Genomic DNA, 576,716 nt, shown 5'->3' on the forward strand with positions numbered 1-576,716 from the left:
ATTCCATGAGTTAATTCCCATATTTCAGTCAAATTTCTTTTAGCCCCTTTAAAAATCCATTTGTCCTTTATTTTGAAGACTATTTTGGAAAATGAACAAAAGTTTTTTATTTGCACTGGAGTTTGCCATGTTTTAACAGCAGCTTTTCCAGTTCTATCAGCAAATCTATTATTTTTAGAAATTTATCCTCTTGCCTTATGTGAGCTCTATGATGAATTACTGACATGTAAGCAGGCAGTTAGAAAATCTCTAACAAGTCCCCTATTAACCATGAGATTGTTTTTTCTTTTTATTTATCATTGAAATAAAATAAATTCTATATTTTAAGAATTTTCTCTTTTGCATAAGAGACAGCAAATATGTATTTATTATATAAATATATATGCACATGTATATATTTTTTCAAGTCCAGAACCAAGAATCACACCCCTAGTAACAGGTATGAACTCATTTGCTTGTGAAGCCTTAATTCCAGACATGACATATACTTCTGTAGTTTTATAAGTCACCACAGCATATAAAGCCACAATTTTCCAATGTATCCTAAATACATGTCCTATTACTATCAGTGGTTCAATATGGGCAAAAATATAAGATAAATCAGATAAAATTTTTTAAAATTTGGAATTCCCAAGGTCACAAAGAGACCATAACCACTTTTAGTTATTCAAGTGCCTCTTTAGATTCTAGAGACCAAACCAGAAGATCTACAGAATTTATTATGCAATTAATCCATCAGATGTCTATCTTGAAAAATCCTGAATTCACTGTCTAAAATGCTATCCTAGCACCCCAAATTGACAATTTTGTTTCTTTGTTTTTTTGTAGGTCCATTTTACCTGCAAAATGGACTGATTCCTAGATTGTAACCCTTTGTGGCCTTCAGCTGCCAACAGGTGCCCTAAATATTTTACCTCAGATTCCCTGTATTACAATTGTTCTAGTAAGGTCTTATGTCTGTCTTGTGAAGCAAAGAAATGTGACAAAGGCAAATTATAGATTTTTTATGGCTCTCTAGTTTCTGATGCTCCCAAATCATCTACATATTGAAAAATTATACATCAGTATAATTATTTTTTGTTTTGTTAGTTTTTCATAAATGCATGGGGAAAATGGCAGGAGATTGTAGAAACCCTTAAGGTATCTTTTGCCATAAATATTGAACTCTTTTTTTAAATAGCTTTTGGGATGCAAATAGTTTTTGATTACATAAATAAATTGAGCAGCTGTGAAGTCTGGGATTTTAGTGTACCCATCACCCAAGTAGTGTACATTGTACCCAATATGCGGATTTTTAAATTCCCTCATCTGTTGGCCCTACGGTCTTCTGAGTAACCAAAGTCTATTATACCACCGTGTATGTCTTTGTGCACCCATATTTTAGCTCTGACATACATAACTGAGAACATAAGATAATTCATTTTTCATGTTTGAATTATTTTACTTAGAATAATACCTTTAGCCCTCCATCCAAGTGGTGCACACACCACGTATATTTATACACGAATACACACACACACACGGCACATATATATCTGTGCCTGAGCAGTATTCCATGAGGTGTGCGTGCACACACACAAACACACACATAGTATATACATAGTGTATATATGTATTTGTATGTATGTATACAGTATGTATATATATGTATACACATTCATATGGAATAGTTATATATATATACACATTCATATAGAATAGTTTTATATATATATACATACATATATATATATGACATTTTATTTTTTCTCTTTTTTACTTTAACTTTAGTTTCAGGGGCACATGTGAAGGTTTGCTATATAGATAAATTACTGTTATTAGGGTTTGTGGTAAAGATTAGTTCATCACTCAGGTGTTAAGCATACTAGCCAATAGTTATTTTTTTCTGCACCTCTCCCTCCTTCCAACCTCTATTCTCAAGTAGACCCTAGTGTCTATTTTTTCCTTTTTTGTGTTCCTGAGTTCTCATTATTTAGCTCCCACTTATAAGTGAGAACATGTGTTATTCAGCTTTCTATTCCTGTATTAGTTAGCTAAGGATAATAGCCTCCAGTTCAGTCCATGTTCCCACAAAAGACATTATTTCACTATTTTTATGGCTGCATAGTATTCCATGGTGTATATGTATCACGTTTTCCTTATCCAATCTGTCACTAGTAGGTTTTTAGGTTGATTCCATGTCTTTGCTATTGTACATAGAGTTGCAATGAACACTTGTGTGCATGTGTCTTTATGGTGGAATGATTTATATTCCTCTGTGTATATACCCAGTAATGGGATTTCTAGGTTGAATGGTAATTCTGATTTTTGCTCTTTGAGGAATTGCCATACTACTTTTCACAATGGTTGAACAATTTACAAGCCAACCAACAGTGTATAAGCATTCCTTTTTCTCTGCAACCTTGTCAGCATCTGTTATTTTTTGACTTTTTAGTAATACCCATTCTGACTAGTGTGAGATAGTATCTCATTGTGGTTTTTACTTGCATTTCTCTAATAATCAGTAATACTGAGCTTTTAATCATTCTTGTTGGCCACATGTACACCTTCCTTAGAAAAGTATATGTTCATGCTATTTGCCTACTTTTTAATGAAGTTGTTTGATTTTTTTCTTGTGAATTTGCTTAATTTTCTTATAGATGCTAGATATTAGACCTTTCTCAGATGCATACTTTGCAAATGTTTTCTCCCATTCTGCAGCTTGTCTGTTTACTCTATTGATAGTTTCTTTTGCTGTATAGAAGCTATTAAGTTTAATTAAATTCCATTTGTCAATTTTTGCTTTTAATGATTTTGGTGTCTTTGCCATGAAATCTTTGTCCATTCCTATTTTCAGGATGACATTGCATAGGTTATCTTCCAGAGAGTTTATAGTTTTCAGTTTTGCATGTAAGTCTTTAATTCATCTTGAGTTGACTTTTGTATGTTATTTAAGGAAGGGGTCCAGCTTCTATCTTCTGCATATGACTAGCCAGTTATCCCAGCACCATTTATTGAATAGACAGTCTTTTTCCCCTTGCTTTTTTTCATCAGCTTTGTATAAGATCAGATGGTTTTTGTAAACTGGCAGTCTTATTTTTGGGCTCTTTATTCTGTTCTGTTGGTCTGTGTGCCTGTTTTTGTACCAGTGTCACACTGTTTTGATTACTACAGTCCTGCCATATAGTTTAAAGTTGGATAATGTGATGCCTTCAACTTTATCCTTTTGCTTAGGATTGCTTTGGATATTAGAGCTCTTTTCCATATGAATTTAACAATATTTTTTTTAGTTCTGTGAAGAATGTCATTGGTAGTTTGTTAGGAGTATCATTGAATCTGTACATTGCATTGGACAGTATGGCCATTTAAATTATACTAATTCTTCTTATCTATGAGCATGGAATATTTTTTTCATTTGTTTCTGCCTTCTCTGATTTTTCTTTTGGAACAGGGTTTTGTAATTCTCATTGGAGAGATCTTTTACTCCCTGTTTAGCTACAGTCATAGTTTTTTTGTGTGTGTATGCGCATGTGAAAATTTTGAATGGAATTGCCTTTCTGATTTGGCTCTTGGTTTAGATGTTGTTTGTGTATGGAAATGCTAGCTATTTTTGTACATTGATTTTGTATCTTGAACCTTTGCTGAAGTTGTCTGTCAGCTGAAAGAGCATTTGGGACAAGACTATGAGGTTTTCTAGATATAGAATCATGTTGTCTGCACACAGGAATAGTTTGAATTTTTCTCCTACTATTTGGATGCCCTTTATTTCTTTCTCTTGCCTGATTTCTCTGGCTACGACTTCCAATAGTATGTTGAATAGAAGCAGTGAGAGAAGGCATCCTTGTTTTGGGTCTATTTTCAAGGGGAATGCTTCCAGCTTTTGCCTATTCAGTATAAAGGTGGCTGTAGGTTCCTTCAAAACCTACTTTGTTGATTGATAGTTTTTAGCAAGAAAGAATGATAAATTTTATCAAATGCTTTTTCTACATCTATTGAGATTATCTTTTTTTATTTTTAGCTTTGTTTATCTGATGAGTCACATTCATTCGTTTGTGTGTGTTGAACCAAACTTGCATAATAGGAGGAAACCTACTTGATTGTAGTGGATTAGCTTGTTGATGTGCTCCTGGATTCAGTTTGCAAGTATTTTGTTGGATATTTTTGCATTGATGTTCGTTAGTAATATTGAACTGAAGTTGTTTTAAGGCGTTCTCTCTTTAGTTTCTTTTAGCTTTTGCTTGTTTGTTTTTAAGTCTCAAAAAACTTCTTGATTGCTGCCTCAATTTAATTATTTACCCAAAGTCATTCAGGAGCATGTTGTTTAATTTTTATTTAATTGCATAATTTTGAGTGATTTTTAAATTATGCTGTTTTTGGGTGGAGAATTCTGTAAGGTTCATCAGAGCCATTTGGCCCAATGTTGAGTTCCGGTCCTCAATATGTTTGATAACTTTCTGCCTCAATGATCTGTCTAATACTGTTAGTTTGTAGTATGCCCATGTTTTCTGTTATTCAGGCCATGTTTTCAGAGAGCAGCTGTGTTGTGCTGGAAATCTGCTCCAGCCCCCAGTTGCCTCAGACTCTCCAAAACCTGAGGTACAGAATTGTAAGGTCAATGAAATAGCAAAGATGATGGCTGCCCCTCCCTCTCTGAGCTCCATCCCAGGGAGGTTTGAAATCTGTCAACCAGGGAACACTGGTGAGAGTAGCTGGAGACCATGGCTGGGAGGCACTGTTCAGTGAGAAGGGACGGGATTGGGATCCAGCTTTAAAAAAACTGTCTGTCCATTTTCATAGAGCGTCTGTTCTGTTCTGGGGGTCTGCTTCAGCCCCCTTATGCTAACATGTCAGCATATCTAAAGCACTAAGGCTAAAACAACTTAGTTGGCCAAACAGAAAGACTGCAGCCTGCTCCACCCACTGAGGGCTCTGACTTGGGGAGGTGTAACCCTGCTACCGGTGGCTGACTGGAGTTCTAAGCCAGTGGGGTCTTATTCTGTAAGGTGCCAAGAAAGTGGAGCCTGCAGACTGCTGCTTCTCAGCCCCCCTGGATTCAGCCCCTTTCCTAGGGGTATGTATGGGGATCTAACCTTCAGCTTTGCTGGAGTTACAACTGCTTTTGCTGATAAGCCCAGGAAGCCTGGGTGTCTAAGGTTTTCTGGTCTCTTCATGTGCCTGAGTGACTGTTCTGCCATGACTCCATGTAGCTGTGTATGTCAGACTGAGGGTAGGTCCATGAGGGAATCTCTCGACCTGAGAAGTGCTAAGATCCATGGGAGAAGCATAGGTTCCCCGGGTTACACATTCACTCACTGCTTCCTGGGTCAGGGAAGAGAGGAGAGGATCCCCTGGCTAAGTGTTACTTCTGGGTGGGCCATCATCTATGTTGCTTTTCTCTGTTCCCCGTAAGTTGAATTGTTTCCTTGATTATTTCCAGTGTGTGTATCTGAATGTTTCTGTTGAAGGTGCTGTATTTACTTGCCTCTTCAGTTTCTCTCCCTGAGAGTGGCATACACTAGCTGCTTCTACTCTGCCATCTTGGCCACCCCTCTGGACTCTTTTATAATCCAAAGTAAACAAGAATGTAGGCTGATCTGTTAGAGAAACATAAAGAAAGAAATAAAATGCAGAAAATTGAACAATTACAAAGAAAACTTTGTAGACAACTGTGTCAAAATCAGAAGAATGTTGAAGTTAGGAATTATAGGGATTAATGGAAAAATTATTTATTTCTCTAAAATTTTGTATCAATCCATATAGTGGTTAATTATCTTTATCTAATAGGCTTTCCTTCTTTCCTGGAGGTATGGTAGAATCATTGGTTGAATACCCTTCTTAAAATTGTATCTTATTTTTCTAATTATTTTATAATTGATTTTATTTCTTTTAATTGAACTCCCAACAAATAATATTGTTTTACATATAACCATGGATTATCTTTGGTGAACTATGTATTGATTTTATATTTTAAATTTTGGGCCCTAAATTATACCTTAATCTATTTCAGTTTTCCAGCATGGTGTGCTATCTGTCTAACTCTTTTTCTTTTATCAGGTGCACAGTAATCAAATTAGGGGTCTTTTCTCCTCAGGAGCTCCATAGCCACTCCATCCAGAATATGGAATGTAGTAGCGTTAAAGTCTTACCACAGGTCTCTCTCCACTGGATTTAGAGTAGAATCAGAAGAAAGTAAGAATCGATAGTCATCAGTCAGAGGAGCTAACTTCATGGAATCCATGAGGAAAAAGAAATAGAAGAAGCCTGATCTGAAACCCCCCAAGCCTGTATTGACTTATCACCAAATGGAAAGTAAGAAATTATCAAGGAAATTATGGAAGAAGTAGCATCAGTATCATCAGTTTCCACGTCTAAAATTATCTAAAGTTATTCATTTTTAAGCCATTTACTAAGTATGTCTTAGCTGAGGGTTCTTTCCTGGGTTCCTCTAATTCTGTTGTCGCTGCAATTCCTCCATTATCCTCCAGAGTCTCTAATATATTTTTCCTGATGTTCTGGCATCTTGCAATAATAATCTACAGTTTGCTCCTCTTCCTTTGTCTCCTTCATAGGTTGTTTAGAGTTGGGATCATTTTCTTCAGTAAATGTTTCTAATTGAGTCACTAACAATGGTTTTTATTTTTGATTTTTAAAAATCTTCCTCTAGATTGCTTAAAAACTAAGTAACTACTGTCAAGATTAAAGTAATGGTCTATGTTTGTCATTCTTCCACTTTTTCCCTAATTTGAGTTTGGCAAGTCAGCAAGAGAAACAAACCATACATGACTAAGATCAGAGGGCAATTTTGATTTGCAGGTGGATCCATGTCAGTAAATTCTGAGGAAGTCTTAACAAACTGCTGAAGGAAATCAATCAATGGAAAATTCATTCATCTTTTGAGTATATAATTTCTCCCAACTCACCTTTACAGACAGACTTAACTACCATTGGCAAACCATCACTAATGTTTTTAAATCTTCTTTAAGGTCTCTGATGTGTCTAAATTTTCCATAGTTACCTATAGAATGGAGGATAGCTGACTTTTCTTGGCCTGAATCTCTCTTGATGTGCTGTTGATATTCCAGATCCCCAAATGCTTGGTCCATCAAATGAGCTATGTCTGCTGATTATAGAATTCCATGCAAGTGCAGTTTACAGAATTCACTGCAGTAACCAGTGCACATCCACATGTGTGGGGCTGTAAACAGGAAACATGCTGTGGAACACTTCTACAAACTTCTGGAGCACAGGGAAAAGAAGGTTTTACAAGGGTAAGATCATCTGGCAAAAAAAAAAAAAAAGCACGTGAATTACATGAAACTGCTGTGTAGCTATTCAACATGATCAGCTTTGCTGGCCATACACCTAAAAAAGGCTACTTTTCTTCTCAATGAGAAAACAAAAATGTAAATTATGTGGTGCTTTGGTCTTCTTTGTTATGTTGACATTCATCAACTTAGCACCTTATTTGCTTGCGTTTTGTTTTTGTTTTGTTTTTTTTTTTTCAGAAGAGTAGTACAGTTCTCCATTTCATTGCCTTCAAAAGGAGAGAGTTTCTTATCTCAGTTCTCAATGATTTCCTGGCCAGATCTTCTTACCTTGTCTGCTTTTCTAGATAATAATATGTGATGAGAAGGGACTCTTGAAGGTGGAATCCATAAAGTAAACTCAGGGCTATGCCACAAGGCCCCAAACCTGTGTCCGCAAACAAAGTTGTGTCCTCATCCTTCTTTGCAGAAAAATCCACAAATAGAGGAAGCCACTTATATAAATCATGATCACCTCCCCCTTCTGCAGAGTTGGTTTGTGGCATGGAGGAATAAAAAGCAATGCAGGGGAAGCACAGGGGTAGGGACAGCAGAGAAAGGAGGAGAAGGGTTCTATGAAAGAAAAAAACGCCTTTAATTATCACATTTTTTCTGACTCTCCAAATCATTTTAATTTATCCCTTAGAATGACATTTATCCTATTAAGTACAAGTAATTTATTTGTATAAGAACCCTAGCAAATATGTTACTTTATTCAAATCAAAACTGTCCTCAGGCTAAAACTGGATTTTCATATCCACGCTCCAAATGCAACAGAAAGATACTAGACCTTTAAAAGAAAGACCTGAAGACAACAACTTGCTTCCCATATGCTCCAACCACATGGTTGTCCTAATGAAATTTTAGAGCTCATATTATCCACGCTTAGCTTGAATTTGGAAATTCAAGCTAAGGGTGGATAATATGAGCTCTAAAATTACCAGCTGGATGGTCTGTCCAGCTAGTAATCAAAAACAGAACAAAACAAAATAAAACCCACAAAAAACACTGAGGACCAGAAGGGAAACTTTTTATTATTTAGGGTGTCTTACCTTACTGTGTGACTACAGAGCTTCAGTTGTCTGCTGATTCTGAAATTTCCAGATATCCCATTCTCATTGCCAGAAATGTTTGGGAAATATAATTTAAAATAAAATCTGCCATCCCAGAATATCTATTCACAAAGGAAAGAGAAAAAAAAGGGAGTTTTATTATTGAATTAGCATTAAATCAGAATGTGAGGCATATGACAGGCAATCCCCTAAGAGATTGCAAAAAAAGGAAGAAATCTTAATGCTTTTATATAACCAAGCAGACACAATTCATTATGAACATGTTCTCAAGATAACTATAACTAATCTTCAAGTGAGAGAACTTGACAGTACCATTTGTCACACAGTTTGTCCTATATCCACCTGGTAATTGGAGTGACCATCTGCGTTAGCTAATTGGCTTCAACCAAAAGTGAAACTAACATCTCATATCTTTAATATAAGAAGTAGTTTTGGAGCTAATATCTACTAAAGTAATAGATATATATGCATAGAAACATAGTAATATTTTCTACATTCTTCACATACCCCAAATAGGATGTGGGGAGGTAGGTAGGAGGGTCCATAATGGAATACAAACATTAAAAAATACACCTACTTACAATACCAAATAATCTAATAACAGTGAAGGGAATGGGGAAGCAAATGTAACTGATGTAATTTTGAAAACTGTACCCCTATTTTCTGCTGTTTTGCTTTCTGCAGTTTCAGCGACCCATGATCAGCTGCAGTTTGAAAACAAGTGAGTACAGAAAAATACGGTATTTTCAGAGAAAGAGAGAGGCCACATTCACATAACTTTTCTTGTAGTATATTGTTACATTTGTTTTATTTTATTATTAACTTGTTAACCTCTTACTGTGCCTAGCTTATAAATGAAAATTTATTACTGATATGTATTTTGGGGCTCATAAACTGATGCCCTAAAATATGACACTTGGACATGCAGGACTAAAGAACCAGACTCAAAGTCTCTGTGCTCTTCCTCCACTCACTCCTGCCTCTCAAACCTCTGTCTCTTCTGAAGTACAGGATGAACCTACTTTCTGAAGTTCCCTTATCTGCTAGAAGTCCAGAGCTACCAAAGAAGAAAACAATTACCTTTGGTTCTTCAACTGACTTTTCCTTAACTTTACTAACATTGCAGGAAGAAAGACTGAAGTCTTTCAACATACCTGGACATACTTTGGTCACAAACCATTGTCTGCTCTGTGGGCCCAACAGACCCTGTCCTAGGCCATTGTATGTTCTCCAAGTCCACTTATTTCCCCCTAATATTCATTCAGTGTCCTTCAAATTACCACATTTTTCCCATTTCCCTTTCTTCTATGAAGAAGGGTACATAAAAATCTGCATTCCATAGGGGTATTGGGTAATCATTCTCCTGTGTAATTCTGTACCATGAACATTAAAATAAAATATGTATATGTCTTTTTCCTATTACTCTGCATTTTGTCAGTTGATATTTAGCAAACCTTCAAAGGATCAAGGGGAAATTTACATGTGGCCCCTACAGTTTGTATAGTAAAAAATGTAGTTTTGGTATTATCTGTAGGTTTCAGCATACACTGGGGTCTTGGAATGTATCCCCCATGAATAAAGGAGAATTATTGTATCTTGCATGAATGTTGTGAGTCTAGAAACAAAATGAGCATGCAAGTACCGTAATTTTGTAAGGAAGTTTTCTCGCAGCAGTATAGAATCATTATTCTGAAATTATGTGTATACCAGAATTCAACAAATAAGTAAAGATAACATAGATAATGAGAGTTGGATTTCTCATTGTTAGAAAAAAATATAAATAGGAAAAGGAGAAGGCTAAAATGAAGTATGAAGAACTGCATTGGAATGATAGGCATCAGCATAAACTTTTAATTTTATATATATATTATACTATATGTGTATAATTATTTAATTTAATTTATTTATTTGAGACAGAGTCTTGCTGTGTTGCCCAGGCTGGAGTGCAATGGCATGATCTTGGCTCACTGCAACCTCTGTCTTCCAGATTCAAGTGATTCTCCAGCCTCAGCCTTCCTAGTAGCTGAGATTAAAGGTGTGTGCCACCACACCCAGCCAATTTTTATATTGTTAGCAGACACAGGATTTCACCATGTTGGCCAGGCTGGTGGCCTCAAACTTCTGACTTCAGGTGATCTGCCCATCTTGGCCTCCCAAAGTGCTGGGATTATATTTTACATATAATATAATCACAGTTAATATATGAAAAAGTTAGTAAACATGCGTATGTTCTCTAGCACTGGTAACTGAGAGGGCCTAACAGCAAGGACACTGCAATAGCACTGAACACACAGTTGAAAGTCTTGCTGATTCAGACTGGGCTTAGTTAGGTTAGATTAAAAACTTCAGACTGGTTACTGATTTGCTCTCAACATCTCTCATTTTTTCATTAGGACATCTTCTCATAATGAAAGCAAAAACACAAGAGAGAAAATATTCTTCATAAAGCCATTTGGAGCCCTGATTTGTATCACATCTGTTGGCATTACGTTGACCAAGGCAACTTGGGTCTCAATGTCAAGGGACGGAAAAATACACTCTGTCTTTTGTGGTAGGAGCTGTAACATCACATGGACAAGGGCTTGAACACAAAAAGGTTTTTAAACAATTGGGACAAATAATTTAACGTACTACAAAATCATTTCATGGGGAGTGTTTCTGGAATCCTTTGAGAGGAGTAATTCTAAACATCTGTAAATATATAGAATTCCTGTCCCAGAATATATCTACTTGTATAAATGTATAATCTGAGATTTTGAAAGTAGAATTACAGCCTTTGTGCTAAAGAAAATTACATCCTAACTTGAGGTTTATTTAAATACAAGATATCCAGGTTAAAAAAAAAAAAAAAAGAAGATTGTATTGCTTTATCTGGAGGTTGCCAACCATTCAAATATTTCCAAACAGTGTAACATGAGATAATAGAATCTATGAGAAGCTATTATTTGGTAACTCCCAAGGAGTGTAATGGTGGCACACCACTATTTGGTGCATATAAATTCCTAATTTATATACCATTAGTATTTTTTTCTCCTGCAGTCAAAAGAAAATGCTAATGGCTAAGACCATTAGATTCTAACATGACTCCAAACCACCATGAGAACTAGGATTGAGATAATATGTTGCACACCACGTAACAACCATTTTACTTTGAAGCAAATTACCTGGCAGAGGACAGCTCACGGAATTGTGTATGTTAAACAGAGAGATATGACTACTCCAACAGTATAAAGAATTCTGTGCCCTAGAGAAAGCAAATTATTTTAAAATTATAAATGCATCTATCTGTCACTAAAACTGAACTTCAAAATTATAACTGAGAAAGATGTTAGAAGTAAATATGTGCTTATATTAAATATTTAATCACGATCAAACATTAGTGAAATAAACTAATATTCAAATAGAGTTGAAGAAAGATAAATTTTCACTAAAAGTTATGACTGTATCCACAGAAATTCTATTTCTAAAATATAACAAATAGGAAAATGTGACAGGCTGAGCTCAGAGTGAAATCAGTCATTGATAACATTTGGCATCTTTTCCATTTCATCAATGTGCATTATTAACAGTTTTTTAAATTTTACTTCCCAGTAGGTAAAAAGACATGAAAAATGGTAAAACATTAATATGCTCATTTTTCCTGTCAAAATTGATACATATTTTAAATATTTTTAATTTTAGAATAAAACAACATTTTAAAGAAGTTGTAAAATGTAGTACAGAGAGTTCATATATACCCTTTTCCCCCCCAGGTATTAGCACCTCACAATAGTACAGTATATTTGTCACCATTAATGAACCAATATTACATTATTATTAGCTAAAGATCCGAATTTATTCTAATTTCTTTAATTTTGACCTAATTCCTTTTCTCTGTTTCATGATTCCAATAAAGATATTACATTTCAATTGGGGGTAGGGGAGGGATAGCAGAGGGTGGTGGATAAGAGAGGGATGGCATTAGGAGAAATACCTAACGTAGATGACGGAGTGATGGATGCAGCAAACCATTATGGCACCTGTATAACTATGTAACAAACCTGCACGTTCTGTGCATGGCCCCAGAACTTAGAGTGTACTAAAACTTTTGGCAAAAATATTGTAATTACATGCTCTTTTACCTTTAATATTCTATATCAATTTTGGCAAGAAAAGAACTCTGACATGTTTTGTCTCCTTTCCCTTCCTTCACTTATTTCATGACTCATATATTTTTTTTAATTTACCACATTTCCACTACTGTTTTTAAAAAATCATTTTATACAATTATATTGAATTTCAGAGGTTTACATGCAATAATTTATAGACAAATATGCATCTTACGCCTTTTTATGTGTTTCTTGTCATATTTTCTTATTTATATTTACTTTCCAAGAATATGCCCTGAAGTAATATTTATTCTGTTTTTTCTCCAATCATTTTTCTTCCCTTCCTTTTTTCTAACAATGTGTATATGAGCTTATCACCTCTGAATCTTTACATTTTCCTAATTTTGCTCTTTTGCTGGCATGATTGTCATGTTGGACATAGGTTTAAATCTTTTCTCTTAAAATTTAGTATAAATTATGCCATTATCCCCCAGAAGTTAAAATTAAGGTAAAAATTCTAATTATAGTCATTCCTATTCTTTGCAGATTGTATTTCTTCCCCATACTCATTCTTTTTCTTTCTCACTCTCTCTTTCTCTATCTTTCACACATGCTACATCTCTTTTTATCTTTACATTCTGGCTGATTTCCTATCCTTCATTCTCTATATTTTCAATTCAGTTTTTGGTTATGTCCATACAACTTTGCAGTACCACTACTAATGTATTTAACTTCCAGCAATGATGTTTGATTTCTGAGATTTCCTTGTTACTTTATTTTTAATGTAATCTTAATCTTGAACTTTTTGTTTTTTTAGTTGCTTGCATTTCATTCTTTCTCTTTCAATCCACAAGATGCCTCTTTCTCTCTTTTTAAAAATTTTTCTCAAATGACTAATGATGCTTTGCTGTCTGGGCATAATTACAAACTGTTGCTGATATAGAATCATCTGGCAATTTTAGAGAGTCTTTGTTCATGGAGTCTCATCCCTCGAATGGATAATTTTCTAGAGGTAATTGTGCAGGATGTTCAAACAGGCAAACTTCTCTTCAGAATGGGTTGGAAGAACATAGGCAAATTTATGGTTTCCTTGATAATAGAAAGAAAAAAGTCTTCTTGTTTTTTTTCCCTCACTCTGGGTGTACAATGGGAATTCAATAAATAATTCTGCTTGGATTCCCTCTGTGGTCCTGATATTATCATCAAATGTTTCCATTTCCAACACTTTCCAGGCTGGTGAATTTGAAACTTGACTGCAAATTGAAAACATCTGGGAGCTTTAACAATTATTGCTGCCTGTATCCCAACACAAAGGTGATTATTTATTTGTAGCTATGACTGAAAATCAATGTTTAGAGAAGATCACTCAGTTTTGTTTTTCAGTTATTTTATTCATTCTGCTTGCTCTTTTTCTATTAGGCAGACATTATTTGAGATTAGTGACCAGCCCAGCTGGCCCAAAGGTTTTTGATAATTCTGGCAATTTGGTAATTCTCGCAGCTTTCCTGTTACTCCTGAGATTCTCAATGGTCGCTGTATATTGAAATAACCCAAGGAGAGTTCAAGTCATATCTGCATTAGACCAATACAGTCACATCTTTAGGGATAAGGAAAAGTGATCAGCTGCTAAAAGTTCTCCACTGAGTTTATCATTAAGCAAAGAATAACAGTGTTTGTTACAGTGCCCTAGACAGAGTTTCTTAAACTTTCAGTGTGCCCACAAGAATCACCTGGAGATTATGTAAAAATGCATTCAGATTACTTAGGTGCACGGTGGGGCCTGACAGTTTCCATTTTAAAAATCTCTCTGGCTATGTCAATGCTGCTGGTCTGCTGACCACGATGAGAAGCAAGGCCTTAGGACTTAATTGAGGAGAAAAGGCTTTATGCCAGTAAGTTTTGTTGGATTGTCATTAATCTGAAGCCCAACTGCTTATACACTGTCGAAAACTCCCTAAACTTTTTGTGTCACTGATACAACATTTCCCCGATGTCTTTTAGTTCTATAGCCTTTTTATTTATTTTCACTAAAAAACTGAAACAAAAACTCTTCCGTCTTTTTAGTAGCATTTGGGAAGGGAAGAAGGCAAATGTCTGTGTTTGATTGGTCAACCATTTTGAAGTATAACAAAATTTTTAAAGATAAATATCCATTTTCCTTCCTAAATAATCTTTCAAAATGTATGTGTGTTACAGTAGGTAGTCAGTTAGACATAAGCAGGGCAGGAGAGGCCCCTACCCAGGATCCATTAGGTGTTGTTAAAACTGTATCTGTAAAATAATAATTGGTTGCAGCCAGTCCCAGGGAAAAACCGTCTCCCAGTACATAGAAGAAAACCTGAAACTGGTGATCAGCAGCTTCCTGATAAGATCTCAGGAGTTGTGTGGGTGGACTCAAGCATGCACACACACACTAGAAGGAAAAATGATGGCGCTGAACTGGTATATGACATTCTAGGAACATTTGAAGAGCAAGGGAAGAACACTTCAAGTGAGCATGCCTAAATTTCCTTAAACACCTGTGCATGCAACCCCTCCCAAGCACTGGCAGATCACTACACATGCTGACCACCCACGCCAAGGGAAGAATCAGGGAAGAAGACACAGACCCTGGAAGAATGCCAATGTGTAAAACCCCAAGTCAAAAGTCAAACTGTGCACTTGATCTCTCAAGTTGCTCGTTTGGTCCTTTTCCAAGCGTACTTCCTTTTCTTCCTTCTCTATACATTTTAATAGATCCAGTAACATTTAATAATATTTTCCTCTGTTTGGCAAGGCATTAGTTTTTCAGTTTAGAGAGCATGTTGTCAACTGTCATCAGAGTAAAATTGATGCAATACTCCATTATGGACTCAAACATATGATGAATCACAACTTCATGCATCATTATGACATTTGCAATGGAAGCCTGGATTTCTTGGCCCATATCACAGATGTTAGACTTCCTATCAAATGCATCTCTGTCCTGTGCAAAAGAAGAGGCACACATTGGATCTTCCTTAATCATTTTTTTCTTACCCTCTATTTGTCTAACCGTCCAATTAAAGACAGCATTCTGGTTCTGGTAATTGGATCTTCTGGCTGACCCTGCTTCTGTCTTCCAATTGCCTCATTTGACTTATAACTAATAAATATGCCAGGAACTATTCTTATTGATTGTATAATCTTAGACATGGAAGGGATCATAGCATGCATTAGCTTCATAATTTTCAACCTGGAATCTGAAAACCTCTGAAAGGTCCTCTCTGAGATAATTGGCCAGTGGGAAGGATGGCCAAGGAGGCAGTGCTCTGCATCCCATTCCTAATTCACCAGGCTGCTCAGCTCTTGGGATTCCATGGACCAATCTAGTTGAGCAAAGAATTTCATGCCTCATATTCTAGTTCATGTCCCTAATTTTACATAGAGACCAAGAAACTTAAAATATTATTTCCCATCTAGCTTCATTACTAAGTGACAGAAATAGAATTCGTATTTTAAGAGTCCAAGAATAGCTTTCTTTCGCCTGAACTGTTGCTTTCTACATTTAGTAGAAATGCCTATCTGACTCATCTGGGGAATCCATCAAAACTCAGATTTATGACTCTTACTTTAGATCTACTGAGTCAGGATTTTTTGGTGTCAGTCCTAAGAATTGGCACTTAAAAACATCTTTCTTGAAGATTCTGATTACTTGCAAGTTTGTAAATTCTAGCTAAAATCCTGTTTTCAGCCAGGCACGGTAGCTCATGCCTGTAATCTCAGCATTTGGAGGCTGAGGCAGGAGGAATGTTTGAGCTCAAGAGTTTGACATCAACCTAGGCAACACAGTGAGACCCTGTCTCTAAATAATAATAATAAATAAACTAAAATCCTGCTTGTTCTCACGTCCTCCTTTGCATATTCTCAGTGAGAGCTTGTTATGTTGCTCAGGTTGGCCTTGAACTCATAGACTTGCCTCCTCAAGTGCCAGGACAACTGGCCAGATCCACTGCAGCCCCCATATTCTCTATTATCTATATTGTCAATTTTGTTTCATCAAATAAACTTTCAATTTCTTTACAACCTTATTTCTCTATATTGATTGTTATAGTGTCTTATAAAGCCTAAAACATCTTAATTCAGCCAGATCATCTCTGTGTTAGATGTGACGTTTATACCCATTTTCAGGGACTCCTTGAATAAATAAATCTAAATCTACTTGTTTCCTTCTAGTCCTTACCATTTTCAATATGCTTACTTCCAAAAGGGTCTTTAGCTAATACCTCAACCATCCTTGAAATATGACCTGCAGGAGTCCCAACATCTTACTGATTCCTCTGTTTCCAGCTGAAATTGTCTCAGGAAACTTTACTTTGTAACCTCTCTTTTATTTTTGTGTGTCACTATAGTTATGTATCACATTTGGTAGTATGCCATGTTATCCAAGAAATGAAGTTCAGTGACCTGTGAAGTGAATGTAAGATGCGCAGCCTCTCTATTAAATGGGCTGAGAGTGACGTATGAGGCATTTTGAATCAAAAAGGCCTGTATTCAAGTCACTAGCTGTAGGCTACAAATCTCACTTCTTTCACTGATGAAATAAAGATAAATGATCTCCTAAATTATGTCAAAACAACAACAGTTCATTAACTTTTATCTAGCACTAGAGCAAATCAACCCTTTTCTTTCTATGCATGTTTTTCAACTTTTTTAAAATTTTTAGCAAAAGGATTTTTTTATTGGCACAGTTCTTTTCTACATATTTTCTATTCTAGTATATCAAATATCAAATGATAAAAAATTCTCAAGAGTTTTTGTGAGAAATCATTAAAAAGCAGTTGGCAGTGATTAAAATGTAGCCTTAAGTCAGTATTATGAAGAGATTCTTTATAAGTGCTATAAAGTGTACCATCAATAAAAATTAACACAAGAGCTTTCTTTTCACTATTCACCTTCTCCGTACACCCACATAAAAATGTATATTTTAGATAGATGTGGGCATGGCTCTCAAGCCTGGGTGATCACTTGCTTCTGTGGGAGAATTTTAAAGACATAACTTGTTGACTCCTGTATCCTAGAGATTCTGATTTGATGGAATTGGACTAGAACCTAGGAATATCAGTGCTTTTAAAACCCTCTATGTGATTCTGTAATTTAGCCAGGTGTTGTAATAGACGACAGTCATGACACGCAGGACATGAATACCTAGATTCTGAAAGTTGTTATTCTACTGCTGATACAATTTTTTATTGGGAGGATTATCTGGAAAAGAAAATGCTGTTATTGTTACATGATTATGACTATTATGACATTTTATTTTGTTATAGCAATCATATTTTACAATAAATTTCAAGGCTTATTGAATATAAAACACCAAATAATTGACTCACAGATTACTGTTGGTATCTATAACTCTCAGTAGTTTTTTAAAACATAAATCTTTTATTCTTTCCCAATGGAGATATAAATTGAAATATAAAATGTTGTTTGCTCACATTTAATAATTGAATCTGTGAGTAAAAGACTAAACACACATGAAAACAATATTTAAATATATTGAATAGGTCATCATAATTGAAATTATTTTCTTTTGTATTCATTGAATATAAAATGAACTGGCTCATTACAGAGAAAATCACTATACCATTATAAAATCCTTTACTATTTTAAAATGCAAAAGTAACACTATTTATTGAAAGGATGACAGAAACATACATGATTTGTAAGTTGATTAAATAAAGCATTGCAAATTAAACAGCATTTGTAACTTTTCACACTAACATAACAGTTAAATTTATCTGTATTAGTCTGTTCTCACATTGCTAATAAAGACATACCCAAGTCTGGAAAATTTATAAAGAAAAAGAGGCTTAAGGAACTCATAGTTTCACATGGGCAAGGAGGCCTCACAATTATGGCAGAAAGCCAAGGAGGAGTAAAGGCACATCACACATGGCAGCAGGCAAAGAGAAAATGAGAACCAAGCAAAAAGGGTTTCCTCTTACAAAACCATCAGTTCTCCTGATACTTATTCACTACCACAAGAACAATATGGGGGAAACCACCCCTATGATTCCATGATCTTTATATTCCTCAACTACTTTGGTTTTATTAAAATGTGTTTTTATTAATTCATTCTTCATTTAATATAGTTTTACCTTAGCTTTCCTTCTTTCATGTATTTCAAAGAGCATTTTTGTCTCAGTGGGTTTTACACCCTTAATAAACTTGTTCCCCATACATCAGCTAGACCACAGATACTCAATTCCAGAAATTGACCCTGGCTCAGTTTGTTTCCTGCTGTTTTGATCTCTCTTCATTGAAATCTATGTCATCTCAGATATACATTCTTGCCTCAGATTAGAATTCACTCTCTCTGCTTTACTCCTTCCATACCAAAGTCTCAATGATACTTTGTGCCTGACCATTTTGCCTTCGACTCTCTTTTAGTCTATCCAGTACAACTCTGATAATAGTTCAATTCCATCCATGTCCAGCTCAAGCACTGATGAGTTCAGTCTCAATTTAGGGTCTGAAATTCCCATTTGTTCAGAATGAGAAGTTAAATAGTGAATGTTTTGATAGTTCTCATGCCAGCAAGATGATAAATTGATTTCCAACTTCATGTTCTATTCATCGGTATCTGACATTTTAATTTTCCATTACTGTTATCTCAGTTCACTTAAAGTATGCATTACAGATTTTTTATAATATTAAAAGTTTGCCCTTAGTCTAATGTTTCTTGATATAACCACAAATATGCTGAAGTATTTATTTCAAGATTTTGAAAATCTAGTAGGACACATATTCTAGTGGTCCTTAATATATTAGGGCAACCAAATGTTTTCTGTCCTCAAGCTTAAAAAAACAAATTGTTCCGCATATTACATAGTTAGCCTGGTTCTACTTTTCAAACAAAGCATCTCACTTTAATGTTTATGCCACTAAAAGTGAGCAGGCAGATGGTGTTAACATTTAGTTATTTTGAAGAATGTGTGATAAATAGAAAAATAGAGCCAAAATCATTTAAAAAGTTATTAACATCTTAATTAGGCTGGTTTAACCTTGAAGTCTCAACAAACAAGCCAAGCTAGATCAAGTTAGTTTTTGTGTTTTCATCATGACTCTTGATAAAAATTCAAGTGCAAAATCTGAGATCCAAAATCTGGGACATATGATTTAGGTGAGCTTGAACTTCTGAATTATGAGCTTGAACTTCCTCATAATTAATGACATCATTAATTATGAGGAAGTTACATGAATAATATAGGGAAATTTGTTAACAGCTTTATGAAATGTATTTTGTATTGCTGCATAACAAATTATCAAGAACTTAGCAGCGTAAAACAACACATTTATTATCCATACTTTCAGTGGGTCACAAATGTGGTCATGGCACAGCTGAGTGCTCTGTTTAGGGTCTCCTAAGGCTGCAATTAAAATGTGAGCCAGAACTGGGTTCTCATCAGATGCTTGATTGGGAAAAGATCCACATTTATACTCTCTTGTCAGCAGCTTCCAGTTTCTTGTGGTTGTAGGATTCATGGAAGTATGCTTCTTTCACTTAATACAGTATTTTGAAGGCAGTCTATGTCGCAATATGTATCAGTATTTTATTTCTTTATATTGTAAGATAGTATTCAATTGTACAGATATACTACATCTTATTTAACAATTCACCTGGCATTTGGGTTTATTCCCTGCTTTTTGGCTATTGTAAACAGTACTTCTGTGACTATGTACTCACAAGTCTGTGTGGACATGTTTTCATTTCTCTTGTGCAGATATTTTCTGGAGAAATTTAACAGAGATTTGTTTGGACTTTTTTTTTTGGCTTAGTAGTTCTAACATTGCATGCTAGATAATCTGATGTAACCAAAAGTTAAACCCTTATTAGAGGTAACATTCACCATGGGACTATGCCGCTTTGCATTTAATTTCCATGGTTGATTTTCTCTGATTAAAAGTGAGTCATAAGTCAAATTTGAATGGAAATGGGATCCTGTAGTGAGGGAGTAATTTTCACATAAATGTGAAAACTTCTTTTCCTTGAAAGAAAGATACTGCTGTTCAGCAGCATTAGAAACATGCTGATTTTATGGCAAATTCCTCAAAGATACTAGAAATGTTAAGACATGCAAACTTAATCATATGATGTTAAGTGTTTCTGCATCCATAGTTGCAAAATAAATGAAAATCTATGTTAAGAAGAAATGTTAAAGTGCATTCTATTTGGAATTGTGTTAAAATGACACCATACTTACATAAAGCATTTCTTTAAGAATTGAGAAGTATATTACTGATAAGGAAACGTTCTCAATCTTTATGAATTAAGTAATAGAAATTAGAGTAAAAGCTAATTAATTCAGACTTCAATAATCAGAACTTATAATAATCTACATAAAGGTTAGAATGAGAATAATACTTGTAATACTTATAAATAAAAGTTTTAAAATACAAATACATTTTCTAATAATTATTAAACCACTGGTTATGGACTGAATGTCTGTATCCCCCAGAAACTTACATAAAATTTATACTCCTCAATACGATAGTATTTTCAGGTAGAGGTTTGGGAAATAGTTAGGTTTAGTTGAGATCTTGAAGGTGGGGTTCCCATAAAAGAATTAGTTGCTTTTTAATAAGCAGAAGAGAGATCAGAGCTCATTCTCTATCCACCATGTTAGGACATAGTGAGTAGGTAACCTTCTGCCATCCAAAGAGAGAGCCTTCACTGGATATGTACAATTCTGTCATTTTGATCTGTACTTCCCAGCCTCTGAAACTATGAGAAACAAATGTCTGTTTAAACCACAGAGTCTATGGTAATTTGCTACAGTAGCCTCAGAAGAATAAAGCACCACTTCAGGGGGAAAATACTTTAAATTATTCCCATGAGTTTCAGAAACTTACATTTAGTTAAAGGCAATCTCTTTGTTAATTACAGATTATTTTATTTATACATTGGAGAGAAACCTTAATATAGCACATAGGTTATAATCTTATCATTTTAGGGACCATTGGTAATATATTTTGATCAAGTGCATTTATGTTATCATATTCTATAATGTCAAATTTTCATAATACTAACTTGTCTTCCTCCAAATTCATCTGAACAACTGAGGTTTATTATAGTTGTTTCTTTAATTAAAGCAGAAGATGTTTTGTAGGAAAACAATTTTTTTCCTCTTATAGATGGGCTTAGCATATTTTTATATGCTCATGATAAGATATATTTTTTACAATCTTTCAGAATATCTTCTGATACAGTTTCCTTCCAAGTGTCTTTTGCAGTTATTTTATAAGCACTTCAGTGAGTGCAATTCTATATAAAACAACTATATACATTGTTTTTTAATACAATAATATACTATTATATTGATTCATAGTGACTTATCTTTCAATTTATTTAGTATAAACAAAAATTTAAACAAGATTATAAGAAGGAAAGTTGTATGGAATTGTGTTTATTTTATAAAAGGGCAAGGGGAAATCACTTTTCTAGATGTATTTTTATGGTCCCTTTTATCAGCAATTACATATCTTTACATCCTAGCATAATTCCACACATTAGTTCCATGAATACTGGGTTCCAGGTTTGAAGGCAAATAATATTGTAAGCAGTGCATTGGAAGAACTGAAATGTGTGTTTTGTTAATCTACATCCAAAATTCTCAACTTTGATACTATTAACATTTTGAACTAGATAATTGTATTAATTAGTTCCTTCTCACATTGCTATGAAGAATTACCTGAGGCTAAATAAATTATTTTAAAAAAACAGATTCAATTGATTCACCGTTCTGTATGCTGTACAGGCACATGGCTGGGGAAGCCTCAGGAAACTTACAATTATGGCAGAAGGCAGAGTGGAAGCAAGCACTGTCCTCATATGGCAGAGCAGGAGAGAGAGCCAAGGAGAAAGTGCTACACACTTTCAAACAATCAGATCTCATGAGATCACACTATCAGAAGAAAAGCAAGGGGGAAATCTTCCCCCATGTTCCAGTCACCTCCCATTAAGTCCCTCTCCCTACATTCAGGATTACAATTCAACATGATATTTGGGTGGGGACAGAGAGCCAAAACAGGTCAATAATTCTTTGTTCTGGGGAAGTTTTCTGTGGATTGGAGAAAGTTTAACAGTATCTTTGGCAACTATATATAGAGTAGATAACTATGACAACCTCCTGTGACAACCCAAAATAACTCTAGACATTGCCAAATGTCCCCTGGCGAGATGTAATTGAATAATATATCTTCAGTGTTTTTGTATATCTACCTTTACTATGGAGGAAGTATGTTTATAATTTACAATTTCCTAACTTTTATGAGACTCCATCTTCTTATTTGTAAAGCACTTGTACAGTAATAATTTGGATTATGTAAAATAGTGAGATTAAATATATAAATCAGCTAGAGTAATAATTTATACATGCTTGGAATTTTATGATTTTTATTCCTTCTTGCCTGCCTTTCATAAGACAAAAGTTGAAATTCAAGTGTTAGAGATAAGCTAGACTTTTCTTATTAGAGGAATTAAAAATCTCAACCACGTTTATAAAACACTGTATTTGTATTAAAAGAAAATCAAATCTTAAAAAGTGAAGAAACTAAACAGGTCAAAACAGATACCAGGAAGTGGGTAAACAGCAAGCACTACTAAAAGCTTTCAGACCCAAGCCCTGAAAGTAAGTCAGTGAAGACCCAAGTGCTAAATTGTGTTTGGTCCCTGTGAAGTGAACTGTTGTACTGATATTTTATACTTTTGACTTAGGGTCGTCAGCTCTGTAAACTGAAATGTTGCCTGGCTGACTCTTAGGGAAAATACTGACACCTGTACCTAGCAGAGGAAATTATTAAACAGTTGACAGGAATATAAAATAGGAAAAATCTATCTGATTAAGAATTAGCATATAGAAGAGTGGCTAGAAATCACTAAGTGTTAGAAATCAGGGTTAGAATGTTGGTGCTCTAAACTGCAGTCTTGATCCCATGACTTGCCATATAACTTTACAGCTAGCACTGGAAACTTTACCAGTGACATTTTGATTCCAATTTAAGAAATGTGAATAATATATCAGATAGATATTGGACTTCTCTAAATTCAAGCTACATTTGGTATGTGTTTCATAAATTCTGGTTATGTTGTTAGTGTAAGCACTCTCAGGGTTGCAAGTAAGTTGCATTTCAAATTCTTTTATTTTAGTTTAGGTGGACTGCTGCTCTCAAAATAATTGATTTTATAAAAAGGAACCTTGTGGAGAAATTCACTAGCTTAGAGGCGGTAGTCATTTAGCTGCTGGCTACCAACTCCAGAAATGACATTCAAATATGCTGGCCTTCTTTTTAAGATTGACAGTTTCCAGAGGCAGTCTTTGCACTGTGATGCCATGAAACTAAAAATAGAAGCAAATTTTTACCACTTGAAGGCATGATTTGCTTTATTCTCAAGTAGAGAATAATGTCTGTGGCTGTCTTACGTAAGAATCTAAGAGGAGAAGCATTACATACACGGTATTCAAAGTCAGTTTGCAAGCCAAGCCCATACATGGTAAATGAGCCTGCATATCATGAGTCTCCACATTAATCCTGCTGTAGCAGTTGGTACAGGAAGGATTTGCTTTTTCTCACCTAGCATTGAGTTCAGATATTAGACACAATTCTCTTTCTTCTATTTCTATAACGATGTGCAGCATCCTTTCCATAGGCAACATACTCAAGTTTATATTATGGTCTAGGGAATTTCATATAAAAGCATAGCTGTATATTGTCAGGTCATTTAAAAATATGACAATATTATTCTGGTAGACTTTAGGTTTTGATGATTTTAATATAGATAAAAATGCTAAATAAGAATGATGAGTTTAAATTTGAATACTCACTACAGCTTCATTAGTTTTCCATTTTTTCTTTAAAAAATAATTGAGGTATGTTTATATGAAATATCTTTATACTTTTTGCAAAATATTCTTTTTGGATGGGTTTGGATTGTATCATTGCTATAAAACCCAGTTTTCTTGTATTTTTAAAGTCTTACAACACAGAATTTATTTAACCAACTTGACTATTTGGCTTTTCCTGTATTCTTTTACTTTTAATTAGTAAAACATTACAAAACCAAAACCAAATTATCATTACAACTGATATAACTCTTTGTAAACTGTGTCTTGTTCATTTTCTCAGCAGCTGTTGATACAGCCCCTGCCCTGGCACAAGAAGACTAGGCCCAACCTAAAACATTTTACATTATCTCCCAGAAAACTGAGAATATTTTTCTTTTTAAATGTTGATACATGTCAAATATTCAGTATAACAGAGAGATGTGACTTGCCTTCAGATATTTAGATGTTCCAACTATACATTGCTGTGCATTAGCTTACTCCAACTTTGAGGACTAGAAAACACCTACCCTATTGTTATGTACTATCGCTTGTTGGGTCAAGAATTTGGCATTTGTTACACAATAATAGATAACTAATATATCACTTAAAGTAGTTCTTCAGTGAGCTATATAATATCTTCTGCAAGGGGTCTTGTCAATTAAGTTTCAATCTAAAATTCTGATCCTCAGTATAGTTAGAGAATAATTCTATTTCCTCAATATAGTTAGAGAATACTTCTAATATTTTTACTGTTTCAGATCTGTCTAGATTTCTGACATTATTAACACTAGTGATTAGAGCAGTGTATATGATTTCTGCAGAATGCCACAAATGTGAGAAGATAGCCAAAATATATGATTTGGAATAAATGATCCTTGAAAATAAATATATCGTCTCAAATCACTTAAAATTTATACAAATTGAATAAGTTTAAATATGCAAAATGTAAAATCATAAAAACATTGTGACAATGGAGTCACTCTTGAATAACGTGTTTGTATTATTTCTCAGAATTATTATAAACTAAATGTTAAATTTATATTATGACATATTTTACAAACTTGAAAGCATTATTATTCATATGGAAACCTTTTTATTTACCTGATGAATCCTAGAAAGCAAATAACAAAACATGACATCTTTACAAGGCATAGAGCTCTCACAGATTCATATTTGTAAAATTCATCTGTGAAATGCATTTTTAATATGTGATCTTGCATCTGGCTTCCTAAAGAAAAATTATAATGTTTCTACATAATTATTTTCAAATATATTAAACACACTAATGGCATCTTTCAGAAAGTTATTTTACATTATTTGAAGTAAGGACTTGGCTGAATACTGACCAGGTTTAACTAGAAAATTAAGGTGAAAAAAAACAGCTACATAAATTCCCTTCTACTATTTAAATGGAGTTAAAAAGATATATATCCAAATTTTAAATTTTGCCATAGAAGTGCCATAAAGGTTTAAACCATATAAGTGAGTGTCTAATTTATTCTGTCTCAGGAAGAGGTATATCTCAGTGTCATGGGGTATTCCTGAGGGGAGATAAAATTTAGTTGAGTTTTTAAGAATAAGTAGAACTGCTTTGACAGAAAAAAGGGCAGAGACTAGGATGTTGTAGGTAACCAGACATGTACATGATGGAAAATTCATAACTTGTTAGGGTATATGAAGGAGAACTGTTTGAAGTCAAGAATTGATGTAGGAAAATAGTAGAAGTTAGGGAGGGACAAGATGGAAGATAACTTTTTAGATAGTTCAGCTCAATTCTACAAAAATGTATTACATCTAAGTACGTCCCAGGTATTATACATCTGGCAAGAGAAGAGGTGTTACTGAAATCTATTAGGAAGATATTGAGGACCTGGATTGAGATGGTAGTTTCTCAATGTTCTCTATTTTTTATCTTAGTTTATTATCCCAGTATTTGTAATATATGGATTGTGAAAGGAATAAAAAGCTGAACAAACAAATGTTAATCTTCGGACTAACAAGTTGTTAGATAGGAATTTTGTCAAAATGGAAGCCAATAGCATCTGTTAATGACTAGATACAGGCAGAGATAATTGGGACATATTAGACTCCTATGTTTCTACTTTTGGCAAATGCAAAAATAATGAGATGAATTGGAAGAATGATGCATTTATGGAATCAGAAAAAGGAAGTGAAAAGTTTCAGGTGTAGAATAAATGATGAGATCAGTTTGAGATTTTTCTGAGTTCTAAGTAACAATAGACTACATTACTGGGTATATACAAATACATGGTTTTACCTTGATATTAAATCCAAACAAAGACCTCACAAGAAAAGAAAATTTTATGACAATGACCCTCAGAGATGCAACTGTCTTTCACAAATCCAGCATTGTATAAATATAATATACAACATAATTAAATGTAGTTTATCTCTGAAAACCAAGTGAGTTTAACATCTGAAAATCAATTAATCTAATCTATTAATAAAACATCAGGACAACAAACATGATTACCTGATCAGACTAGGCATTTGACAAAATTCAGTATCTTTCAAACAAACCTGGAATAGATAATAGTATGCACAATTTGTTAAAAAAAAATACCTATGGCGGGGCGTGGTGGCTCACACCTGTTATCCCAGCACTTTGGGAGGCTGAGGCAGGCGGATCACAAGGTCAGAGATCAAGACCATCCTGGCTAATATGGTGAAACCCTGTCTCTACAAAAAAAATACAAAAATTAGCTGGGTTTGGTGGTGCACACCTCTAGTTCCAACTACTCGAGAGGCTGAGGCAGGAGAATCCTTGAATCCATGATGTGAAGGTTGCAGTGAGCTGAGATTGTGCCACTTACTCCAGCCTTGGTGACAGAGGGAGACTCCATCTCAAAAAAAAAAAAAAAGACACCCACAAGAAACCTATGGCTAATGTCATTTTTAGTAATGAAAGGCTGAATGCTTGCATCAAGTAGTATCATAGTTTCTGGCTGCTGCACTGTTAGATTTTACCGACTGTTTGATCCTGAGATTGCAATTGTCTTCTACAATGCTCTGAACACGAGGATCAGCCTACTCTACTACAACCAAATCAGCTCTCTCTGGCTTCAGAATAGCTACTAATTGCAGCTGACCCTGTCAGGGAGAATTACCAAACCAGAGAAATGAATACACATAAAATTTCCAAAAGAGTAATGTGAACCTCAAGAATCAAAGGATTATGTGGTAGCCAGGAATTGAGCTTTGAGTTCTGGACAGAGTTTACTGAGAGTAAGTAGTATTTCTGCCAACTCTAGGGCCCCTGTCAGGGACTTTGCTTGCCTGAAGAAACTGCTAAGAGATATAACATCTTGCAATTTCAATCAAGAATGTGGTAACATAAAAATTGTCTATCATTTTTAAAGAAATTATCTAAAATTAACAAGAATAGCATGAAACAGGTAATCTGACTTTATAGAAACCAGAGTATCACTAAACCACGAAATTAACAAATAAGTATTATAATGGTCTCCTATTATAAAATGGGGAAAAGGCAAGGATGGCTTTGAGAGAAAGCTGAGAGTTACCATGGTAACTAATCTCAGAAAAAGACAAAGATATAAATTTCTCTGAGGTTATCAGCATGAGACGTGAAACCTAAATTCATGTTCACAAAAGTAAGAATGGTCTGCATGTGCCACAGGCAGGATGTATCTTAGGCCTTATTAATGTACGAGAAGCAGGAAAAAGAGAGTTTGGCTAGGTGGTATATGTGGTTTGATTTAACTCGCTTTACATGCAATTACATATTCACAAACTTTTTCCATGTCTTGGCTACTGATAATAATGCTACAATAGACATGAAAGTGTAGATATCTCTTCTGGCTACTGATTATATTTCCTTGAGACTATATACCTAATAGTGAGGTTACTAAATCAGGCAGTAGCTTTATTTTTAATGTTTTCAAGTACCTGCATACTCAGGACTCAGTTCCATGATGACTGTACCCATTTATAGGGTTTTCTTTCCTCCATATCTCACCAACACTTGTTATTTTTCATCTTTTGTATTATAGCCATGCTAACAGGCTGAGGTGATATATCACTGAGGTTTTAATTTACATTATCCTGATGATTAGTGATACTGATCACTTTTTATTATACCTATTGGCCATGTGTATGTCTTCTTTGGACAAATGTCTATTTGGATTGTTTACTAATTTTTTAATTGAAGTATTTTGTTTTTGTTTTGTTTGTTCATTTTTGCTACTGAGTTGAATATTCCTTATATATTTTAGATGGTTAACCCTTTATGAGATATATCGTTTTAAATGTTTTCTACCATTCTATAGATTATTTTTTCATTTTCTTTATTGTTTTGGTTTGCTGTACAGAAGCTTTTTAGTTTGATACAGCCCCACTTAATTATTTTTGCTGTTGTTATTTGTCCTCCTGATGCTATGTTCAAAAAATAAATTACTGTCAAGATCAAAGTCAAAGAGCATTTTCCCTATGTGTTCTTTTAGTTTTTTGAGATCAGATCTTACATTTAAGTGTTTACTCCATTTTGAGTTAACTTTTGTGAGTGGTATAAGTATCCAATATCTTTTTTTTTTTTGCATGTAGATATTAAGTTTTCCCAACACCATTTTTGTAGACTGTCCTTTCCCCATTGTTTATTCTTGACAATTTTATCAAAAATTGATGGGCAGTAAATATATAGATTTATTTCTGTGCTCTCTATTCTGGTGTGTTGATCTGTGTGTCTGTTTTTATATTAGTACCATGCTGTTTTAGTTACTATAGCTTGGTAGTATACTTTAAAGTAATGTGATATGATGCTTTCAGCTTTGTTCTTTATGTTCAAGATTGCTTTGGCTTTTTAGGGTCTTTTGTGATCCCATTGGAAATTTAAGAAATTTAGATTTTTTTCTATTTTAGTGAAAAAATGATAAGTATTTTGATAGAGGTTGCATCAATTCTGTAGATCACTTTGGGTAGCATGGACATCTTAACCAAATTATTCCTTCAAATCCATAAACACAATATTTATTTATTTATTTGTTTCTTTTTAAATTTTTCAAAAATGTCTCATGGCTTTCAGAATACAGACCTTTCCTTTTTTTTTTTTTTTTTTTTTTTTTTGACAGAGTCTTGCTCTATCACCCAGGCTGTAGTACAGCACTGCAATCATGGATATTGCAAACGCCTCATCTTGGATTTAAGCAATTCTCCTACCTCAGTCTCCTGAGTAGCTGGGACTAGAGGTGTGTGCCACCATGCCCAGCTAATAATTTTTGTAGAGACAGGCTTTCACCATGTGGGCCAGGCTGGTCTGGAACCCCAGGGCTCAAGTGATCCACCGAGTGAGTCATCCGACTCAGCCACTTCACACGGCCAGATCTTTCACTTTCTATAAACAATCTAAGTGTTCTTCAATGAAGACATTAAAAAATTAGAAACAAAGGGTAGAATGGTGGTCTCTAGGGTGCTATAAATGGAAAGTTGCTGGTCAAAGATTACAAACTTTCAGTTGTAAGATGAATATATTCTGGGGATTTAATACACAACATGGTGTCTATAGTTATTGTCTGTAACTATAAAATACTGTATTATATGCCTCCAATTTACTAAGAAAAAAAATGTTCTCACCACAAACCACACAAAAAATGACAACTAGGTTAGGTGAGAGATTTAATAAATAACTGTGGTATCCACTTCATAATGTATAATATACATCAAATCATCACATTCTAAGCCTTGAATGTATACAATTTTGTTAGTCAACTTTATTTAAGTAAATCTGGAAAACAAGGACAAAACAAACAGCCAAACTAAAAATGAAACAAGTCCAACTCCCCAAACACACTAAAATAACTTCTAAAGGATGCAAGAAGAAAAGTTAATTCAAGAAGAATATATTGGATGCAAGAAACATGGTGAATTTTTTAGTCTCTGAATCACATCTCAATACAGTTGCCATAATAAAAAATATAGGAGGTCAGCATGGAATTTCTGCCCTGCTCTTCACCTAAAAAAAAAATTATTACAAATAATTGTTCAAAACTAAAAATGAATTCTTTCAAAAATGAATAATCAACACAAACAAATATTATCTAAAGACAGAGAAGGGAAGGAAGGAAGCAAGAAAGGGAGGCAGGAGCAAGGAAGGAGTGGGGGGAAATTACAAGTGAAAAACATTACAGGAAAATGTGGTCGTGGAGAAGGAAAAATAATGTGAACAAAATATTTACTAAGAATTTAAGAAAAAAATCAATTTCATAAGAACAATTATATTTACTAAGCCATAAAATGAAGCAGAGCTACATGGAAAGAATATAGAATTCTTGAATACCTGAAAGACCGAATGTGCAAATAGGCAATGGTCACACCATATACAACAGAGCCCTGACACGCAGTGTCTCCAGCAACTGGCCTCAGAAACAAATCTCCAACCTATACAGCAGTTGACCCACAAGAGGCAAAACTTGGTCAGTAACTGACAGCTGCCCAAATTTTTGCTTTTACTTCCAACCCAGCAACTCAGCACCAATCAGAGAATGTCTGAAATCTGTAACATTGGATATCCTGCCTTTAGATAACCTACCTCCAACTTTCTGTGTCAACAAACTTCAAAGATAGTACAGCTCATGTTTTTTCTTTATTTCTATCAGGTTTTCCCACTTCTCTATCTGCCTTTGAGCCTCTGCCAAACTCAAATGATGGTAGCTGACCCTCTTGCTAAGACAATCTCTGAATAAATAGACTCTTTTTCTTCTTATTTGAATGGCCTTTGTTTTCAACTATGCAAGGAACATGACTCATAAAGCCAATCTTTCTCAAGATTTGTCACAATTTTAAAACTTGCAGACAAACTGCATAGCTTAGAAATAAAAAAAATAAAAGTTAGGTATGTCGTGAATGCATAAAATACTTGCAGATACTAGTCAATCTTATCATGTAATACCATAAAGAAAGCACAACTCTGTTAGAAAAAGTTCAAAGTTATGAAAACTTATGCACACTGCATGTGTGGTGCCGTTCACAGTTGAGAAAAATGTGGACTAATATAAAGATGCAGTCCTAAATTATAACTGCATAAAATACTACAGTATACAATGTACCACTGTAATTAATTCATAGCCACCTCCTACTGCTGTTGCGGTTCTCTCAAATGTTGCGAGTATCTGCTTAAAATGACATGTGATGCTAATCATCTCTTAGTGAACAATTTCTTTCTTCAGTAAACTTTGTATCATGGTAAAAAGTGGTATCTTGCATTTCTTGCATTTTGTCATCATTTTTAGTGCAATATTGTAAACCTTGAATAACACCATGGAATCTATATAAGGCATCAGAGGTAGTGCTGAATGTGTTCCCAAAAAGAAGGGAATAGTCATCATCATACAGAAAAATAATTAAATTACTTGTCTGGGCATTGTGAGTGCACATGCAGTCCCAACTACTTGGGAAGCTGAATTGGGAAGATCCCTTGAGCCATGGAGTTTGAGTCCAGACTGGGCAACCTAAGGTAGCAAAACCCTGTTTCTAATTTTTTATTTTTGGGTTGCATTGCATGAAATTTATTTTAAAGAAAATGAATGCAGTATAAGGACCATTGTACAAAAAAAGAAAAGGAAATTCATTAAGCCATTACTGCAGCTATGCCAGTAGGCATAAAAACCTTTTACATTTTGCAAAATACATTTTTATTTCCTTTAAATATGCAGGTTTCACCTAGGTGAAGAACTGCTATAAGAAAGGCATACCTGTAGACTTCAATATGATGCAAGAAACAGCATAGCCATTACATGACAACTTCCAGGCAAAGGAATGTGAAGGATCTAAAGCTATAGAATTTAGTGCCAGCAACAGACAGCTTGATAATTTTAGGAAGAGATCTGGCTTTTAAAAATGACAATGTAGTAGTAGAAGCAGCTTCTATGGAACAAGAGCCAGCAGAGGAGTTCTCAGGTGCCATTAAGAAAATCATTGAGGAGAAAGAATGTCTGCCTAAACGGGTTTTTAATGTGGACAAAAGTGCCCATACTGAAAAAACAAATACCAAAAAGTTCTTTTTTTACTAAGGAAGAGAAGCGATCACTAGGATTTAAGGCAGGAAGAGATGGGCTAACTCTACTGTTTTGTGCAAATGCAATCGGGTTTACAATCAGGTCTTCCCATACCTATAAAGCTGCTAACACCTGGGCCTTGATAGGAAAAGATAAACACCTGCTGCCAGTCTTTTTTGTTGTTAAAAAATAAAATAAAATAAGAGGACGAAGTCCAGATGAATGTCAACCCTTTTTCTGTAATAGTTTCATCAACACTTTGTCCCTGAAATCAGGAAGCACCTTGCCAGTAAGAGACTGGCTTTGAAAGTTCTTTCTTTTTTTTCTTTTCTTTTTTTTTTTTTTTTTGAGACGGAGTCTCGCTCTTGTTACCCAGGCTGGAGTGCAATGGTGCGATCTCGGCTCACCGCAACCTCCGCCTCCTGGGTTCAGGCAAGGCTCCTCCTCAGCCTCCTGAGTAGCTGGGATTACAGGCACGCACCACCATGCCCAGGTAATTTTTTGTATTTTTAGTAGAGACGGGGTTTCACCATGTTGACCAGGATGGTCTCGATCTCTTGACCTCGTGATCCACCCGCCTCGGCCTCCCACAGTGCTGGGATTACAGGCGTGAGCCACCGCGCCCGGCCGCTAAAGTTCTTTTGATATTGGGTCGGGCCCCTGACGACCAGAAAACCATGAGTTTAACACTAAAGGAATTGAAGTGGTCTGCTTGCCCCCAGACATAGTGTTTCTAACTCAACTTCTAGATAATGGTATCCTAAGGACCTTTAGGTTCATTACATCCATTACTATACAAAAAAGATTGTCAACACTATGAGACAGAGTCCTGATAAAATATGAAGCTCTGGAAAGACTACACCATTGAAAATGCCATTGTTGTTACAGAAAAAGCCATCAAGCCCCAAACAATAAATTCCTGCTGGAGAAAACTAGGTCCAGATATTGTGCATGACTCCCCAGGATTTATGACAGCTAATCAAGGAAACCTTAAAGGGATTGTGGATATGGTAAAGAAGGTGGTGGGTACAGTGAAGAGTTCAAAATACGGATCTTAAAGGAATTCGGGAGTAATGGACACCACAGCAGAAGAATTAACAGGAGATTACTTAATAGAGGTGAGTGCCTTTGAATCAATGCTGAATGATGAGCAACAAGAGGAGAATTGCCTGAACCCAGGAGGCGGAGGTTGTGGGGAGCCGAGATCGCGCCATTGCACTCCAGCCTGGGTAACGAGAGCGAAACTCTGTCTCAAAAAATGTATATATATATATATATATTACATTACAAAATATGTGTTAATCAACTATTCATGTTATCAGTAGGGCTTCCAGTCAACATTAGGCTATTGGTAGTTAAGTTTATGGGAGATCTAAAGTTATATGTGAAGTTTTGATTGCACAGTGGGTCAGCACCCCTAACCTCACAATTGTTCAAGAGTTTTATATATATATATATATATAAACACACACACATAAATATTTTTCTATATGTGTGCTATGAGTAACACAATTAAATGTGGTATGTTATTAATATACATTTATTTATAAGTCCACATATAAGTTTATAACATTTGTATGTGAAGTGAATGTAGAAAATATGAAACAAGGAATAACTGACAGTATTTAAAGTGTTATTCAGCCTCAGGTTTTAATTTATTTTCTGTATTTTATTTATATTTGACAGTTATGAGAAATTCATAAACCTCAAAAGTGAAAAGACATAAACGTTTAAAGTTTTATAGATGAAATAGAAGTAGCTGAAGTCTTGTTTGCACGTGGGTGTGCACATATTTGCATTTTTTTGATGTTCACAATTTTTATTTATCTTCTCTTCTTTTGCTGTCTGGATTTGCCAGGTAAGAGTAATGAACCAATTTCCCTGTTCCCAAATGAGACATTTTAAAAAGTCACAGACACTTCAATATATGTATCAATTATGTACTCCAAGTTTCAAAAAAGGCACTTTGCATAATAAATCCACTTATTATTTCACTTTGCATAATAAATCCACTTTCAGTTTATATATTTTGTTTTTAAGCAAGGTAGTACTGTGATTGAGTTTTGAAAACCAAATTTATTCAATGTATTGAAAACATCTGTAGCTTATTCTAGTTGTTGCAGCTATGATTAAGAGATATTTACCTATTGAAATTTTTAATAAAAAATAATTTATTTATTTTGAAAAACACCAGCACCCTGCCTCTACAAGTTTAGCCCCTTAAGTTTCTTTGAAAAAAATAAACTCTTGAATTCATTGCAAGCAAATAATAATTCTGAAATGTCTGCCAAAAAAAAAAAAAGCGTCCGTAAGCCTTACATAGCAATGAATGTATATAAAATAACATTCATTTGTCTTTAAAGATACTGCAATGTTTTAATCAATTTGTGTTTCTTCACATAACAATTATTTGGCCATAATTTAGCAAACTCTTCTATAATATTGAGTAATCCTGCAATTTTCCTCATCATTGTATTTTGACCATCACTAAAGAAATATCTACATTTTCCCCAAATTTTGTGCTAGTATGATAAAATTAATTTAAATTCTTCATATACTCTATTGGGTTCCCAGAATTTACTTGAAAAAAATATTTTTTTTCTTGTATTTTCATGATGAGATCTAAACTGTCCCTGCTTTTGCCCTATTTTTAAATATTTAATATAATTTTAGCTTTGAAATGCAAAAAATTTGTCAAATCTTCTTGAAAGATACATAACTTTACATATTAAATAATTTTATATAAATGATATATATCTTTATGAATAAAATAATAATTATTTTTTCGTGATCTTGTCCATATTTCATACTCATTCCTGTGTCTATAGTAAAAGATATATAACTTGTTTTCCTCCAATAACAAGTGCCTCCCTCAAGTTCATTATAGGTTTTTCTCTTAATATTACTTTAAACATATAACCTACATCAACAAATCAATCATAAGTAGGCATTTGTTTCCCCTAAAGCTTTTCTAGTTCCTTTCTTTTGCACATTCAATTAAGAAATGGGAATATTTGACTCTTAAATTTTTAGATCCAGTTACCTCCTCACATATAAACTCCAAACTCTTATGAACCTATCTATTTATGGACATCTTCACTTAAATGTCAAATGAACAATTCAACCTAATCTTTTCTGAATCACACCATTTCTCCCTCCCCATAACATCACTTTTTGTATTCATCTCAGTAAGTTTCACTTTCATTCACCAAGGTTGCTCAACCTCCAAACCAGAATGCCATCTTTGATTTTCTTTTCCCTATGATATGCCACATCAAAATCTCCAGCAAATACCTCCTATTTCAGTTTCCATAAAATCCCAGATATGAGCATGTCTTAAAACACCCACTGCTAATACCTTAGTCTCAGCTACCATTTTCTTCTTGCAATAACTACTCTCTGATCTCCTTCCTGCATCCCCACCTCCAATAGTATCTTATCCACAGAGCAGATATTCCTCAAACAAATTACATTGTTTCTCATGGCATTACAATGAAAGCCAATGCTTACTTACTGACTTTGGCAATCTACATGATCTGTTCCATTTAATTTTCTATCACTGTTATCACTCATTGAGCTCAAGCCATGTGACCCTTATCAAACATTTTGGGGATTTTTTGCATCAGACCCTACTGTATTAGCTATTATTCCCTGTTTCTGGAATATCATTCTCTGTGCTGCAGTCAGTGTTTTAGATGCCATACTCCCACATTACATTCAGATCTCAGCTTAAATGGTACCTCCCCAGAGAAGCCTTCCTGGAATGCTTTTTCTAAGGTACAAATGTTATTCTGTATTTCCTTGCCCTGCGTCTCCTTTCTTTATTTATACATAGATATATTTAACCGATATTTTATATAGGGTTGTTTCTTCATCATTTATTGTTCCTACACAGAAAGGCAGCCCAGAATAGCAGGATGTCTGTTTTGTTTCTTGATTTTCTGCAAATACCTAGAACAGTGCCTGGCATATAGGAAGTGCACCAAATAAATTTGTGGAATAGTGAATGTATGAGAGAGAGAAGTTGATTACTGAAACTCTTATTTTCCCCATAGCTGGACCAGTGTGCTTTCCTTGGTTGTGCATATTTCTTTTCTCAATTAGCCAACATTCTCTTAGACTTGTTTTCACTTTACTATGCATGCCTGAGAAGACAGTAACAACATTCATCATAAATCATTTATCATTTAGATTGTTTCACTAATTTGCCTGGGCATTGTTTACTGTATTGTCTGAAACCACTCTGGTTATAGATTTCTCCCTGTTTCTTTCCTTAAAATAAAATAAATGGTAAGCTGACATCCTGCAAAATAAAGTCTAGGGAAAAGGTGACCTTAAAATGTATTTTTATTGGATTCACAGCCAAATTCTACCAGGTGTAAAAAGAAGAGCTGGTAACAATCTTATGAAAACTATCCCAAACAATCAAGGAAGTGGGATTTCTGCCTAATTCCTTCTACCAAACTAGCAACATCTTGATATTAAAATCTGGTCAGTATATAAGAACACCAAAAAAGTACAGGACAATATCCCTAATGATATAGATGCAAAATCCTTGACAAAATTATAGCAAACCAAATCCAATGGCACGTCAGAAAGATAATTCTTGATGAGCAAGTGGGTTTTATTCAGGGATATAAGAATGGCTCAATATTTGCAAGTCAATAAATGTAATTAACCATATAGATGGAACTAAAACAAAAAACCATATGATCACAAGAAGAATTAATCAAAATCTAACATCCCTTCATGATAAAACCCCTCAACAAACTAGCCATCAAAGAACATACCTTAAAATAATAGAAGCCATGTATGACAAACCCACTGCCAATATTATGCTGAATGAAGAAGAGTTGAAAGCATTCCCCTGAGAACTGGAACATGACAAGGATGCCCAATCTCATCATTCTCATCCAACATAATACTGGAAGTCTTAGAGCAATTAGGTAAGAGGAAAAAAAAAGCCATCTAATTGGAAAAGAGAAAGTTAAACTATCTCTGTTCACTGATGCCATGATCTTATTCCTAGAAAATCCAACAGACTCTTCTTAAAGATTACACCTGGATTTGATAAATGACTTTAATAGTTTCAGGATACAAAATCAATGTACCAAAATCAGCAGCATTTCTACATAAAGTAACATTCAAGTTGAAAACCAAATCAACTACTCAATCCCATTTACAATAGCTGCAAACACAAACACACAAAAACTACAAATACATTTAACCAAGGAAGTGAAAGATCTCCACAAGGAGACCTACAAAACACAGGTGAAAAAAATCATAGATGACACAAGGAAATGGAAAACAAAAAAACCCATGCTCATGGATTAGAAGGATCAATGTCACTAAACTGACCATACTGCCCACAGCAATCTGTAGATTCAACTCAATTCTTATTAAACTACCAACATAATTTGTCACAGAATTAGCAAGAAATAATTCTAACATTCTTATGAAGAACCAAAAAAGAACCCAAATAGCCAAGGCAATGTTAAGAAAAAAGGCAATGCCAGAGACATCACATTATTGACTTCAAATTATACTTCAAGGCTATGGTAATTAAAACAGCATTTTACCAAAACAAAAATGACTCATAGATGAATGAAACCAAATAGATAACACAGAAATAAAGCCATACACCTACAATCAAATGATAATCAACAACATTTTTAAAATAGGAAAAGGATACCATATTTAATAAATGGTGGTGAGAAAATTGCCTAGTCACAAGCAGAAAAAAAAACTGGAACCCTATCTCTCATCATATACAATATTTTAGATTATTTTCTTTTTTTTGAGACAGAGCCTCACTTTGTCACCCAGGCTGGAGTGAAGTGGTACAATCTCAGCTCACTGCAACATCTGCCTTCTGGACTCAAGCAATTCCTATGCCTCTGCTTCCCAAGTAGCTAGAATTACAGGCATGGGCCACCACGTATGGCTAAATTTTTGGATTTTATTGGGAGACACAGGGTTTCATTATGTTACCCAGGCTTGTCTCAAACTCCTGGCCTCAAGGGATCCTCTGGTCTTATAATCCCAAAGTGCTGGGATTACTGACATGAGTCACCATGTCTGGTCTATTTTTTTTTGTTTTGAACCAGCGTCTTGCTGTGTAACCCAGTCTGCAGTGCAATGGTGTGAACATGGCTCACTACAGCCTTGACCTATTGGGCTCAAAGGATTCTCCTGCCTGAGCCTTCTGTGTAACTGGGATTACAGGTGCACACCACCATGCCAAGCTAATTTTTTAAATTTTTGTAGAGACTGGTTCTCACTTTGTTGCCTAAGCTGGTCTGAAACTCCTGGACTCGAGCAATCCTCCCACCTTGGTCTTCCAAAGAGCTGGGACTATAGGCATGAGCTACCACACCTGACCTCTTAGACAAAAACTAATTCAAGATGAATTAAAGCCATAAATATAAGACGTGAAACTATAAAAGTCCTAGGAAAAAAACTAGGAAAACCACTTCTGGGCACTGGCCTAGTAAAAGAATTTATGGCTTAGACCCCTAAAACAACCAAAAGAAAGTATACAAATTGGACTTAAACTAAAAAGCTTCTGCACAGCAAAAAATTATTAACAGAGTAAACAGACAACTTAAAGAATGGGAGAAAACATATGCAAAGTATGCCTCCAACAGAGGACTAATATCCAGAATCTACAAGGAATTGAAAGAACCCAACAAGAAAAAAAAAATTAAACCTAAAGTAGGCAAAGGACATAGACAAATATTTCTCAAAAGATGACATACAAGCAGCCTAAAACTACATGAAAAAATCCTCAACATTGCTAATCATCAGAGAAATGCAGACTGAAACCACAATGAGATATAATCTTATACCAATAAGAATGGCAATTATTAAAAAGTCAAAAAATAATAGATGTTGGCATGGATGTGGAGAAAAGGGTACACTTATACATTGTTGGGAATATAAATTAGTGTAACCATTATGGAAAACAGTATGAAGATTTCTCAAATAAGTAAAAATAGAACTACCGTTTTACCCAATAATCCCACTACTGAATACCCAAGGGAAAAGGAATAATTATATAAAGAAGACATCTGCATTCATATGTTAATTACAGCACTATTCACAATAGCAAAGTCATGGCATCAACCTAAGTGTCCATCAACAGTAGACAGGATAAAGAAAATGTGGTATGTGTACACTGGGGAATATTATGCAGCCACAAAAACCAGCAAAATCATGTCCCTTGTAGCAACATGGATAAGCTGGAGGCCATTATCCTGAGTAAACTAACTCAAACAAAAAATCAAATGCCACATGCCCTTAATGTATAAGTGGGGGCTAAACAGTGGGTTTACATGGACATAAAGATGGAAACAATAGATATGGGGACTCTAAAAGGGGGGAAAGTTAGGAGGGTGGTGAGGGCTTTAAAATCCTGTTGAGTACAGTGGTCACTGTTTGGGTGATAGATATACTAGAAACCCAAACCCCACCATTATGAAACATACTCATAAAACAAACCTGCACATGTATTTCCTGAATCTGAAATTTTGACTTTTTACAAAAGGTTTAAAACTATATAATTTTAAAAAGTATATTTTTATTTTTGTGGTTAACTATCCCATTATAAAATAATAGAAATTATTTATGCACAAAAATAATTAGATTATTGGATTCTAATACTGTAAAATACAAATAATAAAATAAAAGAACATTTTATTTAAATGTGAGGCACTAAAATAAAGTAATGTATTTGGTCCACATGAGTACTTTACGAAATGTGGTAAATATTAGTTAGAAAGTGAGCTCTCTGAAATCAAGCCTCATTTTCATTATATTCCCAGCATAATATGGCACTTGGCACCTAAGAACAAACTCAGAAAATTGAAGAATATTGAAATTATACAAGATGATCTACTTATAATTTTTAAATAATAGTAATAATTTTCACAAATTTAATGCTGGGTGGTATTGTCTTTATCCAACTATTCTGTAAAGTCTTTCTGAAAGACTATGCTTTGTTTTTTTTTTTCTGTTTTTTGTTTGTTTGTTTGTTTTCTATATAGGTCTGCCTAATTTCTGATTTCCGAACATTTGGAATCAAATTAAAAACTACTAGGCAGAAAAATAATGTGTAAATGTAGAAGTATAGAATCCCCAAATGTCAAATATATTAGTTTCTTCCCTTTTTGTGCCACCTACCAATGGCATTTTTAGTCTTTATAATACACTTTCAATTCTGTTATGACACCCACAATGCTCAGGGCTGGCATTTCAACTAGTGTTGTAGGAAAGCTTCACCCAGTAAATTACTTAACAGGGGGCCACAGGGCTCTAGTTACATCAAAATGTCTCACCCATCAACCTGTTAAGAACTAGGTTTTTCTGTTCATTAAAAACTAATTTATTTGATTTTATTATATTTTCTTTTAACCATATCACAAATGCCACTCATTTCTTCTCAAATGGCACCCTAGCTAATGTGTTTAATACAAAGAAATATCCAGGAAAATGTATGTATTCTTGAAATATTATGTATGGAGTTATGCATGATAAGTTAATTCACAGAAATTGCATTGTGCCATTGACCGTGCTGTATAATGATGGTTACACAGAATTTGCTCAAATTATATTTAAAATATTCTCTTCTGTGTATATTTGTTATTTGTCATTTTATATACTATTTTTATCAAAGTTATGCTGGCCATATTATCTTAGATGGGCAGACATTCCTCGCTCTTTTTCTTAATTATTCTTTTTTTTTCCTTTATAAAAACTTATGTAAGAAGGATTTGACTTGACTAATAACAGAATCTCAGGACATATTCAGATTAACATTTAAATTATTTTAATATTTATTTTTTTCTCACTTCATTCACGTGCCAGTTCTGATATTCTTTCTCTTTTTTTTAATTAGCTCTTCTGTGTGTTTATACAGTTGTTGCTATTTTAATTTAATTCATTAATTGTTTGCTTCTATTTTTCACGTTTTCATTTTTTATACTGTTCATTTGTATTGTCTCTTTTTTTTCTCATTGCAAGTCTTACCAGAGGTTTGTTGACCTTTTGTTTTCTTTAGTGACTCTGTTCTTAATTTTAACTTGCATTCTGCCTTTAACTGTATTGTTTTGTTCATTATTTCTTGTGTTTTTCTTTGTTGCTTCTCAATTGCCATTGCTTTCTATGCCTTTGCTGTTTTATATTTCTTATTTCTGGGGGGCATTAAATGATGTTGCAAAATATACTCATGATTAAATCTTTAGGGCTTTTCAGAATTTTTTCAACTCTAGGCTAAAAAATATCTTTTGAAAGTATCAGTTTTATATTAGATAATACTTTTAGCCTGCAGTTAGCCTAGTCTTTAAAACTGAAAGATAACTGGTTTCTCATAATGGGCTAAATTTGTGTTATTCAATATTAGACAATGGAAACATTAACCCAGTTCTTTTAGGACTTAGAGCGTAGTGTTAATCTACAGATCCTGATGAGTTAGCATATTTTTTTTATGGCAGGTATTCCTTAAGAGTATTTAAACTAATACCACATTCTATTCTATCGGTTTGTTTCAATGTATAAGTTTGAGAATTTTTTTATCATGAAATTCAATGTCTAAATGGAAAATTATTAAATTATTACTATAAACTGAATAATTTTATGAGTATAAATATGTACACTAAGAACATAAAGACCATAGATGACAACAGAATTTGGCAGTAGCCAGCCCAGGAAGCCAAACTAAAATCTCTGCAGCAATTGGCCCAGAACAATTGGAACATGGCCAATAACTACAGGGTTCCTCCCCTGCTTCATCCTCTCCTCCTCCTTCTTCTCCTCTTCCATCTCCTTCTCCTCTTCCTCCTTCTTCTTTCATTTTCTTTTTCTTCTTATTATTGCTACTATTAATCATCATCATTATTATTAACCTTGCTTCTAACTCAGGACCAAAGAAAGTAAAATATCCCCCTTAAACCAATAATATAATATGCTCTACGTTTAGTTAACCCACTTGCAGCTTCCCTATGCTTAAACCTCCTATCAAAGAATACCTGAAACTTTCCTATTTTTCATTTTCTATTATCAAGCTTTTTCACTCCTCTGCCTGTCTTTAAGACTGTTAAATGCAAATTATGGTGGTGAATTGTCTTGATATAGCAAGTTCTGAATAAATAGCCTCTGTTCTCATTTAATAGTCTGTGTTCATTTTCACATTTGCATGCGTCACTTCAAGTTAAAAGAATGCATTTCATTTAATTAATTTTTGTATGTTTATAAAATGATTTCAGATCATTTGTTCTGCAGGTCTCACATCCATGTAATTGATTAGAGAGTAGTTTTACTAGCAGAAATTGTAACATGATAGTTTCCCAATGAATTGATGAGTTATTCATGAAATTCATATTCAAAGTAAGAGAGATGCTGACTAAAAATGACTTATAACCTTTACTTCCTTGAAAAATATGGGTTCCCAAGTGTTCCATTGCCAGCAACCACTGTTTCTTTGAATATCAGGCTGGCACATGTGCTGAGACATGACAATTGTGTGAGATAAACACAGAGTTCTACCTCCTGAAAACACATAGTAGATGAACAGAAGATCGAATTCTTGCCTCTGGGCATGTTCATACGGGTCTTTTAAATAGCCAAAAATCAATACTAATCTGATAGAAGAAAAGAAGATTCTTTTTCCTTTAGAGCTGAATATACTTGAAAAAAATATCCAGGCTCTTTTGTCAGAGAGTCAGATAGCGGAACACAGATTAGTGAATTCCCTTTCTCTAGTAGAGAAAGTATCATAATGAATTTTTGGGTGGCTCTTTATATTCTGCTGCAGGGAACTGCCACAAAAATCTATTCATAAAAAGATATTTGAGAAAGACAGAATATCGCTTTCAATAAAGAGAAAAAATTCAGTAACTTGTGAAAATGTTGAATTTTACCTGAGCCCTGGGATCTGGAAAAACAGGGAAGGACAGTGATTAAGAAACCCACCCACTCTTTTTTGTTTCAAGAAAAGGCTTATAGCAAAGAAGCAGCCTTCCCCACATGATTAGATAAGATTCCTGGATAATCATCTGGTTTATCTATGGCAAATCCAGACACAAATACAGATCCTCCAAATTCCTACGCTATTCCTCATAAATAATTAGCTGAACCATTTCTATCCACTAACCAAATACCTCTGTTAAAAGAAAAACCTTAGGCAAATTAAATTAAATAGAGTTTAACTGTGCAAAGACTGATTGGCAAATCAGGCAGCCCCCAAACCAGAATAGGCTCATAGAGGCTCTAGCACTAATGCCTAGTCAAAGAAGATTTATGGACAGAAAAAGGAAGGTGACATACAGAACATGGAAATGAGGTACAGAAACAGCTGGGTTGGTTACAGCTGGGAGCTTGCCTTATTTGAACAGGGTTTAAATGGTTGGCCACCTTTGATTCGCTGAAACTCAGTGATTGACACAAGACTAGGTTAAAATCTGTTTACATAACCAGCTAGGAAATATAGTTCACTACATAAACAGAACTAAAGACAAAAATCATCTCAATAAATACAGAAAGGCTTCTGATAAAATTCAACATCCCTCCATGTTAAAAACTCTCAATAAACTAAGTATTGAAGGAATATAACTCAAAATAATAAGAGCCATCTATGACAAACTCGAGGCCAAAATCAAACTGAATGGGAAAAAGCTGGAAACATTACCCTTGAAAACCCACACAAGACAAGAATACTCTCTCTCACTATTCAACGTACTATTGGAAGTTCAGCCAAGAGAAAGAAATAAAGGGCCCAAATGGGAAGAGAGGGAGTCAAACTATCCCTGTTGTAGATGACATGATTCTACATATAGAACTCTATAGTGTCATCTCAAAACTCCTTCAGCTAATAACTTCTGCAGAGTTTCAGAATACAAAATAAGCATACAAAAATCACTAGCATTCCTATACACCAATAGCAGCCAAGCCAAGAACCAAATCAGGAAGGCAATTCCATTCATAATTGCCACACAAAAAAAGAATGAAATACCTAGGAATATTCAATACACCTAGGAATACAGCATACCAGAGAGGTGAAAGATCTCTACAATGAGGATTACTAAACACTGCTCAAAGAAATCATATGACACAAACAAATGGGAGAATCAATATCATTAAAATGACTATACTGCCCAAAGCAATTTACAGATTAATTAATATTCTATCAAATCACCAGTGGCAGTTCACAGAACTGGAAAAAATAAACTTTTTAAATTCATATGGAACCAAAAATGAGCCCAAATGGCCAAGGCAATTCTAACCAAAAAGAACATCACTTTACCCAACTTCAAATTATACTACAGAGCTATAGTAGCCAAAACAGCATAATACTAGTACAAAAACAGTCATATAGACTAATGGAACAAAATAGAGAGCCCAGAAATAAGGCCACATGCCTGTGACCATCTGATCTTCAACAAAACTGTAAGAAAAAGCAACAGTGAAAGGCAAATTTTATTCAGTAAAGTGCTGAGATAACAGAATAACCATATGCAGATTGAAACTGGTCCCCTTCCTTACACCATATATAAAAATCAGCTCAAGATGGATGAAAGATGGTTTTAAATGTAAAACCCAGAGCTATAAAAAGCCTGGAAGATAACCTATGCACTAATGTTCTGGTAATAAAAACTGGTAAAGATTTTATGACAATAATGCCAAAAGCAATCACACCAAAGTCAAATTTTAAATAAGCTTCTCTTCTCCCAGGCCCCTGAGCTTTGGCCTCTGCTCACCGTAAGCTAGAACACAGCCCCTCCTCATCTCCTTCTGAGAATAGGCTGACCTCAGGGCAAATAATTAAATGATCAAGTGTTTAATCACACCACCCACTCTACACTTATTTTTTCCTAGACTTGTTTATTCCATAAAAGTTCTTTCCTGCCTGACTTTTGATATACTTGCAGTTCTTATGAGTAAAGATTTCTTCCTATTACAATACTCTACCTTCAGCTATTGCAAATGGTTCCTTCCCTGTGCTGTAATAACGCTTTTGAATGAAGTCTTTTATTAGCTAAGTCCAGATGTAATTTTATTTGATAGTTTAATTGAATTATTTCTCTAACCTGAACCAGCACAGTATAATTTATTTGCTCAATAATACAGCATTAATTTTCTAGAATTGTTTCTGTTTTTTACAAGAGAAATACCATAATGTTGTATGGTAAGTGGAGCAGAGTAGCTTACTTAATCTTTGTTCAGTATGTGAGGGTACCCCTACGTGGGGTTGTTGCATCAGACTTTACTTGATTTGTAGCCATGACAATTTTTAAAAATTAGCTTATTTCTAACAGTTCAACTCAAAAATGATTCACATATGCTTAAAGGATATTTTTCTTAAACAGAACACATTTATAATTGGTTCTAATTAGAAATTTTCAATATGTTCCAAATAATTGTATTCATTCTCCTTGTGAGTGACACATCCTTCCATGTTCAAATTATTATTTTTTTCACAATTAAGCCTAATGGATGATTTGGGGCTTGAGGTAAATCACCAGTAAGTATCAGTTGCAGCAGGCTTGAACTCAGAAATAGAAGGGCCAGGAGGTATATGACCACATTTTTTGACATCCACAAATAATATCCATGGGCTGGGATTCAACTGGAAGCACCCTACAGCATGCTCCAGTGGAAGGAATTTGACACTTGAGTATCTCTCTTTCTATATATTAAAATATTATTATTGTGACTACAAGAATTATTCTATTTATTTTTAAAACTCCACAATATTTTAACAGAATAAAGCGCATGTATGCAAAATAGGTAATTGATTTCCAAGAAAGACATTCTATTTCCATATTTCTTTAGTAAGACTCAGATATTGTTTTATATAGTAAGTATAATGGTGAAATTAACATTTGTTGTGAGGTCCCAATTAGTTTCAAATTTGGTGCAAGGTGTTTCAGAGTGCTGAAAGATAAAACTGCCCAAAACTTTGAGCCCTAGCTCCATGGGGGAAAAAAATGACATTGGATGCAGCTCCCTTTGCTATAGGGAGGATAAAGCACTGGCCTAGGTCAACTTCCAGGAGAACTGTAAGCCTTCAAAACTCTTTATCCATGTTCCTTCTTGTTCATGACCTTAGTTCTGAACTCTTCTGCCTCATCACTCTTAATAAATCTCAATTTCCCTACCAATAACTGCCAAATCACACAAAAATTCTTATCATTCCAAGAAGTATTTTTGGTGAAATAGTTTTAAAACTATGAGACCTTGGGCTGATTCCTGTTAAAGTTCTATGAAATTTCTCCCCTTTTTTCCCAAGAAATTACTGAGGTCTTTTGAATAAAGGCTTATGCTTAAGGGTACTTTGCTTTATTTTCTTTTTCTTTTTTTTATTGTATTTTAGGTTTTGGGGTACATGTGCAGAACATGCAAGATAGATGCATAGGCACACACATGGCAGTGTGTTTTGCTGCCTTCCTCTCCTTCACCCACATTTGGCATTTCTCCCCAGGCTATCCCTCCCCAGCTCCCCACCCCGCTGTCCCTCCCCTATTCCCCTCAATAGACCCCAGTGTGTAGTACTCCCTTCCCTGTGTCCATGTGTTCTCATTTTTCCTCACCTGCCTGAGTGAGAATATGCGGTATTTCATTTTCTGTTCTTGTGTCAGTTTGCTGAGAATGATGTTCTCCAGGTTCATCCATGTCCCTACAAAAGACACGAACTCATCATTTTTTATTGCTGCATAATATTCCATGGTGTATATGTGCCACATTTTTCCAGTCCAGTCTATCATCGATGGGCATTTGGGTTGGTTCCAGGTCTTTGCCATTGTAAACAGTGCTGCAATGAACATTAATGTGCATGTGTCCTTATAGTAGAACGATTTATAGTCCTTTGGATATATACCCAGTAATGGGATTGCTGGGTCAAATGGAATTTCTATTTCTAAGGCCTTGAGGAATCACCACATTGTCTTCCACAATGGTTGAACTAATTTACACTCCCAACAGCAGTGTAAAAGTGTTCCTATTTCTCCACATCCTCTCCATCATCTGTTGTCTCCAGATTTTTTAATGATCACCATTCTAACTGGTGTGAGATGGTATCTCAATGTGGTTTTGATTTGCATCTTTCTAATGACCAGTGATGATGAGCATTTTTTCATATGATTGTTGGCCTCATGTATGTCTTCTTTTGTAAAGTGTCTGTTCATATCCTTTGCCCATTTTTGAATGGGCTTGTTTGTTTTTTTCCTGGAAATCTGTTTGAGTTCTTTGTAAATTCTCGATATAAGCCCTTTTTCAGATGGGTAAACTGCAAAAATTTTTTCCCATTCTGTTGGTTGCCAATTCACTCTAGCAACTGTTTCTTTAGCCGTGCAGAAGCTGTGGAGTTTGATTAGGTCCCATTTGTCTATTTTGGTTTTTGTTGCCAATGCTTTTGGTGTTTTGTTCATGAAGTCCTTGCCTACTCCTATGTCCTGAATGGTTTTGCCTACATTTTCTTCTAGGGTTTTTATGGTGCTAGGTCTTATATTTAAGTCTTTAATCCATCTGGAGTTAATTTTAGTGTAATGTGTCAGGAAGGGATATTTTCTTTCTCCTGTACACCCAAATAATGGAATACCATTGCCTTTGTTTATAATTCCAGACCCTGGTAAAAGTGAGTGATATGGTTTGCATCTCTGCCCCTGACCAAATCTCATGTCCAATGTTGGAGGTGGGGTCTGATAGAAGGTTGTGTGATTATGGGGGTAGATCCTTCATAAATGGTTTAGCACTATTCTTGTAGTACTGTTGTCATGATAGAGTTCTCATGAGATCTGTTTATTTAAAAGTGTGTGACACAATCCCCTTCCTCCTGCTCTAGCCATGTAAGATGCCTGCTCCCCCTTTGCCTTCTGACATAATTGTAAGTTCCTGAGGACACCTCAGAAGCTGTTATCACCATGAGACCTATTTCCTTTGTAAATTACCCAGTTTCTGGTATTTCTTTATAGCAGTGCGAGAGTGAACTAATACAGAAAACTGGAACCAATGAGTGAGGCATTGCTGTAAAAACACCTGAAAATTAGGAAGTGACTTTGGTACTGGGTCATAGGCAGATATTGAAATATTCTGGAAGGCTCAGAAGAGGACAGGAAGATGAAAAAAGTTTGGAACTTCCTAAACCCCTGTTAAATGGTTATGCCCCAAATGATGATAGAAAAACAGACAATCAAGTCCAGGCTGATGAGGTCACAGATAAAAATTAGGAACTTCTTGGGAACTGGAGTAAAGGTCACTTTTATTATGTGTTAACAGTGAAGTTGGCTACATTTTTCCCCTGCCATAGAAATCTATGGAACTTTGAACTTTGAACTAGAGAATAATGATTTAAGGTGTCTGGCAGAAGAAATTTCTAAGCGGCAAAGCATTCAAGATGGGATCTGACTCCTTCTAACAAGCTATGCTATAAAAGTGAGCAAACAAATAATTTAAACTGGAATTTGTATTAAAAAAGGAAACAGCATAAAAGTTTGGGAAATTTGAAGCCTGACCATATGGTAGGAAAGAAAAGCCCATTTTCTGGGGAGGAATCCAACCAGGCTGCATATGTTGAATAACTAAAAGGAAGATAAATGCTAATTTCCAAGACAATAGGGAGAAAGCCTTAAAGACATTTTAAAGACCTTCCTGCTACCCCTCCAGTCAGAGGTCCAGAGGTCTAGGAAGATTATATGGTTTCCTGGGCCATGCCCAGAGCCCAGCTGCCATGCACAGCCTTGGGACACTGCTCACCACATCCCAGTCATTCCAGCTACATCTGTGGCTCAAAGGAGCCCAAGTACAGCTCAGGCTGCTGTTTCAGAGGGTGTAAACCATAAGCCTTGGTGGCTTTCATGTGATGTTATTCCTGCTGGTGCACAGAATGAAAGAGTTTAGGCTTGGGAGCCTCCTCCTAGGTTTTGGAGAATGCATGGAATAGCCAGGATGCCCAGGCAAAAGCCTGCTGCTGTTGTGGAGCCCTCATGGAGATCCTTCACTACAGCAGTACAGAGGGAAGATGTGGGGTTAGGGGCTCCACACAGAGTCTCCACTGGAGCACTACCTAGTGGAGCTTGAGAAGAGGACCATTATCCTCCAAATCCCAGAATGATAGATCCACCAATAACTTGCACCCTCAGCCTAGAAGAGCCACAGGCATACAACACCAGCCCTTGAGAGCAACTGTGGGGCCTGAACCCTGCAAAGCTACAGGGGTGAAGCTGCCCAAGGCCTTGGGAGCCTACCTCTTAAATCAGTATGCCCTGGATGTAAGACATAGAGTAAAAGGAGATAATTCTTTGGAGCTTTAAAATTTAATGACTGCACTGCTGGGTTTTGGACTTGCATGGGACCTGTAGCCCCTATTTTTGGTCAATTTCTCCCTTTTGGAATGGGAATATTTACCTAATGCCTGTAGTCGCATTGTATCTTAGAAGTAAACAGATCATTTTTGATTTTGCAGACTCATAGGCAGAAGGGACTACTAGTCTTGTCTCAAATGAAACTTTTGACTTTGGACTTTTGAGTGAATGCTAAAATAAGTTAAGAATTTGGGGAACTTGGATCGATCCAAGATGGCCGACCACTAACAGCTCAGGATTGTAGCTCCCAGTGAAAGCCCAGAGAACGAGACGACGCCACACTTTTAGACGAATTTTCGTCACTCACCGATCAGCCGATTCCCAGTGGAGGAGCCCCACGGGTCGCCAGCGTGACTCTTGTGGCCGCCGCAGCGGTTTTGCCGGCGTCTCGGCGCAGGAGCTCTTCATGCAGAGCCAACGGGACTGCTTCCCCTACTGACCGGAGTTTGGAGCTCCGGGAAGTCAGAGCCGCTTGTTGCGGACTCAAGAGGGAAGCCAGACCAGAGATTCCCGGGCAGAAGAGCACCATCAGTCTTACCGCTGCTATTTGGGCTGCCACAGTGGGTTGCTCAGATCCCAGCACTGGGAATCAATAAGTCGGACGTCGACTCAGAAAACTAATTAGAAAGGCGGTTCATCTACAATGAAGGGAAAAAAACAGCCTAAGAAGGCCGAGTATACTCAAAATCAGAACCCATCAGCAACGGAACAAGCCCTGATGGAAAAGGACTCATCAGCAACCGAACAAGCCCTGATGGAAAAGGACTCATCAGTAACGGAACAAGCCCTGATGGAAAAGGACTGTGTTCCATTATCTGAAGTAGGCTTTAAAAGGTGAATGATAAGAAACTTCTGGGAGTTAAAGGAACTTGTTCTAACCCAATGTAAAGAAACTAAGAACTTGGAAAAAAGGTTAGATGAAATGTTGAAAAGAATAGACAATATAGAGAGGAATACAAATGAACTTATGGAGTTGAAAAATACAACACGAGAACTTAGTGAAATATGTACAAGCTTAAACAGCCGAATGGATCAAGCAGAAGAAAGGGTATCAGAGGTCGAAGATCAACTTAATGAAACAAGACAAGAATAGAGAAAAAAGGATAAAAAGGAATGAGCAAAGTCTCCAAGCAATATGGGACTATGTGAAAAGACCTAATATACGCTTGATTGGTGTACCTGAATGTGACAGAGAGAATGAATTCAAGCTGGAGAATACTCTCCAGGACATTATCCAGGAAAATTTTCCTAATTTAGCAAAGCAGGACACTATTCAACCCCAGGCAATACAGAGAACACCATAAAGATATTCCTCAAGAAGACCAACCCCAAGGCACATAATCGTTAGATTCACCAAGATCGAAATGAAGGAGAAAATATTAAGGGCAGCCAGAGAGAAAGATCAAGTTACCCATAAAGGTAAGCCTATTAGGCTTACAGCAGATCTCTCAACGGAAACCCTACAAGCTAGAAGAGAGTGGGGGCCAATATTAAATATACTTAATCAACAGAACTTTCAGCCCAGAATTTCATATCCTGCCAATTTAAGCTTTACATTTGAAGGAAAAATAAAATTTTTTAGGAACAAGCAAGTACTCAGAGATTTTATTACCACCAGGCCTGCTTTACAAGAACTTCTAAAAGAAGCATTATACACAGAAAGGAACAACCAGTATGACCCTTTCTAAAAATACACCAAAAAGTAAAGAGCATTAACATAAAGAAGAATTTTTATCAACGAAAGGACAAAATAGCCAGTTAATATCAAACGGCAGCAACCCTAAATTTAAATCGACCAAATCTCCCAGTCAAAAGATACAGACAAAATCTAACGGTATATCCAAAGATATACATAGACTCAAAATAAAGGGTTGGAAAAAAAAAAACGTACCAACCAAATGGAGAGCAAAAATAAATAAATAAGCAGGAATTGCAATTTTCACATTTGACAAAATAGATTTCAAAGCTACAAGAATACAAGGATAAAAGGATTAATGTAATAATAAGAGATCTTAACACCCAGATACATAAGACCCATAATGAGATTTAGATTCAACGAGACAGAAAATTGATAACGATATCCGGGACTGGAACTAAGATCCAGAACAAATAAACTCAATAGGGCTCTCCATTTTAAACACACAAAATATACATTATCCACAAAATCTAACGATATATCTAAAGATATACAAAGACTCAAAACAAGGGGATGGAAAAAAGCTCACCAACCAAATGGAGAGCAAAAATAAATAAATAAAAAGCAGGAGTTGCAATTCTCACACTTAATAAAATAGATTTCAAAGCTACAAGGATGCAAGGGTAAAAGGATTAATACAACAATAAGAGATCTTAACACCCAGATACATAAGACACATAATGAGATTTAGATTCAACGAGACAACAAATTGATAAGATATCCAGGACTTGAACTCAGAGCCAGAACAAATAAACACAATAGAGGTCTCCATTTTAAACACATAAAATATGCATTAACCACTTTAAACACTCAAAATATTGATCGGCCATTATTGAAACCCATTTTAGGAATGAAGTAATATTCCTTTTTCCCTCTTTTTCTTTTTTTCCCCTTCTTTTTCTCTTTTTCCCTCAAAAAAAAAAAAAAAAAAAAGGGACCAAGGTCAGGTAGTTCAGGCAGTGTACAAATACACACACACACACACAAAAAAAAAAAAAAAAAAAGAATTTGGGAAACTCTTGAGAAGGCATTATTTAATTTTTAAGTATGATAGGCACATGAGATTTTGGAGTGGGCAGAGAAGGAATAATATGGTTTGAATTTGTCTCCCCAACCTAATCTTATGTTGGAATGTCATCCCTAATGTTGGAAGTGGGGCCATTTGGGAGTTGACTGGATTATGGGGTAGATCCTTTACAAATAGTTTAGCACCATCACCTTGGTGCCATTCTTATGAAAGAGTGCTCGGGAGACCTGGTTGTTAAAAAGTATGTGGCACCTCTCCTCTCTCCCTTCCTCCTACTCTGGCCATATAAGATATGTCTGCTCTTGTTTTGCCTTCCAGATGATTGTAAGTTCCCTGAGGCTTCCCCGTAAACTGATGCAACCATGCTTCCTGTGTATCCTGTAGAACTGTGAGCCAATAAAACCTCTATTTTTTAAAATAAATTACCCAGTCTCAGGTATTTATTTATAGCAGTGCAAGAATGGACTAATACAATGGGTAAAATTAAAATCAAACAGTAGAGAACGATCCAAGATGGCCGATCGCTAACATCCCGGGATTGCAGCTCTCAGGGAAGGCGCGGAGAACTAGAGGACGCCACACTTTCAGACAAAGTCTGGTCGCTCACGGAGCAGAAGATCCCACAGTGGTGGAAACACACGGGTCGCCAGCGCGACTCTCGTGGTCGGTGCAGCGGTTCCGCCGGCACCTCGGCGCGGCAGCTCTCGGAGCAGAGTAAACGGGACCGCTTCCCCTTCTGACCGAGGTTTGGAGCCCCGGGAAGGCAGAGTCGCCTACTACGGAAACAAGAAGGAAGCCAGACAGGAGAATCCTGGGCAGAAAAGCACCATCAGTTTTAACGCCGCTGCTCTGGCCCTGGGAACTAACAACCTGGACTTCCACTCAAGAGACCTAATCTGAAAGTTGGTAATTTCAAAGACAACAGGAGGATAAATTTACAATGACGGGAAGAAACCAGTGTAAAAAAGCTGAGAATACTCAAAGTCAGAAAGCCTCTCCCTCTAAAAATGATCACAGTTCCACATCAACAATGGAACAAGGCTTGATGGAGAACGGGCGCCTCCTGATGACAGAATCACTCTTCAAGGAATGGATAATAACAAACTTCGGTGAGTTAAAAGAACATGTTGTAGCCCAACGTAAAGAAACTAGGAACTTTGACAAAAGGCTTGATGAAATCCTATTGAGAATAGACAACTTAGAGAGGAGTATGAGTGAATTAATGGAACTGAAGAATACAATACAGGAACTCCGAGAAGTATGCACAGGTTTAAACACTCGAATTGTTCAAGCAGAAGAAGGGATATCAGAGGTCAAAGTCCAACTTAATGAAATAAAACGTGAAGAAAAGATTAGAGAAAAAAGGATAAAAAGGAATGAGCAAAGTCTCCAAGAAATGTGGGACTATGTGAAAAGACCAAATTTACGTTTGATAGGTGTACCTGAATGCGACGGAGAGAATGAATCCAAGCTGGAAAATACCCTTCAGGATATTATTCAGCAAAATTTTCCTGAACTAGCAAAGCAGGTCAACATTCAACCCCAGGTAATACAGAGAACACCACAAAGATATTCCTCAAGAAGAGCAACCCCAAGGCACATAATCGTTAGATTCACCAGGGTTGAAACGAAGGAGAGGATACTAAGGGCAGCCAGAGAGAAAGGTCAGATAACCCACAAAGGCAAGCCTATCAGACTTACAGCAGATCTCTCGGCAGAAACTCTACAGGCCAGAAGAGAGTGGGGGCCAATATTCAACATCCTCAAAGAACAGAACCTTCAGCCCAGAATTTCTTATCCAGCCAAACTAAGCTTCACAACTGAAGGAAAAATAAAATCTTTTATGAACAAGCAAGAACTCAGAGATTTTATTACCACCAGGCCTGCTTTACAAGAGCTTCTGAAAGAAGCATTACACACAGAAAGAAACAACCAGTATTAGCCTTTCTAAAAATACACCAAAAAGTAAAGAGCACCAACATAAAGAAGAATTTACACCAACACATGGATAAAACAGCCAGTCAACATCAAATGGCAGTAACCCTAAATTTAAATTGACTAAATTCCCAATCAAAAGACACAGCCAAAACCCAACGGCATGTTACATCCAGACCTGTTTCACATGCAAGGATACACAAAGACTCAAAACAAAGGGATGGAGAAAGATTTACCAACCAAATGGAGAGCAAAAATAAATAATAAATAAATAAAAAGCAGGAGTTGCAATTCTTGTATCAGATAAAATAGATTTTAAAGCAACAAAGATATAGTGGTAAAAGGATCAATGCAACAACAAGAGCTAACGATCCTAACACCCAGATAGGAGACTTAGATTCAATGAGACAGAAAATTAATAAGGATATCAAGGACTCGAACTCAGATCCAGAACAAGTAAACTTAATAAATATTTATAGAGCTCTCCACTTCAAATACACAAAATATACATTCTTGTCAATACCACATCACACCTACCCATTAGTTTAAATGAAACATTGATTGGCCATTATTAATACCCAATTTTTTTCAAAATAAAGCAATATTTCCATTTACTCTCCCTCTTTCTCTTCCTCTTTCTTCCTCTCCTTTACTTATTTTTTTTTTTTTCTTTCCTTCTCTCAAAAAAAAAGAAATCAACTTGTAAACCTCTAGATCCAGGTCGGCAATGTCTCTTTCATTGCTTGATTTCCTTTCTTCCCTTCCCTCCCTCTCTCCCTCCCTCCCTCCCGCTTCCTCCCTTCCTTTCTTCCTTCATCCCTTCCTTCCTCCCTACCGTCCTTCTTCCCTTCCTTCCTGCCTTCCTCCCCCCCCAAAAAAAAAAAAAATAATAAAAAAAAAATAAAATCAAACAGTAGATTCACTTATTTTTACTATAAAAACCAAATAGTAATGCATGTTCTATCAATTGCTTTGGGTCAGAGAGTAGACTCTGTATGGTGCTGATAAACCATGCAGTTAATATAATTACTCTTACAATTTTATCCAGTTTGTTACATGCTGTTAGTAATCATTTTAAATAATTGTTAAGTGAACCCAATGTCCATCTACATGGACTTAATAATTATATTTTCTAAGAGTTTTTTTGACTTACACTCTCCCTATTTTATCCTGTGGAAATATTTATTGACACTATATTGTTTAGTTGATTCTGTCTTTCTCTTTCAGAATGTGATCATTTTAAAGGAAGAGATGTGTTTTATTTACCTTTGTAAACCAGCACCTAACTCAGCAGCAACACAGATAAATGATTTAACTAATGAACAAATGAATGAAGCTAGATAAACCAAACACAAGTGGAAGGTAAGAAATTCAATAAAAGTGGACATAAGGGCTGGGTGCGGTGGCTCAAGCCTATAATCCCAGCACTTTGGGAGGCCGAGGCAGGTGGATCATGAGGTCAAGAGATCGAGACCATCCTGGTCAACATGGTGAAACCCCGTCTCTACTAAGTATACAAAAAATTAGCTGGGCATGGTGACACGTGCCTGTAATCCCAGCTACTCAGGAGGCTGAGACAGGAGAATTGCCTCAACCCAGGAGGAGGAGGTTGCGGTGAGCTGAGATCGCGCCATTGCACTCCAGCCTGGGTAACAAGAGCGAAACTCCGTCTCAAAAAAAAAAAAAGTGGACATAAAAGTAATAGGACTTCATGAAGCCTCCTGTAGGGATAATGGTAATGAATGATTTAGCATAGAGTGATAACAAAGTAAACAATAAATGTTAGAGATTATTTTTCTACATTGAACTCTTGTACAAAGCATGTGATTTTTCTTTTTGCCCTATTCTATTCTGAAGATTTTTTAAAAAATCATTTAACAGCAGCCTACTGATTGCTCATTAACATATCTGGTTTCTAAATGTGTAATTCTCCAAGCAATGATAAAGCAAAGCTGTTTCAGTGTTGGGAAGTAATGGCTAAAAGTGCCATTTTCTACCTTCAACTGCATCATTAACTCACCTTGTGAGTTGCACACAATATTTAATTCTCTTGCCTCAGTCAGCTCAGGTGTAAAACTGGGTGAAAATCTATCACTGCTGGTCCACATGAGTGGTTTGATTAAAGATGTCCAAGAAAATTAAGTGAGATTAAATTAAAGTGCCTCTGAGACTGAAATGAACTCAGACTAAACACTTTATAAAGTTGTTGCAGACTATCTATAGTTATCAGAAAATTACTCTATTTCTTTTTAAAGTTCCAGGATACTTTAATAGGATAAAATAAATTTATAATAGGTAATTTGTTTCCAAGAAATATGCTCTGTCTCAATTTTTCTCTAGAAAGATTTAGATTCTATGGACTTAAATACCATTGCAAATCTACTAAGACATACAAGCCCTTATTGGGTTCCCTTGTGATTAGAGTTTCTTCCTCTCTTCCTCCTCCTTCTCTTCTCCTAACCGTCCTCCACCTCCTTTTCCTCTCTCTCCTCCACCTCTTTCTTCTTCTTTTCTTTATCCTCTTATCCTTCTCTTTCCTCTCCTTCTTCTCCTCCTTCACCTCTTTCTTCTCCTCACCTTTCTCCTCCATTTGCTACTATTGTATTTTTAACAAAAATGTTTCAATAGATACTGGTTGCCCATAAAAAGTTTCATTTGAATACTCTTATTTTACTGATGTGGATATTGAGGCACAATGTGAATGAAAATTATAAGAATATTATAATTAGTAGGTAGAAGAGAGAACAAATTAAACAGCATAAGTTTTGTATTACTTCTAAAATCTTAAAAATAATATGGTAGTCTAGATTTCTGAAAAGGAAGAATTATAAAACTTGAATTTTTGTATGAAGCATATTGTCTCCAATATAACTGACGTTAAAGGCAAAACATGAATACAAATTCTGGATATCCCAGTAATGTAAAAGCACAAAATAACATACAATGAGATATATGACCCAGAAGACAGATAAAAAAGGTCATTTCATAAGTTTAAAAAGCAGAGACTAATTTAATGCCACATATATCTATGTTATTGAAAAACTAAGAATGGGTTTAACTTCAGCAAGTATGTGTTTGAATAAACTTTCATACTTAGACATACCTTTTAAGGTGGAAATGTGAATCTATTTCCATTTCATCCATTAATAGAAGCAAATACCACTAGAGAATTGTAGTTATAAACAACCTTCCTATATCGACTAAAGTGAATTCAAAAAATGATTGTATGTTTAGATTTAACTTTCGACATCTAAGTCTTTGAAGAGCCTGTTTGAATTTTAGAACATCTTTCTGCGGATCACATCGAGACACACAAAGATATTAAAATGACAATTTTAAATGAGATATTTTAATTGGCATTTTTTATCATGCCAGCTACTTTTTGTTGTTGTTGTTATATTTCTAAGCTTTATACATCATTGTGTTTCCTGACACTGATTGATAGTCAACTTTGCAAATTTAATCTCACATACAAGTTTCAATGATGTTTCATGCCTGGACTGATATAAACGAGTGAAACTACAACACATGTTATGGACCCAGGCCCAAGAGATGCATTATGTAAGTCTTTTGTCTTTTAAAAATACTCAAAAAAAGTGTAATTTAGGAAATATCAATCAGGTCTGTGATGGCTTCAGGAATGACTGACATACCAGAAGTATGACTCTAGGCTCTACTCTCAGACTTGGAACAAATAGAGTCAAAATTAATAATAAGATATGAAGGAAAAGGTCACCTTTGGGGAAATGTTTGGTTAAGCTTATAACTTTCCACTTGACTGACATAGATATTTTACGTATTATGTGGGGTTAAAAAAAACTTGTTTATTTTTACTGGAAGATATTTTAGAAATTTAAATTTTTCTAACTTCTAAGTGAATATTAGTAGACCACTTAGTAACTACTTATCAGCAGCTGTGTGCAGATTCTGCGTGTGTCTTATAAACGCTAATAGCAGTCTACACAGCTGAGCACACCTTCCATTTTGAAGCTCTCCCTACCTGACTGACAACAGCTTTTAGCTTAAGGTGAAAACAAACTGAGAGGTTTTTGGTTGTTTTTTTTTTTTCCTGTTTCTTTAGTAAATTATTCTTATTCTCCTTTTTCAGATATTCATCTTCTAATCTCACTTAAATTACTGGTATTTTGTAAAGTCTTTTGTCCTCTCCCATCTCCCTGTTTGTGAATATCAATACTATGGTTTTTATATTCACTATATATCCAAATGTATATTTTAAATCCAGCTGTTCCCTAACCATTTTAAATTTCCTGCTTGCTTTTCACTGTTGCATAGCCTATGAACATTCCAATTTTTTGATTTTTCTCTCTTCCTGAGCAGCCAAATTCAGAGAGCTCTGGAGACTTGTTTTCTCTCCTGTTTTGGGAGCTTAGCAAGTTTGGTTCAGCATATCTGAGCTATCACAAAGGAAGTCCAGACAACTGAGCTCCATAGGTACCCATTATGCAGCCTTTTTCTTTATCAGCAAACTTACATTATTCAGTGGTCAAGAAAATGTTCCTTGAACCTCAATTACCTATGAATATGTAGAACAACGGGAAAGAACGCCCCTATGTTGGAGAATGCTGTTAATGAAGCAAGCTATAGCTGACCCACGCATACAACTTAGATAGGGACCCATGCAGTGCGTTACTACTCTACTAGTAAATTTCTCCAGCAAAACTTACCTAACCCTTATATTATGTGCCCCCTTCACATGTAATCCTTCTGAAATACATTTACTTCCTAGTAAATGGCACCCATTAAGCCATGAATAAGGAGTCCCTCTTTATTTCTTCCTCTCTTTCACTTCATCTTCTATCAATTATCTTGTTCAATTAGCCTCCAAAATATATTTTAAATATGTCCCCATATCTCCATCTCCAATGACCTTCCTCTAGCCACAGTCAGTATCATCTCTACTTTTAACTGGGTGCAACAGTTTCCTAAGTGGTTGCTTGGCCTCTGCACTTGCTCACGCCAATCTATTCCCTCCATGCAGCAAGCAGCAAAAGTGATCAGTCCAAACACAAACTGGATCATTTCACTTCTCAGCTTAAAACCAGTGGTTTCCAGTGCACTTCAGCTAGGATTCAGATTTCTTACCAAGGCATGTTAGACTTCAGTACAGATCCTATATTTCTCTTTAACCTCATTTCACACCCTTCCAGCTCCTGCTGAGCCTCAGTAACTTCAGATTTCATTCTTTCCTTAGATCAGGTTATAGTTGTTTCTGCCCCAGTACCTACATGCTTGCCATCTCCAGTAATGAAGACAACTTGCAAAAAGCACCTGCTCTTGGCCATCTCCCTGCCACTTACCTACTTCACATGCAAAATTATTTTTAATACTGCAGGTTTTAGAATAAATATTTCTTTCTCCAAAAAGCTATGCTAAATAATCCTATGTAAATTAGCACCCCTACTACTTTATTTCAGCACTTTTATTGTTTAATTATTTTTGTCATATTGGTACTTTTAATTTTTAAATTATCCTTAAAGACATTTACAGAACTCTCCACCCCAAATCTACAGAATATACATTCTTCTCAGCACCACATCACACCTACTCTAAAATTGACCACATAATTGGAAGTAAATCACTCCTCAGCAAATGCAAAACAACTGAAATCATAATAAACAGTCTTTCAGACCATCACGCAATCAAGTTAGAACTCAGAATTCAGAAATGAACTCAGAACCGCACAGCTTCATGGAAACTGAACAACTGGCTCTTGAATGTTGACTGGATAAACAATGAAATGAAGTAGAAAAAAAGAAGTTCTTTGAAACCAACAAGAACGAAGATACAACATACCAGAATCTCTGGGACACATTTAAAGCAGTCTCTAGAGGAAAATGTACAGTTATAAGTGCCCACATGAGAAGAGTGGAGAGATCCAAAATTGACACCCTAATGTCAAAATTGAAAGAGCTGAGGGAGGAAGATCAAAAAAAAACAAAAACCCAGCAGAAGACAAGAAATAACTAAGATCAGAGCAGAACTAAAGGAGATAGAGACACGAAAAACCCTTCAAAAAATCAATAAATCCAAGAGCTGGTTTTCTGAAAAGATCAACAAAATAGACAGACCACTAGCAAGATTAATAAAAAAGAAAAGAGAGAACAACCAAATAGATGCAATAAAAAAAATGATAAAGGGGAAATCACCACAGATTCCACAGAAATTCAAACCATCATCAGAGAATATTACAAACAACTCTATGCACATAAACTAGTAAACCTGGAAGAAATGGATGAATTCCTGGACACTTGTGCCCTCCCAAGCCTAAACCAGGAGGAAGCCGAAACTATGAATAGACCAATAACAAGGTCTGAAGATGCGGCAGCAATTAAGAGCCTACCACACAAAAAAAGCCCAGGTCCAGATGGGTTCACAGCCAAATTCTACCAGACACACAAAGAGAAACTGTTACCATTCCTTCTGAAACTATTCCAAATAATCCAAAAAGAGGAAATCCTTCCCAAATCATTTTATGAGACCAACATCATTCTGATACCAAAACCTGACAGAGACTCAACAAGAAAAGAAAACATTAGGCCAATATCCATGATAAACATAGATGCAAAAATCTTCAATAAAATATTGGCAAGCCAATTGCAACAGCACATCAAAAAGCTTATCCACCATGATCAAGTAGGATTCATTCCGGGGATACAAGGCTGGTTCAACATATGCAAGTCTATAAATGTGATTCACCACATAAACAGAACCAAAAACAAAAACCACATGATTATCTGAATTGATGCAGAGAATGCATTTGACAAAATTCAACAGCACTTTATGCTCAAAACCCTCAATAAACTCGGTATTGATGGAACGTATCTCAAAATAATAAAAGCTATTTATGACAAACCAACAGCCAATATCATACTGAATGGGCAAAAACTGGAAGCATTCCCTTTGAAATCTGGCACTAGACAAGGATGCCCTCTCTCACCACTTCTATTCAATATAGTACTGGAAGTTCTAGCCAGAGCAATCAGGCAAGAAAAAGAAATAAAGGGTATTCAAATAGGAAAGGAGGAAGCCAAATTGTCTCTATTTGCAGATGACATGATAGTATATCTACAAGACCCCATCGTTTCAGCCCAAAACTCCTGAAACTGATAAGCAACTTCAGCAAAGTCTCAGGATATAAAATCAATGTGCAAAAATCACAAGCATTCCTAGACACCAATAACAGGCTTAAAGAAAGCCAAATCAAGAGCGAACTGCCATTCGCAATTGCTACAAAGAGAATAAAATACCTAGGAATACAACTAACAAGGAACGTGAGGGACCTCTTCAAGGAGAACTACAAATCACTGCTCAACAAAATAAGAGAGGACACAAACAGATGGAGAAACATTCCATGTTCATGGTTAGGAAGAATCAATATCACAAAAATGGCCATACTGCCCAAAGTAATTTACAGACTCAATGCTATCCCCATCAAGCTACCATTGACTTTCTTCACAAAACTGGAAATAACCACCTTGAACTTCATATAAAACCAAAAGAGAGCCCGCATAGCCAAGTCAAATCTAAGCAAAAAGAACACAGCAAAAGGCATCACACTACCAGACTTCAAACTATACTACAAGGCTACAGTAATCAAAACAGCATGGTACTGGTACCAAAACAGAGATATAGACCAATGGAACAGAACAGAGGCATCAGAGGCAACACAACATATCTACAACCATACAATCTTTGATAACCTGACAAAAACAAGCAATGGGGAAAGGATTCCCTGTTTAATAAATGATGTTGGGAAAACTGGCTAGCCACATGCAGAAAGCAGAAACTGGACCCCTTCCTGACTCCTTACACTAAAATTAACTCCAGATGGATTAAAGACTTAAACATAAGACCTGGCACCATAAAAACCCTAGAAGAAAATCTAGGCAAAACTATCCAGGACATAGGAGTAAGCAAGGACTTCATGACCAAAACACCAAAAGCATTGGCAACAAAAGCCAAAATAGACAAATGGGACCTAATGAAACTCCACAGCTTCTGCATGGCAAAAGAAACAGTCACTACAGTGAATCGGCAACCAACAGAATGGGAAAAAATTTGTGCAGTTTGCCCATCTGACAAAGGGCTGATATCCAGAATTTACAAAGAACTCAAACAGATTTCCAGGAAAAAAACAAACAAGCCCATTCAAAAATGGGCAAAGGATATGAACAGACACTTTACAAAAGAAGACATATATGAGGCCAACAAACATATGAAAAAATGCTCAGCATCACTGGTCATCAGAGAAATGCAAATCAAAACTACATTGAGATACCATCTCACGCCACTTAGAATGGTGATCATTAAAAAATCTGGAGACAACAAATGCTGGAGAGATGTGGAGAAAAAGGAACACTTTTACACTGTTGGTGGGAGTGTAAATTAGTTCAACCATTGTGGAAGACAGTGTGGCGATTCCTCAAGGCCTTAGAAATAGAAATTCCATTTGACCCAGCAATCCCATTACTGGGAATATATCCAAAGGACTATAAATCATTCTACTATAAGGACACATGCACATTAATGTTCATTGCAGCACTGTTTACAATAGCAAAGACCTGGAACCAACCCAAATGCCCATCAATGATAGACTGGACTAGAAAAATGTGGCACATATACACCATGGAATATTATGCAGCCACCAAAAACGATGAGTTCCTGTCCTTTGTAGAGACATGGATGAATCTGGAGAACATCATTCTCAGCAAACTGACACAAGAACAGAAAAAGAAGTACCACATATTCTCACTCATAGGCAGGTGATGAACAATGAAAACACATGGACACAGGGAGGGGAGCACTACACACTGGGGTCTATTGTGGGGAATAGGGGAGGTACAGCAGGGCGGGGATCTGGGGAGGGATAGCCTGGGGAGAAATGCCAGATGTGGGTGAAGGGCAGGAAGACAGCAAATTACACTGCCACTTGCGTACCTATGCATCTATCTTGCATGTTCTGCACATGTACCCCAGAACCTAAAATGCAATAAAAATTAATAAATAAATAATCCTTAAATATATCTTTGCAATTATTATTTAAAAATTCTTTTTTTTTTTTTTTTTTGCCTACTCCTTCACTGGAATGTAGGTTCCATATTTTTTGTTGCCTTGCCCAGTGGTGACAATTTTTAGACATCCGATAAATGTTTGCTGAATGACTGAAAGGCTGGTTTATTATAATTTACAAGGTACCATGAATTGTACAAATTTGAGCTAAGATTTAAGTTATAAAAGTAATTTCTGATATTAAATATTTTGTTAGTGCAATTACAGAAAATACTATTCAAGCTTTAAAGAGATAATTTTAAAATTTAACATCCATTACCTCTATTAAAAATAAAAACATTATCAATAGAGTAGTAGGTCTTCAAACACTGAAATTTTAAATTTCTCTGTTATAGATTGAAGAAATCTGGTTTGAATAGGCTCTAGTTGGGGCGAAAAGTAGTTTTTATGTCAACCTCTTTACCACACTATCATTTTTCCCCATTGCTCTCAACACTTACAATTCTAACTTTATAAGCGTTGATTCAAATAGGTGTTTTTTTTTCTTTTCAGAATAATAATGTTTCTTTTTTTCCCTTTTGTTTCACCAAGAACTAGTTACTGTCTCTTTGTTGTGTGTTTTTAATAAGCATTCATCTTGTTACAGGTGTGGTCTTCTGGAACAACTTGCAAATATTTCTTGGCCAACTTCATGGTTACAGAAATAGAGAATAAAATTAGAGGTTAAAATTAGACTTTTTTGTTTTACTATTTTCTCTTTTCTACTTTCCCAAATTTCCTTTTATCTCAGAACTTAAAGCACTCTAGAGGTTTCCTGATGTAGAGACTGAATTTTCATGCAAATGGTACTATAGTCTCTGAAACAATAGAGCAACACAAGAAGGGAGAAACTTGATATACTTGGGATAAGATCAGTAAGACAAGTCAGGAATGAGAATAACTATACGCTTCAGGAGAATTTATTGCTCTATGCTTAGTGCCTAGTACTGTGCTTGGTTCAAAGGAAATGTACAATCACTATTTGCTAGGTAGAAGAATTAGTCTAGAAGACACCTCATAAGTCATTTTAATAAAAAATAAACATTAATTTATATTCATGTTTAATACTTCTTTATGGGAGTAATATGGTTATATAATCTCGATAGTATAGTATACTTTATATTTATTGTATAGAGACAGTTCAACAATTCTCAACTTAACCTATCATTTCTTTATTTAAAGAAGAATCCAGACATACTTGTCTGTAGATAGCGGGGAGTTGTGGATTGTTGTCAAGATTTTGGTGGCCAGAATTAATAAACATAAATCTATCTTCTACTAAGTGTTACCTTATGCAAGCTGATTTCATCCAAACATGGTGTATCTTACATGAAGCCGTGTACAAGGGGATGGTCATCTTAATCACCTTTAGGAGAAAATATATCTTGTCATAGTATGTTTCAATATAAAATAAAATTTAAAACTTAATAGTAAAATGAGAGGTTTGAATAAAAGTTTCTTTCAAGCTATACTTAAGTTCTCCTGGACTTCATTATATTAGTCTTTATGTTTCCTCCAAAAACTTTTTTTGAATCAGATATGCTGGAATATTAGGGTTTGTTTTGCTTTAAGAAAATTTCATGGCTTCTTTCATTATTTTTGCTGAAGTAGACATCAGAAGATCTTAGAGTATTAATTTTTAAAGCCATCTTTGGCTTTTTGAGATTTCTTAGTAAAAAATAGCTTATTTTACGCTGTAAAAATGGGCAGAGAAGTGTTCTCATCTCTATTAAAAGTGTTCCTTTTGGAGAATGCCTCAGGAGAGATTCTAATGTTAATTCTGTACCCATCATCTCTCCACACAGGCTGCAGCTTCTGTAAGGGGAGGTATATAGGTTTAAACCCGAGATAACACTGAAGTCAGGGAACCTGCAGGGAGTGTGTCTTGGATGCTTTGGAGAACAGTGTGAGCAGAGACAAAAATGAGCATGGTAGCTGCAGTCTAAAAACTAAGGGAAGGGAGATAAAGGAGGGAAGGTGCTCATCGGAGCAATCTAATAAATCGGACTAGTTATTGACTTTGACTGGTTTCATTTTAAAAGGGCTTTTTGTGATATTTGCTTTACAGTGTTTTTAAGACACTTACTATTCTTGTTTCCTGTAGAATAGCATCATATCTAGTACAACTACCACATCTGGATGATTTCAGAATAAATTCTGAGGACTCATATTCATAAAGAATATAGATGGAAATATATTTCATAAGAATAAAAGTTGCTTATTAATGTGCATCTGTTGTGTGGGTAAGTGTACATACAAACACACAGAGTGAATAAAAGCACATGTAGAATATATTTTAATATCAATGACAGAGATAACAAATGAACATCAACTACCATTACTGTTCACATAGAATATATACATATATGAGATATACAGACATATATTTATGCATGTATATGTATCTATATACACATATATGAGAGATGCATACACATACGTGCATATACATGTGTATATACGTACATATATGTATATGTATCTCAATGTGTATTTATATACATGTATGCATATATGTAATATATATGTACATATCTGATATACATGTGTATGTATATAAGCTTAACCTGAGAGAAGCTACTTGAAGGAAGAAGTGAATTACCTTTGTATGCCAAAAACCTGAATATCTATTTTATGATAAAAAATCAAACAACTCTTCACTTTAGCTATATTTAAATATTCTCTTACACTGAAGATGTCTCCAGTGACTAAGGGATGCATAACACCTCCTTCATGTGGACTTAAGTTCTAAAGTTTAATTCATTTTGAGATGTCTACATTTCTACAGAAAACTTATGTTTTTCATTTGAAGTTCATATTGTCAGTATGCTATATTCTTTAGTACTGATTATAGGGCCTTTTAATGTTCTTTTTATTTTTTCTTACTCTCTGCCTCCAAAAAATGGCTTTTGCTGTTTTTGTTTTTTTGCCATCTCATTTTTCCTTAACCAGATTATTTCAACTAGCCTGTTCTAAAAAGGCTTATTAATAAAAGAAATTTTAAAAAAACAAATTATTAAACAAAACTACAAGGAGAAAACACCTCACACTGGTTAGAATGGCTAGTATATCAAAACAAAAGAAAATGAAAAACTAGTGCTGGAAAGTTTGCGGAGAAATTGAAAACTTTATGCAATGTTGATGGGAACGTAAACTAATACAGGTGCTTCAGAGAACAGTATGGCAATCCTCAAAAAATTAAAAATGTAACTACTATATAAGTAGAAATTTCACTTCTGAGTATATACCCAAATTAACTACAAGTTTCAAGGAGATATTGTAGACCTATTATTCATGTTATTATTCTTGTACAGCAGCATTATTTACAATGGCCAAATAGTGGGAGAAGCTCAAGTTTCCATGAGCAGAGACACAAATGACCATGGTTACAGATGAATGAACAAAGAAAATGTGTTGTATGCATAAAATGAAATATTATTTATGCTTAAAAAGAAAGAAAATTCTGACCTACTACAACATGGATGAACTTGCCGAACATGAAGCTAATAGAAGTAAGTCAACCACAAAGGAATTCCATTTCTGTATGGTATTTAGAGTAATCAAATTAATGGAGATAGAAAATAGAATGATGGTTACCAGGAGCTAAAGGTAGAATGAGTAGGGTATTTTTTTTTTTAATGGAGTTTCACCCTTTTTGCCCAGGCTAGAATGCAATGGTGCAATCTCCACTCACTGCAATGTTTGCCTCCCAGGTTCAAGTGATTCTCCTGCCTCAGATTCCTGAGTAGCTGGGATTACAGGTGTGCGCCACCACACTGGGCTATTTTTTTATATTTTTAGTAGAGACAGGGGGGTTCACCATGTTGGACAGGTTGGTCTCAAACTCCTGACCTCAGGTAATCCACCCACCTTGGCCTCCCAAAGTGCTGGGATTACAGGCATGAGCCACCTCGCCTGACCAGGAGTTGTTTTTTAGTGGATGCAGAGTTTTAGTTTCGCAAGATGCAAAGAGTTCAGGATATTGTTGTAAGGATACAACAATGTGAGTATCCTTCGCATTACTGCACTATACTAGGGCTATCTATATTACACTGCAGTGTGGTATCTACGAGGAGCATGCATGATGTTCTTGTTATGAGTTAAGAATGGTTAAAATGGAAGTTTTGTGCTTTGTGTATTTCACCACAATTGAAAATTTGAAAAAGAAATAAACATTAGTGAAATCAAGCAATGGACTTAATTCAGCAGCTCTTGTATACATTCTATCAATATGCTAAATTGCATAAGCTTTTTCTCATGTAGCTGTTTTCACTGTGACTAACACTATGCTTTTATATTAATATTTGGTGACTAATTGCTAATAAACTAAGTTAAAGATTTCATTAAAAATGTTTTTCATATCTTAGTATTATAATTATTTATTCCATGTAGAGAATGAACATTTCATGAATTTCTTTTGTCATTTATGTCCAAACAAAATACATATAAATGCAGATTATTTGTATTTAGTAGAATATAACATGGTGGTTGCAACTAGTCTTTAAAGACTGGTAACAAGAAATACATGGATAAACATGTATATATAGTTTATCATCAGAATATTTTCAGAAAGACACAGATTTACCAATGCAAATTTACTTGCTAATTTTGATTTTACAAATAGGGGCTTTGAATGGTCTTTTTCAATCATAGCCTTTGTGTAACGTCTATATTACACTGCAGTGTAGGGTCTATAAGGAGCATGCATGATGTTCTCTTTATGAGATTCTCAAGAATTGGGAGTAGAAAGCAGAATCCCAAATTCTGAAATAAATTATTTAAACCTCAAAGGAAATTATACTGACCAAGTATATAGCCATTGAGAGGCACTAAGAAGGGTTGAGTTCTCTAAAAATTGAGCATTATTACTGAATAAAGCTTATTGAAACAGAGAAATCATTTTAGATAGTACAATTGCCAGCGGTACTTTGAAGAAAATGACTTTGTAATCATATGAAGCAATGCTTTTCAGGGTCATTTGATAAATGCTATTCTCAACTTTTTTCTTCTCTGCATTTTTCTGAACCACATTGTTCTTCAGAGAGATATATGTGTCTACTAACACAATACAGCATATTACAAAGGAAGAAGAAAAGATTTATCCTTTAAAATGTATAAATTTTTCTGTAAACATTAGCATTTAATTAATAATAAATATGTTGCCACACTGGGTTACAATATTATTTACAAAGAAAGGCCTCATTCTATAACAATTCTTTCAAAATGCTTAAACAGAATAAGTTGAATACATTATATCTTACCCCCATTGTAAAAAGGACTTCGCTTTTGTTATTTAAAACCTCAGCAATCAAAACAGCTGTAATTTTAAAGCGAACTGTGAAAAATGTGTGTGGTCATTGGAACTTGATTGTGGAAAAGAAAAATTTTAGCTAAAGAATTACATGGCCTACATTAGCTGTATTTCTGACTAATGTCTGTAGAGTCAGAGTTGCTCTCTATGAAGAAGTGAACAAAATGCTAACTTTTTTTTCTGGAAAAGGATCTCATTGACATAGGTGTCAATAATTAATCTGGTAGTTTTGTTATGTTACTGAAAAAAAACTCCCAACGATCAAATGTTGATAAGACTATGGAGGCTTTACTCCCTACTTCCTAACTTCCTAACTTGGATTCTTCTTTTAGCAAATGCTTATTGAATATTCCTGGTGTGTTTGGCACTGCTTTAAGTTCTGGGAATATGAACAAGGGTAAGAAAAACATAGACTGAATGCAGTGAGAAGAACCATGTGCCAAGTGACTAGAGGTAAGATGTGGGGCTACTTGAACAGACTTATGTGAAGTAAGTGAGGTTAGTGAGCCATTTGGACACTTTGTAGGAGGTGTTCCAGGCAGAAAGAATAACCTATGTAAAAACCCTGAGTGAACCTGTGTGTGTCATGTTTGAGAAATAGCAATGGGACTGGTAGGACTGGAGCAGGATGAACAATTATTGGATTACACATATGGCCTTGTAAACCAGGGAAAGGTCTTTGGAATTTACCCTGAGGGAGGAAATCTGGAATGGTTTGAGAAGAGAAATGAAACAGTCATCTTAATGACATTTTAATAAGGTTATTCTGGTTTGCATCTTAATAGCAGACTGCTAAGGGTAGAATAAGAGAAACAAGGTAAGAGATTATTGTAATCGTTTCCTGTCATAGTAATTTAGATCAGTGTGTTCCCAGTAAAGGGACTGAGAAGGATTGAGTTAAAGAGTTTATGCACGATAAAATTAGCAGGGTTTACAGATAGATTAGTATGAGAATAAGAGAAGAGGCCTGCAAAATTTTGGCCTGAGCAAGTGGAAATCTTGAGTTCTCAATTATTAAGAAGAGTAAGATGAGAGAGAAGCAGATTGGAGGAGGTAACCCAGGAAATAGAGTTTTGGCATAATGTATTTGTGATACAGTGTTAGATCTACTAATCAAGATGTCAAGTAAGCAGTGGCTGATACAATTCTAGATTTCAGGGAAAATAGTGGTCCAATGGGGAGATACGCAGGGTGTAGCTATCAATATACACACGGTATTTAAGTTAGGAGACTGGATGAGAACATCTTACTACATCTGCCTGAGGGAAATGAATCTTTTACTAATTTCACCATAGTTGTTTTATAAGCCTGCTGCCACTAAAGCTAAGTGAAGAGAGTATTTCAAGACAGATTCAGCATGATTACCATCAGATATTGTATGTTGTCAACAAGGTAATATTTATCAACTGACCATTATGCCAGTGCTCCTCAACTTACTATGGGGTTACATCCCAATAAAGCCATTATATGACAACACAGCAGATCGACCCAAGTTATGATTGTCTGACTTAGGATTTATTGACTTGTACTTGGATACATGTAGGCCAATTGTGGCAGCCTGATTTGGTAAGAACAAAAGAAAAATTGCTTTTTATTTTAAAAAGGAGATATTGGAAAAGACGAATACATGAAAATATTTGGGGAAATTTTGCTTTAAAAGGACACAAAGAAAATGATGGAATGCCTGGAAGCAGATATAGGGGTTAATGAAGAACAGAAATAATTATGTTTATCAACAGACACGAAAAATATGATGTAAAGTATAGGAAAATTACTATCCATCACTGCTCAACAGGTGATGGGTATTGTACAATATTTGAGCAGTTGACTTCAGAAACAAAAATGAACATATGATCAAGAATAACATGAGGAAGATGAAAGTATGGCTGCACCTTCAACAGGATAATGAATGCAGTTTGGGGAGCCTATGGAACTTATCTTTTGAACAATGTTATTTCTCAGAGAACTAGAAACCTAAAGTTTCTATATTACCATCAGATATTGTATGTTGTCAACAAGGTAATATTTATCAACTGACCATTATGCCAGTGCTCCTCAACTTATTATGGGGTTACATCCCAATAAAGCCATTATATGACAACACAGCAGATCGACCCAGATATAGGGGTTAATGAAGAACAGAAATAATTATGCTTATCAACAGACACGAAAAATATGATGTAAAGTATAGGAAAATTACTATCCATACCTATAAATACCGAATTTATATTTATAGAGGTATTTATTTATAAGGTATTTATAGAGGTTTTCTTAGAGAAAAAATGTAAAAATATTTTCCTAGGAAAGTAGAAAGTGAATACAGTAGTTATATTTATGGGAATGCAAGAAATTACTGGCTGTAGATGTCGAACAATACCCCTATTGGCTTTTGGTTCAGACAAAGAGTAGGTAGATCAGATTTAGCCAAGGAATTATACATAACAAAGGATGTTTGTAATGGAATGAGCGTAAGAATGGACTGCTGAATCTAAACAGCTGTGTGAAAGGAGAAGTGGATATGCAATGAAGGAGGCACAATGAAAGGATCCAAAGTCTCCATGGGGTCAAAGACTTTCGGGAGTTAAAAATTAGAATGACTGATTAGAATGAATTTGAATTAAACTTAAAATTTAGCAGGTAAGGGACAGAGACCAGGATGCTGGAAACTGAGATTACCTTTGGAGTGAATTTCTTGGTAGTTTTAGTTCTGGGCTCATTCGATTTACAGTTGTCGTGGAATGCACATGTGGAGACAGAAAAGCAATCTGAAAAAGATAGGAACTTACGAGTCATCAGTGTTTAAATGGGCAATGGAGTTATGGGAGTAAAAGAGATCAAGATTGCATTAGGAACACAACTCCAAGGAACATTCTTATTTTGAGATTGCCTTTGGAGGAGAAGAGTACTGATCAGACACAGAAGGTATATTTGCAATTTAAGAAGAAAGCAGTACAAAGTTTAGAAAGCAAATTTTGTCAAATGCTTTTAGATGAAAAATCAGGGCACACAGTTGTCTATTAGATTAAGCTACGAGGAGGATTTGAAGAAACAGTGAAGTGGTTGGAACAAAATTAGTTTTTTAGCAGTTGGTGAGCGGAAGAGGAGTAGGGAAGAAGAGGCATTGAATGCAACGACTGACTGCAAAGCACTCAAAAAGTTTGGCTGTGAAAGGATGAAGACATATAGCAAGGGAGTTGGCATGAATTGTGGCTGAGAGAAGGATTTCTTTACAGATGAATAATCTTGAACAGTAAATAAAATAACGTAACTACCAACAGAAGATTATTTTAAAAAGAATGAAACTAAAAGAGAAAAGTCCCAAGAAAAATAAGAGTCGCACAGATATCACAGTGGTTGACTTGGAATTTGTGTGCTCTCGAGTTTAGCTCCTGAGTCTGTGTCTCAACTACACACCATACAATCTAAACTGGAAACACCATTAAAGCATTTGAATGCAAAGAAGTCATGTTACTTTAAAAATACTCATTAAGTAGATATGAGTTCAGAACCAAGTTCTCTGATACAGAAAACCAAATGAAAACAACAACAAAACACACACAATTTGTTTTGTGGTTGTTATATTAATTTACAAAATGCATACCAACAAATATTAATAGACATTGCTCAAGGCAATACACTTGTGTCTTATATCTTCACTAGCAATAATTTATATTACTTCATGAAGGGAAAAATCATAAATCATATATGCTGGAGCTTTTGTTAGAATGATATATGCATTATCCCTGTCTTCCTAAATCTTACACAAGTCTTATTCTACCATGCACAGCTGCTAAATCATTATTCTCTGCATAAGTAATTGTTGCAGATGTTCATAGTGATTAATAGGGAACAGCTATATTTGTGGTGATTTCAGCATGGTGACTACACACTTAATGATTGCTCTTAGCACAAAGTGCACCAGATTGCAATGTTGACTCCATCGTTCACTACTTTAGGCCTGCAGAGTTTTCTCCAATCCTTATGTCTCCCAACCACTGACATGATCTTCCCCTCTCTATATATGTTAAGATACATTTTATAGGAGATATATTTTCAAATTGCCTTTAAGCATACAAATGTCACAGATAAATTTTACTCCTTCTTATCTTGAATGCAAATAACACACCCAAAAAAAGATCACCAAATGATTGATTCTTTGGGCATCTATTTCTTGATGTTGTCATTTGACAACTTTCATGTTTAGTTGTTACATTTATGTTATTTATTTTAAGTGACTGACTAGAAAATAAACCTTTAGTAAAAGATTGACCAAGCAAATAAACTAAGTCAAAGAGGCAGCATAAAATGCTCAACAAAGCAGACGGGTTTGTTTGTTTTTTCTCTGTAAATTTTTTTTAATTTGAATCCCATTCTGACTCTTAGCAGTTACAAGTTAACCAACCTCCCAGTTTACCTGGAATAAAAGACTTTCAGATATAACACTGGGACTTTCCTGGGCAAGCAAAGACAAGATGATCACTCCACAGCTGGGAGAATTTGCCTTGTTCCTTAATCTTTTATGCTTCATACACCTTCTCATGTGAAAAATGAATTAAATTGGTAATGTGATATAGCTGGCCTAGAATTAGAACCAGTACAATGCCATTTTAAAATGGAAAAACCGTTTCCATTCTCCTCACAATGACTGCTAGCCATGGCTTCTGTAAACTACTAAGATGACCTTGCAAAATGTAAAGAGAGGACAAGCTGCGTACTTTCTCTTATCTGTAACTGCCAGAATTGCTGGCCTTTGTTTACCAAAGTAAGCACCCCCAGATAATTCCATCCTGGCGCCAAGTAACCTAAAATTATGTGGACCCCACACCTGTCCAAATAATGTATAAACTAATGTTTACCTTGACCTCTGTAAACCACTTAGGTGGCAATCGGAATGACAAAAGTCCCCTGGCCCTTGGAATATCTGGCGCCCCCTCACCCTCCTCTCAGCCTAGGAGGTGATTGACAGCTTTCATTCCCATCTCCGTTCCTCACCCCCACTCCCAAGGTGGTTTTGTGGGTATAAAAAGGTCTTGTCACTCTTCTTTCTCTGCCACGGGTTGGAGAGACATGAGTCCTCCGTGGTCGCCGGCAATAAACCCTGTAATTTGGCATTCTTTTGTTCTGGTGTTGACTTTCTGTGCTAAGTTCAATGCAACAGTAAAGCACTCATTACAATAATGGTCAAATGGCACATGCATATGCGATAGTTCCTTCTTTATTCCTCTTGCCAATTTCAAACTACCTTTATCAATAAAGAGTGGAGAGCAGGCATTTTTCATTTTTGAATCATTCTTCACGTACACAGTATGCTGACACATAGGCCAGAATAATACTTGGCACCCAGATACTTAGTGGGTGCTCGACAAACATCTGCTCAATGAATGAAATCCTATGATTGATTCTGAGATATCTAACAATCAAAGCAGTTATATTATTATTAGGAAAGGAAGAATTATTTTCCTAATTGTTTATTTTTTTGCCAATGTTTAGCTTCCTCTAAGTTCAGGTTCAATATTTTCGTTGTCACACATTAAAGTGGAAAAATTAAATTAAATTAAATGCTCCCTAATAAGAAAAATTAAATACTAAGAAATACAATTTTAACAGATAGTCAACATTAGTCAACAGATAGTCAACAGATAGCCATAAATCATTGTAATATATAAAATTTATTGTCTCCTTCCCCAGGAACTAATTTTGCCTCGCTGGAGACAATATGGCTCCTGTGGAAAAAAGTCACATTGGCCATTTTAACTAAATTTTATGTTTTAATTAAAACATAAAATAAGAAGGGATTACTTCAACTATATAATAGTATTTTAAGAATGGTAATTCAGATACTCTGCTGAGGATTATTGATCACATGCTATCTATATCCTGCTCAATTAAGTACCAGAGTGAGATAGAGAGGGCTGTAACATATTCTAGAGACACTATGACTGCATGAAGCAATCAGGGTCAAAAGGAAGCAGAAACTATTCCTTGGTGCAAACTCCAGCCTTAGGGACCACAAATGGCTCTTTTATTATTAACCGTGTGTCCATGTCAAGTCAATTAACCTTTTGAGCCTCCTTTCTTCATCTGTAGAGTGAGAATAACAAGTAATTTATAGCATATTTAAACTAAAAGCAGACTTTAAAGCATAACTAAAACAAAAAGGTGGTATCACCTTGAAAACTTTCAAGTACTGTAGAGGTTTGTGCTATGTACAGACCAGGCATACAGTCCTGTTTTAGAGCACTATGGATGATCAGAGCAGTGGGACTTGGAGAAGAAAAGCAGGGTGTAGGCTGCAATGCCCCTGTTCTTCCAGAAGGTCTCCCTGGAGAGCTGGAGGCAAAAGGACACGTGACAGGGATCTGGAGAACAGCCTAGGTAACTGCCTGAAATACTTTGGGAATAAGGTAGCCTGGAGGGAAGTGAATTCATTTCTACCACATATGGTAGAGAGATGGAGGCTAGTGAGAGCATCATATTGAGAAAATGTTGAGAATATTTAGGATGGCATTTATAAACAAAGAAGAAATAATTAGGTTCAACTGTAAAGCATAATGTGTTTCATAGCATTAAATAGGAAGCTCAGGAAATAGAGTGAATTCAGCCTGTGTGTTGTTGACAAGGTTTATAGCAGAAGTAGCAGCTGCTTCAGTCTGTGGGGATTCCTTTAAGGCACAGGAGTTTAGCTCGAATCCCAGTGAGTGCTTCCAACCCAGCAGTTTAATCATTTAATCCAAACCTGGTCCTGAGAGCCTGGCCCATTGCCTTTGACCAAGCAACTATTGCTTGGCAGCTATCACTTGACTTTGGTGCCTGTTGGGCACCATCCCATGTGTTATTTACTCTCTGTGTTGCAGGCTTGGTTTGCTGACATATTCACTGCTAAACATAATCTCTGGATTTGGTGTCCTTTTTTCAAATAAGGACATCTATAAAATTGGCTGACAATACTTTCCATTTGGAGACTAAGAACCTGAAAAAGGAGGAGACAGGTCATTATCATCACTGGGTAGTAAATTATCACATTTTGGCAAAGCTAACAGTTCCTTCCGTGTTATATAAAAGTTCCAGAAAAGCTGGCCAGGTAATAATGCAAGGCACTGCACCTGAGTAATTAAAATTTTGATGTCTTGTGAAATGGCTTATATTTCAATTTTTCCCAAAAATATGAGTTTGTGGTTATAGTACTTGCTTTAAATTTTATTTTACTTTATTTTTTGTAAAGTTAAAAAAAAGAATTAGAAAGACAGTGTTTATTGGTGGATGCAGCAACTCACTTAAGTCTCATAAAACCAAGGTTAAAAGCAGAAGAACTGAAAAGAAGAAAACTCTGTGAGTACAACAAGCATGAGCCCTTCCTAAAAGTGGAGAAATGCCAAACAGTGTAGTGAACAGAAACTTGAATCCGAAGATAGTTTCCTTAGGTTTGATCCCCAGCTGGAAACTTAATAGCTCTTTGAGCTTGCCCAGTTACTCGACCTCTGTAGACTTTCTTTTCTTTATCCATAAAATGGTGATAATGTTGCTACCTACAGAATCATCATAGGGCTGCTGCATTATATTAATTTAATAAGGTTGTTATGAGGATGAAATTGGCTCATCTACATGATGCTCTCATAAGAGTGCCTGGTACAGAATATTAGATTTATTATTCCTAATACTAACAAATCACCTATAATGTTAGGGTGGATGCATTTTCTGATATTCTTACTACACCAAATACAGTCAAGAAATGTTATTTTAAAGATAAGCAAAAATATTTCTCTAACAAAATCCTGGGAATATTTTAATATCTGTTGTGTTTTACTATTTTATGGCATAGTATTATATTTTTGTTGAGGTATAAAGACTTCCCTCTTATTTGCATCAACATATTTTTGTGAAAGACTGACTTGTTACCATAATATCAGTACAGATTTTGGGGTAAGTTTAATTTTTAAAATACACCAGCACCTGTTCTGATTGGCAGTTAAACAATTCACCTCAGTTGTTAAACAGTTTAAATATCACCCTGCATTAGGGTTCTCCAGGTCTGAATTTTAATCATTCAAATAGAATATTAAAAATTTTTACTTTTCAAATTGATATAGAATGAATTCTTCAAAGATTAGCTCCCAGCACAAACTATCCCAGCTATCTAAAGACACATTCAATTTAGGGAAGAACTACCAAAGCAATTAACATCTAAAGGAGTCAAATGATTCTCCCTTTTCTTCTCAACTTGTCAGCAATATCGGTCCACATCAGTCATTACTGGTTAATGTAATCTGTGCCTGAGAATGAGAAATATTTGAAGTGTAAAGGAAATAACTTCGACCATATAGAAAAAGTGCTGTGCAAAATCATTATTTTACCAGTATGAAACCCATTCTGGGAAAAACAGTATACTTCACAAATTTTGCTAAAGCTTTCAAACTTTAAATTGAGTTTGTAATTGTAAAATAAATCATTTAACACCTTCTACTGATGGGGCTTGTTTCAACTCTTTAAGACTCCTTTTTAAGATCTGATGAATAATCTCAAACAAAAACACTTGGATACAGTGCACCTACTCTATTACAACTATGCTTATCTGTTATTTCATCCAGAAAGTTTTACAAATGGGCACAATTATACTGTCTCACTAACTGTGCTGATTCTGTACTTGGACCATTTATCTTCTTCTATTTATTTATTTATTTTTACTTAAAAAAATTTGTCTGCAAGGACTGATAAACAGTTAGGTTTTCTAAGATTATTCTCACATATTCTTACTTATACTATGATTTATTTTCTCTGGTAGCTATGTGCTTAATGTTTAAGAGGTACATCAGCAATATTTGGTTAGTATGAAAAGTTCTTATTTTGAGCAGAAATAACAGTCCTCTTATTACATGAATGTACCAGTGGCTGAACAATACTGTTTGGAGAAACTGTGGTTCCACCTAGGCAATCTGCATCTAAGCAGACACCTGAAAATCCAGTTTATCTGCAGGCATGTGAACTTCTAGCATAGTCTGTGGTACTTAATACATATATAGCAAACACATATGCTTGAAAAACAAATGAAGCTTTCAACTCCCAAATTAGCATTTAGAAGCAATGTTTTCTTTGAATTGTACATGTCTTTGATGTGTTAGAGAAGGATATAAGAGCATAAGTTTGGGTAAAGATGAATGGCATTGGAATTTGACCTTATTTTGCAATAGTCAAAATACAGAAATTGTTCAGCATGAGAAAAATTAGAAAGATGTGTAGTAAAAAAATTAACTTGAGGTAAAAAGAGCTCTGGTCTTCACCCTTGGCTCCTAGGAGGTGATCTATAAGCCCTTGGAATGTCATGCCTGATAAAACCAATTTTGTTTACCTGAGGCCGTTGGGCCACATTAGATAGTTTAACAGTGTGATTCAGAGTGGGGTGTGGGAACTGTGGTTAACCTTATGAGTGACCAACCAGGCTCGGAAGACCAACACCCAATAAAACTCTAAACCCCAAGGCTGTGGTGCGCTTCCTTGGATGGCAACATTCCACATGCATTGCCATACCACATGGTCAGGAAGTCAGCACTATTCATGACCCACTGGGACAGAGCAACTGGAAATTCATGTGGAAATTTTCTGGGCTCTGTCCCATCCATCTTTTCCATTGGTTTATTTTAATGTATATCTTTTCACTGTAATAAACTGTAACCAAGAGTATAATCACTTTCCATGATCTTTTTGAGTCCTTCTAGCAAATTATTAGACATGAGCATGAGGTTAAGGAACCCCTTGACTTGCAGTTAGTGTCAAAATTGAGGATGGTTTGGGGGACTGTTCTTTAGTTTTACAGATTTTTACAATCAATGGTTGACAGCCTTTATTTACTAAAATCTTCAAAATAGCACTGAAGTTCAAAATACTGTTTTCTTTTCTATTTTCTACTACTATGCCCATTGTAAATACTGATATAAATTAATGGACTATGTCATAGTAAGTTTCATTTTGTGTCCCTTAATATACAATCAAATGTAATAAATATTGAGAGTTTTTTTTGTCTTATAGAGGAAAATTTTCTCTTATAAAGAAAATTTAAAAGTGAAGTTTTGCTTTGAATTAACAGAATTGGATTTATTAAATTTCAATAGTAAATAAGAATTAAAAGCCCTCTTCCTAATAAAATATTTTTTCTTGATGATTACTAATTTATCAAAATATCATTTTCTATGTGTTTAAGAAAATTTTATTTAGTCTTCTGTATTGACTATTTTTATTATATGCAAGTACTTAGAAAGAAAATACCATTGTTTTGTTTCTATAATCCAAATTTTCCTTTCATAGGCACATAACATGGCTTAAAAATAAAAGCTATTTGTTGTAAAAAGGACCAACTTCATGCTAAGTAGATTTTATTTCTTCACATTAGGCTTTTGGCAACAAAAACAAACACTTCATTGATTTTATATCACCATCTCCCAGATAAGAAAACAATGAGCAAATAACAATGCAAGTAGCCTTAAAAGTTAGTTTTCCAAACAAGAAAGATTAGTAATAAAACAAGGGGATTTATTTCCTCTGAAGTAATCTATTTATTTCAAGGCTTTTATAGTTTTCTTTAATAATTAAAAAATTGATCATTCAAAGATGACTTGTGCATAAAAATTATAGTTTTTGATATTATGTTTCTCTGAATCTAGTATCTTAAATATAGCAGTGATTTACACCTCAATTGTGTATGTATGTGTGTGTATTCATTTCCTTTGGCTGCTGTAACAAATTACCACAAATTTTATGGCTTAAAAACACAGAAATTTATTATCCCACAGTTCAGGATGCCAGCAGTCTGAAGTCATTCTTATTTTACTAACAGTTGTTGTCAGGACTGCATTCCCTCTGGAGGTTCTAGGGTCGAATCTATTCCTTGCCTCTTCTAATTTCCAGTGCCTCTGGTACTCCAAACCTTGCTTCTTTGAGTGTACTACCATATTTGCTTTGTTTATGTAAAATCCCCTTCTGCCTCCCTATTACAAGAACACATATGATTGCATTTAGAGATAACCCATATACTATAGGACAATTTACACATCTCAAGATTCTTACCGTAATCACATCTGTAAAGATTCCTTTTAACCATAGAAGGTAACATTTACAGGTTGCCAGGATTAGGACATGATATATTTTAGAAAGCCATTTTTCAGTCTACCACAGTATATATCCTTATAATTCTGTATGCTGTTTGGAATCCCAAATCTAGGTTAAAATGACAGTATTAGTTATTAACTTTTGTCTTTGTTTCTTAAAATCATAGCTCATGATTGTGCATAGGGCGTCAGGAAGGGTTCTATATATCTGAAATATTTCAAATATGCAAAGTTAATAAAATACAAATACCAAGAATTTTAGATCTGAGTTCCCTGAATAATTCTTAATGAAAGTTATGTTTTACTTACTTTATCTAAAGATAGATGTTAGATAGATAAATGAATAGATAAATTGATCGATCAATAGATCTCCATTAATTCAAAAGGGAAAGAAATGGAAAACAAAAACCTTTCTAACATTTCTCTAAGGGTGTTTGTTGGGAAAAGCAGCAAAGGAGAAATGACTTACAGATGCCTACATAAATTGGTTATGAGTAACATATATACAAGGAACAACAAACTGTGGAGGGCTGCAGGAGGCCTCTGAGGAGGAAGGCCTCTCCATGCTTCATGTTTTTGTGCAGGGTGACCTAGCCTCTGTTACCATAAACATTGTGCTTAAGGATGTAAAACTTCTTTGTAGCACTATGATGTAGCCAGATTTGTAGGCTCCTTATAAGGCCCATGTTCTACCAGCTGCACATAGATAACAAACTAAAGATAACCACGTTCTTGTTTTGTGAAACTCCCAAACCACCACTGTTATCTATCCTTAGGATGACACACCAGTTTCAGCTCACTGATTCACTCCACCATCATGTCACCCTCTGCCCACCATCACTCCACCCCTACCCTAGGATCAAAGTGATTGTAACCAATAAATAGAGTGGATGATCAGAGCTCAGGACCGTCACTGTCTACTCCAAACTAATGAATGATGGCCCCTGGTCCCACTGTCTTCTTTTAATCTGTCTTTTACTCATTCCTTTGTCATCACCAAACATGGGGTACCTATGGGTGATGTAGGGCTGGTTCCCTACAGGTGTTTAGTTAAGTTTTGAAAGCATAATAGCTTTTCATCATAAGAAATGATATGAAAATTTACCACTTTTTTTCTCATTAGGCTTCAGGAACTTGGAGATGGAACCACAGAGACAGGAAGCCAAAGCATCAGGGAACTTTCCCAAACTAGCCAGCAGCTGGAGGATGGGGGTTGTCCTTAGGTTGGATTTCTCCTAGGGAGTCTAAACTTTGAATGAAAATACATGTGGGGAAGCTAAGTGTTTTCTGTATTCCCTCAACCCAAATTCCCAAGGGTACTGAAATGGTCTTGGGTTGGGGTACCCTTGAGCTACTAACAGAATTTTTTTTAAAGTTCTTATTCTAAATATTCCTGCAAGACTCCTTGGTAATATAACTGAGCAATAAACTCATCAACACAGATTACCAAATATACAATAAAGTATAGTACAATGATAAGAGTTAATTAAATTCCAAAGGAACAAGTTTAGCTTCCAGAAACTACAGAAGTTTCAATAATCAGATAAAAAATAGGGTATCTACATATGCAATTAAAAAAATACATCCTCATTAAAACATATACACATATCAAGAAACTATCAAAATAAACAGGAAAATTATTTACTTCCTGAAATACAAAGTATAATTGTGAAATAAGAAATTCACTAGACACACTAATCCCCAACTTAAACATGGTTAAAGGAGAATTAGAGAACAGAGAGGTGTATGAAAGAGAATATTATGTGATGGGGAGGTAGATTGAGACTTTCTAAATGCATTTCAACAGAGTAGAAGGAAAATAAAATAGAGCTAATGGCTGATAATGTAACTGGGGGAGCATCAACGTTCCCAGCTCCCAGTTCCAAAGAGGTTCTTGGCCTCTCTTACCCTGAAGCATGGGGAAAGGGGCCCCCGAGGGGCAGTGAGCTTACCATTCAAATAAATATCATGGACCCAAAGAGCTTTGCAGAGAGCGATTTAGTAGACAAAGAGGGAGAGAAAGACAGCTCCCGCCCTGTTGTGGGAGGGGACCCAGAGAAGGAATCCCTACAGCTAAGACCAGCTGGAGTTTTAACCCTTGAGTTATTCATGTTCTTGTCTAATGAGAGGAGTTCTTTCAAACTTCCTCTGGAGTGATTGACCTTGGACTCTCATACCAGATTGGCTGCTTGGTCCACAACTCTAAGTTGCAGAGTCCCCTCCTTCCAGAGCTTTCGGTGTTTTTTTGGGGACAAAGAAGCTTCACCTGGCTTTCTCTACCTAGCCTGTGCATGGGAAACCCAAAGAACTTTACATTTGAAACTCCTCTGGTTCCAGGACAGAGGCATGGAGGGAAACTCTTGTCTTTGAAACCATGCCCCTCAAGGACCAGGAAGAGAAGTCCCTCAATAACTTTTTAGAAATGATGACAGGAATGAGCCTATAACCATTAGAAGCACACTTATCAGTCAGATAAATACGATAAATACACACCATAGTGATACTTCAGAACTGTGAAGACAAAGCAAATATCTTGTAAGCAACTAGAGAGAAAAATCCATTCAAACTATAATGGTCATTAGACAAATAGCAGAATAACATAGTCCAAACTAACCATCTTACTACTTGATATTTAATTATTTTGATTATAATTACAGTATTTGCTATGGGCATACATGAAACTTTTAAGTTTATCTCACCCATTAAAGCAATTTTAAGATTTTTAAATAACACATTCTTCACAGGTAATGACATTGTTTTAAAGAGTTAGACTTATATTGAAAAATGTAGATGAATAGCCTATAAGAATAAAACAGCCATTATCTTAGACTTAACTCAAATTTTGTTGAGTTGCTTTATAAATTGATTAATTTATACATTCAAAAAAATGTTGATTGAGCAATTATTTTGTGCCAGGATTATGCTATGCATTGAAAATAGCTGCAGTTGTTGCCCTTAATAATAATATAAAAATGAGTGTATCAGTTATCACAGATTAAAATATAGTAAATCTAAATATAAATTTTATATTTCTACACATTATGGTTTATACATATCATATTCTTTAGATGACTTTTACATCTTATACTTTTTGAATATGTACATGAAAAATTAATGCATTTTGTATGTTTTAAAGTGCTATTAAGTACATATTGGAATTTCAAACGATATTTTAGTGTATTAATCATTTTTAAAAGAAATAATCTTATTCTGGGAAATATTTTTTTCTCTAACATGACTTCAGTTGGTAGAAACTGAGTTCAAATCAGAATGTTCTGCTTGATTCTTACACTCAAAATGTAGATACATTTAAAATATTTGACATAGAGAAATTTGTTTTAAATTAATTCACCCTTTTATTTTTAAAAAATACGGTCAATTTTTCTTCTTAGATGAACTAAATCTAGCAAAATGAGATAGATCAATATATCCCAAAGTTAAAATAACATCAAGGTAATCTTTATAGGTGTTTATAATTTGAAATACCTACTAACCATCATATAAATATTTACTGAGCACCTAATATGCAAAAGGATGTAAAGTGTATCAACTGCATTACATGCATTATCTCAAGCAATGTTCATAACAATCCTCTGAGACAAGTATTATCAAAGAGCGTTGTTTCACATTTGAGGGAACTGAAGTTTAGGGAGGTTGGGTAACTTGCTTTGGGTCACACATTTGCTGAGGTTTTGATTCAAAGTGAGGATGTGAATTTCACTTTCTCTGACAACAGCTAATTCTTTTAAGAGTTATAATATGATATTTCCACTTTATAGTTATACTGTGGTATTATATTACAGTTACAATGTGGTATTTTCTAAAATATATTTATCTTTATTTGTTAAGTAAGTCTTTAAAGGTGGTAAAGCCACCACATGCAACAACCAGAATTTTACAGAATGTTTCCAAACATTATATAACAAAGCATTACCATTAGTTCTTTTCTATTTATTTCAACATCACAAACTATAAAATTAATATATGTCTGTGCTGAATTTTATTTTAGGTGGAACAATTTTACTTTAAATACCTTGAAGCCAGAAACTGTGTTTATATTCATGCATTTGCCTTAGTAGCTTTCACATTCTGTAATACAATAGATGTTCAGTAACTCTATTCTTAAATATCTTCAGTATATGATAGCTACTGATTCCACGTTTGCTGTGTACAAGGCTAAAGGCGGGAGATAGCTCTAAGGTATACACACAAATGTCCATTTAAAACTGGTTCTGTTATAAGACAAGTTCCATTCAATGGTGCTGCTTTTAAGTAGCTCACTGCAATTTCCAATTGCAATTGTGAACAGAAAAAGCATGCCTGCAAAATGAATTTGTGTCTTTTCTTATAAGCATCAGAAGAATTTAAAGCAGTATTCTATGGTTGTTTATTGACAATACTTTCCACTGGCAATACTCTATATTTTTCTGGGCAAAGGATCAGAAAATCAAACATTCTAACTAAAAAATAGCTTGAAGTGAGAGAAGCAAAGGAACCTAAAGCACCTTGCCTATCTCGCTCAAATTTGAATAACTCGAACATCTGTTGAAACTATGAGATGCCTATTTTGATTTTGCTTTGAATTTGAAGTACAGGTTTTCTCATTTGCCATTTAAATTGCAAGCTTAGATTTTGCAAAGTTTTCAAAATTCAGAACTGCAGAAGGCGCCCCCCCACAACATAAAGAATATTTTCTGTCTTTCAAACTACTAGAGAGAGAAAAGTCATGCCTGGCTTTGTCTGTCCTTATTTTGTGTTGTTCTTTGTATTCTTTTCCATATTTCCAATTTTCCATTTATTTGTTTATTATGACTTCCTTTCTATAATCACATTATAGCTTCTTGCCAAGTGTGCACACATGCAAGTTCCCTGTGCTCATCTAGTCTTTGTGTTACTCTTTTTATTTGTTCTTTTCTCCTTTTTATATTCTCTTGATGTGTCAGTTTCTTATTGTTGATGTAACAAATTACCAGGAACTGTGTTCTTAAAACAACACAAATTTATTATCTTAAGGCCCTGGAGGTCAGAAGTCCAAAATCTGTCTCACTGAGCAAAAATAGAATTGATGACAAGGCTGCTTTCCTTTCTGCGATACTAGGAGATAATCCATTTACTTGCCTTTTCCAGCTGCTAGAGGTCACTCACATTTCTTGTCTGTTGGACCTCTCATGTCTTCAAAGACAGCAATGGCCAGTTAAGTCTTTCTCATTATGCCATCTCATTGGTTCTGGCAATTCTGCTTCCCTCTTCCTCATTTAAGGGCCCTTGCAATTACACTGGACCCACAGGTAAATCAGGCATGATATTCTTACGTTAAAGTCAGTTGATTAGGAATCTTAATTACATATGCAACCTTCCTTCCATTAGCTGTGTAATATAACATATTTACAAGTCCAGGAGTTAAAATGTGAATTTCGGGGACCATTGTTCTGCCTACCAACACTTGGCTATCAGAATTGCTTATTGTAAGTCCAAGATATTGTCTTTCCTTTATCTCAAAGAGGCTGCAATCTAAAACTGTTGGTCCTCAGCTGCCTAATAGCAGAATCTTCACAGAACAAAAGGTTACCTTTGACTTCTGTATGGTTAAACCTTTAAGCACCTGACAGATTCAGTTACAGTCAGAGTTTTGCAAATAAGGCTCTTCTTCCACTTACTTATGAAATGCAAGTGTAGGGTACTTTCTGAGAAGGGCTTGGGAATAAATGAGAAAAATAATAAATTACAATTAAAAGAGAAAAAGATAACAGCCCACATTTGTCTTTAAAGTTATAGCTTGTGGGGCAGAAATAGCTGGAATCCCAGGAAAAGTTGTATTGAATATATTAGGTTTCTGTTCTGAGAATAGTGTGCTTTTAAGTTAATTTTCATCAGAAATTAGTGCCTATTGCAGAATATCTTCCATTTCAGTATTTCTGTTTTATTTATGATAATTTTCTTCTCTATTTTCGTCTGTCTTTCCTCTTTTCTTTTTTCCCTTTTTCTTCCACACTGACATTGTTTGTCTGTGTCCCCACCCAAATCTCACCTTGATGTGTCAAGGGTGGAATCAGGTGGAGATAACTGAATTATGAGGGCAGTTTCCCCAGTGCTCTTCTCATGCTAGTGAGTGAAGTCTCATGAGACCTGACAGTCTAATAAGGCACTTCTCCCTTCACTGAACTTCTCTCACTTGTTGCCACGAAGAGATGCCTGTTTCATCTTCCGCTATGATTGTAAGTTTCTGGAGGCTTCCCAGCCATGCAGAACTATGAATCAAACCTCTTTTCTTTATAAATTACCCAGTCTCAGGTATGTCTTCACAGTAGCATGAAATGGACTAATACACACACTATCCCACTATTACATTATTTGGGCAAGGCAATAAACTCTCTTCTAAGAAAGGTGAAATCACCTAATATACTGGAGTAAATGTGGTTATGGGAATAAGAATGTTGATGTTTTCAGTTACTGGTTAGAAATAGCCCTCCCGAGAAGGTCTCCTTTCTCTAGGGACTTAGATACACAAGTGGAACATGTAATTAGGAATGTCTTTTTTAAAAAGCTATAATGAGAATAGACTTTTGTGAAACACTTCAGTTTTCATACTGAGCGCAGTGCTTAGAAATTTTTAGAATGATCACAAATGTTTGGTAAGCACATGTTTAATGTTGTTCAACAAAAGAATACTGTACTAGATAAGTCCAAGATTAATTTCTGAGATGAAGATACCTCTTATATATCCAAAGTACATTAGAAAAAGCAATTCTATTCATTGTTTTATGTTGTGTCTTTGTTATTCTTATCTCTTTGCTCTTTCTTCTTTCTCCATTTGTTTGTTTCTTGATTATATGCATTGTCTGTTCTTCCCTATTTGTAAAATCCATGCTCAGTGAAAAAGTGTGACAAGTATTTTGCAAATTTCACAACAGAGAGATGACCAGCTCTCTGTCTTCATATTTTGCATGGTATAAATTCAGCACATAAATCTAGTATTAGTTATATGACTAAGAAACAGTGATAAATTACTAGTCCCATAGCTTAATTAGACATTACACAAGACTATCATTATCTATATATGTAGAGTGACTTCTATATGTTAGACACAGTACGATAAATTCTTTGTTTTTTTCTTTAGTGAACTAATCTCATTTATTTAAGAATAAGAACTTTCTGTAGTATGATATTTGATAATTATAAAAAATTAAATCAATATAGTGAAGTAAGAAAAAAAAGTAAAAGTCATTCAGAATGCAACAACTCAGAATAACTCTTATTAACACCAGCGGAATATTATTTGAGATGTATATTAATATAATATGTAGATATGATAGAAATAATTGAATAGAATATTAAACATAGTACTCTTTAATATTTTTAAATAATAAATTTATGTTAATAGAATTAAATAGGATCAAATTAAAGAGAAGGAATGCTGAATATCAGAGAAATATTTATTCATTTCAAAAGATATTATTTCCTAATACATTCCTTTAATGTAATGAAAAACTTTATGGGGTTAAATTAGTAACATTTTAACTGTGTATTTCACATTTCATACAATGAAAAGGTTCAGCCTTCTGTGTAGCTGGGACCATAAGTACATGCAACCATGCTTGGCTAAATTTTTGTAGAGATGGAGTCTCACTTTGTTGCCCAGACTGCTCTTGAACTTCTGGGCTTCAATGATCCTCCCACATCAGCCTCCCAAAGTGCTGAGATTACAGGCCACTGAGGCTGGCCAATTGCTTCTTTTATTATATTATAATATGGCACACGTAAGTTTTCAATAAACATATAGTATTAGTAGATTTTACAATAAAGCAGGACTCAGGTTAATATAGTCCAACATTTCTTATCTCAAATGCAAAAATCCAACATACTGTGAATACTTTTTTATCAAATTATTTGGTGAAACAATAGGAATTAACCTGAGCTGATTTATGGTCTTTATCCCTCTTCATGTGAATATTTAGATGTTTCACTATAACAATTATGGTCAAAATTGTCTTATCTACTTATGTGTTTACCTCATATATTTGCACTTGTATTTATCTTTCTACCATTTTATCTCTATTTGAGCTCCACATAGATTATCTTCTCTCTGACTCTTTAGTTTGCTGTGGGATTTTTTGCATTCATTTAATTATTTCAAGTTTTTCTTTTTAAAGAAAAACTGTGTATATTACAAAGACCCAGCTTGAAATTGAATTGCCAGTTTATATATATATGTGTATATATATATATATACACATATATATATACATATTTTTCTTGTATTTTCTTGTATCAATTTTAATATTAATTTAATATTTAATTAATTAATTTAAAAAATTAATTTTATGTATATATGTGTGTGTATATATATAGCATACATACTTTTTTCTTGTATTAATTTTATTCTATATATTCTAACTTATTCCATTTTCAAAAGTTGTAGATGTTACATATTTTATAGCAGTGGAAATAGGCACTAGGTAATAAACTCCCTAAGACCACAATAATATTAGTAAAAGAAATGGGATTCAGTCTCCGATTTTCCTAATAAGAGCCTTCCTTCTCTACTCTTTGACAACCTACATCTAGCAACTTGAATTGTAAACATTTAGATTATGTAAATGTATTTACAGCTTTGAATTCATGACAATATAAAGTTTTAGTTTAGTTCATCTACTAGTTGTAAAATGTGATCTCAGCTATGTTTATAGAAAATAATTCACTTAAATATTAACATGTAAGAAGAAAAAACATTCATTCACTCTCATATTGTGATCTGTGGCTTGAAATATTAAAGCAAAAATTTACCAAGAGACAATATTTTATGAATTGTTTTCTATCATTTTTCTCATTTCAAATCAGTTAAAGTCTCAAGAATTGAAGGTTCCGTATTGCAAAGATCAGTGAGGAGACGCTCAGACATGGTTAAGAATCACTTTGCAAACCACTGTCTAAAATTGGTAAACTCTACCAAATGACTTTTTCAACTTCTTTTAGAATTAATAAGCAGAACTTTTTTGCTCTTCTGTAAAGAACAATTTCACAAAGAGGAACATGTTCTGTTTAAATGCTGATACATGTTTGTGTGTTTTCAAACAATGAAAGGAATTAAAGCAAAGTAAAAATATTTCTAAGTACATCAGTGTTGCTAGCAGAAATGGGAAGAGGTACAAAATTGTAGGGGAAGATCTGGAGCATCCATTCAAAAATCACCAGTTCTGATAAGGATACTAAGGGAGAAGTCAGAAAATGAGGGACTTGAGCAGAAGTTAGTATGATGTCCCAAATTTCAAACTCTATATTTGAGGTTACTAAAACCACTAGGAGGAGCCCAAGAGGCTCTCAAGTCCATGGCACCCAGCGCTGAGTGAGGTACAGGCAGCCAAACCAAGAGATTCTTGGGTTGCAGCCTGGGAGCAAGATGGTGTTCTCTTGGTCCTCAGGCTCTCCCCACTGCTCAGCCTCTATCCCCTCCCCAGTGTTTGTGCCTCCTAGAATCCTGCCCTAGCAGCTCCCTGTGGGTATACTCTCATCAGGAACTTGAAATATCATGCTGTTTCACAGGATTTTTTTTTTTTATTTCAGAGATCTTTGAAAGCCATTTTCACTTGGTTCAAAATATAATCTCACCATCATCAATTATATAACAATTCATCATCTATTTGCACCAAAATTCACAGTGTATTTTCTCATTCATTACAGTTTCTCCTGAGACATATTTCTTATATTCCAGAAGACAGAAGTTCACAGCTTCTATGAATGTGGAAGTGAGTCTTTAACAGACACTATATCTGCTGGCACCTTCATCTTGGACTTCCTAGCCTGCATAATGACTTGTTCAGTCTGTTAGGAATTGACTATGTAATATGTGAAAAACAGCTTGCAGAAACACTGGATTCACAGACTGAGGAGAAATGCCAACTCTCTGACAAGCTTAGTGTTGCCAAAAAGGAGTTAGATGCTTACAAAAAGGTGAAGAGCCCAAGGCAATGCTGATGGAGGCATTCAGCATTCCCTGTTTCAAGAATTGAAAGAAGAGAGATCCAGACTCTCCGAACAAGAGAGGTAGATGTGCTAACAATGCTGGAGTTCTTAGAAGAGGCCATGAGAGTCACCCCTGCACAAGGAGCTTTTCCAAACCTGCCAGGAAGACAAGAGCCAAGCCCTCTGCTCCCTACCCTGGGAGTGGGCCTGGGTCTTAAAGCCAGACTGTTCCCTCCACTCCATTCAAGCCACCCAAACTGCCTAGCTGCATTCTACCACCTCCACTCCATCAGAGGGTCATTGAGGCAAGTGGATCCAGAGAGCCTCTCTCTGAGCTGGAGTTCCTCTACCTTCACATGGTGAGAACACAACCAACTCCTTCATGGTTGATTCCTCTAAATATAAAGAATATAGGAGATCCCGGACACACCAAGAAATGTGAGACTTGCTCTTCATCAAAAGATTAGATTCTCTCTCATCATTAGGGAAAGAAATACTATACTTGAGAGCTTCATCTTTTACTCAAATTGAAATATCATCACACCACATTTCTTAAGACAATGGTCTATATTTTTATGTATTAAGTGGACAATTTATCCTTTACTTTATAAAATTATTGTATTATACTTTGAAAATACATGCATTTTCTCAGTAACTTTGAGTACTCAATAGCAATGTTGTTTCTAGACTTATATTCCCAACAACTATAAGTTAAAGCATCATGATTTCACTTCAGTATATAGTAATTGAACATCATTTTGTTAAAAAGATTAGGCTGGGCACAGTGGCTCATGTGTGTAATCCTAGCACTTTGGGAGGCCAAGGTGGGTGGATCACGAGGTCAGGAGTTCAAGATGAGCCTGTTCAAGATGGTGAAACCTCATCCCTACTAAAAATACAAAAAAAAAATTAGCCAGGTGTGGTGGCAGGCACCTGTAATCCCATCTACTCAGAAGGCTAAGGCAGAGAATTGCTTGAACCCAGGGGGTGGAGGTTGCAGCGAGCCGAGGTCATGCCACTGCACTCCAGCCTGGGTGACAGAGTGAGATTCTGTTTCAAAAAAAAAATTATTAATAGCTTTATTGGAGGATAAAGTGGAAGGTATGCTTAGAAAAAAAAGTTTTATTGTTGATTATTTACATTCTTTTATTACAATAGATATTTTTAATAAATAATTTTGATAAGTTCAAAATAAAAAATAAATGCCATAGACAACGTCATAGAAATCAGTGAAACAGTTTGAGTGCCCAACTTCTTTCTCTAAATATTGGAATGTCAGTAGCTAGAAAATATGTTTTTAATCAGATTTAACAGTATAAATAATTTAATTCTGGGATTAAGAATGGAACATTGTATCTGGTTTTTCCTGAACACTATCTCTTGCACATTTAAGAATTCAATAAAATTTGCTGAAGGAATGAAAGAACAGTATTCTTAAGAGCAAGCTTGGGCCTATATGCAAATGATACCTGGGATACCATGTATGGGTGCAATGCATACATGTGTATGTTTAAACAAGGAGAATAAAAATTATCTGAGCCCCCACAGGTGAGCTCCATCATCTCTGGGTACCCTGTGTACCTTTTCAGGTTTTTAATTAGCCCAGCCACACAAACAGGCAGACCTTCAATTTCCTTCTCTCACTCTACCAAATCTATTTTACTCAAAAGTACAAAGTAAAAATGCTAAAGTATCAACACTTTGTCTTTAAAGAAAATGCAAAACTGTATTCTTTCTAAGTGCTATTTCCTTCATGTTGTAATGCAATCATGCAATATTACAGAACTGATCATTTGGCTTGCTTAGAGTTTAAAATAATATTTGAAACTAGTATTTCATTGGACCATATGTTCTCTTGATTTAAGCCTTCTGTCTCCATGGTCAGATGTCTTCCTTCTCTTCGCATAACTGTGTCTTACACTCCAGTAGCTCCTGTGGAATATTTACTACCTGTTAATTATATTTTAGCTCATTTATACGGAGCTCAGAAACAGGCCCGATTTGGGCTATGACCAGTAAGTGCCTTGTTTCTTTGTCTCCGGTTTGGCAAATAAATATTTAAGACTTCATATTCTTCTCAGCTATTTGCGGAGAACTACAACTGGTTTAATAAGCAGTTTTCAGTTTTTCGTTATGTTAAATAGGATTGTCAAGCCTTTGAGCACAATTCATTTTGTCTAAAGAACCAGTTTTATTTTGCAGTAATGAATGGATGCAATATCCCCAAACAAGAATAAAAGCTCTTTGTCTATGCCAAATTGAGGATCAGGAAATTTTTCTTTGGTTCGTATCTTTTTTCTATATCTCTTTGTCTTTTTATTTTATCCCCTTAGTAAATGTGGCAATTTTTAAATGTAGAAATGCCAGTGTGTCTTGAATATGTGTATTATATTGCTTTCATTTTTTAGAGCAAAATAAACATGTTTTTGATAGAATTGATTCATCTAGAGCTTTGCGTAAACTTCGATAAACATGAACGGCCTGATGCATTCTGAAAGGGGACTAGTACCTTAATATTTTGATTTAGGTATTTCCATTGAAGTTCTATAATTCTCTTTTACATCATTTTTATATTAAACATTTATCATGTAAAATAGAGAAGGATGTACCAAAATTAAGTTTAATGTTTTCAAAATGTGTAGCAATTAATAAAAAAATAGTATTATTTAATGGAGAAAAAAATCAGGGAAAATATTCTCTCTCAATAATTCCCAAAACTTTTAAGTTCTGAAGCTCTCGTACTCCTCCAGAAGCAAAATCACTTTCATCACCCTGACCTTTATAGAAAATGGTCAAATTGTCAGATGCTGTCTGAATTAACTTAGAAAAGCTGTGTCCTTTGATAATTCCTGAGTTGCACAAACAAAAGCTTGAGAGCAAGATACGATTGTGTCAGCCCGATCACATGATGTGGATTTGAGAATGTCCCATGTGCTAATTTGCAATAGTTAGTTCTGAAAATGTTTCAGTGTATCCTTGGCTATCAAATGACTTTTTGATATTTCACAGTGTTTGGAAAAGATTCTGAACTTTCAAGCCAGATACATTTAAAATCTATTTCAAACTTTGCCACTTAGTCACTGTGTAAAAGCCAAGGGTCTTTAATATTAGTTTCTCAGTTAATAAAATGTTGATAATTCATAGTGCTAAATACCGGCAACTCAACCTCTGGTAAGATATCTGTAAAGAGGATGGCTACACTTCAGTCAAGTGTAGGCCAAGGTACACATCTGGCACAGCATGGCACAGCAGGATTGGAACACAGGCGCACAATCCCATGCAGTATATAATCACAGCTATAGTAGCCATAACATGGGAGGGCTCATCACCTGGCTCTTGGCCACTAGTGTTTGTAAGGTGCATCAGTGATGCACCAACAATGTGAGTGAGCTGCTGCTAAATAAAGCCATGTCCCATTTACCTGTGGTCTCTTAAGTGTTCTTTCAGCTGCCTGCAACTCACCCACCTGCTCTCCTGGAACATAACAATACTGTATAGCAATTCTCTTCTCAGCGGTTCTTAAAAGGGAGTGGGGAAAGAATTGGCAAGATAAACAAATTCTATGAGTATTAGAAATGCTTCATTTTCTGTTGGTGATTTATTTGTATTTGTTTCTGATTTCACCACTGAAAGCATCATGGGTTTACACTGGAACCCCACAATATACTAAGTTAGGCTTATTACAAAGTACTTGGAAAAAAGATTTTCTAGATCATTGGTAACATTTCTTTTCCACCTTTTAATTATAGCTTGATTATTATGAAAATCATTAGGAGTTATTTGTGCAATCCACTGGGCAGACTTCCATATAGTTTAAATGGTTTTATATAGACATTTGATTTGCCGAAACATTTTCTAATACCTCAGTTACTTATATATTTCTTAAAGTGACTAAAACAGGTGGATATATTTTAAGTATACATTTTTCAGGCATTTAAAAAATCTGAAAAGACATCCTAAAGCTCTTGTTAAAAAAAAAAACATGTATTTTATTCACAATAAAATAAAAAGTATTATATTCCCCAAAAACAAAAATTGGAACATCCCTGGAGTGAGTTAATTTTCTCCCCAACAAACGGCACTGAATTGGAGTTAGACATTATACTTTAGGCCAAAGGAGACAGTGGAAAAAATGCAGGCATTTTGTTTGTTTGTTTTAGAATGATAGCATGCTGGCTTAGTCTAGCACACTGAAGAAGAGTTTCATTTACTAGAGTCGTTTCTAAAGACAACATCATTTTATTTCCCAGTAAAATATCTGCACACATTTTCTACCAAGTTACTATGTAAAATATTTTTAAAGAATTTCTGTCAGTAGTTTTAAAAACTGTGTGCAGGCTTATTTTGCTTGTTTTGCCATAAAAATGTAAGTTTGGGAATTTTAAGCAACTCTGCCAAAAATGGATTTTCAACTTGAGCATTATGTATAGACTGAGAATAATGCAAAAGAAACGAAAACTGCCTGAAAAGTAAAATTTTCCTTCATGGAAAATGAAAATTACTTTTGAATTACTTTTAAAAGATACTTTTGAAATATAAATGACAGTTCAATGTTTTTATTTCTTTTGCTTTATATGTCTCAAATTTGTAACAGCTCTTTTAGTGTCTTAAGATACAAAACAAATAAAAATATTAATATGTGTAATCAAGTATTAGAAAGTCTCATGTATGCTCTTAAAATAATTGTTAATCAAACTTTTTTACTGGTTTCACTTTTTAAATGCATATTTTCCAAAATACAAATCACAAACTCAAAAATTGACTTGAATTGGCATTTTTTAAAAAAAAATCGAAAAGCAATTTTTTATAGTTAATTTAAAAATGTTAACATCTCATTTTTTTAACACTATAGATATTAACACAAGATTTTAAAAATTTTGGTTGGCAGATGTTTGTAATTATTTTGAGCAATTGACACATAGCAACTTCTCCAGTTCACAATAAAAGTACTTTACACATCAATAATGGTTTCATTGGTGAGTTTTCTGGTTATGTGCTGTGCAATTCCAAATTTGTTATCTGGTAACAATAATGGAAACTAGCTATTAAACCACAAATCACTAAAAGCATTGGAGTAGGTTTAAATATTGAGACTCAGTTTATGTTTATATGATATAGTCCTGTACCTGACTGAGTGATTTTTAATGTGAATCAATCTCATTTTCAATTTCTTTATGAATTCTTTATACATAGGCATTGTGTTGTTAGTTCCAGAGATGTTTTGAGAGTATGGTCTTTAGCCTTTTAGAGTTCTTATTATACCTAAAATGACTTTTAAATGCTTTCTCTCCCATTAATTATTATGCCTCTACAATAGCCACCTGTTCTTCTTCAGCTTAATTTCTATCTTGCCAGTAACTATGCCCCCGTTAAATGGCTTGTAATCTTCCTCTGCTTACTCACTTCCCCAAATGAAAGTTTCTCAACATCTGGCAGTTCAGGTTATTCAGGATTTATCTGGTAGTGGCAGCTCAACAATCATTGGAAGGAGAGAAATTCAGAAATGTTCATTCAGGTTGTTCAGATTTCCCTTTCTTCAGGATCTGGCTTCACCTGTTTTCTCACAACATGCTAATTTTCTTTAATATCTCTTTCGTTCCAGAGTGTTGGTTTTCACCTGAGGGCAAGTTTGCCCCTCAGGAGACATCTGGCAAGTATGAAGAGTTTCTGCTTGTCACATCTGGGGGGACACTTCTATAATCTAGTGGGTGGAGAATAAGTATGCTGCTAAACTTCCTACAATGTACATAACAGCTTCCCATAACAGAGTTATTCATTTCATGATATCTGCAACGCTGAGAAATCCTGCACTAGAGCTGAGATTGGAAAACTATGGCTGTGGGCCAAATCCAGCCTCATGAATATTTTTTTAAGTAAACATTTATTGGAACACAGCCATGATCATTTTTCTACATATTGTCTATGTCTGCTTTTGAGCTACAATGGCAGAGTTGAGAAAGTTGTGACAAAGACCTCCTATGGGTCACAACCCTAAAGTGTTTGATATCTTCTCCTCTGGACAAAGTTTGTAGGCTATAGTGTGGTTCCTAAACTGATAGCATTATTATGACCACTTGTGAACATGTTAGAAATGCAAATTCTGGAGACCCACGCCAGAGCTACTGACTTGGAAATTTTGGGGGTGGACCCAGCAATCTGTATATAGATAAGATCTCCACGTAAGTCTGATTTAAGTTTGAGAATACTGCTGTAGAGTATTGTATTCTTATCACAGAGACTAGTGTATAAACTAGAATAGAGTTCATCATATGATCATTGCTCCTTTTGTTTTCTTTTCTTTTGAGACAGGGTCTCACTCCATCACCCAGACTGGACTGCAGTAATGTGAACATGCCTCACTGCAGCTTCAAGCCCCCCAGGCTCAAGCAATCCTCCTTCCTCAGCCATCAGCTGGGACCCATCTATGCAGCTGGGACCACAAGCACATGCCATCATGCTTGGCTAATTCTTTTGTAGAGATGGAGTCTCACTTTGTTGCCCAGACTGCTCTTGAACTTCTGGGCTCCAGTGATCCTCCCACATCAGCCTCCCAAAGTGCTGAGATTACAGGCCACTGTGCCTGGCCAATTGCTTCTTTTATTATATCATAATATGGCACATTTAAGTTTTCAATAAACATATAGTATTAGTAGATTTTACAATAAAGCAGGACTCAGGTTAATATAGTCCACCATTTCTTATCTCAAATGCAAAAATCCAACGTACTGTGAATACTCTTTTGTAAAATTATTTGGTGGAAAAATAGGAATTAACATGAGCTGATTTACGGTCTTCATCCCCGTTCATGTGAATATTTAGATGTTTCACTACAACAATAATACTGTGTTTCCTATGCCCCACTCTTACAGATACCACCTGGATCTGAGGTCCTGCCACAAATGTGGCATTGTTTTATAATAGGCTGAAGTCACCAACCAACTGTAGAATTTATAACTATTTTTCTTCCCAATCTTAACAGAATGCAGATTTCTGATTCCCACCTTGAACATAATGAATGAAAATCTCTATTTATATGATCTAGGCTGCTATACTAAGTAGCACTTCACATGATTTGACACAAGCAAGGTCCAGAAAGAAAATAATTTCTAGTGTCAAAAGAAGAGAAGTGAAAATTAATTTTTTTTGTTTTTTTTGGCTTTTTAATGTAGGAATCTGAAGTAATCATACATTCTAGTCAATTATCTTAGTAAATGGAAAATTCTGAGTTTTTTAAGGATTCCACAAAGTATGATATCACTTAAGATGAAAATTCACTAATTTTGATGTAAACCAATGGGACCATTCATGCTGTGCTTTAAGTCACAGTTTAGAGGCAGATTACTCTGCATTGGTTATCAGTAATATCAAGGCCCGAGGCTCGCTCAATCCTTCTCATTGGCTATCCCCAGCATGAAAGCTGACTCTCCACCTCCATCTGACCTTAATATGCCTTCAGAGGCTTTAAGAGTCATGATTTCCTCACATGACAGCAATATCCAAAGTAAGGAGCAAAGGTTGCTATGAAAAGATTGTGTGTGTGTGTGTGTGTGTGTGTGTGTGTGTGTGTGTGTGTGTGTTTTCCTAGGCCTCTTTGTCATGGAGGAAAATTACTCTCTAGAGGTTCTCAGCAGATGACTCATCATGTCTTGTTGGCTGAAACGAACACCTATGCCAATTTTTTGAGTAGTTAAGAAGGTCATAATTGGTCTATTAAGTAGTTCTTACAATGCTATAGATAAATAAAGGAGACTGGGTAATTTCTTTTTAAAAAGATATTGAACTGGCTCACAGTTCTGCAGGCTCTACAGGAAGCATGACATTAACATCTGCTTGGCTTTTGGAGAGACCTCAGGGAGATTTTACTCATGATGGAAGATGAAGTAGGAGTAGGTACATTATATGGAAAGAGTGGAAGAAAAAGAATGTGTGTGTGGGTGGTGGGGCAAACAGAGGTGCCACACTCTTTTAAACAACAAGGTATCAAGAACTCACTATCATAAGGGCAGCACCAAGCCATGGAGGATCTGCCTTCATGACCCAAACACCTCCTACCTTGCCCCATCACCAGTATTCAGGATTGCCTTTCAACATTAGATTTAGATGGGATAACATCTAAACTCTATAAACTGGTTTAAGTTATGATTAGTTTATTTGGACTGGACACATTATTGTCTAAATTGAATCAGAGAAGGGCCACTGGGCAGGTAAGTCATCAGTAGTGTCTGATATAACCATTAGTACTAATAAATAATTAAAAGTAATTTATCTAATGATTATGAATGTGCATTAGGATGCTGTAGTTCAGCAGGTAACCCACATGAAAACATTTTCCTTAGGTTTTGTTTGGAGATACTAATTAAATGATGAGGCTGGGATATTTTACAGATGTAAAATACTTCCTTACTTCCTTTGACTCAGCATGTTTGCCTTTTACTCTGTTCATTTGCTTTCAAACTTGTAAATCTTCTCATTGCTCAGTTCAGAAAACTGTGTTCAGATATTTAACTTATAGAAAAACCAGGTTAAGAAAGAATATTCTGTGTATATTTTCTAACATGCACATTTCAGAAGTTGCTTTACTATCTCAAAGATTCATGATATTGTTTTAAGGCACCATTTATTCAAGAATATAAAATGTAGAACTAAAAGGAGGCCCCATATAAGCAAAGGAAAACTAAGCAAAATGAACAAATCTGGAGGTATCACATTACCTGACTTCAAACTATACTACAAGGCTACAGTTACCAAAACAGCATGGTAGTGGCATAAAAAAGGGCACATAGACCAATGGAACAGAATAGAGGACCCAGAAATAAATCAATACTTACAGCCAACTGTTCTTCAACAAAACAAACAAAAACATAAAGTGTGGAGAGGACACCCTATTCAAGGAAAGGTGCTAGGATAATTGGCAATCCACATGTAAGAGAATAGAACTGGACCCTCATCTCTATCATACAAAAATCAGCTCAAGATGGATCAAAAACTTAAATCTAAGACCTGAAACCATAACAACTGTAGAACATAACATCAGTAGAACTCCTCTAGACACTGGCTTAGGCAAAGACTTCAGGACCAAGAACTCAAAAGCAAATGCAACAAAAATAAAAATAAATAGATGGTACCTAATGAAACTAAAAAGCTTCTGTACAGCAAAAGAAAAATCAGCAGAATAAACTGATAACCCACAGAATGAGAGAAAATATTCACAAAATATGCATCTGACAATGAACTAACATCCAGGATCTACAAGGAACTCAAATCAGCAAGAAAGAAACAAATAAACTCATCAGAAAGTGTGCAAAGAACAGGAATAAACAATGCCCAAAAGAAGATACACAAATGGCCAACAAACACACGAAAAAAAATGCTCAACATCACTAATTATCAGGGAAATGCAAATTAAAACCACAACGAGATACCACCTTATGCCTGCACAAATGGCCATACTTAAAAAAATCAAAAAAATAATAGATGCTGACATGGATGTCGTGAAAAAGGAATACTTTTACACTGCTAGTGGGAAGGTAAACTAGTACAACCACTATAAAAAACCATATGGAGATTTCTTCAATAACTAAAAGAATTATCATTTGATCTAACCATCCCACTACTGGGTATCAACCCAGAGGAAAGGAAGTCATTATATGAAAAACACACTTGCACACACATGTTCATAGCAGCATTATTCACAATTGCAAAAATATGGGACAAGCCTAAATGCCCATCAACCAACAAGTGGGTATACAGATAGATAGATAGATAGATAGATAGATAGATAGATAGATAGACCGACTGACCATGGAATACTACTCAACTATAGAAAGGAATGAAATAATGGCATCTGCAGCTACCTGGATGGAGTTGGAGACCATTATTCTAAGTGAAGTAACACAGGAGTGGAAAACCAAATATTGTATGCTCTCATTTTTAAATTGGAGCTAAGCGGTGAGGACACAAAGGCATAAAAGCAATATAACAGACTTCAGCAATATAACAGTGGGGGCAGGAGGGAAATAGGGAGAAGGATGAGGGATAAAAGACTACACATTGGGTACAGAGTACACAGCTCTGGTGATGGGTACTCAAAAATCTCAGAAATTACCACTAAAGAACTTATCCATATAACAAAAAAACCACCTGTTCCCCAAAAACTATTGAAATTTTTTTTTTAGTATTAAATAGTTTAATTCTTGAAGACAAGTGGTTCTTGATATTGGATTCTTTAAACTCTTTAATAATAATATCTTAGCCTTCTAATAAATAAATTGAATAAGTGATATGGGCAAATAACCCGCACTGAAATTTTAAAATTATGTCAAATAATTTAACTTCATATTGAAGCTTATTTGTCTTGAAATTATACTTATAAGCAACTGCTAAAAACTCAAGTCTTAATTTTTTTTTCCAAACATGAGGATGAGTTATAATAAATGGCCCAGGCTTTGTTCTTTTATGACCAGTGTGACATATTCGTGACACAGATGACCTTCAATAATGATGCAATAAAGATGATCTGCAATGAACTAGAAAATGGCTTTTCCTCTCCACAAGAGCTGCTTAGACACATTTCTGATTTCAATCAAATACAATGTTTTAAATTTATTAAAATATAAAATGTTGGTGATAGTTACATTTAAGAAAAGCATTTTTAAACCATTTCTCTTTTAAAAAGCAATTATTGTAACCAAGAAACAATTTTCTCTTTCTTCTTTGCAGGGCCAAATTCATAATTTAATTACCTAAGGGACTCATTTACAGGTTAAAAGAGATTTTTATAGGTTATAAGTTATTTCACACTGTGCCTTAACTATGTTATCGTCAATTCTAGGTCATATTTGTGTGTGTTCCTACCCTATAAACTGATAAGCATCAGAATACTGTGTACAGTTTTACAGAAGTTGATAACCATCCTTATCTCTTCAACTTGTTTTAATTTTTTTCTAGTTTTATAAGCTTAAAAAAACGGTAAAGTGCTAACATGCTAATTGCTAATTATGAACTGGTAGGAATCTTTAAATTACTATTTTAATACTTTATTTATAGGATTTCCCATTCCCTTGTTCCCTAACAACAAGAATTAATGAGGATGAACAAGTAATCAAACATTATCTGTGTTAAAGTGTGAAGTGAAACATAGTTTCTCCTGCCATAAATCTTCCTGTCCATATGGTAAAGGTATAATATTGGCAATGAAGCTTGCAAGTCCATCTGGACAGATCCTAATTTTCTGAATAAGGCAAGGCTTTCTAAATCAAGCCATCTGTTTGTATGCCTTAAAAGAATCTGTAAATAAAATAATGCAATATGTACATGTGAAAAGACAGATCAATTAGCTTGACATTGAATAGCACAGGATAGAGCAATGATGAACACATATTGATAACAGTCAAATGCCCTATTTTTGCTGCCTTGGACCAGTAAACATTACAACATTACCTATGCCTATAAAAAAATAACTAATGTATGTGTTAATCATCAAGATCCACAGTTCATAAAACTAGAAAGGACCCCCAAGTTTTAGAAATTACTCCAGTTATTGTTTCCTGTTGCCCATTGGAAAACCTCCACTTGTTGCTCTTATCACTGCATTTCGTAGAAATCTTTAAGAAAAATTTAACTGGCTATACCTTAATCAAGAAAATATAGGGAATGGGTTAAAATGGATCACCCTGGGAAAAGAGGTGAAGATGTATTTTTAAAAGTATTAACAAATACTTGCCTATTACAAAGCAGCTTTAATATATTGTTGTGGTAAGCAGAATTCTAAAACACCTTCCAAGGCTAGATTTGCTTCTGAGCATTAATCTTATAATTAGATGACTTTACAGGATAAAAGTGCTTTTGCCTGTATAATTCAGGTTACTAAGCAGTTGCCTTTAAAACAAGGCTATAATCTGGATGGGCCCAATTTAATCTCACAAACTTCTTAAAAGCAGAGAGTTTCCTGCAGCTAGTAGCAGAATAGGAAACCAGAGAGATATACTCAGGTAGGCCTGAAACGAAGTAAATATGCAGATTTGGAGCTGCAATAGGTGCCACATGGCAAGAAAGTGTGGGAAGAATCCAGGAGAAAAGAGAAGTACCTGCTCAAGAACTAGCATGAAAACGTGGGCCTCTATCATCTAATTGCATTATTTAAAGTTTGTCACAACCAGTGAATTAGGAAAAGAACCTCAGAAATCTCATTAAAACTTTAGACCTGGCCAGCACCTTGATTTCACCTGGTGAAACTTGAGGAAACATGCCAAGCATAAATTTCTAATCTACACAAATTATAAGATAATATATTTGTATTATTTCAAATTGATAAGTTTTTGGTATTGTGTTATATATCAACAGAGAACTAATATAATTGTTTGTATGGTAGTTTCCCACATTTTATCCTTGAACTTGTCTGGCAAGTTAAGAGTGGGATGATGTGGGCCATAAGGGAACTATTAGCCCTTCAAGATTTAGTACAAAGACAACTTTTGCTTGTGCTGGCATATTACATGTTGCTTAATATTTGAAAAATCGACAAAGATGAGAGATTCTCCAATGACAGTGTCACAGAGACAATGAGGGCTCACTGCCCGATGTACTAGAAGCCAATATTATGACACCAGTTTTAAAAAAAAAGAAGAAGAAGAAGAAAGCTTTATACTGCAAGGTGCCTCACAAGGAGGCAGGACTGTCAAGGTCAAACCTGACTTCCTGCACTGTCTTTAAGGCAGTATTTTTATTAGAAAAGGTTTAGCAGGTGAATACTGGGATTAGCAGGTGATTAGTGGAAGGTTGGAAGTCCTTGGAGCATGCACAGTTATCTCTTTGTGCAAACTCATGGGTCACATGTGCAATTTTTCAAGGGGAGTTAATATGAAACATGCAGTTGAATTCAGGCTGTGACATCAGCAAATTTGTTTTGCAGAAACTCCAGTGGACCATCTTGGTTTCAACTGATGTCAGCCCTTTTTTCTTGATGTTATAAGGGCAGGGAGTTTCATCTCAGCAAGTTTTTTTTTCCTTGTTTGTCATTTTGCAAACTGAAGACTTTTTGTCAGTTATTGGTTTCTTATTATTTGGTGTACAGTTTGAGATTCAGCTTTTCAGTGAATTATTTTTTAAAATTTACTATCCTGTAGGCCTAAGAATTTAGTAGTTGGTTTTCTTAACTCTTTCAGGCCATGATTTCAATAGCTTGGCTTTACTTTATTTTTCTGATTGAGGCAGATAAACATATTGAGTAGATAAAGTTTTTCTATGTGACATGATTTATATGACATCTTGAAAAATGCCTTAAGTTTAAATTATTAGAATCCAAGGGATTCTATAGAATCAGATGGCACCTGTAGGATCAGATGGCACATTTTAGTATATTATTTCCTGCTAGAAACAATTCTCCTATATAATTGCCACAAAAAAACCTTTCTTATTCTCCTTTTAGTACTAATATAGTTAGTATTGGAGCATATGAATGCTAAATCCTCTGAAAGTGGCTTGACTTTATTCAGACTACATTTTCTCTGTTGTTTAGAAATTGGAAGCAGGTACCTATCTTTAGAAACAACTAATTGTTCTAGAATGACAACTGTGATGTCAGCAGACATATTTCCATATATAATATACTGTCGCACTGCTGTAAGTTAAATTATCTGTATTCAGTTATTTGCATAACCATTGTACAACATGGTAATTTAGCATAAATAGTATTTTACATTCTTAAAGCTCTAAACAAATGTGATTTTTTCTTAATTTTTAAGTTTTCTAATATGTGTATATAAAATCAATTGATGTGATAAATTTCTGCAAACTATAAGCATGTAATCATAATAATTATTCTAATCCAAATACGAACTTTCAAAGACACTTGGACACTTACAGTTGCTCTAGATTGGATTCCTTAATACATAAGGTTCTCGCAAATCCAAACTTTCTTGTCTCCTTCCTGGTTAAGTTAACTTTTTCCAGTTTCATATTTTCCCACAGGCCTCTCCAATTATTTTTGCAATCTGTGGAAATGTTTCATTTTCAGGATTAGGATTTAAAGTGGGATTTTGGTGTCTTTAAGAACTAGAAACTATAAGAGATAATATTGCTGAAGTACAACCTGATTTTTGTGGGGAAATGTGAAAGGCAGAGGAAGAGACCCAGGAGGGGTCTTTGCTAAGATAAAGGGATTGGGAAGACAGTTTTGTTTGCTTGTTTGTTTTCTAAAAGAGAGGAAGGAACCGGTTTTTTCTTATCATCCTTCCAAAGTGAATATGAGAGCAGGGAATGAGGACAAACAGGCATATTTAAAAGGTCCCTCTACCCAAGTAAACTAGAACTACCTGTTACTATTACCTAAGCTTTATAAAACCAGAAAACCTTGAACATGATAGTTAAGAGAAGTCTCTAAAAAGGTGAACATATGGGAGAATTTAAATATCTAAACAAATATATAACATTAAAATATTTAATATCCTACCAGATCTGTTGTCCTTTTGATAAAAGGCCTGAAAACCACCAGAGTATTGAATTGGAGAAAGTGAATTTGATTAAAGTTGAAAAGAGAGCAAAATAGGAATGTCAGTGACTCAAAACAAATTTTCTCACCTTGAGCAATTTGGCTAATTGCTGTAGTATTTATCTTAATTGTGTGAAAAGGAAGGTTGAGTATCGAGGGTGAATAAAAGTCATATATTTGTAGACCTGTCCACCTGTGCAGATTAGAGGAGGCTACAGTTTACAACCAATCTAGCTTTCACTGAAACCATACCTTTAAACCCAGTTGATATAGTAGGACACAGATAGTCAACTTCTACTCCCTATAGTCTTTGCAGATGTCCTCTGAAATGTGTAAGGCCTACATTTTGTAGGAAAAAAAAACATTTTGATTCAAGGAGATTCCCTATTGAAGATTGGGAATATAACTGTTGGACATCTTCTTTGGCCATGAGCCTGCTTATTAGGTCATGTGCCAAGTTGTATAAGAGAAAGACACTAGAGAGCCAGGGTACGGTATAGATGGGGGAACAAAACAGAATAGTTACTATATCAAGGACGTTTTATCTCTTTCGAAAAAAATTTGACTCTTGGAAAAGTTGGCTGGGTTAGTGCTGCTTTGTAGGTAGAAAACCTCAATATCAACATGTTTTGGGTTACACTCTATTTGGTAGAGCTGAAAAAAAAGTGAAAATATTGACGTAGCTAGAACACCCTCATGATAATCTGTAAATGGAAGTACTCGTAGAACACTTCAAAGTATTCAAACAAGAAGCACAGAAGAGAACAAGCTCACAGAGAAGGCACCAAGGGTCAGTGGGGTTAGCCACAGAGGCAGAAACAACTGAGAAAGAGATTTAAAAACCAGTTAAGTATAGAGCCCCAAATCCCTTTCCTACCACACTTCCTCCTATTTCTTTTTCACTCTAACACAGAAAGGGAAGTAGAATTTCAAAAGAGTAAAGCAGGTATCTGAGAACCAGAATCATTTCCCACTCCTGTCTCCAAACAGTCAGCATATCAACTTAAGACTTCTAGAAGGGTTGAAAGCAGATGGAATTTAATGAGGTTGAGCTTGCAATATCAACTAAACGGATCAAAGAATGGTGAAAAATTGAGTTTTCTAACTATTAAATACTGCATAATTTCAGGTAATGGGAGAAGCTTAATTTGTGTTTATTCCACTAATTCATGTACATACCCTATGCCCTCAACTAAGCAGAAAATTTAATTTCATAGATTTTCCTTTTTTCTAGAATTATTTTTATTTGATGTTTGAGGAAACTGGATAAATATAGAAAAAAAATATTTATTCCAAAGATTCATATATAATAAAGTTAAAGCTATTTGATTATACTGCTTAGTTTTCATAACATCTATTTTTAAAATATTTTAAAATTATTAAGGTAACTTTAGTACCTAGACCAATTGCTTTATTTATTTAAAAGGAGTATTTTGGAGGTAAGTCTAACAATTGCATTAAAACAAAAGTGCATATTAAGAATCATCAATGTGCAATTATTAATTCAATAATTATATTATCTCTAAGAATTTGATCTGTATTCTCTTACTATATGTTTATTTTTACATCTTAGTTATTTTTGCACTTTAATTCAGAAGCTCCACTTTGGTGCAAAATGCTGTAATCATAAATTGTAAATCTTGATATGGAGCCTTGGAGCAGCTGATTCCAAATTTTCCTCATGTAGTTTTAGTACATTGCTAATTCCAACAATAGGTGAAGACTTGAATGACTGTTGAGTATTTGCAGAGTGTGGGAGAACCAACACAACTATGTTTTAGTGATTTAGATTTTATTTGTAATTGACAAATTTGGGACAATAGGCTCTATAAAAATAATGTACTTGGTTTTATTCTTATTTATTTATATTTTTGAAACAAGGTTTTGCTCTGTTGCCCAGGTTGGTGTGTAGTGGCACAGTCATAGCCCATTGTAACCTCTAGCTCCTGGGCTTAATTGATCTTCTGACTCAGCCTTCCTCCAGAGTAGCTAGGACTACATGCACACACCAGTACCCTTAGCTTATTCTTTTATTTATTGATTGATTTTTGGAGAGATGGAGTCTCACTTTGTTGCCCAGTTGCTCTTAAACTCCTGAGTTCAAAAGATCCTCCTGCCTAGGGCTCTCAAAATTCTGGGATAATAGGTATGAGCCACGTTACCCAGCTTTACTTAATTTTAAAATCCAATGGTTTTCAAGTAAAAAAAAAAAGATAATAGAACATTCTTCACAGGAAAGTGAGATTTCATGTTCTTGTTGAAACAAATCATATGTATCCTCCTATTTAGTCACTGAGTTTTTCAATTTATGAAGTGAAAAAAGCTATTAATATTTCATAATCAGTTAAGGCAAATGTCAAAATATTTAAAAAGTGCTTCAAATACTTTGGTGGACACATTTCTGCTATTTTCAGAATATGCAGTGATGAGATAAAGAGATACTCATCATAGCATTGACATCATAAAAGAAACAATGCCTGACAACAAATATCTTTTTGGGAAAAGTGGTGAAGTGTTTGTGTGTGAACAGTACATTTTTGAACAAGATTAAAATGAAAACTAACAATGACATTTTATAGGAAACACCTCCTGACATAGGTGAGTTTTAATAACTGTACCATGGATTCCAAAAGTTTCAAAAATATGTAAACATTTTAGATGATGTGCTTAAACACAATGTCAATATACTATCAATTTATTATAGCTATATAAACTAATATTACTTTAATGAAAACTGATTGTGTTTGTACATATGTGTTGTGACTGTGGTATAGTGAGAAGGATGGACAGATGATCAATGTTTAAAGCTGACTACATAAAATTATAAATATGAACTAGTCACAGATCTAATCTGTGTAACTGGTTCTTAATCTGCAAAGTAGAAGGAATAATGACAACCTTCCAGGTTTGTTGGGAGGATTAAATTAAATGGCATAATAGATATAATAAAATTTAACAGTTTGAAATATAGAAAGATACCAATAAACTTATTTATATCAGAATCCTATTATATGCTCATTGTAAACACTCTTAGTTTTATTAGACTCCAATTTAATTAAAGTTTAATAATTGTTAATATATGCAGTATTTTCTAAAATATACATACACCTAAACTATTCGTTGTAATGCCAGAATACAAGTTTTTATACAGGTGAGTTTGGGGTTTAAGATTGAATACCTAAATCAGACAACACCACCAACAAAATCCTGCTATCATATGCTGTGGTGGAAAAGAGCTTAAGTTAGGGGAATTTATGCAAACATCAGTTTATGTCTTTCACAATCAGTCCTGCAGCATACTTCTGAGCTGCACAAAATGATAACTTTTTCTTCTTCCACTCATGTGACCTGAAAGGGCATAGCATGAGGCAATCTTCCCACCTCAAGGATGCTTGAATTCACACTAAGAAATAAGATTATACGGGAACACCAACACACACACACACACACACACATCAAATAATGAAGAGCATAATCTTGTTTGTCTGCCAGTTATTTACCATTGTGCCTATAGCCTATAAAAATTGTATGACTTGTTCCAAAGTGAAGGTCATTATACCGAATCTCCTAAATTATTATGACACAAAATAATTTTTCTAAACGTACTTCTCTGAATAGGTTTGGATCTTTTATGGAGTCAGCACTTCTGATGACAGATGATTCATATGAAGTATATGACAAGACCCCTGCACTCAAGGGAAACAGCACAAAATACCCAACTAGAAATTGATGTGTGAATTAATTTAATCAAGTTGATTAGGTAATCAAGGTTCTAGGCCATCAGAAAAAAAATATATTAGTGTTGATTCCAATAGCCTCAGAAGCCCTCCTGGAAGAAGGTTGATTAAAGTTGGATCTTGAAGAATGGATATGATTTCTATTGGTGAAGGGGACTAAGAGGGTCATTTGAAGAAGAAAGTATAAGTACAGTAAGAGACCACTACTTTGAAAGTGAGTTTTGGGGTTTGCAATGGAAAGATGCAGAAAGCAATTTTGGGAAAACCCAGCTTACATCATGGTGGTGCGTGTTCTAGTAAGAGTATCACGATCTTAGTAAAACAGCTGATAGAGTAGAAAGAAACGGGTCAGGAGAACAGGATTCTGATTTTCATGGAACAGTTGGAGGATGAGGCTAAACTCTTCACTTCTCAGATTCAGCTTTCTCTTCTGCAATACACTGAACCTGGGCTAAATGCTTTGACATTTGTCCTCAAATATCTGATCAGAGAACAGCTTCATCAAAATCACTTGCAAAACTGGGCTTCCTGGTGTCTGTTCTAAGATCCTGATTCTTACAGATTTCAAGATATTTATTTTTACCCATCTTTTCAGGAGATTATGATAAGAATCCCAGATTTGGATGCACTGGTGCTGGTGGCACAAGCAATCCTAGGTTGCCTGACCCTTGTCCTGGCTCATTTCAGAAAAAATAAGGAACATTTCTTCTTCCTTTGCTGAATTATGCAGCATAAGTTATGGTGGTTATGTGGTGCGTTGAACTTCTCTGAAATCAGTAAAGTTTCATTCTCCGTTGCTCCTGCTAATTATGGTTCTTGGTTTAATCACTGGAGATAGCATATGTTGGTAGAGTGACTCAGTAAAAAGATCCCTTACTTGATGAAATTTCTGCATAGCTATCTCTGTGTGGAAAAATGATGGATATCAGCCCCAACAAAATCTGTGAAAATTTCCTCATCAAGCATCCCAATTTCTGCTTGCATCCTCTACGAATGCAGGTTTTTTCTTTGGTCTACCACTGAATTCTTTTTCAAATTGTGTGCCTTGAAAGAAAAATGAAGAAATATAACAGAATATTTCTGGGGATATACCAGTGTGCAATGCATCAGGGGTGCCAGTAAAAGAAACACTTGTTGGAATTCTCAGGATGGAAATAACATTGAGTCTGAAAAATAAGCAGCTGCTTATAAATCAGAGGGTAGAAAACTATGACCAGTGAGCCAAACCTGGCCCACTGCTTGTTATTCTAAATACACTTTTTCTGAAACATAGACACACCAATTTGCTTACATAGTGTCTATGAATGCTTTTCCATTACAACAGCACAGTTCAGTTGTTGCAGTAGACTATGCGGTCCACAAGGCCTCAAATATTTACTATTTGTCCCTTTTTAGAAAATGTTTGCCAGCCTTTGCTATAAACATTCTTCTGTCCCTGACATATTTTCATTTCACAGGAAGTCTGTGGATAACACATGTCTGTAGTTGCTATCAAAACTCTTTATCTTCTCTTATTGTGGTAGCAAATAAAATAAGACAAAAGTGAAGAGGAGAAAGAATATCATTGGTAAAAATTACAAATTATAATCACTAACTAAATGAAATTTTTGATGAGCAAAGTTACAAGAAAAGAAATAGATGAGCCACAGTGAAAATTCAGTATTCTTAGAAACTTGTAAGAAACTATATAAATATACATTATAAAAAAAGAAGCAACTAATTATAACTTCTTTACGAGTAGCAGAAGCCTTGAAATATCTCTTAGGCCATGGTCTCAAAAACTAAACAAAGATGTAAACATCCCTGGACTCTAGTTTATAACAAAATGCTAAACAATATGGAAGGCTGCATGGTATCCTAAATCAATACCAATGTGTGTTTTCTTTTTGTTTGTTCCTTTTTTTTTAATCACCCAATAGAATAGAGATGATGATTTATTTGGTAAAGCCAACATCATCCTGCACATTTTCTGGTGAGCTTTGCTGCTGGTTTTGTGAGAGTTGTTTTGAGAGAAAGCCTTGTCAACATTTTGTCAAATATTTTTATTAATCTGCACATTTCAGAATTTATTTGTGCAACTCCTGGAAATGCTGAGTTTCACTGTTCCTCAGTTTCAGTAAAATATAAAGTACCTCTTCCTGATGTAGGTTCCTAAAAATCCCTAGACATACTTAGCCTTCAAAATCAATCCCACTTCATTCATTTTTCATCATATCACAGCAAAAAAAAAAAAAAAAAAAAAAAAAACCCATAGTGTCCCACCTGCTTTGAATTGCAGGTTATGAAGTAAAATGTGCTGCTACAATCAAACCACAAAGTTTAAACTAACCACGAGGTGAGAGAGCAATTCCCCGACATGCAGTGTAGTTCAACTTGATGGTGCTGGTTTTACACAGGGTGAGGTCACGATTCTGCTCAGGCAAATGAAAACTACTGGGTAAATGGATACCACAAGAAATAGAATTGACTGTGCCAAACAGTAGGCAAATTAGAACATTTAAATAAAGAAATTAATGGAAACAAATATAAAAATTTTTTTCCTTAAACATTGTATAATTTTGGTTGATCTCAATAAAGACCCCAACTTACCCTTCTTACAGAGCCTGTAGGAGTTCAAATCTGCTTAGGCTTACAGCTGTTTACCCCAGACTACATGCCTTGCTCCCAGGCAGCTGCTACCAATTAGAAGCTTCAGCCTGCAGCAAGACCCAGGCAAGGTGAATAGGGATTGACTTCCCCTTCATCAGAAATTATTGAAAAGTTTTACATGAGCAAAAGCACTGCTTCTGTTTCTTAATACGCTTGTATATGAGAATTTTGTTACTGGCTTCTGACGACACTTTTCACCAGTGTGATACCTCCCCACTTTGAGTCAGCACTGTGTGCCTTGCTCTCTACTCTAGTGATTGGACCTTTGGTAATGCTATTTGTCACCTAATCTATGACCTAATCACTGTCCAATTTGTCCTGTCAGTGGATGCCTTGTAGAAAAATAAATGAGCTCCAAATTGCTTAGTACCTGAGGATTGGGAAGAAAGAGTTAAAGCAGCTGGCCTGTAATCCATTAGCTTCTTGGTGAAGGAGAGAAGCATATGGGAAGCAAAAAAGGTGACCTGAAGTACTCTCCTAGTCAATTGAATTCCCAAGCTAATAAACAAAGGAGATTTTTTCAGAAAAAAGAGATCATATCTCTGAAATGCCCTCACCAAGATGTCCCTAGTTCAACATTAACTAGATTCAACAGAATCCAAAATCTGTGAGATGGCTTCCTAGAAAATGTCATGTAGAAACACTACTCTCCAAAGATATAAAACGGAGCTTTTTTTCATAATTTAAATGTTCCCCACAGCATGAGGTGCTCTTGGAAATCTCTCCTAGAGACACTTTCCTGGAGAAAATGGAGGATCTTGGGAGAGGCCTTTGACATCCCTTTAATTTACCTGAGCCTTTGTTTGCCTTAGCCTTGATATTTATTTAGTAATGTTTGCTACTGATATGATCTTTGATTTGTTGGATTTGACAGTTCAATACTATGCACTAGCACATGATTCTGGCCCTTCCGTGAGACTACCTGGATTTGCCAGAAGAGTCCTTGTCTTTCCACTTACTACCTGTGGGAGTTTGAGCATATTACCTAATCCTAATCTTTCAGTCATGTAATTTCCCTATGCTTAAAATAGTGATGATAAATAGTTTCCATTTTGAATTAATTGATGTAAACTTAAAACAATGATTGAGTCAAAGTATTATCATTAGTATTCAATTCAAGATGTTCTGCCTAGTACCATTTAATGTACATTATATGCCGGCTATGTGCCAGACTCTGTGCCAGACTCTGTTTTAAGCACTTTCTAAGAATTATTCCTCCTCTAATAACCCTGTGAAGTAAAGAGCAGTAGTTATACAAATATGGAAAAAGAGGCAGATACTGGAGTTTTCCCTATGTACTCTGAAGCCATATATTTCATCTGATATAAAATATAATTACATACAATTTCTTTCATCCAAAATAAAGTAATTTCTAGTGTCTTGCTACTCTAAATATGGTCTACAACATCTGTTTCTCCTGAGCCCCAGAAGAGACCTTCTATATCCAAATATGCATGTTTAATGAGATCCCTGTACAATATTCATGCACATTAAAGTTTGAAAAGCGTTTCCGGGGCACAATCTCTGTCTCCCACTGTGAAGTGTAGCGGGCCCTGCATCTCTTTCCCTAAGCTTCTGTACTCCATACCAGGCTTGCACAAAGAGGAGGTAATATGACTAAAGATTGGAGTCTTTATGTGTGTTAAATAGTTTGCTGTGAATGTAGATGTTTATTTCCCATATCATTAAAAAAAACTAGCCAGGCCCAGTGGCAGGTGACTATAGTTCCAGTTACTTGGGAGGCTGAGGCAGGAAGACCACGAGTCCAGGAGTTCAAGTTTAGCCTGAACATCATACTGAGAACCTGTCTCAATAAAAGAAAAACAAAACTCCTGTACTTATTATGTACCATAATTTATAATTAAATAGAAGTTTTTATTGACTCTAAATTTGTATTAGGCTATAAGGTTTAATCTTCACCTACATATCTGACAGTTATTTCACTGATGATTAGTGGCAATACTAATAATGGCAGAATGTGAAAGAGAAAATAAGGGAGTCACTTTAGCAAAAAAAAGTTTCCTAACTGAGCTATTTTATAAATTAATTACACAAATTTTACTCAAAATCAAATAAATGAGACTCTTGTCTTCCATCTTTATTATATAAAGGGAAAATACAATAACTCCAAAGGAGAAAACATTATATTCACAAAATCCATAAAATTTTCTAGCATAACAGAGATCTGAGGATTCCAGATAATGAATTACCTGAAGCTCAAGGAAAAACAAGTGGAATCAAAGATACAGGAATGTAAGCATGGACCTACCCCTGGTAGAGAATAGATTAAAATGGAGTCTTAACAGAAATAGACAGCAAGAATTTTGCTCGTATTTTAAATAAATTACAAAAGGCTAAATGTAGTCCTAGTTGCTAGCTGCAGATAGAAAAGGAATAAGGAGTTTGTGCCCACTCATAAGGTCATTTTCACAGATTACCACCAGATGTTCATGAGAAAGACTGTGAGCAGGGCAAGAGAATGCTAAACTTGGTGCTATACAATCACAAGAGAGGAACAACTACTGTTGTAAGAAATACATGAAGCCCAACCAAGTCTCTCCCACTCCAAGAAACAAAAATTTTAACTTGCTGCAGGAAGTATAGTAAAATCTGCCAACCCCTGGTTAGAGATGAAGACCCAATGTGACCAGAAAAAATAAAAGGAATAAAACCCCCTGTTTTATATAACTATATGTGTGTGTGTGTGTGTGTGTGTGTGTGTATAACTTTTAAAAAATCTATTAACATTAACTGTAGTAAAAACAAAACCAAATAAATAACCCCCCAAACTCAACTTAAGTGCTAAGTAAATTGACACAACTGCCTACACTGATATGCTAGTAGAAGTGTTTCTATTTCCAAGCATAAAAAAATTTGCCTCAGTTTTTACTATTCAACATATTCTATATATATATCAATCAATTAAAAAGCTATCACATGCCAAAAAAGCGTATCATAGTTTGTACTGTCAAGGGACAATCAAATTCACACCTCTAGACTCGGAGATGACCCAGATGTTGAAGTTATCAAATAGGAAGTTGAATGTAACTGTGATTAATATGTTAAAGTTTCTAGAGATAAAGGTAGACACCATGATATGGTTCTCCTCTGTATCCTCACCCAAATCCTATCTCCAATTGTAATCCTCATGTGTCAAGGGAGAGACCTGGTGGGAGGTGACTGGATCATGGGGACAGTCTCCTCGATTCAGATCTCATGATAGTGAGTGAGTTCTCATGAGATATGATGGTTTAAAAAGTATCACTTCCAGCTCACTCTCTCTTCCTTTCCTGCAGCCCTATGAATCTCCTTCCATCATGATTGTAAGTTTCCTGAGACCTCCCAAGTTATGTAGAACTGAGTCAATTAAATCTCTTTTCTTTATAAATTACCCAGTCTCAGGCAGTATCTTTACAGCAGTGTGAAAACACACTTATACAGAAAATTCGTACTGGCAAAGTGGGACACTACCATAAAGATAACCTGAAAATGTGGAAGCGACTTTGGAACTGGGTAACAGGCAGAGGTTGGAACAGATTGGAGGGCTCAGAAGAAGACAGAAAGATGTGGAAAAGTTTGGAACTTGAATAGTTTTGACCAAAATGCTGACTAAAACACACCATGCACAAAATAAACAGGAAAATTTAGACAAAGGGGATGGAAATTGTAAGAAAGAGGAAAGGGTAAGAAATTTTAAGCAGCATGACAGACATAAAGAATATCTTCAGCAGGCTAAACTTGAATATGAATCAATAGAAATTACCTAATAGGAGCATAAAATAAACAATAAAATAAAGGAGAGTAAAAGGCAAAATGAGCAAGCCATACAAGAGCTGTGGAATAGTATCAAATGGTTTATCATATGTACAATTGTAATCTTAGAAAAATAAGAGATAAATAATAAAGCAGAAGAAATACTTGGAAAGATATCAAGCATTTTTAAATGTAAGACATTAAATTAGAGATCCAAAAATCTCAGAGAATACAAACAGTGTAAGTACTAAAATGCCCACACATGCATATTCACACACACACATGCTTTCCAAAATGTAACAAAACCATAGTCTAATTAGTGAAAACTAATGTTAAATTTTAAAAGAAAGAAAATATTGAAAGTTGTTAGAAAAAAAGGACACAATACATACAAAGAAACACAGATAAAAACTACAGCAGACACCTTGAAAGAATCTGTAAGGCAGAAGACATTGAAGTGATGTCTTTGAAGTACTTAATGAAAAAACAAATCAACCTAGATAATCTACTCCATGAAATATCTTTCAAACGTGGGAGCCAAAGAAAGACTGTTTCTTCCCCCAGGAACACAAACTTGTGTGAAGTTATTACCAATTCAGTACAGATCTATCCTATATAAGAAATGTTAAAGAAAGTTCTCCATGTAGAAGAGATATAATATCAGGCAAAAAAAAAAAGTTGGCTATGCTAAAAAAAATTTCCAGAAATGGCCAAAATTTAAAAAAACACAGAAGACATTTTTTTCATTTTAAACCACTTACATAGTAATTGACTGACTACAGCAAAAGAGTAGCAAAGTATTCGGAGATCATAAAATAAGTCAAAGTAAAATACATGACAATAGCACAAAAACTGGGAAGGTGAAATTCTTGGTATACTGTAGTAAGATCTTTATACTACAACTGACTGTGTGTACAATTATTTGAAGGTTGTGTACATTTTAAATGCTACAGAAATCATTAAACTGGATTTTAAAAGAGAAATAAATAATAATTCCATTCTTGAAAATAATAAGGTATCATTAAACTATGCAGTTAAATAATAAACCAGACAGAAAAAGAATGCAAATAAAAAATACATGCAGTACATAGAACTATGACTATCAAGCATATCAAAAATTTATCCTTTATCATTGAAATGGTTCTCCAATCTCTTTAATATACTTAATTTCAAATTCCTATATATTAAACCCTAGAAATTTTGCTGTATTTGTAGTAAATAGCCAATGAAGACATTATACTTCAAATTGAATAAAAGTAGGTTTTCTCACATAATTATTATTGTTATCAGTAATAAGACTATGATTTATATAAAATGTTAGTTGCTCATGAAGTTCAGTAAAGGACATTAACATTTCTTATTTTTTGAAAACTACCCCATTGATCTGCGAATTTTGCCTCATTTCCCTTTTTGGAATTAAAATGGCATTTCTCAACTTCTTCTTTGGCACAATAACATATAGGACAATGTGTACTCATGTTGATAGCTGAAAACAGCAAAGATAAGCAACGTTGTTTACAAAATGAGCAATATTATAAATAGACTACAATAATAATTTTGCTTACTTTATACATACACTTTAATTAGCATAAACATACTTGTCCAAGATGTTACATCTTTTTAAAAATTCTTGTAACAACTGTGCTCACAATTACTTATGGACTGACCTAATATTAACATCTTGGTATGCCACCTAGAGAAAAAAAAATTAAATATACTTTTATAATGGCAATATCCTTAATGCGACATTATTGATGTTGCCTTATTGGCATTAAAGTAATGGCAAGACTGCAATTACTTTTGTACAGACCTAATAAAACCCCTTAATTTACAAAAATTATACTTAACTTGTATGTCTCCAGGGTTATAAAATCCTAGTTATCTAATTTTTCATTTAATGAATCAAGTTAATAGAGGTTCTCAAGCAGGCATGTTAAAATATATGAGTGAAATGAGAGGCAAAGAGGCCACATGAAAAAGTCTGGGTTTTGGTGCCACAGGAATACACCTTCCAGCTTAGTCACTGACACATGTTATAATGCTGAACAAGTCACTTGAAACTTAGTGCCTCTGTTTTCTCACAGCAATTTTTAGTTTGTTGATTAGGGAAGAAAATTAGTATCAAAGGACTTCAGCATTGGATGAACTCAGTTATTTGAAATAATGAAGAGAGAGAGAAGATATGTCTTGTAAGTCTTCAATGTATGATGAATCAAGTCAGGTGATTTTTAGGACAATTAAAAACATGGTATTTATCTTTCTGTGCATGGTGCCTGACTTACTTAACTTAATGTCCTCCAGGCTTATCCAGGTTGCTGCAGAATGACAGGATGACAGGTTTTCATTCTTTTTATGGTTGAATAGCATCACATTGTGTAGATATATATATATATACACACATATATAAATATATGAAAAACACACACACACACACACATATATATACACGTATACATACATACTACATTTTCCTTATCTATTCATTTGTTTAAGGACAATTAGGTTGATTCCATATCTTGGCTTTTGTGAACAGTACTGCAGTAAACACAGAAGTGCAGATATCTCTTCACCATACTGATTTCCATTTCTTTGAAAGAAAAATACACACACACACACTTACACACACACACATACACACATACATATATACATATATATACATATGTAAATGTATATATTCAAAGAAAAAATATATATATTTAAAGAAAAAAAGAATTATCCTATATATCATTATATATATAAATACACACATATATACGGTATACATATACATACACACACAGAATAGAAAGATTTCTGAATCATATACTAGGTCTATTTTTAGCTCTACAAGAAATGTCCAACTGTTTTTCATAGTTGTCTTAATTTATATTTCCAAAATGGTGTTTGAGTTCCTTTTTCTTCCCATCCTCATGAGCATTTGTTATTTTTTTTTGTCTTTTTGATAATAGCCATGTTAACTGAGGTGAGATGATATTTCATTGCGGTTTTGATTTGAATTTTCCTGATGCTTAGTGATGTTAAGCATTTTATCATGTATTTGTCGGCCATCTGTATGTCTTCTTTTGAAAAATGTCTTTCAGGTCCTTGATACATTTCTAATCTGATTTATGTTTATTTTTATTTTTGCTGTTGTTTGAGTTTCTCAAATAAGAATAATAATCTGTTATAGAATGAATATAAAAAATTTCTCCCATTCTTAAAGTTGTCTCTATTCCTCTGTTGATTGTTTCCTTTGTTGTACAGAATCTTTCTAGTCTGATGTGATCTGACTTGTCCATTTTTACTTTAGCTGCCTCTGCTTTTGAAATCTTACTCAATAAATCTTTGTCCAGACCAATGTGCTGGAGTGATTCCTCAAGTTTTCATCTAGTAGTTTCTTACTTTTAGGTCTTACATTTAAATCTTTCATTCACTTTGATTTGATTTTTGTGTAGTTGCAAATAGGAGTTGAGTTTCATTCTTTTGCATATGGATACCCAGTCTCTCCAGCACCATTTATTGAAAAAGGTGTGCTTTCTCCAAAGTATAATTTTGGTGCCTTTGTCAAAAATCAGTTGGTTTTAAACCTATGAATTTATTTCTGGGTATTTTTATTTTGCTCAATTGGTCTATTTGTCTGTTTTTATGCTATTACCTTATGTTTAGATTACTATAGCTTTAGCATATATTTTGAAGACAGGTAATGTGATGCCTTAGTTTTGTTTTATGCTCAGTATTACTTTGGCTATTTAGGGTCTTTTGTAATAAGATACACATTTTAGAATTCTTTTTTGTCTGTGTCTGTGAAGATTGTCATTGGCATTTTGATAGGTTTTGTATTAAATCTGTAGATCACTTCAGTTGTATGGTCATTTTAACAATGTTTATTATTCCAATCAATAAATATGGGATGCCTTTCCATGTTTGGGCATCCTCTTTGATTTCTTTTATCAGTGTTTACAAGTTTTATTGTAGAGATTTTTCACCTTCTTGATTTATTTATGGGTCTTTTATTTAAAATTATTTGTAGCCAATATAAATGAAATGGCTTTCTTGATTTTTCAGCTTTTTTGATTTTGCTGTATGGAAATGCTACTGCTTTTTTTATGTGGATTTTGTATCCTAGACTTGGTTGTTTCTGTTTTATTTTTAAGCAATTTAAATATGCAACTTTTGAACTTTTTTTTGGAAGAAGTATTTACCATTTTCAAAATTGTAAATGTTCATATACAGCCAGTGTGACATCTAGTCAGCACTCTAGAAACTTTTATTTCTGAGAGTTGGAACTGATCTGAAGATTAATTTATTTAGCTTTTCTTACTTTTCTTTAATAACCAATATTTGCTGAAGAGAAAAATCACTTACATGACTATCTCACTTCTTAGCATGCACTGTAAATAATGAGCTTTAACATTAATATGCTAACCATATATTTGGACATTCTGTTTATTTTAGGTGGGTAAAATGCACATTTAAAAAATCTACAAATTTTTTGTTCATTTCATTTTGCTTGAAAAAATACCACTTTGTATAGCACATTTTGTGAATTCTTCAACTAATTGAAGTTACTTACTCTTGTCTGAAAGAAGGGAATGAAAGTAAAAGAGCTAACAAGTAAGTAATTTATCTATCATAAAAATTATCAGCATTTAATACAGATAAATAGTGTGTATTTAAAATAAAAAATCTTGTATATATTTAATATAAAAATCCGTTGTTCCAACTCATGGCAAAAAGGCATGTGCATTCTCAGCTCCACGGCAAACCAGTAAATGTTGAATGTGATGTTACTAATATCCACAATCTTGCTCTTAGTTTCTAAATTTTCTAGGTATCCCATATTTCAAATTCTACAGTAAATCAAATAACTAGAAATTTGGGGAGTTAAACTCCACTTATATATAGTAGATAGGCTACTAGGTAGGCCACTAAATAGGCTCTTTGTGGCATATAGGGAAAAAAAAGCTTTCTTTTTCTTAAAAACCTTATGTTTTCAGAAAATAAGTTTGATAAAATATTTATACAGTTTAAAACTTCAGTAGGCATACCTTGCTTCTGTTTTCAAATTATATTTGTTCATTTAATGCTATTTATTCTTATTTATTTTATTTTATTTCTGTGAGCCATGGTCTCAACTCTGTCACTCATGCTGGAGTGCAATGGTGCTACCATGGCTCCCTGAAGCCTTGAACTTCTAGGCACAAACAATCCTCTCACCTAAGCCTCTCAAGCAGCTGGAACTAAGGGTGCATGCCATCATGCCTGACTAACTTTAAAAAAAATTTTTTGTGGGCTGTGGTCCCACTGTATTTCCCAGAATGGTCTCAAATTTCTAACTTCAAGTGATCCTTATGCCTCAGCCTCCCAGAATGCTGAGATTACAGTTGTGAGCCATCACACCAAGCCTGTTTGAGGCTATTTCGATGCTTCATTAAGATGCTAATTTATATATTTCTAAGTTGATAATTTGATTATTTCAAGTGTTCCTGAAATGCAATGATTTTTAGACTGTCCAATATAAAAGTAATTATCACCCTTAAAACAGATTTCATATCCATCCACGATTAAAAGAGGCTGATAGTGTAGAAAATTATAAAATACAGATTTATTCTAGTTAGACTATCCTTTTACTTACAAAGATTTAATCCTTTCAAAAATAATCAGTAAAAATGGAGTGAAGGAATTACCAGATATTTATGTATAACTATAAATGTGTGTAGTGGAGATATTTAGTTAATTAATTTCTCCTTATCCATTCAGGTTATGTTGAGAAACTTACTGACTTCCAGCAAACTGCAGGGTATGTGATAACTTATTTTAATTAATTAATTAACATCCTAAATATGTAGGTTAGATATTAGATAAATTGAATTGCTTAGTTCAAGTCCCCACTATTGATGGATACCTGCAAATTAGTAATGCAAATCTAAGGGTGCTTTAATCATCAGAAATCTCTGAATAATGTAGCATAACTCTTGTTTCCAAGCATGTTGTTTCTAAAAGGAACAATACAAAAAGGAATATCCATCGAAATTTACAAAATTAAAAACTACAACACCCTAACACTCTGCAGATGAACATTTTTATCATTTTGAAGGCGACTGAGACTTTCCAACCCAAACTAGAATATTGGAGAAATTCTTTCAAGAATGATGTGACTTGCCTCCTTCAAAGTTGATTATCTAGGCCTTTTCTTGGTCACACAAACTAAACTCTCATTTTTTCCCATGCAATTTAATTTTGTTCATTTATTTTTTTTTCAACTTTTTCTTAAAGCATCATTGAATCTAATGAAAGAGACTAGTACACTTATATACATATTTAGATATAAGATACGATTTGAATGCTCTAGGGCTATGCTTGAAAGATGTTTTTTTTCCCCAAAAACTTCTCTGCTACATTATATAATTTTTTTCGGGAGTACGCTATAGATTTTCAATTATTTCTAAAACTTCATACTTAAATGCACCTGTTATTAATTACTGTCTACTCTTCTCTCTCCTGTTTTGACATTTCATTCCTTCAATAGCAATAAATTGGTTGTCGCTCCTTTACCTATTTGCTATTTCTTCTCTCTGTGACTTCGCAAGTGGCCATGAGTGGCTTTACCCTTCTTTTCATCTGACTGACTTGTAGTCAGCCAAGTCAGACTAAGCTCAGGTTTCACCACAGCAAGGAGCCTACCCTGATCTAGACTTGTGTTAGACACCTCCCTCCCTGCTATTATAATGTGCTCTCTCATATTTTCCAGGGTAAAAACACTTAGTAGCATGAATATTCTCATGTTTTCCACCAGATAGTGGATCTCCTTGAAGATAAGGTCATGGATTAACTATACATGTAGCACCAGTGTTTCGATCACATTACACTCAGTAACACTATGTGGAAGAGAAATCAATTAATAGATGAGTAACTGTATGTCTAGATGAATTAATAAATAAATGCAGAACGGCCATGGGTTGATTGTCTATACTTCAACCCATTCTCTTAGTAAGTGGTGCTAAGAGCCATATTTTAAGGTAGTTTTTTTTGTCATTTTCTGAAACACTCCACTATATAATTTAAAATAACACTTTTCATTTGGTTTGCATGTTTTTGCAAAAAGACACTATAATTCATTCATATAAAAATCATCAGTTTTTCTGATGTTCCACATCACTTGGATAAACCTGAGCTAATTTCCAGCTGCCAGATGTATTATACTAACAGATATTTATATGTACTGTCATGGATCATAATTGTTTCAGAGAAAGACCTACAATTTTGATTAATGTCATCTATTGATTGGAGACATGTGCTCAATGTAAATATGTGTCTGTTCATACCCAAATGGTAGGCAGACAAGTTACCTTTGTCCTAAAATCATTGCAATGAGTGATTTTCAGAACTCTGTATTTGTTTGAAAATAACTGATGATTTTGAAACTTTCCGGACATTGTATATATTTAGAATGCCAACTTTTTTTCTTTTTAGTAAAGCAATGTGAACACACGCCACCCTTCTTTCTGAAACAAAAGAAAGTACAGTTTTAATTCACCTTGTTCATGGACTTAAAACAGCTTACTGCAAAAAAAAAAAAAAATGTTGATTATTGCTTTGCACCATTGTAGCCTTATTTGTTTTATTACACAGCTTGAGATGGTTTCACACCAAATTAAAAATGTAGGTTATTCAAAGGATTAAGGTTGCTAGTTCAGCCTGAAGAATGATTTAACTGTAAACAATTTTTCATAAGGGTGATAATTATATATACTATCCTTTCAAAAGAATTTTTAATTAAAATGTTAAAAATAAACCTAGAATGTCAATGGAACTTTTGACTACACAATGGAACTTTTAAGACAGTAACTGTTAGTGACTTACAAAGTACTTAAAGATTTCAATGTCATAGAGCTTCCCAAAATGCATGCTACAGATTACCACTAATTTACTCGGATATTAATGTGCAATATTTAAATAGTCATTCAAAAATCAAATAAATTTTGAAACATTTAAACTATTATATGAGTTTCATTAATGCAAAAGTTCTCAAAGTCGTTATATGCAATATAAAATTGAAAACAGCTGTCATTAAGGGTATCAATGAGAATAAAAATATTTGACACTATTCAATCATCAATTTACTTTACTCTTTTGCTCTACTTAACATTGGAATTAGTCTCTTTTATTTTCCAGATTCAAGTTATTTATTTAATTACTGAAGAGACAGTACATTCACAAACATCAAATAAAAACGTACAATCAAGTATAAAGTAAAAAGCTTCCTTCAAACAACTTCCTACTTTTATCAACTCTTCCCAAATAGATATTCAATGTCAGTAGTATCCAGTTTAACCTTCCACTTTCTTTATGCATAGACTAGTATATATATATATGTTTTATACCAAGATTAGCAGATAAATACATAGATTAGAATACTCAAACACACCTTGTCCTTTTATTTTGAATGCATAAATTTTCTTTATGTGTTGTCACTTTATTTATGCATGTATGCACAGTGTGTGTGTGTGTGTGTGTGTGTATGTATGTATATATTGCCTGTTTTTCACCAAGATTAGCACACAAGTATATAGATTAGAACATTCAAACACACCTGTCCTTTTACTTAATGGAACAATCTAGAAATATTTCCAAATTAGTACATAGATAGCATTCTTGTTCTTTTTCTTTTTTAGCAGCTGTATAGAATTCAGTTCTGTAGATGTAATATTTTCATCTAGAGTTGAATATTAAATTGTTTATAAAATATTTATACCACAGACAATATAAATATTTGTATTTATAATGACTTTGAGAACTTCTGCATTAGTGAAATGCATATAAATACTTTGCAACCATGCTGGTATACTTGAGTGATGACTTTACCAATGTAAAATTTCCAAGCAAGAAAGTATTATATTAAGATTTTGATAGATTTTATTAAATTGTCACTCATAGACATTACACCAAAAATGCCATATTAGAAGCATGGCCAATAGAAGATGATGCCACTTTTTTTTTTCAATTAATAGCTGAGAAATACTTTCTTGGTGTTATTTTAATATGTATTTAACTTAATCTGAGCATAGTTGAATATATTTCCATAGGTTAAAGAGTCATTTGTATTTCTTGTTCTGTATTTTTCATGTTTTGTCCATTTCTCTATTAGATTTATTTTCATGTTTTATTAAACTTTGGTGGACTTTTTTATATATTACAGAAATATATATATAGAAAGAATTGTCTTTCTCATTAAACCTATTCTGTTATTTAATTATTTTAGTTTACTATAGATAAAAAGTGGAGCTTTTCCTTCATATTTACTTTTCAATTTTCTTAAGTTTCTTATGATTTATGGTAGATTTTTATAGAAATTCTCTTATATAGTTATATTAACATAACAAATGATCATAGTTATGATTGTGTTATAATTATTTTACATCACTTAAGCTAATATTATGGCATATTAATAAAGATGCTATATTTATGGCTATAATATATCACATTATTTTAGTTATATAACATCCATTAATTATATCTTTAATAAAATAATTTTACTCCTTCACATTTTTTTGACTTAAGACCCAGAAACAATGTTAAATAATAGTTTTGAAAGTTGGAAGATGGATCTTATACTTTTCCATGCCTTAGAAATGACCACATAATTTCCCACTTAGATATATAGTAATATGGAGAGCTATATTAATAGATTCCGAGAATTCAAACATTTTGTGGCTCCTTGTATAGATTTTAATTAGTCATGGCACATTATATTTAAGGTATTATTATAAATAATAGTTGTTATTAATTTATAACTTTTGCCTGACAATTCTCTAACTTCTTTTATAATTGTACTCTTCCAGAGCTTTTTCTGATGCTTCTGATTTTTATTCATCCATATGACCTCAGGTTAATTGTAGATGTTTTCTCAGCTCTAATTTGCATTTTCTGTAACCTGCCAGCTATAGTATCCTGCTTGTTTTGATATGTTCTGTTTTTAAGTTTGATGTTAGTTTTTAAATTCTTCATTTTTATTTTTGGTTACATTTAAGAAGTGAAGAAAATGTATTTCTTACTTTAAGTTCTCTTTCAAGTGGATTCTAAACCACAGTTTCCCTTCTTTCTTGTGGCTGGCTCTCCAACTTGCTTGTCGAATTACCTTTCCTTATCTAGCCAGTAACTGTGAGAGTTCCGCTAGCTTTGTTTATCAGCCTCCTCCTCTCTTTATTATGTATTCTCTTCCTAGGCATTAACATGCTTTGGGGGGAGTACTCACAAATTTGTAACTCCAAGTCTACATTCTCCTAAACTTTTCAGACATATATAGGAATTTTTTGATATAACCAAAACTGATCTCATCATCTTATTCCCCTACATCAAGTGTAGAGGAGAGACTTTCGGTTGATCCTCTGATTCCTGTTTCCTAATGTTCATGCCCTTCTGTGTTTTTTCCAAGTTGAATATGGGTGAAGCTTGCTTCTAATCAATAGAACACAACACAAGTAACATAATGTACATGATCTTGTGTGAAAGTTTATGTCAGGTTAGATGTAGTACCCATCTTGTTAGCAAACTATCTTTCCCTTGCTGGTTTTTGGAAGTAAGCAGCCATTCTGGGAAGGAACTGAGCGTGACCTCTAGCTGATAGCTGATAGGAAACTGAGGCCCTCAATAGATAGCCATAGAGAAATTTAAAACTAACAGCCACTGAGCAAAAATGTTAATTATTTTGTAGCCAAAGCTTGGATGATACCAAAGCCCCCACCAACACTTACTGGAGCTTTGTGAGCTTCTAAAGCAGAGGACCCAGCTATATCATGACCAGATTATTAACACAAAAACTGAAATAATATGTGTCTTTTTTTTAGCCACTAAGTCTGTGTAATAGATAAAGTTATGTAATCAGCACAGTAGATAACTCAAGTGCCAGGGATTTTTCCAGATCTCCTATTTCAGTGAGCTTACTCTTCCTCAGTCAGTTATGCAAGCCAGTGACCTAAGATGCTTCCTCATTATTCTCTACATGCTTTGCTCTGCATTTATTCTATCACCTAAGTGTGCAATAAGTCTATTTAATCTCCATCACTAAAAGCACAGGCCAACCTCAGAACATTTGTGACCTTGTTCTCTTTAGACTAGTTTATTCAGGGTATCTCTAGTTTAGCTCCAACCTTTTTTCTGCACCCAGGATGTTAGTAACACGAGAATAGAATCACTTCATTGCCTCCTCTAAACATTTCATGAATGGCTTTCCTTCTTCAACAACAGCTCAATCTTTAATTGACTCATAGGCTTTGAAAGCCTGGTTCTTCATCACTCCTATTGTCTAAAATACTTTCTTTGCCTTTGATGTATAGGTCTGCTTTCTGTCACTAGCCGCTGCTTATGTTTTTGTTCACTAGAAACATCTTTGTTCCTGCTTTTGCTAGTTAAATATTGTACATCCATTTAATCTTTCAATTTTCACTTCCTTTGTTGGCTTCACAGGCTAATAAGAACCTCATAATATGAAGTACCTTTTGTCGATATGATATTTTACAACTGCTGTTTTAAACACTTATCTTCGTAATTGCTTTATGAATTCCCTTGATGAGACATATCAATTGACTCTCCAAGGCAGTCTTAGGTCACACAATAGAGTGTTATGTAAATGTACATTAAATGACTGAAGCCTGGTGATTTCCAAATGCATTTAATTTGGAAACCCTCACTTTGAGGTCAAACAGCTTACAGGACTACATTTCTGACAAGTAAGCTTTGGGAATTATTGACTAGAAGAGCAAAACTAAAAAGGAAACTTTAAGGTTGAGTTGAATTCCTTCACTGGGCAGATGACAGAACTGGTGCCAGGAAAAGTTAAGGGCTTGGACAAACCCTCAAAACAAGGACTTGACAGAGCTGAAAGTAGAATAGGAATGTCTTTACTAGTCTTAGTTTTATATTTATGTTGCTATGGAATAAAAAGTTAAACTTCTATACTTTTTTTAAATGTTAGAATTTTCACACAATGAAACTGTGTTATGAATTAGAAGAAAATAGGCAAAGCTCTGTGATCATAGTTTAAAAAAACTTTTAAAAAGACAGTTGAGGAGATAGATGCATTATGAAAAAAATCCATTACATAAAAAAGACTTCATTTAAATGCATTTCCAGAACAAAATGCAAATTATCTTTGTAGGAATAAAAATAACTTTTTCCCCCCATCTGATGCCTACCATTCTATCTTAATCATCACTACTGTTTCCTACTAAGAGTGGGAAATCAATTCATTTTTCCCGTTTATTTTTACCTTTCACTGTGATGGGTCAGTGGGGCCTTCCACGTGGTCTTCAGAATCACACTTAGAAAACATTCTTGAAACAAATCCTATGTGGCTCAGGATATATTTTGTAGCATGTAACGACAATCAAGTTAGAAGAAATTTCAGCTTTCTAAATTATTTACAGTATTAATTTTAGTGTTCTGAAGCCAAATTTGTTTACATAAAAATGGAGACTATTTTTAATTGCCTGAAAAATTGGTTAGTGTTTATGTGAAAAATAATTGGCCCTAACAATAATTCAAGATCATTAGATAACTGTGCCATCCATTGATTTCATTTGGCTATGCTGACCTATTTTGAGCTCTGGAAGCAAACTGGGCATGTTTTCATCAACCCCACTTGACTTGTGCAAAGTTCATTATGGATTTAGAAACAGATGGGCTGCTTATAACATCCAAAAATATCTGATGTTCTGGTTATATCTACTTTCATAATGTGAAATTTTTTAAGTTGAGAGGAGGAAAAATAATCCTTAAAATGAGGTTTTCTAATCTATACAAACACCCAAGTACACAAAGGTAGACGTGTTATACACATAAACATTTGATATAAATATATTTATATACAACACATAAATGACAATATTAGGTGACAGACAGTACATTCTTCTAGATTTTTGCTAAAATATTCTTAATGTGAAGATTGCAATTTCCTCAGGTTTACATATTTTTAGTAAAATACCTGCGAGACTTTCATTGCTCTCTCCCAGGAAGTATAAATGGCAGATACAGGCTATAGGCCGGTGGAGGATATAAGGTCAATAGTCACTGAGAGTTTTAGAATTATAATTGTTACCTTGGAGATGAGACTTGAAAGTGAGTTTTGTATAATAAAACAACCTAATGGCATTACTACTGGTGCTAAGTAACAGAGTATTTTTTGTAATTATGAAATTGATAATAATATAGATTGATTACTTTTTAAAGTCAGATAATATGCTGCATTACTAAAACTCTTTTGATAGGATGCAAGAATTATCCAAAGGAAGTAGAGAGCTTTGTGTTTACTGTTCTTTCGGCCAGTAGAGTTTCCCACAGAAATGTATAAAATAACTTCTCATGCAATACTTGCCTTCTGTCAGGGAATCTTAATGTTTTTCACAATTAGTAAAGATGGTACTTACACATTTTCTAAATTTTTTAGGACTTGGAGTAGTAATTTACATTAAAATAGCTTAATAGTGAACTCTTTAAAGCAGTGCTACTTACTTGTTAATTGAAATAGGATTTCATCCAATGGCAAAAAGGAGCTACTCGAATATGGAAGAGAAAGCACTTTGTTTGGCCCAGAGGGATTCATTGGTAAATTCCACCAAACATTTAAGGAAAACACACCAATTTTTACAATCTTTTGCAGAAGATAGGAGCAGTGGTAATATTCCCTAATTCATTATAAGAGATGAACATTATCCTAATTTTCTCCCTTTCTTTGTAGTTGACTCACCATCTCCCCTGTGTTACCTTCCCTTATCTAGCTAGTAAATGTTGGAGTTCCTTTAGGTTTATTTCTGAACCTTCCTCTCTCTTTGTCATATATTCTCTTCCTGGATATTAACATGCTTTGAAGGGTGTAATCACAAATTATAGCTCTAAAGCAATATCTCCCTGGATTTTTCAGACATATATTGGATACAAGACAAAGACATTTTAAGTAAAAGAATAAAACTACAGACCAATATATCTCATAAATATATAAGCAAAAACCCTCAAAAAATTAGCAAATCAAATCCAACAATATCCAAACATTATTAATTATGATCAAATAGGATTTATTCCTGGTATGCACGGTTAGTCTGTCATCTGAAAGTTAATTAATGTAATAAGCACATCAATAGGTTAAGGAAAAAAAATCATAAGATTAAATCAATAAATGCAAAAAGAATTTGAAAAAATTAAACAACTTTTTATGATAAAACCTTTGAATAAACCATGAATAAAAGAGAACTTCTTCAATTTCTTAAAGAATAGCTATGAGAAACCTAAAGCCAATATGCTCAAAAATAAGAAACTAGATGGCTTCCTACTAAGATCAGAAAAAAATCAGGAATGTCCCCTTTACCATTCATTTTCAAAATCTTACTGGAAATCCTAGCTAACACAAGAAAATAAGAAAAGAAAGAAAGAAATACAAATTGGGAAAGAAGCAATCAATCTATTCTTATTTCCGAGGAAATAATTCTTTACATAGAAAATTCCAAAGAATAGACAAAAAAAAAAATCCTGCAACTAATAAGCAATTATGGCAAGGTTGCTATAAAAAATTTCTTTAATATATTAGCAATAAACAATTGAAATTTGAAAATAAAAAAATACTATATTAGCAACATAAAAGGAAATATCTAGGTATAAATCTAACAAAATACATATAAAATTTATATAAAGAAAGGTACAAATACTGATAAAAGAAATCAAATAACTAAATATATGCAGAGATGTTTCATATTCATAGATAAGAAAACTCAATATTGTCATGATGGAAGTTTTTCCCAATGTAATCTGTGGATACAATAAAATCTCAATCAATATCCTAGCAAGCTATTCTGCAGATATTTAAAAAAAATGATTCTAAAGTTTATATGGAGATGCAAAACAACCAGAAGAAACAACACAATATTGAAGGAGAAGAACAACAATGGAAGAGTGATGCTAACCAACTTCAAGTCTTAAAATAAAACTAAAGTAATAAAAGCAATGTGGCATTGGTGCAAAACTAGACAAATAACTCAATGGAATTAGTCAAGATATAGGGACACACAAATCCAGTCAACTGATCTTTGACAAAAGAGCAAAGGCAATACAATGGAGAAAAGATAGAAAGGTAGTCAATAATTGGTGTTGGGACAACTGGGCATAACATAGTAAAAAATCCAGATGCCTTTGAGTTTGGCAATGTATTTTTAGATACACACTGAGGGCATAATCTATGAAACAAAGAATTGATGAATTGGATTTCAGTAAAATTAAAAATCCTGCCCTGGGAAAACACTGTCAAGAAAATGAGTAGACAATTCACAGATTATGAAAAAATATTTTCTTTTCTGTTTTTTCTTTTGTTATTAAGGAGCAGAGAATTTAATAGGCATGAAAGAAGACAGAAGAAAGAAGGAAGAAGCTCCCCTGTACAGAGACAGAGGGAGGGGGGCTCCAAAGCCAAGAGAGAAGACTCCACAGAAAATATTTTTAAGGATATATCTAATAAATGACAATTATCCAAGATACATTAATACAAATACCAAAACTCAACAATGAGAAAAATCCCAATTTATAAATGGACAAAAGATATAAACAGACATCTTGCCAAAGAATATACACAGATGGCAATTAAGTATGTGAAATAATGATCAACAACATATTGTGGTATATACTGAATGTATGTGTCCCAATATGTCCTATTTTGAAAAACCTAACCCCCAATGCATGGTATTAGGAGGTGGCATTTGGAAAATTATTAGGTCACTAGTGTGGAGTCCTCCCTCAATCATGGGATTAGTGCCCTAATAAAAAAGATGCAAGGGCTTTTTGTTCCTTCTAGTATGTAAGGACACAGAGATAAGACAGCCACCTATAAACAAAGAAATGGGTTCCCATGAGACAGCAGATCTTTAGGAGCCTTGATCTCAGACTTCCCAACCTTCAAAACTGAGAACTAAATGCTTATTGTTTAAACCACCTACTCTATGGTATTGTTGTTTTTGTTACAGCAACCCAAATAACTAAGAAATACTTTATTAAGGAAATCCAAATTAAAATAATAAGATACCAATATTACCTATTGGAATGACTAAAATCTAAAACACTGACCTTACCAAATACTAACAAGGATGTGGAGCAACACGAGCTCTCATTCTTTGCTAGGCAGATGCAAAGTGATACAGCCACTTTGTTAAACAGTTTGGAAGTTTTTTACAAAACTAAACATAGTCTTACCATAGGATCCAACAATTGCACCCCTTGATATTTAATTAAATGAGTTGAAAATGTCTGTCCATGCAATATCCTTCACATAGATGTTTACAGTGGGTTTATTCAGAATTGGAAAAACTTGGAAGCAACAAAAATGTCCTTCAACAGAGGAATGGATAAGTAAACTGTGATACATCTATACAATGAAATATCATTCAGTTCTAAAAAGAAATGAGATAGGAAGCCACAAAATGGTGAGGAATAACCTTAAATGCATATCATTAAGTGAAAGAAAGATATCTTAGAAGGTAGCATACTGTGTGATTCCAAATATTTGACATTCTGGAAAGGACAAAATCATGGAGACAGTTAAAAAAGAATCAATGCTTGCAAAGAGTTTAGGGGGACAGTGGGATGAATAGGTGGAGCACAAGGAAATTTTAGGGCAGCTAAACTATTTTGTATGATACTATAATGGTAGATACATAAATTACACATTTGTCAAAATTCCTAGAATGTAAAACATACAGAGTGAACCCCACTTTTTAACTATGGACTTTGGTTGATAATCAGGTGTTACTTTTGTTTCAGCAGTCATAATCAATGTACCATGAAGGTATGGGGTGTTGACGGCTTGGCAGGTTGAGTACGGTTGGGTAGAGTGTACATGGGGACTGCCTGCACTTTCTGTCCAATTTTGCTGTGAACCTGTAACTGCTTAAAATACAGAGTCTATTAATTTTTTTAAAAAGCAATTAATGTGTTGTTCCTCTACAGAGGTAGATAGAATGAAACATTTTGAGATTCACAACTTAACATGAATCATACGTTTTTTACAATTCTTTTTTTGGTAATCTTGCCACAACTTGTTGGTGTTTTCTTTTGGATGAACTGGATCTGCCTGTTGATCCATGCTCATGAACAGTCCTTTCCTGCTATCCATCCCTTTTCTTCTACTGTATCCAATATATCTCTAAAAATATAATTTGTTTTTTGGGAACATAAAATTGCTTAGAATACTAAAGTAGAAACATGTATAATTATTGATATTGTACTGTATCTTTTCTGCTCTATAATAATTTTTAACCCTACTCCAATACCTAAAACTTTTAGAGATGGATATAACATACCTTTTATATAACATAGTCTCTTTGCTGACTGATATTCAACACCTATAACTTCTCAGTTTCCAAAAGTGGAAAACTGAATGCTTAATAATTTATATTTTTATTAAAACATTTAAATTATTTTTGTCATGAAAAAATTTTGAGCTCTTTGTTCTTTATATAAAATAGCAATGATTTTAAAGCTTATGGCCTTCATTTTAAACATCTGCACAGTTGAATGTATCTAATATACAATCTTTGTTAAGTTGGGAATTATGAAGTGGGCCCGATTGGAGAAGACAACCTTTCCATTTTAAATTTTTGTATAAATCACCACTTTTTTGCAACAGCTGAGCTTGCAGAACAAAAATGAGTCAGTCAGATGTTTATTTCATGGAACATGATTATAGAAATTGCACCTGCCATGCCATAGGGATGACTTTTAAAGGCAATTGGCTAATTTTCATATCTAATAGAAATTATACAAGGCATTATTGGAACATGATTTTGGTATAGTAGCCGGTTTTCACTTCCGCATTTCTTGGCCATCTAAAGTTGAATATTCAACATAGAGATGATTACTCTTTTAATAGATAATACAAATATAAGAGATGTAATAAATAAATTATATTTTTTTCCAAGTAAAAATACAGTTCACAGAAAATGAGAGTATTTGAAAACCTATAGTCTTGTGGAGAGACAATAGCCAACAGAGATTATGAGCATAGAGTCTAGAGCCAAACTACTTGAAGTGAGATAAGATGTCATTTACTAGCTTTGTGGTCTGAGGAAGTCATTTAAATTCTCTGTGCCTCAATTTCTTTTTTGTAAAAGAAGGAAAATTATGCCATCTATTTTAAAACTTAATTATAGGATTAAATAGACTATAATTTGCCTAACATATTGCAAGTAGTCCTGATGATATCAATGATGATGATAAAGAAAAAGATTATAATTATATATGTCAATTTATTAATGTATAAGGTACTTGTTTATTACTTAGAGGTAGGTATGGAGCAGCCACTTTCAGAGACATAACTTATGTGCTTATAAATAGAGTAAAATATGATCAATTGGACAAGGGGGAAAAGTCTAAGTTAATTTTTCTGAGAAAATTATGTCATTTCTTTTAATTACCTATTTTTCTATGCATGCACTTCAATTCACAAAAACACACAAAAAATCATTCATTACTTCTTTCATTCAAATCTACTCGAAGGAAATAATGATGTAGAGCAACCAATAATCAGAGATATTTGGTGTATTATTTCAATTCTCAGTTTCTATTTTTTATTTCCTATTTTTCTCAATTTTATTTTTACTTTGAGGCTTATAAGTTCTTATAGGAAATAAATAAGATGACCTGTGTATAACACTTAACCTTGTTTTGGTTCTTTTGGAAGACATTGTGAGGGCATGACTTGTAGTAAAAATTAAAAAAAAAATTATTTAAGTTACCATGAGGATTTTGGAGAGGTTGAAAATTTTTTTCTTTAAGATATTAAACATAGAATTACAACTGTCTCTGGCACATAGTGATAAGATTTTAGTACCTTTATTTACTTATTTTATCTTGACAGCAATCACAAGGTTTCTAAATTAGTGGCAAACTAAATATTTACTCACAAAAATGTTTTGGCACTGGTTTCCCATGTTCCATTTCTCCAGCAAGTGACATATTAGGGCAGATGTCAACCTCCATGTACTACAGGATAGGAGCCCTGAATTATGAACTTCAGCACTTTCATAGGGATGGTTTATAATGTTCCTCTTCTTGTGAGAGAGGCAGAGAATTTTTTTCTCTGTAACATAATCATATTACTTCTGGAAAGAGAGAAGGAAGTTCTTTAGGCTGTTACAGCACTTTGTATTGCAAGGAAATGAAACTGAGATGGTGATGATTAGTACTAGTAGTAGTATCATCCCTTGAAATGTGAACAAATGGCTCCAGGGAAGAATTATCTTTAAATCTGCTTGGAATATTTCAGTCTTTCACTTCCAAGGCTTGCTTATTATTCATTTATCCTTTAACTCAGGTTCCCAATAATTTTTGCTCAGAAAGCTTTGACCATGGAGAAACATAAAAATAGTTACATTGTTTCCTGATTCATAGAGGTACTCAGTAATGGCTGAATGATTAGAGAACTGAAGGCTGGGACAAACACCTGTGCTACTGCAGAATAAATGAAGAACATAATGTATCTATACATGGATGAGGCTTTCCTCAGTCTGGTCCGGACCTGTTACATTAATGGCATTTTCTACTAACGTTCCACCTCTTCCATGTGCCAGCTTGCCAATAGTTCGTGGCTCAATACGTTACAGCTAATAGTTCCTTGGTTTTCTCATTTTTTCCCAGGCAATGCTATATATTTCAATCCCATTCAAAGTTTACCTCCTCTGTGAATTCCTTCCAGATTTTTCCAAGGTAAAAGTGTTGGCCCTTCCTTTGCTTTCCTACAGTACTCTGGTTAAATAGTAGTGAATCTTTTTTTTTTTTTTTTTTTTTTTGAGATGGAGTTTCGCTCTTGTTACCCAGGCTGGAGTGCAGTGGTGTGATCTAGGCTCACTGCAACCTCCGCATCCTGGGTTCAGGCACTTCTCCTGCCTCAGCCTCCTGAGTAGCTGGGATTACAGGCACGCACCACCATGCCCAGCTAATTTTTTGTATTTTTAGAAGAGATGGGGTTTCACCATGTTGACCAGAATGGTCTTGATCTCTTGACCTCGTGATCCACCCGCATTGGCCTCCCAAAGTGCTGGGATTACAGGCGTGAGCCACCGCGCCAGACCCTAGTGAATCTTTTAGACAAGAGATTGTGAGATTACTTATTACTTATTACTGTTACTACTTTATGGGTTTAAATTTAAATTTTACTCATAAAATGGTCCTGATATGTAAAATTAATGGTATTTTCTAAAAATGTGCAATAAAAAGCACCACAAACACAAGAGCATACCTTCTCCCACACAATGTATGTTAATTTCTAAACATGTTTACAACTCAAATATTATCAATGTGGCTGTAACTTCTTTGGTACTGCTAAGCAAGTTCCAAACCATCCTTAGAAAATCTCATGGAGAGTATAAAAGCCAGATCAGTGATTCACAACCGGTATGTACACTGCCCTCTGTAGTCATTCATTCGTGTTAAAATGGTATAAAATATTAAAAGGCATAATCACAAAACTTCAAACAATTGTTTTTGTATCTTCTTGGTATTTAGTTTTACCTGATGAACAACATTTTGTTGTGTGTGTTGGAAAACTCATTCTATTGTATTTTAAGCATCTGATTACTTGTCTGACTCAACTCCACGGGTATTTTTTTGTTTGTTTGCTGTACTTTGTTTTTTTATTGTAAAATGTAAAATATAGAAGAGTGCATGAAATATAAATGTGACTTTAAAAAAATAAAATTATCAACCATGTCACCAAATGTAAAAAACAAAACATACCACATATCAGTTTGCTCTCAATTTCTGTAGCGTTAATACATGTTTATCTTATTAGTTTATCTCATCTTCTAAAGAGCCTAGCAGTGTATTATTATAAAAATAGATAAACAAACCAATAAAACAGTAAAGAGTGTCAAGAAATAGACCAATACATGTAAAGTCACATACATGATTTATGTTGACAGCATCAGTACAATTTAGTGATTAATATGATGGCTTAAATTTAAAAGTCTGGGGCCAACTATATAGTCATAAGGAAAAAATGTAATTTTAACAGTTTTCTCACATCAAACTCAAATAACTTCAAACAGATAAATAAGACCTGGCATGGTGGCTCTTGCCTGAAATCCCAGCATTTTGGGCTGCTGAGGCTGGTGGATCATGAGGCCAGGAGACGAAGAGCAGCCTAGCCAAAAGCGTGACACCACATCTCTACTAAAAATCAAAATTAAAAAAAAATAGCTGAGCATGCATGTACCTGTAATTCCAGCTACTTGGGAGGCTGAGGCACATGAATTGCCTGAACCCAGGAGGCGGAGGTTGCAGTGAACTGAGACTGTACCACTGCACTCCAGCCTGGGTGACGGAGTGATACTCTTTATCAACAACAACAACAAAGGATTATGAGCATAAAGGTGATTTCTTTAAAAATATAGATAAAAACATAAGAAACCTGTTTATGATCTTAGAATAGGCATGTCAAAGAGAATTCATATAGTAATAACTTTTAAAAAGTATTTAGAAATTAAACATGAAAAGTTGAACAGGTACCTCACAAATACACCAAAAAAAAAAAAAAACCCAAGATCATTAGTCGTGACAGGAGTGCAGGCCAAATCCACACACATGCAAAAATACTACCATGCATCTACCAAAAGAGTTAAAATAAAGAAACAAACCACATCAAGTATCAACCAAAAATATATAGACCAAATGAAACATATACATTGCTCGTACCACTGTAAATTGAAACAACTACTTGGGAAAACTTTGTCAATAATACTAGGTCAACTTTAGTATACATTAACAAAAAGTTTTCCCAATTAGTTGTTTACATTTACAGTGGTACCAGCAATATATGTGTTTGAGTTGGTCTACATCCTTGCTGGAAACTCAGTGTGGTTTTTCATGCAGCCCATTATCCCAAACTTCCATTCTTCATGTATATTCAATGAAAATTACTGTTTATAATCAAGAAGAAGAACATAAGACAATGTGTGTAAGAGGACTATTTAAAACAAACAAACAAAAAAACCCTAAAATCAATCCAGATGTCAAGCAAGAGTAGTGTGTATAATACATAATGGTAAATGAAAAGGAATGTAATGAACAATGCAAAAGACCAAGTCTCTTCTACAAAACCCAGCATGGATGATTCTTACAGGCATAATTTTGACTAAAAACAAGATGAGGCAAAAAGATTATATGGCATAATGTCATTTAAATAAAACTCTCTGTAGTGATAGTGATCATGTTTGTGAGGAGAGTTGATTAGGAAGGGCTATCTTACCAGTAATGTATGAGAGGGAACATTTGGGACTGGAAATAATATAAATGTTGATATGAGAGATAATTGCATGTACTTATAAAAATGAAAAAAATTAGCTAAATTCTTATTAAAATTGACCTATAACCCTAAAATGTGTGCATTTTAATATGGCTAAGTCTTACCTTAAAAAAAGAAAAAACATTTTCTTATCGGTGTTTGACTTTTTACTATCTAAATTAAGAATCACATTATCACATGATATTCATTACAGAAATGTTCTGGGAGTGCATTGGCTTTATAGATCAATTTAGAAGGAATTGACATCTGTACAATATTAAGTCTCCTAATCCCAGAATAAGGTATATATTTTCTTTTGATAAAGTCTTGTCATTTCTCTCAAAAGTATCATATTTATATATAGAGAGTTTTCAAATATTATCTTAGATTTATGTTTTATAATTGTTCTTTTTGATATTATTACAAAAAGCATCTTCTGTTTGCAGCTGAAAATTTTTATTGCTCTGTATTGGACCTTGTAATAAATAATAAAATTTTCAATTCATGTTTATACAATTGGAAGAAAAGGTAATGTAAAAGTCAGTTCCTACCTCTAAAGTTTCACTAACTCTAAATTGGTTCATTAACCTCTAATATATAAATATAAATACATTTTCATAAAATTTGTAACTCAAATATTTTAATTTTCCTAAAAATATAGCAACCATTTATAACCATAGCAAACATTTATTGTTTAATTGCCATATGCTAAGTGCTGTGCCAAACATTTAACACATGTAATCATAATTAACCTTACCACAAACCTATAATTTAAAATCCATAATTATGTACATTTCATAGGTGAGGAAACTAAGACATAGACTATTAATATCTGTGATACCATATCAAGTTAGAGTCAGAGCTGGATGAATGATCCAAGCCTTTCTGACTATAACAAAGAATTTAAATATGATTTAATTTTTTCTAATTAATTGTAGGATCCAGCATGATTATTGATTAAAACAGACCCATCTTCACTATCATCAGCATTAATTTAACAAAGACTATTTACAACTCATCTTGTATGTGGGATTTAATTATTTTAATCAATTGTTGATGAAGCTCAAATATAGATTAAAAACATTTCATTACATTGAAAAATCAACTTAACATCATTATAAATGAGCTAACCATGGATTGCTGAATATTACAAACTATTATCAGTTTAGTGTGGATACAAACATATTACTTCAAATGTGCTTTATGGGTATATTCTTTAGTGCAAAACAGTGCCATTTCAATGAGACAAAAAGTATCATATGTAATTCTTAAAAACTAAAAAAAATTTTTGCTATATTTAAAATTAACATTAAGGGTTATAAGTATAAAATGGCCAACAAAAGTATCATGAAATATATGTGTAATGGAAGAGTAATAGAGTAGATGCCTGTTCAGGAATGTCAAACATTTGACATTCTTGAAGGCATTTGCAAATACATTGCTTACTCTAATGGAAATTTTAATATAAATTAACACAATTATTTTTAGTTAAATGCAGTTCATAGAAGAGAACCATGTTTTTCACAGAAGGAAAGAACTGGTGCATACATTATTTTAAGAATATCAATAAACCAGCTGATTTTTACTAAAATACAAAGTCATATAACCAAACTAGAGTTTATAATTCTGCACAGGGTGGAAAAGGGAATTATTTAAATAAGAATGTGTGAGGAATAGTGGTATGTAGTTCAGTTTGGAGTGAAATATTTTATGGTAAGAAAAAATCTTCATGGTTTAATTCACTTTTCATCAATAATACAGTGAAAGTTTGCTATTAAAATATTCTAGGAAGTCACCACTAATTCAGTTTATTTGAAGCCTCTGTCCTGTGTAACAGGAGGAATTTTTTCTCAGAAAGATGAAATTGCAGCAGCACAATAAATCTGAAAACAACAAATGCATTGCACTTCCTTTGAAAAATGGGAAAACACACACACAAACACCCACACACAAACACGACACAGATAACACAAACTGACAGGCTTTGAGCTTTGTTTGATGTGGAACTTTTCACCACAATTAACATATTTCAAACAGGTTAAAGACAGAGTATTTTGCGTTTTTTTAACCTACCCAAAGTGTCCTGAACTTAAATAGTAATGACGTGTAAGAAAGTATCTTATTAATATCATAAAAATATATCTATACCATCTAATTTAATGAAATTCATCTATATATAAATATTACATAAAATGATTAAATTCTTATTTTTTCCTGTGGAATCATTGGTCTCCTTTGTCTAATAGAAATTTTATTAATGCTTTTAAACTTTAAAAAGTCTTTTCTTTCACCTAAAATATTTGAAAAGAATAACTGACTGTTATTGACATGCCTCTTAATAAATTTAGAACTTCTCGTTAATTGCAGCACATGGATTTATTCCTATTCTGTTTCTCCCTCTTTGGGGCCATTTCTTTTTTCTTTTTCCTTCCTTGTGAATTCTTTGACTCTCATTAAGAACAGCTCCTTACTAAACCTACAGTTGTTATTGATTTTACTAAAGATTTTTACAGGTGAGTAAAGTGAGTTCTGACCCAATGAAATAGATAAGTGAACTTGTTTAAAGCAAAAGGAAAGAAAGTACTGTGAATGAAGATAACATATTTTTGCTTTAACTATTTGCAAACTTAAAATTAATGTGATATTCATGTTACTATAGTTTTGTTGTTTTATTGCAAAGGATATTCAGAGGTTTCTTAGAGATGTCATGGCAAACATAGCTATAAGTTGAGAGAGTTTATGTAATATCGTAGTAATTCTTTCAGGAGAAAAATGCCATTGTGCCTTGCACTATAATTCCACACAACAGTAGGATTACTAAAGCTGTTGTTCTTTATTTTTTTCCTTGTGTGTGGCTATATACATCAGGGACCTAGGGAAACACTCAAGACACTAGGATGGAATACAAGAAAACAGAATTCTAACATGGTTTTGCTACTGATTGTATAAAAAAGAGAAATGTAGTAGACTTCATTGTGTCTTTTAATGGTAGTAGTAGACTATTAGAAGAAACTAAAAAGATATGAAAGGCATGTACCAGACTGCTTTACAGGTGAGTTCTGTCAACTACAAAAAGGAAAGTTCACTCCAATCCTGTGTGATGTATCCAGAAAATAGTAGTTCCAGAAAATAGAGAAAGAGCTGTCAGGTATATTTTATGAGGCTATTTTTGTCGTAATGTTTAAAAACCAAACTGTAGCTAACATAAATCATAAAACAAATGTATACCCCAGTAAATTTTCACAAAGTGAATACCTCTCTGTAACTATCATATAGTTAGATAAGAAATTCCAAATTTATAAACTAGAAGAAATTCTAAATTTATTGAATAATGGAATATGACCACACCCAGAAGACTCATGCTGCCTCCTAAACTTTATGTTGCTCAAAGGCAACCACCGCCCTGCCTTCTAAAACTAATCTATGTTTTGCCTTGTTATGAACTTTAGGTAAATCAAATTATATAGAAATTACTATGTCTGGGTTCTTTCATTCTATGTTTTAACATGACATTCATTCACAAAGGTGTGTAGATTTATATTTAGGTGAAGTTCATTAAATTCGATGGTATAGGTATATTTTTATGACATTAATAAGAAACCTATACATCATCACTATTTAAGTTCAGTATATTTTGGGTAGGTTAAATAAGTACAAAATACTCTCTGTCTTTAATCTTTTTGACATATGTTATTTTTGGTGGAAAGTTCCACATCAAACAAAGCTCAAAATCTATGAGTTTGTGTTGTGTGTGAATTTGTGTGTGTGTGTGTTATTCATTTTTCGAAAGAAGTGCAATTGTTGTTGTTTTTTTTTTTTTTTTTTTGGTTTTCAGATTCACTATGCTATTGCAATTACAACTTTCTGAGAAAAAAAAAATTCTCCTGATATGCAGGACAGAGGCTTCAAATAAACAGAGTTAATGGTAATTTCCTGGAATATTTTAATAGCAAACTTTTAGAGTATTATTGATGAAAAGTGAGTTAAACCATTAAGGTTTTTCTTACTATAAAATATTTCACTCCAAACTGAAGTAGTTATCACTATTCCCCACACAGGGATATAGTCTTATCTAACTAATTCTCTTTTCCTGACTGCAGAATTATGAACTCCATTTTAGTTATGTGGCCTTGTATTTTAGTAAAAATCATCTGGCAATTGAGACTCTTAAAATAATGCACAAGCCAATTCTTTACCTGCTGTGAAAAACATGATTCTCTTCTATGAACTGTATTTAACTATTAATAATTGTATTAATTTATATTAAAATTTCCACTCAAGTAAGCAATGTATTCACAAATGCTTTCAAGGAGGTCAAATGTTTAATATGCCTCCACAGGCATCTATTTTGTTATTTTCCATTATATGTATATTCAATAACACTTTTGATGGCCATCTTATACTTAAAACGCTTAATGTTATTTTTAACTTAAATATAGCAATACATTTTTTTTACTTTTAAAAAATACTCCTGAGGCCTCTGTTATGTTCCATTTGTCTAATCTCTGTTTTGGTACTAGTACCATGCTGTTTTGATTACTGTAACTTTGTAGTATAGTTTGAAGTCAGGTATCATTATGCCTCCAGCTTTGTTCATTTTGCTTAAGATTGTCTTGGCCATGCAGGCCCTCTTTTGGTTCCATATGAAGCATAAGGTGGTTTTTTCCATTTTTGTGAAGAAAGTCAATGGTAGCTTGATGGAGATAGCATTGAATCTATAAATTACTTTGGGCAGTATGGCCATTTTCACAATATTGATTCTTCCTAACCAGGAGCATGGAATGTTTTTCCAACTGTTTGTGTCCTCTCTTATTTCCTTGAGCAGTGGTTTGTAGTTCTCCTTGAAGAGGTCATTCACACCCCCTGTTAGTTGTATTCTTAGGTATTTTATTCTCTTTGTAGTAATTGTGAATGTGAGTTCACTCATGATTTGGCTCTATCTGTTATTGGTGACAGAGGACTCAGAAGTAATGCCACACATCTACAACCATTTGATCTTTGACAAACCTGACAAAAACAAGTAATGGGGAAAGGATTTCCTGTTTAATAAATGGTGTTAGGAAAACTGGATAGCCATATGCAGAAAACTGAAACTGAATTCCTTCCTCACACCTTATATAAAAATTAACTCCAGATGGATTAAAAATGTAAACATAAGAACTAACATCATAAAAAAACCTAGAAGAAAACCTAGGCAATACCATTAAGGACATAGGCAGAGGCAAGGACTTCATGACTAAAACACCAAAAGCCAAAACAGACAAATTAAACTTAAGAGCTTCTGCACAGAAAAAGAAACTATCAAGTGAACTGGCAACCAATAAAATGGGAAAAATGTTTGCAATCTACCCATCTGACAAAGGGCCAATAACCAGAATCTACAAAGAACTTAAACAAATTTACAATTAAAAAACAAACAACCCCATCAATAAGTAGGCAAAGGATATGAACACACCCTTCTCCAAAGAAGACATTTATGCAGCCAACAAACATATGGAAAAAGCTCATCACCACTGGTCATTAGAGAAATGCAAATCAAAACCACATTGAGATATCATCTCACACCAGTTAGAATGATAATCATTAAAAAATCAGAAGAAAACAGATGCTGGAGACGATGTGGAGAAATTGAAACACTTTTACACTGTTGGTGGGAGTTTAAATTAGTTCATCCATTGTGGGTGGAAGACAGTGTGGCGATCCCTCAAGGATCTAGAAATAGAAATGCCATTTGACCCAGCAATCCCATTACTGGGTATATACCCAAAGTATTATAAAACATTCAATTATAAAAATGCATGTACACATATTTATTGCTGCACTGTTTATAATAGTAAAGACTTGTAACCAACCCAAATGCCCATCATTGATAGACTGGATAAATAAAATGTGGCACATATACACCATGGAATACTATGCAGCTATAAAAAAGGATGAGTTAATGTTCTTTGCAGGGACATGGATGAACCTGGAAACCATCATTCTCAGCAAACTGACACAAGAACAGAAAACCAAACACTACATATTCTCACTCATATGTGGGTGTTGAACAATGAGAGCACATGGATACAGGGAGGGGAACATCACACATCAGGGCCTGTCTGGGTGTGGGGGGGCGACTAGGGGATTGATAGCAGGGGGTGGGGGGATTGGAGAGGGCTAACATTAGGAGAGATACCTAATGTAGATGACGGGGGAATGGATGTAGCAAACCACCATGGCACGTGCATACCTATGTAACAAACCTGCATGTTCTGCACATGTACCCCAGAACTTAAAATATAAGAAAAATAAAAGAATGTAAGCACACAAAATGTTTAGGACAAAAATGTTAGATAAATAAAAGCATATTCATTTGATAAACTATTATTAAAATGACATTTAAATGCTTAGGAAACTGTTTGCCAATAGTAAATGAAAAATAATAAGCAATATTATGTACAGAACAACCACTATGTAAAAGTCTATGAATATTTGTGTCACAAGAGAAAATACTGAAAATATTCTTTGGAATTTTATAAATTAACAAGAAGGAATGAACCACCAGATCTTCAGGGTTCAGGCAGCAGAAATATACCTTTAAGTAACCTGGTGGTGACCCATTGCCCTACATCTGCCACCTCCCTTTAACCGTAAACTTGGGTGGACAACGCAGCTCTGGCTTTTGGATTCAAAGGAGTTTTACCAATATTGTCCAGGCCTTAGATAAACCTACCCAGGTTTTCTCATTTATGAACTGAACAGGACATTCTCTATTTAATTGCGCTTGAATTTTTGTCATAAAGCTACCAAATATAGGTGTGTGTCCTTCTGGATGTTTGTTCTGTTCCATTGATCTATTTCTCCTTCCTTATGCCAACATCATAGTATCTCAACTACTGTATCTTGAAGTCTAGAAATCTTGTAAAATAAATCTTTCAAAGTTTTTTTTTTCAATTTCTTTGCATTTCCATGCAGATTTTAAATTAGCTTATTTATTTCTATAGAAATATACTGGGATTATAGTTTGAATTGAATTGAAAATATATATCAATTTGAGTGAGGATAATTTTTTTTCAGCACTTCAGGTTATTTTAATTTTTTTTGTCTTTTATCTTGTATTATAAGAAACTTTTCAAATGTTAAATATTAATTATGATGTATTATTTTTTATTATCCTTTTCAATATTGCTTCCTCATTTCCTTTTGGGATTCCAATTACACACATTAGACGTTTTCACTATACCTATCATGGTTTTCAGTGTTTAAATTTGGATGTTTTATAACTGATTTGAGTTTCTATTGATCTACTATCAAATGTTCTATTGTTAAAGTTATTTATTTCATTCTTAGCATTAATTTTTGTTATAAAAATCACCATTTGACTTTTATAAATATATTTTTATTTTATTGTAAAGTTATCTCTTATTTTTTTTCTTTTTTCTTCTCTATTTTATTAAACATGGAAATCATAGTGGTTATAAGGTGACTTTTCCTGTTGTAGGTTTTCTCGTTTGTGTTTTGGTCCCATAGTACTAAGAATGCCTATTTTTACTTGAATACATTTTATATTTATGATTTTAACCCTCCTCATTTGAAAGTTTACCATTTTTTTAATTAACAGGTACATTAGGGACTAATCGGGGACTTTGGTTAGCCAGAACAGCACTTTTGTTCAAGTTCTGTGAAGCCTTTTTTGTCCCAGTTAAAAGGGTATAATGGTAGTTTTCACAAAGCTCCTGAAACTACTGTGTTCTGACTTATAACCTTTGTTTTTCTTAGTGCAAAGGGCCTTCCCAAGGTCTGATCTTGCTGGAGAGCATTTGCAGAGTTTAGTTTTCATTTTCTCCCTGTGCCATATAACTTCAAAAGTTGGAAAATACCTTGAGGGAAAATCTGGCAGCATGTCAGGCCCAGTTCCCTTGTCCTACGAAATTATCTAAAGCTCTACTTTTTTCTCTATTTCACAGTAGCAGTTTCTTTGCCCAGAAAAATTCTGAATTCAAAGACAACTTGTTCTGTGAATTTACAAATGTCTTTAGGGAAAAAGTGACTGTGAACCACCAGCTAACATCTCTGATGTTCCTTCCTCACTGGAATCTTGGCTCCCTTAGTTCTGTTGCTTCAATAGTGCTCAAATGTATTTAAGCAGATTATTTTCAGAGTGCTCTGCAATGTTGAGAAGGTACAATGACATCAATGTATAATATTTTAAATTAATTATATTCAAAGTGTTGAAATGTTGCTTTTCCATATATTCTGACACTTTCTACAAGCATCACTTCATGTGTAAAAATTCATTAGAAGTGTTTGAGAAACAAGAAAATTACAAGATATTTAAAAATTAAAATAGCCACTCATAACATCACTAAAATAGTAATAGAATGAAAGGTGGAGTAAATGTACCACTTGACATTCAGACTATACTCATTTCTTTTCTTTGATTACATTCATTTCACTTTGCTTATGTATTTCTTGGCAACTTTAGGTAATATAATTTATTAATTTATATGTAGTGCTTCCGAATAGTGATTCTGGGCTATTTCTTTATAAAAGGGTTACATAACTCAAAATTTTAGGAATCATGCACAGTATAGTCTACTCCTAAAGATTAATTAATGTTTAATTTTAAAATACTTTTTTTATGTCTTTCACTGAGGAACCCTGCTTAACTCTGTTTAACTGTTTTCCAGACTTATTTCAAAACTGCATGATTTCTTTTGCTTTATTCTTTCACACTTTGACTTCATATTGAACCAAAAAAAGGCTTTCACTTTTATCTTTCTCATAGCACTTCAAAATATTGTCTAACAATGGTTTCCCTTTGGAAAACACTACTTTGTTATATTTAATAAAACAAATTTATGGATAATAAATATAAACATTTCTCCTGTTTCTTGTTTTTCCCAGTATCTTTCCAGAAAAATCTATTAATCCCATAAAAATACAAAATTATACTTCTCTTCCCATAAAATGTCTAAACATCTAAATATAATATTCATGTATGGTACAGTCTAGATTACATACATTTTACACCCAGTCATACTGAACTGCTCCTAAAAGTAGTTTTCCAACAGGCTTTCTCTTAACATTCCATGTTATTTTTATAGTTGCTGTACTGTTTCTGCAGAAGACAATTTCCTCTCCTTTGTTTTTCATGTGTAAGGAAATAATATTCAACTTTCAAATTTGCATGACATGAATATTATATTACTAACATTATATTTACACATAATTTAACCTCATCTATGAAGGTTCTTTAAGACTTGAATTGCATACTTATTTTCCATCTATGATCCTAGACCTGACATCTTGATTATAGTACATATTTAATCCAGGTATATTATGTTTTTAACATTAATTTTTGTCACTTTTTAAATTTTGCTTATAGTATATGTGAAATGTTTTAGAGAAAAAGTCTCATCTGTTCTCTGTAGTTCTCTCAATTAAGCTGATATTTCTCTTCTGATATTTCCAGTATTTATTATGACTTTTTAAAATAAGTCTTTGAAGGTAAGGATTAAGTTATAAACTTCTTAACTAGTATAAATTGCCTAGAATAGGACTCAATAAATAACAGGTCATAAATATTTGTTATGTTGAAGGAATTTAAGGAGGTATTCTTCCCAGGTTTGTGGATAGTTTGTTCAACAATCAGATAACCACTTTATATAAATCATTTTATATATGTATATATACATATATATATATACATATATATGTAGTTTTGGCTGAGCTGAAATTATATATATCATAATATATAATTTATATATTATATAATACTTATAATATATATTTATTATATAATACATATTATATATATATAATATTAATAATATTAACCAACTAAGGTGGACATTCCACCTTACCCAGGCAATGTGTAAACTAATGCTTATCTTGACTTAGTCACTTATTAAACGTCGCAGGGGCCAAGATGGCATGGGTTTGGACTGCTTGCCTGTCACATCAGGGTTACAGAGAGCGGTTTCAACAGAAAGCCGAGGTATGGTTGAGGTATGCAGTTTTATGGGGCTTTTCCCATGTCACAGTGACCATCTGCCTCCACCTTTAATATTTATACATAATTCTTACATTTTTTAAGAGTTTTAGGTGTATCCTCAATTTCATATTCAGTTAACTAGAATTGGTTCATTTTCTCAATTTCACTAGAAGACTTATTATCTGATTTCTTTATTATATGGCATAATGATAAGCTTTATTCATGGTGATAAGAATCACTTTATGCACAATTACTGAAAATAAAACATACTCATGAAATACAAGAGTATTATTGCTATAAACTATAGCTCATTTTTCAGTCATATTGATAGCATTTTAAATACCTGAGAATTAGGGTGAAATAAAATCAATATGTGGAAAGACCTATAGTGCCTTTTTAATTTTTAAGTCGTTAATATTCATTTTTATGTTATGGAGTGGTAGTTGGAGTATGTGAGAAAAGAGAAACTTTGTCTCTTAAAAACTCAGGAGCATTAAACTTCTATACCTACTCAGTTATCATGGCACGTGTTATTCATTTTCCAGGTAGACCACTGATATCCAGTAAACTCATATTTGTAGTGTACATAACAAATGAACAAATTTGCACATATTCTTTATCTGAAAGCTCTTTAAGAAAATACACACGCATACTTTATAAAGAATGGCCAAAAGCACTTATGACTTACGTAGAGAGGTACCTTTGAAAAACATATTTATGTATTTATAATTTCTAATTAAGAGACAGGAAATCTATATAGAGATTTGTATTCAGCTGGTTGGATTCAATTATATTCCATTAGGTATAACTCCCAATTATTTTTCTTTCTCTTTTATTTATGACTTATCCTCTCATTTGAAGATCTGCATTCTTTATTTTTAGAGTCTTGTTGCCAGTTAAAATCTGTATCAGTCAGGGTTTAGTTATGAAACAGAAACATCAGTAAACTGAATGGGAAAAATTTAATATAAAGAATTTTTAGCTATGCAATAGTTGCTTAACTACTAAAATGGAAAATAAATCATTCTACTATACAGCAGGTAGAACAACTTTGGAATGTAGTTTCTGTACCTCAGGCTAAAGAATAAGTAAATGAGAAAGAAATACAAAGAAGCTTCTGAAAGGTTGAGATTCAAGCCACTTATGAAAGGGTAGGATTCCCATGAGAATACAATGCCTAACCCTACAGTGAAGACAAACTTTGTCAGAGTGTGCCCCTGCTGAACAAAGGCCCACTTCCACTGTAATTGTAAAGAAATTATCTGGAGGACATTGATATCAGAATCACAGTGATTCTCATCATTGTGGTCAATGTTTCCAGATCCAGTGGAGACAAATGACCTCACTATTAGATTACAACAAATGAAAACTTGGAAAAAAGTTCCTTAATCTTCCTTGACATATGCAGTGTCCCATGGTAGCCTTAATTGGCAGACCATAACATCAAGCTAACAGAACCGAAATGTAGTTTGCAGAGTCTCAGTTCCATAATCACAAAAATAAGACAAAGCAACATGGCATAGAATTCAAAGGCAATAAATAATTACTGGAACAGCCTATCTTTTTTCACTATTCAGCATTTAGTCACATTGTTCTATATACCTTTAAACTTTTATGCAATCACACAAGTCTGCGTTTCCACCTAAAATTATAGCTATCTTTTGTAAAAGTGAAGTTCTCACCCTGTCCCCAAGATAAAGACATATGTTCTCTAGAGTTCTTGTATCCAACAGCGGCTATATTAATTACACCTCAACCATACCATTGAATATTTTGATACTAAATACTAAATTATACTTAGTGGTAAATACTAAATATTAAATTTCAATATACTTGTATAAAATGAGAGTAAAAGATAAAAAACAATTTTATATATTCATATAAGCTATAACTCTTCATATTATATGCATATAATAATCCATAAGTCTTCAGAAAAGTAGTTGAAAAGAACCACATTTCAATTTGACCAGATGCTTCTGGATAGTGGAATATATGGTAAGACTAAATAATTCCAGGGGCATAAGCCTATTACTGATCTCCTTTTGTTATAAAAGGAGTCCCTTGATTAGAAGCCATTCAGAGTGGAACACCATAAGATTGTGGATAAGGCATTCTGTGAGTGTATAGATCTGGATTTTGAAAGAATTGTGTGCAAGGAAAGCAAATATACCCCCAGAACAGTTGTCTATCCTAAAGGGAATGAACCTTTGCCTGCTGTATAATTGAAAGCATTCAATGAAATGAATCTATCATTAAATATTTGTTGGTTCCACCAGAATAGTGCCATATTGAAAGGGCAGTCTTGTATGCTGCCATTATTAAATTAAGCACTGAGCTTTTGCAGTAGCCAAATGAGATTGGGTAAGGGAAAGCCACTCAGTTGAGTCTACATGTAACCAGTTTTTCTGCCAAAATGGCCACTTTGTTCATGGGGTTCTTGAGTACATACAACATAAACCAGTGGCTCTGGAGAAAGAGCCTGGCTGACATTCATAAGCTATGTCATTTTGTCCACCTGATTCCCCAACCAATCCATTAGAAACTACTCATAAATCAAAGTATATCCATCCTTCTGATCATCTCGCTTTCCAAAGTATCACGCGAGGTTGTTTCCAATGAGCAGAACTGGTTTTACTACAATAATTTAATGCCAGTCTATGAGGTACAGCCTCTGTAAATAAGAACTTATTTTCCTAATCAGCAATTTGTTATAAATTCTCCATGAGACCTTAGGTACTGAGTAAGCAATAAAGAAATGGTCAATCTCAAAGGAGTCTAAACTGCTTCTATACCTACATGATCCCACTCCAGTCTCTAATATACAATTTTTATTTGATGATAATTCATTGCTGTGCCTTTTCAAAGATTTACTGAACAGTTAAAGGCATCTAAGGTTGTTTGATCACCAATGTTTCATGATTAACCAAAAATTCTTTACCTAAACCCAGTAGCAAGACAGAAGCTATTCTACAAAAGAATAGTTATTTGCATAAGAGGACAAGGAATTGCTATAAAATCCTAGAGGTCTAACATTATTTTCATGTATACTTGAAAGTGGATACATACAAAATTCCATTGGTCACAGACACTTTATTAGATTTCCTAAATCATAAGTTCCAAAAAGAAATAAGTTTTGTACTATACTCTAGATTTGTTGTTTTTCCTGTGGTACTTCTCAGTAGTTGAGGCTTTCTGAATGAGTCAGTAGACAGAGAGAAGTAGCACAATGAACTGTTTTAATGCTGCCAAATAAATAAAAATAAAAATAAATTAAATTTATTATTTTAAATAAATTAAAAATAATAAACTGCCAAAATAAATAAAAATAATAACATACAACAAAATAATATATAATGAACATTTTAAGAATTCCATCAGTGTTGCCCCTAATTTTCTGTTGTAGAGGTGTGAAGTACACTAAGTTTTACTTTACTGTGCAAAGGTTATCCTTGACATGCTACAAACCATTTGGCCCTTAGATACTTCCCTGTGACGGTGGGCCCTGACTTTGTTGCTGCATCAAGAAATCTCTTATTCACATGCTTTAGTACATTACTTACTACTTTTTGGTCATCACAACCACTTAGCATTATGTCATCCATGCAGTGGACTGATTTGATAATATGTAAAATGCCAAGCTGTGAAAGTGTATTACTGGATTTATTAAACAACAAAAAGAAATTCTTTTCATGGCCTTTAAAATTACCATTAAGAAAACATGAGATTCACATCCATAGTGGTATACCAGGTGCCATGGTGCATGTTGGTTTCTTTCTACAAAAATATTACAGTAAAACCAGAAGCTGCATTCAAAGTTACCATTTGATGAAACTTACAAAAATCCACTGTCCTATTCAACAATTCTCCCAATTTCTGCACAGACACACAGGCAAGCTAAATGCGGATGAGGTAAGTGTCAATATCTATGCCAGTTTTTAAGTCCTGGATGTGGGGAATCACTATCTAGAATGCCCTCCATGTTGGGTTATTGCTGTGGTTTACTATCCTGGAATGGAGTGGGAGTTCTGTGTGATTCCAAAGATCTCTTTCTACAGTGACTTGAGCTAGCTCCCAGAGGAGCTAGGGATCCATGTAGAAATTTTGCCATTTGCCAAGAATATCTATTGAATTATATATTTAAGAACCTTGGAAATAACCATTACATTAAGTGGGTGGAACGACCGTGTCCATTGAGTAGAGATTAGGCTACATATCCCCTCACACAAAAGCCTCCCACTTTAATTGTGAACTGGGATAGCATTTTTCATTCCTCAGAAATTAACATCAACTCAGAATCAGTAATCCCTGAATAGTCAGGCTACTTCATTTCACATGTTAAGTCTGGCTTAACATTTCACACTTATTCTAGTATATGACTGCATATTTCTTTAAAAAACATTGTAAGAAGATTTAGTTAATTAACTTGCAGCAGTAATACAGAGTCATTACTCAAGGAACCCAGGTTTGCTTTAATAAAAGAACCATAGTACACATAGGTACACACTGCAGGAAGCTCTGCTGCAGAAACTCATCGGATTTTTGACCAACTGATCTTTAAGATTTCTTTTATTGATCAAACAATATTGTTGTAGGCTATGAATCTATTTAATTTCTGCAAAAAGTATGACCAAATAGCCACAGACAAAAATCCCTGTGGATACAACATGATTATTGATGTGCTCCTGCTTCCACTTATGATAAAGTCCCATTTTGCCTTTGCCAGTAAAGTGATGCCATGACACTACACCGTAGTCCTCATCTTCATTCTAATCAGGGAGCTTACTCATGATGATAATTTCCATAATCGTATCTAGCCTACACAGGAGATCAAGAAGAGTATTTTAAGAATGAAGGTGCTAGTTTCTGTTTCTGGACAAGGTGACAAGCAGGGATACAATCTATCCTCTCAATTTTTTTTTAATGGCAAAGTATAGAAAACCATAATTTTTATACATTAAACATCAGGAAGGACTGTTATCCCTGAGAGAGGAAAAACAGATAGCATGCCTGAAAAGAGGCTCCAGAATGTGGCAAAAGCCTGGAAAATGCAGCTGGAGTCTGGGAGTCACTCTAAACTGAGGAGACAGAGCAGGAAGACAAGGGAGGCCAAGATGGCAAATGTTCACAGGGCATAGAAGCAGAGGAGAGAGATGCCGAATGAGGAAGAAAGCTCCATAAATAATCTACAATGGTTCCCTCCCCTACCTTTAGCTGAAAAATGATCAGCATATCCCACATGTGTGAGGAAACTTCCAGCGGTATTGAATCAACCAAAAGAAAATGAGCGAACAAGTCCCAAGATTTACACAGGGATGGAAATAGTCTGGGCTGAAAATACTTCACGCTCCTCTGAGTCAGCAAGATCTTGTAACTCCCAGGATGATGGTGGCTTATTCAGCAGAACATTGTCTCAGTAAAGGGGCAAAATTGTCTCTACATTAAAGTCTGTGCTCATCCTGCATAATGAAAGCTTACAAGCGCATCTTAAACTTAAGCTTAAAAGCACATTTTTAAGTAACTCAATTGTATCCTTGTAATGACACATTTTTAAGTAACTCAATTGTATCCTTGGAGTGATGTTACAGACTTTGCTTTCCTGAAGGCAATAGGAATAATGGGACCGAAAATACGACAGAGGCCAGATGGGGGTCTCTTAATTATTAGAGATTAAGGAGAAGGTTGCATTATTGCAATAACTGGTGATTTTATAACAACCAGCAGGGTGAGTGGCAGCCAAAATTTGTATAGCCTTTTCCCATTCCCAAATTCTAAAATCATTTCCCCATTTTTAGGCATTTGTTATATCAGTACCCCATTTCCAGGTCCCTAAATCTAGTATTACTTCTCAATTACTTCTGTAACAACCTACCACAAACCTAGTGACTTAAAAACAAGCAAATGTATTATCTTAAAGTTTTAGAGTTAGGCATATGAAATAGTACTCACTAAGCTAAAATTAGCGCCAGCAGGGCTGCATTCCTTCTGAAGGCTCTCAGGGTACAGCCATTTTCTTTTTTTTCTTTTTCTTTTTCTTTGTTTTCCAGCTCCTAGAGACCTCCCACACTGCTTGGTTCATGGCCCAATTTCTTCATATTTAAACTCAGCAACATAAACCCAAGTTCTTCTTACACTGCTATCTCCCTGGTTCTCTTTCTTCTCCTTCTTTCCCTCATTTCTAAGGACCCTTAGTATTACATTGGGCCCCTCCATATATAATTCTGTATAACATTCCTATGTGAGGATCAGCTAATTGGTATTATTAATTCCATCTGCAATCTTAATTTTCTTTTGTAATGTAATTTAATCTGTTCACAGGTTGGGGTAATTAGGACATCAAAATTGCTGAGAGTCTGTTTTTCTGCCTATGGCATGTGGTAAGATCATAGTAGAGAAAGCCAGATGTTTCAGATCCAGAACACAGAAAGAGCAGTAATTTCCTTTTCTTCTGACATTTTATTCTACAGGGATCATAGCTGATTGAACGGTGTCCACCCATTGAGGGCAGATCTTTCCAACTCAATCTACTGACTCACAAGACAACTTCCTCTAGAGACACTTTCACAGACACACCAAGGGAAGCCCAATCATTCTGATCAAAAGCAAAACACGTGGGTTTCCCTTTTGGCAGAAGAGGGATGGGACTCAGTGGCACTGAAGCACTGATGATAATGCAATGATTTAGAATAAATAATGATTTACTAGCTATCTGAAAATTCCTAAATTCACTCACACTGACACATGAAATCAACCATCACACACAGTTTTCTTTTTTTTTTTTTTTTTTTTTTTTTTTTGAGATGGAGTTTCGCTCTTGTTACCCAGGCTGGAGTGCAATGGCGCGATCTCGGCTCACCGCAACCTCCGCCTCCTGGGTTCAGGCAATTCTCCTGCCTCAGCCTCCTGAGTAGCTGGGATTACAGGCAGGCGCCACCATGCCCAGCTAATTTTTTGTAATTTTTAGTAGAGACGGGGTTTCACCATGTTGACCAGGACAGTCTCGATCTGTCGACCTCGTGATCCACCCGCCTCAGCATCCCAAAGTGCTGGGATTGCAGGGTTGAGCCACTGCGCCCGACCCACACACAGTTTTCACCATAAGAAAACAGGGCTATAACCATATTATTTAAAATGTCTAAAGAACCTATAATATTACATTTGAATATGACATATTGGCATGATCTCATGCTATGGTATAGAGTTATAAATACAGATTTTTATCTCTGTCTACTGGTAGCACTTGTATGCAATGTAATCTAGTACTATCTGGTACGTATGTCTTTCTGCTCAAAAGACTTGTTGCTCCTTTGAGAAATGTTTGATTCTATGTCTGAAGCAGGGAAAGATAAAAAAGGTAAGCTTAAGACATCTTTCGCTGTAAAGTAAGAAAGTGCCCAAATAAAAATGAGATCACATCAAAGGGACATGGGCAAGTTTGAGTAGTTAGTCTCCCACTGGTCAAACTACAGAATCTTTTCTACAGAATGCTCCTGTAAGAATATCCCTGTAGGGCTACTGATGGCAAGCAAAATTAGAATCTATTGGAATCATGAAGTATGACTCCCAGGAAAATGTCATTTAATCTCAGTAACCATCTGAATTTAATAAAATTAAGATTTTTAAAATCTAAACACTCCCAACAGGTGAGATAACTAATCTCTAATCCATCTCTACTCCTGAGCTAAAAGTAGGTCCATTATGAGAAAGGCTTGCTTGGGGACATTACTAACCCTCTTTCTGCTTTAGCTGTAGCTTTTAAATGTTTATATCCTTGAATTTATTAGCTAAGCTTGAGATTGGTTAACAGCTCAGGTTTATGCAGGTATATGATCCTTTATGTTCTCATAAATGATTCTGGCCTTCATAAATGATAATCAAAATTATTAAATAAAAAGTTTCTTGGGAACAGGAAAATCACAGAGATTCAAAGTATCCCTTGCATATTTCTTAGTACTTACAATACCATGACATTCTACAAGAAGATTGATGTAGATTTTTGAGGATAGTTAATGTCATAAATATTTTTTTAATTTAAAAGAACTAACAGTGATGGGGTGTATAAATACATTACAAAATAACCTCTTAAAACATAAGGAATACATGTAATCACTTTATTTATATTTATTTACTCCAAAACCTTTTCATAGACACAGCAAGAATTCAATATATATTTGCTAAATTTCTCTATAAGTAAGGTGGTATCTTACTTATAAGACACAGACAATGATTAGTATTTGGACTTTGTTACAAATCACATCAGAACTGTAATTCATTCTTAATAGGAAACTCAACTATAGTTAGCTAAAAATACCTGCTGTTTAGGAACTAGTAAAGGGCATTGGTTTAGTTCTACTAATGTAAAAAGGCTAATATTACATTGTTAAAATGACTGAATTAATTTGGTACATCATATATAACCTCTTTTTCTTATGACAACACCTTGATATAGAAAGTCATTAATGTTGATAGTCTATCATAGTACATCAAATATATTACAAATGTATCTGGTTAATCCCTTACCAAACTTGTCCATTATAGTAGTAAATAGCAAAAAGAGAATGCAAAGTAAATTTGTTTGATTTAATGCTTTCTCGGATTTTCTGTTTGTGACTTGAGTTTGTCAGAGCATCAGCTGACTGTCACTGCAGACTTTTGCTACCTCTTCATTTTCTGTGAGAACATGTAGCTAGCTCTTAACATCTGAAAAGATTCAACAGGGCCACTATTCCTCTACTCTGAATTCTTCCTGCTCAAAGCACATAAAATTCTAAGTGTCTAGTAACTTGCAAACAGATAATCTTCCACTCAGAATTAATTCTAATTGTCTCCTGACATTTGGCACCTGTCCTTAATACAGTCAACTGTGTGCACCTCCCTAAAAGCCAAATAATCCCAGGAAACTAAATATTAATCACAATCCTCTGCTTCATATTTCTCCAAATAGTACTTAATCTGTCCCTTAACTAGTAATTGTGAAACACTTAACCTTGAAGGAACAAGGTTCATAGCAAAGACTTTACTAGATCCAGGCAATTACTAACATATGATCTTAATATTTGACCATTTACAGTGAAGATCTACAATGCTTGTTTAAAAAAAAATCAAGAAGTTACTACCACTTCAGATACCTTTTTAGTAATCTTTGATTTAAAAATATACCTATCCTATGACTCAAAAATTTACTCTAAAAAAGATACTCAAAACAGTTAAATATAACCAACTACTGAAAGACAAATACAATAATATTTGTAATAACTTCATTCCTACTTGTCTGAATAGAAAATAACCCAGTTGCCTTCAACAGTAGAATGGTTGTATAAACTGTGGTACATTCACATAATTGAACATTATGCATCAACAAAAAAGAGTAATTACTGCTAAATGCAAATAGTGCATAAAAGTCAGTCATACTGATGGTGAAAAAAGCCAACACAAGGATTCATCTGTGTGATTCTATTTTTAAGGAATAATAGAAATAGACAAAACTGAGCTATAGTACTAGAAATCGGAAATAGTTGCTCTGGGGCCTATGACTGGAAAGGGACACAATGAAGCCTTTTAAAATGTTGGGAATGTTCTAGAAAGTGATGACATATCACATTGAGTTATATACTTTCTGCCCTTCAGATTTTGTAAACCTTGTACCTCTGTTTAAAAAAAAAAAAAAGAAATAGCAGAAAGGACTAGTATGTCAGACTGAGAATTCTTTGTTAACCAAGAAGCACTTAAAATACTTTTTGCATTAAAGTTTTAGTACATGTTTAGTGATTTTAGTAAAAGGCCATATAAATGTCAATATTGATTCTTTGTGTCTGTTATGGCTTTGCAGATATGTGCACCTGTAGAAGTTCACTTTAATTTTTGGGTACTATATAAGAAAATATGCAGAGAAAGAATGAGGAAGGAAGGAAGGAAGGAAGGAAGGAAGGAAGGAAGGAAGGAAGGAAGGAAGGGAGGGAGGGAGGGAGGGAGGGAGGGAGGGAGGGAGGGAGGAAGGTACAAAGGAAGGAAAGAAGGGAGGAAGGGAGGGAGAGAGAGAGAATGAGGGAGGAAATGGAGGGAGGGAAGGAAGGAGTGAAAACTGGTAAGTCATTATTATATGACAATTCATTATGTGAAACTATACAAATATTATAACAATGAGAATAGACTATAAACTCAAAGATATATTTAGGATGTTGCTTGAGCATACAACAAAAAGTGTTTAATTATTAACTCATTAAGTGATGTTTGCTTCAATGTAGTGGCATCCTTAGCCTCAGTTGAAACTCCTATCTGTTGGTAAATACTCCCTGACCTGGAGACTCTAAGGAAAGGCAAAACCACACATGTCTAGAAAAATTACATTCTATAGCAAAATTTTCTGAGTCCAAGTGCTGTTCTTCTGTCTTAAGTTATCTTTGGTGCAAAAAAATTCTTATGTATAATGAATTCTAGACACTTTCTTGAAGAGTGCTATAGGAGACTTTGATCTATGTTCCTTTCATGGGAGATGGGAGAAGCCCACCTCTGCTTAGCTTTCTGAAACTTCTTTAAACTTTGATCTGCATTAATAAAATGAGCTCCTTCAGTGCTTATGTTGCACCGATTTTAAAAGCATGCAATAAAAATCTACTATCTAGGCTTTATGTCAGTTATTTTATTTTAAAGGCAAAGAGATTGACTCAATTACAGTCTTGTTACTGAGATCTGCAACATAAACTCTAAGAAACCTGCACATCATCACTTCTGAGCTACCCCATGAATTTATGAATTAAGAATAAAATGATTAGGCTCCTGGTTCTGTACCAGCAACCCTGGTTTGTTTTGCATATATAATCTACTCAAAAGGCAAGAGTAGGTTTTCTTGTCAAGCAAATACTTTGCATAAAATAATATTAAGAATCTAATAAGATATGATTGTATTCAGACTGTATTTATCTAAACTTATTTTTATAAAGGAAATTGATCCTTTTCCTAGGAGTTCACACAGCTGTAGAATTTTCTTTCCTCTTTTCTTTCTTCTTCTTCTTTTTTTTTTTTTGTATTTAGTTTTCTTGCTAAAAGCAGAGATGTTTCTGGAAGAAGGCACTAAATCAAGCTGTTAGCTCTGCCCCATTATTTTATACACTTCAGGTTGCAACTGGAAATACCTATATAGAAATTTATATGGTTGCATTAAATAACTTCAAGCTCAATGTGTTTCTTCAAGGATGAACTAAATGTTCGTATGCAGCTTGTACTTAATAGTCAAGCAGAAGCACACTGAAGCTTCTTAAAGGGTGAGAAAGGGCTGAGATCTATAGTTTTCAGTGCTTGAACTGAAAGTTTTAGTGATGACAAAAAAATGTCCTCTTAAACACATTGCTTTTTATGGCCTAATTTTTCTGGGAGCTGTATTGATCAAAAGTATTTTGGCAGTTGAAACTGGACGACAGAATAACGTCCAAGTTCTTACATGCAGCCGAATAATAGCCTGATGTAGTAAATGAAAAACAAGACAAAGAACCCCTAGGAGAGCACATGAAATATAGTATTATAGAATATTAAATCTACTATAGATAGCCAGTAGCATGTAAGCAATATTAAAAAAAATTTAAAGCTAAAAACTGGGAAACATTAATTTATTTCTTACTAATCCTTTCCTAAGGGACAGCTCCAAGACACAATGGGGATTTATTTTTAAATAGTATTACTTTTCCACTAAGTGACTTTGCTTCATCCAAATTATATAAGAAAGAATACTTGAAAAAAAGGTATTTTTGCAGAAATGGAAATCTTCACAAAGTCTTTCTGAAAATGTTCTAAACTGATACCATGATTTCAAAATGGTCTATGTATTAAAGCAATTTTAAGATATGATGTGAAGGCAAACACTTCATGTACATTTTCTGAAATGGATGACAGAAAATTTCTGAGCTCATGCTGGCACTTCATTAATTCTGGAAATCCATCGTAATTGCAGAAGCCAAAAGTACAAGTGAAATCTCTGTAAAGTCAATATAAATAAAAGTACATCTCCTACAGTGTACAAGAGCAATTTACATCACCCAAATACTTTAAAAACATCATGGCTTACTGAATTTATGAAGTCAATGCATTTATTTTGATAGGAGAGAATATCCTCATAGGGAGCCTAGAGAGAATTATTTTATCATTCCATGTCAACATAAATGTAGGTGCTCTCTAAGATTATTTGTCATATAAGCTTTTTCACATATTTGAAGCTTTAACTCAAATCCCAACCCTATTTCCAAATACAGTCTTCTTTGTTGTTGCAATAATATTAAGCTCTCTGAAAATATCATGAAATGTGTTGATATTTATCTAAATTTCCATAGCATCTATGCTTCAACTTCTACCCACAGAACTTACTTTCTATATAGGCTTTGCAAGATCAAGCCTAAATTTACCATGATAAATTATTATTTTAAAAATCATCCTGATTATTAACATTTGCAAATCTCTAGTTAAGGTTACTAACTCATTAGTGACAATATAAGTTAAACATATAGAGGGTTAAAGTGACATGCTTAATATTGTTATTTGCATTGTATATATACATTTATAAACTAACATATATAGTAGAAGAAATGATAGTTTCACTTTGCATTTCCATATTAATGGAATCTTTCAAATAAAACTTGCAGCACTTTTGTACTGTTAAATCTCCAATATTCATAATTTATAATAATTTGATTCAGACTGCAAAAGTTCTATTTTATGTTATTCATGTTATGAATTCTGAGAAAACAAAACATAAAAAAAAATTGCATGACTGTTTAGCGCATGAGACAGAATACATTATTGTGAGGATTTAGTTTGGTTTGTTCACGAACAGTACTTATTATAAGTGGTTGTTTTCTATTTGCTACATCAGAAGCAAATGAATTTTAAATGTGTAACATTTAGCATTTAGAATACTGCTTCCTATATGCTACATGTTCTTAAACAAAATTACCTTTCATCTACATCTTACAGATCACCTTTCAAAGTACCTTAATTTGCATTATTTGTATAATTGGTAAAATTTTGTTGCATATACATTTCAGTGACTCCTTTTCCTAGTTCCCTGGTAGAACTGGCAAGGAAATTTATGAATGTATCAGTGTCTGGTCACCAAAGATCCTAACTAAATCGGTATAAATCTTGAGACAGCATGGCTACTTTAAAAATAACTTCTAAGGTGATGCTAGTATACATACAAGATTGAAAACTCTTGGGAACTGCAATAAATTGAATGTACCCATACTCCACATAAACATTATTCATTTCTCAAAATTCTCACCATTAAACACAAATACAAAAACGAAGATAAAATTTTATTAGGAGCTTCATGCTTTAATTATTCACTTTAAACAAGCTATCTGTTATCAACTGGTTTTTTTTTTTTTTCCATTGTTTCTGCCACTTTTCTGGAATTTTGTCAGTTGCTGGTCCTGTTTCATGACTACCATTGACATCAAATGTAATATATCCAGGTAAAAATTAAGATTTTTTTTGGATGTACGAGATGCAACTTACTAATTTTGTCCATTGGTTACCAGACTCTTGATTTTTGTAATCAGCATGAGGTCTACCTGTTGACTTTCCTTTTAACTTAGCCTTAAAAATTAAAACAAAGGAGTTTTTAAGCTACAAAACTCAGAAATTACTATATTTGGTGTAGTATATTACAAATTGATCTCTTGACCTCGTGATCCACCCGCCTTGGCCTCCCAAAGTGCTGGGATTACAGGCTTGAGCCACCGCGCATGGCCACAAATTGAGACAAATATACATACAGAAACACTGACTTCTATATCATGGATTTCAATTTTTTGATACTATTAAATGAATGAATATTGCTTCTTAATTATGACACCTCATAATTATTACCACTATTATAAAAATACAAATACATATATTCAGTGCCCTTTGTATAGCATGACTTGTTTTTATATGTAAAATATGAATTATTTAATTTATACAATAATCTAAACAACTGTATACAAATTTATAATTATAAATAATTCAATATAAATTAGATACTATTATCCTGATTTCTCAAAGATGAAGATTACATACAAAGAAGTCATAATTTGCCTAGGTCCAATCAGCTCATAAGAGACAGGACTGGAAATTGAAGCCCAGCAACTGGATTCAAGTCTGAAACCTTTAGCCTGCAGACTGTTGTACTTCGTGCTTAATCTTTGTTAGCTATATGTTAGCTAACAACAACTATATGTTGTGTTTCGAATAAAACTATAATATAAACAAGGAAACTGAGAATTAAAGAACTTAAGAAACTTTCCAAGGTAAAACAGCTAATAGACAAAGCCTAGATTTCTGCCAACATATGAAAGACTCTAAATTCCATTGCACTTTCTACCTACAATGTGTACATTAGGTGATAAATACTCATTAAAATTGATTAAATATACTTTCTAACTTACAACTTTCTGAAAATAAAATCATTTTTAAAATGATTTGTTGCCTAAGATTTGCATATTTGTCTATTCTTTGATGTAACATGATTATGGATATGTCTTGACAAAGAGTCTTGCAAGTTTAAAAATTAAGACAAAATTTGATGTAAAATATAAAGATATTAATTCACTCACTTTAAATCACAACATCCAGAAGTCAAGTGTTTCTGATTAAAAGTAATGGTAAAAACTCCAATTACTTTTGCAACAATTTAATAAATTTCTTTCCTGAAACAAAAATGAAATGCTTAGCCTGGCATTGTGGCATATAGTCCCAACTATTTAGGAGGCTGAAGGATTGCTTGAACCTGGGAGGCAGAGGTTGCAGTGAGCCAAGATCATGCCACTGTACTCCAGCCTGAGTGACAGAGCAAGACCTTGTCTCAAAAATATAAGAGAATGCAAGCTTATCTGAATTTCATACTACTGCTAAGATGTTGTTTTGTAGACTTTGACATAAAACCATTTACAGTGGAAATAATTCTCTATTGTCTAGCATACCTACATACAAAAAGTTAAACTGTAGTGTGTATGTGTGCATATGTGAAACTAAGTATATTAAGGTAATGATTACACTCCAATTTTCTTTCGAAATAAAACATTATCAACTCTTAAATTGCATAACCTATTGTTACGGCATATTGAGTTCACATTATTATAGAAGAAGAATTCAACAAAACATAATGGGAATAGCATTTGGAAAAATGGTGCTACTTCCAATAAAAACACGTCACATCAACCCAGAACAAATTCTGATCACACAGTTAAAATAATTGTTACAACATGTAACATTCTCATTTCCAATATAGAACAATGCTGCTTTTGCTATTAAGTTTACCTCCTACTCTGCGGGGATCTGCCCTAACTCAAATCTGTCTAATTAGCAAATGGCCCTTCCTTCCACCTAGTTGCTCAAGTCAGAAACCTAGGGTCATCCTTAACTCTCATGTCTTTCAGCTCACATCACATCAATCACCAAATTTTGTTGACTTTATCTCCTTTACACTTTAAATCTTTCCCCTTCTGCCATTTCAATGTTATTATCCTGGTATAGGCTACCATCTTCCTTTACCTGAATTAATGGGCAGTCTCTTAAAGAGTATGTCTGCCTCAAAAAGCACTCTGTTATCATTTCTTTATTATGTAGCCAGAGTGAGCTGTCCTCAATCATTTTTATGTCTCCCCTCAATTAGAGCCATTGATTTCTCACCATTGTCAAGATAATATTAACAACATTAGCATAGCAGTGCTTTTCACATCTGTAGGTCTCAACTGTCATAGTGCCACTTCCCTAGACTAGATCTAGAAAAGTATAGGAGTATTTTTGCATGTCACAATGTCTAGTAGCAAAAGTGGCATCTACTTTGTAGAAGTCAAGGATTTTAATGATTCTGTTATGCATAGAACAATACTGTAAAATGAGGAATTATGAACTTGAAAAGCCAATAGTGCTACCATCGAGAAATATCAAGGTTTTGATCATGATCACCTTCTCACTTCAGCTTTATTTCTTGGCATTTGCCCTAAATAATCCTAATACACACACACACACACACACACACACGCCAATCATACTACACACAATCATACACATAGTGATCCAGCTTTTTCAGACTGTGTTAGTTCTCTAAATATACCACAAGTATAGGTTTTCAATAACGTCATGTTTTCAGGACTACTGTATCATTTATTATCAGGACCATCTTCTTGACTATATCAGAATTAGAAAACTCCTCACCACTAATGGAGTCGCAGTACTCAACGTATTACTCTTCACTGAGAGCACTTAATAAATGTTTGTAAGTTGAAGAAATGAATTTATCCCTTCATTTTGTGGGTCAGTTTTACCTTCTATTACTTACCAAATTATAGGAAATATCTTCCTAATTTTGGAAGTTATAAAAGTACCAATTATAGCCTCAATGGGTGTTTGACCAGGGCAAATCCATGAACATTAATGAACATTATTGGTTTATGTAGTTTTGATGTCTTCTTTGTAAATATAATCAGTTTTAGTTCAACAGGTTAGGTAACTGGTAATTTAATTTTATATTTTTTCAAAAATAAGTTAACAAATAAAAATTGAATATATTTGTCATATACATGATGTTTTAAAATATGTGTACATTACAGTGGAATGGCTAAATCAAAATAATTGATATATTCATTACCTCACATACTTATCATTTTTTATGGAGGGATCACTTAAAATCTGCCATTTTAGTCATTTTAACAAATTTAATTTCATACCTATGGCATTGTGATGAAACAGAAAATTGAGAAAATAAGCACATTGTTAATGAACAAATCCCTTGTGTATTCCTTTTCAAAGCACTGAGGTCTGAGTCGACAAGAAACAGAGGGAAAACATATTGCCCTTGGCCCCACTGAGCTTAGATTAAACTGAGATTGTAAATATGTAGAATATTATAATTAAAGCCATAGTTTACATTAGGGTTTGCTCTTTGTATCATATCAATCTGTAGATTTTGACAAATAATGTCATGTATGCACCATGGCCTACACAGTATACTCAGTATCATAGAGTGTAATTTCACCACCTTTACTTGTCCCTGGGCTCTACCTATTCATCCCTTCCTCCATGCCCCTTAACCCTGGAAAACCACTAATCTTTTTACTGCCTCTGTAGTTTTCCAATTCAAGAATGTCATGTAATTGGAGTCAGACAATTAGACTGGTTTATTTTATAATATGTGCTTAAGGATCCACTATGTCTTTTTGTGGCACAATAGCTTATTTCTTTATATTGTTGAATAATATTCCATTGTATAGATGTAATAATTTATCCATTCACCTATGGAAGGATATCTTGAATGTTTCCAAAATTGAACAATTATGAATAAATCTGACTCTCCTGTGTAAAATAATTCCAAGTAGTTTTTGTAGCAAATCTTCCCTCAAGTAAGCTGAGCCTAACTCCTCACTTCTTCAGAGAAGACTATGCATAGTGACTTCCTTTTTTAATGGTATAGTGTGGAAAAGGGAAATAAAAAGGAGTACAAATATAAAATATGACATACCTTTATGATTTTCCATTTTTCATTACAGTTGTCCAAAGCCTTTCTATTCAGTATCCATGGCATTCCTTGGTGGTAGTTTCTGAGGTGAGGGGGGAATGAAGAATTTGGTTATGATATATAAGTTAAATGTGCTGCTGACGTCACTTCACAGATATTTAAATTTGTAACTTTTATATGTTTATACATTTATATGAGAGTAAATAAGCCACTTAGCTTTTCATTTGATTCCTAGCTATGAGATTTACTGACTTTCTATTGTCCTACTCATGAGTCTCTAATTCATTTGTATCATTTTCTTCAGCCTTTGTTTTAGTTTGTTGTGCTTTTTATAATGCCATACCACATACTTAATTCATTAATTTTTGTATCCCTTTTTTAAGATATTATCTTGTTCCTTTTAGGTCAATTTTTGTCATATATTCTTCTATTTTTATATCCTCTATTCCAAAATAGTTTATGAAATAATACTGATTATGTGGAGGTGTGAGCTTTTCATTTTCTATTTTGTTGTTTCTTTTTAATTAATCATAAAATGTACTTTAAGAATTGAGCTTGTCTTTTTTCAATGTACATGTAGAAAGTAGGTACACTGATTTGGTTTGGCTGTGTCCCCACCTAAAAATCATCTTTAGTTGTAGTTCCCATAATCCACACAACTTGTGAGAGGGACGTAGTAGGAGGTAATTCAATCATTAGGGCAATTATTCCCACGATATTGCTTTCATGATAGTGAGTTCTTGTGAGTTCTCATTAGATCTGATGGTTTTGTAAATGGCTTTTCACCCTTTTGCTTGACACTTCTCCTTGTTGCAGCCATGTGAAGAAGGACATATTTGCTTCCCCTTCTGCCATAACTGTAAGTTTCCTGAGGCCTCCTAAGTCATGCTGAACTGTGAGTCAATTAAACCTCTCTCCTTCATAACTACCCAGTCTCAAGTATGTCTTTATTACCAGCATGAGAACACACTGCTACATACATTCTCTATACTCAGGGTAGAGACTCAGTGTATACAAATAGTTCTACCACTTTAATTATTTTATTAAGTCTTTTCGTCCCCAAATCTTCTTGTTCTTGATCTTTGCATGATTCCCTTTCCAGAAGAATAGCAAAGTGGCTATCAGTACCTGGAATTGATGGAGCAATCAACCATGGGACAATAAATGCCCACGGAGCTAGAATAGCTCATCTTGGCTGTGACAAAAACAGCTCAACATAGGCTGTGTTTTAACAGAAACACCAAGTCATATGTTCAAGTGAGAACAACAGAAATCCATTTATCCTAAGATTAACATGATATATCTGAAATAAAACACTAGAAGGACAAAAGATCACAAAAATACAAAATAATCAGGTAGCCCTCCCCCACAACCCATCATTTACTGTCACTGTACTCTACTTCAGTTCACAGGTATGCTCAAATGGTGGGTCTCTTTCTTTCTGTGAAACGGGGGGAAAAGGCTTCAAGTTGTTTCATGAATGGGTCATCTCACCATGATGGTGCAAGCTGGAAACAGATGATAACTTCACATCTGCCCCATTCAGAGTTTCCCTAGAAGTGTTGAAGCCAAATCCTCCCAAAGCAGTGCAGCTGTTAAAATTCTCATGGGAGGGATTAAGCTCCAATTCCTGGAGAAAGGACGATTCAATTATGTATGGATATATTTTTAAACCACTACCATAAATAATCACTGTTTGGGAAAGATATTTTGAGGCTATGCATATATCCTGTTTCTCTTTAAGGAATCTACTACTAATTCTAGCATTCATCAGTGAATATTGCCTGCAATAAATATTACTGCAATATTATAATGGTGATTTTCTATATTCCTTATTCCTTCTATACTTAATTGGAATTATTTTGTAATGTACAATGTTCCCTTCTCCCATGTATTTATTCATTCAATTATTTATATCTCTATATATTAAGTATTCATTTTATTTGGGGCTTTTCAATCAATAGTCTCAGTTTTTATATTATTGCTCAAATTTGTCTGACTTTGATGATTGAAGCTGTTTATGGTTCACTCCTGAGTTCATTTCATAGGCTTTCTAGGTTTTATTGTTTTGTTTTGGATTGTTTATTGGCCCTGTTTCTTTCTGGCAACACAAAATGCTCTAAGACTCATTTTACTTTTTGGGGGCACCAAGTCTAGATGCAGATATTTCTTCAAAAAGCCCTAGCTTCTTTGATTGGAGAAACATATTTTGAATTTAAGATTTAGTTGCCAGGTGCAACCCTAGCTATCAAGGTGTCAGTTTTGAGGTCCTCTTAGCTGAGAATTAGGGCATATATACAAGCATACTAATCCATTTAAAAGCACTTATTTATACTTGTTACTTAGCTCTCTATCTGGAATATATTAACAGAAATATGAGTTCACACTATTTCTGACTCCATTCCAGCAACACAAAGTTCACTGTACCATTCACCTCTCTATATTTCTCAGACACCTGGCTCTCATTATTTATGATACATTTATGTTTATTACCAAAGAAGAATACAGGTAAAGCAGTTGCAGAATTGCAAATCAATACCCTTGTGAGACATAAATTTACCAAAGTACAGTGCTTTTTTTACAGTTATTTTTAATTTTAGTCTTAGATTATTCAGTCAAAACACACTTTGACAAAGTTTTTTAGTGCCTTCCTTATCAGATCCCTCACTTTTTTTATAATTAATTTTTTAATAAGCAAATTTCTCCTATTTAAGATATAGAACACAATGTTAAGAACCTTATAAGAGAAACATCTTAAATAACAGGATTAAAATACAAAAATAAAATCATAGAACAAACTCATAAACTGTGACCAAAAGAACACTGTTTCTATCCCAATATCAGAGAAAACTAGACTTCAACACAGCACATTGTGCCAGAAATAAATTTTTGTTATGGCAAAGATTAGTAACATGAAGATAAAATTATGTATTGCTATGTACCTAAAAGGACAATTTTATAAGTTATTTTTATTTTTTTAAATATTTTCTTTTTTTATTATTATAATTTTAGTTCTGGGGTACATGTGCAGAACATGCAGGTTTTTTACATAGGTATACACGTGTCATGGTGGTTTGCTGCATCCATCCCCCCATCATCTACATTAGGTATTTCTCCTAATGGTAGCCCTCCCCAATCCCCCCACCCACTGCTATCCCTCCATTAGGCCCCCTAGCCCCCAACAGGCCTTGGTGTGTGATGTTGCCATCCCTGTGTCCATGTGTTGTCAGTGTTCAACACCCACTTATGAGTGAGAGCATGTGGAGTTTGGTTTTCTGTTCTTGTGTCAGTTTACTGAGGATTATGGTTTTCAGATTCATCCATGTCCATGCAAAGTACATAATCTCAACCTTTTTTTATGGCTGCATAGTATTTCATGGTGTGTATGTGCCACATTTTCTTTATCCAGTTTTTCATTGATGGGCATTAGGGTTGTGCCACAATAAACATATGCGTACATGTGTCTTTATAATTGAATGTTTTATAATACTTTGGGTATATACCCAGCAATGGGATTTCTGGATCAAATGGTATTTCTGGTTCTAGATCCTTGAGGAATTGCCACACTGTCTTCCATAATGGTTGAACTAATTTACACTACCACCAACAATGTAAAAGCATTCCTATTTCTCCATATCCTCTCCAGCATCTGTTGTATCCTAATTTTTTGATGATTGCCATTCTAACTGACATGAGATGGAATCTCAATGTGGTTTTGATTTGCATTTCTCTAATGACCAGTGATGATGAGCTTTTTTTCATGTTTCTTGGCTGCATGAATGTCTTCTTTTGAGAAGTGTCTGTTTATATCCTTTGCACACTTTTTGATGTTTTTTTTATTCTAAATTTGTTTAAGTTCTTTGTAGATTCCAGTTATTAGCCATTTGTCAGATTGGTAGATTACAAAAATTTTTCACATTCTATTGGTTACTGGTTGACTATAATGATAGTTTCTTTTGCTGTGCAGAAGCTCTTAAGTTTAATTAGATCCCATTTGTCTACTTTGGCTTTTGTTGCCATTGCATTTGGTGTTTTAGTCATGAAGTCCTTGCCTATGCCTATGTCCTGAATGGTATTGACTAGGTTTTCTTTTAGGTTTTTGTGGTGTTAGGTATTATGTTTAAATCTTTTTTAAATTTTTTTTAATTTTACTTTAGGTTCTGTGGTACATGTGCAGATCATGCAGGATTGTTGCATAGGTACATACATGGCAATGTGGTTTGGTGCATCCATCCCCCATCAGCTATATCTGGCGTTTCTCCCCATAATTTCACTCCACAACCTCCCTAGCCCTCAATGCCCCTCCTCTTGTCCCCCCCAACAGACCCCAGCGTGTGATGCTCCCCTCCCTGTGTCCATGTATTCTCATTGTTCAACACCCGCCTATGAGTGAGTACATGCGGCGTTTGTTTTTCTGTTCTTGTGTCAGTTTGCTGAGAAAGATGGTTTCCAGATTCATCTATGTCCCTACAAAGGACTCAAACTCATCGCTTTTTATGACTGCATAGTATATGGTATATATGTGCCACATTTTCCTTGTCCAGTCTATCATTGATGGGAATTTGGGTTGGTTCCAAGTATTTGCTATTGTAAACAGTGCCACAATGAACATACATGTGCATGTGTCTTTATAATAGAACGATTTATAATCCTTTGGATATAAACCCAGTAATGGGATTGCTGGGTCAAATGGAATTTCTATTTCTAGGTCCTTGAGGAATCGCCACACTGTCTTCCACAATGGTTGAACTAATTTACACCCCCACCAACAGTGTAAATGTAATCCTATTTCTCCACATCCTCTCCAGTATCTGTTGTCTCCAGATTTTTTAATGAATTCTAACTGTCATGAGATGGTATCTCTGTGTGGTTTTGATTTGCATTTCTCTAATGCCCAGTGATGATAAGCATTTTTCATATGTTCGTTGGCCTCATATACGTTTTCTTTTGAAAAGGGTCTGCTCATGTTCTTCACTCACTTTTGAATGGGTTTGTTTGTTTTTTTTTCCTGTAAATCTGTTTAAGTTCTTTGAAAATTCTGATATTAGCCCTTTGTTAGATGGGTAGATTGCAAAAATTTTTCCCCATTCTGTTGGTTGCCAGTTCACTCTAATGATTATTTCTTTTGCTGTGCAGCAGCTCTGGAGTTTAATTAGATCCCATTTGTCTATTTTGGCTTTCATTACCAATGCTTTTGGTGTTTTAGTCATGAAGCCCTTGCCTAGGCCTATGTCCTTAGTGGTTTTGCCTAGGTTTTCCCCTAGGGTTTTAATGGTGTTAGGTCTTATGTTTAAGTCTTTAATCCATCTGTACTGTAGACTTGTAGTATAGTTTGAAGTCAGGTAATGTTATGCCTCCAGCTTGGTTCTTTTAGCTTAGGATTGTCTTGGCTATGCAGGCTGTCTTTTGGTTCCATAAGAAGTTTAAGGTGTTCTTTTCCAGTTCTGTGAAGAGGGTTATAGGTAGCGTGATGGGGATAGCATTGAATTTATAAATTACTTTGGGCAGTATGGCCATTTTCACAATATTAATTCTCCCTCACCATGGCATGGAATGTTTTTCCATCTATTTGTGTCCTCTCTTACTTCCTTGAGCAGGGGTTTGTACCTCTCCTTTAAGAGGTCATTCTCATCCTTTGTTAGTTGTATTTCTAGGTATTTCATTCTCTTTGTAGCAATTGTGAATGGGAGTTCACTCATGATTTGGCTCTATGGTTGTCTGTTATTGGCGTATAGGAATGCTTGTGATTCTTGCACATTGATTTTGTATCCTGAGACTTTGCTGAGGTTGCTTATCAGCTTAAGGAGATTTTGGGCTGAGATGATGGGGTCTTCTAAATAGACAATCATGCCATCTGCAAATAGACACAATTTTACTTCCTCTTTTACTCACTGAATACCCTTTATTTCTTTTTCTTGCCTCATTGTGCTGGCCAGAACTTCCAATACTATGTTGAATAGGAGTGGTAAGACAGGGCCTCCTTGTCCTTTGCTGGTTTTCAAAGGGAATGCTTCTAGGTTTTGTCCATTCAATATGATATTGGCTGTGAATCTGTTGTAAATAGATTTTATTTTTTTGAGATACATTCCATCAATACCTAGTTTAGAGTTTTTACGATAAAGGGCTGCTGAATTTTGTCGAAGACCTTTTCTGCATCTATTGAGACAATCGTGTTTTTTGTCTTTGGTTCTGTTTATGTGGTGAATTGCATTTATAGATTTGCATATATTGAACCAGCCTTGCATCCCACGGTTGAAGCCAAATTGATCAGCATGGATAAGCTTTTTTGATGTGCTGTTGGATTTGGTTTGTCAGTATTTTATTGAAGATTTTCACATCAATGTTCATCATGTGAAACATGTTCATCAAATTTCATATTGGCCTGAAATTTTCGTTTTTAGTTGTGTCTCTGCCAGGTTTTGGTATCAGGATGATGTTGGTCTCATAAAATGAGTTAGGGAGGATTCCCTCTTTTTGTATTGTTTGGAATAGTTTCAGAAGGAATGGTACCTGCTCCTCTTTGTACCTCTGGTAGAATTCGGCTACGAACCCATCTGGACCTGGACTTTTTTTGGTTGATAGGCTTGTAACTGCTTCCTTAACTTCAGACCTTGTTATTGGTCTATTCAGAGATTCAACTTCTTCCTGGTTTAGTCTTGAGAGGATGTAAGTGTCCAGGAATTTATCCATTTCTTCCAGATTTACTGGTTTATTTGCACAGAGGTGTTTATAGTAATCTCTGATGGTAGTTTGTCTTTCTATGGAATCAGTGATGATATCCCCTTTATGATTTTTATTACATTTATTCAATTCTTCTCTCTCTTCATTTTTATTTGTCTGGCTAGCAGTCAATCTATTTTGTTGATCTTTTCAAAAAAAACTGCTCCTGGATTCATTGGTTTTTTTCAAAAAAATTTTTGTGTCTCTATCTCCTTTAGTTCTGCTCTGATATTCATTATTTCTTGTCTTTTGCTAGCTTTTGAGTTTGTTTGATCTTGTTCCTCTAGTTATTTTAATCATGACATTAGGGTGTCAATTTTAGATCTTTCCTCATTTCTCATGTGGGCATTTAGTGCTATAAGTTTCCCTCTACGCACTGATTTAAATGTGTCCCAGAGATTCTGGTATATTGTGTCTTTGTTCTCATTGGTTTTGAAGAACAACTTTATTTCCGCCTTCATTTCATTATTTATCCAGTAATCATTCAGGAGCAGATTGTTCAGTTTCTAATTGCTGAGATATTTCATCACTACTAGGTTTGCCTTATAAGAGCTCTTGAAGGAAGCACTAAACATGGAAAGTAACAACCAGTACCAGCCACTGCAAAAGCATACCAAATTGTAAAGGTCACTGACACCGTGAAGAAGCTGCATCAACTAATGGGCAAAACAACCAACTAGCATCAAAATGGCAGGATGAAATTCACATGTAACAATATTAACCTTAAATGTAAATGGGCTAAATGCCCCAATTAAAAGACACACATTGGCAAATTGTATAAAGAGTCAAGACTCATTGGTGTGCTGTATTCAGGAGACCCATCTCATGTTCAAAGACACACATAGGCAGGAAGTAAAGGGATGGAGGAATATTTACCATCAAATAGAGAGAAAAAAAAGAAAGAAAGAAAAAGCAGGGATTGCAATCCTAGTATTTGATCAAACATACTTTAAACCAACAAAGATCAAAAGAGACAAAGAAAAGCATTACATACTGGTAATGGAATCAATGCAACAAGAAGAGCTAACTATCCTAAATACATATGCACCCAGGACTGGAGCACCCAGATACATAAAGTAAGTTCTTAATGACCTACAAAGAGGCTTTGACTCCCACACAATAATAATAGGAGACTTTTACACTCCATTGTCAATATTAGACAGATCAACAAGACAGAAAACTAACAAGGAAATCCAAGAGTTGAACACAGATCTGGACCAAGCGGACTTAATAGACATCTACAGAACTCTCCACCCCAAATTCACAGAATATACGTTCTTCTCAGCACTGCATGTACTCTAAAATTGACCATGTAATTGGAAGTAAATCATTCTTCAGCAAATGCAGAATAATGGAAATCATAACAATCTCTCAGACCACAGTGCAATCAAATTAGAACTCAGGATTAAGAAACTCACTCAAAAGTTCACCTTTAATATTCAGATACAGTCATTACTGTCTACATTTCATCTTGGATTTCCTTAACATTCTGGTTGATTTTTTAAAACAGTTGATAGTAAAATTTACTTTTGCAGTTTATATTATTGTTTTGACAAATGCATAGAACTGTGCATCCACTACCATAGTACCATATACAGCAGTTCCATCACACCAAAAAGCTTCCTGTTTTGGTCCTTTTTTCTTCTGGTTTTGAAAGCTCTGTTTCTGATTCATTGTACTTACTATTTTTATTTAACATACTATATATTACTTTGCCATGGATTCCCTTGGGCTGTTTTCAGTTTTTTATTTATTTCTGTAATTTGGCAGGAGTAGGGGGTGCAGGAGGATACAATTTTCCTGAATTATGCCATCTCTTATTTTCACCCTTCTTGCTGTCTTCCAACCACTCATCTGAATTTCTGCATATAAATTTCTTTACCCACTTCCAGAGAGATGATTGTTTCACTAACTAGTTTTTAATTAATAGGGGAAGCTTTCTTTTACTTCCTACCTGCAAAAAGGCAATATGTTCCTTGTTATTTTCTTTTACTAGTAAAAATGTTTTTATTTTTTATCTTCTTTTCTTTTACTATCTTTATAGAAATGCTGTTAGTTCTTTTAAATTATTCATTATTGAAAGAATTTGGTTTATCTGTTCAACTTCCCTACATAATATTTCTCTGTGCTACTGATGGTCCAGTACAGCTTGATGTTAGGGACTCAAAGAACCTCCTTTTTGTCAGAGGCCACAAAAGCAAATTGCTTCTTGCAAATACTATATGTGCAATGTTTAGTGAAATCTTATTGTCACTGGTCCTATGAAATAAACAAATAAAAACTGAGTTGATAAGTATCTGGGTTATTTCACTATTTGACTAGTATAAATAATAATGTCAATATGGGTTGCAGTGGCTTCTGCTACTTCACTCCATTGCTGAAGTCTTTCAGTCTATGCTCCTTCCCTTCAAAAAGTGCATTTCTGTTTTATTTGATATCTATTTTCATATCATTTTCTTATTGGCATAGGGTCATTAATTAATGATTTGATGTCTTCATATATATATATATGAAGTTCTGGGATACATGTGAAGAACATGCAGGTTTGTTATATAGGTATATTCATAACATGGTGGTTTGCTGCACCCATCAACCAGTCATGTACATTAGGGATTTCTCCTGATGCTATCCCTCCCGCACCCCTCCACCCCACAACAGGTCCCAGTTTGTGATATTCCCTCCCTGTGTCCATGTGTTCTCATTGTTCAACTCCCACTAATGAATGGGAAAGTGCAGTGCTAGATTTTCTGTTCCTGTGTTAGTGTGCTGAGAATGATGCTTTCCAGCTTCATCCATGTCCCTGAAAAGGATATGAACTCATCTTTTTTTATGGCTACGTATTATTCCATGGTGTGTATGTTCCACATCTCCTTTATCTACTCTACCACTGATAGCAAAGACTTGGGTTGGTTCCAAGATTTTGCTATTGTGAATAATGCTGCAATAAACATATGTGTGCATGTGTCTATCAGCACTTTGTGAGCCCCACTCTCGCTGATTCAACATCTGAAATATTTTCTATTTTCCAAGTTTCCCGCACACAACTCCTCAGTAAACTTGGCAGACCATAATTTTACAAAAATAAAGCTTGAATCCTACTTTCTTTTTTTCATATTACTGCTGAGTAACATCAACAAATAAAAACTGAGTTGATAAGTATCTGGGTTATTTCACTATTTGACTAGTATAAATAATGTCAATATGAATATTCATACAATTTTTTGTGAATGTTTTTAGTTCTCTAAGGCATACAATCTAGGTGGGAAATTTTAAGGTTATATGTCAATTCTGTGTTTGGTTTTTTAGAGGAAGTACTAAACTGTTTTCTAAGGTGGCCACATCATTTTACATTCCTACCAGCTATGTATGATGGTGTTAATTTCTACACAACCTCTAAAATATTTACTATAGTCCCAGCTATTGGGAGGCTGAGGCAGAAGAATCGCTTGAACCCAGGAGGTGAGGTTGCAGTGAGAGGAGATCATGCCACTGCACTCCAGCCTGGGTGATGGAGTGAAACTCAGTCTCAATAAATAAAAAAGTGTTTACTACAGTCTCATGTTTATCTTAGCCATTCTACAGGGTGCAAAATTATAATTTATTGTCTTTTAAATTTACATTTTCTAAATAAATGATGTCAGTCATCTTTCCATATTCTTTTTATCCACTTGAATATCTGTTGTAGAGACATGGCTTTTCAAATTCCTTACCCATTTTTAATTAAGCAACTTTTTTAAAAATTGGTGAATAGTAAGATTCATTACTTATTTTGGGTACTTGTTAGTTATTGGATGTATAATTCACCAATACTTTATAAAGTTCTTTGTGTGTTTTGGGTTGTGCTTTTGATGATGTCCATAGAAGCATAAATACTTTTAATTTTGATTTAATTCAATTTATCTATTTTTTAAATTTTATTTCTTGTGATTTTGGTATCACACTTAAGAAACCATTGCAAATCCAATTTACACTTTTATGTTTTCTTCTAAAATTTTTAGTTTTATGTCTTAAATATAGGCCTTTGAAACATTTTCATTTAATTTTGTGTATTGTAGTGAGACGGAGGTCAAGCTTCTTTTTTTTCATTTGTATATTTAGTTATCCTAGTAGCATTTGTTGAAAAGGCTATTCTGTCATTCACAAATTATTTTTACACTCTTGACAAAAAATAAATGACAAAATAATGATGATTTGTTTTTGGAGTATAAATTCTTTTCCTTAATCGATATGTATATCCCTATTGCAGTAACACACCGCCTTGATTACTGTACCTTTGTAGTAAGTTTTAAAATCAGGAAGTGTGAATGCTCTAGATGTGTTCCTCCTTTGCAAGTTTGTTTTGGATATTCTGGATCACTTACTTTCTATATGAATTTGGAAATAACTTGTCAATTTCGACACAGAAACAAGTTGGCATTTTGATAAACATCATACTTTATATAGAGATCAATTTTGGCAGTATTATTAGAGTAACAATATTGTCATCTGATCTATAAAACTGTAATATATTTCCATTTACTTAGGTCTTCAATGTATTTATTTTCTTTTTAAGTATTATATTCTTTTAGGTAGCATTATAAATAAATTTTTTCCCTTATTTTTGTTTTTTGATTGTTTATTGCTAGTACATAGAAGTACAATTGACTTTTTTATATAGATCTTGTATTATATAATTTTGCTGAACTTCTATACTGGTTCTAATAGCTTATATTTTTATGGATTTCATAGGATCTTACATTATGTATAAGACATGTTTTCTGTGAATAAGGATGTTTTTATTCCTTCCTTTTTTAATCTAGATTTTTCTTTTTTCCTGCATGCTTGGCCTGGCTAGAACCTGCATTATGTTATTGAATGGAAGTGATATAATTGGATATCTGTCTTGTTCCTGATATTAAGTAGGACCTTTTTAGCCTTTCACTATTAATTATAATGTTAACCTTGAGCTTTTTTATAGATTACTTTAATCATGTTGAGGAATTTATCATGTCCTCACAGATTGCTCAGTATTTTTTAAATAAAAGTGTATTGAATTTTTTCAAGTGCTTTTTCTCTATGTATTGATACAATCATGTGGTTTTGTTTTATACTTTATAAATACAATATGGTACATTAATTAATTTTCTTTTATTTAATCAACTTTTCATTCCTAGAATAATCCATTTGGTTGTGCTATATAATCCTCTTCATATATTGCTGGATTTTATTTGTTGGTTCACTTAAACTTTGAACAAAGTAGAGATAAGGGTTGCTGACACCTGTGCAGTCGAAAATCCATGTGTAACTTTTGACTCCATAAACTCTAACTACTAATAGCCTTCTGTTAACCAGAAGCCTCACCAATAACATAGTTGATTAACACATATTTTATGTTATATATGGTATTCTTAAAATAAACAATAGAGAAAACAAAGTGTTGTTATGAAAATCATAATGAGGAGAAAATATATTTACTATTCATTAAGTGGAAGTAGATTATTATAAAGGTCTTTGTCCCTGTTTCTTCCAGTTGCATTAACGGAGGAGGAGGAAGGTTTGGTCTTGCTGTGTCAAGGGCGCTGAAGCCTGAAGAAAATCTGTTTACAAATGGACCTATCTAATTCAAACTCATGTTGTTCAAGTATCAACTGTATTTTGTTAAGAATTTTGCATCTTTGAAATTGTATGTTACTCTGTAGATTTCTTGTGATGTCTTTGTCTGATTTGGATATTGGAGTAATACTGGCCTCATGAGTTTGGAGTGTTCCTTTTCTAATTGTTGGAATATTTTCTGAAGGATATTAATATATTTTTACACATTTGGTAGCATTCACCAGTAAAGTCATCTGAACTTGAACTTTTCTTTGTAAGAAATTACTAATATAATCCCTTTACTTGTTATCAGATTCTTCGGACTTTCTATTTTTTCATTGGTTTAGGTAGTTTGTGTCTTTCTAGAAGTGTTTCCATTTAAGTAGATTTTCTCTTTTGTAGAATTGCAATACACATAGTATTACTTTATAATCTGTCCCATTTCAATAAAGTCAGCAGTAATATATTAGCTTCCATTCCTGATTTTAGTAATTTGAGGTCTCTTTTTTGTCAGTTTTGCTAAAATGTTGGCAATTTTTGATCTTTTCAAAGAAATACTTTAACATAATTGATTTCATTGTCTTTCTAGCATCTTTTTCATTTATCTCTACTCTAATATTTATAGTTTTCTTACTTTTCCTATGCTTTAGATTTAGTTTTCTCTTCTAGTTTCTTAAGGTGAATGTTTATATCTGGTTAAAATTTTTAAAAGTCCTGGGAGTGGGTATTTTTAGAGAACTTCCAGATGAATCGGATAATTTCAGTTTTCTGGGAGTAGTGTTTTTGGTAAGCCCCAAATCCTTTTGTTACCTGCAGTGCCTGCTCATTTATTTTGAAATTGCAGAGGTATTGGGTTTAGGCATATTGAGGAGCTGGAAGAGGAAGGTGGGAATAGAGGAAGATGAGAATACAAAGCTTACTGTTCTCATGGAAATTTAGTTACTTTTATTGAATAAATGCTCTTTGTATTGTGACAAAACTTTGTATTATGAAAAAAAAGTTGATTTTGACAATTTTTAGGAGTATTCTCATGGCCTTAATTGAGTACTGAATATTAAGAAGCCCTTAATTCTGCCTTGATGTAACTTTTATCTAGACTAACCAAGCAAAAAAAATAGAGAAGACTTAAATAAATAAAATTATAAATTAAAGGGAGACATTAAAACTGATACCACAGAGAGCCGGGCGCAGTGGCTCAAGCCTGTAATCCCAGCACTTTGGGAGGCCGAGGTGGGTGGATCACGACGTCAAGAGATCGAGACCATCCTGGTCAACATGGTGAAACCCCATCCCTACTAAAGATACAAAAAATTAGCTGGGCATGGTGGCGCGTGCCTGTAATCCCAGCTACTCAGGAGGCTGAGGCAGGAGAATTGCCTGAACTCAGGAGGCGGAGGTTGCGGTGAGCCGAGATCGCGCCATTGTACTCCAGCCTGGGTAACAAGGGCGAAACTCCATCTCAAAAAATAAAAAAAAAAAACTGATACCACAGAAATATAAGAGATCAGGAGAGTATGACGAACAATTATTCACCAAAACATTGAGTAAATTAAAAGAAATGAACAAATTCCTAAAAACATTGATGGAATAAATTCACAAAATCAAGAATATGAATATAAACATAAATACAGTATTTATATTCCTATCATCTTACTCATCTTAAAATGGCAACTACCATTCTCTGGTTGCTCAAGCCATATGCCTTGATGCCATTACTGACTCCTCTTTTTCTCACATGCCATGTAAAATCCAGCCGGTATTAAGTCTAGCTTCAAAATATGTTGAGACTATCATCAGTTCTCATCACTGCTATCACTCTGATCTGAACTACCACCATCTAACACTGTTTTACTGTACCTAGGTTTCACTGTTTCTGCTCTTCTCTTTCTATTAGCATTGTTTGAAACGGCATCTAAAAGGTTATCATTGACTGAAGTTTCAGCCAAATAAATTCATTATTCAAAACTATTCATGTCTCCTTATTTCTCTTTTTCTAATTCGATATGATCTGTCTCCCCATCCATTAATCTACTTTAGCTGCACTAGCTATGAAGTTCCTGGTATAAAACACAGTAACCCCACTTTAGGGGCTTTATCAGTTCCTTCTACCCAGAGTGCTCTTTCTTGAGATATCTGCATTGATAATTCATATATTTTTTGAGTCTTTGCTCAAATCTCACCACCTCAGTGAGAAAAATGGTGACTATTCTATTTAATATAGCATACTACCACTACTTCATTTTTTTCCTCAACTTTGACAATCCCAATTTTTCTTTCTGCTTTAGGCATTTTTCTCTTTGCATAACTCTTACCATCTTCCTAAACAATATATAATGTAATTATATATGATGTTCACTCTCATAGCATATCTCCTTTCAGCTAGAACATAAAGTACATAAGAAAAGAAATCTTTATGTCTTTTGTCCATTGATGTATGCCATTTGGCATAATGGTGGATATATACTAATAATGAAAATGAACTTATGATGACCAAATGCAAACCTCTCAATTTTATCATTCAAAGCCCACAATATTTGCCCCATTATATTTATGAGAGAAGAAAATGTGGGGTATGGGATAATATCCTGTGGTTCAAAAGGGTGATGTCTCTGTCCAACCAGGGAAGCTCTGAATGTTCACTCCAAAGTGACTTCAATCCTTCTTGATCATATTTCAAGGACTTCTTTCTATCTCAAGGACTTCTTTCACTGAAATCCATACATTCTAAGACAGAGCATCTCAAATTGCCTACCTAGTCATATTAGTCAAAATTAAGTAAAATCTCTTCTACAAAATCATTATACATTTTTAAATTACGCTACAGTGATTTCACCAGTCTTTAAACTTTTAGAACAATTAATTTCATAAATGAGTCATTTACCATTCTTTGAAAATATGTAATTCCAATTACTGGAAATTACTTTTAATAATAGAGATTACTACTAATTTTTAATTTATATTTTAACTACATTTAGCATACAGATTAAACAAAAGGAAAATTCTTTTTTATGTTATCATCCTAATGAATGTGAAGTTTTGAGTTATATTGAAAACGTTTTGAAGAGAACTTATTTATCAAATATATGAGTATTCATTAAATTTAATTTTGCAACTTTAGCTTTCTAGGTAATTATCAGTCATTTATATTTACTCATGACTTGGGAAATATTAATAATGTTCCATAACATTTCACTACCAATGACATGAATTTTGTAGTAGCCATCAAAACAAATTAAATAAGAGTTAAATATTATGTTCATGCCAAAATGTAAACAGATTAAAGATAATATTGTGCTGAATAAAATATATGATTATAACAAAAGATTTGTATTTCACAAACAAGTAAATAAAATTCTCCTGTAATTTGTCCACGCAAACTTGCCCATTCTTACCATTTTATTATCTATGCATCTGGATTTGATTTATATGAAACCATGCTTAACACACTGCTTTACATTTTCACTTTTTTAACATTAAAATTGTATCACTTTTTCAGCCTTTACATTTTGAGCATCTTTATATTTCATTAGCAATTTTCCAGAGAGTTGCATTAAACACCTTAAGTAGCATTACATACCTTTTTATACTTGCATTTTGTCAACTACCATATCTGTAAAATTCAAATAGCTGGAGATGTAGATAATCATTTTTTTAAAATTTTTATTGCATTTTAGGTTTTGGGGTACATGTGCAGAACATGCAAGAAAGTTGCATAGGTACACACATGGCAGTGTGTTTTGCTTCCTTTCTCCCCTTCACCCACATTTGGCATTTCTCCCCAGGCTATCCTTCCCCAGCTCCCCCTCCCACTGGTCCTTCCTTTCTCCCCCAATAGTCCCCAGTGTTTAGTACTCCCCTCCCTGTGGCCATCTGTTCTCATTTTTCATCACCCGCCTATGAGTGAGAATATGCGGTATATCATTTTCTGTTCTTGTGTCAGTTTGCTGAGAATGATGTTCTCCAGATTCATCCATGTCCCTAAAAATGACACAAACTCATCATTTCTGATTGCTGCATAATATTCCATGGTGTATATGTGCCACATTTTCCCAATCCAATCTATCATCAGTGGGCATTTGGGTTGGTTCCAGGTCTTTGCTATTGTAAACAGTGCTGCAATGAACATTCGTGTGCATGTGTCCTTATAGTAGAACAATTTATAGTACTTTGGATATATACCCAGTAATGGGATTGCTGGGTCAAATGGAATTTCTATTTCTAAGGCCTTGAGGAATCGCCACACTGTCTTCCACAATGGTTGAAATAATTTACACTGCCACCAACAGTGTAAAAGTGTTCCTTTTTCTCCACATCCTCTCCAGCATCTGTTGTCTCCAGATTTTTTAATGATAGCCATTCTAACTGGCATGAGATGTTATCTCAATGTGGTTTTGATTTGCATCTGTCTGATGACCAGTGATGATGGGCATTTTTTCATATGATTGCTGGCCTCATATATGTCTTCTTTTGTAAAGTGTCTGTTCATATCCTTTGCCCAATTTTGAATGGGCTTGTTTGTTTTTTCCTGGAAATTTGTTTGAGTTCTTTGTAAATTCTGGATATCAGCCCTTTGTCAGATGGATAAACTGCAAAAATTTTTTCCCATTCTTTGGTTGCTGATTCACTCTAGTGACTGTTTCTTTTGCCGTGCAGAAGCTGTGGAGTTTCATTAGGTCCCATTTGTCTATTTTGGCTTTTGTTGCCAATGCTTTTGGTGTTTTGTTCATGAAGTCCTTGCCTACTCCTATGTCCTGGATGGTTTTGCCTAGATTTCCTTATGTTTAAGTCTTTAATCCATCTGGAGTTAATTTTAGTGTAAGGTGTCAGGAAGGGGTCCAGTTTCTGCTTTCTGCACGTGGCTAGTCAGTTTACCCAACAGCATTTATTAAACAGAGAATCGTTTCTTCATTTTTTGTTTTTGTCAGGTTTGTCAAAGAACGGATGGTTGTAGATATGTTGTGTTGCCTCCGAAGGCTCTGTTCTGTTCCAATGGTCTATATCTCTGTTTTGGTACCAGTACCATGCTGTTTTGATTACTGTAGCTTTGTAGTTTGAAATCCGGTAGTGTGATGCCCCCCACTGTGTTCTTTTTGCTTGGAATCGACTTGGCTATGCGGGTTCTTTTCTGGTTCCATTTAAAGTTCATGGTGGTTTTTTCCAGTTCTGTGAAGAAAGTCAATGGTAACTTGATGGGGATAGCGTTGATTCTGTAAATTACTTTGGGCAGTATAGCCATTTTCACGATATTAATTCTTCCTAACCATGAACATGGAATGTTTCTCCATCTGTTGTGTCCTCTCTTATTTTGTTGAGCAATGGTTTTTAGTTTTCCTTGAAGAGGTCCCTTACATTCCTTGTGAGTTGTATTCTAGGTATTTTATTCCTTTTTTTTTTTTGAGACAGAGTTTCGCTCTTCTTACCCGGGCTGGAGTGCAATGGCGCGATCTCGGCTCACTGCAACCTCCGCCTCCTGGGTTCAGGCAATTCTCCTGCCTCAGCCTCCTGAGTAGCTGGGATTACAGGCACGCGCCACCGTGCCCAGCTAATTTTTTGTATCTTTAGTAGAGACGGGGTTTCACCATGTTGACCAGGATGGTCTCGATATCTTGACCTCATGATCCACCCGCCTCGGCCTCCCAAAGTGCTGGGATTACAGGCTTGAGCCACCATGCCCAGCTGGTATTTTATTCTTTTTGTAGCAGTTGTGAATGGCAGTTCGTTCTTGATTTGGCTTTCTTTAAGTCTGTTATTGGTGTAGAGAAATGCTTGTGATTTTTGCACATTGATTTTATATCCTGAGACTTTGCTGAAGTTGTTTATCAGTTTCAGGAGTTTTTGGGCTGAGGCAATGGGGTCTTCTAGGTATACTATCATGTCGTCTGCAAATAGAAACAATTTGGCTTCCACCTTTCCTATTTGAATACCCTTTATTTCTTTTTCTTGCCTGATTGCTCTGACTAGAACTTCCAGTACTATATTGAATAGGAGTGGTGAGAGAGCACATCCTTGTCTAGTGCCAGATTTCAAAGGGAATGCTTCCAGTTTTTGCCCATTCAGTATAATATTGGCTGTTGGTTTTTTGTAAATAGCTTTTATTACTTTGAGATACGTTCCATCAATACTGAGTTTATTGAGGGTTTTTAGCATAAAGGGCTGTTGAATTTTGTCGAATGCCTTCTCTGCGTCAATTGAGATAATCATGTGGTTTTTGTTTTTGGTTCTGTTTATGTGGTGAATTACGTTGATAGACTTGCATATGTTGAAACAGCCTTGCACCCCCGGGATGAATCCTACTTGATCATGACGGATAAGTTTTTTGATTTGCTGTTGCAATCGGCTTGCCAATATTTTATTGAAGATTTTTGCATCTATGTTTATAATGGATATTGGCCTGAAGTTTTCTTTTCTTTTTGAGTCTCTGCCGGGTTTTGGTATCAGGATGATATTGGTCTCATAAAATGATTTGGGAAGGATTCCCTCTTTTTGGATTATTTGGAATAGTTTCAGAAGGAATGGTACCAGCTCCTCTTTGTGTGTCTGGTAGAATTCGGCTGTGAACCCATCTGGACCTGGGCTTTTTTTGTGTGGTAGGCTCTTAATTGCTGCCTCGACTTCTGACCTTGTTATTGGTCTATTCCTAGTTTCAGCTTCCTCCTGGTTTAGGCTTGGGAGGACACAGGAGTCCAGGAATTTATCCATTTCTTCCAGGTTTACTAGTTTATGTGCATAGAGTTGTTTGTAATATTCTCTGATGATGGTTTGAATTTCTGTGGAATCTCTGGTGATTTACCCTTTATCATTTTTTATTGTATCTATTTGGTTGTTCTCTCTTTTCTTTTTAATCAATCTGGCTAGTGGTCTGTCTATTTTGTTGATCTTTTCAAAAAACCAGCCCTTGGATTTATTGATTTTTTGAAGGGTTTTTCGTGTCTCTCTCTCCTTCAGTTCTGCTCTGATCTTAGTTATTTCTTGTCTTTTTCTGGGTTTTGGTTTTTATTTATCTTGCTCCTCTAGCTCCTTCAATTTTAACGATAGGGTGTCAATTTTGGATCTCTCCATTCTCCTCATATGGGCACTTATTGCTGTATATTTTCCTCTAGAGACTGCTTTAAATGTGTCCCAGAGATTCTGGCATGTTGTGTCTTCGTTCTCATTGGTTTCAAAGAACTTCTTTATTTCTGCCTTCATTTCATTGTTAATCCAGTCAACATTCAAGAGCCAGTTGTTCAGTTTCCATGAAGCTTTGCAGTTCTGGGTTGGCTTCTGAATTCTGAGTTCTAACTTGATTGCACTATGGTCTGAGAGACTGTTTGTTATGATTTCAGTTGTTTTGCATTTGCTGAGGAGTGCTTTAATTCCAATTACATGGTCAATTTTAGAGTAGGTGTGATGTGGTGCTGAGAAGAATGTGTATTCTGTGGATTTGGGGTGGAGAGTTCTGTAAATGTCTATCAGGTTTGCTTGCTCCAGGTCTGAGTTCAAGCCCTGGATATCCTTGTTGATTTTCTGTCTGGTTGATCTGTCTAATATTGACAGTGGAGTGTTAAAGTCTCCCACTATTATTTTGTGGGAGTCTAAGTCCCTTTGTAAGTCATTAAGAACTTGCCTTATGTATCTGCGTGCTCCTGTATTGCGTCCATATATGTTTAGGATCATTAGCTCTTCTTGTTGTATCGATCCTTTTACCATTATGTAATGGCCTTCTTTGTCTCTTTTGATCTTTGTTGCTTTAAAGTCTATTTTATCAGAGATGAGAATTTCAACTCCTGCTTTTTTTTGCTCTCCATTTGCTTGGTAAATCTTCCTCTATCCCTTTATTTTGAGCCTTTGTGTATCCTTGCATGTGAGATGGGTTTCCTGGATACAGCACACTGATGGGTTTTGGATTTTTATCCAATTTGCCAGTCTGTGTCTTTTGATTGGTGCATTTAGTCCATTTACATTTAGGGTTAATATTGTTATGTGTGAATTCGGTACTGCCATTTTGATGCCAGCTGGCTGTTCTGCCTGTTAGTTGTTGTAGATTCTTCATTATGTTGATGCTCTTTAGCATTTAGTGTGATTTTGGAATGGCTGGTACTGGTTGTTCCTTTCTATGTGTAGTGCCTCTTTTAGGAGCTCTTGTAAAGCAGGCCTGGTGGTGACAAAATCTCTGAGTACTTGCTTGTTTGGAAAGGATTTTATTTTTCCTTCACTTATGAAGCTCAGTTTGGCTGGATATGAAATTCTGGGTTGAAAGTTCTTTTCTTTAAGAATGTTGAATATTGGCCCCCACTCTCTTCTGGCTTGTAGTGTTTCTGCTGAGAGATCTGCTGTGAGTCTGATGGGCTTCACTTTGTGGGTGACCTGACCTTTCTCTCTGGCTGCCCTTAGTATTTTCTCCTTTATTTCAACCTTGTTGAATCTGACAATTATGTGCCTTGGGTTTGCTTTTCTTGTGGAATATCTTTGTGGTGTTCTCTGTATTTCCTGCATTTGAGTGTTGGCCTGTCTTGCTAGGTGGGGGAAATTTTCCAGGATAATATCCTGAAGAGTATTTTCCAGCTTGGATTCATTCTCTTCGTCCCCTTCTGGTACACCTATCAAACGTAGGTTAGGTCTCTTCACATAGTCCCACATTTCTTGGAGACTTTGTTCATTCCTTTTTGCACTTTTTCTCTGATCTTGGTTTCTCGTTTTATTTCATTGAGTTGATATTCGACTTCTGATATGCTTTCTTCTGCTTGGTCAATTCGGTTGTTGTAACTTGTGCATGCTTCACGAAGTTCTCGTATTGTGTTTTTCAGCTCCTTTAATTCATTCATATTCCTCTCTAAGGTATCCCATTCTTGTTATCATTTCCTCGAATGTTTTTTCAAGTTTCTTAGTTTCTTCGCATTGATTTAAAACATGTTCTTTTAGCTCACAAAAGTTTCTCATTATCCACCTTCTGAAGTCTAATTCTGTCATTTTGTCTCAGTCACACTCCGTCCAGCTTTGTTCCTGTGCTGGTGAGTTTTGGTCCTTTCTAGGAGGCGGGGTATTCTGGTTTCGCGTGTTTTCCTCCTTTTTGTGCTGGTTTCTTCCCATCTTTGTGGATTTATCCACCTGTCGTCTGTGTAGTTGCTGACTTTTTGATTGGGTCTCTGAGTGGACGCCCAGGTTGTTGATGATGAAGTATTTCTGTTACTTGGTTTTCCTTCTATTAGTCTAGCCCCTCCCTGTATGACTGCTGAGGTCCACTCCAGGCCCTGCTTGTCTGGGGTGCACCTATAGCAGCAGTGGAACAGTGAGGGATGCTACCAGTTTCTTTTTCTGCTATCTTTGTCCCAGAATGATGCCTGCCAAATGTCAGTCTTTTGGATATAGAGGGGTGAGGGAGCTACTTGAGGAGACAGTCTGTACTTTATAGCAGCTCAAGTGCTAAGCTGTGAGCTCTGTTGTTCATTCAGGGCTGTTAGTCTGCTACGTTTAATTCTGCTGCAGCAGAACTCATCAAAAAAAAACCGTTTTTTTCTCAGATGCTCTGTCCCGTGGGGGTTGGGGTTTTCTTTGTGAGTGTCCATTGTGGTATCCTGCCCAGCTAGGAGGCAGCCTAGTCACTATTTGCCTGCCGAGGCTCGGCCCTGCTGGTTTGAGGTTTGCCCTGTTTCTGCAGGCTCTGCACTGCTGCTGCGGTCTCCGCCCTTCTGCCATGGGCTACGCCCTGTGGCAGAGTCTCTCTGTTGCAGTGGGTTGCCTCGGCAATGGCAGGCTGCGTCAGCAATGGGCCTGTACCTCAATAGGGGTGGATTGCCTCAGTAATGACGGATGCCCCTTCCCCACAGAGCTCCACTGTCCTGGGTTCAGCTATGCCCTCAGGGAACCTCTCCACCCAGAGCGTTTGGAATCGCCATTTTATTTGTCCCACTGCGCTACGCCAAACGCTGTATCCCTGAAATTTCCTGGCCTGGCTCATTGTCCAAGTCCTGTTCAGTCTCAAGTTCAGCCCTCTCAAGTCACAGATTGACGGTTCAACAGGACACCCGGACCAGTGTGCTTTGTGCGGAGCGCTGTGTAGCGCCGCTGTGCTACAGCGCCGGCCACCGGCTGCACCGGCTGCTGGCTGCACCAGCCAAAGCCTCTGCCTGGCGTCCCGCGTCTCTTTGATACCTGGGATTTTCCCCATTCTGTGGGCAACAAAGATCCGTCTGGAAATGCGGCCCTGACTTACCCTCGCCGCACAGTCACTGAGAGCTTCAATCCTGGGTTGTTCTCACCACGCCATCTTGAGTCCCCTCCTGTTGATAATCATTTTTAATTATTTTTTTTAAAGTATAAACAGGATCGACATAAAATATTTGCAAATCAATTGTTTTTATAGCTTTACCAAAAAATAAAAAAAATGAGGGGGAGATAAAATGGTTCAAAAACACCTAAGGTTTTAAATCTATTGCTAAATTGTTGTTCAAAAATATCTAATCAACTTAACTTCTTATAAACGTTGTGTAGAAATATCTCATTATAATCTTTAATCAGTGGTAATCAGCGTTACTTTAATTTTACTCTTTATTAAGATGAATAATTAAGAACACTACATATTGACCTAAATTCTGTCTTCCGTGTATTCAGGCTACCTTTACAAAAACATAAGTTTGGGCCCTATTTTCCTTTTGGCTACTTTACGATTGTGTTTATTTTCACTCTTGCTAGAAGTCAGGACTTAAGAAATGTATAAGCCATAAAATTATTTTTTCAAAATTACAATCAGATTTAGGATTTATAATGTATTTCCTATGCATTCTCGAGCAAAGACAATGCTACCCTAGAATTTCATATTTGACAGGTCATTTAGTCTTTGGTTCTTTTATATTTGTTGCATGGTTTTTAAATAGAATTTGTCCATTCATTCAACAAAAGAAGCTTTCTTTGAGCTTGATATCATGGTGGTGATGGGGTGGGGACATAAATAAGTAAATAAAAATACAGACCCTGGTCTCAAAGTATTTGAAAACTTTGGGGAGCTTAGCATAAAGAATCTTAATACAAGATGAAGTGCTCAGTGTTCCCAGAATGATGTGAAGGCAAAGACCAGGAGAATGCTGACAGATACAACTACTATTGTCTCAGTGAGCAGATAAATGGGTGTTTTGTAAGACTTTAAATGTTGAATGGGATTACACTTATATTTTCCAAGAAAATAAATGTTTGTAAATGTTTAAAATAATAGAAAGAAAAATAAATTTCTATAGACAAGTAACACTGCCTTACATTTACATAGATAGTTAAAACTTCAGAGCTGCAGGAATGACAAGAAGTATATAATCTTTTACCATCTCAAGAAGTAAAGGGAATATGTGGGAAGATGTGGCAAGCTTTACAAAACAAAGCCCAGTTAAGCGTAGCCATATACAATTCTACAAGTGTCAACAGATTTGTCCTGAGCTGCTATTTAAGGCTTGAAGAGCTTGATACTGAGCAAAAGTATTTAGACTTACTCATTTGTGTCAAATTAATGAAATTTTTGACTGAATTACAGAAACAACCTCATTAGATGATTCTGCCAGAGAAAATTTTGCTTTAAGTACACCTGCATTTTCTATTTATGTTTGGCATTTAAATTGTAATATATTTTTCAGCAATACTTGTTTGTTAAACAGCACTTTATACTGAAAGTAGAGAGCTTGGGGTTTAGCTCTTATTTTGATAATAATTAATTGTATAAACTTAGGAAACTCCTTTGACCCTTCTGGACATTGACTTTTCTGACTGGTTAAAAGAGGAGATTCCATCCAGTGATCTCCAATTCCCTTCCAACTTGTCTTACATTAACATTTTTCCTTTTGGCAAAAGTTAGTTGTATTATAAATCTTAAAATTGGATTTTACTTGACAGAGAGTCTATGAAATAGGCTGTTGGAAGCACAAGTGCCCAGTTGTATTGTAAATAATTAGTTGCTTCACTGAAAATGCATTACTTTTTATAAAACCGTATCCTCTTCCTTCAGAGATGACTACATTTCTCAGGGTAGCTGCCTTTTCTATTTAATGCATTGTTAAAACTCAAGCAAGTATAAAGGGCTTTTTTATTGTAAAAAATACTTTATTTGGCTTTAGAACACAGCTACAGAACATAGTACAGACTTATTCTATGTTGAATACACGTGGGCTGCAAGATGAAACATACTTTACAAATAAAGAAAGCTGCAACAGGTATGGCTATAATTACAAGATAAATTGAATCTCTAGTCATTGAATCCATTCATCTCATTTTGAGTGGGAAATAACAGTTTTCCTGGAGATGTTACTTTAGCTAAGCAAGAGATTGGTTGTATAATAACACACACTTGTTATTTTGTGTGACTAGGCCTATTTTCACATTACTTTTCAAAAATGCTGATTTTTTTCTTCATTCATGGGATATTGTTCTTTTTGAACTTTCAGCTTAAGACTAAAATCTTGTCTGGAGCATGAGAAATAGGTGACTCTTTCTGCAGATCTTATGCTTGCCTCAGCAGCTTTTCCAAGAACCCAGTGGCAGAATCAAATTATCAGAGGTCACAAAGAGGCTGCTTTTGGCAGTTTGCATCAAACTGGAGGCCCATCACCAAGGCAGTCATAATTTTTACCAACGTTACATATACAGCCAGTGGTGCCAAGAGGGTTCAAGATTGACTGGCCCACCCATATCCAACCTGTAGATACCTGCCAGTTCACAAACTTTGAGGTCTCACTACGCACTAGCCCGTAAAAAACAGTCAATTCCAGCAATTTATTCAACTTTGAAATCATTGGCAGAAGTTCTCCATTTTATTTCAAGTAGTTTCTGATTTTAAGTTCATTTTCTTCTGATGAAATACACATATACACACATTTTCTATTGAGTCATCTTTATTGCATTTAAAAAGGTATGTTTCTTGAACAACATGAGTGTTTGCATTGTAATTTTATTAAATGGTTCATCGATATTTTATGACAACTAGATTTTTACTTGAAATATCCAAGTGAGTTTGAAATATTGTCTCACTCACTGCCCTTTGAAAGCTCATCCCTGAACATCTTTGTATATATTCAGTATGATTGTTTTTGCTTTAAAAAAACAAATACAGCCAGACTTAGATTGACCTATATATCTAAATTCTAAGTATAAAAATGTAATATAATATGTGCACTTAAAATTACATTTGAACATTTTTCTTATCATTTAATGCTGCACAGCAATAAAAATGATTTTAAAAGTAAATAATTTTATGTTTTTTAACAACAAAATAGTTATTTGTTTTTATGACATAACTCAACAAAACCAGTATATTTTGGAATTCACTGAAAAAGAGGGTAAAGAGGAATAAAATAAAAATATATTTCTGGTATGGTTAACTAAGGACATATAGAAAATTTTGAGCCCAGAGATATTTCCATTTTAATTAGATATTATTTAAGTAGTTGACTCATTTTATATGCTTTCTATTTTTTGTGTAACTACTCTAGAACACCTTAGACCAGTGCATTTTGCAAGGCATTGTCATTTGTTTAAACAGACTTTGTCAATTCCGTTTGTACAAAATGTCAATATACTTTAAGCGTGTCTCTTGTATAGGGCTAGTTTTTGTTCAAGATTAATACCAGCAATTACTATGTTTGAATTCTATGGAACTTAGACCTAAGTAGGAAGACTGGGACTAATAAAATTCAGAGTTGCTGGCAGCTTATAACACTGTCTGGAGTGTCTACAAAATATGCTTATGTAGGAAGACATCAGAGGGAGAAAGCATAAATATTAATGTAAAACACTAAATGTAGAACAAATAAAAGGAAGCAGACAGTTCTGAGTGTGCTAGTGGTGTCTCTTTTTAACAATATAATTAATAATTGCCCCCTAATCTAATGTTTAGTTTTATTGTCACAAAACCAAACAAGAGTCTTAGATAAAAATAAAATGCCCCTATTAGCAGAATTGATTCAGTAATAATCACTAATTATCTATAATAAGACTCTGTGATCTTACTTTATATTCAGAAATAGATGTACAAATACTCAAATTATGCAAATTAGCCCTCATATTGTTTGTAACCTCTTGTTAACTCATAGATTTGAAAGATATGTAATAAAGACCTTAGTGGGCTTCTTAGAATATAACTAACACTAATATTTAGTGGTTAGATAGGTTAAAGGTTCAAATGCCTTGTAATAAGATTAATTTGGCATAATTATTGCAGAGATTGTTGTTTAATTGAGATACAGAATTTTAAAAAGAGTTGTCTAATTATACCAGTCTCAATTTGAAAAATGAGTATATTTATTTGTTGAAAGCATGGTCCTCCTATAATAAAATACTAAATATTTGGTCATTCTAATCTAGATTTAATTTGAAACCTTTTTCAGCAACTGTAATTATCCATGCTATCAATTATTCATAAAATTAGCAATGCTTTCTTTTCATGTAAAATTATTAATGACAAGGAGTATTGACATTCATCATATTTTATAGAGTCATCAGTATCAGTATATCTCGTTGTGCTGAACCCATCTAACATCTTATCTCAATTTCTGATTCATACAGTTATTCTGATTCTTCACAAACACAATCAAGACATAGTTTTTAGAAGAGCCAGCAGTGACAAAGCTAAAGAGCAATTATGTATGTTTCACTGAAAATAATTTCTTGGTTACATTGGGAAAAGAAATGATCTATTCACAGAATTCCCACTGTAATTAAATAAAAATTATTAAAATTACCCATATATTTGCATTATTTTTCAATGTTCTTTGATGTTAATCCTACAGTGTTACAGGTCTCATTAAAAATTTGACTTCACTTTTATTGACAGGCTGTCTAGAAAGTAGAAATGCGATAACTAAACGTACAGCTTTTCAATAACATGAATGCAATTAATTGAACTGTAATAACGCATATACTTGTGTACATGTGTGTATAAGCTTTGTTCTTCAAGAATCTTTTCATTTTCTTTACATATTTTAGACTCAGATTGTCAGTTTCTGCTAAAATATCTGCTTGGTTTTCTAAAAAAATTTCATTGTCACTTGTATTACTCAGGGTTCTCTAGAGAAACACAAATAACATGCAGATATATGAGAGAATATTTATCAGGGGAATGGGCTCACATAAATATGAAAACTGAGGGTTCCACAGTAAGGCACCTGAAACCTGGAGAAACAGAGAAGCCAGTAGCTTGGCCCAATCTGAGTCCAAAGTCCTCAGAATCAGGGAAGTTGATGGTGTAACCCTCAGTCAGTGTCCAACAGCCTGAGAAGTGGAGTTGGTGGGTATTGATGGTACAAGTACTAAAGTACCAAGGCCTGAAAACCTGGAAGTCTAATATCTGAGGGCAGGAGAAGAACAATGTTTCAGCTCCAGAAGTAAGAATTTGTCTTTCCTCTGCCCTTTAGATCTATTCAGGCCCTCACTCAACTGGATAGTGCCCACTCATACTGGGGAGGAGCTGATCTTCCCAACTCAGTTCATCAATTCAAGTGTTAATCCATTCAGAAAACATCAATAGATATACCCAGAAATAATGCTTTACCAGCTCTCTGGGTATCCCTTAATCTAGTCAACTGAGGTCTAAAATTAACCATTATAACACAATAGATCAATCTGGGGATAATTACTGTCATAATAATATTGAGTCTTCAGTTCCAGGTACTTCATATTCTTATGAAGGGGAACTCAAATCCCCTTATTTATATTTTTAATTTGCTTAGCAATGTCTGGTATTTTTAATTGTAAAATGCTTCAATTTCTTGGGTTAAAAGTTATTTTTAAGGCTATCGTTAATGGAATTGATTACTTCTTTTTATTTTCAGCTTATCCACTACTAGTGTGGTAAAATACAATTAAGTTTTATGAATTGTAGTCTGTGACCTTGTTAAACTCTAGTTATAGTGTGTGTGTGTGTGTGTGTGTGTGTGTGTGCATGTGTGTGTGTGTGTATTTCTTGGAATTTTCTATAAAAAGTGTCAGGTAATCTGGAATAAAGGCACTTTTACTTTCTACTTTCCAATCCAAATTCCTACTATTTCTGTTTCTTGACATTACTGGTTACAACCTGCAATACAGTGTTAAAGTGATGAGAATGTACATTCTTGCGTTGTTACCAATGATAAGGGAAAAAGACTTCCATTTTTCTGGAATAAGGATGATATTATCTGTATGTTTTTCCTACTTAACTTTTGTCAGTTTGAAGATTTTTCTGTTTTACTTTTTTAAGAGTTAAAAAATTATCACAAGCAAGATTTAATTATTTTCAACTATTCTGCATCTATAAGACAATCATGTGACTTCTGTCTTATACTTTGTAAATGTTGTTGCATTAATTGATTTTAGAATTTTTGCAAATATTGCATTTCTAGTATAAATTTCACATGATTGTGGAATTTAAAAAATGCCGATGGATTCAACTATATTGAGGATTTTCGCATCAATGTGAGAACTATTGGTCTGTAATTTTTGTTTATTTCCCTCATGATGTCTTTGTCTGGCTTTGCGATCAGAGTAACCCTGGCCTTGTAAAATGAACTTAGAAGTATGTTCTCTCTTCCTCTATTTTCTGAAAGAGTTTATGAATAATTAGTATTATTTGGTGTTTATATATTTGGCTGGACTGAACTTCCTTGTGAAATTAATTTTAATTATAATTTGATGAATTGACTTATAGATTCACTCAAATTTTATATTTCTTCTTGAATCAGTTTCAGTAATTTGAGTCTTTCTGGAAATTAGTCAAATAAATCTCAGTTGTCTATTTTGTTGGCACAAAGCTCCTAACAAAGGAACTTGATTTCCCCATATAGACTTCTCTCCCCAACCATCTCTTCCCTCTCCCTTTCTCTCTCTCCCTCTCCCCCTCCTTCCTTCCCTCCCTCCCTCTCTCTCCCTCTCTGTCTCTCCCCTTCTCTTTCTCTCTCTTTTCCTCTCTGTCTCTCCCCTTCTCTTCTCTCCCTGTCTCTCTCCCACTCTCTCGTCTTCTCTCCCTCTCTGTCCCTCTCTCTCCCTCTCCCCACCCTCTCTCTCCCTTCCTTTCTCTCTCTCCCTGTCCCTCTAAAAAAAAATTAAGAAAAAAGAAAAAGATTTCCCCATATAAACCCTTTGAATTTCTGTAAGCTGTGCTGTGGTGAATCTTCTTTTTTTCTTGATTTTATTAATGTGTGTGTCTTCTTTCTGTCAATCTATCTCTCCTTTTTCTCATTAGTTTTTTTCTATCAATTTAGACTACCAATTTTGTTAATCTTTTCAAAGAATCATATTTTAGTTTCATGTATCGTCTCTATTTTTCTGTTTTACATTCCGTTAATTTCTACTAAATCATCCATTGTTATTTTTCTATCAATTTAGACTACCAATTTTGTTAATCTTTTCAAAGAATCATATTTTAGTTTCATGTATCGTCTCTATTTTTCTGTTTTACATTCCGTTAATTTCTACTAAATCATCCATTGTTATTTTTCTATCAATTTAGACTACCAATTTTGTTAATCTTTTCAAAGAATCATATTTTAGTTTCATGTATCGTCTCTATTTTTCTGTTTTACATTCCGTTAATTTCTACTAAATCATCCATTGTTATTTTTCTATCAATTTAGACTACCAATTTTGTTAATCTTTTCACAGAATCATATTTTAGTTTCATGTATCGTCTCTATTTTTCTGTTTTACATTCCGTTAATTTCTACTAAATCATCCATTGTTATTTTTCTATCAATTTAGACTACCAATTTTGTTAATCTTTTCACAGAATCATATTTTAGTTTCATGTATCGTCTCTATTTTTCTGTTTTACATTCCGTTAATTTCTACTAAATCATCCATTGTTATTTTTCTATCAATTTAGACTACCAATTTTGTTAATCTTTTCACAGAATCATATTTTAGTTTCATGTATCGTCTCTATTTTTCTGTTTTACATTCCGTTAATTTCTACTAAATCATCCATTGTTATTTTTCTATCAATTTAGACTACCAATTTTGTTAATCTTTTCACAGAATCATATTTTAGTTTCATGTATCGTCTCTATTTTTCTGTTTTACATTCCGTTAATTTCTACTAAATCATCCATTGTTATTTTTCTATCAATTTAGACTACCAATTTTGTTAATCTTTTCACAGAATCATATTTTAGTTTCATGTATCGTCTCTATTTTTCTGTTTTACATTCCGTTAATTTCTACTAAATCATCCATTGTTATTTTTCTATCAATTTAGACTACCAATTTTGTTAATCTTTTCACAGAATCATATTTTAGTTTCATGTATCGTCTCTATTTTTCTGTTTTACATTCCGTTAATTTCTACTAAATCATCCATTGTTATTTTTCTATCAATTTAGACTACCAATTTTGTTAATCTTTTCACAGAATCATATTTTAGTTTCATGTATTGTCTCTATTTTTCTGTTTTACATTCCGTTAATTTCTACTAAATCATCCATTGTTATTTTTCTATCAATTTAGACTACCAATTTTGTTAATCTTTTCACAGAATCATATTTTAGTTTCATGTATCGTCTCTATTTTTCTGTTTTACATTCCGTTAATTTCTACTAAATCATCCATTGTTATTTTTCTATCAATTTAGACTACCAATTTTGTTAATCTTTTCACAGAATCATATTTTAGTTTCATGTATCGTCTCTATTTTTCTGTTTTACATTCCGTTAATTTCTACTAAATCATCCATTGTTATTTTTCTATCAATTTAGACTACCAATTTTGTTAATCTTTTCACAGAATCATATTTTAGTTTCATGTATCGTCTCTATTTTTCTGTTTTACATTCCGTTAATTTCTACTAAATCATCCATTGTTATTTTTCTATCAATTTAGACTACCAATTTTGTTAATCTTTTCACAGAATCATATTTTAGTTTCATGTATCGTCTCTATTTTTCTGTTTTACATTCCGTTAATTTCTACTAAATCATCCATTGTTATTTTTCTTCCATTTCCTTCGACTTAGCATTCTCTACTTTCCCTAATGTCTTGAGGTTATGCTGAGACATCAATTTGAGACATTTTGGTTCTTATAGTTGTTACAGCCATAAATGGTTCTTCTGCTACTGCTATAACAGCAACCCATAAATCTTAATATGTTGTGTTTTCATACTCATATCAAAATATTTCTAATTTTCAGGGTATTTTGTTCTTAAACCCAGGGGATTTTTATAAGTCTCCTGTTTAATTTTCAAATACTTACATTTCCTTAATTTTCTTGTTTCTATTTTTAATTTAATCCCATTATACTCGGAAAACTTATTTTGTAAGATTCAAACACTTAAATTTATTAAGTCTCATTTTTTGTCTTAGTATATAGTCTATTCTGGAAAATGTGTTCTATGTGCAATTAAAGAGAATGCTCATGCTGACTTTGCATGGAGTTATAGAGACATCAGTCAAATAAAACTGGTTGAGAGCATTATTCAAGTCTTCTGCACGTCCTGAATTTTTGGCCTTGTTTTTCTATTTATTATTATGATCATGATAATGAAATTTCCAACCACTGTTTTGAATTGTCTATTTCTCCCTTCATTTCAAATGCCCTTAAATTGGTGTATGTATAAATAAGCTTTGGTACAACTGTACAGTACAATATTACTCAGAAATAATACAAAGTGATACAGACACTCTGAAAATTATTTTGGTAGTTTCCAGTTTTCTCATATAAACATAACTCATATCTGATGCAATATGCTGCAACTACCTCATTCTTATAATTTTTAATAATAAAAACATTCCCAGACAAGAAAGAAAACCAAAAATATGTCCATACAAAAACTTTTGTGCAAATATCTATAATTGCTTTATTGATAAGTGCCAAGAACTGACATCAATCCAAATTTCCCTAAACTGGTAAATGCATAATCAATCTGCAACACATTGATGTTATGGAATATACTCAATAATAAATAAGATCACACTAATGGTACACATAACAAAATTATAATTCTCAAATTTATTATGCTAGGTTATAAAACGATACACACTGTATTATCCATTTGACCCTCTGGAAAGTCAACTCTACAGGGGCAAAACTAAAATCATCAGTTAGGGAAATGGCTATGGAGGACATTTCTGATGAACTGCCAAAAGGCATGACGTGATTTTTGATGTGATAGAATTCAGCTGTCCTGTCCTTGACCATGGTCATTGTTACATGATCAAACTACCTGCATTAGTACACACAAACTGCACTAGTACATACAAAGTTCATTTATCAAAGAACATGAAATGTTACACCTAAAAATATTAATTTTACTGTATGTAAATTATGCTTTGATAACCCTGACTTCAGAAAAATAAAGCTGGAGACAGCCTCAGTTTCAGATGTAGTATAAATGTGACACATCAGAAAATTATCGTCTACAGATAATTGTACATAAATTCTCTTTCCAATGTTCTTTCAATAAATAGAAACATCTATATAAAATGTCTGTTTTAGAGAAGACAATTTAATAAATAAAAATTGGACTAATAAATAGAAGTGAGCTCATGGAATATATGTTGAGGAAATAATTTTTCACCTTTCTATAATTAAAATGGTCTAATGAGAATTATATCTATTACATGAGGTTACCCTCAAGACCCAAAAGCTATCATTTTCCTTTTTCATTGTGCATACACACACTACTTTTTATTGTGTTCAAACTGAAAACATTTTTTCTCATGAATTCTTTACAGTAGAGTTCTTGTATACTGACTAGTCAATAAAAATTTTTTTAATGGTAGTGATTAAAACTTTTCTCACATCTCAGGTCACTCAAATATAAGCTCTATTTTAATGTATACTAATTGTAGTATATTCATGTTTTTCATATTAGGCTAACTGTGTAACTGTTTCAAAATATTACTTACAGATACAGGGTTCAAGGTTATAATATTTAGATGTAAGGTGGTGGAGAATTATATTGATTGCCTATATGGATCCAAGCAGCTTGTAAGTTATTGCCTTGTCAATAGTATACATTTATAATCTAATAACCTTAACTCAATAATTTATTTCTGTTGCTGTTCTCATGGTAAGTATCTATTGCCGAGAAACTTCTACTGATAAGTTTCCAGATTTATTCCACATAAACCCAGAGTCAAGTAATTGAAATCATAGGACACAGACAAGCAAGTCGTTCTATTAAAAGAGCTGTTCCACAGAGTTTTACTGTAGTAGGTCTATTGTTCTCTGGTAATTGTGTTTTTATGACTTTCTATAAAATTTTATTTCTGGTCTATATACTTTTGCCTTAATTATTTTCTACCCTGGTTTAGGCAGTCTTCATCTTTTGCTACCTTGTATTTCATAGTAGAACATATTACTCAATTCTCTTTCTTATTTCTATGATCTTTAGTCTTATTATTTTGAGCAATAGTAAAATAATATTAGACTAGCTCTTCTCTTTAGAGAAAAACAATAAAGTAGTAAGTTGATAAGTAGATTTTTGTGAATTTTCCAAACTTGTGAAGTTGTATCAACACTAATTTAACAGTATTTAGAGATTCACTTTTTCTATCTTTCCAAAGCACTCAACTCAGTATTCATAGAAATGATTCTATTTCAAATTCAGAATTAACTGCTTTGTAATATTTAATTAAATTACACACTTACAGCAAGAGGTACAACGAGGAAAATGGATTTTGGTGATAAGTACAAATTAATTTTAGAGACTTACTGATGGGAATATATGGATAAGATTATCCAGAAGTTATTTGCATCTGTAACTACTATGGAATGAGGATCTGGATTTAATCTAGTTAGGCATTTAAGCAGTGACTATTTAAAGGTGTTCTAGTATGTTATTTAATAGACCCCAAAATATTCTTTTAAAAACTGAAATGAATTCAATTTCCCCAATTATGCCAGCAATTATTTATATCACATGGCAGCACTGGCTTCTCTATTAATAGCATGTAAAAAAATTCGTATATACTTTATAATTTCTATTTAACACTTAGTCATTTGTTATAAGAATGGCAAGAAAATATCAGTGAAATGGTCATTGCAAATCACTTAAATAATGTTATATGTAAAAATACGCATTACTACATACATACATTTATAAACCATCTTGTATGCATTTTATACAACATAGTGAAAACACCCATACAAATAAATTATTCAGTGGCTATGCACAGGGACTACTTAATCTCTTCACAGCAGGGAATGTCTGCTTTATACTTCTAAGAATGACAAGATATAGTGCTGTTAAAAGGAGCCTGATAGAAATTTCAATTACTATAAGACAGACTGTGATCTTTTCCTCCACATAAAGCATAACCAAGCAACTACCCCTCAATTATCTAGAGTTGTTCTGTTGACAATATATGTGTTTCAACACATCATGCAGGGCTCTCCTTTAAGGGTCTTTAAACTCCATAATAATTGAAAGAAACACTTAATAAGTTTTATGGATTGAATTGCATTTCTAAAAATTCCTATGTTGAAGTCCTAACCCCCAAGGTGACTATATTTGAGATAGGACCTTTAAACAAGTAATTAAGGTTAAATTAGGTCATAAGGGTAGGTCCCTAATCTAATATGATAGGTATCCTTATAAGAAGAGGAAGACAGATCAGGCATGGTGGCTCACACCTGCACTTTGGGAGGCCGAGGCTGGTGGATTACCCGAGCTCAGGAGTTCGAGACTAGCCTGGTCAACACGGTGAAACCCCGTCTCTACTAAAAGAAATACAAAAATTAGCTGGGCATGGTAGCAGGCACCTGTAATCCCAGATATTTGGTAAGCTGAGGCAGGAGAATCACTTGAACCTGGGAGGCAGAGGTTGCAGTGAGCTGAGATTGTGCTATTGCACTCCAGCCTGGGAGACAGAGCAAGACTCCATCTCAAAAAAAAAAAAAAAAGGAAGAGAAAGAGATAACCAGGATGCACAGGCAAATGGAGAAAAATGCCAAGTGAGCATGCTGTAAGAAGGCAGCCTGCAAGCCAGGGACAGAGAGGTCTCAGAGGAAGCCAATTCTGATGTCACTTGGATCTAGTTTCCGAACTATGATAAAATTAATTTTGTGTTTTTAAGCCACCCAATCTGTGGTATTTGTTATGGCAGATCTAGTAAACGAACACAACAGGCTTTGGTGAAAAGAGCGCAACAGATTCAAATTTAGTAATAAAAGTTTGGTGAAGTATGTCTGTGTTAAGTTCACTTTTCTATTGTTTTTTACGAAGGGCTGTAGCGAAATATAATTAACCACTAAGATTTTTGCACCTTAATGTTCATCAAACCTTTGAGTTGAACTTACTTTTGTAGCACTAATTTATGTGATTTCCTTAATTAATTGTATTCTATTTTATATAGATTTCTACAAAACAAACCTCTCAACTATCCTTTTGATTTATATTGAGGTGAGAATATTCTTTTTAAGCAAATAATTAAATTTAATACAAATAAATCCTTCACTATATGGCTAGATAATAATCCTTGTTGTCACAGTTTCTTTGCTGAGAAACTGACTAGAGAAGATTTGTGGTTGACCGTGTAGTAGTGTACTATTGCTTGGTCCTATTATAAAGACCTCAAAGTAATCTCTTACAAATCAACATGTTCTCTGTGTGACATTATATTTTTTTCTATTTGAAAAATATGTTTATACTGAAGAATTCTTATAAATATGATGAAAATGTAAAATAAATTAAAGCATAAGAAAAAAGTTATTGGAAATTAATAATTTCAATTTTACTTAAGCATGAATTTCTATTAAGAAATGTAGTTTTGTTTAGAACAATAGTCTGTCATTTAATTCTGTGATAGTCTTCACTTGTTGACACTAATGTACATAATATCTAGGGACTTGTATGCACACCAAGGGCAAAGACTGACTATACAAGCAATTTTACAGAGTAATTTATAAAATGTGTTATGCAGTTATAAAATAAGTAAGGAGTCATAAGATCTCCTGCTAGTTTGAGAGAATAAAAAATAAAGGAAAAAAAAGTAAAGAAATGTGAAATTAGATTTATGTGGCATGCTTTTAAAATCATCAGTTTTATGATATCCTGCTGGTATGGGAAAAATTACATTAGACTCAAATATAAGGGTGACATATTTTGGAATATAAAAACTGTCACTCTGCTGGCTAGGCAGGCTTATATTACTTTTTTTTTAATGTAATATTGATCTATCAAAAGTATTTTTATTCCTATTACCAATACTGAGGTGTTCAACACTCTGGCAAGAAAATTTAAATCTATAGAAAGGTGTTACATTTCATGGCTTGGAAATTTTTCCTTCAATAAAGGAGCACATTGATTGGTTTTGTTCCTACCTGTAGGGAATCCTTAGTGTAAAATGTTTTTTCTTTGTTTCAGGTTTGTTCACTACCTAAGAAAAAAAATAAGAAATACAACTTAGATACATGGTCTGTGCAATAACAAAGCAGTCCATGGAAGACTGAAATATTATTAATAAATATCTGCAGTATCTCCTATATTCATTTGAAAAGTGAAGGATGAGGCAAATTAGATTATTTGAAATCATGCAGAGAAAATCAAGTTTATCTAAGTAAACTGTCTTTAATTGGTTCACTAACAACTAAATGAAGGAATCTTTTGACTCAAGTATTGACTCCCTAAAGAATCTTAAAGGCATGTAGCCTAACCCATCCACTTTGCAGGTCGGGAACACATGTGAAAGTGTTAAGTGACTTTTCTAGTTCACGTAAGTATTACATAATAGCTAATTGAGAATATAAAGTGAACCATATATATAATACATTTAGAAAAAAAGAAGTAGATGTGCAGATACAGGTATGAAATTTATAGAATTAGTACCTTAGACATGTAATGTGAAACCATTAATTATTTGAGAAAACCATTGCAGTATTTTACATAGTTAAAATTCACTTTGAACCAGTAGATATGGGTATATTTTCAATACTTCAGAAAATAATTTTACTGTCTTGACATGTTACAATTGTTTACAATCCATAAAACACACACATAATATTATAGGAGTTCAATACTGAGTTAATGTGAAACAATTAATATAATTATGGATAAATGAAATCATATTATTGCAAGAGCAGCTTCAAAACCAGACTGTTGGATGGTTTCCTTCCTTTTAAACTCAAATGTATTTGCAAAATTGTAGGACAAATAACCATAACAGGGCAGGGATATTCAATAAAATTGTAACAGAACAATTAATTATAACAAAAGAATTTAAATGTAAGTGTTCAGAGTGAACCTACCCATGCTGTTGGCATTGCTTCTGCACCCTAACACTAACACCAACTCTGTCACTTGCCATTTGACTATCGAGTTTCCTACAGGAGCAATGCAGCTGAGTATTGTTTGTCATATATTTTGCATTTCTAATTTTGTACTGTATTTTTTTCTTCTCTATAATTCACTTAATAAAAATTTTAAAACTCTGTTTTAAATTTTAACAAAACAATGGTGAAATTTTCCAAGTAACCTTGAAATACTGTATGAACTGGATGAAGTCACCCATCACTGAAGTGGAAACTGTAGTTACCATTCCGTAGAATTACATGGCATATTAGCTTTAATTTTTCAAAAGGCGAAGTAACTGCATTATTGGAAAACTATGTGATAATGGGTTATAAAATTTTTTAAACCTATAAAGCTTACTATTTATGAAGATAAAAAAACTTTAATTTTGTTAAAAATTGATAAGAGTCAGTGAGACTTTTTTGCTTTTCATTTCCTTCTTTGACATTGTGGAGCATATGGATTGTTTTTAATAAATGTTAATAATGAAAATAATAAAAACATTTTAATAAATGTTATTAATAAAAATTATATTACCATTTCTTAAGCATGTTTTCCATTGTCTATCTTTTTAAAATCTTTATTTAATGTTTTGAATTGTCTCATCATTGTTGTATACATTTATGTGGTACAATGTGATGTTTCAATGGATGTATACAATGTGAAATACTTAAATGAAGCTACTTAACATTTCCACCACCTCGCTTCATTTTTTTGTGGTGAGACATTTAAAATTTATTTAGTTATTCTGAATTATAACATACAATATTATTGACTACAATCACTCTGCTATGTTGTCCATCACTGAAAACTTTGAAAGCATATATTCTTAGATACACAGACACAGGGAGTATTGTACACTTGATATAATATCAACAACTAAGATAATAACTTGGCAAATAAATTTATCCATAAACAAATTTTACTCATAATTATTGCAGTGCTAAACTAAATAAGATGGACTTGGTCTTGAGCATTAAATGTCAAGAAATTAAATCTTCATAGTCCTGGTGAGGCAATGTGGAGTCCATTGAGGATTCTTCAGAGGAAACATTTTACCTTTATTGACCTCCTCCTCTTCCTTCAGTGAAGGTCTAGGGATTGAATGGAAGCTTTTCAACTAAACTCATTTATAACATACGCAGAAGAAGGGAGCCAAATTGTGAATCACAAAGAGGATTGTGCTTCTGATTCAACACCTGTAGCATTTATCTTCTTTTAACTTTTCAGTCTCATTTTTCAAAGATAAAATAATGGATTAAAATAGAAGTATGCATAGGAGATAGCTCATTCTTTTATTTAGATCTATTTGTTCTCTTTTGGAATCGAGGACAGAATGCAGTGGTTAACAAAATCAGCAAGTTGTCCATTTAGGTTGACTTTTCTTCCAGGATTTCAGGTTCTCAAAACAGAAGTTAATGAACAAGGGAAATGGTTGCAAGAAAATAATAATACGTCAAGCTTATTTCTCTGTCTGCTTTGATCTAAATTTCATATGTTGTTCTTGTTCTTTTAACTTTTTCTCATATACCATTTAGTAACACTGAAGTTGATGGGAAGAAAAACAGAATTTTCTTTCTTTGAAAATAAAAACTTTTTTTATTTTGGCAAAAAGAACATGGAAAGTGTCAGTGATTGAAATAATTTTCAAGCATTTGTTTTAAAATATTGTATTATTAAATCTTCTATTTTTTTATTTAGGTGCGTGAATAAGGTTTACATTAACACAGATAATAGCTGTTCTTTTCCAGACTGCTGTGTCCATAGGAAGTAACTGCCATTTTAGCACAGGCAGGAAAGGGGATGCAATTTGTGAAATGAGAAAAAAATATTTCAGAGCCTCAAATTTTGGTATAGAGAAGCCTTACTGTGGTTCATTTTCTCTGAATTGGTCATTGGTACTTGACTCTAGTATTGCTAACTCCAAAAGTAATTGCTAACCGAAAAGTACATCAGTTTGTGTATGAGAAAGTCATACAGTGTTCTAGAAATATTAGCCACTAATTATAATTTCACCTGTCTTTCTGACCTATAATTTAAGAATCAGAAGTGTGAAGCTACAGCAGGTTCCCACCATCTTGCTCTGCAGATTCCTCAGAAACCTGTACTTCTGAGGTGCTTAACAGCAGCACTTTAGCAGTGCCTTGCCTTGTGTGTTCTCAATGAATATTTTATACATTTTCTGTGGGACTTGAAAATAAGCCAAGCAAAGTAGTGATTCTGTTACTGTTCTCCAAACTTGAACAGTATAACATTATATAAAAGAAATGAGCAGCTTTCTGGAAAGAATTTTCACAGTAGAAGTCACTAACATCAGTGAGCTGGCTTTATTTTTGGCAGCAATGCCTTTGAACACCTGTTCCTTGTTCCACAGTTTGATTTAAAATTCATTTTTATAATTTTCCAATGTATCAATCTATCTACAAAAATGTCAGGTTTTCTTGCATTGGTCAAGAACTTTGAAAAAGATCAGGAAAAAGTAAAGTACACACGAATCAATGACTTAGGAAGGAGTCTAAAATCAGGTGCACAGGCTCTATTATTTACTTGGTTTGGGCTATTTTTAGTGCAGCGTTACTACATGAAAGAAGCTGGGTACTGGTGAAGAACAAAAACAGAGTCCTCATTTCTCTTGCTCAGAGAATCTTTCCTGCCCCTGGTATGAACATTAAGGCAGAATACTTGGCTTGTGTGGTCATTCTTAGATACTGAAAAGTCTTCTGCTCAGTTTGTTCACTAACTAGTATCAGTTTAGCAATTCATATATTCGTTACAGTTTCAACATTCCAATAATTTAAGTATATTTAAAGTTAAAATTTCTCCCTCTCCCAATTCTGTTCTGCTTTAGACTGATTGTATATGGAGGAAAATAAGAGAATTAATAGTTAAATTTTTTCTTTTTTTCCATTTGGATCATTAACTCCCCAGTTTGCTAATTCTAGATTCATAAAAGTGGAATATGGATGGGGTGAATGAAAAGCAGCTGTTGGAACTCTCTGGGCTTGGTTCATGTTTAAAGCTGACACACTCTCACAGTGGATGGTGCTCGGGTGGTGCGTAGGTAAGATCACCAGGTGAAAGGCTCCGAGACAGAAATTTGCATGTAGGAAATGTATTGCAGAACACTCCAGAAACACTTTCAATGAAGTAAAGGGTGCAGGATTAGGTAGATGGAGAGGCTGAGTTGTGATGCAGTGGCAACAGAGGCCTCAGTTGATCTCACAGGAAGCCCTGAAACTGAGATAGCCTTTTAGAGTTGACCAAACTTGAATAAAGGAGGCTAGATGTTTGCATCTCCACATTCTTCAGAAGGATCAGCTATTCCACATGATCTGTCCTTGCAGGTCCTTCAACACAGAGCAAATTTTGTAGGGAAACTCAGCTATGAGCCATATTGATACTTTGGGTCCCTTTCTATCCATTTAAACTTTGACCCTCTGCCCATCAGGGCAAAAAATAAAAATAAAATAAATTTTTAAAAATGGCTTGATTTTCCATTTCCCTAGTATACAGTTACCTGAACAAATAGTCATAGATATCCTTGGGGTAATCATTACTTCAGACAATTTCCACAGTTACAGTGCCCTTTTTTCTTGGAATCTGGCCTCTCCTTTAGTCAATGAGTTTCAAGTATGATAACTGCTTTGAGGCTGGAAACTGATAAGAGATTGTTACTTTTTATTGAAGCATTGTCTTCCATTTTCTGATCATTCATTCTTAATTTCATTTGTTCATATAAACAAAACAGTATCTTTATTGCCTGTGCATCCATATTGTGCTTTGAAACACTGTGGTTTTTTATTTATTTTATATATATATAATATATAGAAATAATATATATATAATATATATAAAGGAATATATATATAATATATAAAAAAGGAATATATATATATATTCCTTCTTTTTTGCACTTTAGGTTCTGGGGTACATGTGCAAAACATGCAGGATTGTTGCATAGGTACATATATGGCAATGTGGTTTGCTGCATCTATTCCCCCATCAACTATATCTGGAATTTCTCCCCATATTATCTCTCCCCAACTTCCCACCCACCGCTGTCCCTCCCCTATTCCTCCCCAACAGACCCCAGTGTGTGATGCTCCTCTCCTTGCATCCATGTGGACTCATTGTTCAACACCCACCTATGAGTGAGAACATGTGGTGTTTGTTTTTCTATTCTTGTGTCAGCCTGCTGAGAATGACGGTTTCCAGATTCGTCATGTGCCTACAAAGGACACAAACTAATCATTTTATTTGGCTGCATAGTATTCCATGGTGTATATGTGCTACATTTTCCTTGTCCAGTTTATCATCTGTGGGCATTGGGGTTGGTTCCAGGTCTTTGCTATTGTAAACAGTGCCGCAATGAACATATGTGTGTCTCTTAGCAGAACAGGCAACCCTGGCTGTCATTTCAAAAACTTGTCACCTATTGTGTAATTGCATCCACCTTTCCTGTGGCTATGGAATACTGTCATTTGTCCTATATTATATTAGTATTTCTTTATTCTCATTGCTATTGGGGAGTCCATTTCTAAAACTGAATCACTTACTACCAAGACTAACACTCCCATCTCTAACTCTCTTAACATTGGTAAATTCACCTCCTCTGGCAGGTTGCTTAGGATCCTCTACCCCTTTTCAGTTTAAGCCTTATTAAGAAGGACTCTAACATCTGATCTATAAGAAACATATTCTTTGGGCAACTTTCATTTATTGAATCAGCCTTTCCTTCAGCTGATTAAGACTTTCTCAGATAGATATTTATGCTTTTTATGCTTTTAAATTTGTCAGTTGAGTGTTGAATACTCATCTTGCACTGTTTATATTCCAAAAGAAATATGAATCCCCTTTCACTGAGGTGAATAGGAGGTACCACCACCTCTCCCCACTATGGTGAGGGAACTCTAGACATACTACCAATGCTCTTTATGAAGGTCTCTTGAATATCCAGAGCCATCTTGGCCACTCCTGGATGGTTTAGTGGAATTCAGGTGGTCAGCTAAGAATTAAATTGGTCTTGGCAACTTCCTTAACAAGTTTTCCTTTGGTTGTCTAATACATTTTTGTTGAATAATAAAGTACTATTTGGAGCCTCAGATATGCCGAGAAAAGGAGAGCCAGGGAGAGAGAGAGAGAGATTTTAAAAATCACGTTACATGTCTAATGAGAATCTTGAGTAATTAAAGTTTATAATCAATAACATTTTATTTGGTATAAGCATGAAATCTGTGGTATGTTTGAACAACATATTAATGACAGTTTCAAGCACTTATTTGTATGGTGTAATATTATAAGTCCTGTAAACATTACAATGAGTAACCTTGCATCCTTAACTTCCTCTTAATGCTTTACCAGGGAAAACTGTAGGCTTTGTAGGACCTAAAACTTATATAATTTAGGGCTCTTTTAAAGGAAAATAATACAAAATTACAAAAGGAAAATTAATTCAAAAAGTGAATATATATTTAGAATGAGAAAAGTAAATACTAATAAGATTTTTTAAAGCTAATCAAGATCACACAATCTGGATAACAAGATAATTTCATTAATTGCTTTTCTAACATGGTTTATAATTTATATTTTTACACTTTAGCTGTATAGTCTTTGATAGTCCCTTCATACCATAATTTTAATACTAATTTCTTTAGCGAGAAAAGAAAGATGATTCAGTGTTTCCTAAGCAAAAAAACTTAAACATTTTTTGATATTATTCATCAATTTAAAATTATTCCCTTTAAGCCTCTCAACCCATTATTAGTAACGTACTATACATTTTTATGATTGTTCTCAAATTTGTAACAAGCTTTATCGACATTTTTTCACTTATAAGCTGCATGAGCACAGCTTTCAAATAACCTTGTGTACTCATTAACTAGTGTATAAGCAATGTCATGGCTTTAGTGGCATATTAATTACTTTCATGTTATCTTGTTGTCTTAGTTCATGCTGGGCTGCTATAACAAAATGTCACAGGCTGGGTAATTTATAAACAATAGAGATTTATTTTGGCTCATGGTTCTGGAGGCCAAGAAGTACAAGATTGTGGGGCTGAATCTGTTAAAGGCTTTCTTGCTACATTATAAGATGACAGAAGGCATCACATGGTGAGAGAGGTGAGAGAAAAAGAGAGAGGGAATGGGTTGAACTCATTCTTTTTTTTTTTTAGACGGAGTTTCGCTCTTGTTACCCAGGCTGGAGTGCAATGGCACGATCTCGGCTCACCGCAACCTCTGCCTCCTGGGTTCAGGCAATTATCCTGCCTCAGCCTCCTGAGTAGCTGGGATTACAGGCACACGCCACCATGCCCAGCTAATTTTTTGTATTTTTAGTAGAGACGGGGCTTCACCATGTTGACCAGGATGGTCTTGACCTCTTGACCTCGTGATCCACCCACTTCAGCCTCCCAAAGTGCTGGGATTACAGGTTTGAGCCGCCGCACCCGGCCCGAACTCATCCTTTTAAGAGGAAGCTACTCAGTCCATTCATGAGAGCAGAGCCCTCATGACATAATCATCCCTTAAAGGTCCCACTTCTCAACACTGTCACACTGTGGATTAAGTTTTCAATTCATAAACTATGAGGGACACATGTAAACCATAGCATATGTCAATGTAGTATTTAATAAATATTTAATCCAATATTTTAATTATTTTTGGCAGTGGACTCTCATCTATCCAAATACTTACATAGCTCTATCATTGGGAAAAAAAATAACAGAATTAGAAAGATGTCTGCTTTCTGTAATGTATGCTCATCAGAAAATTTTCTGATCTGTAATATGGTGTCTGAGTAGATTTAGTCATGAAAATTGAAGTCCCAGTATAAATGACATATACCCATTCTCTTACCAGTCCCAGTTTCATAATAAATGTGTAAAGATACATTGTAGTACAAGGATCTGTCCATTTCTCAAGAACAAAATACTTTGAAGTGGAAGAGGAAAAACATTGATAAAATTAAGGAGTTAAAAACTGGAACTTAGATATACATAGCAGTGTGTTGATATGCAAATGTCATGAACGTTTTGAACAACATAGACAAACAGCCTCTCTCTTACACTCGATACACTTGAATTATGAAGAATAGCATTTTAAATGTACTTAGAAGAATAAAGTAGGCTATATTTGCTATATTTATCATAATGTTAATTAATAGAAAAAATATGATTTGCCAACTCATATGGATGTTATTTATATACAAATCTTGATGAAAATAAGAAAATTAAGGAAGAAAAAGACAAGTTTGAGGCATCGTCAGGAGGGTTGTTCAGAACACAACACAGGTCTGAAAGGCTTCTGCCCTACTGGGACTGTGTGTTGAGTGAGAGGAAACAGGGTCTATTGAACCCATCAGCAGTGTGGAAGATGAATAGGGAGAGTGCCAAAAGAAATTTCATTGCTGGAAAACACCATCTGCTGCAGCCTACTCACTAATTGCTAGTATGTCTTTAGCCTTTTGTTAGTAATGACTTCCAAGATTACTAAATGGCAAATGCATAGGGGTGTGTGTGTGTGTGTGTGTGTGTGTGTTAACCATTACAAGTCCTTTAACATCTTTTGGTTTCAAAAACAAACATAAAACTTTTATATAAATATGCACTTCACTTTATAATTAAGGTCCCTAGAGATAGCTAGTAGGAGCCACAGGGTAGGTGTTTATCAAGTGCCTAATGTGTCCTACTCAGTGTTATATACTCAGGTACAGGGATTTTAACCCAAGTGCTGTGTATTTTCCAACAGCAAAATTTCAAGCAAATTAAAAAAGGTTTCTCTTTAGTCCAACTGAGTGTAAATATGAGACTCAATTGTCACTGATACAGCTTCCGTATCTTCTCCTAAATATAAGAGAATCGCTCTGAATGCCTTTTCAGGACTTGTGCTGCTTTCTCTGAGGACCAAGCAGCTGTAATTTCTCAGAAATAGACCCTTCTTATTGTCCTGCTTCTGCTTTCACTTTCAATGAAAAAAAACTAAAAAGAGGTTGTCATGATTTACTCTTCTTTTCACTTCTTGCTTTAAAAGCGGTTGTCATAAATGAGGATTTAGTTCTCCAAATATTTGATTTAGAAACCTCAAATTTTAGATTCTCATCATTGTGTTGACTCAGAGGACTCAAAGAATTTTTAGAAAAAGGAGTCATTTTATTTCTTTTATGTCCTTCATATTTGTGGTTAGCTCTTCTTCCTCTTTCTTCATGACATTTTTTCCCTCCAAGATATATTGCATTTTTCCTTCAGGATATATTGCAATAGTTTTTGAAATTACTCATTGCTGCTTTCCAATTATTCATTTTACTTTTGATCTCTGCATGTTTCTGATGTTTGTGTATCTTCTTTTGTGAATTTATTGAGCTATATTTTAAATATAATGAAACAAAATTCTTAATTGTTAAATAAGTTTTAGCTATTGCATTTAAAAAAAATTCGAGCTCTATGTGACTATTCTAGATTATTTGCATTTTCATAAAAATTTCAACATCAGCTTATCTTTTTTTAAAAAAAGACTTTGGCTTTTTAAAAAAATTAAAACAACATATCAGCATGATGAGAATAGACATGATAAAAATTGAGTCTCCTAACTTATGTATATGGTATAGTTCTGTGTTAATTTACAACAATTTTTATGTAATTTGTAATTTTTTACTCTGCAATAATTTTAGAAAGTTGCAAAATAATAAAAAAAATTCTGCTATACCTTTCAACCAGATTCCCATAATACTATCATCTTACATATTTATAGTACAATTATTACAAGTAAGACACTAACATTGATAAAATATTGTTAAAGAACTTACCGATGGTATTTGATCTTCATCATTTTCCTATACATATCCTATTTCTTTTCCATGATCCAATACAGGGTTCCACATTGCATTTAGTCATCATGCCTAATTAATTTCCTCACACATGTGGCTTTTTCTTTCATGACCTTGACACTTCCAAAAGGTATACTCCAGTTATTTTTTAGAATGGCCCTGAATTTGGATTTTTGATGTTTTCTCATATTTAAACTGTAGCTATTCATTTTGGCAAGTATAAAACAGAAGTGATACTTTAACATTCTCAGTTCATCTTATCAATAGATATATGTTGTCAATTTATCTTATTACTAGTGGTATTACCTTTGATCACTTGGTTAAAGCAATACCAGTTAAATTGTTTTCCAATACATAGTTATTTTACTCTTTGTAGTCATCTCTTGGGATGATTCCTTCTGACTGTGTAAATATCTTATTTCTCATTGTATTTTTATCCACCAATTTTAGCTTTCATTACTGATTAGCATCCACAACAGTTGTTAGCAACATGTTTTTGATTTCCATTATTTACTCTTCATTTTAAAATTGAAATTCTATCTAGAAGAAGAGATGTTTCTTCTTTCCATTTTGTATCTGTCTGTCTGCATTTATTTGCATCAAAATATATTCATAAATACTTATTTTATTGTAAGAGATATATGACCTTTCTATCATTACTGAATTTGTTGCTCAAATTTTGAAGCTTGGCCATTGGTAACTCCTTTATAATTAATTCTTGTGTCCTTCTGACATGTTCACATTAATTATATTTTTTAATACTTCACACTATCTGGATAAGATTCATATGTTTTCACTATGCCAAACCTGATAAAGTCTCTCTCCAAAGAGCCATGATTCTTCTTATCAGAGAATGACATTTACAAGCCAAGATCTGAGCAGTTAGTATGCTCGTTGTACTGGATTGTCTTTGCTTCTAAGACCCTTGGACAGAGCTAAGAAATATATCTATATATTCTCAAATACATACATGTACACAAAAATTACTATTTCTATAGCTATTTGATAGCTATTTTTCTCTTTTCTTATATACTTTTAATTTAATTTCACTATGATTAAAGAGCACAATTTGTGTCCTTTGAGTTGTTGTTTTTAGAATTGCTGTATGGTCCAGAATATGGCTTCTGAAATATGTCTATTCTGGAATAGATATTCAAAAAAGAATTCATCTGTTAAGTAAATTATTTCTATTTTCCATACTTTATTTTCTTCATTCATAGAGAGCCACTACTTCATTTCTGGCTCTGCCATTTAATAACTGTGAATCTAGATATTTTACATAATTTCTCATGAAGTTTCTGCCTCTTGAAATGATGATTATAATAATAAACATATTTCAGAATTGTGATGGCAAGATATATGAAGGCTATTTACATTTGGTGTCAACCTCAGGTTAAGAAAACAGACTATAAACTGAAGAAGCAAATATGATATAAAGAGATGATATTTGAAATGAGAGTTGCTTATGTAAATAATGTGGTTAGAAAGTTGAATAAAGACTAAAAAAATAGAAGTATCATCTAAAATTGTATTGTGACCAGTGCTACTAAAAGGGAAATATCTCTGTTCAAATGGTATCAAAATATATTAAGGACAATTGAATAATTTAAAACCAATATCTGCCAAAGAAAAAAAGGCATACAAGGAAAGAAAAAAGAATAAGAGTTTGTGTGTGTGTGTGTGTGTGTGTGTGTGTGTGTGTAGTGGGATTTCGGAGGAGTAGGGACAAAGAAAATAAGAATCAGCCACCTTTGAGTAAATATTACAGCATTCTGGAGCTACTAAAGAAAGGGCCCCTGCAACTATTCACCTGCTGATGTGCTCTTTATAATGAATAATTTGTCACATTTTAAAGGAGTACATTGGGTTCCTGAAGACACTCATAGTATTAAGCACTGAATAAAAGAGAATTTGCAGATACAGTTATAAAAATGGGAAAAGTAGCAAATATCATTTTGTGAAGCTATATCTGTGTGTCACGAGAGAACAAAATAGATAGGTAAATAGAAGGAAATTATATTCTGCCATAGTCAGGAAAAAGGAAAGATACTTGATATAATTTGATCAAAACCATTAGATACAATTAGATATCAGAGATATGCCATGCCATTACTCAATTTGTTGCTCAAACACTGAAAGCGTGGCCATTGGTAACTCCTTTATAATTAATTCTTGTGTCCTTCTGACATGTTCACATTAATTATATTTTTTAATACTTCACACTATCTGGATAAGATTCTTATGTTTTCACTATGCCAAACCTGATAAAGTCCTCTCCAAAGAGCCATGATTCTTCTTATCAGAGAACGACATTTAAAAGCCATTGAATTTGTATGGAGATGTGTTATGGACAGAATGTTTGTGTCTTGCCCACAAAATCCCTCTACAGGAACTGCAACCCAGTATGTCTGTAATTGGAGAAACGGCCGATAAGGAGTTAATCAGGGTTAAACAAGGTCATAAGGTTAAGGCCTTAATCTGGTAGAATTGGGGGCTTGTAACAAGAGGAAGATATCTGGTAGAATTGGGGGCTTATAATAAGAGGAAGATATTTCTCTCTCTCTCTCTCTCTCTCTCTCTCTCTCTCTCTCTCTCTCTCTCCTCTCTCTCTCTCTCTCTCTCTCTCTCTCTCCTCTCTCTCTCTCCACACACGCGATGAAAAGGTCATGTGAGCACACAGCAAGCTGGCAGTTGACTCTAAACCAAGAAAAAAAGGCCTCAGATGAAACACCCTGATCTTGGACTTCTCAGCCTCTAAAGCTATGAGAAAATGAATTTCTATTGTTTAAGCCACCCAGTCTATGGTATTTTATTATGGCAGTCTAAGGAGACTAATACGGAATATAATGATTAATTCTCCCACACAGGATTAAGGAAGCCCAGAATGGCAAAAGAGCATGGCACAGATGCTGTGCTGATTTGAACCACCCTAATATAGTCATACAATAAGCACTACAGTGGAAATGGTAGAAGGACTACAGGGACAGGCATTTTAAATATGCTAATACATAATTAATTTTGGAGAAAATTTTAATAAAATACATTTTAACACTGGTCAGAGGATCAAATAAATAATTGCTGATTAAGCATGAGACATTCACTTTACAAGACAAACACATGCAAAGAGGTAATGGAATCCAAAGAAAGTTTTTAGAGTAAAACAATAACAATAGTATTGAGGTTATTTGAGTTATACAAATTTTATTTTGTCAACTTGAAAATGGAGATGATATGATTCTTCCTACTTACTTGAAAAAGGTATTGTGTATTTTCAGTAAGTTTTTGAAATTTTATTATAAAATATTGAGGATCATAAAAATTCCAGTCATTATTTTATATAAAGGATGTGAGCAGAAAATGCATAAAGTTATGAAGAGGCTAAATTTAGTAAATGATAGTTATGAATATTTTCCAATAACAGAATGTATAATCCTATTATTGTAGCTCTTGTCAGTAACCCTAGAAAATTATGGGATGTATTTAGTAAGAAAGAAATATACATACTATGGAAAACTCAAGGCACACTAATTTAAGTGAAATTGTTTTAAATTTGGAATTTCTACATTTAGAAGGTGAATGCTGAGTTGAAATACTCATAATATTATTACGCTGAAGAGAAATAACTTTTAGATATGGAGAATATGGAGAACATAACAGTAGTTTGATCATCAAACCCAAGAATTAATAGGATAAATAAAAAAGAAAAGAGAAATATGATTAAATGTCTAAAATGATAAAATAGGACACACAGAACATGGGGATGAGGACATTAAAACTTGTCTATGAGAACTTGCAGAACATTACCACGAGGGGTATAACAAAGATAGTACTTCAGGTGTTTAATTTAAATTTCTGATAAGTTCAAAATTGTCACCACAGACAATTAAGAGCAATAAAAATAACAGATTATGGGGTAGAGGAAAAAGAGCTGCATTCAGTCTTTGAGTTTGCCATGGTAACAAAATGTTGAGAGATTTACAGTTGAATAGATCTGGTAAGTGCCTGGACAAGCCCTTGTGCTATGGGACAGTTATCCCTCACAATGGTAAGGTTGAGTGCAATGTCTGTAAGAGCACAGAAGAGAAATATGTTTGCTGAAAGTACTGAAATTCATGGTACAGGAGGTGACTCACAGTGAATCTTTGAGTGTATTAACTAGACAAGGGGAAAATAATTATGGGGTAAAGGAAGAGTGCAACAAAGCAAGGAGGCAGAGAAATGAATGGCTTGCTTGGAAAATGGCAAGCAGTTTATCCTAGATATATCAGACAGTTCTCATTATGTCCAACAAAAACAAAGGTATAAAAATACATTATAAATTAGTTCTCAGGAATGCATGAAAAGAAAAATTATAAAACAAGATCAGGGAATTTTAGGACTACATATGAAGCCATTTTGGTGTATTAAAAATGTGAATTATTTCTAAGTGTGAAGATCACAAGGAGAATAACACAGATAATATATTATGAAATGCAGAATGAAGTAGGAATGTCAAGGACTAAAAATCCAAGGTGAGTGAGCTTATAAGTAAGTGACAGGCAGTATTAAAGTTTACTTTGGTGTTGGCAATGCATATAAATGATGAGACGTTAGAAATTCTGTAAATTGATTAGTGCACTGGGACTGTATCTTGAACCCAAATGGTCAAAGGAAACCTGCATACAAAGAACAGAAAAACACAGCTTCCCATGTTTACTTTTATAGGGTGAATGTGGAGACCAGATGCTTTCTGTCAAGGCCTGTTCTGTGCCTCCACTTCCTTTCCATCACAGGAGGCAGCTCTGTTGAGTTCAGCAAGAAAATTACTGATTATACTATAAAATTAGATGTTGAACTATTGTCCTCCTTCTAGTTCTAATTAACACTTACATGATTTAATACACTTCTAACCATAGCATTCCGAATTCTTTACAACAATGTTTCATATACTTTTAATTAAAAGAGATGAAAAATGGAGAATAGATCACAATGAAAATAGTTTAAAATTTGGCTGAAGATGTTATCAACATTTGTTATTTTATATTTCTATTTCCTGATATATAAAATAGATAGATTTGACAAAATGATGTATATAGCTCCTCCAGCTTTAAACTTCTTTTAATATATGGATTTGGAAATTTTAAAAGCTGGCAGAGCTTTAAAAATATCAAAGTGATTTCTGAATGCCAAAATTAAATTACACATTCATTTCAAAAATTTTAATTTAACTTTTTCATTATTAAGTGAACTAAGTATTACATTATTGTAATGCATTAAGAGGTGGGGCAATGCAACAATGAAATGAGCTACACTATATATTCAGATGTGTATCATTAATGCTTTAATATTCACACATACACTTTCTAGAGTCAAAAAATAGAGAAAAATTATTGGATATTTTTGTTTCAAGCGTCTACAGAACCATCTCTGGCACCTGAGTTTATGCCTGTTTCAGCCCTGAAGCCAGAGAGATTCTGTATTATAAAGACAGGATGGTCATGACTATATAAAGAGTTACCCAGAATGGTCAAAAAAAGATCTGGTTAATCAAATATTCAGAGTAACAGAGGCTAAGATATATCTGCCAAGTAAATCCCTATCCCATCTACCAGCCTTTCCTATGCACACACAGTTGGATGAGTTAATATTCTCTCTTCCAGAATAAATGTGGAAATTAGATCTATTTTCAACCATCCCTGGAGGATCTGCTCAGAGGTGCAACTTGTCTGTGCTCCTCTTTTTTTGATTGTGCTCTGCAGAAACTTAAGCCATACTGGCTACTGGCCATCACCTGGACATGAGCATTTCCCTTTCCACAGAGGCCAAAGGGAAACTTACTATCCAATAGCCCACCTCACTCTCCTCTTACCTCTCTTTATTTTCTGCAACATTACATCAGAAGGTTGTGTGCGAGAGGTTAGACAGAATCTTGTGCAATAAATATACCAGGGTGCAAAATAATAAATACCACATTCCTTTTTAATTTTCTGATCCATGCTAACTCTGTTCCATGTAACCACTTTCTGTATAAAGAGATGAGATAATTTTTTTTCAGTCATGTACTTTGGGATAAGGTAAGAGAAATTATTTGCTCTCTAAAATCCATCTAATACTGCAGTACAAAGACTTATTTCTCTCTCATACAACCTCCTGTAGGTATGCTCACTGATCTATGGGCCCTTGAAGATGGCTACTCTGTTGCCTTTGTGCCTGACTTAGATTCAATTATTGGCTCAGGAATAAGACTGAAGCACCTAAGTACAGCTAACAAGAGGGCAGCACCTCATAGTCACCCCCTTCAAGCACCTGTCCCCTACCTTACAAAAGTTATTGGGAAGCATGATTTCCCAATAGAATGAAAGTCCTTCAAAATCTCAATCCCTTCCCAGTCACTGTGGGAAGCTCTCAAAACACTTCTACTCCTGCATTCACACCTCCAGCCTAGGTGTTTTGTTTTGTTTTGTTGTTTTAATTAAAGCAATAAAAGACCGGACTAAGAATTTTCTTTTCGAAGGTCCTGGACACTACTGTTCTTTACCAAAGCCCAGAGGAAATGCAAAGGTTTAATTGCCTTTTTAAAAATGAGATTGAAGAATACCTGTTTCTTGCAGACACACAGAATAATAGGAATAAATCATAAATTTTCAGTAATTATCGTGCCACATATAACTCTGTCTTATGTTTCTGGAATGAGGGATGTGGAGAAGATAGAAATGAGAAGACACATCTAACAAACTACGTAGTTTACATTCATCAAAACATCATATAAATAAAAGCAAAATTTTAGCTGTGGAAACTACTTTGAAGAAGAGATGAAGACAAGCAGTATCTAATAATAAGTAAATATAGCCTCTTAAATCTCTGGGATGCAGATTAAAATTCCTATTTAGATGTTATCTTTACATGGGCCCTTAAGCCATGTTCTTATTCTTTTTTTCCTGTGTTATAAAGCAGATATAATGATATTTACATTGCTGTTATGAGGATCAGATATAATCAGTATAAAGATGTCACATAACCTGACACTTAATATGTGCTTAATAAATGGTATGCTTATTGTGGTTATTATCTTTGTGATAAGTGTTAAAGATAAAATTTTAAAAATAGTGGAATGTAACTCCCCCACACATTGCTCCAGATCATTTTTGCTTCACCTAACCTGGCAGTTAAATAGAAAATAATCCATTAATGACTGTACCTATCATTGAAGGCAAATAACCAGACATGTATTAGTAAATTTAGAATAACAGCTTCCTATCTGAGGCCATAAAGATACCAATAAATTTAACAATCTGACTCACCCACCTTTGCCTCTTGCTCTGAAATATAAATACACCTCACTGATTGGAGAATATTAAGAAGCAATGCACCTATTTCTATGCATCTCTTTTCATTCTGAAGACATTAAAGTCACTTAATCAAAATCTAGAAGTAATTCCCAAATTACTAGATTATATAAAGTTTATTCAGAAATTCAAGACATTAAGTTTCCCATTAAGTATAGAAATTGGAGATGCATGATGTAAATTAACTTTATACTCCTGAATTTTATGTACTATTAAAATGAAAACCACCGTAACTGCCACATATATAACCAGATATTAAAATCAACTAGAAAATATGCTGTGATAAGGCAAGTGAGAGTAAAAAGAAACTTTTATTGCCTTGGGAGAAAAGAATCTTTAGAAGGGCAGATGTAGAAACTTTTAGGACTGTTCATGAAAAATGTCTGAAAAGAATAAAAAGGAAATTTTTCACATCCAACTTCAAAACACCTTGTAGACTTTGGAAACTTAGACAATGACAGGACCTAAGAGTTCTAGAACATTTTTGAGAGAAAGTGCAGAATATTCCAGCATTGGGGTTTCACATCCAAATTCAAAACACCTTGTAGACTTTGGAAACATAGACAATGACAGGACCTAAGAGTTCTAGAACATTTTTGAGAGAAAGTGCAGAATATTCCAGCATTGGGGTTTCACATCCAAATTCAAAACACCTTGTAGACTTTGGAAACTTAAACAATGACAGGACCTAAGAGTTCTAGAACATTTTTGAGAGAAAGTGCAGAATATTCCAGCATTGGGGATTTGGGTGGTTTTGGTGGTGATCCTAGTGTTGGTGTTGGTTGATAATGTAAAATCTTAGACAGCGTATTTGATAAATAGTTTCAAAAACAGATTCTACAGGGGCTGATAGTTTTACTTGACTGTAAGACTGGGAAAGTGGTTCTCTAAGAAGTCAACTAAAATTGACCTTGAGCTATTAAAGTTAATTACAACGTAAGTCTAATATCTAGTTCAGTCTTGCTATGCCCATTAGGGCTTAGTTGGTTGAGTTTATAGAGTTTCTTTCTCAAAGCAAAGGCTGCATCTCTCCCGAAGGCTTTGGAAACACTTTCTTAATACATTTGTGTGCTGACTGTTAATTCCAGTAGGCTTGGAAGTGGCCTAAATTGGTTTTCTAAAGTGGCTACAGAGAACTGGCCCTAGTTAAACATAAAATATGCATAATATCACATTAATAGTGCTGCTTTGTAACCATGGATCTGAGCAATTTCAGGTCATTTTGCCCCACCTCATCATTCTTCCTTATTGGTAACAACTGGTAACAGTGAGACTGATGATTTGCTCCTGGTCTCAGTGAGACCCCTGGAGGACACTACACTGAAGATCCTGACAAGGCATGAATATATTTACATGACCAGCAGGGTATTAAAAACCCTGTTCAATATTTCATCTTGGGTTCCTTGAGTTTAGGGTTCCTCACATACCTTGAAAGAATGAGATAGATAGATAAATACAGAAAGAAGGAGGGAGAGAGAGAGAGAGAGAGAGAGAGAGAGAGCACATACATCCAATATATCCATGTAGAGAGAGGACATTTTGAGTTGGCACCGGCCTCTCAGAATCCTTGCTGTGAGGCAGCCGAGCTCTGATACATATGCTTACTTTTATGCTTTTGCTATATTTTATTTTATTTTTCTTCAATGAATTTGTCAGCATGGCTTTGGATTTCTGTGAGTAGTCTCCTTTAGCAATGGAACCCTGGTGAATTGTTACAGTTAATGCAGGTTCTTGAAAGTATGCTGTGATACAACATAGAAAATACATTATATCACAAATAATGTTGTCTATTACAAGAATATAATCTGAATTTTTGAGGAAAAACGAATATGTTTTATTATTTTGATCATTATTTACTGTAATGTCAGGAATGCAATTCTTGGAATATGTATGATGTTGGCAGGTTAAAAAATGCTACATTTTAAAATTTTCTTAGCCAGGTGTGGTGACTCATGCCTATAATCCCAGCACTTTGGGAGGCTGAAGCAGATGGATCACTTGAGGTCAAGAATTTGAGACAAGCCTAGCCATCATGGCAAAACTCCATCTCTACTAAAACTACAAAACTTAGCTGGGTGTGGTAGTGCACATCTCTAACCCTAGCTGCTCAGGAGGCTGAGGCAGGACAACGTGGGAGGCAGAGGTTGTAGTGAGCCAAGATCATGCCACTGCACTCCAGCCTGGGCAACAAGTGAGACTCTGTCTCAATATATATATATGTAATGATATTTAAGCCAAACTAACCTTATTTTGAGCTCTTATGCTAGAGGATTTCCAGGATATGTGCTTCAAATCTTGCTGGAACTCCCTCTTCACCTATTGCCAATGTTGCTGATATTAACTAAGTGTTAACTAAATATTTGCAAAACAAAACACGCTAGAAATGGAAGCATTTAACATTGGCCTACGTTGATTACCACTGAGGTCCTGAAGTTCTGACACACATGATTCTTTTAAGTGTTGATTCTTCCAGGCTCTGCTTGGGAAATGAGACCAAGAATTATGGTGCTTAAAGTACAGCCTTCCTAGCATTACCATAAATCCAGTCATCCTCCTTGCCAAGTCACCTATTCAGGATACCAAAAGACAGGATCATGTGATCCCAATACCTGAATTATCCATAGACTGGTTTCTCCTTACCAGTGAGGAGATATAGTTCTTTTCTTCCATGTTGCTGCCTCTTCCCTTCACTGCTTCTACTTAATAACCCACTCTAGGACCTCAGGATTAAGAAGAAGAAACTTGGAGGGATATTATCATGCTACTTTCTGCTGGGCCAGTAAATTCCCTTTAGATGAGAGGGGACAAAGTCTGGCTACCTTCTGAAAATGGAGTGGAAGTATGGAAGAGGAATATATATGGAAACACAAATAACTGATAGCATCTAAATAAGTAATTATCAACATGTATTTGTACATACTGGATCAATGCCTGTGGAATTACCAAGAAATAAATTAGGCTAAGATAGAAAGAAATTACAACTCCATTTTAATACCTTTTTTGAAATATAGTTCACATACCATATAATTCACTCAAAGTGTACAACTTAATGGTTTTTAGTACATTCATGATTTAAAGCAAACTAAATATGGCCTGAGAAGGACTCCATTCTTCTGTATTTGAGTCCTTGTGGACAAACTATAACCTAACATAATAGGTAGACAAGACTGAATACCTACCTTAGGAGTATGCACCTGTAACAATAGATCAATCTTGGCCAATTCCAGCAGCCATACATCAATCACTTATACACTGCTGTGTGTTCAAACTGTGTTCAAATAAGGCAAATACTGAGCTGTAACCAATCCAGCTGTTTCTGGACCTCCCTTCTGATTTCTATATATCACTTTTCTTTTTTTTCTATAAATTTATTCTGACTGCAAGGCATCCCTGAAGTCTCTGAATCTGCTGTGATCCTGGATGCTTCCAAATTCACAAATCTTTTCTTTTTTTTCTTACTCAATTAAACTTGGTTTAATTTAATTTGTCTAAAGTTTTATTTTAACAGTAGATATATGCAAACATCTTTATGGTCAATTTTAGAACATTTTAATCACTTTCCAAGAAACCTCATACCATTTAATGATCACCCCCTATTCCGGAACTGCCTCCATCCCTATGCAAACACTAATCTACTTTTTATCTTTACAGACTTCCCTGCTTTATTTATTTACCTAAATGTTTTCAAGGGTCATCCATGTTGTGGCATGTATTAGTATTTTGTTCCTTCTTAAGATTGAATAATATTTTTCCATATAGACATATCACTTTTTAGAATTTATTCATTGCTTTATGGGCATTTGAGTTATTTCTATCTTTTAACTGTAATGAATAGTGCTGCTATAAACATTTGGGTGTATGTTTTGCTGTGAACATGTGTTTGTCTCCTTTGGGTGTAAACCTAAGAGTAGAATTGTTGGGTCATGTGGTAACTCCATGTTTAATCATTTGATGCCAGTTTTCTAAAACAGCTGTGCCATTTTACATTCTCATCATCAGGATGTGAGAGTTTTGGTTTTGGACCATCTTCATAAACATTGTTTTGTTATATAAATTTTTGAATCTAGCCAGCCTAGTAGGTGTGAAGCATTATCTCACTGTGGTTTTGATTTGGATTTCCCTCATGACTGAAGATGTACATGCAGCGTCATTTCTGGGCTTATTGGCCACTTGTGTATTTTCCTTGAATAAATAATTATTCAAATACTTTTCACATTTTTAAATTGGGTTATTTGTAGTTTTATTATTGAATTGTAAGGTTTCGTTATTTAGAAATCATATATCTTATACAAGGCTTATCTCTTAATTCCATTTTTATTTTGGTTTTATTTAAGGAGACCAATTTTCTAAATTTCCAGTCATTTGCCATTTTTGTTGGAATTTGGTAGGCCACTGTACAGTTACCAGTGCTCAAAATTCAGAGACTCTGAGTTTGTTGAGATTAAGCAGAGCAGGACGGCCTTAAGAGTCCAGTGAATCTTGTCACAGCAAGCTATGGGGCTGAAGTTAGGATTCCAGCAGGGAAACCAACAGAAATAAAGTGGTAGGGAGTCCACTACCTGGGGCTGGTGCAATAAAATAAAATATTCAGAGGCCTAATCTGGATTGATAGACTCTGAGATATTGATTGAATATCTGTGCTTCCCTCCTGGCGTTCTTGCTCCTCCTGCCTCAATACAGCTCATCATTTGTATTTACTAATCAAAACCCCATATGATCTACTATTTAATGGATATTATCAGTTTATTACAGTAGGTTTTTCAGCAGATCACAATTCCTTTAGCTATTATTTTATTCCTGTTGAAAAAGAACATCTTGTCACTTCAGCTTGTTTGAAGGAAATACCACAGGTTTTCCTATTAGTGCTGCTCCGTTTTCTCCTGATAGTGTCCAAAATAAATTAAATCTATGTGCTCATCTGCAGCTCACATCAAACTCCTTACTTTGCAGGATTTAAATAACTTCAAATAAGTCCCTAGGGTTATCCCCAATTGAATTAATAGCTGGATTCCTAACACATAATCTTTTGAAAGGCAGCACAATCTTCCCTTGTTAAATGGTTCCTCTGACACTTTTTACTTAAAGGACTATTTCCTAAATGTAGTGTCTGTAAAAAAAAAAACCAAAAAACAAAAACAAAAACAAAAAACAAAACACCAAAGTATCTTGCTAAATGCAGGTTCTTAGGCAAGAATCTCAATGCTTCTAAATCAATAGGCCTTAGGCAGGACCTGTCATTCTGAACTTTTAATAAGCCTTTAAGGTGATTCTGAGATAAGAGGTCCACAGGCCCTATTGTGAGATGAGAAACCCATCTTAGGTGATTGTTTCTCTTCTTAGAGTAAGAAAAAATTTTTTTTTTGCTTGTTATTTCCATCAACTCTCCTGGCCACATCATGGACAAACCCAAGAACCTGCATTGTTTTCTTTTAATCTTTTCATATTATTCTTCCCCTATCAACTTCATTTTCCCTACCCATGATATTGAATTTTTCATTTTTTGTTTGATATCACATCATATTTGATCATTTTTATATTATTAATCATTTTATTTGGAAATGTACCTATTTTCTATCTTCTAGTTTTCTTGTAGCATTGTGCACAGTGTTTATTCTTTCTTGTGACCTAACCACTTATCCCTTGCATTCAGTTAGTAACAGAGCTTGTGAGGTGTACCCCCATCCACGTTTCAGTGGCTTTGTAAAACTTGTCTGCAGAACTTTCTAGGAAATATTGTCTTGTCAGTTTTTAGTATTCTCTGGTTTTCAATGACGTAATAATTTCTTTTGTCTTTCATAAGCTCCTTCCTGTATAGTTACAGATGTGGCTTTCATGGCTGCTTGTGGTTTATCTCCACTTACATATCAGGCTTCATGGAAATGTCACTTAATTTTTGGCTTTTTACCATTTATCACTATTCACTTTATCCTGGCTACACACAAGAAGTATTCTGCATCAGAAGTAATTTCTTAATTACTTTACAGAAAATAATTAATATGTTGACCCCCCTCCCACCTTGTCCCAGATCTTACCTTTGAAGGGGCAGATAAGAGCTAAAGGAATTTTTTCTGTGAAAATGGCTGGGCCTTCCATGGTCATGAGACAAGGAAAAATTATTTTTCTCTGCTTACAAATGGGAGACCTCTGCCTCCCTCTCATCCTTAAAGAATCTCCTTCCTCCTTTATTATGTATAAAAAAGATATCTGAAATCTAGATGGCCATGTGTCTTAGCTTTTATGATCTAGAGATATCTCCAAATTCTAGAGCTTCATCTCTTTTGAAACACAAATATCTAGATAAATAGCCTCATAGTCTTCCTGGCACCTAGAGACCCAGTTCAGTAATCATTGGGCACTTTAGGATCAGAGCAATTAACCAAACAAATGTCTGCAAATCGAATTCTCAAGTCACATGGAGAATAAAGTGCTCCCAGGAGAAGTAAAAATATTGTTTATTTTTATATTTTATACATCCCTCTGTCTTAGAAGGATAGGGCTTTTGACAGCAGCATGGAGAAATCCAGGGAAATTTATTTTCCTACACTAACAGTACATTCAAAAATTCTTAGTAAAAGAATAAGAAAAGTTTATTATGCTGGAAGTTAAATCAGCAACTCTGGGTTGCTTATACCAAAAACAAAAAAGAGAAAAAGCATGTCTCCTTTGGTGGTTTTTGGAAGATGAGCTATGAGCCATTGGAATATTCTGGCTAAATGTATGTTTGTATACCTTGAAGCTTTGGACCACATAGTAATAGTTTGAGCACATAGTTTATGGTAACAGTATAATTTATGGTGCATACCTGTGTTTGCTCTGGCTCTGGTGGGTGGAATCTATTAGCTGAGGGCAGTCAGGTAGGGGTTGCATGCCTGTGTTACTGACTTACAATAAAAACCCCATACACCAAGGCTTAGCTGAGTTTCCCTAGTTGAAAACACTTTACATATGTTGTCACATGTTGTTGCTGCGAGAATTAAGCACTTCCATGTAACTTCACTGAGAGAGGACATCTAAAGCTTATGCCTGGCTTCTCCTAGACTTTGCTCACTGCACATTTTCTTTGCCAACTTTGATGTTTCCTTTTAGTGTAATAAACTGTAACCATGAGTGTCATAGCTTTTCTGAGTCCTGTGAGTCTTTCTAGTGAATTTTCAAGCCTGAGGGTAATCTTTGGAATCTGTAACACAACTGTACAGGATTAAAAAATAAAAATAAATTTTATATGATCACTTTTAGTCATTTTTGTAAAATGTTTAGTTATATATTAAAATGGGAGTTTAATCTGCAGCTCCTTCCAAAGTGAAGTGCTGAATTAATATGCAATTTTCTTCAGTGTTCTAAGAACCAATTGGATGACTTCCAAAACTCTCAACCATTTTGAAGGCATGAGAAGGCAAGTGGTGGAGATAAGGAGAATGAGTAGAATTTCTTTGGAGTGAGTTATTCTGCTTTTCTTCTTGTCCCTTCTTTATTTGAGATCCAGATTATGCTATAAGGAGACTTCCAGAAATCTCTGGGTACATGGTGAACTGATTTCTAATTCACGATAGACAACTTGCAGAGCCAGGCTAAAGTGGTCTAAGATAATAAAGGTATCTTTTGCATTCTATTTTGCTGAAGTAAAAAACACAAGATATTTTTCATTGTATCTGATATAGGCCATACTTTCAAAAAGTCTCCATAGAGTTTTTTAAAATTCCACATATGATAGACATCCGGAAGAATTAGGGAACTTTAGTAGTAGAATACTGATTGCCTAGGAATATGGGAGAAATCACAAGCAATCACTTAGAATGAGGAAGTATATGCTCTTGTCAAGGGAACTAAGAGACATTGGCAGAGATGGAGAATTTTCTTAATAACCCATCAAGATGCTGACAGAGTAAACTTACAGAACATAATAAATCATACATCATCGTGATGGTTGTAGTCAAGTGAGAACTCTCCTAGGACAGTTGTCACTCCCTCCTCCCCACAACTCTAAACACTGAAAGGTGTGGAGGCTCCAAAACTGCAGTTATGGAGGGGAAGAAGAAGTTGAGAAAAAGACCTCTATGAAAGGACAAAGAAAGGGAATCAGCCATAGACATTCCAATCTCTGAATTCAGGTTTTGCAACCTGTGCTTCTGGACTTAAATGCTTATTGTCTTGTATTGATCCAGCTTCCTCACCTTACTTTTACTTAATTTTTACATCCTATATCTTCTTCCATTTCCTTAAAACTATTTGTTTTCTCATAATTCATGTTCGTTTCAAGCAAGAATCATATTTTGGTTTTTTTTTTTTCCACTGGAATCCAATGACATTAGCATTGAAAGCAATTATACATGTTAACCCAAAATATCTGAGACAGGTCTCAGTGAATTCAGAAAGTTTATTTTGCCAAGGTGAAAAATGCACCAGTGACATAGCCTGAGGAAGTCCTGATAACATGTGTCCAAGGTGGTCAGGCGTAAAGCTAGCTTTTATGCATTTTAGAGAGAAATGAAACATCAATCAATATATGGAAGATATGCATTGGTTCGGTCTGGTAATGCAGGAGAACTTGAAGAGGGGCACTTCCAGGTTAGAAGTAGGTAAGAGACAAAAGGTTGCATTCTTTTGAGTCCTTGATCAGCCTTCCACTTATACAAAATTTATTCTGGCACAGTGAATCTGCAGTTTTACATAAACAACAGCGCAGAGGAAGCAATCAGGGATGCATTTGTCTCAGGTGAGCCTCAGATGATGACTTTGAGTTCTGTCTGTCCTCTGTCCACAAGGAATTTCCTGTGGGTATATTGAGAGGAAAGTGTGTAGCTTCTTATCTTTGTAGCTAAAATGGGAGGAAGGTTTGGCTGACATGGTTCCCAGCTTGACTGTTTCCCTGGGTTAGTGATTTTGGGGACTGGGGATCTATTTTCCTTTCACATACATAATGCCATTACTGAGACACTGATTTATGTTTTCTGTCATATTGATTATGTTCTCCTTACCACTTCTCTTATGTTTCCCTTTCATTCATTTCTTTGCATCTTTTGCGTTAATTCAATATTTTTTGTGTGTTTTCCCTTCAATTAACTTTCTACACATATATTTACTTACAATGATTTAGTGGTTGCCCCTGACTTGTCATAGAGATATGCAAATGTCCTTGGTCCTGTAGAATTCATGAACCTTTTCACTTAGCTTATCCTGGTACGTATTTTATACATCATTGCTTTGCATTTTAGTTTTACATATATTTTGAGTTGCACGAAACATTGTTATTTTTTGCAACCAACATTGTTTATTATATACTTAACGTATTTACCCTTCCTAGTGTATTTTATTTCTTTCTTAGTGTCACTTTTTAATCTAGAATTGTTTTCCTTCATTCTGAAGATAAAGTATTTCTTGCAGTAAAACCAACTGGCGGGAAAAAAAAAAATCTCTGCTGGTTTAGAATTCTAAATTGGCAGGGTTTTGTTTTCTTTTGTTTCTTTCAACACTTAAAATATTGTTTTAATTGGTGTCTAGCATCTTAGTCTATTCAGGTTATCATAACAAAATAGTACACTTTGGGTGGCTTAAACAACAAAAATGTATTTCCCAATTTGCTAAATGTTCCATCCTACAGAACAGTAACATTATGGATATATATTTTTTTTAAGCTGCTAAATTTGTGGTAATTTGTTACTTAGCAATAGAAAAATAAATACTGCCCTTTTGTTCTCTGGAAGGTACTTGTACATTAAGCCTAAAACCTGAAGGAGATGTGTTTTGATCTTCACATTTTCTCAGCCTAGGACCAGTCTCTGGACCACATGGCTTCAGATTGTGACACCTGTTTTGAAGGGGATACTGACAGTGAGTATAAAGCACTTCTCCTGCTGGTTTTGTCTTTCTAGCAAGGTGTCTTTCGTGGAAATTTTGAATACCTTGTCTTTATTGCTTCTACAGTTCTCTGATGCATTCAATTATATGTTTTAGTAATTTGTCTGATTTTATGCTTTTATCTAATTAATGCCTATGGGAATGTTAACTTTCACACATCTCATTCTGCCCTGAACTAGATAATTTAATTACTAATTACTAATTTTACACTTGGTGACTTCAAGTTACTTCATTTTTTTGAGACAGATTCTTATTTTGTCATCCAGGCTGGAGCGTAGTAGTGCAATCTCAGTTCACTGCAACCTCCACTTCCTGGGTTCAAACAATTCTGATGCTTTGGCCTCCAGAGTAGCTGGGATTACAGAAGCACACCACCACACCAGGCTAATTTTTGTATTCTTAGTAGAGGCAGGGTTTCTTCATGTTGGCCAAGGCTAGTCTTGATTCTTGACCTCAAGTGATCTGCCCACCCTGGCTTCCCAAAACATTACATTTACTATTGAGAAATTTACATTTCTGGCCAAGAATCTGATCCTGGAAAACAAAGACTAACTTCTATGGGATAAACTTAAAACACAATTGGGAGAGAAAATAATGTTGCTTCATGATATTTTGTCCTTATGTGATGCTTATTTAGTGGAAATCTGTGTGTAAACATATCTGTGTGTTTGCATGTTTTTATTGATGTAGATAGACATTTTAAAACAGAAAAAAATTATTTCATGGACACATACAAAAAAAGTTTAGATTACTGTACTTTTGAGTCCTGGGTACTGAGTCTTTTCACATTATTTTTTTGTGTTCTCTAAATGTCTGTAAAGACATCACCCTGGTTTTACACTTTTGTATTATGAAAGATTCAACATAAGAATCAATAAAAGCGCCTTAAAGAGTTAGACTTCATATGCTAACATCTGTGGTGCTCTCTGACAGGGCTACAAACAAGCCCATATCTCCACTCTGAATCAACATTGTTGGTATTTACTCAAGTTTGTGGTAATTCATCAGCAATAAAAAATTAATATACTCTGGTATATTCAGAGGCTGTGGTCAGGGTACCCTTTAGAATGACGTAAAAAGTCTACTCTTTTCAGTCTGAATTCTGCAACGAACCCTTACTTCTGCCTTTCCCTTATCCTCAGTTCATTCCTTTACCTAACACTAACAGAAAACAGTTCTCTAATCCTTTAACAAGAAGTTGTGAGGTGAAATTTTTATAACATGTTTACTCTGTGGTGTTTTTTATTCAAATTGCATTTATGAATTATATTTTGGAAAACTGAGATTTAAGCTTATAGGCAGATCAACTTGCTGCCAGAATGGTGGACAAGATAACATTAACTATCATGAAATCAGGCTAACTTGGGGCAACAGGCATTGTAACCAGACGTGCCTTCCATGCAGGAAAGTCACCAAGACACAGAATGACTGTCAAGTGCCTGACATGTGTATCTTGTTCTGAAAGTAGAGCAATAACGGCATCTTAAGCAAACAATTATTTTTGTGGAGAAGGAAAGCAGTTAACAAGGCCTCTTGACATTTCATAATCTTAGTGAATTGATTTGATTATATTTGATGGCACTAATCATATTAAGAAATCCAAGCAGACAAGTAGGTGATGTGAAAGATATTTGTCAATTTACAGCAGGGTCCCAGTGTGTAATTTAGAGACAATATAGACAGCCAGGACAGCTTTCGATTTTAGTATTTGGAAAAAGTAAGAAAGGTCCCGCTTTCTTAGACAAGGGTGAGGGGATAAGGCAGTTTATAATGTAGATACTGGAACACAGGGAACTCAATGACAAAAACACACAAAAAAGCAAAGACTCAGTGACCAAAGCTGAATGTCTTTTTGGGAATAAGTTTGAGAACAAGCTAGAAGGGAGATTACTAGAGCTGACACTCATAAAATCACAATTCAGAGAAACACTAATGGTAAAAATCCTGAATCTCAAGATGAGGGATTGCTGTTCACATTACTCTTGAATGAGGTCAAGACTGGTCCTAGAATTCTGGTGAGAATAAACTTTCAAGTTGGCCAGATGTTTCTCCAACAGACAGGAGAAATGGAATACAGACAGGAGAAATGGAATACAGACAGGAGAAATGGAAAAGTAGTAAATTAATCTCTTAAAAAGATTTTTCCACAAAACTCTCTTGAAAGATTTAATTTTATCAATTAAAATTATCAAAAATTATTTTATTTATTTAAATTATTATTATTTTTTCCTTATTTTTTATTGCATTTTAGGTTTTAGGGTACATGTGCAGAGCATGCAATACAGTTGCATAGGTACACACATGGCAGTGTGTTCTGTTTGCTTTCACCCCTTCACCCACATTTGGCATTTCTCCCCAGGCTATCCCTCCCCACCTCCCCCTCCCACTGGGCCTCCCCTTTTCCCCCCAATAGACCCCAGTGTTTAGTACTTTCCTCCCTGTGTCCATGTGTTCTCATTTTTCATCACCCGCCTATGAGTGAGAATATGCGGTGTTTCATTTTCTGTTCTTTTGTCAGTTTGCTGAGAATGATGTTCTCCAGATTCATCCATGTCCCTACTAACGACACGAACTCATCATTTCTGATTGCTGCATAATATTCCATGGTGTATATGTGCCACATTTTCCCAATCCAGTCTATCATCAATGGGCATTTGGGTTGATTCCAGGTCTTTGCTATTGTAAACAGTGCTGCAATGAACATTCGTGTGCATGTGTCCTTATAGTAGAATGATTTATAGTCCTTTGGGTATATACCCAGTAATGGGATTGCTGGGTCAAATGGAATTTCTATTTCTAAGGCCTTGAAGAATCGCCACACTGTCTTTTACAGTGGTTGGACTAATTTACACTCCCACCAACAGTGTAAAAGTGTTCCTTTTTCTCCACATCCTCTCCAGCATCTGTTGTCTCCAGATTTTTTAATGATTGCCATTCTAACTGGCGTGAGATGGTATCTCAATGTGGTTTTGATTTGCATCTCTCTGATGACCAGTGACGATGAGCATTTTTTCATATGATTGTTGGCCTCATATATGTCTTCTTTCGTAAAGCTACCATTGACTTTCTTTACAGAACTGGAAAAAACCACCATGAACTTCATATGGAACCAAAAGAGAGCCCGCATAGCCAAATCAATTCTAAGCAAAAAGAACACAGCAGGGGGCATCACACTACCGGATTTCAAACTATACTACAAGGCTACAGTAATCAAAACAGCATGGTACTGGTACCAAAACAGAGATATAGACCAATGGAACAAAACAGAGGCACTGGAGGCAACACAACATATCTACAACTATACAATCTTAGATAAACCTGACAAAAACAAGCAATGGGGAAAGGATTCCCTATTTAACAAATGGTGTTGGGAAAACTGGCTAGCCATGTGCAGAAAGCAGAAACTGGACCCCTTCCTGACACCTTACACTAAAATTAACTCCAGATGGATTAAAGACTTAAACATAAGACCTGGCACGATAAAAACCCTAGAAGGAAATCTAGGCAAAACTATCCAGGACATAGGAGTAGGCAAGGACTTTATGAACAAAACACCAAAAGCATTGGCAACAAAAGCCAATATAGACAAATGGGACCTAATGAAACTCCACAGCTTCTGCACGGCAAAAGAAACAGTCACTAGAGAGAATCAGCAACCAACAGAATGGGAAAAAATTTTTGCAGTCTACCCATCTGACAAAGGGCTGATATCCAGAATTTACAAATAACTCAAACAGATTTACAAGAAAAAAACAAACAAGCCCATTCAAAAGTGGGCAAAGGATATGAACCGACACTTTACAAAAGAAGACATATATGAGGCCAACAATCATATTTAAATTATTTTTAAAGTAGATAGGAATCAAAATAGTAGCATTAAGTATAAAAGGTATAAATACTTAAAATTTGTTCCATGTCCTCAAATTAACTAAGTTTAAATATAATCTTAAATATTCAGAAACTTAAAATACAGTCATATTCTAAATTTGTCATAAAGTGGTTCATTTTGTTAAGCAAAGCTTATATTTGAAAGAGCCATAAGAACACCTGGATTAAATTATGTTATTACCTCACAGTGAAAATTGAGAATGCAACAAAATATATCTCAGTTATATTGGAACAAGGTGTAGATACTGAACAAATCTGTTAATAGGGTAATTGCAGGCATATAAAAGTGATTCAATAATAATACAAAATCTTAATGCTAATATATAGTCCTCTATTTTAAATACTTCACAATGATCAAGTCCATTGATTTATATAACGCTGGTTTTTTATGGTTTCCACTATTTAAACATAGCTAAGTGCCAATCTTGCTATGGTATTCTACTATTGAACATATAAAGTAAAAAATCAATGTGAAAATAACACATACAGAATTTCAAATAAAATGCTGTTTCAGATAAGAATGATGACAATTATATTAGTTTATAACTTAAACATCCAAATTTTACTTTAAATATATTAACTATAGAGTTAGAATTAATTTATAAAATACAGACTATTCTTAAAGAAAAGGTATATTTTCAGTAATTTTAACGTATGCTTTTTTGCAGCAGTAATTTACACTACAAAGGACAATATATGAAGGGAAAGAGAGTAAAGGGAAAATAGTCAAGTGGATTTAGACTGCACTACACTGAATTATGTGTTGTAAAACTCCAGGATCCTTCTTAAAATTTAGCTTATGTTCAGAAAGAAATCTAATTATCAGGCTGCTAACAGACCTCAGCTCAGGTTCTAAACCAAGATAACTGAAGCATCCTCACAGTTTTGTCACTAATTGGTCGTTTAGAGCCCAGGGAATTTTTAGGACTGACACCAAGTAAATGAAAGCCTTTTGCTTAGTCACTGATGTTTAAGTGACAAAAGGCAACAGCAAAGTCAATCTTTTCTCCTAGGGAAGATTTCAGAAGTTCTGCAAAAACTGCTAAACTAATGTATCTCTAAATATCTGTGCAGTTTTATTTGCTGCCTTTTCTTTATTGCATATATATAAGGCTCCCAGCAATTTTTTTGGCATACATATGCAGAGTGAAATGATTACTACAGTCAAACAAATGAACATATCTATCATCTCACACCTTTGATTTTTATGCATATATGTAAGTGTGAGTGTGGTAAGAGCACCTAAAGTCTACTCTTTTAATAAATTTCCAGTATAATACACAATTATTTACTATAGTCCTCATGCTGTTAGATATTAGATCTCTAGCTTATTCATTCTAACCCACATGTCCCCATGTGCTCCCCAATACACTGCCCCCAGTAATCACCATTGTACTCTTTATTTTTATATATGCAACTTTTAAATGTTATTTATTTTATTATTTTTTAATTAATGTTTAAAATAGGCTCTGGGGGTACATGTGCAGATCATGCAGGATTGTTGCATAGGTACATATATGGTAGGGTGGTTTACTGCCTTCCTCCTCCCATTATCTATATCTGGTATTTCTCCCCAGATTATCCCTCCCCACCCTCCCCACACCTCGCTGTCTTTCCCCTAGTCCCCCCAGCTGACTGCAGTGTGTGATGCTCCCCTCCCTGTGTCCAGGTGTTCTAATCCCTGTGTCCAGGTGTTCACCACCTGCCTATGAGTGATAGCATGCAGTGTTTGATTTTCTGTTCTCATGTCAGTTTGCTGAGAATGATGGTTTCCAGATTCATCCATGTCCCTATGAAGGATACGAACTCATTGTTTTTTATGGCTGCGTAGTATTCTATGGTGTATATGTGCCACCATTTCTTTATCTAGTCCATTGTTGATGGACATTTGGGTTGATTCCAGGTCTTTGCTATTGTAAACAGTGCCACAATGAACATAGAATGAACTGGCAACCAACACAATGGGAAAAATTTTTGCAGTCTATCCATCTGACAAAGGGCTAATATCCAGAATCTACAAAGAACTAAGACAGATTTACAAGAAAAAAAAAACAAACAAGCCCATTCAAAAGTGGGCGAAGGATATGAACAGACACTTTACAAAAGAATACATCTATGAGGCCAACAAACATATAAAAAATTCTCATCATCACTGGTCATTAGAGAAAGGCAAATCAAAACCACATTGAGAGGCCATCTCACACCAGCTGAGTAGTGATCATTTAAAAATCTGGAGACAACAGATGCTGTAGAGGATGTGGAGAAATAGGAACAGTTTTACACTGTTGGTGGGAGTGTAAATTAGTTCAACCATTGTGGAAGACAGTGTGGCGATTCCTCAAGGACCTAAAAGTAGAAATACCATTTGACCCAGCAATCCCATTACTGGGCATATGCCCAAAGAATTATAAATGGTTCTATTATAAAGACACATGCACACGTATGTTCATTGCAACTTTTTAATTTTTAAAAATCCACATATAACTGAGATCATACAGTATTTTTCTTTTTGTGTCTGGCTTATTTCACTTAGCCTAACATCTTTCCAACTCATTCATGTTAATGCAAATGACAGGATCTCTCCTCTAGGCTGAATAATGTTCCAGTGTTCAGATATGTGTGTGTGTGTATATATATATTTACAATGTATACATACACAAACACACACACACACAATGGATATGTTCACCATTGGTCTGTGACATTTTGGTTTTTTAATATCTTGGCTAACACTTGTTAGGATGGCTGTTATCAAGAAAAGAAGCAATAATGAGTGTTGGTGAAGGTGTGAAGAAAAGGAAACCCTTGTGCATTGTTGGTGGGAATGTAAAGTAGTACAATCATTATGGAAAACAGTATGGAGGTTATTTAAAAAATTAAAATAGGATGGGATAAGATTACAGCAAATTATTCCATTTTATCACATATCATCAAAGTAGAACAAACTGCTACATGTTCTAGCAATCCCAATTTTGAGTGTACAGCCGGGGAAATGAAATCAGCACCTTGCAGAGATGTCTGTATGCCCAGGTTTATTGCAGCATTATTTGCTGTTTCTTAAGCTAAAGCAAATGATAGTTGGTTATAGATTTAAGAATAGGAGTATTAATGATTCCTATATATAAATTCAATAGCAATAATATTTTATTTCCTGGAATATTTATCTTAAACTCAAAAAAAATAAAAAATACAAAGCCTCACAACATGTGACATTTTAGAATTATATCAATTTGACTAGTCTTAAAATTTCACATGTCAAAATGTTGAACATGTGCTACAGATGCTTAGCTATGGCTCATCAATTACCTCTCAATCTTTAAATGTATAGTACAAATGTGGGTGAATTCATTGAAAACTGGATTTTTCTTAAATGGAAGTTAAGTTAGCCTTATTAAGCAACATTCCTTTCCATGAGCTATTTCTGAAAACTATTAGATATGAAAAGTATTAAAACTTTATAGTTTTCTGAGACATTACTCACACTGAGAACTTTTGCCTGGCATTCTGAAAATAATAGGATGGCATGACAGCAAATTATGCTGCCTTTCAATGTATTACCAAAGTGGATCAGATATTCACACACCAGATATATTATTCATAAAATGTCACATTACTTTCTGTTGTATTATTTTAAGGTTACTAAAAAGGAAGACAAATGATTGCTTAAGTAATTTCCTTCATTTAAAGGAAACTATTCTTATAAGTATATGTAGGTAATATTTGAGTAGCTATTGTAGTAGAGATTCAAAATATATAAGAACAGAAGAAAATATATTTTGGTCATCCAAGAATTCAGAATATTTAGGAACCAGGATGTTCCTTTTTCCCTTAGATGTTGGGATGTCTTTCTTGGTCCTGTACTATTCCTACCTGTCTACAATTTTTAGTTAGTAGTACCCATGGTTTTCTCTTCATGACTTCTGTTTTAAGGAATTCTGTGCTAGCTTCCTATCTTTCCGCACATCACCCTATCTATTGTCTCAGCAATCATTAGCTAGGTAGTTAGATAAAATGATAGATTCCAAGTTTATATATCAAAGACAGACATTTCTAGGAGGCAGTTATCTCCGCATATGTACAACTACCTTTTAGAACAACTCTGAAAGTTATTCAAGATCAACATATTCCTAACTAAACACATTAGTCTTCTCCTTTTTCTATATTTCTTACATCTATGAATGACACTATTATATAACCGCTTACATATTTAAAATAAACTGGGCTTGGCACAGTAGCTCACACCTGTAATCCCAGCATTTTGAGAGGCTGAGGAGGATGGATCACTAGAGATCAGGAGTTTGAGACCAGCCTGGCCAAGATGGTGAAACCCCATCTCTTCCAAAAATGTAAAAATTAGTCAGATGTGCTGGCAGGCACATGTAATTCCAGCTTCTCGGGAAACTGAGACAAGAGAATGGCTTGAACCTGGGAGGTGGAGGTTAAAGTGAGCCGAGATAGTGCCACTGTTCTGCAGCCTGGGTGACAGTGTGAGACTCCGTCTCCAAACAAAACAAACAACGGCAATAACAAAAACTGGACATTAATATAAATTCATGATATTTTTAAGCAAGAGTATAATCCTCAATTCTTTGATGGATTTCAATTAGAAAGTAGCTTTTATTATCCATTAATCAATAACATTATGAAAACAACTGTGAATTCTGTAATGTTTAAAAATGATTTTCAGTTTATCACTAAACAAACACTAAAAAATTAAAAACTCGTGTGTGTGTGTGTGTGTGTGTGTCTGTGTGTGTGTGTATGCAGGATGTCTTATTTATTCAGTTTTCATATGCTTAATTCATATATTGCTCCATAAAATCCCCAAAAGCTGATGGTAAACAGGTTGAAAAATGGAAACCTCTCTGTTTGAAATTTAAATCCTCCTGATATTGATCTATTTTTAGACCTTCATTATATCTTGCCAGAATTATTAAAATAACCTGCTAAAGGTTCTTTCTCTCCCATGCTGTGACTGATTCTAATATACTTTAATCTTAGAACTGTTAATAAAATGCAAATATTTATTTGAAAGCTCTCTTCAATTCCAACAAAGAAGTGCCATCAAGTATCTTAGAAAAGTATACAAAGTGATTTCTATTCTGGTGCTGTTTTACCCTTCTCTTCCCATATGAATGCTATACCGTACTCTTATCAAAATACTTGTAATTTGACAGTTTTTCTATGTTTTTACTGCTTCCCTTGGAAATGTTCCCATGTTTCACCCTCTATACACCACGGACACATCACCATCTGTCAAATTTTCCCTGACTTTCCTAAGGAGATAACAGATCCTTCCTTGATAGCACCTTGCTAATATCTTGCTGTGACATTCTATTCTGTGAAAATTGTTTGATTATATAACTTCCAACTAGTGTTTGAACTCCCTGAAAACTGATTCTGCATTATTTACCTTTGCATCCCTACTAGCTAGCAATGCTAGAAATACAGGGAAGGGTAGAGGAGAGAGAGAGCGAGAGAGAGGGAGGAAGAGGAACAGAAGGGGGGAGAGAGAGAGAGAGAGAAAGAGAGAGAAAGAGTTGGGAAGAGAGATGCTTCCAAACCAGAACTTCTATTTTATGAGTCTTCTATCAAACTCATAGGACCATCTGTTCACTGATCTTTTTTACCTAGATATCTGGCAGATTTCTGACACTCAAAATTAAACTTGAAGTTTCTGTTTATTTGCTTTCCCTCCTTTTTTTTTTTTGATTTTATGTTTTTATGTTATGTTATTTTGACCTAGAATGCCCCACACTAACATTTCTGCTTTTCTCAAAAATCTTTCTATCTCCAATTCCTCTGGCCCACCTTTTGTCAGAGACATTCCCTGAATCCTCTATGTAGATGAGTTCTGTATTTCTTCAGAACTTTTAAATCACTTTTTTTATTTTTTCACTTTTGCTTCTTAGCATTTTTCTTCATGACAGAAGAACTTGTTAAATTCACCCTCTCTTTTTACTGGGTTCTAAATATCTATAGGACGAGTCCTAATAGTTTTCCATTTCTACAGTTTCTAACAGCATTCCATACACAAAGTAGGTCACTAAAAATGCTTTTAAAGTAATATTTCCTGCTGTACATAAAGCTATAAAGACATCATCCTATTATTTTTTTAATCTGTATATTGACTTAACTTATACCTTTGCTCAAGAACTTTACTAAACTAAAAAGATTGAGTGCTAAATATGATATGAAACAGTGAGATTAATATTTTTCAAATTCAAATAACTCATGCTGGGCATGACTTGAATTATTAGGGAAAATTTTAAGAAAACCAAAGCAATAATAATAGTTTTCTCTTTGAAATACAGACTACTAGTTCAAAACAGCATATCGAACATAACGAAGAGTTAGGAAAGGCAAAAAACCTCTTGTTTCTAAACTCATTTTTAGGGGGTTTATTACTGCTTGGCTAAACAAAATTGTCTTTTCATTGAAGGAACAGTTTGAAAAGTAGATTAAATTAGGCTATTATAGAAACAGGGAGGGGACCTAAAGGCTTCTCTTTCAGCAAGAAAAAAGCATAATTTCAAAGAACAAATTATACATTCTAAACACACTACATAAAGATACATGGCAAGAATTTGTACACTGTCTGAAATTGTCCATCAGAATTCCACATGTATTCCAGATAAAAATATTCTTTTCTTTTCTTTTCTTTCTTTTTTTTTGAGACGGAGTTTCACTCTTGTTACCCAGGCTGGAGTGCAATGGCGTGATCTCGGCTCACCGCAACCCCTGCCTCCTGGGTTCAGGCAATTCTCCCGCCTCAGCCTCCTGAGTAGCTGGGATTACAGGCACGTGCCACCATGCCCAGCTAATTTTTTGTACTTTTAGTAGAGACGGGGTTTCACCATGTTGACCGGGATGGTCTCCATCTCTTGACGTCGTGATCCACCTGCCTCAGCCTCCCAAAGTGCTGGGATTACAGGCTTGAGCCACCGCGCCCGGCCAAAAATATTCTTTAATAAAATTGAAAAAATGGCCACTCTGGTTTCCTGTGGCTAAGTCTGTAAAGTATTACTTACCCAGTAAGTAATACACATGTATTACTTAATACACGTGTATATATTTATTCAACTGATACTTTAGTTTAACTAATTAGAATCCACAAATATTTTAATTCTAAATAAGGTACAAATTCATGTATAGAAAAGTTTTTGCATAAACTCTGAATTTGTGGATCTGCCTTAAATTATTCAAAAAAATGTAATGAAAGCATCATTAAGGAGTATTTTGCTCTTTCTCTCTTAAATACAGATTATTTATTCAACATATCTAAAATAAAGGAAAGTTAAAAAAAAACAAAGTCTAAAGTAAGTTTGATCCTGTGCTTATTTTTAGAGTTTATTGTATCCAAGGGAAATAAAAACAGCTTCTTATTTAAATAACTCAATAAAAGAGTAGATTAAGTAAGTCAGACTATTATGGAAATAGAGATGAGGCCCAGAGGCTTCTTCACTTTCAGTTAAATGCTTAATTTCAGGGAAACATTCTAGGGTCTAATCACAATACATAAAAGGACTCACAAGAATGCTTCTTTTCTTAAGCTCTTTCATAATGCCTTTGCACAGATTTGCCTTTCAACAGAGGTTGCAATGTCAATGACAGTCCATTTGAGCTTAATCTCTGACTGATATGTCAGGCTGATGTGACAAATAGCACAAAAAACAGAACTATCTTGGAGATATTTGACTGAGAGCTTTCTTCTGGAAGAGATTTTGGGGAAGTGATTCAGGGCCATGGAGAGCTGGAGAAGTATGTGAGGGTTTGTCCCAAGCTATTGCTTGACTCTATGACCTCCTATCCTCAGGAGAGAACCTATGGACACAGGCTCCTATTGGGGGTTGGGGGGCTAAGGGGAGGGATAGCAGGAGGTGGGGGGATTGGGAAGGGATAACATTAGGAGAAATACGTAATGTAGATGACAGAGGGATGGATGCAGCAACCCACCACGGCATATGTATACCTACGTAATAATCCTGCACATGTACCCCAGAACTTAAATATTTTTGAAAAAGAAAAGAAAACAAAAGAAACTGCAAACAGAATATACGACAGCAGTTTTCTTTAAGGATCTTATAAAATGCAAGCACTGCTTTTTTGGGCCAATGTTACAAGGTATAAGAGGAATAGAAGAAAACAGAGTATTCCCATCACTTGGAGCACAGTACTGCTTTGAGATTGAGACTCTCAGGGACTACATGTCCTATTTTAATAGGAACATTGGGTATAAGGTGCAGGCAGTGGTCACAGGCAGTGGATATGACTATGACAATGCACCACCAAAAGTAGCTTCTTAGGTCAGGGAGGTCCATAATGAAACTTGAGCCAAATAACACAGGAAATTTAGGTGTGCAGCACACCAAGAAACATTTAGGAGTACTTGACAATGTTTCAAGATTCTGATGCTTTTCAGTCATAGGCTGATAGAAGATCTAATGAATTTGTCAAGATTCTGATGTTCTTCAATCTTAGGCTGATAGGGAGAAGATCTAGTGACATTTGATTTGTTTATCTTTTTGCTTCTCTTTTGAGACAGTGTCTTGCTCTACCACCTAGACAATGTTATCTACACTGCTAATAAAAGTAGTCAACATTTTTTGAAGCAATTGCAGTTAGATTCCACAAAGTTTATGAAGGGACTCTATAATATGGTTTGTTTTTAAATTTTTTCTATTGATCAATTATAATTTTTAAATGACATAAAAGAAATCATAGATCACTGCAGCCTCAACTTCCTGGGCTCAAAAGATCTTCACACCTCAATCTCTTGAGTAGATGGGACTATACCACTACACCTAGTTAACTTTTTAAATTTTGGAGATACAGAACCTCACTGTGTTGCCCAGGCTGGTCTGGAACTACTGGGCTCAAATAATCCTCCTACCTCAGCCTCCCAAAGTACTGGGTTTACAAGTGTGAGCCACCATGCCCAGCTGATTTGATTCTCTAGATACAATTTAATTATACTTATGCATATGACCCACAGGTCACATCTACAATATGAACTAATTTTCATTAGAAAAGATTTCACTAAAGTATCTTCACAAATTGAATGTGATTTGTCTAAAAGATCATAAGTAAACATATCCAATGGGAAACAGTGTCACACACCACAGGTTTTTATCCACCCATCATCTCGAGAATGAGTTACCCATTGTGTCTCTGCCTTCTTTTCATGTCTATAAAATAAATAAAATATTGACCTCAATTTATTTCATGTACATAACCAGTAAAGAATATATAAGAATCTAACGGTGCAAGAATTTCCTTGGCTGTTGGTACCTTGCTCAGCTTCGAGCTCATTGATAGGCTTGTTCCACCCATTCTCCCCAGCTGGCTGAACTCAGCTTGCACTATCAGCCTGGATTCCATGCCCACTGTGGGTCTCCACTCAGCCTGCAGCTGGTCTGGGCCTGCTGTGACCATCTTCTGCCTTAGGCATCAACATCGGGATAAGGGGGATGTGGTGGTGCCCAAAAACTCAGAGATGCCAGCTACCATGGAGCCCCAAGGGGTGTTATGGCTCTATCCCAGGGAATCCCGGGGTCTGAGAGTCCAGGACTGTTATAGCTCTCTCTCCTTCTTGCTGCCTGCAGCACAGAAAATGGGGGTTATGTTTCAGTTTCTTCATGTTACAGCTCATTTGGCTCTGCTGCTCAGCTCCGGGGCTTGCTTGGCCCCACTGCTGCCACTTCCCATTACGTAGGGCAGCTGCCTGGCACCAGGAAATGGCAGGAGGGTTACAATGTTACAGTTCTTGTTCAGGCAATCTCAAGGTCTGGGCCCCTAGAAGGGTCACTGCTCTTCACTCCCATAGTCCAGTGAATCAGAAAGTGTCACCACTTGCAGCCTGATGAGCCAACCAGGAACATACTATAGACCTTTTCACTCCCACGATTCACTGGGCTCCAGGTTCTTGTTCCACAGCCAAGAAGAATGAGGTTAAGCAGACACTAGAGAGTGAGAGGAATGTGTGCTGGTCATGAGTGGGCCTGAATAAAGCATCATTTGATTTCCTCAGCAGCATAGAGGAACTTCTCACTCTGGTCATGGACTTTACCTGAAACTGGCAGCCTGGTTCTCAGGCCTCAGGCTTTCCTTGGCTTGAAGGACCCACCCCTGTCTGCCTTAGGAATTTGTCTGTCTCCTGGAGATATCAATACTATAATTTTATGCTACTTTATAAAAGTTGTTTCATGAATCTGGTAATTAAATTTAGTTATATATTGTTATAATATTTAATTCACAACAGTGCAAATATTCAGAATTTTCTCTCCCTCATTCATTCACCCATTTATTTGTAATTTTGGCTGCTTAAATGTTAAGCACTGTACTTAATCAAAATCAGATTTTTTGAACACTAATGATCTCATTTTATGTTGTCTTTTTAGAAGGAAATAAAAAGTAAGTTATTTCCTACTAAATAAACTTACTTTTTATTTCCTACTAATTAAAAAGTCTCCTTACAATATCTTCTTTGAAAACATGAAAATCCTCTCAGATTAATACAAGCTATTTACTAATATCTGTTTAGTAACATGATCCAGGTCCTTAAAATGTGCTTTTATTTTTCTTTTGTTAAATATCTAATGTGGTAGAATCCAAAATAAGCTACCAAAAGCTACCAAGTTAATTTTATATAAACTTTAATACTGTTTTCAAATTGATGTTACTTGACATTTTTATGATGAATAATACATTAAACATATATCTTTAAAATTAACACTTAATTAAAAATTGATTTTATGTATGATTTCCAAGTGAGATTTAAAATAATTTACATATTTACTTACATAGGTAGTAACAAATTCAAAGTAGTGACAATTAGCAGCTATTAAATATTCAATATCTTTTGATTTGTTAAATGCATTGAATATATTAGTGTGGATCAAAAAAATCTGAAGTAAAGGTAAAATTAAATTAAAGGATAAATATAAGTACAAAAAGAAAATTAATAAGTAGAAAATGCATATTGTACTGTATTATTTGATGTGAATAAAATATTTGAATCAAAACTAAAATTAGTTTAATTCCTGATAGAACAGTAAACTAACACATGCTGCCCATTTTATTGACTCTAGAAATTATAAAAAAGTGATAGTAACCTGTGGAGCCATTACTGAAATAAAAAATATCTTAATATGTAATGAAGGTAGTAGCAGCATCTCCGTTAAAGAGGTGTTTAATTGGAAAGTAAATATCGCTGAAACAACCTTTCAGCTATTCTATTCATTTACAAAGATTTTCAATGATATAAACATTCTGTTCTAGACTTTGTCTTTTATTAAATAGTACTTTTCTCTGACTTCTTATTTATGCAGTTTTTCAGTATTCTGTAGTTTTTTTAGTACTTGTGGGAAGTCGTACATAGTGTGCAGCTAAATAAATATGCATAAAGTGAACATGTTTATGTAAACAACACTCTGATCAAAATATACGTGATGCGAATGTATAAAGAATGCTTGTAAATGAATAAGAAAACATGGTGATTAGGTAGTGTGTATGTGTAGTTATTGTATTTTTGTGCATGGGATGGTAGAGCTTCTCAAATCTTAGCATTAATATCTATCATCTATTTGGATAATTCTGGGCTATTGTCTATATAAACTTTTTTTTTTACATTATCTTTCTTTTTTTAAAATTTTACTTCAGGTTCTGGGGTACATGTGCAGATCTTGCAGGATTGTTACATAGGTATACACATGCCATAATGTATTGCTGCCTCCATCCCCCCATTACCTACATTAGATATTTCTCCTAATGGTATCCCTCCCCAATCTCCCCACCCCCTGCTGTACCTCCCCTGCCCCCCACCACCCAGCAGACCCCAGTGTGTGATGCTCCCCTCCCTGTGCCCATGTGTTCTCATTGTTCAATACACACTTATGCGTTAGAATATGTGGTGTTTGGTTTTCTGTTCTGGTCAGTTTGCTGAGAATGATGGTTTCCAGCTTCATCCATGTCCCTGCATAGGACATTAACTCATCATTTTTTATGGTTTCATAGTATTCCATGGTGTATATGTGCCACATTTTCTTTATCCAGTCTATCATTGATGGGCATTTGGGTTGGTTCCAAGTCTTTGCTATTATAGTCAGTGCCACAATGAACATATTTGCGCATGTGTCTTTAAATAGAATAATTTATAATCCTTTGGGTATGTACCCATTAATGGGATTGCTGGGTCAAATGGTATTTCTAGTTCTAGATCCTTGAGGAACCACTGCACTGTCTTTAACAAAGGTTCAACTAATTTACACACCCACCAACAGTGTAAAACTATTCATATTTCTCCATATCCTCTCCAGCATCCATTGTCTCTGGGTTTTTTAATGATGTCTATTCTAACTGGCATGAGATGGTACCTCAATGTGATTTTCATTTGCATTTCTCTGATGACCAGTGATAATGAGAATTTTTTCATATATTTGTTGGCCACATAAATGTTCTCTTTTGAAAAGTGTCTGTTCATATCTTTCACCCACTTTTTAATGGGGTTGTTTTTTTTTTTCTTGTCAATTTGTTTTAGTTCTTTGTAGATTCTGGATATTAGCACTTTGTCAGATGAGAAGTTTGCAAATTTTTTTTCCCATTCTGTTGGTTGCTGGTTCACTCTAATGATTGTTTCTTTTGCTGTGCAGAAGCTCTTAAATTTACTTAGATCCCATTTGTCTATTTTGCCTTTCGTTACCAATGCTTCTGGTGTTTTAGTCATGAAGTCCTTGCCTATGCCTATGTCCTGAATGGTATTGCCTAGGTTTTCTTCTAGGTTTTTTTATGGTATTAGGTCTTATTTTTAAATCTTTAATATATCTGGAGTTAATTTTTTATAAAGTGTAAGGAAGGGGTCCAGTTTCAGCTTTCTGCAGATGGTAGCCAGTTTCCCCAACACCATTTATTAAACAGGGAATCCTTTCCCCATTGCTTGTTTTTCTCAGGTTTGTGAAAGGTCACATGGTTGTAGATGTGTGGCCTCTACTCTGTTCCATTGGTCTATATCTCTGTTTTGGTACTGGTATCAAGCTGTTTTGATTACTGTAGCTTTGTAGTATAGTTTGAAGTCAGGTAGTGTGATGCTTCCATCTTCGTTCTTTTTGCCTAAAAATCGTCTTGGCTATGCAGGCTCTTTATTGGTTCCATATGAAGTTTAAGGTGGTTTTTTCCACTTCTGTGAAGAAAGTCAATGGTAGTTTGATAGGGATAGCACTGAATCTATAAATTACTTTTGGCAGTATGGCCATTTTAATCATATTGATTCTTCCTAACTATGAGCAGGGAATGTTTTTCCATCTATTTTTGTCCTCTCTTACTTCCTTGAGCAGTGGTTTGTAGTTCTCCTTGAGGAGGTCCTTCACATCCTTTGTTAGTTGTATTCCTAGGTATTTTATTCTCTTTGCAGCAATTGTGAATAAGAGTTCACTCATGATTTGGCTCTTTGTCTGTTATTGGTGTATAGGAATGCTTGAGATTTTTGCACATTGATTTTGTATCCTGAAACTTTGCTGAAGTTGCTTATCATCATAAGGAGATTTTGGGCTGAGATGATGGGGTCTTCCAAATATACAATCATGTCATCTGCAAATAGAGACAATTTGACTTCTTCTTTACCTAATTGAATACCTTTATTTCTTTTTCTTGCCTGATTGGCTAGAACTTACAATACTATATTGAATAGGAATGGTCAGAGAGGGCACCCTTGTCAAGTGCCAGTTTTCAAAGAAAATGCTTCCAGTTTTTGCCCAGTCAGTATGATATCTCTGCGGGTTTGTCATAAATAGCTTTTATTATTTTGAGAGATGTTCCATTAATATCTAGTTTATTAAGAGTTTTTAGGATAAAGGACTACTGAATTTTGTCAAAGGCCTTCTCTGCATCTATTTAGATAATCATGTAGTCTTTGTCTTTGGTTTTGTTTAGGTGATGGATTATGTTTACAGATTTGCATATGTTGAACCATCCTTGTATCCCTGGGATGAAGCCTACTTGATCATGATAGATAAGCTTTTTGATGCTCTGTTGCATTCAGTTTGCTAGTATTTTATTGAAGAATTTTACATCAATGTTCATTATGGATATTGGCCTGAAATTTTCTTTTTTAGTTGCATGTCTCCCAGGTTTTGGTATCAGGATGATGTTGGCCTCATAAAATGAATTAAGGAGGATTCCCTCTTTGTATTGTTTGGAATAATTTCAGAAGGAGTGGTACCAGTTTCTCTTTGTATGTCTGGTAGAATTTGGCTGTGAACCCGTCTGGACCTGGACTTTTTTTGGTTGGTAGTCTATTAGTTGTTGCCTCTACTTCAGACTTTGTTATTGGTCTATTCAGGGATTATGTTTCAATTCTTTTTCTCTTTCTTACCCCATTTTATCTCTGTGTGTGCGTCTCTCTCCTTTTCTCTGTCTCTCTCTTTCTCTTACACACACAGACACACATGCACACACACACAAACACACACACATTTTCTTAATTGTACTTTTTCTTTTAACTTATCTTCCAGTTAATTTACTGTTTCTTGCTGAAGATGAATAGCTATAAAATTCATGTAATAATTTGAGTATTTTCATTACTGTGTCATATGTAGAATTTACATTTAGTTTACTGCTTTACAGGAGTTTGCTATACTTTATCTTTGAAAACCCATTCCTCATTTTTTGAGTTATTATGAAATAGTCAAGGAGGGAAAAACTATAATAAATGCTTTGCTGTAGCATCGTTAAAGGAACTACAAAGAATTCTGACAGCCATCAGACACCTAAAATAAACCAACTTTATGGAGGCAGTAGCACCAATTTTAAAGAGGAAAATTGTCAGTAAAGGCCTATTTTGAACAAATTTTATTGTTTAAACAGCTGGCTCTGAAGTAACTCTGATAGAGCAATATTAGTCTTCTAGTAAAGCTGTAAAACTGAAAAGCAATTACACCCCAGCCATAATGCCAAATAGTCCTATTAGTGGTTCTATCCAGCCTCTAAGGACCCTGTGTTTGCCTATGTCAGGCACAGTTCAGAGAGTTGAGAACATAAAAGAAGAAAATGTTCTCTTTACTTCTTCACAAATAAACTCACAGAAGCAGAGAACATGGAATTTAATCAGGCCAACTTGGCTAGTGAGCCTTTCAGAAAGATGACCTAAAATATATCAATCTCCATTAACTGAGAGAGAACTGGAGCTTGCCCTAACAAAGAATTTTTAAAAATATTTTTTAAACACTAGTTTTTAAGTAACTCCACTATGAACTGAATTGTATGCCCTCACACCCCAATTCATGTTGAAGCTCTAACTCTTAATTTGACTGTATACGGAGAGAGGGCTTTCAGGAGGTAATTAAATGAGGTCATAAGTTAGGTCCTAATCCAATTGGATTGATAGAAGAGGAAGACAAAGAGATTTCTCTTTCTCTCTCTACCACAAGAGAACATAGCAAGAAGGCATCCAGGAACGGAATCAGCTAATAACTTGATCTCAGACTTTTCAGCATCCAGAACTGAGAGAATAAAAATTTCTCTTGGTCATGCCACCCAATCTGTGCTATTATGTTATAGCAGCTGGGGCTCACTAATTCTATTTAATAAATTAAAATTCTAAACTATTTATTGAGTTTTTGGCATTTCTCTAGGTACATTATGGCCATTATCTCACTTTACTCCACACTAATGGTAAAAAGTAAGTGTTTTTCCTCCATTGATAACAATAAATAAATTTATGGCCTGAAAAATAACGTGTCTTGAAATACTGACATGTTTCTTTGGCTCCAGTGATCCTTCAAAATCACATGAACAATCCCCTATCAAATGAAAGGCATTGAGGATATATGGCTCCCTGACTGGGAGACTTGAGGGCTTAGAGTGGGCTCCATATTCAAATAAGAATTTTTCTTTCTTGTTTTGAAGCTTTTCATGACATGATGTTCATTCCTAACAAATAGCTATTGTAATACAAATATAAAAGCCAATATGGGCCAGCCATGGTGGCTCACACTTGTATTCCCAGCACTTTGGGGGGCCGAGTGGGTGGATCACTTGAGTCCAAGAGTTGGAGACCAGCCTTGGCAACATGGTGAAACCTCATCTCTACCAAAAATATGAAAATTAGCCAGGTCTCATAACCCAGTCTCAAAATAAATGAAAAATAATAAGTAGATTAAAACTTTAAAATTTAAAAATAAAATTTAAAAAATGTTAAAGCCTATATTGAATATAGCAATTCAATAATCAAGATACAAAAGTTAATCTGAATACTCCAAATTGTGGTATTTTTCAATGAACTTGTAAACTTAAGTGCAGACCAAGATAGCATTTCATTTTTATTTGTAGAATCTGTAATCTCCATTCTAGTGTTTTGACTTGTCTTTTTCTAGTGTTTTCAGGCTAATAAAGAAACGAATTGAGTTTATTTTTGCTGACTGCCTCTGGAAGACATCAAAATAGATAATGGACACCTTACCTGGTGTTTACTATTACTACTTGAAGGATGTCCTGCCTGCCTCTAAAAATCTGTTATTTATTTATGAATTAAATAAAGTTGACATGCATACTGTCCTGAAACCTTAACTCTAGACTTACTATGTAGATCTGAGCTGATATACTTATAAAGAATAGTATAATTTTTAAATTGCATATAAAAATAATAGCTTACTATTGTGTTTAGTTTGTAACTATGTCTTAGACTTTCTGAAATTACAATGCCTGTACTGGGTTAGAAGAATATATTGGGCTTAATTCTTTCAAGAGACTCAGTATAGTAAGCCTATACCTTATGCAATTACACATTCTATAATCATCTCATCAAACTTACCAGTACACCTATTTTTGGTATATTTTAAAGAGCCACCAGGTCTGTTTATCCAACTTAGATTTTAAAAGATCTAGATTTTGCAAAATACACAGTTAACAGATACAGGTATAACTGATCTGTTATTGAGCAGTTAGAGGACTTCATTTAAATGAAAAAAATATTGACTTAGTTTTTCTATGTAACTATTGAACAAGATCCATGACAGTGAACATGTTCCTGATCTATTTTACTCCTTTTGCTCAAGATGCTCAGTTGAGGACACTCACAGAGAGTAACTCTTTGCTCTTTCCTTCATGAGGTTATGGACACAAATGAACATGCATGGCCAATACTGCTTCTTTCTATAACAATATATATGAAAATAGAATATTAGTGCTAGTGCAGGATACTTGAATAAAATGAAAACACTCCATAGGAAAAATAAACCATTTTGTAAGTTTAAAATTTGTAGTTTTGTAAAAGCAACAAAATTCCTGAAAGTAAGGAGAGTTTATTAATCACAGAAACATAAACTCTTAATGAAATCTCATTGATTTAATTTAATTGTTCCTGTATCCAGAGGATGTCTCTGTGAGTATGCCTCCATTATTCAACAGAAAAAAGTGCTTTGTGAATGCTATCAAAATCAATTACAGTTTGTCCACTTTGGGGGGCCAATGAGGCAGAGAATTAACCTCCAACTAATTTCCAAAGTCATTTACCAGCTGATGGCTTAGTACATTTACTGCCACAGGCACCAGGCACTTTGGAACATTTGCAAAATGCATGCTATAGGTTGCAGGAAATGTATCCTCTGGGTCATGACAAACTCATGAGCCACAAATATTTATTCTAGATTCATAAAATCCTCTGGAGTTCTGGACAATGCACCTTTAATGTTGTTTATATTTAATACAAATTTAATATTATTATTAAATGCTTAACAAAACAAGAAGTCCTGTGCTCTCTAATGCAAAATAATAATCTTCCAGTCACTTAGTTAAATTATTTTAAAGGACACAAAATTAGAGGATTAATATGCATTCATATGAATGTTATGTTTAATTCCTTTTATAATAAGCAGGAACTACCTCCAGGCATTATGGCATTTACAGATGATGAAATCTATTAATGTAATCTATTTCTTCAGGCAAAAAATAAAAGTCACAATGACTTAATAGATTCTGTTGTCTAATTATCTCCTAGGTTTTAAGTTATTGAAATAGATAATATAAATATATTAACTCCCAGGGGCACACTTTTTAATTGTTTAAAAGATTTAGTCACAATTTAATCATTTATATTTTTACAGTGATAAATGTTTATATCATTTCAGAGTCTAATTTGAACGTTACTCTAAAATTTGGAAAATCTTTTATCTTCTCTTTAAGTGTATAAATGTATTACTGATAATGGGTAATAAATATTGCTTTATGTAAAAGCATTAACAATATGAAAGAGGCCAGGAAGAAAATTTCTCCAAAGATGTCAGGATTACAGGATGAGAAAATGTAACAGTGTGCTCGTTGCCAACATGTCTAAAAAAAATCCTCCTTCTTCCAGATAGGTAAATTGATCTAAATCAGCCTCTGAAAAAGACAACCTAGAAAAGATGCAGTGTGAAAGAAAATTGATATTGGGTTAGGGGAAAAAGAACAAACAAAGCATTTTGGGGGCTTTATTCAGACTACCATTTCCAATAAAGAGTAATCAAATGAAATTTTAAATATCTGAATTTTCAGAACAATGAAGCTAATAATGTTTTGTTTTTCTGCTATAGAGCTTAACCAGGTTCAGTATTTCCTAATTCAAACTTGATAACTTTTATCTCATTAATACAAAGGTCTTAGGCTGATAATTATCATGTTTTATAAATATTTATATTATATTTACATATATTCTATATATGTGTATATATATAAAGAGCTCTTAGAACAGTCACAACATCAGATTAATATATTCAGAGGCCTGGTTAATCAAATTGACAATACCCATACAACAACAAAAAAGGTCAAATCTACAAATCTCCAAATATGTTCTATTCTAAAGCATGAAATGCTCACTATTAAGAGGTTAGTTAATAACATTGTGGACCTAACTCTGGGCAGCAGTCCTTGAGATACCTAAAACTGATTTTCAATCTATGAGCTCTGGTCCATGGAGCTGGTGCTGTCCTGGGCTGGGACACAGAAGGTAGAGGTTGGAATGAGGAGATGCAGAAGAGGCTGGGCTCTTCTAAGATGGGAAGAAGGGCCAAAAAGATACATATTTTCCTCATCTGTCTTTTTATAGTGCTTTTTGATTTATTTTGGCTTCTTTTGAACCTACAGATAATTTTAATAATGTACTATTTATTACCACAAAAATAATACTGTGTTATCTGCCAAGAAAAATTTATTATATTCCAGACATTGTGCTAAGCATTAGGCTTAGGGTGTCTTTAATAAACAAATACTTTTGATACAGTGGTCCCCTCAAACCTGGGTACCTAGTAGCTTCCCAGAAGAATCTACCTATAAACTAGAATACAAAATTTCCATATTTTGTCATATAAAAGGAGATATCAAAAGAAACTGTAGCTTTTAATGGGCTTCTTTGGACCGCGCTGCTGCGTGATATCACATCAATACAGGCACTTAGCCTCCAGCTAGTTGGTGACTTTATAAAATAGTTGAGAATAATTGTCAAGGGAATCAAAACTACAAAAAGATTTATTTAGCAGATTTTAAGAGGAAGTTGCCCATGCAGTATTTCAATTGTGTTATCTCCTCATACATGGAACTTGTGCCCTCATACAATGATTGCACCTTATAAATTATATACATATACAGCCACACACATAATCACTTAATGGTTATAGATTTCTAAATACATCAAACTTTTCTTAGCTTATTCAAATCTCTTCTATTTGACAGTAGTATCATAAGCAACTTAAATCCTGCAAGTGAAGCAGATGGCAGAAATGAACTGCTTGTACCAACATACAGCAAGTGCTAAAGGTTAATTGAACTGCCTCATCATGAATTATATATATTTTTCCTCAGTTTAGCAACATTTAGAAGAAAATGATTTTTTTCCCATAGCATAGTGTGATAACATTAATTATAATCACAACAATCCTAGCACTTCTAAAGATAAACTATGAGACTATTGATACATAAAAAGTCAAATGTTAGGACCCCTTAAAGGAATGTGTTATGTTCATGGTATTGCAAATGGTTTTCAAATATGCTTTAAAAATTGAAGGGTCACCTAGCATAGAGATGATGGTCTTCCAAGGTCTGTGTCCTCTGCAAAAGCCAGAGAAGACTGCAGACCCCAGATGCTTTCTCAAACATACTTTCCCAGAATAGTGCAATTTCAAAATGGCACTAATGAACTAGCAATATTGTTGGCTGACTCTGGTTCCCAAACAAATGAAAATAATTTTGGGGGTCAACACAGGGTTATAGATTTCAACTCTACAATCTTAGATATCTCAACTGCCACATTTTTTTTCTATTTTAAAGTTGTTTCTCCAAGGGAACAGAATATAAAATAAAGTTTTTCTCTTATTTTTCCTTTTATATGTCATTTTTCCAAGTTATTTCAGATTTTTAAAATAGCTAACTGTAAAACTCTTATATTTGGGGATAAGATTTGAAGGGTGTACAATATTTGGGGTTTCTGTGTGTGTAAGTGGATGCACACTCTTGCACCTGTCATTCTTAGGCTCATTATGAGCAGGGTCCTTGCCTTAAATACATTTATATCTCCACCATCTAGTATAAGTGCCAGAATATAGCAGGTGTCTCAAATATTTTTAAAGAAATAAATTAAGACTTTAAATTATTAAAACGTAAGGTCAACAGAAATAGTTTGTATTTATGTAATCATCCCTAGCTAGGTCACATGTGGAAGCTTCCTCTTTGTGTTTATATCAACTCACCAGTTGTCCATCTTTAATACTATTGACAACACTATATGGCTGGTCATTTTTTTTTTCCTAATCCATGTTGTAAAACAGCACCGCTAACAACACGCAGAAGTGTCAGGCACATGATCCACATTGTATTTCCCATTGCTGAAGTTTTATTCACAGACACATCATTGGTCCCGATTATCTATGATGCCAATGTCAAAGTACAAAGAAGAAATCTAAAATAAGAGCTTCTCATGGGAAAATATTCTCTTGATATAGCATTTATAGATTTTTTAAACTGCCTTTGAACATAATTTTAGGTATTAGCTCTACTCATTTAACCCTTCATTATATAAAATAAATCTAAAATTAATTTTATTAAAACACCAGTCATGTTTCATAAGCTATTTTCTAGCTTAATTTGGGGGTATATGTAAAATCTATGTTCTAACTTAAATTAGAAAAAGGACTAATGATATGTTCTTAGTAATGAATAACATGTTTTCTTAATGATTTCAGTGTTTTTTTTTATCCTTAATTTCATGTAGGATATTAATGATGAACTCTCAGCACCACTGAATGAAAGTCTACCTCCAGGACCTCAAATAATAAAATTTCTGTTTCTGATTCCAATTTCTTATTCTTATGGGCTTTGGACATAAGGCAGATGAGGGTTAAAATCCTAACTATCATGTACAACATAAATTTGGACAAGTTACTGAATTTCTCTGAGACTCTATTATGACAAGGATAATTTATTTATATTTTTTGTAAAATTTAGAAAAGTGCATGTAGAAAACCGCCCTCCAACAAAAGCCAAAATAGACAAATGGGACCTAATGAAACTCCACAGCTTCTGCACGGCAAAAGAAACAGTCACTAGAGTGGATCGGCAACCAACAGAATGGGAAAAAATTTTCGCAGTCTACCCATCTGACAAAGGGCTGATATCCAGAATTTACAAAGAACTCAAACAGATTTACAGGAAGAAAACAAACAAGCCCATTCAAAAGTGGGCAAAGGACATGAACAGATACTTTACGAAAGAAGACATATATGAGGCCAACAATCATATGAAAAAATGCTCATCGTCACTGGTCATCAGAGAGATGCAAATCAAAACCACATTGAGATACCATCTCACGCCAGTTAGAATGGCGATCATTAAAAAATCTGGAGACAACAGATGCTGGAGAGGATGTGGAGAAAAAGGAACACTTTTACACTGTTGGTGGGAGTGTAAATTAGTTCAACCATTGTGGAAGACAGTGTGGCGATTCCTCAAGGCCTTAGAAATAGAAATTCCATTTGACCCAGCAATCCCATTACTGGGTATATATTCAAAAGTCTGTAAATCGTTCTACTATAAGGACACATGTACACAAATGTTCATTGCAGCACTGTTTACAATAGCAAAGACCTGGAATCAACCCAAATGCCCATTGATAATAGACTGGATTGGAAAAATGTGGCACATATACACCATGGAATATTATGCAGCAATCAGAAATGATGAGTTCGTGTCGTTTGTAGGGACATGGATGAATCTGGAGAACATCATCCTCAGCAAACTGACACAAGAACAGAAAATGAAACACCGCATATTCTCACTCATAGGTGGGTGATGAAAAATGAGAACACATGGACATAGAAAGGGGAGTACTAAACACTGGGGTCTATTGGGGGGAAAAGGGGAGGGCCAGTGGGAGGGGGAGGTGGGGAGGGATAGCCTGGGGAGAAATGCCAAATGTGGGTGAAGGGGAGAAGAAAAGCAAAGCACACTGCCATGTGTGTACCTACGCAACTGTCTTGCATGCTCTGCTCATATACCCCAAAACCTATAATCCAATAAAAAATTAAAAAAAAAAAAAGAAAACTGCCCTCAAATAGACAACACTCAACAAGCGCTTTTGTGCATCTTTCAGAGCTAAGTTCCCTCACCTTCATTATTACAATTAATCCTTTCTTATTGTCCTTCTCTCCCTGATCACCTTACTATGTCTGTATCCAATAGATGAGCATTTCAACTTTGTTCTCATTTTAGATTTAATTTTTAAAAAATACTCCTTTTGGTACCATCCGTTGTCAACTTATATTATTTCAGCCATTTTTTTAGTTTTTGAACTGTACCTATTTGGGGAACACTCAGCACAGCCAGAGGAATTCACATATAAGCATGTTAATCAAATTTGCTATTCACAACTTTTCCAAAACCAAGGTTCATATTTCAGAATTGCTGATACATATTGCATTAATGCTTTGGATAAACTTCACACTTAAACAGTGTCTTAATCAAATCTCATTATTTTCTTTTTCAAATTTGCTGTCTGTCATTCTTTTAGTGTTCAAGCTTAAATAACTGAACTCACTTTTGACTGCTCTCATGGATGGTCTTGAGCAGTTCAACTACTGTTGAAGTTATTATTCTAAAACATAAATCTTTTTAAATTTATTATAGGGCTTACAGATTTTGATGGCACACTTATGATTGCAGAACAGGGCTTAAATCCCTATTCAATTTGGCTTCTAAAGTTTTTCCCAGGTTTTCTTGGACCACACTTTGCTTCTCCCACATACTTTTTGGTCCAGCCACCACCCTTTTGCTTAACATGCCATGTGACTTTTCTTTAAGCTATTTCCTCCAAGCATAATTCTCTTCTGCTCATTTTCTTCATTCCCTTGTGTTTTTCTCCTAGTAATCCTTCAATTCTCACTCAGTATATCACCTCTCCCCATTCATACTTTCTTTCATCCACCAAATATCTATCTGTTTATTAAGAGCCATATGGAACTTGAGCATTCAAGTTGAACAAATTATGCCCTGATCTCCAAAACTTTATATTCTACTTAGAAAATATGCATGCAAATAATCAACGGAGACAGAATAGTTAATATTATATTACATAATATGATTGCTTTAATTGAATGTAAAAAGTAAGTTCAGGAGGGCTACCAAATTAGTACTCAGAATTTTTAATTTTAGGAATCCCATGACTTTTGTATTGATGCTTTCCTGAAATAAAAAGCATCTTAATGAAGAATTTTTTTTTTCTGGTCTTCAATCAAACCCAGACCTGTTACAAGTAATATATTTGGCAAGTTCATTGGTGTGGACAAGATAATATAGACCATACCTGAAGAATCTGCAATTGAAAGAGTTTCTTTTAAATCATTTTGTTATTTCAGATATATATCTTATATATCCCACAGGAAAGAATATTTGTTGCAACCTAAAGATATACTCTTCTAAAAGAATCCTACACTGATAGTTGAAGTTAGAATAAATGTCTCTTTCCTTCATATCACAGTAATTTACTATGTTGTAACAATTACTCTTTTTTTCCCTCTCTCAACTGTAAACTCTTAATGGAATGGCTCTGCTGTCATCATGCCATTGCAACAGCTTTCTTCAAGGTTGCCAGTAACATATCTCTGTCTCCATCTCATTTCATCCCTCAAAAGCCATCATACTGTGGACTCCGTCCTGCTCCCTGAAGTACTGTTATTTCTTGCATTTCATGGCATGCTCTTTTCAGGTTTTCCTTTTTCCTCACTAATTTATCACTGCCCCCTTAGCGGGTTTCTTATTTTCTGCCAAAGCTTTTAATGTTTTCAACTCTTTTGTGCTCTCCAATGTGACCTTTCTTTTCTTCTCTCCAATCATTTTCTACCTAGATTATTTAATGAGTGTCCATAGGTTTAGATACTACCTTTTGTCTACTCACAATTATCTCTTGCTAATATCCATATTCACATATGCAATTGTCCTTTGATTCTCCACTAAAATATGCGGAAGAATGGAAAAAAACCCTCAGAATTTTCTGATGAAAATAAGCCTCCTCTCTTTCCCTCACAAGACATCTGAGTCCATCCACAAAGATTTTATGCCAGATAATTAAAAAACTCCCTTGATTCCTTCAATTTCCCTTTTCCTTCAGCCACTCCTTGATACTACCCTCTTCTCTTTATTTCCACTCCCATCATTTTAATTCTGTCTTTATTATTTTTGGCTTCAATTATTATAAGTGACTCTTAACTGTTATTCCATTCTTGCCTAAGTTCAATCAACCTCTGTTTTTCCATTCTTGCCTAAGTTCAATCAATTCTTCACATAATAGAAAAAAAACTTTATCTTAACATAAAATAGATCACATCTCTACTTATCAGAGACCCTTTAATGCCTTCTAAAAGCACCCAGAAGAAAAAAAAAACAAAACTTGATTTCCATTGGCCTCTAAGGCCCTGAAAAATGGGTCCCCTTTCTAGCATTCTGATTATATTCTGTGTTTTCTCATTACATTCTCATCACATTGTGGTTCTTTCAATTAATTAAAAAGCTATGTTCTTTCCCATTTTGAGCTGTCTGTATATGCTACTCCTTCAACTTGAAGGCTACTGCCCTCTCTATGACAAAGGCTTAATTCCTCTTCATTAAGATCTCAGTCACTCTTTGCCTGATTGTTCTACTAATGTTAGCTCATTTTCTTCTTCTACTTCAGCTTCCTCTTTCCTTAGAAACAACAATTTTAATTTATGAGTATTTCACCTGATTTATTCCTATGGCCACGATTAGCACAAAACCAAATAAGAGCAGGACAGGTTACTTCCCTGCCCTTTTCATCATGTTCCTTAATACAGTTCTTTGGAACTCAGCGGTAATCTAACCTTGTGATTGAAGAAATAAATAAATACCAGGTACTCAATAAATATTTGTAAATTGTGTGTGAGTCCTAATTACATTCCAAGAATGTGGTAGCCATCAAGAGAATAAAAAATATATTTTGAATGAGGAAAAAATAGAAAGTAGAAAATTAATATCTTTTATTGTACAATAATCAATATATTTCCAAAATGTCACTGATGTTTATTTACTAGAAAGTATATTGAGTGCTTCACTTTCATGTATCACAGCTTTACTATAAGGGTAGGTTTATAACATCAGATGTCAAAAAGTATTTTGTGCCATCAGAATTTCACATTATTTTCAATATTTTTCTCAAGTCTTCTTTCTAATTAAATGAAGATAATATGGAATGTCTTAGTAAACAGGAATTTCTATGATTCTGCAATTATTTAAGCAAGTATCAATATTATGCTTACATAGCATAAGTGTGTTAAAATGTATATACATACATATAAATACACACATGCAAATATATACATATATATTTGCTGTTCCTTCATCTTTTGCCATGATTGTGAAGCTGCCCCAGCCATGTAGAACTGTGAGTCAATTAAATCTGTTCTTTTATAAACTACCCAGCCTCAGGTATGTCTTTATTAGTAGCATGAGAACAGACTAATACAATTAGCCACCAGCAGAGTTAAACAAATCACAAAAGTCAAAGTTGAAAAAAATATTATATGAAAACTCAGAATAGATTGAAGAGCTTTAGAAGTTTTATTTATTTTTTAGTTTTAAAAAAATTCTGAAATAAAGCAAATGACTATTTAAAGGAAATAATATATTGTCTCACATATATGTATAAGTTAAATATCCAATAAATTAACAACAGATAATAATTGATGCTTAATGAAATTTTAGTTTTGTGAAGTTCTTACATAGTCCATGAAGTGGTATGAGGTGATTATAATGCTGGGATAGGAGGATAGTTTGAGCCCAGGTGTTTGACACCAGCCTAGCAACATAGTGAGACCTTATTCTACAAACTAATAACAATAAAAAATTAGCTGGGCTTGGTGCCACACACCTGTGGTCTCAGCTACTAACGAGACTGAGGTGGGAGGATGACTTGAGACTGGGAGGTTGAGGCTGCAGTGAGCACCACTGAGCTCCAGCCTAGATGACAGAGTGAAACCCTGTCTCAAAACAAAAGAAAACAAAACAAGGTGACTATAAATGTCATAAGTTATGGATGCATCTATAATTCCTAGAGCAACTACTAAATAGTACAAAGAATACAGCTCAGATGTAAATAGAAGAAAGCTAATGAATTATTTAAAATATTTGAAAAATGAAACAAAAGCAGCAAACAAGAAAGAGATACAAAGAAACAAATTAATTTTTTTTTTAAAAAATAAGGTGATAGTTAAATCCAACAAAACCTATAATTTCATTAAATGTTAGAAGAAAAAAGTATTAAACTTGAAAGTCAGATTTTCAGATTAGATTCAAAAAGCAAGATTGGGAACAAAAGTAATTTTCTTTACAAGATTAAATTTGAATATAAAGATGTAAATAGGTTTAATTGGAAAGACTGAAAAAGATCTGACATGCAAACACTTAAGGAAAGCTGGTTTGTTTGTACAAATAGACAAAGTAGAATTCTAGAAAAGGGATATGAATAGATGAAGATAAAGATAAAAGTGTTAATTCTTCAAATGTACCAGTCTTAATGTGAATATACCTAATAATAGATTTTCAAGTTACACGAAGAGAAAAATAAAAGAGTAAAGGAAAGATATGCAAAATTGCAATCACAGTTGGAAATTTCATTATTCTTCATTAATTGCTAAAACATGTAGTTAGAAAACATTAAGAATATTGAGGACCTAAACAACACTGTCAACCAACTTGACCTAATAAGCATCTTAGAAAACAACTATCTTTCCTACAATGTATTGTATGTTTACCCACAAAGTTCTCTACCCTACTGATAAAAGTAGTAAAACATCTTTTGAAGCTAATGCAGTTAGATTCTACAAAGCTCATGAAGGGACTCTATAATATAGTTTGTTTTTAAAAGATTTCTATTGATCAAATTTTGGCTTTACCAGAAGAATAAAATTTTAGTAACAACGTTCTCCAGGCTGTGCACCTCCTTCAAAGACTGGAAATTCGTTTTCAAATTATTGATTCCAAGAATGTGTTTTCCAGTTCATTTGAAAGAGATTCAGTATTGAAATCAATTATTATTAATTTTATTTGCACCATGTCAGGTTTAAACACAGGAAAAGTAAAATTTCTATTTTCAAAAGGAAATCTTAAAACATCTTATGAATAATTTGAAAGACACTTCTGTTGGCTATTTGATCAAATTATCTAATTACTGTAGGCAATAAGATTAGAACCAATAAGGGAGTTGTAGTCATTAAACTTGATGGTTTTTATTCAAGTGCCCCTTCCCACAAAGTGCTCAAATTCCATTGGTGAACAGTATGATGATCATGACAATACTGACTATGTAACATATAAAGAATATCTTTGCACACACAAAAATTACCATGTTTTTCATGCCAAGCTCAGTACATCTGATTTTTCCTGATCACCAAGAGTGACAATGTGAAGCATCCAAATTTTGTTATATTTTTTCTTCCTCATAGGCATCTTCGTACAGACTACCAAAACTGAATTATGCATACATACTACATATTATTCAAGAGTATGAGAATTGCATCTAAGGTTCACTTTATAAAAGTAAAGTTCCCTAGGCATTATTCTGAGCATTGGAAAGGCAGAAAACTATTTCAGACAGAGTATTCTCATGACAATTCTACAGCCTGAGAATACATTGCTTCCTAGCAATACTATATCTCATTATCCAGAATTATTTAGAAGAGCAAGAGATAAGATATTTGGGAAGTCAGAAGCTATGGCTACTTACTGTAAATATGAAGGAAAAATGCAGATGATAGCAAAGAACGATTTTCAGAACAATAGTAAAAACACCTAGCTAGAAACAGAGCTGAAACATTTCCAAAATTTACTATTATATATAATCTTAACTTTCTACAAAGTAAAAAATATATATATTTATTTATTTAAGCAAAAATACACAAACATTAGTAACCATAAAGCTTATTCTAGAGTCATGTACAAAGAGGAAAATGCATGTTTTCTTGAATATGTGTTATACTATGTTTCCAAAGTAGCTTTTTGAAACTAATTTTATTTAAATATATATTTTTAAATTTGTGTGCTTTCTTTTTGGAAAGGATGCTACCATTACGGTTAAAAATTATTTTTAACAGCTTTATTGGGATATAACTTAATATTATATCTCAAAAAACTGTAAATGTTTAATGTATCTAATTTGATGAGTTTCGATACATAGCATACAGTCATGATACTATCACCAAAATCAAACTAATAAACATATACATCACCTCCAAAACTCTCCTTGTGTCATGTGTGTATGTGTATATCTGTGTGCATGTGTGTGTGGTGAGAATGTTTAACATGAGATCTACTCTTTTAATAAATTTTCAAGTAAACAATAAGTAATGATGTTAACTATAGGTAACATATTGTAGTGTAGAACTCTAGAACTTGTCTTGCTTAACTGAAACGTTATGCCTATGAAACAATACCCCATTTTCCTTCCCCTCAGCCCCTGGCAACTACCATTCTAATCTCTGCTTCTAAGCATTAGAGTATTTTAGATAACTTATATAAGTAGAATCATACAATACTTTTCTTTCTGAGACTGGCATATTTCACTTTAAATAATGTCTTCTAGGTTCACCCATGTTATTACAAATGATAAAATTTCCTTCCTTTATAAGACTGAATAAAATTTCACTGTATGTATATATTACATTTTATTTATCAATTCATCTGTTGTTGAACATTTGGGTTGTTTTAGTATATATTTGGCTATTGTAAATAGCATTTCAAGGAACATAGGAGAGCAGATATTTCTTCATATACCTTATTTCATTTCCTTTGGATATGTATCCGCTAGTCAGATTGCTACATCATATGGCACTTCTATTTTTTACTTTTTGTGAAACCTTCATACTGGTTCCAGACTATTTTATATTCCTACAAATGGTGTACAATTGTTCCAATTTCTCCACATTCTTGCCAACATTTGTTATCTTTTTTCAGTAATAGCCATATTAACAAGTATGAGGTAGTATCTCATTGTAGTTGTAAGTTACATTTGATGATGATCAATGATGCTGAACACCCTTTCACATACACAATGGCACAAAATAAAATTGGACCTCTATCTTATCCTGTACATAAAAATTAACCCAAACTTAATTAAAGGTTTGACTGTAAGACCTGAAATAATAAAACTTTAAGAAGAAAAGTTTCATAATATTGGTCTTGGCAATGATTTCTTGGATATGACATCAAAAGCACAGGCAGCAAAAGCAAAAATAGGCAAGGCATATTAGATAAAGTAAAAGCTCTACACAGCAATAGAAACAATCAAATGAGTGAAAAGGCAACCTGGAGGAGGGGGAAATGTTTGCAAACCATTTTTCTGATAGTTGGTATCAAAAATATATAACAAACCAATATAACTCAATAGCTTAAAAACAAATAACCAAATTTTAAAATGGACAAAATGCTTGGCTACACATTTTCTCTAAAAATAATTTTAACACAAATAATATAAACAGAAATAAAAATGTCAGATGAGATCTAAATATGGGCAAATTACCAATGACATTTTAATATTACCACAAGACTTTAGAAAACTTGTTCTTATGATACATATAAAGTGGTTATTTGTGTGTGTTTCATCCAGTGTGCCCTATCCAAGAATATGTAAAAGGTTTTTATGGTTCATGTGGATGTTTTAAGTCCCCAGTGGAATTTCTGAGCTTTTAATTGCACTGATATTTATACCACACTGTTCTAAATTCCTCTTTTCATTGAGATATATAATTAACTAAATCCCCAGACTCTCTTCATTCTACATCTATGCTTGATCAAGCATTTAGACATGTTTTCTCCAACACGATGACAGGCCCTGGACAGACTAAGGAGGAAATGAGGCCCATCTTCACATCCCAAACAGGGCTCCCACTACCACCTCCAGCAACAGTGGCTCCTGTGAAGTGCTTTGGCAGCAACATAAGTGACTCTTTGTTTCTCCACCCCTGAAGGCCATTGGTGCCGAAGATAGCTTGAATCTGCTCTTCATGCTGACAATGGTTTCTCTTGGAAGACTTGTTCACAGAATTATAAACTTCTAGAACTAAACATAAAGATTCATATTCCTTCTAGAAAATCCCAGATTCTTCACATCTAGAAGGTCCAGGGCAACATTCTTAACTTTTCAGTGCTGAACGAACACTTTCTTATGAAGCTCTAGTTCAACAGCAGCTCTTTAAAGAAAATATTTTTAATGAATTTAGAAGAAATGCTCAGGTTTGCACTAGCAAAGTGAAGATTTGTAATGTGAAAAGACACATATTCTTAAGATAACACTTTATCCCTCTTCTTCTCTACTCTTGGAATGAAGAGTCTGAGCAGATTCTCCATAGTTTAAGGTTAAAATAGCCTCTCATTCCTCATGCTAGTTTAGATTGCCTCTCAAAACATGCCAGAAGAGTAGCTGTCTTTTTATATCAAATATGTGCAGTTTGTATTACTACTAAAATGTTTTAAAAGTAGTTGATATTTTTTGTAAATAAAGAATGCTAGGCAGGCACAGCTATTTACCTACACAACAACCATTGCTTTCTTATATTTTAACAGATTGTTAGATTTTATCATATGGGGCAGCAGTATACCTGAAAGATGATGGCTCCCCACTGCAATGAAATGGATTATATTATTTGCAGACAATAAGAGAATTCCAATTCCTCTTTGCCACCGAGTGATTTAGGAGTAAGAACTTTCTCGGGAGGTAGAGGGAGAAAAACTTAAGAGCAAGTTTTCTCTGAGGGTTTTTGGAAATTGTTTGCCTCCCCCAGTTAGAAAGAAGTAGAAGGAGAAATTCTCCTTTTCCTTTGCCATTAGATGCATTTTTATGGGAACATAATATCAAGAGCTGCAGTAACTATCTTTCTACAAGGAAGGTCAAGCCTGGAGTTGAAAGTCACCATATCAATAATGTCACAAAACTGGAAAGGACCTGGACCCTTGATGACAACACTGGATTTCTGCAATAACCTGTCTTGCAATAGCCAGCTTCCAGCATGATCCGAAAATAACCCATAAACAGCATGATCTGAAAATAACCCATAAAAAAGAACAATGTCCAGATACGTACCACTACATAGATGAACCTCAAAAACATTTAAGTTAGGTGAAAAAAGCCAGACACAGAAAAAAAATATTATGTAATTCCTTTTATATGAAATATTCAGAATAAGAAAATTCATAAACAGAAAACAAATTAATGATTTCCAGGGGATGGGGATGGGGAAATGGAAAGTGATTACTTAATGGATGCAGGTTGCTTTTCTGAGGTATTGAAATAATTTTGAGACTAGAGAGAGGTGGTGTTCACAACATTGTGAATGCACTAAATGCCACCGAATTGTATACCTTAAAATAGTTGATTTTATATTAAGTAAATTTCATCTCAAAATAAAAAAAGCTTTTAATCAAAAAAAAAGCTCTTTCTTTAAAGCCTTTTTAAATACTTATATTTTTCCTTGCAATTAGAGGCATCCTAATGGAAACTGGAGATGATGGTGAAGAGACTGTGAATACCAAAGCAAAATACCCACAGCAGGTAGAATTCGAAGGTGGCCCAACATTTCTTTCTCTAGTGCTCATGCCTTTGTGGAATCTCCTGACCTTGAGTGTAGAGAAGCCTGACTTGCTTCTAGATAATGATGTAATATGGGGAAGGTGATGGGATGGTTACTCCTTTGAGTTTATTATTGAAAGAGAAAGATTTCCTGTTGGCCTTGAAGAAGCAAACCACCATGTCAGGGAGAGGGCCATGTGATGTGAAATTGTTGAGAGCCTCTAGAAGCTCAGTCACTCAATCTACAATCATAAGGAAATGAATGCTGTGGCCAAGTAAGCTTGGAAAAGGATGTCAAACTGTGGATGAGATCACATTAGCAGACATTTGGTTTCAACCTAGTGACATCCTGAGCAGAAGACACAGTTTACTCATACTTGGACTTTCAACCAAGAGAAACTACAATCATAAATTGGTGTTGTTTTCAGCCTCTAAATTTGTAATAATTTATTATGTAGCAGTAAAAACAAAAACAACCCCTCAAAGGAAACCTCTCTGGATAAATTGGTAATCTATTTTCTAGTAAATGTCCTTGGAGATCATTAGTCACTTTCTCACTGGGTTCTTAATTTTTCCATTAAGTATTTAGCATATTCTTAAAAATAGCTAACTCTAAAATTTAGTCATAGCTTTAATACTGTAATAACTACTTGACTATTTCTTAAACCATATCTTGGGCATAAAAATGTTCTAGACCACAGACTTCCTAAAAGTATGTATTTTATATCAATTTTTCCATTAACATATTATTAATATGCATAATTTTAAACTTGCATTTGCTACTTTCAAATATTAGTTTAATGTCTGTCTATGAATTCAAGCTGTTATTACAAAGTACTATAGAATGGATTGCTTACAATAAAACAGAAATTCATTTCTCACAGTTTGGGAGGTTGGAAGTCTAAGAACTGGGTGCCAGGATAGGGGTGGAGGGTAGTACAGGAGGGATACAGATTGCTGACTTATTGTATTCTCTCATGTTGTGAAAGAACAAGAAAGTTCTCTTTCCTTATAAGAGCTCTAATCCCATTCATGGAAGTTCCACCCTCATGGCCTAATCACCTCCCAAAGGCCTCATCTCCAGTTATCATTATATTGGGGTGTGGGTTTCAATATAAAATTTGGAAGGGCGGGCACAAACATGCATCCCACAACAATGGCCAACCTCAAATTATTAGTCTAAGATGAATTAAATTGTCAAATCAACTGTGAATACCTAGCTAAACATAATGGTATCTTTAAAAATAATCTTGGAGAAAAAGATCTCCCCATAGATTATATTATTACATACTTATAAAAGTGAGGAAAGCAAAACAGAAAAAAAGAGAAGTAGGAAGAAATGGAAAAAAAGGGCAAGACAGGAAAGAGAACAGAGATGGTAGTGCGTATTTTATATAGTCCCTACAGAGCAGAGCATAGGGATAGGTACAGGATAGCTTATTAATACATGTGACATAATCTTTAAAAATCAACAATATTTAATTAATGCTTAGATGAGAAAAATCTACCAAAGGTTTGTGGTCTTAAATTTAATACAATAATATGGCTGGAGATGAAAATTTTACAAACAAACGTAAATGTGTGTGTGTGTGTGTGTGTGTGTGAGTGTGAGTATACATGCATGTGAGTGCAGCTCCATAGGAACAGTCTTTGGGGAAATGTCACCAGAATCTGTGAGTATTATTCCTGGACAAATACTGTTACGATAGAAATTTTTATTTAATTTGTACTTCTTACATTTTTTAAAAGACACGCGATTCTTTTGTTTATTGATTTTTCATAAATCGAGTCATGTTAACGTGTTACGTGTCAGCTTATTTTTCTCAGTGATTGTATTCTTTTTACTTATATCATCTCTGAAGCTTAGTTCTCACCATAATGCTAAATGCAATTTCCATTTGAGATCTAAATATGTCAGCCTCCCTGATTTGATCTTTATTGTATCATTAATAACTTTGTGATTTTCCTGAAACATGTCATCTTCTGAGTTATATACTTCCTTGGCATCTAAAATGTGTAATAACTTTGGAAGACAAAATAGATACAGTTTAAAAATGTTTTAAATGATCTCTTTTAACACTTGAAATTAAATATTTTCATCACAATTGGAAACCAGTGACCCATACTAAATTTAAAGTTTCCCTCTTTAGAAAGTATTTCTGCTAATGCCAGCTCCTCTCAAAAACATCACTGAAAGTATAACGAACACGTTGCCTGTGATTTGGCATCGCCTAGAAAAATTCATTTTCTTGTTTCAATTGGCCTATAGAAAAATCTCTAAAGGTGATAGATTGTGTGATCTCTTGTAACCGTTTGCCCCAACCTCAAGTAGAAATGTCCATTTGTGCACTTTATCACACAGTATGAATTGAACATTTTTTACTAAAAATCCATTTACCCTATATTTGCAAATATATGTATACATGTTACCTCTATTTGTCTGTGAAGTTTATGAAGTTTAATAACATTCCTTTTTCTTATTCCTTTGGGACGATCTAGCACCTTTACAATGCCTGGCATAAAGTAAGCTCTAATACAAAAATATTGAATAAATATTAACCACTTTCAGGACTAAACCTAGCATGATGTCATGATCTTGTCCCATCTTTGAATGTATCCTATCTTTAAAACCTAGATCAGCACAAATTATATAAAAAGATAAATTCTTCTTAGGTTTTCTTGTTATTGCCAAAGTTTCACACACTATTTCCCTTCTGTAATTGTTCTTTTTACTGTACTAGTCTGTTTTCACACTGCTAAAAGATACTACCCAAGAATGAGTAATTATAAAGAAAAGAGGTTTAATTGATTCACAGTTTTGCATTGCTGGGGAGGCCTCAGGAAACTTATAATCATGGCAGAGGTGAAAGGGAAGCAGGTACCTCTTCACAAAATGGTCAGAGAAAGAGGCAAGTGCAGGGGAAAGTTCCACTTACACACTTGTGAGAACGCATTCACTATCACGAAGACAGCATGGGGAAAACTGCCCCCATGATGTGGGGATTCCAGATGAGATTTGTGTGGGGACAAATGGCTAAAACATATCACTTACTATTCCACTAAAAGAGCCAATAATAACTTGAACCACAGTAGAGACTTAAAGAACTAAAAATATAATTTGCTTTAACCATAATCAAGAGTGTTTAATGATACAAGTTTTATAGGCTGCCATCAAAAGTCATACCCAGGTTAAGTAAGTTTTATGCTGCTAGCATTCCTATTGACAAAGTCAAGATAGCACTACCTAGAACTGCCCCATTCAATAGAAATATAATGGGGGTCATATATACAATACTACTCAACCTTAAAAAAGAAATAAATTATGTTACTTGTGACAAATGAGCCAACTATATGCTGTTTATAAGAAATTCACTTCAAAGTCAATGACATGAGCATATTAAAAGTAAAAGCAATCAAAAAAGATATATATGCAAACATTAATAAAAATTAATAAAATATACATGCAATCAACAAAGATATACATGCAAACAAAAATAGAGTTCAGAGAAAAGAAAATTGCCAGAGACCTAGAGGAATATCACACAGCATAATATGATCAGTCCACGAGGAAGACATAATGTATCTAATTAAATATGCACACATCAATCACCTCTTTCTAATGATTGTTAATCCTCTCCTGACATATGTTTTATTCAACACATATTGGCAGTAACAGATGAAACGTGAACTGAATATTGTTGGTCATTCTGTTCCTATTAATTGAAAATTCAAGTTATAATTTTAAAATGTATGTTCATATTTTATCTTTATTTAAATCTTTGAGATGTAAATACATATAAAATATACTTTATTTTCTATATATATCATAGTTATATTTCCAATATGTTTTCTATGTAAATACAATATACGTATTAAGTGTAATACACATGTTATTTATACAGACGGAGAGAGACTGAATGAGAGAGGGAGAAAGAGGGTACCCGAGAATGCTAAAAGTGAACAACTTAGATATATCATATAAGGTTTATATAAATATTTGTCATGTTCACTAATAATACCTTACTTCGAGGTTATCTGTAACACTCAGGAGTTGATATTGGGGTATATATGCTTCCTAATATTTATGTTCCAGATGGATAGGTCATCAAATGACTTTACAAACTCAGAAGTATATTATTAATTATGGCATCTAAGATATTTTACTGTTTTAGATTGAATTTAAGTGAAAGACAGTAAGGAAGGATAATTATTGACATATTTTATTTAAAAATGGAATTACTTGTAATTATGCAGCAATTAGCTCTCAAATGTATGTGCCATAATTAAAACCTGAGTATGTTTTGTGTATATTAACAGGGATTAAAATGTAGATTATAACTAGGTGGATAATTCTATTTAAATTTTTTATTTAATTTTAATTTTTATTTAACTGATAAAGTCTATCCTCTTTAAAGCAAAAAGGCTGAAAGAAATACTATCATTTTTACTATATGTAGGAATAAAAACAGATTCATTTAATAGTTTTAACATATGTGTATTATTCTATACTCTATGACTATAGATCTTTGTTCCATTTGCAGATATCCCTTGTATATTAAAGCACAATTCTCTCCTTCAATGTATATTAATTTTTAGATATTTGTGAATAACATACAATCAGTTTCAAAGCAAAGGTTCACTCTATGGAAATGTTTATATTTTATTAGAGATTGTGAATATGTTGTCATTATAACTTTTACTACTTTGTTTTCCATCTTTTATTTTTTAGTAGTACAGGACTCCATTTAATATTTTAGTGAAGAAGTTCAAGGTTGAATATATTTATTATCTTACCCATCTATATCCAAATTCTCCAGCTTAATTCCATCTTTCATCTAACTTGTAAAGTTTCCATTAACTTTATACATATAATTCCAAAAAATGAACTTAGGAGAAAAATGATAATGTCATGGATGCTATTCTATTAATAATAAACTAGCTTATACTAACATAAAATTTCATTTGCATTTCTTTTATTTGGTGATCACAATTTTGTGAGAATCAAATCAGAAAACTGAGCTTTGAAGAAGAATGATATAATTTTTCTGTTTCTAAATCTATAGAGGTGGAAGTTGTGACTGAGATTTCCTGGTTCTAACTCTAGTGCCTTCAATCTATCTCTCATTTGACTTTAACATGCAGACACGTCCAGTGGTAGGATCAGAGGGTGAGGCAGACACATCTAATGGTTTTACAGTCTCATTCACAATCATGTCAAAAGTTTTGAATAATTTAGGGTCTCTATAAATCAGAACTCACTACTATTCTCAGGGGATACTACAATATGAATACAAATCAAAGTTCATCCAAGGAAAAGGCAGCACAACAAACCAATATAATCCAGATAAGGTTGTTGTGGGCAATGTTAGCTCCCAAAAGGATGAACCTGAAAGTAATACAATTATTATACACTTGGATAACAGTATAACACTAAATAGAAACACAGTGATGTTTCTAACTAGCAGGTCTGTTTGCTCAGATACTAACACCTGGTCATGAGGAATATTTGAGATTTCAATTCTGGAGCTTTTCCTCTTAATTGAAGCCTTTACTAACTTCTCCAGGAATATCACTTTAACCCTGCATTCCCAATCAAACCATCAGAGCATTTTGTATATTTCTCTATTATAACTTGTTAGCCCATAGGGAAGTACACAGTTCTCCCTTTTTCTAAGTCTGTGTTGTTCCACCCACCAAATAGCAGTGCTTCTCCAAATTATTTAAGTACTATGCTCTTCTTTTCATATGGATTTGGTCTCTTAGGAGACTTGCAATTTTCCTAGAAGGCCTGGGAAGATGCAGCATTATTATCGTCTGCCTACTGAGACCCTGCTTTCCGTGCTAATATGTAAGCAAACTGATATTGATCCTATTTCCTCAGAGTGCTTGTATCTAGGGCAAAAGCCAAAGACCAGCTCTTTGCAGGCATGGGGCAAAACACTTCCTCATCACTCTATTCTTCCATTTGCATTTTCTTTATGGATTGCAGGCTCTTTTCGGACAGATCTTTTATTCACCAGCATGGAGGGCTATAAAAGACTAAAGTCCAGATGTACATTTTAAAACAAATAGGCAAAAGAAAACATCTTGTCCACTTTGATTCTCAGCCTTAAGTTGGCCACTATCCTCAGAAAGAGAAGTTGCTGTGTGGGCCAAAGTCTAAAAAGGCATTTTATATCAAAGCCTCAGGTGGAAGCAGTTTGGTTTTTTACTTGTTTGTTGACCATATCTTTTGTCCATATATTTTCTTTGAGATATTAGATAAGTGGTAAGTTATCTAAGATCCTATTAAGGATAACATTCAATGGCTCAGAAATCTGGATCTTATTTTTTTGATATCTTTCTATTTCCAGGCTCCCATGCATTTGTCATCATGATCATTGGTTCATATTTTTGTCCTCTGTCAAACTACACTCCGTGAAGTCATCTACCACTTGTTATTCACATTCTCTTTTCAAATTACCTCATAGCCAAGCAGGTACTTGATGCTTTTGAATAAAAGATCAAGAAACCTTGACAGGACACTCAAACAACCTAGTAAGCATTTGGCAGATGGAATTTTAAAACTGCCACTTGAAATTTCAACTCACAAAGAAATAAAATTTAAATAAAATGCTTGGCAATTAATTGTTGAAGTCATTTTGGTAAAGTATGACACAACAGGATTAATATCAGTTTCTTACAACTCATACTTACATGCTTCAGAAAAACACTTCACGTAAGCTAATTGACTGAAGATTGTATGTAAATGCATAAAAATTAAGCAAATTCCTCTAGTAGTCCCTGAAAATCTCCTATCCAGCTACATTTCTTAATTACAAGTTATGGACACAATTTATGGGTTAGTTTTTCAAAAAACACTAAACAAAGAGAACTAACTTATACCTAATATTTATTTTTAGATGTAAGTTACAGGGGTCCCACGAACTGATGCTTCTTTTGTCATTCTTTAATACAATATTTTAAGATATATTCAAGCTTTGTTCTAGGCAAAATGCAAGTTAGGAGGTAAAGTGAATATTAGGAAGAATAATTCTAATTTATCATGGCTTTATCTAGCAGCTTGAAAAAAGGAATTCTGAAGAGCTTTGTAAAAGTAAAAAATTGAATGATTTCTCTGCTTGTTTACGTCACTGTTTTTATTTTGGTAATATTAATTGTTTTGTACGATTGTGCTTTGCAGTTTTAATTCCCTTAGTAAAAATAATATTTATCTCTGTTAAGGAATCATCTCCTGTTTAGTTTCATGACGTGAATGAAGAATATGAGCTTAGCATAAATAGAAGTAAGGACTGCAGTTTAGCCAGAAACAAAGAAAATACTTTGCCAGCCTTAAATGTAAAGCAGGAATTGTGAGCTGCAGGGGGAAAGAAGCTTTAACTGTCATAGTGTATACCTAATTTATATTCAATACAAGAGGTTTTTTTTTGATATTTAGTTCAAGAAAGTGGCTACATTAATCTTTTAAAACATAGTCTCTGATTTTCCTATCATTTGGTTTGGCTCTTCAGCTGCAAGTAAAGCAATGAACAATAGATCGTATTTAAAATGATTACGCAGTTGAATAATCTGTGGTGATGTTTCCCACCTGATATGTTGTTCTCCCTTTGTCTAATTCAGTTAATAAATGTTATTTCATGATTGACTGTTTTGGCCTGGAAGTTGTTGAGTTGGCTCACGTTACTAAACTCTGTTTCACTTAAACATTGCTAGGTTGTATTGGTTCTAAAATGACTTGTCCCAGTTTGTAACATGAAATGAGGTTGTGAGTTTAGTGCCATATTAATTTGATCTTACTACATCCTGACAATTAGCCCCAGATAGTAATCTTAATCTTATCTCAAAACAGCAATAGTAGTTTAAGTATTTCAGTGTAAGGTACTTTAGGGCAAAGGGAATCTCACAGCTAAGCTATAAAGTCTACTTTGTACTCTTATGTAAAGACCCAACTTCTATATGAGCATTTGTGAAATATTTTCTCCGATTTCTTGCCTGGAATCAAAATTTCTAATCTATTAGTGGAAGCTGCCTTGTTAGTAACTGCCATTTAAAACCAATGTATAAAGTTTGAAATTATTTATGATATTCTTTAAGACTTGGTCTTCATAAAATATATAGTAGCTAAATTCTATTTTGCTTGTAATAACTACTATGACATTTCATAAGGATAAATTGGGTAAAAAAATAAACTTGTCCTTATGTAGAACAAAAGACACTTTATCAAACATGGACTCTTATTGTCTTTTGTTCTAAAAACCTTTAATCCTTACTTACTCCAAAACACCTTTTAAAGAAAAAATAGATGAAGCAATATCAAGCATAAAAAAATTTTTTTAGCCAAAGAAGTTCATCCTTCAATTCTTCAATATGTACCTTTCAACATAAGCATGATAGAACTGTGTCCTGAACACACCTTTATTGTTTCCTTTTAGTTTTAGTGTCATAAAATGAAGGAGGTAGAAAAGGAGGAGGACACAGGACACACTTAGAGGTCAGATGACCACAATGATACAAAATCTAACCATTCATCAGTTATACAGAGTGTGTATGTTTGTGTGTGTGTGTGTGCACACGCACGTGTATGCATGTTGGGTATACACACATGCCCATCTGTAAGTTTGTGTGTACAAGGTTTGAAGTAGAGGATAGCATAGGGTTTAAAGGATGGAAAAATACCCTAGCATTGGTATCAGGTACCACACTTGTCAGCATACTATTTCTCTCTGAATTAAGTGCATGATTCCTACAAACACTGGAAAACACAACTGCAGGACTGTCGGCTATAGTTGGAAAGGGGGAGCATATTTGGAACTTAAGATCTTTTCAGGCAGAATAAAAAGGAATATCCTGTGACCAGTTACCCACTTTATTTCTAATCAAATATATTTGATACAACAATGTATATAATATTTAACTGCATCTAAATAAGTTTTATGGGGTCTAAACACTGAGACTCTAATTTATTATTGTGTTCAGTGCTTTGCTACCTTGAATTCAATCCAGAACTGTTGAATATTTGTAATTAAATATTTTCCAGGCTATAAATATAGAATATCTTGAGAATATACATATATGTTTTGATATATTTTTCTAATGTAAAAATTCTACTACTACTATTAAAATGAAAATTCCCTTAGAAAAATAATTTACAATTAAAAATTTAAAACTTATCATAAGATAATTTATATTGGTCTCCTCTGTGCTCATTTATTATCCTTAACAGGATTTAGAGTGCTCCAAATAAATTCAAATATTATTTGTTTTCACAGCCACTTTTACTTTTTTTAATTTATAAATTAAACATGGTTTCCGTACAGAAAATGAACTGCTAACCTGGAAGCCTTTTAAAATTATTCTTCATCATAGGAAATTTAATTTTAATAATTTCAATCCTGTTTTTAAAAGTTTATTTCAAGTGTTCTATTATTTATAAAATGTTCATTAGTCTTATGTTTTAAAAGTTATATATATATATCATACAGACTACTGTATTGACAATTGATATGTCCATCAAAAAAATAATGTTTATAATGCACTTATATATGATTTTAAAATCCCATACATCTTGCTTACGCTACCAAAAAAACTAAAAGTTGGGAAGAAAGTTGACTCAGAAACATTAATGAGACACAATAATGAAATATATAGTCAAAATTTCTAGAGGATAGTGAAACAATATCTGAAAATGGAGATGAATCCAATTCAAATGTTGGGGAGGACAGTTCTTTTATTAGTCTGTTCTCACACTGCTAATAAAGATATACTCAAGACTAGGTAATTTATAAAGGAAAGAGGTTTAAGTGACTCACAGTTCTGCAGGGCTGGGGAAGCCTCAGGAAACTTACAATCAAGATGGAAGGGGAAGCAAATGTGTCCTTCACAAGGCAGCAGGAGAGAGAAAAAAATGAGAGAGAGTGAAGAAGGAAGCCCCTTATAAAACCATCAGATCTAATGAGAAGTTACTATCATGAGAATAGCATGGGGGGACTGACCCTATCATTTAATTACCTACCATGAGGTCCCTCCTCCAACACATGTGGTTTACAATGCAAGATGAGACATGGGAGGGGCCACACAGCCAGACCATATCATTCTGCCCATGGCCCCTCCCAAATCTCATCTTTCTCACATTTCAAAACACAATTATGCCTTCTCAATATTTCCCCAAAGTCTTTACTCATTTCCCAAAAGTCATAACCCAAATGTCAAAGTCCATAGTCTCATCTGAGATAAGGCAAGTCCTAGTCACCTATGAGCCTGTAAAATAAAAAACTAGTTAGTTATATCCAAGATACAACGGAGGTATAGGAATTGGGTAAATACACCAATTTCAAAATGGAGAAATAGGCCAAAACAAAGGGGCTACAGACCCCATCCAATTCTGAAATCTACGACAGCAGTTATTAACCTTAAAGTTCTAAAATGATCTCCTTTGACTCCATGTCTCACATCCAGGTCACAGTGATGCAAGAGTTGGGCTCCCATACCCTTGGGTTGTTCCACCACTGTGGTTTTGCAGAATAAGCCCTCCACAAATGTGAAATGGCTGCCTTCACAGTTGGCATTGTCTGCGGCTTTTCCAGGCTTACTGTGCAACCTGTCAGTGGATCTAACATTCTGGGAACTGGAGGATGATGGACAGTTGCAGGACACTGTGTGGAAGCTCCAAATTTACATTTCCCTCTTGCACTGCTCTAGCAAAGATTCTCCATGAGGACTCCACCCTTGCAAACTTCTGCCTAGATATTATTTCCATACATCCTCTGAAATCTAGGCAAAAGTTCCCAAACATCCATTTTTGACTTTTGTTCACCCATAGGATCAACACGACTTGTAAGCTGCTAAGGTTTGGGGCTTGCACCCTCTGAAGCAATGGGCTGAGCTGTACATTGGCTGCTTTTAGTTATGGCTGAAGCTGAAGCAGCTGGGTCACAAGGCACCATGTCCCAAGACTGTATAGAGCTTAGGGGCCCAGGGACCAGCCCAGGAAACCACTTTCCCTTTTATGCCTCCGGGCCTGTGATAGGAGGGGCTGGTGTGAAGCTCTCTGACATGCTCTGGACACATTTCCCCATCGTCTTGGTGATTAACATTTGGATACTCGTTATTGGTGCAAATTTCTGCAGCTAGCTTAAATTTCTTTCCAGAAAATGTTTTTTTTTTTAATTGTACTGTTTTTAAATTGCACTTTTCTGGGCTACATGTGCTGATCATGCAGGATTATTGTATAGGTACATACTTGGCAAGGTGGTATGCTTCTTCCATCCCCCCCAACACCTGTAACTGGCATTTCTCCCCATGTTACCTCTCCTAGCCTTCCCAACCCCTGCTGCTGTCCCTCCCTTAGCCCCCCACCACTGTCCCCAGTATGTGCTGCTCCTCTCCCTGAGTCCACGTGTTCTCATTGTTCAACACCTGCCAATGCGGTGTTTGGTTTTCTGTTCTTGTATCAGTTTGCAGAGAATGATTGTTTCCAGATTCATCCAAGTCCCTACAGAGGACACGAACTCATCGTTTTTGATGGCTGCATAGTATTCCATGGTGTATATGTGCCACATTTTCTTTGTCCAGTCTATCATCAATGGACATTTGGGTTGGTTCCAGGTCTTTGCTATTGTACTCAGTGCCACAGTGAACATACATGTGCATGTGTCTTTATAATAGAACAATTTATAGTCCTTTGGGTATATACCCAGTAATGGGATTGCTGGGTCAAATGGAATTTCTATTTCTAGATCATTGAGGAATCACCACACTGTCTTCCACAATGGCTGAACTAATTTACACTCCCACCAAGAGATATAAATGTTCCTATTTCTCCACATCCTCTCCAGCATCTGTTGTCTCCAGATTTCTTAATGATTGCCATTCTAACTGGTGTGAGATGGTATCTCAATGTGGTTTTAATTTGCAATTCTCTGATGACCAGTGATGATGAATTTTTTCATACGTTTGTTTCATATGTTCATTTTTCATATGTTTGTTGGCCTCGTAAATGTCTCCTTTTGAAAAGTATCTGTTCATATCCTTCACCCATTTTTGAATGGGTTTGTTTTTTTCTTGTAAATCTGCTTTAGTTATTTGTAGATTCTGGATATTAGATCTTTGTGAGATGGGTAGATTGCAAAGATTTTTTCCCATTCAGTTGGATGCTGGTTCACTCTAATGATTGTTCCTTTTGCTTTGCAGAAACTCTTAATTATATCCCATTTGTCTATTTTGGCTTTTGGTGCCATTGCTTTTGGTGTTTTAGTCATGAAGTCCTTGCCTATGCCTATGTCCTGAATGGTTTTGCCTAGGCTTTCTTCTAGGATTTCTATGGTATTAGGTTTTATGTTTAAATCTTTAATCCAGCTGGAGTTAATTTTAGTATAAGTTGTAAGGAAGGGTTCCAGTTTCAGCTTTCTGCAGATGGCTGGCCAGTTTTCCCAATGGGTTTTTTTTCTATCACATCATCAGGCTGCAAATTTTCCAAACTTTCATGCTCTGCTTCTTGAATGCTTTGCTGCTTAGAAATTTCTTCCACCAGATACCCTAAATCATAGTTCCACATAGCTCTAGGGCAGGGGCAAAATGCCACCAGTCTGTTTGCATAACAAGAGTGACCTTTACTCCAGTTCACAAAAAGTTCCTCATCTCCATCTGAGACCACCTCAGCCAGGACTTCATTGTCCATATCACTCAGCATTTTGGTCAGTCATTTGACAAGTCTCTATGAAGTTCCAAACTTTCCCACATCTTTCTGTCTTCTGAATCCTCCAAGTCTCTATGAATTCCAAAGTTTTCTACATTTTCCTGTCTTCTTCTGAGCCCTCCAAATGTTTCCAACCTCTTCCTGTTACCCAGTTCCAAAGTCACTTTCACATTTTGGGGTATCTTCACAGAAGCACCTAACTTCTAGTATCAATTTACTATATTAGTCTGTTCTCATGCTGTTAATAAAGACATACCTGAAATTAGGTAATTTATAATTAAAAGAGGTTTAAATGACTCACCCCAGGGCTGTGGAAGCCTCAGAAAATTACAATCATGGTGGAAGGGGAAGCAATCATGTCCTTATCCACAAGATGTCAGGAGAAAGAAGAATGAGAGAGAAGGAAGGGGAAAGCCCCTTATAAAACCATCAGATCTCATGAAAACTTACTTACTATCAGGAAAATAGCATGGGGGGATGGCCTTCATGCTCTCATCACCTCCCACAAAGTTCCCCCAATATTTGGGGATTACAATTCAAGAATGAGATTTAGTTGGGGACACACAGACAGACCATATGTGTTCTGCCAACCTAAAAATGTTACACTAAGCCTAAGCTATTCTCTGTCATCACATTTCTCTTCATTCTCCTCAGCCAGGCTTCATGTTGATCTTCCTCTCCATTCAGTTGTCTATGATTATGTTCAGTAACATTCATCTTTTTTTAACATTCTCCACTGTAAGAATCATAATAAAAAAGTAATGTCTATCCCTGGTTGTAATACATTTCTAAATCTATAATCAGATTTAATATATCCTGGAAATCAAACCACAATAGAGAAAAAATAAAATGTCTTTGTATTTTATCTGCTTGTCATGAGTCTGATTTCATTTCTTGCTTAGTTACTGTGCTTGCTATAAGAGAGAAAGCTTGAAGTTTTAGCCAGAGAGGTAAGCTCTAATTCTACATTTTAAAGATACTCTTTTGATGGGTGATATATTTTGGATGTGTGTCCCCTATCTTATGTTGACATATAATCCCTAATGTTGGAGGCAAGGCCTGGAAGAGGTGTTTCAATTATGGAGTGGATCTTTCATGAGTGGCTTGGTGCCCTACTCCTGGTAATGAGTTCACACAAGATCTGGTTGTTTAAAAACATGTGACACTCCCCGCCACCTTTGCTCCCACTTTCACCATATGGTGAACCCACTTCCCCTTCACCTTCTGCCATGATTGTAAGTTTCCTGAGGTCCTCACTAGGAGCACATGCTGGCACCATGTTCTCTGTACAGCCGGCATAATCATGAGTCAAAACAAACTTCTTTTCTTTATAAATTATTCCATCACAGGTATTCTTTTATAGCAGTGCAAATGGACTAACACAGAAAATTGGTACCCAGGAGAGAAGTTTTGCTATAAAGATACCTAAAAATGTGGAGGCAGCTTTAGAAATGGGTAATAGGCAGAGATTGAAAGTGGTTGAAGGGCTCAAAAGAAAACAGAAAAAAGTTTGGAAGTTTTTTGAAAGTTATTAATTGGTTGTGACTAAAATACTGATAGAAATATAGACAGTGAAGGTCAGGCTGATGATATCTCAATTGGACGAAAGGATTTTATTTGGAATTGGAGCAAAGGTCATCCATGTTACACCTTAGCAAAGCGTTTGGCTGTATTGTGTCCACATCTTAAGTATCTGTGGAACTCCGAACTTAAGAGTAACGAGTCGGTATCTGGCAAAAGAAGTTTCTAAAGAGCAAAGCATTCAAGGTATGGCCTTCCTGTTTCTAATATCCTAAACCAAATCTGGGACAAATAAAAGGCCTGAAGCTGAAACTTATATTTAAAATGAAGGCAGAGTGAAAAAAATGGAAAACTCACAGTCCGGTGATGTGATAGAGAAAAAAGATCATTTTCAAGAAAGACATTCAAAAGGACTTGTGGAGCAACCACTTGCTAGAGATTAGCATGACTAAAAGGGAGCCAAGTTCTACCAAAGACAATGGGACAAAGACTTCAGGGTATCTCAGAGATCTTGGAGACAGGTCCTGTCATTATAAACCTCCTTCCCAACCAAGGCCTAGGAGAAAAGAAAAGTTTCATGGGCCGTACCAAGGGCTCCATTGCCCTGCTTATCCTTAATACACTACTCCAGCTTCAGCTGTAGCTCAAAGGATTTCAGGTAAAGCTTGGTTTGCCACTCCAGAGAGCACAAGCCATAGGCCTTGGTGATTCCTTATGATGTTAAGCCTGCTGTCATGCAGAATGCAAGACTGAGGAGGTTTGGCGCTTCCACCTAGATTTCAGAGGTTGTATCCAAAAGCTTGTTGTCCAGGCAGAAGCATGCTGCAGGGCAGAGCTTTCACAGAGAGTCTCTGCTAGGGCAGTGCTGAGGGGAAATGTGGAGGTGGAGCCCCACACAGAGTTTCCAGTATGGCACTACATGGAGGAGCTGTCTGAATGGGTCTGCCACCCTTCAGACTCCATGGTAAAGCCAAAGGAGCTTGCAACCTCAGCCTACAAAATCTGCAAGCATTCAACTCCAAATCATAAAAACAGCCACAGGGGTTGCACCTGGCAAAGACACAGGACAGAGCTGCCCAAGGCCTCAGGAGCTCACCCCTTATCTCAGTGTGCTCTGGATGCAGGACATAGAGGCAAGGATTATTTTGGTGCTTTCTTGAAAATTTAATGCCTGCCCTTCAGGGTTTCAGAGATTTGCATGTGGCCTGATGTCCCTTTCCTTTGGCCAATTTCTCCTTTTGAAATGAGAACATGTATTAGTCTGTTTTCATGCAGCTGATAAAGACATACATGAGACTAAGCAATTTACAAAAGAAAGAGGTTTTTACAGTTCTATGTGGCAAGGAAGCCCTCAATCATGGAAGAAGGTGAAAGTAACTTCTTACATGGTGGCAAAAGAGAATAAGAACCAAGCGAAAGGAGTTTCCCCTTACCAAACCAAGAGATCTTGTGAGACTATCACAAAAAATGTATGGGGGAACCTCTCCCATGATTCAATTATCTCTACCATGTCCCTCCCATAACGTGGAAATTATGAGAGCTACATGTATGATGAGCTTTGGGTAAAGAAACAGCCAAACCATATCATTCCTCCCTGGTTCCTCCCAAATCTCATGTCCTCACATTTCAAAACCAATCATGCCTTCCCAGCTGTCCCTCAAAGTCGTAACACATTTCAGCATTAACTCAAAAGTCTACAGTCCAATATCTCATCTGACATAAGCCAAGTCCTTTCTGCCTATGAGCCTGTAAAATCAAAAGCAAGTTAGCTACTTCCTAGATACAATGAGAATACAGGCATTGGGCAAATATATCCTTTCCCAATGGGAGAAATTGGTCAAAACAAAGGGGCTACAGATACCATCCAAGTCTAGAATCCAGCAGGGCAGTCAAATCTTAAAACTCCAAAATGATCTCCTTTGACTCTATGTCTCACATTCAGGGCACACTGATGCAAGAGGCGAGTTCCCATAGTCTTGAGCATTTCTGCCTCTATGGTTTTGCAAAGTACAGCATCCCTCCTGGCTGCTTTCACAGGCTGATGTTGTGACTGCAGCTTTTCCAAGCACACTGTGCAAGCTGTCAGTGGATCTACCACTCTGGGGTCTCGATGATGGTGGCCCTCTTCTCACAGCTCCTCTCAGCAGTGCTCCTGTGGGGACTCTGGGGGGGCTTCAACCCTACATTTCCATTTCTCACTATCCTAGCAGAGGTTATCCATGAGAACCCCATCCCTGCAACACACTTACTTCTACCTGGACTTCCAGGTGTTTCTATACATCCTCTGAAATCTAGGCAGAGGTTCTCAAACCCCAATTCTTGACTTCTGGGCACTTGCAGGCTCAACATCACATGGAAACTGCCAAGGCTTGGGCCTTGCACCCTCTGAAACCATGACCAGAGCTGTGCCTTGGCCCCATTTAGCTGTGGCTAGAGCATCTGGGACACAGGGTACCAAGTCCTTAGGCTGCATACAGCAGGAGGCTCCCTGGGCCTGGCACATAGATCATTTTTTCCTCATAGGTCTCTAGACTTGTGATGGGAGGGGCTGCCACAAAGTTCTCTGACATACCCTGAAGACATTTGCCCCACTCTTGGCAAGTAACATTTAGTTTCCCATTACTTATGCAAATTTCTGAAGCCAGATTGAATTTCTCCTCAGAAAATGGGTTTTTCTTTTCTATTGCATCATCAGGCTGCAAATTTTCCAAATTTTATCCTCTGCTTCCCGTTTAAAACTGAATGCTTTTGACAGCACGGAAGTCACCTCTTGAATGCTTTGCTGCTTAGACGTTTCTTCTGCCAGATACTCTAAATCATCTCCCTCAAGTGCAAAATTCCACTAACCTCTAGGGTAGGGACAAATTCCACCAGTCTCTTTGCTAAAATAGAACAAGAGTCACCTTTTCTCCAGTTCCCAACAAGTTCCTCATCTCTATCTGAGATCACCTCAGCCTGAATTTCATTGTCCATATTATTATCAGCATTTTGTCAAAGCTATTCAACAAGTATCAAGGGTGTTGCAAACTTTCGCTCATTTTCCTGTCTTCTTATAAGCCCTCCAAACTGTTCCAACCTCTGCCTGTTACTCACTTCCAAAGTTGCTTCCACATTTTGGGTATCTTTTCTGCAGTGTCCACTCTATTGGTACCAATTTACTGTATTAGTCTGTTTTCCTGCTGCTAAAGACAGATGAGAGACTGGGCAATTTACAAAAGAAAGAGGTTTAATGCACTTACAGTTCCATGTGACTAGAGAGGCCTCACAATCATGGCAGAAGGCAAAAGGCACTTCTTACACAGCAGTGGCAAGTGAGAGAATGAGAATCAAATGAAATTGATTTCTCCTTATAAAACCATCATATCTCATGAGATAAATTCACCACCATAAGAACAGTATGGGGAAAAAATTCCCCCATAATTCAGTCATCTCCCACCAGGTCCCTCCTATACCATAGGGGAATGATGGGAGCTACAATTTAAGATGAGATGTGGGTGAAGAAGCAGCCAGACTCTATCAAAATGCTTACTCAATTCTTATACCATTATTTATTTTGGAAGTAAATAACTAATTTTTTTATTTTACAGGCTCATAAATAGAAGGAACTCACCTTGCCTTTCAAATAAGGCTTTGGACTTTAAGTTAATGCTGAAACAATTTAAGACATTTGGAAACTATTGGGAAGGCATGATTGTATTTGGCTTTGTAAGAAGGATGTAAGATTTGGAGGGCCGAGGATGGAATGATGTAGTTTGGATGTTTGTCCCCTCTAAATCTCATGTTGAAATGTAATCTCCAATGTTGGCTGTTGGGCCTGGCAGGAGGTGTTTGGGCCATGGGGTAGATCCTTCATAAATGGCTTGGTGCCCTCCTTGTTATAATGAGTATATTCTTGCACTGAATTAACATGCGATCGGGTTATCTAAAACAGTGTTGTACCTCCTCTCCCCCTTCTCTTTCTCCTGCTCTCACCATGTGATGTGCCTGCTCCACTTCATATTCTGCTGTAATTATTAGCTCCCTGTGACTCTCACAAGGAACAGATGCTGGTGCCATACTTCCTATGCAGCCTGTAGAACTGTCAGTCAAAATAAATCATCTCTCTTGAGATTTAATATAATGGGCACTGAATTTCTTTAAGCTTAAGTGTTCTCATATGAAAAGCAAAGTGAACAATGTTTGACTTATTACATAAAATTGAGATTTAAGATGTGTCTGTATATAAAACACCCAGGATGTATGTTCTTTATAGTGGGTTGAATTGTGCCTCACAAAATAAAATATCCAAGTTCTAAACTCCAGTATCCATGAATGTGATCTCATTTTAAATTAGAGAGTTTACAGATGTAATTAAGAATCTCAATTTGAGATTATCTTCAATTTAGGGTTGGCTTTTACTGGTGTCAAGAAAAAGAAACAAGAGGGAAGTTGGACATGCACAGAGACCTCTATGTAAAGTTTATGGCTGACATTGAAACAATGAATCCCTTAACCAAGGATCATCAAGAGTCGGGGAAAGAAGTTAAATAAAAGCATGGAAGAGATTCTCCTTTAGAGTCTCCAGATAGAATTAATCCCTGCCAACACCTTGATTAAAGACTTCTGGCCTCTAGAACTGGAGAGATATATTTCTGTTTGTTTTTGCTGTCAAGTTTGGGACAATTTGTTACAGAAACTCTAGGAAACAAATACAGTCTTCAGAATTGATTCTCTTTAATTCTTACGTTTTCTATGCGATTGTATATTTTTAAGGCTGATACTTAGTTGGTGTGCACCAATATGGCCATAGAGTTAAATGCAGAGGGCATTGATTTATTTATTGCTCACACTCTAGCAATAAGATTGGGCCTGTGCCATAATTCTTAATAGATATTTTAAGTGATATCCCTCTATATTTATTTTATTGATTCATCCTGAGCACCAAGAAAATGCTCATAAATGGTGTATATCTTGAGAACATAAGTAAATTTAGAAGAGAAGTTTGTGAGAGAGGGAATGCAACAAAGTATGGAAAGCAGAGGATAGGGTCTACCCAGGGTTATATTGCCCGGTAACACAGGAAATATTGAGTCTTTGGTGGAAACAGGGGATATTCATTTTTGCTCTTTAGAGTAGAAATACATGTAAGCCCAGATGCCATCTGCCTGAAAACAAAGAGTATTCAGTGTGCCAAAGTCAGGCACATGAACAGGAGTGTCTCTCAAGGTCTTTTCCAAGACTAAAAATCTGTGACCTTTTGGCTAGATTTCAACTACTTTAGGGCAGCTTCAGACTACAGGAATAATTAAGTTGGCAGACTCAGACAGTGCTCTAGGTATTTATGGAAAGTGAAAAGTGAACAACATTTCATGTTCTTAAGGATTGCAAAGTCTAATTAGAAAACTGAGATGTAATGTAACAACAAGCAGTAGAAAATTATAAATGTCATCCAAGAGGCAGTGGCAGAAATCAATTCCTGATTTCATTGCTCATTATGGATCTAGACAAGAGCTTGCTGTAGGCTGTAGACATTAAAATGTACCCATGTAATGCATATGGCTTCTCTTTTGCAAGGAAGTATATTACTTAATGTATTCCCCATATAAATATATATGTGTGTGTGCATACACACACACACACACACACACACACACATATCCCTGAAAATTGGGCTAGAGCTGTTCATAGTGATTTCTTGTCTCTACCTAGGTAGTATCATGTAACAAATAATAATAATAAATTAAATTAAATAATATTTTCTATTCTTGAAAAGTATATTTTTCTCCTAATGAAACCTATTTGTTTATCAACAGTTGCTTCCTTAGAAATCAAAGATAAAATTTTATATTTAAAACAATTTTTGGCTTTGATTTCTTACTTGATTAATATATAAGATTTTAAGGTAAAAATAAAGTCTAGAAGAAATAGACATGATTTCCTGTACAGTTTCATTGTCTTTATTTCTCTCTAAAGACTACTTTTTCTAAAACGACTTTTAAATAAACTGGGCTTATTTAAATATATCCTGGTTTTATAGAGTAAAGGGAGACAAAAGCAATGGCTTTAATATAAAAGAACGTAGCTCTTACCCACCCTGAAAAAAAAAGTGAGGCACCAAAGGGAAAAATAACAATGCTCTGTGAAACAAATTTTTAAAGAAATATTTAAGTGGAAATTTCTCTGAATATAAAAAAGATAAAACTATTTTTGAGTATTTTTAATGACACAAAAAATAATTGGAAACAGTTATGTTTGCAGTTAGTTAATTTTAAGAACTAGCAAATATGTTTCAAACAATTTGTGGTCTAAATATCTATACAACCGATAAAAATTAGAAATGTATCATGATCTAATTGCACATTTATATTTTAAATTTATGTGAAAAAGAAAAAAAAAACTTCAGAGTAGAAATAAAAAGAAATACACCTATAGAGTTCTGTACTCTTACTTAGGACTGAGTCTAATTTTCAGTTCCTTCCATCACCTTGTGAAACCAATCTAATTCGGCAAAATTGATTTCTCAGCTTGTTAAGCAAGAACTCCTTTATTGGGGGTATTGATTAGAATGAGAAAATGGTATAAGCCATCTCTTTAATAACATCCACTTCAACAGTCCTAAGATGCTGTGTACTTCACTGATGAAGCTTCCCAGAGTGTGGATTCTCTCTTCTATATAAAACAATACCGTTCATGATCAACAACTCTGACACAAATTCTAGGTATACAATTTTCTACAGCACTGACAGTTTTTCATCAACTGGTAATATCCAAGAGCCAGATTTGTCTCAGATGGTGTATTTTGTAAAAATCACATAAAACAAACAAAAGAAAATACAGCTTAGAAATGTCCCCTGACCTAACCCAGAAGCTCAGGGTTTTCTACTTTTCAAAGAGGCTGGAATAGGGAAGAGTCTGATGTCTCATCTGTACCAAATGCCATGCTTTACTAATTACCCAAAGATTCTTCTGTGGACATGCCTAATCTCTGTTCAGATCAGTGGTTTTCAACTCTAAGCACCATATTAGAATTACCTCTGAAGCTTCTAAACCTCTCACAATCCAGGCCACACCCCAAAACAATTAAATCAAAATCTTGGTTGTAATATCCAGCATGAGTTAAATTCTAAATTTCCCACTTCTTCCAGTATGCAGCTAGATTGTTTTCCTTACTTCAGATATTTGAAAGTGCTCACTGGACTTACAGGGTACACTCACATAAGGCGTTTATTTAAAGATAAAGAATGATGCAAGAAAATGACTAACAGTGCAGGCAGGCATTAAAGGTCAGAGAGACATTCCAGAATTTGACCTATCCTGAAAAATTTATTTCTTCACAGGACCATGCTGCATACCAGTTTATTTACATTTATAACTTTAATTATATTTATTGAAAATCATGACTACTAAACATCATAAGTTTGTTTTCTATATTAGTCAGTTGATTTCAAAGTATAACATTCAGTACACAAACAAGGTATGGCATATCTGATTTAACTGGAAATAAAATCTGTAGACTTTGTGATACAGATCTCATGTTTGACTTATCTAATTGTGTTTAAGTTTAGTTTGTATAATTGTCTTCCTCAGAAATGCCTTTATTACTAGTTGAAAGTTTTAAATACAATCTAATTAATTTATTGCTTTTTAGCTTCATTTTCAAGAGATTGAGCAGAGTTTCTTGATAGTAATTACCCTTAACATCAACAATTTGATAAGTACAAAAAGAACTTCAAGTCCATTTTTTTTCTTTTGTCATCATTGAATGTAATGTCATTGTAATTAGAGAGAACAGTAATCTATTAGCTATAATATCTGCCCTCTTGGGAATCCTAGGTATTATTTCATATTATACATTTTCTCCTTTTAATCACAATATCCTATCATCTTGTGGATCAAATCCTATTATCTCTGAACCAAATGTCTCCTTGTTACATTTTAAAACATTTTCCCAATGTGATTGTCTTCTCAAAAAGCCACTTTATTGAAGTTCTTAAACATATCATCCTATTATCACTGAGTTTATTTTCTTGTCATTATCTTTATATGGTAAACTTATATCAACTACATTATTATAAAGTTTTCATTAAATTAGTTTGCCAGTAGGTTGTTTAATGTATTTTTACATTATGAATGACACTTCAAAAAATCATGATATTAGAGAAAAAGTACCAGCTACTAATATTTTGTAATCAGCCCAGAATGTAATAATAACCTGGTCATCTTCCATACATATTATAATATCTAATAGCAAAAAAGCTTCCAAGTATTTCTTACAGAGAAAGTATGCCTTCTATGAATCAATTTTATAAAGATTTTTAAGAGGTAATAATCCAAAATTTTAACAATTTTAGCAGCTTTGTTTTGGTGCCAATTTGAGTTGAAATGGCAAAAACCATTTTCCACCTATGAATCATCCTTTATACTACTGGCTTTAAAATTCAAATATAAAACAACTCATTACCCTGATAACAAAGTTTTTAAATGTTAATTTTTCTTAACTGATTTCTCTACATATTTTTCATTGAGAAAGAAATCAAATTATTTTACTGTTTTGGTAGTTCAATTTCAGTCATCATTACTAAGATTAGTAATTTTATGTTTATCTCTCAAACCTTGAGAAATAACAACAGTTAGTGTAATTTATGAATGCAAATTGTGATTAGTTAAAAATCTCATCAATGAATAAGGCATAGATCAGATTTTTCAATAATGGAATGATAAGCTCAGAAAATATATAAAACTTAAAGAATACTTTGTCAAAGGTGTTATGGAAAAGCCTAAATCCTAATAATGAGGTTAGGATTGAGAGATTTCCTATTAAGAGATTAAGTAGGCCTGCTGTTGACTTTGTCTCACCTGGCTCTATCAATATTCCACTTGGATTGCTTAACTGGTGTATTACAGTGCTATAGAAAAATATCATAAAATAATAACCTTCAGTTTTCCCTGGAGTATACTGACCTTTTCCTTAGGATTTAAGCTCATTCAATACTTGTTAATGTTTAATTCATAGAGCAAATGAATGAACAGGTAAAGTTTTCAGTTTTGTAAAACATCACTGTGCACTACAAAATGAGAGGGAAACACGACTTGCTTATTGTACCTGATTTTAGTATTAAGCTTAGTTAATTTAAGAGCAGCAACCATGGCTTTTTCCATTTGTGAAGAAGTAAGGGAAATCTCTTGCCAATTATATTAGTCATGACTTTTAATTCCCAGTTCGTAAGTATCTGTGACCATAATCTCAAATTATTTTCTTTTCATAACAAGGTAAAAGACTGAGATATATTTGAGTGTTAACATGTTAGAAAAATATTTTAAATAATGGCAATAGCAGGAAGTATATAATTAACGGGTTGAATTGTGCTCACCAAAAAAGAATTGCTCAGTTTCAGAATATTTTACGAAGACTAGATATAACAGCATGTTCCTGCTATTATGTTCATGAGAAAGAATGATTAGTGAATTTTGGGAAGCAATTTTGACTGTGATAAAAAATAATTATTTTTTCATATTATTATCTGTCAAACATAATAAATACAGAGAATTTAAATAAATAGGTCTTTAAGAACCTGTCATTTCCAAAATTAATTGGCCACAGTTAAGTAGTGTGAGCATAGCAACAGTCAGCCCTACCCATGATGAGGTAGCTACGTGGTGCCCATGGCCACTGGCTACTCTTTAAGAAATGAGGACAGGAACCAAGTAAAATTTAATCAAAGGTTATTCTGGGATGATTTTTTTGTGAGGTATATTATATGTACTGAATAATTAACTGCAGGAAAAAAATCTGTGAAATAGAAAATGACCTTCTTTAACAAATGAGGACATTGAACTTGTCTATGGCTCCTGTAATTTACCATAGCCTAGGAAGCAGAGTTCAAAGTTAAACTAAGTGCTCTTTGTTCCAAAACCACATTGTCCAAAACTTTACCTTAAATTAAAATGTTGAATAATTAATTAAATGCTAAATTGATTGCCCTACTAGTGTAATTACTGAGGATGATTTAGAAGGCAAACTTAATTTACACAAAGACTATTTCGTTTCTCCTTTGTTCATTCTCATGGTTCATCCTAATATTTAATATTAAGCTCTAAAATTGAAAAGAAATATTTTATTCCTTATAGTAAATTTACTAAGACAAGCAATGTTACCAGTTGCAGTTTCTTCTACCTTCTACCTGTTTATAGGTGAAAGATTTTCAGAATGTGGATTAAATAGAGCTCTGCTCATTTTTAGGCATTTAGTTTGACTTCCTATTAAAATCCTTAGAGAAAAGTCACAGACATTACAGGAAAGCAACTCATTCCCAGAGCTAAGCCCTTCCATCCTTTGAAACCAGGACAAATATTCACTGGACCCTGCATTCAAGACTAGTTTCTTCAGAAATTAGAAAGCAAGTGCAAATGAGGCTGAAAGGCCGGTCTTTTTTTAGACAATCAAAGGAAACAAGTTTTGACAATACTATTATTATTTGTTATGATTTAATTTTTTTATTGTACTTTAGATTCTGGGGTACATGTGCAGATCATGTAAGATTGTTGCATAGGTACATTCATGGCAAAGTGGTTTGTTGCCACCATCCCCCCATCACCTATACCTGACATTTCGCCCCACATTATCTCTCCCCCACCCTCCCTCCCACTATTCCTTTCATAGCCCCCACAATGGACCCCAGTGTGTAATGCTCCCCTCTTTGTGTCCAAGTGTTCTCATTGTTCAACAATGAGAACATGCAGTGTTTGATTTTCTGTTCTCGTGTCAGTTTGCTGAGAATGATGGTTTCCAGGTTCATCTGTGTCCCTAAAAAGAACACAAACTCATCGTTTTTTATGGCTGCATAGTATTCCATGACGTATATGTGCCACATTTTCTTTCTCCAGTCTATCATTGATGGGCATTTGAGTTGGTTCCATGTCTTTGCTATGGTAAGCAGTGCCACAATGAATGTACATGTGCATGTGTCATTATAATAGAATGATTTGTAATCCTTTGGATATATACCCAGTAATGGGATTGCTGGGTCAAATGGAATTTCTATTTCTAGATCCTTGAGAAATTGCCACACTGTCTTCCACAATGGTTGATCTAATTTACACTACCATCAACAGTGTAAGTGTTTCTATTTCTCCACATCCTCTCCAGCATCTGTTGTCTCCAGATTTTTTAATGCTCGCCATTCTAACTGGCATCAGATGGTATCTCGATGTGGTTTTGATTTGCATTTCTCTAATGACCAATGAAAATGAGCATTTTTTCATATGTTTTTTGGCTTCATATATGTCTTCTTTTGAAAAGTGTCTGTTTGTATCCTTCTCCCACTTTTGGATGGATTGTTTGTTTGTTTCTTGTAAATCTGTTCCAGTTCTTTGTAGAATCTGGAATATTAGCCCTTTGTCAGATGGGTAGACTGCAAAAATTTTTTCCCATTCTCTTGGTTGCTGGTTTGCGCTAATGATTGTTTATTTTGCTGTGCAGAAGCTCTGAAGGCAATATTATACATCATAACAATTCTTGTCAGATTCTTAGAGTGGTACAAAATTATCACAGTTCCACTCTACAGTTAACTCCATGCCCATCTAGTCTTATCATCATTCACTTCCCAAAATGCCAATCTGTGTTCCCTCTATCTAATCCAGCAACTGACTCCAATCCTACTCTGCACTACTATCCCTCTCTGATTAATCTCTGTCAGCTATTTCTTGACTATCCTTAATGTGCTCTCTGGAAACCCTTTATGTTCTCAACTTCTTGACTGAAAGTTCTTTTCTAAACTTCAGCTTAATTGAAACTTGACTTCCTATCTACACACCCCATAACATCTCCCATGCCAATGTTATTGTACAGCGTCCCTCTACATAAGCATGTTGACCCATTAGCTCTGGTATTCTTCTCTCTTCTTAGTTCCATGAGGATGTGGAACACTAGGTCAAGATTGAGAAATGTGCTTAAGTATGCTAATGAGCAGTCACTGGAATCTTAGTGTTCTGTACATCTTTTATCTTTGCCTTTCTAAATAGTCCTGTACTATTTCATGTTTTGGGCAGGGGGCACAATTTCTTTTTTTGCCAGTCCAGTAAATATAAGACATAGCTATTTCATGTTTTCTATCATTTAAGAAATCAGTCAATACTGGAATTGGTGTAATTTTCTAATTCTCAAGGAAGTAACATTAATTCAACTTGGGTGAATGTTCTCTTATGATCTAATCACTATGACTAGGGTGAGGTAGGCTCTCATTTTGCACATCTAATTTTCCAGAACTATATGAACATATAGAGAGTGAGAAGGCAATCTCCATATGGTGGAGTTAGGCTGACATCTTTATACCATCTCAGTACTTAGAGAACATAGTAGTTATTTAGATTTGGATCTCAAGTTTTCACATGGTCTCACTATTTCTCAGGGGATAATTCTACTTTACTGATAAATAAAGCTGTCTTCTCTTCCACATAGAATCTATTTTTCAACTGTCGCCATGATATGGAAACAACTCTGCAACAAGCAAAAAATTTGGATAGGTTGTAAATTGAGCTTATGAATTGAGCATTGTGCTGATATAAAACCTGATGAAATCTGCACTAAATTAAAGGAAATGCAGTAAAATGCCTCTAATGACTAAAAAAAACCAAGCTGCAAAATAAAATCCTAGTCTATTTAAGATACTGAAACTTCTTCTTTCCCTTTTCAGGGCTTAAATATATATGGGCCTATAATTCCTATTGTTTACTAAATTCTACTTTGGCACTAGATTTGATCTCTTCTAGTCTATATAGGACTCAGGCAATTCCCCTCCACCCTACTCTGCACATCTTCTACTTTTTCTTCTACATGGGACCATCTGATCAGCATAAAATTTCTCCTACCTTAAAAAGCAAGCAAAAAAGAACAAGCCATAAATCTCTTTTTAGCTCCACTTTCCTCTCCAGGTACTGGCCCATAGCAAAAACCTTTTCAAACAGTTGTATATAACAATTATTTTCAATGTTCTCCTCCCATTATCTTCTGATATCCACCATGCTACTAACAATAATCTCAGCCAGGGTGTTGGTGCTCTACATGTTGCTACGACTGATGCAAACTCTTAGCCTTCATCTCACTGGCCTATGAGCACCACTTGGTACGGGCTATCAATTCTGATCCTTCAATTAGCTTCCTTGATCTTTATCCTCACTCTGTAGGTCTTTATCCTAAGCAAATGAAGCTCCTCCTCAGTTTCTTCTGCAGATTCTACTTCATCCTCGAAGCTCATATTGTATTATTACTGGCTCATTTGTCAGCCCTCCCCTGTATCTACAGTCACTGCCTTAGTAATTTCATCCCATTTTATGGCTTTAAATACTTTCTACATAATATATGATATTATTATATAGTATTATTAATACTTCATATATTACATATAATATCTAGTAATTGATATACATATCAAATATATTAATATATAATAAATATAATATATTAATTAATAATATAAAGTATTATTATATATAAAACTCCCAGATTTACATTTCTGTCCAGGTTCTCTCCCTCCTACTAAATCTAATTCAGATATCCAAACTATCTGCACAAAGTTTCCACTTAAATATCTAATGGGCAGCTCAACTATAATTTGTCCAAATCTAATCTCCTAAATTCTACTATGTCCAAACAAATCTGTTGCCTTTTATGTTTTTGCCACTCAGTTAATTCCAATTCTATTGCTATAGAACAACAGCTTCATATATACACCTCATATGTCATATTTAACTAAATCCCGTCTGTTCTGCTTTTGAAATATTCAAATTCTGAAATTGTTCACCATTTCCACTGCTTACTGCCTAATCTGACATCCTCAATATGTGTGTGTATGTGTGTGTGTGTGTGTGTGTGTGTGTGTGTGTGTGTACAGTAGAGAGTACTGTATGTATATATAGAGAGAGACAGAGTCTTGCTCTGTCATCCAGGCTGGAGTGCAGTGGCACAGTCTTGGCTCACTACAACTTCCATCTCCCAGGTTGAAGCAATTCTCCTGCCTCAGCGTCCTGAGTAGCTGAGATTACAGGCACGTACTACCACGCCCAGCTAATGTTTGTATTATTAGTAGAGACAGGGTTTCACCATGTTGGTCAGGCTGGTCTCGAAGTCCTGACCTTGTGATCTGCCCACTTTGGCCTCTCAAAGTGTTGATATTACAGGCATGAGCAACCGAGTCCAGTCTCTACTGTATAACCAAGCAGTCAGAGAGACATTTTAGAAACAAAATTCAGATCATGACACTTTCCTGCCGGAAACTTTCCCATGAGTTTACAGCTCACTCAGAATAAAAGCCATAGTTACTTGCTAAGTGATCTGACAGCCTGTTGCCTCTCTGGCCTCATTTTCTCTTACTTTCTCAGCACGTCTTATTCCTTGCTGCCGTTTTACTTCTTCCCATATCAATTTTTAAGTGATGCATTATATATTTTTCTCTTAATTTTGATTGTTTGTAGTTGTTGCTCATCTAATATATTAATTCCATGAGGTCACCTACTGTTGTAAATTTTCCTTTTGGCTGTATCCCTAGCACTCAGAGTACTTGGCACATATCAAGTCTAAAAGTATATGTTGTGTGATAAAAAATAAACCATAAAATATCTCTCTCTATGAAAAGCCTGAGAACTCTGCTAGTCTCCTTCCCTACATTTAGTCACTACCTGAAACTTCAAGCAAAACTCTATTAGCCTGAAAGTAATGAGTAAGATGAGACCATTGTCCCTTCATCTCACTATGCTATTCCTTCACTCTTTCCATGGCTACCACCATGGAAAGTCTAGGTGAAGAGGATCTGCAGTAATTTTAGAAAGAAATTGGAGGGCAAGTAAAAGTAATTAATTAATTTATTAATTTGTGCAAAAACTATTTATTATATTGAAATACCTTTTGAGTCTCAAAGGAATTGCTTCTAGGCATTTAGACCCTTTACCAAGAAACAGTACCCTTTGAGATCAACATGTAACCCATCTCCCTGGTCCTCAGGTGTTCACTCCCTCCAAAAACCTTTTTATTAAGCAGCCCTCCAAATCATCACAGCTCCCCAAACAATTTATTTCTCAGTGATTCCAATGCTCTGTCACCACTAGCTTCTGAAATTCCTTAAATAAAATGTGAAAATATCTTTAAGTCTGAAGTAGCATTCTCTCAAGGACTCAGTCAGCTATTCTGTAAAGTCATTGTAGTCCTCATCTTACAGTATGTGTGTTTTTACTATAAAAGGAAGATTGGTAGTAGCATGGAGTAGGTGAACTTCTCTTGGTTAGATTTCCTTTACAATATTTTTGCTAGAGTAATTGTTAGGCAACAGGCATGTTCTACTGTTGTACTTATTAAATTAAACATACTTACATCTTAAAAAGAGAAAGAGTTTTTAGAAAGGCTGCAATCCAAATTGTGAAATAATTATTTATTTAATGAAAAGTTTCTTTGTTTTCTTTAGCTATCACAAAATCAGCATGCACATGTGTTGTAATGTCTACCACTATTCTAACAGGATATGTTCTTAAAGAACTAGACAAAATAATGCAAAACTATATTTGGAGGAATTCATATGTAGATAAAGCTAAAATTATTATGATAAAAAAGAAAGAATTGGTTTTACTACCTAATTTAAAATGTATTTCAATAAAATAAGAATCAAAAGAGTGTGGCACTAGTATGAAAAATAACATACTCTGACTTACAATTAATATCCCAAAAAGGAAACTCTCATATATCAGACAATTTAGTGTAATCAATATGGAATTTCAAAAACATGAGAATTAGATATACAATAAATGGTCCTGAAATAATTAATTGCATACTAATATAAAAATAGCTTACAAATTCATGTCTGAGACAATTTTCAGATATGAGAAAATAGAAAAATTATTTTGAAAAATTATCAGAAATGTTGGTTGAAGGATCTGCTAAACATGCTGCAAAACACATGAAAAAAATCACCATTTTATAATGAGCAATATATTTAGAAAACTAAGCAATGTTGTATATGATATAGGATTAACAGAAAATATCCATTTCTAAACATGAAGACTGATTTCTCTTTATATTTAAACAAAAAAGGCTAGAAGGCCTAAGGCTAGAAAGCTACTGCTAGGAATTTTACTCTTAGAAGTTTTTTGTTTTATTTTATTTTTTCACCAGCTCTAAGTTAAAAGGGCAAAGAACGAAACTTGGCAGCTTCAAATGCTCTGTCTCATGTTCCTGAGGTGCCATCTGGCACAGGACTCGACTGCAGACAGCACTTAATGACCATCCTGGCTGACAGCTATTACGGATGCATCACTGCTACTGTTGCACGATCTGTAAGCAATTCTAACTAGAAGGATGACAGTCACAAATCTCAACAGAGTGTTAGGTTGTTTTCAGTTCCAAAAGCCTTTTAAGAATGTGATATTTAGCAAGAGTAAGCAGACTGGTTAACAAAGGTGGAACATGTCCTCATACAAAATGAAATAGTCAATAAAAAGAAAAGCCACAATGCAGACAACAGAGTTTTGTTCTGAGCAGCCCTGCTTCAGGACATCATTGTTGGAAGCTAAGAACAATTCATTTGCTCATAATCCAAATTCAGAAGCCAGCATCACTTTGAACTTCAAACAAAATGAAGACATATGTCATCTCAGACAAGAACATGTCTAATACATATTTCTTATACAAACTAAGACTTAAATATGGGGAAAAATAGAAAATAAACCAAAAGAAAGCTGAAATGAGAATGGGAAATTTATAGCACATATGAGATGTGGGAAACATATAAAGTATGCTTCGTTGTTAATTATTCCTAAAATAACTACTCATAACATTACACTGACAGTTCGGGTGTGTAAGAAGATTTATTGATGACCTGTTTCACCATAAACTCAGAAATCTCATTTGAAGGAAATCATTAAAGTCTCACCACATCAAAAGGAATATTTTATGTTTTGTTGCACTTCACTTCTAGAAAAAAAAAAACTACTTTGTTTCTGGTTTTAAGAAACTAACTGACCTATATATATTAATCAATTTTACTTGTAGAACTTTGTCTTCGGCTAAAAAATTGGCAGGTAACAAAAGGAAATGATGATTGTTAGTTCCTATTTTCTATCTATATATTGTACTACAAAGCTACATTTAAACATTTGTGAGGAGAGCATCAAAATAATACATTGCAATTGTGTATAAAGAACTTATTTAATTTGCATAAAATAAATGACATGCTTTTATATATAAATGATATGATGGATCACCATATATTCTTTCAGGGAGGGTTTTCTATATGCCATGCATGTGCTAGCCAGGCCTGCTAGATTGGGAAACAACATCCTCTCTTGCCTCAAGGAACATGTTGTCAGGAGATATATACTCTAAATATTTTTCAATATCATGGACTAGATAAATTTATTCAAACACCAATCTTCTCTGGTCCTTTTACCAGTGTTGTGACTTTGTTAGAGAGCTGGCTGAGAAAGATACAGCTATGGTTAAAAGATGGGATAAGACAAGAAGAGTTGAATATTCTGTGATCAATAGAAGAAATTATATTTAGGCACATATGATATCCCTACACTCATCTTCAACCATATTAGTGTTGTGGTACTTCCTAAATAGAGTCACATAAAAAGAAGAAAAGACCTTACAGATAGAGGTCTAAAGTTAACTCATCTTGCATGAAGCTGTAGTCCAAATCATCGTGTAATTCAGAAGCAGTGTCAGATGCTAAAAATTCACATGTAGGAAACAGTCTTTGGCCACCTTAGAAAATTACTTTTATTTTCCAGCTTTACTGAGGAATAATTGACAAATTAAAATTGTATGTATGTAAGGTGTACAACATGGTGATTTCATATATACATTGTGAAATAATTACCACAATGAAGCTAACTAACATATCCATCACCTCATATAGTTCACTTTTGTGTATGTGTGTAGTAAGAATGCTCAAGATTTACTCTTAGCAAATTTCAAGTATACAATCCAACATTATTAGCCAAAGTCATAATGCTGTACATAGATGCACAGAATGTGTTCATTTTATAACTGACATGAACAGTGTGGCGATTCCTCAAGGCCTTAGAAATAGAAATTCCATTTGACCCAGCAATCCCATTACTGGGTATATATCCAAAAGACTATAAATCGGTCTACTATAAGGACACATGTACACAAATGTTCATTGCAGCACTGTTTACAATAGCAAAGACCTGGAATCAACCCAAATGCCCATTGATGATAGACTGGATTGGGAAAATGTGGCACATATACACCATGGAATATTATGCAGCAATCAAAAAGGATGAGTTCGTGTCGTTTGTAGGGACATGGATGAATCTGGAGAACATCATCCTCAGCAAACTGACACAAGAACAGAAAATGAAACACCGCATATTCTCACTCATAGGTGGGTGATGAAAAATGAGAACACATGGACACAGAGAGGGGAGTACTAAACACTGGGGTCTATTGGGGGGAAAAGGGGAGGGCCAGTGGGAGGGGGAGGTGGGGAGGAATAGACTGGGGAGAAACGCCAAATGTGGGTGAAGGGGTGAAAGGAAGCAAAGCACACTGCCATGTGTGTACCTACGCAACTGTCTTGCATGCTCTGCTCATGTACCCCAAAACCTATAATCCAATAAAAAATTAAAAAAAAAAAAAAAAAAGAAATGTGTTTTTAGGCAACTACATAATGGTGAAAATATCGTGGAGTTGTACTTAAACCAATCTACATGATATAGCCTACTACATAACTAGGCTATGTGTTATAGCATATTGCTCCTAGGCTACAAACCTGTACGGCGTGTCATTGTGCTGAATGCTGTCGAAAATTGTAATACAATAGTATTTATGTATCTTATATTTATAAATACTTACAAATACTTGCTATTTATGCCTTCTTCAGGAATACTTCCTGAAGGATCTGCCTGAGGCTGTTTCACAGTTAATTTTCTTTCAATATTATGTATGTTAGCCCATTTTCATGCCACTGATAACACATACCAAAGACTGGGCAATTTACAAAAGAAAGAGATTTAATACATTTACAGTTGCACATGGCTGGGGAGGCCTCATAATCATGGTGGAGGAGTAAGTCACATCTTACGTGGATGGCAGCAGGCAGAAAGAGACAGAGAGAGAGAGAGAGAGAGAGAGAGAGAGAGAGAGAGAGAGAGAGAGAGAGCGAGCGCACTGGTGCAGGGAAATTCCCATTATTAAAGCCATCAGATCTCATGAAACTTATTCACTATCATGAGAATAGCATGGGAAAGACCCACCTGCATGATTCAATTTTCTCCCCCAGGACCCTCCTTCCCATCATACATGGGAATTATGGGAACTACAATATGAGATTTGGGTGGGGACATAAAGCAAACCATATCACTATGTGGTAGGAAATTTCAGCTCCATAATCTTGTGGGATCACCATCATATATGTGATCTGTCTGACCAAAACATCATTATGTGGTGCATGATTTTACATATAACTTTTGCATATTAATCTTGCATTTTGAAAATTTGTTGAACATATTTATTAGACCCAGTAGTATTTTTCTGTATTTCTTAGGACTTCCTACATACAATATCATGTTGACTGTAAATTAAGACAATTTTACTTTCTTTTCAAACTGGACACCTTTTTCTTTCTAAGTCATTGTATTTTTTTGAGTGTAAAAGTTTTATTGAAATATAACTAATATACCATCACATGCATCCTATTAAAGCATGAATTTCAGTGCTTTTTTGTATATTCACAGAGCTGTGCCACCACCTCCACTATCAAATTCCAGAACAGTTTTGTCATCCCAAGAAGAAACCCCATGCCTATTAACAGTCACTCCTCACTTTCTCTCCCCTCACCCACTGGAAACCACTAATCTTATTCCCTGTCTTTATTCATTTGCCTCTTCTGGTATTTCATATAAATTTAATCACATAATATGTGTCCATTTCTGTCTGGCTTCTTTCTCTTTCAGTTAGCAAAATATTTTCAAGGTTTTTTCATGCTGTAACATATATCAGAAAACCAATGGCTAAAGAACATTACATATATCTATTTATTCATTTATTAGTTAGTGAGCATTTGAGTTACTTATTGTAAGTAATACTACTATGTATATTTGTGTACACATTTTTGTGTGGACATATATTTTCCATTTTCTTGAGTATTTACCTAGGAGTAGAATTGCTACATTACATGGTAATTTTGTATTTAAATTTTTAAGAAACTGGCAAACTGTTTTAAAAAGCGGCTGCACCATTTTGTATTCTTACTATCAATGTATTAGTATTCCAGCTTCTCCACATTCTTGTTGACACTTGTTAGTGTCCATGTTGTTTTTATTATGGCCAAAATTGTATATGTGAGGTGACATCTCACTCTGGTTCTGATTTGCATTTTTATAGTGACTTATGATATTTAATGTCTTTTCCTGCCCTTACTAGTCATTTCTATAATTTATTTGTATAAATGTCATTTAAATCCTTTTCCCATTAAAAAAATTTGGTTATTGTCTTTTTTATTACTGAAGCATGTCTTAGTTCAGTCTGCCACAACAAAATAGCAAAAACAAGGTGGCTTAAACAACAGAAATTCACTTTTCATAGTTCTAAAGATTGAAAAGCCCAATATCCATGTCCTAGTATGGCCAGGTTTTGGCACATGCTCTCTTCATGGCTTGCAGATAATCACCTTCTTTTTGTGTCCTTACATGCTAAGAAAACTAGCAAGCTCCCTGGCATCTTTTCTTATATGTGATCTAATAACATAATGATAGTCTCACTCTTATGGTCAAAGGCAATGCTCATTAATTCTATATAGGCTTTATCTGCAAATATATTCACATTGCATGTTAAGGCATAAAAATATGAATTTTGGGGGGATGAAAACTGTTCATTGCTAATGAGATATGCGTTCTTAGCACATTCTGAATACAAGTCACATATCAAATATATGGTTTGTAAATATTTTCTCCCATTCTGCATATGGCCATTAGTCTAATGGAATTTACTGAAGCACAAAGGATTTAATTGTCATTAAGTGCAATTCAACTTTTATTGTACCTTATGCTTTTGCCATTATAAAGAAAATAGTGCCCAATTACCAAAATTCAGGAATATTTACTCCTATGTTTTCTTCTAAGAGTTTTATATTTTTTGCTTATATGTATATGTATGATTGAATTTTATATAATATGAGTTACTTTTTGAGTTTACTTTTATATATGACGTGAGATGAGAGTACAATCTTACTTTTTTGCAGGTAGATAACCAATTGTTACAACTCCATTTGTTGAAATGATTATTCTTTCCCATTTGATGAATCTTGACACTCTTGCCAAAAAATGGTTGACAATCAAGGCAAAGCAAAGGTTGATTCCTGGACTCTGAACTCTATTCCATTATATGTATATTCCAATGCCAATAATGTGTGATCTTGTCTATTGTGGATTTGTAGTAACTTTAGAAATATAAATTATAAACCCTTCAAATTTGTTATTCTTTTTCAAGATACTCTGACTATTCTGGATCATGGCATATTCATATGAATTTTAATATCAGTATGTTTATTTCTGTATCAAAGCCAAATGGTATTTTGATAGGAATTGCATTGAATATGTAGATCAAGTTGATAAACATTGCCATCCTGACATTATTAAGTCTTCTGATGTATGAACATGAGATGTCTTTCTATTAATTCAGAAATTCATTAATTTCTTAAAGATGTTTTGCAGTCCATAGTTGAAAGTCTTGCTCTTCTGTTAAATTAATTACTATTTCATTTTTGGTGCTACTGTAAATGAAATTATATTCTTAATTTACTCTCAAATTGTTTCTTGCCAGTATATAGAAATAAAATTAATTTTTGTATATTGATCCTATATCCTGTAACCTGATAAACTCATTTATTACTTCTGATAGGTTTTACAGTAAATTTTAAAAGTAAATTTTCTATATGAAGGATCATGTCTCTATAAATAGAGATTGTTTTGTTTCTTAAAATCCGGATGCTTTTTGTTGATTGTTCTTGCACAACTGTTCTAGCTAGAACCTCCAATACAATGTTGAATAGAATTGGCAAGAAGAGATATCCTTGTCTTTTTTTTTATCTGAAGCAAAAAATTTTAAGTGTCTTACTATTCATTATGGTGGTAGCTACATGCTTTTTATAAATTTCTCATCAATTTAGAGAATTTGCCTTCTCAGTTTATTGAATGTTATTGCGAAAAATACTGAATTTTGTCAAATCCTTTATCCACCTCACTTGAGATTATCATATGAAGTTTCTGTAAAGCTGAAAATATCTTAATTTCTCCTTTTATAAAACATAGTTATGTGTGTGTGTATATATGTATATACATATACATACATAGTTATGTGTATGTATACATATATACACACACACATAAAATTATATATCTATAATTTTTTTAGCAATAGTTTGGTTTTAACATTTTTAGAATGTCATTCCAATGACATCCCGTTTCCATAACTTCTGATCAGAAGTTAATGTTCATCTTATTGAGGACTTTTGTCTCTTATGACTTGTTTCTCTCTTGCTGCTTTCAAGATCTTTTGTTTTTGAATATCATAGTTTGAGTATATGTTTAAATTTGGATTTGCTTAAATTCATAATACTTTTATTTTGTAGATATATTTTAAATGTAGGTTAATAGTTTTCTTCCGTTAGGAAGCTATTGGTCATTGTTTATTCAAATATTATTTCTATAATTTTATTTTTCTACTCTCCTTCTGAGAGTCGTGTTATATATAAGAAAACACACTGATGATGTCCTTGCAGCTCTCTGAGGTTCTCCAGTTTTCTTCATTCATTTTTTTTTCTTTCTCATACTGGATAATTTTGATTAGCCTATACTTAAAGTCACAATTTTTTTTCTGAGATGGAGTTTTGCTCCTGTTACCCAGGCTGGAGTGCAATGGCGTGATCTCGGCTCACCGCAACCACTGCCTCCTGGGTTCAGGCAATTCTCCTGCTTCAGCCTCCCGAGTAGCTGGGATTACTGGTGTGCGCAACCATGCTCAGCTAATTTTTTGTATTTTTAGTAGAGACAGGGTTTCACCATGTTGACCAGGATGGTCTTGATCTCTTGACCTCATGATCCACCCGCCTCGGCCTCCCAAAGTGCTGGGATTACAGGCTTGGGCCACCACGTCCAGCCTCAAGTAAAATTTTTAATTTCAATTATTTAACATTTTTACTTCAAATTTTCAATGTAGTTCTTTGCTTAAAATGATATTTACCCTTTTGTTTATGTAATAAGACACCATTCTCATACAATCCTTTATTTATTATTTATTTTATTTAAGACAGGGTCTTGCTGTGTCACCCAGGTTAGAATGCAGGTTGTGATCACAGTTCACTGAAGCCTCAACTTCCCCAGGCTCAGGCAATCCTCTCACCACAGCCTTCCAAGTAGCTGTAACTACAGGGATGTGCCACTATGCCCAGTTAAATTTTGTGTTTTTTTGTAAAGATGGAGTGTTGCCATGATTTCCCATTCTGGTCTCAAACTCCTAGGCTCAAGTGATCTATCTGTCTCAGCCTCCCAAAATGCTAAGATTACAGATATGAGTCATCATGCCCAGCCAATTTTTTAATTCTTTATACATGTTTTTCTTTAGCTCTTTCAACATATTTACTGTAAAGTTTTTATATGGTAAATCTAATGTCTATACTTCCTCTGATACAGCTTCTGTTAATCTTCTCCCCACCATGCACTACATGGGCATACATTCTGGTTTCTTTGCATGTCTCAAAAATCTTTGAAATTGAACACTTTCTATAACTTAATCTCACAACTCAGTATTAGACCACCCAGCCAGGGTTTGCCATTGTTGCTCTTTGTTGTTGCTTAATTGTTAATAAACATCAAAATATATGAAGTTTGTTTAATTGTTTGATTACACTTCTGGACCAATTCTGTAAAATTTGTCTCTTTTTAACTTTTTAAACATTTTTAATTGTTATGTATATGTAATTTTTGTACTTATTTATGGAGTATATGTGATATTTTGATACAATCATACAATGTGTAATGATTGAATCAGGGTAATTGAGGTATCCATCACCTCAAGAATTGATTATTTCTTTGTGATAGAAACATTGCAATTCCATTCCTACGGTTATTTTGAAACATACCCCAAGTTATTGTTAACTATATATTTTGTGCATGGCTTCTGACATCTCTGCTTGGTTTGCCTGATGGTCATTTAATAATTGAACAGAGTTTTCATACACACCTTGAACAAGTAAGTCTATGAAATCTTTGCTAAGTGGCACTATGTTAATGTTGAGACACACCTCCAGTGCTTACTTAGGCAGTTTAAACTTTACCTTTCCTTCACTTCCTGTTTTCATGGTTCTTGTGATTGCCAAACTGTTGGATTTAGAGGCTATCATGGAGTAGAGAAGAGAAGGTGGGAATGTGTCAAATTAAACCACCACAAAATACACTCTTCTAACCTAGATTCAGCGTTTTTATCACAAATACTATTCAAATTGTTGCAAGACTTTAATTTCCAGAGTTCTAAAAAACACTGACTTTGTTTGTTTTTTTTTTTTTTTTGGACAACATTTTGTTGCTTTTATGGAGGAGTGGATTTTCAGAGATTCTTCCTTCACCCTTCAAGAAGTGGCTCCTTCCCTTATTTCTTAAGGTAATTTAATTACTTATTTAATATCTTTATTTTTTCTATAATAGATGCTTATAGCTATAAAGTTCGTTTTATAGCAGTTATAATGGTTTCCTATAAATTGAGATATGCTGTGATTTTTATTTCAATTACTTCAAAATATTTTACACCTTCTCTTTTTATTTATTCTTTTATCCATATGCTATTAACAAATATATTGCTTAACTTTCAAATATTTGTGGCTTTCCCAGATGTCCTTTTATGTTGTTTCTAATTCTGATATAATCAGAGAACATAGTTTACATAATCTCAAATTTTTAAGCATATTTAGACCTGCTTCATGGTCTAGTGTATGCTCTAAATATGCTTTAAAATTGAGAAATGTTCCGCATGCACTTGACATAAATATGTATGATGATTTTTTAGGTGTAGAGTTCTAGAAATATCAGTCATATCAATTTGTTTGGCACTATTTTTCAAGTATCTTGTATACTTGCTAAATTTGTCTTGTTTTTCTATTAATTATTAAAAATAGGTTATTGAAATCTACAACTATTATAGTTGAATTCTCTATTCTCCCTTTAATTAAGTCAGTTTTTGTTTTATGTATTTTGACCCTCTGTTGCTGAGTATGTTTTTTAAAAATATGCATATTCCCAATTAACTGACCTTTCTATCAGTATAAAATGTTTTTCTCTTTCTCTAGTAATAGCTTTTACTTAATGTCTGTATTTTATTATATTTGCATGTACCCTCAGATCACTTATGTTTACTGTTTGCATAGTATATATGTTTGTCCATCTTTTTGATACGGTTTGAATGTTTATCTCTTTCAAATTTCATGTTAGAATGTGATTCCCAATGTTGGAGGTGGGGCCAGGTGGGAGATGTTTGGATTATGGGGGTGACTTTTTCACAAATAGTTTTCCACGATTAGTGATAAGTGAATTTCCTCTCAGTTACTTGACACAAGGTCTGGCTATTTAGAAGAGTCTGGGGTCTCCCCATGCTCTCTCTCTTTCTCCCACTCTCATCATGTAACATGGTGGCTCCTTTTTGCCTTCCACCATGTTTATAAGGTCTCTGAGGTCTCACCAGAAGCAGATGCCAGACCATGTTTTCTTTAAAGCCTGCAGAGCCATGAGCCAAATCAAACATTTCTTTATAAATTACCCAGTCAGGCATTTATGGCAATACAAGAATGGACTTTTACTTTAAACCTGTTTGTGTCTTTCAACCTGAAATGTGTCTCTTGAGTATGGTAAGAACGTGGATCTCATTTTGGCTTAAGTCCAGCCTCACACTCTCCACCTTTTAATTCATTATATTCGATGTAATTTTTGATATGATTGGTTCTACATTTTCAAAAGTACTATTTGTCTTCAGTATATCTCATATGTATTTGTTCCTCTTTTCCTTCTTTACTACTGTAATTTGTATTAAATAGATATCTTCTAGTGTACCATTTCAATTTTCTTGTGGTTTCTGTATGTGTGCAGATAGAAAACTATATATACATCAATATATTGATATGCAAATATGATATTGACCATATTGATATGCATATACTTATATCAAACCACATTTAAAAAAGGCTACTGGTAAAGGTAATCACATAGGTAAATATAAATGACAGTATAAATATATCTCTTTTCTTAAGTGATTTAAAATAAAATTGCATAAAATGATATTTTTAAACCTGCTTTAAGTCTATATCATAGGTATAAAACTAGAGCAATAGGAGCTATTTTAGATTTTTGTTATTGCTCTTGTTTGTTTTGATATCCCAATTTCTATTTTTTAACAAGGATGCTGGGCATGAGGTTTTTCAAGTCTTCTCTAAATCAACTCAGTGCCCTGTAACATTGACGTACTTGATTTTCATGGCCTGCCTTTTCCTGGTATAACTACTGCTCTGAAGGAGAAATAGTGGGCTAAATCACAGTGGATTAACTCTGTTTTACCTGACATTCATTATCTTTTAAAAATAAATGATTATTTGTATACCTGTGATGAATTTCAAGGATTCTATCATGGTCATTTTTAACAATTTTATTTAGTTTTATCATTTTTGGTGGGAGGAAGATGATTTACTGAGCCCTGCTCCACCAAACTAGAAGTTCTTCCTTAGGAATATGTGATGGATATTAGAATAGGATATTAGATTTATGATATTGAAATAAATATTAGTGTGTAAGTCATCATGTTTACTTCTAAGTAATTTTCCATTCATATTTAGAAAGGATTTTGTAATACCTCAATTTTGCCTCAACTATAATGAGGAACCAAGTGAGGGGCTTTTTGTACATACTTAATTAAAAGCTGCATTCTGGAAATATTTTGTGAGAGTCTTAAGTTAGTATTAGTAGTAATAGAACTATAAGAAACACAGAGAGAAATAACATCTAAGAGATGGAATTGGAGTCACTGACTTGGAGGCTTTTCCTACCCCGAAATTCTACTTTTATGTTTGTTTGCTGTTTGTTTGCTTGCTTGCTTGTTTAACTCCCTACTAATCAACACCGATTGAGAAGTTTTCTAAATTTCTAAGCCACCAATTGAGAAGTTTCAGCTTCATTTTCCTAAGGTAGTAGAAATCCCATTGCCATTCTTCCTCAACTATTGGTATCTCTAGAATACGTATTAGGTCTACTGAGGTTTAATCACTATATTCTTCTCACCCTTTTCACATTGCCTGGCACATAGTGGCCTCTCAAGAAAAGATTGTTAAATCCATAAGTGAGCACATCAGTAATCAATCTTCAACATGAACATGTAATATACTCTTCATTACATAAACATACTTTGAAAGGCTAATGAGGTAGGTACCAGAACAATGATGTACCACAGACAACTATTTTTTTAATTAGTTAATTTGGTTACAGCTTTGACTTTCTTTGTCTCTTTTCTTATATGTTAGAGTGTAACTTATCTTTTTTTTTTTAAAAGTCAATATTAGGAAAGGTTCTCTAATTTACATGACTTTGGAAATGCTGTTGTCAAACTTCTATGAGGAGTTAAAATGTTCTACATGAAGCAAACTTAAAGTGGCAGTTTGACTATTTAGAAATTCTTCCTTAATCTTATATTTTAGTCTGAATATTTGAGATTGCCAAATTAATGCTATTTTATTTCATGATATTTGATGAAGCATTCGTGGTTGCAGGTAAATATGTAATATATCCTTCATTAAATTATTGTTTAAAAAGGCCAAATATTAGTAGTGATAGTTGGAGTCATCTTGTTTCTCCATTCCTCCTGCACCATTTCATTAGTAGATAAGGCTATTTTGTGTTCTCAATATAGTAAAATTACTCTTTCCAAATGTCAGAGATAGGGATTTAAAAATAATTAACATGAAAAACTCAAAATAATAAATCTTTGTTCTGATTCAACTACAAAGATAATTATTTAATAGTTTACATGTAGATTTGTTTACTTTTTGTAAGTAATGGTTGATCCCTACACACATCAGCTCACCAGATAGGCTAGGTTTGCTGAATTCATGTGTCATTGCTGATCCATCTGAAATACAAGCCACCATGTAAGCTTACTTATTGATGATGGAAAAGAATCATATACAGGAAAGAATTTTAGAGCATTACATGAGTAGTCTTTGTCTCTCTTCAAAAAAACACAATTCTGTTTCTTTTTTCTCTTGCTTTTGTACGTTTACAATGCTGATGACATTTTAGCTGATTCAGTGAAGTAGTAGCCCCATTGCTACCATCTGACATTTTTCAATGTCTGTGACATAAAATCTGGACACTAAAATCTTAACTGGTGTTACCTTAAAGGGCCAGATTCTTTCACTTACACGCTTATGGCACTGTGGATGCTCACTTTATGGTAAATCCTGCCTGTCCGTTTATGTACAGTTCATTTTATTTTCTTGCGGAGAAGTCTAACTGGAATAGTTTGGCCCAGTTATATTCCAGAAATGAACATAAGCTGCTGTTCCATCTATATGTGCCTCTCCAATGTGGAGAGAGCCATTTGAATTTGGAATGACTTATTTTGCCAGGTTCAATTAAGTGTCAGCATATTAGCGAGAGAGCCCAAATAGATTAAGGTGACCAGCTTTTTACTGCAACGTTCAAGTATAGAACACATTCAACACTATCAATGCCAGCAGACGGATATACATTTCTGCTTTAATTTTTCAGCATCTTTACTACTGAAATGTCTTGGGTAAATGTTTCACGTTTCACACAATGGCTCATTTTCACACCTTCAGCAAACAGAAAAGTATATTTGAAATAATGTAATCAATCTAGGATAATTTCTTGGTGGGAATCTCTTGTCTTTGCCCCAGTCATTTGTTTTCACACAAAATTAAAGTTTCATCATTTCATAATACTAGCATCAATAAGTGTTAATAGACTTTGACTTGTTCTGGTAACGTAGCATCTGACAAATGCTTTTCTGAAGACAATAAAAAAGTGTTTATTCAAGCAGATAATATATATGGCATTTCTTAAACTTGTGCTCGTCTAGAACAGTGTTTCTGAAGCACATTGGTTTGCAGATGTTCATTATAGCATTTAAGAGATTGCTAATGAAAGTTTTGATAGATCAATCTCATTTCAAGTTTTCTAGATCTAGCAACAGACCCTTATTCTTTCTCCTTTCATCTCATTTTTGTGGTTATTTATTTTTCTTGCACCTAGAAAAATAAATAAACCTACTTTATGTCTTAGTAGAAGTATCACACCAATGAAACAATAATTTTGTTAATGATTTATAAACATACACCAAAATAAATCTTTGTAGTTATCATCAAAATGTTCTATTCTAATGGGAATATAAGAGAGAGATAAAAATACTATAAAATCCATGCCCAATAATGTCATGCCCTGATGAAAATACATTCAGAATAGTAAAATAATGGCAATGTGCTTTCTGGAATTGAATTTGTCTTTAATGATGCAGGCTACACGGATTCTTGGCTGTCTAATTTGTAATGCTAAGCCATGAGTGGTGTTGACATTAAAATGTGAAATAGCTCCGTTATCAATGACAACTTACAGCAGCATCAATGATATGTATTTTCAGTTGATTATTAAAATATTTATTTTGCCAGAGGGTAGGATTTTCATTCCTGATGTTTGATATTAGTAATAGCAGTAATCTTACAGTTCTCCCTTTGGGTATAGTAAAATTCTTCCAAGTGAAAGAGAATCAATCATAGATTTCACGTAAACTGGGAACATTTTAACCACTATGGAGAGAAGCACTACTTGACACTGAAATTTCTTATCTCTGTTCCCTATTTCAGCTGACTTGTGTTCGTTTGTTTTCTTTTTACTTTTTTAATCACGTTCATATTAGTATACATTATGGTTATTTTCTTGTTTTAGGAGCAGCTCTTATCCTAGCATCCTAGACAGTGGTTAATTTATTCTCTGAATGCTAAAGAAAAGAATGATGCCCATATTCATTTCCTTTAAAGCGCAATTACTATTTCTACATTGCAGAAGGGGTGATAAACAAGTTGACCACTTACTGTAATTGTTGAACTATCAAAACTCACACAGAGTCTCATAATGCATGTACTAGCTTTGTTAACTGATTCTTCCAGAGCATAGAGCATTCCACTCATCCATTCATTCATGCACTCATCTCTTCAAAATTCATTATACACTTCTAGTGCATGCAATGGTATTTGGATACTTAACGGAGTTGAATAATGATCTTCTAATATATGAGGTTTCCACTTTTTGGTTCATGACAGGAGATCATATAGCAATAAATATCATATATGTACCATGTATAGATGAATACCACTTTTTATTTAACCAAATAGTACAGGTTCTATGGAACAATATTGTAAATAAATAGTCTCTCACAAACAGTCTATAAAATTCTTGCAAATATAATTCCACAATAAGCAACAATGGTATGCAAATTAATGTACAGGATACATATGTCCAATTTAAATTAGACAAAAATTCCAGTTTGAATGGGGGTGTCTGTGCTATAGCTAAAAATAAGAGGTAGAAAAAATTTTAGTGGTTAAGAACATGGTACTGGAACTTCTCTTGCCTGGAATGAAGCTAAGGTCTCTGTTTATTGGCAGTGACCTTGGAAATGACAATACTTCTGGGCTTCCATTTGTTAATATGTATAATGGAGATTATTATAACTAGCTCCCTAGCTTTATGTAAAAATTTGGGAGATCATGCATGTAAATCCCTTAGTATCCTGCCTGGCCTAAAAAGTAAATCCTCAATAATGTTAGCTATTGTTTTTATTACAGGTTCACACATGAGAAAATTTATTGGCTTGGAAACCTCAAAACATTTTTTTAGTTTAATTAATTATTAATACACAAATATAAAACTATAGCATATTAAAAGAATCAGAAACTATAACAATCATGAAAGCAATGACAAATAGATATGTGTCACAAATGGCAAGTAGCCAGTTAAATTAGACCTAAAAAAAATTTTTTTAAAGACATAATGTTGTAGTTACTGATTTCAACACAAGTAACTAACAATGAGGATTTATTTCTTTGCTTTCCATGTATGATAATTATAACTCCATTATAAAATATTCTAAGTAGAATGGTTCAAGATAAATAATTTCAGGAGATATTCTATCTTGAAATGGCAGTTTAATTAAATTTGTTTAGACTTATTAGGAGGTATTACAGTATTTAGGCTCCATGAAAAATTGTGTGATTGAACAGTAGGAAGTGAGAATGTGTTTCCAACAATTGGAAGATGAGCTATATCAATGAAATTACATACATCCTTTAAGTTTCAATTCAAATATTATCCTCTTCCTGATGTTTCCTCTTTTTAACTTCTCTTAAAAATTTTCTGTTCCTTCATCTCCACTATCTTTATTGTACATTCTCCCTTCTTTTTTTAATACATATAGCTTTTTACTATATATCTCTTGCTGGCCTCAAGAGCAGACATCAGTCAAGTCTTATTGGGCTTGTAGCTCCAGTTTTTGATTCTTTGTTTGTATTTTAAATATGAAGTTTGCAATTTTTATTTTTATTTTCTTTTTTATTGGTATGTAATAGTTATGCACATTGGCTATATGTGATATTTTGATACATGCATAAAATGTGTAATGATCAAATCAGGGTAATTGGGATCTACATCACCTGAAATACTTATTATTTCTTATTCTATTATTTCAAGGCCACAATAACCAAAACAGCAATGTACTGGTACAAAATAGACACATTGAACAAGAGAAGAGAATAGAGAACTCAGAAATCAAGCCACACACCTACAACCATCTGATCCTTGACTAAGTTGACAAAAATAAGCAATGGGGGGAGGACACTCTATTCATTAACGGACTTTGAGATAACTGGCTATCTATATGCAGAAGAATGAAACTGAACCCCTACTGATTACCATAAACAGTAATTAACACAAGATGGACTAAAGACTTAAATGTAAGACCTCAAACTATAAAAATCCTTGAAGAAAACTTAGTAAATACCCTTCCAGACACTGACTGGCTTTGGAAAGCAATTTTTGACTAAGACCTCAAAAGCAATTGCAACAAAAACAAAAATTAACAAGTGGGATCTAATAAAACTAAAGAGGTTCTGTATAGCAAACAAAACTATCAATACAGTAAGCAACATCCTACAGAATGGGAGAAAATATTTCCAAATCATTTGAGAAAGGCATAATATCCACCATCTCTGATGAGATTAAACTATTCAACAAGAAAAAAACAAAAACCCCTTAAAAATTGGGCAAAGGACATGAACAGGGATTTCTCAAAAGACAGAGGAGTGACAAACAAACATAAAAATGTTATAAATTTTGAATACAGTGTAGAATTATTAAGTTAAGCTAATTAACATAACCATCATCTCAAATATTTAACATTTTTGTGATGAGAACATTAGAAATATACTTTCTTTGTGATATTGAAATGTAGGGTATTAAATATTAGCTATATTCAGCATGCTGTACAATTTATCTTCAAAAAAAATTATACTTATTTCTTCTGAGACATTGTAGTCTTTGACTATGATAATGGATATTTTTTAATTGAAGATTTGAGGAGAAATTGAGAGGTACTTATATAGCTATAATGATGCTAAAATACAGCTTAGTTTCTTCTTTGTTAAAACATAATTTGAAATCTTAAGAAATTTAAAAGTTTCACAATTAAAAAGAATTCTGAAATATTAACAAATTTTATAAGCTGGGCAAGTTACTATATTCACGGGATTTATTTATACAGTATTACAACATGAAGCTAAATGGTTGTAAATGTGCTATATGAATGTCTATTCAGATGTGGTTATTCTTATAACAGATAAATATGTTTTTGCTACTTGATAGGACAATGGTAAATGTATAAGAAATACGCACATTCAGATTTCTAAAGATATATTTTGTTCACAGCAGATTTAGTAGGCATGCAAATAAAGTTTTAACAGTGCTTCATGGAAAGTTAAAATTAATGCAGAGTACCTGCTCTTACTACTAATATAAGCCAGAAACGTAATCATATACCAAGCCATTGGTAGTTCCCAAACTTGAGTGCCATTAGCTGGAATGCTTCAATAAAAATAAATGTCAAAAATATGAATGTCTCTGTCTTATCCTCAGAGATTATATAACTTAATTGACTTGAGGTGGATATTATTATTTCATTGCTCTATGGGTGTAGGGAGTGGAGCTGAGTTTTGAAATTTTTTAAATTCCCCAAGTGATGTTAATGTGCAAAATAGTTTGGGAACTTCCGCACTAAGCAATTATTCTTGTTTTAAAATGTTTGCCCTCATGTTTAGCAACAACAATTTCCCAGTCATTAACAAACTGCTAATTCTGTAATGAAACAAAACCAAACCTCCATTCCTTTCTGTAAATAGAAATACCAGGCCAATTCCATAAAGCCTTACAGTTAAAGTTAATGTTGCGTAAATGTGCTGAATTAAAGATTCCTAAAAGGGAACTTTAAGGAATTTTTTTGTGATCATATAAATATTTATTTATTATTATGTCCAATTTTTAAATTTTAGCAAATTTCATAGAAAATGAAATCGTATCCAAATTCTATAGAACTGTTTTGATCTGGTAAAGAATGAAAAACTATATAGAGCAGTGTCTTAAGAAAGGCAATCTTTAATTGCACACATATTTACTTTATTTATTCAGTCATTCACCCATCCATTTATTCATGTATTAGTTTGCTTTTTTACTGTAGAATTTTTTTCTTTTTAATTCTTATGGGCACACAGTGGGTATACATAATTATGGAGAACATGAAATATTTTATATAGGCATACAATGTGTAATAATCACCTGAGGGAAACTGGGGATTCATCACCTCAAGCATTCATGATTTCTTTGTGTTGTGAATGTTCTACTTGTACTCCCTGAGTAATTCTAAAATGTAGCAAAATTATTGTTGTAATCACACTGTTGTGCCATCAAATAGTAAATCTTATTCATTGTGTATAAGTGTATTTCTGTACCCATTAACCATCTCTAGTCCCCCTACCTCACTACTCTTCCCAGCCTCTGATAACCACCATTCTACTCTCTGTCTCCATGAGTCTTCATGAGGTCAATTGTTTTAATTTTTATCTCCCACAAATGAGTGAGAACATGCAAAGTTTATCTTTCTGTGCCTGGCTTATTTCGCTTATCATAATCTCCTCCAGTTATATTTGTGTTGTTGCATATGACAGGGACTAATTCATTCTTTATTGCTGAAAAGTATATCATTGTGTGTGTGTGTGTGTGTTTTTTTTTTAGACAGAGTTTCACTCTTTTTTTTTATTTACTTGCTTTTTATTTTATTTATTTATTTTTACCATTTTCAATGCACTTCATTCCTTTCTATAGGTTGGAATATCTATTTAGTATCATTTTCTTCCAACTTGAAAACGTTTCTTTAGCATTTCTTTTTTTTTTTTATTGGATTTTAGGTTTTGGGGTACATGAGCAGAGCATGCAAGACAGTGCGTAGGTACACACATGGCAGTGTGCTTTGCTTTCCTTCTCCCGTTCACCCACATTTGGCATTTCTCCCCAGGCTATCCCTCCCCACCTCTCCCTCCCACTAGCCCTCCCCTTTTCCCCCCATAGACCCCAGTGTTTAGTACTCCCCTTTCTGTGTCCATGTGTTCTCATTTTTCATCACCCGCCTATGAGTAAGAGTATGCAGTGTTTCATTTTCTGTTCTTGTGTCAGTTTGCTGAGGATGACGTTCTCGAGATTCATCCACGTCCCTACAAACGACACAAACTCATCATTTCTGATTGCTGCATAATATTCCATGGTGTATATGTGCCACATTTTTCCAATCCAGTCTATTATCAATGGGCATTTGGGTTGATTCCAGGTCTTTGCTATTGTAAACAGTGCTGCAATGAACATTCGTGTACATGTGTCCTTACAGTAGAACGATTTATAGTCTTTTGGATATATACCCAATGGGATTGCTGGGTCAAATGGAATTTCTATTTCTAAGGCCTTGAGGAATCGCCACACTGTCTTCCACAATGGTTGAACTAATTTACACTCCCACCAACAGTGTAAAAGTGTTCCTTTTTCTCCACATCCTCTCCAGCATCTGTTGTCTCCAGATTTTTTAATGATCGCCATTCTAACTGGTGTGAGATGGTATCTCAGTGTGGTTTTGATTTGCATCTTTCTGATAACCAGTGATGATGAGCATTTTTTCATATGATTGTTGGCCTCATATATGTCTTCTTTTGTAAACTGTCTGTTCATATCCTTTGCCCACTTTTGAATGTGCTCATTTGTTTTTTTCCTGTAAATCTGTTTGAGTTCTTTGTAAATTCTGGATATCAGCCCTTTGTCAGATGGGTAAACTGCAAACATTTTTTCCCATTCTGTTGGTTGCCCATTCACTCTAGTGACTGTTTCTTTTGCCGTGCAGAAGCTGTGGAGTTTCATTAGGTCCCATTTGTCTATTTTGGCTTTTGTTGCCAATGCTTTTGGTGTTTTGTTCATGAAGTCCTTGCCTACTCCTATGTCCTGGATAGTTCTGCCTAGATTTCCTTCTAGGGCTTTTATCGTGCCAGGTCTTATGTTTAAGTCTTTAATCCATCGGGAGTTAATTTTAGTGTAAGGTGTCAGGAAGGGGTCCAGTTTCTGCTTTCTGCACATGGCTAGCCAGTTTTCCCAACACCATTTGTTAAAAATGGAATCCTTTCCCCATTGCTTGTTTTTGTCAGGTTTATCAAAGATTGTATAGTTATAGATACGTTGTGTTGCCTCCGGTGCCTCTGTTTTGTTCCATTGGTCTATATCTCTGTTTTGGTACCAATACCATGCTGTTTTGATTACTGTAGCCTTGTAGTATAGTTTGAAATCTGGTGTGATGCCCCCCGCTGTGTTCTTTTTGCTTAGAATTGACTTGGCTATGCGGGCTCTCTTTTGGTTCCATATGAAGTTCATGGTGGTTTTTTTCCAGTTCTGTGAAGAAGGTCAATGGTAGCTTGATGGGGATAGCGTTGATTCTGTAAATTACTTTGGGCAGTATAGACATTTTCACGATATTAATTCTTCCTAACCATGAACATGGAATGTTTCTCCATCTGTTTGTGTCCTCTCTGATTTCATTGAGCAGTGGTTTGTAGTTCTCCTTGAAGAGGTCCCTTACGTTCCTTGTGAGTTGTATTCCAAGGTATTTTATTCTTTTTGTAGCAATTGTGAATGGCAGTTTGTTCTTGATTTGGCTTTCTTTAAGTCTGTTATTGGTGTAGACGAATGCTTGCGATTTTTGCACATTGATTTTATATCCTGAGACTTTGCTGAAGTTGCTTATCAGTTTCAGGAATTTTTTTTACTGAGCCTGGAACAGACTGGATTGCAGTGGCACAATCTTGACACTGCAAACTACACCTCTAGGTTCAAGAGATTCGTCTGCCTCAGCCTCCTGAGTAGCTGGGCTTACAGATGTGCACCACCAAACCCAGCTATTTTGTGTAATTTTAGTAGAGACAGGGTTTCGCCATGTTGGCCAGGCTGGTCTCAAACACCTGTCTTCAAATGATCTGACCAACCTGGCCTTTCAAAGTGCTGGAATTACAGAGATGAGCCACCGCCACTGCCCCACATATTCTTTATTCTTTTTTTTTTGCTGACGGACACTTAGGTTGCCCTCAAATCTTGGCTATTGTGAATAGTGCTGTGTAGACATGAGAGGGCAGATATCTCTTCAATATAGGCTTTTTTTTTGTGGGGGAGGGTATATACCTAGCAGTAGAATTGCCATATCATGTGGCAGTTAGAGTTTTCATTCTTTTAGGAATCTCTGTACTTTTCTCTAATTTATGTTCCCAACAAAAGAGTAGGAGAGTTCCCTTTTTTTCACATCCTTGTCAGTATTCATTATTATCTGTCTTTTGGATAAAAGCCATGTTAATTGGGGTGAGATGATATCTCATTATGGCTTTGATTTGCATTTATCTGATGATCAATAATGTAGAGCACCTTTTCATATCTCTGTTTGCCATTTGTATGTCTTCTTTTGAGAGGTGTCTATTCAGATCTTTTGCCCAATTTTTAATTGGATTATTCAATGTATTTAATTTATTTCCTATAGAGTTGAATGAGCTCCTAGAGTTGTAGGAGCTCCTTATATATCCTGGTTATTAATTTCTTCTCAAATGGGTAGTTTGCAAATATTTTCTACCACTCTATGAGTTGCCTCTTCATTTGGTAAATTGTTTCCTTTGCTGTGCAGAAGCTTTTTAACTTGATGTGATCTCATTTGTTCATTTTTGCTTTGGTTGTCTCTGCTGCTGGGATATTGCCCAAGAAATTTTTACCCAGACTAATGTCCTAGAGAGTTTCCCCTACATCTTTTCTTAGTGGTTTCATATTTTTCTGTCTCAGATTTAAGTCTTTAATCTCTTTTGATTTGATTTTTGAATATGATGAGAGACAAGAATTTAGTTTCCTTCTTCTGCAGATGGATATTCAGGTTTTCCAGCACCATTAATTGAGAGATTGTCTTTCTCCAAAGTGTGTTCTTGGCACCTTTGTCAAATATGAGTTCATTGTAGATATGTGTATTTATTTATGGGTTTTCTATTCTTTTAAACTGGTCTATGTGTCTGTTTCTATACTGGTATCATGTTGTTTTGGTTACTATAACTCTGTAGTATAATTTGAAGTCAGGTAATGTGATCCCTCTTGTTTTGTTATTTTTGCTCAGAATGGCTTTGGTTCTTTGGGGTCTTTTGTGGTTCCATATAAATTATAGGAATGTTTTTTCTATTTCTGTGAAGAATGTCATTGGTATTTTGGTAGGAATTGCATTGAGTCTATAGATTGCTTTGTGTCATATGAACATTTCAATATTAATTCTTACAATCCATGAACAAAAAAATATGTCTTCATTTTTTGTTTCTTTATTTTCTTGCATCAGTGTGTTATAGTTTTCATTGTAGAGATCTTTCACTTATTTAGTTATGTTTATTTACAGGTGCTGTATTTTACTCATACCTACTGTAAATGGGATTACTTTCTTCATTTCTTTTTTAGATTGTTTGATATTGGTATATAAAAATGCTACTAATTTTTGAAGGTTGATCTTGCAATTGTATTGTATTTGTTTATCAGTTCTTATAGCTTTCTTGGTTGAGTCTTTAGATTTTTCCAACTATAAGATTGTATCATCTGCCAACAAGGATAATTTGACTTTTTCCTTTACAATTAGAATGCAGTTTATTTTCTTTCTCTTGTTTAATTGCTGTAGTTAGAATTTCCAGTACTGTGTTGAATAAAAGTGGTAAAAGTGGGAATCCTCATCTTTTCCTGATCTTAGAGTTTTTCCCCATTCAGTATCATACTGGCTGTGGGTATGTCACATATGACTCGGAACTGCGGTAATGTACAGTTTCTTTGATAACCAACCCCACATGGATTTCTCTCTCTCAGACACATCTGGTCAACAGGATATATTCACCCATTCTTTGTCCTGGTAGACTTTAGGCAAGTAGGATCATTTGAGTGGTAAGGAGAAGTTATAAATTAAGAATAAAAAATAATAACTTCTCCTCAATGTAGAAAGACATACCCCTCTGTGGGGATTGCTCCTGCGAAGGGCCCTTAACAGGACCCTCGCCATCTTGAGTTTGAGCCCATACACGTTTCTCCTTTCCTGGAGGCTGTTGAGCTAAGGGAAAAGAGGAAGTCTGGTTGCACTGATTTTATAAACATCTATCTTTGCCTCTGACATTTGCAACAGAATGGCTGAGCTCAGACCTTGTGGTCTAACAAGACATTGTGTGGTTAGACATTGTGTGCCTCCTAGTTCCTTCTCTGCACAATAACTGTATGACTTTGTTTACCTTTGCTAACTCAGTCATATTGTTTGCATATGATTCTATATGAACAGGCAAGGTTAGAATGACATTTGGAAAGGTCCAACTGTACCTTGTTAACAATCTTACTTGCTTGACTGATTTTAGATAAACATATGTTTAGATTTATGACCCCCTTTTGCAAACTTTATTGTCCCTTTGCTGTACACCCTATGATTAAGAGTCATACTTTCTATACCCCTTTTCTTGTGATTTATGTTCTTGATTTTATTTCAAGATACAATGGAATGTACGTCACTCCTCAAGCACTGAAAGGTATATAACCTGTGGTGTGCACAAATAAACTTGCTGTTTTGGCACTTGCTGCTCCAGCATTGCCTGGCAGTCCTCCAAACCCCACTTTCTATCTATGTTTTCTTCCACGCACACCCTCTTCCAAATTGAGAACATTTAGGTGGGGCTGGGGCTCTCCGCTGGCTGGAGGCCTCTCGGCAGACGTACCGGACCCCCACATCCCCTCCACTATTTTTTAATTTCAGAGCACTTTCTGTTAAAAATATGGTACTTGCATATTCTTTCTCTGTCCCTTTGAGATATATATAGATATAGACATAGATATAGATATAGATATAGATATAGATATAGATATAGATATGATATCTATATCTAAATCTTTTTAAAAGTTAAATAAACCTAATGCCAGCTTTAAAACCCAAGAATATCTTTCTTTAGGACCTGGAAGGTATCCATTTAAAAAAGGAAGATAGAGTCCTATCTCCCGGTAATGGGATAAGAGCCTAGTAACTTGACAGGTCACATAGCACAACATTGCAAAACTGTCTTCTGTCACACATATGAGAAATTTATCTTTTTTAATAAAGCCTATTCGCTTTCACAGATCGTCAGTCTGATTACCAAGTGAGTTTGCGATGCTGTCAAGTCTTTACTTGAAGATTAGTTACTTTCTATCAAATACATATGTAATGAATTCTTTCTACTTGTCTATATAAAAAGGTAAGATTTCTTTCTGTCTTTGCAATCTCTTTTGAGATTTACTATTTTTAGTGGATTGCCTTTGATATGCTTTGTATTCTGGTTTAATGGATATTTTACAATAAAACTATTTCATTTCTCTTTTATCATTTTAGAGAGCTCTTCTGGGTTGAGATTTATTTATTTATTTTGATGTGGAGTCTCTCTCTGTGGCCCAGGCTGGAGTGCAGTGGCGAGATCTTGGCTTACTGCAACCTCCCACTCCTGGGTTTGAGCAATTCTTCTGCCTCAGCCTCCCAAGTAGTTGGGATTACAGGTGCCTGCCATCACGCCCAGCTAATTTTTGTATTTTTGGTAGAGACAAGGTTTTACCATTTTGGCCAGGCTGGTCTTGAACTACTGACCTCTAATGATCCTGCTGCCTCAGCCTCTCAAGGTGTCAGGATTACAGGCATGAGCCACTGCACCTGGCTGATATTTTGTTTGTAACCACCCTTCCTCAACACAACACAGCTGCCTTCACTCTCTGGCTCTATCACCAAAACAACTCACTTTTCCTTTGCCTCTAGAAATATTCAGTAGTCCACCGTCCATTGACCTCAGTTATAAGTTAGGCACCTAAACTTAGAATTTTCTGTGGATTACTACCTCCTTCCCTTCCCCAAAAGTAGGGGTTAGAACTTTGTTTAGGGTAACAAGTTTCTCTAAAGAAATTTATTCATCAGTCACTTTGTTTTACTGTCTCTGATCTCTTTTTACAACTGTCACTTGACTTATGGATCTACCAAGAAATAGGGATGAATTTATTGGAAATGTTCTAATTCTTCACACGAAAGTGAGAAGTTCATAGTCGCTTTGGTGTTCTGAAATGTCTACTGTGGAAAATTTATTCCAAAGTGGAGAAAGAAGCATTCTATTTAAACATTCTGCTCCAATTACAATAAGTGAAATAGTAAAATATATATTATGCTTTGGAAATTAAGGAGAAATTATTTTTTTCTGTGTAACTTTTAAGCCATGTTCTTTTCACGCATAACCATATTCTCATTAACACATTTCCCCCTGAATATACAAAAATGTTGGATTGTCGATTTTTCATACTTATCTGTGTACCTGTGAAGTAAATTAATTATAAAAACATACTCAATTTTACTTCCAACAGCCAAGATGTGTTAATTATAATTTTTTTTTTTTTGAGACGGAGTTTCGCTCTTGTTACCCAGGCTGGAGTGCAATGGTGCAATCTCGGCTCACAGCAACCTCCCCTCCTGGGTTCAGGCAATTCTCCTGCCTCAGCCTCCCAAGTAGCTGGGATTACAGGCGCGCGCCACAACGCCCAGCTAATTTTTTGTATTTTTAGTAGAGACGGGGTTTCACCATTTGACCAGGATGGTCTCGATCTGTTGACCTCGTGATCCACCCGCCTCGGCCTCCCAAAGTGCTGGGATTACAAGCTTGAGCCACCGCGCCCGGCTGTGAATTATAATTTTTAATGTAACAAAAATTTTACCTCAAAATTAATCAGCTATTGACAGTGTTATATCAGATAAAAATTGTTTAAATTACCATTTAAGGAATTGTCCTAATCCAGAATTCATAGTCCAGGGTAGGCAAGTACAGTTTCATCTGAAATACAAACCTCAACTACCCTTAACGTGATTAACAAAAGAAGCTTTGCTATTTTGCATGATTACAATTGGTTTTCATTTGCAAATTAATGGCTTATTAATGAAGGATTGTTAGCAAGGGGTGCTCACTACTGCCATTAATAATACTACAACTATATTGTCTGGAAAAAAAGATTTGTAGAGACACCATTATAACATGCATTAATAGACATAAGACTCTAGCCAGTCTAGTACATGTTCTATACACTGAGGCATTGGTCTCCAGGCTTGATTCCAAACAAACCAGTTCAGAGGAGTCCTGATGCTCCATATATGCAACATGAATACTGCCCTATTTATTTTAGGCAACCTTTAAAAATTTTTTTTCAGAGTACCCCCCCCAAAAAAAAAAAAAAAACAGAAAGTGAGAATTTTTGGAGAGATTGATATAGTCTAACTAGTTTCAGGTTATTAAAAAACATCTTATACTATTAGAGATTAAATAAAAAGAATCTAATATTTTTGCATCACCAAACTCTTAATATTTTAGACCAGTTCAAAACAGCCAGCTGGAGATGGGGCACTAGGGACCATGAGGAGGAGAGTGCCTGAAAAGGTTCACAAAGCAGATGATATTTGAGTTGCATATTGAAAAGTGAGTAGGCATTTCTCAAGAAATGACAGGGAGGTGAAAGGGGAAACATTTCAGCCGGGGACAATTATATAGATTGTCCCAAGATGTGAAAGAGTATGGATCATTTATTCAACTAAAGAATGGCTGAAAGTTTGAGGTGTTAGGCTATAGATACAGGCAAAACAAGATTATGAGGGGATCTATATAATCTAAAGAAGTGTTCTTGAAACTTTTTTTAAACACAAGTCATAGTAAAATGCATTATATTACTCAAGCACATAAAAATTAAAATGTCACAAATATATTACATCTTACTGGGAAATGTGTATCCAGGTCTTTTGTATTCTATTCCTTTTGGTCTATTCCATTTTCTTTCATTTCATAAAACATGTAGTTTTTGAATAAGTAAGTTGATTTTTTAACACATCAATCAGTTACTCCTACAGTTTACAAATTTTTCTCTGGAGACAACCCGGTACAAAGTTGAGAGCTACTGAAAGGTTTTAAGCAACTGTTTGTGATATTTGAAAATATCATTGTACTGGTAATACAGAAAATGGATTAGAGACATAGAATTTAGGTGGAGGAAAAACGGAGGGAATTACTACACTAGTCCAGACAAGAAATTGTAAGTGAATAATCTAGACATTAGCTTTGTGTATTGGGACAGGGAAAATTTGAGAGATAAATCGGTAAAATTAGGAGAAGTTTCCCACTGAATCTAGGTTGTGATTTGGTGGTAAGGAAGGTGGGATGACAGGAAAGATTTGAGACTATGTTACAGACTAATGAATTAAATAACAAGTATGTGTGTGGTCAGGGAGTAGTCCATAAAATACAGAATATAGAGAATTTCAATTCAGTTTTCTTTATTTTTTATTATATTAGAGAAGTTTGCCATATTCTGTTGTTCTCAGTGTGGTCTGGGATTTTCCATGATTCTATAATTTTCTCATGGAGGCTATCTTAGGAACCTTAGCAGTTGCTTGGTTTAATGGATGCCAAATCTGATATTGCCTAGGACAGAATCCCTTTATGAGAAGAATTCAAAGCCATGTTTCACAAACTCCCCAGCAAGTTATTGCAGCAATCCTGTGACTGGAATATTTTCTATCACTGCTCTTTTACACATATAAAAACTGAGTGTCTGGGATTTAGTGATTTCTGAAATTCACTCTATTTGGAGACTTAGCTGGAACTAAAATCTATCATTTATCACTTTCCCCCACTTAGGTGTTTTTCTTAAAAGCTATATGCATTATTATTCACTAATGACCCTGACTTATACTTTTAAATTAATATGATCTGTCTGTTTCCCCTTAAAATCTTCCTGTGCCTTCACGTTTTCAGTTTTCCTTCAAGCCTGTCAGTAAGGTATGTTCTTCTTTATTGCTAATACTCCTCTCCGAGTGTTCTCATGGTTCTCGCCACCTCTTTTTTCTTCTAAGATCAATGTGCTGTTTCATTTGCTTTCTAGGATCAATATTTTTCAGATGCTCCATAGGCCCTTTAAGGATACTTTCCTTGGATTGTTATATTACCCCCATTTCTTTTTTGCTTAGAAACCACTTTTCTACTTTTAGTTGGTGAGGGTGGAAAACAAAATAATCTTTAGCTTTGGATAAAATACATATAAAACTAATCTGACCAGTCTAATTTATGTATTTTAAAAGCTCATTCTTCCCAGGAAATTAAACAGCAATAAAGATACAATTAACAACAATCTAAAATACTAAGGGGAAATACACTAAATACTTAAACAGCAATAAAGATACAATTAACAATCTAAAATATTAAATGCAATCTAAATACTAAAACTGGCTCTGTTGAGGACTACCAAATTTATTTACCAAAGCTTATGTTTGTTAGAAATCCAGGCTGTGTGTGTGAGAGGAAGAAGGAAAAAAGGAGACAAGTGTTACTTCACTCTATTTGCAATTTCTATTTATTAAAATGGTAGACTAAACAAATATTAAATAGAGTAAAGGCATAAGTTGTGAATATTTTTGTGGTGTCAATATAATTCACTGTGGTATCTAGTAAGTTTAATTTATGAACAAAAATAATAAAACATTCTGTCCTGTCAATCTTAATTTTGGAATAATTAGAGGGTAGTGATGATAATCTGGAAGAGAATGGTAAAGTATGAGAAATGAAAGCATGAGAAAAGAAGAGGCTGAGTGCAGTGCCTCGCACCTGTAATCCAAGCACTTTGTGAGGCAGAGGCAAGAGGATTACTTGAGGTCAGAAGTTTGAGACCAGCCCAGCCAACATGGTGAAACATCTTCTCTACTAAAAATACAATTTAGCCAACCCTCGTGGCAAGCCCCTGTAATCCCAGCTACTTCAGAGGCTGAGGAAAGAGAACCTCTTGAACCCCAGAGGCAGAGATTGCAGTGAGTGAGATAACACCATTGCACTCCAGCCTGGGTGAAGGAGTGAGACTCTGTCTCAAAAAAAAAAAAAAAAAAAAAAAGAAAGAGAGAGAATTGAGGAAAAAAAAAAGTGGAACACGTTCAGTTTTGATATTCTAATTTGGGGAAATTAACTGTGCTGAAGACCATTTATAAAACTACTTGAACCTCTCATACAAATATTTATGTCATGATTTTAATTTTTATTTATTTTTAATTATACTTTGGGCTCTGGGGTACATGTGCATATCCTGCATCCTGCAGGATTGTTGCATAGGTACATACATGCCATGGTGGCTTGCTGTCTCCATCTCCCCCATTGCCTACATCAGGTATTTTCCTGGTGTTATCCCTCCCCAACTTCCCTGCCCCACACTGTCCCTTCCCTTCTCTCCCCTCTACCCCTCCACCTGCCCCAATGAGTGTTGTTCCCTTTCCTGTGCCCAAATGTTCTCATTGTTCATCACCCGCCTATGGTGAAAACATGCGGTGTTTGGTTTTCTGTTCTTGTATCAGTTTGCTGACAATGATGGTTTCCAGATTCATTCATGTCTCTGCAAAGGACACTAACTCATTGTTTTTTATAGCTGTGGAGTAGTTCATGGTGTGTATGTGCCACATTTTCTTTGTCCAGTCTATTCACTGATGGGCATTTGAGTTGGTTCCAGGTCTTTGCTATCGTAAACAGTGCTGCAATGAGCAGACGTGTGCATGTGTCTTAGTAATATAATGATTTATAATCCTTTGGGTATATACCTAGTAATGGGATTGCTGGGTCAAATGGAATTTCCATTTCTAGATCCTTGAGGAATCGCCACATTGTATTCCACAATTAGAACTTATTTACACTCCCACCAACAGTGTAAAAGTGTTCCTATTTCTCCACAACCTCTCCAGCATCTGCTGTCTCCAAATTTTTTAATGTTTGCCATTCTGACTGGTGTGAGATGGTATCTCAATGGGTTTTGATTGGCATTTCTCTAATGACCAATGATGATGAGCATTTTTTCATGTTTGTTGGCCACATAAATGTCTTCTTTTGAAAAGTGTCTGTTCATATCCTTCACCCACTTTTGAATGGGTTTGTTTTTTTTCTTGTAAATCTTCTTTAGTTCTTTGTATATTCTGGATATTAGCCCCTTGTCAGATGGGTAGATTGCGAAATGTTTTTCCCATTCTGTTGGTTGCCAGTTCCCTCTAATGATTGTTTCTTTTGATGTGAAGAAGTTCTTAAGTTTAATTAGATCCCATTTGTCTATTTTGGCTTTTGTTGCCACTGCTTTTGGTGTTTTAGTCATGAAGTCCTTGCCTATGCCTATGCTCTGGATGGTTTTGCCTAGGTTTCTCCTAGGGTTTTTATGGTGTTCATTCTTATATTTATATCTTTAATCCATCTGAAGTTAATTTTTCTATAAGGTGTAAGGAAGGGGTTCAGTTTCAGCTTCCTGCATATGGCTAGTCAGTTTTCCCAGAACCATTTGTTAAACAGGGAATCCTTTCCCCATTGCTTGTTTTTAGTGGGTTTGTCAAAGATCAAATGGTTGTAGATGTGTGGCATTGCTTCCAAGGCCTCTGCTCTGTTCCATTGGTCTATATCTCTGTTTTGGTACCAGTATTGTGCCATTTTGATTACTGTAGCCTTGTAGTATAAAGTCAGGTAACATGATGCCTCCAGCTTTGTTCTTTTTGCTTAGGATTGTCTTAACCAAAGACAAAAACCTCATGATTATCTCAATAGATGCAGAGAAGGTCTTTGACAAACTTCAACAGTGCTTTATGCTAAAAACCCTCAATCAACTATGTATGGATGGAACATATCTCAAAGTAATAAAAGCTATTTATGACAAACCCACAGGCAATATCATACTGAATGGGCAAAAACTAGAAGCATTCCCTTTAAAAACTGGCACTAGACAAGTGTGCCCTCTCTCACCACACCTATTCAATATAGCATTGCAAGTCCTAGCCAGAGCAATTAGACAAGGAAAAGAAATAAAGGGCATTGTCCTAATTAGGAAAAGGAGTCAAATTGTCCCTATTTGCAAATGACATGATTGTATATTTAGAAGACCCCATTGTCTCAGCCTGAAACCTCCTTAAGCTGATAAGGAACTTCAGTAAAGTCTCTGGATACAAAATCAATATGCAGAAATCACACACATTTCTATACACCAACAAGAAACAGAGAGCCAAATCATGAGTGAACTCCCATTCACAATTGCTACAAGGAGAATAAAATTCCTAGGAATACAACGAACAAAGTATGTAAAAGACCTCTTCAAGGAGAACTACAAACCACTGATCAAGGAAATAACAGAGGACACAAACAGATGAAAAAACATTCCATGCTCATGGTTAGGAAGAATCAATATTGTGAAAACGGCCATACTCCCCAAAGTAATTTATAAATTCTGTCATGATTTTTTTACCTATAGGCATAACCTCAGAAGACAGGTTCTTTCCTAAGGAATATTAAATTTGTTAGACAGAGTGGAAATAAGCTAACTTAATTCTATCTCCTATTAGTATAGTATATTTGTTAAATTATAAGTTATATTCTATAACCCTACATCCTGATATGTTGCAAAATTTCAAATTTCTTCATATGTGTGCATTGATAAGAACAAAGATTTTGAAAGAAACAGACACTGGTTGAATCTTGGCTCTATTATTTACTGCCAAATTTATTTTAAAATTCGATTAAAATTTATAGAGTTATTGTTGGATTTATGGGCTATTAATGCAAAATAATGAGGATGACACTAGTCATATATTAGATGCCAACAAATGGTGGTATTTATAAGTGAATATTTTCCCAAACTTGTAGTAACTTTCTTTAAGTGTCAATTATGTTAACACTTTAAAAACATTTTGTAGAGAATATATCTATAAAGACCTCATGTTTCACTACCATATTTAACTGTGTAACAGAATAGAAATGTTATTTTTAAGTAGTGCCCAAAGATGTAGCATTTCTTAGAGCTGTCTTAGTGACTGTGAGTTAAGAAACAGATCAGCGTTTGCATGAGTAGACATGCTTCAACCCAGAAAACTTATTATGGCTGTTTATATGTCAGAGTTCCCTCTAAAATTTTCTTAGAATACTGACTTCTACTGCTTTAAAATGTACAAAGCCAAGTGTAGTGGTGCATACCTGTAGTCCCAGCTTACTCAGGTTGATGAGGCAGGAGAATCAATTGAGCCCAGGAGGTCGAGACTAGCCTACAAAACATAGAGAGATCCCATCTCAAAGACAAATGCACAAAAACTCAAATAAATATTAATATATCAATTTCCTAAGACTCTTTTTTGCAAACATGTAACACATACAGAAAAACTTATAGTACAATTAATACCCATATATCCTCACCTAGGTCAATCAATGATTGATAGAGAGAGAGATCTTTTCTTTTTCTGGATCATTACAACTTATTCCTAAATATTTCAGTGTATACTCCTTAGAAAAATGCTATTCTTCTACATAAGCCTGAGCCCAACATAATTATCACACCCAAAAAACATAATATTGATAGAAAATTATAACTTACTATAAAGGCCTTATTGAAAGTTTTTCCAATTGTTCAATTACAAGCATTGAAGTTTTATTGAAAACTTCAGTATCCTATATTGTTATTTAGTTGCCATGTCTCTTTATTATAAACTGAAACCATTTTCTAATCTTTTTTGGCTGTCTTTCATTGCATTTTTAATATCTTTCATTGTATATTTTTAAGATTCTAAGTAGCTTGTTTTATAGAATGAGCCACAGATCTGTCTAATTGCTTCTTTTGATTACATTGGTTTGTTTTCAATGTTGGCAAAAAATGTTGCATGATGTCAATTTCATCTCACTATTGGTTATATTTAATTCAATCACTTCATTAAGGTGATATTCACAACATTTCTACCCTATAAAGACACCTGCCCATTATAATTAACATGTAATTTATGGGAAGGTATTCTGAAACTCTTTGAATATCCTCCCCAAGTATGCTTTAGCCAGTGCTTTTAGTAGTTATCTTAATCCATTTCTTCTATATTTATTAGTTACCTTTTGTAATGCTTTCTTCTTGTACTATGGTTTAATTTACTTTTAAAAATTATTCATGTAGATTAACATATTAATTTTAATTCATTATTATAACTCTGTATCATCATTTATTCATGTCCATGCTAAAATTGTCCCACATTGAGCCAATGAAAAGTTCTTCAACATTCTACCTCTGTTTTTAAATCATGTCCTTACTTTTTCGCATAAGTTGCATAGGAAACTGAAGACATAAAAGTAGAATAATGGCTTACTTTTTATCTTTCTGCTTCCACCTTGGAATACATCACTTGTCCAAGGAGTGGTTTATTTTATCTTAGGATGGATTTTAGAAACTAAAATCTGAACACTGGGTTTCTTTATTGACATTCTGATGTCATGCATGTAGGCCATATCAGCAAATATTACCTAACATATGTAAATATGTACCTATTACCATTTTTAATCTAGCCTTTAGGCTAAATATGAGTCTATACTGATTCTCTAAGTCTAATTCAGTACTACCAGTTTTATTCTGATGTTCGTTCTTGTTTAACTAACTTCCATCTAAGACAGTAAAAAACTAACTCCAACTATGCACCGTTCATTTACATCTTTGTTATCACCAGTACACTTGCATGAGTTCAGAATTGTTAACCCACAGCACAGTGAGAAAAAAATTTGCCAGCTTTGGTAGAATCTATGTATATAGTTTCTTTAGTCTTCAGGGTTACAGTTTCCAATCAAGATATCACTTTACAAAGCTTATTAAGTCAGTTCCCTTTTGATCCCAACCACTTCGGTGTGACTGTAACATACATTTGTAATACAGTTAGATCCATTGTTGAAAGTCTGCATTCCATCAAAGGATCCCTTAACATCCAGGTCACCCTGTTGCAGTTGTTTTTAGTTTGCATTCATCAAAGCTCACTCTTCTGTAATATACAGCTCAATATGGGTTGACAAATGATTAGAGTTCACTACTTCAGTACCATATAAACAAGTTTCTTCAAACTAAAATCTCCCTTTTCTGACAGTCATCGTACTCCTCCAGTTCTTGGCAGCTACCAATCTGTTTTCTATCTCCAAGGTTATGCTTATTCTAGAACATTATGTGAATGGAATCAAATAATATGTATAGCCTTAGGCCTAGCTTTTTTCTCTTAGTAAAATATCCATGTTTCTTTACAAATCAATTCCTCATTCCTTTTCTTTCTTTTTTTTTGGATCATTCAATAGTATTCCATTGTATGAATATATGACAGTTTACCCATTGTCCATCCTGTTGAAGGATGTCTTGCTTCCATTACTTTTTCTGTCTTTTGTTCTGAGACAGAGTTTGACTCTTATTGCCCAGTCTGGAGTGCAATGCCACAATCTTGGCTTACTACAACCTCGGCCTCCTGGGTTCAAGTGATTCTTCTGCCTCAGCCTCCCAGGTAGCTGGGATTACAGGCATGTGCCACCACACCTGGCTAAGTTTGTACTTTTAGTAGAGATGGGGTTTCTCCATATTGATCAGGCTGGTCTGCAACTCCCAACCTCAGGTGATCCACCCACCTTGGCCTCCCAAAGTGCTGGAGTTATAGGCATGAGCCACTGCAACCAGCTTGTTGCTTCCATTTCTTTCTGAAACTGCGAAAGTATTTGCATACACACATTTGTGTGAACATAAGTTTGCAATTCACTTTGATAACTAAGAGTGGGATTCCAGTGTCTTCCAGAGAGGCTTTACTATTTTATATTGTTATCAGCATTGAATGAGAAAGTACCTGTTGTTCCCCTATCAATTTCTATAGATTTATTTTATATCATGGCATATTGCTAATTTTTTTTGTTTGTGTATATGAGTTTATCATGGGGATTTTATGCATATTAACTTATAAACTGCTAATATAGCTCATTTTATTCCTTTTCCAATTATTATGCCTTTTACTGATTTTTCTTTAATTATAGCAGTTAGTATCACACACAAAAAAGAAATCTCAACAGCACTGTCAGTATGTTATCCATTTACTTGACCTTAGTGGGAAAATGGGAATGTCTCTGGTATTTCCACATTAAATAATTATATATATGTATATGTGCATATGAAACTATCCAATAACTCCTATTTCAGCAATCATTGTTATGAAAATTTGGCATTGGATTTTGTTGACATTCCTTTCCATTTAAGCAAGACACATTGCTTCCTTAATGTGGATATGTTTGCTGTTATTTAGTTTAGAAGTTTTCTGAATTAAAAAAAATATTTACAGTCAGAATAGTCTATGAGTTAGGTAGATTTGTTTGGTGTCTTCCTTATCTGATTTAATGATCAACTTTATACTGTTTTCATAGAATCTACTTAAAACTTTTACTTCATTTTCTGTGATTTAGAATGTAACATTGGATCTACTTAGTCTTCGAAGCTTTGGTAGGATTTTCCTGTGAAACAATTTGGGTGAGCTGAGGTTTTATTACTACTGTTATTTCTTGTTTTCTCATTTGTTTGTGTGAGATAATTTTTTGATAGCTCTTCTGTTTTCCTAAGTTATACTTCCCATGTCCTTCTAAGAAACTGTTGCAAGCTTTAATCAACTACCATCAATCAAAGGTCTTTATTCTAACACCACTTGGATTTCAGATTTGCTGATCTCTTTTGGGAGGTCCCAAAGGGCTCATTCGCCATCTCTGATTACCATGGACTGTGTGGCCTTTATTTTCAGTCTTTTATTATTTATTCCTTATTCTTTGTGTGGATGTTTGTTTTAACCAATTTAAAGCTCTCCTTCATTTAAGTACTCATCATTGCTATTACTAGAGAGAGTAGCTTCCTTCCGTAAGTGAAAAAAATGTTTATTAGAGAAAATGGCTGCATAATTCCACAATTCTTGATCTCTCTATAATAACGAACTTTCTTTTCCTGGCCATGCTATCTGTGATTGCATTCTCTACTGGATGCCATAAATCAAGGACTGTTTTAAATTCTTGCTAATGGAAAAGTTACTTTTTGGTCAGGGTCTCAGCTGAAAATTCTTTAGATACATTTCATAGCAGCATGACATTCCCTATGTCCTTTAGAGCTATTAAAAATCAAAACAGAGACTTATTCAATTCTACTAAGCCTATTTTAAAGTATTTGACAAATTTATTAAAAACTATCATGTTTTTTCTTTCAGAGGCTTCCCCATACTTACTTCAAATAAATCTTGTTACTAACTGTGTCTATGCTGTTACATTCACTGAAGTCTTCAACTCAATTCACAGTTTATATTTGTGTGGCCAAGACTCACACTCAATATTCACAACTATCCTATATACGTAGAAAACTAAGCCTAGGCACGTTAGCTCATGCCTGTAATTCCAGCAGTTTGGGAGGCCAAGGCACGCAGATCACAAGGTCAAGAGATGGAGACCATCCTGGCCATCATGGTGAAACCCCGTTTCTACTAAAAAATACAAAAAACTAGCTGGGCATGGTGGCATGCACCTGTAGCCCCAGCTACTTGGGAGACTGAGGCAGGAGAATCCCTTGAACCTGGGAGGCAGAGGTTGGTGAGCCAAGATCCTGCCCCTGCACTCCAGCCTGGCAACAGAGTGAGACTCTGTCTCACAAAAACAAACAAACAAGAACAAAAAAAACAGCATAGTGAACCTCAAAATATAACAAATAAGACTGGTTAATGGATCATTTTGAGAAATAATTTATGTTTATCAACAATTAATTTCATCAATTACATAATTGTGTGATTTTGGAGGGCTTTGTACCGGTTGTTCCTTTCTAGGTTTAGTGCTTCTTTCAGGAGCTCTTGTAAGGCAAGCCTGGTGGTGATGAAATCTCCTAGCAATTGCTTATTTGTAAAGGATTTTATTTCTCCTTCACTTATGAAGCTTAATTTGACTGGATATGAAATTCTAGGTTGAAAATTCTTTTCCTTAAGGATATTGAATGTTGGCCCCCACTGTCTTCTGGCTTGTAGGGTTTCTGCCTAGAGATCTGCTGTGAGACTGATGTACTTCCCTTTGTGGGTAACTGGACTTTTCTCTCTGGCTGTCCTTAGTATTTTTTCCTTCATTTCAACCCTGGTGAATCCGACAATTGTGTGCCATGGGGTTGCTCTTCTTGAGGAATATCTTTGCAGTGTTCTCTGTATTTCCTGGACTTAAATGTTGGCCTGCCTTGCTAGGTTGAGGAAGTTCTCCTGGATAATATCCTGAACAGTGTTTTCCAGCTTGGATTCATTCTCTTCATCACATTCAGGTACACCTATCAAAAGTAGATCAGGTCTTTTCACATAATCCCATATTTCCTCGAGGCTTTATTCATTTCTCTTCACTTTTTTTTTTCTAATCTTGACTTCTCATTTTACTTCATTGAGTTCATGTTCAATCTCTGATATCCTTTCTTCTGCTTGGCCGATTTAGCTATTAAAACTTGTGTATGCTTCACAAAGTTCTCATGCTGTGTTTTTCAGCTCCATCAAGTCATTTGTATTCTTCTCTAAGCTGTTTATTCTCAATGGCATTTCATCTAATCTTTTTTCATAGTTCTTAGTTTCTTTGCATTGGGTTAGAACATGTTCTTTTAGCTCAGAGAAGTTTGTTATTACCCACCTTCTGAAGCCTGCTTCTGTCAATTCATCAGACTCATTCTCCATCTAGTTTTGTTCCCTTGCTGGTGAGGAATTGTGATCCCTTGGAGGAGGAGAGACATTCTGGTTTTTGGTGTTTTCTTCCTTTTTTCACTGGTTTCTTCCCATCTTCATGGATTTATCTACCTGTGGTCTTTGTAGTTGGTGACTTTCAGATGGGGTCTCTGAGTGGACGTCCTTTTTGTTGATGTTGAAGTTATTTCTTTCTGTTTTTTAGTTTTCCTTCTAACAGTCATGCCCCTCTGCTTTAGGACTGCTGAAGGTCCACTCCAGGCCCTGCTTGCCTGGGAATCACCTAAGGTGGCTGCAGAAGAGCAAGGGTTGCTGCCAGTTTCTTCTTTTATCTTCATCCCAGAAGGGTACCTGCAAGATGTAAGCCTTATCTCTCCTTTATGAGGTGTCTCTTTGGATACTGGGTGTTGGGGAGCTGCTTGAGGAGACAGTCTGTCCCTTACATAGGTCAAGTGCTGAGCTGGGAGCTCCATTGTTCCATTCAGAGCTACTGGGCAGATACATTTAAGTCTGCTGCAGCAGAACTCATAACTGCCTTTTCTCCCAGGTTCTCTGTCCTGGGAAGCTGGGGCTTTATTTATAAGTTCCTGACTGCTGCTGACTTTTTTCAGAGATGCCTTGCCCAGCAAGGAGGTAGTCTAGTCACAGTCTGCCAGCAGAGGTGTTGCTAAGCAGAGCCCACGGTAGCTCTGCTCATGGTAGCAGAGGTGTTGCTGAGCTACCATGGGCTCTGCTCAGCTGCTGTGTGAACTTCCTTGAGGTTTTGTTTACAGAGGTACAGTTAGAACTGCCTCAGTAATGGTGGACTGTCTCAGTAAAGGCAGATTGCTTCAGTAATGACAGACTGCCTTGGTAATGGGGGACTGCCTTAGTAATGGTGGACTGTCTTAGAAACGGCAGACTACCTTGGTGCCTCGGTAGTGGTAGACTGCCTCGGTAGTGGTAGACTGCCTCGGTAGTAATGGGTGACACCCTTCCCCCCACTGAGCTGGACTGTCCTAGGTCCAGCTGCACTTGCTGGGAAACTCAGTCCAGAGTGTTTCAGATTGCTGGTCTTTGTGGGGGTGGGACCCACTGGTCCAGATCACCTGGCTCCCTGTTTCAGCCACCTTTTTTTCAATTGAAAGGGTAGCTCTGTCTCCCAGGTGTTCCTGGCACCAGTTGAAATGGCTGCCCAGATTTGTGTGAGTTTTTGTGTGAAGACCTGTGGCACCAGCTGAAACAGCCATAATGGAAACTTGTGGTGCTTTTCAGCTCAGGAATCTCCTGGTCTGTGGGCAGGAAAAACTGGTTGTTAAAAGTGGTGATCACAGGGGGGACGGATCCAAGATGGCCGATCGCTAACATCCCGGGATTGCAGCTCTCAGGGAAGGCGCGGAGAACTAGAGGACGCCACACTTTCAGACAAATTCTGGTCGCTCACGGAGCAGGAGATCCCCCAGTGGAGGAAACACACAGGTGGCCAGTGCGACTCTCGTGGCCGGTGCAGCGGTTCCGCCGGCACCTTGGCGCGGAAGCTCTCGGAGCAAAGGAAACAGGTTCGGAGGACCAGCCCGGGTCCCCAGCAGGACACCAGAGCCAGGCAGCGGCTGAGATGGCACCTCGGCGCGGGAGCGCTCGGCGCAGAGTAAACGGGACCGGTTTCCCTTCTGACCGAGATTTGGAGCCCCGGGAAGGCACAGTCGCCTACTACGGACACAAGAAGGAAGCCCGACAGGAGAATCCTGGGCAGAAAAGCACCGACGCCGCTGCTCTGGCCCTGGGAACTAACAACCTGGACGCCCACTCAAGAGACCTAATCTGAAAGTTGGTAAATTCAAAGAAGACAGGAGGATAAATTTACAATGACGGGAAGAAACCAGCGTAAAAAAGCTGAGAATACTCAAAGTCAGAACGCCTCTCCCTCTAAAGATGATCACAGTTCCACATCAACAATGGAACAAGGCTTGATGGAGAACGAGCGCATCCCAATGACAGAATCACTCTTCAAGGAATGGATAATAAGAAACTTCGGTGAGTTAAAAGACCATGTTGTAGCCCAACGTAAAGAAACTAGGAACTTTGAAAAAAGGTTTGATGAAATCCTATTGAGAATAGACAACTTAGAGCGGAGTATGAGTGAATTAATGGAACTAAAGAATACAATACAGGAACTCTGAGAAGTATGCACAGGTTGAAACACTCGAATTGTTCAAGCAGAAGAAGGGATATCAGAGGTCAAAGTCCAACTTAATGAAATAAAACGTGAAGAAAAGATTAGAGAAAAAAGGATAAAAAGGAATGAGCAAAGTCTCCAAGAAATGTGGGACTATGTGAAAAGACCAAATTTACGTTTGATAGGTGTACCTGAATGCGACGGAGAGAATGAATCCAAGCTGGAAAATACCCTTCAGGATATTATTCAGGAAAATTTTCCTAAACTAGCAAAGCAGGTCAAAATTCAACCCCAGGAAATACAGAGAACACCACAAAGATATTCCTCAAGAAGAGCAACCCCAAGGCACATAATCGTTAGATTCACCAGGGTTGAAACGAAGGAGAAAATACTAAGGGCAGCCAGAGAGAGAGGTCATGTTACCCACAAAGGCAAGCCTATCAGACTTACAGCAGATCTCTCAGCAGAAACTCTACAAGCCAGAAGAGAGTGGGGGCCAATATTCAACATCCTCAAAGAACAGAACCTTCAGCCCAGAATTTCATATCCAGCCAAACTAAGCTTCACAACTGAAGGAAAAATAAAATCTTTTATGAACAAGCAAGAACTCAGAGATTTTATTACCACTAGGCCTGCTTTACAAGAGCTTCTGAAAGAAGCATTACACACAGAAAGAAACAACCAGTATTAGCCTTTCTAAAAATACACCAAAAAGTAAAGAGCACCAACATAAAGAAGAATTTACACCAACGAATGCATAAAACAGCCAGTCAACATCAAATGGCAGCAACCCTAAATTTAAATTGACTAAATCCCCCAATCAAAAGACACAGCCAAAACCCAATGGCATGTTACATCCAGACCTGTTTCACATGCAAGGATACACAAAGACTCAAAACGAAGGGATGGAGAAAGATTTACCAACCAAATGGAGAGCAAAAATAAATAATAAATAAATAAAAAGCAGGAGTTGCAATTCTCGTATCGGAGAAAATAGATTTTAAAGCAACAAAGATATAGTGGTAAAAGGATCAATGCAACAACAAGAGCTAACGATCCTAACACCCAGATACGAGACTTAGATTCAATGAGACAGAAAATTAATAAGGATATCAAGGACTCAAACTCAGATCCGGAACAAGTAAACTTAATAAATATTCATAGAGCTTTCCACTTCAAATACACAAAATATACATTCTTGTCAATACCACATCACACATACCCATAAGTTTAAATGAAACATTGATTGGCCATTATTAATACTCAATCTTTTTCAAAATAAAGCAATATTTCCATTTACTCTCCCTCTTTCTCATCCTCTTTCTTCCTCTCCTTTACTTATTATTTTTTTTTCTTTCCTTCTCTCAAAAAAAAAAAAATAAATCAACTTGTAAACCTCTAGATCCTGGTCGGCAATGTCTCTCTCATTGCTTGATTTCCTTCCTTCCCTTCCCTCACTCCCTCCCTCCCTCCCCTCACTCCCTCCCTCCCTCCCTGCTTCCTCCCTTCTTTCCTTCCTTCCTTCATCCCTTCCTTCCTCCCTACTGTCCTTCTTCCCTCCCTCCCCGCTTCCTCCCTTCCTTCCTTTCTTCCTTCATCCCTTCCTTCCTCCCTACCGTCCTTCTTCCCTCCCTTCCTGCCTTTCTCCCCCCCCCGCAAAAAAAAAAAAAAAAGTGGTGATCACTCATTTTTAGTTATCTATATAAGATAAAGACTTGATATTAGAAGAAATGTCAGAGAAGTGTTTAGAAATGGTTTATACTTAAACAATTGAAGAATTTCCCCTAAAGGTAGTGCTAGTTCACTCACTTCTTTCATGATATGTATTGCGTTTAAAGCATCTATAAGAGATTCTCCTTCCCTGTCTCAAATCTCATACACAAATCAGAGTGCTCTAGCATCACCACCTACCACTTACTATAGTTACCATCTTAGTAGTGAATAGTGGTGACAGACAAAAAGCTCCTTCCAGGCCGTTTCTTTTTTCTTCTCTCTCTCTCCCTGTCTCTCGTTACTGCTCAATAGAGAATTTCATGGTGATGTTCTGTTTGCTGGAGGTGTTAAGGAGCAATGTGCAAACAATGTATATAAGAGAAAATGTTTCACCATGTTGACCAGGATGGTCTCGATCTCTTGACCTCGTGATCCACCCACCTCGGCCTCCCAAAGTGCTGGGATTACAGGCTCCCTGTCTCTACTAAAAATACAAAAAATTAGCTGGGCATGGTGGCGCACGCCTGAAATCCCAGCTACTTGGGAGGCTGAGGCAGGAGAATTGCCTGAATCCAGGAGGCAGAGGTTGCGGTGAGCCAAGATCTCGCTATTGCACTCCAGCCTGGGTAACAAGAGCGAAACTCCGTCTCAAAAAAAAAAAAAGAGAGAGAAAATGTTGTCTCTCTTTGGTCCTTTCTTCCCAGTAAAGTGCTAGATAACAAATAGAAATGATAAAAAAATCGGGACACATTTTAGTCATTTTTATATTCTCATTGAGGAATGGACAAGATGAAGACATTCCTTGAAAGAGTAAGATCATTATATCAAATATGCTCCTTATAGCTTTTAAGGTCCCTCAGCATCAGTTAAATTATTGCTGGAAGTCTGTGGCTTGTTGATAACTGGTTTGTTTTTATTTCTATGAGAAAGTATGGCAAATAGTGAATTCAGACAGAGCGCTTGGACTTTAAGTGCTTCTAGCATCCAGCCTGTTGTCCTGAAATTTTTGTGCACTTTGGAAATGATTTCCTCTTATATATAATCTGTTCTTTCTAAATTAAGAGTCAGAAAACTGCCAACCTTGAGCCAAATCTAGCCTTCTGCCTGCTGTTATAAATAAAGTTTTATTGGAACACAGTAATGACGATCTGTTTAGGTACTTCTGGCTGCTTTCCTGCTACAATGGCAAGGCTGAAAAATTGCAACAGATAACACACATAGCCTGCAAAGCCCAAAATATTTATTTCCTATGCTTCTATAGAAAAAGTTTGCCAACCCTTGCACTAAATAGTTGTACTTTGGTTCACTTGTAAAGTAGCTTCTCTTACTCTGTTTATATTCTCTGTTCTTTTATGATTTAAATACTGCTTATAGAAAAATCATTACCAAATAAGAGACAGAATCAGAAAGGCTTTCTATATTGCTACTCACTGTTACATATGAAAATGAATAACAGATTCAGTTATCTTCCTCTATGACCTCAACTTCAAGAAGTCATTAGGAACAGATTGATGATAGATAGTTAGATATAAATGTGAGCTATATATTTAGATGATTTATCCATATGGATTCCCAATGTGACTTACAGAATTTTTTCAATTAACTTTACAAACAACATCTCATTTCCTAGGTCCAGTCAGATTCTCCTTTAGTAACTCACTCAAGTGCAGCATGTTAGCTCTTATCCCTTTTTATTTGTTTTATCACCAAACCAGCCTCATATTTATTCTATACTATCTTACATAATTTGGCCATTAGCTGCCCATGGTAGATTGATCACATGTGGCAATTTATCCCCCACCAAGGAACCTAAATTAGATATTTTACAGAAATACAATTGTGTAAATCAGGAAAGAAACACAGAACAGGAAAAGAGTGACAGTGAAGGGAAAATATAAAAGTATATTTGAAAGACTGAATGTCAGTGTGTCACTTAGCAGCCAGAAAAAGCTACAATCTGCTAAGTAAATAAAAGGCTAATTTGCCATTAAGAGATCCAAAGTGGAAAACCATTAGGGAAACAACTGGGGAATTCTTAATAAAATCTTTCGTTTATTTGTTTTGATAAATACATTATGTTATGAAACAGATTAACATGAAGAGAAAAGTTGGGTAAACTATTTTTCTAATTCTTTTATAAGCCTAAAATTATTTCAAGGTAAGTTGTTTTAAAGTGACACTTTTATGTCATTAAATAGTTCAGCATCTAGTAGGGAAACTCATGGATAGAAATGTGAACAAAAAAATCAATAGAAATGAATTTTATGCCAAGAAAGCTCTGATGATGGTTCCCCCACGTACCGTGGTAACCCAGGGTAATTACTGATAACCCAACAACACTATGGGAAATAGAAGAACCTAGATATCAGGCAAACCTTCTTGGAAAAGGTCTTTCCACACTTTGTTGCAAAAAATGAGTAAGAGTAATCAAGGGTCTATAGTCTGAATATGTTCCCTAATAATCCGAATGCAACAGTATTGGGAAATGGGGCCTTTGAAGAAGTGTTTAGATTATCGGGGCTTTGACCTCAAGAATGGGTTAATGCTATAGGGTATTAGACAAGTGATTAAGAGAGGAAAGTTTTAAATACTGTTAATTGAGTAAAACTTGAGTAAAATATAATTTAGTATCATTTGGATTTGGGGCTGTTGAAAAAGGAAAATCCAGAATGAACCTGGGTGATTGCTTAGAAAACTAGTTGTCAAAATGTACCAGTGGCCAAGATTTAGAAAAAAGGAGCAAGCAGGTTTGGCTGCAGGGAAAGACTGTAGGGTATCAATTCCATTTTTACCTGTGACTTTCAGCTGGACACAAAATTATTTTAAGAGACTGTTAAAATTCAGCAGAGTCACTCCGCATTAGCTATAAATTTAGAAATCATTTTCTACTTGATACTATGGAATTAAATATATTTGCATAGGAAAAGTTTAAAGTGAAAAGAACAAAAAAATAAAATAAAACTAGGAAAACCAACATTTGAGTAAAGTGAAGGAAGATAACCCTGCAAAGGAAATTAAAACAATCTAACATAGAAAAACAGGAGAAACAAAGAAAAAGTTAGTGGTTTTTCAGGAGGTAAAAGAAAAAGAGTTTCAAGAAAAAAGGAGAACCCAAAACTCCCAAATGTTTTGGGTATCAAATTATAAAACAACTAAACATATTTAGGGTTTGTAACTAGCAACTCAATGATAAACGTAAGAAAGCTATTTTAGAAGTCAGAATAAGGTATATTGAATTGGTTAAAGAAATACAGAAGAGATGACCCTTTTGACTTTTATATGCAAATGATAAAAATATCATTAAAGGGTTCTTTATGATGATATAAATTGCAATCACATGTATATAATGAATACAAAGTCCAAGTAGAAAGGCTGGGGAAAGGAGAAAAAGAGAGAATTCATGGTAGAAAAATCCCCTGAGGATCTTAAATGAAATTGAGTCCTCCAGCCAAGTGCAAATTTTACTGTTGATCAGGAGACAAGACTTCTTTAAAATACAAAAGCCAATAGTGAAGGGATAATCAAATAAATTATAGAACACCTCCCTGAGCTAAAGAAATACTTCAAACAAAAATGACTTAGCTTGTTGGGCACCTTTAATACTAGATATAAATATCTATCCAAAACAGCTTCAGCAATGCGTTTAAATTGAAAAATAAAAACAATTTTAGGCCTTGAAAAAGATCAAAGAGGTAAACTATTTGCTTCTACTATCTGCAATACAGGAAAAGAGAAAGGCTAAAAAACATGTACAGTTGATGAGACAAAACTAACTGTGATCTCATTAATGATTTGGCTCTCTGCTTGTCTATTGTTGGTGTACAGAAATGCTTGTGATTTTTGTATATTGATTTTTATCCTGAGACTCTGTTGCAGACGCTTAGTTTAAGGAGGTTTTGGGCTCAGAAGATGGGGTTTTCTAGATACACAATCATGCCATCTGCAAAGAGAGACACTTTGACTTCCTCTTTTCCTATTTGAATATTCTTTATTTCTTTCTCTTTCCTTAATGCACTGGCCAGAACTTCCAATACTATCTTGAACAGGAACAGTGAGAGAGGGCATCCCTGCTGGTTTTCAAAGGGAACACTTCTAGCTTTTGCTCATTCAGTATGATATTGGCTGTGGGTTTGTCATAAATGGCTCTTATTATTTTGAGATATATTTCATCAACACTTAGTTTACCAAGAGTTTTTAACATGAAGGGATGCTGAATTTTATTAAAGGCCTTCTCTGTGTTCTATATGGCTTTTGTCATTATTTCTGTTTATGTGATAAATTACATTTAATGATATATGTATGTTGAACCAGGCTTATATTCCAGGGATGAAGCCAACTTGATTGTGATGAATATGCTTTTTGATGTGCCACTGGATTTGGTTTGCCAGTATTTTATTCAGGATTTTTGCATAGATATTCATCAGGGATATTGTCATGAAGTTTTCTTTCCTTTCTTTTTTTCTTTAATTCTTCTTTAAAAAAATGGGATAGGTGTGCAGAATGTACAAATTTGTTACATAGGTATACATGTGCCATGTGGTTTGATGGACCTACTGACCCGTAAATTTTCTTATTTTGTTGTATTTCTGCTAGGTTTTAGTATCAGGATGATGTTGACCTCATAAAATGAGCTACGAAAAAGTCCCTCCTTTCAATTGTTTGGAATAGTTTCAGAAGAAATTGTACTAGCTCCTCTTTGTTCCTCTGGGAGACTTCGGCTGTAAATCCATCTGGTCCTGAGCTTTTTTTGGTTGGTAGGCTATTTACTACTGCCTCAATTTCAGAACGTGTTATTGATCTATTCAGGGATTCTACTTCTTACTGGTTTAGTCTAGGGAGGGTGTATATGTCCAGGAATTTATCTATTTCTTCTAGATTTTCTAGTTTATTTACATAGAGATATTTATCACATTCTCTGATGGTTGTTTGTATCTGTGGTCTTGGTGGTGATATCCCCTTTATCATTTTTCATTGTGTCTATTTGATTCTTTTCTTTTCTTCTTTATTAGTCTAGCTAGTGATCTATCAATTTTATTAATTTTTTGGAAAAAAGGATCCTGGATTCATTGATTTTTTTGAAGGATTTTTGGTGTTTCTATCTTCTTCAGTTTCATCTGATCTTGGTTATTTCAGTTTTCTGATAGCCTTGGATTTGTTGGTTCTTGCTTCTCTAGTTCTTTTAGTTGTGATGTTAGAGTGCCAATTTGAGCTCTTTCCAGCTTTCTGATGTGGGCAGTTAGTGCTATAAATTTCCCTCTTAATATTGCTTAAGCTGTGTCCCAGAGATTCTAGTACATTGTATCTTGGTTCTCATTGGTTTCAAATAACTTCTTGATTTCTGCCTTAATTTCATTACTGACCCAGGAGTCATTCACGTTCAGGTTGTTCAATTTCCATGTAGTTGTGTGGTTTTGAGTGAGTTTCTTAATCTTGAGTTCTAATTTGATTGCACTGTGTTCTGAGAGACTGTTTGTTATTATTTCAATTATTTTGAATTTGCTGAGGAGTGTTTTACTTCCAATTATGTGATCAGTTTTAGAATAGTTGTCATGTGGCATTGTAAAGACTATATATTGTGTTGTTTGGGGCTGAAGAATTCTGCAGATAGATATCAGGTCCACCTGATTAAGAGCTACATTCAAGTCCTGAATATCTTTGTTAATTTTCTGTCTTGATAATCTGTCTAATATCTACAATTGGGTTTAAATTCTATCATTATTATTGTATGGGAATCTAAGTCACCCTGTAGCTCTCTAAGAACTCCCATTCACAATTGCTACAAAGAGAATAAAATGCCTAGGAATACAGCTAACAAGGAATGTGAAGAACCTCTTAACAAAGAACTACAAACAACTGCTCAAGATAATAAAAGAGGATACAAACAAATGGAAAATCATTCCATGCTCAGGGATAGGAAGAATCAGTATTGTGAAAATGGCCATACTGCCAAAAGTAATTTATACATTCAATGCTATTCCCATCAAACCAGTGACTCTCTTCACAGAATTAGGAAAAACTATTTTAAATTTTACATGAACCAAAAAAGAGTGCAGATAGCCAAGACAATCCTAAGTAAAAAGAACAAAGTTTGAGGCATCATTCTACCCAACTTCAATCCACACTACAAGCCTACAGTAACCAAAACAGCATGGTACTGGTACTAAAGCAGACACATAGACAAATAAGACAGAAAAGAGATCTCAGAAGTAACAACATACATCTACAACCATCTGATCTTTGACAAACCTGGCAAATACAAGCAATGGGGAAAGGATTCTATTAAATACATTGCACTGGGAAAACTGGTTAGCTGTATGCAGAAAATTGAAACTGGGCCCCTTCCTTACATGTTATACAAAAAAAAAAAAACTCAAGATGGATTAAAGATTTAAATGTAAAGCCCAAAACTATAAACATTCTAGAAGAAAACCTAGGTAATACCATTTATAACATAGGCACAGGAAAAGATTTCATGACCAAAACATCAAAAACAACTGCAACAAAAGCAAAAATTGACAAATGGAACCTAATTAAACTAAGGAGCTTCTGCACAGCAAAAGAAATTATCATCAGAGTAAACAGGCAGCAAATGGAATTGGAGGAAACTTTTGCAATCTATCCATCTGACAAACATCTAATATCCAGAATCTATAGGAAATGTAAACAAATTTACAAGAAAGAAAACAAATAACCCAATCAAAAGTGGGCAAAGGACATGAACAGACACTTCTCAAAAGAACACATTTATGAGGCCAACAAACATACGAAAAAAAGCTCAATATTGCTGATTGTTAGAGAAATGCAAATTAAAACCACAGTGAAATACCATCTCATGCCAGTCTGAATGGCAATTATTAAAAAGTCAAGAAACAACAGATACTGGTGAGGCAGCAGAGAAATAGGAACACTTTTACACTGTTGGTAGGAATTCAAATTAGTTCAATCATTGTGGAAGACAGTGTGGCAATTCCTCAATGACCTAGAACCAGAAATACCATTTGACCCAGAAATCCCATTACTGGGTATATACTTGAAGGAATATAAATCATTCTATTATAAAGATAACCTGCATGCGTGTTTTTTTTTAATTGCTGCACTATTCACACTAGCGATGACAGGGAATCAACCCAAACGCCCATCGATGATAGAATGGATAAAGAAAATGTGGTACATATACACCATTGAATACTATGCAGTCATAAAAAGGAATGAGATTATGTCTTTTGCAGGGACATAGATGAAGTTGGAGGTAATTATCCTCAGCAAAGTAACACAGGAAAAGAAAACTGAACACTACATGTTCACACTCATAAGTGGGAGCTGAACAATGAGAGCACATGGACACAGGGAGGGTAACAATACTCACTGGGGGATGTTGGGGGAGGGGAAGGTGAGAAGAACATTAGGGAAAAGAGCATGCTGGGCTTAATACCTAGGTGACAGGCTGATAGGTGCAACAAACCACCCCATGGCACATGTTTACATATAAAACAAACTTGCATGTCCTGCACAGGTACCACAGATCTTAAATTAAATTAAATTTAATTAAAAAAACCCCTGAGATCTAATAACCCTATTCTTTCATAGACATTTGAAGACTGAAATGGACTTGCATGCTTTTTAGAAAAAGTTGCCTATGTTTTCCAGAAAAACGGCATGCCTTCTGTCATTTCATTCAAGATTGTTCAAATGTCACCTTTTATAGAGTGTTTTCTTAAACATTTTTAATAATGTTTCATTATGTCCTATCTCTTAACCTTGTGTGATTTTCTTGATATCACTTTTCATCACCAAATAATACAGTGTATAGCTTTTCGTCTGCATTTCTTACTGCTGTTTCTACACTGCCTAGAACAGCATCTGGAATCTGAGTGCTTAATAAAATATATACACCAATGGCAGGTAAATTTTATGGTCTTTATTATCTTTTACAATTAGAAGGGGATATTCTCTGCTTTTAAAAAAGAGAGAGAATGTGAGGAACTTATAAACATGAGGAAATGATCCAAGTTTATAATTGTTTTGGAGAGTTGAAAAGGTAATTAAATACAAGAAGCCAAAGAAATGCTGGAGGTCATTTCTTGGTTCATTTACTCATTCGTTCAGCTACATTTACTGAGTTCTTACTATATTAACATCACCTTTTTCCTGTTGCCCTCCCAAGGACTTTGCTCTTTGAGTTCTTTAAGATTTGTGTCATATCTTTCTGTCTTTCTCAGTCATTACTCTTTTTATTGAGTGTTTCCATAGTCATGTAAACATTCACTAGGAAATAGTATTCTATAAAGCGTTTTTCCTCTAACTCCACATCCCATTTCAATCTTTACTTATTTTTTTCTGCTGCCCATAACAACCAAGTATCTTCAGTTACATTATTACATCATCTACTAGTTTTTAAATGTGGTAGAAGTTTTAAACTTTAAAGAGTATAGTAACTCATGTACTATGAACATGTGCAATACCATAGTTATAATTAACAAATATTAATATTTTGTCATATTGCTTGTGATTTTTGTCTATCAGTGGATGAATGAATAAAGAAAATATGGTATATATACATAAAAAGGATACTACTGAGCCTTAAGAAGGAAGGAAATCCTGTCATTTGTGACAACATGGATTAACCTGGAGGATATTATGTTAAGTAAAATAAGCCTGTCATACAAAAATAGATATACAGACCAAAGGAACAAAATAGAGACCCCCAGAAGTAAAACCACACATCTGCCACCAACAGATCTTCAACAATGTTGAAAACAAACAAGGGGAAAGAATACCCTGTTCAATAAGTGGTGCTGGGAAAACTGGCTAGCCATATATTAAAGAATGAAACTGAGCCCTTACTTCTCACCATATATAAAAATTAGCTCAAGATAGATGAAAGACTTTTAAATGTAAAATATCAAACTATAAAACTCCTGGAGGAAAACCTAGGAAATACTCTTTAGGACATCAACCTTGGCAAAGAATTTATGTAAGTCCTTAAAAGCAAATGGAACAAAAACAAAAATTGACATTTGAGACCTAATTAAACTAAAAAGTTTCGGCACAGCAAAAGAAACCAATAACAGCATAAACAGGGAACCTACAGAATGGGAGAAAATACTTGCAAACTATGCATGTGACAAATGACTAATATCCAGAATATATAATGAACTTAAAAAAATCAAATAAAAAAGTTAAAAGTAGGCAAAGAACATGAACAGAGACCACTCAAAAGAAAACATACAAGCAGTGACCAAACATATATGAAAAATGCTCAACATCACTAATAATCAGAAGAATGCAGATCAGAACCATAAGGAGATATCATCTCACACCATTCAAAATGGCTATTACTAATAAGTTTAGAAAATAACAGATATTGGGGAAGTTGCAGAGAAAAGGCAATGCTTTTCTGTGGGAAGCAGTTTGGAGGTTTCTCAAATAACTAAAAATAGAATTACAATTTGACCCAGCAATTCTATGACTGGCTATATACCCAAAGGAAAATAAATGATTCTACTAGAAGACACCTGCACCGATATGTTCACCACAACACTATTCACAGCGGCAAATACATGGAATCAACTTTGGTGCCCATCAACAGTGCATTTGGATTCAAAAAAATTGGTACATTTACACAATGGAATACTATGCAGCCATAAAGAAGTGTGAATTCATGTCCTTTGTAGCAACATGAATTCAGCTAGAGGCCATTATCCTAAAATAAAAACAGTAAACACTGGGAATTCTGAATGGGAAGAAGGGAGAGGGCGAGGGTTGAAAAACTATCTATAGCATTCTATGTTCACTACTTGTTTAATGGGATTATTAGAAGCCTACACCTCTTATCAGTCAATATACCCATAGAACAAGCTGCATGTGTACCTCCTGAATCTAAAATATGAAATAAGAAGGAAAAATAAATAAAACACACCAGTCACTGAAAGATAAATACTGTATGATCTCACTTATATATGGAATCTAAAAAAGTGAAATTCACAGAAGCAGAATTTAAAATGATAACTCTATTAGAGGTTGGAGTGGTGGGGAGGAAGGGTGGGACTAGAAAATGTTGGTCAAAGGACACAAAATTTCAGGAATAAGTTCCAAAGATCTATCATACAACATTGTGACTATGGTTATATAACAATATATTTTATCCTCAAAAGTTCACAAGATAATAGATATTAAGTGTTATCACCACAAAAATGATAACTATAGGAAGTAATTCATATGTTGATTAGCTAAATTTAGCCATTTCACAATGTGTAAATATAAATGTGTGTGTTTTTGTTTTTCAATATATTGTGTTGTATATAAGTATATAAAATTTGATTTGCCAACTTAAAAAAAATGAAATTTTTACATTCCTATACACCAATAATAGACAGAGAGCCCAATCATGAGTGAATGCCCATTCATAATTGCTACAAAGAAAATAAAAACAAGGGATGTGAAGGGCCTCTTCAAGGAGAACTACAAACAACTGCTCAAGGAAATAAGAGGACACAAATAGATGGAAAAACATTCCATGCTCATGGTTAGGAACAATCAATATCATGGAAATGACCACACTGTCCAAAGTAATTTATAGATTAAATGGTATCTCCATCAATCTACTAATGACTTTCTTCACAGAATTGGAAATAACCACCTTAAATGGCATATGAACCAAAAAAGATCATGAATGGCCAAGACAATCCTAAGCAAAAAACAAGCAAACAAACAAACAAAAAACAAAGCTGAAGGCATCAGGCTACCTGACTTCTTCAAACCATGTTACAAGGCTTATGTAATGAAAACAGCATGGTACTGGTATCAAAACAGAGATATAGACCAATGGAACAGAACAGAGGCCTCAGAAAAAATGCCACACAACTACAACCATCTGATCTTTGACAAACTTGACAAAAACAAGCAATGGGAAAAGGATTCCCTATTTAATAAATGATGTTGGGAAAACTGGCTAGCCATATGCAGGAAGCTTAAACTGGACCCCTTCCTTACACCTTACACAAAAATTAAATCTAGATGGATTAAAGATTTAAACATGAGGCCTAACACCAAAAACCTCTAGAAAAAAAACATAGGCAATACCATTCAGGACATAGGCTTGGTCAAGGAATTCATGACTAAAACACGAAAAGAAATGGCAACAAAAGCCAAAATAGATAAATGGGATCTAATTAAACTTAAGAGCTTCTGCACAGCAAAAGAAACTATCAGTAGAGTGAACTGGCAATCAACAGAATGGGAAAAAAATTTGCAATCTACCCATCTGACGAAGGGCTACTATCCAGAGTCTACAGAGAACTTAAACAAATTTACAAGAAAAATCAAACAACCCCATCAAAAAGTCGGTGAAGGACATGAATAGACTGAATAGACACTTTTCAAATGAAGACATTTATGCAGCCCACAAACATGAGAAAAAGCTCTTCATCACTGGTCATTAGAGAAATGCAAATCAAAATCACACTGAGATACCACCTCACACCAGTTAGAAGGGCAGTCATTAAAAAATCAGGAGACAATAGATACTGGAGAGTATGTGGAGTAAATTAGTTCAACCATTATGGAAGACAGTGTGGCAATTCCTCAAGGATCTAGAAATAGAAATACCATTTGACCCAGCAACTCCTTTACTGTGTATATACCCAAAATATTATAAATCATTCTATTATAAAGACACATGCAAACATACGTTCATTGTGCTACTGTTCACAATAGCAAAGAACCAACCCAAATGCCCATTAATGATAGACTGGACAAAGAAAATGTGGAACATATACACCATGGAATACTATGCAACCATAAAAATGGATGAGTTCATGTCCTTTGCAGGGACATGGATAAAGTTGGAAACCATTATTCTCAGGAAACTGACACAAGATCAGAAAGCCAAACACCACATGTGATGTTTGAACACTTATAAGTGGGTGTTGAAAATGAGAACACACGGACACAGGGAGGTGAACATCACACACTGGGGGGTGGGGGTTGGGGGTCTTGGGGAGGAATAGCAGGGGTAGGGTATTGGGAAGGAATAGCATTAGGAGAAATATCTAATATAGATGACTGGGAAATGAATGCAGCAAACCACCACCATGACACATGTATACCTATGTAACAAACCTGCATGATCTACACATGCACCCCAGAACTTAAATTATAATAAATAAATTAATTTAAAAAAGCATTTCTCAATAAATAAAGTTGTAGGTGACATATCCATGCTAACCTGCATTAAATTTAAATTTAGAACTAAAGATAAATAAAAGTAAATGCTAATAAATCATTACAAATTACTACATACTATAAAATTCCTAAATTAATAGGAGAAATGTAGAATGAAAGTCTAGAACATACATATAAATTATAAAAAAAGTTAAAAAACAAAAACCATTCTACATAGAAAGATAATTTTATGAGCAAAGATATCTATACATTAATAAATGCAAACAGATTAAGCTTCATTTTTTATGCTATAATGTTAGTTAACAATCAAGCTTATTTCTGAAATAATGCTTAATTTGAAGGGAAAATAAAAATGGAAAGAATATAGAAAGCAATGAACTATCAACATAGGAGTGCAGATATCTCTTTGATATGCTACATTTCCTGCTTACATATTCACCCAGAAGTGGAATTTCTGGATCATATGGTAGTTCTACTTTTAGTTTTTTGAGAAACCTCCTAACTGTTTTTCCATGCTGGCTGTACTAATTTACATTCCCACCAACATTGTACCAGGGTTTTCTCCACACTCTCCTCAGCATTTGTTATTGCCTGTCTCTTGGATAAAAGCCATTTTAACCAGGGTAGGATAATATCTCAGGGTAATTTTGATTTGCATATCACTTATGATTAATGATGTTGAACATTTTTTCATATGCCTATTGAGCACTTCATATTGCTTCTGTATGATACCAATTGTCCAATTTTACTTCGGGTGCTTGTGCTTTTGAGGTCTTACACAAGACATATCTGCCCAAAACAACATCCTGAAGCACTTCTCAATGTTTTCTTTTAGGAGTTTTATTGTTTCAGGTCTTACATTTAAGTATTTAATCCATTTTATTTTATATTTATATTTGGTGAATGGCAGGGGTCTAGTTTCATTCTTCTGCATATGGATATCCAGTTTTCCCAGAACAATTTATTGAAGGCTATCCTTTCCTCAGTGTATTTGTTGAAAATGTGTTGATTGTAAATGTGCAGATTTATTTCTGGGTTTATACTATATTCCATTTGTCTACATGTCTGTCTTTAGCCATAATTATGCTATTTTGGGTTTGTAGTATAATTTGAAGTCAGGTAATGTGATGCCTCCAATTTTATACTTTTTGCTCAATGTTACTTTGCTATTTTGAGTCTTCTGTGATTCCATACAGATTTTAAGTTTTTTTTTTCCTATTTCTGTGAGGAATGTTGTTGGTATTTTTATATAAATTGTATTGAATCATAAATCAGTTTGGGTGGTGACATTTTAACAATATTAACTCTTCTATTTATGAACATGGGATATCTTTCCATATTTTTTATGTCTTCTTCAATTTCTTTCATCAATTTTTTATAGTTTTCATTGAAGAGATCTTTCACTTCTTTTGTTACATTTATTCCTTGCTATTTTATCTTATTTTTTGTAAATGCATTGCCTTCTTGATTTCTTTTCTGGCTTGTTCACTGTTTGCATACAGAAATGTTTCTAAGTTCTGTGTATTGATTTTGTATCCTGCAGCTGTACTTAATTATCAGTCCCAGTATTTCATTAATCTTAGGTTTTTCTAAGTATAAGATCATATTTTCTGAAAACAAGGATATTTTGACTTCTTTCTTTCCCATTATAGATGTCTTTTATTTCTTTTTCATGCATAATTGTTCTGGCTGGTGTTTTCAGTACTACATTGAATAAAAGTGGTAAAAGTGGACATCCTTGTCTTGTCCCAGATTTAAGAGGAAAGACTCAGTTTTTCTCCATTCAGTATGATGCTAGCTGTGAGAAATGCCCATTAAGGGATGCACAGATATAGAAAATGTGGTATAGATACATGATGGAATCTTATTCCATCATAAGAATGAAATCCTGTCATTTGCAGTAACACAGATTGAACCAGCGGACATTAGGTTAAGTGAAATAAACCAGGCATAGAAAGAAAAATGTCTCATGTTCTCACTAATAATTGGGAGCCTCAAAAAACTGATCTCATGAATGTATTAAATAAAGTCATGGTTACCAGAGAGTGGGAAGGGAAGTGGGAAGAAGGAGATTAAGAGGTGTTAATGGGCACAAAAATACAGTCAGATAGAAGAAAAATGATGTAGTGTTCGGTAACACAGTAGGATGACTATAATTAAAAATAATTTATTGCATTTCAAAATTGCTAGATAAGTAGATTTTGAATGTTTACCAATCAAAAAGCTAATAAATGTTTGAGGTGATAGGTACTCCCACTTGATCATTACACATTGCATGCTTTTATCAAAATATCCATGTACTCTATAAACATATATAAGTAGTATGTATCCATAAAAATTAAAGTAAGAAAGTGATGATACTAAAACAAATGTGTATTAGAACTTACGAGGTCTAGCTAAAATATGCCCCTGAAGGCAAATACAATTTAGATAAGAGTCTCAATTTTCCCTATTGAAAATAAGAGTCTTTCTCCTTTTTCCCCTTCCTTTGACTTAAAGCATTCACTTTAGAAAAGGTGTGAATTCTTTCTTTGCCCCTTGAAATGATGTAAATATTTCAAACTGCTAAATAAACAATTAGACAAATAAAAATTACCAGCTTTACAACCCATGCATGGATTTCGCAAAAACCGGAGAGCCATCTCTTTGACATGTAATCATCAAAAAGACACTATTCCATTTTGTGGAGAGGACAACAGCCAAACTTAGTTGCAGACACCTTCGTGAAAAACTACTTTTAGTCATAAAAAATATGAGCTTTTCATTTTTTTTTTGTATAAAACCAATTAAGCACCAAAGATAGCCACCCAAAATACCTGGTGAAAATTGGATAAACTGTGCATGGCCGATAGTACTAACCAGTTCTCATATTTTAAGATTAGTTGTTTTCTTGAGAACATGTCTATAATGGGTTCTATCTGCTTAGCTATATAAAAGGGTAAGATTTTATTATATCTGCATTCTTCTTAGATTGCCTGTGATGCACGTCACATTCTAGTTTAATGCTAATCAATAATAAAATTATTTTATTTCTCTTATACCTTTGTGGAAAGGTTTTCTGAGTTGGGAAGAGATTTTGCTTTTAATTGTATTTCTTCTACACCAGTGGAAGTTCCAATGCTTAAGTACTGACATTACAGAAACTAAAAGAAAAAAAGACAAATAATTAGAGCTATTTGACAATGTTTTTACCATGTTAATAAATCAGAAGGCATAACTATACAATTATATCCCTTGTTATTATTTTTAATAAGAATTATTAATGTTCACTTGGAATTAATTTTTTATCTGGTTCTTTCTTTGTTCTGCTCTCTTGGTCTCAATCTTCCCTTTTCTTTAATTCATTTTTTATTTCATTTCAAGCATCTTCTAAGTTATTCTTAGGAGACTATCAGATGGTAATATTTCTAATTCCATGTACATCTGAAAATAATTTTATTTTATATCACACTGAGTAATTTTGACTCTGAATAGGATTTATAAACCAAAAATAAAATTCTAAGCCTCCCAATCAACTGAACCAATCACCTCCTTGGCCAAGGGGATCCCAAAGAAACCTGAAAAACTAGTTCAGGTGATGATGGGACAAGAGGTTGGACATGCCCTTATCATACCTCCACTTTTGTAGTCTAAGCACAACTGACCAGCAATAACATTAAAATAGAGTTCACAAGAGGGACAAAACTGATTCTTTGCAGCAATAAGATAACAAATTCCAACCTGACTCTGGAATAGCACCACAAGGCAGACAGTGAATCCTGACAGAAATCAAAGTATTTTACTCCAAAATATATTTCTTTGACATATTTTGAAATGAGTCTACAAAACTGTCTTTTTGTGGGGGAATTTTGCATTCTGTAGAGAATCCCCTTCCCTTTGCAGGTCTTCTCTGGATCTTCTTAAGGTCTGAAGAGAGAGATTTACCAACTGCTTTCTCTGAATGCCTTCTCAGGTTAGAGAATATCTGATATTTAACATTGAGCCTATGTGAAACATTCCCAGAAACTGAAATTTTGTGAGTAAAATCTTATAGCAATTCATTGTGTCCAGAGTCAACAAATACCAATTATAAAACAAAATTATAACATGATTAGAAGGTATAACTACTAGAAAGATACATGAGGTTCTTTAAGTTGTTTTGCTGCAGAAATTACCATCTTATAAATTTTTACAGTGTTATTCTATCATCATGATTATATAAAAATGCAATTTATAAGGCTTTTTCCAGTAACCTAAATCCTGTCATAAATTTGCAATCAATATTGTACTTAACAGAAACCAGGATGAAAATTATACACACACATACATAAACACACACTCACACAAAGGATGGAAATTATATACATACATACATAAACACACACAAACTATTTTATTTTAGTGAATAGGGTCATGCAATTATGCGGACTGGCAAGTTTGAAATATATATGGCAGGATGAAAATTCAGGTAAAAAGTTGATGCTGTCGTCCTGAATCATGAATCTGTAGGTCTGGTGAGCAGATTGGAAATTTGGGCAGTATTTCTACATTGCAGTCTTGCAGCAGCATTCTGTCTTTTCTGGGAAACCTCAATTTTTACTATGAAAGTCTTCAAATAATTGGAGGAATGCTATTACCATTATGAAGGCAATCTTTGAAACTTAAACTTAACTGACTGTAAATGTAAATCATATCTACAAAATACCTTTACGGTAAAATCTAGACTAGTGTTTGATCAAAACCTGGGCACCACAGCCTAGCCAAATTGACACATAACCATCGCACATATCTAAAATGTAAATCTGCTTCAAAATTGATTGGAACTTAAAATATAAGTTGGCCTATTGGCAATCTTGAATGAGTTGTCATTGCTAGTGCATATACAAATAAAATCTCTATTATCTTTTTTTAGAATAATATCCATGCACTGGAGGAATTCTAGAGAAAAAGAAGTTTTAGGTACCAAATTTTTATGAATATTGATAGGGAGATGCAATCATCAGATCATTTAATATTCCCAAAGCAACAGTACAAAGTAGAACACATCCACTGACTTGCAAAGCCAATTTAAAAACTAGCAACAATGGTTTTGTTACTTTTTATAGATTACATTGAAATGTTATATTAAAAACTAACCCTTGTAATGGCATGAAAATTATTTTGGGGAATCACAGATGTTAACAGCTCAAAATTTAAACAGAATTCAAAGGATAACCAATTGCAAATATCTCCCTTTGTAGGTATTTAAAATAATAATACACATTAAAATTATGCATAGTCTAAAAGATATCTTTCAAAATTAATAATATAAAACTTGTAAAAACAAAAGAAAGCATTGCTATACTTTAATTCCTAGCATTTTAAAAATTTGATACAATATACAAAATACTGTTGCATCTTACAGTCTTAAATGAATATATCATGATAAATATGACACACTTAAAATACGATGACATTTTCTTCATTGAAATAAAAAACTGCGTCTACTTTATATGGGTAGTATCTTCTCTGCCAAGCTAATGTTAAGAAGTCTGATCCATGATGCCTGTTAGAACAGTGTATCATGCTAAGAAAACAGCCAAGTTATTTTCAGTACATTTTGAACAGTGAATTTGTGTTCTAAATAATTCGGTTAATTAAGCTACTTGAACTACTAAGAAGTTGCTGTCAATAATTCTTGTGCTTAACTAGGCGAAACAGAAAAGAAAGAATTTGGGGGGAATAGGATGGTATGAAGTGGTTAGTAGAGTCAAACTGAGAGTTTCCTTCATTTCTAAAAGTTTTTAAAGAAAACCTTTTTAACATTATATATTTTAAAACTTAGAAAAAAATATGTTTATGTTAAATTTTAGGAGAATGCAATGCATCCATCAAAAATGGCAAAAAATTAGTCAAGGAAGCTTCCAATGCAATATAGAAATTGTAATTTTTAAGAAAATCGATATTGCTTTTTTGTCTTTGCATATTTCTGCTAATTTTTGTTTTATTTAATTTTATATTTTAAATTTTATTGTAGTAAAAATACTGATCTACCCTCTTAACAACTTTTTAAGTATACATTACATTATTGTTGACTACGGGTACCAAGTTGTACAGAAGATCTCTAGAGCTTATTTATCTTGCTTGACTGAAAATTTATGCCCATGGAATAATAGTTTCCTGATTGTCTTATTTTGCATTGTTTACTTTTTGTATGTGGCTAGTCACTGCCTTGGTCCAAAATGGCAACATATGTGTTGTCCTATATGTTATTTTCATTCAAGGACTCAGAAGGTGTTTAATCTTTCTGTCTTACCAGATGAAAATATTTGGGTACATGTTACACTACAATGAAAAATGAAACCAGACATTAAAGATAAAAGAAAGGAGACTCCATAGAAATACATGTAAGTTATTAGTGTGAAATGTTTATGGTGGATAATTATAATTATAACTAAAATATGAGTAAGAGTAAAGTTATAAGTTTATTAATCAGAAGAGCCATACTATAATGGGAAATTCTGTAATAAGCCAGAACAAAACATATTTCTAGAAAGACAAATTATCATTTAAATTTAACACATCACTTGAAAAAAATACGAGGGAAACATTAAAATGTATTACTTACCTTAATAAACTTGAATGCTTTGAATTTCTAAACCAAAAGATAATATATTCCACATGAAAAAATAAATACTGTCTATGTATTTGCTATTTACAAGAACAAAGTATTCAATATTAAAGAATATATAAAATATACAAGGATAAATGCGATAAAAATAAAAAGTAATATTAATAGCTGATACTGAATATTCAAAGTTAAAACAAGTTCTTCCTATATAGAAACATATAGATACAGAGGATACAGGGATAAAAAAGGATACATAGTAGATATTAAATGAAAATCACTAAGAGGCTAGGCATGGTAGCTCAGGCCTATAATCCTAGCACTTTTGGTGGCCAAGGCGGGAGGATAACCTAAGTCCAGGGGTTTGAGACCAGCCTGGCCAATATGGTGAAACCCCATCTCTACTGAAAATACAAAAATTAGCCAGGCATGGTGGCATGCACCTGTAGTTCCAGCTATGTGGGAGCTTTCAGTGAGCCAAGATTGCACCACTGCACTCCAGCCTAGATGACAGAGGGAGACTCTGTCTCTGAGTGACAGACTGAGACGCTGTCAAAAATAAATAAATAAATAAATAAATAAATAAATAAATAAATGGTTTAGTGTCTTTTTAGTCTAAAATCTATGCTTAAATTTGAAATCGTACCATATGTAATAAATATGCAATTGCAAAAAGAATGACAGATTCTATTCATAATAGCTTCTTATCTATTTTGTGGAATAAATATAACAAAATATTTGAAAGTTATTTAGTAAACTAAAAACTATGAGACTCTAATAAAGAGCCCAAAAGGTAATGCTCATCGATGATAGACTGGACAGGGAAAATGTGGCACATAGACCCCATGGAATACTATGCAGCCATAAAAAACAATGAGTTCATGTCCTTTGTAGGGACATGGATGAATCTGGAAACCATAATTCTCAGCAAACTGACACAAGAACAGAAAATCAAACACCGCATGTTCTCACTCATAGGCGGGTGTTGAACAATGAGAACACACGGACACAGGGAGGGGAGCATCACACACTGGGATCTGTTGGGGGGAAATTAGGGGAGGGACAGTGGGGAATGGGGAGTTGGGGATGGATAACATGGGGAGAAATGCCAGATATAGGTGATAGGGAGGGAGGCAGCAAACCACACTGCCATGTGTGTACCTATGCAACAATCTTACATGTTCTTCACATGTACCCCAAAAACTAAACTGCAATTTAAAAAATTAATTTTAAAAAGAGATCAGATAGAGAATGTAGCAAAAACCAATAAATTCACAAAATATTAAACATAAATGTCTAATAAACAAAAAGAATCTAAAGATAACTCTTTATCTTGCATCAGGTACCATTTTCATATAGATTGAAAAACTCTAAGTCTGATAATACTAAAGATCAGGGAAGGTATTGAGAAACAGCTGATAGAGCTTTAAATTTAAAATAAGCATTCAGGGTAATCTGGATTATATTTTTAAATGTTACATGCTCATATAATTCATCTATTTCATTTCTAGGGAAAGGGCACAAAATGAGACATGAGAAAATGTAACAGTGAGAAATTTGCAAGTACCCAATGTTTTTGAAGGGAAAGCCTAACCAAACATATAGTCATACAGTTAAATATTATGTGGCAATTAAAAGTATGAGAAGATCAATCTGAACTAATATGGCTGTACTGTCATGTAATATTATTGAAAGGGAAATCAGTCAGAGAGAAAAACATACAGTGTGATAAGCTTCCATACACCTATGTGTTTGTGTGTACAGATTCACATATTTGGATATGTGGATATATGTGTTGTGAATATATGTTCACAAAACAATAATACATATATTTTCTATGAACACACATATCACACATATGGCTAGTACTATATTAATAAAAATTCTTGAAAAACATCTCAAATTGATGTGTTTTTAATGAGATTAATACAAAATAATCTGTATTATCCAAATAATTGCAATGCCATCATAAAGACACATATAAACTGTGTCTGAAATATTGCACTAAAAGACTTCAAAATTTCTTTTTTATTAAAATAGAAAAGTGGGAAAATATTCAGTAAAATAGTCAAGTGTTCTTAGATAAAATGTTTGTTAATCTGTGATGTCTTGTTTTTTGATAAATCATCTCATAAAATGTATTCATGAATAAAGGGTATATATTTCATCTTCCACTGATGGAATTTACCAAGTTATATGATAAAAATGTCAAAGAACATAAAGTTCATTGTCTAAGAGAAGAAGTAATAGCTGGTAAGCATCTCTAAATGCACCTTGCAGAACTACCTTGAGATAGTTGGCCAGATATTTTTATATTAAGTACTATGAAACAAAGTTGATAATGCAAGAGGCATCTCCCTCCCTTCCTACACAAACACTGAAAATTTCATATCACTGGAGTTTATAACTAATTCTGCTATTTCACCTTTTTACAAATAATTGAGAGAGTGAAAATTCTAACCCCAAATTTTCCTGGCCCAAGTTTCACAAACCTGAAATTTCAAATTTGGGCTATATCTTTGTTTGAATAAAGGTTGCCACTAGTAGTCAATGGTACTATAATTCAGCATATTTTTGCAATAAACTTATCTGGAAACTTCCCTAAAAAATAATGTAAAGTAAAAATCTGGAGGGAGGATATGTGCATATAGGAAAAAACACTTGGCCTCTTCAATATGAATTTAGACTGTATTGTCACTTAGAAATTTTTACTTCTCCTTGAGTGCGTTGTGTTGTGTGGCTGCGTTCACAAAATAACTCATCAAAGTAAACAGTATTATAGAAACAATGAAGAAGTTATCTTTTTGTCTCCAACAGGAGAAATCATTAAGGATAATAGACTTCAGATGTCAGATTACAACTTGGCCTGTTCTGCTGGAAAAGACGAGTAAAATCCCAACTTGGACATTGCCATGATGTTAATTTCTAATTGGAAAGGTTAAATATGGGAAGTACTCTGCTTAGGGAATCTCATCTCTCATGGATTTCTCTCACGGAAGACCTAAGTGGTCACCCAAGTAGAGTTGGATGAAAACAGGCAGGCCAACTTGAAGAGAAGCAAGACAAGATTAGAAACTGTGTTATACCTACAGGAATCTGTGCCAAATGATAACCCCATTGGGGAAAAAGTGATACTCATTCCCTGTGAGCTTTTTTTTTTTTCTGTTTTTATTTTTTGATAGATGGATAACCTCTCTGTTTCTCTCTCTCTCTCTCCTCCCCGCCCCCACCATTTATCTTCTCTCATTTTCTCCCCTTTTAAAAACAGTTACTTTAAAAAAATTCCTAGGATAAAAAATTACTTTTAAAAAGTCCTAGGATACATGTGCAGAATGTGCAGGTTTGTTACATAGGTATACACATGACATGGTGGTTTGCTGCACCTATCAACTATCATCTAGGCTTTAAGCCCCACATGCATTAGATATTTTCCCTAATGCTCTTTCTCCCCTCCCTGTGAGCTCTTAACATTCAGTTTTCAGTTTTATCTCCTACATTTTTAGTTACTCATTTAACCTCAGATCTTCAGTAAAAAACTATTGTGCATATATATCATCCTGTTCACAATGCATAGGGGAATTAAAATATTAATTTTTAAAAGGAATGAATTCTGCCTTTGAGTTCTGAGTAGTTTCAGCAATATCATAACAAAAGAAAATTAGAGGTAATAGCAATGGCTTGAATAATAGCTCAAGAAAAATGTAATAACAGAAGACAAGGCCAGGGGATGCAGCTACCAAGTAGGTAATTCAGGAAGTAACAGGAAGCAAACTCCATTTTCTCCAAATATGTTGGAAAAGTAACAGGGGTAGAAATATGGTTTACACAACATTATAATACATTATAAAACCAGAACCAGCTCACTTGTCTTAAACCACCAAATTAGCCAAAAATACTGTATAGTGCCTACAACTAGCTTTTGTCATTAGAGAATTATCTAAAATGAAATATTAATTGATTCTGAATTAACAGGTAAAAATATAATTTGAGGTAGAAAAGAGACAGAGATTCTTGACTTTCTTATTTCTACCTGGTGAAAGCCAGAAGATTTGGATAATGTAGAAACTATACAGAGAAAAAATAGGAAATAAACATAAAATAGATATATTTGTATATTCTGCATTATATAATCATGTGAAAATTATATTTCTTGAAGTAAAATACTTTACTGAAACAAATAATTTTTTTATGCCTACATGTCCTGGAAGATTTTTAACAGTTCAGAATCTAAATGGTTTAAAATTTTTCTTAGAATTGTGAAGTTTGACAAAACTCATTGTAGAATGTTTCAGGTTCAGCTGTTCTATTTCTGGTATATTTCTACCTCATCAAACCAATCTTCAAAACTATTTTGGATTGGCACCCATGGCCCGTGAATCTGGCATAATTCTTCCTGATGGCAGTCGTAGCACCCTGACAGATGGATCTGACTGGAGCCATGTTAGTGGGCAAGAATGTCCATCAATTTTAATTAAAGTTTGCAGGTTTTCTGTAATGATAGTCATGCTGAAGTTTTTCCTACCTAATTTTAGTCTTCTATATAGCAAAATTTGCCCTAGTTTTTGCCTCTCAGTTCTTCCTTTTCAAAAAGTGCAAGCATTGAGTTTTCATGCTGACTTCTGGCTTTATATTCCTTATGTGATTCTGTTCTTATGTCCCCCTTCAAATCCTTCCACATCATGTTCTTATTCTGTATTGACAATCCAAAACTTTTTAGTTCTCTATCCATTCTACCTAGTTTTACCTGGTTATACTTGGCCTTTCCAGCCAAGACTTCACCATTTCTTATGTGAATTACTAGGTAATAATCTTAGTAACAACCTCCTGTGACCCTATTCTCTCTTCTCAACATGGCAGATGGTGAGGTTCATTTAAAAGAAATAACTCGCATCATGTAAACCATCTGTTGAGATGCCTCCAATGTATTTGAGTATCTCTCACAGCAAAAGCCAAATTACTTTAAAAAGCCATTAGGACATAAATGATCTAATTTGAGCTTTCTCCTTTATAACTCTCGATATTTATATCCCATAAGTTTTCCTGTCTATTGTTTTTTTTAACTGAACTCTATGTGCCTCAATCTCCTGGCTGTTCCAGGTAAACATGAAACAGGCTCTCATCTCAGAGCATAGGACCTGTTCTTCTATGACCTATAATGCTCTTCCCCAAATATCCGTGTGATGTATTTTCCCTATATACATTCTTTTGTATATGCAGACAAAAATATGTAGAGAGAAATACAAACGGTTATAGTGTATACATGGGTCAGTATACATATGTATATTTCCTAGCTTTGTCTGCTGAAATGTTCTAAACGCAGTAACACCCAGGTAGCAATGAGCACAACTAGGACTATGATCATACTTATTAAATATCATCCTCTAATAATTGAAACCAGAACTTCCTGGATAAATGGCCAATTTTAGAGCTGGTACAGGAAAAATACCAAGATAAGCCTGGGGCAACTTGTATTGTCAGAAAGTAAGGACATATATATACACATATATGTAGTACATAGTATACATATAATATATATATAGTACATAGTATACATATTATATATATATAGTATTGTGTGTATATACATATATTGCTATATGTGTATATATGCATACATATAATGCTATATATATACATATAATGCTATATATATATATATATATACACATACAATGCTATATATACACATATAATACCATATATATATATGGCTGTGAAAGGAACGAGGAGCCAAACTAAAATGGTTTCCATTGAACAAAAATAAAACAATATGCAAAAAATAAATAATGGCAGTATTGGATTATAGCCCACATAATAAAATAAATACATTGACTTATGGTTATATAAATGATTGAATAAGTAAATGTAAATGTGGAAGAAGAGACAAATCTTCCTTACTAAAGCATTTCAAATAAACATAAAAGGGAATGAGTGAAATAAAAAATTCATCCTTGAAACACCAGAGCAATAATTGCTACAGTGAAGATCTACCCATGAAACTATAAAAAGAAACATAATGTTTAGGTAGACTTAAATTGTTTTCTCCAATATATTTGTTAATTACTCTAGTGGTGTTAACTTATGCCCACATACCCTTTGATACTCCTCTCTCCAGCAAGTGAATAATAATCCCCTCCCCTTTGAGTGTACACTGGACTTAGTGACTCTCAGCAAGCCAAGTAGGGAAAGGGAAAACTGATAACTTTATTCTGGAGAAACCTGGTGGACAGCACCTTACCCGGTGATTATAGCTACCAGTGATGTCTTGGACTTTCTCTTACGATGTGATAACAGGAGCCCTTCACCTCTGTTCTGTTCTTCATCCAAATTCATCACCCCAGTATAAAAATCAGAAAACATCAGCAAACCCAAATTGAGGGAAGTCCTACAAAATGCTTGGCCAATACTTATAAAAGAGTGCAAGGTTATTAAAAAAAAAAACAAAGGACCAACTAAGAGCGGTGGCTCAAGCCTGTAATCCCAGCACGTTGGGAGGCTGAGGCAGGTGGATCACGAGGTCAACAGATCGAGACCATCCTGGTCAACATGGTGAAACCCCATCTCTACTAAAAATACAAAAATTTAGCTGGGCATGGTGGCACGTGCCTGTAATCCCAGCTACTCAGGAGGCTGAGGCAGGAGAATTGCCTGAACCCAGGAGGCGGAGGTTGCGGTGAGCCGAGATCGCGCCATTGCACTCCAGCCTGGGTAACAAGAGCAAAACTCTGTCTCAAAAAACAAAAAAAAAAAAAGAAAGAAAGAAAAAAGAAACTGTTATAGTCCAGAGGAGACTAAGGAGAGACCATAACCAAAAGCCACATAGTATCCTAGATTACATCTAGGAGAGACAAAGCACATTAGTGCAAAAACAGGAAATCAAAATAGTTTGTAGTATTAAGTATTGTAGTAACGTTAATTCTTCATTTTGATAAATGTACTATGGATATGTCAGATGTCAACCTTAAAATAATCTACATGAAAAACCTAGGGGACTTCCTATACTATCTTTAAAATGTTTCCATAAATTTATAAAGTTATTCCAAAAGTAAAAAACTTCTTTGCAAATAGAGCCATATTTTTATTTTTTTAGTTATTAAAAACAAAACCACATTTTATTGCTTTGGTGGATTTTCACCTGCATTAAGGCAATGTCTTATTTTACATTTATGCATATAATCATGTTTCATAATGCCAAAAAAGTTTTAGGAACTCCATTCATTATAGTAGGTTTTGATTTTTTAAATTTGTTTTAAAGGATGGTTTTATTTACTATTACCCCTTGATTCCTCTCCCTATTCTTACTTCCCTAAAATACTAATCTCAACTAGTCCACAGCATTTCAAAATTGCACTAAAACATTTCTTTGATTAGCTCTTCATTAATGAGTTATCATGAGAAAATAGGAGTCAGGAGAATAGGGATTCCTCCTTATTAGTGGTATGAGTTTAAGCTTGATTTCTTCTTCTGTGAACTGTTACTTAATTAGATTAGTGATTTTACACTGTCTTAGCCACTGAGCTTTTTATTCAAAGTATGTATCTCTCCTTCTCCAGAATGTCTCGGGAGTAACATATTCTGTAAGATTCAAAAGTCTTGAAATAACTATAATTTTGAAAATATATTCTGCTGTTCATTAAGGCTATGAATTTGAGGTATCTCTAGGGATGATATCACTTGGCAGTGAATATTTACTGTTTAATCATGTTTTATAGGACTTTATTTCTCCTTCCTCTGAAACAATTAGCAGTTACTTTTCTCAGAACTGTGTGGAAAACCATAATGACCCAGTTCAAACCACATTTCCAGCCCAATATCGTCAACTCCCCTGGAAAACTTTGGTCTGGCCATATATGTTTTAGCTCATTTTTCTAACATCACCTGGAATTCTCTTTCCCTATTTTCTACCTTATGAACTCCATTTTCTCTCTCAAGCTTTATACATTCCCTAAGCACAGAAACACCTTTAATTGTACTGCCATCAGATTTTTAAGTTATGTTTCTGTTTTAGTTACTGTGAAACTTTACTATGATATTTTATTTTTGTTTACATAGCTATATTTATCAACTAGATCTTCATTCCCTAAGATTAAAAACTGTGTCTTGTCTAATTTTGTGTTCTTACTCCATCTAGACTCTATCAGTGCCTAGTACATTGTCTAGTACCTCTGAGAGCACATGGTGACTACATATTTATTTAAAATGTAATGCTTGAACTTAAAGGAAAGAAAACGGACATTTAAAATTCTTTATAACCTATATTGGGCTTCATATAATTTATATTCTAAAATATTTAAATTGATTAATTAAAACATTCCACAGAGCTTACAGTCCTGTTACCAGGCAGCTTAACTTCAAAATACATTTTAAAACATTTTTTACCTCTCTATTGGGGTTCAAGAAAAACCTTGAAACTGCAGAAGTCTTCTCCCTTATCCTTAAAATAGATTCCACATCCCTGCCTTTCTCACCATGTATACCCTCTTCACATTTAACTGTATTCTAGTACCTAATTATGTGCCGTCTTAGAAATTCCAGGGGCTAATCTTGAGACAGACCCAATCCTGGAGACCTAGCTGTGAAATTTCAGAGATTACTTCAAAGTGGACAGCCTGCAATCCAGGTGATCTGGGACCCAGGATAGCTATGAGAAAAAGACATGCAGACGTTGTACTCAGCAAATTCATTGCACGCCTTCCTTAACAAGTTTTCCCTTCTTAAACCCTTGCCCACCAGAAACTGATGTGGTTGCTTTGGATAGGAATCCGGACACTTCCCCATTACTAGTTTTGGTTAATAAAAGCACTTTCTACCAAATCTCGCTCTTTCTCTTTGGACTCTGCCAGCCATGAGCGTCTTGACCCACATTTGTCACACTTTAATCACTACTTTACTTTTACACCTTTAGCAATGTGATATACAAGATAAACTATTTTGTGTTAAGTTTTGAATCAAAAGTGCTTAAAATACCATTATTCATTTAAATATTTATGCAATGCATATTTATAAGTATAATGGAAGAGAAGCTAAACTAGTGGCCACGAGTGAAAACTTTTTTAATAAATGGTAAAAACAGCCAACCTAAACCAGGTCTATAGTGTTAATATACATTAGAATTGTCAGAATGGAATATAGAACATATAACATTATCTTGAGCAGGAGACATACATGCTCAATTAAGAAACAAAGAAGTTGAAATAGAGTCAAAATTTATTCAAGAGAAATATTTTGTCAAGATTATCAGAGGAAAAAATTTAAGTTCCTAATGAAATATCACCTGTGCATAAGATAGAAATCTTTCCACTTATTACTTTCTTGGAAATTGCCATGTGTGAAAAGTAAATTAGTATGAACTTTCACTTCAAGCCAACATAACATAGGTTCATTCCTCTCCGCTACTCTCTCTTACAATTAAAAAATTCTGAACAAAATACAACAAGCAAAGATAGAAAGACTCTGGATGGTGGAAAGAAGGAGTTAGCCTACTTCACATCACAAGGACTTGCAGAATGATATGAGAGCAACTTTGCCAATTTCCATATTACCTCCCATATACTCCAGCCAGAGTGCTGCTTAAGCCTCCAAACTAGAACCACTAATAGGCACAGATTTAAAAATATTAAAAAAAAAAAATAAAGCACCAAGGAAAGCCTGTTTCTTCTAGCTAAGAGAAAATGATTACCTGACAATGGAAAATCTTCGTAGCCCATTCCCAATATGGGAAATAAGTACATATAAAGGTATTCAACACCCCCAACTCTAGCAACATGAAAAGAAATGGACTATTCCCAGCTGCCGTCTTCCTTCACATTCTCACCCTCACCTCCCCCTAGTTTCAGCAGAGATGAACAGGAAGCTCATCGTAAACCTAACAGTGTCAGCAGAGATGAACAGGAAGCTCATCGTAAACCTAACAGTGTCAGCAGAGATGAACAGGAAGCTCATCGTAAACCTAACAGTGTCAGCAGAGATGAACAGGAAGCTCATCATAAACCTATCTCTTGTTCCAGAAGCAAAAAGTAGAGCTCTAATTCCCCTGCCCAGTTATATCAGAGAGGCTGAGCAGGGAGCTAATCTTCCCACATCTGGTGGAATAATACAGTGGTATTATTATTAGTCAGGACAGTGTCAGCAGGATCCAGTGCGAAGATGAATCTCCACCCTCACCATGCATCAAGGAGAATCAACAAGGTAGTGACAATTTCCTTGGGCTACTCAGTGTTTCACATCCTGATGTAAGCAGGACCTGGTGGGTCCTGATCTTCCATACACCCTGCAGCAAACCAATTAAATGCAGAAATGTAAAGCAAGACTAGTCAGCGCTCTAGTTCCTATACCCCACCTCTGAAAATGGGGCCCAGTGAGAAGGTGTGCCTCTAAAAACAACTGGAAACAAAAAGATGGAATGAGGCAGTGTGAGATGGAACAGGATGGTATTCTGTGCCTACCCCCAAGACATCTGGACCAAAAGGGAGCTGCGCCTTTACCTCCACCCAGCAATAACGGAAGCAGAATACGGTAGTGGGAGACTTAACTCTGAAAAGTCAACAGTAAATACAACAACAAACAATCCAATTACAAAATGGGCAAAATACACCATCATACATTTCATCATAGAAGATATGATGGGAAATAAGTACATAAAAAGATATTCAACATCATTAGCCATATAGAATGCAAATCAGATATACACACTTATGAGAATACCTATAATAGAAAATAGAAATAACACCAAATTCTGGTGAGGATACAGAGAATCATACATTGCAGGTGGGAACATAAAACAGAGCAGCTACTCGAAAAGCTCCTTGTTACTAAACATCCTGTTACCACATAGCTCAGAAACTGTACTACTGGAAAGAATAAAAGCTCCATTTATCTCAGCAAAATGAAAACTTTTTACACAAAATCCTATACGCAAATGTTTGTCACAGCTTTATTTGTAATAAACCCTAACTGGAAACAACCCAATGTCCTTCAAAGGGTGAATTATTAAACAAAATGTGGTATGTCCATGACATGGAATACAACTTATTAATAAAAAGGAACAATATTCATATGCATAACAACTTGAGTGGATCTCAAGGGAATTAATGATGAGTAAAATAAAAGCCAGTCCCAAACATTACATAATGTAGGATTCCAATTATATAATAGTTTTAGAATGACAAAATTCTAGAAAAGAGGACAGATTAGTCATTTACAGTGTTTATGGAGGTGTGGACAGGAGGGAGGTGGCTGTGATTATAAAAGAGTAGTAAGCCAGGCACAGTGGCTCATGCCTGTAATCTTAGCACTTTGGGAGGCCAAGGCAGGCAGATCACCTGAAGTCGGGAGTTCGAGACCAGCCTGACCAACATAGAGAAACTCCATCTCTACTAAAAATACAAAATTAGCTGGACATGGTGGTGCATGCCTGTAATCCCAGCTACTCAGGAGGCCGAGGCAGAAGAATTGCTTGAACTCAGGAGGCAGAGGTTGCAGTGAGCCAAGATTATGCCATTGCACTTCAGACTGGGCAACGAGCAAAATTCTGTCTCAGAAAAAAAAAATAGTAGTAAGAGGGATTCTTGTGATGGAGAAATCTGTATCTTGACTGTTTATGTTGTCACATAAACCCACACATGATAAATTTGCATATAACTAAATATGCACATATACACACAGGCACGTGAGTGCATGTAAAACTTGAAAAACCTAAATAATGTGGAAGATATGTGTCACTGTTAATTTTCTGGTTGTTATTTTGTACTATAATTATGTAATACTGATGATACCAGTGTAGAACTAATTTAAAGGTATATGGAGTCTATTATTTCTTAAGCTGCATGTGAGTCTACAATTATCTTATAAATGTTTCTTTAAACTGTGAAGTCTTTAAAGTCAGTGCAACTCAGTAAAGAACACTGCTTTGTTTTACTTAGTAGTAGCACTCTATATTTCTGTTAGAAATGGATGTTTTTCTGAAACTAAATCATAAGCTATGCCTGCAATTATCACCTTTGTCGTGCAATATGCTTTGAAATCTTTTCATGAATTCGGAGTCACACAAGCTGATAGTATAAGGCCCATCACTGCTGGGATAGGAAAGTACTTTTAGCAAACAACACAGTTCCTCTAATCTAGTGAAAGGTCAATCCTGATATAATCCTTGTATAGAATTTCATGGTGTAAGAGAAACATGCTAAATATTAACAGTCCTATAAAAATATTATGCATGCGAATAAAAAGTAACACACAGGCAAATACACAAATACACACACAGATGTGATGTCACAATGTTCCACTAAGCACTGGTACTTTGTATTTTGTAACCATTTTGACACAGGGTGCATTCTCTAAAATATAAATTGAGTTTTTAAGAAAATGCATATTTTCATGTTCTGTCAAGAGATATATTCTGAGTAAACAATTGGTATTTTTCAAAACATTGGATAGTTTCCAAAGGGCTGAAAATATAAAACCTAATATTATTGTAAAATAAGAAATAAAAGTTTATTTATAAAATGGAAGCTCGGTGAGGTGACTCACTCCTGGAATCCTGGCACTTTGAGAGGCCAAAGCTCGCAAGGATTACTTGACCCCAGGAGTTCAAGGCTGCAGAGAGCCATGATTGTGCCACTGCACTTCAGCCTGAGTGACAGAGCAAGACCCTGTTTCTTAAATAAATAAATAAAATGTAAATTTTAATTTCCAATGAAAGGATACATTCTGACAAAGCAACCTTTTGAGAACCTAAAACATCCAATGACATCACAACAAAATATATTGTTGTTTGCAGTGAAAATAGTTGTTATTTTTTGCATCATTCTTATCAGGGTTGAAACAGGAAGTATCTGTATGATAAGAAATGCAAATGAAATTAAGGACAGGACAGCATTAAAGAACATGGTGACTCCTAAAGAGATATGACTGATTGACATATCATATTTTAAAAGTCTTGATAGTTGAGGTCAAGGAATGCAGATAAAAACTACAGGAAATGTTTCAAAAATAAAGGAAAAAATGACATCATGTCAGAGCCAAAATGAAAATTATGGATTGAGAAACAACCTAAAAAGAAAGTGTAATTAAAATAAAAAAACTGTCAGAGGCAAAAATATTGACAGCATAGTTATTATATAAAACTTCACTGCCCATGGCTCTGTTGACATCAAGACAAAACCAAAAGACACTAGGCTGAACCAGGAAAGAAAGTGTAATAATTTTATTGGATTGAACTACATTAGCCTTTGTGAGTATGGGCAAAGTGAGAGTAACATGTACATTAGTGAATATAATCACAAGTATATATTTTGAAGAGAGCTCTTTGTTCTGTTCACTTTAAATGGAATCCATAAAATAAGGATGATGGGATGTTATAAAATTACCTTTCTTAATATCCTGCAGGTGAAAAAGAATTTCTGGATCATATCAATAAAATATTTAAATAGAGATGTTGAAAATTTGTGTTTAAATATGATTTTTAAAATAAAAGTCACAATTTCATACTTTTTTATGTTTACTATTCTAAAGAATCTGCAGACTTAAGAAAATCTGGTGGGTAAGTCCAATTTATGAATAGAGTTAAGAGCATTGACAAATTGTGACCAGGAATAAAAATAGAATGTTAGAACGTCTTTCCACTGTGAAAATGAAGCTTTGTAGAATTTGTAGACATGGCAAAAATTCTATTTCACAAAATCATAAAGAGAAACAGACAAAAAGGCTGATTATAGGTCAGTTGCCTTGATAGATCTGGTCAGATTGTGAAAGAGGCTCAGGCACTGAAAGGATAAATTACTTTTACCTGCCTGAAGAGGCCAAGGGGGAAAATAAAAGCACCTTTGGGGCTAAAAACTAATAGAACATTGTGGCTGTCTTGTGGAAATTTTTAAAATCCAGGACAATTACGTTAGTTACTTTGAAGAAAAAGTGTAGATCATGAGGAGGATATGGTTGTCTCATTATTGTTAGTAAAAAAAAAAAATAGAGATGATTTAGTACATTAGGGTAAATGTGCTTCTAATTTTAGTCAATTATTAAATATTTGGATTTGATTTGTTTGGGAAAGAAAGTTTCCTGCAAAAAAAAAAACTTAAAAGTCAACAAAACATACGTATATAATATATCCCTACCTTCAGGAAATTTTTATCTGCATATGAGCATAAACCTAATGCATAAAAAATTAAATTAAAAACAATAATAAGCACATAATTATGTGTTTCATTTATTTGTAGCTGCATTGTCTTACTGCAGTGATCATTCAACTTGAGCATGCTTGACAGAACACAGATTATAAAGCACACTCCAGAGTATCTGGAAGTAAGTCTAAGGCAGAGTCCAGCACTTTTCATTTTTAATAATTTCTCAGATGATGTTAATGTTGCTAATCTAAGGGCTACACTTTGAGAACCACTACCCTGGAAGAATTCAGAAGAGGAAAGTTATCATTGAGAATAGCTGAGCATGTTTTGCAGACAGATAAATATAGATTTAATTGTTATCAGCATATAATTTGTATTCAGGAAGCCAATGGCAAATTCAGCTGTTATTTTTGTTACTGTTTTTCCCCTCCTGCTCCTTTTCCTTTGCCTTATTTTCTTCTCTTCTTCTTTGAGCTGAGAACAAATCGTCTCAACAAGCCTTCATTATAATCTTATTTTTTTTTTTTCTTAAGAAATCATGTTTGTGTCTTAGTAATTTGAACTGGTACATTCCTATCTGGTGCTGACCAATTTCTCAATGACATTTTCCAGGCTACATGTATAACTGGCCAAACATAGATGTCTTTCCTGTGAACCAATCAATCTGTTTCCACTGACCACAGCAAACTTCATTATTGAAGCAAGGGAGACCAAACTGGGCTACTATAATGAACGCTATACAAAGATAAACTCTGCAGTGCCAGCAATGTTTGCTCAGTATTTCTGAATGCAAAAGCAATTTAAATAGTGAAATGTCAGGTAAAGATATAATAGGATGTAGGGACATAAGGCCAGATTTCTTTTTACATTACTCAATGGAAAATTTTACCCACAGGAACTTTCCTTTAACTCCAATAAACTTACTTTTATTTTTGAGATACATAAATTGTGTTTGTTTTTTTTCTTGGCTGTGATTTTTCCAATCAAAATGTGTAACATTTTACACATAAAAATGCTGTGTTTTGTGTTTCCTCTCTTCAAATTATATCTTTGGTACTCTATTTGGAAAAAAGAGGGGCAAGAAGATTCATTATTTTTTAAATCGCTAAAATCAGTTTTTTAAAATGACAGAATGTACTTCATGATGCATGTGCCAACATATTTACATTAAGCATTAAAGTATAATCACAGCATTTTTATAGGAAAATGCTGATTATATGCGTTTTCTATATCACTCACATAAGCATCTTTCTATGAGTAACAAATTGAAATCTTTAAACTCAGGTTTCTGCTAGTTACTGGTTTATTTTCTTGAAAAATTAAATAGCCTCCATTTTCACCTGCACATGCTGACCAAAGAGAAATTTAAAGTAATGATATTTTTTTACTATAAGTTCAAACAGACTTTATGCACATCATTTATATGGATGTAATATCTACCTATGTATCTCTTTTTATTCCATTTCAAGATTCTAGTAAATTCTTTTAAATAAAATATATTTCTGATAATCTTTATGATTAATGCCACCCACCTATAACCTAATTAGTATATCAATATTGGGTAGATACATACCATGAAGAATTCAATAACTGATTTATTTTAATTTTACTTTATTGTAAATTAAGACATTTTAATATTTTGATTGTTAAAGCAATGTTCATAAGTAAATATAGAAACTCAGAATCATTTGAAAAATATAATTACAATCTAATATAGGTAAATGGAAGTTTTTATTTGAAGAAACGGTAAGTTAAGGTGCCTATACCTTGGTTAAAATGCACTATAGCCTTTAATATTTTAAATATGTCAATTAAAAACAAAAGCCTTTTTTTAAAGTACTAGAAGTTTATAGAAACTTGAAAATAAAGGTATGAGCAAGCATTTCAAGTAAATATAAATGACAAAGCCATTGATGTCTAATGAAACCCATGACATTCCCCTGCTAAGATGAATCAATCCTCAATCTAGTATTTTTTAAACACTGTCAGAAATGTCACACCTAGTTTTTGAATAGTTATTTCACTATTCTGTTTCATCTCATGACTGTTGCAATCACATATAAGCTAAATTTTAATTTTTCTAAATTATAACCAATTCTTAACAATAACACCAAATTGAGTAGGTAGATTCTAATCAAAGATACCATTATTCATGTCAGAATCTCAAATATCTATTGAAATGCTTTTTGTGTCATACAACGTAATAGTCAAAACAATTACTTTTTATTGAAGATTGGAGGCTCCATACTCATTTCACTGCTGTTTTAATTAATGCTGGCTTCAAATCCTGTAAACTAACATTTTCAAAAATAACATATGGAGCACCTGGACAACCTTGGATCTGAAAGCCTAAGTACCTGCTCCAGAAAGAATTCATTGTCTTATGTCTGAAGCTATTTTTTTAAATCAAGAAAGTCATTAAACTTGACTTCCTATCACCAAATTGGAAGAAGAGCTGCACAATTAATAATGTGTTAATATTCATAAACTGAATTAATTGATTTGTATGAGGAGTCTCGTCCATGTTCTTGTTTGTACTTTGCACAAAGTATTGGGTACACTGACATTACTTTTCAGATTAGGAAATGAAGCCCAATAACTTTAAATGAAAGAACTAACACATATTTGTGGAATATTTAAATATTGTTGAAATTTACTGAAAGAAGCCTTAGTGATCATTTAGTTCAACTGCCCATTGTTAAAGGACATGGTTTCACGTCTTGAACCAGAATAAGTCATCTAAATATCTCTAAGCCTTAATTGCCCATCTGTAAAACTGAATAAGTATGCCAAATTCATAGCAAACAGATAATGATATGAGATGAAGTAAAAGTGGTTGGTGATCTGCCTATGATTTTTATTTTAATGCAGTTATGTATCTAGATATCCTAGCAATTTACAGTAACCTTTTTGGAAAATATTTGTATATTATTTGTTTTTAAATATGTAGCAAAAAGTACATAGTACAGAATTCTAAAAGAAAATTTAAAAAGGAAAAGAGTGAAAAGTAAATGTCCACCATATTCCTTTTCTCCATGCATTTGTTTTAGAAATATAATTTTTTTATTTTATTATAACAAACCATCTTTTTGGAAATATAACTTTTTATTAAAGAAATTGTGTTTCTGCCAGACACAGTGGCTCAAGCCTGTAATCCCATCGCTTTGGGAGGCCAAAAATGGCAGATTACTTGAGATTAGGAGTTCTAGACTAGACTGGCCAACATGGGGAAAACCTGGCTCTACTAAAAATACAAAAATTAGCCAGTGGTAATGGCACATGCCTGTAATCCCAACTACTACAGAGGCTGAGGCAGAAGAAACGCTTAAACCCAGGAGGCGGAGCTGGCAGTGAGTCGAGATCGCGCCACTGCACTCCAACCAGAGTAAGAAAGAAACAAGAAATTATTTCTCAGCCACACATAACCTTCACTGCACACCTCATCAGAATTATCAGTGTTCTCCTTGCCCATACATTCATTCGGGAAAGAAGAAGAGTTTCTGATATGATACCTTAAGCCATGTGATCTGGTCTGGCTGCCCAGGAGCACAGCAGTTATTCTACCGTCATTATCTTTTTTTTTTTTTTTTTTTGAGATGGAGTTTCGCTCTTGTTACCCAGGCTGGAGTGCAATGGCACGATCTCGGCTCACCACAACCTCCGCCTCCTGGGTTCAGGCAATTCTCCTGCCTCAGCCTCCCGAGTAGCTGGGATTACAGGCACACGCCACCATGCCCAGCTAATTTTTTGTATTTTTAGTAGAGAGGGGGTTTCACCATGTTGACCAGGATAGTCTCGATCTGTTGACCTCGTGATCCACCCGCCTTGGCCTCCCAAAGTGCTGGGATTACAGGCTTGAGCCACCGCGCCCGGCCCTCTCCTGTCATTATCTTTTTGATTCCCTCCCTTTCTCTCATTTGCTTAATTCTCTTATTTTCCTAGTTTGCACTCATGTTTGAGTAAAAGTATACTCCAGCAGTTTCTGGAGAAAGACCATGTAGGAAGTAAATTTTTGACATTTAATAATCTGAACACATCTTCCCTTTTCACTTTCACTTGGCTGGCAAGAAGATTCCAGTTCGAAATCAATTTCCTCCAGACTTTTAAAAGTTTTGCTTACAGGTGTCCTTAGTCGAATCTTCTAACTTTCAGTGTTGCCCATAGTTATATTCTCAAATTCTAAATTTGAAAAATTCTTAATTTTCCCACAATATGCTTTGAAGAAAATATATTTTTTAAATTGCGTCAAGTGTTCCTCAACAGGCAGCACACCATGAATATACAAATAAATAGGGAAGCTCAGAATGCCCCAGCCTCACCAGGCACTCAGAGATTTTGCTCGCAACCTTGTTCAAACACTCCTACACAGGAGCACACAAGTGTTGGAGAAATTGAACTAAAAACAAAATATTTGCCTAGAGCAGATAACATCTCCACAAAGATGACAGAGAGAGAGAGGGAGGGAGGGAGGGAGAGAGAGAGAGAGGGAATTTTACTATTGAATGATAAAACCAGAATGTGATGTGCATCACTGGCAATCTGCTAAGAGATTTTATATAGCCACCCTTTCAGATAGGCAATCAAAAACGACTCAGCACATACATATTCTCAGGATAAATAATGACTGGCCATGAAGTAAGAGGACTTGACAGCACCATTTGTCACACATAGTTTATCCAAAATTCACTTGGTACTGCGTTGACCATCTGTGTTAGCTAAATGATTTATTCAAAGGAAAAATAAGCTTCAAGTGTCTTCACGACAGGAAGTAGTTTTGACACTTGGAGCAGGGTGTCTGCCCAAATTTGGTTCCAATAGAAATAGAGATGCCTTTCTTGCTGATTACAGTTGGAAGAGAGGCAGAAACGTGGCAAGAGGCTTATTTTGCTTTTAAAAATATTTGCATTTTCAAAGAGAAAGAGAACTTATAAGTTTTCTAAAATACATGCAGAAGGAGTGGGTTGTCTTTTGTAAGTCAGTTATTTATTTGTTTGTTTGTTTATTTATTTGAGATGGAGTTTCACTCTTGTTGCCCAGGCTAGAGTGCAATGACGTGATCTCGGCCCACTGCAACCTCTGCTTCCTGGGTTCAAGCAATTCTTCTGCCTCAGCCTCCTGAGTAGCTGAGATTACAGGCACACACCACCATGTCAAGCTAATTTTTTTGTATTTTTAGTAGAGATGGGGATTCACCATGTTGGTCAGGATGGTCTTGAACTCCTGACCTCAGGTGACCCACCCACCTCAACCTCCCATAGTGCTAGAATTACAGGTGTGAGCCACTGGGCCCGGTCTGTCTTATTTTTAACAGGGAGATTTAAGCCTCTTGTTTTCATTAGAATTTACCCTTAAACAAGCAAATGTTTCCAGATATCCAAGTAAAGCCTCATAAGAGAAAGAATGCCATGGAAAGAGGAAAACTTAGACTTAAAACTTTTTATATTCTTAGAAAATACAGCACTTATAAAAAAAAAAACAATTGTATTTATAATCATGCAAACAAAAAAAAAAGGTCCTTGGAAAAACTTAAAACAAGTAAATAAAAATAGAAAATAAAGAGGAAATCTACTGGATGGTAGAGATTTGGGGAAAATGGTTGTAGGGGGGAGAAAGAGAAAGGAAGAAAAAGAAAGACAAGAGAAATAAAAAAATTAGAGAACCAAAACTGAATTATAAAAGCTCCAGAATTAGAGAATGGAGAAAATAGGAGGAAATCATCAAAAAATTCAGGAAAATGTTCCAGAACTATAGTGCTACTCAGCACAATTGTTTTACTAGATATGTGGAGGGTTATGTATACTATCTATACATTGCTGTTCCCTGCATTCTAGACATGTTTTCTGTGTTTCTAATGTCAGAAAAATTTGCAAATAACTGAATAGGCCATCTTTAGCAACTCACCTATTTCTCTTGGTTTCAGATTTTGTTTCTTTAGTCATTAATATGAAATATTGTCTTAAAGACAATCTTGGACTCTTTCAAATTCAAAATTGAATTAATTCCAATAAAAGCTTACCTCAACATGTTGCCTTTCCTCATGATATAACAGCTGGTCATCATTGGCTCTTTAATACTTCAAATAGGGTTTCTCAGTTGAGTCAAATTTCAAAGTATTATTTAGCAACAAATCAATACCATAGCTGAATCAGTAAGTTCAGTATTTGGAACTGAAGTATAGGAATTCCAAAAAGTGGAGATAAAGGAAGATGAAAAGATAAGTGAACTATAGTTTGGGGTGCAAACAAAAAATAAAGGAAAATAATACCTTCACTTTGAGACTTCTTTCCATGCTAGATTAGAATGTAAGCTATTGACTCATGTCTTGCTTCCAGCATTATAATCAAATTACGATGGTTAAAACTACACATGGTAGGTTGATTTCAGTTAGTCCTGGTGATCAGTTAATGCTTTCTAATTATTTTAGCACTGCCTTTCATTCACATAAGTAAATTTTGACAGTAAATTATCTAGTCACATTATTCTTCAAGAAGTTTTTTTTTTAAGTAGGATATAAAAAAGTAATGATCAGTAGTAAAAACAGCAACCAGCAGTCCTGGGAATCATTGGCATTTAGAATAGTGTCATCAATTTCTTAATCAATAGGGAATTTAGAGGGACTAAATATTGCCTTTTAGTGCCATTGTTGGGAGTCATTCATTAAAACAGGACAAAGGAAATGAGAAAGGTAGAAGTGGAAAAAGAGAAGAAGAATGTGTTTGCTGGGCATATTGAGATGACACCAGAGATGCTCCAGGTGACTCTGTGACAGAATCATGATGGCCTAGCTGTCAGTAGTCAGCAAACATCACTGAACATGCTTCATGTAGGAGCACCTACTACAAATTTCAAGACAGAAAGCACATTAAAATTATAAAAGTCTCAAAACAAAGCATTTGTTAACTATACGTTTTAAAATCTTTAAGTGAGGAAAATTTTTCTAAGTTTGACCAATACTCTAGAAACCAAAATTATTGTTTTAATTGAAAGCTTAAAAGCAACAATAAAATTAATTGGAATGAAAAAAATAAATCAAGCAAAGAACAAATTTGGGGAAAAATTAACACCTATGGCAGAAAATAAGATAATTTATTAATTAAACAAAAAATAATACACAATAAAGAAACAGACAATATTAATAGACAAGTTATAAAACCTAAGATACTTTGAGAAAACAGTAACAACAGCAAATAACCAGAAAGGATCTGAATGCCCCACTTCATAATTAAAGCAATGTAAAATAAAACAAAAGTCAGATATCTTTTTTTTCAGTTCTTCAATTGAAAATACATATATGTGTGTGTGTGTGTGTGTGTGTGTGTGTGTGTGTGTGTGTGTAGTGTTTATTAACACTTTAATGTTGGAGGGTGCTACAGTTTGAACATGTCTCCCAAAGTTCTTGTGTTGAAAATTTAATCCCCAATGCAACAGAATTGAGAGATGAGACCTTTAAGAGGTAACTAGATCATGAGGATTCTGCCCTTATGAGTAGATTAATGTCATTATCAGGGGAGTGCAATAGTTATCTGAAAATACGTTTGCTATAAAAGCAAATTCAAACCCCTCTTGCTCTCTTGTGGATGCTCTTGTGTCCTCTACCTTTCAACCCAGATGATGGTTCTCTCCCTAGGCCTTCAGACCAAGGTGCAGGCACAGCTTTTCTGCCTTCATTTTTATATTGTTCTTCTTTCCCTTTTGTTTTTAATAAGAGCTACCTGTATAAAGTACTTTATTACCCACCTAAGAGCAAAGGGAAAACTCGATGAACCTTATGTGAACCTCCATAATGCAACATTAATTAAGCTGAGACTTCACCAAACAAGACATACATGATATTTAATATATTCATTCCCAGCACATATAAAATATAGCAAAATGAACAGGCTTCAAAAAAATTTATCTATATGTAATAAAATAATTTTCTTACCAGTGCTTTCTGTGAAATCACAGGTTGTTTTTAACCACAATAAAAAAAAATAGGCCATGCTGTTATAGCCAGAATTAAATTTTAATTGATCCATTAAAAAGTGATATTAATTGCTAACATTTTTAGGTGTTTACCATGTGTCAAGCTTTGTTACAAACACTTGATATTAATTCTCTTTCAAAATCTTCATGACATTTTGATGTAATTCCTCTTATGTCCCCATTTTCCATCAAATGGAGGCACAAAGAAGATAACTAACTTGTTCAAAATTACACAGCTGGGAAGTAACTAGGCAAGAATTAAACTCCAGCAGTCAAGGCGAGAGCTGCTCTCCTGGCAACAGTTCTGCACTGCCTTGTTCATATTTTAAGATTCATTTCTCATTAGGTTTTGTTTGTTTTTACAAAGAGGCATACCTGTGACATATTAGAATATGGGTGTGAGTGTATCTACTCTTTTTTCATAGTAAATATATAGCATATCAGGTTAAAATTGCAATGCATTAAAATGCATCAGATTAGGAAATTTTGAGAGATGTATAGACACATGTACACTTATGCAAACCTACTGGTCTTTTAAGACCCAAAAACATCTTGTAAACATATTTAACCATAAATTAAAGCTTATCTTTAAATAAATCTACTTGCATTTATATGCAATACAGATTGTTTCAAGAGAAAGAATTAAGGCAAATTGTTCACACTCAAAATAGTATGAAGTATATATCAAAGCTGACTTTGAAAATCATTTAAAATTGACCACTAGCTCATAGAAACCACCTGTTAGATATTAAAATTACCTATTAGATGTTATATTTTTATAGAAACAAACAAAATGTACACAGGAGAGTGTCTTCAACTTGTTAACTTCTTGGAAGCAAGGTGCTTGATGTTTCTAATGGTACTGCTGTTATCACAGACCAAGTATTTTTATGAGTAAGCATTAATCTGCCTCCGAGCATGTATTTTTTGGATTATTATGATATATTCCAAAGTAGAGTGTTAAATTACACCAAATTCTAGGCTTCAAAGATTTGTGATGTAAAGCATGTTAGTAAACAAAAATTTGGCTTTTGTTTCTTTGGACACCATTTACAACTAAGGGGACAAGTCTTAAATCTCTTTTAGTATGCCAAAAAAATTCATAAAACTTAAATCTGTAATTTTCATCTTTAAAATGTTTATCTTCATTTCTAAGAAATATTACCAGTATCACTGTGAGGTATTGCACTAGTGGAAATTTAGTGTTATCCAAGATATTATATATGCAATAGTATTTGCCAAAATATTTGGAAAGATTATATCTTAGAATTAATGATCAAGTAAAGTATACAGAGGTATACTATGTTTCTAGATGTAGATCTGTATATTCATACACATAAACCCAGAGAAAAATAGTGAGATTTGCTTCACAACCTCCTCCTACCACACTTGTTCTCATGCCCCTTGGGAGACTTCTTCTTTTTTTTTTTAACTAACTTCTTGGTCATTTGTTGAATAAAAATGTAAAAAGTTATTAAGGGAGACTAAAAGCTTTTTAACAAACTTACAATAGAAAGCATGGAAAATTAATGCAAGAAGAGAAAATACCAGATAAGCAAAGCAGGGCGAAAGAGGTAAACAAAGAGAGAGAAACTTCAAAGTTTCACTACTCATAGTCTCATTTGATTTTGTTATTTTAACTTATTTCCATAGGTTATTGGGGAACACGTGGTGTTTGGTTACATAGTAAGTTCTTAGTGGTGATTTCTGAGATTTTGGTTCACCCATCACCCGAGCAGTATATACTGCACCCTATTTATAGTCTTGTATCCCTCAGCCCCTTCCTCACCTCTCCCTCTGAGTCCCCCACTGCATTATTCTTATGCTTCTGCATCCTCACAGCTTAGCTCCCACTTATAAGAACATACAATGTTTGGTTTTCCATTGTGAATAACTTCACTTAGAATATAGTCTCCAATCTCATCCAGATCATTGCAAATGCCATCAATTTATTCCTTTTTCTGGCTGAGTAGTATTCCATTTTGTGTGTGTGTGTGTGTGTGTGTGTGTGTGTGTGTGTGTGTGTGTGTGTAGATACATAGGTAGATAGATATCTCACAATTTCTTATCTACCCATTGATTGATGGGCACTAGCAATGTAGAAGTGTTCCCTGTTTACTGCCTCCACACCAACATCTATTGTTCTTTATTTTTTTATCATGGCCATTTTTGGTCATTTGAAAGAAGAGGAAGAACTGGAAAGAGAAAGAGCAAGGAGGAAAATTTTTTAAAGCAACTTTTGAGAAAACTTTGCCACCTTCATTTTTTGAGAGACTGTAAAATAATTGCGTTAGATTTGGATTGGTTCCACATTTTCCAATTGCAAACTGTGAATTGGGCTGCTATAAACATGTGTGTGCAAATATCTTTTTTGTATAATGACTTATTTTCCTCTGGGTAGATACCCAATAGTGGGAGCTGGATCAATGGCAGATCTAATTATAGTTTTTAAAGGAATCTCCACACTGTTTTCCATAGTGGTTGTACTAGTTTAAATTCCCACCAGCAGTATAGAAGTGTTCCCTGTTCACTACATCCATGCCAACATCTGTTATTTTTTATTTTTTGATTATGGCCATAATTGGTCATTTGAAAGAAGAGGAAAAACTGGAAAGAGAAAGAGCAAGGAGGAAAATTTTTTAAAGCAAATTTTTAGAAAAATTTCTCCCCTTAATTTTTTGAGAGACTATAAAAATAGCTTGCATTACTTTTGCAAATGTTTTTGGATGACAAATATTCATGTTTCTAATTTGACATAGAGCAAAGATGAGACCATGAAGCATACAATGTATATGTATATATGGGTATGTGTATGTATCTATTCAAATGTGTGTGGAGGAGATTGCATATGTTCTCCATAAGTGAGGATCACATGAGAATCCTCAAATTTAAATCTGGTTACTAAACAGTGCTTATTCTTTCAAAAGCTTAAAAAAGTAATGCACATTTATTGTACATAAATAGCTTTTTGCCTAAATTAATATTTTTTTTCATTTTGATGTTTTTTCTTTTTATTTTTGTTTTATCTATAGGATAAACAGTTATTCTAAGCAAATAAAATTACTGTCATATCAGTGATATATTGCTTTATTGTTAATTCATTAATTTTCAAGAAATGTAGACTTTTAGCTAAATATAAAATTATTTGTAGAATAAAAAAGATGTTACATAAATAAGAATATGAAAACTTTGGATATTTCTGGTTTATCATCAATCCTACCTTTATGCATATATATTAACCAAAATTAAAACAATGTATCTAAAGATTAAATATTAAAAGAAAACTTACATAGGTAGGCTTGACATGATTTTTTTCTTATAATAGTTTTCCTATAAACGTTAATGTACATTTCTTTTGTATGTAATCTATTGATTTTTAGAACTCCAAAGTCAAGAATGACAAATATTGAAATCCAACATACAATGTTATTGACCAACAGCTTAGTATAAATGGAACCTCAAATTTTTAAATCTTATTGTCATTTATTCAAATATTATCTCAATAAAATGCATGTTAATATATTTTTAAAATTTCTTTAGGAATAATACAAGCAAGAATTTTCGTTCTATACTCTGAAGAACTGAACAACTTCTAAGGCTAGAATTCTTCATTGATTGATACTGTACAGTTGATACTTCACACAGCTCAAGATCTTTTTATAAACCACCTGCTTGTGATGAGACATTTTCTCATTATAATATGCAATGTGTGTTGTCTCATCTTAATCAAATTTCTTATCACAAAGGTATAAATAAAAGCTTCTCAAATATCAACTTAATGTCTGATGCACATATTCTACTTGTGTTAAGCATGCTACGAAATAAAAATCTGTTCTTTGTTTATAATATATACACACTAGATTTGATTTTTATGTTTCTCCCTACTAAATTTAAAAAGCTTACTTAAAAAATCATGGTAAGTAGTCAAAATATTATTTCCAGAATAGTTGTTGTCTGTGTGTGAAAGATAAGTTTGATGTTTATTTACTTATGATTTTCCCTGTGAGATAGACTTAGAAAAAATGATAGGAATATTGGCTGTCAGTCTGAGGGTAAGCATTAATCTTCATAAGTGACAGAGGGCTGAGCTCATATATTTCTACAAAGAGATAATTTTTGGAATGAATCTAATATATTCTAATTTTTGGAAATGAAACTTTCTAACTTACAAACAACTAAATTATAAAGTTACTAGACTGAGAAGGGCAACTGAAATCCAGCTAGCTCTGTTACATGAGCCGTGTCCACTTTTTTGCTTGAGGCCCACTGTGCAAACCTATCTATTAGGAAATATACACAAGGAAAATTACACAATGTTTTATTTTCAGGTGAGGAACTGAATTCAATGTACACTTGCATGTGTCTTGATTCTCATCTCAGCCTACTTCATCCCAAAATATAAGTTGTAAATTTACTTCTGAGAGTATAAAGGAGTGCTGTTTTCTCCAAGGTCACTTATCATGCAAACAATGAAAAGGCTGCTCTCCCTGTACCAATCTCTATGCCAATCTTGATGAATTGTCAGGACTTTGTGTTTCAGAAATGTAGACTGTTCTTATACATAGGGATAATCAACAGCATTTTGCCGTTTCTATGAGAAGAATAAACTTGAGAAGTGGAGTATAACCCACTGTTAACATCCTGGGTAACTTTATGTCTGATTTTTCAAGATATAAAATACAAATGTGTTGTATAATGGTACTGAAGATGGTCTCAGCCACACACCTGAAAAGCAGAGAAATACCTGAGAACTGATAGAAAGTCAGAGTTTCAACAACATTCATGGAGATCTGAGTCTGTTTGAGAGGATTTCCTTGGAGAAGCAGAACATCATATGAAATGTACTATTGATGCCTATGAGAACTAGACAATGGGCACTTTAGCTATGGGTAACTGAGAGAAAATGTCATGCTACACATGACATGGAGAAAATGAAGCCACCAGCAGAAATAGCTATCATGTGATAATAAGCATCTCCCAAAAAGGTTGTCAGAAATACTCTATATAACAGTCTTCACATATAATAAGTGTTCAATATTTCTCATCATTTTTATTATCACTCTAAATATTCTTCATACATTTCTACTTAAGTAGAAATAGGTTGAGAAATCTTGCTTAGTCTTAGAACAATTTTTTCCCATGATGACTGAGGACCCATATGGAGCTTAATTCACCCTCATACTAACTTATTTTAAAAAAACACACACACACGCACACACACACTCCATACAAGATGGCCAAATAGGAACAGCTCTGGAGTGCAGTTCCCAGCGAGAGCTGTGCAGAGGGCAAGTTATCTCTGCATTTCCAAATGAGGTACCAGGTGCATCTCAATGGGACAGGTGGCACAGTGGTTGTAGCCCAGGAAGGGCAAGCTGAGGCAGGGAGAGGTGCTGCCACATGTGGGAAGCACAATATCCAGAGGACCCCCATCCCTACCCAGCGGAGGCCATCGGGGGCTTTTCCATCCACTCCAGCACTCTGGTTCAGATACTGCTCCTCTCCCACAGCTTTTACCACCCACAGACCACAAGATTCCCAGACTGAAAAGCACCATGAGTTTCCAGCACAGCCAGTGCCTGCCAGTTTTCACACAAAAACTCACACAACTCTGGACGGCTGTTTCAACTGGTGCCAGGAATGCCTGGGAGACAGAGCCACCCATTCAACAGAAAAAGAGGGGGTTAAAAGCAGGGAACTAGGTGATCTGGCTCAGCAGCTGCCACTCCAACAAAGAGCAGGAATCTGAAATGCTCTGACTCGAGAGTTTCACAGCAAGCACTGTACCCAGAATGTGCAGCTCTGTGGTGGGAAGGGTGTCCACCATTACTGAGGCAGTCCACCATCACCAACTACCGAGGCAGTTCTAACTGTACCTCTGTTAAAAAAAAAAAAAAAGGAAGTCTACACAGCAGCTGGGCAGGGTCTGTGGCAGCTCAGCAATGCCTCTGCTGGCAGACTGTGACTAGACTCCCTCATTGCTGGGCGGGCATATCTAAAAAAAGGGAGCAGCACATCAGGAACTTATAAATAAACCCCAATCTTCCCAGGACAGAGCACCTGGGAAATGAGGTGGTTATGAGTTCTGCTGCAGAAAACTTAAACGTATCTGCCTAGCAGCTCTGAAGGGAACAATGGAGCTCCCAACTCAGCACCTGAGCTCTGATAAGGGACAGACTGTCTCCTCAAGCACCTCCCTGACCCTCATATATCCAAAGAGGCACCTCATATAAAAGGAGCTCTGGATGACATCTGGCGGGTACCACTCTGGGACAAAGATAACAGAAAAAGAAACTGGCAGCAACCCTTGCTGTTCTGCAGCCCCCCACAGGTGATTCCCAGGCAAGCAGGGCCTGTAGTGGATCTACAACAGTCCTGCAGCAAAGGGGCCTGTTAGAAGAAGAACTAAAAAACAGAAAGAAATAACTTCAACTTCAACAAAAAGGACATCCATTCAGAGACCTAATCTGAAAGTCAACAACTACAAAGACCACAGGTAGATAAATCCACAAAGATGGGGAGAAACCAGAGCAAAAAGGATGAAAACACCAAAAACCAGAATGCCTCTCCTCCTCCAAGGGATCACAACCCCTCATCAGCAAGGGAACAAAGATAGATAGAGATCAAGTTTGATGAATTGATAGAAGCAGGCTTCAGAAGGTGGGTAATAACAAATTTCTGTGAGCTAAAACAACATGTCTTAACACAATGCAAAGAAATTAAGAGCTGGAGGAAGATCCAAGATGGCCCTTTAGAAGCAGCTCAGGATGGCAGCTCCCAGTGAAAGTGCAGAGGGTAAGTGGATGCCAGATTTCCAGATGAATCTTTATTGCCCACAGACCAGGAGATTCCCAGGTGGAGGAGCCCCACGGTTCGCCGGCGTGGCTCTTTCGCCTGGTGCGGCTGTTTTGCAGGCACCCCAGCACGGCGGCTCTCCATACAAAATACACTGGTCTGGTTGCCCATTTAAGCAGGCAATTGGAGCTCTGGAAAGGCAGATTCACCCATTCATCTGATTAAATGGGTCTGAAACAGAGAGCCAGGACAGGGGATTCCTGGGCTGCACCATTGTTTCAGCCAGCGCAATTGGTCACCACATGAGAAATCACATAGATCCCGGCGCCCTTTCAGCAGGCAACTGGAACACCTAGGAGAGAGTCAACTGTTCAACTTAAGAAAAAAAAGGCTCTGAGGCAGAGAGCCAGGTGATCAGGCTCAGCGGGTTCCACCCCCACAAAAACAAACAAAAAACAGCAATTGGAAATGCTCGGGGTTGAGAGTTTCATGGCAAGCACAGCTGAACCCAGGATGGTGCAGCTTGGTGGGGGAGGGGCGTCCGCCATTACCAAGGCACTCCACCCCTACTGAGGTAGTCCACCATTGCTGGGGCAGCCTGCAGTTGCCGAGGCAACCCGCTGTTGCCAAGGTAACCCACCATAACAGAGAGAGTCCGCCATTACAGAGGCGGGCCACCATTGCCGAGGCAGTTCTAACCGCACCCATATAAACAGGACTGCAGGGAAGGTCACACGGCAACAGGGCAGAGACCACAACAGCTCAGCAAAACCCCTGCAGGCAGACAGTGAGTAGACTACCTCCTTGCTGGGTAAGCAGCCCTGAAAAAAAAAAAAAAAAAAAAAAAAAAGCAACACAACGGATACTCATAAATAAAGCTCTAACTCCCCCGGACAGAGCACCTGGGGAAAAAAGGGGGGTTCATGAGTTCTGCTGCAGCAGATGTAAATGTACCTGCCTAGCACCTCTAAATGAACAATGGAGCTCACAGCAAAGCAACTGAGCTCCTATAAAGAACAGACTATCTCCTCAAGCAGTTCCCTGACCCTCGTATATCCAAAGAGTTACCTCACAAAGGACTGATCAGACTGACATTTGGCAAGCATAATTCTGGGACAAAGATAGCAGAAGAAGAAACTGGTAGCAACCCTTACTGTTCTGCAGCTGCTGCAGGTGATCCCCAGGCAAGCAGGGCCTGGAATGGACTTCAGCAGTCCTCCAGCAGAGGGGCCAGATTGTAAAAGGAAAACTAAGAAACAGAAATAACTTTATCATCAACAATCTGGACATCCACTCAGAGACCCAATCTGAAAATCAGCAACTAGACAGATGACAGGTGGATAAATCCACAAAGATGTGAAGAAACCAGTGCAAAAAGGAGAAAAACACCCAAAACCAGAACACCTCTCCTCCTACAAGGGATCACAACTCCTCACCAGCAAATGAACAAAGCTGGATGGAGAATGAGTGTGATGAAATGACAGAATCAGACTTCAGAAGGTGGGTAATGAGAAACTTCTGTGAGCTAAACAAACATGTTCTAACTCAATGCAAAGAAACTAAGAATCTTGAAAAAGGATTTGACAAAATGATAACAAGAATGGACAACTTAGAGAGGAATATAAGTGAATTGATGGAGCTGAAAAACAAAACACGAGAACGTCACGAAGCATGTGCAAGTTTCAACAGCCGAATTGACCAAGCAGAAGAAAGGATATCAGAGGTCGAAGATCAACTCAATGAAATAAAATGAGAAGGCAAGATTAGGAAAAAAAGCACAAAAAGCAATGCACAAAGTCTCCAAGATATGTGGGACTATGTGAAGACACCTAAGCTACGTTTGATAGGTGTACTTGAATGTGATGAAGAGAATAAATCCAAGCTGGAAAATACTCTTCAGGATATTATCCAGGAAAACTTCCCAACATAGCAAGGCAGGCCAACACTCCAATGCAGGAAATACAGAGAATACCACAAAGATATTCCACAAGAAAAGCAACCCCAAGGCACAAAATCATCAGATTCACCAGGGTTGAAATGAAGGAGAAAATGCTAAGGGCAGTGAGAGAGAAAGGTCGGGTTACCCACAAAGAGAAGCCCACCAGACTCACAGCAGATATCTAAGCAGAAACCCTATAAGCCAGAAGAGTGGGGGCAAATATTCAACAGCCTTAAAGAAAAGAACTTTCAACCCAGAATTTCATATCCAACCAAACTGAGCTTCATAAGTGAAGGAAAAATAAAATCCTTTGCAAACAAGCAAGTACTCAGAAATTTTGTCGCCACCAGGCCTGCTTTACAAGAGCTCCTGAAAGAGGCACTACACGTATAAAGGAACAACCAGTACCAGCCATTTCTAAAACATACCAAATGCTAAAGAGCATCAACAAAAGGAATCTGCATCAACTAATGGGAAAAACAGCCAGCTAGCATCAAAATGGCAGTATCAAATTCACACATAACAATATTAACACTAAATTTAAATGGGCTAAATGCACCAGTCAAAAGACACAGACTGGCAAATTAAATAAAAAGCCAAAACCCATTGGTGTGCTGTATCCAGTAAATCCATCTCACATGAAAGGATACACAAAGGCTCAAAATAAAAGGATGGAGGAAGAGTTACCAAGCAAATGGAGAGCAAAAAAAAGCAGGAGTTGCAATTCTCATCTCTGATAAAATAGACTTTAAAGCAACAAAGATCAAAAGAGACAAAGAAGTACATTATGTAATGGTAAAAGGATTGATACAACAAGAAGAGCTAATAATCCTAAATATATATGAACCCAATACAGGAGCACCCAGATACATAAGGCAAGTTCTTAATGACTTACAAAGAGACTTAGACTCCCACACAATAATAGTGGGAGACTTTAACACTCCACTGTCAATATTAGAAAGATCAACCAGACAGAAAATTAACAAGGATATCCAGGACTTGAAATCAGACCTGGAACAAACAAACCTGATAGACATTTACAGAACTCTCCACCCCAAATCCACAGAATATACATTCTTCTCAGCACCACATCACACCTACTCTAAAATTGACCACATACATGGAAGTAAATCACTCCTCAGCAAATGCAAAAAAACAGAAATCATAACAGTCTTTCAGACCACAGTGCAATCAAGTTAGAACTCAGAATTCAGAAACTAACTCAGAACCGCACAGCTTCATGGAAACTGAAAAACTGGCTCTTGAATGTTGACTGGATAAACAATGAAATGAAGGTAGAAATAAAGATGTTCTTCAAAACCAATTAGAAAGAAGACACAACATACCAGAATCTCTGGGACACATGCAAAGCTGTCTCTAGAGGAAAATATATAGCAATAAGTGCCCATATGAGAAGAGTGGAGAGATCCAAAATTGACACCCTATCGTCAAAATTGAAAGTGCTAGAGGAGCAAGATCAAAAAAAAAAAAACTGAAAACCTAGCATAAGACAAGAAATAACTAAGATTATAGCAGAACTGAAAGAGATAGAGACACAAAAAACCCTTCAAAAAATCAATAAATCCAGGAGCTGTTTTTTCGAAAAGATCAAAAAAATAGACATACCACTAGCCAGATTAATAAAAAAGAGGAGAGAGAATAACCAAATAGATGCAATAAAAAATGATAAAGGGGAAACCACCACAGATACCACAGAAATTCAAACCATCATCAGAGAATATTAAAAACAACTCTATGCACATAAACTAGTAAACCGGGAAGAAATGGATAAATTCCTGGACACTTGTGTCCTCCCAAGCCTAAGAAGATACAACCATGAATAGACCAATAACAAGATCTGAAGTTGAGGCAGCAATTGAGAGCCTACCACACAAAAAAAGCCCAGGCCCAGATGGGTTCACAGCCAGATTCTACAAGACACACAAAGAGGAACTGCTACCATTCCTCCTGAAACTATTCCAAACAATCCAAAAAGAGGGAACCCTTCCCAATTCAATCTATGAGATCAACATCATCCTGATACCAAAACCCGGCAGAGACTCAACAAGAACAGAAAACTTCAGGCCAATATCCATGATGAACATAGACACAAAAATCTTCAATAAAATAATGGCAAGCCATTTGCAACAGCACATCAAAAAGCTTATCCACCACAATCAAGTAGCATTCATCTTAGGGATGCAAGACTGGTTCAACATACACAAGTCTATAAAGGTAATTCACCACATAAACAGAACCAAAAAGAAAAACCACATGATTATCTCAATTGATGCAGAGAAGGCATTTGACAAAATTCAACAGCCCTTTATGCTCAAAACCCTCAGTAAACTTGGTATTGATGGAACATATCTCAAAATACCAAAAGCTATTTACAACAAACCAACAGCCAGTATCATACTGAATGGGCAAAAACTGGAAGCATTCCCTTTGAAATCTGGCACTAGACAGGGATACCCTGTCACGCCACTCCTACTCAATATAGTACTGGAAGTTCTAGCCAGAGCAATCAGGCAAGAAAAATAAATTAAAAATATTCAAATAGGAAAGGAGGAAGCCAAAATGTCTCTATTTGCAGACGACATGATAACATATCTAGAAGACCCCATCGTCTCAGCCCAAAATCTACTGAACCCAATAAGCAACTTCAGCAAAGTCTCAGGATACAAAATCAATGTGCAAAAATCACAAACATACCTATACACCAATAACAGACTTAAAGAGAGCTGAATCAAGAACAAACTGCCATTCACAATTGCTACAAAGAGAATAAAATGCCTAGGAATACAACTAACAGGGAACATAAAGGACCTCTTCACAGAGAACTACAAACCACTGCTCAATGAAATAAGAGAGGACACAAACAGATGGAGAAACATTCCATGTTCACGGTTAGGAAGAATCAATATCATGAAAATGGCCATACTGCCCAAAGTAATTTACAGATTCAATGCTATCCCTATCAAGCTCCCAATGACCTTCTTCACAGAACTAGAAAAAAACACCGTAAACTTCATATGGAACCAAAAGAGAGCCCGCATAGCCAAATCAATTCTAAGCAAAAAGAACACAGCGGGGGGCATCACACTACCTGACTACAAACTATACTACAAGGCTACAATAATCAGAACAGCATGGTACTGATACCAAAACAGAGATATAGACCAATGGAACAGAACAGAGGGTTCGAAGCAAACACAGCTTATCTACAACCATACAATCTTTGATAAACCTGACAAAAACAAGCAATGAAGAAAGGATTCCCTGTTTAATAAATGGTGTTGGGAAAACTGGCTAGCTATGTGCAGAAAGCAGAAATTGGACCCCTTCCTGACACCTTACACTAAAATTAACTCCAGATGGATTAAAGACTTAAACATAAGACCTAACACCATAAAAACCCTAGAAGAAAATCTAGGCAAAACCATTCAGGACATAGGAGTAGGCAAGGACTTCATGACCAAAACACCAAAAGCATTGGCAACAAAAGCCAAAATAGACAAATGGGACCCAATCAAACTCCACAGCTTCTGCACAGCAAAAGAAACAGTCATTAGAGTGAATCAGCAACCAACAGAGTGGGGAAAAAAATTTGCAGTTTACCCATCTGACAAAGGGCTGATATCCAGAATTTACAAAGAACTCAGATTTACAAGAAGAAAACAAACAAGCCCATTCAAAAGTGTGCAAAGGATATGAACAGACACTTTACAAAATAAGACATACATGAGCCCAACAAACATATGAAAAAATGCTCATCATCACTGGTCATTAGAGAGATGCAAATCAAAACCACATTGAGATACCATCTTACGCCACTTAGAATGGCAATCACTAAAAAATCTGGAGACAACAGATGCTGGAGAGGATGTGAAGAAATAGAAACACTTTTACACTGCTGGTGGGAGTATAAATTAGTTCAACCATTGTGGAAGACGGTGTGGCAATTCCTCAAGGACCTAGAAATAGAAATTCCATTTGATGCAGCAATCCCATTACTGGGTATGTATCCAAAGGATTATAAATAATTCTACTATAAAAACACATGCACATGAATGTTCATTGCAGCACTATTTACAAAAGCAAAGACCTGGAAGCAACACAAATGCCCATCGATGATAGACTGGACATTGAAAATGTGGCAGATATACACCATGGAATATTATACAGCCATCAAAAACGATGAGTTCGTGTCCTTTGTAGGGACATGGATGAACCTGGAGAACATCATTCTCGGCAAACTGACACAAGAACAGAAAATGAAATACTGCATGTTCTCACTAATAGGTGGGTGTTGAACAATGAGAACCCATGGACACAGGGAGGGGGGCACTACACACTGGGGTCTGTTGGGGGGAATATGGGAGGGACAGTCAGGGGTGGGGAGTTGGGGAGAGACAGCATGGGGAGAAATGCCAGATATAGGTGAAGGGGAGGAAGACAGCAAATCACACTTCCATGTGTGTACCTATGCAACTATCTTGCATGTTCTTCACATGTACTCCAAAACCTAAAATGCAATAAAAAAAAGAAATTAAGAACCTGGAAAAAACGTTAGACAAAATGCTAACTAGGATAAACAGCTTGGAGAAGAACATAAATGACTTGATGGAGATAAATAAACATGAGAACTTCACAAAGCTTCAACAGTTTCAACAGCTGAATCAACCAAGCAGAAGAAAGGATATCAGATATTGAACACCAACTCAATGAAATAAAATGAGAAGTCAAGATTAGAGAAAAAATAGTGAAAAGAAATGAACAAAGCCTTCAAGAAATATGGGATTATGTGTAAAGACCTAATCTACGTTTCATAGGTGTACCTGAATGTGACAGAGAATGAATCCAAGCTGGAAAACACTCTTCAAGATGTTATCCAGGAGAAATTTCCTAACCTAACAAGGCGAGCCAACATTCAAGTCCAGGAAATACAGAGAACACCACAAAGATATTCCTCAAAAAGAGCAACCCCAAGGCACACAATCATCAGATTCACCAGGGTTGAAATTAAAAATAAATGCTAAGGGCAGCCACAGAGAAAGGCTGGGTTACCCTCAAAGGGAAGCCCATCAGACTCACAGCAGATCTCTCGGCAGAAACCCTATAAGCCAGAAGAAAGTGGGGACCAATATTCAAAATCCTTAAAGAAAAGAACTTGCAACCTAGAATTTCATATCCAGTCAAACCAAGCTTCATAAATGAAGAAGAAATAAAATCCTTTATGGATAAGCAATTGCTGAGAGATTTCATCACCACTATACCTGCCTTACAAGAGCTCCTGAAAGAAGCACTAAACAATGAACAACCAGTACCAGCCACTCCAAAAATGTACCAAATGGTAAAGACCATCAACACAATGAAGAAACCACATCAGCTAATGGGCGAAACAACTAGCTGGCATAAAAATTGCAGGATTAAATTCACATATAACAATATTAACCTTAAAGGTAAATCAGCTAAATGCCCCAAACGAAAGACACAGACAGGCAAATTGGTAAAAAGTCAAGACCCATCGTGTGCTGTATTCAGGAAAGCCACCTCATGTGCAAGGACAAACATAGGCTCAAAATAAAGACATGGAGGAAGATTTTCCAAGCAAATGGAGAGCAAGAAAAAGCAGGAGTTGAAATCCTAGTCTCTGATAAAGTGGACTTTAAACTAACAAAGATCAAAAGAAACTAAGAAGGGCATTTACATAATGGTAAAAGGATCAATGCAACAAGAAGAGCTAACTATCCTAAATATATATGTACACAATAAAGGAGCACCCAGGTACATAAAGCAAGTTCTTAATGACCTACAGTGAGAATTAGACTCCCACACAATAACAGTGGGAGACTTTAGCACTTCACTGTCAATATTAGATCAACAAGACAGAAAATTAACAAGAATATCCAGAACTTGAAATCAGATCTGGACCAAGCAAACCTAATAGACCTCTACAGAACTCTCCACCCCAAATAAAAAGAATATAAATTCTTCTCAGCACCACACTGCCCTTACTCTAAAGTTAACCACATAATTGAAAGTAAATCACTCCTCAGCAAATGCAAAAGAATGGAAATCATAACAGACAGTCTCTCAGAGCACAGTACATTCAAATTAGAACTCAGGATTAAGAAATTCACACGGAACCACACAACTTCATGGAAAATGAATAACTTGCTCCTGAATGTCGACTGCATAAACAATGAAATGAAGGCAGAAATAAAGATGTGCTTCAAAACCAATTAGAAAGAAGACACAATGTACCAGAATCTCTGGAACACATGTAAAGTAATGTCTAGAGGGAAATTTATAGCAATAAATGCCCACACGATAAGCAAAGAAAGATCGAAAATCGACACGCTATCATCAAAGTTGAAAGAGCTAGAGGAACAAGATCGAAAAACTCAAAAGCTAGCAGAAGACATGAAATAACTAAGATCAGAGAAGAAGTGAAGGAGATAGAGGCATAAAAAAATCCTTCAAAAAATCAATAAATCCAGGACATGGTTTTTTGAAAAGATCAATAAAGTAGACAGACCACTAGCCAGATTAATAAAACAAAAAAGAGAATAATCAAATAGATACAATAAAAAATGATAAAGGGGATACCATCACCACTTCCACAGAAATACAAACTACTGTCAGAGTTTACTACAAACAACTCTATGCATATAAACCAGTAAAACTGAAAGAAATGGATAAATTCCTGGACACTTGCACTCTCCCAAGCCTAAACAAGGAAGAAGTTGAAACCCTGAATAGACCTATAACAAGGGCTGAATTTGAGGCAGCAATTAATAGGCTACCAAACAAAAAAGTCCAGGACCAGACAGGTTCACAGCTGAATTATACCAGACACATGAAGAGGAACTGGTACCACTCCTTCTAACACTATTGCAAACAATACCAAAAGAGGGAATCCTCCCTAACTGATTTTATGAGAGCAACATCATCCTGATATAAAAACCCAACAGAGACTCAACAAAAAAAGAAAACTTCAGGCCAATATCCATGAGAAACACAGATGCAAAAATCTTCAATAAAATACTGGCAAACCCATTGCAAAAGCACATCAAAAAGCTTATCCATGATGATCAAGTAGGCTTCATCCTGGGGATGCAAGGCTGGTTCACCATATGTGAGTCTATATAAACATAATCCACCACGTAAACAGAACCCAAGAAAAAAACCACATGATTCTCTCAGTAGATGCAGAGAGAAGAACTTTGACAAAATTCAACAGCGCTTTATGCTCAAAACTCTCAATAAACTAGGTATTGATGAAATGTATCTCAAAATAATAAAAGCTATTTATGACAAACCCACAACCAATCTCATACTAAATGGACAAAAACTGGAAGCATTCCCTTTGAAATCTGGCACTAGGCAAGGATGCCCACTTTCACGACTGCTATTCAATATATTATTGGAAGTTCTAGCCAGAGCAATCAGGCAAGAAAAAGAAATAAAGGATATTCCATTAGGAAAGGAGGATGTCAAATTTCTATATTTGCAGATGACATGATTGTATGTTTTGCAGACCCCATCATCTCAGTGCAAAATCTCCTGAAAGTGATAAGCAACTTCAGCAAAGTCTCAGGATACAAAATCAATGCGCAGAAATCACAAGCATTCCTATACACCAATAACAGACTAACAGAGAGCCAAACCAAGAGAGAACTCTCATTCAAAATTGCCAAAAAAGAAAATAAAATACCTAGGCATACAACTAACAAAGGATGTAAAGAACCTCTTCAAGGAGTACAAACCACTTCTCAAGAAAATAAGAGAGGACACAAACAGATGGAAAACATTCCATGCTCATGGTTAGGAAGAATCAATATCATGAGAATGGCCATACTATCCAAAGCAATTTATAGATTAAACACTAACCCTATTAAGCTACCAATGACCTTCTTCACAGAACTGGAAAAAAAACAACCTTAAACTTCACATGGAACCAAAAGAGAGCCCACATCACCAAGACAACCCTAAGCAAAAAGAAAAAAGCTGGAGGCGTCATGCTACCTGACTTCTTTAAACTATATTGCAAGGCTAGTATAATCAAAACAGCATGGTACTGGTACCAAAACAGCAATATGGACCAATGGAACAGAACAGAGGCCTTGGAGTCAACGCCATACATCTACAAGCAGCTGATCTTAGAGAAATCTGACAAAAACAACCAATAGAGAAAGGATTGCCTGTTTAATAAATGGTGTTAGGAAAACTGCTTCACATGTACAAAAAGCAGAAACTGGGCCCCTTCCTGACACCTTATACTAAAATTAACTCCAGATGGATTAAAGACTTACACACAAGACCTAACACCATAAAAACCCTAGAAGAAAACCTAGGCAGTTCAATTCAGGACATAGACATAGGCAAGGACTTCATGACTAAAACACCAAAAGCATTGGCAGCAAAAGGCAAAATAGATAAATGGGATCTAATTAAACTCCACAGCTTCAGTACAGCAAAAGAAACAATCAATAGAGTGAACCAGCAACCAACAGAATGGGAGAAAATTTTTGCAATCTACACATCTGACAAAGGGCTAATATCCAGAATCTACAAAGAAATAAAAAAGGTTTTTTTTAAAAAAAACCCATTCAAAAGTGGGTAAAGGATATGAACAGACACTTTACAAAAGAAGACATATATGAGGCCAACAAACATATGAAAAAATGCTCATCATTACTGCTCATTAGAGAAAAGCAAATCAAAACCACATTGAGATAACATCTCATGCCAGTTAGAATGGCGATCATAAAAATCTGGAGACAACAGATGCTGGAGAGAATGTGGAGAAATAGGAACACTTTTACACTGTTGGTGGGAGTGTAAATTAGTTCAGCCATTGTGGAAGACAGTGTGGTGATTCCTCAAGGATCTATCAGTGGAAATTCCATTACACTCAGCAACCCCATTGCTGTGTATGTACCCAAAGGATTATAAATTCTTCTATTATAAAGACACATGCACACGTATGTTAACTGCAGCACTGTTTACAATAGCAAAGACCTGGAACCAACCCAAATGCCCACTGATGATAGCCTGGACAAGGAAAATGTGACACCATGGAATACTATGGAATAGTATACACCATGGAATACTATGCAGCCATGAAAACTGATGTGTTAATGTCCTTTATAGGGACATGGATGAATCTGGAAACATCACTCTCAGCAAACTGACACAAGAACAGAAAATCAAACACCACATGTTCTCACTCATAGGAGGGTGTTGAACATTGAGAACACATGGACACAGGGAGGGAAGCATCACACACTGGAGTCAGTTAGGGGGGATAGGGGAGGGACAGCAGGGCGTGGGGAGGTTGAGGAGGGATAACATGGGGAGAAATGCCAGATATACATGACAGGGGGATGGAGGCAGCAAACCACCTTGCCATGTAAGTACCTATGCAACAGCCCAGCATGATATGCACATGTACCTCAGAACCTAAAGTACAATTTAAAAAAGAAAACAAAATAAAATTAAATAAATTCACTCTATTGACAAGAAAAGCTAACTTCCTTGAAGGGATATAAGTTGAGGCACAGAAACAGAAAAAAAAAGAGAAAAATAATAGAAATTATCTGTCTCCCTCATTCCCAAAATTTTTCATCGTTACTTAATGTGTTTGTATCTTCCTTCATAAATATACCTACATTTAGAACAAAATTTAAGGAGCTCTTGAAGAATTTATGAAAAACATGGGGCATTTTTATAGTAAAGTACAATGTCCTTATAACATTTTAGCCTACAGGGTAGATATAGATAGACTCTATTCAAATCTTGAAAGAGAAGTTTATAATGGTATAAAGTGTGCTTAGGATATGAGGCAGAGCTCACTCAGCATATCTCATGGCAATAGAGATGCATCATTAGGCAATATTGTTGTTGCATGAACATCACAGAGTGTATGCACTTACATAAACCTAGATAGTATTACCTACCACCCACATAGGATCTATGGTATAGCCTATTGCTCCTAGTCTACAAACTTGTATAGATATTGCTGTAGTTGAATACTATAGGCAGTTGTAACATAGTAATGGTATTTGTATATTTAAACATGTCTAAACATAGGAAAGATGCAGCAAACATATGGTATTATAATCTTATTTGACCACTGTCATATATGTGACCTGTTGTTGACTGAAATGTTATTACAACATGCCCATTGTCTAGTTTAATAGACATCCATAGGGACATTTCATATAATGTTCAGCATCTCCAAGGAGTTCCTCTCAAACAGGCTCAGATCTCCAGGAAGGTTGTAGAAACTCTGACTTACTGCAGATCTCAGATATTTCACTGCCTTTCAGGTGTCCGGCTGAAACTATCTTCAGCACCAAAAGCTATTACAACATAATAGCACTTCGGTCAACAACAGATCACATCTATGACAGTGGTCCCATACGATTATAATAACATGTTTACTGTATCTTTCCCATGTTTAGATATGTTTAAATACACAAATACCATTACCATGTTACAATTGCCTATAGTATTCAGTACAGGATTGTAGCCTGGGAAAAATAAGTTATACCTTAGATGCTAGGCATGTAATAGGTTATACTATTTAAATTTACCTAAGTACATATATACACTCTGTGATTTTGTTTGGCTGTGTCTCCACCCAAATCTCATCTTGAATTGTAGCTCCCGTAATCCCTACATGTTTTGGGAAGGATCTTGTTCGAGGTAATTGAATCAGGGAAACAGGTTTTCCTATGTTATTCTTGTAATAGTTAATACATCTCATGAGATCTGAATGGTTTATAAAAGGCAGTTCCCCTCAAACACCCGCTTGGCCTGCCACCATGTAAGATGTGCCTTTGCTAGTATTTTGACTTATGTCATGATTCTGAGGCTTCTTCAGCCATGTGGATCTGTGAGTCTATTAAACCTCTTTTTCTTTATATATTACCCAGTATTGGGTATTTTTCAAAGCAGTATGAAAATGGACTAATACAGTACATTGGCACCAGTAGAGTGGGATACTGCTATTAAGATATCCAGAAATATGGAAGCAACTTTGGAAATGAATAACAGACAGAGGGTGGAACAGTTTTGAGGACTCAAAAGAAGACAAGAAAATGTAGGAAAGTTTGGAATTTCTTAAAGACTTGGAGGGCTCAGAAGACAGAAAGATGTGGGAAAGTTTGGAACCTCCTAGAGACTTGTTGAATGGTTTTGACCAAAAAGTCCAGGCTGACGTGATCTCAGATGAAGTTAAGGAACTTATTTGGAACTGGAGCAAAAATGATTCTTGCTATGCTTTAGCAAAGAGACCGGCAGCATTCTGCCCCTCCCTAGAGATCAGTGAATCTTTGAATTTGAGAGAGATGATTTATGATATCTGGTAGAAGAAATTTCTAAGCAACAAAACGTTCAACAGGTGACTTGGGTGCTCTTAAAAACATTGTTTTATGTATTCACATAGATATGATTTGGAATTTAAACTTATGTTTAAAAGGGAAGCAAAAAATTTTCAAAAGTTTGTAATCTGATGATTCGACAGAATAGAAGAACCCATTTTCTGAGGATAAATTCAAGCCAGCTGCAGAAATTTCCACAAGTAACAAGCTGCCAAATGTTAACTGCCAAGACAATGGGGAAAATGTCTCCAGGGCATGTCAGAGACCTTCATGGCAGCCCCACACATCACAATCTGGGAGGCCTAGAAGAAAAAAATGGTTTTGTTGGCCATCCCTAGGGCCTTTCTGCTTTGTGCAGTCTCAGAATTGGTGCCCTGTATTCCAACCTTGACTAAAAGGGGCCAACATAGAGCTATTGCTTCAGAGGGTGTAAGCCCCAAGTCTTGGCAACTTACAAGTGGTATTGGGACTGAGGGTGCATAGAAGTCAAGAATTGAGGTTTAGGAACCTCCCCCTAGATTTCAGATGATGAATGAAAAGTTCTTAATATCCAGACAGAGGTATGCTGCATGGGTGGAGCCCTTATCGGGAACCTCTGCTAGGGCAGTGTGGAAAAGAAATGTGGGGCAGGAGCCCTCACACAGAGTTCCCACTGGAGAACTGCCAAGTGGAGTTGTTAGAGAAGTTCACCATTCCCCAAACCTAAAAATGGTAAATCTACCAACAGTTTGTACTATGTGCCTGTAAAAGCCACAGACACTTAACTCCAGCCCATGAAAGCAACCAGGAGAGGCTGTACTCTGCAAAGCCAAACAGGATGAGCTGCCCAAGACCATGGGACCCCACCTCTTGCATTAGCTTGAACTGGATATGAGATATGGAGTCAAAGGAGATCATTTTGGAGCTTTAAGACTTGACTGCCTGCTGGATTTCAGACCTGCATGGGGCCTGCAGCTCCTTCATTTTGGCCAATTTGTAATGGCTATACTTACCCAATGTCTGCATCCTCATTGTGTCTAGGAAGTAACTAACTCAATTTTGATTTTACAGGCTTACAGATCAAAGGGACTTACTTGCCTTCTCTCAGATGAGAGTTGGATTGTGTACTTTTGAGTTAATTCTAAAATAAGTCAAGACTTTAGGGAACTGTTGAAAAGGCTTGAGTGATTTCAAAATGTGAGAATGTGAGATTTGGGAGCAGCCAGGATTGGAATGATATGGTTTGACTGTGTCCCTACACAAAGCTTATTTTGAATTGTAACTCTCATAATCCTCACATGTTCTGGGAGAGACCTGGTGGTAGGTAATTGAATCATGGGGGCAGGTTTATATTTTATTTTTAACAATGTAAACATGTTAACGTTGATGTAACAATGTAAACTTGTAACAATGATTTTATTTTGTTTTTAAAACAAAACCATTAGCATCTTGATTTTACTATGTAAACTTGATCAGGGGAAAAAAAAACCTCCCTGTAAGTGGATCTAAATGATTAAATATTTTTATCTGAATTCCAATGATTATAGTTGGTAATTATTGAATATTGAGTAAAGCCTGTCGAACAGTAAAGGAGTAATTATTTTACATGTAAAAATTATGTTCACATAAGAACAATGGCAAAAATAAAGCACAAGGTGAAATATTTTAATTTTGGGTATTGTTGAAGTTAAAAGACTTGCTTATTAACACCCAGCAGCATGAAGCAGTTTTAACAGATGAGTGAAGAATCTCTGTCAACAGTGTTATAACCTTGCTTTATCTGAAATAAAGCCAATAAAAATTCACTTCTTTTGTGTGGCTGAAAGTCTGTCAGTTTATTCCTGTTCTTGAACAAAAGCTCTGTAAGTGACATTTTGGCATTTGTATCTTATATCAAATACGGCCATAAAGAAATAAACATTTGATAAACTACTTCCATATGTATTTCATTAAAAATTCATAAAAGATTTCATTTGCCAAATAAAAAGCAAACTACCATCTTTCAGAATCAAATAAAAAATTATAGCAATAAAATAAATTTTCTCCAATTACAATAATTAGTATGCTCACACTAAATACAAAGCAAATTATCTGTCCTCCCATATCCTCCCATAGAATTTAACAAAATACAAAATATTTGAGAAGTGTCAGAAATTAGGACCTAAGGAGATTATTATTGCATCATGCCCCTGAAAATATAGCCAAACATAATCTATAAACATTTCAGCTCATTGTATGACATCTATAAATAAAAAATATTTTTAAAAAAAACAAAATGGTATATAAATGGTAGTATTCCAGTGTCTCAATTTAATGAGTGGAAGATGTCTGAAATATCAATTAACTTATTCATTCCAGTTCCTAATACTAGAGGGAAGACTACATCAGAAGGGTATGTGTTACACCTTGTTCTTCTTTCCCTGTCACTTGTTACAAGGAAAGTTTGGCTCGACTCAGTTGCTTTATCCACAAAGCTCAGGTTCTGTCACCAGGGCTGTTTGAAATAATCTCTCAGCAATAGCTTTCCTGCTTCAAGGCCATCCTCTCAAGCACAGGACACATGAGGCACTGTTATCCTATGTTTTAGCTTCTGTAGCGCTCCCATTTACCCTCCTCTTCTGAGTCTTGCTCTCTCCTCTGGATCTTACCAATGGGCTCACCGGACTCATCCAGCTCACCCTTTAGTAACCCATGATGAGTTCAGGCTTTTAGAGAGAGCCTGGAGAGATGGTGTCGCCTAATATTTTCTCTAGGGCCAGCAAATACCAATAAACTAGAAACAGTTTGAATTGGGGCAAAGGTAACATATTGAAAACAAATACAATTTATTATCCCAATATTATATGCTGCCATGTATGAATATAAAATATGTAGTGAATAATAAGGGCAACCAAAACAAATTCAGGCTGTACTTTCAAAAGCACATGACATCTAAATAAGACTAGTAACAGAGGGTGGTATTCTACACATCAGGAATCAAAAAGAAACAAAAGAAAATAAAAACAAGGGCAGTGAGAATAATGACTCCACCCTAGTTTTTATTCTATTGGAAGGAAAGCATAGGTAAAAGAGGAAGTGTCTGATGTCAGGCATAGAAGGGTTAAATCATTCATTTTCTTATATGTAAACTGAAGAAAATTTTACTTGATACAAGAAGAAATAGAAAATATATAGCTCTCCCTACAACAGAGGAAAATTAAAATGTTTTAGGAAGATTTGAAAAATAAAAATACCAAATAGAATAAATGTGTGAAGTAGAGAGAAGACACGAGATTTTTTATGCATTTTTGTTTCACCATTATCTGTGTGAGAAGATTCTTCTTAAAGTATTACAGTCTCTTCTCAAATTGTCTCAGAAAGAGAGCTCATATTGTAACCCATTACCATGGTCATATATTTATACTGAAGCTTTCCATATACAATCTCCTGCATTGTGAAAAAAAATACCTGTTTTGCAAATAGTAATTTCTCTTTCATAACTCAAATTAATAATGTTATAAAACTTTGTAAATCATACAACTAATTTAATAAATAAGTGAAAGATATATTTATTCTTTCTTGTATATAAACTATGTATCTCATTTTTCACACTAAAAGTCAAATACCCTTCACCAGTTATTTTCCTAGATATGAACTTGCCATCTGTCCTCTGATACTAGGGCTAGGACTTGGCAAACCATACTCTTGCTTTGGCAGCTGGCTCCCTACTAGATTCTGACAACAAAAAATATTTAAAAAGAGACCAAAAATGCTGGAAGAATCAAATAGATACATACTCCTTGCTATTTTCTTTAAAATCCCTTTGCTTCCTGTTCCTGTTGCTGTTGCTTCAGGAAAGCTTCTTTACCCTGGAAATGGCAGATGGTTCCAGTGGCAGCATTTGATACCTAAATAAGGCTCATGACATTCCCTTAGAGACCACAGTTAAACCCAGCCTGAGATATGTGAACTTCATAAATGAAGAGTCATAGTCATGCTTCTGTTTCAATAATTTCAAACTCTTCCCTTTGTCACAAGTCCTAAGGTTGTCAAATATTTCTTGCAGTTATTACCTACATCTTACTTTGGTGGTCACGTTAGCCTTTTTCGTATTTTTAACCTTTAGTTAACAATTCTTTATGTTAAATTCTTCCTGTTAAAATAACTGATGTGGTGTATACCTCCCAATGGAACCTCCCTGGCTGATAAAGACATTAGTACCAGGAATGAGGACTCAAAAACAGAGCCCTTCAAAGATGGAGGTTTAAAATTGGTTCGGTCAAGTCTTTGTTAGAGACCACAGTACTGAGCTCCTTACAGGTGGCCAATAGATGAAACTAATCCGCATTATGTAGTGCCATCATGATTAATCATATTATTGCCTCTGTTTTATGTTGATGAAGCAAGTTCCTTGGGGCACCAAGAAACTGCTTCTCTCAACTGTTAAGTGTAGTCAGGATGACCCCAAGGAGTGCACTGGATTATTTACAATAACAAAACAACAAACTCAGCCCTGTGACAGCTCAAACTAGAGTCAGATAACTGTAGAAATTCTATAACAGTCCTAAGATAAACCCTTATTCTTTATAGCTACAGGCCTGGTCTTAATTAAAATCAGACATAAATTTTAACTGAGTGGGTTGAAAAGTATCACAGAAGTTGAATTTGCAGCCTCATCAATTCTCTTATGTAAACATTAGGATACTGCTTGGGAAAGAATGGGATCCTCATAATTCAAGAGTTCATTGGATTGGACACAATTTAAGCTGAGAATCTTCAATGTCAAGTCACCCCGAACCTCCCTTACCAGTGGAAGTAGGTTCCTCTCTTGTTTCTGAGATCAGTCTTCCCCTACTGGAAGATCCTGTAGCATAACCTCACCTAGGGGCTCACAAATGGATGCTTGTTCTCAAGATCTTCTTCTTGCTACCCTGCCCACAATGAGATATCCACAATCAGAATCATATTGCAGAATGATCCAGAAAGACAAATGCCAAGTCTGACTAGGGTAGAAAAAGATTACGTATCAAAATAATTGCACGAGTTTTGTTAATTTAGGTTGGCATAAATCTGGAATGTAATTTAGAGTTAGATCTATGTGTCATTAGAACTAAGCCCAAAACTTAATTCTGTAGTTTATAATAAATTCTACAAATACTATTTATTATTTATAGTATATACCAACAAATGGTACCAGTGGCTTGTGTAATATTGACTGCTTTCATATATTATCTCATTTAATTTGCCCCTATCCTTAGTAAGACTATTATTCCCACTTTATAGATAAGGACGCTGATTCACATATGCTTATTATCCAACCTTAAGTGATTATTTAGTAGCATAGCTGGTGTTCAAACCTACAAACATTTATGTTTTTCTTCTTCCTTCAACTCTACTCTGAAATAAAGCTTTATGATTAAAATTTATTTCCCTCATTGAGGCAGTTTTAGTGCAAAGCATCCCACTAGTAGAATTCAACTAGTTAAATCTAGACCGCTAAAACAAAGTGCAAAATATGAATATCTTTGGCAGGTGTTATTTATATTTGAAAATATATAGTATGTTATTTAAGGAAATACTTTATTTTCTCATATAAAAATTATGTTAATAGTCTTGCCTTAGCTCAGAATCCTTCATTCTTATATCCAAGATATAAAATTTATAAACTGTTTAACAAAAGCAGAACAATCCAGTACTTTTCAGTATTTTTTTAATAAATCTAAAAATTAAACTTTTTAAAATAAATAAAATGTGCCATCTTCTTTCATAACTTTACTTTTTAAAGTTTTATCTTAATGTTTTATATATATAAAAATATATTATTTATTTTTATATATATAAAATATCAAATATATATATATATATTTGAATTGTACTTTAGGTTCTGGGGTACATGTGCATATCATGCAGGCTTGTCACATAGGTACATACACTTCAAGGTGGTTTGCTGCCTCCATCCCCCTGTCACCTATATCTGGCATTTCTCCCCATGTTATCCGTCCCCAACCTCCTCATCCCCTGCTGTCCCTCTGCTACTCCCCTCCAACAGACTCCAGTGTGTGATGCTCCCCTCCCTGTGTCCATGTGTTCTCAATGTTCAACACCCTCCTATGAGTGAGAACATGTGGTGTTTGATTTTCTGTTATTCTGTCAGTTTGCTGAGACTGATGGTTTCCTGATTCATCCATGTCCCTATAAAGGACACAAAGTCATCATTTTCTATGGCTCCATAGTATTCCATGGTGTATATGTGCCACATTTTCCTTGTCCAGGCTATCATCAGTGGGCATTTGGGTTGGTTCCAGGTCTTTGCTATTGTAAACAGTGCCACAGTGAACATATGTGTGCATATGTCTTTATAATAGAACAATTTATAATCCTTTGGGTACATACACAGTAATGGGGCTGCTGAGTCTGATGGAATTTCCATTGCTACATCCTTGAGGAATCACCACACTGTCTTCCACAATGGCTGAACTAATTTACACTCCCACCAGCAGTGTAAAAGTGTTCCTATTTCTCCACATCCTCTCCAGCATCTGTTGTCTCCAGATTTTTATGATCGCCATTCTAACTGGCATGAGATGTTATCTCAGTGTGGTTCTGATTTGCATTTCTCTAACGAGCAGTAATAATGAGCATTTTTTCATATGTTTCTTGGCCTCATATATGTCTTCTTTTAAAAAGTGCTCATATCCTTCACCCATTTTTGAATGGGGTTGTTTGTTTTTATCTTGTAAATCTGTTTTACTTCTTTGTAGATTCTGGATATTAGCCCTTTGTCAGATGTGTAGATTGCAAAAATTTTCTCCCATTCTGTGGGTTACTGGTTCACTCTAATGATTTTTTTTTTTTTTTTTTTTTTTTTTTTTTTGCTATACAGAAGCTGTGGAGTTTAATTAGATCCCATTCGTCCATTTTGGCTTTTGCTGCCAGTGCTTTTGGTGTTTTAGTCATGAAGTCCTTGCCTATGCCTATGTCCTGAATGGAAATGCCTGGGTTTTCTTCTAGAGATTTTATGGTGTTAAGTCTTATGTTTAAGTCTTTAATCCATCTGGAGTTAATTTTAGTATAAGGTGTCAGAAAGGGATCCAGTTTCTGCTTTCTGCACATGCAAGGCAGTTTTCCCAATACCATTTATTAAACAGGGAATCCTTTCCCTACTGCTTGTTTTTGTCAGGCTCGTCAAAGATCAGATGGTTGTAGATGTGTGGCATCACCTCCAAGGCCTCTGTTCTGTTCCTTGGGTTTATATCTCTGTTTTGGTACCAGTACCTACTGTTTTGATTATACTAGGTTTGTAATATAGTTTGAAGAAGTCAGGTAGAGTGATGCCTCCAGCTTTATTCTTTTCGCTTAGGGTTGTCTTGGCCATGCACCTCTCTTTTGGTTCCATATGATATTTAAGGTGGTTTTTTCCAGTGCTGTGAAGAAGGTCATTGGTAACTTCATGGGGATAGTGTTCAATCTATATATTACTTTAGGCAGAATGGCCATTTTCACGATTGATTCTTCCTAACCATGAGCATGAAATATTTTCCATCTGTTTGTGTCCTTTCTTACTTTCTTGAGCAGTGGTTTGTAGTTCCCCTTGAAGGTGTCCTTTACATCCTTTGTTAGTTTTATGCCTAGGTATCTTATTTTCTTTGTAGCATTGTGAATGGGAGTCCTCTCTGGGTTTAGCTCTCTGTTTGTCTGTTATTGCTGTATAGGAATGCTTGTGATTTCTGCACATTGATTTTGTATCCTGAGATTTTGCTGAAGTTGCTTGTCAGTTTCATGAGATTCTGGGCTGAGATGATGGGGTCTTCTAAATGTACAATCGTGTTGTCTACAAATAGAGACAATTTGACTTCCTCCTTACCTAATCGAATACCTTTTATTTCTTTTTCTTTCTTGATTGCTCTGGCTAGAACTTCCAATACTATATTGAATAGCAGTTGTGAAAGAGAGCATCCTTGCCTAGCACCAGATTTCAAAGGGAATGCTTCCAGTTTTTGCCCATTCAGTATGATATTGGCTATGGGTTTGTTGTAAATAGCTTTATTATTTTGAGATATATTCCATCAATTTCTAGTTAATTGAGAGTTTTGAGCATAAAGGGCTGTTGAATTTTGTAAAAGGCCTTCTCTGCATCTATTGAGATAATCATGTGGTTTTTGTCTTTGGTTCAGTTTATGTGGTGGATTATATATATAGATTTGCATATGTTGAACCAGCCTTGCATCCCTGAGATGAAGCCTACTTGATCATGACAGGTAAGTTTTTTGATGTGCTGTTGCAATCGGTTTGCCAACATTTTATGGAAGATTTTTGTATCTATGCTCATCAAGCACATTGGCCTGAAGTTTTCTTTTTTTGTTGAGTCTCTGTGGGGTTTTGGTATCAGGGTTAATGTTATATTTTTATCTATCCCATCCCATCTTACAATGACTTCTCTCCAAAATGTTATGTTGTATTGACTAAGTGTCACTACCTGAAAACTTCAATGTTTTTTGACTTGATCCCTGGTTATGTCTAATGCACTGTTGGGTATTAAATAGAATTGAGTAGATTCTACAATGGAGGGGCATGTGTGTATACCACCAAACCACAAGGCAGAAGTATTATCTCCATTTCTTCCCTTCGTCTAAAAATATTCAGTATTTCATAGACAAGAAAACAGCAGATGTACCAGATTGAGTCTTCACATTGGAGTCTGGCAGACTTGAAACTGAGTGAATCGGGGCCCATCACTAGAACACTCCAGGCTTCATTTTCCTCATCTGTGAAAAAGAACAATAATGTCTGCCCCTGGAATTACTGTGAGGATTTGATGGGATTAAAGTAAAACCTTTAGTTAACATACTGCTGCCTGATACATGCACCCAGTATTATTAATGATTGATTCAAAAATGCAAACTATTGTTCTTGAGTGTTTCTATGAGGGTGTTGCCAAGGAGATTAATATCTGAGTCACTGCACTAGGAGATGCAGACCCACCCTCAATCTAGGTGGGCACCATCTAATCAGTTGCCAGCGTGGCTAGAACAAAGAAGGCAGAAGAATGTGGAAGGACTTGAGTTGCTCAGTTTTCTGGCTTTTACCTTTCTCTCATTCTGGATGCTTCCTGTGCTGAAACATCAGACTCCAGATTCTTTAGCTTTTGGACTCTAGGACCTACATCAATGGTTTGCCAGGGGCTTTCAGGCCTTTGGCCACATACCAAAGGCTGCACGGATGGCTTCCCTACTTTTGAGACTTTGGGACTTGGACTGGGTTCCTTGCTCCTCAGCTTGCATATGGCCTATTTTGAGACTTCACCTTGTGATTGTGTGAGTCAACACCCCTTAATAAACTCCTATTCATATACCCATCTATCCTATTAATTCTGTACCTTTAGAAAACCCTGACTAATCAAATAAGCTATGTCCTGGAATTAAAATGAGTACTCCATCCACTATATAGTAACAAAATGACTTTGTGTGTCTGTGAGCTGTGTGGGTTTGCATAAGAGAAAGAGAGAGAAACAGAATCTGAGAGAAGAAAATGACAAAGGAAGGGGAAGGGAAAAAAACTTGTGTATATGGAAAGATGTTTTAGGACTAGAGGATTAACATGAGTTTTCTGTCAAAGTAAAATATTTAACTTTAGTTACAGAATGCTATAATAACATGAAGTCTGATGACACAGGAAAAATAAAGTACAAATTTAAGGCAATTATTACATAATTGTGTTTCAAAATTCTTGCTATGAGTAAGCAAGGAATTTGCACTCTGGAATAGAAAATTAATGTATTAAATTGTTACTTTCAAATTTATTCTGCCTAAATAGAGCTAAATAAAACATTTTAATCTTAAAAATGCATAGATTACTCACATTTAATTCATTGAAAATTTGGGTCAATTCGGAAATATTCTGTAATTAAGTGTTTACAGAAAATATTTCTGTTCTGGCATGTTTAAGGAAATGCATGGTAAACACAAATGGCCAAGGTTGCATAACAGACATTATATGAATTCACTTTTATTAGAACTATTAAATGTTTATTTTAAACCATAAAATGTTGCTCAATCATACCTCCACACATTTGCAGAAGCTTTCTTGTTAAATTAGGAAACTCAATATGCTAAAGAAGTAGTCCTGGCACAATTGCCTTGGCCTCTTTCCTGGAGGCACTTTTGGAAGATGACTTTTGCCTCCCACATGTTTGTTGTCCAATCGACCATCAGGCATCGGTACAGCAGATGGGCTCTGCAGCATACCTGAGCAGTCACCAGCAAGCACAATCAGTGCTACCTCCACTTCTTCATGAACTTAGTTACCTGTTCTACTTTTCTTGTAACTCCTTCCCATAAAAAATTCTTAATGCCCTGAAATGTGCAAGGTTGTGGAGAGAACCAAAGTGAACACAGATACAAATCCTTACCCCAAGAGCTTTGCTCACCTTTCATATCCCAGTTTTGTTTCTGACATTTTCCTAGTCAGATTATTTCATATCTGTCACAGATTGGATTACTTTATACATATTACTCTCATTTTTATACTGTATTTTTTATGCTATATGCTCTCTTTTATTGCATGTGGGAGGCAAAGTCATCTCCTTTTAAAAATGCCACCAGGAAAGAGGCCAAGGCAACTGTGCCAGGGCTACTACTAACCTCCATCAGTTTATTCTGTTTTATCAGCTGTCCCAATCTCCATGCTTAATTACACTTCCAGAACTTCTTCATAAATTATATACAGTTTGTTATGGAATGGTATCAGGGATAGGGGTTTCTTAGTCATTCCAAACAAACTGAGGAACTTTTTTTTGTTTGTTTTAACCTATATCTACCCTAAGTTCACCTTAAGAGTATCTGATTCTATAGGTCCATATGGTGTCCTGGTTTTATGTTTTCTGCACAGGTTTTTAATATAATTGACTCTGATTACTTAATCACTGAGTCCAAAGTTACCTCTGTGCTATGAGAATACAGTTGTCTCTCAGTGTCCATAAGAGATTCGTTAAAGAACCCCCACAGATACCAAAATTTCTGGATACTCAAGTCCCTTTTATAAAATGGTGTCATACTTGCATATAACCTGTACACATCCTCCTGAATACTTCAAATTATCACTAGGTTACTTATAATTGCTAATGCAATGCCCAGCATCACTTCATCACATGGATTCAATGTCCTACTAAGCACATAGCAAATTCAAGTTCTGTCTTTTGGAATTTTGTGAAATTATTTTCCAAATATTTTTGATAAACAATTGGCAGAATCCATGGATGTGGCACTCACAGATATAAAGGGTGGACTGTATGTCCTTTTATTGAACTTTGAGAGTCAAATTTCCTGATGTGATTTAGGGAATAATTTAGCATAGTTTGGTTTTGGCCCTGAAAGGTAGGATACAGAGTGGAGAGGAGGACATGATGTGCAAAGGATAGCAAAATAAAGTTCTAATATTTAGCTAAGGAATGTAAGTCATGTAGCCTGACTAGTGATATTCAACATATGTGTAACACTCTATAGGTCAACAGTTTGTCTTCCATGGATATGTTCTGTCTATGCCCTAAAGACAGAATCACAAGGCTCTGTAGCTACTTCCTTCAGGCGCTGCCTCAGCTATAGCCTTGACAGAAGTCACATCCTTCCCAGGGTAGCTTACATGGAGTGCTCAAATGAAGCAGCGGTCTAAAGGCCTGGCCATCCCAACCAAACCAGGACTCTGGGATGAGAATTCTCACTTTTGAGCTTCCCACTAAGTTGGTTGAGGTTTGCTGAGCCTGCACAGCTCCTGAATTTCTTTCTCTGCACAATCCTGCTTCCTCCTCTTCCCTTCACAGGTGTTGGTTCATAATAAACATCTTTCCACACGTGCCTTCAAAGAATCTAACTTATGATGAATGAAGCAAATAGGAGAGTAATATGTAGACCCAAAACAAGAATATGTGAAATCTTCATCTTGTAATGTTAAACTTCCAATTCTGTTTAGACATCAGAGTTGTTAGGACACAGTTCATTAGAATATACAGTATGAAGATCAAGGTCTCAACAAGTAACTGTGCTTACAAGAGCTCAAATCAATAAACAATTATAACACAATAAGCCATAAACATCTGGCCTATTAAAACTTTATAAACTAAATTTCTGTTGCAAAAAAAGAAAAAGATAAACTGTAGATTTGGTAGATTCTCCTTTTTCTGCTTAAATCTCATGAAAGCCAGCATTTGGTTTTTTTCTCATGTTAGATGAGAAACTTTGTCTAAAGTGAAGTAGTCACAGTATCTACATCTACCTGTTTTTCAAAATCCCCTTTTTTCTGTTTTAGGAGAAGCATGGCTCCTCCAAGCCAGGAATCTGAACCCTCCTTTCTTTCACATGTTCTGGGACTTCATTCCAACAATTTGCTCTTTTTTTTTTTTTTGTCTTCAACCTCCATCTTTTTGTGACGATAATTAAGTAGTCACATGTTCACCCATGAAAAACACAGAAATAAAGTGCTTTTGTTTTGTGTAGACACTTTTTCCTTTTCCAATTCTAACAGGTATGCATGTTTGAATTACTTTATTTCAAAAGAATGAAACAAGATTTTCAAATATAACCAAGCATATTAAAAAGCACAAAATAATATTTTTAATAAAATTCAAATCATACTTAGGTACAATAACCAATATTTGCTAAATATTTTAATTTACTCATCTATTTTCTATTTTATGTCTGCAATTTACCTATTGTTAGTACTCTAGCACATATATGCATTTTATATATTTTTTATTAATAGTGGTACACAATTGAAAATTTGGTCATGAGTTAAAGAAATTTGGTGTCAGAATATCTTCCTGCAATATTTGAATACATATAAAATTCCCTATCAAGAGCTAAAACACAAAACTATGTACCTTTATTTTTAATCCAGTCATTTTATAACTTGGGAAAGTAATTGCAAACACACTATTTCTTGTAAAGAAATTCACTAAGCATTTTGTTGATATAAAACTTAATGAGTCCATAGCTATGCAAACATTACCATTTGGGGTGAAAGACATACAAGTTGTATCTGTAATATTTCTTATAACTGCTTATGAGTCTACAATTATCTCACAATAAAAAGTTAAAATTAATCAGTCAAAAGTTATCAGGTTGAATTCTTTGTTCTTACAGGTTGCATGAATAATATAATATACACAAGATCAGAGATGCAAGATAATATTAACTTTCATCTAAGTTGTTCATGAATAGTTTCAGATGTATTTTTGAAACTATTTTAATGCACATATATTGTAATACAAAGGTAGATTAATAGTTATTCTAAAAATTGAGCATAGAGAGTAGAAAGTTCAAAATCTCTCTCACCAAGGGTAATTCATAATTCCAATCCTTGTCTCAGAAAAAGCCAGTGTTACCCATTACATTTGTTTTATTCAGTAAGAGTGTTTTCAATATAGTTTTAAGTCAGTACAATAAAGATTAATGTTTTTAACAGCTACATCATATTTAACATCTGATTGAATTGGATTGCCACAAATCACTTAACCATTTATCTATTAATAAAATTATATTAATATCCAAAATTTTATTTTATTTTATTTTATTTATTTATTTTTGTGACAGAGTCTTGCTCTGTTGCCAGGCTGGAATGCAGTGGCATGATCTTGGCTCACTGCAACCTCTGCCTCCCAGATTCAAGCAATTCTCCTGCCTCAGCCTCCCGAGTAGCTGGGACTACAGGCACACACCACAATGACCAGCTAATTTTTGTATTTTTTTAGTAGAGACGGGGTTTCACTATATTGGCCAGGATGGTCTCAATCTTTTGACCTCGTGATCCACCCACTTCGGCCTCCCAAAGTGCTGGGATTACAGGCGTGAGCCACCATGCCCAGCCACTCCAATATTTTATTATTACAGTAAGAGATTATAATTTAAAGACTTCTACATATCTCTTTGTCTAAATGTAAATATATTTCCATAGGAAATAAAACTGTTGATTTTGAATGTTTATATTTAAGCTCTGAGGGTTCTCAAATTGTCCTCAACATATTAATAGAAATTCATGCAAGTACAACTTTCTCCATATATATTTTAATATAATATTAAAAATTAAAGAATAATAACCTTGTGGGCAAACCATTCGATATTTTGGTTATTTTAGTTTCATTCTACTGATTACTAAAGGCATTTGGCATTGTTCATATGCTCATAGGCAATTTGAGTTACTACTTCTGTGAATTGCTTGTGCAATTTCTCTACTTAACATTCTATTGACTTGTCTGTTGTACTTGTTTTTATTATGTATACTAATCATTTTATAATGATATGTTTTAAATATTTCTCTTAGTTTCTTCCTGAACATTGTTAAAATATTTAGAAATGACCTGAAAACATTTGTTTCAAGTTCTCTGAATTTCATATTTTATTGCTTAAAAAAGTAATATAAATCAAAACTATCTTTAAATTTGGCTTTTTATTGTCTGTGTTTGTTTACATTTTTACTTAGAAATTTAATGAATGCAGTTTTTTTGCAGTGAAAGAAAATTATAATTTTATTTTTGTTTCTCAGTTGGATAAGCAAATCGATTCATTATCATTTTGTCAACAATCATATTTCAATGATTTGAAATATCCAATTTATACATATCAAAGTCTGCTATCATCATAGTTTATAATTATTTGGCTACGATTGCACTGAAAATGAAGTGTTTTTAGTCACTTTATCTTTAAATATGTTTTTATATCTTATAAGCAACAGTATTCCTCATATTTATTGAATTTTCTATGTACTAAATCACACAGCATTAATTTTATCTATTACTAAGCAATATTAAAACTATTACTTTGTTTTTCTATTGTAACAACTAAGATATCCTTTACAATTTTGACAACAGCAAGTTCTTTAAATTACCAGTGACCCTTGACTTATAATGATTCAACTTTATGATGGTAAAAAGTGATACACATTTTAGTGGAAATTGTACTTCAAGTACCCACAGAACCATTCTGTTTTTCATTTTTAGTACACTATTAAATAAATTACATGAAATATTGAACAATTTTTGGCTTTGTATTCCATGATTTTTGCCTGACTGTAGACTCATGTAAATGTTCTGAAGATGTCTAAGCTAGGCTATGTTATGATGTTTGGTAAGTTAGATGTATTAAATGCATTTTCAGTTCACGGTATTTTCAACTTACAATGAGTTTATCAGAATGTAATCTCCTCATAAGTAGAGGAGCATTTGTATTTCTTTTTATTGTTAACTTTAATGGAAATACTGATAGCATTTCATCTTTAAGAATTGTTTGGTGGACTTCATAAAATATTTAAGGATGAATCTCAACCTCTCTAATAATCAGGTAAATATAAATTAAGAACAAAATCATACTATTGCACATTTATTTACATTTAGTGACACTTAATAAAATCAGTAAAAAATCAATACTAAATGGCTGGTAGGTTGTAGAGAAACAGTTTTATATAGAAATGTGGGAACTGTTCATTAGTCCAGCTATTTTGGAAAGCAACTTAACAATATCTAAAAGAATTGAGGAAAGCCCTTTGAGTATTACATTAGTAGTCAAATAAGTTTTATAAATATATATGGTTTTACACTGCTTCATAATTTGTAAAAACAATTGTTCATGAATGTCATCAATGCTAAATGAAATAGAAAAAATAGTAATAGGTAACAAATGGGAAAAAACTGCACTATATTTAGACAAGGAAATATAATGTACTGCATTTACACGAGAAAGAATAACATATTAAATTTACATAATAAATTATAATTAACTATATGACCATTTTAGATGTTATATGTTTTACCATAGATGCATTGCAAAAATGTGACTTAACAGCATTGAGCTGAAGAATGATGTAGCACAATGAGTTACCTTAAGTTTTAAAATAATTCAAAAGGCCCTTAATAAAATTTGCTTTTAAACCCAGCACAGGAGAGCAAAAAGCACAGAGGCAAAGGATATACTCCAAGTTTTGGATAATGGCTTTTTCTAAGGAAAGATACCTCACAAGGTGGGAAATAGTAAGTTCACAGGATAAGGGCTTTAAACTGAAATTTGTCTTTAAGCATTTTGAACTGAAGGAAATATCTTAAAGTTTGCTATTCTGAATGCTGGGTACACAGATGTTTTCTCTAATTGTTGGTACTGGAAATGTTTCACTAAAATTGTATTTTACTTTCTTTTAGAACAGGAAACAATATTACTTATGGAGAGGATATTTCTTTTCAGGTTTAACTTTTTTTATGTTTAACAAAATATTGGTTTAAGACATACAGGAAAAGAGAGATACAATGCAATATGTTGAGATCATCAGACAGATATGACACAATATAATTTTTAATGGCCAAAATTAAATCATTAAAACAACTATAACTAGATTTCAAACCTCAATGTATGGCAGCCTATTTTAAGACTCTAAGCTGTAGTGATGGGCATGGAGTAAAGGGTAGTAGATGGAAAAACAAACATACCAATGACTACTTTAATCAACTTATTTGTTTTTCAGAGAAGCAAACTAAGGAGCATAGGTGCTCACATAACTTCCTCGGGTCATACCACTTTCTATTCTGGACTCCTTTCTAAGCACTGTCCTGTGTTCAATTTCCTGTGCATTACCAAATTTCTTGAATTAGTTTCAAGATGTTCCCTTATTAACATAATCAATTCTATGCACATTTTTCCAAACATCTAACCAATACACTTACCTACACAGAAATGTAATATAAGGTTTGCTATTTGCAGTAATAACAATTTATTTCTCCTATGTTTTGAAATCTTTACACAAAACAAAAAAGTCTGATTTTTGTTTTTGTTTTTGTTTTATTTTCACGGATATAAGTATTCTCTTTTCAACATACCTTTAAACCTATCAATTTCTTTCTGGATTGCTCTGTGGCCACTAATTTCTTATGTGCAATGCTCTTTATGTAAAACTATAATTTTGTATCATTGAAAAGCTATTGAAATGTTCATAATAATGACTCATGAATCAATCCCAAATACTTATTCTAACCCTTCCTCTTCCTTGTTATATCTAACTCAACTCTAATTAAGCTCAACGTTTTCTTTCAGTCTCTCCCCAAAGAACTCCTGCATTTTCTGTGTTACTGCAACATGATTTCCATTTCTGCTGCTCTGCCAATATCACCTCATCCCTTAGGAAAGGAGCTGTGCACAAAGGCATAATCTTTAAAGAAGAAAGTAAATCTGGAATATCTCCTTGACCAGTACTCAATATTGCTCCAGAGCTCTTTAGAATACTAATGTTCACTCAGAGGAGTAATGAATAAACAAACACAATTACATATATTTAAACTATTGTACTATTGTTCTTTTCTATAAAAATGATTTGAAAACAGTCAGGTAATCTTGGATTTGAATGATCTCTACCATGATTTCCAGTTGTCAGTTACAAAACTGGTCAATTAAATTAATGGAAAGTTTTTAGTATCGCCAAATTGTCAATGTTTTTAGAATGAAATATATTTTTTAGTTTCTTGTATTTTAAATTGTTGCTTAGCAACACTATTTCTAGTCTTGCACATAAATATAACAATAAAAATTAATGTCAGTTATAATATTATTTCTTAGGCTATTAAATATCATCTTATGCCAGCTAATAAAATATAACTCCAGGTGATCATTAATTTCTTTAGTAATCAAAGAAAGAATATTTTAGCAGCATTTAGTGATGCCATGGGTAGTTGATATTATTCAGGTGTTGCCTTATATTCATATTTAAAATTGTGAGAGTTGGAGGAAAAATTCATATTAGTAAACTATTGATAAAATGGTCATTTTTCTACATGTTTTTTGTGTATTTTTCTGTGTGTGTGTCTGTGCCTGTGTAAAAGAAAGAGACACAGAGAGAGATAGAGATTAATTTCTGGCTCTTGACCATGAAGGGATTTCCAGTATTCTCTACAACAACTCTCAATCCTAAGCTTCTTTTCTATCTAATACATGGATTGTCTGGACAGTTTTTGGAGAGTTGTATATCAAACTTCCTTCATCAAAATCAAAGCAAAAGTCAGTAATACAATTAATCTTGGAAGAGAAATCAAGATGAAATAAACGTTTTATTTTGGCTGCTGGAGAATAGCAAAACAGATATCAACAATTCCTTGATTTAGAGTATCACACTCTTTTTGATGTGAATACTATTTATTTTGTCTGTGTTATTTTGAAATATTCCATATAAATTGTTGGATAGAAGTATATTTGAGAAGCTTTGTATATATTGTATTACATGCACAACTGGTTAATTTCCTATAGTGTAATAAATTATATTTGAGGGAATTATTAATTATAGTGGATATACTAGAAAGAAATTATTTACATCTATACCAGACAACCTCTAACAGTTAACATGTAACATCAAAAGTCTGGGACATTTAATCAATGTTAAATAGTAAGCCAAAAAAGTATCTATGCCCGGATCAAGGGTGAGTAAATACAAGCTCCAGGCTGAAACTAGCTTGCCTTCTGTTTTACCATAATAAATAAAGTTTTCCTGAAAAAGGGCCTTGCTACCTGGTTCTTTACAGAAAATATTTGTCAGCTTCTGCCCTTGATAAATCCTTGGATGGTCTTCATACACATGACATTGAAAGAACATGCCATTCACCTTTAGCAGAAATTTTCAAATTTTTTATAATTTTTTAACAAAATTAAATTAAAATGCACAATTAACATTTGAATTTTTTTTTAGGAAGGGAAGGCTAATTTTATTTTAAACAAAATAAGAACTTAAGGAATAAGATGGTTCTTCCAGTAGGTTAAAGTGATCCTGTCAAACATATATACTTCCAGGTTTTTTTTTTTTTTTTTGACATATCATTTATTGACTTTCCATTATTGTAGGTAAAGATTTAAGTTTTTTTTCTCCCCACCCCCTGCTGTCCCTTCCCTAGTGCCCCACCCTGCAACAGACCCCAGTGTGTGATGTTCTCCTCCCTGTGCCCATGTGTGCTCATTGTTTAACACCTGCCTATGATTGAGAATATGCAGTCTTTGGCTTTCTGTTCTTGTGTTAGTTTGCTGAGAATGATGGTTTCCAGATTCATCCATATCCCTACAAAGGTCAACTCATCCTTGTTAATGGCTTTGTAGAATTCCATGGTGTATGTGTGCCACATTTTCTTTATCCAGTCTATCACTGATGGGTATCTGGGTTGGTTCCAGGTCTTTGCTATTGTCAACAGTACCACAATGAACATATGTGTGCATGTGTCTTTATAACAGAACAATATAAAATCCTTTGGGTATATACCTAGTAATAGAATTGCTGGGACAAATGGAACTTCTATTTCTACATCCTTGAGGAATCACCATATTGTCTTCCACAATGGTTGAACTAATTTACACTCCCATTGACAGTGTAAAAATGTTCCTATTTCTCCACATCCTCTCCAGCATCTGTTGTCTCCAGATTTTTTAATGATTGCCATTCTAACTGCTGTGAAATGGTATCTCAATGTGGTTTTGAGTTGCATTTCTCTAATGGGCAGTGATGATGAACATTTTTTCATATGTTTGTTGGCCTCATACAGGTCTTCTTTTGAAAAGTGTCTGTTCATGACCTTCACCCACTTTTGAATGGGTTTGTTTGTTTGTTTCTTGTAAATCTGTTTTAGTTCTTTGTAGATTCTGGATATTAGCCCTTTGTCAGATGGGTAGATTGCAAAAATTTTTTCCCATTCTGTTGGTTGCTGGTTCACTCTAATGATTGCTTCTTTTGCTGTGCAGAAAGTCTTAAGTTAATTAGGTCCTATTTGTCTATTTTGGCTTTTGTTGCCATAGCTTTTGGTGTTGCAGTCATGAAGTTCTTGCCTATGCCTATATCCTGAATGGAACTGCCCAGGTTTCCTTCTAGAGTTTTTATGGTGTTAGGTCTTAATTTAAATTGCTAATCCATCTGGAGTTAATTGTAGTGTAAGGTATTAGGAAGGGGTCCAATTTCTGCTTTCTGCACATGGCTAGCCAGTTTTCCCAACATCATTTATTAAACAGGGAATCCTTTCCCTATTGCTTGTTTTTGTCAGGTTCATGAAAGATCAGCTGGTTGTAGATGTATGACATTGCCTCCAAGGTCTCTGTTCTGTTCCCTTGGTCTATATCTCTGTTTTGGTACCAGTACCATGCTCTTTTGATTTTACTAGCATTGTAGTATATTTTGAAGAAGACAGGTAGTGTGATTTCTCCAGCTTTTTTTTTTTTGCTTAGGATTGTCTTGGCTATGTGGGCTCTCATTTGGTTCCATATGAAGTTTAAGGTGATTTTTTCCAATTCTGTGAAGAAGGTCAATGACAGCTTGATGGAGAAAGAACTGAATCTCTAAATTACTTTGGGCAGTATGGTCACTTTCATGATATTGAGTCTTCCTAACCATGAGCATGGAATATTTTTCCATCTGTTTGTGTCCTCTCTTATTTCCTTGAGCAGTGGTTTGTAGTTCTCCTGGAAGAAGTCCTTCACATGCTTTGTTAGTTGTATCCCTAGGTATTTTATTCTTTTTGTAGCAATTGTGAATGAGAGTTCACTCATAATTTGACTCTTTGTTAGTCTGTTATTGGTGTATAGAAATGCTTGTGATTCCTGCACACTGATTTTGTATCCTGAGACTTAGCTGAAGCTGTTTATCATCTTAAGGAGATTTTGGGCTGAGACAATGGGGTCAATTTTAGATTAAGTGTAATGTAGTGTAGAGAAGAATGGATATTCTGTGAATTTGGGGTGGAGAGTTCTGTAGATGTCTATTAGGTCCATTTGGTCCAGATCTGCATTCAAGTCCTGGACATCCTTGTTGATTTTCTGTCTCATTGACCTAATATTGACAGTGGGGTGTTAAAGTCTTCCACTATTATTGCATAGGTCATTAAGAACTTGCTTTAAGTATCTGGGTGCTCCTATATTGTGTGCATATATATTTAGGATCATTAGCTCTTCTTGTTGCATTGATCTTTTTACCATTATGCAATATCCTTCTATCTTTTCATCTTTGTTGGTTAAAGCCCATTTTATCAGAAACTAGGATTGCAACCACTGCTTTTTATTTTCTTTCTCTCCATTTTCTTGGTAAATCTTCTTTCATCCCTTTGAGTCTATGTATATCTCTGCATGTGAGATGGGTCTCCTGAATACAGCACACTGGTGGATTTTGACTTTCTATCCAGTTTGCCAGTGTGTGTCTTTTGATTGGTACATTCAGACCATTTACACTTATTGTTAATATTCTTATTTGTGAATTTGATCCTACCATTTTGTTACTGGCTGGTTGTTTTGCCCGTTAGTTGACACAGTTTCTTCATTGTGTCATTGGTCTTTACCATTTGGTATGTTTTTGCAGTGGCTGGTTCTGGTTGTTCCTTTCTATGTTTAGTGCTTCTTTCTGGAGCTCATTTAAGGCAAGTCCAGTGGTGACGAAATCTCTCAGCAATTGCTTGTCCATAAAGGATTTTATTTCTCCTTCACTTTTGAAGCTTAGTTTGGCTGGATATGAGATTCTGGGTTGAAAGTTTTTTCTTTAAGAATGTTGAATACTGGCTCCCCACTCTCTTCTGGCTTGTAAGGTTTCTGCCAAGAGATCTGCTGTGACCTTTGTGGGCAACTCGACCCTTCTCTCTGACTGCCCTTAGCATTTTTTTCTTCATTTCAATCCTGGTGAGTTTGAAGATTATGTGCCTTGGGGTTGCTCTTCTTGAGGAGTATCTTTGTGGTGTTCTCTGTATTTCCTGAAATTAAATGTTGGCATGCCTTACTAGGCTGGGGAAGTTCTCCTGGATAATATTCTGACAAGTATTTTCCAGCTTGGATTCATTCTCCCCGTCACATTCGGGTACACCAATCAAGCATAAATTAGGTCTTTTCACATAATCCCATATTTCTTGGAGGCTTTGCTCATTTATTTTCACTCTTTTTTCTCTAATCTTGCCTTCTCATTTTATTTCATTGAGTTGAACTTCAATCTCTGATATCCTTTCTTTTGCTTGATTAATTCGGCTATTCAAACTTGTGTATGCTTCACAAACGTGTCATGCTGTGTTTTTCAGCTCCATCAACTCATTTATTTTCTTCTCTAAGCTGGGTATTCTAGTTAGCATTTTGGCTAACCTTTTTTCAAGGTTTTTAGTTTCTTTGCTTGGGTTAGAACGTTTCTTTAGCTCGAAGAAGTCTGTTACTACCCACTGTCTGAAGCCTGCTTCTGTCAATTCATCAAGTTCATTCTCCATTCTGTTTTGTTCTCTTGCTGGTGAGGAGTTGTGATCCCTTGGAGGTGAAGAGGCATTCTGGTCTTTGATGATTTTATCCTTTTTTTGCTGGTTTCTTCCCATCTTCATGGATTTATCTATATTTGATCTTTGAAGTTGGTAATTTCGGATGGAGTTTCTGAGTGGACATCCTTTCTGTTGATGTGGAAGCTATTTCTTTTTGTTTTTAAGTTTTCCTTCCAACAGTCAGGCCCCTGTGCTGTAGGACTGCTGAAGGTCCACTCCAGACCCTGCTTGCCTGGGAATCACCTGCAGGGCCTGCAGCACAGCAAGTATTATTAAATGATAATGATGCCCGTGGAAATTTTTTCATTTAAAAATTTTTTTTTCCTATTTAAGTGTGAAAGTTTTACCCATTCATTCCTTGTTTCAGCCTGATATTTTGAAATAATTTTTACAGAAAAATTGTAGATGCATTAAAGAGAATTTTCATAACCCATCCTCAACTTTCCTAAAACGTTTAGTTCTGTGAATTTCCACAGTATATTCCAGTATATTCTTCTCTCCTTTTTAGCTTTTTCCTATTTTGGGCAAACATAAAACTATTTTAATAAGCAAGAAAAGTAGCATCAGTATAGTAATATTAACTCATCAATGACATTATTCAATGTTGTACACTTGTCCTGCATATGTCTTTTCCTCCTCAGACAGGATTGACTCTTCCAAACTCCTATTGAATTTAGTTGTCCTCTCTCCTCTGCCTCTTCTAATATTTGCCAGTTCTTCAGTCTTCTTTTGCTTTCAGGGCTGTGTTAAGTCTGCTCAGGCTGATAAAACAAAATACCATAGACTGGATAGCTTAATCAGCTGACACTTACCTTTCACAACAGCTCTGGAGGCTAGGAAGTCCAAGATCAAGGTACCAGTCAATTTGGTTCCTAGTAAGAGCTCTCTTTCCAGGCTTGCTGACAGACACCACTGTGTCCTTATATGGTGAAGAGGGAGAGCTGTGGTCTCTTTTCCTTTTCTTAGAAGGATACTAATTTTAGTAGGGGATCATGCCCCCATTACTTCATCTAACCCTAATTTCCTCACAAAGGCCCTAGCACCCAATACCTCACACTGGTGGAGAGGGCTTCAATACAAAAGTGTGGAGGGGAAGGATACAAACTTTCTGTCCATTGCAAATATGTTGACACTTTTGAAGATCACTGGCCAGCTATTTTGTAAAATGTCCCTCAGTTGGAGTTTGTCAAATTCTTTTCTCATTTTTATTCAGTTATATGGTTTTAACAGAAACCGTGATATGAGCTTTTTTTTTTTTTTTCCCAGAAGGCAGAGATCCCTGGTCCTGGCCTGGTCATGATCTGTGTCCAGAAGTGTCGGCTTCTTTTTTTTTTTTTAGGAGAGAAAGAGGGAGAGAGAACAGGAGTCTTGCTCTATTGCTCAGGCTGAAATGCAATCTAAGAATAGGTATTAAAAACCTCTTTTATGCCGATAAGTGTGCTTAACAATGGAGACAGAAAGGAATAAGGGAAGAAAATAACAAACAAACAGCCAACCAATATTTCATTTAAGCCTGTGAAATGCTATGCAAATGCTGAAGAGTGATTTACTTCCAATTATGTGGTCACTTTCAAAATAGGTGTAATGTGATACTGAGAAAAATGTATGTTCTATGGACCTGGGGTGAAGAATTCTATAAATATTCAGAGTTTACTTGTTCCAGGTCTGAGTTTTAATCACACATGTCCCTGTTAATTTTCTATCTCATTGATCCATCAAATATTAACAACGTGGTATCAAAGTCTCCCGCTTTTATTATGCAGAAGTCCGAGTCTCCTTATAAGTCATTAAGAACTTGTCTTATGTATCTGGGTGCTCCTATATTGGGTGCATATATATTTATGATCATTGACTCCTATTGTTGCATTGATCCCTTTACCATTATGTAATGTCCTTCTTTGTTTCTTTTAGTCTTTGTTACTATTAAAGTCTAATTTGTCAGAGACGAAAGTTACAACTCCTGTTGTTTGTTTTTGTGTGTGTGTGTGTTTTTTTTTTTTGCTCTCCATTTGATTGGTGAGTCTTCCTCCGGTCCCTTGTTTTGAGTCTTTGTTTGTCTTTGCTTATGAGATGGATCTGGATACAGCATTCTGATGGGTTTTGAATTTTTATTCAATTTGCCTGTCTGTGTCTTTGATTGGGGCATTTAATACATTTAAATTTAGGATTAATATTGATATTTGTGAGTTTAATATTGTCATTTAATGCTATCTGGCTATTTTGCCCATTAGTTGATATAGATTCTTCATTATGGAGATACTCTTTACCTTTTGGTAAGTTTTTGGGATGACTGATACTGGTTGTTCCTTTCTGTGTGTAATGCTTCTTTCAGAAGCTCTTGTAAAGCAGGCCTGGTGGTGATGAAATCTCTGAGTGCTTGCTTGTTTGTGAAAAATTTTATTTTTCCTTCATTTATGAAGCTTAGTTTGGCTAGATATGAGATTCTAGATTGCAAATTCTTTTCTTTGAGGATATTGAATATTGACCCCCACTCTCTTCTAGTTTGTAGGGTTTCTGCTGAGAGATCTGCTGTGAGTCTGATAGGCTTCCCTTTATGGGTAACCTGAACTTTCTCTCTAGCTGCCCTTAGAATTTTCTCCTTTATTTCAACTCTGGTGAATCTAATGATTATGTGTCTTGGGGTTGCTCTACTTGAGGAATATATTTGTGGTGTTCTCTGTATTACCTGGAGTTGAGTATTGTCCTGCCTTACTAGGTTAGGAAAGTTTTCCTGAATAATATCCCGAAGAATATTTTCCAGCTTGGATTCATTCTCTTCATGACATTCAGGTACACCTATCAAATGTAAATTAGGTCTTTTCACATAGTCCCATATTTCTTGGAGACTTTGCTTATTCCTTTTTACTCTTTCTTCTCTAATCTTGTCTTCTTGTTTCATTTCACTAAGTTGGTCTTCGACCTCTGATATCCTTTCTTCTGCTTGATCAATTCGACTGTTAAAACCTGTGCATACTTCACAGAGTTCTCATATTGTATTCCTCAGTTCCATTAATTCACTTACATTCCTCTCTAAATTGTCTATTCTCATTAGGATTTCATCAAACCTTTTTTCATAGTTCTTAGTTTCTTTACGTGGGGCTAGAACATGTTCTTTTAACTCATAGAAGTTTCTTATTATCCACTTTCTGAAGCCTAATTCTATTATTGGAACACATTTGTTCTCCATCAGGCCTTGTTCCCCTGTTGATGAGGAACTGTGATCTCCTGTAGAAGGAGAGGCATTCTGATTTTGGGTATTCTCAGCCTTTTTACACTAGCTTCTTCACATCATTGTAAATTTATCCATCTGTCATCTTTGTAATTACCAACTTTCAAATTAGTTCTCTGAGTGGGCATCCAACTTGTTGATTCCCAGCACCAGAATCTGAGCAACCCACTGCGCCAGTCAAAACAGCAGCATCAAGATTCATGGTGCTTTTCTGCCCGGGAATCTCGGTCTGGCTTCCCTCCTGAGTCCCTTTCTCAATCAGCCAAATGGGCAACTCTGCCTTCCCAGAGCTCCAAACGTCGACCAAAAGAGGACCCAGTCCCATTTACTCTGCACCAAGAACCACCGTGCTGAGGCACCAGCAAAACCGCCACACTGGCCAGAGTCGCACTGGTGACCCGTGGGACTCCTCCACTGGGAATCTCCTGTTCCATGAGCAACAAAAATTCGTCTGAAATTGTGGCGTCTCTCATTCTCTGGGCTTTTACTGGGAGCTACAATCCTGAGCTGCTAGTAACCTGCCATCTTGGATCTCTCTTGGGCCTTTTCTTATTATTCCATTTAGAAGCTTGAAATGTGACTACCAAATGTTTTTGTTTTTGATCAGAGCATCATAGATTAAAGGTAACTATGGGCTGTGGACCTAGAGAATTAAGGCCAGCCTACAGCTATTAAATGTATATTTTAGGCCCATTAACCATGGCTTCGAATAGATAATGATGGATCTTAACTAGAACAAACACTTATCCTCAACACAGATTTGCATAGGTGGCAAGTGAGACAAATGCCTCAAACTCTGTTAGAGGCCTATAAAATAAAATGTTATTTTATTTTGTACCCCCTGCTTTTCAGGTGATCAAGGAATCCATTTTACTGGCAATTCAGTTAAACAAGACGGATAGTAAGAGCCTGAAGACATAGCTGTATGATTGGGAGAACTTGTGTTAAAATTTAACATGCATGGAAATAAATGTCAGTCACCATTAGAAACCTTGCTGAAATATTATGGGCTGTGGGAAGGCAGGGATTAAGGGTAGGAGGTAACACAAGAATGTATATAATTTACCTAAATATCATCCCAATTTTTACATTAACTTTTTCTTTTGTCAATTTTCATTTATTAGTTCTGTTAGGAATGTTTTCTACCTATTTCTCTGTTGTTAATTTTCCTTTAGACCTTAACCACTAAAGTGGAATGATCAGGTTCAACTAGATTACTGATCCATAGGGCTGGAAGCCCCTTGAGTGGGGTCAGTGCTTCCCCTTTGTTCATTCTCTGTCTCTTCCTCCAATTTGTCTTTTCCTCTGTCAAATATTATAGTGCTGAGAGTGAGCCTATATTGTGTTTTCTAGAAGAAGAATCCATTCACAAATATGACAGCATGACAATACATCTGGATATTTCTCTCTGAATGCCTAAAATAAAGATAGGATGGGTCATTCCTCTCCTCACCTTTCTAATCTGGAATTATTGGTCCCTGACTCTTTTCTACCTGGTAAATAAAACAACCCTGTATGTTTGTCTGTATGAAGCCTACTTCATACAACAGAGAATGAACAAAGGGGAAGCACTCACAGGGCTTCCAGCCCTACGGATCAGTAATCTGGTTGAACCTGATCATTCCACTTTAGTGGTTAAGGTCTAAAGGAAAATTAACAACAGAGAAATAGGTAGAAAACATTCCTGACAGAACTGATAAATGAAAATTGACAAAAGAAAAAGTTAATGTAACATTGATAGCCCATGAGAAGATCCTCATTTCCTTTTATAGGTGAATTCTAAACATGTAGAATGTATTCCCACCACACTCAGAATTGTTTCACCTAGGAAGGGCTGCCAGGAAAAAAAAATCCTTATATTGTACAATCTTCAGAGGCTTCTACATAGCATGGAAAGTACAATAATGTGGAGTTTTGTCCCTACAACTACTTTTAAATCAAAATATTCTCATTCTTTACATCAAAGTTCTGTATCAGATTTTGTTTGGAAAATATTATTCTAATTTTTTTAAAAAAAGTTCTTAAATCTGAAATAGCAGATAGTAGCATTTAATGAAATAGCCATTAGAATGGAATTGAATTGAAAAGAATTCCATGTTTCAAAATTGTATGAAACATCAGGGCTTATTTGTTTGTGTGTGTCTGTGTCTGTGTGCACATGCACGCGAACACACAGATGTGTGGTGCTCAAGTGAGCAAAATTCAGTACTTCGAGAAAGAGAACATATAAGAAAGTAATTCCAGCTTGAAATAACCCGAATCTATATGTCTTTATGAAAGAAAATCAACAAAATAAGTTAAATGTAGTCGGCAATGAGTTTGCTGTTTAATGACATAAGGAAATAAGCCAAATGCTTGATATTGTTGAGTTGTGGAAAGCATTTCAGATGAAATTCAGCTAAATGAGTATCAAAGTCATATCGTCTTCAGTTTAATGTGTTATAGGGAGAAAAAAAATACGATATATGCCTCATACCAAACCAAGTTAAAGTTATCTTTTCACAAAATACAAAAGCAAGAAAAATAAAATGATGTTTCCTGGATAGAGAATGATACATCATTTCCTTTATTATAGAGTCTAGTGTAGTTTCTGAATCTTTAAAATTGCACAAAAAGGTAAGTATTCTTCAGCTATACATGGAGAAATAGCCTAAAATTCTCTAAGACATGCTGGAGAAAAAAAGCCATTGAGAAATGAAGTAAAATGTATTGAAAAATAATAATTTCTCCCTGGAAAAATAGAAAATAAACTATTTTTATAATAGATTTTAATAGGTAAAAAGTTAATATAGTAATTTAGAAGACAATAAAATATTTGAAAAATGTGGCCATTCTACTTAAAGAGTAAAAATTTTAGTAAAAGAAATTTAAATAAATTGAAATCTCAAAGGAGTGCTATCTTGATTTCACATCAGAACTAACAATTGGAATCGATTTCAGAAAATACAGAACAAGCTACTCTCTAGGAATACACTGAATGACAAGTGGGCAAGTTAAGTCCCAGAGGAAATCAGTGGGCAAAATTTATTTGAAGAAGTAATTATCTAAAGTAAGAAACCCAATAAGATTTTCAAACACTAAAATAAAAAATTTCCCTTGTAAAGCTCTGATAACAGTGGGACAAATAAATTTCTCTATATTCTGGCTTTTCTTAAAGGGAGTTTTTTTCTCACCCTGTCCAGTAGAATTATAAATAAAGTCCATCAAACCTGAAATCTGTTAAATGGTAAATTGCTTAAAACATATTGTGCAAGCAGAAGTTTCAAAGGCTAAAGAGAAAAAGATATTATGTTTTTCTATTTAATTTACCTCATCTTGACATTCCACAAGTTCAATTTTTTAATAAATTATAGGTTTTGATAAATATAATGACAAACTGATTTTTCATTCTGACACAGGCAGATATAGTTGGCTAACATGTTTAGTCAATGAAAAATTTAAACATAGTAATTTATCTATTGTATACCTGGAGTCTTGTTTTCACAACAAAAAAATAATTAAAATTTTGCACTTCATACCTGTGATATTTTAGAAAAGCATAGTGCCTTAAAGAAACTAAAAAATACATAGTTTAAATTTTATACTTTAATAAGTGCATTTTAATAAGAGATCAAGCTCGGAGCAGAGGGTGTTGTATAGCACATTGGGTACTACTGGTGTGAAATAGCATTTGCGTCTTTAGATATGTCTTTTCCATGTCTCTACATCTCCCTGGACAGGATCTGCCTTCATGGCTGTAAGCCCTGGTAAAAATATCCTTTCTTTGATCCTTATATCCCAAAGGAAGATAGTAACATCTTCCTATTACTATTCTTTAGATTGCTTCATGGCCCCCATATGGCTTTTTAGTTCTTTGGACAAGCTAACTAGTTCTGAGATTCACATGTTCTCGATTTCACTACATGGTATGGGGCTCAGTTCTCCAGACTGAAGGGCCTGGGACCATAACAGGCCACAAAGTAAATGCCAAATATCACATACAGCATAGTAGAATAACTGATGCTTGCAGTGGTGACTTTAAGAAAGCACATCAAGGCAGATTCATTATATTATTATTCTTCTGTGACTGTTTTGTTAGATTGATCAATCAATGTAAGGCCATCCTGGAAGCTCACTCAACCCATGTTATGGGACCACTATTCAACACAGTTAACGTTAATGAAAGATACCCAATCTGAGAAATTCTCTAACCCAGTATTTGGACTATGGTCACTCCTCCAGGGTTTTCTCATACCTGTTGGCATAATTCCAGATGCCACTAATCTGACATTTTCTGATGCATTAATTCCTGAAAGTCTACCTGCCTTTCTCCTGTCTATACTGATACGTTGGTATTATACTACCATTATGGTTTATGATAACTGCATTTTAATAATTGTTCCATCCTTGTTTAATTAATTTTCTTTTGGATTCACTCTTTTCTGAAATAATATTCCTCTTCTAGATCACTGACATCCAGGCTGTCACTGCTTTTACTCCTTCCATAGACACACCTGCATTTAACCCTGAATACCTGCATAGATAAGCAGGCCTGACCTTCAATCTGGATCATTTGTCTGTTTCCCAACCTCAGTTATGAAAGAAGCACATTTTTTTTTTGTCTTTCATGAAAAACATTTAATTAAAAATAACTTAGCTAGACACTTGATGATACAGAGAGATCAGAACACTGAAACTGCCTCAGAGGCTTTGCCAAGCTATGGTCAGAAACTCCTAGCATAGATTTGTGAGGTGAGTTTTATTATTTTTTAAACATTTTATTCAAGATAATCCCATTCATCTGTACTAGTCTGTTTTCATGCTGCTGATAAAGACATATCCAAGACTGGGCAATTGGCAAAAGGAAGAGGTTTAATGGGCTTACAGTTCCACAGAGCTGAGGAGGCCTCACAATCATAGTGAACGGCAAAGAAGAGCAAGTCACATCTTACATGAATGGCAGCAGACAGAGAGCTTTTGCAGGGAAACTTCCATTTTTAAAACCATCAGATCTCATGAGACTCATTCACTATCACGAGAACAGCTCAAGAAAGACCCGTCTCCATAATTCGATCACCTCCCACCAGGTCTCTTCCACGACACATGGGAGTTACAATTCAAGATGAGATTTGGATGGGGACACAGCTAAACCATATTATCATCCCAGATAAATAATTAAGAAAACTTATCTGATACTCCCAAATTTTCAGTTAACACTGACTTGTTTCAATTTAAGCTTACTTATAAGATTCAAAACCCATATTGTAATCCACTTTATACTCCAAATCCAGATATATATTTATTTATTAATTAAATGTTTTCTAAGTGTTTAGTATATGACAGTCTGGGAGAATAAACCATGATTTATGTTATTAAAATAGGTAGTTTAATGTAATACACATAACATGAATAGGGTACAGAATGTCATACAAACATAATTTATTTAGGTAAATCTGTTCCATCTCCCATGTTGTCTCTTTTGTATGATTTTAAACTAAAAAGGTCATTAAATATTTTTTACAGACACATATTTTGCATTTGTGAGAGAAGCTAGAACTACCATCTCTTTAATAATGTACTAAGAAATTCAGAAATATGACCCCAATTTAACTGTTCATTCTTATTATCTATCTAATTTACATGAATCTTTGGCAATAATCAATGACCACCTTTGGTATCTTAAAAAGGACTGGACTTTTTATCTTTGTCTCTTTATAAATATTATTTGTTCATGTTAGAAACAACTTTATTTATCCATATTCCACCCACCATTCTTAAATGGTAAAGTCCCAGTTAAAGCCCTTTTCCATTAAAGCACTTTATATTTTTTTGGCCCAGAACTAAACCCATAGTATTTATTCTCTTTTATTTCCTAGCTATATTCCTCATTATAATATATAAACTATTATAATTTTCTGCATCATTTTTATATAAAAATAAGTTTGTTTCTGTACAGTTTATATAATAAGCTGTTAACTATAATAATTTATTTGTTTGTTTGAGACAGTGGCTTACTCTGTTACCAAGGCTGGAGTGCAGTGTCATGATCACAGTTTACTGCAACTTCAACCTCCAGGTTCAAGTAATTCTCTCACCTTTGCCTCCCAAGTAGCTGGAACTAAAGGCCTGCATCACCACACCTGACTAATTTTTATTTTTTTTAGACATAGGGTCTTTTCATACTGCTCTGGCTGGTCTGAAGCTCCTGAGCTCAAGTGAGACTCCCACCTTGGCTGCATAAAGGGCTGTGATTACAGGTGTGAGGATTAGAGGTGTGAGTCCACACACCAGGACTGTTAACTATAATGAACTGAGAGCTTCTGTAGTACAAAACACAGGACAAGACCTCTTACAATCCTTCATATGCAGAAGACGTTAGTGCATGTGCTCTTTATAAATATAATTGTATTGAAATATGGGTACTATATTTTAATTTTTGTATTTTACTTTATCTGTCTGAAGCAGAATGTAAACTCCAGTGGGAAGGAACCAGGTCATATGCAAGTTTATCTACACTACAGTACCTCAACCAGACTTGAATGAGTAAACATTGGTGATAGAAAGACTAAAAACCCTGGGAAATATCATAGAAAAAATGTTTAGGGGATTTCTGTGCAAGGAGTTGTAGAAAAACATAGAGAAAGAGAACATATGCAAAGACTGTGTGGTAGAATAAAACATGGCACAGTTGAAGAACTAAAAGAAGCTGATGATAACTGAACAGACATCAAAGGGTAACATGGGCCCAGAGAAAGTACTGGGGTCCCTCCATGCCAGACTATAGGACATGTTTAGAGTTTAGTCTGTATCCCACGTGTAAAGGTAATTCATCTAAATGTTTAGGCCAAGACACATCACTAGATGTGTGTTTTTACAATATACCTTTACTGCAGAACTCAAATTCCAGGGGTCTTCAGCATGTCTGAGGGAAAAGTTACCAAGGGTTTACTGCTCCAGATTAGGTGGAGGATGATTGTGGCTTAGATTAAGGTGGTAGAAGTGCAGATGGATAGAAGCTGAAATATTTGAAAGATACTTAAAGTTGATAAGACGTGGCAAGAGGTATTGTTAAGAAACATCATATACTTAATCTTAAACATGTCAAATTCCAGGTGTCTATAAGGCCTCCTAGTTGTTGTCTTAGGGATAACAGTTGGACATAAGCCCAGAAGAGAGCTCTGGGCAATCAATTAACATTCAATAGCAGAATTTAGACCATGGTGATACATAATGCCATAGAGAATCAGTAAAGAGAGAGAATCAGAGCTTTGAGGAAAGAGTATCAGAGCTTTGAGGAAACCCCTATTCCATGTCCCTGGAAATGAAGAGAAACCAGGAAAGGGGAATAAAAAGAAGCAATGCCCAGAGAAAAATAACAAGAGAAAACACAATCACACAAGCCAATGAGAGTGTTTCAGAAATAAAAAAGGAAGATGAAGACTGAAGGTATTAGCTTTAACAACATGGAACCCCTGTTTTGAAATTTTTTTTTTTTTTTTTTTTAAACGGAGTTTCGCTCTTGTTACCCAGGCTGGAGTGCAATGGCGCGATCTCAGCTCACCACAACCTCCGCCTCCTGGGTTCAGGCAATTCTCCTGCCTCAGCCTCCTGAGTAGCTGGGATTACAGGCACGCGCCACCGTGCCCAGCTAATTTTTTGTATCTTTAGTAGAGACGGGGTTTCACCATGTTGACCAGGATGGTCTTGATCTCTTGACCTCGTGATCCACCCGTCTCGGCCTCCCAAAGTGCTGGGATCACAGGCTTGAGCCATGTTTTAAGAAGTCATGCAGTGGATGAAAAACAAGAGGTAAGTGGTGGAGGAAGACATGGCCTTAACAGAGGAAAGTTTTTTCAGTCATGTTTAAATAGTCATAGAATTAATCCAGTTAAAAATAACTGGTGAATATAGAGAATCAAGAATAACTGATAATGCCCCGAAAAAAACGTGCAAGGAAATTCCCACTTTAAAAAGAATTTAATGCAGAGGAGATTATTGTGCTTTAGCTAAGGGGAGCCATACCTCCACTAATGAAACCAATCTAAAAAGAGTGGATGATGTTAGAGATGTGTACAAGATGGTTGGGTTATAAATGTGATATTGAGGATTTGACAGTGTTATAGCTAATAGCCTTAAATTTTCTCCATGAGGTACACATGAAAAAAGAGTGAGCGTTTGGGATTTTTAAAGATATTGAAAAAGATTTGAAATCGTTTTGCAAAGAATGAGAATTTGAAATGACAGAGCAATGTAATAAAATTTCAGAGTAACTAAACCAACAGAGTATATGCTTGGGATATCTTAAAAGCAAACAAAGCAGTTAAAAGTAATGTTACATTTGTGATATAGCACTCTTGAGGGAGAGGGATAAAACAATAAGGTACATTGCTCTCAGAATGGAAGTAAACAGGCTGAAAAGGCTTTTTGCTATGGCAGAATAATATCTGGGCTATTTCTATGCAGACATGCACATGTGAACATACAGTTTCCTAAAGCTCTCTTCTCTTTCTTCAAAGAATCAGCAGCATTCATTGCCTGAGGAAGACAGCAAAACTAAAGGATCTTTTTCTCTAGGGCATCAAAGTTTTTGATTTTTGGGAGTCCAAACTTTTTAATATAAAAAGCCAAGAACCTGAAGGACTAAAGGAATACACACTATATTTGAAATAATGTTGGTATTGTTTAAGCAGGTTTAGGATTATCTTTAAAAAGATACCCCAAAACACAGTGTGGTATAAAAAAGGTAAAATGTATGCCATTCTCAAATAACAATCTGAGGTTGTGGTCTAGTCGAGCAATGAGGCTTGGATGCAATCAGTCTTCACTCTTTCAGAGCTTCCTGATGTCATTGTTTTAATTTGAAGGTAAAGAATCACTCATTGTTTGCACCTCTGGAAGGCTTCCAATTATGGATTTATCCCTCAACCTACAGGGCAGGCTACAGGCAGCAAAGAGTCTCCCTTAGTAAAGCTGTACTTCCTCTCTGATTTCAACGTATGCAACTATGGCTTGATTTATTCTCCCACTTATAGGTCTTTGGTGAGAGAAGAAACTGAAACAAATCAGTATTAATTCTGAAGGTACTTGTAAATTCAGTCAGCCTGTGGCCTGGATTCCAATATACTGCAAGCAGTAGTTACACCTTGCTATGGATTAACAGGATGCACCAGTTTTCTAGTACACAATACATACTTCCTTGCTGCGTTCTAGTCAACTGTTAAAAAAAAGGTTTTGGGCTGGGCGCGGTGGTTCACGCCTGTAATCCCAGCACTTTGGGAGGCCGAGGCGGGTGGATCACGAGGTCAAGAGATCAAGACCATCCTGGTTAACATGGTGAAACCCCGTCTCTACTAAAAATACAAAAAATTAGCTGGGCATGGTGGCGCGTGCCTGTAATCCCAGCTACTCAGGAGAATTGCCTGAACCCAGGAGGCGGAGGTTGCGGTGAGCCGAGATCGCACCATTGCACTCCAGCCTGGGTAACAAGAACGAAACTCGGTCTCAATTAAAAAAAAAAAAAAGTTTTTCATTTTAGTGACCAACTTTTGGTAAAAAATTATATTAGTTAGGATAAAGACTTGGCTATAAAGAACTCAGGACATTTTATCAAGACAACTGCCCTATCTATATAAAATTCTAGAGTCTTCTCAAGAAAGACCTATGTCTGTTGATCTTTCATGTTTCCTTTTCATTTTTAAGACATATCTTTAGAATTAGGATGTTTGCTTCAGCTCCTGGCATAATTAACATTTTGTGAAAAAAAAAATTTGGAATGTGACAGAAAAATCTCCTGAAACTTAGGAATAAAGAAAAAAAATTAATGACAAATCTTTTCAATGTCATAGGGAAGCAAAGTCCACACAAGCACTGGAGAATGTACTTAGTTAACCTCACTGCTATTAATTACGTCTCAGTCTTAGTGAAGTTGCCTGCTAATCTGTTTATCTTATGACCCTGTTAGCCACTATTCTGTTTTATATGTAACTCATATAAAACTTATTTTGACATTTTTTTGTTAAATTGCCTATAATATTCTTGATTTTCAGATGGCTTTTTAACCTGTCACAGCATCTTGCTTGTTCCCTCATTAATTATTATGTTAATATTTTTGACACCTACTTTTTCTATTTGCTTCAGTGCCATAATATTTTATCTTTCTAAAAATTACACCTTATTAAGGGCAAGGCATTCCATTTAGGCACAACCTAGAAGTTGTTAATATCACATACATGCTTATGTATTTGGCCACACCTTGGTAACATGGCCATATCTAACTTCAAAGGAGGCTAAAAAATATAGCTGGCATTTTTTTATGCTGGCAAGTTGTCCAATTAAAATTTTAAAAATTGCATAATAAAGGAAGAGGGAAAATGGATATTGAAGGTCACCCATCAGTTTATAACAGCCATAGTTATCAGGCATACTTTCCTCATCCTAGAGAAAATAATAGTTTCCTGACCTACTTAATAAAGATAGATACAACAAAAAGGAACACAGAATGTTAGATGCTGGAACTTATCCCTCTATAAGAGACTCTTCTGTATCCTCAGAGTTGGGGCTCACATAAAAGAGGAAATGAGGCCAGGCAGAGTGGCTCACGCCTGTAATCTCAGCACTTTGGGAGGCCAAGGCGGATGAATAACCTGAGGTCAGGAATTCAAGACCAGACTGGCAAACATGATGAAACCTCAGCTCTACTAAAAAAAAAAATACAAAAATTAGCTGGGCATGGTGGTGAGTGCCTGTAATCCCAGCTACTCAGGAGACTAAGGTGGGAGAATTACTTGAGTACACCAGGCAGAGATTGTAGCGAGCCAAGATCACACCATTGCACTCCAGCCTAGGTGCCAAGAATGATATTCCGTCTCAAAAAGAAAAAGATTGGGGGTAGGTGGGCACGAATGATAAAAAAAAAAAAAACTCATAGATATTTGGGTAGAATCTAAAAGTGAAAGTTGTCTCTACCTTGCGTTTTGGGCGGAGTCTTGTCTTGTTAGTCCATGTTTCACACTGTGTGGTCATTATATAGCTGAGAGGGCTATAGAGGTATCTGTGCTCATAGACCTGAGATCGATCCCCCATTGAACAGGTAGCATGGACGTATATCCTGCATAACCAAAATGTATTAAGATACATCTAGGAGAAATGTTTGTGATCAGGAAAAAAGAAAAACATCAGCAATATATTCAGACTACCTGATACATTAATGAAAAAAAATCCTAATATCTAGAGGATGCTTGGGTAGCTCGATGATGACAATCTGTTTCCATTCTTGGGTACTTTGTGAGCCTCTGTGTTGAAGACTGTGCAACTGAATTGACTAAATTCAGATTTCTCACAGGTGGAGGCAGAATTAGTCTAATAAAAAAGTCAAATTCACTAATGAAAAAAATATGAAAAAGGTATTTTATTAACTGTAATTGCATTTGATGCACTTTGTATGCCCTTAGCCTGTTTTAACTTACATTTGTTTGTATGAATAATATGTTCAGACTCTTTAAGGACTTACACTCCTCCTTGAACTAGCTACTGTAGTTGGTGAACCAGCAATAGAGGGGCTGTGATCCTAGGGTGTTACTATTTCCACACCTATTGTTCACCATGTAAGGAATGGATGGGTTCTGGGCCAGGAGATTATCCCAGGAGGTGAGCAGACAAATGATACCAATACTCCATTATTTTCTGAAGTCCCCCAAGCAAATAATCACGGTGTCAAACACCTTGAATTAAGTAGTTAACATGAAATTTGAGAAACCAAAAAGGATATGTAAGGGAAGACTAGAGTAGACTATTTCCCTCTGAACTTTTCTTTACCTAAACAAGAATCAAATTAAATAATTTACACTAAATATAACTAGATTTGACCGGCAGAACAGATGTTCTATTTTACTTTTCTTTTCTTTTCTTTTTTTTTTTTTTTTTTTGAGACGGAATTTCGTTCCTTACCCAGGCTGGAGTGCAATGGCGCGATCCCGGCTCACTGCAACCTCCGCCCCCTGGGTTCAGGCAATTCTCCTGCCTCAGCCTCCTGAGTAGCTGGGATTACAGGCAGGCGCCACCATGCCCAGCTAAATTTTTGTATTTTTAGTAGAGATGGGATTTCACCATGTTGACCAGGATGTTCTCGATCTCTTGACTTCGTGATCCACCCGCCTCGGCCTCCCAAAGTGCTGGGATTACAGGCTTGAGCCACCGCCCCCAGCCTCTATTTTACTTTTCTATAGATCTAACCACCACCTACTTTCATTAAAATAGGCTGAATGAAAAGCCAAAAATCTTTTACTGTAGAGGGCCAGATAGTATTTTTTTGCTTTTCACAAAATACTATCACAAGTCGAAGAACTCAATTCTTTTGTTGTAGTACAAAAGCAGGCATAGATTATACTTCCACACATTTTGGGATATAACTAAAGTTGACTGTGTGTGTGTGTGTGTGTGTGTGTGTGTGTGTAGTAGATCTGAACTGAATTGTACACTGTATAAATTTTAACAACTTATATTGGGGTTGATTCTAATTTAATCAGGAACTTTCTCTTGTATATATAATGCACTTTTTACAAATTTGTACAAATAATTGTTTATTAGCAATGTTTATTTACAAATTAATTTAAATGCTTTTGGACATAAAGACACTATATTCTGATAGCCTTAAAGTTCTAAGATTAATATTCCCCAAAATAACTAAATTGAAAGTAAATAAAAAGGCTGAAATTATAATTAAATTTTTCTTGACTGTTTCAATGACAGTTTGTATTTTATATCTTATTACTGTCAATTTCATTTTGAATCAGCATTTCATTTACAGTTATACTAATAAGCAGCATATGTGATGTTATCTTCACTTATAAGCAATTATATGACTCAATTAAATTGCAAGGGTCTGGCCATCATAAGTTATTGATTTTTGAATTGCTACATTCTATAATATAGTCATTTAGCATATATTTCTCAAGTTTTTTCTTGCATATAAGTAAAAATATAATACTCTGAGATTTGCTTAGGTATTTAGATTAAAATATTACTATAATATACTAATTTTTATATTCTCCCTCCAAATTCTCTGTAATATGGTAATATTTGCATTAAAAAATCATTACTGTGCTTCTATACACCAGCATTTATAGGTAAAGGGCATCTATATGTACTGCATCCTAATTTGAGAACTGTCAATGTTCTTTAATGAGTAGCTGCCTTGATTTCATTAGTAACATTAAAAGCTATGTTTCCTGTACAGCCTGCAGAACCAAGAGCCAATCAAATATCGTTACTTTATAAATTATCTAGTCTGAGGTATTTTTTTATAGCAATGCAAAAATGAACTAACAGAGAGAATGGTACTGACACTCCTAAGAGTAAGAGCTGGCTAGGTCATTCTTTGTAAGCACAAGATGAGAGCTGCGAGATGTAATGAGAGGAAGTTGCACGCTTCCATTGAAAGTACGGTTAGGGTAAGGGGACACACTTTCTATAGGCCAAGGGGATGTTTAAATACATGAAAAACATCTCATCTAAGATTTTATCTGAATATGTGAAGAAATTCAGTAGACTAAGGGCAGAAAGCAGAGATATGGTGAAGGTATATAGAGTATAAGCAGGGTATAAAAGTCTCCAATGAGAGATTCCCAGAAAAAAAGTTATATATTCCCCATAAGAGAGAAAGATACAATAGCTAGATACTAGATATGGCAGAATATGGGACAAAAAACTTTGGCTAAGTAAAGTAAGCCATGTCTCTTTACCATTAACAATTTATTGCCAACTTTAGAGAAAAAGAAGCAATGCAAAAATAAGTAAGAAGGAAAAATCATCCTCTGCTGATCAGAAAGGTCTAGCAGAGCCAGGAGTAAAGAACTACATAGGCAAGAAATTGGAGTTTGGATACTAGATCAGACTAGACTTTTTAATGCCTGAAACTATTTTTAAACACATGAAAGTGACCTTCAAAGTTGTAGCATCTACTGCAAGTATTGGTAAAGTGCAAGGAAGAGAGAATATTTAAGTAGTTCTGAAAAAAAAAAAACCCACCATATGGTATTGACCTAATATATGAGTTGCTGATAGTATTTATTTCTCTTTGAATATGCATGTTTAGAGTTCCCTTGACAAATATACTTATTCCTCCTAATATTAGGGCATACATTTAATATCATAAAAGTAAGTCTTTAGTGACAACTATGAAATACAACTCTATTTTTAAATTCTTCTTGCTTAACCATATGGCGCTCAACTGCACCATAAATATTGCCACCACATACTTCACTGAAAATTGCAGTAAATATGTTAGATAGAAACCTTCCCATCATCTTTTCTTAAAAATATAAATGACAGATCAATTTAGAAGATCACTTCCCATGTTGCCTATTTTTGATACATTATTGTATATTTAATGGAGATGATCAGAGGATGTTATATATTTTTGTCAATGGACTTCAAAATTATTTAAAATTTAAAGTTTTAATGAAAGAGTCACTTATATAAATCCAAAGTGTCATGTAAGAATTTAAGTGATTCTTTTGTGCCCCATTGGTAAATGATTTTCTTTTTAACATTTCATCTGTATTGTACCATCTTCCACTTCTAAACTGATATGCTTTTAAAATACATTTTCTAAGCTGTCTATCCTTAAATATATTGAGATCTCAATTAATATATGATTCCCATAAAATGTTTGTGAACATGGGTAAGTGTTGTACTATTCAAATAAGTGGTCAAGGAGAGATAAAGATTCGATACAGAAAGAAACAATGGACAGTTTCTCCTCAGGTACCAAAGTTATGGGATGAAATAAAATGAACATTTGAAGAGAAATAAGCCAGCTTTTCTTTGTGACCTTGATTTGACTTGTAATAAAATATAATATGCTCTATTATTTATAAATGCATATGATCATAAGACACATTTAGAATTTGCATGTATAAGTTTGACTCTGAATGAAAAACTTATTGTTCTCCTTTCACCATAATTCTTAATTCTTTATTTTCAAATATCTTTTCAATTTTGTTGTATTTTAATGTAACATTTAAAATGTTGTTAAACTTGCATATTTTACATATTTTCATTGCACAAAATTGAAACCATGAAAGTTAAATAACACAATTATGAATTTCTGTATATTCACAATTAAACAGGTTATTTAATTTAATAGCCCTACAGTCTAAGCTAGCTACATTCATAAAGCATTTTCTACTGCTTTAACACTTTAAAGTAGGAAGATGTTATTGCTCCTAATTATATGATAAGATGTTAGAAGCACTGCATCTATGTAGAATCTAAGTTTTAGATAAAAGGGTTATATTTGTAATAAGCCAAAGCCTGTCTTTGGGATATAAAAATGATAAGTTAAGCTTCAGATACACTGAGGTAAAGTATCAATGAAATAATCAAATTTGAAATTACCAATACCTTTTTTCTTTTATTTTTTAATCCAAATAAAACTAAAGTAATCTAAATTAGACCCCTCATGCTAGAATTAAAATTCCTCCTGCAGAGATTATCCAGTTTTACTTGTATACTGTGATGACAAAGTTCATTAATGTAAAGCATATATGTACCTTTAGTATATTATTAAATAGAAATGCATGTGCCTTAGGACTTCTTAGTAAATAGTCATTTTAGAATATTTTAAATATTCTTTTAGAATATTTAAAAAAGTAATCATTTTAGAATTATTTCTGGAATTTGCACAGGATAAAGCATTGAATGTCTCAACAAATTATCTCGGGAAAGGATTCCCTGTTTAATAAATGGTGTTGGGAAAACTGACTAGCTATGTGCAGAAAGCAGAAACTGGACCCCTTCCTGACACCTTATACCAAAATTAACTCCAGATGGATAAAAGACTTAAACATAAGACCTGGTACCATAGAAACCCTAGAAGAAAATCTAGGCAAAACTATTCAGGACATAGGAGTAAGCAAGGACTTCATGACCAAAACACCAAAAGCATTGACAACAAAAGCCAAAATAGACAAATGGGACCTAATCACACTCCACAGCTTCTGCACGGTGAAAGAAAGTCACTAGAGGGAATCGGCAACCAACAGAATGGGAAAAAGGTTTTGCAGTTTACCCATCTGACAAAGAGTTGATATCCAGAATTTACAAAGAACTCAAACAGATTTACAGGAAAAAAAAAAAAAAAACAAGCCCATTCAAAAATGGGCAAAGGATATGAACACTTTACAAAAGAAGACATACATGAGGCCAACAAACATATCAAAAGATGCTCATCATCACTGGTCATTAGAGAGATGCAAATCAAAACCACATTGAGATACCATCTCACGCCAGTTAGAATGGCGATCATTAAAAAATCTGGAGACAACAGATGCTGGAGAGGATGTGGAGAAATAGGAACACTTTTACACTGTTGGTGGGAGTATAAATTAGTTCATTCATTGTGGAAGAGAATCTAAGGCGATTCCTCAAGGCCTTAGAAATATAAATTCCAATTGACCCAGCAATCCCATTACTGGGTATATATCCAAAGGACTGTAAATCATTCTGCTATAAGGACACATGCACACGAATGTTCATTGCAGCACTGTTTACAATAGCAAAGACCTGGAACCAACCCAAATGCCCATCGATGATAGACTGGACTGGGAAAATGTGGCATATATACACCATGGAATATCATGCAGCAATCAAAAATGATGAGTTTGTGTCGTTTGTAGGGACATGGATGAATCTGGAGAGCATCATTCTCAGCAAACTGACACATGAACAGAAAATGAAATACCACATATTCTCACTCATAGGCGGGTGAGGAAAAATGAGAACACATGGATTGGGGAAGGTAGTACTACACACTGGGGTCAACTTGGGGGGAAAAGGGAGGGCCAGCGGGGGGCAGAGCTGGGGAAGGATAGCCTGGGGAGAAATGCCAAATGTGGGTGAAGGGGAGGAAGGCAGAAAAACACACTGTCATGTGTGTACCTATGCGACTATCTTGCACGTTCTGCACATGTACCCCAAAACCTAAAATGCAATAAAAAAAATGATCTCTTTTCAACATAACAAGATTTTTATTAAGCATCTATGGCATCGTATACATTCATCTTTTATATTTTCAAATGAAAATATTAAATTCACAGGTCTCTTAACATGTCTGATTTAATATTGTCTTTAAAAATCTTGAGTAAGTAAATTAGTTTTCTACTGTTGACATAAATTACCACAACTTTAGCGGCTTAAAAATCACACAAATGTATCATCTTACAGTTCTTAAATCAGAAGTCTGTCATGGGCCTCCTCATACTATAATCAAGGTGTCAGCCAGGCTGCATTCCTTTGGGAGGCTCTAAGGAAGAATTTGTGTCCCCACCTTATGTAACTCCTAGAGGATTCCAGATACCACATCCCTTGATTCATAGATCCCTTCCTCCATCTTCAAAGTCAGAAGCATAGCAGTTCTCTGGCTTTGTGTCTGTCATCACTGTCTCTTCTCTGACCATAGGTGAGAAAAATTTCTGCTTTTAATGACTCAGGTAATGGCATTGTGCCCACCTGGATAGTCTAGGCTAATTTTGCTATCTTGTGGCTTTAATCTTAATCATATTTATAAAGTCTATTTTGTCATATAAAGAAGCATATTCACAGGTTAGGGATTGGAAGGTGGACAACTTCGGCAAAGAGAAGTATTATTCTTCCTACCACAGCCAGAAGACAATAAGCATCTTTCTTCACATAGATAACAAAAAAGCAGTTGAAAAGTGAGGCCTTTAGAATATCATCTAAGAAGATGGGTGCAACTGTAGGCTCAAAATATATGCTTTCATATGCTAAAAATAATTTGTTCATTTGTGAATGTGTGTAAAAGTCACACTTGCTTTTTCTGTACCATGTGAAAACAAAACTAGGGAAAGGGGAAATACAAAATCTAATAAATTTCAAGCCATTAAGGACTGGTCAAAAATTTGAGCAGCGCTAACCTCTGTAAAACATAATTTGTGGGAGACTCTGCCTCAGTAGATCTCAGTGCTGAATTACTAAAGAAGGTAATAATATCTGAATTACTAAAGAAGGTAATTGAGATGAAACAAGGAGAAGTTTTTAACATTGATAAATTGGTTTTGTTTTACAATGGCTTTTAAATATATATGCATTAACATATCTGTGTGTCTATTGTTTATATGATCTTATGTGTCTCTTCAGATTTTTTTCTATCTCAACGTGTTTTCTTAGATGCCTGTTAGGAGAAAAAATAAAATCTGCTTAAGGAAGCAGATTCTCATTTTTAAGTGTTTAGAGCAAGGATTCTTAAATATTTGGTCTCAGATACCTCTTTACATTCTTAAAATGGATGTAAAACGGAAGCTCAAATGAGCTTTTGTAATAGCAATTATGTCTACAAATACTTACAATATTAGTAATTAAAAGTGATAATTTACAAAATATTGTGTTAATTCATTTAAGGTGACAGTAAAACCATTGTTAGTATTGCATTTTATGAGAATGTAATTTTTAAAACTAGAAAACATAAAAATAGAATATAATTGTTACATATTTTTTTGCAAATCTATTTAAGGAATGAGTCACATAGTTTCTAAGAATTATTTTGAAAATAGTCCAGGTGCAGTGGCTCACACATGTAATCCCAGCAATTCAGAAGGTTGAGGGCAGGAGGACAGCTTCAGTTCAAGAGTTTGAGATCATCCTGGATAACACAGCCAGATCCCAACTCCATGAAAAAATTAACGGAAACTTATTAATTTCACTTTGAGACTGCAGAACCATGACACCAAGTTGCGTTTCATAATTCCAAATCCGATTTGTAAGCTCTAATATTAAGGACTATAAAAAGGTATTATATACTGGGTTCTTAACTTTATTTAAAGCAAAATAAGAATATGGAAAGAGTTGGAAATGGAAAGAATTTTTCCAATTCCAAAGAAATGAAAAAAATTATACAGGCATGGAGGCACTTAGCTCTAGTCCCAGCTACTCAGGAGGCGGAGGTGGGAGAATCACTTGAGCCCAGCAGGTTGAGGCAGCCATGAGCTGAGATCCCACCACTGCACTCAAGCCTGGACAGCAGAAGAAGAAGACACTCAAAAAAAAAAGAGAAAAGAAAAGAAAAATAAAAGTTTTATATCACAGATTCTCTAAAGATTCTGAAAGACCAATGAACTGGTACACACCTATGTAAAAAGCAATCGACTCCCTAGAATACAGCATGGATATGCAGGCTATGTGTATGGAGTGTGTTGATGGAAGGGCTAAAATACAATGTAATTTTCTAAGATTCTGTGATCACACTGGTTCATGCTGCCTTCACAAAGAAGAGAAATGTATAAAAGGACTCAAGTAGACAGACAAACCACAGGGACAAAAGACACCCTCCGAGGTTGAAAAGATTTTAAGGCTTTATAATTCTTGGGAAGAGAAAAAAACAAGAGGTTTAATAAGTGTTTCCAATATCTTCATGCTTGGTATTACAAAGTAAAAAAAAATGTCACTCAAAAATCAAAATTTAGGTTGGAGTAGCACTTCTTTATAACTAAATGATGTTTCCTGTTTGTAATGTGAAAAAATGAGAACTCATAAGTAACATAAAACTCCCCTTCTTATATACGCATTTTTAACTCAATATATCCTCTGTGTCTTTACCTTAAGACATATTATTATTTGGCTTTAAATAAAGTTAATAACCCAGTATATAATACATTATTATAGTCCTTAATATTAGAGCCTACAAATACGATTTGGAATTGTGAAACACAACTTGATGTCACGGTTCTGCAACCTCAAAGTGATCTTGGACAAGTTGATTTATTTTATGGTCCTCCTTTCATTGTCTGTAAACTAGAGCTATTAACATATAACCTGCAAGGTTATAGGAAGAACCAAATTAAGTAATACATACATTTGTTAAGTTAAGGCACTGAAGAAAAATGCTAAGTATAGTATTAATATATTTCTTATGATTATAATTTCATCCTGATTTTTAATATTATCTTTCACTAAGTATTTGCTTAAAATAAAGTTACATCTTTGAAGATTCACTTATTTTATGCTACTTTTAAAGTAATAAAATTATTATTTCATGAGATTAAAAAACCTAAAATAAAAATTGAATTTTGAGAGTTTCATTTCTGATAATGGCAAAATAGCTTTATTGGGATAATTCTTTGCTAGCAACAAATTATAAACTATAAGTACTATAATATATATACTTGAAGAAACTAATGAGCAACCAAAACTAGACAGATGGTTGGTGGCAAACAATGTTTGAGAAAAGGGGAGTAAATTAGGTAAACTTTATATTTATGAATATTTTCATGGAAAGAATTATCTAGTGCATATAGTGTTTGGGGAAAATAGTTCCAGTAAAATATGTATGGCATACTGTCAGGAAGGGTAACACATTGGAAGATGAGGCTACCAGAGCACAGGAAATGAATAGCACTGTTTTCAAACAGAAGCACAGAAGGAGACTTTTAAAAATATTCATGCACAATACTTAAACACTGTGGTTGAATCCTAAACTGGGGGTAAACACAAAATGATACTCCAAGAAATCCATCAAGAAGATAGCTGGAAAGTGAAAAAGTTAAGTAGAAATTTCATCAATTGTAGAGATGAAGCTAATTTAGAGTGCAAGCTCTATGAAGTTAGAGGTGCTTGGACAAAATCTCGAGACTTCAGCAAAGTCCAAGATAAGCCATAACTTAGAATAGAAAAACATGCATCAGGTTATGCCTGTTAACATGATCGTTCTATAAAACTAAGAACAAACTGAAATAAACCAATTACAACAAGGCCTAAAGATCAAACTGACAAAATTTAATCTGTTTGAAATTAATTGTTTGCTAGAACAAAATTCAACATTCCCCAAGAAATATTAAAAAAGAAATCTAAGGTATCTAGAATTAATGCCCAAAACATGTAGTATACAAACAAATTACTAGACATGCAAATTAAAAGAAAAATGTGAGCCCTAAAAATAGAAAAACAAGTGTACAGATTCATAACCACAGACAACCTAGTTGTTTGAGTTAGTAGTAATCTACTTTAAAATAATTAACTAAACATGTTAATCTACATATAGTGAAATATGGTTGCAATGAGGTAAGATTAAAAAAAATGAAAGAGTTTTGTTGTTGTTGTTTAAAGAGAACAAAGAAAACTCCTGAAAAATGACAATTCAAAACCAAAAGTAAATAACTCACTGAATGGACTAAATAGAAGATTGGATCTTCTAGAAGGAGGAAGTGGAACAAGATGACTGTATAGAAGCCTCCAGCAATCATCCTGTCTGAAGAAATACCAAATTGAACAACTATCCAAAAACAACTATGTTCTAAAGCTCCCTTATAAGGACCAAAATTCAGGTGAGCGATCACAGTAGCTGGTTTTATATCATATCAAAGAAAGAGTCACTGAAGAGGGTAGGAAAGACAGCCTTGAATGCCAACACCACCACTCCCCGATCCCCAGCAGTGGCTATATGGCATGGTAGGAGAATATATGAGCTTGGAGGAGGGAGAGCACTGTAATTATGAAATTTTTCATTAGAATTCAGTGCTTCCTTATAACAGAAGAAAGCAACATGGAGCAGAATTAAAGGCAGCACCATGGAGGAAGCATTTAGACCAGTGCCAGCCAGAGGAAAATCACCCATCCCAGTGATCAGAACCTGAGTTCTGGGTAGCTCCAGTAATGTAAGCTAAAGTTCTCTGGAACTCTAAATAAACTTGAAAGGCAGTCTAGGCCACCAGGACTCAAATTCCTGGGCAAGTCCTCATGTTGTGCTGGGCTCAGACCTAGTAAACTTTGGGAACATGTGACCTAGTGAGATAATAGCTGGGATGGCCAAGAATGTCACCCCTCTTGCAACCCGAGGCAGCACAACTCACAGCTCTGGGAGAGACAGTGGCCCTCTGCTAGAGAAGAGGAGATAAAAGAGCAAAGAGAACTTTGTCATGAAACTTGAATACCAGATTAGCCACAATAGAATAGGGCACCAGGCAGAGTGCTGAGGTCCCCATTCCAGGCACTAGCTCCTTGTCAACATTTCTGGGCCAGAAGGGAAGGTCAACAAGGAACCTGAGGCCTTGAAGGGAAGGACCCAGTCCTGGAAGGATTCATCATCTGCTAAATAAATGGCTACTGGGCCTTGAATCCATGGTATCCAGGCAGTTCTCACTGCAGGCCTTGGGTGAGACCCAGGGCCACGCTGGCTTCAGGTATTCCCAGCTCTAATGGCCATGGGGAGAGACTCCTACTTGTCAATGAAAGGAGAGGAACAAGTAAAGGAAACTTTATGTTGAAGCTTGAGCACCAGTTCAGCCTCAGTGGCATAAAGCACTAAGAGGGTTCCTGGGTTCTCCAATTCCAAGCATGGGCTCCTGAAGGACATCTCTGAATCTCTGAATCTGCTATAGGCCAGAGGGAAGCCTTTTATCCTAAAGGGAGAGAAGCAAATATGGCAGCATTCACCAATGGCAAATATAGACAACTGATCTTCAACAAAGCAAATGAAAACATAAAGTGGGGAAAGGACAGCCCATTCAACAAACGGTATTGGGAGAACTGGCAAACCACATGTAGAAGAATAAAACTGGATCCTCCTCTCTCACTTTATTCAAAAGTCAACTCCAGATGAATCAAAGACTTAAATCTAAGACCTAGAAATCATAAAAATTCTAGAAGATAACAACAAAAAAACCCTTTAGAGGGTATTTTAGAAACTGACTTAGGTAAAGACTTCATGACCAAAAACTGCGAAGCAAATGCAACAAAACCAAAGATAAATATATGGAACTTAAACTAAAATGCTTCTGCACAGCAAAAAATCATCAGCAGACAACACACAGTGTAAAAGAAAATCTTCATAATCTATACAACTGACAAAAGATTAATATCCAGAATCTATAAAGAATGCAAACAAATCAACAAGGAAAAAACACAGAATCCCATAAACAAGTGGGCTAAGAACATTAATAGACAATTCTCAAAAGATGATATATGATGGTTAACAAATATATGAAAAAAATGCTTTCCATCACTAATAATCAGGGAAATGCAAATGTAAACCACAATGTGATACTACCTTACTCCTACAAAAATGGCCACAATAAAAAAAAAATTAGAAAATAATAGATGTTGGCATGGATGTGGTAAAGAGGGAACAATTTTAGACCGCTTGTGGGAATTTAAACTGGTACAACCACTATGGAAAACTGTGTTGAGGGTCCTGAAAGAACTAAGAGTAGATTTACCATTGAGCTAGTAATCCTATTACTGGTTGTCTACACAGAGGAAAGGAGTCATTATATAAAAAAGAGACTTACACACACATTTATAGCAGCACTTTGCAATTGCAAAAATATGGAGCCAGTCCAAATGCCCATCCATTAGTGAGTAGATATAGAAAATGTGATATACATACACACACACACACACACACACATATATATATATAACATATATATGGTGTATGTACACATAATATATATGTGTATATATATTACCTGTGTGTGTAAACACACACATGCACACACACACACACACACACCATGAAATACTACTCAATTATAAAAAGGAATGAAATAATGGCATTTGCAGCAACCTGGATGGAATTATAGACCATTATTCTAAGTGAAGTAACTTAGAAATGGAAAATCAAACATCATATGTTCTCACTCACAAGTGGGAGCTAAGCTATGAGGATGTCAATGCATAGTAATGACATAATGGACTTTGGGGATTCAGGGGAAAGGGTGGTAGCCCATCAACAGAAGACTGAATAAAGAAAACGTGGTACATATACATCACGGAATACTACCCAGTCATTAAAAAAAGAATGAGATCATGTACTTTGTGGCAACATGGATGGAGTTAGAGGCAATTATCCTAAGTAAAGTAATGTTGAAACAGAAAACCAAGTACCACATTTCCCACTTATAAGTGAAAGCTAAACATTAAATACAGATGGACACAATTTATTGAACAATAGACACTGGGTCCTACTTGTGGGTGGACAATAAGTGGAGGATAAGGATTGAAAGCTACCTATAAGGTATTACTTGAGTGACTACATGGGTGGCAAAATTATCTGTAGTACATGGTGATACATTATGCTGATTACATGGGTACCAAAATTATCTGTACAGTAAACCCCATGACATGCAATTTGGCCAAAAATTTTCCAAATTTGATCAAAAGTATAAACCCACAAATTCAAGAAGTTCAACCAATGCCAAAAATTATATAAATGAAGAAACCAACATTAAAGCATACCACAGTCAATTTTCTGAAATCAGTGACAAAGAGAAAACTTAAACACAGCCAGTGGGGGGGTGGGGAGTCAAATTGTATGTACAGAGTAATGTAAGAGTAATACCAGATTTCTTTTCAAACACAATATAAGCATAAAGACAGTGGAGCTATATCTTTAAATTACTAAGAGGAAAGAATTCTATACCCAGTGAAAATATACTAGAACTCTATACCAAGTGAAAATATACTTCAAAAGCAATAGTAAAAATAACCATTTTCTATCATACAATAGCTCAAAGACTGAAGCACACATAAATATGCACAATTAGTAATTTCTTCAGGCAGAAGCAAAATGATACTACATAGAATTATGAATCTACCAAAAGAGATACAGAAATAAAAAGCATTAGAAAGTTAATTATAAGTAAATTATATCAAGAAATTGTATATTACATATTTGTATTTTTAAAAGATTATGAGCATACAAAAAATACATGTAGTATAGGATTTATAACATATACAGAAGCAAACTGCAATATAACAGTGGCACCAAAGCCTGAAAGGGAGAAACAACGTTCACTATTTTAAGCTTCCCACACTATATTTGAAATGTTATAATGTCATTTGAAGAATACAATAATTTTTAAAATATACATATATTACAAAATTGTAGGAACTGCAAAAATAATACAACCTAAGTTTGTAATTACAGTCAACATAGATTTTTTTAAAAACATGTAAAACTATATACTACAAAAGAAGGAAGAAAAAAATTAACAGTATAAATTAGACAAATGGAAAATATAACAATTTGTTTAGACTTAAACCTACCCATATCAAATCTCACATTATATGCTAATGCCATCTATTAAAAACACACTTTTGCTATAATAACAGAAAGAAGTTAAAAGTAAATTAAAGAAATACTACGTAAGCTAATGCTGATCCCAAAAAATTTGCAATTAGTTTTGTATAAAGCAGATTTAAAAGCAAAAAATATTACAAAATGACCTGCCAGGCACAAGGCAGGTCATTTTATAACAAAACGAGTTATCTCATCAAGATGTAACAATTTTAAATGTTTATGAACTTAATAAAAGAACGTAAACATATTTAAGGAAAACTGATAGGACTTCAAGACAGAATAAACAAATCAATAATTCTTTTTTTTTTAAGATTTTTCAAATTTTCTCTTTCAGTCAGTAGGAAACAGAAAAAACAGAAAACTATAAGTAGATGCAAATCAAAACCACATTGAGATACCATCTCACGCCAGTTAGAATGGCGATCATTAAAAAATCTGGAGACAACAGATGCTGGAGAGGATGTGGAGAAATAGGAACACTTTTACACTGTTGGTGGGAGTGTAAACTAGTTCAACCATTGTGGAAGACAGTGTGGCGATTCCTCAAGGCCTTAGAAATAGAAATTCCATTTGACCCAGCAATCCCATTACTGAGTATATATCCAAAGGACTATAAATTGTTCTGCTATAAGGACACATGCACACGAATGTTCATTGCAGCACTGTCTACAATAGCAAAGACCTGGAACCAACCCAAATGCCCATCGATGATAGACTGGATTGGGAAAATGTGGCACATATACACCATGGAATATTATGCAGCAATCAAAAATGATGAGTTTGTGTCATTTGTAGGGACATGGATGAATCTGGAGAACATCATTCTCAGCAAACTGATACAAGAACAGAAAATGAAATACGGCATATTCTCACTCATAGGTGGGTGATGAAAAATGAGACACATGGACACAGGGAAGGGAGTACCAAACACTGGGGTCTATTGGGGGGAAGAGGGGAGGGACAGCAGTGGGGGGGAGCTGGGGAGGGATAGCCTGGGGAGAAATGCCAAATGTGGGTGACGGGGAGGAAGGCAGCAAAACACACTGCCATGTGTGTACCTATGCAAATGTCTTGCATGTTCTGCACATATACCCCAAAACCTAAAATGCAATAAAAAAAAAGTCAAAAATAAAAGAAGAAAACTATAAGTATATCGAAACCTTGAATAAAACTATCAACCAACTTGACCTAAATGACAGTCATTAGAAACTCCATACAGAAATACTGGAATACATATTATTTTCCAATAGATGGAGATATTTGCCAAGATAGCATTATATGCTCCACAAAACAAGTCTCAAAACCCTGAAAGGAATTCAAAAAAAGTATGTAATCTGATAACATAAGTAAATTAGAAACCAGAAAGATTAGAAAATTAGAAACAAAAAAATATGTGGAACATTCTCTGTAATGGATTGAACAGTGTCAACTAAAATTCCTGTCCTTCCCAGAATCTCAGAACTTGAACTTATTTTGAAACAGGGTTCTTTCAGATGTAACTAGTTAAGTAAAGACGAGGTCATATAGGAGAAGGGTGGTTCTTAATTCTTTATGACTACTGTCCTAATACCAGGAGAAAAGACACATAGACAGAGACACACAGAACACCCATGCGATGGCACAGAGATCAGAGTGATTTCACCAAGAAATTTTAAGACCTGTTAGCCACCACTAGAAGCCAGATGTAGGTAAGAAATCATTCTTTTCAGAGTCTTAAAGAAGGAGCAAAGTTCTTCTGATACTTTGATTTCAGAATTCTAGCCTTCATAACAGTAAGAAAGTAAGTTTATTTGGCTTTAAGTCACCCAGTTTGTGTTGTATTTTTATGGCAACCCTAGGAAACTAATACATCTTCCAAATATTTATAAATAAAATAATACATTTTAAAATTAACTTATGGGTCAAAGAAGAAATCAAAAGGGAAATAAAGTGTTTTCAGCTGAATGAAAATGAAAGTACAAGAACTCACAATTTTGATGATGTGGCTAAAGTACATTTGGGAAATAAAATGTAATAAACAGCCATATTAAAAGAAAAGTTCAGCATCCACCACACGTGCAGGCATTTGAAAAAAGAAGACGACCTAAAAAGAGCAAAGTGAACCCAAATTAAACAGAAGATGTAGAATAATAAAGACTAAAATAGAAATTGATGAAATAGAAAACAGAAAATGACTAGAAAAAAATCAACAGAACCAAACCTATTTATTTGAGTGTATCAATAAAAGAGATAAACTTCTAGTCAAACAAATCATGGAAAAAGAGAAAAGACACAAATTATCAATAACAGAAATGAAACATGTTCACTCTAGTTTTTACATATAATAGGGAACACTATGAACAATGTTGTATTCATAAATGTGAAAACATAGAAAATAGACAAATTATCTAAAGTACGTAATTTACAAAGCTCATTTAAAATGAAATAATCTTAATATCCTATATATTAAAGTAAATGAATTTGTAGTTCAAAACTTTTCCATGAAGAAACTGAAAGGCCCAGATTGTCCAGTATTCTACCTAACAAAAATTTAAGAAGGAATCTATATCAATTTTACATAGAGTCATCCAAAAAATTATATTAAGATGGTATTTTCATACTAAACCAGGGAAAAAAACACAAAACTTCAGACAAGTATCCTTCATGACCATAGATAACAATTTTTAAGTAGCACATAGAATCGCACAATATATACAAATTATAAAACCTTAAATGTTAAGGTTTAACCCAGAATGGAAAAATTGAAATAATCTTTCAGTATTGTGGTAGGCTAAATAATGGCACCCAAAGATATCTAAGTCTTAATCCTGTGAGCATCTGGATGTTAGTTTGCAGATATGATAAGGTTAAGAATATTGGGATGGGGAGATTATCATGAGTTAGCTATTGAGCTCTAGATGAAATCACAAGTGGCCTTAAAAGAGCAAGGCGGAGGGAGATTTGATGCAGACAGAAGAGGAAAAAACAATATGATCACAGTAGCAGAAACTGGAGTGATAAAACCACAAACAAGAGAATGCTGGTAGCCACCAGAAATAGAAATCGTTGGCCAAGTGTGGTAGCTCACCCCTGTAATCCCAGCACTTTGGGTTGCCAAGGCAGGAAGACTGCTTGAGCCCAGGAGTCAGAGACCAGCCTGAACAAAATAGTGACACTATGTCTCTACAAAAATAAAAATAAAAATTAGCCTGGCATGGGAACACATGCCTGTGGTCCCAGTTACCATGGAGGCTGAGGTAGAAGTATCACTTTAGCCCATGAAGGCTGCAGTAAGTTGTGATCTGCACTCCAGCCTGGGTGGAAAGAGAAACACCCTGCCTCTTTCCTGGCAAAAAAGTAAAAGAAATAGAAATAGTCAAGGAATTAATTATCTCCTGGAGTCTTCAGAGGGAATGGGGCCCTGCTAACACTTCTATTTTGGCCCCAGGCCCTAGCAATACTGATTTCAGACTTCTGAGTAAGGGAGAAAATTTCTGCTGTTTAAGAGGATGGTAATTTTTTACAACAACCATAGGTCTCTGATATACTATTGTATCTTATTAATGAAAAAATGGACTGAAAGTTCTGTGAAGCAGAATCATTTTATCTCTCTAGTTATTTGATTCCAGTATCACACATAACAATAATTATTGATAAATGAATGGATACTATGATCAAAGACAAAATTTAAGAGATCTATCTTATATAATATATATATATTATATAAATGAAATTATAGGCATACCTCTTTTTATCACTTTCTATTGTGCTTCATGATACTGCACTTTTTACAAGTTGAACATTTGTGGGAACCTTGTGTCAAGTAAGTCTTTTGGAGCAATTTTTCCAAAGCACATGCTCACTTCATGTCTCTGCCTCACATTGTGGTAATATGCACAATATATCCTACTTGTTAAGTCTTATAATATCTGTTATAGTGACCTGTATTCCGTGATCTTTGATGGCACTGTTTTAGTCGTTTTGGACACCACAAACTATACCCATGTAAGACAGTGAAATCAACAAATGTTGTATCGTTCTGACTACTCTATTAACTGACCCTTCCCCATTTCTCTCCCTTCCCCAGGGCCTCCCTATTCTCTTAGTGACAACAATATTGGAATTAGTCCAATCAATAACTCTATATTGGCTTCTGAGTGTTCAAGTGAAAGGAAAAGCTACACATGTCCTAGTTTAAATCAAAAGCTATAAATGATTAAGCTTGGTCAGGAAAGCATGCTGAAAGCCAAGATAGGCTGACAGTTAGGCCTCTTGTGCTTAACAGCCTAGATGTAAATGCAAAAAAAAAAAGTTATTGAAGGAAATTAAAAGTGCTACTCCAGTGAACATACAATAAGAAAGCAGAACAGCCTTATTAATGATAGGAAGAAAATTTTAGTAAGTCTGAATAGAAGATCAAACCAGCCACAACCTTTCCATAAGCCAAAACCTAATCCAGAGCAAGGTCCTAACTCTTTTCGGTTCTATGAAGACTGAAAGGGGTTAGGAAGATCCAAAAGAAAAGCCGGAAGCTAGCACAGGTTGATTCATGAGATTTAAGGAAAAAAGTCCTCTTCATAGCATAAACGTACAACCCATTTTCCAGGACCCCTCTGTGTAGCAAGAGGGCTTTTCTCCTTCTTTCACCTGTTAAACTTCCACTCTGAACCTCACTCTTGTGTCTACATCCTAGTTTTCTATAGCTGTGAAACAACAAATCTTGGGTATTTACCTCCCAGACAACAATGCCACTTCACAATCAGCCCAGGATGGATGGTCTGTTCTGTGAGCCAAAGCTTGGGTTTCCTGTCTGGTGACCAGCACTAGATGAGGGGCATCTATGGGAGACAAACCCCTCCTCTCCTTGGGTTGACTGCAGTTTGTTGGAAGTGTGGATAAGGTACTTAGGATCTTTGTTCATTGATTAGTCTGATGGTAACATGGGAAGTTCCACTGCAGAAGGAGTGGCAGAGGCTTTTAGTTACCCCTGGGGGAGTAGTTCCACCTCCAAGAAACATGGAGCTGCTATTAGTGAGGGTATTCAGCCAGTGGGCTGAAGTGGCTGTACTCCTGGCATGAGCTTGCGTTCCACTTGTTGGGGAGCAGGGTGTTGAAGTCTCATAGCAGAAGAGATTGGTCTCTTCTCTGTATGGTGGCTGTGGCATACTGTAAGCTTGCGTGTAGCCCTCAGGCTCTTTGTTTCTTCCTCAGACTAAGGGCAGCAGGAATAGAACTATTACTGTGGCAATGGCAGAGGGGCTGTTGTATGTCTCCAGGAGCCTCGTCCAAGAGAAACTCCAGGCCACTACCAGTGGGTATGCTTGGTCATGGGTGTGGCAGCTGTTCCGCATTCATAAGCCAGGGGCCTTGCCTGGTGAAAGGTCAGGGTGAGGGTTTCTAGCAAACAGGGGCTGGACTCCTCTCTGTATGGTGGCTACAGTGTGTTGAACGTGCCAGAATAATGGCTAGGCCGTTTGTTTCTTTTCTGGTCTGTTAGGGCTGTAGGCCATTACCACTGTAGGGCAGAGGGTTTGTGGGTTGACTTTGGGGTTTCCTCCTTGGATAAAAATGCTGGGCTGCCTCTGATTGTGGTGATCATTCGGGGAAGAAAGGTTGTGCTGGAGTTCCAGGTTGAACAGCCCTTCCCAGTTAGGAGAGGTGAGGACCAGGATCTGCATGGAGAACTGTCTGGCCACTTTTCTGTGAGGTAGTTGCCTTGTGCTGGCAGTCTGGACCAGTTCTCGGTCCCTACAGGTTCTACCAAGCCTGGAGACAGAAGTGAGGGCAGCAAGACAGCAAAAATGCCCATTGAGAGCTCTGTCCAGGGAGTTGCAGAGCTGCTACTGGCTCAATAGACCTGGCAGGGAGTAGCTGGAGGTCCAGGACAGGAGGACCTGACCAGTGAGGCAATATGGAAACATGCACTCATGTAACATGTTACCACTTTTCTATAGGGCTGCCGCAGTATACAGTGGCTATGCTGCTCCAGGACCTAGTTGCTGCGGACTCCCTAGAACCCTAAGGCAACAATGGCTGAGACTGTGAATTAGCAAAGATGGTCATCCTTCCCTGCCCCAGGAGCTCCAGTCTGATACCCAGGACGTATAAGACAGTTACCCAAGGGTGACTGGAGTTCCAAGCCAGTGGGTCATATCCTGTGAGGTGCTGTGGAAGGGGGCCCTGAAGGCAATTACTGCTCAACCCCCTGGATTCAGTTCATTTCCGAGGGGTCTGCACAGGGGTCTAACCTCCCACTTAGCCATAATTGCAGCTGCTTTTTCAGGGAAGCCAGGAAAGCCTGGGTATATAAGTGTCTCGGGGAGTCTTCGTGTGTACCCGAGTGACTACTTTGCTGAAACTCCACATAGCTCTGTGTGTCAGGCTAGAGGCCCTGATGAAGCAGATTCAGGAGTGGATCTCCTGACCCACAGGATGTGAAAATCTGTGGGAGAAGCATGAGTTCCTAGGTCACTCATTTATTCACAGCTTTCCTGGGAGGGGGAGATTCCCTTGCCTCCATATTGTTCCCAGGTGGGCCATCATCCTGCCTTGCTATTTTCCATTCTCTGTGACTTGCATTGTTTCTTCAATTAGTCACAATGCACATATCGGGATGTTTCTGTTGAAGGTGCTAGATTTACTCAACCCTTAGATTCCTCTCTGTAAGAGCTGCTTCTAGTTAGCCATCCTGGCCACTCCCCTCCAACAACAAGAATTTTAAACCTATGGAAATTTGAATTCAAAGCCTATGCTTTTGTTTTTAAAATGAAAAGTTACATGATGCATTTGGACTTTGGAAAATATTCTTACTCTTATAAAACACAAGGACACAGGGAGAGAAGTACTAAACACTGGGGTCTATTGGGGGGAAAAGGGGAGGGCCAGTAGGGAGGGGAGGTGGGGAGGGATAGCCTGGGGAAAAATGACAAATGTGGGTGAAAGGGAGAAAGGAAGCAAAACACACTGCCATGTGTGTACCTATGCAACTGTCTTGCATGCTCTGCACATGTACCCCAAAACCTAAAATGCAATTAAAAAAAAAAAAGATGTAAAATTAAATCTTTTGATAGTTTCAGTTATAATTGTCTTTCTAAAATCAGGTTTATTTATATATGATAAACTTTATAAATTTAAATTTCATGGTTAAATAAGCTATGCAAATGTACTCAATTAGTTGTCAACCACGATTAATATATAAAACATTTGCAAAACCAGAAATTTCTCTAGTGCCCTTTAGCAATCTTCCACCCATACTTGGATCCTGTTAATATTAATCTGTTTTCTGTCACCAACTAGAGTTTTGCCTTATCTAGAATTTTATATAAATGAAGTTATATATAATGTGATCTTTTTTGTTTAGCTTACTTCACAGTTTTTGAGATTCATCTGAAAACTGCATGTAGTTTATTTCATTTTATTGTTAAATGGGATTCTGTTGATATGAATATACCATATTTTGTCTATCTATGCACTTGTTGCTAGACATTTGGGTTCTTTCAAGGTTTGGGCAATTACTAATAAATTTGCTCTAAACATGAACAAGTTGTGTATATATATGTTTACATTGTTTCTTAAATAATTGTAGAATGCCTCAGTTATATGGTAAGAATATGCTTAATTTTTTAAGAACCTGCAAAAAGTATTTGAAAGTTGTTATAAAATTTTGCAATCCTTATAGCACTCCACGGCTTATTTTAAAATGTCCTTTTTTTTACTTGTTTCGTAAGAATAAATAAACACAAAGATGATGCAGATTGTTAATATGTTAAGTTGGTGCTTGCTCTGTCTCAGAGCAGTAGAATGATCATATTAACATTTGAAATGCCAGTTTATCTTTGGGATTGATGTGACATTAATCCGAGTATGTAAGTAGTATGATTATGTTCTGCTCGTTAGAATATACCTTAAAGTGGTAAGAGCCTTCGATGACAAACCCACAGCCAACATCAAACTCAACGGGCAAAAGCTGAAAGCATACCCCTGAGAACCAGAACAAGATAATGGTGCTCACGTTTACCACTCCTATTCAACATAGTATTGAAAGTTCTAGCCATAGCAATCAGGTGAGAGAAATAAATGAAAGGTATCTTAATACAAAAGAGAGAAAGTAAAACTATCTCTTGTGGATGATATGATTCTATGCCTAGAAAAACTGGTAGTCTCTGCCCGAAAGCTCCCAGGCCTGATAAAAAAAAAAAAAATTCAGCAAAGTTTCAGGATATCAATGTGCAAAAATCAGTCGCATGTTATACACCAGCAACATCCAAGCTGGGTGCCAAATGAATAATGCAATCCCACTTACTATAGCCACACAAAAATAAAACATCTAAAGTACAGGTAACCAGGGAAGTGAAAGATCTCTACAAGAATTACAAAATACTGCTAAAAAGAAATCAGAGATGACACAGACACATGGAAAAGAATTCCATGCTCATGGATAAGAAGAATCAATATTGTTAAAATGGCCATAATATTACAAGCAAGTTACACATTCAATGTTATTCCCCCAAACTACCAATGAAATTCTTCACAGAATTAGAAAAGAAAACTATTCTAAAATTTAAGTGGAACAAAAAAGAGCTCAAATAACCAAGGCAATTCTAAGCAAAAAGAACAAAGCTGGAAGCATCACCTTGCCCAACTTCAAACTATAAGGCTACAATAGTAGTTTCCAAAAGAGCATGGTACTTGTACACAGTAGATACACATACCAACAGAACAGGTTATGGAACTTAGAAACAAAGCTATACACCTACAACCATCTGATAATTTGACAAAGCTTACAATAGCAAGCAATAGGAAAAGGGTTCAATAAATGATGCAGGGAAAGCTGGCTAGCCATATGCAAAAGATTGAAGCTGGACCCCTTTCTTATGCCATATACAAAACTCAACTTAAGATGGATTGAAGACATCTATTAGTCTATTCTTGCATTGCTATAAAGAGCTACCTAAGACTTGGTAACTTATAATTTAAAAAAAACAAAAGAGGTTTAATTTACTCACAGTTCCACAAGCTATAGAGAAAGCATGGCTGTGGAGGCCTCAGGAAACTTATATCCATGGCAGAAGAAGTAAAGGAAGAAAGCCTGTACTACATAGCTGGAGCAAGAGGAAGAAAGGGTAAAGGGGGAGGTGCCAAACATTTCCAAACAACCATATCTCATGATAACCCATTATCACAAGAACAACAAGGGGGAACTCAATCCCAATGATCCAACCACCTCACACCAGGCCCTTCCTCCAATACTGGGGATTAAAATTTGGCATGATATTTGGGCAGGGACACAAATCCAAACCATATTATTCTGCCCTTGGTCCCTCCCAATCTCGTGTCCCTCTTACATGACAAAATACAATTATCCCTTGTCAAGTTTTAACTCATTTCAGCATTAACTCAGAAGTTCAGAGTCCAAAGTCTCAACTGAGACAAGGCAACTTCCTTCCCCCATGAGCCTGTAAAATTTTTTTAAAAGTTAGTTACTTCCAAGATACAATGAGGGTACAGTCATTGCATCAATACACCTGTTCCAAAAGGGAGAAATCAGCCAAAACAAAGAGACCACAGGCCCCGTGCAAGTCTAAAACCCAGCACAGCAGTCATTAAAACTTAAAGCTCCAAAATAATCCCCTTTGACTCCATGTCTCACATTCCAGCCACAGTGATTCTATAGGCAGGTTCCCAAAGCATTGGGCAGCTCCACCCCTCTGACTCTGTAACCCCCTTAGCTGTTTTCATGGTCCTGTGTTGAATGCATGTAGTTTTTCCAAAAACACAGTGCAAGCTGCTGGTGGGTCTACCATTCTGGGATCTAGATGATGGTGGCCCTGTTCTCACAGCTCCACTAGGCAATGCCCCAGAGGGAAATCTGTTTGGGGGTTTCAACCCCGTATTTCCCCTCCACACTGCCCTAGAAGTTCTCCATGAGGGCTTCATCCCAGCAGCCAACTTAGGCTTAGACATTCAGGCATTGCCATACATCCTCTGAAATCTGAGCGAAGGCTCCCATGCCTCTACTCTTGCCCTCTGCAGTGCCACAGATTTAACACCTTGTGGAATCCACCAAGCCATACAGCTTGAGCCCTCTGGAGCAGTGGCCTGAGACATATGAGGCCCATTTAGCTACAGCTGGAGCTGGAGGATCTGGGATGCAGGAATGTTGGGATTTACTCAGGGTGATTGGCAAAATATTAGGGGAAATATTAGCGATAGTTATAAGTTCATAGTCTCAAACCTATTGGAAGACCGGAAGGTTTTAATGGAAAAGACTGAAGGCAGCCAGTTCTTACCTTAGAGCATTAGGTCACAGGGTGAAGATTATGGGTAATAGAAACATCCCCAGTTAAGTCTGTTTGCCCCATATTTCTTTGACTCTACTCTAACTACTTGTTTATTCATGTAAACTTTGTGCCTGGATGGTCCTCTCAGGAGGAGGTCGAAGGGGGATTATCTGTTCATGGTGTTTGCTCTGGGCTCCAGAACCCAAAGCTTTTATCATCTGTAAAACCACTCTTTTAACTATGTTAATTATCCACAAGCCTGTTGACTTAGAGCTTCTGCCATTAAATCTATACTGAATAAATGCAAGGAAGAATAGCCAGTAGGGCTTAGGTAGCTGCCATAATCCTCTGAGAGCAGCTAATAACCTCCCTAGCCCACTTGTTCACTGGACTTGGTGCATGAGTATATTGTATTCATCTGTCGTGGAGTCAGGGTTTGCAGGACAGATCCCTGCAGGTAATGATCAACGTCTCACAGGAAGCAGTGTGTCAAGGCTGTGCAGGGAGGCAGGGCCCTGGCCCCTGCCCATGAATCCATTCTTCCCTCTTAGGCCTCCAGGTCTGTGATGAGAGATGCTCCCATGAAGTTCTCTAAAATAACTTTGAGGCATTTTCACCATTGTCTTGGCTACTAACATTAAGCTCCTCATTACTTACGTAAATTTCTGCAACCAGCTTGAACTCATCCCCAGAAAATGGGATTTTTTCTTCTACTACATTGTCATGCTTCAAATTGTCTAAACTTTTATGCTCTGTTTTCCTTTTAAATTAAAAAAAGTCCAGTTTCAGCTTATTTCTTTGTTCATGCATATAACCTTACTCTGTTAGAAGCAGCCAGACCACATCTTGAATGCTTTGTTGCTTAGAAATTCCTTCTGCCAAATAGCCCAAATCATCTCTCTCAAGTTCAAAGTTCCACAGATCTCCAGGAAAGAGACATAATGCCTCCAAACTCTTTGTTGATGCATAATAGTGACCTTTGCTCCAGTTCCAAATAAGTTCCTTATCTCCATCTGAGACCACCTCAGCCTATCACTATCAGTATTTTGGTCACAACAATTTAACAAGTCTCTAGAAAGTTAAAAACTTTCTCTCATCCTCCTGCTTTCTTCTGAGCTCTCCAAACTGTTCCAACCTCTTGCCCATTAACAGTTCCAAAGCTGCTTCCACACCTGTCTCACATTGCTATAAGAAACTAGCTCAAACCAGGCAATTTATAAAGAAAAGAGGTTTAATTGACTCACAGTTCTGCAGGCTGTACAGGAAGTGTGGTTGTGGGGGCCTCAGGAAACTTATAATCATGGCAAAAGGCAAAGAAGGAAGCACATCCTACATGGATGGAGCAGGAAGAAAAGAGAGTGAAGGGGAGGTACCGCACACTTCCAAACAACCAAATCTTGTGAGAACTCACAATCATGAGAACAGCATGGGTTCCCCCACCTGAATCCATCACCTCCCTCCAGGCCTGTCCTCAAACATGGGGGATTACAATTTGACATGATATTGGGAGGGAACACAAATCCAGACCATATCAAGACTTAAGTGTAAAACCTAAAACTACAAAAACCTTGGAAGATAACCTATGAAATACCATTCTGAACATAAGCCCTGGCAAAGATTTCATGATGAAGACACCAAAAGCAACTGCAGCAAAAACAAAAACTGACAAGTGGGACCTAATCAAACCAAAGTGATCTGGACAGCAAAAGGAACTATCCATGAAGTAAACAGATAACCTACAGTACTGGAGAAAACATTTGCAAACTGTGCATCTGACAAAGGTCTAATATCTAGCATCTATAAGGAACTTAAATAAATTATCAAGCAACAAAGAAACAATCCCAGTGGGCAAAGGACATAAACAGATACTTTTCGGAAGACATACATGTGCCCAAAAAGTATTTGAAAAAAGTTCAGTATCACTAATAATTAAAGAAATACAAATCAGCCGGGTGTGGTGGCTCACGCCTGTAATCCCAGCACTTTGGGAGGCTAAGGCAGGCAGATCATGAGGTCAGTAGTTTGAGACCAGCCTAACCAACATGGTGAAACCCCATCTCTGCTAAAAATATAAAAATTAGCCAGGCATGGTGGAACATGCCTGTAATCCCAGCTACTCAGGAGGCTGAGTTAGGAGAATCACTTGAACCCCAGAGGCAGAGGTTGCAATGAGCTGAGATTGTGCCACTGTGCTCGAACCTGGACAACAGAGCAAGACTCCATTTCAAAAAATGAAAAAAGTAGAAATACAAATCAAAGATACACTTAGATGCCATCCAACACCAGTCAGAATGGCTATACTTAAAAAGTCAAAATGTAACAGATGTTTACAAGGTTGCAGAGAAAAAGGAACAGTTATACACTGCTGGTGGAAATGTAAATTAGTTCATTTACTAATAGAAAATAGTCTGGAGTTTTCTCAAAGAACTTAAAATTGAAGTACGATTTAACCAGCAATTCTATTATTGAGGATATACCCAAAGGAATATAAATTGTCATATCATAAAGATACATGCACATGTATGTTCATCACAGCACTATTCACAATAGCAAAGACATGGAATCATCATAGATGCCCATCAATGATGGACTGGATAAAGAAAATGTGGTACATATAAACCATGGAATACTAATCAGCCACAAAATAGAATAAGAACATGTCCTTTGCAGCAACATGGATGGAGCTGGAGGCCATTATCCTAGTGAACTAATGCAGGAACAGAAAACCAAATACCACATGTTCTAACTGATAAGTGGGACCTTAACTTTGAGTGCCCATGGAAATGGGAAGAGAAAAATAGACACCAAAGCCTACTTGAGGGTAGAAGGTAGAAGGAGGGTGAGGACTACAAACCTACCTATTGGGTACTGCGTTTATTACCTAAGTGATGAAATAATTTGAACAGCAAACCTCTGTGATATGCAAAATACCTACATAACAAATTTGCACATGTACCCCAAAAGCTAAAAGAAAAGTTTAAAAAGTTTACCTTTTAGTCAGTTACTCTTCCCAGCCTGAGTTTTGTTAAAATCCTGTTCAATGATATTTTCTGAAACAAAAAATATACATAAATTATTCAAATGCAATATGTTGTACACTTTAAACTGATACTGAAGAGAAATAATCCTTAAGACTTCATAATGCCATTCAACATATGAATGTAATACAGTATTTAAAGACAACGTTCGTGTATTAGTTTGCCTGGGCTATCATAGCAAAGTACCATAAACTGAAAGGCCTAAACAAATAAATGTATTGTCTCACAATACTGGAGACTCACAGTAAGTATCAGGGTTGGTTCTTTCTGAGAGCTGGGAGGAAAAGTCTGTTCCATGACTCTCGCCTAGTTGCTGGTGGTCTGCTGACACTCCTTGGAATTTTGGCTTGCAGAAGCATTTCCCTAATTGTTTCTTTAATTTCATCTGGCATTCTTCTTATGTGCATGATTTGCTTCAAAATTTCTCTTTTAATAAGATTAAAATAAGTTCTTTTAATAAAAACCCAAGTCATATTGGATTAGGGCACACCCTAATGACTTCATTTTAACTGGACTACCTTTGTAAAGAACCTATCTCCAAATAAGGACATATTCTATACTGGGAGTTAGGCCTTCAATATATGAACTTGGGGGTACACAATTGAACTAATAATCATCATAGTTGATCCACTGGTACTATTAATGTAGTATTAAGTGGAGTGACTATACTTCCAATCATAATGTCAAGTAACACTTACAAATTCATAATAATGTTAACTGAAAAGATACATGCGAGCCTCTTTAAACCTCTTTAAAAAAAGACTTCTCTTTTTTTTGAGACAGAGTTTTGCTCTTCTTACCCAGGCTGGAGTGCTATGGCACGATCTTGGCTCACCGCAACCTCCGCCTCCTGGGTTCAGGCAATTCTCCTGCCTCAGCCTCCCGAGTAGCTGGGATTACAGGTAAGTGCCACCATGCCCAGCTAATTTTTTGTATTGTTAGTAGATACAGGGTTCCCCATGTTGACCAGGATGGTCTCGATCTCTTGACCTCGTGATCCACCCGCCTTGGCCTCCCAAAGTGTTGGGATTACAGGCTGATCCACCGCACCTGGCCAAAAGACTTCTCTTTTTATGTTCTCAAAAATATTTAATGATATAGAAGTTCATCTGTTGAATGAAAAGAGCTGGACAGGAACCACACGTGTTGTAGGACCTGAATTTTGTATAACACACACACACACCGACACACTCACACAGAGCAAAACTCCGGATGAGATACCTTGCAGTGTCATAGTGATTACCTATGTGATGGTGGACTTGAGGATCATTTTGTACATGTATAAGCAGCTTACATAAGTTTAAAAGCAACAATGTGGATTTATGAAAAATCTTTCAGAAATGTATTATCTTGAACTCCCGATCTCAGGTGATCTGCCCACCTTGGCCTCCAAAGTACTTGGATTACAGGCGTGAGCCACCATGCCTGGCCTCAGAAATGTATTATCAATGGGGGCCATGGAGCTTGTTTCCCCAAGAGCTTTTGACCACAGGAAGACCCTTCCCAGAGGCAGGATGAGCAATTAGCTGCAGATTCATGTAGTTTCTGTATCACTGCAACATGACTGAAAAATACAACTGTGGTGCCCACCTCCTAAGAGTTTATCATCTAATCAGAGGCAGGCCACACACTAAGAGTTATCAATGGTTTTCTACATGCCAGAGACTGTGCTAAATTTAGACATGACCTCACTTTCTCCTCACCAGGAACACTGAGGGAAGGACAATTACCACATCGTTTTTTTTTCATGCTTCCAAATTTTATTTTATTTCATTTAAAATTTTCATTACTATAAATCTACAGTAATTAAGACAGTATGGAAGTGGCATAAGAATAGGCATATAGCTCAATGGAATACAGTAAGCCCATATATTTATAGCCATCTATTTATTTATTTATTTAGAGATGGTGTCTTACTCTGTCTCCCAGGCTGGAGTGCAGTGGTATGACCTCAGTTCACTGCAATCTCCACCTCCCAAGTTCAAGTGATTCTCCTGCCTCAGCGTTCCAAGTAGTTGGGATTACAGGTGCGTGACACCACACCTGGCTAATTTTTGTATTTTTAATAGAAACAGTGTTTTACCATGTTGGTCAGATTGGTCTCAAACTCCTGACCTCAAGTGATTCACCTGCCTCAGCCTCCCAAAGTTCTGGGACTACAGGTATGAGCCACTGCATCCGGCCCCAATTTATTTTTTTTTTATTGCATTTTAGGTTTTAGGGTACATGTGCAGAACATGCAAGACACTTGCATCGGTACACACATGGCAATTTGTTTTGCTGCCTTCCTCCCCTTCACCCACATTTGGCATTTCTCCCCAGGCTATCCCTCCCCAGCCCCCCCTGCTGTCCCTCCCCTCTTCCCCCCAATAGACCCCAGTGTTTGGTACTCCCTTCCCTGTGTCCATGTGTTCTCTTTTTCATCACCCACCTATGAGTGAGAATATGCCGTATTTCATTTTCTGTTCTTGTGTCAGTTTGCTGAGAATGATGTTCTCCAGATTCATCCATGTCCCTACAAATGACACAAACTCATCATTTTTTTATTGCTGCATGATATTCCATGGTGTATATGTGCCACATTTTCCCAATCCGGTCTATTATCAATGGGCATTTGGGTTGGTTCCAGGTCTTTGCTGTTGTAAACAGTGCTGCAATGAACATTCGTGTGCATGTGTCCTTATAGTAGAACGATTTATAGTACTTTGGATATATACCCAGTAATGGGATTGCTGGGTCAATTGGAATTTATATTTCTAAGGCCTTGAGGAATCGCCACACTGTCTTCCACAATGGTTAAACTAATTTACACTCCCACCAACAGTAAAAGTGTTCCCATTTCTCCACATCCTCTCCAGCATCTGTTGTCTCCAGATTTTTTAATGATCGCCATTCTAACTGGCGTGAGATGGTATCTCAATGTGGTTTTGATTTGCATCTCTCTAATGACCAGTGATGATGAGCATTTTTTCATATGTTTGTTGGCCTCATGTATGTCTTCTTTTGTAAAGTGTCTGTTCATATCCTTTGCCCATTTTTGAATGGACTTGTTTGTTTTTATCCTGTAAATCTGTTTGAGTTCTTTGTAAATTCTGGATATCAACCACATCTTCAAAAAACAATATAGAGTAAAAATATTTCAGAAAAAAATAATGAGAAGTAGTTATCAAATTTTCACTCTTATGCAAAGTAAAAGAAAATCATTTAGACCATCCTGCAATTCTTAAAGATAGGTTTTACTGAAGTAAAAAAATGTTTAGTATTACATCATAGATTTTATATTAAATGTAGTAAGCACCTGTTTAGCTAGACCATCCTGCAATTCTTAAAGATAGGTTTTACTGAAGGAAAAAAATGTTTAATGTTACATCATAGATTTTATATTAAATGTAGTAAGCATCTGATTAGGTGTTTACTTTTTGAAATTGTAAAATCAATGAAATATGAAAAAAATTATGTAATTTTAAGTTTTACTGAGAGAATGTAAATGTAGTCATGTATGTCATTTTCTGAGACCCAATGGCTTTACAAAAGTTATGATAATTAAAATGGTACTCTGAAATTGATATAATTATAAAACAACTCACATCTAATTCTAAACTGTAGTAATTGAGCCTAGAGTGAGATTTATTCTGTGGTTAAGAAAGGCAATGGCATTTATAACTAGAATAAATTAAAGCAAATGAAGAGGAAAATTTTGTTCTGTGTAATATTTAGTTGATTATAGTCTTAATTGACTATGCCAATCCATGTTCATCAATAGAGGATATGGTGTGTGCAAAAAAAATGAACAAAAATTTATCACCAAGGCATAGCCTTTGTTTCACAAGCAGAGAAGCTGCTGTAATATAATCTATCTGAATTTCTTGATATCATGTTGAAAGTATTCAAAAATGTGGAAAAAATACATTGCTGAAAATTATTTCTCTTATACTTTGATTTGGAGGGAGAATTTGAAAGTATTTCTGTTACTTTGGGTAAACTTATCTCTTCATGATTTCTATCTCTTTAAAGAAATTATATTGTATTTAACTCTATATATCTATTAAAATTGTAACAATTCATTTGTATAAATATAATTTTTGAAAAGAACTATTACATTAATACATTTGGATTTCAACTTTGAATGCAAGATTGTTACTTACAAATAGATATGTAGTAGATAGAATAATGTTCTCTTCAAAGATGTCCATGTCAATATCCCCAGGACCTGTGAGTATATTAACTTCCATGGCAAAAGATGTGATTGATCAATTTGTAGGTTTGATGAACAGATTTGTAGATTAGACTATGGATGATAAGTCAAGGATCTTGATATAGGAAAGCTATAATAGAATATCCAGGAGGGACCCAATGTAATCACAAGCATTAATATAAGTGAAAAATGGAGGCAGGAGCATCAGCATCAAGGAAGTAGGTATAATGACAGAAGCAGAGGTCAAAGTGATATGATAACTGGTTTTGAAGACAGAAGATCTATGAGTGAGCAGCCTTCTAGAAGATACAAAAGGAAGAAAATAGATTCTCACCTAGAGATTTCAGAAGGAACACAACTCTGCTAACCCCTTGATTTTAGCTTCTCGAGACCCATTTCAGACTACTGATGTTCAAAACTTAACATAATATATTGTTATTGTTTTAAGCCATTAAATTTGTAATAATTTGTTACAATAGCAAAAGGAAAATAAAACAAATCAGTTTTGTGATTGCAAGAAGCTTATAATAAAAAAAATCAATCTTTTAAAAACTTTTTAGTATTAAACATACACTTTGTTACTCAGCAATTGCACCTGTGAACATTTATGCTAGAAAAATAAAAACTATGTTCATATAAGCCTTATTTGTAATAACCAAATACTGAAAAGAACCCAATTCCCTTTTATGTGTGAATGATTGAGCAAACTCTGCTATATCTTATGAGTCTTTAGCAATTTATTAACATATAAAGAGATCACATACATATGTTCCATTTCATCACTATTAGATGCAAAACTCATTTTCTAATGAAATACAAGAAGATGGGGAGGAAGAGGAAGATGAAGAGCAGGAATAAGGAGGACAAAGAGGAAGAAGAGAAACAACCAAAATAATATAAGCATAATTGCCTATAAAATATAGCTTTACCATGAATCAAAGAAGAATCTGTAATAGCATACTTAAAACATTTGGCACTGAAGTTCAGTATATTGAGAAGGCTTGTATACTTTAAATATAAGAAAATTTGCAACTCTTTAGGTCTTCTATGCATCTTATTTAAGAAATATAAAAGTCTTTAGCAATTCACTATCTTCTGAGCTAAATATAAACATTCATTTTTTCAAATAGTTCTTACCACACCAAAGATTCTTCAACTAGGGAATGTATTTTTCTGCAACTCATTCAAATAGGAAACTGTTATGTAGAAAATAACATTTGTCCAAAGTAACAGAATTGCTACAGAATAAACTAGTAAAACAAATTAATCTAAAATATTTAGTGTCAACTCAAGCTTGCAATTTACCAGCACAATATTTTGAGACATCTTTATTTTGTCTGGTTTTCTTTGATTTCCAGTAAACTGTAAGTAACTTCTGGAAGTTTAATTAAGAATTATACTTTATCATTATTATAGAAGAAATGTTAGTTTCAAATAATTTAAATCTTAATCAGTTTGTGTACTTAATTTAAAACCTCATCAGATTATTTTATTCCTTAAAAAACAATTATTTAAATGAATCTAAAGATAGTCTTTTAAAATTCTGAAGGAGAGTTAAACGGAAAATTAAGAGTTAATCTTAATTTTCTCAAAAAATTATGTAAATTACTTGAGATAACTTGATATATTTGGGGAAAAACTTTTTTTACAATAAGATTATATGTTTTACCAATTATCCTTTAAACTTTCCAGGTTCCAGTCTTGTGAAATTAGTTGCATCCTCTCAAAAGAACATATAATATCTTGTACAATATTCTAAATAAGTTGTCTCATGTCAGGGTCACCACCTGTGGGGGTCTGTTCTGCAGACCCTGACTCAACAACAGATGAATAAAAGCACTCACACACAAATTACAGTCAACAAGTGGGCTGAGGGGTCATGAGCCACTCACAGAGAAAGATCACAGCTACAAGACACTCACTAGTTTGCCCTCTCCCCATCTATTCAGTATAGATTTAATAACAGAGGCTTTAAGTCAACACCCATGTAGAGAAAGACTAAAGGCCAGGTTCCAATGTCCAAAGCAAACACCATTAGTGGGTAATATCCCTGGTCAACCTCTTCTGAGAGGACCATCTGGCTCAAAGGTTAGTTTTAAGAACACACGAGTAAACAAGCTATTCAGATAAACTCCCTGACATACCCCAGCTATTTACTTTTCTTATTAACTAAATGTAAAGGGGATTTAGGCTGCCTTCAGCTGAAACTTCTACTGAAACCATGAAAAAAACCTTTAGGCCTCCCAAAAGGGTTTGAGACTATATTCTATAACTTTCTCTACTCTTTTCCCTTAATATTTTTGCCACTACCCTGAGGGAATTCCCATACTCCCACTAAATTATAACTATTTTGTCACCTAAACTGCATCACATACACTATTTCTGGTGCCATGTGGGCAAGCATATTGTCTCTTCACGTATTTTTATATCTAATGCTTCAGCTATCCCTGAACCATAGGCAATTCTCTGTATATGTTGCTTAATTAACTGTATTATTAACTTAGTGCATTTGAGTAACAGCAGAGCTTAAAGATTACTTTTGAATGAATCTATGTAAAGTCAGGGGGGCATATTCTGATAATAATACACACATGAAATTTCTCACTTTTTGATAAGAAACTCAGGTTAAATATTCAAAATAAACTGTCTTTTGCCAACAGTTCTTTCACTCATTCCCTCTGTATTTGACATACACTCTACCATAGCAAATATTTCTATTAACTAGATCTCCAAATTATTTTGTTGCCTCTCATCCTTCACTTTCCATATGTCTCTCAATTTTTCTACTCCATTTATGTAAACAATTATTATCTAGTGAAATGTTTGCTTGATAACATGCTAGTATATCATTAAAACTAGTCAATCATTTATCTTTAATTGATGTAATTGGATGCCCAGGGAAAGGATAATGAAGCCATGATGTTTAGGTTTCTATACTCTTTTTCCCTCCATTTGAGGTAAGTGTCACAATAATAGTTAATTTTCAGGGTATGCTTTCTACATAATAATGCATCACTATTAATCTCAATCTTAACAATAACCTTGTTAATAAAACAAGAACTATTTATTGCAATTTCTTGGAAATTAGAAGGAATAATTGGAAGGAAACCAAAAGTGAAGTTCCCTTGCCTGCACTCAATTGTTTTGTAAAACTTAAATAAAAAGGGTCAAAAAAGACTGTCCTTTCATATCCCTGGAGATAGTTTTAAGTGTATAATTTAGAAATGGAGACATGCAAGATGTAAACAAGTGTAATGGACACAAATGGGACATGAGATCTGAATCCTATCCAATTCTTATTCAAATAAGACAGTTAATTGGTAAGGATTTTCATCCTTAAAAGCTAACTCTTGCCATAATCTCAGACCAGTTTTTATGAACTTCTCCAAGTTGTGAATAATCATGTTTTATGTTGTTTATTCTTATGTGAATGATTTTGCGCCTGTGCATGAAGAGAAACAGGGATAAGAAACAGAACGATAAATGATATGGAGGTTTAAAATAATTGTTAGTGATTTTGAATCCTTCTATTTTATATTATAAAGAATGTTCAGCTAAAATTCTAGAGTCTCAAAAACCATTCCAAGAATTTTCTAGGCCCACGGTCAAGTACTTCATTCCAGGAATATAAATTATACTTATATCTGACTGGCAGACTCCACTCACTCCTCAAGACACATGCTTACTCTTCCACGGGGCATTCTAACTATCTCTTCCATTGACAACACTATTCTCTCCACTTTCTAACCTCCATTTAAATATGCCTCTACCTCTATTATATCTATTAACAAAAATTCTTGTAATTATTTTATTTCATATACACCTTTTCATACTAACAACTTCTTTTTTTTTTTTTTTTTTTTGAGACAGAGTTTCACGTTTGTTACCCAGGCTGGAGTGCAATGGCGCGATCTCGGCTCACCGCAATCTCCGCCTCCTGGATTCAGGCAATTCTCCTGCCTCAGCCTCCTAAGTAGCTGGGATTACAGGCATGCGCCACCATGCCCAGCTAATTTTTTTTTTGTATTTTTAGTAGAGACGGGATTTCACCTTGTTGACCAGGATGGTCTCAATCTCTTGACCTTGTGATCCACCTGCCTCGGCCTCCCAAAGTCATACTAACAACTTCTTAAGGACAAAGTTTATTTCTTAGTTATGATGGTTTCACCAGTATTTAGTAGAGTGTCTGGCACACAGTATTCTCTCATTAATTTACTCAGACTTAATATACTTTTAACTCTGTTTATTGAAGTAGCTATTTTTACCTAATACTCCACTATTAAAAAGTGGTCTGTAATGGCTGAAGTTGATGATCTTTTTTTTTTAGAAGTAGAAATGTGTCTGTGCACACATTTTTAAATTCATCATTTTATACCCTTTGTTATGGTTGTACCTACATGTGACTAATCTTCCCTACTAGTTTATTAGCTTCTGAATATAACAGAAACATACATTCTAAAACCCTTATTTAATGGATAAAAAATAATGACTGCATAATATGATTAGGCACACATTTTATATCACTTTGTTCAATCAACACATTGGTACTAGAAAATTAATATTATAAGCACAGTAAACTTGTGGCTGCTTAAAATTTTTTTAATGTTTTGTTCTTTTTTGACAAAGGTATCAGTTACTCAGAAAGTAAAATTATGTAACTGTCTTGTGCAGAACACATTTATAGTTAGCATATGTTTGTTTTACAGAAAAACTTTCGAAGGATGATTTTGTTTTCATAATTCCTAGTAAATATTTAATTGATGTTTTAATTTTTATTCCATTTTTAGACAAGAGATGTTAGTCACATGACTTTGGATAACTACTTCAGCAAGTATGACTCTTGCATATTTTGTGTTTTGGCTCAGTGACTTCACTTTTTATTAAAATTGTTTGGACAAAAATTATACCTTTTATAAAGTATTATAATCTATGCCAAAAAATAATTATTGATAATCATTAAGGAAAGCTAATAAAAGGAAGGTTAATGGGAGAGAAAGACAGAAGGGAAACAAAAAGAGTTCCCTATAAAACTAGTTCCCAATGTGTAGGGTTTAGATGCCTAGGGAGCCATAAGCTTATTTTAACTGGCCTGTTAATACAAGTGATTATCAAGCATTGTCTGTATACTGGTATAACATTTTACAGATATGTATAATTTTTAAGTATATGTATATTTTGATTAACAATTTGCAAATTATTTTTTAAATAATTGCTATGCTTCAATTTGTTCTTTTTCATGATATTTTTTCCCAGTGTGCAAATGCTAAAAAGTAAAACCACATTCTTAAGCATTTCAGTATGTTTTCTCATACTCAGATATATTAGAAACTGCTGCTTTAAAACACTGATAACAATAAATGCAGCATGTTTGTAAGGGTTTATTTTTCTAGATAAAATCCATGCATCACATTCAATGATATGGGGATTACAAGTAATAAATTTTATCTCAGTTCTTAAACACCTACACATAAACTTATATTATGTTGCTCTAGAAAAAAATATTTTAAAAGAAAATTAAAGCATAAACACCTTCCATTTTCTACAAATTATACATTTTTTGCAACTCACTTTGATTGCTCAAATGTTAGGCATTATTTACATTGAGAGTAGGAATTAAGTAAAATTTACACCTATGAGGGAAAATAGACTTTTCAAAGTCAGGAATCAAACTGGAAAATAAAAATGAGGAAGAAATTTTGCAACAATACGGATAAAACCAGATTATACCTCTTTATCTGCTATTGTTCATATTTGTTTTGTACCCAGATATAAAAAATAAGTCAATATTTTTCTCTGACTCAGTATGCTAGTATTTCTATTAACCCAAGAGAGTATTTTACCATCCTCAGAAGATCTAGAGTTCTGGGGCAATAGCCACTCAGCAAATCAAATGAGGTCTCTCATATACTTTGTAATAATCATGTTGTAAGATAGTCAAATGCTTCTGAAGGTGATTATAATGCATACAGTTGCAGTTATTTTAATCATAGTTCAATGACTTTTAACAATGGCTTTTAAAATGCTATAAATACAATTAAATAATCTAAAAAATAAAAGTATCACATATATCAGAAATAAAGACCTTATTCTTTTTTTGTTGTTGTTGTTGCCAATCAGTTTGAGCTTATGAGGTTGCTCAGGTTAGCCTTGAACTGATGACCTCGCCTTCGCGAGCGCCATGACCTCCGGCGGGAGCCACTTTGGACGCCAAGACCTTATTCTTAAAGTAAAAAGAAGTTGCTGAGAAACTTTCTGCATTGGGGACCTTGATATCCAGTCAGTAAATGACCAGACCCATATATCCAAGAGTTAAAGCCTAAAGAGTGATTCATCTCCTTCTAAGTTGATTTTTCCATTGCTTTCTTTCCTTGCAAAAGTCAATTAAGTAACTGTAGTTAGCAAAACCTAAAAGATCAAATATATTTTGCCATTTTATAATAACTAATTTTAGAAATTAATTTCAAGCTATGATCCATGAATTCTCTATAACTTTTTTTTTTAGCTTAGGTCCTTCCATTAATATTGTTTCAAATTTATCTGTCTTATAGTTGAGATTCCAAGTAAGATTCATGCATAAAAGCAATTCTTAATTTCTCAAATTAGTCTGTGAGTTCAGTTCATTTCTAAATAAAACCCCAAGAAGATTTTCCATAGGATTTTAAAAGGCATTACACATTTTAGAATAGAAATTCTAAAATTCATGTGAAAGAGTAAATACAAAAGGACAGCCAAAAACTTAAAAAAAAAATTTACACATGTATGGATTATAAGCAGGTGATACATAAGCCATTTTAAATAAATGAAGAAGGACAGTCTATTCAATACATTATGTAGACACTATTTGATGAACTATTTGGAAAAACTAAAATTAGAAAGATATCTAATTTATACTGTCATGTAAAATAAAAAGTTTCATTATTCCTAAAACAGAAGACCTATAGTAGAGAAGGATTTGTCTGGGAGATTAGAGTTGGAAAGATCTTTTCAAAGTAAATTTCCAAAAGAAACATGGATAAATGCATGCATAGAAAGATAAATTTACCTATATTAATATTTATGACTTTTGTACAATAAAAACCACCTTAAGGAAAGTTAAAATGTATGCACAAAATAGGAGAGTATATTGTAATGTACGTAATAGGCAATAATTTACAACTAGAACTTTTATAAATAATGAAAAATATTTAAAAATGAAATTCAAAACAAAATGGACAAAAGTTTTGAAGAAGAAATGAACAGAAAAGAATGTGCAAATACCAAACACATATATAAAAAATGTTTAAACTCACTATTATTCAAGTTATCAACAGCAAGTTACAATATTCACCCATCAGGTAGTGTGTTAGGCATGCATCTTGATAACTTCAGATTCCTTCTACTATTTTATTCTTACTCTCTGATAAAACAATGGCTACTGAGAATTTACACAAAGAAGCTTTTACCATTCAACCACTGGGATCCACAACTAACTACTGCTGCTTTCTATGTTCATTGCTTAGCTATAGCTCTTTCCTCTTCCAGATCCACATTAAATGCTCCACTCTAGGGCATAGGATGCTGCTTTCTGAGTGGCCACAAAAGGGCCAGATGATGTATCTTTAAGTACAAGAGAATTGCCTTCCTGTGGGGTGAATCTTGATGAGTAAGAAAAGGAAGAAAGAAGCATGTAGGTAAATTTTCCCTCCTTTCTCTCACTTGGTGAATGAATGCAAAATTCACATGATATTTAAAAGAGTACCCCTAGATTAGGGTAAGGAAATACCACAATACCTAAAGAGCTGAAACCAACAATCCTAGGTTTTCATAGTAAGCAGAGGCATAAATGTCATCCAAAAAAAAACTGTCAAAAATCAAGATGCTTAGACCGTGAGAGACTCTAATTGAAGTAATAGTGGAAGAGAGTGTGTTCAAATTATTTCCAAAGTATCCTCATAAAAGACCCAGGCCAGGGATTGTAAGCACAAACACAAACATACGAAACTGAAAGTTAACTGCTTTGCTTCATTGCCATGCTTTCCTTCTAAACTCTCTCACAGTGTTATTGAAGTACTACTCTTTAATGTATTAAGTGATCGATTTAACTTATTTTAACACTTTGTGACACATCTCAGCAAGATTAATAAAAAGTCCTAATGAAAGCAGAAGTTATTTTCTTACAGTGATCTGCATTGAAAATAAAATACGATGTTTGTTCATTCAGTATTTTTCTTCTTCCAGTGGACAATTTCTAGCTACGGCTCAGACGACTAATTTATACCAAGGGTGGTACACCTAGGCATATCTATGAAGTTTAATATGTACATGTTTTTCTACAGGAATTATCTCATCATCCTTTCTAATTTTTCAGTAGTCAAAAAGCTATAAAAATTCATAATTATATAAGATATGTAATTATGTATGTATGTACACACATATCAAATATATATAATTATATATACACATATATGTAAATAAGTTTACTATATATATAAACTTATGATTGTTTGATTTTGGCTCTCACCCTATTACAAACTCCTGGTTAAAAATAAAATGTTCAGAGTTGTAAGCATTTGAAAAGTTTTCTGTTACTGGAAGTCAAGTTCATGTTTATCATAAAGTTGTTAATTGGAATAAACATTTCATCCCTATATCCCTTAGCAAACATTTTCATTTCTAACACTTTCATTAAATCCTGAATAAATACCCTTAAGAACAGAAGTGATTATTAGAATATGGCCAATTTACTTGGATATAACACTAAGTTGTACTTTCATCCCCAACAAGTTTATAAAAGACTCTTGTAATTGCATTGTTGCAACAGGGATTAAAGGAGTTTGCAGCTTATATGTGTGCCATGAAGTACAGGGAACACAATAAAGCATTAAGTGATAATGACTGAATCAGGTATGGTGTGTGTGTCTGTGTATGTGTGTGTGTGTTCTTATCCAATGACCAAGATGCTTTTGTGAATGTTTGCTTAGACTACTTTGATATAAAATGTAATGTAAACTAAATTTACTTGGCGAACAGTACATAGGTTTCTATTTCCACATATATCTTACCACTCATGGTAGTCTAATGCTCCTTCATCAAAAGGAATGGTCAAAATGAAATCATTTTATTAAGTGTAAAACCCTCAAATTTACTTAAAATTTCCTTAGAACAAATGCAACCACATTTCCAAGTAAAGACATAGATGATAATTTTCTATTTGCATTACGTTTTTCTCAGAAAGTTTTATTTCAGGATTTCTGTAAGAAACAGCATGCAAATTAGGGAAAAAGAAACAACTTTATGTTGTAATCATATACTAAAACAATTCATCTTTGGCTCTAATCCAGATGTGAATAAATTTTAGTAATTATTATTTAATCTCCTAGCATCTACATATATAAAAATGATGTTGTGATATGTGAGACAGTTATGCATTACAACTAAAGTGATCTGTTGAATATCATTAAATTCATTCTCATATAGTTATTACTCCAATTTTAACTTTGAATTTAGCTCTAGAGTGCATTAATAGTATGAATTAGTAGTACTTAAGCCATACTAATTTATATGTTAATATTAATACATCTATTGTTACTATTCAAAATGAAAACAAATTAATCCACCTAACACTGCCATAACATTTGTCAGGCTGGAAGCCTGCAGAGTTTGCTGATTACATTTTTATTTTATAAAAATGTTATTAATATAATTAATAAGAGCACTCCATTGATACATTTCATTATCAAGTGATATTGTTAAACTGAAAATTTCATGCTGGATGTCTGCATGGCATCAAGTTATATAAATTGCCCCTACTTGCCATCTTCACTGTTAAATTAGTTATTGACATAAAAGGGAAGAAATGGAGTGATTTCACACTGAGTAAATAAAGCTTTTATTTGTTATCTTAAAACAGCTCTATTACCTTGGACATAATTGGAGGTTTATGACTTGATGACAAAATTATCAAATCCATTACCACACCTGCCAAGAAAATGTACAATTAATAGTTTTCCTTGGGTTTCCTTTCATGTAAGAATTCCATTTTATAGCAATATTAGATGCCTCAGGCAGAGCTTTTGAAGACAGTTATTGGGCCTCTCTGGCTGCTATATATATGTACTTAACCTTTGGTATTCTTTGCTTTACTACTAGAGGTATATTGGAAATCCAAAAAAAAAAAGGAACAATTTGACATATCTGAATGTTAATGTGAGCAGATTTGTACATGAGAAACAGAATAAAATCCTGCATATGTACAGAGATTAGGATGGATGAATTCACAATTATTAATGCAGAACAACTTAAATATCTTCTCAAATGTGTCAGCATGGAAACTCACAAGTTTTAAATAGTGCATATCTAATATCCAGAGAGATTTGTAAGAAATTTCAGGTCCTCATCGGTGAGTAAGTTTACAAGCAGATTTTGTTTACAAACAAACTTTGTTTTACTCTCTTCTTGAGAATACAAAGATCCATTTTTTAAGAGAATTTAAACCTTTTAAAAAAGAATAAAAAAGAAATTCTAGAATTTAAAATTGCAAATATTGAAATTAAGATGTCAATAGGTGGATTTAACAGCAGAATAGGTGCAGCAAAAAGATTAGAGAATTAGAAGGTAGACCATTAGAAAACGCCCAGTCAGAGAAGCTAAGAGAATGAAATATTCAGAAAAGATTGTATATTTGTTATACATGATAAAATCGTGTGTGTGTGTGTGTGTGCATTGTGTGTGTATGCACGCACACATGAACCTCAGGGGGGTTAGAGACAGAAAGAAAAAGTTTGAGCAACTATCAGGCTGGAATTTTCAAAACTGAAATAAGATGTGAACTACACATAAAACAGATTTATCTTGTTTGGAACTCAGGCAGAATGAATGTACAATCTTCCTGTTGCACTTCAGAGTAAAACTAAGGCATATTGACAACAGAGAAAGCACAAGCAGCCAAAGAAAGCAAATTATCCTTAAGGGATAACAGGGTTGTGACTGATTTTATATTAAATGATATAGAAGCCTCAGGAAAATGGAATAACATCTTTAAAACATTGAAAGAAAACACTGTTGACATACACTTCGTTTTTTTTTCAAAATATTCTTTTAGTTGAAGATGAAATAAAAAAATTTTCAGGCAATAAACAATGAAATAATGCATTACTTTTTTTTCCTGAAGTAAACTAGTACTAAAGAGAGATCTTCAGGTTAAAATTATTATAGATAAAGTATGGTAATGTAGGAAGGAAAGAAATAAGGACAATAAGAAAGTCATATATGTAGGTAAATATAAATAAATTGACTATACAAAAGCAATAATATTAAATCTAGCACAGTTTAAATATATGTAAATCGAATATGCCAGGTAATAATGATAGAAAATGTGGGAAAGTAGGAAAAAGCATTAAAAGGCCCTGACACATTGACTTTCAATAGAATTGTCACCATTATGTAAATGTTCTATTGTGTCCTGTCCAATAGGATAGACACTAGTCATTTGTGCCTATTGAGCACTAGGATAATGACTAAAAAATAGAAAAGAAGTAATAACTAACAAACCAATAGAAGAGAAGTAAATACCAAAAGATATTTAGTCCAAAAATGTAAGAAATAATAGAAAAGTAAACAGCAAATTTAATAATAGATAAATTACAATTGTTATAAATCTTAATAGATCAATAACTATGTTCAATTTAAAATCACTAAGTCCTCTCTTTAAGAGATCAAATTGCAAGCTATCTTATTTGGTTGATTACTAAAATGGCTTATTTATGTATAATTTTTCTGAATTTTGTCAACTTAGAAAACCAGCCTTGGGATTCCAATAATATTTACAATCACGGTAATTATCTTTTCCTTTAAACACCAATGCTGTATTTTCTGTCTCAGTTTTATCACTTTATTATTCATATTTCACTCTCCTTTATATATATATACACACACATATACACATGTGTGTTTTATGTATATCTATATATACATATATGCATATATGTTTTAATTCTTGATTATGAAACAGTATTTCTACAAGTTTTTGCCTTTTTGCATATTGTTTTACTACTATTTTATGCATATTTATAGAATGAATAAATGGATTCCAATAATACAATTAGCATCAACGTTTATAAATCAGAATAAAGCAAAATACAGTTAACATTTACATAAGTCAGAATAGTAATGTGGGTCTGGGAAGTCACAAGCAATTTTGTTGCTGTTATTTAGAACATTATAATATCAGTCACAAACTTTTCAATTTAATAGAGTTAGACAATATTGGTTTCTGATTTTTTAAAGTACATAAAACTCATTATACTGTATTTTTTCTTAATAACAATTTCTGGTATTATTATAGTGCTCTACAGGCTTCAAAGACCTTACAAATATAATGGCTTATATATTTCTTGCCCTACCTCTATAAGGAAAGAGATACAAATCTGTTTGCTCAATGTCAAAGATAAAATGACATAATTAGGCCTAAAATTGTGATCACCTAATTCTTAATATATTTATTTCTCTCTTTTCTCTAATCAAATTCAGAATTAGAAAACAAAAATTTAAAATTAAATAATCAAGGCTAGGTGTAGTGGCTCATGCCTGTAATCCCAGCACGTTGGGAGGCGAAGGCTGGCAGATCAACTAAGCCTAGTAGTTGGAGACCAGCCTGAGCCAACATGATGAAACTCAATCTCTGCAAAAAACACAAAAATTAGCTGGGAGTGGTGGCGCGTGCCTATTGAGCACTAGGATAATGACTACTCAAGTAGCCTCTCAGCTACATGAGAGACTGACCCCTGGTGGTCGATATTGCAGTGAACCTTGATTGTGCCACTGCATTACAGCCCGGGTGACAGAGTAAGACCCTGTCTCAAGTAATTAAAGAAGCAGCAGAAAAGAGTTCTACTGGAAAATCAAATAATCTATTGATTTTTCAGTTAGAATATTTGCTTTAGCTAGAAATTTATATGAAAGAGCTGAATGACTGGGTGATGATTCTCTGTGAAAGAAAATTTCTAAGTTCAAAGAGTGCATTACTGATTTAATTTCTTGTATGTTTTAAAATAAAGTTATCAAGATTAATATCTGATTAAGTCTGTAAGGAATCTATTGGAATAATTCTCTGGCCCCCAGTAGCTCTAGAATTTGGTTTATCTTTCCTTTTGACTATATTAGTCAATATTAACATTTGTGATTAACATTTCTATAATTTGATTTCCAGGTAGTACAGATAGAATAAGTAAATAAATACATTTCTATATATACAATAAACAAAAATACCAACTAAAGTATAATGGTTTGTGGTCAGCTACCACAAAGATTATCTTTTAATTTATTCACATTCCAATAAACCACAAAGGTTTTTTACACAACTGTAGACAGTATTTTTATAGTTTGCTAATCAGGTTACTAATAAACACTAGTGTATATGTAACAAATCCATAATTTTCATCTCATCAAAATGAATTATTATAAAATATACAATCCTTATAATTGTATATTTTGGGTCATTGGAGGATATTTTTGGTCATTGAAGGTAAGAAACAGAAGAAGGAAGAAAGATGAAGAAAGAAGGGAGGGAAGGAGGGAGGAAATTATGGTAGCCTGTGTAAAATAAGAATGCTTCTAAATTCACTGTTATTCCTGGTACTTGGAGTAGCCCAGCCTCAGACCCAGACTTATTTTGATGACCAACACATTGTTCCTTATCCTTTTTTAAATAGAGGCTTTTTTACTGTAGCAGGGCCAAGGACATTACACCTATTGAGTACACAGACAGGGAGGAAAAATGGAGCTTTGCTCCTTTATGTCCCAGATGAAGCTACTTTCTATAGTCACATTCTTTCTGATGCTTTACATTAAGGATAATTATTTTTGCCATTATTACTTTTTAAAAATAATTTTAATCACACATCTGTTCCTTTTGTTCTCTCAAATAAATAAGCGCAAGGTTTTAAAATTTTAACTTCTAAAGTTCTAAAGTGGTTAAAAAGTTAATTAATTTAATGGGAATATAGTAGTGGTTCTGTGGGTTATATTTTCTATTCCATATTAAAGCCAGATAGTTAATAGGTCAGGACTCTTAGAAAGTTCTAAAAAGGCCAATTTTTGTTAAAGTCAAGAATATATAATTACCATTTTTATGCTACAGAAATATAGGAAAAGATTCCTCCACCATCATCACATTTATACCTCCATTAAAGATGCTAACTTTTCATTTTGTCTTCACATTTACAAAATAATTAGACTTTGCCTTGAGGAGTCAACAATTCAAAATCTTTAAGAATGGTTCAAACTTCTATTTATGTAAGTCTTCTGCACACTTGTCTGATGGAAAGATGTAATACTATGAAGAACTTGAAAAGATAAATGTAAATAATTTATAACAAGGAAATTTTAACAATTAATTAAAATCTAAACAATCTAGGTTTTGAATCTTGACTAGAAGATTGTATGCATGCAAAGACAAATCGTCACTGACTTAGTATACACATCTTTAACATTAAGGGAGATTGCATAAGAAGGGTAACTTTATTTTGTAACCTGTTAAAATCATTAGAGCAACCTAAATTCCTACAGTAATACCACTTCATGATGCATTTGATTTCATGTTGATCCCTTCCTGCCCTCACTACTTAAGTAAATTTAAACACATATACAACACACACACAAACACACACAGGGACTTGAAAAACTTAGTTGACTTGTTGTCACACAACTAACATGGTGGCTAAATCTAATCTCAAATCTACATCACCATGTATGCTAATTTCCTTATACTTCCATCATTCCATAATTTCTCCTAAAAATAAATTTCTCTTAGTGAAATCTTATAAGAAAAAATATAGTAATTTTCTACTTTCTTTTGATTCAGGAGTTCATAAACCATGTCCCCATTTAACTTGTATGTATAAAGGAGAGTCGTATCTTCTGAGATTAAATTGGTGTTCTCAAAGACATAAACTCAGATCTAATGTTTTCTCTTCAATTTGTGTGTTTTTCCCCACAATACTAAGCCATACACTTTTAAATAAATAAATAATAAAGTAGCAAATAAGTCAAAGAATTTTATAAGACTAAAGCACATTTTTCCAATGTCAATTATTTGAGAAGTTATTCAGATTTCTGGTATTTTAATATCAACAAAACATTTCTTCTTTTTTGAGGTAATATAATTTTTAATTTTATTATTATACTTTTAATTTCTGGGGTACACATGCAGATTGTGCAGGTTTTGTTACATAGGTATAAACATGCCATGGTGGTCTGCTGCATCCATCACCCCAGCATCTACATTAGGTATTTCTCCTAATGCTATCCTGCCTGTAGCCTCCCACCCCCTGACAGGCCCTAGCGTGTGATGTTCCCCTCCATGTGTCCATGTGTCCTCACTGATCAACTCCCACTTATGAGTGAGAAAATGCAGTGTTTGGCTTTTTGTTCCTGTGTTGGTTTGCTGAGAATGATGGTTTCCAGCTTCATCTATGTCCCTGCAAAGGACGTGAACTCATCATTTTTTAGGGCTGCATACATTTTCTTCATCCAGTCTATCATTGATGGGAATTTGGGCTGGTTCCAAGTCTTTGCTACTGTGAACAGTGCCACAATAAACATATGTGTGCATATGTCTTTATAATAGAATGATTTATAATCCTTTGGATATATACCCAGTAATGGGATTCCTGGGTCAAATGGTATTTCTATTTCTAGATCCTTGAGGAATTACAACACTGTCTTCCACAATGGTTGAACTAATTTACACTCTCATAAACACTATAAAAGTGTTCCTATTTCTCCACAGCCTCTCCAGCATCTGTTGTCTCCTGACTTTTGATGATCATCATTCTAACCGGTGTGAGATGGTATCTCACTGTGGTTTTGATTTGCATTTCTTTAATGACCAGTGATCATGAGCTTTTTTTCATGTTTATTGGTTCCTTTGAAAAGTGTCTGTTCATATCCTTTGACGACTTTTTGATGGTGCTATTGTTTTTTGTTTTTTTCCGGTGCATGTTTTTTTTTTTTTCTTATAAATTTGTTCTTTTAAGTCCTTTGTAGATTCTGGATATTAGCCCTTTGTCACATGGGTAGGTTGCAAAAATTTAATCCCATTCTGTAGGTTGCCTGTTCACTCTGATTATAGTTTCTATTGCTGTGCAGAAGATCTTTAGTTTAATTAGATCCCATCTGTCTATTTTGGCTTTTGTTGCCATTGCTTTTGGTGTTTTAGTCATGAAGCCTTTGTCCATGCCTATGTCCTGAATGGTATTGCCTAGGTTTTCTTCTAGGGTTTTTACGGTTTTAGGTCTTATATTTATGTCTTTAATGATCTTGAGTTAATTTTTGTATAAGGTATAAGGAAGGGATCCAGTTTCAGCTTTCTGCATATGGCTAGCCAGTTTTCCCGACACCATTTATTAAACAGGGAATCCTTTCCCCATTGCTCGTTTTTGTCAGGTTTGTCAAAGATCAGATGGTTGTAGTTGTGTGGCATTATTTCTGAGGCCTCTATTCTGTTTCATTGTTCTATATCTCTGTTTTGGTACCAGTACCATGCTGTTTTGATTACTGTATCCTTGCAGCATAGTTTGAAGTCAAGTAGCATGGTGCCTCCAGCTTTGTTCTTTTTGCTTAGGATTTTCTTGGGTATGCAAGTTATTTTTTGGTTCTATATGAAATTTAAAGTTTTTCCAATTCCGTGAAGAAAGTCAATGGGAGCTTGATGGGAATAGTGTTAATCTATAAATTACTTTGGGCAGTATGGCCATTTTCACAATATTGATTCTTCCTAACCATGAGCATGGAATGTTTTTCTATTTGTGTCCTCTCTTATTTCCTTGAGCGTGGTTTGTAGTTGTCCTTGAAGAGGTCCATCACATCCCTTGTAAATTGTATTCCTAGGTATTTTGTTCTCTTTGTAGCAACTGTGAATGGAAGTTCACTCGTAATTTGGCTTTCTGTGTATCTGTTTTTTGACGTATAGGAATATAACGACATTTCTACTGACTACCTATTTAACAGTGGTCCCATAAGATATTGCTGTATTTTCATTATACCTTTTCAATGTTTAAATATGTTTAGGTATACAAATGCTATGTGTTACAATTGCCTACAGTATTCATTACATTAACATGCTGCACAAGTTTGTAGCCTAGTAGCAATAGGCTATACTATCTAGTCTAGGTATGCAGTAGACTATACCATCTAGGTTTGTGTAACTACACTCTATGTTTGCACAGTGATGAAATCACGTAATAATTTATTTCTCAGAATGTATCCTTCTCATTAAGCAATGCATAGCTGCTGTATTTTAAATCACCTCTGGATTACTTATAATACCTGATTCAACGTAAATGCTATGTAAATAGTTGTACTGTAATGTTTAGAGAATAATAACAAGAAAAATATTTGTACATGCTCATTATACATGTAATTTTTAAAAATATTTTCTGTCCGAGGTATGTTGAAACAATGGATACAGGGGGCTGACTATACTTTAAACCATTTCTAGATGCCTTACAATACCTAATGCAATATGAACACTGTGTAAATAATTGTTATACTGTATTATTTTTATTTTATTATTTTTAATTGTATTATTTTCATTTAAAAAATATGTTTAATCCATAGTTGAATGAATATGTGGATACAGAACCCACAGATGGGGAGGGCTGACTTTACTGTTAATTATAGGTACTATGCTGTACAACAGATATTTAGATTTTATTCATTTTGTATAACTAAAACATTATGCCCATTGAGCAATGATTCCCCATTTCCCCTTGATATGGTTTAGCTATGTCCCTATCCAAATCTCATTTTGAATTATAGCTGCCATAATCTCCACATGTCTTGGGAGAGAGCCAGTGGGAGATAATTAAACTGTGAAGGTGGGTTTTCCCATGCTCTTCTCATGACAGTGAATAAGTCTCATGAGATCTGATGGTTTTATAAAGGACAGTGCCCCTGCACACACACTCTTCCCTGCCACCACATAAGACATAACACTTTCTTTGCATCTCTTTGCTTTCCACCATGATTATGAAGCCTCCCCAGCCATGTGGAACTGTGAGTCCTTTAAACTTCTTTTTCTTTATAAATTACCCAGTCTCAGGAATGTCTTTATTAGCCGCATGAAAATAGACTAACACACCTGTTACCCACAGCCCATGGCAACCACTAATCCTATTCTCTGCTTCTATGAATCTGATACTTTAGAAATATCAGGTAAGTAGAATAACTGCTTCTGTCATGATAAGTTAAATAAAATCTTTAACATTATTTCACATCTGTATGAGAGTCATTATTTTACCTTTTTCTGAAAACGGTTTGTAGCCAAAACATTAATACCCTGCTGTGCTCAGACATGGAATGACAGCAACTCACAGAGTGCTTGGCTTTAGCAGGCGCGCAGTGAAGGAACAAGAGGAAAACAGCACAGGCCATCAGTCCATTATGCCTCTAGCAGTAAGAATTCTGAGTAGCATATTTTCACGGCCACCATACTATGTAAATATATTTATGTAAATGAGGTTCTTCCACTATAAATGCTTAAAATTTGTCATATTTCAAAAAGAAAGTTAAAATCCCAATAACCTAAAATAAATGAGAAGTATTACAGAAGAATTTATAAGTATTATATACAAAATATCTATTAGTAACCTACATTACTAGATGTATGTTATAGAAACTAAATAAATGTTACTTCCTTTTAAATAAGCAATGAGAACATAAAAGCAGTATACATTTTCTGTCTGTATCCAGCTTTAAAATAATTTTATCTCCTCAAAAATATAGAGAGTTTACAATTATTTCACAATGGTGGTGTTTTGTTGACTGTATTATAGAGGGTCTGTAAGAATACTGTGACAGTTATTATCAGCATGACAATTAATTTTATTGAATATTTTGCCTATTGCTGTCAATGTAACCAATTTCCTACAGCTGAAATCCAAAACGACAAAGCTGGGTAATTTATTGAGTCACAGTTCCACAAGGCTTGGGAGGCCTCAGGAAACTTATAATCATGGCGGAAGGTAAAGGGGAAGTAGGCACCTCCTTTACAAGGTGGCAGGAGGGAAGTAAGAAGAGGGCAGGGGAAACTGCCATTTATAGAACCATCAGATCTCACGAGAACTCAGTATCATGAGACCAGCATAGAGTAAACCACCATGATCCAATCACTCCTCTCACTCAACATGTGAGGATTACAATTCTAGATGAGATTTGGGTGTGGATACAGAGCCAAACCATATCAGCCACTGTCGATTTTTTATCATTGATAGTGTAACAAAACAAAGTATGTCATTTGAGGACATGCTGTAACTTATTAATACTACTAGAATATTAGTATTTCAGATTGTGTTTATTTTCTTGAGAAAAGGCCATATACAAAAAATTTTTTTGTTAAAAAAATTTTTTTTAACAAAAGCTTTGTGTTACCAGTTTGAAAGAAAACCCCAAATGTGGCTATCAGCAAGGCAGAAATTTTCTTCTGGGAGAAAAAATCATGAGCCATTATTTTTTACTAGTGCCCAACCCACAAATGGGCACTTTATTAGTTACTATAATAGTTAAGGTGTGATAGAAGGGCCAATGCATGAAACTCCACATAGCAAAAAGTCATTGGGTACCTAATGGTCTAATGGTAAAGAAGATGGAGAGCAACCAAAGCAAATTGCCCCTGCTTTACATTTGTCTGATGAGTAGAAGGACGTGATATTCAGTATTTCTTTTCCTTGAAATGTACCAAACAATTATAATAGCAAAAACAATGACGTACTGGTTAAAGGCATGATTATCAATTGTTTCTAATGTTCCAAAATGATATTATAATGCTACCAATAAAACATTATTGCAAAAAGTAAATCAAACCTGAAACTAAATTTTAAATCTAACTATCAATTTTCAGGAAGTACAGAGAACATTATGTGACATAATAGAGATGTAATCAAGCAAATTCAAACAACATAAGATTCAATGCAGCATTCATTATTCACAATAGTCAAGACATGGGATCCACCTAAGTGTCCATCAAAACATGAATGGGTAAAGAAAACATTGTGTATATATATATATATATATATATATATATATATATATATATACACACACACACAATGGAATACTACTCAGCCATGAAAAGAATGAAATCCTATCATTTGTGCAACATAGATGACGTGGAGAACATTCATAGCAAGTGAAATAAGCCAGGCAAGTACTACATGATCTCATTCATATGTGGACTCAAAAAAAAAAAAGTTGATCTCATAGAAGTAGAGAGTAAAATGGTAGTTACTGAAGGTTTGTTCTGGGGAGAGGTTTGACAAAGGATATAAAAATTCAGTTAGACAGGAAGAATAAGTCCAAGAGACCTATTGTACAACATGGTAACTATTGTACAACATGGTAACTATAATGTACTGTATTCTTTAAAAATGCTAAGAAAGTGGATGTAAAGTGTTCTCATCAACAAATGATATGCAAGGTAATGCATATATGATTAAGCTAGATTTAGTTATTTCACAATGTATATGTAATTCAAAACATCATGTTCTACACTGGAAATATATACAGTTTATGTCAATTTAAAAAACTAAATTAAATTTTTAAAAAAACAGTGGCACAAGAGATTTTCTGGGATGCAGCCTCTGAAATAGTATTTCGTGGACAGAATGTGTATTAAAGAATCCCCTTAAGATCCACACCTATGTAAGAGAGGGAAAGGAAGCAGGGTTAGTCAGAATGATAAGTTATATGCTATGAGGTATGCCAGACAACCCCAAAGAGAATTCCTAGGCTGAAACTGCTTGTCATAGTAGTCCGTACTGAGCCAAAACTGCTTATCAGAGGAGTCCTTTCTGAGCCTAACTGGCTAGACTATTCTAACCTCCCTTCAGTCATTGGAGGTGGGTTGCTCTAAGAAGGTGATCTTGACTGAAACAGCTCTCTACAGTGGAGCAATCCCTGAAGAACCAGACAGTCAAAGTCGGAGTATTGACAGTACTCTCAGCAACTGGTTCATGTCTTTCCTAGAGGGTGAATTTGGAAGACGCATGCCCATGTCCACAAGGAAAAAAAAAAGCCTCAAACAAGAAACTATTTATAACATTGTTATATGTCCCAAGAAATTATGACAGTTTATTCTAAGTATTTTAAAAATTATTTTTATTGTCAATACATCAGGTTGTGGTAAGTATCTAAGTTGTTTTGCGGTTTTTACAGGTTTGGTCCTGAAGGAGGAAGATTTGTTTTTGTTTGTTTTTGTCTTTCCCCTAATACAAACCGCTTTCCTATATATGCCAAGGTGAGGTTAATGTAACTGCAGTCTGGAACCATATAATTTTAACATCAAAGTATTCAAATACTCTCAAAATACTCTGGCATTATTTTTTAACTGAATTTTAATGATTTGGGTATGAATACATATAAATGAATTACCTCAAATGTACTATATTATTTTGTTATCGTATTAAAATCTACCTGAAAATGGCCGGGCGCGGTGGCTCAAGCCTGTAATCCCAGCACTTTGGGAGGCCGAGGCGGGTGGATCACGAGGTCAACAGATCGAGACCATCCTGGTCAACATGGTGAAACCCCGTCTCTACTAAAAATTACAAAAAATTAGCTGGGCACGGTGGCGCGTGCCTGTAATCCCAGCTACTCAGGAGGCTGAGGCAGGAGAATTGCCTGAACCCAGGAGGCGGAGGTTGCGGTGTGCCGAGATTGCGCCATTGCACTCCAGCCTGGGTAACAAGAGCGAAACTCCGTCTCAAAAAAAAAAAAAAAAAAAATCGACCTGAAAATTTAATATTGGACATATGCTTTTATGTTGTTAGTGAATACTGTAAATTGGCCTAAGGCAATTTGATCATTCACAAGTAAAAGACTATTTTTTGGTAAATATCTTTTTCTTCTAATAGTGAAAATTGGGACTACCTGCCTTTAGAATCAGCCAAACAGAAAAGCAAATACTGCATGCTCTCACAAGGGGGAGCAAACTGATGAGAACACAGAAACACACAGAGGGGAACACCACACACTGGAGCCTATAGGAGGGTGGAGGGTGGGAGGGAGAGACTCAGGATAAATAAGTAATGGACACTAGGCTTAATACCTAGGTGATGAAATCATCTGTACAACAAACCCCCATGACACATTTACCTATATAACAAACCTACGTGTATACCCCTGAACTTAAAAGTTAAATAAAATCAGTAACCAAAATATGTGGCCACCCCAGATTTGGAGCTGCTACCAAGTAAACTGTTTCAATGGCTGCAAGTCCCAGATGCATTTTTAACGCATCTGTAATTGTTTTCGGAATTTATTAGGTTGGAGCAAAAGTAATTGTGATTTTAATGGCAAAATCTGCAGTTATTTTTGCATCAACATAATACCTTAACTATGACCAGAAACAGTTGTTTTTAAGTCAATTAATGTCTTTGAAAATAATTTAAACATTTATAATATTTAAAGGGCAGTGAAATACTAATTTTCCTTACAAAATTCAGTATCCTTAAAATATTATTATAAAAGCAGTAGTAATGTGAGAAAATCTAAAAGATTCTATTGATGATAAATTTGTTGCAAAGAATGGAATTCTACGTTACAACTGGATCCCAGGTACATCAGAGTGTGTATAACTATTGAGCAGACTATATGTTAAGAAATCTTAAATATTTGTTGCATAAAAAAAAAAAAAAGAAATCTGATAACGAGATGGACAATCAAGATGTTGCAGGAAAGGCTAACCGGTGGTTTGGGGTTGCTCCCACTAAATCTGGAAAACTGAACATGAACGTCCTTCACCAGGAAGAGCTCATTGCTCAGAGCAAACGGGAAACTGAAGCCAAAACAGAACAGAAAACAAACAGAATCAGGTGGCCAGCCCTCGGCCCCCACATCCTAGTGAAATCACAAATGCACATAACTCTTCTGGCATTTCTAACAAGTTTGCCAATGATGGTAGCTTCTTGCAACAGTTTCTGAAGTTGCAGAAGGCACAGACTAGCTGAAATGCTGCCCCCCGCGCCCGCCCCCAGTGCCGCTCCCAGCACGCCCACCCCCAGAGCAGCACCGGGAAGAGGTTCCTCCTCATCAGCAGGCCGACAGGCCTGGGGCTGGCCAGCCTGCGCAGCCCAGTGAAGAGCTTACTCGCAGGTCAAGCAGCTGCCCGCAGCAGCCCACCCAAGTGTCATAAGCAGTGGCTAGAAATCAAAGTTTCACCCCCAGAGGGAGCCGAGACTCGAAAGCGATAGAGAAATTGGCCCGCTTTGTGGCAGGAGGAGGCCCTGAGTTAGAAAAAGTAGCTATGGAGGACTACAAGGATAACCCGGCTTTTGTATTTTTGCCCGATAATAATAGCAGGGCATTCCTCTAAAGAAGGTGGCTGAGATAAGAAAGGAAGTGCAGAAGTCGCAGGCAGCCTGTCAGAAAGTTTCACCCCCAGAGGACGAAGAGGTCAAGAACCTTGCAGAAAAGCTGGCCAGGTTCATAACGGACGGGGGTCCCCAGGTGGAAACCATTGCCCTCCAGAACAAACACGGGAGCCAGGCATTCAGCTTTCTGTATGAACCCAACAGCCAAGGGTCCAAGTCCTACCGACAGAAGCTGGAGGAGTTCGGGAAGGCCAAGGCGGCTCCACGGACAACGTCAAGGCGCCCAACGCCGGCCTGAAGCGCCAGTCCTCTCCTGAGGCCCTTTCAGGGTCCACGCCTGCGCTCCGTCATCTGCTCCAGCTGCCTGGGGGAAAGCCTCCCTCCGCAGCCCCGCCTCCCCGCCCCGTGAAGAGGAAGCGGAAGAGCCGCAGGGCGTCTGAGGAGGATAAGGTAGAGCTACCACTTGCGGAGCTGGTGCACGTGGACGCCTCTCCCTCGCCTCTGTCAGTTCAGCACCTCAAGGGACTTGGCTAAGAGAAGGAGAAGCCCGTGGGTCTAGTGGGCGTCACGGAGCTGTTGGACGCCCAGAAGAAGCAGCTGAAGGAGCTGCAGGAGATGCAGCAGCTGTACGACACGACATGCTCATGCAGCACAAGGGGGCCATGCAGGACACGCCGCTGCTGTGGGGGAAGGCAGTGCTGCAGCAGCAGCAAGGGTACGACAGCGACAAGGAGAGTGAGCTGGGCATCTGGGAGCGTCTGCTGCGGCGCGTGGAGATGGACAAGACCGGGGAATGGGCCGAGCAGCTGACAAAGATAGGCCCGGGCAAGCACTGCAGGGGAGACTGCCTGCCTCCAGACCAGCTGGAGAAGCTTATGGAGACCTTCAAGGCCCTGAAGGAGCGCCTCTAGCCCGACTACTCAGAGTACAACTGACCGTGAAGAACATCGGCTACTAGATGCTGATGAAGATGGTCTGGAAGGAGGGCGAAGGGCTGGGCTCAGAGGGCCAGGTCATCAAGAACCTGGTCAACAAGGGCACCACCACAGCGGACAGCAGAGGCTTGGGCACTGACTGGCCGGCAGAACTCTCCGAGGAGGACGATGAGGTCGAAGCCTTCTGTAAGAGGATGGTGCTGGCATGCTGCTTCCGGCCCAACCCCCTGAACAACTGGCCTTACTTCTGAATGTTCTGGAAACGTGTAATTTCTGAATGACCAACCATCTCTGGATTGTGGAATGTTCCCGCCTGCATTTCTGCCCACCCCTCCCATTGTCATGAGTGCCATGCCATGTAATAAAGTCCCAGTGATTAAAAAAAAATTGAAAAGATAAATGTGAAAAAGTGATCATAATTGACATTCATAACATATCCCATTATAAATGCTGAATTCCAGATAACATGATAAAAAGAGAAAAATATGTTTAAATGATGAGAAAACTATTAAGAGGAGTTAACTCTATATGGCAACATCAGAAAGGGCAGCAAGATAAAACAGAATGTTGCCTCAGGCCATTCAGAAAATAGGCATAGGCCAGGGATAATGAAGTACATGATACATATTGTTAGGAAGAGTTTTCTAAATGGTGATTTCCCTGCCACCATCCCATTATTTTAACTCACAAAACACCAATTAGCACAGTCCTTGTGTTTCTCCTAAACAGGACGAACTCAAATATGGTATAACCACATGCAAGACATTTTAAGGCTTCTACTTGAACAAATAACTAAACCATCATTCACAAGGCAGAATTCCTCTCCCATTTTCTTTGGTTCCTGATTGTTTACAGAGATGTAACTTCAGCAAGGTTTCCGAGCTAGAAAAATATTTTGCCTTCATCTGGGACTTTGAATCTACTAAAAAATAGGCAGTTGCCCTCATATTATCACCCCTGCCCTACATGCACAGTCTACCCCTTCAAGTGTGAAGAATGATCTATTTAAGGGAGAGGGAAAAAAAGAAAAATAAATGTTGTGCAGTTCTGCCTGCAATTTTAATCTAAAGTAGACTAAAGAAGTCTAAAGAGCAAATTGGTAATTTTGAAAAATGCTAAAAGCAACAAAATGTGCTTTGCAGATATAGAAGTAATAAGATGAAAAAAGGAAGAATGGGGTAAATGGTTGGGGAACATATTTGTTATTAGATTTTTCAGAATCTATTTGTTTCTGAGACATCGTGAAGCTATCCTTAGAGATATACAAAATTATAAAATATTTATCAACATTTATATATCCCTCTTTGTAAAATTTGAACATTTTCTTTCACCATTTGAGTTTTAACAAAAATGATGTGTAGAGAAGCCCAACAATATCTTATGACTCCATTTTATTCTATCTCTTGGTAATTTTTCAAAATTGCAGTTTGTATTATATTTTAGAAACTCTTTTATCTAAAAAAAAAAGTTCAATATAATTTTTATTCCTGTTACTTTATAATATGTAAGGTGTCTTCCCTAACCCCTCTGCTTTCTTTCAAAATTTTCTCTTTCCCTTTATTATTTATTTATTTTTAGTTCGAATAGGATATGCTCAGGAATAGATTTTGTTTTATATTTACTACTTGATTGTCTCCAAGCTTTCTAGATCTGTTGTTTAGTGTTTTTCATTAATTTTGGAAAATTCTTAGCCATTATAATCTCAAATATTTCTTCTGTTCCTTCTTCATTTTCTTCCCTATGTTACATCTTCCTAATAGTCACATTCACCCAGTTCTTAAAATGTTCTGTTTGGTGGGTGTTTTCTCCATTATCTTTTTTCTTTGCTTTTTAGTTTAGGAAGTTTCTACTGACATATCTTCAACTCATTCATTCTTTCCTTGACTGTAAATAGTCCACTGCTGGGCCTTGCAAAGGCATTTCCCACTTTTGTTACAGTGTTTTTGATTTCTAGCATTTTCTTTGATTCTCCTTAGAATTTCTATCTCTCTGCTTACATTACCTGTTTATCATTGCATGGTGCAACCAAGATTTTCAGTATCCTTCTGTTCCTCCATTTGCAGGGAATTGTTCTGTCTGGTAATCTCAATTCTGTCATGAATCAAGAAAAGTTTTTGGTTTTCAGTTTTTTCAGCTTTTCTCTTGTTGTAAGGAAAAGCCCTGCCCCGACAGAGGTACTGAATCTTCATTTTACCAATATCTCAGTACTTTGAATGCTTTGAGAAGCACTATTCTACTGACTATACCAGACAGAGTTCTTCAGTGATCCTTGCAGCATGGAACACTTCCAGGATTTGCTCCAAGTAAATGGGTAAGTTATAAGATTTGTCACCAACATTTTTTACCATGTACCACAATTAGCATAACTTTTAGCACAAATGACTGGTTTCTGAAGATTTTTCATAAATTAGAAATATATGTTACCATAATATTTTGTACATTTAAAAAATATGCACTAAGTAGAAATGGAAAAGAATGAGATAAAAAATAAAAAATATTTTAATATTTTAAATAGTTAATTTTTAATAGTACTATATTTTTCTTTCACTAAAATAATTAGTAATAATATATAAATATGTGTATTATATGCATTTATACTTATAGCAAAATGTGTGAAATAAATATAAGTAAATTTAAAATTTTTTTTAAATTACTTGTTTATGATGTAGCCATTGAAAGGTATAATTCTAAACTCAGATTATTTCTACACTTAATTTAATGACTATCATATCTGAGAAATGTACATAAAAAATATATAACAGATACAATATACAATATATATTTGTGGAAAGAATGATGTATAATGATAATAGGTATAAATCTCTATATTTCAAAGCGTCTTAATCACTTATTTTGAACAGTTATTGTAAAATTGATTAGGTGCAATGGCTGATGCTCGAAAGCACTTTAGGGTGGATCACTTGAGGCCAGGAGTTTGAAACTAGCCTGACAAACATAGCGTAACCCCTGCCTATATTAAAAAATACAAAAATCAGTTAGGTGTTGTGGCACACACCAGTAATTTCAGCTACTCAGGTGGCTAAAGCACAAGAATCGATTGAACTTGAGAGGCAGAGTTTGCAGTGAGCTGAGATCACCCCACTGGGTGACTCTGTGTCAAAATAAATACAGAAATAAATAATTATTAGTATTTTAGATGGTACTATGGCTAATGAAAAACATTGCTTGAAAGAGAAGTGTGCCCTTTGCACTTTTATTTGTTTTTGCATTATTAGCACTACCCTCAATGTGATGCTTTTAATTTGAAATCACTTGTTGATTTTATGTATCTATAAATCCATCTACCAGAGCATCTGTAAACAGTAGTATATGCAAGATATTGAAATCAAGTGAACAAATGTGGGTTTTACCCCTATCTCCAGGCTGGGGAGCTCCTGCGCTTTTATTTCAACTTACTTCACACAGTGTGAGATATGTACTCACCTGTAATATGCATGCAGTGGGTTTGACGGTGTCCCTTCATACATTTTATACCAGTGAGATTTAGTTTAATTCTTAAGTTCTTGTTAATAAATATAATTAGAAGCCCTGCTAGATTATTTTACCTTTCAATACTCATCCCATTTTAAAGACACTGGGATGAACCTTCCAAATGCTAGAAGGAAAGAAAGACAAGGATAACTAAGCCAAACCAATGTTGGGTGAGCTAATGGGTCAATTTTCATAAAGCAACAGGAATGTGGAGCATCTGACATGAAGACATACAGCAAGGAACATAGCCAAGGGTTGTAACTCAAGGTCAACAAGTCTACAGAAAGTCCTAGCCTATTCCAACTGGGAAGAAATTCCCTCAGAAACAAGATTGATAAGAATGGGAATTAAAGCAGCACCTAGACAAGAGATGGAAATACAAATAGGAAGAATGAAAAAATACCCAGGACCTAAGAGATAGGCGAAGAAGCCCACTTCCTTGTAAGTGCAAATGGAGGAGATGTCACATAATACTATCAGTGAAATAGATCTCTAACTCCTCAGGCAGGAAGCAAATCAATAAATGTTTTCTATCTCTGTATTGTCAGCAAGACTCAAACCCACTGACAGATAATGGGAGCTCACTGAACATGTATGGAATAATTCTATGGTGTTCTATAATCCTTCTAGAAGCCTCAAATTTTATTAAGGAGAATAGACAAACATACAGTGAAAGCAAAATAACAAACATGTTATTGTACCATAATATTTACAATTCATCAGCAATCTACTACATACCAGGAAGAGTGTTAGCTGCCTTACAACATGATCAAATATGCAGTAACTCAATGAGATTTATGTTATTAACCTTATAGATAAGCAGAACCCAGAGAGATTCAGCAACCTTCTCAAGGCCATATCCACAAAACCAAATTGGCAAACCTGATACATAAATCTAATACACAAATAATTTCCTTGCTCATAAACATCAAGTAGTTACATGAGTGACTGACAACAAAACTAGCAACCAAATAAAAGCAGTATAGAAAAAAAAATGCTATAGGAATTGTGATGTGTGAGAGTATTTTTTTGGTATTATTGAAAAATGTGATTATTATATGTTAAGTAAGAAGAAGAAACACCTTAATCAATATGCACAGGATCTTCACTGGTCTTTTCTGATCTTGCTTTTTGTGGGACACATATTGCCAGCACAGATGATGTATTGAACAGCCAGATGCTGGTGGTCAATTCAGGGTTTACTATGGACCCCTAGATTCAATGGCTCTACATTTCTTTATTTTCCAATGTGTACAGGGATAAACTTAATGGTATAGGACTAATGCTAGCATAAATTTCTAGTCACTACTTGGCTACTTGCAAGCTGCTCGTCACTATATGTTGGGTTTGCTCACCACAACTCCCTTTCTTATTATCTACCACCTACTATTTCTTTATGAGTTGGTGCTTCATGAGAGAAACACAGCAAACTGTTAATAAATTCATGGAGTTTTCTTCTACACTCAGATGGTTGATGTGTGCAAAGTTTGAGAAATCCAGTACATCAGTGGATGCATGCTGTGAACTATCTCCTCAGTCTTTCCCCTACAGAATGACCTTGAGGTTTTTATCTAAAAACTGGTCATAATTTACAGGGTACGCAATCAAAAAGAAAGAAGTTTTTATTCTACCAATCAGCATTTATGCTTTTGAAACTGCATAATAAACAAACTAATTTATAAGAGAAATATCTCTAGAATTAAAAAAAAATGTAGGTAGGTGCTTGTCCCTGGTGTAGTAGTGGTCTTAGTATTTTAGTGCAATAGTATCACCCAGCTAGATTGTTTAAAACCTAGTTTAAATAGTATTGACATGGAAGGGAAGTGCTGGGAAGGAAAGAGTGTGTTCCTTTTAAATGCTACAGAAGGGAGGAAGGGAAGTGCTGAGTAGAGGAGGGCGTGGCCCCTGGCTAGGGCTCCACCCCCGGACCTGTGCCCACGGACCAAGGCAAAGACAGGAATTTTTGTTTCCCTGCCCAGATGTTGCATTTCCCAAGACCTCCCATGACCTGCCATATCCCCATCCTGTGCCTATAAAAACCACAAGACCCTAGCAGGCAGACACACAAGCTGCTGGATGTCAAGAGGAGCACATCAGCAGAGGAACACACAAGCAGCTGTACATCAAGAGGAACACATTGGCATAGGAGCATACCTGCATGCCGACAGGCTATCGACTGGCAGACTGACACAGAGTTTGACTGGGGCAGTCAGAGAAGAGTCCGTCCCCTGAGAGGCCCAACTCCAGGGGAAGGAAAACCTTCCCGCTCCATCCCCTTCTGGCTACCCCCATCTATTGAGAGCTACCTCCACTCAATAAAACCTGGCCCTCATTCTCCAAGCCCAGGTGTGATCTTCTGATACACCAAGGCAAGAACCTGGAATACAGAAAGACCTCCATCCTTATGGCAAGGTGTAGGGTCTAATTGAGCTGGTTAATGCAAGCCACCTATAGATGGCAAAACTAAAAGAGAACATGGTATCATATGCCCACTGGGGCTTCAGGAGCTGTAAACATTCACCCCTAGACACTGCCATGGGATCAGAGCCCCAGACTGCCTGTCTGTATGTTCTCCTAGAGCAGCAGGGTATTGAAGAAGCAGGCCACACGCCCCTCGCATGCCCTGCAAGGGAGACAAGGGAACTTTTCCCATTTCAGTATTATTTTCAAAGACGTATTTGAAGGCATTCCAAATCTGTGAGATATTTACTCTAGCTTTAAAACTGTAGTTTAAGCAAATGGGAGTACTTTTAGGAGAAGTAAAGAAAAAATATGAAAATGAAATATAATAAATAATTTTTAAATATTTTTCTTACAACTTACTTTAATTTCTGAGGTACATGTGCAGGATGTGCAGGTTTGTTACATAGTTAAATGTATGCCATGGTAGTTTGCTGTACAGCTCAACCCATCACCAGCTAATGGATGCTGGGCTATGTATTAAGCCCAGCATCCATTAGGTATTCTGCCTGATATTCTCCCTGCCCCTGCCCTGACAGGCCCTAATGTGTGTTGTTCCCCATCATGTGTCCATGTGTTCTCATGGTTCAGCTCTAATTTCTAAGTGAGAATGGTCAGTGTTTAGTTTTCTGTTCCTGTATTAGTTTGCTGAGGATAACAGCGTCCAGCTCCATCCATGTCCCGGAAAAGGACATGATCTCATTCTTTTTATGGCTGCATAGTATTCCATGGTGTAAATATACCACACTTTCTTTATCCAGTCTATCACTGATGGACATTTGGGTTGATACCATGTATTCGCTATTGTGAATAGTGCTGCAATGAACATATGCATGCATGTATCTTTATAATAGAATGATTTAAAGATTGTCTGGAAAAAAGAACACTAATGGGAGAAATGTTTTTTGTCTGTTACTTCCAGTCACATCAGTCTCTGTGCAAACTATTCTTTTCTTGGATGTTCAAGCTTACCTTTTGTGTTAGATCTTTATTCTCCTGTCTGCGTTGGGAATTGCTGCTCTAGTCAGAGACTTTTTTATCTTTGAGGTTTCCTTGACATACTACTTGTCCATCAGAGTTAGGAACCTCTTTCTCTACTTTCTGTATTAACTATGAATATACTGTTATTTGCTAATGACTGTTTATTTCACTTGCTCACTTTTTAGAAGTAGAGATTTTAATATCATTTCAACGTTTAGAATCTGCTATAAACTTTGGTCATCAGATATGTGACAGATGAATGAATGGATGAATAAACAAATAGAATAAGGAAGGAAGAGTAGACTTGCACTCTTGCTATCATGAGTCATTCAGCCAATGACTGGAATGATAGAATTGACAGATTTAGCAGATAAAATTATCTGAACTTCAGATAAACAGGAAATATTTTTAGCATAAATATGTCTGAAGTATTCCAAAGTTATTTTATATGTTATCTAGAAACCTGAAAACTATAAAGACACAGATTTCAGCATAAGAATAAACTGGCTCCTATAACAGTCAAGCCAATGAAGGCAACTTTTCAAGGAAGCAAGTGGCCAGGACTTATTGTTTAAGCATAGGATCAATGACCAAGAAGCTCTGGACATATCCGTACATTTGTAAATATTTTCTTGTCCTTTTCTTATTAAGCAGGATATTTTCACAGAATTTGCAAACTTTCTTAGTAACCATGCTACTTATGCTATACAGCAAGGTAAAAGCAATTTCTATTGTTTTTAATAAATTGATAAATTTGACCTGCACTTTATAGTTAGACAGGATTGCCAGATAGACTATAGGATATCCATGAGTTTCAGATAACACAGAGAATATTTTTAGTATAAGTATGCCTCAAATATTTAGGACACACCTGTTCTGAGAACTTATTCATAATTTATTTGAAATTCAACTTTGTTGGGTGTCCTATATTTTAATCTATTAAAACTAGAAAATTAAAAATTAGTTGACTAAAGGGGGCCTTGCTATTCTATTTTGCTGATATTGTCTTACTTATAGCCATCTCAGTTAAATAGCATTTCTATCAGTTCGGTATCAGTTATTTTTTCAAACTGACAACAGACATGCATACCTATATTCATAATTTCAATAAAATCATTTGCCCTCGCAAATGTTACAAAAAAATCATTCTGTCCATCATTAATGTTTTTTAGTTATATCTCACTCAAAATCATCATTATTAATGGAAATTAGGAATAAAGTAATATTTAAAACAGAAGACCAATTGAGAATTTTGCTATTTAATGAAAACCTTTGTCTGTTAGGCTAAAAATTGAATCTGTAAATATACTTTTTATTTGGAATAGTTCAGATTTGTAGAAATGTTGACAGAATATTTTGAAGTTCCCAAATACATCATGCCTAACTTCCCCTCTTGTTTGCATTAAAAATTTTTTCAGTTAATAAATTAATATTAATACATTGTTAATAACTGAAATCAATACTTATTCAGATTTTCTTTGTTTTTGTCCAGTGTCCTTTTTCTGTTTCAGGATTTCATCTGGGATACATTTAATTGTTACATTTCTGTAGGTTCTTCTTGGCTCTGACATTTTTTCAGATTTTCTTTGTTTTTGATGATTTGAGCCTTTTTAGAACTCTAAGTCAGACATCTTATAGATTACTCTTCAATTTGCTTTGTCTAATATTTGTCTCATAGTTATATAGAGGTTATGAGTGTTTGGGAAAAAAGACTACAGAGATAAAAATGCCATTTATCAAAACATATCAAAGTTACATACTATTGAGATCACTTATAATGTATGATATTAACTTGTGGTCGAGTATATTAGGTTTCTCTGTTATAAAGTTACTGTTTTTTCCTATTTCCAAACTGTACTAATTACAAGAAAGACACTGTGTATATACCATATTTAAAGGGTGAAAATTTACACTCTGCCTCCTTGGGGTACAGTATCTACATGAATTATTTGTAATTCTGAAAGATAGATTTTTAAATTCTCACTTATTTATGCATTTATTTATTTTTCATTTAGCCAATGATCTATTTTTATCTGTATGGATTCATGATTATTTATTTTATATTCCAGGTTATATTTCAATATTAGGCTATTTATTTTATTACTCAATTTTTCCACTGTTGGCCACTGAGAGTTTTCCAGTCGACTAATGTGTCCTGTTGACATATCTCTATTATTTTGTTTCTTTCAAAGCATTTACTTTCTGTCACAAGAATCTTAACGCTCAAATTGTTCTGGATTTGGTCACTGGAACTCTTTCAGTTGGCTCATATATTCCCTTGACATCACCCTATCATTGTGGTTTGTTTTGTTTTGTTGTAGCAATTACTTTCTGACACTACAAGATGCTGCAGGCTCCTCTTGTACAGTTCCTATACAAGAATTCCCAGCCTGGAATCAGCCATTATTCCAAGGAGCTCTGGCTCCTTTGACTGGAGAATGGTATTAGGAATGAAGATCTGGATGATTGGTGTACTTACTATAGGAGAGTCATTGCTTCCAGTCCCTCTTAAGGAACAGAGCCAGGAAACAGGTGTTAACACTATCCTGTGTATTCACACATATTTATATTTATATCTATATTCATCTTTATTCATAATAAGGTAAACATGTAGTTATACTGAAATCTCTGATTTTCATCCATTCCCACACAATTCATTTTAGACTCTCCCCTTCCTTTTGTTTATCTGAAAGCTCCCACCTCTAGAGTGAGAAACCTGGCTCTATCTGCCTTACACTTATTCATTTGTTCACTCCCACTATAAATGTAAAGTTGGTTCAGAATTAACATATACACCAGTGAGAAACAACTTCAACAGCTAGAGTATGATGATTACATAGAGATCCTAGACAGTTTCCACTCTCCCAGAGATATTTATATCAGTACCTTTCTTTCCGCATTTCTTTTATTTATTTATTTATTTATTTATTTATTTATTTATTTATTTTTGAGACGGAGTTTCGCTCTTGTTACCCAGGCTGGAGTGCAATGGCACGATCTCGGCTCATGGCAACCTCCACCTCCTGGGTTCAGGCAATTCTCCTGCCTCAGCCTCCCAAGTAGCTGGGATTACAGGCATGCACCACCATGCTCAGCTAATTTTTTTTGTATTTTTAGTAGAGATGGGGTTTCACCATGTTGACCAGGATGGTCTCGATCTCTTGACCTTGTGATCCACCCGCCTCGGCCTCCCAAAGTGCTGGGATTACAGGCGTGAGCCACTGCACCCGGCCCCCCTATTTCTTTCAAGAATGTTACATAATAGGTTGTAATACAGTTAGAATCTTTGGTCTCTATCAGCATTCCTCCTGGGATACCCAATTTCCCAGTGAATTTTTGGTATTATTTGCATATGATTAAGGTTTGCCTTTTGTGGTTTAAGGTTCTGTGGGTTTCGACAAACATATACCGTCATGTATCAAATATCCTACAGAGTAGTTCCACCACCTTAATAGATTCCCTATGCTTTTCCTGTTCCACTCTCCCTACTTCCTCCAAACCCCCACAATAACTAAGCCATTTACTGTCTCATTGTTTGTCTTTTCCAAAATGTCATATGAATAAAATCAAAATATGTATAATAGTATTTTCATACAGGTTTCTTTCACTTAGTAATATGCATTGAGGATTTATACATATTTTTGTATGACAATATTTCATTCCTTTTTACTGCTGAATAGTATTCCATTTTATTAGTGTAGAAGAGTTCATTCATATATTCATCTATTGAAGGACATCTTGCTTGCTTCCAGCTTTTGATAATTATACATAATGCTACATGTGTAAAATTTTATATAAACTCAAGCAAATGTAAGAGTTATTAGCCTTAAATTGGAGGTAGAGAGGAAGATTGGGTTAGAAAGTTTATTCAAAAGGATAATGAATAATCCTTTTGAATAAGAATTACCCAAACCTAGAGAAAGATAATCAATATGAAAGTACTAGATGGTTACAGAGCCCAAGTAGAATTAAACTAATGAAGACTACCTCAATTCACTTAATAATCAAAATCCCAAAGGTCAAGGATAAAGAAAAGAACCTAAAGGCAGCAGTAGAAAAGAAATAAGTGACATTAAAAGGAGATCCAATATGCAGGGTATCAGACTTTTCAGTTGAAACCTTACAGGCCAGGAGAGAGTGGCAGGATATATCTAAAGTGCTGAGGAAAAAATCTTATATCCTAGAATAGTATACCCAGTGAAAATGTCCTTCAAACAGGAAGGACAAATGAAGACTTTCCCTGATAAACAAACGCTGAAGGATTTCATCATCAGACCTAACAAGAAATGCTAAAGGGAGTTCTACAGTCTCAAAGAGTGGGGGAGGCAGGTGTTAATAAGCAATAAAAAGTCAACTGAAGGTATAAACCCCACTGATAATGGTAAATACACAGAAAAACAAAGAATATTAGAACATTATAATTTGGCAGGTAAATTACTCATATCTTGAGTAGGAAGAATAAAAGATGAATCTATCAAAAGCAATAACTACATCAACTTTTGAAGACATACAGCATAATATATAAATACAAACAACAAAAAGTTAAAAAGCAGGGGGAAATGAAGTGAAAGAAAAAAAATTATTCATTTTGTCTTTGGTTGATTGGTTTTGCAATCAGTACTGGTTATTATCAGTTTAAAATAATGGATTGTAAGAAGTTATTTGCAAGCCTCATGGGAACCTCACATCAAAAAATATACAAAAAGATACATAAAAATTGAAAAGCAAGAAGTTAAAACATACCATTGAGAAAATCACCTTCACAGAAAGAAATGCAGGAAGGAAGGAAGGAAGAAAAGACCAAAAAACAAACAGAAAACAAATAACAAAATGGCAAGAGTAATCCTTATAGTAATAACATTGATTGTAAATGGGCTAAACTCTTCAACAAAAGATATGAAATAGCTGAATGAATATAAAAACAAGCTCCAACAGTCTGCTGCTACAAGGAACATACTTACTTCACCTCTAAAGACACACATATACTGAAAATAAAGGGATGGAAATAGATACACCATGCAAATGGAAACTAAAAATCAGCAGGATTAGTTTTATCATATAAAATAGATTTAAAGACAAAAACCATAAGAAGACAAAGAAGGTCATTGTATATTAACAAAGGTGTCAATCCAGCAGGAGGATATAACAATTATAAACATATATGGTCCAACATTGGATCACACAGCTATGTAAAGCATATATTATTAGAGCTGAAGAGATAGACCCCCATACATTATCTGCAGACTTCAACACCCCAATTTCAGCATTGGACAGATCATTCAGACACAAAATCAAGAGAGATATATATTGGACTTAATCTGAACTGTAGAACAAATGGATGTAATAGATATTTTTAAAATATTTCATCCCACAGCTGCAGCATACACATTCTCCTCATCACAGGAAACATTCTCAAGGCTAGACCATGTGTTAGAGCAGAAACAAGTATGCAGAAATTCAAAAAAATTGAAATTAGATCAAGTATTTTCTCTAACCACAATGAAATAAAACTAGAAATCAATAACAAGAGGAACTTTGGAAAGCATACAAACACACAGATATTAAACAATATGCTCTGAAATGACTAGTCGGTCCTGGGACACAATAAAAGCAATAGCAAGAGAAACTTTATAGCAATAAGTAAGTGCCTACATCAAAAAAGTGGAAAAATGACAAAACTTCTAAGAAACAACCCACTGATACATCTTAAAGCACTAGAAAAAAAGCAAACCAAACCCAAAATTAGTAGAAGAAAATAAATAATAAAGATTAGAGCAGAAATAAATAAAATTAAAGTGAATAAAATAATACCAAAGGTCAATGAAAAGTTGTTTTTCTGAAAAAGATAAAAATAATTGGCAAACTTTGACCAGACTAAGGAAAAAAGAGGGAAGACCTAATTAAATAAAATCAGACCTGAAAAGGGAGACTTTACAACTAATACTGCAGTAATTCAAAGGAGCATTAGAGACTACTATGTGTAACTATATGCCAATAAATGGAAAATCCTAGGAGAAATTGATAAATTCCAGCATACACACAACCTATAAGACTGAACCATGAAGAAATCCTAAATCTAAATAGACTAATAACAAGTAATGAGATCAAAGCCTTTACAAAAAAAATCTCCAAGCAAAGAAAAGTCAAGGACCTGATGGCTCCACTGCTATAGTCTATGAAATATTTAAAGAAGAGCTAATATTAATCCTCCTTAAACTACTCAAAGAGATAGTTGAGGAGGAAATATTTCTAAACTCATTCTATCAGGCTGATATTACTTTGATACCAAAACCAGACAAAGACACATCAAAAAAGAAAACTACAGGTCAATATCTCTGACAAACATCGATGCAGAAATCCTCAACAAAATATTAGCAAGCCAAATTCAACAATATATTAAAAAGATCATTTATCATGACAAAGTGGGATTTATCTCAGAGATGCAAGGATGGCTCAACATATGCAAATCAATGTGATACATCATATCCACACAATGAAAGACAAAAACCACATGATCATTTCAATTGATGCTGAAATGAAATTTGACAAAATTCAACATCTCATGGTGAAAACCCTCTAAAAACTGGATATAGAAGGAACATACCTCAACATAATAAAACCCATATATGACAGACCCACAGCTAGTAGTATCATAATGAATGGGGAAAAACTGAAAGCCTTTCCTCTAAGATCTGGAACAAAACAAGAATATACACTTTCACCACTGTTATTCAGAATAGTACTGGAAGCCCTAGTTACAGCAATCCGATAAGAGAAAGATTTAAAGGGCATCCAAATGGAAAGAAAGAAGTCAAACTATTCTTCATTGCTAATGACATAATCTTATATTTGGAAAAACCTAAAGACTCCATAGGAAAACTATTACAACTGACAAACAAATTCAGTAAAGTTGCAGGATACAAAATCAACATAGGATCCCAGTAAGGCTGAAAAGTGGCCATCTTCTGCTAAGAGCATGTAGAAGTAAAACGAATGAAGCAGTTATGCAGAGAGAAGCATGGAGGGAAGGAGGAAGTTCCCGACCTTTTTAGGGCTTTCCAGTTTCTGGATCCTGTCTGTCCTGAGAACTTGTCACATTTCTTGGGCAAGGGTCCTCTGAATATCTTTTATCCCTACATCAAATTCTACCACTTAGAAAAGTTTATTCATGTCTAATTCTACTAACATTTTGCATAAAGAGATCTTGACAAAAACATTAATAAATATGCCTGTACAGTGCTGTAGTCCCAGCTACTTGGGACACTGAGGCAGGAGGATTGCCTGAACCCGGAGGCAGAAGTTGAAGTGAGCCAAGATTGTACCACTGCACTCCAGCCTTGGTGATAGAGCAAGACTCTGTCTCAAAAAAATTAAAAAAATAAAAAGAACATCAAAATTGATATATTCAATAGGCACATTTTTACATCTTTATTATAAAAACTTCCTAAAAAGAAATTCAGGAAACTGTCATTTAAGAAACCATCAAAATTATGATGTTGAATCAACTCTTCTATAATTGAACAATGACCTTAAATTTAAAATTCTGAATAATGGTTGATCCTGTATTAGCTTTTCACAATGACATCAAATCTTTTGATCTAAGGTGAAGTAAAAATAGGGCAAGATAGCCTTTTGTAATTTTTTTAAAATTTCTTTTTAAACAGTAAGTTACCAAGCACATCTCTAGTCAGGATCTCTTATGGTAATTCTGTGTCTGTTTTAATTACAAATACACAGTATTGCTTTTCATTATATTCCCAAGTTTCTGTGTAAAGGCCATATTCAATTAACTATAAAGGTTTTTTTATAATTTTTAAGTCATAACAGCACAATATTTTAAGACTCCAAAAGAAAATCAATAATATTCACACACAGTGAATAAGAAAAATAACTTAATCCCTGTCTTAAGAAGTTTAGAACATAGTGAGAAAGTCAGATAAAAACTTGTTATACTGCAATGGTATAGGAGTATAAAATCTCTCTAGTTCAAAAGGAAACATAGTTAAAAGCAAATATGATATAAAGTGCCAGTAGTTTAACATAAGGAACCTCAGATTTGTAACTTTATAAAAACACACAAAATTTTTATTTTTCCACAAGCCAAAGCAATGTTTTTCTTTTTGTTGGGTTAAACTCTCTATGGCTGCATTTACTTATCCATGCATTCATTCAGCAGAAATATATGGAACACTTACTATATGCAGGAAAATAAAGAAACAGACAGTCTTTTCAGTTCCCACCCAGAAGTTGCTTTACTTTGCTTATTGTTAAGGCTGGCAACAGTTTGCATTTTCACATTTTAAAAAAATTCTGTTGGATTTTTATTTTAGGTAGAAACGAATACCAACCTATTCTATAAAAAATATATTTTTACTGACTCTGCCTCACATCTATAAGTTAAATATTTATCTCCAGAAACTGTATCTTGAAATAGAAACCACTTGCCTACTCAATAAGCACAGAATGAAAGGCAATGTTCAGAAGATATGAAAACACAGAAGTTAGTTGTATGTGGTCAATCAGATTATAAGAAGATAAGAAAACACAGAAGTTAGTTGTATGTGGCCAATCAAATTATCCGAATGAAGCAAAACACAATACACAAAAATCTGTAAGATGTTATTTTAGTAGGGAGGCTGTGACAAGAATGTCATAATTCTTCAACAAAAAGTATGGCTCTTCTTTTGATTTTTTTTTTTAATTTTTTTTTTGGATTTTAGGTTTTGGAGTACATGAGCAGAGCATGCAAGACAGTTGCGTAGGAACACACATGGCAGTGTGCTTTTCTTTCCTTCTCCCCTTCACCCACATTTGGCATTTCTCCCCAGGCTATCCCTCCCCACCTCCCCCTCCCACTGGCCCTCCCCTTTTCCCCCCAATAGACCCCAGTGTTTAGTACTCTCCTTTCTGTGTCCATGTGTTCTCATTTTTCATCACCCGCCTATGAGTGAGAATATGCGGTGTTTCATTTTCTGTTCTTGTGTCAGTTTGCTGAGGATGACGTTCTCCAGATTCATCCATATCCCTACAAACGACACAAACTCATCATTTCTGATTGCTGCATAATATTCCATGGTGTATATGTGCAACATTTTCCCAATCCAGTCTATTATCAATGGGCATTTGGGTTGATTCCAGGTCTTTGCTATTGTAGACAGTGCTGCAATGAACATTCGTGTGCATGTGTCCTTATAGTAGAATGATTTATAGTCTTTTGGATATATACCCAGTAATGGGATTGCTGGGTCAAATGGAATTTCTATTTCTAAGGCCTTGAGGAATCACCACACTGTCTTCCACAATGGTTGAACTAATTTACACTCCCACCAACAGTGTAAAAGTGTTCCTTTTTCTCCACATCCTCTCCAGCATCTGTTGTCTCCAGATTTTTTAATGATCGCCATTCTAACTGGCGTGAGATGGTATCTCAATGTGGTTTTGATTTGCATCTCTCTGATGACCAGTGACGATGAGCATTTTTTCATATGATTGTTGGCCTCATATATGTCTTCTTTCGTAAAGTGTCTGTTCATATCCTTTGCCCACTTTTGAATGGGCTTGTTTTTTTTTTTCCTGTAAATCCGTTTGAGTTCTTTGTAAATTCTGGATATCAGCCCTTTGTCAGATGGGTAAACTGCAAACATTTTTTCCCATTCTGTTGGTTGCCGATCCACTCTAGTGACTGTTTCTTTTGCCGTGCAGAAGCTGTGGAGTTTGATTAGGTCCCATTTGTCTATTTTGGCTTTTGTTGCCAATGCTTTTGGTGTTTTGTTCATGAAGTCCTTGCCTACTCCTATGTCCTGGATAGTTTTGCCTAGATTTCCTTCTAGGGTTTTTATCGTGCCAGGTCTTATGTTTAAGTCTTTAATCCATCTGGAGTTAATTTTAGTGTAAGGTGTCAGGAAGGGGTCCAGTTTCTGCTTTCTGCACATGGCTAGCCAGTTTTTCCAATACCATTTGTTAAACAGGGAATCCTTTCCCCATTGCTTGTTTTTGTCAGGTTTATCAAAGATTGTATAGTTATAGATATGTTGTGTTGCCTCTGGTGCCTCCGTTTTGTTCCATTGGTCTGTATCTCTGTTTTGGTACCAGTACCATGCTGTTTTGATTACTGTAGCCTTGTAGTATAGTTTGAAATCCGGTAGTGTGATGCCCCCCACTGTGTTCTTTTTGCTTAGAATTGACTTGGCTATGCGGGCTCTCTTTTGGTTCCATATGAAGTTTATGGTGGTTTTTTCCAGTTCTGTGAAGAAAGTCAATGGTAGCTTGATGGGGATTGCGTTGATTCTGTAAATTACTTTGGGCAGGATAGCCATTTTTACGATGTTAATTCTTCCTAACCATGAACATGGAATGTTTCTCCATCTGTTTGTGTCCTCTCTGATTTCGTTGAGCAGTGGTTTGTAGTTCTCCTTGAAGAGGTCCCTTACGTTCCTTGTGAGTTGTATTCCAAGTTATTTTATTCTTTTTGTAGCAATTGTGAATGGCAGTTCGTTCTTGATTTGATTTTCTTTAAGTCTGTTATTGGTGTAGATGAATGCTTGTGATTTTTGCACATTGATTTCATATCCTGAGACTTTGCTGAAGTTGCTTATCAGTTTCAGGAGTTTTTGGGCTGAGGTGATGGGGTCTTCTAGGTATACTATCATGTCGTCTGCAAATAGAGACAATTTGGCTTCCTCCTTTCCTATTTGAATACCCTTTATTTCTTTTTCTTGCCTGATTGCTCTGGCTAGAACTTCCAGTACTATATTGAATAGGAGTGGTGAGAGAGGGCATCCTTGTCTAGTGCCAGATTTTAAAGGGAATGCTTCCAGTTTTTGCCCATTCAGTATGATATTGGCTGTTGGTTTGTCATAAATAGCTTTTATTACTTTGAGATACGTTCCATCGATACCGAGTTTATTGAGGGTTTTTAGCATAAAGGGCTGTTGAATTTTGTCAAATGCCTTCTCTGCGTCAATTGAGATAATCATGTGGTTTTTGTTTTTGGTTCTGTTTATGTGGTGAATTACGTTTATAGACTTGCGTACGTTGAACCAGCCTTGCATCCCCAGGATGAATCCTACTTGATCATGATGAATAAGTTTTTTGATTTGCTGTTGCATTCGGCTTGCCAATATTTTATTGAAGATTTTTGCATCTATGTTCATCATGGATATTGGCCTGAAGTTTTCTTTTCTTGTTGGGTCTCTGCAGGGTTTTGGTATCAGAATGATGTTGGTCTCATAAAATGATTTGGGAAGTATTCCCTTTTTTTGGATTGTTTGAAATAGTTTTAGAAGGAATGGTACCAGCTCTTCCTTGTGTGTCTGGTAGAATTCGGCTGTGAACCCATCTGGACCTTGGCTTTTTTTGTGTGGTAGGCTCTTAATTGCTGCCTCGACTTCAGACCTTGTTATTGGTCTATTCATAGTTTCAGCTTCCTCCTGGTTTAGGCTTGGGAGGATGCAGGAGTCCAGGAATTTATCCATTTCTTCCATGTTTACTAGTTTATGTGCATAGAGTTGTTTGTAATATTCTCTGATGATGGTTTGAATTTCTGTGGAATCTGTGGTGATTTCCCCTTTATCATTTTTTATTGCATCTATTTGGTTGTTCTCTTTTATTTTTAATCAATCTGGCTAGTGGTCTGTCTATTTTGTTGATCTTTTCAAAAAACCAGCTCTTGGATTTATTGATTTTTTGAAGGGTTTTTCGTGTCTCAATCTCCTTCAGCTCAGCTCTGATCTTAGTTATTTCTTGTCTTCTGCTGGGTTTTGAGTTTTTTTGATCTTGCTCCTCTAGCTCTTTCAATTTTGAGGATAGGGTGTCAATTTTGGATCTCTCCATTCTCCTCATATGGGCACTTATTGCTATATACTTTCCTCTAGAGACTGCTTTAAATGTGTCCCAGAGTCTTTTGATTTTTTGTTGTTGTTGTTGTTGAGAGATACCATCTCATATGTTGCCCAGGCTGGACTCGAGCTCCTGGGCCCTAGTGATCCTCCTGCCTCAGCCTCCTAAGTGGCTGGGAATACAGGCATATTTTTGTTTTGCTTTTCTTTCTTTTTTGAGACAGAGTCTTGCTCTGTCACCAAGGCTCGAGTGTAGTGGTGCAATTTTTGCTCACTGTAACCTCTGTATCCCAGGCTAAAATGATCATCCTGCTTCAGCCTCCCAAGTAGCTGGGACTACAGGCATGAGCCACTGTATAGGCATATTTCTTAATGTTTTTGTCAAGATCTCTTTATGCAAAAAAATTAGTAGAATTAGACATGAATAAACTTTTTTAGGTGGTGAAATTTGATGTAGGGATAAAAGATTATTCACAAGATGTGTTAAGTTCTCAGGACAGACAGGATCAGAAACTGGAAAGCCCTAAAAAGGTCAGAAGCTTTCTCTGTCCCTCCATGCTTCTCTCTGCATAACTGCTTCATTGATTTTACTTCTACCTGCTCTTAGCAGACAATGGCCACTTTTCGGCCTCACTGGCATCATTTAAGTTCTAGATCACTGGCAGCAGGTGAATTATATGTTTTATAGGTAGCTGACAGTAGAGCATTAATGTGCGAAGTGGGGGAGGTGGTTCAGATTTTAGAGGAAAATAGTCATCATAGACCAGGTGGATTCTCAAAAAGATGACTAATATAGTTATCAATATAATATCTTTAGATATTTAAAGTCTGTCTTAGCATATACAAGTATTAAGAAATATCTCTTTTCTGTTCTAATTAGAAACAGAAAATAGTGAAAAAAATTATTTAAACCAGCAGCAGTCCTAATTGCAAGTGATTTTATAATATGAAATATAAAAACTTCCTGTCGAATGGTCCTAAAATTCCACAAAATATAATAGAAACTAGAATTATCAATAAATTAATACATTTATTGATAATAAAAACTCAAAGAATCAAAAAATAGGAATGAGTGTTTGTAGTAGTAAAGTGATTACAAACTATATTATTTAAGCAGGTTAAAAATACATTGACTCCAATAGGTAAATGAGCCAGTAACATGAAAAGGTAGTAAGTATAAGGAAAGACAATTAACAAACAAACATGAAAAATGATTTTCCTGCACCAGAAATAAAAACTGAAACAGGAAGATAATATTATCTACTTACCAAACAAGCAAAAATATATAATTATACTGTGAATTTCTAAAATACTTATGGTGAAAATGGTATATTCAAACATCCCTGATGGCACTTTAAACTGATGAAACTCTTTTAAAAAGCAAATATCATGGTGAAAAAAATTGACTTGTAGTATCATTTCTGGGATTTTCATCCAAGGAAACAGATAGCTGCATAAATCTAAAATATTTATAAATAAAATTATCATTCAAATATTTTTATTATAGTAAAAATTTAGAACCATATTAGAAAATATCTACTAAGAGGAAAATAGCTAAGGAAATTGTGAAAATGTTCACTTAAGGAAATACCTAACAGAAAAAGTGGTAATTAAAATTTAAGTGATAATAATTAAAACTGAATAGTAGCATAGAATAATGGATATAATCCTAAAAGAAAATCAAACTGTACAGAAGTACAGGGTTTTTAACCACAAATTGTGTATATATATTGATAAGGATTCTATGAAAAGAAAGCAATTTATTTTGGCATAGCAGTAGGATTATATGTGAATTTATTTTTCATTATGTTTTTTATTAATGTCTGTAATTTTATGAAAAAAAGTCTGCCTGGGCAGATTTATTTGTGACATGCACAATATCCCTTCTGCAGATTTCAAAGCCTTCTATTGCTTTTGCCATTACAGGTTTTTTCCCTGAATATTCCTAATCACATTTCTTGATTGCTAGATAAATCTACCAGCTGTTGCCAAAATAACAATCTCCCATAACTTTCAGTTATTTCATTAAATTCAACCTTAGACATGTTTAAAGCAGTACAAAAATGCTTCTTATAGAAAGAGAAGTCTGCTAACTTACCTAAAACTTCCACCACATTCTACCAAACAGTTTTCAGTCTGATGAATAGAATATCAATCTGTTGTCCATGTACCAAGTCTACATGTTCACTGAAGAACTGCTCAAACAGACTCACAAGGACTTGTTTTTATTTGATAAGAAAAGCAAAATAGGATTAGAGACCCAAAGCTTCTTAAAGTGGAGCCCATTATCATGTCTATAAGGCCCTGGGTATCACCAGGGGCATTCTTATTTCACAGCCCCAGTCGATACAGGACACTCATAATGGAAGTACTAATGCACAAAAATACATCATCTACTTTGTTTAAGGGAACAAGGGAGTATCTGCCCACTTTAGATATATTTCTGTTATAACAGTAAAATGCAATAAAAATGTTTTAATACAGACAATAGAAGTGAGTTCTATTTTGTATTAATTCCACTAAACATAAATTTTACTTGCATTAGCTAGCTTGTATAGTAATAAAATAATATTGGTTTCATAGTCATCTTGCTCATATGGGATCAATTTTATTAAAATGGCATTTTCAAACATTAAGCAATGCAACTGCTTAGATGATTTTTATTATGTGTAACAATTGAGCTCTGGATTTTGGTCTATCTCATATGCACTACGTTTTGTTTTTGACAGGACATAGAAAATAGAAGAAAGGAATATCCTTTTCCTTCACAGGTCCCTAGACACTTTAAATATTAATTATTTGCTGTCTCAAAAATCTTTAACTACTGCATATAATCTATCTTTACTATACCCACTCATTGGAGTATTTTTTTATTCCTTCCTAAATGTGAGCTGATTGAGAGACAGGATTAGGTTTTGCCAAAACTATAAACAATATCTGATAACCTGGAGTTTATACCAGATGTTATTTTTAAATACTGACAGCTTTTATGAACTAAGCTCTAGGCCAGTCACTGGGAATATAATAACGATTAAAACTCTATCCACAGAGATATTAAAATGTATTTAGTAGAAGATAGACAAGAAAATAGACAATAACAAGAAACTGAATCTTGGTAGGGGCCATATTTGCATAACAAAATGATAATTAATAATTTTTTAGATTTTGATTTGTTAATTATTCTTATTGTATATATTTGGAAGCACAACATTCTGCTGCAAACATCAGCTATGTTTAAAGAAAAACAATCTGTCAGTGGCAGTCTCAATTCAGAAAAGAAGTCCTGCATGTTCATCCCAAGTCTGAGTTCTAATATACATCCTGATAAATGATCAGTTTTAATCAATAGCATCATTTAACTAATATAAATGTCATTTTAAAAAATCATAATACAAGAACTAGCTGCACTGGTCATAGCCACCCAGAGTTCAAGGATCAGTCAGTATTAAATAGTAGCATAACAATAATCAGAGGGAAAATATGCCACATAAAAATTTCTCTATAAGTACTTCACATCATGAGACAGAGAAACTGCATATATTGCAAATTTTTTTGTGGAAAATTTTAAATACAATTAAACTCTAGATTATCAAAATTAAAATACTGGAGAAGCACATCTTCCATCTGTATCATTAAAAGAGTAAAAACTGATTTGGAGGATGTCATTTATGATCCACTCAGTGAGTGCCTGACTTTTCTTCCTTAACGCTATTTTTCAGGTTGTTTTTTTTTTTCTTTCTTTCTTTTCAGTTTGACTACTTGGAACACAGCCTCAGAGCTGAAGTAGGAAAAGCTTAAACTACATATTTGACAACCACATGTAAAATGATGCAGCAGATTAAAAGCAACAAATGCACTAAATGCAGCAAAGGTATAAGAGGGGGAGAAGATGAAAAAATAATGACTCCATTCCAAAAGAACCATAAAAGTGAAGCCCATTATCATGATTATAAGGTCCTAGGGGTCACCAAGGACCTTATTCTTGTTTCACAGCCCCAGTCAATAAATGATACCCACAATGGAAGTACTAATGCACAAAAATACATCATCTACTTTGTTTAAGGGAACAAGGGAGTATCTGTCTACTTCAGATATATTTCTATGATAATAGAAAATGCACTAAAAGTGTTTGAAATACAAAGGAAAATTACAGTCATGTGGAAAATTTATTTTAGTGTACCATCTAATGTTATAACCATTTCAGAAACATAAATTCTATAAAATGATATCATCATTTCCTAAGCCTTGGTATTTGTATTTTAGCAAGCCATCATGTATGCTTTAGAATTTAGATATTTAGAAATGTATCATATTTAACTATAAAGATCCTTTGAACTAAAAATTATTATCCTGTCATATCTTCTCTGCATTCACACATAGGTATGTTATGAATCTATAATTAAATATACCCATTAGATAAGCTACAGAAGTTCCTGTCTGGCTCCATAAAACTCAACAGTCAACATAATATTAGCATAAGATGAGCTTTCTAGGCCTACAATGTCATATATTTTCAAGAAAACTTACTTTAGTATAATTCAACTAATAAATTGGTCACCGTATTTATTTGTACCCTTTGTCTTTTAGGTATCATTTTTCCCTCCTATTTCTTTTCATAATAAATGTCTCTTTCAAAAAAAATTATTATTTGTTAGTATGGAATAGAAATCAAAATAAAATAGTTTTTTTGCAAAGCATTTTGTTTATTAAAGAACAGAATAATTAGAAAGATGACCTGCAAATGGTAATCCTAACCTTCTTTCACAAAAGTGGCTTACATGCTATTGATATCTTATCTTTACTTGACACTATATGCTGAATGATTTTATTAAAGAGTAGCTCATGTGTGCCCTCACTTTAAATAAATCCCTTTGGCTCAGGGTATTCAGTAATCAAGATTCTTTTCATAACACCCTCTGAAATTCATTATGGATTGAACATACTGAAGATAAAATGTAAACAGCAATCATTTTCAGAAGTTTTGGGGGCATGCCAAGTATATACAATGATCCCAATTTTTTCCCGAATATCATTTACCTGGAATAGCAACTTGATATGCTCATCAGAAGCACTTCTTCTTTTTAATATTTAAGGAATGCACACTTACTAAAAATATGCCTCAGAGGTAGCCACTACCATGTGACTTGGCATTTTGAGGCACCTATGACATTATTATGTATGCCACTCTATATATGCCATCAGGAATTTAACAACCATTGAATTTTCAGGTGAATTTAATTAAGCACTGATTTGTTCTTTCATTAAAGACCTCAATGTCTATGTATTGTATGAGAGTCTCACTTTATCATATATTTTACAGGACAAATAAGTAGAACAACTAAAGCAGCAAAGAGTTTTATATAGGTTGACAGTTACCCCAAATTATTTGTTTGCATATTTTAATTAGAAAAGTTAATAAGCCTTTGAATAAAACCTAGAGAGTTGAGGTAGATGAAATACATTTCATATATATATATATATATATAGACTCAGTTATTCCAATGGCCAGGGTTTTCAGTTGATGCTTATTAGATGACTGTCATGTTATAAATCAATATTTATCATGAGGAGGGCTGAAGATTAACTATGATAACTGTTGTGTTCACAGGTGGACACTTTTAACTGTGAAAAATTATGTCCAAATACTTGCTTTACCTGAGTTATGACAACTTTGCTTTAAAGCACACCAGTTTGTAATGTATATTCTTATTTGTAAGCTGTCTTGAAAGGAAATTTCATGTTTTAATTCAGGTACCCATTCCCAACTGGTAAACCAAAAGAGTCAATTATTAGAGCCCAGGAAAAAAATGTATCTGATGATGGGGTTTATATTTTTCAACATTTGCACTCCAATTAAAAATTTCACTTTTCAGAAGATCTCAGAAACCCTTTGATAATTCTTAACCACAGAAGTATTCCAGGGCCTTCCATCATTTGGGTACATATTGTGTCTCAGCTCTTTATACCAACATAGCTAAATCCTTGAATAATATGCCTACTAGCTTGAGTAAGAGGGCAAAGGGAAAATGAATGTGGATAAAGGTCACATTAAAATAAAATATTCCAAAGTGTTATCCAGAGATTATTTAGGATAACATATAGTATATTAGTCCATTTTTACACTGCTATAAATATACTACTTGAGACTGGCTAATTATGAACAAAAGATTCACAGTTCCACATTGCTGGGAAGTCCTCAGGAAACTTATAATTATAGCAGAAGATGAAGGGGAAGCAGTTGCCTTCCTCACAGGGTGGCAAGAGAGAGAGAACACAGAGGAAACAGCCACTTTTAAAACCATCAGATCTCATGAAAACTCTTCACTATCATGAGAACAGCATAGGGGAAACCGCCCTCATGATCCAATCACATCCCACCAGGTCCCTCCCTCAATATGTGGGGATTACAATTCAAGATGAGATTTGGTTGGGGACATACAGGCAAACCATATCATATAGTCAGCAAGGAAATTATCTTGTTTTTCTATACTCTTGTATTCCCTGATTCTCATTATGCTTTTCTATATATCACACTGGAAGACTTCCTCTCTTACACTTGATACAAAAGGCAAAAGGGATGGATTCATGGTTAAATAGCTTGACAGATCAATTGATGGATAAATGAGCATGTATACCTACGTATACACAAGTGATATTTATTGTCACTCTGTATTAAGTAAATAAAATGTTATATGTTCTGTCGAAGTGAATTAAATACATCCAAATGCCTTTTAATTTTCTGTTAAAGTACCAAAACATTAACACAAATAATTCATAAAATTCTGCAAAAACTTGATATAGAAAATATATTTAACAAATCTAAAGGCCAGTCTAACAAATACACCTCCTGAAATGATCGGGATACATCATTCTAGTAATTAGGGGGAAATCTCCCATTGTTGAAGCTTAAAGAATGAATTCCTTTCTCAGTAATTAAAATGACAAGTGGTGCATATTTACAGGCAAGACCATAGAAGTCTTACAGGTGAAAAGATGAACTTTCCCTTTACATCCTTAAAACCAAAAAAAAAATGAAAGTCAAACAGACTTTCGCCATTACAAATATAAATCTGTATTTAGTACTCACTTCTAAAATGTGCATATTTTTATCTTAAGTACCTAAATACTTAAAAATATATTGCATTTTAATAGATTCCATCTGAGCTGGTTATTAAATACAGTTCACTATGAGATTTAGTCATCTAGAAAGAAATTTAATATAAAGACTACACCCTAAGGAGAAAATATCACAACTAGAAGATTTATTTGGAAAGCAAATAAATTGAATCCATATAATTAAAACCTAATTTCAAAGACACCAAAATTTCATTAACACTTGTCATTCATATTAAGACAATTTTAAAAGATAAAGAACTGCATATATTTTAGATCTTTTTACAACACACAAATATTTCATTCAAGCAAAAACAAATCCTGATTTAGAACTGTAAAATATCTTTAAATCTCCCCAAAGGGTCTATGGTTTTTTTTAAAATTTTTATTGCATTTTAGGTTTTGGGGTACATGTGCAGAAAGTGCAAGACAGTTGCATAGGTACACACATGGCAGTGTGTTTTGCTTCCTTTTTCCCCCTTCACCCACATTTGGCATTTTTCCCCAGGCTATCCCTCCCCAGATCCCCCCCCCGCTGGCCCTCCCGTTTTCCCCCCAATAGACCCCAGTGTTTAGTACTCCCTTCCCTGTGTCCATGTGTTCTCATTTTTCATCACCCTCCTATGAGTGAGAATATGCGGTATTTCATTTTCTGTTCTTGTGTCAGTTTGTTGTAAATGATGTTCTCCAGATTCATCCATGTCCCTACAAATGACACGAACTCATCCTTTCTGATTGCTGCATAATATTCCATGGTGTATATGTGCCACATTTTCCCAATCCATAAGTGAATTTCAATCTTGTAGAATATTCACTTTTAAATATATTATAAATCTGAAAGAAGAGATTGTTGTTTACTACTAGAGCTATTAATGAGACTACTAGTAACCATACCTTATAATGTGATTTGCAACAAAGTATTATAAATTTTTTACTCTCTGTATTTATTGATATATCAGAAATCCTTAATATGGAGATTTAAAAAAAATCTATGTGTTAAATATCCATAGGATTATTAGAGAAATTTTGATTAATTATGTATAGCTGGAATTTTTAAGCTTATTAAAATTATATTTATACATATTTCATACTCAAAATTTTCTTGACTTCTACAAAGTTGATTAAATGAATATATGTGACTAAACATTTAAGTGTGAAACTCAATTTGATAAATTAAATATACACAGAAATTGCAAATAAAGTCCATTGACTTTTGGCCAGTCAAGGCAGAATCTCTTCCTGCATTGTAAATATTAACAATGAAAATGAAGAAAAGAAAATTTATGATAAGCTAACTGTTCTTTCTGCTGTGGATGTTATTATACATGTATACTTTTATATACATTTAGTGCATTTAAAACTAGACAGATGGATGACAAACAGATATTTAACTCATCACAAACAATATATAGTATGTCTCCATCACTCTGAAAACTTTCCTATCTGCATTTTGTAGGCAATCGATTTGACCATACCCTTAGCCTCTTTCAAGTATTGATTTTTTTCTGTTCCTATGGTATTACCTTTATAAGAATGTCATATAAGTACATTTTTGCAGCATGAAGCCATTTATGACTGTCCTTTATTTACTTAGCTACTTTACTTTTTCTTTACTTAGGCTTTGCGATTTACTTATGCAGTTGAATATGTGGGAAGGGTGTTCCTTTACATTACTTACCAGTGTGTCACTGTACAGACTGACCATATATTGTTTGTCTATTCACCAGTAGATGGATATTTGGGTTGCTTCTAGGTTCTGGCTATTTGGATTCAAAGTAATATTAACATTCACGTATATTTTTTGTGTGGACATATGTTTTCACAGATCTTAGTTTTCTGTTTCTGAGTAACAAGTTAGCACAAACTTAGTGACTCGGAACACACATTTATTATTTCAAATTAATGCCATGATTCTGTGGGTCAAGAGTCTGGTACATTTTAATAGGACCTTCTGCTCAGCATCCCACTAAGCTACAAGCAAGATGCAGGCAGATCAGGGCTGTAACGTCATCCGAGATTTGGGGCTCTCTTCCTATCTCATCAGTTGCTCACAGAATTTAGTTTCTTGAATTGTAGGATTGAAGACCTCACTTACTGGCTGTCACCAGGGGCCCCTGTCTACTCATAGAAGTCACTCACATCTTTTTGCCACATGACCCCATCCTAGATATGGCTATTTGTTTCTTTGCAGCAGCAAGAGAATGTGCCTCTAGTGGAATTTCTAACCTTAAAGCAAGTCTTATATAATACAATGTAGTCAGGGAAATTACTGTCCCATTACTTTGGCTACGTGGTATAATCTAATTAAGAAAGGGAATGCCATTACATTCATTGGTTTGCCCACAGTCAACCTGTAGCATTTTGAAGAAAACAAACAAACAAAAACTCATACATGAATTTTTTTTCCCAAAAGCAATGGATGCTTACTGGCATTGGAGCTTCATAATCAGAGACACAATAGCTCATCCATCTCTGATTCTTCCTCACCAACCACTTGGTGGTTGGAAAATGAAACTTTTTAAAATATATAATGTAAACTACAGGTAGTAAAGCTCAAAGACATTTTGTTTTATGGTAATTAAGACCAAAGGTAGACTACTTTCTCCCTTTCAGAGATTCTTGGGATGGGAAAATATCAGGGATGTCACCAAGAAGAATGTATTCAAAACTGAATTGTGACATTCACATTTAAGCACACATGGCTTGAATGTGAACAATTGATAAACACTGATCTAAAATCAACAAGTAAACTTTATGACATTATAAGTAGGTTTTGTATACTAGAGAATAATTAAAAGGACAAGATAACATTTAAAATAACACATTAGGGCCGGGCGCGGTGGCTCAAGCCTGTAATCCCAGCACTTTGGGAGGCCGAGGCGGGTGGATCACGAGGTCAACAGATCGAGACCATCCTGGTCAACATGGTGAAACCCCGTCTCTACTAAAAATTACAAAAAATTAGCTGGGCACGGTGGTGCGTGCCTGTAATCCCAGCTACTCAGGAGGCTGAGGCAGGAGAATTGCCTGAACCCAGGGGGCGGAGGTTGCGGTGAGCCGAGATTGCGCCATTGCACTCCAGCCTGGGTAACAAGAGCGAAACTCCGTCTCAAAAAAAAAAAAAAAAAAAACATTAAAAGGACTACACAGTCTCTCAGACACTAAATTTCCTCAAGGTTTTCTTTAAATATACCAAGTTTTCAAGATTTTCTTGAAAACTAAAATGAGATTGAATTATATGTGAATTGACATTAATTTTTAAGTGATATATTTTGGGTACATATAAATTTCAGAATACTTTAGTCATATATATTCACCTAAAACAATAGAGTAATTGGTAATACATTCCTTGTAGATGTCAGATTTGAGGAGGACAGTTGCATATAGTTAACTCATGATTAAAGTAAATAAAAAGAAAAATATTTAAAAGAAGAGGATTATTTACACGTAAAAACATATAACTTCAGAATTCTGGAAGTGTGGAGATTTGAAAATAAAAGAGGGACATCTTATTAATTTGTGTTTCTAGCAACTTAGTGACTGGTCTAAAATCCTGTTTTTTTACCTGCCAACATCTAAAGGCCCCCATCTCTTCTCAAAAACTGTAGGAACCCCCTAATTCCTAAGAATATGTTATATGGTTAGTTGCTTCACCTAGTGCTTACCTCAAGGAATAAAGTGTGATATAACATTTAATGTCTGTGCAACCCAGATCAGTTGAGACTTACCTTCCATTTGGAAACTTAAAGTAATGTAATTTAAGACTACAGATATATTACCTTGAGCAAATCTGGCACTCTCTGCAAAAGTTCTACCAATCTCCGAACTTCTAGTAAGTTTTAGATTGTCTGTCTCTGCACTTGTGTTTAAATTAAGATCTTGATTCACCTCCTTGAAAGGCACCAGGTTAACCCTTTTGCTGATTTCATTAAAAGGGCTGGACATATGAATCCACCTGGGCTTGGGCACAATGGCTCACACATGTAATCTCAACACTTAGGTCGGCTGAGGCGGGAGAACTGCTTGAGCCAAGGAGTTCAATACCAGACTGGGCGACAGACTGGTAGAGATGGTGAGACACCCCCCATCTCTACAAAAAATTTTAAACATAGCCACACGGGGTGGTATGAACATGTGGTTCTATCTGCTTGGAAGGCTGACACAGGAGAATTGTTTGAACCCAGGATGTCAAGGTTTCAGTGAGACATGTTTGTACCACAGCACTCCAGCCTGGGTGACAGAGCAAAACACTGTCTCAAAAAAAAAAAAAAATGAATCAGTCCATTTGGTAATTTCACTGAAGACTGGATGTTTCACAGAGAAATTAAGTTCCAGACAATAGAACACTCTGCCATCTCATTGGTTTCAATACCACACTCTGTCACCATCTGAAGAAATGTATCCTCTCTACACTGTGCCCAAGGAGATGCAGAGATGCAGTCCCCTTTCTCCCCTTCTTCCCTCTTCTTCCCTCTTCCTCCCCCTCCCTCTTTCTCCTCTCTCTCTCTCTCTCACACACACACACAGAGTGTGCTGTACTCCTCTGTCTTCCTTTCTTCCCCATGCATTCCCCACCTTGTCAGTGATTCTACCATGTGAGATCATCATCGATTCGCAAAAGTAAGAACCATTTTCACAGATGAACATCTAATCTGCTTTTTAAAAGCCTCTGTGGGAAATAACATCTTCAATATACAACTTTACACTTTAAATGGTTTTGCTAGCAACGTTTCCTCTCTTAATAAGTTACAATACATGTTGATTCTGGTTTGTGACAGATGGTTCATCTCTAAGAGCCCACAACAGTGAATTAGATGTTTAAAATAAATTTGTGAAAAACAGGCACCAGGAGAAATGCATCCAGACCTTGTTCCACAAAGTCTTTTCCTAGATTGTCATATAAGTATGCATTTATGTATGAATGAAGCAAAAATAATTTTGATCTATCATAAATGAGACTCTCTACAGGAGCCCCCACCAGAGAATATGTCTGTCCCTACATGCAATTTGAATTGCTACTGAATGTAATTCAGGACCCGTTTGTGGTATTTTATTAAATAGCTAGACATTTTGTACTTGCTAAAATTGGCATACCATTTTCTGATCACTCCTTAAATGGTTACTAAACAAAAAGAATAAACTTAGGTATTATGTTAATTAATCAATTTTCAAAAGAATCCCTGATGTTTTCCGCAGTGTTAATGCTATTTGTTATCTCTGATTACTGTTGTAGTTCACCAACAACTCATTTGGTTTTTAATCCATCTCAACTCTAATATGGGTCACTTGGGGCAAAGTTGACTAAACAGAGGTAGTTTACAGTTAATCTCTGGAGGAGTCAGAAAGGTACAGAAACCATGATTTGCTTTTTACCCTATACAATAAGTTCTCAATCAGAAACGAACTTTACATTACAAAAACAATGGCTTGTGGTTTGTTTCATGTGGGTTTTAACGTATTTATTTTCTCTAGGCACAGTTACTTTAGAGCTCTCAGCACATTGAATCATTCTTCTTTGGCATGCGCTGCAGACGGTTAAAGGGAAGAAGAAAAGTATGTGCAGCATAAAAATCTGAAGGAAATTGAATTAGGAGTTTAAATATGATATTATCTCTTACATGTGCTGTGACCTTGGAATAAAAAGAAAAGGGCAGGGTTTATTTAATTTTTCACTTGGTTTCATTAATATTTCTCCTGCTCAACAAATACAATTCTGGAATATAGTATGGCAAAGAGTCAGCCCACTGATTATTTCATACACTCTCTAATACTTGCAAATCTTTTTGCATTTAGGTGAGGTCATGTGACTAGTTCTGTCCAATTAAATCAGAAGACTGGTAATTAAGTACTTTGCTCTGGAAGTACTTAATTACCAATGCAAGACTCTCTAGTATCTCTTCACCTATTGCATAACTGGGAAAGGCCACATCTTCCAGACAGCTCACATAGAAGGTGATAGCCTCTGTCAGCCAGGGTCCCTGACTGTGGATCCAACTCCCCACCAAATCCCAGCTATTAATTTGCATTGTATATGTTCCATGGGCCAAAAATGAAATTGTTAAGTTAGGCCACTAAGATTTTAGAATTAATTAATTAATCCAGCATATAGTAACAAAACTGCAAGAATAATGAAATAATTGTAAGAACAATACATAGAGTAAAGGATTATTGTTCCTATTCATCCCTCCTGAATAGAAACATAGCTTAGAAAGAAGAATGAGTGGACAATTTTTTTTTGTTTACATAGCCTATGAACACAACATTGAAGAAGAAGGTCAGAAATAACACCTATAAGGGATATTTATATGCATGTACATTCTCACAACTACATATATTATTTCATACATACCCTAAGTAGTCTACATTCTGTTAATTTAAAAAAGAACTGTTGAAAATTAATATATACTACATTTGGAAGCCTCTTTTTCTGAGTAAATGAAATCCTTAGTTAGTCACTAAAGCCAAACTGTCCTTGAAGATATTCCGTTTAGCTGCCTATCTTCAACATCATTTGACAGACGTGATTAATTAAAAGATGTCAAGAATTGTTATTAAACCATACAGGTAAGCATCCAGAGAACACTTTCCAGATGGACTTTTGAGAGTCTAACATAAATTTTTCATGGAAAAAAAATCTTCTCTGTCATTAATCAACTATTCCTGACTACAATAAGTGCATTCTTCCCTTGTCTCAACTGTTTTATTAATTATTTGCTGCTATATCCCCAAATGATTTTAGTAGATGTTATTTTTCAAAGTTGACATGATTTGTGATTGAAAAAGGCTGTTTATAATTTTCTATAGCTAGCGGATTAAAACACCTGTTGCCTTTGGGGACATGCAGTGTCCCCATATCCATATATCAGAAGAATAAATGAATGACCGTAGCAAAGTAGAAATAACATATCCAAAAATGCTGATGCTCTAAAAATAAAATCCTTCACCAGGCATAGTGGCTGACACCTGTAAATCCCAGCACTTTGGGAGACTGCAGGAAAATTGCTTGAGCCTAGGATTTCAGGACCAGCCTGGACAACACAGTGGGACCTCATCTCTAAAAGAAAATAAAATTACCCAGGTGTGGTGGTACACATCTATAGTGCCAGCTACTTATGAAGGCTGAGGTAGGAGGATTACTTGGGCCCAGGAGGGCAAGGCTGCAGTGTGCCATGATCACACCACTGCACTCTAGCCTTGGTTAGGGAGTACGACCATCTCAAAAATTAATTTTGTAATTAATTAAAATAAAATAGAAATCCCTATACTAGTCTACAATGCAAAGGATACAATGGCACAGTTGGTTGGTGATGAGGAGGTCACGTGAAGTGATCTAGGTCAAGCATAAGCCTACCTTTCCCTGATATTTTGTGATTTGAGACTCAGCATGTTTAATCATTCCTTTCAGACAGCTGTTAGAAGCTAAGTTTTCAACATTGTGGAGAAAGCAAATCTTCAATAAAATGAGTAAAAACTAATGTAACCAGAGAAATTGAGAGGAGTGAGCCACTGAGGAAACTCTTCTAGAATGTTCAGTTTCCAGTTCCACTATTACTGAGGCCTTGGATTTTAGTATCACTGTGCAACTGAGATTTTAACAGGATCACTCACCCCTTAAGATCTAACGGCAAGATTTTTTTTAAAGATATCTAGCTAATGGGCTTAAATCCTAATTCTGCTATTTGTGAACAATTCAAAAAACCTCCCAGGATTTCCGTTAATCATTCAAGATTCAAGTGATGGAGGGCAGTACATGAAAGTGGCTGCAACTTATTTTCACATTCATCTCTGGTGCCTTAATTCTGTTGATATTTCTAACTATGTCCTTCTCTGATTTCTATCAGTCCAGTCATGGAACTCAGCTTCAATCTCTTTCCATAATTATTTCAAACAATTAAGCAAACTTCATAAAAACTTTAAGAAAATACACTGACTCTAAAATTAGGTATTTGCATGTATGACAGATTCTACTGAAGATTTGAGTCAGAGTAGGATTTACAGTAAAGAAATAGAAACAACATAATTTTTATCATTAAGCTTCTGGTAACCCCATTCCAAGATTTTTTTCACTGACCCTGTGGCCCCACTTCGAATTGCACCTTCCCCATACTGCTGACTCCTTATCTTTCTCTATCCCATCTCCTTCTTGTCATCTCCTTTCCAAGAGAACTATAAATTATCCTCAGAACACTGCTTTGAAATTCAGCTCAAAGCTTAGATTTGCATTTTCAAATCCATCAAAGAACTGTGTAGAAAAGAAATTAATTTAACAGTGTCCACCCTTTTTAGACAATGATTATTTTAAACAGCAATTTTTTTCCACCATCAATTCTGTAATAAATTTGTCTTTTTGTTTATGGTAGGTCAACCTTCAGAGTTTCAGACACACGAAGGTATAGTGCATTGGAAAAGACCAATGTGGATTAGGAAAATATTTACGTAACTTCTAAGTGAAACTGTTTTCAAGTAAATGTTCCACACCTGGTTTGGGGGAGCAAATTTGTAGTAACATGACTGTTCCTTATAATATTTTTATCAAATATTTTTATCTTCAAGAATACATGGCACTTTTAGCCAAAGTAACACATAGCTGGCAAGCAGAAGTCTTGGGGGAAATGTTTTAATTAACATGGATATAAATATTGAAGTAGATGGAAGTGACATAATTAAATGCTGTGCTTCTAGATGGCTTTAAGAGTTAGATTTTCTGCAATATTATTGACTAACTACTCATTTAGTGAGTGTATTAGTCTGTTCTCATGCTGCTATAAAGAACTATCCACAACTGAGTACTTTATGAAGAGAAGAGGTTTAATTTACTCACAGTTCTGTAGAGTAAGCAGGCTGCACAGTAAGCATCACTGGAAGGCCTCAGAAAACGTACAATCATGGAGGAAGGCACAGAGGAAGCAAGCATATCTTATCTAGCAGAGGAAGAGAGAGCGAGAGAGAAAAGCAGGAAGTGTACACACTTTCAAACAACCAGATCTTGTGAGAGCTCTCTCACTAACAGGAGAACAGCAAAGGAAAAGACCACCCTCATAATTCAATCTCCTCCCACAAGGCCCCTCTCCTGATATGTGGGGATTACAATTCCAGATGACATTTGAATAGGGACACAGAGCCAAACCATATCAGTGGGTAAATTTATTTTTTATAAGAGTAAATTAAAAGGTGAAATTTAACAGTCCAGAGACTTCCTCAAATAAGTAATGTACTTCTCATTTGAAATGTCTATTGTATTTTTATTTAAAAACACTTAAAATGCTTAATTAATGTCTCCTATGTAATATGTGTTGACATCATTCTATCCCTTTATTTGAAACTCTGCATTCTCCCTGAAATCAAGGATTAAATGCATGAAACGCAAATAAGAGGCTAGAGGAGAAAACATACACTTAAAATCAGTAAGAGAGAATGACTTAATCAGTACAAAGGGCCTTAAGGGAAAATGCTTAATCAGCATAAAAATGCAGCGTAGCATTGCCAGGTATCTACCATGTGTCTATCTTTACCTAGAAGAGGTGAAGAGCACTTCCAGCAAAGGCAACATTTGAAGCTTCCAGTTCTAGATTTACTGTCACAATCAAAAACAGATTCAAAAATCAATGTAAAGAGTAATACTTTACGGGAGGTTTGGCGGAAATAATGATGTGGCCTACAGATCCCCTTTTTAGAAGAGACTCACTGCTCAGCTGTGAAGAATGTGGTACGCTGATAACCTCAGCTGTCAGTTCCTTGAAGGTCTGACTTAGCTTCTGAGCCAAGTTTAATCACTTAAGTTGGCTCCCAAAGACTGATTAAAGCTAACTAAAATGGACTATACCCAACTCAGCTTTTCTCTAACATAAATCTTTGCTCCAGAACTCTCTACCAGGCTGGCAGAGACATTCTTAGTGTTGGGTAGTACTTTGTTTGCCTCTTTCTTACTCCCTTTTTCTTTCATGAGTTTTTCCATCCGGTGTACTTCATGCATTTCTAGCTTTGTTGCAGTATCTGATTTCCAAATAACTTAGTGGGCATGATTTTACCAGGAATGGTCCGAGATGACAGGCATTAAGACAGAATATGGGACTGTCACTCACTCCCCAGCTGGCAACGTAGACTCCATCCTGAGTGGCAAGTGGAGCATAGACAACCAATTGTTAAAATGTTCACCAGTGGCCACTTGGGAAACTATGCTGGGGAAGGGCTGTTCCCTGAATACAGTGAGGATTCAGACATTTGAACTGTACAGGGGAATTGGTAAATAGAACTATAATGGAATTAAATTATTTTTACTAAATCCATTGCTTCCTTAAGATGGATATCAAATGCTAAGATAAATTCATGAACAATCAAAAACTAGCTGTGAGAGCAAGAGAGTTTGTTTAGTAGCTCACAAGAAGCTCATAAAATGGGCAAACAGAAAAAAATGAAGCTCAAGACCAGTATTTAGGAGTCAGAGATACTAAACTTCAAAGGCAGTTAAATGTTCAAGGCAGGGCTCTCATGCCAAAGTCAGGTTCATAGTCAAGTAATACTGGGATGCTGTCACATGGTAGAGGGACATGGATAATAACCCTGATGATACTGACTCCCCACCATCCCTTGAATCCTCTCAATGTACAGAATGGTCTCACTCTTCCCCACTAACAACTAGCTGATGTGTAAAGACTATACAGAAATTTCTCCCATCCTTCCATACAAAACAACATATTCTCTCAGGAGCTTTCCTGGTCTCTTCACCTGGCCATCAGATCTATAGCCAAGGTTAATGCAGCCAAGAAGTGTAGGGGCTAATGAAGAAGGACATAAACTATACCCACAAAGGAGATATGTGATGCACCAGGCAAATAAAATAGAGTCCAGGAAGTGCTTGTGAAACTGGATCCTGAATGTACTCAAAAAGTTGGGACCACAAACTGAATAAGGAATTTACAGACTTGGAGACACCCTCTCTAGATATAGGATTGAACATCCTCACAAAAAAAGGAGATAATATTAATACAAATTTGCTGCTTGGATTTCTATTAGAAGCCTGGAAAAAGTCATGACCCAGGGTGAGTAAGGTTGAAAGGCCTGAGTTTCTGTGGCAGATGCTAAAAGAAGGGATTAAAAGGCTCAGGGATTTATAGCTGGAGGAGTTATTGATATGGTTTGACTCTGTGTCCCCAGCCAAATCTCATCTTGTAGCTCCCACATGTTGCGGGAAGAACCCAGTGGGAGATAATCGAATTATAGGAAAAGGTCTTTCCCATCCTGTACACATGATACTGAACTAGTCTCACAACATCTGATAGTTTTAAAAATGGGAGATCCCTGCACAAGCTCTCTTTTTACCTGCTGCCACCACCCATGTAATATATGACTTGCTCCTCTTTGTCTTCCACCATGATTGTGAGGCCTTCCCAACAATGTGGAACTGTAAGTCTAAAAACATCTTTCTTTTGTAAATTACCCATTCTTGGGTATGTCTTTATCAGGAGCATGAAAATGTTATGTGAGGCCACAAGACCCTCCAAAAAAGTATCTTTCTTGAGAAGAACTAGAAGACACACTGTTTGCCAGGATTATAAGAAATGTGCAGACCTGAGCATCATTGGCATCACTAAAATGGTCAGGGATCGCTCTCCTGTATGGGCCAGGGCTGATGGTAAAGGCTATCACAGAAATTGACTTGCTGTTAGCAAAGGTAGGAAGCCACGAAAGCAATGTGGTGTGGCTGAACTAGCAGAAGTCAGAGCTTTATAATTATTTTAACAAGCAACAAAATCAGAGTGCCCAGTAGAGCATTATGAAGACGGTAAATAGAATATGGCACTTTCAAGGACAAAATAGACAGGCAGTCATCAAGATGCTGCTTAAAATATTATCAAATGCGAGCAAGACAGAAAGTAGAATAGTAATGCTGCTGCAGGGAGAAAAGGGAATGGGCAGTTATTATTGTTTCATGGGTACAGCATTTGAGATGATTAAAAAGTTCTGGAGATGAATATGATGTTGGTTGCAAAACAATGTGACTGTACTTAATGCTAATGAATTGTACACTGAAAACTGATTACAATAGTAAATTTTATGTTATTTATATTTTGCTACAATAAGTAACGTAAAAACAAGTGAGCAAGAATGAATGAGCAAAAGCCTAAAGTGGTCACTTCAATAAAATATCATAATCACTTTCCAGTTTCTGTGTCTGAGTCAGATTTCAGGACCAGAACCTACTAAAGGTCACTTTTAAACATTTAATGAATGTAGAAGTGGTGGTTCATATATCATGTAATTCACCAATATGGTCCCCACAATAGCTAGATGGGTTCTCAAGGATGACTATAAGTTCAAATAGCATCCTTATCACAGCTGTCTTGCCAGGTGTGAAATGTCATTAGAATGGATCAATTTTGATTCAGGTATATGACATGTAGGCATTAATTTTGCAAATTTTGTTCTTTCCTATCCAGTCATAAAACAAGACCAGAAACCAAATTCAAATGCAACAGGCAACAATACACATATACTGTTTTGGTTCTGGACTAAGCTAACTTTCCTACATTTCATCATAATAAATCTCAAGAGATCTAGGCCATCTGAACATCCCACTAAACATCACATTGATTATTTTAACAAAATGATTGGGTAAGGTGAGCAACTGTGGCTAGAACACTGGAAAATATGATGAAACACACATGCTACAGAGATTGTAAAATGAAAGTTTTGAAGATTCAGGGAATTGCCACTTCTTTAAAAGGGTCCAGTGGTCACGGGCACTGAGACATTGGGTCTCCAAAGTATGGGACAGCTGCTGCATTTTGCACACCTTACTACAAAGAAGAATTAACAGTTCCTGGTTCTTTGGGTTTGGAGAAAACACATTCATTCCATACCTAAAAACAGTTTTGGGTTTGAGTGGGGCCTAATACACCTCTGGAATTCTCTGCTCAGTTTTCCCCTCTCTGGTACTCTGTCTTGCAAACTTTAGCCACCTTGGCCTCCCCAGACCGTCTGCTCCATCTTCTCAACTCATGTCTGCCAGGCTTTGCCTGGGTTGCCCCTTGCAGCCTGAAACTCTCTCAAGGCCATAAGCTTGGATAATTATGATTCATCTTGATTGCTGCTGTTACCCAAGGATCACTGCCTTGTGTGTGTGTGTGTGATGTGTATATCATATATATGTGTATATTTATATATGTGTGTGTCATACATATGCAAATACACATTATTAGTACATTATGTGTGTGTGTGTATATATATATATATATATTTTTTTTTTTTGATACAGGGTCTCAGTCTGTCACCCACGATGAAGTACAGTGGCACAATCATGGCTCACTGCAGGCTTCACCTCCTGGGCTCAAGCTGTCCTCCTGCCTCAGCCTCTCTAGTAGCTGGGACTACCGGCACAAGCCACCACACCCAGCTTATTTTTTTTATAAAAACAAGGGTCTCACTATGTTTCCCAGGCTGGTCTTGAACTCCTGGACTCAAGCAATCATCCCACATTGGCCTTCTAGAGTGTTGGGATTACAGGTGTGAATCACTGTGCCCGGCCATTTTATATTTTGTTTGTTATTTTGGGTAACAGGGTAAATCCAGCCCCTGTTAGTTCATCTTGATCAGAAGCAGATATCTTCTCATGTCTTTAGAAATGTCAATTTCTCATTAAGATGGAAATCTTAGATTTTCTGTTATCTCTTTGTTAAAGTATCTCTCTAAATATAACTTCCTGTTCAAATTGTCAAATTAAAATCTCTCCAAGCATAGAGAGATAGTTTCATGATTCCCTATATTCAGACTGTCCTCTTTAAATGTTAACTGGATTTTGAGGCTTTACTGCCCAATGCCCATGGGTGGCATAGGAAAGGTTACTTTTGGAATTTTTGCAGTGGATCCATCTTATTTTAAAGAGAGAAAAGGCATTTTCCCACAAGAATATTTATAAATATGTTCTCTATGCCAGAGCAGCAATAATTCCAAAGCTTCTGGCTCAGTATATAAATAAAATTTCAAAATCCATGAGAACTTCTGAGACCTTTCCTATAGGACTTAATTTAATCTTTTTAATAAATCTGGATTTAACCAATTACTACTTAGGTTTAATTCAATTAAATAACTGTATGTATATATATATATATATATATATATATATACACTTTATTATGTATAAAGACCGACAGTGCCATAAGAAAGAGTATACAGGACCAATCTTTGAGTTGATGACATCATTACTATATGGTAACTTAAGACAACTTCTATACAACAAAGCATGGTAAACGCTATAAACAATGATTCCAATAAACCTGTCATTGAGGATTAAATTAGCTCCATGAAGAGATGTAAAATCCTAAATATGCCTTGTAGAGTTTCAATTAGAGATAACAGGACAAAGCTGTCAAGAAAGTGGAACTAAAATTAACCAAGATTGAAATGTGAGAAAGTGTCTGACAAATTCAAAGGAACATGGATACAGATAATTCAAGCTGTGTAGAGTGTAGCCTAAATGAATGGAGGTAAACTGGAAAAAATGGAAGCCAGATATTCTTTGTTGAAGACTTTTGTCATCTAGCAGATGAGTTTCTACCTAATGACAAGAAGGAAATTCTGAACGATTTTGAACTCAAGAATGACTATTGGCAAAATTTTATAAACTACGGGAGGGTTAGCATAAAATGAAGTAGAGAATTGAGACAGTAAAAGAATATATAAGAGATATCATAAAATAGAAAAATTAGGACAAAGCAAAGATTTTTTATAGAACATTTTATATAAATCCTGCTTTTAAAAAGTAAATAAAATTCTAAGGTAGAAGAAAGAACCTCATTATAGGAAACAGATGTGAAGGAAGAGTAAGTGGTAGCTGATCTCTGATTGCTCTCAGTTACAGGAAAAAAAAAATGGGAAATCTTTAGAATACAAAATACAAGTGTTTAATACTAAAAAATGCTCAACTTGAGAAACAAATTAAAATAAGAGATTTTTCAAATGTCAAAATATGACAAGACTGAAAATTTTTAGAGATGCACTTGGATTAAATTGTTCAAATGCATTGGCCTAGAAATTTCCCTTCAAAGAATCTCTTCTAATGAAATAAAAACTCAGAACAATGTCTATATGAAGGCAATAAACGTTTTGGACACTTAAAGCACTAATAATAGTTTTAATTGCTCAAGCATGGGAAAATGATGATTTTTTTTTTTTTTTAAGACAGAGTTTCGCTCTTGTTACCCAGGCTGGAGTGCAATGGCGCTATCTCAGCTCACCGCAACCTCCGCCTCCTGGGTTCAGGCAATTCTCCTGCCTCAGCCTCCTGAGTAGCTGGGATTAGAGGCACGCGCCACTATGCCCAGCTAATTTTTTTGTATTTTTAGTAGAGACGGGGTTTCACCATGTTGACCAGGATGGTCTCGATCTCTTGACCTCGTGATCCACCCGCCTTGGCCTCCCAAAGTGCTGGGATTACAGGCGTGAGCCACCGTGCCCGGCCAAAAATGATATTTTAAACCACGATTAAACTCATTCCTAATCTTTACCCCTAAACCCCAGGGAATTTATCCTCACCGTCACATCCATGTAACCATATTTCAATAAATTTTATAATCTATACCACTCACATGTTACAAAGGGAGGATAGTCCCTCTCCACCAGATTACATGACGTGAAACATAAAGACTCTAGCACGGCAGAGATCTCAACACGAATACATACATGAGACATACAGAAGAGAAAATGACATAGAAGAAAAAGATGAATACAAAAGTATGATTATAAGGAAGGCTTCTTCTGTAAAAGTGAAAAAAAAAAACCCTGCAAATTAAGATCTGCCCATGTGATTTCAACATGCTTCTGCTTTAAGAAAGGTGTTGACAAGGCCAGGCGCGGTGGCTCACGCCTGTAGTCCTAGCACTTTGGGAGGCTGAGGCGGGTGAATCATGAGGTCAAGAGATCGAGACCATCCTGTCCAACATGGTGAAACCCCGTCTCTACTAAAATACAAAAAAGTTAGCTGGGTGTGGTGGTGCGTGCCTGTAGTCCCAGCTACTCAGGAGGCTGAGGCAGGAGAATTGCTTGAACCTGGGAGGCGGAGGTTTCAGTGAGCGGCGGTCACGCCACTGCATTCCAGCCTGGTGCCTGGTGACGGAGTAAAACTCTGCCTCAAAAAAAAAAAGAAAGGTGTTGGCAATACAAAAATAAGTTAAATATGGTCTTTACCCTCAAAAAGGGTGCTAGCAAAAGCACAAAAAACTTGTCGGTAAAATATGTTGACTACATGCACTAATTGCTACTGCATATCTAATGTACTAACAACTAGTACACATAGTCAACAACTAGCAAGTTCCACTAAATAGATGAATGTCACTACACTCTATTTATATTCATAACCTCCCATCAACAAACAAATCATATGGTATCTGTTTAGAAAAAAATCAAATAGCAATGTTTTAAGCAAATTTTTTGCAATTAAAGATTCTTTCATATTATACTTTATTGAGTAATACTATACGAATCAACTTTAAATAAATTGCCGTATGTTATAAAGTCACTGACTTAAAGTTTAGCACTACATTTGGCATGCAACTCAAATTTATGTCTGTATGTGGGACAATAAACTGCTTTACAAATTATTTTTTGAGATCTAAATACTTAATAAAATTTGGTAGAAAAAAGTTCTTTTCTCTTTTTTTAGAATAACAGATAGAATTTTGAATGTATTTGGTATTTGTAGTATCAAAGAGCCCCATAAGCCTATCTGTAATTTAAGTTGCAATCTCTAATATGTTACTTAGGTTAGTTAAGATAATAAAATCAATATTTACTGTTGAATTTACTACTAGAAGCATTATTCAGATTAATATTCCATATGTAATACTGTCTGTATTAGGACAAAATAAACATAAACATGTATAAATATATATACATAAATATATAATGCGTGTTTGTGTGTGTGTGTGTGTGTATATAGAAATTTCAAAACACCGCTCTCTAATTATAGATCTAAAACTAGAAGGATCTTTAGGATAGCATTTTAGTTCAGAATTTGCTAAACAATGACTATATTTACTAGCAGTTAGTGTATGTAGTTAACATTAGTACAGCACAGGAGATATTCTCCAAAACTGCATTTTCAATCATGCCAGCTAATGGTAATAATAATTGGCACTAGAGAAGAAGGTTGGATTAAACAACTAAATTTACAGATACCGTTTACCAATGCTGTTTTGTTCTATCAGTAGTTCTGAAAATGAATTTCAAATGTTAGATCCAGAAAACAGTGAAAGTAGTTAGAGAAGGATCTTGTTCATCAAGGCATTATCCTACTTGGTACACAATGAATATAGCTCATTTCTATATACTTAATACATTTTTATTTATATTATTTTTAAAGTGTCATAAACAACCTTATATAGTTTTTGAATTTTAGATGTCCATCATATTAATAACTTTGAAGTTTTCATTGTGTTTTTATTTTTTCTATATATCCATTTGGAGATATTTATTTTGCTGTGCCTTATTTACTTTTATATGCCTTAATATTCTATTCCAAACTAATCATAGTAGAGTGTACATATTTATGTATACATACAGTGTGTTATTAGTAAACCTTCTATAAAACTTTATCATGTCTTCCCAAGTATTTATCCTACTACATTGTTGATGAACAAGCATTGTTAAATACTTTATTTCAAGAAACTCTCTAAATCTAAAATATCTTGTCAATTGATTTTAAAAATTACACACACATTTAATGTGTATCACCATTGATGTTACTTTTTAAACTGAAGTCACTAATTTGGAATCATGTTTAATCTAAAGAATTTTAGATTATCCCAAACACTTACTTTTCCTTCTTACAAAATAGGAATATAATTCAATGGAAAGCAGTAAAAGTCCTAGGTCCTTTCACAGACCCCTGTGGGAGAAGTATTTCTTTTTCCCAAATTAATAATTCCCAGAAATTGGTGATATCAATTAGTGCTTCCGTTTATGTAGTTGTTTAACAGTAGGGAGATCCCTCTTCAAATGCATATATCAAAAGATAAAGGCCAGGCATGGTGGCTCATGCCTGTATTCCCAGCACTTTGGGAGGCCAAGACAGGTGGATCACCTCAAGCCAGGAGTTCAAGAACAGCCTGACTAACATGGTGAAACCCCTTCTCTACTAAAAAAATAAAAATACAAAAAATTAGCCAGGCATGGCAGTGGGCACCTGTTTGAACCTGGCAGGCAGAGGTTGCTGTGAGCCCAGATCATGCCATTGCACTCTAGCCTGGGCAACAAGAGGGAAACTCTATCTCAAAAAGGAAAAAAACAAAAAGACAAAAAGCCGCTATTGATCTCCAATGCATCCCAATGTTTAGTGTTGACACAAGTCACCTGGGTATCCAGCTAAACTGCAGATTCTGACTCAGTAGGCCGGGGTGAGCCTGAAAGCCTGCTGAGAGCTCCCAGGTGATGGTGATGTGGCCTCTCCGTGGGCCATACTTTGAGTAGCAAGAAGTAAAACACATTTCCGTCCTTCTTTTCTTTAGGCTTTCCGCAGTTCAGGTTTCAAAAGCCCTAGAAATGCATTCCTAACATTATTCAGTTAGAACTCAGAATGCAGTTTATTAGGGAAAATTAATAGTTGTCCTTTCTTCTAGTGTTATTTTAAATAAATTTGAAATTTTACCATTATACAATATTTCATGTTATGATAGGTTAAATAGGCTCTGCTTGACTAATTTGCAATTTAATCACCTTTTACAGCCTTACCTCTTTGGGACTATAAATTATAAAATCCAAACAACTGATTTAATAATGAATTCTTGAAACAATGCTGGTTTATAAATTTTGATTTTACTGTATTTTATAAACTCAAATAACAACCCAAATCCACCAAGAAAACAGCATGATGGGCCAGGTAAAATACTATGATATATAGTAAGCATTTAAAAATATAGTCCATGAATGTACTAAATATAATTTATTCATATAATACAGAACAATTATGGAAAATAACAAAAAAAGGGAATTGAGTTATAAAGGGAAATATTGTCAGAGTTTATAAAATACAATTTATATAGCAATTGGAATATATCACATTTCTAATGTATACTCTTAAAATGTTTACCTTAGTCAAATATATGTATTAATCCAATATTTTATTGAATACCTCCAATCTAGATAATACAAATATAAAAATAAGCCACATTAAAAGATCTCTAGAATAAGTCTAATTAAAATTTTAACAAAAAACATCAATGCAATGTGAATGGTGTCATTAGTAGAATGACAAACACAGATGTGAGGAATTCTGCTTCCTAAAATCAAAGAAGGCTTTATTGTGGATGTAGCACTGCCAGAATCTAGAAAGACAAGTCATTTCTTTAACTGAAGAGAGAAACAATATTAAGAGCACATACACCATGGAATATTATGCAGCAATCAGAAATGATGAGTTCGTTTTGTTTATAGGGACATGGATGAATCCGGAGAACATCATTCTCAGCAAACTGACACAAGAACAGAAAATGAAACACCGCATATTCTCACTCATAGGCGGGTGATGAAAAATGAGAACACATGGACACAGAGAGGGGAGTACTAAACACTGGGGTCTATAGGGGGAAAAGGGGAGGGCCAGTGGGAGTGGGAGGTGGGGAGGGATTGCCAGGGGAGAAATACCAAATGTGGGTGAAGGGGAGAAAGCAAACAAAACACACTGCCCTGTGTGTACCTATGCAACTGTATTGCATGCTCTGCACATGTACCCCAAAACCTAAAATGCAATAAAAAAAAAAGAGCACAGAGAGTGAAAAATAGCTTTTCATGTTTAGGAATTAGCAACTAGTCCAGTGAGCTCTCATCCCTGGGTATCTGGAGTGGTCTGTGCTAGAGGACAGAGCTAGAAGGTAGATAATTGCCACAACCAGAAAGAATCCTATGCCAGGTTAAAAAGTCTAAACTTACTCCTGTCGTCTGAACCATTGGTTTTGACACTGGATATTTTATCCCCTGGAGTACACAAAGACTTTCAAGGGATGCCCAGGCAAAATAGTCAAAGCCATATTCACACTTTTCTAAAACTGAGCTGAGAAAAAACCTCTATTAGTTGGGATTCTCTAGAAGGATAGAACAAATAAGGTAGATGTATATGTAAATGAGAGTTTATTAAGGAGTACTTACTCACATGATCACAAGGTAAGGTACCACAGTGGTCTGTCTGCAAGCTGAGGAGCAAGGAAGCCAGTTCAAGCCCCAAAGCTGAACTGGAGTCCAATGTTCGAGAGCATGAAGCACCACCACAGGAGAAAGATACAGGCTGGAGACTAAACCAGCCTAGTCCTTCCAAGTTCTTCTGCCTGCTTTTATTCTGGTCACACTGGCAGCTGATTCTAATCTATTGTGCCCACACAGATTGAGCATAGGTCTGCCTTTCCCAGTCCACTAACTCAAATGTTAATCTCCTTTGGCAGCATCCTCACAGACACACCCAGGAACAATACTTTGCATCTTTAAATCCAGTGAAGTTGGCACTCAATATTAACCATCACAGAACCCGTGGTAGTTTTCTTGCTCTCCTCCTTTTTTAAAAAAGAGAGACAACTACCTAGATCTTTCCCTGAATCAAAGACGATGGTTGATATAATTCTTTCAATGTTGAGAAAGGAACTGGTAATTCTAATAGCTGTATAACAAAACTGCTAACAAATTATATGCTTTCCATTTCCTGGATTTTAATGATATTAAAGAGAATCAAATTGAGCGGTGTATGGTAGATGCACCTGACAACAATAACTAGACTTAAGTGTACACTGAAAATGACCTTGTATGGAATATGCACCTGAATGCGTCCGGAGTTCTTTGCTAAGGAATTCAGGAGTGGTCAATCTGAGATTCGTTTCTTACCTATGAGGAACATCTGAGGTCCTGGCCCTTCCCAAGGAACTTGGGCCATACAGGGCCCTTTGTTTTGTATTAAATGAAGGTTGCCAGGTAAAGTTTGTTACAGGGAGGGTGTTAAGTGAAAATGTCAATATGAACTGCAAGCCTTTTACAAGTGGTTGCAGTTCTGCCTGACTTACCACCACTGGGCCAGCAAGTCTACTATCCAGCCCACTGCCACCAGACTTTCATTCCTGTATGACTTCAGTATATCTCCATGTTTCATTTGCTGCCTCTTGGTATCTTCTGCCTCTTGAATCTGGTGCCATCCCCACTGGGAGGTGATAGGGGTTCAGCACGATAAAGTGTCACATGATATATTAACAACATATTTGATAGTAGATTGCCATGTGATTTTTGGAATGTGACTGGAGGACTCTATGTGGCCCATGACTGGATGATATTGCTCAGAAAATAAAAACAAAATACTTCTTCCATTTTCATCTACTTATACATTTGAAAAAGTTATTACAGTATTTCCATGATTAAAAAATATGGAAAAGGAAATATACTAGGCCCTGTCTCCTAGCAGCTAGTAATATTTACCCATAACTATATTAAATAATTGATAAAGATGAATAAATGTCTTTAAAAGACACATTGCCAATAACCAAGTAAATATTAATGACTTTTTTTAAAGTTTGAACACTTTTGTCCTGGTGATAAAGAGCATTGAATGTTTACATGATCACACACTAATTTCAAAAATAGAAGTCTGGAGACAATATTAGAAATAAATGGAGAAATTGAAAACATACTAGCCACAATATTCTTGCAATAATTTGGACCAGTTCTACACAGAATTTATTTGATTATCTTATTCATTTTAGTAATTGAACTTTTTTGTTTCCTAATCAACCTTGTGACAGAAATGGTAGCTTGAGGCTGTTTTTCCAAATAGACAAAAACATGTTAGTATAAAAACTACTTAAGAGTTTCAAAATATTTCTGTTAAATAGGAGGAAAGGCCAATTGATTTAATCTCTTTTCTCCTTGACTTCACTTGGCCTGGCACCCTGATTGAACGACATACAAATTGTGGCAATGTACACAAAGCTTTTCTTTCTTGTGCTTGACTCAAGAGATGTCCTCACTTTCCTCCTGAGTTCTTGTGTAGAAAAGATTTCATCAAGTTACTGGTATAGTAATTTGTCTCTGTAACTTAATATCTACCAATTTACATTTAAATTATCTGACAAATTATTTACTTTATGATGCCTATAAAACAGTCCTAAGTGGTAGTATAAAGCTTAATGGTAATACAAAGCTGAGATACAGTAAATGAAGTACTACTAGTCTACAAGTAATGAGTAGCTAGATTGCAAGAGAATCTAGATTTGCCATCAATTTCCATTGTAACTAATTTAGAAAATTCTGACTTGAAGCAATTGGCTATAGTTCAAATATTCCTATCAAAGTCAATGAAAAAATTACTTAATGGGGTTTGTTTCACATATCTGCTTTATTACTCTATGGCTTGTGAGGAAAGTTTCAAAACAGGTTATCTGTCTATATAAATTCAGCTTCATTTGAAAAAAAAGTTACCCTCAAATGATCATAAACTTGGAGACATGAATAAACTCAAAATCTGCAGCTAAAGTTTTCTTAACTGAGAATCTTATAAGTTCTATTGACATAAACTACAATTTTTAAGAATAACAGAATGTGTAAATTAATTTACATGAAAAAGGTCACAAACTTCACATACAAAGTAGCAATAATTGTTTCAATACACTTAATATTGGTTTTTCTACTAGACATTATGCTCCTCTGGGCCTTTATCTTCCCAATAACCTCAGATGTTCAGTAAATGTTGGTTGACTTGAATTGTCAGTTGCCAAGAGGCAATGCACCAAAGTGAAGAACTGAGAAGCAGCTTCAGAAGCCAAAGTGTAGTTCTGACCTCCTCCCGCCCTTCTGTCTCTCAGTCCCATTCTCTCCTGAGTCTAGCCATAGAAACTAGAATCCTCTTCCCCAACTTGGGTCACAGAAATCAGACCCCTTTGTCCCAAAGCCAGCCATAAAACCTAAAAATAGGACTCTAACTGTTCCTCTGCCCTTCTATGTAAAAACTGGCCATACCCAGAAGGAAGGAATGCATGCTCAGAGAGGCCAAAAATATCTAGACAGATAGGCCTTGCTGGGTTTCCCCACTCAGTCTATTGACATTAAATCATAGCCTTTTCATACAATTATATTTCTACATAGCTGCCTGTACTTAGTTGAACCTAGGAAGAAAATGTACAATTTTCCTGATATCTTTGGTTTTCCATGCTGAAGGCTCCCATGCCACATAAAACTATGATTACATAAATTTATATACCTTTTCTCCCATTAATTTGCCTGTAGTCAGTGGTTTTTTCTTTTCCAGAAAATCTTTAGAGTGTGAAGTGGAAGTGTTTCCCTATCCTTGACACAGAGAAGTTAAACACTACATACAGTTGTTCAAAGACATTCATTATTTTGACTGGTGCCAATGATGAATATCAGGACAATGTATAAAACAGGTTGGGGTTATTTATAGTCTAAGTCCCTAGAAACAGTTCCTTCTACTCCCCACTGAAATTAACAAGATGAAGAATGCCCAACTTCAAACTCATATGCCTCAGGTCCTAACCAATAAAACAGATTAAATTCACTAAAGCACATAAATATCAATTAAATTGTAAATAAATCTGCTGTAAGAAAATAAGTAGCTTAAGTATTTAAATTATACTCAAGTTTATTAAATTCTTTCACTTCTTTTATTTTATATAATCTTGGGGGATTTTAGACTCTCTTGTCTAATTATGCTTTCCTATACAACATCAACACCTAAACTTCATCTAATCAACTTTCTCTTTTTTTTTTTTTTTTTGAGACGGAGTCTTGTACTGTCACCTTAGCCAGAGTGCGGTGGTGCTATCTCGGCTCACTGCAACCTCCATCTCCTGGGTTCATGCAATTCTCCTGCCTCAGCCTCCTGAATAGCTGGGATTACAGGCTCATACCACCTAACCCAGATAATTTTTTTGTATTTTTAGTAGAGACAGGGTTTCATTATGTTGGCCAGGCTGGCCTCAAACTCCTGACCTTGTGATCCACCTGTCTTGGCCTTCCAAAGTGCTGGGATTATAGGCGTGAGCCACTGTGCCCAGCCTCAACTTTCTTTTAGTCATAAATGATCAAAATCAATTAATAGTCACTAAGGATGTACTTTGTACTTGGTTGTATGTTAGGCGGTAGGACTCAGTGACAAGACACAGTTACTACCAGCATAGTATGTACATCATAGCCCCCAGTGCAGATAATAATTAAATAATTAGTTGTTTTAATCACAGTTGTTATAACTGCTATAAAAGACCACTGTTGCAATAAGAATGGGCATATGATATAATCTAGGAATTGTGGAAGACTTTCTTTGGGCATTCTTGTAAGTTGATATTTGATGGATTAGAAGCTGGCTAGGCAAATAGTGAGGAAAGAAGAAGGTGAGTTTTAAGCAGAGAATAAAACACCTTATAACCAAATAGTCCCACATTACGGTTCCAGAACCAAAAACTCCTTTCAAAAACATATAATAGAACATATAAGTAAAATGATATTTTAATCAACTTGAGAAATATCAAAATTATACCTGAAAAAACTTAAATAATAGTTAAAAATTTGATTTCACAATGAAAAAATTTGCTTGTCAAAAATTATTTTACCTTGTCATTAATTTGTATGCACTTATGAATACGAATCTGTCTTTGTTAACTATATGTACCAGTTAAGCTTTGTACTCAGGCAGCTTCTATTCACACACAACTTACACTACTATCAATGAAGTCCTTTTTATAGAAATTTGTCATTGTTAGTCACCAATAAAAATGATGTATACAGAAAGAATAAAGATAATCAGACATTATTTTAATTTTTCAGGGCTTGAAAAGAAAAGTCTTTTAATGGATGTAAGAATAATGCAGTTATTGCCATTGAGAAATTTTAATCTCCTTGTGGTCTGTTTTATATCAATGAAAAGAAGACTTTTAGAGAATTTCTGAAATATAGAATTACACAAAAATATTAAAATCAGGAAAAGTTTTAAGTAAAAAATTTTAACAGATAAATGGTCAGATTAAACAAATTTTAATGGAATATTCTGAAATTCATTTGCACGGTGTGTCAGTTTAATGAGAGTAAGATAAAACTGAAGGGAATAAATGAAAACATCTTATTTACAGTCAGTTTTCTCTAGATACCCATGTATATAAAATATATGATTGAGAATTTTGCAAGTTTTAAGATAACTTTTTTTTTTTGGAGACAGAATTTCACTCTTGTTGTCCAGGCTGGAGTACAGTGGCACAATCTTGGCTCACTGCAACCTCCTCCTCCCAGGTTCAAGCAATTCTCCTGCCTCAGCCTCCCAATTAGCTGGGATTACAGGCATGCACTACCACGCCCAGCTAATTTCATGTCTTTAGTAGAGACAGGGTTTCTCCATGTTTGTCAGGTTGGTCTCCAACTCCTGATCTCAGGCGACTTGCCTGACTTGGCTTCCCAAACTGCTGGGATTACAGGCGTGAGCCCCAGCATCCTGCCTACATGTATACTTTTATATGCCTATACATATAATCACATTTAAAATATTTATACAATGTTAAAATACTTTTACAAAGTATACAATTTATTGAATATTTTCTTTTAATAACTCAAAAAAGATTGGCTTGATTTCTTTTTTAATTAAAACATCTTTAAGATTTTCCAAAATTTCATAACTTTTTCTTATTAACATGGGATAAACAAACTTCTATCTTTGTCTTCTTATATTCTTCAGTGACTCGTGACAAACATGTACAGCTAAAGTTGCAGGTGTCTGATAATCTCACTCTTTAGATTGTCCCATATAACCTCATATTGACACTAGTATCAGTAAACCTGAGATGGTAAGTCTATGATGACCAGCGCTGCCCTCTCAAACTTCCAGTTCACTCAATAGGTCCATATAAGTAGGCACACAAAGAAATGTGTGTAAAAAGAAAGTTAAATAAAAGTGAGTGCATGACCTTGTTTGATCAGGATTTTCTCACATTTTTACCACTTACCCTAAAAATATAATTAATAAAGCACTTTTCATTCTCAAAAGTGTGCTGGGTTGGATAATAAATCATATGGTCATCCAATTTATGAGCTGAGGTATAGGGATAATTATGCAATTAGGTAGGATGCCAACCACATACAGCTTAGAAAAAGATAAAATGAAGAAAGTCTAAAAATTTTGGGGATATATACCTTTAACATGATATATCCCTTAATGAAACTGACCACGTCTATAATCAAATTAAATGTAATTTGCCTGAATACCCCAATTAAAAGGCAGCAATTAATGTGTTAGACCAAAAAAAACACACAAAAAACCCAAGAACCAACTACATGTTGCTTATAAGAAACCCAACTTAAATTTAAAAATTTAAATGGCTAAAACTAAGAGTATAAAAAATATATACTCTGCTACCAATAACTAAAAATCTGTACTGGCTATATGGCCATATTAATATTAAAGAAAGTCGATTTTTAACAAAAATATTAAGAGGTTCATTTCATAAGCAGGTTATTAAAATTATATAATAATTCTCGACATTTATATACCTAATAACAGAGCTTCAAAATACATGCAGCAAAACTGATAGGCTGCAAGCAAAAAATAGACAAATCATCCAATATAGTCAGATTTTAATAACCTACCTCAATAATTGATAGAACAATAGAAAATCCATAAGAATATAAAACATAAGAATAATTCTAACAATCAATTTTACCTAATTTATGTTTATAAAATACTCTATTCAACAGAAGCAGAAGCAGACTACACATTCTTTGCAAGTATATGCAGAAACATATTTTTGTCCATAAAACAAGTCACAATAATTGAAAAGAATTTAAGTCTTACAATGTATAATTTATGAACACAGTGGAATTAAATTAGAAATCAATAAAAAGAATATATCAGGAAAATCTCCAAACATTTGAAAACTGAAAAAAACACATTTCTAAGTAACACATGGGTCAAAGAAGAAATTAAATAAAAAATTTCATGATCTTAATGAAAATGAACGTAAAATATTTAACAATTTATGGCAGGTCACTAAAGTAGAAATTAGAAAAAAATGTACAACATTAAATATCTAGTGAGATATTTAATGAGAAAAGAAGAAAACTTTCAAAATCATGGGCTCATCTCCTACCTTAAGAATGCAATGACAATCAAACTTCTAGCAGGACTTTTTTGTCTTGTTGGGATTTTTCTTGGTAGATATTAAGAAGCTGATTTTGAAATTGATATAGAAATGCAAATGATTTAGAATATGCAAAATAACTTTGAAAAAGATAAAGTTCAAAAAATATACTATGGGATTTCAAGACATTACAAAAGTACAATAATTAACAGAGTGTAATATTGACATCAGGATAAATGAACAGATCAACAGAACAAAGTGCCATCCAGACACAGCTTTCAAATACATAAACAAAATTTTTTTACAAAGGTGCAAAGGTGATTCACGGAAAAAGGGAGAATTTTACCAACAAATGGTGCAGAAACAATTGGTTACCTATGAAACCAATATGAACTAGAATCTAAAACTTTAACCATATAAAAGAGTAATTCAAAATGTCATATGCACAAATATAAAACCTAAAACTCTACAACTTCTATATGAAAACATAGAACAAAATATTATTCCTTTGGATTAGGCCAAGATTTCTTTGCTATTATGCCAAAAGTGCAATATATAAAAGAAAAAATTAATAACACAAACTTCAAAATTAAAAACATCTGCTTTTTAAAATACACTCTAAGGAAGGGGAAAAGGTAAACCTCAGAATGGGAAAAATATTTATAAATTATATAATCTATAAAGTATATCTACCTAGAACATACGTATTTTTAAAAACCTCAAAAATCAGTAATAAGAAAGCAAACTGTGGAGGACTGGTCTCCTAAAGTTTTGCTAAAAAAAATCACTGACATGAGGCATATTGATTAATAGCAGAAAAGGCACACAAATTTAACATGAGAGTGTATACATGAGAGCCTTGAGAATGAAGACACAACCCACCAGTAAGGTATAGAAACTTATATACCATTTTGAAGTTATAGAAAGTTATGGAAAAAGTGAACCTCAGAGCATGACCCAAAACAGCTTATTTTGGTAAAGTAGATTTAATGGCAACACAAGAAAGGAAGAAAATTCCTTGTGGGCCTCAACATCTTTACCCTAAAATAGTTCTGCTGAATTTCACACTGGCAATGTAAATTGATAGCTTATCTTCACAGATGCAGGACAAAGAACCGAACTCAAAGTCATTCCTCTGCTCACCCATGACAAATGCACACCTGATGGATTCTTCCACCTAATTGTTTACATAGAAATGCAGACTCACTAAGCCAGACTAAGCCATAAGAGACTATTATCTTACTCTCTTCTCACTGATATAAATTGCATATTCAGTGAAAGGTTGACCAAAGACTCAAAAGAGTGCAACCACTTGTCTTTTATCTACCTATGACCTGGAAGTCCCCCCACAACCCTGCCCCCACTTTGAGGTGGGCCTTTCCAGACTGAACTGAGGTACATCCTACACATATTGATTGATGTCTCATGTCTCCCTAAAACGTATATATGCAAGCAGTATTCCAGCTGCCTTGGGCCTATGTCATCAGGCCCTCCTGAGGCTGTGTCATGGTTGCATCCTTAACCCTGGCAAAATAAACTTTGTAAATTAATTGAGCCTTGTCTCAGATACTTTTAGTTCATACTTAGAGATATGAAAAGCCAAATTTCTTCACAAGGAAAAAAATATATCCACTAACACTATGGGAATTACAAGTGATAAAGGAAATTAATAGCCACAGCAGCACTCACATTAGCATTATCCACAACCTAAATTAGGTAGAGTTTGATCTCTATTGGTATCCATGCAGGTTTTTATTATTTACAAACCTAGTAAACTCTGAACTTTTCATACATAAATATTTTTTCTTTTCTTCTTTTTTAGGCTAGACCATTTATTAAATTGCAAAATGAAACGGCTCATTTGATTAAAGCATATATTATGCTCCTGACTTAAAACAAATTGAGCTTTTAATATAGACACTAATCTTAACATGCAGCATAAATAACTGAAGGGTAGAAAGTGGAATGAAACAAAATGCTTAATGTACACAATATTACATAATGCATTGCTGAGGTAACCTTTGGCTTACAGAGTTACTTTCTGGAGGATAGAACAAAGTACATTAGTGCCATCTCCTGGCTAGTATAATGATCCTGAAGATGTGTAAATTTCAAGAAAGTCCCTTAACTTAATAAGTAATTCATATTTACTAAAATGATAAAGAGAGAGGCAAGAAACCTATAAATTTTTCCTTTAATGGTAGTATTATTTCTTAAACAGAGTATTATGAAGATTAAATATTTCTATAGAAAGTTATTATTTTTCTTTTTACTTTTTAGTACCTTACCTCTTACATCATGAAATGTTGTAGTTTTAATATATATTTATATAATGTATATTTATGTAAACATTAGTTATAATTATATAACATGTACTTATTAATTATAAATATATGGTTTATATTTAGTAAATAAGAATATATATGGAACCTATAGGGACATGTATAAGTTATATCATGTTATGATATTAACTTCCTAATTAAACAAGTAAGAATTCATGCCTTATGAAAGCCTCTCTTTTTAATTTATAAAAGTAATTAAGTAGAATTGGAGGGAAGCTACTAGAATCATGTGCTAAGGATGTGACATTCCTAGCCCTGCATTTTCTGTTCTTATTTAAGGAAATGTTTTCCAGTGGAAAAGCTTTAATGACTTTATTTCTTTATTTATTTATTGTGAGTGATTTTTATCAAAAATATCATTGCTATAAGCTCCACAGTCTCACATGCTCACATTTGGCCTATTTCTTCATATTTTTAATTCAATAGAGATATTATACAGAAGTGCATTTTATCATTTTTCCATTTAAAGCTGTGGATGCCTCACCCCTCACCCCTCATTAAATTACTAATATTTTACATACATTTCTTAAAATGATAGCAAACACATACTTCATAAAATACTGTTGCCTAAACTACCAATTAAAAATTGCTAAAATTGAATAAGTCAAAAGACTAGAAAATTATCAGTGAATGTAATGTTCATGATGTAAAAATGTTTTTCTTTTTGTTTAAAGATGTACCCACAACATCTAAAACAGTATCTGATATACAGTAAGTGTTCAGAGTATATTTATTGACTTCTTAATAAAAGAGATAATTGGACAAAAAATGTATTAGTAAATAAAATTAATATAAGTTAGATCTGGAAGTTTTGTTCTAACTTATTTCTTATATCAGAATATTTAAATAGAATGTACATGTATAAGCACATACTCACATACAATTCATAAGCTACATTAATTTACATAATATAAAGTTCTGTGTTTGGTCCTCCTCTTTTCTGTCTGCCCACTTCCTCTTAGTAATTTTGTTTATCCTCAACATTTAAACAGCTCCTCTATGCAGATAGCTCCAAAATCTCCACCTACAGTCACACCCTCTCTTCCATACTCTAGACCCAAACCATATTTTTCAAACTCTCTACTGGATATGCCTGTATATATATATATATATATATATATATATATATATATATATATATACCTAGTATATCTGCTAAGTGTACTTGTTCTACAAACACTTCAACCTGCTTATAACATCAAGCCATTCCCCCAGCTAAGAAGACTTGAAATTCTATTAAACTTCATATAAATGCCTCCCACTTCAGACACCATACACACACACAAACACATACACACACACACACACACACACACACACCACTTTCCATTCTTTCTGTCATATGCCCAGTTAAAATACTAATACTAATCAATTTTCGCTTAGCCAGATTCAGTAATCAGCCTCATGGCTATGAAGACTTTGGTCTCTCCTCACTGCATCGCCTCCTAATTTGTTCTGCCATTTTAATCATTCTAGAGTAGCACGGTTTCAAAGTATCTTAAGGAAAATATTAGTTCATTGAGTCTGGTGAATATAAGTCTCTGGCCAAATAAGTTATGGAAAAACTAGATTTTTTAAAAAGTTAAAAATCCATGTACTTACTACAGAGGTTAAAATATGCTATTGTGAATGTGAGCTTTCAATAAGAGAAAATACCATGCAGTTTCTCCCTCTCTTATTTGGACTTTAAACTTTTTAAAGTGAAATCATCTCTTGAACCAATGCTCCATAGAAGACGCTTTGAAGAGCACTGCTATAAAGCATCATTGTAAGAATTTCTCTACTCTGTTCAAAAAATAAATTTTGGAGAGTATACTATGGAGAGCATACTCCAGAACTCTGCTGTTCAGTAAGCCAACTACTAAGCAAGGTGTGGCTATTTAAATTTAAATTAATCAGTATTAAATAACACTTTAAAATTCGGTTTCTTAGTCATATTAGTCACATTTCAAGTGCGTAGTAGTCACATGGGGCTAGTGGCTGCCATACAGACAATACAGATACACAACATTTCCATTATCACAGAAAGTTCTATTGGACAGTGTCGCTCCAGAGAAAGACTAACTGAGTTCAACCATTTAGTCATTATTTGACATAGTACAAGATTTCAAACTATTCAGGATCTGCATTTCCTTATCTATACACTAAGGATGATTATAGCATCAAAAGGATAAAGGAACTGCAGTACATGTATACAATCGAATATTATTCAGCTTCAAAAAAGAATTGAGAATTGAATTTGTCAATTGCCACAACATGCATAAGCCCAAAGGACTTTATGTTAAATGAAATAAGCCAGATGCAAAAAGAAAAACATTGCATGATCTCTCTTATATGTAGAATCTAAACACAAACCAAAAACATTCAAGTATACAGAGATAGAGCACAAAGCAGTGGTTACCAGGGGTTGGACAGGTAATGGAGAGATATAGTTCAGTGGATACAAAGTAGCAGATATGTAGGAGAAACAAGTCTAGAGATCTAATGTACAACATGAGGACTATAAATAATATAATCATACTGTATGTGGGATTCATGCTAAATGAAAATTTAGCTGCTTTTGACACAAAACACAAAAAAATAGTGAACATGTGAGATAAAATTAGTATGTTGATTTGCTATACTATAGTAATTTTTATTATCCATACATATCCCATAACATCATATTGTATGCCTTAAATATACACAATAAAGTCATTTAATATAATAAAAAAAGAAATGAACTAATAATACATGTGAAGTATTTAGAAAAGGACCTGTCATATTCAGTAGATGTTAAGCAATAGTATTCATTAGTGTTATTAAAATTGTTCTTCATCACCTAGTGGATAAAAACGAAACTTTTGATCTGGTATTCAAATCCTTTTTTGATATTTCCCACTTCTCTTTTAGCCTTTCTTTTTGCTATTTCATTATATTCAGCTTGGCTTCTAATCAAAATCTCACATCCCAGTAAATATAAATAGCAGGCTCAGTACCTTTGATAAAACTGTCTCCTTTGCTGGGAATGCCCCCTTTACCTCCTATCATCACCCCATCTAGATTCTGTTCATTCTTTAAATTCAAGATCAAATATCACCTTTGCCACAAAACAAGAAAGGAACTGTCATGCCCCTTACTCTGATGGCTTGCCTTCTGAATCTGTTTTTGGAAAACCCAATCTCATTTAATAGTTATGGGTATGTATACCTTATTTCTTTTATATAAATTGTCCTATACCCCATGCTATATCTTATATTCTGTGAAGATAATCAATATGCATGTTCTAAGTAAAGTAATAAATCATATTTTAACATAAAGACATTGGCTTTGCAGAGTTTAGCCCCTCACTCTACTAAGTGACATATGCTATTTGCAACTGTATCTTCTATATTTACCATCTTTATATGATTTAAAATTTACTGTTTAATGGACATGTGAATGCTAAGGAGAAAATGTGTTTTCCAATAAGAAAAAAAAGAAGCTCAGAATAAGTTATTGGATCAATGGAATATTAAAACCCAATAAACCCTGTTAATATAAACATACATTTTACCTTTAGAAAGTGTTTTATCTTCAAATGATTGTTTCCAACAAATTTTATTCTGAAATAGAAATAAAAATAAAAGTAGTATTCTTGTTTGATATAAATTATTACTGAAACATGGGTATATATTCTGCCTGTTTTAAATGCTGGCCATCAAGAGACAGAGGGAAAATGATAAGAACATATTCATCCTGAATAAGTACAAGTCAAATAATATATCCAATGTATCAGAACTTTTTTATTGTTAGAGATTGATTAATAGGAATTTTTACCTGCTTTTAGAATGCATTCAATGTTTGTGAATGGAAAGAAATACTGTTTCCAAGAGGGCTTTAAAGTTATCTTAAAGATGAAGACCCCACTATAATTTTACTATGACAGTGATAGGTAGTAAGAGCTTAAGTATTGATATAAAGATGTTAATAGTGGTAATAATTATGCAGCTACATTATCACTGTTTAAATCAGCACTTTGTTTTACATATTTTGTTGCCAGAAAGCTGCACAGTTTAAAACCATTTAGAATTTTCATGTCCATATATATTAAATTCAAAAGGGAAATGGGTTATTAAAATTGATTAAAGATGTATTCTAGATATGATATCAAAAAAAAGATTAGAGAGACAGACAAAGATGCATTTATCTGAGTTACTAAGGTGAGTAATTTCGTAAGTAAATTTGTCATTACCTCAACCTATCATTTATTACTTAATGCAAAATAGTTTAATCCAGAGTCATCCTTTGCTTTTCTCCCATCCCATCAAAGCTTTTACTCATCGTGGGCAAACATATTGAAGTGAAAAAACAACAACAACAAAAACTCTTGTTTCTATACATTGAGCTAAAATAAAATTGTAAAGTTAAACTTGGCACCCTTCAAATTTCCTAATGCTAAATGACTCTCCTCCATCAGAAACAGCAGCATCAGGATGACACTGAACACAATTTAAACTCTGTGTTTGAACTTTAAAAAAAAAAAAAGAAAAGCTTCTAATACTCCACTGATTACTTCATTTTCGTGGGCTTAATTTAAAAGATTTAGACAAAATATATCTTTAGTCAACTTTATGAGACACATAAAAGGAGAGAGATGAGTAACTATAATACATATAAAAAATATTATTTTACAGCGACAGATATTTTAAAATGACTTACAGAATCCATTTTTATTACTTTAATTATTACAATTACTCTTGTATATAATTTGGAGTAAAAAAAAAATGTGTGTAGGCCGGGCGCAGTGGCTCAAGCCTGTAATCCCAGCACTTTGGGAGGCCGAGGAGGGTGGATCACGAAGTCAAGAGATGGAGACCATCCTGGTCAACATCGTAAAACCCCGTCTCTACTAAAAATACAAAAAAATTAGCTGGGCACGGTGGCACATGCCTGTAATCCCGGCTACTCAGGAGGCTGAGGCAGGAGAATTGCCTGAACCCTGGAGGCGGAGGGTGCGGTGAGCCGAGAACGCGCCATTGCACTCCAGCCTGGGTAACAAGAGCTAAACTCCGTCTCAAAAAAAAAAAAAAAAGAAAAGAAAAAATGTGTGTAATGTAATTCTGTTGGAACATACATCAACCCTTTTTTGAATAAAAAAAATTATTATAATTAAGTAAACATTACAGATTTTCTCTTCTACAAAGTTGGTATAAATTCTGAGACCGTACTCAATTGTATAGTTTACAAAGTGTTTCTCTGAGGAAAATAACTTCATATTTGTTTTTCTTGCAGAGTTTAACTTTTAGAAAAACATCATTTACACAACAGTAAGTGACTGCTAGAGGCTACACAACCCAGAAAAATGATAGTAAATGTCAGATACCATAGGATTTGGGGAGGTGGAGTTGGCTGAAATACACATAGCAGACTTCCAGGGAGGAAAGAGCTTTGCAGAAAAAGAGCTCCAGACATCTGCACAGGGATCCTCCCGAGTATTTGCTGAGTAATGACAGAGCATACATACAGTTAAACTCCAAAAGTGGGGTAAAGAAAAACAGAGGAGTCTTAAACTCAACAATTTCTACACATTACATCTCCAACTGCTCAATATAGAGAGCCTTCAGTCATTCTCAAAGACATTCAAACATTCAGTGGAATCCCAGAATGTTCAAAGACCATATATACATAGGGTCTGGGGAGGTATATACATATATATGTAAATATACATTTTATCATAGCATATATTCATTACATATATTCATGATATATATGTATATGTGTATGCATTATGTATATTGATATATAAACATTTTATGTACATATATACAGAAAGACAAAGAATAAGCAGTTATCTATTTAATAATTCAACCTCCAAAAAATTCTCTAGGTTACTGAAATTATTCCTGAATTGCTCTTTATTCTACTGTTGTGTTTATGGGCCTTTTTGCCTTTCAAATGAAAACAATCCTGGTAAGTATAATTAAGACAACAACACTTTGGCCTAGATGAGTTTCTCAGATCACAGAAGAAAGCCCTTTGTGAGATGTTGAATAGAGGTAAGTATTTTACCTTGACAATCAGGGAGAACCAAGTCTTCTGGTTCCAGACCATCCCTCTATCCAAAGGCATAGTTTTACCTCTACAAATGTGATTAGATTACATTCATTACTAATGAAGAGAGCTTAAGAATTGCAATGTGCCACAGAATCAATTGTTAATTTCTAAATGGAGTTTTAACAGCATGTGGTCATTAGTTTCTATAATTCTTAAATTAGTTGAAAAGTGAACAAGTCAGTTCATGACCATTTTTTATGTCTGTATGCCAATCAGCCATACTAATAAATTTTCAAACAGAACTAACCATTTTCTGGTTTCCTACTAATCAGGATATTTACTTTCTCATCATATCCCATCCCATCTAGTCTAATCAACCTGCCTTGCTTTATATCTGAGACTCTATTTTCCGTGAATCAGTTTTTGTATGCCAAAAAAGTCATAAACACCCCCCTCCAAAATTTTAAAAAGACATCATACAAAGAAAAAAATTGCACAGCATTGCTTATAAAGTCCAGAACTATTGAAAATTGAATAACTTAATAGACAATATTATTTATTGAGTGTGTGCTGGGTGTATGGCACAATTCTAATTTGCCTGATTCACATCCAAGTCTATAAGGAATGCACTATTATTTTAATACACACTTTGTCAATGAGGAAACTGTGATGAGGCAATTTTAAATAAGATTAACTCAGGTTGTTTTTGTAATTAATAGCCAAGTAGATATAGTCACTCCATCTAAATTTCTCAGTGTTTAAAATATTATTTTGATAGAAGACTCCTCTCAAAACAGAAATTGATATCAACCGTTAATTCTTAAGAAGATAAAAAAGTAGTTTTCCCACAGCTGATCAAATTGGAAAGTGGGGACTACAGCATGGTGGGTTTTTTTTTCAATCTTCTTTCTAAAAATCAACTCCAGGTTCATTTTATCCTTTAGGAAACCTACAATCCATGGTGTCCATTTCACTGTCAAAACAAACTTTCCCAGCAGAGTAAAGAAACTCTGACCAATTCTATCAGTTCTTCATCATTCAAGAAGGATTGCTTTCAGAAGTGTAGTCTGATCTCTGCCCCAGCAGTAAGAATATCAGACCATATTTATGCCAGAAGATCTTTAAATAATTTTAATAAAAAAACATTTCCGCCAACTGCAGTCCGATCTCTAATATTTGGCACACTTTCTCATAGACAAATATCAGCATAACGTTGAAAAAAACAATGTTGAAAACAATTTAGAATGTTTCCAAATTTAAGATAAAATTAGTCTGAATTTGTTACAGACAAAATAGTCTTAACAGTAGCTAGAGCTCTGATATTTATTGGAACAACTCAAAGACATAATACAATATTTTTTTTTAAATTTTTTATTGGATTTTAGGTTTTGGGGTACATGAGCAGAGCATGTAAGACAGTTGCGTAGGAACACACATGGCAGTGTGCTTTTCTTTCCTTTTCCCCTTCACCCACATTTGGCATTTCTCCCCAGGCTATCCCTCCCCACCTCCCCCTCCCACTGGCCCTCCCCTTTTCCCCCCAATAGACCCCAGTGTTTAGTACTCCCCTTTCTGTGTCCATGTGTTCTCATTTTTCATCACCCGCCTATGAGTGAGAATATGCGGTGTTTCATTTTCTGTTCTTGTGTCAGTTTGCTGAGGATGAATCTGGAGAACGACATAATACAATATTTTATGGATCTATTTGAAGATGAAAAAATCTTTAGTACATATCAAATTTGACTCACAACTTGCAGATATACAAGAAGAATGTCAACTAAACTTTGCTAAATGAATTAGATTTAATTTAGTCACAGTGCAAAATAAATTGTAAAAGTTGGGTGGGGCCAGGCACAGTGGCTCACGCCTGTAATCTCAACACTTTGGGAGGCTAAGGCAGGTGGATCACCTAAAGTCAGGAGTTCGAGACCAGCCTGGCCAACATGATGAAACTCTGTCTCTACTAATAATACAAAAATTAGCCAGGCGTGGTGGTAGGAACCTGTATCCTCAGTTACTCTGGAAACTGAGGCAAAAGAATTGCTGGAACCTGGGAGGCAGAGGTTGCAGTGAGCTGACATAGCACCATTGCACTCCAGCCTGGACTGACAACAGTGAGACTGCATTAAAAAAAAAAAAAAGGGACCACTGAGAACTATCCTAGTAACCCAACTGTGGCTGGTCTTCCCTGCACACAGTTGACCCACACTCTCCAAACCTTCTTCACTCCCACCAATACCGACCGTTCTCCCAACTATGAGATGTTGAAGGAGGAGCATGAGGTGGATGTGCTGGGGACACCCCATAACCTGGCTTCCCCAAACTTCCAACATGATCCACATCTGCAGCGAGACCTCCGTGCCCAACCATGTCATCTGGTCCATGTTCAATACCCTCTTCAGGCACTCCTGCTGAGGGAGTGGACTTCATAGAGTTCATCTACTCCACGAAGTCTAGGGATGGGAAGATGGTTGGCAACCTCACTGGGGTCCAGGCCTATGCCTCCACTGCCAAGTGCCTGAACATCTGGATCCTGATCTGGGGCATCATCATGATCATTCTGCTGATCATCATCCCAGTATTGATCTTGCAACTCTATCGATAGATCAAGAGGAATCATCCAGGCCAGGGGCTCTGCCCATGACCTGTTTTCCATATACTCCACCTTTCATTCCTCACCCTGCCCATGAGCCTAGTCCTGTATCAGCCCTTTATCCTCACACACTTTTCTACAATGGTATTCAATAAAGTGCCCATGTTCCTAGAAAAAAAAAAAGAGTTGAGTGAAATAACAGAAGATCTTCAAGAAGCAAATTATGGTCTTCTTGACCAAAACAAAATTAATTTTGAACTTCCAATATCCAGAGTTACTTGATGTTAATTGTTACATGCTATTAATGTTAGAAACCCCTATGAAAAATCCAACAGAGCTATGAAACAGAAATCTGGGAATTTCTCTTTCAAAGGAATTAAAACTTTAGAGAAAGTGGGTTTTTGAAATCAAAAGAAAGTTCATGTGAAATATGTAAAGATAATAACCACTAAAGAAAATCATTTTGCATCACCATGAAGAAAACACACATACAAATAATCCTGAAACAATTTCTACAGAGAACATATTTCTGGAATAATAGATCAGGCAATAGTCTCTACTAAGCAGAAATTTTTTAACAAATTAAGCAAAATTAAGTTGTTTGTCATATCCAACTTTCCATTCAGGTTTAAACCATGAGGCTTCAAGTGTAAACAAACCACAGGATCCCCCTGGATCCTGTCCACAACACATGGGAATTCTGGGAGAGACAGTTCAAATTGAGATTTGGGTGGGGGCACAGCCAAACCATGTCGAAACCCAAAAGAAAAGAAAGTAGTATATTGAAGAGATATCTGCACTTCCATATTTGTTTCAGCACTCTTCACAACAGCCAAGATTTGGAAGCAACCTAAGTGTCCATCATCAGATGAATGAATAAAGAAAATGTGGTACAAATACATATACATAAATGGTGTACTATTCAGCCATAAAAAAAGAATGAGACCCTCTCATTTACAATGATATAGATGGAACTAGAGATGATTATGTTAACTGAAATAATCCAGGTACAGAAAGACAAATTTTCAAGGAGCCTCTCATTGAACATATTTGAAAAAACATGTAATTGGCAAAAGGGGCACTTGGTTGCTTGATTGCAATATATCTCTGAGTAGGTGGAACAGTTATTTTTAGCTGGGGGTAATTAGCTGAGAAGAAAGCTGCAGAATCTTGGAGGCAGAAGAATCTTTGTATGTCTTATGTTGGCATGGAGAAAGCAAAGCGAAAGGGCAGAGTATAAAAGGTCGTTAAACAACTACCTAAGGGGTCAGCTGCATTTCCTCTGGCTACTCAGAGGCGAGCCCCTAAAGCAATGGAGACAACATTGTGGGTGGGAATGTGTTTGCAGGGTCTAATTAGTTTACGCAAAAAAAGCAAAAAAGAGAAAGGGCTAAAAATATGTAGATTGTAAAATTCATGGCTTCATTTGCTCTTCTTTGCCTTTGAAACCTTTTGAAACCTTATAGTAGAACAATTTATAATCCTTGAAGCCTTTTTGCTACCACTCTTGTCAGCTTGTCTAAAACCACCATAGCTTATCAGCTACTGGGGAAAGTTGTTTAAACTCTCTAAGCCTCCTTTTTTCCCACTGGTTCACTTAGGGGCACTAATTCCTAATTTTTCTGCCTGAGTTATTGTTTTTCAGATCCCATAATTGTTTGCATATGTGCTCTATAAGATGCGTCACCTAGCACACGTTGTGGGCAACCTCAGGTGTAGAAGTTAGGACATCTTTGTGCCTGTATTTGGCTGTTCCTAACAAGACGGAACGGGGAGGAAGGGCGGAGTAGACTACTGTAGAATTTTTCTGGATTCTTTTGGTTTCTCCAGAAAATGATACTGTTCTTATATTTAAAGATAACTATCTGCCTAGGCATATGGAAATTCTAAGGTTGACCCTGCTTTGCACTGATCCTAGGGCAGGGTTTCAGGATTGCTGGAGCAGCATCATCCTTTTACAGTATAGATTTCAGTCAGCAGGCTGGTCATGGCCTCCTCAGTGTGCAATCTTCTTACTGATGGTGGGCGTCAGTGGGCTGGACTCACAGTTTCCATCTCTTAGGCTGGGCAGGCCCATGGTGGCAATGGTAAAAATTTAATGGAAACATATATCAGAAGTAATAAGAAATGCATCTTCTTAAAGGCTTCATAGGAGATTTCCTGAAGATTTATAAAAGGCACTTCATTGATCAAATGATTCTGATGTTTCCCCTCACAGAAAGAAATTCAGGTCACCAGCCCACTTAAAATCATTGTGTTCTCCTTTTGCAGTAACCTCTGCTCATATAATTTCTTTATGGCATATTATATACTATTAACTTAATATCCTGATTAGTGGAGCTAGCAAACACTCAGTATCACTATAAACTGCAGTATCATAACCGACTTCCTTTAAAAATCATCTAATGTTTCTTTAAAATCACTGGTGCTTTTGTAAAGTAGTTCATATTTAGGTATATGAACATTTTATAATGCTGGAAAATTATTTGAGTTCCTTTTCATTTAAAACCTATAGCTTTTTATTTAATCTAGCTTTCACAAATATTTCATTTTCCCACTATAGGAAAATCGAGTTTAGGGATAAATGTAAAGTCACTCATAGCTCCATCCAAAAGTCAACAACTCTTAATATCATTATTTTTGTTCTCGTTCTCAGCATTTTTGCTGAATCTATGTTTCGTATAGTTTCATCATATGTCAGAAAAAAACTGTATATGTATGAGTTTTAAAATAATATATTTTAATTGTCATAAATGAAATACACACTTAATATGGTGTGATTATGACATATAGAGAGATATAACAAAGAAAATTAAAGTCATTTAAAATCTTACCAAATCTAATAACCATAAACATTTTGATGTATTTTCTCAGAATATTTTTTCCTATGCCTTTTATATTTTTCTTTATTATCGAGTACTTCAAGCATATAGAAAAGACAGAAAGTAATATAAGAAGCAATGGAAAAATTTAAAATACGGGTATTTTTCTTCATGTATTTCAGATTGTTTAGTTTTTGTTGTCCTTTGCCCTCCCCACGTGTCCCTTTATTTTCTTGGCAAAACAAAGCATTACAGATATAGTTGCAGCTTCCTATACTCAATTTTATTTTTCTAAAACTTATTGATATTGAAATGTCTACCTCTGGTCTACTTACTTTCCCTGCCAAATAATACTTTACCATATGGAAATACCACAATGTACAATTACATGCATAGTGCCATATACATTTACTTACAGGTTTCTTGGGAAGAATCTCTCTTACTGTGTTCCCAGAAGAGGGATTGGTTAATTGTAGGGGAGGCTTGTCTTCATTTTTACTATGAATTTCCAATTGTTTAAAGTAGTTGTAACAATTTGTATTCCCACAGGAAATGTGGGGAAACTTGTTTTGTGTTTGGCTTCACTTGATATTTCTAGGCTTTTATTTTTTGTTTGCCAATCTTATGAATGTAAAATGGTATGTTTTAATTTATATTGTGCACACACTTTATTATTCGGGACACATGTAACCTTCCTCATGCACAACTGTCATGGATTTGTTTCCAATTTAACTCATTTATTAAGCACGGAAAATTGCCAGGTTTCTCAAAGATGGCGATCAGGGCTGCTGATGGATTTGCTGCATTAGATCCACCCTCTCCAGCTCTGGCCCTCTAGTGTCAGTATTTCTGCCTTCCATTTATAGTGCTTCCTCTTTTCAGGTTCTGGGAACATTCTGGCTGTAGAAATAAGTTGCAGTAATTGGAAGGACTTTTATTAAAGTGACTTACTTGTCTTCTTACCTAGTAATTATGCAGACTGTAAAATATATTTATGAAAAAAATCAAGTTATATACAAAACCAGACACTACCAAAGCATATACAAAGTTCATGATCCCTTTTATTTTTCTCTTCTTCCTCTTCCAATATATAACCACTTGTAGAGAGCCCCTACTTTTTTTTTGTATTTGTGTTTATGCCCAAATGCAATGAATATTCTCTAACATATCTCCTTGGATCCATGAGAAGAGGGTGAATGTAATTTTTAAAAATTAATATTATATATCTACATCAGCACAGTATTGCATTATACAGAAATAAGAGGACTAATCTAACTCTTCCATGGACATTTAGGTTGCTTCTAGTTTTCTATTATTTTAAACAATGTTGTGGAAAACATTTTTGTAAATGTCTTTGGACATCAATGTGAAAATTATCTTAGGAGATATTTGTAGAAATGCTATTTACATGGTCTTTTTTGCCTACTTTATTAATTTTTATTTAGAACATTTTAAAGTACTTTAGGAATTGGTGACTTCTAAGTAGGTGTAATACACAGTACCGGGCCAGGCACGGTGGCTCACGCCTGTAATCTCAGCACTTTGGGAGGCAGGTGGATCACGAGGTCCAGAGATCGAGACCGTCCTGGTCAACATGGTGAAACCCCGTCTCTACTAAAAATACAAAAAATTAGCTGGGCATGGTGGTGCAATCCTGTAGTCCCAGCTACTCGGGAGGCTGAGGCACGAGAATTGCCTGAACCCAGGAGGCGGAGCTTGCAGTGAGCCGAGATCACGCCATTGCACTCCAGCCTGGGTGGCATGAGCGAAACTCCATCTCAAAAACAAAACAAAACAAAACAAACAAACAAAAAAACAGTACCTAGATTCTTTGAGCTTTATGTTCTGTTTGAAGTGGGGGAAGTGACAGTAACTACCTGTTAGGGTGATTTTGCGGATTAAATGAGATACTGTGTACAAAGTTTATAGCATGGGTTTTGGATCACAGCAGAGACTAGAAAGTTCAGTTTTGCCTCCTCTTAGTTGGTCCCGAACCCCAATATACCCTTGGATATTTTTTCAGCACAGATTTTAGAGTTTGATAGAAATAGAATCATATTGTGATCACTCCATATGTAAGGTTTCTTTTAGTCAAGAAAATGTTTTTGATATTCAGCCATGTTGTTGCACATGTCAATAGTTCTTTCCTTCTTTCTCCTCCTATCTCAGCTCTTAGAAAAGGAATACTGCAAAAAAAAAAAAAGAGAGAGAGAGAGAGAAATGAAACAATATTTCCACTTGTATTAGGTTTTGGTCTACAGTTGACCTTGTTCTCAAATATCTCTAACAGGTTCCCATGGAGAGAAAAATTTATTTTCTGTCCACAACATAACAGGAATCATAACAGAGGCAGAAGGCCTCCTAGCCCTGTGTGAAAATCATCATGTTGACTATATTTCTCAAAAGTTAAACACAGGTGTAGGGGCAGCTGTCAGTCTTTGTTTCCTCACTATCAATCCCACCACTTTAATTTTTTCAATTGGGGAAAAATAATAATGACTGTAATAACAATGAAAAAATAATAAAAGGACAGTAAAAATGTTGAATGCACTGGCTGTGGCAGGGAGCAATCAGAAATCGTTTGGTTTTTCCCTTTACTTCATCAAAGTTGCTACGTGGACTCATTCTTACCCACCTGTTGGGTAGAATCTTTGATATTTTCTATTTCACTGAGCAATTTAAGCTATTAAGAAATTCTGTCTAGTTTAACACAGGAGCAGAAAACCAAGCACCACACTTTCTCACTCATAATTGGGAGTCAAACAGTGAGAACACATGGACACAGGGAGGGAACAACACACATTGGGGCCAGTTGGGGGTCGAGGGAGGGTGAGAGGGGGAGACAATTAGGACAAATAATTAGTGCATGTGGGGCTTAAAACCTAGATGAAGGGTTGATAGGTGCAGCAAAGCACCATGGCACACATATACCTATGTAATAAACCTACACATTCTGCACCTGTATCCTGGAACTTAAAAAAAAAATCCTGTTTAGTTAATTTCCAAACTAAAAAATCTCATTCAGCTTAAAACTTCACCCTTCCTTACATATTTTAACACATAAAATAATCAACAATGAAAAAAATAGGTTGAGCATCTCTGATCCATAAACCCCAAAATCCAAAATATTCCAAGATCTGAAATTCATCCACATTGATGGCTGAGATAGTGACATGTGTGCTTTCTGATGGTTCAATATATACCAACTTTGATTCGTGCACAAAATTGTTAAAAATATGTAAAATTTTATTTGCACTATGTGTATGAGGTGTACATAAACATAGGTGAATTTTGTGTTTAGACTTCAGTTATATCTTTAAGAGATCTCTTTATGTATATGTAAATATTCCAAAATATAAAAAAAATTTAAAATCCAAAACACTTCTAGTCCCAAGAAATTCAGATAAGGGATATTCAACCACTACATCTAATAAGTCAATGGATACTTTAAAATAAAATTTTAAAAGTATTTAAAGAGTCCAAAAGACATTAGGAGAAAAGAGACAGGACAAAAAGTAAGGAAGGGGATGCAAACAAAAACAAACAAAATAATAAAACAAATCATTAAATTGTAAGCTTGAATCCAATTACATCATTCAGCCACTAATAAATCTATATTTAATAACGTTAAATGTTAATGAATCATACCACATACTCCAATTAAAGTGCAGAGATTGCCAGAATTGATTTAAAAACCCACAAGACCCAGTTCTGTATATGAAATACACACTTTGAATAGAAAGAAAAGACAAATATATGTAAGTCTAAATAAGTACATTTGATTTTTTTTAAGACAGTGTCTTACTCTATCTCCCAGGCTGGAGTACAGTGGTGCAATCTCTACTCACTGTAAACTCCACCTCCTGGGTTCAAGCAATTCTCCTGCCTCATCCTTTTGAATAGGCTGGATTACAGGGACCTGCCACCACGCCTAGCTAATTGTGGGGGTATTTTTAGTAAAGATGTGGTTTCACTGCATTGGACAGGCTTGGACTAAACTCCTCACCTCAAGTGATCTACCTGCCTCAGCCTTCCAAAGTGCTGGGATTGCAGGTGTGAGCCACTGTACCTGACCCTAAATGAGTACATTTAAAAAGAAATACTATGCAAACAGTCAGTAATAGAAGTGTGAAGAAGGTATATTAATACCAAATAAAATATGCTTAAGTCAAAACAGTATTTCCAAAGATAAAGAGGGATATTTCATGATTACAGAAGAGTCATTTAATCAAAAAAAACGGATTAAAAATAATTTGTGCATCAATTTGCACAAAACGAAATTGAACTAAAGGAATAAACAAACAATCCACAATTTTTATTGGTGATTTTAATACCCATCTCCCAAGCAATTGATAGATAAACTAGACAAAGTCTTAGTCAAGATGCAGATGACCTGAACAACACTCTCCACCATCTTAAACAAACCAATGGAAGACGACACCCAATAACCACAGAATACTGAATGTTTCAAGTACATGTAGTGTTCACTAGGATAGGTCACATGCTAGGTCGTAAAACATGACTGAATAGATTAAATCAAATTGAATTCATGCAGTGTATGTTACCTGACCACAATAGGATTAAAACAGAAATTAACAGTAAGAGAACTAGGAAAGCTCCAGGTACTTGGAGATTAAATATAATCCACAAGCCCAAGAAGAAATCAAAAGGTAGAATATAAAATATTTTATTCCAAGGGATAATCAAAATACAACATGTCAATACTTATGAATTACAGCTATGGGAGTTCCCAGAGGGAAGTATAGCTGTACATGCTTATACTGCAATAGAAGAAAAGAGAAAGGTCTAAAATCAATGACGTATATGTTCACCTAAAGAAGACTGAAAACACACACACACACACACACACACACACACACACAGCAAAGAAAACTTCAACGAAGTAGTAAGAAGGAAACAATAAAGATAAAAGTGCAGAGATAAACCAAATTGAAGACAGACAAAATAATAGAGAAAACTAACAAAGCAAAGAAGCTGGTTGTTTTAAAATATCAACACTAATAAACCTTAAGCTACTCTGATCATGAAAAAAAAAAAGAGAAAAAACACAAATGGTCAGTATCAATATCAGAAGTGAAAGAGAAGTGAAATTATCACTACAGATCCTGCAGACGTGAAAAGGATAATAAGAGACTATCATAAACAGCGTCATGGTGACAAATTCTGCAACTTAGATGAACAAATTGTCTAAAAAATACAACAAAAACTGACACAAATTTTGCAGAAAAAGTGTCTGGAAAAATTAAAAGATATATTAAACAAAAGAATATGCAAGCCACAGCCTGACAGAAAATGGTCATAAATCTATTTTCAGAAAACAGCCTGATTTCCAGAATATATAAAGCAGTTTTATAACCTGAAAATAAGGCTGGGCACAGTGGCTCACACCTGTAGTGCCAACACTTTGGGAGGCCGAGGAGGGTGAATTGCTTAAGGCCAGGAGTTTGAGACTAGTCTGGCCAACATGGTGAGACCCTGACACTAGTATAAATACAAAAAAATTAGCCTTGTATGGTGGCTAATACAAATACAAAAGTTAGCCTGGTATCAGCCAATTGGGAGACTGAGGTGGGAGGATCACTTGAGCCCAGGAAGCAGAGGCTGTAGTGAGCCAAGATTGCACCATTGCATTCCAGCCTGGATGACAGAACAACTAAAAAAAAAGATAACAATTACTGTTTAGAAGGGGAAAAAATTTGAGGAGCCACTTTGCAAAGATAATATACAAGTGGGACAAAATGGTTAACATCAAGGAAATGCAGATTAAAACCACAGTGAGATACTACTACACACCCCACAAAATAACTAGGTTGGGAAAGACTAAACACCAAATGTTGGCAAGAATACAGCACAACCATAACTATTGCTAATGGGACTATAAAACAGTACAACTACTTTGTCAAATTTCTGGAATTTTCTTATAGAACGATTATACGTCTCATCTATAATAAATTTCCGAGTTAGGAATTTACCCCAATTAGTGAAAATACATGTTAATAAAAATACTTATAGAAGACCACAATAGCTTTACTCATAATAATCGAAAGTTGAAAATATTTCTGGTGACCACAAATAGAGGATCTGGTAGCGAACTACGTTATTTCATAGCATGAAATACTACTCAGCAATAAAAATGAAAGAGATACTGATATGTGTAACCTAACTGATAAATATAAAAATTATTTTGTGGACTGAAGGGAGCCTTGTATATGGGGTTATCACAACATGATTCAATTTATGTGGAATTTCTAAAGTTGGCAAATGTAGTCTACAATGAAAAAAATCCAAGGGTACAGAGCTGGAGACTGAGACAGGTCATGAGGAAACTTTCTGGGATTGTATTAGTCCATTTTCCCGCTGCTGATAAAGACATACCTGATACTGGGTACTTTATTCAAAAAAGGTTCAATGGACTCACAGTTGCACCTGGCTGGGGGGGCCTCATAATCATGGCAGAAAGTCAAAGGGACATCTTACATGGTGGCAGACAAGAGAGAAATGAGAAACAAGCAAAAGGGCTTTCCTCTTATAGAACCATCAGCTCTTGTGAGACTTATTCACTGTCACAAGAACATTATGGGGGAAACTGTCATCATGATTTAATTCTCTCCCACCAGGTCCCTCCCACAACACGTGGGAATTCTGGGAGCTACAATTCAAGAAGAGATTTGGGTGAGGACACAGCCAAACCATATCAGGGATTATGGTAATGTTCTTTATTTGATAGAGTTTTGGGTTACACATATGTATACTTTTGTCAAAATTCGGTAAATACATACTTAAAATTTTTTGCATTTCATCATTTGTAAACTTTACACCAAAAGGAAAAAAAGGTACCAAATTCTAGTTAATGCACGTTGAGTTACTGATGTCTGCAATTTACTTTAAAATGCCTAAAAACTAAGCTGGGTTACTGGATGGATAGAAAGATGGATCTATGGATAGAGATGAAATAAAACAAGTCTCCAAGTTGTTGAAGATATAGTTAAAGTGTTCACTGTAAAGTTTTTTCAACTTTGCTGTACGTTCATAAATGTTCATGATAAAATATCAACGAAAACAATTTTCATCCCTCCTCCTCTGTGACAGCCTCAGCCTGAGAAACCCACAGTGGGAAGGGCAAGGAGGGCAGTGTGTTTGGTTATGACCATCCACCCTCACTCCTTAGCAGTGGTTTCTGGCTCTTCTAGGGTTGGCTAGGGGCAGGCAGAAAGGAGAGACAGAGGAACAGATAGGGCCTTATTGAATAGTTCAGCTGTATTATGGTGTCACATTTTAGGAGCAGGCATGCAGTTTTTGGCCCTTTCTCATGGGTTCCTGAGAAATTCTCCTTGTAGGGATCTCTGACAGCAGTTCACTACCTCAGGTAATACAGTTTCTGGGAAGCCACTAAGAGCCCTCCTACCACCTGCCTCTGGGGGGTCCTGGGCAGCCTCTTCCTTACTCCTGGCAGGAAGCTTTTCAGGGCAGTGTCTTCCTTAAAATCAATGTTTTTCTCCATTATGGAATTCCTATTTGTCCCATAGAAAACATGCACACACCTTTGTTTGGCTTAACTTGAAGTATGGGCCACTCCCAGCTCCAGTCTTTATCGCTTCTATCTGCCCCATTATTTCAACTTGGCCACAGCCTTTTGCCTTTGGATTTTATTCAGATGGGATAGCAGTTCCCCAGTTCTCCAGCCTTCAGGGACATGAGCTAATCAGTTTGAATGGTTAATTAGAAGTTCCTGTTCATGCAGCTCATTAGCTTTAAAATGAAGCAGAAGCATTTTCCCATCCATGAGAATTGGGTGAGGAGGGAGTTCATACAGCACACAACCCTTTCAAAAGTCTTCAGTGTAATTAAAAAAAAAAAAAAAAAAAGCCCAGCGTGGTGGCTCACATCTGTAATCCCAGTACTTTGGGCAGCTCAGGTAGGCAGATCATAAGGTCAGGCTTTGGAGAATACCCTGGCAAACATGGGGAAACCCTGTCTCTACTAAAAATTCAAAAATTTGCTGAGTGTAGTGGTGGGCCCCTGTAATTCCAGCTACTCAGGAGGCTTAGGCAGGAAAATCACTTCAACCTGAGGCAGAAGTTGTAGTGAGCCGAGATCATGCCACTGCACTCCAGCCTCGAGGACAGAGCAAGACTCTGACTTAAAAAAGAGAATTTTTAGTCCTGTCCTATAAAGGTAAGAGGTAGATAATAACCTATTCTGGCAAAACTGGTTTTTGCCCACACCATTTGAAAAGTCTAGAACCTGATTGTAAATGAAAGGATTCTTGACAACTACTGTTTGGCGCTTGATCTTTGACTCCAATGCCAAACTTGGAGAAGACAGCATGTTTCCACTGTTCTGAAAACAGTAGCTAATCTGTGCTTCCCTTTGCTGTCTCAAGTATAGTAAAACATTTATGAGGTACAGAGGCTTGCAGAAAAGTATTTTAGAAGTGGAGTCAGAACTCTACTGTGGAAAGGGGGCTGAGAGAATCATGAATCCTATTCCTTCTCTTGCCAGAGGAGACTCAGATTTGTGATGTGGTTTCTCTGGGTAAACATGAGTAAGTAACAGAAGAGATCAGTAAAACTCTGGTCCACTGCTTAGAAATTAGTGTTTTATGACCTCCCCTCTGCCAGGGAAATAAGCATGAAGACAGCACTTTTCCTCCCACTATTTTTAAAACTCAGATGAGCAGGTGTTCTATTGCTCCACGTGGTGGGCTTTTGAACTGAGAGGGACTGAACACGGAGAAGCCAGAGTAGCACTGCCCCACCCCGGGCCACCTGAAACTCATCATGCTGCTTTCTTTGGAGCGGCTGCCCATTTAAAAGAAGACTAAGGGGTTTCATTTGGCTCTGTGATTCTGCTGAAAGGAGGCCTGAGTAAGGTTGAGCTGAGGTTGCAGAGGAAAGGGGCCATTTGTCCTACAGCCTGAAAAAAACAGAAGTATGATGAAGCAGCATTGTCCATCTGAGGTAATATCCAAGGTACGTTGCCTCATGTCAAGAAAATCAAGGACATGAATACACATGGAGTGAGGTTAAGAATGGAGGTTTTACAGGCAAAAGCAGAAAAAAGAACATCTCTCTCTTCTGCAGAGAGAGAGGGGCTTCTGAGTGTGTTTTCTGGTTTTCTGGTGAACTGCACAAGGTTTTATAGACTTGTTGAGGAGGTGGTGTTTGATTTACATAGGGTCCAAATATGGGTTGGACCAGGTGAGAGCTTTACGTAGCTCGTGAAGAAGCTGGCTATCCACCCGAATTTTCTTATGCATATAGGTTTTCTACTTGGCCAGTGCATGTTTTCTGTCCCTTACTGCACTTGTTGTTGATAAAGAAAAAGGAAGATGGAGCCGTCAGGTTGAGCATGCCTGGCACTCAGGTAGCCTTCTATTGTTACAGCTGCTGGCATTCGCCTGTGCAAGCTTCCAGCTTGCTTGTCTATGTCTGCAGCTCGATTTTACAGGCTGCTCTTTGTTAGAAATGGTTTTGGGGCTGCTTTTTATTCAAAGGGAAACCTTACCAAAGAATTCCTTACTTTCAATCTCTGACTAAATAATTTCTTTAGAACTCCTGTATCAATGGGACTTCTGGATTACAGTTGAAGTAGTTTTGGCTGATCATCAACTCTGCCTCCACTTAATAGTGAATGCTTTTATTTTCTATGTTTCAAGGAGGGTCTCTTTGCTTCTTGCCCTTCTTCAGAATAGCAGTGAGGAAATTGCATTTAAAACACCTGTTGGGCACAGTGGCTCACACCTGTAATCCTAGAAATTTAGGAGGCTAATATAGGAAAATTGCTTCAGGCCAGGAATTTGAGAGCAGTCTGGGCAACATAGCGGTACCCCATCTCTCAAAAAAAAATTACTGGGTGTGGGGGTGCACACCTGCTGCCCTGTTGGCCCAGCTGCTGTCAGGAGGCCATGGCAGAAAGGTCACTTGAGCTCAGGAGTTTGGGGCTGCAGTGAGCTATGGTCATGCCACTGTACTCCAGCCTGGGTGACTCCATCTCTTAAAAAACACACAAAAAAACAACAAAAGCCCACTTTCTATCTGGAATGGGAACTGGTAGAGCCTTATGACAGTGAGTGACTCAGAGGCAGAGCAAACGTTTGGCCACAGCTTTAATGGTGCAATTTGAATTTTGTGTTTGTCCTACTGACCAAGGCTGTGGCTGTCTTAGGGTCCTCCATATGGTCTGGCCTTGGAGGAGAAAAAACTGTTCTTTGTTCAACACTTTCTGTGTGTGGAGCCCAAGATAAGAACTTTATGTTTTTTTCACAGATGAGGGGGTGCTAAATAGCTTGCTTAGAATCACACAAGTCAGAGGTAGGAGGGCCACGTGCTTTAACCAGTTTATGAGTAGATGTCTTCCCAAGAACGTACAGCTGATGGCATAATGCTGACCTTAAGCCTAGGTTAATCAAATTGATGTTTAATGAAAAGCAATAGATTTCCTCCTGTAGCCCAAGAAAGAGCCACTTGACTACAGGTAATCAGTGAGAGAAATACCTCTATCAAAGGAATAGGTGATCAGAATTCATGGGCAGCAATGGGACATAGGAATGTGGAAATGAGAGGTGTGGGCTCCAGGGATGCTGGAGAAAACTCCTCCTCCAGTATTCCCTAACTCTCGAATGCTGCTGTCTTTTCAATACAAATACAAACCCACTCTGTTGTTTTGCACCGCCCCGTGCCCTGAATCTCTTGTTTGTGGACTGTATCCTCCAGTAACTTATTCAAGCAAGGATACACTGAAGCAAATTGTTCTGAAATATGACTTTATTCCTTCTTACACTTACATGACTGGTTGGGCATAGAATTTTTGATTGAAAATAATTTCCCATTCAAGTTTTGAAGATACTACTCCATTATTTCCCAGCTTCTGGTAGTGCTGTTGAGAAGCCTGAAATCATTCTGATTTTTGATTCTTTGTAAATACTGTTTTTTACAAAACTATTCTGAAAACTTAGGAGAGCTGTTTTCCTTTGTCATATATTGCAGATTTTCAAGACAATGTTCCTTGGTGTGAGTTTGTGTTCATGTGTTTAAACCTAGGAGGTTATGTTATTCAACTTGAGAAGTTGCCTTTTTTTTTTTTTAACTTTTATTTAAGTTCAAAGGTTCAAGCACAGGTTTGTTATTTAGGTAAAGTCTGTCATGAGGTTTGTTGTACAGATCATTTCATTACTCTGGTATTAAGCCTAGTCCCATTTAGTTGTTTTTCCTGATCTTCTTCCTTCTCTTATTCTCCACTCTCTGAAAGGCTCTAGTGTGTGTTGTTCTTCTGCCTGTCGTATGTCCCTGTGTTCTCATAATTTAGCTCCCACTTGCAAGTGAAAATATCTGGTATTTGGATTTTGTGTTCCTGCATTAGTTTGCTAAGAAGAATAGTCTCCAGCTCCATCTATGTCCCTGAAGAGAACATGATCGCATTCTTTTGTGGCTGCCCAGTGTTTTTTGTTGTATATGTACCACATTTTCTTTATCCAGTCTACCATTGATGGGCATTTAGCTTGATTCCATATTTTTGCTATTGTGAACAGTGCTGCCATGGACATATGCGTGCACATGTCTCTATAACAGAAGGATTTATATTCCTTTGGGTACATACCTAGTAACCCATTACTAGGTTTGCTGAATCAAATGGTATTTCACTCTTTAGGTCTTTGAGGAACATGACACTTTTTCACAATGGCAGAACTAATTTGCATTCCCGAATACAGTGTGTAAGTGTTGTTTTTCTCTCTAACCTTGCCAGTATGTGTTTTTGTTTTGACTTTAATAATTGCCATTATGACTGGTGTGAGATGGTATCTCATTATAATTTTCATTTGCATTTCTCTAATAATCAGTGATGTTGAGCTTTTTTAATATAATTGCTTGTTGCATATATGTCTTGTTTTGAAAAGTGTCTGTTTATGTTCTTTGCCCACCTTTTTATGGGTTGTTTTCCTCTTGTAAATTTAATTTCCCTACCGATGTTTGATATTAGATTTTTGTGGAATGCATAGGTTACAAACATTTTCTCACATTCTGTAGGTTGTCAGTTTTCTCTGTTGATAGTTTATTTTGCTGTGTGAAAGTTTCTCATTTTAATTTGACCCCAGTTTTCAATTTTGCTTTTGTTACCTTTTCTTTTGGCATGTTCATGATGAAATCTTTGCCTGTGCTTATGTCCTAAATGGCATTGTCTCGTGTCTTGCAGAGCTTTTATAGTTTTTGGTTTTACATATCAGTGTTTAATCTATCTTGAGCAAATTTTTGTATGTAATGTAAAGAAGGGGTCTAGTTTCAGTCTTTTGCATATGGCTATCCAGTTATCCTGGCATCGTTTACTGAATAGGGAGAATCTTTTCCCCCTTGCTTGTTTTTGTTAAGTTTGCCAAAGATCAGATAGTTGTAGAAGCTTGGTTTTGTTTCTGGATTCTCTATTCTGTTCCATTAGTCTATGTGTTTGATTTTGTACCAGTACTATGCTGCTGTTTCCTGTAGCCCTGTAATGCAGTTTGAAGTCTGGTAGCATGTCGCTTCCAGCTTTGCTCTTCTTGCTTAGGATTGCCTTGGCTGTTTTTGGTTCCACATAAATTTTTCAAAAGCTGGTTTTATGAAAAAAATAATAAAACTCAACCTACTTCTTAACATTTTTCAAGAACCCAAATGAAATTATGAGTGCTCTTGGAGATGGCACTCTGTATGTTTCAATTTACTACCCAGTAACTGGTCTATTAAAATCATACTGGTTAAAAAATAATAAACTTGAAGCTAGACCAATGAAGGAGAAAGGGAAGAGATTCAAATAACCACCATCAAAAACAATAAGGGCAATATTACCACTGACCCCACAGAAATACAAACCACCCTCAGAGAATATGATGTACAACTGTAGGCACTTTTTTTCTTTAATTTTGAGATGGAGTTTTGTGCTTGTTGCTCAGGCTGGAGGACAATGGTGAGATCTTGGCTTAGTGAAACCTCTGCCTCCTGAGTTCAAGCGATTCTCCTGCCTCAGCTTCCTGAGTAGCTGGGATTACATGCATGTGCCACCATGTCTGGTTAATTGTGTATTTTTAGTAGACATGGGGTTTCTCCATGTTGAACCAGCTGGTCTTGAACTCCCAATCTCAGGTGATCAACCCACCTTGACCTCCCAAAGTTCTGGGATTGCAGATGTGAGCCACTGAACCTGAAAAAATTGAGAAATCTAGAAGAAACTGATAAATTCCTGGTCACAACCACCCTCCCTGAGATGCAAGTTTGGTTTAACATATGCAAATTGATAAATGTCATCGTCACATAAACAGAACTAAAGAAAAAAATTACCCACATGATTATCTCAATGGATGCAAAAACAGCTTTTGATAAAATTCAACTTTCATGTGTGTTAAAAACTCTCAATAAACCAGGTATTGAAGGAACATACCTCAAAATAATAAGAGCCACATGTGACAAAACCACAGCCAGCATCATACTGAATGGACAAAAGCTGAAAGCAGTCCCCTTAAAAATTGGCACAAGATAAAGATGCCCTCTCTCCCCACCCCCATTCAGCATAGCTTTGAGGGTGTTCTTTGCTCTTGGATTTCTAATTCTTTTAATTGTGATGTTGGGTAGTTAACTTGAGATCTCAATTTTGTTTTTGAGACGGAGTGTTGTTCTCTCAACCAGGCTGGAGTGCAATGGTCTGATATGGGCTCACTGCAACATTTATCTCCTGGGTTCAAGCAGTTCTCCTGCCTCAGCCTCCTGAGTACCTGGGATTACAGGTATGTGCCACAACACCAGCTAATTTTTGTATTTTTAGTAGAATGGGGTTTCACCATGTTGGTCAGGCTGGTCTCAAACTCCTGACCTTGTAATCTGCCCGCCTTGGCCTCCAAAAGTACTGGGATTACAAGAGTGAGTCACCGCAGCTGTCCCGAGTTCTCACTTCTTGATGTGAGCATTTAGTACTATACATTTCTCTCAACACTACTTGACTAGCTGCATCCCAGAAACTCTGGTAAGTTGTACCTTTGTTCTCATTACTTTCAAAGAACTTCTTAAACTTCTTGATTTCTGCCTTAATGTCATGATTTACCCAGGAGTCATTCAGGAGCAAGTTACTCAGTTTCCATGTAAGTGTATGGTTTTGAATGAATTTCTTAGTCCTGATTTCAAATGTGATTGCATTTGCTTTGTGACCTAAGGTATCTTCTATACTTATGAATGATCTATGTGTTGAGTTGAAAAAATGTGTATTCTGCAGTCATTGGATGAAATGTTCCTTGAATATCAGTTCCATTTGGTCTGTAGTAAAGATTAAATTTCATGTTGATTGGTTGGTTTTCTGTCTGGAAGATCTGTCCAGTGCTGAAAGTTGGGTGTTGTAGTCTCCAGCAATTACTGTGTTAGGGTTTATCTCTCTCTTTCTTATTTGCTGCGTGTGTCTGTTCTTTTTTCTCTCTCTCTCTGTCTGTCTCTATTTGTATCTTTGGAATTCTGATCATTTTAGTGTTGAACCTGTTCAAATTTTCTTCTGGATTTCAACTTTTTTCTTATCGCTCTTTCTGGAAGACATAAGGTTCATCCACTCAACTTTGTTGTCTTACTATTCTAACAAGAATTTTTCACAAGTTCTGCTGTCATATTTTTAATTTCTAAGCGTTTACTTTTTCTTTAAATTTGGTTCTTGTTTCATGAAAATGGTAACACTTTTATCTCTTCGAGAACATTCATATGGGTTTCAGAAGGTCTTATCTCCTAGCACAGTCCTCATTCAGGCTGCATTTATGTGTCTTCTTGCTCTGGTCTCAGCCATTCATGTTAGAAGCTTTGCTCAGATGCCTGGTGACCCTTAGCTGTCTGTGTCTGTTAGAAAAAAATGGAGCACTGAAAAGCTAAAAGCTGATGGAAGTTCTGTGATTGTAACATTTTGTGGGCGGTGGTCTTGCTGGGTCAGACCTTTTCTTCTTGAGCAAGAGAGATTCTCTCTAGAGAAAAATCATCTTAACTTCTGATCAAGTGTATCTGCCACCCTCATTGGAACTCAGTGGTAGGAAAACCTGGAGGATCTCAGTGTTCAGTGTGTACATTTAAGCACTTGTGTCTAGAGAGCTCCTGCCTAGAGACACCAAATTTTACCTTATAGAGAGGAAACCTCCACCCTGCCACCACCGTGGGATGCAGTCACCGATTCTAGGGAGAGGATCTGGGATCTACCTACTACTGAAACATAAATTCCCTAGGTAAATTTAGCTGCCAACTCTTGAACCCTTGGGGATCCTGGTTGCCTTCCTGCCACTGGCTTGGGATTTAGCATCCCTGGGTCTACTGTCAGGTGTCACTGACAGCTTCTGCTTGCCAGTTTTCTATATGCTGAAGGGATTGTCTTTATTTTCTTTTTATCTTTGTTGGTTTATTTATTTTTAATCATCCCGTATTAATGTGGTTTAATGATGGAGTGAAGGCATATGCAGGTATTCAACCAAACATCTTAGCTGAAGTCTGTGTATTTCTCTTGTAGTAAAATCTTAATCATTCTATGTTTCAGTTAATCACATTTTTTTTTTTTTTGAGACGGAGTTTCTCTCTTGTTACCCAGGCTGGAGGGCAATGGTGCAATCTCGGCTCACTGCAACCTCCGCCTCCTGGGTTCAGGCAATTCTCCTGCCTCAGCCTCCTGAGTAGCTGGGATTACAGGCACGCGCCACCATACCCAGCTAATTTTTTGTATTTTTAGTAGAGACGGGGTTTCACCATGTTGACCAGGATGGTCTCGATCTCTTGACCTCGTGATCCACCAGCCTCGGCCTCCCAAAGTGCTGGGATTACAGGCTTGAGCCACTGCGCCTGGCCGTTAATCACATTTTTATATATGCATTCTGATTTGGGGATGATGTGAGGGAAGAGAGAGAGAAAGAAAGAGAGACTCAGACGGACAGAGATAGGGTGAGAGAGAGAGGCTACTGTGACAAATCTGTGGGTCTGTGTATTTGGAAGTCAATAGGAATTTAGCCCTGTTTTCTGTCTAAAAAGCAGGAGTGTCCAGACAATGGATCTTGAACTAGGCTAAGAATCTTTGAGGCAATGGCGCAGATCCAGTTGTGTTCAATTTTTAGTCCTTAGGCTGAAAGAGAAAATAACGTAAAACACATTTTAAAAAATTTCTGGCTGGGCGCGGTGGCTCAAGCCTGTAATCCCAGCACTTTGGGAGGCCGAGGTGGGTGGATCACAAGATCAAGAGATCGAGACCATCCTGGTCAACATTGTGAAACCCTGTCTCTGCTAAAAATGCAAAAAATTAGCTGGGCATGGTGGTGCGTGCCTGTAATCCCAGCTACTCAGGAGGCTGAGGAAGGAGAATTGCCTGAACCCAAAAGGCGGAGGCTGCGGTGAGCCAAGATTGTGCCATTGCACTCCAGCTTGTGCAACAAGAGTGAAACTTCATTTCTAAAAAAAAAAAAAAAATTTCTGAAAATGGTGTTTTCTGATTTGCCCTCAGATAATTAGATATAGAAGGTAGCCATACATTTTTGGCTAACTCAGCATTCGTTGCTCCATTCAGCGAATTCATCTTTATATTCATGTTCTTTCTCTCCAGCTTAATATCCAAAATTTAAAAGTGAGGAATGCAGAATAGTTGAACTAAAAGAAACAGATCAACCACAACCTGCCTCTTCTTCCTCTCACCCAAAGAAAACCATTGTTAACATTTTGCTATATTCTCTTTATGTACTTTTTTCAGGTACTTTTATTCGAATATATTTTTGATCATAAAATTGTCTTAGACAATAAGTTGTCAGAGAAGAACACCCACTCTTTTTACACTCCAGGCTTCCAGCTTGAAGGTGACTGACTTGGGAATCCTGTATTTTAACAAGATATGATGTTGATATGGAATCTTTTATTGGACTGTTCTGAGGTGTTCTCTTTTTAGCATACTCTCCTTCATCCCCTTCTTCCCTGATATACACACACATACACATTCACACATACACGCATTCTTTCTTTCTCTCTCACATGCACATTCTCATACGCAAACACAAGCATGCTCATACACATGTGCACCCACACAGGCACATGCATGCACACACTCACACTCATATGAACCAACATGCACATACACACTCTCCTTCATCTCCTTCCTCCCTGCTACACACACATACTCTAACACTCATATGCACATGTGCACACACACATATGTACAACATGCAATGTGTCAGAAGGCCATGTAGAAAATGATTGTTACTCTCCAAAAGGAAGGACACCAACACTTTTGCAATGGAAAAAAACAGCTCTGTTTTTGTAAAAAAATGAATTTTCTATTAGGCCTAGAAAGAAACTTAAAAAGTGTTTCTTCTTTTATCTAATCGGAACTTGTGTATGTGCACACACCCGTGTGACAGAAAGAGCCAGGGAGAGAGAAAGGGAGAGGAGTGAAGGCAAGAAGAGAGAGAACGATTAAAAAGCAAGTGCACTGTGGCAAGCTCGTCTGGACTAAGTGAGAAGCAGGCGGTTGTGGTGATGAGATAGGAGCTCGGAATGCTTCCTGGTACCAAGACTGTCATAAGTGACTTTTGGGGTCTGAAAAAGTGACAGCAAAATTCAGCATTCCTTTGACAACCATTCAGAAAATAGAATGTGAGGAAGCAGGAGGAAGGGAAGGTGTGGGGCCAGCCATGAGGATGCACCCCGCTGCTCCACGGATGCCTAGAAATGCTGGTCATAGGGCACAGGTGAGGGGAAGTCTGGACTGGTGGCAGTAGTGCTGCCAAGCCATGTAGCCTGCTCTCTCAAGGGTGAATGTTCTTGCATAAGTAGTGGGGAAGATTATTCCCTAGTTTATATAGGCCCCATTTGTCCTAGACACAGATTTTAATGTTCTCAGGTGATCGCTTGCTTGATTGTCTGTGTAAAAGATCAGCAATCCTTTTTTTTTTTCTGGAAAGGTCTAGGCAGTAAATATTTTAGGCTTGGCAGCCCATATGGTCTTTGTCACAGCTACTCACCTCTGTGGTTGTGGTGTGAAAGCAGCCATAGAAATGGGTAATAAAGGAGTGGGGCTGAGTTCCAAAGTACTTTTATGAGAACTGAAAATTGCATTTTATATAATTGTTGACATATCCCAAAATATTGTTACTTTTTTGAATTCTTTCACATTCGTGGCTCATGAGCTGTCTGACAAGAGACGACAGGCAGGAATTGGTGGATGGGCCATGGTTGCCCAAACCCTGTGTCCAAATCATGGCACTGTACAAGCAGGAGGGATCTCTGACCCTCTCTTTTTTTCCTCTTTCCTTCTTTTCAGTTTCTCATTGTGCTGATTTGGAAACCAGAAATCGAAAGCTCTGGGAAGTGAACTCTTTCTGACTTAACCTGTTAATGGCAGTGTTAGGATAAAATTTCAGGTCTCAAGGAGCACTTCTTAGAGCCCAGATCAGACTGAATGCTGCTTTTGTGATTGCAGAAGGCATACCATCCTCTGGTACACTAGCTCCTTAGAGTCACCCTGAATCTGAAACTTAGTTCTTCATAAAGTCTTCTGTTCTATGATTCCTCAGTGCATCATTTGCTAATTTGCGCCAGTTATTCTGTTTAACACAACTGAGATATAGAGATAAGCAAAGTTCCTACCCTTTAGGAACTCACTTCTTCAGGGCCTGGTTTTGATAATCCAGACAAAGCTACTTAAATGTAGTTTTATCCTTAAAAGCAAAATCGGCTGCAGTTATGTAAGTTACAATAATAATTAGAATTTAGGAAAAATCCATTCTCAAAACAAGAAGGCAAAGAGAATAAAAAATAAACCTCCAAGTCACCCTCTGACTGTGTGTTGGTTTTAAAACAATAAGACTATTATTTTAAGTGAACACAAGGAAAATTTTGCTACCAAGCGAGTACAATTTCTAACAGGTGATACATCAACTCCTCTGATTCCAGACATTTCCGAAAGTGCCCTTACTACCTACATTACTTCCTTCTGTAAAGCTCTACTGATTAAGACTTTATCTTTTGTGGTTGGATTTTTGCTTTTGGAATTACAACCTGCTTTTCAAGTCACATTTTGTAAATTAGTTGAGGTATCTTGCTGAGTGATAAAGTCTGAGTCAAAAACTTCCTGAAAAGTGCCTCGTGAACTCGGGAGGCATCATGGCAAAGATCCCAATTGTTGGACTGAGGCAGAGAGGTAGAAAGAAGAACACAGACTTTAAGGTCTGACAGATGTAAGTATAGGTCCCACCTCCACGACGTATTAGATGTGTGATGTTAAATGAGCTACTATGCCTCTTTGAGCCTCAGCTTTCCTCTCTGTAAAAAGAAGATGTTAAACCTTTCCTTGCACTATTGTTGTAGGGATTAGAGATGATGTAAATAAAAATGTTTCCAGCATGCTCGGTATTCAACGTACCTTGGATAGACTTATTTTGCCAGTTCACTGCAAAGGGTAATATACACGAGTAAGATTTTTTCTTTTCTTCAAAATAGACTTTTTGGGATTAAACTCTAAAAAAGTGTTAAATAAATGAATCAAGATATTTTTCATTTTTGTTGTTGAAGTATTTGCCTTCTTACGTTTGGTAACGTTAGGATTTTCCACAAAAGAAGTTGACACATTTCTTCTTAATCATACTGGCAATACCATGTTTCAACACTAGTTACTATTTTCTTTTTGAAAAGTGTCATTTGTCTAGCTTCCCTTGAAAGATCAGCTAAATGTCACATTATCCCTGCTTCTGCTAATCTTTCAAAATGCTCACCACCATAGTCATAACATTTTCTTCATGCTCAAGTTTATTTAAAAAATGTTCTAAAGACAGAGTTGCTGAATTTTTATTTGTTTAATAAAAATTAGGCTTTTAAATATAAAAATATAGATTTATTATAAAGCCTCTAGAAAGCAAAGAAAAATAGATTTGAAAAATACCTTGTTTAATCACATAAAGCTAGGCAGAGTTAAATCACTGTTTCCATTTTGGTACATTTTATTTTAATCTTTTCACTATTTTAATGTCTTTTATATCCACAATGGTGATAACATGATTTATATATGAACATGCATATATTATATAAATATATAAAATACACAAATATATCTTTTAAAAATGGTATCTGTAGGCTGGGCGTGGTGGCTCAAGCCTATAATCCCAGCACTTTGGGAGGCCGAGGCGGGTGGATAACGAGGTCAAAAGATCCAGACCATCCTGGTCAACATGGTGAAACCCCATCTCTACTGAAAATACAAAAAATTAGCTGGGTATGGTGGCGCGTGCCTGTAATCCCAGCTACTCAGGAGGCTGAGGCAGGAGAATTGCCTGAACCCAGGAGGCGGAGGTTGCAGGGAGCCGAGATTGCGCCATTGCACTCCAGCCTGGGAAACAAGAGCAAAACTCCGTCTCAAAAAAATAAAAAAATAAATAATAAATAATAAAAATGGTATCTGTTTATTTATTATATATAAATATATATCTAATGACTATATATCTACATATCTACTTCTATATTTATATATCTCCATGATAGAAGTTGGAAAATACTGAAAACTGTAGAGGAGTTCGGAGAAACAACCTATAATCTCATTATACAGAAATAATTTTCTTCCCTTTTGCTTCTCCACATTTTGGCTTAGATCAAATTTAGAAATGATTTTCTTAACGTTTTTGGTATTGTGTTTTTAGAGTATCAAGATATTGCTGCATATTCTGATTTTTATGTATAGTTAAAAATCAGGAACACCCACAAAAATAATTGTTCTAGAAAAGAATTTGTTAACAAATATTTTCTTCCAGGAAGTGGTGTATTAGCGTTTTAAAAGAAATATTTCTGGACGTCAAAGTAGACATTGGGCTTATATCAACAGCTCAATCTTTTTTAAAATACGCTTTATTTTTAGAGCAGTGTAAAGTGAATAATGAGGCATAGTGGAAAGTACAGAGAGTTCCTACATTCCCACCTCCCCAAATGCACAGCCTCCTCCACTATCAGCCTTCCTCACTAGAGAGGTACATTTGTTACAATGGATGAACCAACATTGACTTATCACTGTCACCCATAGTTTATAATTGACATGAGGGACCATTCTTGCTGTCGTATATTCAGTGAGTTTTGACAAGGGTGTAATGGCATGTGTCTACCATTATAGTAACACACAGAGTAGTTTCATTGCCCTAAACATCCTCTATGCTCTGCCCATTTATCCTTCCCCACTTTTCAACCCCCAGCAATCACTGAACGTTTTGATGTCTCTACAGTTTTGCCTTTTCCAGAATGTCATATAGTTGGATTCATATAGTAAGTGGTCATTTGAGATTGGTTTCTTTCACTTAGTAGTACGTATTTGAGTTTCCTCTATGTCTTTTAATGGCTTCATAGCTCACGTGCTTTTTTTCTGCAACAAAAGCCACATTCAAAGATTATTGCTTTCATTGCTGAATAATATTCCACTGTGTCGATGTAGAGGTTTGTTTATCCAGGCACTTATGAGTCTATAGTAACCAGTGTGGAGCCTGGGGAAGCCATAAATGGCCTGGTTGTGGCTAAGGCCTGGAGCCTATGTCGATAGGAGCCATGGAGGTTGGAGGCATTAGATCTTAGAGTCATAGGGGAAGGCCTGGAGCTTGGGTTGACAGGGTCTGTCCCATAGCCTGTGGCTATAGAAACCTGCCTGGTGTTGAGTTCACTGAATTGTGCCTGGCATTGGAGTTGATGTTGAAGTCAGGTGTTACATTTACTCTCCTCTCTGCACATACATAGTA

At 35.0% G+C, this 576,716-nt stretch overlaps 1 long non-coding RNA gene and 1 pseudogene across 2 annotated transcripts; one reads left to right on the forward strand and one right to left on the reverse strand.

Moving 5' to 3' along the window:
• Nucleotides 1-200,625: 200,625 nt before the first annotated feature.
• Nucleotides 200,626-464,539, reverse strand: LOC128928475 (uncharacterized). 2 transcript variants are annotated; one of them, XR_008473501.2, is made up of 6 exons: nucleotides 463,898-464,539; nucleotides 462,184-462,267; nucleotides 459,705-459,764; nucleotides 457,959-458,043; nucleotides 325,559-325,626; nucleotides 200,626-200,735 (listed from the first exon to the last, which is right to left on the reverse strand). It is a non-coding gene; the product is annotated as an uncharacterized LOC128928475 (long non-coding RNA). The 2 variants fall into 2 exon arrangements; XR_013523789.1 differs by lacking the exon at nucleotides 200,626-200,735 and adding an exon at nucleotides 273,296-273,495.
• Nucleotides 464,540-486,633: 22,094 nt separating this feature from the next.
• LOC100398019 (SURP and G-patch domain-containing protein 1 pseudogene) lies at nucleotides 486,634-488,546 on the forward strand (annotated as a pseudogene).
• The last annotated feature ends 88,170 nt before the right edge of the window (nucleotides 488,547-576,716 follow it).

Source organism: Callithrix jacchus, chromosome 11, assembly GCF_049354715.1.
Source record: "Callithrix jacchus isolate 240 chromosome 11, calJac240_pri, whole genome shotgun sequence".
Lineage (NCBI taxonomy): Eukaryota > Metazoa > Chordata > Mammalia > Primates > Cebidae > Callithrix > Callithrix jacchus.